The following is a 576,716-nucleotide window of genomic DNA, read 5'->3' as shown; positions in this document are numbered from 1 at the left end:
TTTTCAGTAAAAACACTGGGAAACAGGCAGTGTCTCATTTGTTTACCGACCTCATGCACTAACAGATGGTACTTTGTAAAAATGACGATGAGAGATACAAAAATATACAATGTTTTTTATGTCAGGTTTTATTTATGTAAAACCTGCTTTTCACACCCTGATATTCTCTAGTTTTTACTTTCAAATGATTCAAGCCTAGAAAACTTCTCTCACAATGTTGCTTTACAGTCTAATTCCTAATAAAGTTTTATTTTAAAAAGGACTTCAGAGCAGTGAACACAAAATATATCATAAATAAAGATAATTAATAGCGGAAGTGCCTTAAATCTACATTTATTTTGAATCAGGTCTTTTGTATATGTTTTTTTTTTTGTTTTTAATACAATATTTTTGACTGCTGCACACTCACTTTGATGCTATTACCTCACCGAATTGCTAATCCATGATTATATGAGCTATGAGCAGCGGGTGCCTTGCTAAAGTGAAAGCGTCAACAGTGAGTCAAAACAAAACTTAAGCTGGAATTCAAATCTTATGGGAAATCTCATTCATAAGAAATGAATGCATTTCAATATAAGTGCCACAGTGGACCATGGGGGACTTAATAAAACTGTCTTTCTACCTTTACTGGGATATTTGTAAAGATGTGATGGTAAGTCTTAATCCTAATAATGGGCAGAAAGGTTGTAGTAAAGTATTGTAAAATTACAGTATATTAAATGACCTCACTTACATTTTTCACTGTATTCCAGACAGACCTTTAATTTTACTGTAAGTTCCCATAAAAAGAATTACAGTTAATTAGCGAACCCTTCTAAGGACTTTGTTGGATTAAGTGAACTCAAAGGTAAATACGGCAAACTTGCTGTTGTTTTACAGTATTTTACTGATGTTCTTGTTCTGTAACTGAGCATTACTTTTTAAAAAACACAGCACATTAAAGGGAGCCTGTATTTTAATGTTGCTGTTTTTCTTTTTTTACTGAAAAATACTTGTATTGTGATACTTATTGTAATGGTACTGTATTCTTTATGTACTATCTGATATTACTTTACAATATAAAATGTTTTGAATAATGATTCTCCAAGATTTTTGTGAAAAGAGCTTCTTTGATGGTCAGAAAGCTTTAAAAAAAACTTCTTTTGCACTTTTTTTCAGAGATACAAACACTTTTATTACAACATGCAGTTGCTCTGTGTCAGAATAACCTGAGGCTACAGCTGGTTGCAGTACATCTGAACAAGAGAGAGCTTTACAAAGGTTATTTTTTTACATGTAGAAGACATTCTTTATATATTTATTTTTTCAAGTCTTTTCACTGGTTTGCACAGTAAAGGTTTGTTCTTAAATAAAAACACACCATTATTATTGACGGTATGCTGGTCTGTTTCCTTATGTTTTTTACATTTCAGTCCATCACACAGACAGAGTAGAACATCAGCACAAGATATAAATGAGTAATTTAAATGTACGTGTGAGGCTGTGTGTGTATTTTTATACTTTTATCATTTTTCACAGCTTTGCAGTGATTGTGTATTATGCTCTGAAATATCAGAGCTGCTCCTTTTTTTCACTCTGTGGTTTTTACCTTCACGTTTCGGTGTCTCTACAGCTATCCTGCAGCTTCATCCTCTGAACACCAGCTAAAAACATCCATGTGATTCGCAGACCCGGCGAGCTTCATTTTGGTGGACGCACACCAGCAAGATCTGCGCTCTGTTATCGATTCCCACAGTCCTGTCGAAAGACACGGGTGATGATGAAAGATTTTAAAGCTTCGGGGCATAATTAGAGACATATTTCTATGCAGAGACACAAAATGTTTGACTGATCTTGTTTATTTACCTGAGCGCTTGTGTTTGAAACCGCTTCCTCCGAGGTCAGCGATCATTTATTCAGCATGACTCATTTGCCAAAAGCACAAATTCCTTGAAAGTATGAACTCCTCTTAAAACCAACGTTACTGCTCTCACACTTGCACCCCCACAATGCTGCTTGCCCACACACACACATGCACACACACGCACACATGCAAGCATGCTTGCACGTGCGCACTCGCTGCACATGCACGCTCGCACACCTACAAAAACACGCACTTGCAGACTGTGTGTGGAAGCAAATGTTGTTCATGCATGTCTAGTAGAGTTGAGCTATGCGGAGAGGATCTTTGATCTCAGCCAGGCAGCCTACCAACTTCTCCGCTATTTGCATTTAGTCTCCTGGGTCTGTTGCCTTCTTGGCCCCTCACCAGCTTCAGATGCAGGTTGCAGAGGTAGCCAGAGGGAGATTCCCACACATTCCTGCCTGCAAAAGCTTGTGCTTAAGGGTTGTGTGATTTTGTGCATGCACCAGTGTGTGTTGTTCTACAACAACACACACTGTATGTGTGTGTGAGGAAACAGAAAGAATGAAGAAAGAGGCCAAGCAAAGAGTACCTGGGCCAACGCCACATCAAAGTACAGCAGCCTGACAGAGTGAACAAGTAAGTGATGGACAGATCGAGAGCAAGAAACGCAGGGAGGGAAAACAAGCTTTGAACAGAGGAGTAGACAGACTGGGACACAAATAGAGTAAGGGAAGAGGGAAAAAGAGACCTCTCCAGGAGGTCACTGAGTTTCTGGATCTCCACTCCTTTTGTCCCACACCACATTCCATAGCAAGAATCTGACCAGTGAGCCAGGGAGCTTAAAAAAAATGAAAAGAAATATAGAGGACTGAAAAATCTGTCAGCCCACCTCAGACTGGTATACAAACATGTGCTGAGGAGTTATCCTGCAGCACAATATCTGGTTTTAGCCATCCCCCAAAGGCCAAAAGCATTATTCAATATTTATTTGACTTGCTTCAGTGGTATTCAGATTTTGAATCTCATAAATTATTTGCGATCTCCTAGTGCCTTAAAAAAATTCATTTTCACCTGACGTTCACTGTTCACTACTAGTAGCAAAATAATTTACAGACTTTGCAGCTGTTGTATATCTATTTTTCCCCCCTCAGGTGGGGGTGAAGCTTTGGTGACTGCAGTTACAAACGAGCTCTTAGCTGTACGGAAACTCTAATAAACTTTAATCATCGATGAGCTTAATTTATATAATTGTGTTTAATGCTCTCAAATTGGCGTAATTATTAAAAATACTGTAGGCACTTTAATGCACATCCAACACCAATATTTGAAACCAAAATCATATTAAGTGCTATCATTAGGACTCACAACACAATCATGGAAAACCCTCCAGAGACTGCTGGCAACTACATTATCAACGCCACTTTGGTGCCGAGTAGAATAGCTCAGCAGCTATTGGATGGATTGTCGTGCCATTTTGTGTAGACGTGAGGACTGGTGCCAAATCGAGGTTAACAGTTTCTCTTCTCCGATCAATTATCTCAGCATTAGAATTCTCTACACAGAATGAGTTACTAAAAAAATCATTTTTCCTGCTAGGACAGGTCAAAATGTCTGCTAGGGTTCAAGGTCCGGTAGAGGGCGCTATGATGCTCCATGCTAACCAAGCTAGCTGGTAACTTAGGATGTCACCAGAATCAGTACTTCAGGTAACTTTCAAAATTAAAATTGTGAAAATAACAACAAAATACATGTTACCATTTTTTTAGACAGATAAAATTGCTGTTATGAAGTTAGTATGTCCCATAGGTGAATATGCACGCAATAGCTATATGCATATAAAATATAAATGCATATGCTGTCGTAATGTAAATACTTTATGTAGCATTAGTATTCTCTTTGTAAACATCGAAAAAAAATATGAAAACATCCTGCTACCCCCATTTAAAACCAGGAGTTTTAAGCCCTGAGCCAAGCTAATAATCACCATAAAAACATTTGGTGAATAATTAGGATTTTAAAAAATAAAAACGGGCAGGAGAAAATTGCAAAATTACAAGAATGTGTACAAAGTTATTTTTAACATTAAAGGAACTACTCATCCCAGAAATCATTGCAAATCCAAGATTCCACAGCAAACGAGCTCCAGTCTTCTGAAATGTAACCATTTTCATTACTGAATAATAATATTTTGGGGTTGTATGTGGTAAAGTTATATAGATACAGTACAGGGCTTCATTCCTGAGTACAATCACTGCTCTCGTGGTTTCTGAAGTTTGTTTTAATGTTTATTTTGGTTCCTTTTTCACTGATTTTCAGTTTAATCCTTGTACCTGACCATTTTCAGAGGAATGCTTTTTTTGTTAATCCACTTTACACTGACCCATGAATCATTTGAACATAAAAAAAAATGTCTACCTTAGCAAATAATCCATTTTAAATTGTATCTTTAGATACTTTTTTTTTTACTAGCAACCTGTCACGAAAAACCTCATTTGTTTCCATTTCTTTAGCGTTCTTTATCAATTCTTTATGAATCCAAAGATAACACAGTTTGACAGACATAAAATTGTATTTTTGCACCAACAACATGATTCCCAAAGAGTTATCGCCTGACAACTTGATGCATATCAGCATGGTGAGCAGTGTGCCCTTGGACAAGTGGAGGACAAAGGTAGAAGTGTCTGGGCTAAAAACTATCCATAACAGATGAACAGTGTCTGAAATTCATTTTGTTAATAAATAGGAAGAAATCAAACACATCTTTAAAAACTGATGAAATTATGAACATATAGAAGTATCATCAGATTTTGATCCACCATGCAACACCATCTGATAAGTGTCTAATAGGCAAGAGCTTCACTTTTTTAGCATGACAGTGATCTCAAAGACACTGCCAGTCCAGTAAAAGCATACTTGGATAGAAAAACACAAAGGAACACTATCAGTCATGGATCAGCCTCCCCAGGAGGCTTATCCCAAGATGGCGATTTTTAAGGCTTTAGATCCAGAGATGGGCAGTGCTGTAATCTGATTACTTTTATCAAGTAATGAGTAAAGTAAGGAATTACTATTGCAAAAACAGTAATTACATTACTGTTACTTTCCCGTAAGCAAGGTGCGTTACTGCGTTACTAAACCGTGATTTTGTTTGTGAGATTGTCTCATGACAATGACGCACGAGCGTGCGACATCCGTGGTAACAGACATGTGCAGATCAACAATGGATAATATGGAGTGCCAACCCGTTCTCACTCCCAAATCGTAACATTTTACGCTAGGTGACAAATCGTCAACATATTACGTTTTCGGGCACCCAAGGCGTTCCTACGTCACGACATCGGAAAACTGCGGACACATGAGAACCGTTTGGACTCAATCTACACATCTTCGCTTTTTCCCTTAAAATCGCTTTAGAAAACACTATTTCACCTCATTAAAGTGCTGGTTAAGGTTAGGAATAAGGTTATGGTTAGGTTTAGCCATAAGGTTAGGTTTAGGCTTAGGTATACGGTTATGGTTAGGTTTAGGCATAAGGTTATGGTTAGGTTTAGGGATAAGGTTAGGTTTAGGCGTAGGGATACGGTTATGGTTAAGGTTAGGAATAAGGTTATGGTTAGGCATAAGGTTATGGTTAAGGTTAGGCATAAGGTTATGGTTAGGCTTAGTGATAAGGTTAAGTTTAGGGCTGCAGTACAGGGCTGGAAACCGCCGCGTACCATAACAACGTGGAAGGTCACCTTTCGCGTTCCTCAGGAACGCCGCAGGACGTGACAAAACGTCGGGATGTTACGCCTCGGGAGTGAGAACGGGCTCGGAGTGCAATAGAGAGTACGACCATGCAGCTTTGAGTCCGTAAAAAGTGACAAAAACATTAGCGTCTGCTGTACACTCTGCGTGGGAAGAAAACTTCTTTCTACAGTGAGAAATTAAACTTCAAATCTGAGCAAGCACCCAGCACGCTGCCACGGGAATGTGACATTCACAGAGAAACCCCCAGATCCCCCCACCTACATGACCGCTGTGGCATGGGGCAAACCTCCACCGGCCCCACTCCTGCTAAACAGGTGAAAATAGACTTAAGAGCAACAGGACTTAGTGCTGCTGAATCTATAATTTTATTTAATTATTGCTGTGTTTTACTTGCATCTATTTGAAAGAGTGAGTGTAAACATGAAAAATTATTTTATTTTATATGCTGGAATATGCAGAAAATAGGTTTAAATGTTAAATAAATTTCTACAAGTCAAAGACTGTTGCATACAATTTAATTGTTGCTTGATGCAATGTGCATGAATTTAAAAGATTAAAACTAATAAAACAATTTTTAAACAGAGACGTTTTCATTTGATTCAATTTTATATGATGGATAATGCAGAAAAAATAGAATTGGGCTGAAAGGTCTGCTGCTTTAATATGTATTCAGGTTGTGCATCAGGTTTTTAAAAAGTAACTAAGTAATAAAGTAACTAATGACTTTTGAAAATAAGTAATCAGTAAAGTAACAGGATTACTTTCTTGGAGAAGTAATCAGTAATTAGTAACTAATTACTATTTTCAAGTAACTTGACCAACACTGTTCAGATCCATACTCCAAAATCAAAGGGTAATGTCACGGTGGATACCTCCATCTTTTATATACAGTCTGTTGTTTACTAACCACATGTTAGCATGGTAACCTGCTAAAGACAGTATGATGGGAAACAAATATGTTATTATAAAGTGGGGAATGGGGGAATATTTCTCTGTTCTATTAAAACTAGGCAGATGACACGATTGGGTTTTCACGCAAAATCTGTCCTGCTGCAGCTTCAAAATTAATGCACTTGAAACAATCAGCATCCTGAGGTTATGTTTCTGGAAGACAAATTTGCTAATTCTCACAAAACTCAAAGTCCAACCTGAAACAAGGTGTACAGTTTGGGGAAGAATCCAAAATGAGTAAGTATGCAAAGTAAATCTGATTTGTTGTTCGGTGAAGTGGCCCTTTAAGCTGGTATTTTCAGCTATGCAAATCTGCCTAAACACAGGAATTCTAGAAATTACCTATTGCGCACTGATTTCAACACTCTTAATGCATTTCCCTGCGCACCAAAGTCAGGGAGTTCGCTCTTGTTCCCATCGGTAATTTGAAATGTAATTACCCATCATTTCAGAGTGTGTCAGGAGCCTGACACCTACATCTCCCTCTCTGCCTCTCTGTCTTTCTTTCATGTCTCTCTCTTTCTCCCTCTCTTCCTGGCTGTTTTTGTATGCTTGTGGAGGATTGTATATTTTCCACCCCCGCACATTTTTGAGCACTACCCCTACCATTACCTATGTAAATGACTCGGGCTCAGACAGGCAGTTTACAGAACCACCTCTCCTACACTATGACTAAATGAGTGCTTTTACATGCACACCAGATCATATCCTCACTGAGGTTGTGATCAGGAAAATCTGTTTAGGATCTGCAAATGTCCATGTAACTGTGATGTGTGACATTTTTGCATGGCTCAGATTGATACAACATTAATATGCTCGCCTTGGTCATGTATGCTTTGTCACTGTTCACAAATCAGTTGTTAACATTTTCCTTTGAAACATATAGCTATTTGAATAAGTTACACCTAACCTAATGACATAACAATGATGTCATCTGGATATTTTAGCTTATCGGAGCTTGGGCTTAAGAGGAAAAAAACTGCTGCTATGTTGCATCATGAGAACTTCTGTGTGTTTTGTCATTTTCTGGGTTCCCTTTATGTCCTGATTTGTACCACTAACCCAAATTGTGCACAAATGCTGCTACTTCCTCTTCTTACCTTGCACAATAAAAGTCCTACACATATATCAACCCAATCCCAAAAAAGTTTAGATGTAAAAAAAAAAAAAACCAGAATGCAATGATTTGCAAATCTCTTAAGCCCAGATTTTATTCACAACAGAGCATAGAAAACAAATCAAATGCAGTTATTAGCTCATTTTAAATTTGATGGCAGCAGCACATCTGAAAAAAGTTGGAACAAGGGCAACCAAAGGCTGAAAAAGTAAAGGGTACTACAAAAAAACAGCTGGAGGAGCATTTTGTAGCTAATTGGGTTAACTGGTAACAAGTCACTAAGGTGACTGGGCATTTAAAAAAAAAAAAAAGACTATCTAATCATCTACAGAACAGTGTGTGGTCAAATGATTTCAGAAGTCTGGAGAAATTTCTGTGCGCAAGGAACAAAAAACACACATGATTCTGCCATGAAAATCACTGCATAGGCTCACTGTCTGTGACCACAGCTCACTGTGCTATCCGCAAATGCAGCTTAAAGCTCCATGAACATGTAGTCTGAAACTACATTTGCAAACTGTGTCATTGAATTATGCAAATGCAGTATGAATTAACGTATATCATGATCAACTTTACTATGAAATACTTTCCATATTTTCTTTTCCAATTGAAGTGGAGTACAACATTCTGAAGTGTTGTAAATGTCATTCTGAAAGAAAAACAAGAGCTTTGCACTAAGGTACACACTTCATTAGGTATATCTTGTTGGCACTGGGTTGGCCCCCCTTTGCCCTCAAACTTGCCATAATTCTTCATGGCATAGATCCAACTAGGTACTAAAAACATTTTGCAGATATTTTGGTCCATGTCTACATGACAGCTGTTGTCTCAGATTGGTCGGCTGTACATCTATGTCTTTCACCCCATATCCCAAAGGCGCTCTGCTAAATTGACATCTGGTGACCGTGGAGGCCTTTTGAGTACAGGGAACTCACTGTCATGTCTACGAAACCAATTGCAAATGATCTGAGCTGAACCATTATACCACCACTACCAACAGCCTGATCCACCAATACTTGGATGAATTGATTCATGGTTTGTTTACATCAAACACTGAACCTACCATCCAAATGTCACAGCAGAAATCAAGGCTTATCAGATGAGGCAATGTTTGTTCAGCCTTCTGTTTACTGGAGTGAATTGCGGCATCAGTTTCCTGTTCTTAGCTAACAGGAGTAGCGCATGCTATGCTAATCTGCTTCAAGGTTTTGATGTATTGTAAATTCATTCATGTTGCGTCCATCCTCTGGAAACCCTAGACATGGCTGTGCGGGGAAAAGCCCAGCAGACCAGTTTCTGAAATACTCAGATCAGCCCATCTGGCACCAACAACCAACTTCAAAGTCACTTAAATCACCTTTCCTTTCCTTTCCTTTCCTTTCCAATGGTCAAGTTGAACTTCAGTAGTGATGCTTTGACTTGCTGCCATGTGATTGGCTCATTAGATATTTGCATTAATGAAGAGTTAAGCTAACAAACTGGCCAGTTAGAGTTTATGTATTCATTTAAACAACGACTATAAAAAACTGAATTGTTTGTTGGGGTACGCCAGCAGGGACGCTTAGAAGACGACAGTCAACAGCTCGACGAACATTTTTTGTTTTCGATTTGAATCTTGCTCTGTTGAGTAATCAGCCAAAGTAATGAAACCAATCACTGTGAAGGCTGGGCTTGACCACGGTGCTGGGGTTGCCAGGGTAACATTTTTCTTTTTAATATTTATTTTTCAAGCATTTTTCTTTTTAAAAAAGAGCAGTAGTGAAACATCACCGTGACAGGAAGTGCATGTATGTTCACATAAATGTGGTATCAGGGCTGTGACAGGACCAAAGCTCGGATATCTCAGCTTCTTCTGCTTCAAATTCAGCCATTATGTTTTCAAACTGTCTCATCCGTCACCTAATTTAATGGAATGTCAGGACTAAATGGCTGGAGTAGCGCTTTAAACTCTGGGCTTCAAGTTGTGATAAATTTGAGGGCTTGGGTTCATCCTTTCTTTTTTTGGAAAATAAATGCAGGTGTAATGATGTTTCTCAACCCACGCTGTCCCATGCCGGTAAATGGGACACTACTGTGTAGCTGGCTTTCTATTGTCATATCACAGTTTCCTGCACACATAGCGGGAGGAGAAAGTTGGTTACAATACAAGAATAGCGAGATGATAAAAGAGCACACCAGCCTGCCTCTCACTTTGAGGAAAATCACAATGTTTCACCTCTAAGTTTTTCAGAGTAAATACTGGCAATGCTGAAATTTTGGCGTTGGAGGAGATAAGTGGTCATTATAAGTGACATATAGCCTGACTTACCCTTCTTTAAATGTACTGCCCAGCAAATCCTCCCTTCTGAAGCTATCCTTTAACTTTTTCAATGCAAAAACTGAGTTCCATAACTGGCTCTGCTAGTGGACTAATGAAACAGGTCCTGGGTCTAGCCCTGTGGGTGGGTCAGGGCAGCGCTCAGGCTAATATTATTACAAGTGTCCGCACTTTTAAAAAAACACCAGGCATTATAATTGGGCACCTAACAGCACCTGGACCTCTCTGAGAGCCTGAGTGTGATTCTAATCAGCACATTCACTCATATTTGGCCAAGCGTATTATTATATGAAGCCTGTTGGGAGCTTCCCTTTAAGCTGGATATTGTGATTTTCACTGCCATGGCGTGTGATGAATTGGACAAACTATCCTAGTACTATTATCACAGAAATACATCAGAGTAACACCTGGTAGCGCAGCATCATGGAAGCCGCAGTAGTCTGCTTTTTGTTTTGTTTTTTGTCTTTTTTATCCACGATCTCCAGGAGATTAAAATTGTTTTCAGCTTGTAAAATCATCCACGCATCGATAACTACCTGCAGAATATCTGCTTTTCAAAATGTTCTCGCTTTTTATTCGCACAAACGGCGATTAAATGCGCGCTGGCAGGCAAGTCCACCTGCTACCTTTGTCTTTGCCGCAGTCGAAAGATTTCTATTAGGATGGCAGGACAGATTTACTCTATAATTAAACAAAACTGACATCAGTGTCGTCTCCGTTGCGGAAACTAATCAACTGTTTTGATAAATTAAAATTAGATTAGATGGAGTGAGAAAGAAAACCTTCACCACCTGCCAAAGATTTCAGTTTGGAAAGCTTGTGTTCATACACAGAAATCATGGCTGCAGCTGTCCTGGTCGTCTCATATTAAACTCTAATAAATTCTACCAAAATCCCAAAAAGAGAGACTAATCTCATCACACGCTCATATATTCATATGATTTTAGCTTTTGTTTTTAGCTTTCTACAGGTCTAGAAAGTTACAAATCCTTCAGTTTTGTATTATAAGTTTCACTACGGGGTCTTGGCGACACCAATTTATTCGGCCGTGCCAACAAACATGCTAACGTTTCGGCCAATAAAGCATGAAACTAAATGAGCGGTCATATCCGTCCTATGCTGCAGCTAGTAAGATGATTGGTTTAAAAGAAACACATGTTAATCCTCTTCCTCATCTTAAAACATAGTAGTGCATTTACAGCTAAGGGTGCAAGTTTTATCATATACATTCTGTATTTTTATATGTATTAAATAAGTTTGGTTTGCTGCGGTGGTTAGCACTGTTGCCTCACAGCAAGAAGGTCCTGACAGAGCTGACGTAGTCTTAGGCTTGAGTGCTTGCTCCACCCTCTCTGCCATCACTGTCCTCCACCAGGCGATCTTAGGCTTTGCCTTCTTTCACTTTCTATCTCAAGGCAACCTTAAGTAAAAGATCCTTAAACCCTTAAAATGTGTATTTCAGGTGACGAGTTCTAACCAGTCACACAGACTGGTTGGAAACCACCAGTTGCTAGGTAAAACTGTGTACTCTCAGACTGGTTGGCATCTGGTTGCTGGAGTTTTGCTGGCTATCACAAAGAAGGTGCTGCACCAAAAACCTTGCAATTGCTTTGGTTGCTAGCAAACTGCCATGGTCTCCCGTAGTTTGCACGTAAGATTTCCTTAAATTCAATTAAACTGAATCACACATAATTATCATTAATCCCAAATCATTAAACACCATGTCAGTCAAAGAGAGGATTGCATTTTTTCATACATCATTTGCCTCGCTCCATCACTCCATCATAGGATCAAATGTGATCCTATGCTTTAGTTTGTCCACAAGTCACTACTGCAGCTTCATCCAAGCTCCTAAATAAACTCCAGTATATTGAGAACGGTACAGTACGCCTGCTCACCAGTTCCTGATCACATCACCCCTGCCCTCTGGTATTACTGTCTTCCTGCCCCGCAGTGGATCGATTTCAAAGTCCTTCTCTTTACTCACAATCCCCCCCACCCACTTACCCACCTCAACAAACTGTTCCATCACCACACTCCTTCCTGTCAACACCACGCAGGACCCGAACCGATCTCCACAGCTCTGCCCCCTCCCTCAGGAAATCCCTCCCAAAACACAGCCTGAGTTGATTTGTCCACAGCTCATCTTCGTCATTTTTGTGACGATTATTTATTAATGAAATGCCTCTGATAAGCCAGCAAACAAACAAAAAGATCTCTGTGGATGTTGTTTCCAGGGGTAAATCTGGTAGGTCAGTCACTGCCTTTAAAAAGACTTCCCTGATTAAAAAGTGAAAAATTAAAAGTATTCCTTTCAGGCTAGAGACCTGAAAGACTACCATTAAAAAAAGAAGACTTGAATTCAACCCGATGTCATCCAATCAGTTTTCTGTTAAATAATAAGACAGTAGGGCAAAAAACCTGAAAGTTTATTGTCATATTTTGGCTTATTTTCCTACCAAACATGCCTTTTTTTGAGGTGATGCTCCAGGCTTCATCCACCTTTCTTAGTATGATAACAGTATGGCCTTCAGCCTCTTTTTGGAGGCCATTTTTGCACTGGCAAATGTACACGTGACTGTAATTACACCAAAAGGGCTCTGAATTTAAGTTCCATGCTAATTTTTACCTCCATCTTTCCCGCTAAGCACTCATTATCATTGCAATTTTGAATAGTACCTGTCACCTGTCAGTCAGCATTCCTTGCTCGTTCAGCCACGATGTAATCATTGCTCATTACAGAGCTCTGATATTTGCAGCTGCCGTTGCAGGAAACATCAAAAATGTGATAGAAAGCAAATATTTCTTTTATCATTTTTAAAGCTCTGAACAGCTGTTTCTCCGAGCTTGGTCACAGTGTAGCAGTCTGGGGCCTCTGACCGGCCATTGCTCTGCTGTTATTAGATTTAACCCCCTCGTGAGGCCGCCACTGGATCACTTGCATTTATTCTCATCCGATGGCTTCTCCGCCTCATACGGCAGTCAGCGCAGGATGAATTTAGATCACTATTTATAACCCTGTTGCAGTGCAGGTTGCTCAGATTCTCTTAATATCAAAAATGGCTTGAGCCGCCTTCCTTTCCCCCCTAAATCAGACATTTGTGCTTTTTTTTTTTTTATTTCTAGAAACTCTTCGAACTTGGGAACATTTCGATTTTTTTTCTCTGCTCATCTTTTGGTTAAATTTTCAAGCCCCCTCCTCAAAAAAATGAGCAAATGAGGGTATTTCTGTTGTGTTTAGTTACGCTGAGAACATCCTAACAAGATTAGCCGCTCACCAGAATTGCCCAGATGGCCTGCAGGTACCTTTTGAACCGAAAATCCACCTGGTTTCTGGAAGCGATGGATGTATCTGCACCCATTAAAGGCTGCTCTGTGGGAATCGAGATGAGTCACAGGTGTTCGGAGCTCTTTGCTGAGGATACCTTGCTGCCCTTCTTAAGACATACACACTCCCCCACCGCCACCACCAAAAATCTACTTCAGGTGACACTAAAATGTAAGCTTTTAATGGTCCTGCTGTGTGTAGGAGTGCACACGCACATGCACGCAATTGATGCGTAGGGGTGTGGAGTGGTCAACTGATGAGGCAGTGTGGAGGCTGAGAGCTCTGGAGAGTGGTGTGTGGGTTGGAAGCCTCCTCTCCTTACAGCGAAACGCACACACAAACACACACACACACACGCATGCACGCACAAAGCTGGGGGAGGTGGAGGCAGCAGAGCTTGCTTCGCTGGCTGTCCATTGATCAGTGAAGAGGTTGGTAGACTTAAAAGATCCGTGTAGAGACTGGTGGAGAGCAGAGAGAGAGAGGGAAGGCTGCAGCGAGCAGAGACAGAGAGAAACAGCCAAGGAGAGCTGCACAGGGGGAACACCTCGAGAGCGAGAGAGAGATAGATAGGAAGGAGAAGAAGAAAGTGAGTGAAGAGGTAGAGATGAGGAGGAGAAGAAGACTAACAGAGGCAGATGACTGCGTCTGAGCGAAGGGGAGGGGTAGTGGTGGGGTTGCCCCGGGCTTTAACAGTCTGGATGGAGCTCATAGGTAAGCGCTTGATGTTTCTGTGTTCCTCAGTGTGATGTACGTGCGCATACAGCCTGGGTGCCCATTTGTATGCCTGTGTGTGTCTCGTGCTGCCCGTGCTTCGGTGTGGAGTCGCTGCTGCAGAGAGAGTGAGAGTGTGTGTGTGAGATGAGAGATGCCAGCCGTTTGGCTTCACAGTGCAGCAGCAGCAGCAGGAGTACAAATCTTCCAGGCTTCCTTCCTCTGCAGATGACACCATTCACTCTTGTTAGCGCTTCAATTAAAAACAGCAGCGTGCCACTGGACTGGCATCACTGCTGCAGGATTCATTTAGGCTGAGTGCAGGGTGGGAACATCACCAACAGGCTTGGTAAAGATGAGTTCTGCTGGGGGGAGGGGGGGTTAATGAAATGATATACTGCTGCATACAATAGGAAAGACTGAAAATGCATGCACTGGTTACTTAAATGCCCATGTGGCACATTATCCATGAAGCAAAAGGGATGAGCCACGAGTCCTGTAGCAACTCAGTCCCGAGACATGTCACCCATGTGCGTCTACAAGGGATCCTCTTTTTTTCCCCCATAAGAAGGGTGAGTGATCTAGCAATGCCTGCAGTCTTGTAAAATGAGAGATTAAGCAGTGAATCATCAGGTGACAGAACACCGTTCACACCTGCATCTACGATTCTGAGATTGGTTTTGGGGGGGGGGGGTGTTAATCCAAAATGTTCAATAGAAAAACGGACTAAAAAACAGGATGTCAGTGAATATGTATTTCTGAAGCGCTAGGTCTGCTTCTTGACCGCTGATTGGCTGAACTATTGTTAAATGACCAATAATTGAAATTGAAATAATTAATTAAATAAAATAATAGAACCACGCACCAGAGATCTGCACTCATGAAGGCTTCAAATTAGTTTATTTTACAACTTGTGCGAGGTAAATGCACAATTTTTTCCCTAAAGACTCTGCTTTGGAGTTCTTGGTGGTCACATGCTTTCCAACACCCCCCCCCCTTCCTCTGAAATTCAGAAATTCTCATAAGAAGTCCTGGCTTGGTTTAAATAACAGCCTGGTGGATGTAGAGACCAACCTTTAAGGCAAGGACACTGATTTAAGGCAACTCTTTAATCCACAGCCACTTGTGGCTTGTTGCGCTCTTACATATGTATATATATAGATAGATAGATAGATATAGATATAGATATAGATATATTCTTCTTCTACATCGGACCCCAACAACCCCCAAACCCAGACTTCCCCGGACCCCAGTTAGTGCACCACCAAGGCAGCAGCTGAAGACCCCCCCCCCCCCCCCCAGCACCACCACTACCCCTCCTCCTCTTTTATGATATGGGAAGCAGCACGCGTTGACGTGTCGCGCTGCGCTTCCGACCGCTAGTATCGGCATGCGTCTTGTGCACACACGCACAGTGTTCTCATGGGGACATGCGGCCAGCAGAGCCAGCCACGGTAAGTGGAGCCACTTTTCATAACGACGCTTTCTATCTCGGGGGAAGGCACAACAACTTTCACCGGCCGTTAGTGTTGCTGCTGCTGCCTCAGCCCGTGCTGGAGAAAAGCAACTTTAATGGACTTTCTTTCACTCTCTCTCTCTCGTTCGTCGGCACCATTCCGCCGTTCACAGCTTTATCCATGCAGATTGCGCAACGCGGAGTGTGATCGGACGGGAAACCGTGAAAACAATACCGTGCTCTTGTTGTTGTTATTGTTATTAATGTTATTTATTGTTATTATTTAACACCAGTTTCCTCAAGTGAACGCTCACGCTGGCCAAAGCCCACCTCATCACCTCGGCTGTGCTCTGCTTTTGGCCATGCGGGGCTTCTCCATGGAGCACATTTCAGTCTCACCACTTGGTTAACAAAAAAAAAACAAAAAAAAAACGGGGCATTTTTACGCACTTTTTTTAAAAACCCAAAGACATATCTTAAGTGCTGCTCAACATTCAAGTTGTGTTTTTCTTTTTGTCAACTTGAATGTTTAGTTACTTTGAGTGCCAAGTGTGGTACTCGGTCCTGTGAGTGTGTGTGTGTTTGGGGGGGGGGGGGGGGGCAATGCGCAAAGTGTGTGGTCTCCAAGCTCTCCACCCACGCAGAGACGGACGGTTCGTGCGCGGGCGCACACGCCTGCACATGCACACACACACAGACTACAAGTTGTGTCTGTGTAGGTCGGGCATGGATGTCTCTGAGTCTCAGGAATGCGCCCGGCGTTTTCTCTCTATTTTTCACATTAAGAGCAGTTTGGGAACCGCTCTCAAAGCCGCTCTCAGAACCGATGCCACCGCCGTCAAAACTCTGACACCAAGGGATGCAAATCCGGTTGCGAGTTTCAGAATAAGAGCCTCACAAACTCGCAATATTTACCCAGAATATCATCACATTTTTTTCCTTTCCCATATTGGCTGTCAGTACATTATATATACCGTATTTATACTTATAAATAATATTATATATAGTTAATTCTATATGTTTGCTTTGAAATTACTTTACAGCTTAATTAATAAATAAAATAATTCAGCCATTCTACTATCAATTAATCAAGTCGCCTATTGAGTTAATATGAATAATGACATGTTTGGACTGCAGTTATTTTTGGTATTACTAAATATATATCATATTATTCATTTCCTATTACTAAGTATGCTCGTCTCTATATTTAGTTTATTTCAAACCACAAAAAATGCAAGAAAACAAAAAAGAAAGAAAAAACTCTTAAACACATAAAGTTTCCGGTTTGTTCCGGGTGAAATTCATCATGCTTTACACTAAAGAGGGAAGGGAGGGGGGTAGCCCCTGCCTGGAGAGGAGAGAGGGGGAAATTCTTGTGTTTTTGGTATGCGATTACCCAGCGGAGAACCCATGACTGAAAGGGAGGAGGAGGAGGAGGACCGGGGTTGAATTTAGGATACATTCCTTGCCTTCCTTTTTACGGTAACCACATTATTGCTGCTGCTGACATTCTGCCTCCTCACATGACACCCCTAAGCTCCCAGCTGATGCGTTACAACTGGACAAAGCGAGTCAGATGACCTCAGCACGTATGAGTGCAGGAGAACTACAAATGTCGATAATAATAATAATAATAATAATCACGATAATAATAATAATAATAATAATAATAATAATAATAATAATAATAATAATAATAAAAAGTTCGCAGTGATTCCACAAAAAAAGACAAAAAAATGGCCAAAATTCCAATCTGTGTCCCTCTAAACACTTTAGACCTGCTTACCTGAACATGCAACGTGTGATGTTAATGAGTTTACCTCAGATGTTTAGCTGAGTCAAATCATTTAGAGAACGTGTAAAAATGACTCCTTTGGAGATTTTTAATAAGACAAAACCTGATTTTATTTGTAGAATTGCATTGAGAACTTGTTAACGTTAAGGTAAACTCTGTTTATTTGATAAATGTCTGATATATTTAAAATTATGGGGAATTCCTGGCTTAAAATGACCACTTAGAGAAATCGTATTCAGTTCTTGCTAGCTGTAACAAGCCACATTTAAGGTTTTCCTCTTAAAGGATACATTGGTGATACAGTCTAGCTTTTCTGGATATGAAAGCCTGTCACAAAGACACAAGGTAACAATTCATAAAACAGCCCATGACTTAGGGTGTAATTCACCTGTAATTAAATGGAATTTCAGTGTATTTTGTTTGAAATTACAATGTAATTTACTTATTTAAAATACTTAGAGTTAGTAGGGTAACAAATCAGGTTTTTACAGGAAACAAGTAATTATACTTTAAGTCATTTTAAGTAATGCGTAATTTCCTCATAATTTAGCAGAAAAACAAACAACATCTCAAGCATGCTGTACTGTCTGAGGCGACGGCCGTATTATGAAGTGTCATAACCTTGACCAACTTCTGGGTATTTTACAGAAAATTAGGTAAGTAATGTACAGCGTGAGTGAAATAAAAAGGCCGACTGAATAATAGAAAATCATTCATGCACATCAATGTAATGATTATTAAATAACGAAGAAAAAGAAAGATGGGCATGGTCAAGTCACCCTACCATACAGCCCATGCCCCAAAGAGTACAGCACATTTACAATGTAAAATGAGGGAAAATACTTTTTTGTTTTCCGCTAAATTACCAGAAAATTACGTACGAATTCAAATTACTTACACACTACTTACTTTGTTTCTTGTAAAACCTTTGCTTGTTAACACCTTATTCTATTGGACCTACCTTTAAGAATTTTTAGGTAAATGTAATTACATTGTAATTTCAAATAAAACACCTTGAAATTGCATTTAGTTGCAGGGCAGGACATGAGCAGGGTTACATCACAAGCTTTTTGCCTGCTTCATGGATCGTAGCGGGTCATGACGTAGGCAAAAAGCATGTGATGTAACTGTTTTCCAGCAGCTACACTTGTGCTGCAGTACTTGGGAAGTTTAAAGACCTTTTGCTCCTTAAAAATAAAATAAAAAAATTTAAAAAAAAAATCCATAACCATCCTCCAATCTGACCCCTCCCCTTTCTGATAATTCGAACACAGTCCCTTAAAAAAGCGCCCTGGTTCATTATTTCAATCAATTTTCCTTTTACCGTTAACGTCTGCCTACGAACCCACAGGTGGTCTCGCACACACACACAGACTCTCTCCGAGGCCGGCTCAAACGTCAGAATTTTAGAAATACAGCGACATTACATCTGACATATTAAATGGAGCTTGCCAAATTTGCATAAAACCAGCAGAGCTCTGGCTGGCTGTTCTTCAGCGTCTCTGTAGAAGCCATAATCGCCCACTCGCTAACGACAATTACTATAATGGACTGATTGTTGGATTATACCACCAAAGTGGTTTTAGCACACATCTGCATAATTGTTCTTAGCATATACGCGCTCGTGGGCTCCTGGCTGCCATTAGCTGCTGCAGAGAGGAGGGTGATTGAGGAGTTGTTGAAGAACGGCAGTAAATTGTGTACCAACTGTGTGGGTGTTTTTCCAACCTGGATGAGAAACGCACTTTTAAAGCATCGTCTAGTTAAAGATCGGATTTAGATTAGAGCTGTTGCTGGCTGGTAGAGCTGCTCTGCATGGGGGGCAATCCTGTTGCAACCCCGAGGGGTCAACTCACAGTCCTTGAGCAAGGCACTAAACCTAGAAAACGCAGGCCACTGAGTGAAAATGCATGAATCAGAGGGACATTTGGGATAAACAGCAGCGTCCTGAGTCAACTTTATAAATAAAAGTTCAGTAATGAAGGTTATGCAAGGAAACGTGTCATGTGGTATGAGTGATGTGAGGAAGCCCAGGGCCAATCGGCCGCTCCTGGATTATCAGTGGGGTCGCTCCAAGACTTTCCCACACTTCAAATCCATCATTTCTGACTCTTGATTTAAAAGCGACTGTTAATATTAAACATACGTTCAAAATTCGATGCAAAAGAATGGCTTTCTACATCAAAACGTCCTGCCGTTTCAGTGACGTCGACGTTAAATATCAGACATTACTCATGCTTTGAAAAGTCAACGCACCCAGCCCAAGGAGTGCGCTGACTTTGGTGGCTCAGCCTTTGATATCCAGCGCTGGGAAACAAAGTCGCGCTCCCTCTTTGTCAGAAATCACATTAGTGAGACTGAACGTCACGTGATCAACAGATGGACAGACACATCCGTAGATGGGGGACAGTAAGCAGCATGAGCCAGATCAACAGCTGAACCCAGCTTTCCACTCGCAGTCTCTGTATAAACATGCAGCGAGGCTTCAGGAAAGGAAGGGAGGAGGGGGTGTGGGGGGTGCTGGATAGAGCAGCAGTGAGAAAATCTGCCCAGATCTTTCCTCCAAAAAAGTCAACTGATGATTTCTTAATCAAATTGAGCAGTGAAAGGTTCCCCCCCCCCCTTCCGGCCTGCGAGGACACCTGAAACCTGCAGCGCGGAGGCCGCTTCATGTCCTCCTCATCCTCCTCTCATTCCCCATCTCTTGAAAACAGGCCAACATCCCACACAGACAAAATCATGCTCCCTCTTCCTCTCCGCTTTTCTCTGAACAGCACTCTGTGCTAATTACTCTCCGTTTCCATGGCAATGGGTAGCACCTCGATTTTTTTCCTGGTATTTTTTGTTATCTTGGATAGCCCATCACAAACATGCCTCGCATCTCTTCATTTGATGGAGGCCACGGTTTACGTTTCATCTCGGTGGCTTCAAACATAAAGCTTTTATGTGTTTTTTTCATGCTTGCGTTTTATAACAGTATCAGTCTGTCGTCACTGACATGCACTGATTTTACATTTGATCAAGTAGATATAAGAGTTAAGAGTAATCATGTACATGGCTGCTATTTATCTGCAGGCAGTTTGATAGTGCTTGAATAGTGCTAAAGGGACATTTCACCACAAAATGAGTTTATCCATATAGAAAGCGCTGATGTAAGATGCCTTATGAATGTGGGGTACTTTCAGCTGCTCCCTTTCACAGCAGATGGATCTGCGTGTTTGGCTTGGCACAGATTTTTGTTTTGTTTTGTTTTACACAGGATACACTTACTGACACAACCCTCCCGTTTAGCTGGGCTCGGGATCAGTTGAATAAGGGGACACTAACTATCTCCTCCCAGTCTCAAACCAGGGATCCTAACAGGAAAGAAACATGAATGGCGTCCCCCACTTCCCTTCTCAGCTGAGCTGCAATGTCAGCTAGCTGCTACTTTTGGTTGGTGGATGAAACTGCTCACACCAAGCTAAATTTGTTTGAATCACTACGTCCTTATTTCTGGAAATACACACCGGATTACTTACAGTGCTTTGAGTGCCATTTGGCGTGATGTTCACCCCCAAAAAGATCCCTTTAAACAGGACCTGCAAACCTGCTACTTCCAAGTGGCAACTCACTATGGTAACCCAATATTCCTGCAAATATTTGGGGGTTTTTTTGTGTGCAAACAGATTCATGGGCAGTCGTGAAACTCTGAGGTCTATACAGATTTTTGCAGTTCTTGTGGGTTCTTGCAGTTCACTTCATTTCAGTTTTTTTTTATATAACCACAAATCACAACACCAGTCGCCTCAAGTCGCTTATATTGCAGGGACCCTACAATAAAACAGAGTAAACCCCAATAATCAAACAACTCCCTTAGAGTTGGCGACAGAGGGAAGGAAAAACTCCCTTTTAACAGGAAGAAACCTCCGGCAGACAGGACACAAATCAAAGAGATTAATCTTCATAATGTTTAGCGAGGAAATCTCAGTGTTTTGATCTTAAAAAAACAAATATCAAAATCAACAGTTTCCAGTCAGTATTACCAACTGATTAGCCTAAAACATGAGGTGCTCTTAATTGAATGGGAATGTTTCATCTGGCTCCCTCACCCCTCACAGCTATGAGCCTTGGATGTCACACATTAAGCTGCGCGCAAAGTGAGTCACTTTGACACAGTCACACTTTTCTATATATACATGTGCAGCTCTCGGGAGGGGGGTGAGAGGATGGTTACTATGAAACAAGTCAGAAAAACAGCAGTAGTGGTAATTACAGGAGGAGCAAGGAGAAGAAGCAAAGTGAAAAAAAAAAGCTTTTGAGTAAAATATGAGGCATGGAGGGGGATTGAGAGAGTGAGAACCTGAGAAAACAAGGGGGGGGGGGGGGGGGGGGGGGTATCACGGTCTGAGAGGCCCACCATTCATTACTTATTAAACAGAAAGGAATGTGATGCTTTTGTGTCAAGGCTGCAGTCGGCCATTTTTTCATTTAAAGGGCTGAATTTGACACAGAGCTGCACAAATTTCAAATCTACTCGCCGCTTGCACTGTTTCCAGATCGAGCTCGCATTTACTAAACCTGCTTTGTTGTTTTTCTGTAATCTGCATTTAAGTAACGTCATGCTCTCACATCAAAAACGTGGTTGCACTCCATGACGCTAAAGTTAAAAAAAAAAAAAAAAAAAAAATGGGCTTGCTTCTCCTCCTTCGCACATGCCTTCATACCACATTGTCTTCAATGACCCTGGGTTTTATGAATGGGCAGCAGGAAGCTCCGCCATTGGCTGACAACGACAGCCAATCAGAAAGGATAATTTTGCAACAGAAGTGGGAGTGGATGAATGGACAAGTCACACATTTTTAGAGGTCAGGGCCCTGTTTGTGTGTGTGTGTGCGTGTGTGTGTGTGTGTGTGTGTGTGTCACACACTGACCTACTTGGTTTATTGCTGGCATCTATACATAGCTGTGGGAAACACAGGCAGACAATCGGCCTGTTTAAAATTAGCAGTCAGGGCCACCTGTCTGTTTCTCACTAAAGCGGAAATGCCAGAGAGGGCAGAGAGGAAGGTAAAACAGGGTGGGAGTGGGAAGGGGTATGGACGGAGGGGATATCGATCACTCCGCTAATTTAAATCTCTCTCGCTTTCTTTATCCCCTGCTGTGACACAGGGAGACATTGTTAGGTAGGCAGGATTTGAGGACCATTAGCAGGGGGCGGGTTGAGGGGGTTGGTTGGTGGTCCAGGCTATGTGGAATTCCTGTAGGGTAGTGTATATATAGGGAAATGAGAGCGAATAGTTACAGTTTAGTGTACTTAACAATACCGTATGTTAAGGAAAAGTGTGTGTGTGGGGGGGGGGGGGTTGGCAGAAGGATGAATGGAGGCGAAGTAGAGTAAAAAAGAAAAACCCTCAGCCCCCCACACCCTTTCCTCCCCCTACACTTTTTAATTTTAACCTTGTAGCACAAAACTGACATTTCCTCCCTCGGTCGTGTCAAACAGCCAACAGGAAGTCTCCGTCTTCTTAACTGACATTACAGCTGGCATCTTGTTTCCTAGAATCACGATTTTCAGCCCACACTTGGTTTTGTTCCTGTGCGCCTCCGCCAGAATAATAGAGTTTGTGGGTGTCGAATGAAAATGTTTCAGAGAGGCACACTGTACTACACTGTCCAAAATACATACAGCACGTATAAGCACCACTTTTTGCCTGCTGCTGCTTCAAATGTTTGCCGTTGTTTGAGTATGAAACAAACAACAGTATAAAACTGTCCTCTTGCCACGGTTGCCGTTCTCACCCAGACATCTTTTTTATTTCCAGGGCTCCTGTCAGACTGTCAAACAGAAGAGTCGACTCTCCGGAGAAAAGGAGGCGCGAAGTCTTCCAGTGTCCATCTGTGGCAGTCAAGATGGACGCCGACAACCAGCCTGAGCGGGCTCAGTCGGCCATCTTGTTTTCAGCGTGGGTGCAGAGGGACTGTGTGCTGCTTAAAAAGCAAAAAAAAGAGCGAGACAAAGAAGGAACTTTAACTCTTTTCCCACATGTACCTGAACCATTGTTCTTTCAGTCTGTGTGTCCCTTTCAGACACAGCAACCCCTGTAGCCAAATGCTAACATACGTTCAATATTTAAAATACAGACGTATCTGCTGTGATGTCATTCACTGGTTTGTGAAACCCCTTTTCAAAGGTTCAACTTTAGCTTCAAGGCTGTCACCATTTCATTTTTGTGTACCTAGCAGTAATGAAAATAAAATAAGAAGATGGAGTGCTAAGTTAGCAAAATATATCTATAAAACTGCTAATCAGTACTAAGTAACAGACTAATAAAGAGCTAGAATTTCACCCACCAACACTAGAGCCAGCTTCGTGGATGGTCTGTTAGCAGAATTTAACAATATATGAAAAAGCATCAACGGCCCAAACAGGTTAAGAGGCCCAGTTTTGATGCAGATTAACTAAAGTGAAGCCTAGCATAGAACTAGCAGCTACAGCTACATGTAGCTATTAATTTCTGCTCTACAGCTGGATATTTTAAAATGGAAGTCAACAGGAACTGACCACAGACAGTCTAAATATAAAGAGCTTCTGAATCGGAAGAATTAAGGCAATGTGGAAGTGCCTAAACCAGTGTCATATCTGAAATCCACAAGATGGCGATAGCTGTAGCTACAAAAAGACTTCCAGTCTTATAGAAACTATCGGAAAAGGTTTTTCTGATGTGACCTCTAAACATTTTCATGCTTAGATTGTATTTTGCATTTCAGAATTGAGTTTTATTCAGGCTGTGCTCATTTGCTAAGAGATTGAGATTTGTTAGCCAATAAGCAAGCAGTTTCACAGCGAGTCTCATCCCCTTTCGCCACAAGACGGAGATGGTAAAAATACTCATCTTGAGGCTTCAACACGGGACCTTAGAAACCAGTACCTGGCATTACAGTAGCTACATCCATCTTTTATACTATCGATCACCGGCTTCCACCTGTCAGTCAAAAATTAGCAAAAGCGTCCAAAAGTCTTTTTGTCCCAAGGTATAAACATGTTAATTTCTTCTGTACAGTTGGGCATTGTAAAATAGAAGTCAATAGGTATTGACTTCCTTTAGTAGATTTCAACATGAAGGACGTTATACAGATGTCAATAATTTACCATGTAAAGTAGAACTTGCTAAATAGGAAATGCTGCTGCTTGATGAAATGTCAAATCTATAGGATTCATCCTAAAGGGAACTATGAATTTTGTGCTAGACAGTTTGCACGTTTGACAGTCAATACTCACTTTAAAATATAGTGAATCAGGCCCCGGTCACTCAGGTCTAGAGACCAGTCAGTGACCATCTGTCAACCTACAGTTGCAAAGCAAAAAATAGTATATCCAGACTGATTGCTTGAACCTTACAGCAGTCACTGGGAAATTGATTGCTAAAGTCCCCAGTAACGCAGGCCTACAGACCAACGGTCACTAGAAAACAATGTGTATTCCCCAGCTGTTTGGCAAAAGCTTGTGACTGCTCTGGCCCCTAGCACATTACGGCAGTCATAGTTTGAATGAAAGTGAAGGACTTACAAACACTGACCAGCTGCTCTCCAACCTGTAGCAGAAGTGTGGAAAAAAGTGCAACAAAATCCTTAAATGAAGACAGTCTGCCTTCAAAGTAAAAGTTGGCAGACCTGCATTTTCAGTTTGCATCTCGCTTTTTTGAGTTTTCCTACAGCTCAGGCTAATAGTTAGCCGGTATGTGCAGACAAAAGTGGAAAAACTCCAGGTGACCGTGGCTATCACTGGGAGGTTTTTGGTGCAGCACCTTCTTTGCAACCAATATTGCCCAGCAATAGCCAGCAACCTCCAGGAACCACTGCCAATCAGCCAGGGAATACACATTTTTCCATCGTCACTGGTGGTTATATAACATCCAATATGATCAAGTAATTAAGAAAAAAGAAAAGATTAGACAATGAAACAAGTCTGTACAGGAGAAAAGAGACTAACTGGTCTGGGACGTTTTCAGTGATTTACCCACAGTGGCTCGGTCAAATTAAAACACATCAGAAGACACGAACACCAAAAACGACTTTCTCGCTGTTGCAGGGAGTGTACAAAGGGTTGTTGCACTACCAAAGGATCTTATGTGGGAAAACAGACTCCTGCAAACAACCTTTTTGCACGTTGTCGACAGAGGAAATTGGCAGGGTGAAGGTGCAAGCGGGAAAAGGGTGTCTGCCTGTTGCAGCATTGTTAGTGACTCTGCTTCTATGAAAAATGAGCGTGTTCAAGTGTATTACCTCTAATTTTCAAGGACTTTGTGTTGGAGCACTATGTTAAAAAAAGAAAAAGTGTTTTCTCTTGTTTTGTTTTTTTTAATTTATTGGCGTGTGACTATGTCATTACAAACTGTATCCTGTCACCTGCATTACATCCGCAGCAGTCTGAAGCAGCTTGAAGTCGTTTCCCCTCCTCATCATTTCCTATCTCGGCTGAACAGTGGCTCCAGTTTTGGCTCCAGACGGAGCTGCAGAGCCACAGGGCACCCAGCGGTTGCTCAGTAGTCAGTGTAGATCCTGTGGGGCTGGCAGCAGCTACATCTGGCTACTGGGTCTCTGCTGACAGCCGCCTTATTCTGAATACAATCTTTGATTAGGTGATTTTTAATATATTTTGCTCTTCTTTTTTTTTTTTTTTCCACTGACATTTGAAATTCCTTATCAGCAGGATTAGTGTATTATTTCCTGTTTAGTTTTCTGTGTAGCTTACACCCTTTTCCTGTGATCTCCTCTACTACGCACCTTTTAAATTTCTAAGAAGTGTCTCGAATAACCACCCACTGGGTGGAAAAAAGCCTCAGGCAGAGTTGATCAGAGGCCATGCAGGGACTGTGGAGTTTGTTTCTCGAATAAAAATAAGAAATTCTGAGAACCTGGGTAAGTTCTGAACCTGGCATACAGTGTAGGAATCTGTGTGTGTCAGTCTACAGCTACATTGTCTGCTGGGTTTCAGGCCTCCACCCAACAGCTGCATTGTTTCATGTATTTTTACTCCTACTGAATGTATACGAATGTGCTTTGTATGTTCCAGGAAGCCAAAAAAAACCAACAAAACAACAACAACAAAAAAAAAAAAACCAAGAAAACTGCAGATAATTTGTCAACTTTGTGTTTATTGACTCATCATAAAACATTCTTCAAACAATAAAACAATTTTAAATGTCCGTTTCTGTACAACGCTTGCTAAGCAATTTATTTATATATATATATATTTATATTTATATATATATAAAATGTAAAAGGAGTCGTGTTAAAATGACAAAACTCCTTCAAATTTAATGGCAGGTACTCTGGAAAAAATAACAGCATTCCATCAACAAATATTTTCAAGCAATAAATATGTATTTATAAATAGTGTAAATTTACATCAAGATTAGAAACAAAACAAAAAAAACAAACAAAACAAAATCACAAATTAAACTTAATTCCATAAGTCTATGTGCAACCCATTTTCTTTGTGACTTGGCTAGTAAGTTTTTTTCCCTATTTTTTCTTTTTTTTCCTTTTTTTTTGTTTTTTTTTAAACCTAAGAAACAAAAACATCAAAGCTTTGAAAAGAACGAGACAAAGATAAAATACATAAAAGCTGTGAACAAAAAAAAAAAAAAAAAAAAAAAAAAAAAAAGGGGGGGGGGGGGAAGAGAGGGGGAGAACCTAAATTCACCTAAATTCTTCACATTACAAATTTTTTTTAATTTTATTTTATTTTTTTGGTGGGTGGGGGTCGGGTAGGGAGGATTCTGCTCTTCCAAACTCTTAAAATTACTATCTACCATAGAAAAAGACCAGTTAGGCTAGTGCTCCTTAAAGGGGGAGAAGAAGGAGGAGGAGGAGGAGGGTGGACTAAAGAAATTTTTTTTTTGGAGGGGGAAATTCTACCCCCCTCCACCAAAAAAAAAAAAAAAAAAAAAAAAAAATCACCCAGTCATCGGAATAGAAAACAAGGAGAAAGAAACAGAAAGAGAGAGAGAGAGAGAAAGACGGGTTGTCAAGTCAGTAGTCTTTTACGGGTGGTGTTGCCAGTTGGGAGAGTTAACAAGTATCTACAAAACACCCCTGCCCCGTGTCCCCGCCCCCCACCCCACCTTCCCCTCCCTGTTCCCGATCATCTGATTAAGTCCTCAATTAAAACAGGGCTGAGCCATTGTCTCTAGAGGAGGAGTGGGGAGGGAGAAGAGGTGGGTGGGTGGCCTGGCAAGGGGGAGAACAGGAGGAGGAGGGAAAGAGAGAAAACAAGAGTCCTGTTATGGAGCTCGGTGTGACGCCCTCTTGTGGAAGGCCCTCCGCCGGGCTCTTTGTACAGGGGTTGCATAGACAGACACGCTCCGCCGCCTCAGCCTCCAGCCGTCGCTATGGAGACCAGCCATACAGAAGGGGCTGCAGAGAGGGTGGGTGGTGGTGGTGGTGATGAGGGGGTCGGGTAGAGTCGGCCTTGGCTTTCCTGAATATCAGAAATGGTCCGTGTATGTTTGTTCTTTCAGTTTTTTAGATCTCAGTACAAGTTCCTGTAAATGGGCTTCATGGCTCCACAGCAGAAGAAGAGTCGCCTAATGTCAAGACGAAGATGAATGAAGAGGAGGGGCCTGCGCAGACAGAGAAGAAGAGATGGTACAGAGCGATTATTCCTCAAGTTCAAGTCCTCTGCAGTGAGCTCCCGCCACTGCTGATGGCGGCCAGCTATCGGCAAATAAGATAGCACTTATCGGTTGTGTGTAAATAGTACTGATATGAGCTTTGGGGCACTGACAAATCTAACGACTTACTAATGTGAACTGGTCGTAGACCTGCATCAGGTCCTCCATCCTGTACTGCTCCAGCACCACGAAGTCGTCCAGTGCGGCGCTGCCTTTTCGGGCACAATCCTGGCAGTGGACCACGCACTGCTTCTTGGACAGGAGCTCCCGGCGCACAAACAGCAGGTTGAACACTTCCACCTGTGGATCACACACACAAAAACACGCGTTATAAAACTACATCCACAGGCTGAGTTTCTCTTGCAACTGTCTGCGATTATCACAGCAGTTGACAGAAGACGCTTAATGGAATGCTTTTCTAAAAAAGCAGCTGAAAGCCCCCCCCCCGCACGCTTAAATATGAGCCATTAACGAAGCTGTTAATTAACGCAAACAAAAACCGAGCCGGGCTTTAATTCAGCTGATCGCAATAAGTGCTCATGCTGTCCAAAAACAAACAAAAAAAAGGAAACAGGAGGGGAAACGAGCAGGATTTAGCCTATGCTTGCTTTCCTTCACACATGTTAGATTAAAGGTCATACACGTCCACAGTGGTGGGAAATTAATAAATAAATAAAATAAATTAGCTGCTCATTTCTACTATTGACATTTACTTTACATTATGTGGTAAATGGACTGGCTCTTATACAGTGCTTTTGATCCTCTTCTATCGTCCTTTTGATTAGCAGACGACCTGCTCTACCTACCTGAGCCACATGCTTGTAATTCACACGTAAAACACACAGTTAAGGGACTAAACTTCTCTAATCTAACAATCCAGGGTGCAGAGTAATATTCAGGATGTGAGTGGGAACGATTGCGCCGAAGACTATTATCTTTCACTTGAAAAAGCTGCAAAGCCAGAAAAATGTGACATGCTGTTAAAATTCACACCCTTGGTGCTGCAATGTTCCCGGTGTTGCTCACTGACCTCACAGATGGTGCAGTAGTGGGCCGGCTCGTCCCTGGTCCTCGGCCTCAGCACTGTTTCCTTGCCGGCTGCCGCCAAGGCTTCCTTCACCCACTGGCACTGCTTCAACGTCCGCAGCAAGCAGTACCTGTGACGGGAACAGAGGCGTCAGCGACGGGTGGAAAAGAAAGAAAAAAAGAAGCCGCAGAAGTCCCCGCGACTTACTTGATCATCTCGAACAGCTTGTGGTCGGACACTTTAATGTTGCGCGCCATGTTCCAGGAGAGGTGCACCATGGGAACCATGGACTTGACGCTCTGGAGCTTATTCCACTCGTATCGCTCCACAGCCAGCTTGTACTGGTGAGCTGAAAGAGCAGTTTAAAGATTTAGGAGAACATTCTGGACTTTATTGGACATAGACATGCACGGGATGCCGACAGCCAGGAGCCCTTCATCAGTCAGCGTAAGCATAAACGGTCACACAGACTACGTGGATTTAAAACTGCGCTGCAGTCAGCTCGTTAATCAGCTGAAAAGGGCAAAAATCAGCAGGGAAACATTACGGAGAAAGGTCAGAGCATCACAAATGTATTCATATTCTGAATGCTTCTCAACTTTGGCTCCCAGCTGATGAGCAAATACAGACTTTTCCAGTAACAGATGTTTAAAATCACTGTTTTCTTGCTTTAACAAGCAGAGAGATGGCCCGAAATACGAGGCCTGCCTCAGTCAAGGGTAACGACGGGTTTAAAAGTGGTTAAAAGCTGTTTTCAAAGCCGCCAGCCTCTATATTTTTAATCTCACAGGAGAAACACGAGTACACAAACTCCAGCTTTGGGAGGTAAAATTGCTCGTTTTCTGTCAGCGGACTCTGGCGGAGTGTAATGGCTGTTTTACATTTTCCTTCTGGCGGCGAAAATAGAATCAACCCGACTGTGGATCAGAACCCTTCAATCACACCTCAGTGCTTCTGAGCTATAACTGTGGGTGAAAATGGTTTATTACTACTACTATTATTATTAAGAGAAAATATGCTTTCTATGACTTCATACCGGTAAGAGGTCCCACGTTCCAGGCGATGTTATTGCACCAGCCAATAGCCTGCACCCAGTGCACTGTGCCAGTGTTAAGCCACACCAAGTCGCCCGGGCGCTGAATGAAGCGGTAGACGGGCACGTCGGCCTCGTACAGGTCCTCCAGGTTAGGCCACCATGAGCCCATCAGGAAGTTGATGTTGTTCCTGGAGGAAGGAGGAGTTTGAGAAGAGAGGTTGGGAGGCGCGTGCGTATAAGCTGAGAGAACGAGAGGAGAAAGATAAAGAGCTCCTTACTTTTCACAGAAGTTGCTCATCACTCCCCAGTAGGGCTCCGGTACTGCAAACCATTCACAGTCTCCTGGTCCAATGTTGATGTTGACGGCACAGAAGTTATTGTGTTCCTGATGACCTGGGGGGGAAAAACAAATGTTCTTTGACCACTTCAAAAAAAATAAATAAATGAATAAATAAATACTGTAGACATAATTTCTTGTTAGTGTGCTGACCTGGTATCCGGCTCCCAGGCACCTTCATGTAGAGCTGGACTGTGTTCATACCCATGATGGTGTGACCCACGTGACTGAGCAGGTTGCCGGCGGAAACCACTCGAGCGAATGCTGGGAGTTTGCTGAGCTCCTGGAGCTGCTGTTTCCACCTGGCAGGTGAGACGAGAGCGGTGCTTTTAACTCAAACAGTTTAAAGTATCATATTAATAACAACAACAATAATAATAATAATAATAATAATAATAATAATAATAATAATAAGGCAGATGTACTGCTGCGTATGTGTCCACAGTGCCAAGTTTAACATCGTTCAGATGAGCAGTTCTCTTATTTTTGGTTGAAATTTGCTCAAATAGTTCAGACTTTAACTCAGGGACAGCAAAGAAATCAAACAGATTCTCACACAGGCAGCTCTGTTTTTTCTGGGTTACACTCTCGAGAGACAAGCTATGAAAGGCAGATGAGACTTTGAGATGAGACTCACTTCCGTTCGTCCGACACGTCGATGTTGGTTCCAAACTTGATGTATTTCAAAGGTCCCCTTCTTTTGCGGGCAGCACTTAAGACACACAGAGAATTCCCAATAAGCCACACACAGAGTACGACCATAATCACTCGCAGAAAATATGTTCAGTATGTTCTGCATTATGTTTCTGCGGAAAACCAGAGAAAAGCTGAACAAAAATCAGAGCCTGGAGATTTTGTAACAGGCCAAAATAATTAAACCTGGGTCTTTATTAAAGAACGCTGTTAGGTACCTCTCTGCTGACGCTGGCTCTGTGTCTGAGGGCTCCTTTAGTGCCTTCTTTTCATTCTCTTCCTGCAAATAAACCAAAAAAGTGTGAGTTCAGGATTATAGTGGAGCTGAATCTTTCTCTACAGTCTCTGAAGTGACAGGCAAAGTGGAACTGACCCGCAGGGACTCTTGGAAGGAGGCGGCCTGATACTGGGCGTATTTGGCGATGGTGGTTTGGGAGCGGGCGCTCTCACAGCGCCACATTTTCTTCGTGCCGGTCGGATCCCAGTTCTCATCGGCGGGCTGGGAGAGCTGAGTCCAGACCTCCACCAGGTGCTCTGGATTGGCCTCGACCAACGTCTTTGTGGAAAACAGACCCAAGTCTGCGTGAAGAAACACACCCGCACACAGTTGAAGCTCCGATCATCTCTGTGACGGCAAACAAACATACACACACACACACACACACACACACACACACACACACACACACACACACACGTTTGTAATGGAGCCATTTACCCAGTTTGAGAGCTCCGGCCAGTCCTCGAATGACAGTGACGGGGTTGGAGGGGTTTGTGCAGAACTGGTGCAGCGGGGGGAAGAAAGCATCTCTCTTGTTCTCCAGCTGGTCCAGCCACAGGAAACAGAAAGTAATTATTTTTTAATTCGGGCCCTAAAAACTGAAGAAATTTAAAATGTACTTATTTTGCTGATGGCTAATACTCACGTAGATGCTAGGTGTGGGAGGGTTGAGCTTGTCTTTGGGCAGGGCTGGTGAGGGTGGAGGTGGCAGGCGTGGCGGGGGGCACTTATCGAGGAGGATGCTGCTGTTGGACAGACCGTTCTTCCCCAGGTTTCTGCACATGCATAGCACACAAAACCTCCTCAGCCACAGCAGTGATGCAAACACTTCTCTCAAATTCCTTCTCAGCAATATCAGTGGTATCATTAGAACCTTGCAAGGTGTGATGGCACATTTTAATACATAAAATGTAAACTAAAAAAAACAAAAAACAAAACCTCAAACCACTTATTTCCATTTGATGGAAGGTCTGTAATCACATGGAGGGCTCCGTTTAACTGAATAATATCTGCATGGCAACAAGACTGCCCAGTAGCCTTCGGTGTTGTTGACAGTTACATAATAATTTGCTGTTAGTACTGCAGTTACACTGCAATTCCACAGGGAGGAGACATGCTCAAAACAACCCACACAGCCCGGCCATCCTGCTCTCATTCTGCACAGGCAGCAAATAAAAAAATGGTCTTAAACTTTGCTACGATTTTGGAGAACATTCCAGACATGTTCCAAACATTAGGTTACATAATGGAAAACCCTTAAACGCTACATTTCAGCACTAAATTAGCTGAGTGAGGCACACACATTTTCTCTCATTCACACGGGAGCAGCTGCACATTTCCATTAGTACCTCAAACACACTTAACTCAGTGCTGTTCTTGCCAGAACATACTCAGCTCTAAGTCACTCTCAGTTTGTAAGATGCCAGAAAACTGGTGTTTTGCTAATGCACTTAAAGCCCCTGTCTCAGCCTGACTTCGTGTTCTTTGTGCATGCACCAAAAAACAACAACAACAACAACGACGCCAAAGCGATCGTTCCTGACGAGAGGAAAGAAGCGTGCTGTCCGAGTGCATCCGCAAGACTCCATAATGTGAAAGAAAAACAATGAGGCTTCTCACCTGCAGGCCTTCAGCACGTCTGTGGAGCTGGGGTAGATGGATATTGAAGATGACGACGACGACGACGACGAGCTGTGTCCGTGCGGAGGCGTAGCTTTGAGACTGGTGACGGCAGGCGGCTCAGCCTTCAGCGGGCTCTGGGAGTCCTCGGAAATTCCTCCTTTGCTGTTGCCGTTGACGGCGGGTGCAGTGGCTGCGGTGGCAGCAGGACTGTGGCCACCTGCCTGGGTGTGCTCTGAGGATTTGGGCGAAGGTGTGGCGGTGGATATGGCAGAGATGGGCGAGGAGGCAGCTGAGCTGCCCTGTGCATGGGGGGTGGAGGGCAGGACGGCCGGGTGGATGTTGTTGATTTTCTTGTGGGAATCCGAGGTGGTGGATGCTGCGGGCGCAGTCCCTTCTGACGGCCCCTCGCTCTCCTCTGGACCCTTCCCCCCTGCCAGCAGGGCAGATAGCCTAGGATTGTCTGCGCTAAGGCTCGGCTTGTCGCCGCCTTCTACCACTTTGCCGCCATCCGAGTGGATGTGATTGGCTAGGCCGTCCCCCTGCGCTGCTTTGCCATCAGCTGATGGCAGCGGCGACGGTGTCTTGACCTCAGAGTTCCCGTTGCCGAGGGACGCGGCTGTGGCGTTGCCATCTTTGGTAGCGGACACACTGGGTCCTGCTCCACCTGAGGTAGAGGAGTGGGGGAGGGAGGGCGGGGACGGGAGGTGGTTATGAGGCCGCGGCGACGGGGCATTAGTGGAATGTCCAACCTGATTGTTGGGGTGCGCGAGGGTGGTGGAGTTGGGGGTCTCGGGGTGAGAGAGGGTCCCCTCACTGCTGGAGCCATGTGGAACAGACCCCTTCTGAAGCCCCTGAAGGAAAAAGAGCACAGCTGTTAGGAAGTGCACTCGTAGGCAGTAACCATGGACACGTGTGGCTGTAATTATGATGTGTAAGCTGGGCTTTTATACAGGCTCTGTGTCAGAGCCAGAAACGTGCCCATGTGGATGCACACTCACATGTGTACAAAATAATAATAAAGAAAATAAAAATAGAAAACAGAAGTAGAAAAAATGAATTCAATAAAAATACAAATTAAAATGAATAAAAATGTAAGTAAAATATGGGCTGATTACTTTTGTCAATGGTTTCTGACAGCTTTTATGAACGTAGCTCTGTGGATTAAATCACGCTTTTATCTATTACTTAACACAGCAGCTGAGAGCAGAGCAGGCACCGTCACCAGCGCTGGAATAAAAAACAAAAGAGAACAAAGCCCATCAGTGAGGCGTCTCACCTGAGAGGAGTTTAGGTGCAGGGCCTGGCGCGGCATGGCGTCCTGTGTTTGCGTGTTTGTGCAGGTGTGAGGTAGCAGTGCTGCACCGCCGCTGCCGGCAGGTTGCAGGTAAGGCACGTCTCCGTTGGGTCCTGTGGGCGCGGGCCCTGGCTGATTATTATTACTACTACTACTATTACTACTACTGTTACTACTGTCACCCGCGGGGAGCAGGTCCGAGTGTCCGTGCGGCGCGGAGCCCACGGGCCCGTTGGCCAGTGGCTGAGGCGGACACGGTGGCCGGTGGGGTCCCAGGTGGGGCCGCATGGGGTGCAGGCTGGGGTTGGGGGAGGGGAGGGAGTTGGTAGTGGGGCCGTTGGGGAGAGATGGACGCACCTGACCTCCTGAGGCGCTCTGTCTCATCTGTGAAAGAAAAATAAAACAATACTTTGAAACTGTCAATCATAATCGCCGGCGAGTGATTTATCACATCTGAAAAACCAGACGGGTGAGCTGAGACAAACATGGAAGCAGCCAGGAGAAAACAAAAACAAACAAAAACATTCACCTCTTCACCTCTGAGTGTTGAAACCTTCCACCACTGATGCGTGGTTTGGCACAAGATGCGACGGGTTAATGCCTCAACATGCCACAGCTCGCCGTTAGAGTGATTTAAGAATAACGCTGTGGGACTGGAGATCAGGCAGTGTTTACCCACTCTGGATTAGTGAGTTTATTTACTCTGCCATCACAGTTTAAAGCCTTTAACTACCGTGTTTATAGAAGCACCAGAGTCAGTGCTGATCTAAACCCAAAACATTCACCCGACCCTCGCTGTGAATTTCTCACGTTTATTGTGCAGCGTTCTTGTAAACTAATTGGATAAATTCAAGATGCTGACAAAAAAAGAAAAGCGATGCTGTTCATCACTTTGAATATGCTAGAAGTTGTTCAATACCTGGTGCTGGTGCTGCTGCATTATGGCGAGCTGAGCCTCCAGCTGCTCCAACATCTGGAGCTGCGGCGGCTTCAAGTTGGCCCGATTACTCCGTAACTGTTCCAACATCTGAAGACAGACAGAAAGAGTGAGAACCATGTGACACCTAAAAATAATGATGACCTTTTTTTAAGATAAATAGATGAAAATGTTGCTAACCTGTAATTTCTGTGGTGAGAGGTACCAGTTGGGGACTTGCTGTGCTGGATTACTGGCCCATGAATCACCCTGAGGTGAAAAAACAAAAAGAAGCTGTATTAAGGTGAATGAAACTGGAATTACCGCCTCTGCCACCCAGTTCAGTTCTGAGTAAACTCTGCTTACTACGAGGGAAACAACTGCCATATTTACCTTGGCAGGACCGGAGGCTTTCCTCCTCTTGGCTGGGCAGGACTGATCGTCCGCTTGGCCAAGCGAGCCCACGTGAGGAGGCAGAGACTGACCCGAGCCCCCGCCCTCTGCACTGTGATTGGGCTTACAAGCCTGTAGAAGGGGGGGGGGGGATAATGGAGGGAGAGGCGCAGGCAAAAGGGAAACAAATCAAAGGAGAAGAAAAAAAAGATATATAAATGGATGGGTAAAACAAAGAGGATTGGAGCGGAGCCAGACGAAAAGAAAGTCATGAAAGAAGATGGTGGTAAAAGAAAAAAAAGTTAAGGGTACGGGAGGAACAGGAAGAACAGGAGGAGGGAGAGAGGGGGTTATGGAGACATGGAGATGGGGATTGTGGAAAGAGAGAAACAAGGGAGAGCAATAATGTGATTCTGCGTTAAAGCTTCAATGACAGATAAAGCAAAAAAAACAAAAAAAAAAAACCCCCAAAAAAACCCAACCCATTCCTGTGTGTCTAAAGGCGTTGCGTCAAATCACAGCAACACCCTCCAGGTTATCTTTCCTGTTTAAAGGAAAGCTGGGAAAACACGTACAGAGGCTACAACCAAACAGCATCTACAGCGCTCCAACTGTCCTCATGGGAAAGACTTAGTATGTTCCCAAGTTTGGCGAGACATTGCAAGGCAGTAGCAGCTGTTTAGGGACACAGTGGCATAACTCGACCTTGGAAGCCAAAGGTTACAAAGCATTCACACACTGACAGCCTTTAATATTAGTTTGGAGAAAGCTCATGAGCCAGATGTGACTGTACGGCCAGCGGAACAAGCCATCGTTTTAGCATGCTGCGTTAAAAACAAAGCCAGATGACAAAAACGCAGCTTCGGTTTATTATTAATATCATTATCATCACTATTACTGAGCGTCAGGCTATAAAGTCACACCTGACCCAATGAAATCGGCTCATCCGAAGAATTTTGAACAAATTCATTCGCGCTCGAGTCGAGTGTCGCCACGTCGGCTGCTAAAAGATCAACACATTCCGACAACGACGACCACACGCAAACACGGACACAGCAGAGCTACGGCTATCTACTGCATGACGGACGTGTTTAAATGAAGTGGAGGTGAAACACTGCAAGGTGCCTAAGGTCAGCTAATGAAGAGGGAAGGGGAGGAAAGGGAGGCGGGTGGGGAGGAGGAAGACGAACAGAGCCAATAGGAAGCCTGGGGACAGTCTACGGCAGCACGACCTCACCGATCACACCGAGGCAGGGTGAAGAAAAGCCCCCACCAGGGGAAAAAAAAACAACAACAAAAAAACCCACAAAACAAAAAAGAGAACATAAAAAAAGAAAGAGGCAAAGTGTGTGTGAGAAGTAGAAACACAGCCACTTTACTTTTAATTAGAGCCCTTTAATCTGATCATGATGAGGGAGGGGGGTTGGAGGAGACTAGGGGTGGGGTGTAATCCCGAATACCATGTTAGATTTAAGAAAAAAAGGATTAAAAGAAGAAATCGAAGAGGAAAAATAATGAGAAAACAATCATTTATCGGATTTTTTCGGTTTTTGAATCAAACTGAGCGTGATGGGTGAAGCCATGTGACTGCTGGAGGCCAAAAAAAACAAAGAAAAGAAAAAAGAAAAAAAGGAGAAGGGAGTGCAGCGGATGGATAGCACTTGGCTCGGTTTTGCTGTGAAGCGGCCGTGACCCCGTGAGCTTCTAGCAGTAGCCAATTGCAATAAGCTGCGACAAAAGAAGACACGGAATGCAGTCGAGGTCTCCAACCGTGAGGGCAGCAGAGAAATAAAGGCGTTTTTATTTTGAGGGGTCGCCTCGTTATTGAGCTCAAGCGTTACCCATCGTTATGTACAACAGTGCATGCGTGTGTGCTGCCCTGCAGGTGTGTGCGTGTGTGTTTCGAGAGCCTAAGTGTCTGAGTTTGGACTCAGAGGAAGGGAGGGGAGGTAGGAGGCGGGGGGAGGCAAGAAGAGGGGAGGAAGGAGGAGTGGGTGGGGTAAGTTGCTCTATCTGGTCTCTCACCTGCTGTGGTGCACTGCTCAGGCCTCCCTGCCTGGAGGTTAGCTCAGCTGGGATTGGCAGACTCCATGCCTCCTCAATAAGAGGGAGCATTTTACTTTTACTCTGTAGGCTACTGAGCTGGGGGTTACTCAACTGAGCCTAGGGGAATGGAGAACGACGTGAAAAAAATAAAAATAAAAAAATAATAAAACACAAGCCTTTTTCTTTTTTACTTTTTTTTTTTTGAAAACGATGACCTCAAAACAAAGAAATGATTAGCAATGGTAAGTTGGCAGAGGTTAAAAATAAATAAATAAATAAAACAACAAGTGAAGCCAAGTTGAGAATCTGACAGTGATTATGCCAACTTGCACTGGTCTGGCTAACTCAACCCTACAGTCATGTCATTAACAACATGAGGAGGTACATTCAGCAACAGTGATCCCAAACACAGTCACAGTGTCCATTAAAACAAGCCAGTGGAGCTTGTCTTAATGCCATGAAATTATGCTATAGTAAACTGGGTGGTAATGTAACATTCCTTCATGCATATGTAAAGGAAAAAAAATGACAGCATAGATGAATAAATTAACGCATGAGATGCGGGGTCGCCCAGGTTTAAATCTGCGGGAGGGCTGAGGGCCACTTCGCTCAGCTAACGTCAGCTGTCGTTAGCGCCAATCGATCTCGAAATCCGTAAAAAGGAGACCTAATTATTTCTCAAAGGGTGTAGCAGGTTTATTCTTTGACCTCCGAAGTCTCTGTTGTGCTTGTCTAATCGCATCCCTTAGGAATGATTTCATTTAAACCTCAAAGGGATGGTAAAGAACAGCAAAAGGCAGAGAAGAAGATGAAGGTACTGGAGAAGAGCCCTTTAGAAACCACATGCGTTGCTATCCAAGTGCAAGGGAGTTTTAGGATTAGGAAGGTTCAGAAAAAGGGAGAGGCTACTAATGCTAAAGGGAGCCTACTACGAAGCCTGCACTGGTATCATTTTGTGTTTGTGGCGTTCACTGCACTGTTTTCTGCCCGTTATCTGCATGAGCCACGCCAAACAACTCCGGTGAACCCCAGAGCAGCTCCAACAAATTAAAGCAAACTTTAATCAGGGATAAAGTAGGTTACACGTCTTTTGATTGGTTGAAAAAAAATAAAGCCCAATGATGCTTATTCGCAGAGCACTTACAATTACAGGAAAAAGATTCTCCTCATTTCCACATAAATACCTTAAAAGTGAAAACATTAAACTTGGACATCCATTCATTTCTCGATACAGATGATCCAGTATTGCATATCTGTGAGGAGGGAAACTCTGAGCCATAGCTCTTAACAGCCTGTGAGCCACTTTTACAGCAATAACTGCAGCTAAAGGTTTCGCCTTTTGATCAGTCTGGCTTAGCTTGGAGGAAATTTAAACTATTTCATTAAAAAGAATGCAATCAATCTCAAGATGCTGGTGAGCTTCCTCAGGCCCTTCCACAGCATTTCTATTTGACTTTGCATAAGACAGGAAGACAAACCCAGCCTCAGGAGGTCACAAGCCGGCCCCACGCTTGGATAAATGGGATGGTTGTGTCAGGAAGAACAAGCCATCTTGGCCGATATACATCACAACAGAACCAAACCATGATACTACCACCACCGTGCTTCACACTTTCTTATGCACCGTTTCCCTTTCTTTGACCAAAACAATTTATTTTAGTCTCCTATGACCACAAAACATTGTTCCAGCAGCTATCTGGCTCACCCAGGTGATCATCAGTAAACTGCATATGGGTAGCAGTATGCTTTATGGAGAGCGGTGGCTTTCTACTTGTAGGCCAGCCATTAATATTACTGTTAATCAGCGCTCTGCTGTTGGTGGACTCAGGAACATGAGCCAATATGGGAGGCTCAACCTATTTAGAAGTTAGTCTGGGAACATAATTCAGGTTGCACAGGAACCACACTATGAAGAAGCACAGAGGATAACTCTTCTTTACTGGCAACAGCAGTCTGACTGCAGATCAGTCGAATCCAAACTCTTCTCAGATGGTTATGTAATCTCCTCTGACCTGCTGAGCATCCACAGCTCTTTTTGCAAGGTTCTCAGAAAACTTGGTTCTTCGTGCAACAATTCTCTTCCTCAAAGACGTGTTGTGAAGATCAGATTCCTGTTTTGAAAATAAAAACAGGCCACCCCATCTCACCTGACTGCCACCTCACTTGACACCCTCCCCTCACAGATATGCAAACTGGGATGTGCTTATCTGCTTTAAAGGCATTGTGTGAAAATCAAATCATATTTATGTCACAATGCAGAAACACAGATTTGACCCTAAAATGTAAAAACGCTAACTTTATCCTGCAATTGTAAGAAGGAAATCGCAACCAGCAGTTTCAGTAAGCGTTCTCATCTCAACATGCTACAATTAAAGCTACTCGACTGCCTCACCTGGGGAAAACCGTTTATGAAAACCTCACTGTTGCTGTTAGACAAATATCTTTGCACTTCTGTTAAATTTTCTTCAAACAAAATAATCCAGCTAACGCTATATACCCATCCAAACAGCCGTGCATGGTTGCTTCTTCTATGAAATCCTTCTCACCACCCACCTGCAGGCATTTGATGCGGTGGGTTAGCGCAGCGGTGTTGGTGCAGCCCTTGCTGCGAGTGGCATTGATGTAGCACTTGATGGCGTCGTGCGGCTGGTTGCAGGACTCGTACAGCGTGCCCAGGTCCATCCAGGCAGCGGCGTGGCTGTGGTCCAGCTGCACGGCGCAGATGTACGCCTGCAGAGCGTCCATGGGCTGGTTCTGCTGCTGGTACAACACCCTGAGGACAGGGGCAGAGGGGGGAAGAGGGAGGGGAGGATGACGATAGAAGGGGGAAGAAAAATTATAATGATGATGCAGAAATAATGGTTTTAAATATTTTTCTTTGTGAAAACAAGTAATAGATTACTTTTAAATACAAAAGTTACCCTATTGAGCACCAGGTGTCTGCATTGGCCTCTGATTTGTCTATGGATTGCCGATAAGACATGAAGGCATCCTGGACTTTCCCAATACTTGAGTAGCACCTGTGGAAAGGCAAAGGCTGTCACAATGTGGAAATAATATTCCAAAAATACATTCCTCTTTAAATTCCATCCTTTAACATGCTTTCACCAGCTGACACCTGGTGTTACCAGATCCATAACAGAACAAATACTTTCAATCACCTAGACAATTCTAGGTGACAACTCAATAAATCATAATAAATTGGCATAATTCGATGCCAATTTTGTGTGCAATAGAGAAGGCTCACCCACAGAGTCATTAAGGAAATTAAAACATAAGGAGGATCGGAAAATGAAGCCCTCTGTGTAAAATGGTGGTGGCAATTTCTGATTCTCCTCACCTCCATTACTAATCTGCTGTCGGCCAAAAAGTGACGACCAATACACAAAATGACGCGCCTAAAGAATCTGCCTCCCCTGATCAACCACCAAAGAGAACACAGTGCTGATATTGCCAAGCTATGGATTTAAATTTCACCTTCAATAAACCTTTTACAACAGAGCCCAACCTCCCATGCTTTTTCTTAAGCCTTGATTTTATTCCACTGAGGACACGGACAGCTGAAAACCCAATTCTTAAGTAGCTACTCCTGTTCTAGTCCTGACGTTCGCTTTAAGTCTGCTGCCCGGGGTGCATGCATAGATGCTGAACTGGAATGTAAATTCTCAGTGGAGTAGTGTGTGGTCACAAACAAACAAACAAAACAAAAAACAAAACAAAACAAAAAGAAAAAGAGAAAAATAAAAAAAGTGGAAAGAAGGAAGCTCTTCAGTCTGCGAGGGGGGAGCCAATCAGATTAAAAGTAGCTTAAAAGGAGAGCAAAGTGAGCTAGAACTGCTTGTTTAATGGGGGTTATTTTTAACTGCTAATCATGCAAAGCCACTCTAATGAAGTTGAAAAATAAAAATATGGAGCTGGAAATACATGCCTAGGAGCAGCTAGCCAGCAGCATTAGCCACTAATGCATAGACTTCTGAGCTAATCAGAAAGGAATTGGGACTTGTCCAGCTCAGCTGTCCAGGACTCACAAACAGCCCACACACTGTTTTTAGAGCCTCACAATCCATTATTTTATTGCTTTATTTCAGGAAAGCAGAGGTAAGGAGCACACTAGTATCAAACACCATAATCCTCTGTAGGCTGTTTTTCCGGTGTGCAGCATACCTGCCAAGGAAGTACCAGGACTGTCCAGAGTTAGGGTCGGCCTCCAGAGACTTCTGCAGACACTGGATGGCATAGCTGTCCCTGCTTGCTCTGTCCCCAAGCTGCTCCACCGTGTGATGCATCCAGCCTGGGAATATATCCAATTACCCAACTGTGTGTTTGTTTTTAAGAAATATCAAAACTATGATATATCCTTAGAAAACCTTACCTAACTGCTGCAGGGTAGTGGCCTTCACCTGCGCAGGAAGATCCTCTGTCTGTAGAAGGCTCTCATAAGCCTCCTTGGAAGCCCGGTATTTCTTCTGGATATGGGAAAAGGATAAGAGGAAGTGTAACAAGGAGTAAAAAAGTAAAAAAAACAAAACAAAAACCAACACAGTTTAGACCTATAGCTTTTAGTTTATAGTTATAGTTTTTTATAGTTGCTATTTTGGCCGTCTTTCCATCTCTGTTAACCTGCAGCAGGAGACAGGAATGTAGTAATCATGCTGACTGCACTTCCCACCCTTCTTAATTTAGCCGGGAGTCTTTCACTGCAGCGGCGTAAAAAAAATAATAAAATAAAATAAATAATAATTTAAAAAAAATAAAAAATAAACGCATCCCTGAGCTGGCGAGAGCTACTGTACCTCGCCAATGAAACCCACATAAAGAGAGAGAGAGAGGGAGACCACCAGCATACAAAAGAGGGGGAGACAGACTTTCTTGTTTCCGTGGCAACCCTGTCGATCGGCCGAGAGTAATCTCCTATCCCCTCCCGCGCGCCACCCACTCGAGCACCCTGCTCCCTCCTCAATTTGTCAGCACGTAGTTCAAATTTTTTAAAAAAAGGGAAAAAAAAGAAGAGAAAATAGGAAACAGGGCAATCCCCGGCATTCAGACGCCCTGCTATTTTTTACACCGCTAAGTCAAAGCTATTCGCCTCGCTGTTCCACATTCAATCGACATGCAGCACTTACACCCCCCCCTCCTTCTCAATTACTCAGGATAGATGGAGGGGGGGTGGGGGCAAATCTAGTCTTGTACCCTTGAGAGCAAGCAGAGCTCAAGTGCAGGTCGAATCAAGCATCAAACACTTACCTGAATCTCATACAGATGAGCAATGTGGAACTGAACTACAAAAAAAGAGAGAGAGAGACAAGAACACAAGCGTGTTAGAGGTTACTCAACATTTCAAGAAAAACTGAGTCCCTCCTCAGTGTGTTTCCAAAAGTCTTTGGAAAGTAGTGCTGAGCTGTCAATAATAAAGAGGTGTCAGAAACCCGAGGCTGGCCCAGTCTACATGAACAGAGCAGGTAGGTAAGCTGTGCTCCTGGCAGCACCTTCCTTTGTCTGGAGCGCTGCAGTGTCTGATCTAAGCTGCCTGAGTGACTCTCAGCAGATGGAGAGGGAGAGAGAGGGAGAGAGAGAGTGGAGAGGAGGGAGAGAGAGAGAGCGAACAAGCGAGAGAAAGAGAGAGGGTGGGGGGAAAGTAAGATGGGGGCTGCCCTTGCTACGTATGTGAGCGAGTTAGAAAAGCAGTGAGGGGGGACACAAAGAAGCAAAGGCAAACAGCGGGAGCCTGGGCAAAAATGGATATTGCTATCACCAAGGTAACAGGTAGCACGGAGGGCGAGATGAGATGGGAGCAGCATATCAAATAATTCCAGTGCTCTAAGTAGACTGAAGCGAAAGCAGCAGACCACCGGTCTAACGCTGCGTACAGAAGGATGGTGAAAGGAGAAAAGATGCAGGGGAGAGCTGAAAGAATAAAAAGTAATGATGCATATTCACAAAAGCGGTTAGATACAATTAATAACATAACACTCAAATAAATAGAAAAGGTGCTTACTTTCAGCTTTGGACAAAGTGCAGGGGTTGGAGTCAATCAAAGCCAGCTGAAAATGCTGTGAGAGAGAAATGAGTACACAGAATCAATCACTTATTCACTGTTATATTTGTCACTAGCTGCCAGCTTATTCCTGCACTGAATGGGAGCTCCCATCCTTTTTGTGTCGTGCTCGCTCGCTCGTTTTACGCTTCAAGGTCAGCTTGAAGTTTGAAACCGCTGCTGTTGAGAAAATCCACATTTCCTTTTGTTCGCTTCATCGCCGGTTCTCGGGATTCATTCAAGAGTGATGCGCGACTCTTTAAGCTGCACGTACCTTTAGGCTTGACTCGTAGTCTGTGTTGACCTTGAACATGAGACCTAGGCGCAGGTGGATCTCCTTAGCCCGGGAGAACCCCGGGTCAATGTACAGCACCTCCTGGAATGCTTTGATCGCCCTGTGGGAGAATTAAAAGGAAGCGGTGGCGGGCGGGGGGAGAAAAAAAAGAAGGGTGATTAATAAAAACATTTAGGTTGAGAGAAAAACTTGAGGTATGAGCAAAAGCTGAGCTCCGACAGCAGCTGCTTATTCCAGTCCCGCTGCAAGCGTGCCATCTTCTACTGAACACTAAAGATGCTTCTTCCCTGGAAACTGAGAGCGCACCCTGTTTGTTATCTACGCTTGTGTCAAAATTAAAACTGACACAATAAAAAGTTTAAGCAATCTAAGCTTTTATTTAACGCTTTTTGAGGGTTTCTATCCAGCTCCACATTGACCGGAAATGTGTTAAATGACATTTCATGATCAACAAATTCATTAGTCATTTCTATGCGAATAGTATGTCAGCTTGCGACCTAAATGACGCCCTTTAAGCCGTCACTATACCCGCCACATTGGTCGTTTCATGCGCCGCAGGTTACATCATCACACATTCACCACTTCCACAGTGCGTCTTTGTCTCATCTTCTGGTTCTGTCAGAGGTTTCTTCCTGTTTAAAGGGAGTTTTTCCTTCCCACTGTCACCAAGTGCTTGCTCATGGGGGTCGTCTGAGTGTTCAGATTTTCTCTCTATTATTGTAGGCTCTCTACCTTACAATATAAAGCACCCTGAGTCCTCTTCAATAAGCAGTAAAGACCGTTTCATATAGAAAACCGACCAAAGACTGAAGATTTCTTACAACAGAGCATACTACTCCCTTCACAGAACCGCCCAAAGTGGCTGTAAACATAACAGATGCAGATCTGTGCAAGAAGACAATTATCTCTGAGTTAGCGCTCCAGCTCTCAACTGGCCACTTCATTCAATGGCACCAGTGAGTCAGATAATGATGATTTGTGATGGTAAATAAATTCAAATAGTAGATAAACGTGCATTAGGCGACAGTATGTACCACTGGAAACAACAAAAGAAGCAAGTGGTAAAAATGTCCTGACATCTGAAAAATGTCTCTGAAAACAAAACGTGTTGACAACAATGCCTCAGTGGAATTTGCCTGCAGCTGCTAACAGCTGGATTTGCTGATGTCTGCATCTCGAAGAATCTGATTCTTATTGGCAACTCAGCCAGAACAGAGTCTCTCTTGCTGGCCGTGGCGTTGCTATGGAAACAAGATAGGACAGCTCACGATCAAAGGCAGATTTTCAGCTGGTAAACATATACAGACTACAACTGAGCTGTGTAATCACAGAGGCACGCTTCTTTGGATAGCTCCCTTGAATCGTTGCGCTCACTGTTGGTGCTGTTTGAAAGTGCCATCTTCTGACGCATGCAAGTTCTGTCTTGCATCAGTAGAGCACACCAATATTTTTAATTTTAATATTTGAAATTGCTCAAATACTTTACACTGATCATAGGTGTGCTGCTGCCAAAGACTTCATGGATTTGGTGTGGGTTTAATAAATGAGCAGTCGGTGGATTGGATCACTTTTGAGCAGTATTTGTAGCCTGCTTGTAGACAGAGTATTACTAAGTGACCAATCACATATGGGCATTCTTCGGCTGCATGCAGGTCAACAGTCCATGTGGAGAACAAAGGAGGGATTTATTTCCTGAGATACATCTTAAAAGCAGTGGCTGCTGTCTGGTGATGTTGTTTTATGATGTCGTTATCATGAGGTGGTTATCGGCTTCCTCTGTTAAGTGAGGCTGTCTGCTATAGGCTCTGTGTGTGCTCATGTAAAAAGGCGCGTTCCACGCATCACATGACTATTCACTCTAGTGACGCAGAAAACTCAGACTTTAAGCTCAACCCAGCTTGCCAACCCGTTAATCTAGCTTCGTGGTACACCCCTCAAATGTCCTAAAACATACTTACAACTTGTCCACAGAGGCTGAGTTAGCAGAGTAGCTGATGGATTCACAAATTGGTGCAAACCATTCTTTATCTAAATCCAGCTAACAGGCATATCCATAATCTAGGCATGTGAATGGTATTGACTGTTTCATCTAACGGGTCCCTGACGGCCCACATGCGGTCAATGTGAAATTAGGATTCAAATGTAAATAAGTTTACATCAGGCACCAAACGTACTTTGATAAACTCCCCAACAGAGAACGGATTACTGGTTTTTGCGATTTATCCTCAAAATCACAAAAACTTTGTTGCTTTTATTTTGATGGTGACTATTTTGGTTTGGAAGTTTACATACGTACTTATATGTGCAAATGAACGCAGCTTGACCGATATTTATGAGTTTATGAGACTGCCACGATAATACACTCAGTGAAAAACAAAAGAATATCATCATTTAAAAAACATCCTAGGAACACTATGTCGGCTGATTTTGTGCTTGCATTTAACTTATGCCATGTCACAACTATTGCACTCTGAAACTGCTGCCTGAATCTAGTGTTAACAAGTTCAGCTCACTATAAAACAAGGATGGAAAACACCCCTCTTTTTTATTTGCACTAATAAAAACTGCTGCCTGCAAGCTACAATCACCCGTGAAACCTCGTTTAGTTCTTTGTTTTCTTTTTGTTTTTTTTATAAATATGAGTATTGCAAATTGCCTTGAAATATTTTGACATAATTTTGAGGTTATATCACCCACAATAGCAAACAACAAAACCTACCTACCATCAAGGTAACTACTGTATCTTATCAGCCTACTAGTCCAAAAAGCCACATGAAATCTGTTTTTAAAAAGTGTAATTTTTTTTTTAAAGGCAAACATTAAGAAACAACAGTATTTTTTCTTGTTTAGCTGATATCCATCCACTTATGCTCAGCATAATGCAGTGTGAGATTGTAACATTTTCCCATCTACCACCATTCTGCCACAGCCCCGATGTGATTTTCACTTTAATCCAGAACAGCCCCAGAAGAGATTCACAGTGCATTTATTACATAAATAATAATGATCTCAGCAGACTCACCCTGTGTCTATCCAAATGAAGAAATAATATTAATAATAATGAAAAAAAGAAGTTGCCACTCACCACTGAAAGGCATTATAGTGGAAGTAGACCATTCCGAGGCCATACAGAAAGGCGGCATTCTGGGAGTAAAGACAGAAAGGTGAGCAATTATTTACAGGCTACCAAACAATGCAGTGTTTTGGGTTTTTTTTAACTATAGCAAATCAACCTACCAAATTACAGCAACCCAAAAGGTACTAAATTTATGTGAAGATTTGCTAATGTGCTACTAAAATGGACAGAATAAATCAGACGTCAGTGGGGTGAAAAAAGAAACTGGTGGCTAACTGATTATATAACACTGCAGCACCTGATAAAATTTGATTAAAAAGAACAAAAACAAAAAACAAAACTAGAATTTAGGTTCACCGCCAAGTGTCAACTTTGCAGGAAACACAGTGAAAATGACTGACATGAAACCTGAAACCGCATCTTACGCCAACATCTAACCCAGCTGAGACCAAACGTGCTTCCGGTGTATGTGTGGGAAATCGTGAGAGTGTATGAGTGTGTGTGTGTGTGTGTGTGTGTGTGTGTGTGTTAGTTAGAGTGAGAGTGAAAGAAGGTGAGAATATCACAAACAATAAGAGAAAGTGAACGTGTAGGCATGCGTGTCTTACCTTCCAGTAGTCTGACTGTAAACTGTAGTACCTCTGGTATGCTGATAATGCTGTAAGGAGATGCAAACAGAGATTTACGAGAGGAAATGACCAAGCAGCAAGCTGGAGAGGTTTGTTCTTAGAGGAACAATAACTACTGTGCTTAAAAATGTGAAACATACTCAAACGGCATGACAGCTGAAATAGAAATCATTTATTTGACCAAAACAGTGGCAGGAAAAAACACACAAAGAGCGTATAACCCACTTGAGTGCAGGTGAAGGGAAGAGATGACTCACCTTTCGGATAATCCTCCAAGAGGAGGTTGAAGTGGCCCAGCTGGCAGAATAACTCAGGGTCCACTTTGCCCTCGGCCTTAAGGATGAGTGAATCGTAGCACCGAACAGCCTGGAGGGAACACAAAAATAACACCGGCTCAATTCTGTGTGTCGCATGCAAACATCCACGTCTGCAAAGAAAAGAAGCGTGGTGTAAGAACAAAGTCACAGCGTGGCTGACGTCAGCTTCCAAAATCTCTTCTGCAGATAAATATCAGGTTAGGATTTCAGCTTGCTGCAGAAGAATGCTTTTGCAGTATATCTCGTAGAGATCTCTCCGGCCTGTGGGAGTACAGAGGCCGCTGACTCTGAGCTCCGCATCTGCCGGAGGTTGGCACAGACAAGAAACAGCGTTGCGATCACTGCTGATTCAGATCAACACAAGTTATACTGACTTCATTAGTCCTGAGGAGAAATTTGCAGCTTGCTGTCACCAAGTCCTACCACTTTTTAAAAACGTTTAAAAATGGAACAGCTCATCAGGAATGTCAGTCCTACGCACAAAAGTGAAGGTAAATAACATAGCAGCTACCCTCAGTGAGCATTAGCTCTTACATTTACTGCATATGTACATTAGGGCTGGAAACCAGATAAAATGATAACAATCAGGCATGGTCAATATAAAGTCAATAGAACTAAGTCCATCCTTGTTTTGGCAGACATCTGGAAAGGCCAATGGCAATAAGAACAGCGCTGCACCGAGCTGAGCCAATCATGTTTTTGGAATAGAATAAAGCCACGTCAGGATAGGCTGGCAGCTAATGTTTGGGCTGCTGTTGCCGTACACACCAGAATGTTAGGAGTGTGAGTGAGAAAAAGACCACATAACAACGGACAATGCTAATGACAACCCGAGCAACAGTATTACTGTACACAATAAACAAGACTTTGCAGTCCTGGACACCAAATACTGATATTTTATTAAAGAAATGAAAACACTTTGGGAATGCTATGAACAAGAGAGCTAATCTCATGCACCTAAGTCAGCTGACCAAACTTGCATTATAAATCAGTTCAACCCAAAAAACAAACAAATCATCCAACACTGGACACACTTAGCTTGTCAACTGTACCTCGTAATTCAGAGCAAGCTAACGGCTCAATCACACGAGTAAAAACAGAAGGCTCCTTACGTCTACATAAAAAACACAACTGCCTGGTGACTGTTTTGAATTTTTTCATGTTCCGTGACAGATCACAGCTTATGGTCGTGTTGATCTGAAGGTGATCGCACACGTTGCCTTATATGAGGCAACCTTCCTGCAAACAGTTGCAGTCTGATTTGGACTGACTGCAATCGCTCTCAGAGAGATTGTTGGAAGGTTTACAAAGAATTGCTGTCTAATTTATAAATGCAGACCAATTTGCATGGTGCCATCCGTTTGAATGAGTCCTTAAAATGAGCACAACTTGAGGGGACTCGACTCAGCTGGCTGGATTCTGGTTATATTCCTATAGATTTCTGTCTATGTGAAGAGCAACAGATGATGATTTTTGATCATTTATTACAGTTAATTGCTGTATTATCAGAACCAGAATGCATATAGCTGGCAACTTTAACCCTGTGTTATGGCATCATTTATGGCCAATTTAGTGACAGTGTTTGGTGTGCTTCTTTTTTCAGGGGGAAAAAAACTGAAGTTAGATAACTTTATCTAACTGGATATTGACAAAGTTTAACTTTAAGGGCATATTTTTCTGTTGAAAAAAATGTAATGGACTGCACTGCAATACTCATCATATCTATCCATCCATCTTCTTCCGCTTATCTGGGACCGGGTCGCGGGGGGAGCAGCCTAAGCCCAGACCTCCCTCTCCCCAGCCACCTCCTCCAGCTTATCTGGGGGAACACCAAGGCCTTCACAGGCCAGCTGAGAAATATAATATATCCAGCGTGTCCTGGGTCTGCCCCAGGGCCTCCTCCCGGTGGGACATGCCCAGAACACCTCACTCAGTAGGCATCCTTATCAGAACCACCTCAACTGGCTCCTTTCGATGTGGAGGAGCAGCGGCTCTACTCTGAGCCGCTCTCGGATGGCTGAACTCCTCACCCCATCTCTGAGGCTCAGGTTCAGACCCCTATGAGTGAAAGATCCAGGGAACGGTTCACCCTGCCCGGGACAGGGTTACCAGGGCCCTGCCCTGGAGCCAGGCCTGGGGAGGGTGCGCGAGGGCGGCCTGGCACAGCCCGAAAAAGGGACATGGGCACATCCTCCTGCAGTCCCACTACCCACAGGAGGCGCCGTAGGGGGTCAGGTGCAATGTGTTCCGGGCAGCGACCAGGAAGAGAAGGCCCTGGCAGACTGATCCCCAGCAACCAAGACTACTCATCATATCGCAAAATGTAAAAATGACAACAGCATCATATCGCAGGGTGTCTAGTAATTCTAATTTCTAGTTTTATCTACATTATTTATTTGGAACTGACCAAAGAATTCAGTTTTTCATTTAGTTTGTGTTCTTCTATAACACCTGAAGCTTCTGACTGGTCAGAATTAAAAATTAAATCAAATATTTTAACCAAAAATTAAATTACAACTTTGCATCTCAGGAGAAAACAGGGACCTTAAAAACTGGCATAAATAATGACTCGATTTATATCATCATAGACATCAACTGACATGAAAAGAATTATCATGATAAGATTAGAAAGACAAGATGATAACAAACATTCATATGTTATCATCTCATATTACTTCTTGTTGTGATGGCATTATTAATACACTACTGGAAAACTGAAGGCAAATTAGTAAAGCAGCTCCAGCAGCAAATGATTCAACACTGTGTTTGGAGTTGACTAACCGCAAAAGTTTCACAAAATAAAAGATTTATCAGCCACATCTGTGAAATTAAATAAATAAATTTTAAAAATTCTCCACCTATCTGCCCTCGCTGTACCCATGGCAGTAATTATAACAATTTATGCACTGATACTGTGTCAGAAACAGGCTATTCGCTGTTATTGCTCTCCAGTTATCCATCCGTTTAACTGTGACCATGAAGGAAGTCCGAGCCATAAAAAGAAATCAAGCACATGTTGTCCATTTCCCCTGCTGCACCAGGGCAAACAAACACAACCCGTGACCTCGCCTTGCACATCGTTTCTTTGGTGCCACACTGAGATCGCATCAAAGATGGCCCAGCTGGTGCTCGACGCCGAGCGTGGCAGCCGTTCTGCCACTCCGAGCTGAGGAGAGCCAGCTGCTCAAGTAAGAGAAACTAAGAATGCACTTCCAAGCATATGCAGAAGGAGGGAATGTTTTATCTCTTGTCTTTGTGGACAGGCAAGTTCAACCACAGCTTTTAAATGGAGAAATAACTACCAAACACACTGAAAAAGGACCTCTGTTTGCCTTTGTTGGGTAGCGCTGCCATTTCCAAGAAGCAGTTATGTAATCAAAAGCTTTTATTTTACACGGTTATCATTGTGACGGAAAGACTGAAGGAGAAAATGCAGCAGCAAACACCATTAGGGAAAGAAAAACAGAGCAAAATGTGAAGAGCGACAACAGCCGAGGACAGATTTACAGCAATAATACTTGAGCACCTTTGGCTACGTCTCAAGACTTTTCAGAGAAATTTTGAGCATAATATCTTCTTATTTTTGTAGTTTAAATGTAAGCATGAGGTTTTCTAAATCTCAGCCTTGCAGATAAATTACTTGCTGTCTTTTCTTCAAAATGAGGAGACGTCATCAGAACTCATATTAGCAATCCCTTTGAAAACCAAAATTCTGAAAATGCATCAGGACTTGTTCTTGTCAGTACTGTAAGCAGTCCAGGGAGTGCATATACTGAAGCTACAAGTCTTCCAGAAGCATACACTGACAAGTGCAAGTCTACCCTTATATACTGAAGAAAGATGCCCACAAGCACAGGAAAAACTAAAAGTGGAAGACGGACACTAGTGCAGCTGTTCCAATTGCATCGCCACAACTTATTGACAAGAAAAACATTAAGAGTCTGGTGGTAAATGAGTCGCAAAAGGCATTATGCAAACAACGCTATCGTGCTTTCCAGACCAGGGAGGAAAAACTTCCAATTAACTAGAAGCACCTATGGGAGAATGATGAGCCGGTCATCAGTCAGGGCCAAGAATGCTGGAAATCTGCCGATTGCAGTCCCTGGCTGGTCAGTTGGCTTGATCTTGCTCAAGAACAAGACCAACTAAGTCTTGGGTTTGAGTAATAATTCTCCAGGCTTTCTGAAGCTCTATCAAAATTTTTCATTGAGTTTTTCATTCATTTTTCAGATGCCTAACTCAAGAGATTAGCCAGTGTTTTGTCTACACGTAACTTTGTAAAGAACACACAATATTATTACCGTATTGTGTGTGTATAACCTCTTTTTAAGTTTTGTGGATATTATACAGTGGAACCCCGACTTACGAATACCCCATTTAACGAAAAATTCAAGTTACGAAGGCACTTAATGGCAATATTTCTGCCCGTGGTACGGCAAAATGCCCGTGTAACAAAATCCGCTGGCTCTGATTGGCTGAGCCCACAATGCCCACAATGCCTTCCGAATCATGTGACAACCCCTTGGCTTTCGTACTTGCGCTTCGCTGTTCCACTTGAACGACGTATTGTTGTTGCAGTTAGCAATTAGCCTATAGCCTATAGTTCACTCAAAAGGCGCGATGGGTGCTTCGACTTACGAAAGTTTTCGACTTACGAAAGACCCTCGGGAATTAATTAATTTCGTAAGTCGGGGTTCCACTGTACATGGTTATGCTGAGGATATGTCTTTAGGCACTTTGTTTCTAGCAAATTGTTCCAAAAACATATCACTTGTTCATCTTCCTTTGAATCTAAGAAAAATGCCAAAGATAACAGTTTGACAAACATAAAGCTGGGTTTTTTTTGTTTGTTTTGAGCTATAAGACAAATACTTCACATATCTTATCATGATCTTCAGTGTGTCCTTAAAAACGTTGAGAAAACCAGACAAGTGACAGCCAAAAGAAGAAGTGACAGGCCTAAAAATCTATTTACAGCAGATTAACTGTATCTGAAAGTCATGTCCTTAAGAAACAGGAAAAACATCCAGCAAAGACCTGACACAAGACCTGAGAGATGCATCTAGCCCTTTAATAGATCATCTATTGTTCACTGAATCCTAATCACAAGTGGTCTCAGTGGAAGGAAGGGAAACAGGGAGAAAAAGAAAGTACGCCAAATTACATAACAACTGGACTGAATATCAGTGGCAACGGGTCTTATGGAGTGATGAACCCAAATTTGACATTTTTCAGCATGACTTGATCCGAAACACACTGCCAATGCATTAAAAGCATACCAGGACAGAAAAGCACACAGTGAACACTATCAGTCATGGACTGGCCTCCCCAGAGTCTGAACCGCAACATCCAAAGACGACCTTTGAATGTCCTTCAAGGAGCTTGGAGAACTGTTCCTAAAGACTGCTTAAAGAACTACAAGAAAAATTGCCTAAGAGAGCTCAGACTGTGTTGAAGAATAAAAGTGGTCACACCAAATATTGACTTTCAAGTTTGTTAGAATTGTACAAACTTATTTACTGTATTTCTATGCATGTTTGATTAAAGAGGAGTGGCAGAAGTCTCACGGTGTGGTGGTTAGCACTGTTACCTTCCAGCAACCTCAAATCCAACCTGGGGTGTTTTTGTAGAGTCTAAGTGTTCTGTCCAGCTACTCTGGCTCACTCCTACAGTCTTAACAACATGCATGGAGCTAGACAAATTAGTCATTCTAAAATTGCCTGTAGATGCCAATGGTTACCATCTCTATGTGTTGGCCTTGCAACAGATTAGCAATCTTGTCTAGGATGTTTTCTGCCTTTTGCCCTATAACAGCCTCCCCACAACCCTCAATTGGATAAGATGAAGATAATGGATGGAAATACTGAATATCAAATATTTGTACAATAGATTGAAACGTGGATATTCATTTTCTTCTATTTTAAAATTGATACCAAACTGCTAAAAAAAACAACAACAACAAAAAAAAAAAAAAAACCCCGATACAAGCAAAAACATTGCTCATCTCAATTGGACTTCTGTACCAGAAATGTACGATCAACATTTATGTTGTTGCTGTGGGACAAAATTTAAATGTATAAACGTGTGGGTGAAAAAGTAGAGGAAAATCTCAAGTGAGTAAGTTGAGAAACAGCAAAATGCAAGTGCTGCGACGCACGTTTATTGCAGGCCAAAGTTAAGGAAGTAAAACCTAATCATACTTTGTAGCATGATCATCTGATTTGGGATCACTGAAGGCAAGACTTTCAAAAAAGGCTGACAGTTGGAGCATGAATGGCAGGAGGGTTCAGCTGCAGTCATACTCAACAGGATCGTTTTTCTACACAGCAGCTAGAGTCATCTGCATTTTGATCATAAATAAGTGAGTAAACATGGTTTAAAATTGTTTTTAACAGTGGACACCTGATGAACTTGATCCTTGAGCTCTAGGGTGATATGTGAGGAAAAACAAACAACAGAAAAACACGTCAATCTAGGAGAATCTCTGACGACATTTATAACCACTCATCACAAAGATCAATGCACATTTCAGAGTTCAGTTCTTCAGAAATGACTGGCCACGGTTATTTTAACAGAGATGGAGAAAAAAAGTGATATGGTCCTGTGAGCTATGAAGGTAATAAGAATATTATGCTGAATTATGGTGGTTTTGAATGTCCTAGATTTTTTTTTTCTTTCATTCATTTATTTTGAATGAATATTCAGGGTCTACCCTAGGTTTCTGTAGGGCTAAGGCGCTGCAAGGAGGGAATGCATTAGCATCTTCAGACTTTTTGAAGTTATCATCTGTGACAGCCGATTTTCTGCTTTTCATCATGAATTTATCCCCGCCATGGCAGCGGAACATGTTGCAGGAGCCATTGCAGTCTTCTCCAGGTTAAACTGGGCTATTTGAGCACTTTTGAAAACAGTCTGACAACACTTGCTAACTGTACAACATTAACGCTACAAAACAAAAAACAAAAAAAAAACCTCTACTTAAAAGCATTACCTGATCAATGGATAGTCTAGTCCCTTCATATTCCACAACCTTACCCTTTTATGGTTACAGTGGTCCCTCGCTATAACATGGTTCACCTTTCGCAGCCTCGCTGTTTTTGCAGATTTTTTTTGTGCAATTTTGCATGCTGTTTGTTTGTTTTTAACAGTGCATTGTGTTCTGCGTCCTGATTGGCTTTAGAGCATTGTCAATCAATCTCCTCCGTGCCGTGTCTCCTGTACAGTACAGAATGGTTTCAGCTAGGGCTGGGCCATATCATACCGTTCACGGTGATACCGGTATAATGTTGGGCAACGATAAGAAAATGAAATATCGCGATAGAATATGGGTAAAACGCGCATGCGCAGTGCCTTTGTTTTCATACGCACATGGCGGAAAAAGCATGGCGGTGACGGAGAATGAGAAGGGCGAAAGCAGATCGTTGAATGAAACAGATGAACCAGAATTGGTTTGTAAAAATGCTGCAACTTCAGTGGTGTGGAACTGGTTTAGCTTTCGTCCGTCAGATACACAACAAAGCACTATTTTTGGTAGCATGCTAGCGGGCCGTCGTTAATACCGTGTTTTTTGGAAAATACGGCACACTTAAAATCAATCCTTTGATTTTTCTGAAAATCGACAGTGCCCCTTATAATCCCGTGTGCCTTATGTATGAATTCTGGTTGTGTTTACTGACCTCTAAATGATTTTATGTGGTACACGGCGCTCGAAAATCTGTCAAATGTTTTAGTGCAACTTTGCTAAGCCACGAACCCACACCGCTTGATGGATTGTCGGAGCATTACGGCTATCGTAGGCAGGAGCCTCGCGGAGTGATACGTACTGTGCTTCAACATAATATTACCGTATTGTGTGTGTATAACCGCTTTTTAGGTTTTGTGGATATTATACATGGTTATGCTGAGGATATGTCGGCCAATTTCCACTGGAAATGCCTTTTGGTTAAACTGTCAGCAAGGAGTTTGCAATTTCACTGTTAAATTTTTATATAACTTTAATGCACATAAAAAACAGCTGCTTGTTTAAGTGAAAATACATTATTAGTGCAAAAAACAAAACAAAGTTGTGGAGTTGTATTTTGTCTAATGTCAATTATATCGTCAGTTATATCGTTATCGCAAATTTTCAAATGTATATCGTGATAAATATTTTTGGTCATATCGCCCTGCTCTAGTTTCAGCTTGTCAAATTTACATAAATCTTCGATCGCTAGCATTGTGACTGAAGTGCTGTAGTGTATATTTGTAAGTTTTCTCCCCAACAAACACGACAATGTCGACGAAACTTTTTGCACTGTCAAAGGCACCTGTGGATGCCTTTGGTTTCATTCTATAATACTGGACTGATTTTTCTACCAAGGTTTGAACTTTGAGAGTGTTTAAACAAGAGAGAAAAGTGTAAAAATGTTTGTGCCTGTCTGAGAAAACTGTGTAGTGAGGGGTTTTACAGCCTTAAAACATCTATAATAGTTGTAAATGATAAAGTTGTATACTTCGCGGATTTCACCTATCGTGGGTTATTTTTAGAATGTAACTCCCGCGATAAATGAGGGAACACTGTACTGCTACAATAATAGTAACAGTAAGAATAATATTTGGTGTAATTATTCAATCTACAGAGATTCAAGACTACACTGCAGACAAATTTAAAAAATTCAGTAGTCGGCACCAGTACCTGTACTATTGTCTGATCATCCCATGTAAATAAACTTCTCTATTAAAAAAGTGGTTATAAGTCACAGACATGGTGGTAGCCGTTTATTTCTAATGTTAACATTATATTTTGTTGACAGGACACAGACTGAAATGTTGGAATGGCTGTGGAGCAGCCTGACCATGAGGAATAATGTTAGGTACAATGTGTTAGCTTTACAGCTAATATAGCGTTTATATAACATTAACCACTGCAAACATTTTAGCCTGGCTCAATCAAAGCTAAATAAAAAGAAATGAGGGGTGGCTCAAAAGTTTAGTACAGTGTATCTATAAGAGCTAGGCAGTTAATTAAAAATGAACAAAAATCACAGTCAGAATCTGACATAATTTTGCACTTGCATTTATTTATTTTTTTAAACTTCTGTTAATACTTCCCCCACATTGTATTCACATACTGTCCTCTTAAAAAACATACCATCACCTGTGATTTCACATGACTCCGTGTGAACGCATTTTGGATTTAGGAAAGCAGACATCAGACATAGTATGGTGGTTTACACATTTGCCCAACAACCAAAAAGATCCTCTGTTCAATCCCAGGAGGAGACACAAATCCTTAAGGATTGTGTCAAAAACAGCATCTGGTGTTTAAAAAAATTTATTTTATTATTATTATTATATTTAATAATACAAATAAACAGATCTGCTAAATCAAACATGTGTAGCAACTTGCTGTTTGAACATTTGACCACAATCATCCCCCCCTCAAAAAAAAAAAAATCGTCTCTAATAATGCTGCATATTTACAGTACAGTGCAATAGTAAGTTAAACTAAAGACGCAGCCAAATGATTTAATGGCAAACAAATGATCGATGACTTGAGTTCAACATTATTCCACAGTCAATCAGTCTCAAAATTCCACCAGAAGACTTTTTAACCTGCTTACAGGTCAAAGTCTTTTTTTAAAAAACTATACTGTTTGGGCTTATAGACTTTCTTTAACAGGATAGTAGGCAAGACGCACAGTAAACGGCCTGAGGGTGGATTTGAACTTGGGCCTTACAGCACATGGGTCACCTGCAAAACTCAGCAAGCTAAACCAGCAGCCCAACAAAAAGAACAAAAGCAGCATGCACATAAATAAAAACATTTTCCGATTTATTTACGTTTTAATTTATTATTGGTTTTATATGAGTGGTACAAACATTTGTGCTAGAGCAGCCAGGTTAAAACCACCCATATCTGGAACTTGACAGGTATGATTGCATGGTCAAAAACAGCAGCACTGTTGCAAAATGAACAACTTTTCATTCCCCCTTTAGCGCCTAAAAAGAAGTAGCGCATACTCAACTGTCTGCAGCAGTACTCGTGAATGAGCCCTGTGCACATGCATAGTGTTACCCATATAGAAGCTGTGTACTACCCGATGGTTAAAAAAAGAAATACATTGATTATTTAACCTACATATGTAGTTGAACTCACAGCACAGACATGGTCTTTAACTGAACACCTCCGTCAGCTCAGACTAATGAAGCTTGATTCCATAAAACATGTGCACAGATATTTGTATTTTAATCTGCACTAAATGTGCCATCAGCTTGAAATAAGCGCCAAGCCATCATTGTGTCACATACAAAAGTATCCAAAACAAACTTCTATTTTCAGCTAGTGCACCACTTAATATAATGTGAGAACTTGGTCAAATACCCAGATAACCTACCAAAGCAGTACTATGAAAGAACCTGAACGTGTTCAGGACTATGGAGTGTGGCTCCGCCGTGCACAGATAGCCACAAGTTGGCCACTTCTCTATTATCAGATATTGGCATACTGTTAATACCATGGTATTTAGAGTACCTCATTCATGCAGGGGCGTATGACATCATTGCACACAACCTTGCCAACAACTGAACTGACCTGCAGTTGCTCAAAACAGTATTATTATGTTAATATTATTAACATTTTTATAGCATTCGGACATTCTTGAGAAGTACCTGTACTTGCAGTACATTTAATTTACTGGAGGGAGGGCGGGAAGAAAAATTCTTGAATGGTTTTTACAATACAGCAGGAAGATTTATTTCTGTCATTTATATTCTGTTTCAAATAATATAACCAGCCTTTATGAAAGTGATCCTAGAGCTCAGGCTTCGGACTGCTCTATATGCTCAATTTTAAACATTTGTGTCACAGTCTTGCTGCTGCCGATGTGTCAGAACGGGGGATATTCCTTAATATAAAAAGCTCTAATACAAATAATCACTCATTACATGGCTGTGAAAGATGGGGCTGGAATTACTGACTGATAACGCATGGTCTTTTTAGTAGCTGTGGGTACTGAGTGATTTGACGCTAGAGCAACCTTAATGCGAGGCAACAATGAGCTTCCATGGCCAATATCTCAGTTCAGGTCTACAGTTATCTAAACAAATGTCCTACAAAGACTTAGTGGCAGAAGTGTGGGATTCAGCTTCCAAGTGTAGCATGAATGGTGGCTGCTTTCTATCCTGCGTCCATGCTAATGAGTCAAACAGTATGTAACAGTCAAACAGCATGTTAAATGTCTGCAACTAGCATTATTTAAGTTAATCCCTGTGGGAAAGACCTGTCCTCTGTAAATGACCTTAACCATTTCAGAGCCGCAGCACAGCCAGCGCCTCAGACGCAACAGAAGAAGAGTCCAAATATCTAGCTTTCACGTGAGTGTGTGTGGACTGAGGAGAGCACATGAACTCCACCCAAAAAGCCATCAGCCACCCCACTCGAAGACCCTCCTTGCTGTAAGCATCTTGCCAACCGTCGCACTTAAGACACAGAAAAAAAGCACACACCAAAGCTGAAAGTTTCTCTTCCACCTAGTTAGTCTAAATTTACGTCATTGCTGTCCGATAACGGGTTGTGATACAATGACCTAGTTCTGTCAAGCAACGTTAAACCCACTCCCATCCACAAGTAGACCTAGCAACAGCGCGAGCGACACGACCAGTACAAAGTGCCAGACAGGGGCTACTGTTCTGAACTAATAAGCTGCAAGTGGGAATGGAGATGTGAAACCCACCAAATCATTCGCATGTATTCAACGCAGAAAGCAACAAAATGAGTGAACATTGCTAAAGTGAGCGGCTCGTGAGCCCACCACATAGGTGTTTGTTTGATGATTATTTTTGGGGGGAGTTGAGAGAACTATAAGGTAGCCCCAAAACTTGTACTTATTTTCTGCATGGACAACAACGGTATCCCACATGCAACTCTCAATCTGGTAAAAATTTGCTCCAATGAACCATCTGTGCATTACAGCTATAAACCGACTTAAATCAACTGCAGTGCTGTCAAACCTTACATCCACATGGGAAAAGTTAACAGATGCACAAGTACTGGAAACTAACAGTATGCTAGAAAGGACCCTGCATTAAGGGTCCCTTTTAGCTTATATAGAATGTTTCTGAATCATGTCTGTTGGTTGTAGACAGCAACAAAGACATAGCTAACACTTTAAGTTAGCTGGACTGGGAAGCTGTCTATGGATACAGGGCAGTCTGTCAGCACTATAAAGAAAGACTGTGTTTATAATGCTGTCTCCCAATAATAAAAGGCACAATATCACCTGTTTAGCCCCTGAAACCAAAGCTATTTCCACAGGACATATGACCAAACAAGACTCAAAGCATAGATATGTACCACACTTAAAAGCAAATGCACTTTGATTCAAGCACTGTGCATTAATTGCCTTCAGCTTGGAAGCAGGGCACACTCCTCTTGCGTTCTGCTGCTAACGCGAAAGGAACACTTCCCAGGCATCCCACACCACCTAGTGAACAAGATTCACGCCCCCCCCCCCGAAAAAAAACAAACAAAAAATATATCACGAGCTGTCAAGCAGCACTGTCTTTCTCCCCATCTTCCACAGTTCTGCGATGCATTCAGAAGAGAGTGGGCTTTGCTCTTTGTTAGCCAAGCGACATGTTAGGCACACAGGTAGACTGTGCCTGTTCAACACGCAGCTTCGAGAGCACATGCAGAGTCCAAGGCAGGGCCAATGGAAACTGTAAACAAAGGACCGTGACACCACCTAGGTCAGCGAAAGGGACACGTTTTTACGGAGGGCCGAGACCCGTGAGAAAACCCGAGCCACGCTTTAGCGAGCACACGAACGGGTCCGAAAAATATTCACGGCAAATAGGTTATATAGCTACCAGTGTCACTCCGCCATGTCCCGCCATCTTGGACAGGCAAGCCAGCCATTAACGTTACTTGTAACGTTTGTCAACTCGTTCACGCGGACACCAAACACACACGCACATACAAATGAGCACAGTGTTTTAAATGGGCCAACGTAATGCCATAAAACACCCCAGACTGTGCCAAAGACGAGACGAAATGCAATTGCTACGGGCACCAGCTAACCTTACCAAATAACGTCAGTGGTGCACCCCGAAGAAAGCTACAGCCTTTCCGTTACTCCCACCGATGTTTTAGCGAGTACCAATGTGTTTGAGGTTGGGTGGGAGGGATATCTTAGCAGCTACAATTACACAATTTCAATGTGACATAAAACTTTACTCATTATAGTGCAGCACCGTTTCCAGTATGTGTTACACAAATCCGTGACGACGTTGTCTTGGTAGTGGTACAAGTACACGGGGCTGTATGGGATAGCTATCCAGCTAAAGGGGAAGGGCGGTTTCCGAAAAAAAAGAAAGAGGAAAACATTAACATATGCTAACTTTACAGGCAAATGAAGGGAGCAGTAGCTAGCCGGATACACGGGCGGGCCAGCGAGACGGCGTTAGCCGCAGGTGCAGGGTCGCTGTTCATCGGAAGAGGGTAGCTAACTAGCGAGCTAGCTGCCTGGCTAAGAGGGGCTGCCGCTAGCTGGCCTTGGTCTCCGTAGCGAGAGGGCCACTCAGACTGGCTTGCCACTTGAAAGCAAATTCACCGCCATGCACGACTAATGACAGATTCAAGAGAGTCCCGTAAACCCGGGTGCTGCTCGGTTGCAAAATACATCCAGTTAAATTCACTACCTTCATCAACAGGGCCTTCGTTCTGGCGCCATCTTCATGAAGCTTCTGAAATCCAAACAGTGAGCTGCAAGCAGAAGACAACACAGGCAGCTCAGTATCACTTGCAGAGCGGCTCGAGGACAATATCGACATGCAAGGCAAAATAAAACAATCAATTTTCAAAGTGTGCGTTCGTGTGAGTGCATGGGTTTACTGTTCCGACCTGTCGATCCCAGCCAAGCTATCCCTCTCCTCGGCTGTCAGTGTCGGAAAGTCCTCCTCTGTTTCACTCGCTTTTCCCGCCGCCATTTTCTTTCCCTCATCACCACTAGAAGAAGCCGAGCCGAGACTCCGAGCAGCAGCGCAGGCAGCAGCGGCGAGAGACACACCGCACGATTGCATGGAAAATCGCGACGCGGGGACGAACGGATCGCTCCGCCAAATCAAAGAAGGAAAACTGAAGGGAGCGAAACGATCAAAAACTTTTCTCCGGGATGAAAAGATGCGATTCGATGTAGTAAATCCTTTCGGGGGGGACAGAAGCGCTCTCCGGGTAGCTCCTCAAACGTCACATTTTTCATCACAAAGTGGTATCGTGCAGCTATTTGAATGCAAATAACTGAGTACAATATCCAAGATGTGAGTATTTGACAAATAAAACGCGTTTCGGCCGCGAAGATAAAGTTGTTATAATTGTGTCACCCAAGCGAACCCACGCGCCGCTGTGGCCACGCCCTCTCCCCCCGTCTCCAGCCAATGGGAGCGCGTGTATACCACCATATGACTTCCCTGCTATACTATTCTTTTATCTTAAATATTCGTGTTTTCTCTGCAAAACCACTAATTAAAAAAAAATCCACCCTGATAAAATATTTAAAAAATAAATACAGATTTTTTTTACGTGGCTCTCTTGTGCATGAACCAAAGCACTGTTTTCCCGACAAATGCTCTAATTTTCACACGCTAAGACATCATCTCATATTCAGTAATACATATTGACACATGGGTGTCAGTTTTCGCTCATAGATTATTTAAAAAGTGACTGCGAAGCATAACTCTTTCCAATCCTGTCAAACCACGCGACTCTTTATGCACCCAACCCTTATTTTTATGACGTCTTCACAGTCAGACTTGCAGAGTTGCTGCATTTTATCAAATAAAGTTGTTAAACTGCTTGAAGCCCAATCAAGCAAAATGAAAGCATTTCAACTGACGTGGCAGCGGCATCATAATGTGGGCGTGGTTTATCTTTGTCAACATCCTGATGACATAACTAGTTTCTCCAAAATGGCGACGGCGGATGAGAGAGAAGGTTAGTGTTTTGTTTGTTAGAAATGACCGTTGTGCGATCACAATTCGCATTTAAATTCGTTTATTTTTTTTCCATGAGCAATAGTCGAAAAGGCAGAAGGGCTTTATCGTGGCTCATACGTGCCTTTTGGTCTCCGGTAGCAGAACCTTCGCGTCCAGGCTGGAAGCCATTTGACGCTAGCCAGCTAATGTTAGCTTCCAAACTCATTTACATAGAATAAGCACCCTCGGAGCCTGTGGAGGCTGAAGTGCTTTTGCAGTTAGGAGGACTTGAAGATTAAGCTTTCTGTTAATAGGACCACACAGGGTGCAAACAGTTCCTGAGCTATTAGAAAATACACCCCGAATGTAAGCGAGGAGGTGTAGCATATGCACATTGTAGCCCTTTAACTTTGTATTTCACTCCAATTTCATAGCGGGCCAGGACGACCCAGAGAGCGAAGATGAGGTTTATGAGGTTGTGGACCTGACTGAGTACGCCCGGAGGCACCAGTGGTGGAGTAGAGTGTTTGGGAACAATTCCGGCCCTATTGCTGAGAAGTACTCCGTGGCCACTCAGCTCATGATGGGAGGAGTGACTGGATGGTAAGGACTCGGGGTCTGTGTTCTCACTGGGGCATATGTAGATCCAATGGGTGTTTAACACAGTAGCAAATGTTGGGCTATTTTGAACTTGGGACATTAACATGCAGAGAAATAATTAATGTGAGAACACACCGCTTACTTGTAGAGCTGCCATTGCTAAACCAATAAAATGATTGAGTCTATACATTAAAGGAGAGTCTGTATGCCTTTACTTCCAAACAATATGTACGTATGCTGTTAGAGTGGCAGGTACTGTCTGTGTAGGTTCTTAATCGTCTTTGCCATAGTTTTCTACAGAGCTTGGAAAAAAGAAGGCAAATGGTGGAAAGAGCTGGGTATTTGACCCCACATGAGGTCTCATAGTGGTTTCACCCTTCATTGTACTGACCGTGTCTTTTTTTACACTTTGGCTGGAGTTGGATGTCGTTGATCCACAATTGATGACTCGTGTGATCGATAGTGGGGCAACGACCTTCAGGTCCACCTCCAAAGGGGACAAACCCCCACTGGGGGTTAATGGAGCGTTCCATATTAAGCCGGAAGTTGGGATTTCCAAGTTCCCAGTTGGCATTTTCACCTGGAACGCCCCCTGAACTCAGAGCAGCCGCACTAATCCCGAGTTAACAATCCAAGATGGCAGCACCAAACTGAAGAGTAATAAAACTTTTAATTTGTGCTGCCCCTGTTGTGTAATCGTGTATCTGTTCTGTTTTGTGTTTTTTTTGTTTTTTTTTTGTGTGTGTTTTTTTTTTCCACGCTTTTCTGACTTTACTACTGGGATGCACTATCTTAAATTCAGGTTCCTGGAACGCACCATAAACACCCGGGACTCTCCACAGTTTGTTTTTAGAACTTGATGAGTGGTGAAACGTCATAACAAGCCTTAAGAAGTCCAGTATCCCTTTTTTTTCACACTCTCAAGAGTGGTGGGAGCCACAAGCCAATGTGCTCCCTAGTGCTGGCCCCAGTCTGAAATAAATGGCGAGGGTTGCATCAGGAAGAGTATCTGACATAAAATCTTTGTCAAGTTAGATCATGCGGAACATGAATAATGAGATTCATGGATGTAGTGAAGGAGGACATGCAGAAGGTTAGTGTGACATACAAGGATGCTTGGGATAGGGTGAGATGGAGAGAGGTGATCCGCTGTGGCAGAAGAAGAATTGCGGTTGAAGATTCATAATGAGGTCGTTGTATAAGCAGTGCCCGTGAGCCAAAAGTTCCAGCCTCCAACTACTAGTTTAAGCCCACTGGTGAGAGCAGACATCCCGAATAATAATAACAATAATAATAATAATGGTCATCTGTGAGCACAGGAGCCCCGCCCACCTTTCTGTTTACATGGGGTAGCCAGTCAAAAGTACTTTGATTTAAAGGAGGGTAAAAAGCTTAAATAGCTTTTTTTCCAGGCAATAGATGAACTGCAAAGCCTTAGTAAAGATTCAGTAAAAGGACTAGATGTTACAGTCCCTGATAATGCATTCCTCCAAATGGAGAAAGTCTTGAGGGATGGCTACTGTGAGGAAAAGACACATAATGACTGTTTTCAAGTATGAATCAGGCCCAGGGAAAACTGACATAATAGATTCCCCTTTAAATATTTTAAAGGAAGTAACCCACCCTTTCTCTTAACACTTACAGGTGTGCAGGTTATGTCTTCCAGAGAGTTGGGAAGATAGCAGCTACTGCTATTGGTGGCGGGTTCCTTCTTTTACAGGTAAGAGCACCGTAATGCTGTGATTGTTTAGGCTTAGTCGTTAAATATTTAGCAATTCTCCATCAAGAGTCATAGAGAAGTACGTGCTTTGTAAGATTAACATAACTCCATTGACAAGTGAAGACGCCAGCTGTACGACATGACACTCAGCTGGTCCCCCCTCTCCACCACAGAAAGGCGAGCATTGTGTGTCAGCTGGCACTAAATGGACACAGGCCATCTGGACACTTACAGGGTGCTTCAGCTCCGTCAGTAGCATTACTTTGTCGCTTAAAAGCATTCTTCATTTTGCAAGTAGATTAAAAGCCCGGACACCCAGATGACTTGATTGTCAGGCTGAACACACAGAATAAATTTTTAAGATCATGTCAGAGGCCTACTGTGGACACATGCTTCCAGAAAGGGATTCTGTCCTTCAGAGTGCAGAGCTGAGGCAAATATGAAGAAGGACAAAGTAACGCTCATCAGTTTTGTTTTGTTGTCTGTGTCTGCAGATTGCCAATCACAGTGGCTACGTGCAGGTGGACTGGAAGAAGGTGGAGAAGGATGTGAACAAAGCAAAGAAGCACCTGAAGAAGAAGGCAAACAAAGCAGCCCCAGAAATCAACACATTCATTGAGGAGGTAAAGGTACCTGGAACAAAGCTTGCTCTTTCTTTATTTCTTGCTTGGTTTTTTGCTTAAGCTAAATGCAATCTTCCTTTAATTTGTATTATTTCAATATGGGGGGGGGGGGCATGTATTGGGGTCCATTCCCAAGCCAGCAGTGCCCTCTAGTGTACTTGTCGAGCTACTACACCTAGTAGCTGTGACACTGCAGGCTCAAGGCAAACCAAATCAGATGTTTCGAGGTGCTGGGGTCTGTTTTGTTTGTTAGTTCTGATTTGACTTTTCCCTCGTCTCTCCTCTGCAGGCCACAGATTTCATAAAGAGGAACATCGTCCTGTCCAGCGGGTTCGTCGGCGGCTTCTTTTTGGGATTGGCCTCCTAAAGGCCGCCGCACACACTACAATCTCCATTTACTGTGAATCATCACTTTCCATTGCTTACCTCTCTGCCCCATGTGTGTTTTGATCAAAAGTGATCATGGGGAATTATGTTGAACACTAAACCACCTGTTCTGAATCAATCCTAGCTTGCTATTATCATTCGAGTGCTCATTTCAGAGGATGTGTGTGAGGTGGTGGGTTGGTAAGAGGATCGGGGGCCGTCAGATTGTACTGTGAACGATGCTTCCGAACGCATCAAGCTGCTACAAACAAAACTTGGAGTTTCTTTTGTGTTTGCTCGTGCAAATGAGACTGTCCCAAGTGTTTGCCAGGTGGATTCTGTGGCATGTGTGGGCGCCATTGTAAATATATAGCCAAGCCCCTTTTTCAGAGCTGTAAACAGACACGCACACAAGCACATACACACAAGTAAATATTATATAAACAGCATGGAAGGTGGCAGAGTGGGAAGGTAACACCAGCCCCCAGTCTGGTGCCTAGTTTTTTAAAAATTATTATTAGTATAGCTGTACAGTTTGTCGTGGTCACATGCCTTTCAAAGCATACTGGCAAACCCAGTTATGTTGGTCACACTGACTGGGGGGGGTAAAGTAAAAAGGTAATTTTCCACTCTGAACTGGAGTCCATGCTGATAAAGAACACATCATTAGTAAGTTTAATTTGTGAAGTATTAACCCCCCAACCCCACAATTTGTTACCTAATTCCCAGCTCCACAATGCCCTTAAATGAAGGTTCAAGCATCTGCTGTGCCCTAATTACCACCATCACAAGCCATATGCCCAAAGAGACACTGGTCCAGTCGTTACAGAGCATAATGGAGCTGCAATTTTGACTCCTACACCCTCGCTATTGTCGTCGTGCATTTGATGGTGTGTGTGTAGCATTAACAAACAGCGATGCTGCCGTGTCGTACTTCATCATGTTAATCAGCTATAGAGGAGTCCAGTTATCACACGTTGCTTATTGTCTTTTGGGTTTTTTGCCTTTTCTACTGGTGCAATATACTGTAATGTTTTAGCTGTTTTTTTGTTTTTGCATCCAGCTGGTATTTTGTATGCTTATGTTTGTATTTAATATGATTTTGATAACTCTTATTTCCTGGTTTTATGTCTCCTTTGAAGTAAAGTTGCCCTATGCTGTTTTAAATGATAGTAACATTAAAAAAAGGATGCTTTTCATTTAGCCTTTGTTGTTTTTAAGCAATCTCAACAGTCTGGCTTTATGTCTTTGCAGTAGCTGGATTGATAAAATCTTAAACCTCAGTCAGATTTGACTGCATTTATCAGTTGGTGGTTTTTACTGTCACCCGGGCTCTCTGCAGTAGCCTTGCATCAAATTGTTATCTTCCTACTTCAGTAAGAGAGATGATCAGAACTGGTAATGAATGCTGCAAAAATCTTATGAATTTATCATTAATATATTTATTTTAGCACTTTGTACTCTCAGTGGTTCTGTGAATGAAGGAGGCATATCAAAGCGAAATATATTTATAGATTGAATATTCTTGGTGATTAACAGCCAACATATAGATAAATCTTTATTATTTTATAAAGCAACATTAGCAGAGTAAATCAGACATGGTAGCTAGTTCAGACCAAGCATGCAGACTGTAGCGTTATTCAGTGGTGTTATTAAGGTCCTGCTCACCATGTGCCACTTGTATTTGTTCAAACATGAGAACTTATATGAAATCCTACTTCGCAATACCCCTCCACCCCACTGTATTGTTAAACCGGCCAAGCTTGATGGTGTTAAACTAAATAAATAAGATAATTGATAAGAAATTAATTAACCTTCTAAAGGAGCCAGATTCTGCCTTATCTAATTTACATGCATGTGTAATATGTGCACTGCAGAGATGGATAATAATGATGTCCTTAGATAAAATATGGTCATTTTAAAATAATGAGGTCTCTGTTTGCTCCTACATTTAGTTTCATACATTTGTTTCACTATAAACTCCTAAAATGATCACAGGTGAGCACTGAAGCCCCACCCTCCTGGTGTTTAAACTTTAAGTTATAAAGAGCAGCCAAGCAGATTTAAGTTGGATTAAAGGGCAGGACAATGGCATTGACTCCTTTAGGTCAGGGGCTACACCAAAGCCCCTGACCTAAAGTTACTTTACTAACAATAAAAACCAAAGATATCAGTCACACAGAAATCTAACATCTGCTCAGTTGCACCTCTTGTTGTGACAATTTGCATTTTTTTTTAAATACCACTTGGTTGAAGCTTGTTTGGTTTTTATTTATAACTATAAATGACAAAAATATACAAAGAGGTGGACATGAATAAACATACAACGTATTTACAAGAAGAGCTGAGTGAGCAGACAAGAAACATTCAGATTTTATCCTCAATTCTTCATAATTACAGGCACAATCCTCCCTATTGATTAGTCAATCAATACATGAGCTCCTGTAACGTCCCAGATCTGTAGTATGAAAAGGGGAAAAAATAAATACATTTAAAAAAGCCAGAAGCCACTAGCCTGTGGTGAATTCGTGTAAAGAGGCTACACTGTTTGTTTTTGCTCACAAAAAAAACAAAAACAAAAAAAAAAAAAACACGAATAAAAGCCATATTTGTTATTCCATAACAGGTTTTGCAAACTGACATTGCAGAATTTGCATTTCCTCTTGCTGCAAAGTCATTCTTTTGTGCTCAGATGGGCATTTTGAGAAGGGCACACTCTGTCAGCAGTGATAGGGTTGTGAGTACATATCTGCTGTTGGACATCTGAAACAAAAGTAAACCAATATTATTAGCAGGTTCTTCTTTCATTAAAAAAATAAAATAAATAAAGCTCTGAGGGCAGTACCTTGATCCTGCCACTGAACTTGGCTGATCCCAGTGCAGATGAGACCTGACTCAGGCGTCCTGCTGACAGGTCCAGTCTGAAGTGCCTGTAGAAATGGCTCATTAGGCTCTGCGTGAACCTTGTAACCTCCTCGATGTCAATGCTTCTCGCTGCCTCCTCCTCCTCCCTGCTCTCCAGTGAAGGGGTCCTCACACTGTTCCACAGCTCCCACGCATCTTGAGGGTTAACTGTGTAGGTGATCTGCAACGGTGGCTCAACCGGAAGAGTCCAAATCATTTTGAGATGCTGGATGCTGGACTCTATGTGGCAGTTAGTCCATAATGCCGCTAGCCACTGCAGGCAGGTCTGGTTGATTTCCAGAGGGCCAAAGCAGCAGTCAAAGGTCTGCTGAAACCAGGATTTGACCAACGAGGTGAGATTCTCAGCCCCACGGCTGCCAAAGAGCGGCAGACAGGTGAAGTCCTTCGGAAGCGAGTGAAGATATTCAGGATTGCCATTGATGCAGGTCAGCCAGCCGCTCCACACCAACTTCTGCACCTCATCCTTCCCTGCAAACACCGGCTTTGAATGGATCTGTGACGGGAAAGAAGACAGAGTAAAGCCGGCTCATACTGTGCCTGAAAACCTTCTCCCTGCCTCTACAAACTCCTGTGCTTACCTGTACAAGGACCGTCTTAGCATCATCGTCCGTCTCTCCCAGCCCCTGCACCACAGAGAAGGAAACTCTGAAGCTGGTCTGTGCTCCCTCAACCTCCACTGCCAAACCCTGCTGCTTCTCTGCAGTAATAAACGCCGAAAGCTGCCTCGAGTAGCTCCTGAGCTGGGTGTGTCTGAACTGGTAGAGCGGTGTAACATACGATAGCTGCCACTCTGTCTTCACCAGTAAGGCCAGATCCTCTGGATTCACCTTCTCCTTTACCAGGGAAAGAGCAGAATGCAAAGGATGGCGATTCCATGTTCTGTTCTCCAGATAATTAATATATTTAGAAGAGAAACTTGCATTGACTCACGGTGATATTGTGTGACTTTGTTCTTCTGCTGGTGTTGAGCCTCCGCGCTGTCCATCCTGGGGTGTGGCCGAGCCTTGAAGCAGCGCCTAAGCAGCTGCGGTATGACTGTCTGTAGCTTTTATTTTTGCTCCTCCTCTGAGCCACAATGCTGTCGGTGGGAGTCCTCACCACACTGAAAAGAAAAATTAGTCAATCAATACATGAATTTTAAAAAATAAATCAAACATAAAGCAACAATCTCCTGTTAAACTTGTGCTTTGAACTAGGAACACAAGTAAGGCTTTTGCAAAACCTGCACTTCTCATGTGCTTAAATACCCAATTTATTAGACTCATTATAAAACAAATTGCCATTCATTTCATACACAAACACCATTTCTAAACATACTATAGACGCATTATAGCCACTGTGTCAACACAACGTATTTATACTCAACAGACTGTGAATGGATGTGGTCTTATTTTAAAGGTCAGATGCTCCCCTGTTTTAAAACAGCAGCAACATGTCAAAAAAGACCGAGGCAGAGCCAGCGGGCTAATGCTAGCATTAAAAAAAGGCAAACTATCGTCCCGATCCTGTTTGGGCAATCCATTCATGTTTTTAGAAACCATGGAGTGACATTTAAAGTTAAACATTACACAGACTGCGCTTAACTAAACACACAAAAGCTTCAGTGACCACTCCCTGCCACTTGTTTCATTTTGAAGGGTGAAAAAAGGAGCTACGACTGCAAAACGTAAAGCCGAACTGAAAAGTAGAGGTGAAAAAATCCTAAAATGACAAGTTTAACGTTGTATCAAGCCCGTGCATTTCATTAAATGCAAAACAACATTAAACCACCTAATTGCTGAATGTTGAATGGTGTTGGGGTCTCGTTGTACGGACAACGACGGAAAATGCCGGGATTAAATAAACCAAAATGCGTCGTTGGACAAATTGTTGCCATTTTCCTTGCCGCAAAAGCAAATACTTTGTAGAAAATAGCATTTGTATATTGTAATAACGACAAAGGTAAAATTTCTACCTGTTTTGAGGTCGCTCCATGTCTCTGGCGTAGCGACAAAGGCTAAAAGAAAAACCGGAAACAAATTTGAACATCGCGCTTTCCCAGGAGCCTGCGCGGTCAGACTCAGCCAATCACATCTACCCAAACAAGAAGTGGGATTTGTAGTTTTTTTCCCCCTTTCATAATTTATCAAATCTAAAACGTTTTAAAAAAAATGTAACTTTATTTAATTTATACACACAATTTTTATATATATATTTTTTTAATTGTATATATTATTTTTTTTATTTTTACATTTAGCCTTTGATGGCTTATTACCGAAATACTTGCTGTGACTGATATTCTGAGAAAAAAAAAGAAGCAATTTTTACAGTCTTTGGGGAAAAAGTCAATTTTTTTTTTTATTTGAACATTGATGAGAAAAATATTAGAGATGACATATTTTAAATTCATATACTACATACATATATACATACATAAAACAGGAAAAAATATATTCTTTGAGATTAAGAAATTTGCTGCGGTGGAAAAACTACATTTATATATATATTTTTTTTCATTTTGTTTTGTATTGTTTTCACGAAGCAGCCATATTGATTCAGTGAATTTGCAGTTGATGGCCTAATCTAATTATTTATTAGATAACAATCTGGAAATACATTGAAATTTAGCTCAGAATCACAATATGATCAAATAAAACCAGGAGGTGAAAAGACAGAAGAAATATTGTGACTTTATAATTTCAATTTCTGCCAAACTGGTAATTTTGTAACATTGAAAAATATTCTGTTATTAATATTTTTAAATATATCAGCTTACTTAGTTGAAAAACCTGAATTCTTATACTTTTCCCATTCCATAGAATGGAAGTTTTACTGTAACTGTAATATCAATCTGTGTAAATAAAATGAAACCAAGTTGGGAAAAAAGAACGTGGCTGGCATTTCTGTTCAAACACCAAATAAATTAAGACTGCATGGCCTGAATGTAAGAATTGAGTTTCTGTTATAGGAGGAAACACTTCCAAGGCACTTTGTGTTGAAGTGACTCCTCTCCTTTTGCGGGTTATTGCTCCCTAGGGAAGAATATGGAGCTGGAAGCATGTAGCAGTCTAAGCAGTCCAAACCTTGTTTTCCCTATTTCCCCTTGCACTAATTCAGCTGACTGATGTCCCACTTTTTCTGCGCTGAAGCATCCTCCTTCATATCTTTTTTGGCATGTTATTCTCTAGATTACACCTCGATGCCAAGAGGACCGAGCAGGATTGTAATACAATGTTATACAGCTGATTTGGTCTAAATTATTGATGATAAAACTATGTCAGCCTGGAGAGAAACAAAAGGTTCTCTGAAAAGCACAGCTAGTCAAAACGGTTTAACCAGTAGGACTGAAAATAACGTGTGCCAGGTACACATGAAATTTAAAGGTGAAGGTTATTTTTCTGTCAAAGCTATTAAGTGCAGGGCTGTCTGTGTGTGTGTGTGTTCCTGTCTAGCTATCTTTGTGAGGACCGAAATCTGCATCCTACTATACTTGTGAGAACCAACAGTCACTTGTGAGGACACAATCACCGGTCCTCACAAGTTTGAAGGCCTTTTTGAGGCTCAAAATGTGGTTTTAGTGTCAGGGTTACAATTAGGTTGTGGTTAGGTTTAGGGTAAGGGTTAGGCATTCGTTTTTAATGGTTAGGGTTAGGGTAAGGGGCTAGGGAAACCATTATGTCAATGAAGGTCCTCACTAAGATAGCTGAACAGGCTTGTGTGTGTGTGTGTGTGTGTGTGTGTGTGTGTGTGTGTGTGTGTGTGTGTGTAGTGATGGTTTCAGGGAATTCATGCATGTCAGTGCAACCAGATGTATAGGAGTGTATAAGCATATGTGCATTTTTCATGAACTGCCAGTTTCACATGCAACCACCATAAAAAAATATCCCCTTCCTTGTTACCATGGAAACAGAGCTCTTGTCTTTTTGTCATGTGTGCCGTTTTCCCTTTCCTTTATCATTTTCCTATTCATCTCTCTCCTTGTATTGCATACTTTCCTTCCAGTCTCACTTTTTTCCCCGAGCTGTGTGTGTGTGCATCAAATGGAGGGTTGTTCAGAAGCAGACAGTATGATGACCACATCAGCAGCCAATCGGATTATCAGTAGCTGCTGGTGGGCTTAAGCCAATGGGGGAAGCTGGCAGGTGATGCTCGAGGAGAAAGGATGCAGCGGCATGGAAACCGCAGAGAGTGCCCTGTGAGAACAGCGCCCTCTAGAGGGGGGCTGGCCGTCTGAGTTCATTATTTTGCTTTAGTGAAGTACCTCACCCAAACGCTTTTATTTTTTTCTTTTCAACCCTCAGTTGTAACCACTTTCATGCAAAGGTAATTTGTAATTGGAAAACATAGCTCTGTAATATATAAAACAAAACGTGTCTTTGAAAAAAACAAAAACAAAAAAGACAAAATAAAACGGGAGAATAAATAAGAGAAAATTCGCTTTATAACTGTGATTCCACAGAAGGAAACACCCCGCCCCCCAAAAAGAGGATATATATCTCAATTATATGTTTTAAAAATAAAGTTAAATATAAAATTTCTTTATATTTCCAAGGAGCCAGACTTTAAAAGTGGTCTTAAATAATAGTTCTCCAGGCTTTTGCACTCATTTTCAGTCTAGTCCTTACCGGACCATTTTCACAGGACTATCTTTTGTTTGTTTGGTTTGATAAGCCTTTTGTTCCAATTTCTTCAGTTGAATGTATGAGAAATATCACATGCCTCTTAATAATAGTATTTTTGCAATCTGGAGGTTCCCAAAAAGCTCTTAGCTGAAAACTTGGCACATCTCAGCTGTGTCCCTGTTTTTTTTGTTTGTTTTTTTGGAAACTGGACTAGTGGAGAACAAAAGAAATGGCAAAAAAGGCGTCATAGACAAGCTCGTTACTATTGTACTAACTTTGCCTCATATACTTACATATGCAGTAAATGACTGCATACATTTTCCAAATGATTCAAGATTTTTGCAGTTCTCTACGTCATATAAAAACCAGTGCAAATAGTGTGAATTAAGACGGACGTCTTTAATAAACGGGATTTGATGCCTTTTTTGCATCTTTGATTTGTTTTACAATAAAAGTGAAAATGGATTTTGTCATTTATTTATTAATTTATTCCACTTTCCCCCTCATTTTCTCCTTGGAACGATATCTCCTTAGGGTATTCAAAATGGAGCAGTGGGAGACATAGGCCTTTTACCATCACCTCTAGGGGGCTTCTCCGCCCGTCTATCCACACCTGAGGAGACCCTACCTGCGTGTCTGCACCGGGGGAACCCGCACCTGCAAAAAGCTTACGCGAAAGTAGATAATTAATCGTTAATACTTGAACGACAGTGCTGAGGATGCCCATTTGAACTGAAAAAAGCCTTTATTTTCGCTAGTCATCTAAATTCCACAGAGGAGAATTAGAGTACACATCAGTGGCACAATCTAGCGGTCACTGTCAGATTAATGAGATAATGCAAACGCTATGCTGTCCATCAGTTTTGCTGAGAAACCTCCCGAAAGACCCATGGGAATTTGGGAAATACTGAGGACAGCAGTCACCCACGCTTAGACAGCGATTGTGAAGTATACGGTTTTAATCCCGTCGCTGGCAGCCAGGGTGTGGGGCGTGAGTCCTTAGTGGCAGATGAGATTTATGGAGAAATAAACTGTTAGAAATGATGGAGAGAAGAAGGGAAAAAAGAGGGGGGGGGAGGGCTGACGTAAGGTGATGAGGTTTGGACGGTCGACGCCTGCGCGGGATACACTGAATGCAACGGTTGGAGAAGAGATTAAGGAAACTGCGCCTAAATCGGACCCCACAAAACGCCATCTTGGCTCGAGCGACGCAAGGAAAAAGACGGGAATCCGGGGCCCGCTTTCCCTGGCCATTTCGGCTCCGGTCGGAACAGTTTCCCGGGCGATAGACAGGGAGGGAGGAGCCGGGCATTTCTGGAAGTCGGAGAAACAACCAGTCAAAGCCAGCCAGCCTGCATCTGATCCAGCGAAAGAACTGGAGCAGCGGCGGACGTCGGCTCGGCTGTGCTGGAAGACGACATTAATTGAACACCCTCGAGCACAGACGGCGCGTGTAGCAGCAGGAGCAGTCGTGGACATGAATGTGAAGGTCTTCCATTTGGGCTCGGGAAGCTGAAGCGTATTGTATCCCGCTCACGTTACGGTTTTTTCCCCCCTTCCTCGCTGGGATAAGCTGTCTGTGATACACTGGGCGTGCACAGCGCAATAACGGAGGGAGCCAACCTGTGATTTCAGCGACGGCTAAGCTCACATTTAAACCCAGCTAGCAAACCGTTCTTCTTTTTTTCCGAGTGTCTCGTTAGCTTGCGGCGAAGGGGAGCATCTTGGTGGGTAAGGGGAAGGCATCCGTTGGATGCTGCTGAGGGGGGACTCCTGTGCCCCGGCGACAAGCACCAGTAAAGATACAAACCCGAGGCATGCAAAGAGGGATGTTTTTCTGCACACGAGCGAGGAAATCTCCACGCCCCAGGGTCTGCTCTGTGGCTACTGTTTAGCTAGCTCGCTGGCTAGCCCTTCTACCAGGAGAGTAGCTCAGGAGAAGGTGGGGCCGCGGAGTGACAGCCTTGGACGCCAGCTAATGTGGCTAGCCGGCTAAGTTGGGCACACGTTCGTTTTTCCCCGTTTACCACATTGTGCCCGTGTGTGCGTGTTTGTGGGGTTTAAAAAATACAAAGTGTGTGTGTGGACTGGCACAGCTGTAAGCCCATTCAGCAAGAAATTACGTTGTCATTGATCCCTTCGGAGCCCGTGTTGTGGGTGGGATATCTTGAGGAGAGCATCCTCGTTTACCTGAATGACCATGGCGGACGACGACGTGCTGTTCGAGGATGTGTACGAGTTGTGCGAGGTGATTGGCAAGTAAGTACCTCGCGCACTGGCCTCTCATTTACCCACACAGGTACAACACAGCTGCAGTAATTTGGCTGGGGTCTGTTTTTATATGCTGACCCGCACATTTTTAAGGTGGTATTCCACTGAGAGAAGGGGGGGGTGGGAGAGTTAGTCTTCAATGTGTAGAGCCATACAAGCTTGACATACAGTTTTGTTAAAGTCCTAATAGAAGTGAATAAACTAAAGTGATACTGGTCGCAGTTGTTAACAGTATGGCTGGGAATGTGTTCGGTGTTTTTGCTCTTTGCGTGCACTAATGCATTTATTCCAGCTGGCTGGGGATTGGGAATTCCTAATTGGATGATCGCCACACCTGGAATGTGAGCTCATAGACTGACTGGCCGGACACTTTAAGAATTTGTCATGTTGAGTTTTCAGTGGAATGGGGCACATTAAAAAAACAACGAGGTGCAAAGGTTGGAGATGCATTTTCCACAGTGTGGTGAAAAGTTTGGGGGGTGGGGACGGGATTGACAGCCCTGCCTACCGGTCAGTCCCCTCCCCCCTGCAGGCCTCCACTCTGTGGAGATCTGAGGGTCCATTACGGCTGTTGAGGGGAGGGGAGGCACAGACCCTCAGGCCTTTGGTTTTTAATCCTGAAAGTTCTTGTTGCCTTGGTCACTAATTGGTGGTTGCTCCAGGACTACTGCCTTTTAAGGCTCAATAATGGACAATGTGGCGAACAGTGCATTTGATGTACTTGAATGGACGAGGGAAATAAATATGGGAAATTGAGAAAACTTGACTTGATCAGACCTAGATCACTCATTTTGTGTCTTCTATAGACTGTTACTGACTTGCCTCACACTACAGTTGTCAACCTACCTGTCACAGTTACAGCACAGCCTGCACAGAGTGTCTCATTTTCAGAGGTAAATGTATATGTGCACGTTATCTTCATAACTGGGGTGTGACTCCCTGCAGCCAAAAGCAAACACTGAGGGAGTGCGCCGAGCTGTTGTACAGGTATGGTCACACAGTGCAGAAAGCTTATACAAAGAGCAGCAATAGTCAGGGTATATTTTAAGCTTTAGGAGGAAAAAGTGTATTGGCACCAAGAAGACCATGAAATCCCACTTATCCAGCGAGCTCTTTTGTGAAACTGCGGTTGATAGATCAAGTGTGTTGAGTCCTGGCATCTTGGGATGTGTTGCAGGGGGGATCATTTTTCCTCAGCTTAGAGCAAGGGGGAGCGGGGGGTGCTGAAGCTGATCAATGGAGACAAGTGGAGCTGGGAATGTGATGGCCCTGAGGCTAAGGATATAAATAATGCCAGCAGACATTGCAGCTCGCTGCCTTCTTCCACTCTGTTTTTTAACCTTATGTTTTATTGCCCACATTGCGATCGGTAGCCGAGCACGTGGCAAACGGCCAAGACCCGAGGATGCTAATTACAATTTCAGTTTTGGAAAAAGACAGCTGTCATAACAAAACGAGGTGACCTCATAACCAGTGCCCTGTGCAGCAAGTCCCGGGTTTGATTCCCAATGCATGTCACTTGCCTTTTCCACACTTTCTTTTTTTTTCTTTTTGTTGGCATTTCATTGGGTTCAATAGAATGACAGCACCCTGTCAGTGAAGGACTCCTCCAGCCTCTCACTATGTTTTTTTCCCCTGTTTTTTCACCTCAGATTAAAATTCCAGGAAGTCTATTTTTGCTTTGAGTGGATGTCCGACTTATCTGTTCATCAGTGAGACAATCGTAGGCGAAGTTCTTTGGAATAACACATCAGGTCTCACGAGTGGAAAGTACTGTGATGGAATGATGGAGTAATGGGATATTTTCCAGTGAATTATCAGTAATTAGTTTGTCTTTTGCTTCCTGCCATGTAACAGAAGAGCTGGGATGGTGATTTGTCTCATTTAGTGATATTTGCTGTGCTGTATAGACACATGTCTTTCCAAGATGCGTAGATAAACCCTTAGATCTGGCCTGACACCTTTCAAACTAATATCGTTGTTGTTGAAATCTTAAAGAATTTGAATGGGTAGCATTTGGAGCACTGAGATAGCTTACCCGTTCTATAATAATCTCCTCTAAATTCAGATTGTAAGGTCTTGTTACAGGTTAGTTCTGCTGAAAGGTGGTTGGTTAGTTCCTGGAGAGGAAGGTTTTGTGTAAAGCTGTTGATAAAAATTCTGGACTGTTAATCAGATCTTAATTTAATTTCAAATTTTTGGCTTTTAGCAACAAAAAAGATGAGAGAATCTGGAGAAAGCAGTCAGTCTTTTGTTTTTATTTTTTTAGTCTGCTCTCATTTAGCGTTGTTATAAAGAAAGTGGTGTTTTCACCCCTCCCTACAAACCACAGTTTAGTTCTGCTCTAGGCAAGATGGTGGAGAGCAAGAGAGAGCCTTTGGCCAGCACAGTCTATCCAAAAGAAGTAGAAGTCGTAAAATGTTTATGTATTCAAACCCATGGAAGGTTAACTATAAGTTGACTGCAGCTTGATTTGTGTTATAATCTCCCCTTTGTGCTCAGTGCCATCGTTCTCTTTGCAGGCCCACTGAAGTGCGCTAGTCTGATGCCACCTTGGCCTCTCGTTGCCCCTGTCTGCAACCACAGACATCCCACTGTGGAAGCTGCAGGGACCAGTGTTTGCCCTTGGGAAATAAAGGCCATAGCAGGGGTGGACAAAAAAACCCCTCTTGTTCCTAGGCTAGTTCTGGCCTTCATACTGTATTTTGTCCATGGGCTATACATTCAAAATCACTGGCCAATCTGGGCCTAATTCCTGACCTAACACTGTGTCCCCCACCACACCAATTACTTCAGAAAAAAATTATAATTTTTAACCTAACAATAAATAATAATTTTAAATACAGTTGATGAAAAAGGATTGCGATCGTGATGTTTTCCATAATCGAGCAGCTGACCTTGTATCATAATATTCCTGATGGTAGTCTAGCTGGGCTCAGTTGTAACCTGGACTTTTGTGTGTTGTTGCCGTGTGTGATTGCACTCAAAACTACCAAAATAAACTCCTTTTCCACTGGGATCCTCTCCCTTCCTCCTGCTTCTCATTATTTTGGATGGAATGATGTGCTTTTTCTTTTCTACAACACTGAGAGCTTCACAAGGGTTTAAAACTGCGAACCAAAGCACATGAACTTAAAATATTTGAACAAACCAGAGTCCTGATTTATTGGATTTGTAGATGCATGGAAACAAAAAAGAGATGGTTATGCTGGTGTAGCATTGCTATAAAGAGAAGCTATGATTGATTTTTACAATTCATGCATGTGTGTTCATTCACCTCCCCGGTGGTTGTTCTAGCCTTATTTCAGTAGAGCGAGGCCAGACAGGTCAGGTGTCAGCTGCACTTCAGATTACATTAAGTGAAAGATGACACAGCGTGTTGACCCGGCGCAGGCAGTTCCACCCTGCTTTTTATGTGCTCTTTATTTGTAATTTACATAGTAAACATGCTATGAGCATATTGCAGTAACGGCAGGCCTGCTTTTCACATAGCTGAAGCATCAGCAATGAACTGAGGCAATTTAATCCCTTTCTGTCTGTAATGATTCTGTTTGAATAGGACTGAAGTTGTTGAAGCACTATTGGAGTCACAGTGCTCTTTATTTCAGCCCTGGGGTGCTCATTAGGGCCAAGGATATTGGGATGTGCGACTCACTCTGAACCAATGAAGTGATCAGTCCTCTGGCTTATTCTGAGTGAGATAATTAAATTGCTTGGGCGACATTTAGATCTTCCATTTTCATTGATTGTTTTATCATTTTTTTTGTGGTGTAATGTTGCTTTCTCCCCAGATAGAACGTTTGGCATACAAATGTTAGACAAGATACTTTGCTGCTGGAATGCCAAATTGTTTGGTTATTAGGATTTGCTTTAGTTTGAAGTACGTAAAATGAGCTGTCACTTTGAGTGTTTAATAGCTTCAGTCAGGTTTAAATAACAAAACTGATCAGGCACAGGTAACATTAATCCACTTTCAATCAGAAATCACTGTAACTCATTTGTGTCAAATGTGTGTGTTTTAACCAGTCCATCCCTCAAGAAGACGTATCAGAAAATAATTTAAAACATTTGGTACTGTACATTAGGTGTGTCATGATAACGACAATATTTAAAGGTGAAATATTGGTATTATGTCATAATGTGCGTGTGATTGTTCTTTTTTGATTGCCTTTGTACACTTGTGTTGTGTAAATAATATGCTGTAATATATACATTGCTTGTACATGTTTTTCTGAATGGTATTTGTCCATAAAAACAAGCAGACTACTTTAAGAAAAGTCTAAAATTTGTCTGCAGTCAAGTAATCGTGTAGGAAAACATGCACAAAATGTAAGGCAGACATGGATACAACAACTGACTACTAAATCATAAGAAAGCCATATAAATGATAAAGTAGCCACCACCAGTGCTGCTACTTGTGCAGCAACAACATTTATATTTACGAGCAAAGCTGACAGTGATGTGATAATAAAGGTGCACTTTGAGTTGCACAAAAAAAGAGTAAAGCAACTGAATTAATTTTGTGCTCTAATAAAAAGTGTATTAGTTTCAATCAGTCTTTGTCAAAATGTTAAAATTTGTAAATTACAGCCTTTATGATGAGGTTTTGGTGGAGATTTATTGAGAATTGGGACGTGTACATGACTACTTAACATGAAAGTTGTTTTTGCAGTTAATTTCTAATGCTCTAGCACAGAGTGGGTGATAATCCGGTCTTTAAGTCTGACGTCATTAGCTGCGTCCGGGCCCAAACTCCGCTGCAGGTCCCTAAGTCAAACGATCACTAAAGCATTACTGAGAGTTGAAGGAATTTAGACAGTTTTTCATCTTTAATGAAAAAGAGCAGTGTTGCTTTACCAGGTGTAACGATTAAGTTTAACTTTCAGGCATCCATGAAAACAGAATTTATTAAATTTAATGGAGTTAGAAGTTAGCAGGGTGTTAGCTCGCTAGCTTCCATCTAAATATAATATACCATGTTCTGACTGAGAGATTTCTAAAAAAAAAAATTAAACGTACAGCTCTGCTATCACTTCCAACATAAATTAAGATAGGAAAGTAAACAGCAGCGACGTTTGTAGGGTTACTGAAGTTGGACTAGCTGGTATATAATGATGTGCTACATGATCGCTAACGACACAGCTATGTTAGCATAACATTAGCACAGTGAAGCTGGAGGACGAACAAACTTTTTTTCCACTCGATAAAAGCCGACGTGAGGGTTCCCGATGGTTAGGAACAAATGTAATCACATGGCAGGATGCGGACCAAACTTCAGTCAGGAGAACAAGTGAGATAATCCATCCACAATACGAGGTTGGTCATTAATGTACTGCTGCATGGGCTGGGCTGTAGTTGCATCCTAAGGTTTTAAAAACCAAGCTTTAAAATTATTAGCGGTAATAAAACCGAGAGAGGCCGACAGTGATCACTGACTGTTTTTAGGGGCTTGTTGAGAGAAAATAGAACAAGTTACAAAGCATTAAAACATGTTTAAAGCACAATAGCCCTATTAAACGCAGGGTAGTTTGGACCCGGAAGCAGGATTCAGCATGTCATCACTTAAAGACCGGATAGCCTCAAAGTTATATCACGACAGTTCAAGGAAATTTGTGAAAATGACACTTGTGATCATATAGAGTTAAAATAGAAAAATTGCAATCACTAGTGTTTTATTTGTGATTGCATCTTGCAAGTTGCATTGTTTATTAAAACAAACAAAATGAAGGGAATTTTCCGAAGTTGTTGCCAATCGAGCTGCCGTTCACCGATGACAGACTACTACTGATTTGAAATGTGACTTTATTGCCACAAGATAGCAGCAGTAGCATTATGATGCAAAAGTAATGACTCATCTATATATGCAGTGACGCAGCACAAGCCAAATGTATGTATATTAAGTATAATGCAGTATAAGGAACTTAATCTTAAAGTGAACATGAAACACTACACATATAAAGGCTAATTTACACCATTGAGCCCTGCTCTCTAAAACTGACATAGATTTAACACCGTCTGTGTAGCAGAATTTAAGAAATAAGTGCTTACATTTTTTTAAAAAACATCTTCTGTCAGTAGGGAACGTTACGCCACCGGGTTGGTTGGTTGGTTGCTGTCAATTGACTTACATTCGTTTAGTTTAACTAACTAGTAACAGAACCAATAACTCAGAGTTAATTATATGTCAGTTGGTGTAAATTAGTCATTATATATTTAGTGTTTCATTTCCACTTTAACTAACTCTTCAGGAACTGCAGAGTATTGTCTAACATTAAAATTGAAACTCAAAAATATGTTCTACCAGCAATTTTGTACCTCGGTTCAGGTTTTCTAAACAGCTACTTAAAGCCCTTCTTTACCACAGTGTAACTGCATCAGCAATTTCCATCCACCATTTGCTCTTCCTGTTATATGGAGTGTAACTACCGATAGCTCCAGCGATACTCGGCTGAGTCATTCGATAACTTTTGGTTCACTGTGTTAACTCCTCCTGGTTATACTTCAGTCTGTTTCTTTGTGGTGAAACAAGTTTGTTGTTTCCACCGTTTGCAATATGCAAGAAAACTGTTCCTGCTAAGCATTGTGCTTAGTTGTTGAAGTAGATCCCTTTTTAGGTACTAAATCGTCATTGGAGGCTGACATGCAGCTGTCATTCTAAAACATGCTATTGCCCTACTGTTTGATGCCTGTGCCCTGATTTTGTTCAGGGACATGACTGAATCTAAGAAGTGTGAGATCTCCTGTGAAACACATACTGAAATCAAGACCTCAAATAACACACAAAGAAGTGGGAAACTGGGAAAATTGAATTAAAGTTAGCTTTTAAGTTTAAAGACATGCAGGTGATCAACCAAAGAATCCCTACTTTTAATGATTTCATTTTTTTCATTGTGGAATAATTGAATACCATACACCTTTAATGATCTTCTCTGATCCACACAGTCACAAATATACATGTAGGCTCAAATGTATATACACACTTCTTTAAGTCTTTTAATAAATGGTGCTGAAGGTTGTACAAGATCTTAAATTGATAAGGCCAAGGCCTGTTAACTTCTTGTTGGTGATCATGATCATGACAGCTAGTAGTTTCTCTTTGCCAGCATCTGTTTGACAGCACTGGATTGATTGAGAGAAAGACCAAGAAACTCAGTAAAGATGTCTGGAACATCTCCTCCTCCTTACATTTGTTGATTGCTACCTGGTCCATGCATGTCTTCAGACTTTCTGTTGCACTGGCAGAACGTAGATTGTGTCTTTGTTGTGCATTACGTGTTGTCTTTTTTCTTTTCTTTTTTTCTTTTTTCTTTTATTTCATAGATACAGTGAGAGAGAGGGGAAGACATGATCAAAGGGCCACGAGTCAGACACGAACCCGGGCCGTCCGCTCTCAGCTATATGGCATGTGGTTGCCTGCTTAACACACTGAGCTAAACCGACGCCCTACGTTTTGTCTTTTTGACACTCATATTAAGCCCCTTTTCCATTACTACCTGCTCAGATCGACTCGCCATGGTTCACCATGGTTTTAAAGGTTTTCCATTAGGTCATGGTACCTGGTACCAGGTACTATTTTAGTACCTGTTGGCCGGAGTTCCAGACTGCAGCTAACCAATTATATGGTCAGTGGCATCACTGAATGAGTCATGAGAGTATCTCGTTCACGAAAATCAAAACCGTCATTTTTGACACCCGGGCAATGAGGGAAATGTCTACAAAAACACCGTGGTCGCAGAGTCTGACGAAAAGCCACAGACAGAGCAGCAGGTATATCATCGCCTCGACGTCCACCATTATTGTCGTGTCGCATACTTATTATGCCATGGGACACTCTGCTGCGTTGCTATGATGACGGAGTGTCCCACCAACTGTAGGTGGTACATGATTTTAATGGAAAACTGCTTGATCCGAGTCGAGCCTTGGTGAGATGATCTGAGTAGGTAGTAATGGAAATGAGGCTTTAGAGAGGTGTTACGTAGAGCTGCTTGATTTAGGTAAACACCAAAGGGTTACTTTGCTCATTAACTGTAATCTTCATTGTTTAACACAATTATTCAAATTATTGTTAAGAAATACATCATGCATTTGCCAGATTTATTGGTATGCCGGTCTTAATTTCATGCATAATATCAGTTTTATTTCAGCTACCATTACACTGATGATAGATTGGCTGTAAAGGAAAAGGTGTGTGCTCTATTTATAACACACAAAATCTTCCAAAGAAAAATGACTGCAAACAAAAACTAATAATTTTGACCACACTATCTGAATTATGAGGCATGGAAAAGCCAGACTTATAATTAATATCTGTTTAATCACCTAGGCCTCTAGTGATTTTTGGAAACTGGTTAGCATTGTCTGCACAATTAGGTTGTATTTAAGATGCTATTCTTGATATTATCTTTCCTTCTGTTTGTAAATGGGATTGTGGAGGCTGCCTGTTCACATGGAAAACTCAGGGTTCAAGTGCCAACACTGGCAACCATGCACTGCAGCATCCTATGCAAGACTTTGCTGCAGTTCCTGCTGGGATCAATAAGGCATCACATTACAGCGTCATCTTGCTTTTGTGGAGGAAACATTTCTAGAGAGAGGGTTTTTTTGTGTGTTTGTTTTTGTTTGCAGAAAAGATTTTGTAATGACAATCTGCATAATGGGATATTTTTGCTAGATTGTAGCACGGCACATAAACTTTACCACACTATACACAGTATGTTGTTTTCATTCACTAGGGCACTTGTGGTCTCAACTTTCCTTTCCATGTGTAGTATATGCCCACACACAGATCAATAGTTGTGAATGGATGGTGCGAAGTTGAAGCTTTCTTTCAGACTACAAGACCAGACTCTACAGGGAGGTTTAAACAATCTTGGATCCTCTTCTGGCTTATGTAAAAGAGAGGATTTTCTGCCAAAGCTTTCAAGCCTCCTGAGGGTATGTGCGCTCTGAATTTCAGTTTGCAACCGGGTTGCTAATTTCCCTGCACATATTCAAAGGGTTGTTTTCCTGATTTGCATAAGGAAGCAGCTCCGGATTACTGCTCCTCAGACGTACACAGACTATCCTTGACAGAGCTCTGAACTTTGTTGAACTTGTTAAATTAAAAGCTTTGGACTTAAGCTCAGTTTGGGCAGTAGGGCAAATAGTTGTTGAAGAATTAGTTTTGTGGAATCACTATAATGAACTTGCGTTTTCTCACTTTAAAGTGCACATCTGTTTAGAAATTATGAATAGAGTTCTGTGCATGCGTAGGAGTCACCGCAGAGAATCACAATATATTTTGTATTTGATTCCACGTTTTTGAGCTTCCAATTATGTTTCTGCTATTGCTGTTGAGCTAACCGTTGTGAATCATTAATGAAGGTTATGGGGTGATGGTGAGATTTCATGCATGCAGTGGATGTCTAGAAAATGGCTAAGCTGTGTGTCTCTAATAATGTTTACTAGGACGAGAGCAGATGATGGTAAGCTTAAGTGTCTATTATGTTAAAAGTCAACACTGTCCAGCACCAGTTAGCACCCATCTGATAAACTCTGAGACTGAGACTTATGCTAGCTTCTTACCACAGGTAAAAAGGCAAAATGCTGTTTTAAGCAGTAGTGGTCATGTGGTGTCTGCAGCTTACAGATGTGTCCTACCTCTGTTTTAGAGAGAGGAAAGAGAATCATCTGAGAAGATATTTAACTCATGGCCAGTATGAATGTTAAAAATGCTCCTAACATCGTTTCTTGGATTTACACAAAGCAGAGAGTTGAAATGAGCCAAAGAGCAGTCTGTAAAGACTGCCACTTCGAGCTAATGTTTGATGACTGCTGCTGTCGGATGTGAGCCATGTGTGGGAGTTTTGTATGAGCCCACTTAGCACAGCTGCGGTGATGTCAGTATGGCATGCGGCCTCACCGCTTCCCAGCATACACACGTCTGTGTTTCTGTCTTTGTGAGGACACAGAGTAAACCCACAGTAACACTGAGCGCCACCAAATTCTATCCTTGAATCTAATCCTGATCTTAAATGTTAGGTCAAATCTGAGCCTCTGAGTAGCTTTTTTGGTGTGTTGGAAAGCAGGTAACAGCCATAATGTCCTCACAGAGGAGATCTAAAACTCAAAATGGTCCTCACAAAGGTGAATTTATAAGTACATATGCAATTTATGTCTTTTATAGTTACTTGGGCTCTTATAATGCCTCTGTAATAGCTCATGAACATGGTTGAATGGTCATTTAATTTTTTCTTCATGCCAAATGAGATGAATTACATTCTAATTTATCAAATTAATTGGCAGTCCCAGCCCCCTCTTTCACACAACATGTAAAAAATGGCCTAATTCAGTGGCTAATTCTCCATGCAGATTCTTGCATTTAAAGCCAAGATTACAAATGAGGTTGATGCATAAAATGGGGCCGATTCACCCTATCCAACATCATTGCTTAATGGTGGTAATGACTGTTATTGAAATACACTAGACCAGTGCCAAAATAGCCTTACCCTCACTGAATCATTTGTGCCCCCGTGGTTATAGTCTCTCACTGAAGTTGCCTAAACCTTCACCAGTCAGATGCAGATCTGGAACCAGAGACCACCTGATTAGGTTACAACCATTGTGGAGAAAAATTTGGATTTTTCTTTTCCACCATAGTAGCTAAATTCAAGGGTGCTACGCATGGGCATGTATGTCATGGTAATTTTGGGCTTTTGGGCATGGTTGCCAGTGTTGGAACTTGAACCCTGAGTTTTCCTAGTGAACAGCTGTCTCCACAATCCCATTTACAAACAGAAGGAAACTTAATACTAAGAATGGCATCTTAAATGCAACCAGTTTCCGAAATCACTAAAGAGGCCTAGATGATTAAACAGATTTTAATTACAATTTTGACTTTTCCACGCTAGTGTGGTAAAAATTAATAGTTTGTTTGCAGTCATTTCTCTTAGGAAGATTTGGTGTGTTATAAATAGAGCACACGCCTTTTTCTTTACAGCAGTGCTTTTTTCACATTGGCCAATCTATCATCAGTGTAATGGTAGTTGAAAAACTGATATCATGCATGAAATTAAGACCGGCATACCAATAAATCTGGCAAATGCATGATGTATTTGTTAACAATAATTTGAATAATTGCATTAAACAATGAAGATTACAGTTAATGAGCAAAATAACCCTTTGGTGTTTACCTAAATCAAGCAGCTCTAGGTAACACCTCTCTAACACAGTGTCAAAGAGACAACACGTAAACCACAACAAAGGCAGAATCTACGGCCTGCTGTTTCTACAGAAAGTCTTAAACCATGAAGAGTTGTGCCTGATAAAGTAGTGACTCAATACAAAATTACCCTGTGGGTTCAAGCTACAGCGGTGGTCAGAAGTTTAAAAACACATGTCATGTGCATGAATGTCGTGGTAATTTGGGGCTTATAGTCATTTCTTTGAACTGTTCCTTTTCTAGTCTTGATTGATTGTTCAGCATACATCTTTAATGACTTCAAAAACACAAGAGTTGGATGCACAAGTTAGAATTTACTTTGGATTTTCTCTAATCCACACACAGTGTCAAAAGTATAAATACAGGATACAGACACCCCCACTAGTATTTGCTTAAATGCCTCTTAACAAGTTACACATCGAACAGATGCTTTCGATGACAATCAACAAACTTCTAGCATAATTCTGCCTGGATATTTGACCACTCTTCTTGACAGAGTTAGTAGAGTTCATTTAAATTGGTTGAATTCCTGGCTTATAAGCATAGATAAATTACATACATACATTTCAATGGGGTGGAGATTGGGGCTTTGGGAAGGCCATTGTCCCTTAGCAAATGACAATGAGTTTAGTGCCAAGCTTTTTACTAAAATACCAAGCATCAACCTATGCATTTGAAAAATTAAGGCTACATGGGGGATACAGGAAGTGCAGGGAGTTTTTCTTTCCCACTGTTGCCAATTGCCTACTCATAATGAGTCATCTGATTGTTGTTTTCTCTGTGTTACTGCAGGTCTTTAAAGCACCTTGAGACAACGGAAGTTTTTATTTGACGCTATATAAATAAAAATGAACTGCATTTTTTGCTGGTGCAAACAGCAAGCGTTTGAATGGATTGAGAAATGGCTATTGTAGTATGTTAATTAGCCATGTGCTTGTATGGTTTGCTTGTTTATCCTCATTAGTCACGTGGGGCTATTGTCTGACATTAATTTCAGGTGAAAGCTTGCTTTAAAGACTAAACTGGATATGAATAATGAGCCAATCATGTGATCATTCATGGAGAATAATCACAGAGAGAATTGCTGCAGCAGACAGACAGACAGACAGACACTCAAAGTGAAAACGATATCCATCTCGCTTTCGCAGCTGGTTAAGATTGCAGGGTTGGAACAGGGGTGTCATAAGTCCCATCAAGCACTCAAGCAGCAACCCACACCTCCCACTTCCTAATGGGTAAACACAGCTGTTTCAGCACATCAACCCAAGGGCAAAGGTCGCTGAGACTGTCAGATCATCAACTGGATTCCTGCGCACCCTGATGAGAAGAGTGTTTTAAGAGTTCTCTTGGCTCACAGTGTGCACATGCTGCCTGCATTTGTACGGGTTAGTCTTTACAAACTAACGTGAGAGCAAATACAGGTGCAGCTGCCATGCTCGGCACAGGAAGGGCATCGTCAGGCAACTTCATTCACTGATTCAGCTAAAGCAGTACCTGGTAACAGCTACCAATCAGGGCTTCATCAGATAGGTGTTGCTGTGGATGTGTGTGTAAGAGTGTGTGAGTGAGCAGAACTGTTTCCACCACTGAGGATTGCAGACCCGGGAGATGTAGAGACAGCTGTACCACAGCAGGGGTATGTGTGCGTCTGTAACTCTCAGTGGGCCCAGAGACAGAAAATATGCATGTCTTTACTTTCAGTGTCTGTTTTTACACAAAATGTTCCAGTTCCTACACGAACGTGACCTGCTGCTCGTATAATCTCATCAGGAAAGCCGACAGGTGTCTAGGGTTACACCAATGTGTACACACTATAAAAGCAGTGTGTGTTGTGATGGTGGAAGCAAAATGACAGAAATGATGTAATTGTTCAAATACTTAAGGTTTTAATTTTTAATTATTTTTTTAAAACCTATTATTATAATGATCTGTTCCCCAACTTCTCCTACATGTGTTGATCAATGTGGATGAAATTGCTTTATAAGCTGCCTAGGGTACCAGGATTATCAGCATATGTATAGCTTTGGGAATCATTTTTATAATGTTCAAATCCTTACAATTTCTATAAATGTGAAGTAGCTTATCTCGAAATGAACTGCAACATCTCGAGTACATTCCTACAGCAAAGATTTTTTTTTCTTTTTTCTTTTCCTTAAGACGGGTTGTAATCTGGATTGCAAAAGTAATAGATTATCTATGTTTTGTTGTTTACATAGCATCTTATTAAAAAAACAAAAAACAAAAACTTGGCCAGCCAAATACATAGAGCAGTTTGTTTGTTCCGTCCAGCAATGCTGTGATTCATTTCACAACTGGTAAATTAACGTGCTTTTACTTTGAAAGTTCCTGTCTCATGTCTCCCTTTAGTCAGGGTGGTCTGCTGTTGGGATAGTTTTGGATATCATTTAGTGATCCTTCTCTTCTTCCACTCTCAATTAAACATCAAATAAACTTCACAGCATGACAGGAGCTAGCAGTGCTGTTTCTTTGAGATCCGCTGCTTGCTGAAGAGGCCACTTTGAGCAGAACTTGCAGCATTTGGAGAGCTGCTTGTGTTATGCTTACTTATTAGAGGCAGCTGTATGTGGCATGCATGTATTTTCAAATTCTTTCAAACTGTTGGTTCATTATAATCTTATATTTATTTTTATATTGTGATTAAACCATGAGAAAGAAGAGTAGGCTCTTTATAGAGGTTCCTCTTAATAAGCTATTTAAACCCCTTGAAAAAGTGTTTTTTGTTTCTTCTTCTCGTTCTTGTCCTCGCTATATCAGTACTTGATTAATTTGAACACTCTTGACTGAGAAGTTATCAGGTGTACACTTTAACTTGTGTGCTACCAGGCATACCAGTAGAAAGGTCATACAAGATATGAATTTCTCAGCGTTAGTTTGCTGATAATTCTGTAGAGGCTTAACGCGTATGTAGGCAGATTGTTGAGTGAACAAATTTGTCATTTGAAATCTAAATTTTGCCCCGCATATTTTATTTTTTTGACTGCTTTTTTCATATTAAATTGAAAATCTCAAGAAATACTGCTCAAATTAGGAAATCTTGCCTTACTGCACATGTCAAACTCCAAAGCAGCTATAAGAGGAAACACAAATTTGCAATATCTGCCACCTCCTTTCCCCCAAAATAAACTGTGTAGGGTAGGTCTCCCTAGCACAGGTCTCTATAATAAAGCTTTTATTTTAGCTTTTACAGCTGCGCTGCACCACACCGCTCTGTAATTCCCACTGGCACGAGCATGGAGACTACGAAGCGTAGCTAACCACCCACTGTAAATCCAGAATATTCCCAGAAACAACACTATGTCTGCCCACTGCCCAAGACTAGTGTGTGCCCATCATTATGTGTACATAGGTTTATGGCAGGCGCTCACTGAACTCAGGAGTCATGAAGTGAATGAAAGAAATGCATGCAGAGGCTTGTGTTTGTGTCTGTAGGTATCTGTGACTAACTCTAAACCTTTTTGTATTGCAGGGGTCCCTTCAGCGTGGTGAGGCGCTGCATCAACAGGGACACCGGCCAGCAGTTTGCTGTAAAGATTGTTGATGTGGCCAGCTTTACCTCCAGCCCTGGCCTCAGCACAGAAGGTGAGAAGCACAGCAGACCTGGATTGATCTGTGGCTGGCAGGTCACGTGTGCTGGTTTTTCACTTAAAGCACCAGATGGAAGGGGTTAACATAACCAGGGCAAGAGAGCGTCGCTATAGAGATTATTCAAGGAACTGCACTCTTTAACAGACCTAGAAGAGCTGTGTTCTGTGTAATGGGACCCCCCATGTTCTTGTGGGTTAAAACAAATATTGGGATTAAACTGCAAATGCAGGTTGGCTCAGACATCAAACACTGTGGCACTCACAGAGTGCATAATGGCCTCTCACACATAAATAAACAGGCCATAATGTTGCATACACTGCACCCAGATGAGTAATATCTTGGAACTGCATGTGTCGTGTGTTGGTTTAGGGTGTGATAGGCTCACATTTTGTGAGATGCTCCATGCATGCCTTGCCTCACCATGTGGGTTTGGGTTTTGTCATGCTGTGTGTGTGTGTGTGTGTGTGTGTGTGTGTGTGTGTGTGTGTGTGTGTGTGTGTGTCAGGGTGGGGAGTGAGGGATTGAGACAAAAGTCACAGGTGTGTGTGTGTTGGTGGTAGTATTGGCATTCACTATGGGCCATCTGTGATGCCCCAGCCAGAGATTATTCTGGCAGCCAATAACAGCAGGAAAAGGAAATGACCCGAGGGAGGAGAAAGAGGAAAAATCGGAGTGTTACACCAAGGTTTCCCAAACCAGAACGTAGCACAAAAATAACCTGGGTGTAATTGTATTCATCTGAAAATATAAACCACCCACATTTAAGAGTTTCTCTTACCTCAGAAATATTTCAAAGCATTTTTTTATTTTTATTTTTTAAATCTCTTGAGTCACTTCACACATGCTTCACCATGTGGTCACTTTCACCAGGAATGGCACAAAAATGACCAGACTTCCAAATGTGATGATAAAGATGTCGAATTCTTCCAATACGTTGAAGGTTGGGGCTTTGGTGTATGACTTGTTACAGAGGCTCTCGTGTCACGTGATGCATTTCTAGGAATGCCAACAATATTACATTGTATGCTTTTTCATATTGCGATAAACAGAGAGCAGCTCATTTCACAAATGTGGGGATTTGCTGTGCTAGGCAGCAAGAGATCGAATCCGTAGCAGATATTGAGGGGAGGGTTTTAAGGGCTGTGGGTGGTTAATACTGGTAGATAGACGTCGGTATCAATAACAATTTAAAAAAGCTTCAGAGTATAAAATCATTTAAAGCACATTCAGAAAAGGCTGCGTGATAAACGTCCTTTTTTTATTCTGTTAAAAAGTGCCGTACCATTGGAAAGCCTGTTTGTTTGGCCTTAAATGATGCTACATTTGTAAGAAAAACGCATTTGTGGGTTGAGCAGCAGAGTTGAGTTTGTGGGTTGCGCCCATGAAAAAACAAATCTGGTCTTTCCTCTAAGATGACAACGCTCACCCTCACAGAGCGGGGTTCATCACAGATTGCTTCCAGGATTGGGGATTTGGGAGTGGAGAGGATGGAAAGGCCTGTCTGCAGTCCTGATGACACTGTTGGAGAATGGGATGCGTCCCACAGCAGTGTGTGAGCGGAGGACCAGCATAAAAATAATATTGTTAAATAAAGAAATTGTTAAAATGCCAACATGCCTTGTTTGCAATAAATGGCAGCAAACAACACAGTAGCAGAATCAGGTATTAAGCACTGATAGAAAAGATTTGATGTTTTTCATGGGCGCACCTCACATACTAACCTTTTTTTTTTTTTTTCTTTTTTTTTTGTTAAATCATGCGGTCTGTCAAATGTTATACAATTCCAGAGTTTTCTGGTGTTTTTGCTTGATTAGACTTGAACTGTTAATTCATTATTCAAGCTTTGCAGAGTAATTTTGTCACTCAGTTAATTAGTTAATTGATCATTGCGTTGCTATAAATGTTCAGGCTTTTACAGACCTGGTGATTATCAGTTGTTATCAGTGTGAGGATGAGGGTTATACATTTGCCTCAGTTTGTCTATGTGGGTTACAAATTACATAAACATTTGTTTGGATCATGGGACCAAGCGCCCTACAAGAAAACCAGTCAGGCTAAGGTGAAACCCCAAAGAGTCGATCACAGTAAAAGTTTCACCTTAAATTTGGTAAACCTAAGCATTTTTTTTTTTTTTTAAACTTATGACTGAAAATCTGCAAGTCGGCCACTCGGAGTGGCAATGTGAAAAACTGGAGTGCAGCCAGAGTGATTTCATGAGACCACATACCTTAGCTTATTAAGAAAGACTCCGTGTCAGCATAAATCCGAGTGAAAAGGAGACAGAGCTGCAGGCTGGGCTGAGCTTCGAGCTAACGGAACAAATATTTGGATTTCTATACAAATGTATTTCTGTGCGAAACATGTGAGAGAGGTGGGATGAATAAAAGATGAATACGATAATTAAGAGTCTGGAGTATTGAGTAAAAGACGGGTGTAGATGGCTCGCAATGACCATAAAAACTTACAGGTATTGAATAGCTGTGGGGAAAATACAGTAGTTCAATTTGCAGTATTATTTGTTAGACATGTTAAATATTGAAAAAGTCATTTATCAGAAGTGAAGACAAAGTAACACTGGCGAATGGGCAAGCCTAAATGACTTCTTAGTGTGATTTCTGTACATTAGTTTTATATGATAGTTAGAATATCAGGAGATGGTGTGGCAACATGGTCCTGCAGTCTTCAAAGTGAAATTTATTAGCATGACATGACAAAGGCTAACCGAGGCCTGCTTTGGAAAAGGCCCAGTGGACGGCATCAGCTTCATTCAGAGCGTTCCAGGCCTCTCTGGCTCCATCAGCCGTTTCCTCGTTGGACAGTGGGCAGCATTGTTAAGTTCAAGAATGGCTACTCGATGAGACGGGCGAGGGACCGGTGTGAAAAGGGAGAGAAGGAGGAAATGATGGAAGCAAAGGGAGAGCAGAATAGGGGGCTCTGTAGTGGGGACTCTGTCGGTTCTCTGTATTGCATAATGATAGCGGTCACGACACAAAGAGAGCACACACTCACACACACAAAGATCAGTAGAGTTACAGATGGGGAGCGGAGTGTGTAAATGAGCTTTTTATGGACTGAGAAGCCCAACAGCAGCACATTATGTCTGTCAGCTCGCCTCAGCAGTCTGCATCTCTGTCGTTACCTCATGTCCTGCCAGTTGTCTGTCAGTCTATTAGACAACGTGTCTTTGCTCTTCTCACAAGAGAGAAGTCTGTCCTCTAATCGTAGGCGTGTTTTCCATCCAGGCAGTCAAAACATGAGAAATCCCCACAGTCATGTTGCAATTGTTTCTGCAGATCTGGATTAGTCATGATGTTGATGACAGTGATCCAGATGTGCATTCTTTCTGGTAGAGACCAGCTTGTTGATCAGTTAGTCTGTAGTTTATATATCAAGAAGAGGATACCTGGCAAATTAAATGCTCTGCAGCTCCCCCTAGTGTTGAGTTAGTCATGTGGCAGGCAGTCTGCTGAGGTATGAAAAGAACGGTCAGGTATTTCTATGTTTCTTTGTCGTTTACTGCATTTAAACATAAAGGATCTAAATGTTTTATAGGGTGAGTATAGTATAGAGGGAGATGTGTTTCACAATGCAAACCTTTAGGTTGAAGGAAAATTGATCCTGTAGTACTGAGTGCATAAAGTCCATCAATAGGTGGAAAGGTAGTCGGGATACTCCCCTTATCTTCCCTTCAGATATCACTGATAAAGCAGGACCTGAACATTACTAGGACCACACATGCTTTATAATGCCCTCATGAAAAAGGTTCAGGATACCAAACTGTAAATGAAATAGGTATAATTTCTTTAGTGCCATAATTGGTAAAATTGTAAACTAATGTTTGCATCTGTCTGTTATTTTACATGATGTGTTTCCCTCGCTTGTCCAAGGTAAATTTCTCCCAGGACACAATAAAAGCTAATCTGATATTGAAAGTTTGCAATACCTGAATGAAAAGCTTCAGTTTTTGTATAAGCAAACTTTTTATGCTCATTTCCAACTCTGTGTTTAAATTGTTGGACTCTTAACAGGGCAGCTTTGCCTGATTCAGTTGAAAATAAACTTTTTTCCTTTTTATCCTGCAGCTCCTCAGTCAACCTCTGTTTTAGCTCTTTTAGCTTTCCTCTCCTCTCTTTAATTGGATGCGTCTCACAAACAGAAGGTCTGTGGGCGGGCTGCCGTGCTCACAAGCTGAACCTTGTGCATGAGATGATGATATTGGGGATCCAATCCACTCCCACTGTCATCACCTAGAGCTAAGAGCCGGGGGGAAAAAAGACCTTTTAGAGCAGTCTGAAGACTCACTTGCATATATGCTGTCAGCTTCATTTGAAACTTTTTCCATTTTAAGTATAGCCATCTAGCACTGGAGCTGTAAATAGATGTCAGAAAATAAGGAAAAGCATTTTAGGTGTACTTTAAAGTCTACGAAGCAGTAACACGACTCTTGGCATACATTTAAATATTAGCACTTTACCTCACAACCTGGAAGTATAAATAGACTGGATGAAATCCGAAGTGTTCGATGTGTCTCACCATAGCCCATGTTGAATTTCTTCCTCACAGATCTGAAGCGAGAGGCGAGCATCTGCCACATGCTGAAACACCCCCACATCGTGGAGCTGCTGGAGACTTACAGCTCCGATGGCATGCTCTACATGGTCTTTGAATTGTAAGTGTGTCGTGCACACTGTTCACATTCCCATCCAATTTTAGGTTTGGATTTTGTATGTTTTATGCATGGCAGCTTTTCTCTTATAAACTACCGTCACCACCGCACTAGCAAAACAGCTACCAACTAATTTTATCAGCACTAGGCAGATGGCTGTTACTGGTAATTTCACACCCCCTTGTTTTTGTGGTTTCAGACTTCTTGGTCTCTTTGACAAGAAAAAGGGAAAAAAAGTGTGATATTTGAAGATATTGCTAGGCCAGCGCAATATGTAATCATAAGTATAATAGTGTACAGTGCTGTGAAAAACAAGTTTGCGCCTTTCCTGATTTCTTAAATCTTTGCATCTTTTAACACTTGCATGTTTCAAACAAATAATTTAATTTAAAGGGGGGAAAAGAAAAGCTATGTAAACCTACTTGGGCCTCTGTGGAAAAGTAATTTCCTTCCTTGTTAAATCATGAATTAACTGTGATTAACTATGTTTTTGTAATTCAGTTTCAGTACTCACACCAAGACCTGATTACTGGCAGAAATCGCTTAAATAGAACTTGTCTGACAAAATGAAGTAGGGTTTAAAAAAATCTCTCAAAAAGCATCATTCAACGATCTAAAGACACAGCTGAGACACAAAGTCACTGACATTTATCAATCTGGAAAGGGTTACAAAGCCATTTCTTAGGCTTTGGGCCTCCAGCGAACCACAATGAGAGCCATTATCCATAAATGGATAACTCCAAGAATGACTCCAAGAGTGCACCACTTATCAAGGAGGTCACTAAAGACCCCAGAATAACATCTAAAGAACACAAGGTTCGAGTCCTGTTACATCTGATGTACAACTAACAACATTTTATAAAAGGATCATCATAGCAACAGGCAAACATGGTGGTGGTAGTGTGATAATATTAAAATTTGTTTGATGAGCTGAAACATTCAGGTGTGACAAATATGCAAAAAAGAAATCAGGGAGGAGGCAAATACTTTTTACAGCACTATACATGAGAACTGTTTGAAGAAAAATTTATTGTATCGGCTGTTATTTTTTTGTCTTTCATCTGATTATTGAAATGATTCAAATGTAACCAAATCTAAATCTATACTAATAAAGAGTTCTCAGCTTACTCATTACTAAACAGATCATTTCATACCCACCCTAAACCCTTCTTCCTTTTTTCTAGTATGGATGGTGCAGACCTGTGTTTTGAAATCGTGAAGCGAGCTGATGCTGGGTTTGTGTACAGCGAAGCAGTGGCCAGGTAAGGGACACAGTCTGTGAAGTGTGGGCTTCACATTTTCAAATATTATTAAAGCCTGAAATACACAACATCTCTGTGCAGGCTCTAAATGATGCCCCCCTTTCTGCTTTCTGTCCCTCCAGCCACTACATGAGGCAGATTCTGGAGGCACTTCGATACTGCCATGACAACAATGTGATTCACCGTGATGTAAAGGTGAGCTCTCACACAGTCAAGCTAGTGAAACCACAGAACATGTTCCGTGACTCGCAAAGGACAACCTATTAAATATATTTATCACACCAGAAGCGTATACTGCACAGTGTTACTGCCTTCCTGTGAAGATGCTGTCTTCACTGCTTGTGGGAAGGCAAATGCTAAAAGCGACCCACGCTTTACCCGAAAATTTCCCTCGATATCCGCTTTTAATATTAAGTTTAGTTACTCTGTGGTTTTTAGAATAAACCACCATGAGGTCTTTTTTTTTCCTTTTGGCAAACCAACACCTCAGCAAGAGTCAGTGTTAGCTGTAGCATACAGCGGTAAAATAAATATTGAACACCAATTTTAGTAAAGTTGTAAGTAAATACATTTCTAAATGTGCTATTAATATGAAGTTTTGACCAGATGTCACCTTTAGAAATATATTTACTTAAATACTTGGGGATCTACAACTGTAAATAAATCAACTGTGTGGATTTATTAGGCATTCCTAGAGCAAAATCAGAATCCCCCAGTATTTCCAACAGGATTAACCCTCAAACACAGGTGTCCGACACTACTAGACCATATGGAGCAGTGCTGAACCAGGCCCTTGATCCCATCTGAGCCATTTGACCACACAGGGCTCAAAGCTGTCAGCAGCAGAACCAGTGCAAGCGCTGATCATCATGGTGGGTCAAAGCTGGCTTCTTTTTTTTTTTGGGGGGGGGGGGTTAGGAGAAATAACAAACCAAAAAAACAACCTTTGGGCCACCTTTCTTCTGATTGGCTGCCATTCACAAGCAGAAGATCTCCCATTACCATATCAATTTTCTTACTTTATCTTTCTTTGTTTTGTTTGCTTCTTGTAAGAGCAGACTATTGAGCTCCAGAGCTCAAGCAAAGCAAAAGGCTTAAAGGAGGAAATAGGTTATTGTCCATTCCATTTATTTTTTTCTCCATAAAACATTTTTTTAATACTGAAAATTCTTGACATTCACTCACACACACGCACACACATTTCATATAATCATTAGTCTTTAAAGAAATGTACATTTTTAAAGACACGGCTGATGCTGTAGTATGTCTTCAGACATAAATCTGTCTTTAACCAATAATGGAAAATGTTCAAAATCCATCTCTGACAGTGGTTCATGTACGGGGAAATAATTTGTTAGAACCGAAGCTGTCAATAGAAATGCTTTACTCCGATTTTTTTTTTTTTCCTCCTGTGATCACTGTTGGCCAGTAGGTGGAAGTGTAGTCACTCTTGTGCAGCGGAGGTTAGAGTTGATGACACACATACTGGTTCTGGGGGTGAGCGACTGAGTGTTTACACCGAGGTTGGGTACAACCACAGGGACAGACGGCCGTCTGAAATCCATGGTGGAGCTGTTGGATGTGACGTCATTCAGGAAGAGAAGCCGGTGGCCGAGTCTGCGTCCGAGTGCTTGGAGGGCAGCTTTGCGCACCGAGCCCGATAACAGAAAGTACATGACAGGATCCAAGCAACTGTTAAAGGCTGAGAATAACAACATCACCTCATTGGTCCAGTCCATGATTTGCATGTAATTACAGGGTAGGCTTGAGCTCAATTGGGAGGAGATGTAGAAAGGGCGAAAGGCGTGGTAGGGCCCGAAGCAGATGGTGAAGAGAAAGAGGACAAAGAAGGACTTCTTTGCGGTTCTCCTGTATCTCTGTGCGTTAGGTAGGTCCGGCTTGTCCCGTGACACCTGCTGCAGCCGTGAGGCAATCTTGGCATAGGAAACCACGAGGATGATGAAGATGAACCAGAACATCACCACCAGCCCTGCGTTGATGTAGGCTTTCCAGTAGGCTTTTTGTCGCGTTTTGTACTGGAAGCACTTATCGCTGTGTTCCTTATCCTCTGCTCCGGCAATCATGGGAATCACACCCACCAGGAACGCAATCCACAGAACTCCACATGCCACCCAGCTCCATGGCTTGCTTCGCCCCCACAGCCTCAGCCTTAGGCCTCTCCGTGCTCTGCCCTTCCCCTTCAGCCTCAAGTACCTGTCCAGGCTGATGAATCCGAGTAGAAATATGCTCATGTACATGTTCATGTAAAATAAGTTTCCCACCATCTTGCAGGCCACAGGTCCCAGTACCCATTTGTTTCCATTAATATGGAAGAAGACCCTGAAGGGCAGGCATGCCAGGAAGACCAGATCAGCCACTGCACAGTTGATGAGGAACACCCGCACTGAGTTTCGGCCCGAATGCAGGAACAGGAAGACCCACAAAGCAAAGAGGTTACCCACAAGTCCAAAGATGAAGAAAAGAGAGTAGACCACCGCCTGCAGAACACGGAGGCTTTCATTATTAAATGAGCAAGGCATCGGGGTTGAAGTGACCGCTGTGTAGTTTGAGGTGGAGAAAGGAGAAAGAGAAGCCGATGACATGGCGCCTGGGAGGGATGACGTGGATATAGGGAGAGAGGTGTCGAACACTGCAGAGGTTGGGAGTACCGGCCTGAAAGTCGTATTCATTGTGGCTCAGAAGTTTTAAACATCAGGACCTAAGGGAAAAAAGGGGGGGAAAATCAGCTTATTTTCACTGAATAGACATACAAAGAAGCTCTTGCAGTCAAAAGTGCAGCAAAACAAGGTGCACGGACTGAAACTGCGATTGTGTGTTTTATGAGTAATACACAGTGAGGTGAGTAATACGTAGGTTGTAGATTAAGGTCACACACAAGTAATGATCTGTGAGTTTTCCACCATCAAGTGGAAATTATAGTAATTTGTGTTGAAAAAAGGTGCGGCACCTTACAAAATTAAAGCTCCGTACACTGTGCAGCTTTTTCAAAGTTCCACCGTGATTTAGCTTTCACGGGTGGGAGCAGGAGTCATGACTAATCAGAAGTTTTATGCCTGTTTAACGCATAAATTCCAGTCCCACGGTGTTAGAGCGGAGCCAAGGGGTGCATGCTGCAGATGCAAAAGCGCTCACAGTCACTCTGACTCGTACACACAGATGTTTGGATTAAGGTACAACACTCACCATCAATAATCCTTCCATTGGAGATCCAGCACAGCTGTGAATGTGTAGGAGTGTGAGCTCACAGTAGTCCTGCGTGTATTTTCCTCCATCCAACTTCTAATGCTGCTCCATTATCAGTCTATTAAAGCTTTTGTTAAATGAATAAAGGTGAGTTTAATTGTTTTATGTTAAAAGAAACTAGTCCTGGCCTAGGAGCGCCTTTTTGCCGTTTTCACCTCTGAAGTCATTTATCCTGCAGGCTTGTCTGTGTCACCGCTTCTGCTCTGCTCAGCTTGTCTTCAGTCTTTACTGGAAAGCTCTTTCATAGCCTCTCCTCTCTCATAGATGTGAGACGGCCCTCTCTCTCGCTCTCTCTCTCTCTCTCTCTCTCTCTCTCGCTCTCTCTCTCTCTCTCTCTCTCTCTCTCTCTCTCTCTCTCTCTCCACCCCCCCTACAAGATTTGCAAAGAATAAGAAGACAGGAAGTGAGCCCACCACTTTTCACACTCACTAGTTGTGCACGTCTTCTTACTGACACAAAAAGTGTGACAGTAAGATGAATGTACCTGAGAAGAATACTGCATTTAACAAACATTTGATAACATTTTAAACAAATTTTATTTCCAATTTGCAACTGCATCTGTGAAACCCATCATTTCATTCGTTGTCTTTTAAAAAAATTAGGTGTGCAACTTGGATTTACTATTATAAAAGAACAAATATGTGAAAATGTGACGGAAAGCAGTTTTATTACCACTGACACAGAACCCGTGATGGAAAACATGCCACACAACACCGTCCTCGCTGCTCATCAGCCGCTGACGTCAGCTAATTAGTTTTCCTTGCAGAAAGCTTTGGGTCGTGGCGAGTCGCCGCACTATTTGTCCAGTGAATTAGATATTAAGTAAAATGTCACAACAATTTTGATTAAGCAGTTTTTACAAGCCTGCCGGTGAACGCGGTTAGCTTAATGTCCTTCTCCTTAATAAACTAGCCGTTGTAATTTAGCAGCAGCTATCACGGCACTCGGCAAATATTTTCTTACCCGCCTCTGACCTGCAGTACTAGTCCTGTGTGACTACATGGTGAAGCTTCGGTGTCACCTTTTTCACACTAGTCTAAATACATACTGTCTTTTTCTTTGTGCTACTTCCAGGCACTTTGCAACTTGTTCTCTAATGTGTGCGTTTCTGTTGTTTTTGGTATATATATTAATGTTTGCTATCGATTCCTGCTGTCTATTATTTATATTATATTATATATATGTATGTATGTATGTGTATGTATATTATTTCCGACACAGTTGGTGTGGAGCACCCACAATTTGGTTGTACATGTACAATGACAATAAAGGGCTATTTTATTCTATAACAGGGAAGTTTAGACGGGGACATGCCTTAGCTTTACACTTCAGGACTTTTAATGGCTTGTAGCCTGTATGCCTGCTGTAAGTCATTCCTTAGCACATGCTTAGAGCTGTACGTGTCTGTCTGTATCCTGCCAAGTTTCTAAAATAAACGAATTAACCAGAATCTAAAAAGCATACTGGAGGGTTAAAAAAGGTGTCTTCAGTTTTGTGAATTAGCTCCAGAGTTTTCTCGGATTCAACACCGAGCTCTGTAGCATACAAAGTGTGAGACAAAAATGCGGATCTCCTTTTGAACGCACTGTCAGATTTGTGCAAGCTCAAGTGAAACCAGGGTACACTAACCACCATTTGAACATAATGGAATCTTGCACTCTTGCACAGAGAGCAAAGCAATGCTCTGCAGTGTCTGTGCTTGTGCCTCTTTTTATTTTAAAAAAAAGTCAGTGTGATTTTTAAAGTCTGCTGGGACTGTCCCGCATCAGTCGGGCCCTAATTGTACCAAGTATTAGCTTGTCTTCATTTGCACTGTGCTGACGCGTGTCTTTCATTCCTCTGCAGCCTCACTGCGTGCTCCTGGCCTCAAAGGAGAACTCTGCTCCAGTGAAACTCGGAGGCTTCGGAGTGGCGATCCAGCTGGGAGAGTCTGGTTTAGTAGCCGGAGGTATAGTGAAACACTTTTCAAGGGTTTTCTTGCATTCTGTGATTACAGGTGGCCCACAAAACAAGTGTAGGTCTTCCCCCACACCTGTGGTTACCAATTATGCAGAAATGACAGCAAAGTGCACTGACTTGTTAATGAGGTAAAAGACTTCAGGCAGACTAATGCTTACGTATGCAGTCACCTCCATAGTCTCTTTTAAAGGTTGGGTTTTTCCCCCCTTACTGTACGTCTCACACATGCTTACATCCTGTCCACAACCTTAATAATAATGAAATGTAATAGATTTGTTTGTTTCTTTGTAATGTTTCAATAAAAATATCCTACTTAATAAAAACTGCCACGTTATTAGAAACAGGTTTTCACTGGTTGTGGTTTAGGCTGGATTGAGCGAAATGACCGGGCAGTATTTTGGATATGAGTAAGCAGGTCTGTGTGGGTCTCCTCGAGCAGCCCTAGTTTTTTCCCACAGTCCAAAGACATGCTCATTAGATGAATCACAACATGTAACTGTCTGAGCTATCCACTCTGACTCTCTCGTATTGGATTGTGAGATAGGCTCCAAGCAGCAGCGCCCTAAAAAAGAGCACGCGACGGGCTTGTTTAAATGTGTTTCTAATAATAATAATAATAATGATAATAATAATAATAATATTATTATTATTAATAATAATAATAATAATAATAATAATAATAATAATAATAATAATAATAATAATAATTAATTAATTAAAAAAAAGTTCATCATGAAACTGCATCAGTGTAGTGTATGAAATTTATCTCTTTCCTCAGGTCGAGTGGGCACGCCCCACTTCATGGCCCCAGAGGTGGTGAAAAGGGAGCCTTATGGCAAACCGGTAGATGTGTGGGGATGTGGAGTGATCCTCTTCATTCTGCTGTCCGGCTGCCTGCCTTTCTACGGCACCAAGGAGCGCTTGTTTGAGGCTATCATCAAAGGGAAATACAAGGTAGGAGCTAAATGCCAAAACGGCCTGTTGGTGAACAGAGAAGCACCAGAGCTTTGGCCCTGAGGCTCAGACTGAACTGTGCTGTTGTGCATGTTAGATATAAGGTTGAGGTCTTGGATTACAGGAACTGAATGCAGTGCTTTTACCACATCACTTCAGAACTTCAAATTGTGGCCTGCCTTTCCTCTTCAGCTTTTCCTCTCACACAACAAGAATGTGAGAGGTGATGAATAAAGTGACTCTATCAGCAGAAAAAACTAAGATAAAGGTCTGATGAATTATCTGCTTTCAGCAGAGTATGAGTTTCCTGTTTGGTGCACTAATCCGTAGCAGATGCAGTCGCAGTGTGCAGAGTGATGGACAACACCATTGCTATCTTCCATCAAGCTGCTGCCAAAAAAACCAAACTGTAAAACAATGAAACAAACCACCGAAACATTTTGCACAACAGGGGGGAGAAAAATGATGTGGGTTTATTTATGAAGCATTAAATGGTGTGTAATTTGTCCTTGCATCTTTAATTACTGCCAGATTCAGCTGCGATCCTGGCTACTTCACGCGTTTCTGAATATTTCTCTGGGTTTCAGATGAACCCGCGCCAGTGGGCTCACATCTCTGAGAGCGCCAAGGACCTGGTGAGGCGCATGCTGATGCTTGACCCTGCTGAGAGAATCACTGTCTATGAGGCTCTCAACCACCCCTGGCTGAAGGCAAGATCACAAGACACACACACACACACACACACACACACACACACACACACACACTGCTAACATTCAAATTTACTGAATGCAAGTAAAAATACTTTCACTTCACATCTCGGCAGCTGTAGGAGGTTATTGTCGTTTGATTTCCTCTTTTTTTTTCTTTTCTTTTTCATAATCGTGTTTACTATTTTAAAAACCCAGAAACAGGCGTGAATATTTGCTGCCTGCTGTAAATGTTTTCTCAAGCTCAAATTCACCTTTAAACCACTGGCCTGACTGATGTTAACTCAAGCACACTTCCTTTTGCTCAGAACCACAGCTCTGCTTTCACATCCGTTCACTGTCTCTGTGTGCGAGCGCTAATGTCCTTCATCTTTATGTCTGTGATTCCCAACAAATGCAGGAGAGGGACAGGTATGCCTACAAGATCCACCTGCCCGAAACAGTTGAGCAGCTGAGAAAGTTCAACGCCAGGAGGAAGCTGAAGGTTAGCGCAGTGTTATTAGACTCCAAGAGGAAAGGTTTCGGTATGAGAGGAAGTCTCTCCACATCCCCTCTGTGCAGATGTTTCTAATGACCCAGATTAAGCTGCTGGCAGAATTTTTACTCTCATCTCAACATTTTAAACACTATAAACTCTTATATATAACATCTATTTATATACGTATATTTCACTTAATATCCATGTTACCCCCTACTCTCTGTCCCAGGGTGCAGTGCTGGCTGCTGTTTCCAGCCACAAGTTTAATTCCTACTATGGTGACCCCCCTGAGGAGCTCCATGATTTCTCAGATGATCCCACCTCCTCAGGTAACTGTCAGGCAGACTTTTTCCTCTAAATGTGTTTGCAACAGGGAGACACAGGTATTAGATTGTTTGTGTGTATGACAAAGAGCCTAAAAGAAGTGAAAAGCATGCCGCATTAATTCAAATAAGTAAGTTTACTAACAGTAAGGTTATTTTAATGGATGGATTAAATTATTGAAACCCTCTTTAAAAGTGTTCAGTGTGTGCATGTTGCGCAACAGAACATGATCACAATTGCTTTCTAGCTCTGTTTGTGCTCACGTGGTTTCTATTCTGGTGTCTTTGTGAAAAGCAGCTGTCGGTGCAGAACTTCCCTGTTTAATGAACACATTTCCCAACAGCAGCCTCACTTCCCTGTCTCAGCGTTCCACTTTCACTTCTGCTGTTGAGAAGACTGCAGGCCGTGCCGGCCAGAGCTGAGCAGCACAAAGAAACCCGGCCCAGTTATAAACGATAGAAACCGAGTGCGTTTCAGTGTCAGCTAATCAGCGGGATCAGTCTAATGAGCCAGTTTTGTTTCATTATTTATTTTTTTGTTTTTTCCGAGTTTGTGCTGTAAAAGCAGCTGCTGCAGCCGCGTGGACTCGTGTGTCCGTTGTGCTGAGGCTGGCAGTCTGCTGCAGTCATGCTTCCTGGTGACTGTTTTATTTTTGCAGCTGTGTTGCTTCAGACATGTTGCTCGACTAGACGTGTTGTGTTGTAGATCCCCGCAGCAGCTCGGCAGACTTTGTCCAAATTTAGCTGCTTTTGCTGATTCTCTCTGTCTGCCGTAGCTGCGTTTTGTTTTTTGTTCATCTCTGCAGCCGTAGTTGCTTTTAAACCTCCTCTAATCTCAGCTTCTCTTTCTTTGGTGTTGTTTTCTCCTTCTGCTGTGCTCTCTGTAGGACTGCTAGCTGCTGAAAGTACGTATACCCCCTCCTCTTACCCCCCCCCTCATAGATTGTGGATGTGTGATATCACCGTGACATCACTTGATCTGTAGTTGCATTTCTCCCATGTGTTGAATGATGTGGGTATTAATCCTCCATGCCTCTGTGCCCCCTCTGTCTCCTCTGCTGTCTCCTCTTTAAAGAACTTATTTTGCTCTGGTGTGTGTTTATTCTGACTGCTTCCTTTTGACTTGTGAAGATGAAACACATGCATTTCCATTATTGTGGCAACGTGAAGCTTTGAAAACCAGATTAAGACGTGCTGATGAGTAGTTTGTACAGTGAGCAAAAACAAAAGTAAAGATGATAAGATGCTTGCATCCTCAGTGTCCTGACTAACAATAAGATCTTTTATCTCCACTTTTCAGAGCGAGCTGCTTTTTACTGGTGCACACAGCTTTCTGTAAACCAATTTATCTCCCAAATTTATGCTGGCAACTAAAGGGCACTTATTGTGCTCTAGATAGACAGAGTTATTTATATTTTTATCATTTCACCAAGGTCCGGCTAACATACACAAAGGTCATTCTTGAACTTAGATGCTGCTCTGATAGAGGTCAAGAATAAAAATATGAAATGAATTAAATAGTTCCCATTTAAATGATTACTCATTACACTATCATAGCATGTTTGACTACTTCTAGCTGCATTTGTAAACTAAACATCATTGTCTTCATGCACTAATAAATCAGCCTTTAATTGCTGTGTACAGGCCTTTACACACCAAGCGTGTTTCGATAGAAACAACATGAAATTCAGAATTCTTTTGCATGTGTGAGCTTGTGAAAAAAAAAAAAAAAAATGAAATCCACATCAAGCAGTGATGAGCTGGTCCGGATGCTTCTAAACAAGGAAAGGAAGTAGTGGTGTGCGATACTGAATATTTTGCTATCGATCCGACACCAAGTAAATACGGGCCAGTATCGCCTATAGCGATACTTTTCGATAAATAAGGTGGATGCGTCATTGAACCGCTAAATTTCAGTTAATTTTCATGACCTTAAGTGTTTTTGTGATGTTTCCTTTTTTATTATTAAATAGTTTGGTTTGTTGAGCATAATTGTGCGATTAGTGTGAACAGCTGCATTGAGAACATACGAGTCCAAAAAAAATCTTTTTAACACATGTGACATTCACACCAGTCCTCCACGTCCGGTGTGTAAAGGCCTCAAGTTTTGAAGTGTTGTATTCTCTTCTTTAAATCTTTAGCCTTTGCGTTTTGTAACATTATGACTCACCGGCTATTTTTATATAATAGACTGATGGTCAAGTTGAAGAAAGAGCTCTCACTATATTTGTATGATGCACGTGCAAAGATGTGCTAAAAAAAAGAGGAAGCTTTTAACAGCTTAAACTCTCCTCTGCTGCATCTTTCATACATCACAGAAGTCCCGATTATCCCACTGTTCATCAGTAATTGCACATATTTAGAACAAAGTCTTTTTGTGTATTTTCTTCAGCTCATTTTTTTGGGCTTAGTTTTGTAGGCTTCCTTCATAACTGAGCAAAACTGGCTCAATCTCCTCTAAAGCAAAGCTTCACCTATAGTAAACTGCCTCAAGTCTGCAAGTCTGAATAATTAACGGTTTATTAAATTAAGATGTAATCTTTATCTTTATAAAGGACAGAAGTCGTGTCTTAGCCTCGCAGGCTTTCTCAAACTGTCAGCTGAAGTGTTACTGAGTTAAATTGGTGACACTTTTGTGGTTTCACTTAAGGTGTGATCTTTCTGAGCCTTTTTAAACTTTGTGTGTGTGTGAGAGAGAAAAACAAAGTTCATGTTTACACGGCCTGAGAAGAATTTTAATAACGTTGTGTGTCAGATTGTAATTCCCTCCGTGTTGCGTTTTTGTTTTTTTGTTTTCCTTGGGAGTGCTGCTCCTAACCATCATCCACACTGTGACTTTTTGAACTGACTTTCTTCTGATGTATTGATGCCATGTACCGCTGTTTCTCTGGTTTTGCTGCATGTGTGGGCGATGCAGCAGGTACTTGGGGTTCAATAGTTCTGAGTGTTTGTGTGTGTGTGTGTGTGTATTCCAGTGTTTTCACTTGTACTGTTTGTGATTTTTTTTTTTTTTTTTTTTTTTTTTTTTTTTGGTGGAATTTGTTGTTTTTGTTTTGTTTGTGTTTTTGCCTGTTTCTGGTAGTGTGTCATGTTCAGTGTTTGCATTTTGTGTAGTGTTGAAGAGACTGCTTTGTGTACTTGTGAATGTTTGTGTAATTGTGAGTCAGTGTATATTTGGAGTGTGTAACCTGTGTGTGTGTGTGTGTGTGTGTGTGTGTGTGTGTGTGTGTGTGTGTGTGTGTGTGTGTGTACAGGGGCAGTATCACAGGTTTTGGACAGTCTAGAGGAGATCCATGCATTGACAGACTGCAGTGAGAAAGATATGGACTTCCTGCACAGCGTCTTCCAGGACCAGCACCTCCACACTCTGTTAGATGTGAGTAAACGCTTCCTCTGCAGTATCTAAAGTATCCAGTAGGTGCCATGACAAATCAACAATACAGTGGTCCCTCGTTTATCGCGGGAGTTGCGTTCTTAAAAATAACCCGCGATAGGTGAAATCCGCGAAGTAGCCAGCTTTATTTTTTACAACTATTATAGATGTTTTAAGGCTGTAAAACCCCTTACTACACACTTTATATACTTTTCTCAGACAGGCATGAACATTTTGACACTTTTCTCTCTTGTTTAAACACTCTCAAAGTTCAAACCTTTGTAGAAAAATAAGTCCAGCGATTGTCTTTGACGGTGCAAAACGTTTCACTGACATTGTTGTGTTTGTTGGGGGGAAAACTTACAAACATACACTACAGCACTTCAGAGTCACACTGCTAGCGATCAAAGATTTATGTAAATTTGACAAGCTGAACGCATTCTGTACTGTACAGGAAGAGGGATGGGTACCGGGCACCGGTTCTGACATAAACGGTAGTAACCAGACTGAAAAGCAGCGCACATTTCGGTGCTTTATTTCGGTGCTTTTTTTCCCCCCTGAGATGTGATACACTTTGGATTCTAGCCAATCATTTTACCTTTGCAAGCGTAGTAGGCGGGCCCAGGTACGTACGCTCTTTTAGAGCAGAGCTACAGATTAAAAATGCTCAAGGCGAAGCGGTCAAAAGTCTGGCTGTACTTCACACCAAAATATGCAAACTCAGCAGCCTGCAACAAGTGCTTCAAGCTGATACTGTGATACTGTGCAAAGGAGGTAACTCCTCGAATCTGATGAAACACCTGGCGACGTATAGCATTTTGTTAAAAGCCGAGAAATGCACCGTATTTGATAGCTTGCTGCGAGACCTCACACCGAGCACATCTACTGCGGTGCCTGTTCTCGAACCCGGAGTTAGCAACATCCCCCAAGACCCCGAAGAGTAGAGTCCTGGCCCCTAGCCCTGCCAGTGTAGCAGAAATGATGACGGATGATGATGACAGCAGCAGCCGTTCTTCTCTACGTGAGTAGCTTAATGTTGTTCGTGTGTAATTTATGTTGAGTAGGCTAACCACGTTATTACATTAATGCATGTAAGGTGAACTAGCAAACACCGTCGTAGTTACATGCGGCTGTCTTCTTGTTTGATGGCAGATACTCCTTTCACCCTGGCCAAAAAGGCTAAAATGACCAAAGAAAAAGTGGAAAACAGCTAAACATGAGAGGTTTTTGGACAAAGTTTGTGGTTTTTTCCATTGTTTAAGCACTGCTTCCAGCCAAGAGTGATACCATATATGCACTATAGCTGCAGAAAAGGCTAAGATTGTTATCTTTTTACAAAAAAAACAGCTAAACATGAGAGGTTTTTGGACAAAGTGTGTGTTCTCCATTCTTTAAGCACCGGTTCGAGCACCGTTTCAAAAGTACCGGTTTGGTACTGGTATCGGCTAAAACCTAAACGATACCCATCCCTATACAGGAGACACAGCACGGAGGAGATTGATTGACAATGGTCTACAGTCAATCGGGATGCTGAACACAATGCGCTGTAAAAAAAAAAAAAAAAAATGCATGCAAAATTGCACAAAAAAAATCCATGAAACAGCGAGGCCGCGAAAGGTGAACCGCGTTATAGCGAGGGACCACTGTAAACCACATTCATGCTCCACACAATTCCTTGGGCTTTCCATCTTTGCTTGCATTATCGTCTTCTGAATGTCATTAGCTGTTTGTTGTTGCTGTTATTTCAGCTTTATGACAAAATCAACACCAGATCGTCCCCTCAGATCAGAAATCCTCCAAGTGACGGAGTGCAGAGAGCCAAAGAGGTGAGGAAATCTAAAAATCAAAATGTCTTCTAAATTCTCTGAAGTGTAGCTTATAGATCTTCATGAGCTTGCCTCTAAAAGTTTATTTTCCTCTGCAGGTACTGGAAACCATCTCCTGTTACCCAGAGAATATGGAGGCCAAGGAGCTCAGGAGGATCCTCACACAGCCACACTTCATGGTGGGATATACAGCAGCACACACATTCTTAATCTAGGAATTGGGATTACAGCCTTCTGTGTCAGAAGTTGGGTCCTTTTGTCAGCCCACATAACTCCCTGGGCTACAAATCTGCTTAGCACCTGAGCTTTTGGTGAGCGCTCGCACAGGAAAGGCACAGACAGCAGAGCTGAAGAGAGCATGTACTAAAGGGCTTCCACCTGCAAGCAGTGCCGATACTTTGGCTTTGCATCAGCTAGACTATCGTCAGATGATTCTAGCGGCCAGTACAAACCAGAGACGAAGGGATGCCGAGGATACCGATGAAAGACCTGGAAGATAGAAACTGAGCTAGAAGAAGTTAGTGGTGGCTTTCATGTAAAGGTACTGAGGTTCTAGTCGAGAGTAGCTTTGTATTAAACAAAGTATTTAAGTCAGAATAGGGTTGTTTTTACTCTGTGCGTGTGTGTGTGTGTATCGCTATCCACAGCAGCTAGCTGTAGGATGGTACTGCTGTTCTGTATCTGGGTTAGAAACATAAGAAGCCGAGCTGTTTGTGTGTCTCTCTGCTGAATCGGTATGTGACACTTAACTGGAGCTGTCATGCTTTAAGTTTGGTTCAATCCAATTAGCCTGTCCTGCACCCTGACCTGACTGCCTGGTTAATCCTGCCACAGACATTTAACTGTGCTGCTAGCAGAACTGGTGTGAAGGGGCTTAGTGTGGCAGCACATGGGGCAGAAAACGCCTTTGAGTTTTTTCCTCTGAGCTGTATGATTTTAGTAATCACTTCAGTTATGAAGTAGTGATGCAAGGACGTGTTTTGTTCCCTTTAATTATGGACTTAAGCGGTGAGGATTCAGGGGGATTCGGCATCAAACATTTAGTCCATTGTTGACGTGTCCTGTAAATGCGCACTAACGTCTTTGTTATTAGTTGTTCTTTTCAGCTGCTCTCTTTGCTGCAAGTCAAAAGCCTTTAGTGCCAGCTGTTCCAAAGCTCCCTGACTGTCATGCATCATCAGTGTACATGCTGTCGCTCTGATGAGCAGCTGTGATCATTTGGCAAGCTGGGCTGGTGGATGTTTAAAAAAACAAAAAAAACCCCTGTGTGTCAGTGACATGATTAGTGCCCAAAGAGGATTAGTGTAAGCCACACTCTCTTCACACTCGTACAAAAACACTGTGCGTGCTCACACGTACCTTCTCTTGACAGGGATTTTGCAGCATGTTTTCTTGGCCAGCTTGAACCAATATTTTCTGCCTCAGCACTGACACAAAAACTGCACCCAGAAAGAATAACCCTAAAACAGCATGGCATTAATACCCACGTATCTATAGGGCCCACACACACTGGGGTCCTTTAAAGAAAAAGGAGAATTGCTGCCTTGTTGTTGTGCTTCTGCACATCAGTCTCAGTTTGTCTGTCTAGATCAGGGACGTCAAACTCATTTTATATCGTGGGCCAGATGCCTAAGTGGGCAGACCAGTGAAACTCCTGTCAGTGTAAGGAACTTTAATTACACATTTAATCCCAGAGATGTCTTAATATGAGAAAAAGAAGTGCGATTTTATCTCAGTTTTTCAACATGGTAAAGAAATGCTGTAGTTAATGGAAGAAATCTGTCAGCATGAACCTTAAATGGAAACAAACGTGTTTAAAAACAGGAACTTTTACATCATTTCATTTGAATTTTCTTTGCCCATTTACTCTGGTGTAGCATTAATGGCTTTATCTTTATGAGTGAAGGTAAAGCTGTTAAACTCATGAAAATACAGTTAAAAGTCCAAAATGTACGCCTTCCTTCACTTTTTCCATTGCTGTCCAGCAGGGCCGAATTAGAGTCTCTGCTGGGCCAATTCTGGCTACTGGGCCTCATGTTTGACACCTGTGGTCTGGATGAATCTAATATATGAAAGATTTGTGAAGTAATTTAATAGGTGGGGACCAGAGAGTCAGCTTCTCCACCTCTTAGTTAAGGTGATGTTTTTAAAGGGCACGCTGATGCAGTGAAGTTAATCTTTGACCTATGAGACAGATTTGTAAAATGTCATGATTTGCAAATGTTATATTTTTAGGTTAGCTTTTTGTTGAGGTCACAATGACCTTTTTTTTTTTTAAACCACCTAACTGTAATTAGTTCATCCTTGAGTTCAGTATTTGTCACATGTAGAAATTCCCTTAAAGGTTTTGATGTCATAAAGAACACAAATGAGCAACATGTATTTATAAAGTGCTCGTCACAGACAGGAGTACCAAAGTGTTTCACAGAAAATACCTGAAAATGAAACTTTCAAAGAGCAAGGCGAGCAGACAGCTCAAAAACATGCTGCTGAAAATAAAGCTTCTCTTTATTTTCATTCTCGGTTAACCCCCTTGCAGGATGAAAGAGGAAATATACAAGCAAACAAGGCAGATCAATACACACCACCATCCAAAACAGGAAAGAGCTGTCATTGTCTGCAAGTCTTAACACTGAGTGTTTGTGTCCAGGCTCTGCTGCAGACCCACGATGTGGTGGCACACGAGGTGTACAGCGACGAGGCGTTGAGGGTGACTCCCCCGCCTACTTCACCGTACCTGAACGGAGACTCCCCAGACAGCACCAACGGAGACATGGACTTGGAAAATGTCACCAGGGTTCGGCTGGTTCAGTTTCAGAAGAACACAGATGAGCCCATGGTGTGTGCAGGAAGCTCACATTTCAGAAACCTAGAGTTAAAACCTTTTCTATGTCAACAACAGTGGGAACTAAATTAGCTACAGCTACTGCGATTATTTGTGGTTCAGCATTATTTCTAATAGAAGAGAATAATGATGGGTGTGGCACAGAGGCTAATGAAAACGCTGTCATCTGGTCATTAGCAGCGTCTTTGTCCTGTCTTCTTCCCCTCACCCCCAACTGGCCGCGGCAGATAGCCGCCCTGGAGGTTTCTTGCTGTTAAAAGGGAGTTTTTCCTTTCCACTGTCGCCAAAGCACTTCCTCATATGATTGTTGGTTTTCTTTGTAGTATCATAAGGTCTTTACCTTACAATATAAAGTGCTTTGAGTCAGCTGTTCTTATGATTTGGTGCTATGTAAATAAACTTGAATTGAAAAAACTGAATAGCTATGCGCTGACCCTGTGTCTGTTCCAGGGCATTACTCTGAAAATGAACGACCTCAACCACTGCATTGTGGCCCGCATCATGCATGGTGGGATGATCCATCGACAAGGTAAATCATGTCATATGTGATGAGATTGCCATTTAAAATGTCCTCGTTCATCTAGTAAGTGTTGTGAGTAACAAAGTGTGATAGTTCTTATGTTGTCCTCTCACATTGGAGTGACTTCTGGTAATGTGACACAACACAACGCGACTCTACATTGGCTGGGCTCTTGGGGTGTTCCTAGTCTCTGCTTTGTGAAATACTGATGTCTCAACACCCACGAGCCTCGTTTGTAACCTTTATTAATTCCATTCTTTCTGCACTTCAGGGACTCTGCATGTAGGAGATGAGATCCGGGAGATTAATGGCATCAGCGTTGCTAATCAGACGGTAGAACAGCTCCAGAAGATGCTGGTAGGTCACACCAGCTCTGAGCAGGCCGTTTTTCAGCTGATATCACTGCATTTCTTTGAATTTATTCAGTATGTTAAAGATGTAATGTTAGTGATGTATTGTACCAAAAGATGGCATCAAGTAGCATCATTATTAGTACCTGTACCTGAATATTAATAACATTTAAAACTGTTTGTTTACTTCTAATGTCCAAAAAACTACTAGGGGACACTAGAAATAGGGAGTGAATAAAAGCAACAGTGGTCCCTCTGTGATTGAACTATTGTAATTGTTAAAGATTTTAAAAAATGCTCTTCGTCTCCACAGAGAGAGATGAGGGGAAGCATCACCTTCAAGATTGTGCCCAGTTACCGATCCCAGTCAATGTCTTGTGAGGTACAAAACTATCAGTGCACACATTTTGTTTCACATGCATTGTGGGGAATTAAATCCTTAGGTTTCTATTTCCCGTTGCAGAAAGAGTCTCCGGATTTATCTCGACAGTCACCTGCAAATGGTCATGCTAGTGTGACCAGCTCCATCCTGGTACGTTCAGCGTAACGGTGACCAAAAGTGAAAGCTCATAGCAACAAATCATCTTGATAATGGATCTGGATTAAGATCATTCTCTTAAAATACTAAAAGTCTCTTTGTATGTTGCCAAATAGGACCTGCCATCGACTATTCAGCCTAAAGGCCGTCAGGTAAGATTTCCTAATTGTTTACACCACACGTGCACTCCCCCGATGCAACAGTGTGCTTACACAGCATGTATGTACCTACATCACTCGTGTTTCCCGCCTTTGCATTCCACCTGTTCTGATTACACCAAGTCTTGGTCTTCACTGTAGGGCCTCCATCAGAGAGAGAGAGAGCAAGAGAGAGCACATACTATAGAACAAAAGTTGTCATTTATATCCTCTGCATGATAAAGTCCATCATCACACACACACACATGTATATAAAATGCAGCACAAACTTTGTATTTTTGTATGGGTTCCTCATAACCTTTTTCTTGACTCCCCCCGACATTTTCTACTGCATGATATACTGTATGTGTGTGTGTGATGCTCTCAACCCCATAGATCTGCAGACCTGCTATCAAGGACAAATTGTCCATCAAGGTAAGATGGAGCTTGGTGGACCCTCCGTAGAAGTAGATCCCGACTCCTCTCAGCCCTCCCCTCCCTGCCCCGCAAAGTTTGGTTCCTCATCGTAATGGTGCTTAGATCCCATGTTTGCTGTCAAAGCTTAGGTTTCATAATAGTTCATCAGTAGAGAGAATATGGATGTATGTGCACAAGCCAACGAATCCACCCGCAGGCAGAGACGCAGCAAAGCTCTTTGTTTGATCACGTTAGTCCCGCTGTTCATCAGTCTGAGTGTCTGTGCTTTTTCCTGCTCTGGCTTTTGTACTGCTGTCTTATTTCTGACTACTTACCAGTGTAGCAGCCAGTCTCTTCATAAGGGCAGCTTGCCTTGTCATCCTCTCCTCACCTAATGTAGGCTTTTCTCACTGTTCTGCACCTACAGATTTATGTACGCGCTCAGTTTGAGTACGACCCGGCAAAAGACGACCTCATCCCATGCAAGGAGGCCGGCATCCGCTTCCGGGTAGGTGACATCATTCAGATCATCTCCAAGGATGACCACAACTGGTGGCAAGGAAAGCTGGAGAACACCAAGAATGGCACAGCAGGACTCATCCCCTCACCTGAACTGCAGGAATGGTGAGTACAGCAAACATTCAACGCCAGTTTGAAGCTAAAACTGTAGCAAGTCTTAGTTGTTATGGAGTTTTCTGATGAAGTTAATGGAGGGCCGCTAAATAGTAAAAATATCCAGACTATCCTGAGTGATTACAGATGCAGCTCTAATAACATGACAGCTGGTGATTGTGTACAAGAAACATGGTTCTGAAGGATGACCTCACAGATGCCCTTACAGTACAAATGTACTTAGACTACTGTTCTTGCTGTACTCATGCTGTGTAGTACAACTATTAAAACTAGGCACTCTGTCTTTGTAATGTTATTGTTATTTAAAGACAAACTGAGGAACAGAAATCCTGTTATCTGGGGACAGAGAGCTTAAATAGTTTACTACTCCCCTGCAGCAGCACATGCGCCAGTTCTGCACCTGCTGCAGGATGGATTCAGCCTGGCCTCTGCGCTCCTGTGTAGATGCAGAATGCCACAGTGAGCTGGCCATACAGAAGGAAAACAGGCAGGAAGAGACGGGCTGGCCGGTTAGCAGCGATTAGCCTTTGAAAATAAGGAGTGTTTGTGTGTGAATCCCAGACTGCATTGACGAGAACAATAAAATGTAACCTGTAATTGTGTAGTGTTGTCAAATGTCCAGTGTCTTAAAATCTGACAGCCTTTATTTGTTAAATGTGAGTTGTATTAACATTGTACTAACAATAAGCATGATTGGTCCTCCTTCCACTGACCTACATTTTACAATCTGGGCCTGAGTAAATTTCAGTGTCTTGCTTCCTGTTGTGTTTGCTGTGGTTAGTGATGGCATTACATGCCCGAGTTCATCTGAACCACACTGGTCAAGTAGCCAGGGTACGATAGGCAGTCACCACACAAGTTCACAAATATGCACTGTGTTGATCACAAAGATCAAAATACAAGTTTGTAGTTTAAAATATAAATGCATATCAGTGACTGAAGCTTTTTATTTTAAAACACACCTTATTATGTTGGCCATGAAGTCTTTGTGAAGCCAGGCACCCCTGCCAGGATTCAAGCCTGGAACTAACCAGTATCCTAGAGGGGGATGGAGGTAGTTTCACAACATTAGTCCCTCCATAATACTGGTGCTTGTGTCAGTGTGCATAAATAAATGTAAAGCAGGATAAAAGCTCTTTTAAATGATTCCCCTCTGCATTATTGTAAAAAGCTAAATTCCTTCTACACTCACATGCTGACATTTACCTTCGGTCACATGTGGCCATTCAACAGTGCATGTGTTGCTTTCAGGCGTGTGGCATGTATAGCAATGGAGAAGACCAAACAGGAACAGCAGGCCAGTTGTACCTGGTTTGGCAAGAAGAAGAAACAGTACAAAGACAAATACCTGGCCAAGCACAACGCAGGTAAGCCAACAAGTCACACTAACACTCACTCACTGTAAGCATTTAACTTGACAGCTCACTAATGCAAAACTGTAATATGAGGTGGTTGGACATTTGACCCTAATTAGGGGTTGCAGTGGTGATGGTGACAGGCACTAGTCCCTGATATTGTCAAGTCCTGTCAGGCAGCCTGGCGGTGAAGCTTTTTCACTAAAACAAGAATATTTTCTGAGATCTTTGATTCATAAGCAAAGGTTTAATAGCTATCAAGTATTGCTGTACTCAAGAACACCCCTGCCCAGGTACTTATTCATTCATTTATATAACTAAGCTACATTGAATAGTCTCAACTGTTTTCCTATAACTCCTTGATAATGTGCAGTAGATGAATAAATGTGCAGTCACAATCTTAATATCTTGTTTGGGTAATAAAAAGGAAGTACTGTGACGCATGTCATTTCAACTGAAGTGATGAAGAGTGATTATTGCTAACCTTGTAACGGCACTGTTGCCCCTGCTGTAGTGACTGTAGATGATCCTGTATGTGTAACTGTTGCATGTCTGTTGCCTTTTCCCTCTGACAGACCTCTTCTGCTGCCGTCTCAATTTGACCTCATTTTCAGTGACTAACAGCTCTGTTAACAAGTTTTGTTATGGTGGTTTTTGTTTGATTTGTCTTCTTTTATGGTGTCTTTTTATTAACCCTTCCGCTCCCACCCTTTGTCCATATTTCATGCTGTCTCTTACCCAATGACATGGCTGCATGTAAGTAACTCCAGAGAGCTGGCATCCAGCTTCTACGTATTTCTTCCTTCTCTCTGCTTTCATGCCTCGTCCTCTTCCTGATGTCTCCTTGACTTTTGAATGACAGCGGCTTTGTCAGACTTGTTATGAGCTGCTCTAGTTTGTAATTCAGATTAAAGAGATGTTAGTCAGCTTGATTCGGTTTCTCTGTTTTAACAAGGTTAGTGCAAATAAGTAGGCTTTAATGCTTTCTCGAGGCATTCGACCTTCATCGGGTGTGCCTGTTTGAATGAGCAGTTGGTGTACATTATGGCGGCATTTGAATAATTCAAGCCCGCCTGACTGAGAATCCCAGGTTTGATTTATGCCACAGGGACAAAACATTGGAATGAATGTTAATCTCATTAGCATCAGCATTGCATGTGTTCCCTTAGACACCTTATTAGGTACACCCATCTGACACCACAGTGATCTGAAAAGAGCCCTGTGATACATTCTGCTTCATGAAGGCTGGAGTTTTACAAAAGGTGTTGCTTCATATAAAGTTAGGAGCAACAACATACCCAGTGGCAACATGAGGTTTGATGAAGCAGGATTTATTGGAGGGCTGCTGTGTTTTGCAGCGGTCTAAGTCATGCCTACCAGAGAGAACAAGGCATTCATTTGTTAAGCACACGCTTCAAAATTCATCTATGGAGTTAATTTTATACGCTAAAACATGTTTAAGTAGTTCATACTGTCCATTATAATTAGCATTTCCATGTAACGCATGCCCTCTTCATACTTATAGCTAATCCTGTTTATTCTCTGATGCAGTGTTTGATCAACTAGATCTGGTAACATACGAGGAGGTGGTTAAACTGCCGTCATTTAAGAGAAAAACGCTGGTTTTACTTGGTAAGTAAACACAGAAAAGCAAATGACTACAACTACAAACCATGCAGCCTGCACGACTGGCCCGTTCAGTACCTCTTCTGCTTTTCCAGATACTTTTGTAGTTGCACATCAGGTTGTGCCGTAAGGCTTTCCGAGGGGTTTGTGGTTACAGCGTGCCTATGGTGTAGATTTAACAGAGTATAAATCCACTGTAAGTTGGTGTCCCAGGTGGAGGAGTTTAAGTATAGCTAACTTGTTCACAAGTGAGGCAAGAAAGGGGCTAGAGGCTGACGGTGGGATTAGTGCAGTGTCTGCAGTTATGCAGATGCTGCACTGGTCTGTTGCGGTGAAGAGAGCTCAGATGGACAGCAAAGCTGTCAAATTACAGCTACATCTCCATCCTAACCTTTGACCAAAGGCTGCAGGTTAGGTCATTTTGGAGGAACTAAGAGTAGAACTACTGCTGCTGCCTGAGAGGAGCCAGTTAGGTGTTTGGGTTTCTGATTGGGAGTAGACTGGGGCAAGAGGCGCTGCCTCAAAACCAGATAAATGGCAGAAGATAGTGTTTTTGGGCACTGAAGCACATCCATCTTTCACTTGGGGACTGAACATCAAACCATCTAATGATTAGAAAACCTGCAGTGTTTAGTAAAGTGCCTTCCTTACACTTTCCTGAAGTCTGCACGTGTACTTAAATATCATTCAGGTGTGACAAAAAATGTACTTTTGTTGCTCTGATTTATGTTTTCAGCTTGTGTGTGCTTAGTTAACCATCATAGTTAAAAAGGTAAAGCTAATGCTTGAATATCAAAAAGGATAATCTAAGTAACATCTCCAGTGCATTTAAAACAGGAAACAAATACACATCACAGCATTTGAATACACCTTTATATCCTTTAAATGTTAACTAGAGACAAACTCTGAGCAGAGACGTCATTTATCAGTAAGTGTTATATTTGTGGGCAGGTGAGATGCTGCCACCTTAGTGTAATAACTCTACACTGCAAAGTAAACCTGTCGGTCTGGCTTGTTTATTTCTATTCCAAACAACCAAATTAGCCTTTCTTGTTTTGTACTTAAGATGTACCAACAACTATTCAGAAAAAAGCCCAATGATTCAGACAGCCTGTGAAGTGCACATACAGAAAGTATTATTCTGAATCAGCCATTACCAGCTGCAATTACAGGAACTTGTAATTATTAGAAAACTCTCATAATTACAAGAGAGTAATGGAGTGGGGATTGGAACACTGATGATGCTCATTGATCACATTAAACCAGGTGCTACTGTGCTGGGCTGCATGATTAATAATCAGTTTTACCTTTTCTAAAATTACAAGGGAGTGCAAATGAAAGCATCAGCTATAAAGATCAATTCGGAAAACATATCCATTAGGTTTTTTCTGCAAATACTGGACACCAGACAACAGCTGTGGAGGACATGAGAATAAATGCTTCATCATAGAAAGAATGAGCGTAGATTTGCAAGGACTCCTGTCAGCACGCTGCAACTTACTAAACTTAGACTTAAAGCTAACTGATTGATCTGTGTGGAGTTACTGCACTAATGCATTTAATGTCTTCTTTCTACTTTGATTCAGGTGCACACGGAGTTGGTCGGAGGCACATCAAGAACACGCTGATCACCAAACATCCCGACCGCTTTGCCTACCCTATTCCTCGTAAGAGCAAGATCTAAATACTTCCACAACAAGCTCTTGTTACGATTGGACAGCAAACTAATGACTCAAACATTTAAATTTCAAAGTGGATTCTCCTGTTTGACCCGTTACAACACAACAATGTCATCATCGGGAGTGTAACTTCTATATTCATCTCTTCTGTCTCAGACACAACTCGGCCTCCCAAGAAAGACGAGGAGAACGGAAAGAACTACTACTTTGTTTCTCACGAGCAGATGATGCAGGACATCAGCAACAACGACTACCTGGAGTATGGCAGCCATGAGGATGCCATGTATGGAACCAGGCTGGAGACTATCAGGCAGATCCATGCACAGGGCATGATCTCCATCCTAGACGTCGAGCCACAGGCAAGTCATCTCGGCCCGGACATTTTCTTGCTACAACCAGAAGTCCCCCAAAACTAGCCATCTCCTCTAGAAGCCAAGTATAAGTTCAAGTGAAAGTACCCTTATGTTGGAACTTGCAGTAATTTACTTATTCGCATATTAGGTCTGGGCAGTATAAAAAAACTCCACTGATAGAACAGTCTCATGTGCCACTTTGTAAATTACACAGTTTAAGATTTTCTTTCCTCATCAGGCGCTAAAGATCCTCAGGACAGCTGAGTTTGCTCCATACGTCGTCTTCATCGCGGCTCCCACCATCACCCCCGGCATGACTGAGGTATGGTCTTCTCTGTTATACTTGCGCTTCCCATCTTGGGCAGTTATGTTTCGCTGCACATACTAACCAAGTTCATACTTATGGCACAGTTACACTGGCTTTCTAGTCTGAATTATGATGGTGTGTTGTTGAAAGAAAACTGATGAGAGCATCATTACATATCTAAATCAAGAGGGTGCTGCTTTAGCGTAATTGCTGTTAGGGGTCAAAGGACCACACACTGAATTCAAACTGGACAGCCCAACGTAAAACAGCGTCTTAATTTCCATTTCTGTCGTCCTGTGCGTTCCTCTCACTGCACGTGCTCAGTTTGCTTTAAGCATGTTTGTGTTTCCTTTGGCATGCCTATTTTCATGTGCACTCAAGATCCCAAAGTGGTGCAGGAAACTGCCTGTAAGTACAAATTAAATGGTGCGAGTTCACTTGTTGTTTGGAGACTGTAGAAAAGCATCTGTGCCCCTCTGTGTTTGTTTAAATAGCAGCAGTCTAGCTTCGTTCACTCCTCTACCTTTTGATTTCTTCTAATTCCTCTAATCCCTCCAATAATGCCCTTGTTTGGGTGCCTTTTCATTTGTGATGCAACTTCACGCCTTGTTGTTTCATCAGGCTTCCACCTCCCTCTTCCATTTTCCCTTCCTCGTATTCAGAACTGTTACTGGGGTAAATATCTGGTTGGAGTATTTCTGAGAAACACACTTTAAATTTAAGGTTTTTTCAATTAAATATAGTGAACAGGGCAAGGGCCTGAGCCCTAACACTGAGCTGAACTCCATTTCAAATGAGGTTACATCTTTATTCTTATAGACTTCTCTCATAGATATTAACTCCATCATTTCCTAGTATATAAGACTTATTTAAAAGACAACTGCTTAGTTCAATTTAACCCCTAGAAATACTGCAGTTATTTAAGAGCCATCTATTAATTAGATGATTGGGTTATATATTCACTCAGTTCTTCCTTTTTCCAGTTCAAACTATTACAAAAGCCACATCCTGGGACTTATCTTACCTGCTTTATGTAATATTAACACATCATTAAATAATTGAAGCAGAAAATGTGGGTGCAACATTATCTAAAATCTTGACGGTCAGTTTAAGAACAGCGTTTTTTCCACCACTCCAAAGGTGAACTGGAGCCTCGAAGCACATCACACAGTTGTACTTCAGCCAAAGCCAGGCACTGATGTCACTCTCTCTCCCCCCTCACTCCACCAGGACGAATCTCTTCAGCGGCTACAGAAGGAGTCGGAGATGCTGCAGCAAACCTACGCTCACTACTTTGACCAGACCATCATCAACAACGAGATCGACGACACCATCCGCCTGCTGGAGGAGGCCGTGGACCTGGTGTCCACCACTCCTCAGTGGGTTCCCGTCTCCTGGGTCTACTGACATACACTCAACGGCAACTCGCTCATCGCCCTCGACGATCCATCTCCGATTCAACGTGGAATCTAAACTCTGAATCACATCTCTCATCAGAATCGCATTTCTGTAGATAAACTGTTATTGAAGAAGAGAGAAACAAAGAAACTAATGACTGATGTCTCATTACCGAGACTTCTTCATCCTCCTCCTCGCCCCTTTTCTCAACAGCCTGAAAGGCATAGTGTAAATATATACATATATATATATAAATGACTAAAAAACTAAGTGAATATGGTTCTGTCCTAATATAGTTGAATGGTGGGGAGTGGTGGGGCAGTGTAGTAGATATTTTGTACTTTTTCTTTTGTAATTGATGATGGATGGTAATATTGGAAAGACAATAGCAAGCATGACCATAAAGCAGTCTTATGGGGTTGCCTGTGTGCGTGTTGACCTTTTAAAGCACTCCTTGTGGTACTCTGTTCTCCCCTCTAATCTCCTCGGCTCCTGTGACAAGCAGGCCGAACTCTGAAGCACATTAGAAGCTGCTATAGTGGCGACAACCGATTCCCTCAGCTCCACGTCCAAGTTAGAGTGACACGAAAAGCACAGGAAACTTGGCATTTTCTTTCTCCCTCAGCTCTTATTTATTTTACCGGCCCTCTGTGCCTTTCAGTTTGTTGAATGAGCACACTTGCACCCCTCTGTCGTCTCTCCTCGTGTTGCTGTAGCCTGACGTCCTATGCTTCCTTCCCCAGCCTTTGATGGTCTTTGTTTACATCTCAGTTTGCACAAAATGGACAATGAAGAAAACGCGTGCTGCATTCTGTCATCTCGGTTTTCACGACGTCTCGCCTGCTCTTCTCTGGCTGTCTTTACTCTGCTCCCTTGTACACAAAATGCGAATCGGTGGACCTAGAAGTTCGTTTTTGAGACGTTACCAGCTATGAAAAAAATAAAGAAATAAAAGCACTGACATTCACCACTAAACACGACTCCTGAAGTGGAAGCAAAAACAACAACGGTAAAAAAAAATAAAAGAAAAACTGCCTTATCAGAGCCTTGGGGAAGAAGTGGCTAACACCTATGCACACCCCTGTTTTCTGCAAGGCAGACCGGCGCCACGACAACCATTTTCTTCTCTCCTAACACTCAGTGAGCCATGCTTGTTGAAATGTTTGTGTGGAAGGACAGGGCTTCGCGTAGGTGAGATCGGTCCAATCGTAGAGCCACCATTTTTGGAACTGTTAACTGTTGTCTTCAAAAATATTTAAAAAAATAAATAAAGGAGAATTCTTGTTTTTCTGGGGGGAGAGAAAATTAAAATTTTGTGTGTAAATGTTTCAATGGTGCGTACGTCATGAGTGAATTACCAAGAGCCAGTGTATATTAACCCTTAAAAGAAGCTCAGTATGTGACATAACCTCCTCATGCTTTACCACAAGTGGCACAACACACTCCTACATGTATGGCACATCAGTTGAAGGCTCGAGGAGTGGAAAACAATAATGATAGTAATAATAAAAAAAGTCAATATTCCAAGCTGTGGTTTGGCTGCCGTTGTGCCACTTTGAGTAAAGTGTCTTCATTTCAAGTCCTGTGTAAATTACCTCTGCAAATGAGAAAAGCAGCTCTTCTGTATGAAATGTTGTTCTTTTTTGTTATTTCATTTTTAAAAAAAAATATATTTCCTTTTACGTGTTTAAAGTAAACCGCAGCGTCTGGCGTCTTATTTCAGATGTGAAAGTGAGCGCGGGTGGAGGTTGCTGTGTGGGTGTACTTACAGAGTTTTTTTTTTTTAATCAAAAATTTTAACTTGAAACTCTATTTTTTAAAGGAGAGCAAAACAAATAATTAGAGGATAAATATATAATAGACCAAAGCACTTTTAAAAAATTACTCATTAATATCCAATTAAAAATATTCAAAATAAAATGTAGGCTCAAATTTGCTTTTGTCTGTATTTACATTTGTTGTACAATATAAATAACTATTAATATGCTTTCTTGTTACATTTTACATTTTAATTTACATTTTTTTTTATTATTTTCAAGTCATATTTTATGTTTATCTCATCAATTTTTTTTAACATTTATTCACTACTTCTTTATGCAAATGACTGGGTTTGCATTTGAAGTGCCATAAAATAAAGTTTGTTAATAAGCTTTCAGATTGGAAGTGTTAGACTGAAATTCATGAGCAACAAAATTCAACAATTCCGAGCTGCAAACTTGAAATCATCGTGCCTCAAATATATGAAAATCCTAAAGAAATAAAATCTAACTTACACTAATCCTCCTTGCACATATGAAATAGTAAATCATTAAATAGTATAATTTACAGCTCGACTGTCCAACAGTGCATTTCCTGAAGGCTGAGATGAGCCGACGCTCTGTTACATTTCTTCGGTTGGGTGATATTCAAGGTACAAAAATAAATACGGTGAAGGGGAAATAAAAAAAAAAAAGGACAATTTTACAACTTAAAAATAATAAATCAACATGACATAACTTACAGAATCGTCAGTGTACATTCATGTGAGATATTCACATGTTGACACTCAGGGTGTAATTACTGTTACAGCAGCAGCATAAAGAATCAAAGTGAAAATAGTATCATTACACTTAAAAGAACCACACTCCCATACTGAAGGCTGTAAAACAAAATAGTGCAAAATTTTTAATTAAATAAAAAATTAAGTTAATAAAAAAATAAAACTAAGAATTCTAGTGAACTGTCGTGAAAATGGGATCAATAAATAACATGCACACTATAAATTAAGAAACTGCAGCAAGTTACATTATAATTTTTTATGCATTCAGTGACATATTAATATATTCAGGCTTTAAAAGACTAAAATCTACACTTTATAATACTTTCCTTGTGGGCATGACATTGATCAAAGATCTATTAAAAATGAATCGTTCCACGTCTGTATTGATTAACAGCTCAGTTTTCAAGGGGAGAAAAACGCCTGGTCAATAAAAGTAGACCGCACGGCCTCAGAGGTGACAGGTGTAACAGATAGTTGAACACGCGAGGTCATTAAAACCTCATTTCATCCGATTCAGCTGCTTCAACAGATCAGATAAAATATCCTCTGCTCTAGTTTCAAATCATGTCTGCTCTAGAAATGTCATGTTGTGGTTAGCTTAAGCATATTGTGGCTTACAGTGTTACCATTGTGTTTGTTATATGAACAAACACTAACCATCATTAATCTATCAGTGCTACTGAGAAACAACCTCTCAAAGTACTGTGTGCTCAACTCAGCTGCTCCATCAGATAAAAAAAAATTCCTGAGTTCACATCGAGTTCAGGATAATGAATATCAAAGCAGCGACGGAGCTTTGGTCATGAAGGACATGCTGAGTGTCTACCTGCAGGCTACAGCCTCAATCCACCGCGAGATGGAAGATTGTGCATAAATATGAACTGTGCAGCAAGGGAGGCTTCAACAGTGTGGTTAAAACAGGACAGGAAGCAAAAGCTCATGTCAAAGCACTGCAACGCCACAAGCTGCAGAAAAATAAACCAATCAAAAGCTCAGTTCCCCCCAAAATTGCAAGTAAGCATTAAAGAAATTGCAGCTCCATCTCCTCGAAGTCCAACTTTGAACCACAGAAATAGTCTTTCTCTAAGCCTTAGGTTCATACAGCCAGTTTAAAAAGAAGTTAAAATACTGACCATTTCTTTGCAGATTTCTGAAAAGCCCAAAGTTACAAGTCAAAGAGCGACAAGAGTGACACTGTGCTTGTCTGTCTGCCTTCAGTCTAAGGCTGACCTTTATCAGTACTGTGAGACACTGAGCTGATGATGAATTTCTCCCCCCCCTAAGTCACAGACACACAGATGGAAGAACTTGTGCTAAATGGACTGGGGGAATTTGCCTCCTCTGCTCTTTCTCCTCCACAGAGAACGTTTACTGCAATGACATTTTTTGCGTGCTCCCGCTCTGAAGCATAGAATCGTCATTGTTTGCTTACAAAATAGCAGATTTGAGCCGACAACGCAGGAAATCCTGTGCTATGATGAGGTTAGCAGCCGCCACCTGGCACTAGTTTAGATTTAAGATATTTTCAGGCACCTTTACAAAGCAGAAGCAGGTATCACAGGCTTTAATCACACCTCCATTTCTCGGCATGACATAGATGAGCGGCAGATAAAACCCATCAAATCATTTTCATTTTGCTCAAAAACATGTTTTTTTGTTTTTTGTTGTTGTTGCCATTATTATTACTACAGTTACTTACATTATTATGAATATCAGGGTGCTTCAACTGCTCTAATAAATAAAGTATTTCAAATTCTTATAATTAGAGGATATCAAAAGACTTTTCAAAATGTCTAATTTTTTAAATCACCTTGTATGGTTTCTCGGCTGATAGCATCAGAGCAACACAATGCAATGATTTGCTTCTGAATAAAATAACTTCCACAGCGTCTGTTTACAGCACCTCAAATTCTGGCTAGTAACACAATAATTGAACAGACCGACCAGTTCTGGTGTTTCACAAAGAGGCGCAGCATTAATGCTGCAGAGGGTCTTCTCACACGAAGACAAAAGTGAAACAAAGGGAGAACTGCGTGCTCTCTGACTCAAGGCTTGTCGACATTGGAACTTATTAAAGTGCGATGCTGAAAAGTTGTGAAAGGCCCTGATGATGAATGAAATTCTTCACAAACAACCCTGAGAAACAGAAAAAGGATCATTAGAAACAAGTTTGATGAAAGGCGTCGGCGACCTTCAGAATTCTGCATAATATTCATCCCACTTAACATCCCTCAATGACCTTTGTATAATCAACACTGTGTTCTTGGTTTGAATTCAGACGTATGTTTGCTGCTACACTTTGTTACTATAGAAACAGATTCTCGCACAAGGAGAAATGTCTGGCCTTGTCAGGTAATTACACACTGAGGGCAGCTTTCCTTTTATGCCTCCATCAGCCTGCTGCTTCAAACCCTCACAGCTGAGGAAATGGAATCAAACTCTAATGGCTGCACGCCTCCGCCCAAAAACACCTGATCAGATTAGACTCAGCTTCGGAAAACGGCAGCGTCCTTCGCGCAGTGATGGATGGAGAATTTAGCCGCACGACTTCCATAAAAAACAAACAAACAAACAAACAAACTCCAAAAACCTCACAACAAAATCACATTTCTTCTGTTTTGGCTTAAGTTGAGTTCAGAATTTCTTTTATTACCTGCAGGGCTGCAGACTGTCAGACTCAAGGAACGAGCTGTTTGGCTTTATGCGTTTCGGTCTCGCTATGAATAAAACTTCAAGCGTCCTTCAAGAAGCAAACCAGGCAACCTGACAGCTACTGTGAGAGGCCTCAGGACACTTACTCTGAAGCCTTTTCTGCATTAATTTTCTAATAATATAAAAACTGCATGTACAGAATCGCCGGCTCATCTCATAAAAACTGCTTGGAAGGTTTGCCGATTTTGCTTCAAAGTAAAAGCAAAAAACAAAACAACTTTTTTAAAAAAAAAGTTTAAGTAAACTTCTACCACGGCCTTCACTTATGCCGTGTCCGTCACTTCTGTCTGCTCTGCTCCGTAGATTGTAAACAAGCTGAATTAAGCCGGCCAGCACTCTGTCACCTTCTGCGATGAAAACTTTCCCGAACATTCCACCACAAAGTCCTAAATGTCAGGACCTTTCAAATGAGAGATCATCACTGATTTTAGAGGTCAAGTCAAACTGAAAGTCAAAGACAAAGAGCGTGACGCAAATTCTGACTCATTTCAGTCAGTCACTTGCTCAGATGTGCCAAATTCCCTGTCTTTATCAGAAGTGTGTAGTATTTCTGAATTTGTAGCAAGATCTTACAGCTAACCACAAAGCAGACCCGGCGCAGACATCGAGTACACCCTGTGGTACGAGGTGGTTATTTCCATGTTTTGGTTTTACTGTATTCTGTCCTCTAAGGCCATCTGCAGGTCTTTGCATAGACAAATAGAGTTTAATATGCAGCATGGTACACTCATTCAAAAACAAATTAAGCCTCAGAGAGTGAGCAGGATACGTTAGCCATAAAACACTGAATGCACAATAAACTGCGTCGTGTTTGGACCGTTACAAATAAGCACATGTGAGCTTCAAATCAATTGCTGCCAGAGGCCCCTGCTTAGTGTTTTATGTGAACCCATTTCACTCCTACAAATGGGCTTCAACTCAGTCTTCCATCAAGCCAGCTACATGCAGCCACAGTGAGGCTGAAACTTGGACCATTTTGCTTTCAAAATAAAAACTTCCTTTTTATGCTTGCCTAACACTAAAGTTATAAAAATGGCACGTGAGTGTCCAAGTTTACCAAGTTGCTTTTTTATATTTGTTGAACATTTTAAAAGTTGCATGCATCTTCTACACACAGCAAAAAGGAAAACTGCAGTTAGTTTTAACTCATGTTTCCAAAGTCCGTTCTCGTGTCAGTGACAGTAAAAGTTTAGAAGTGATGTTGTCTTTCGTGTTTTCACTGACAGACGATGCTTATTGTACCTGAGCCTTTTTTTCTGGGGATGCCTGCTGTTTGTCAAAGAAATGTTTTTCTTCAGTCTGATTTCATGAGAAAAGAAATCAGATTTACACATATTTATCCTGCAGTGACCACACAACAGTACACAACAATGCACAGTACATGACAGAACAAACCATCCATACCATAAAACAGTCACTGTGTAACAGATTACCACAGTAACAATGTAATGCTGGGAATTTCTTAACTTCCTGCCTGTGGAAGATACCGCTCATCTCCTTTCTAATTTTCCTCCTCCAAGGGCAGACTGTCACCTTCACACCATGTTTATCTGTACATACTCTTTTCCCCAGGGTCCAGGATTTAACCTAAACCCTAAACCTAAGATAAATAGACTCTGCTTGTATTAAATAAACTCCACTGCATATCAGTGCCATTTATGACATGTGGAAATGACACATCTTCACAGTTAGACTAAACTGAATGTGGTGATTTACACAAAACTATTCTAGCCCGTGTTACAGCGTAAAACTATTGAACTGAGTCTATTTTGATTAACACTAATAGAAAATTATGCTCAATCATGATCTTATCATTGTTCATACGTGTGAATCATTTCACATTATTATGAAAACCTCAGCTGTCACTTGGAAACTCAACTAAAGCATCCAAGAAAATGCTGCAAAGTAGAACTTAATGTATTTTATCCCTGATTTCTTTATGAATAAACCATCTTTCTACATCGTGTCTTTATTCCCTCCAAGATCTGAGAACATTTTTGAATTGGTTAGAGCCCAAACAATATTAGCCATTTGCTGATATACTTGTTGATATGCTGATAAATGAAAATTTCAGCAGAGCAGTGACTGGAGAAACACTCTTCAACCATGTCATGAGTGTTGATTTTACATCGTTTTCCCACCAGAGGGCACTGTGCAACATCACTGTAGGCAACAGGTCTTTGCTCCAATCAGCTGGCTGTTGTTTCCAGCATCAGGAAGATTATAAACTAGTTAGCCTGACAATAGAACATCATCATTTTTAAACTGCACTCATTATTTTAGCAATGACTCATAAATCATGCCTGAAAAACCCCATCATTCTGTCCAATTTATTAGCAGATTATAATGTGCAGATTATTACAGATGCACTCGGGACTGAAGCCTATAAAAACATAAAGCATAAGGAGAAACCATTTTCCCCATTCCAATGTTTCTTTTCTTTCTTTAAAGTAAGCGTTACTGTTGATGTAGCTATTCATTTGTCTGCTATCATTTTGTCGTCCTTTAATTTGAAAACTGCTAACCGGAAGTATGTTTTTGGTATACTTTTTTGGGAGGAAGGGGGGGGGGGGGGGGGTGTTGTGCTCCAAGTCCGGTCTATAAAAAAGATGATACTCGCCATGAAGAGCTCATAATCAGCGTGGCCGCTGTCAGGGGTGACTCGCCATGTCGTGTTGTGAGTGTAAAGTCACGCAGGACACGGGGCAGGGCAGCATCCTCTACAGCATCCTCAACAGAGACGCTCTGTGCCCGCAGGCGCGCGCGGACACGACCGCTGCGCACCGGTGTTGCTCCTGCGCGTCCATGAGGAAGCTGGTGGCCATTCGGGCTCCACAGTCCGTGATCAGAGCAGCCTGCGAGGTGCTGCTCAAAACTTTCAGGTTCGTGAAAAACGTGCCGTGTTTTCGGGGTTTGCCAGCCGATGACCAGCTCCGACTCGTGCGCAACAGCTGGGCGCCCCTGCTGCTCTTGGGCTTGGTGCAGGACTCCGTGGACTTCGACACCGTGGAGACACAGAAGCCCAGTCTGTTACACGAGATTCTGACGCACGACGCAGACCGACGGGAGCGCACTACCGGCGCCGCTCAACACCCTGGGGTGCCTCTCTGTGATGTGCAGAGTATCCAGATGTTTCTGGTGAAGTGCAGAGGACTCACTATCACCGTCAAAGAACACGCGTTTCTGAAAGGAGCGATACTGTTCACCCCGGGTAAGATTACACCCGCACTCAGGCACGAGTGACCCACACGGCTTTGTGTCATAACCCTGCTGTGATAAATATACAGGGTTGAACTAGACCTAAATCTTCCTCTTACTACAAGATAGACACACACACACACACACACACACACCCCTCTAACAGCATTACACACCAACGCATTTGGTGTGGATTCAGGGTGGGTGAACACTGATTATTTAAACAGCCCAACATGTCTCCCTGTCTGTGTCCGCCTTGTTAAAGTGCCTGAGCTGGAGTGTCAGGAGTACATCCACGCGCTTCAGAGGGAGGCTGAGCGCGCGCTTTATGAGCACGTGGGGAACCGGTGGAACGCGAGCCGGTCCGGCAAGCTTCGCGTGGTCCTAAGCACCCTGCGCGCCGTGGACCCGGACGCGGTGGCGGGACTGTTCCTGAGACCGGTGACTGGGACTAGCAGCATCGACGAACACGTGCTTGCTATGTTTTGTGAGAGGTAAACAGTGGGACTGAATAACAGACTCATTTCATGCAACCATGTTTTAGACTGCTACACTTTCACCGTCAGAACGTCTAATGAACTGCTCTGCTGCACATCATGATTTTTATGTTTGTGTGTGGACACTGAGGACAGCAGCACATACAGTGACCTTAATAAATGACAGTGATTACCTTCTAGGATCTCCCCGTTGTTTTTGCTTGCTACATTAGGAGGCAGTATTATTCAGACAGGAGCAAACGAATCCCCTAATGGTTCTAAAGAGACTCCACAATGAGACAGCAGACACCCTCAGTAAGAACATACTGCAGTCACGCTTTTCCCTCCACCTTCAGCTTGACATACACATCAAAAACATCCAGGTCAGACCCTAAAAATCATCCGCGGCTTGAAATCAGTGATATTAAAGCATTCATGAAAATCAGATCCAACGAGAGAGAGAAACAACTAATGACAGCAGACAAACACTGCAAACCTCTGCCACAGCTGACAGTTCACTCCACCTCAAGGTGGTTTTCTGAATTTCTTCCTGTTCCTTGAGAACACCAACATGATGGCTCCCAAATGTTCCTATTCTAATTTCACTTCGGCAAAATCTTCATGCAGATCTGTCAGTATCTTTTTAGAGTAACTGAAAGAGGCAGCTTAATCACATAACTGTTTTTAGAACATATAGCTGGATAGGACCGATGTTTCTATCCTCCAAGTCTGGCATGTAGCCCACTGAATTGTGTTAATTTATTTTCTTGGAATGAAAAAATATACTGAATATGCTACTATACTAAAAAAAAAAAAATCATTTCTAAAAAATACACGACCATCACGCCATTTTTTTAATACCCTGTAGCACATTTAAACAACAGAAGTAACCCAAAGTGCTTTTATATTCCAGGTCTCCTCCACATCCAGTTTCAAACACATCCAGTTTCAAAATAAAAGCTGAAATGTGCATTTTATTGTGGAAAGTAAAAATGACAGTGATTTAGTAGTTATTAAAATGTGTTTGGAGTTTGCAATTGATGACGATTCATGTCGTAAATTGTGATCGGCCCTACAAGCTGCATTCATAGTATTCGTATCGGCATCAGTAATAACTGGCCCTATATTTACTTGGTATCAGATCTATAGCATAATTTACAGTATTGAACAGCACTAATAATCACCCATAACTTTCTGACATAAATATTTCAGTATTTAAAGATTGTCTACGTAAACTAAAGTGTATCTATGATTAGAATTACAGAGTAGCTTGATGCAATGTTTTTCCCAAACTCATGAACTCCTATTATCATATCCGAATTCGCACATACGCAGTCCACCATCAACAAAAGGTACGGGTGTCAATTAAAACAGCTGTCAGCTTAGAAAGTAACACACCGGTGGTTTGGGCTCCATCTCTCTCCTCCGACAGCTTTGGTAAACACGTCTCCGCTCAGCGAGAAGCCGCTTGATGCCTCGTTTTTATTAATAGGAACCGGCGCCGAGCGGCTTCTCGCCTCCCTCCTGCTCCCAGGTGTCACGGGATGCTGCTACCTGAGAAAAAAACCAGCTGGAATTAAAGCGCACATAATGATGCTGCAGATTCTCCCTCCTGAGGCACTGCACACTCTGTGTTCATAATGTGAATTAACATTTCCTGTTGAATCATCTCCCCCGGTGTGCACTTAATTCCCATTTTTGCCTCAGCTGGAAGATGAGTTCTGTGTTATTTCAAATCCCAGGACTGGGTGTGATTATGACATGATGGCCTGTATTGAACCAGCCGGCTACCATGTCACATTGTAAAACTGGAGGGGAGGAAGGTTATCGATCCAACTTGATGTGATAGCTTAAGCTGGCTATGATGCATAGAAGTTTCCTAATGGGCTATTTTTGGGGCTGTAGCTAGCAGTTATTTTCATTGTGGATTTATCTCACAGTCAGAGCCACTCGTCACCGTATCCAGGGATCAAAGAAAAAAAAAACGTAGATGTTTAGGACGATAACTTGACTGATAGCTGATGCCGATACTTGCACATTTTTCTACAGCTTATTTTTGTTGGCATTTATTCCTATTTTTGTGGCCTATAAACCAAAGCTCTTCATCACAACACTGTCAAATCTCAAAGGGCAGATAAATATTGGCCACGGTATTGGTAATCTGCTGATCAGTAAGCCTGATATTGGCTGATAGTGATATATCATTCAACCCCTAGCTGAAAATTCTGTTTTGAGATAAACTTCAAAAAGGGGCTTTTAAAAACTTTTTCTTTTTTTTGGTTAGAGAGCAAGATGTCAAAATATTGGCCTGACCTTGTTCAGGTATTGGCAACTCCAAAAAAAGTAAGAGCCAGGCTCTTGCGGTTAAATGAATACAGTTTGAGTTACACAAGATGCAGACAGTCCTTAGAAAAACAGATCTGTATATCTGCACTTTATGAAACTAAAGAGCCTCTTGAACTACTCCCCCTTATTTTGACCACAGTGATCGTTCGACATTTCAGGGAGTTCATGACTAGAAGCTTTTCAGTCTTCAAGGCTGCCGGCTCTGCATTATTAAGAGCCAGGTATCAAAGTCTACAAGCTACCAACTTCACATTTCAGCAACCCACGACAATGAGCGTATGCTGAGCACGCGCTTCTGAGCGTGTTCTCCCGGGTCTTTTCTTTCTTTCAGATACATCCTTTCAAGGCAGCAATAGACATTTTAAGCCTGGCCCTGAGTATTAGCACCACAATGTTCCAAGCATTTGCATCAACAGCCTTTTCTCCTCTCAGCTACCGAGTCTAACACCGGCTAAGCTCGCCTGAGATCACTGCGCTCTCCTTTCGATGCACGATCTCACACCAGAAACAACACAGCCTGTGGGCGTCAGCGTTAAGCCTCACAAAAACAAACCACTGTCACAGATATTAAGCCGATGCATGTGGACTCCACACAGATTAAACTTTCATGGCACACGTAACTTCCAAATCAATGATCTGATCGAGGGAAACTCATTAGAAATTAGTGTGATATTAATCAAATCTATAAATCCATCTCGTGCAACTTATTAAATACAGATGCTACGCTTTAGGAGCTTGCTGAACATCTTTTGTTTTTGGAAGAAAAGACAGGTTTATGTAAATAGTTTGCTGTAGAAGTCCTAGTGGTTCTGATAATATAGCATCACATTTTTTAAAGTCCTAAGAAGACAATATAAAGAATACATCTTGCCAGGGAGTACCACGCCTCTCATCCTACAGTACGACAGCCGGGGCAAGGAATAAAATACATGGATGGACACTGAATGTGTCCAAGCTGCTGATCTAGAGGTCCTTCTTGTTATGCACACCAACTTTTTCGGTGGTGAACTACAGTGCTCCCTCAAAATGAGTACATCAGAGGCACAGCTAAGGTTGAGCAAGCACGTTAGAGAGGGGAGGCTGTGATGTGTAGCAGAGGGACAAAAGGATGCTGAATGTAGTGAAGGAGGACATGCAGAGGGTTGCAGATGATTCACTGTGGTGACAGCTGAAAGTAGTAGTCCTTTAGCAGATCCTTAGAGTTTAGCATATTTCAGCACAATGTGCATCATGTTTCTATTCAGTTTGTCAAATATGTAACCTTCTGCATTTTTAAGCTTTTTTCCAAAATTATTATGCTGTCACAGTTTGTTTTCACTGGTTTCCTGTAGAGAACTTTGGCCCTGGGGGTGGGGGGGGATACATTTCAGTGCTTTCCGTAATTTAAATGTCAGAGTGAAAAAACTAAAAAAAAACTGCTGTTTTTGTTTTGTTTAATATGTGTAAGTTAAACTGGCAAAATGGCAACCTGCTGGTAATAATATACATAACTAAGCTGTGTTAATTCAGTTTATTTGTTTGCCAAAATATGGTTTTGAGTCTTCTGAATAACAGTGCTACATAAATGCAGAGCACCCTCTCTGCTCTGTTTCCAAACTTCGACTAACTTCAAATAAAAACAAAATGAGATATTTAGAAGCTCACCTGCTGCTATCCGCCATTTGTCAGCAGGAGTGTCAGCTCATAGAAGACAGCAACACACCTGACGCTCTTCTCCTGATTACGTAAGTTCGTCTTTAACACGCTTAACGGAGCTTAATGCGCATAATTAGCATAATGGTTGTTAGCTTCTTTCTACCGTGATTTAAATTAAAAATAATAATAAAAAAGTTATACGTTGTTTCTTGTAGTTTTATTTATTTTATATTTATTTATTTTTAGTTTGATTTTTTTTTTCTAAAATATTTGGTTCATTTTCAGGTGCTTCCCTGTTTAGATTACATTTTCTTAAATCCAATGCCCCCCCCCCCCCAAAAAAAACCCACTCTCAAAACTTAATATTTTAAAATTTATTTAAATATATGTATGGTCTACTTCCAACATAATACATTTAAGTTTTAAAAGTAACAAACCAACCTTTTCCCCCTCAAATGTTAGGTTCACTTAACTTCTTTAGATATCCCAAATAAATAAATAAATAAATAAATATAAAACAATAAAGTGAGTCTACAGCTGCCCTCATTACCAGCACTACAAGCTGAATTCCCACTTCTAAACTTCTAAAACGTGCTGTCACATTATCTGATTTTAGCTTTGCTCACAAAGTATCATCTGTCTTAATTCATGCTTTAATTCAGGTAATTCGATGCAGCACAAATAAAGCTGACGTAGCCCATCCTTCGTGATGAATTGACCTGGTGCCGGGTCTGTTATGCGGATCATCCCCATAATAAAAATCATTTCTCGTTTGGGACAAATTAAAAGGGCGTTTTTTTCCCCTCGCGTGTAACCGCAGTAGTTTATCTAACAGCAGCGCGCTGCCTCACAGGGAAATGTGCAGCCCTCCATTCATCACAATTATAGCTTTCAAACGGCGAAAAGATTTCAGCTGGAGCAATTTACTGAAGATGTGTGCGATTTTTATCATGACTCAATGATCTAACCCATCACTCCACTTTTCCCTCATAATGGCTCAAATTGGTTCCTTTGCTCCCGGCATGCCTTGCGAGGATGGGTCTCCGCTAAGGGTGCAGGGCGACAAACGACCAGCAGATGGCAGCGTTTCACTTTGAATGTCCTAAGGTGGCCACTTTGCTGCCTGCAGCTGCTAATTGTGGAACAGATGGATAGAAATTGGCTCAAAATCAGTGTTGCAACATTTGTATTTATATATATGTATATATATTTATGATTCTTATAAGTGGGCATGGTTTCACATACTATTTCTGCTGCCTTCCTTTAAGACATGAAAACAACAGCTTCCTTTGATAAGCCAGCCACATCCAGAGCTGATCGATACCCAGCACTCACCTCGCAGCGCAGACATTCACACTGCTGCAAAAGTAATAAATAATTAAAGAAAGAGCCACTGTTGCAGGAAGCAGCAGTGAGCTGAAGCCATCGGTGATCCATGACTGGCATCCTACACACACGCACACACACACAGTCACTCACATGTGCCATCCTGAACCATGGTGAGTTCAGTATGACTCCAAAACTGGGTTAACAGCTGCCTGTATGTACTCTCCCAATGCTTTTAGCTCCGTCTCTCTCTCGCTCTCTCTCAAACAGACACACACACAAACACAAACACACACACACACACACCGCCTCCACCACCACCTTTCCGCACAGACAATTGGCCCGGTTCTTCGAGTGGAAGGTATGTCACACAGGGCACAGAGCACGGAGCTCGGAGTAACAAGGCCCTGTGGGACACGAGGGGGGGGTTGGTATACCTGCCAGAGTGAGTAATACTCTTCACCAGAGTGTGTGTGTGTGGAGAGGAGGAAACAAAACATCTGTGCATGAACAGTATGTACATGATCTGCTCTCTATCCCGACCATGTTTTGTTCAGGGATCCTGTTATTGCTGTGACACTGTAATGAAGTGAAAATGATTTCATTTGTGCTTGTGTTTGGGGGGGTGAGGCCCCTCCCACCCCCCCTTTTTTTTCCACAGACACACACCATATGGCAACATGTCAGCTCGGATGAAAACATCTGGCGCCTTTCGGTGTTCACATATGCACAGATGATTAGAGTGCGGTTCAATGCTATAGACGTGAAGGCCACGGGGAACGTATTATTTCTCTAGTTTGGCACCAGCCCCGTGTGCGTGTGTCTGTGTGAGTGTGTGTCTGTGTGAGTGCATGACGCAGGATGCAGCTGGCTCCACACGGGGGAAAAAAAGGCACTGACTCATCCAGTCCAGCTACTCTCACCTTCTTCTTCTCCATCTTCTCCAGCTTTTCTTTTCCATTCTGGGAAAAAAAGAAGTTCACACAGCCGGTCTGTCAGAGAAAAAGATTAGATTCAACCATCAATCCTGAAAGTGGTTGTGTTTAAGGCTGGAGATTGATGTGTTTTGATGATTTAGGCGCACACTGATGTCATTTCAGTTTTTTAAAATGTTAAGTGATGTTGTGCTTTAGGTTAAAGTCAGACAAAGGTTTCCGCCTCCACACAGAACTGTGGTGGGATTCACGATTGGCACATGCAGCAGAGCTAAGACGCCTGCGTTTTAGAGACATGGGAGACGGTGAGTGGTGTCAGGAAACAGCACAAGGTGCAGCAGCACCATCTGAAAACATCTGTGGTTCAATTTCGGGCATCTGCTTTAATCACTGAAGTCGATTGGACGAGACATAACCCAACCCTCTAGGTCCCCAGTGTCTGTCATTCTCTCTCTCGCATGTTGAACATAACAGCAGACAGTCTGGTTCCAGTCCTGTGCAAAAGATTTGAACAACCACTTATTTCTTTATATTTTGCTTCCAAGGAGCCAGGCTTTCTTTGTACATTGGCTGCTTTTTCACTTGTTTCACTGTATCATTTTGGAGGGATTTTTTTTTAAAGTTTTGGTTCTTTGTTAAGTCACTCAACACTGACCGATCAATCATTCAAACACAACAACAACAACACCTAAGTCGAGGGATGAACCAGTGTTGTCTATACATAACAGATAATTTAGCAAAGAACACCTTGCTTCTAGCAGCTTGTCAAAAACACATTATTTGTTCTAATTTCTTTAGCTGAATTTATGAAAAATATCAAGGATAAAACAGTCTGACAAATATAAAATGGTATTTTTGCACTATTAAGATGAATCCCAAAGAGCTATTAACTGAAAGCCTTTCACATCTCAGCAGGGTGTGCAGCGTGTCCTTAAAAAATATGAGGGAGCTTGACAAAAAAAGAAGTGGCAGATGGACAGTATCTGAAAGTCAAGTCCTTAAGAAATAAAGCACCGGACCTGAGAGATTAATTCTGATTCATCTGCTGTTCATTGAAGTCTCATCAAAAATATTCTCAGTGCGAGGGTGTCAAAAATCCATTCTTAATGAAGGCAAACAGGGAGAAAAGGCTGAGGTATCCCAGATTATTCCAGAAATTGAGTGAATTTATTAGGTCTGGTGGAGTGATGAACCCTAATGTGGTTCAGGTCAGGATAGAGTGAGTGTCTGCAGCCCTCTGTAACACACGATGGAGGCTGTGTCATGGTTTGTGGCTGCATTTCAGCCAGTGGTGTTGGAGATCCACAATGCAATTCCATCTGGACAGCACCTCAGCAGCTTCATTTTTCAGCATGATTGCAAACGGTACCTGAGTAATAAAGCATCTAGTGTTACATTATCAGTCATGGATTGGCCTCTGCAGAGCTCAGACCTCAACATTACTGAAGCAGTGTGGGATCATGTTGACAGAGAACAGAAGAAAAGGCAGAAACATCCAAAGAAGAGCTTTGAATGTCCTTCAGGAAGTCTGGAGAACTATTCCCGAAGACTACTTAAAGACATGGCAAGTGTGACTGTGCTGGAGAATAAATGTAATCACACCAAATACTGACTTTCAGGCTCATTAAATCTGTACAGTTATTGTTATACACTGTATTTCCATATACATTTTCAGATATTTCAATAAATCACTGTTTTCCAAGATATCAAGAAATGTAAATTGCATCAAAGAGCTGGTTGGTTAAATATCCTGTCTGAATGAGCCTGACATTTGCGCCTCCTTCACATAATGCTCTGAGAAGTAAATGCTCCACTTGTGCTATAACAGCTTTAGAGTGCTCCAGAGGTGCTAGCTTCCTACTCCGACAGAAGCTGGAGATATTCCTAATAAATAACAGCTCAACTTCACTATAACATAAGTCTTTCTATTTCATTTGGCTTACAATTGCTCAACCCGAACCAGCTTCTTTTCATTCAAGACGAGTACGCCGGGGCTGAGTAACGCTGTCTGGCAGAATCTTCGTGATTCTCCCCCCGCCCCATGTGCTTTTGGGTTTTTCTCCTTCTCTCCTCCGCTGTTGCTTTGATCACAGCAAACAAGTAAATGGCTACACTACGGGCACAACGCTCTGAGGCAGAGGAGAGTGGGAGAAGAAGAAAAAAATAGTGTCTGCCTGCCTCAAAGCATGCCGAAAGACAAAGCATCCGATTTTCTTAGAGACATTAAATGTGACAGTTTTACTGAGCAAACTTGCTTGTAGTTTCCAGTGGACTAATTCCCACTGAAAAAAAAGATCCACTTACATAAATGAAGCTGCACCTTTGAATCTTTCCAACAAACATCCTGACACAGTGACATATATTATTCTCGCTGCAAAAATCGCAGTTTGAATCGAAACAAAAATCCTGAGACGTGTTCAAAAGGTGCTTGATAAATGTGTCTTGTACGTGAGCAACAAATCCATTTCCTGCTCTGCGTGTCTGCTGCCAAAAGTGCATTAAGGTCAAACAACAATCAGGCCATGGAGGGGGGGTTAAAGTGTTCCTCAGTGCATTGACTTGATTTAGTCTTATTCTAAAATGAGGCCGGTTCTGATTCAGTCTCTGAGTGGAATAAGGAGACTTATTGATTGTTGTTTCAAGGTTTTACGGCAGACGCGAGAGTTATGGCGGTCGGGGCCGTTATCGGCTCTCTGCCAAGAAAAGGGATCCGGGCGCCGTCAGCAATCTATGCCGGCGCTCCATAAACAAAGTGAGCTGGGTGGCATTTTTCTCTTTCTTTCTTCTTTTAGCAAACAAAACCCACTCTGCACACACAGCATACACAACAACTGAGAAGTAACATTACCATAAATGTGGTTTTATTAATAATAACAGTATCTCTTTTAATGAACATTGCAGATACATAATAGAAAATAAATCAGAAAACAGGAAAGACGTCGTCTCACGAGTCGTGAAAGTGCCTGGAATAATTCTGTGCTATATATTGTCGTTGTTATTCATCACCGTTTGTCACCGTGTCACTCGTCAAAACCACGCCAGCCACCAGAAAAGCTCCCAATTCGTCGTTGTGAAACAATAGTGCGTACCATCCCCCCGCTAAGAAAAAGTTTGCATTCCCACGGCTTCCCAAAAGCTGGAGTGCCGAGCACCGGACTCCAGTCGAAATCTCTCTTGGATTGGACGCGTAGCATTTCTACTTTGAGAGGCGTTGTGAATAATGACCACCAGTTTTCATGAATATGGCTAGATTGTCTTCATCTTAATCGTGTTATTGTCTTGATTATATTTACACAATGCCACATCAAAGAGCACAATACACTCTAATCCATGTTACTTTTGGCAGGAGGGACGGGTGAAGTGGATAAAAGCAGGCCTGACTCTCAATGATTTGTAGGGTGACTGAAAAAAAAAGACTCAAAATGCAGAATTCTCAGCTTACAGAAAAAATCCAGGTATCATCTGAAATATAGTTTTTTTAAAACAGATTGGGGGGGCAGAACACAAATCTCATTTATAGTTTAAAAAATCATAACATTGCATATTTTATGGCACTAAGTTAAACATCTATGAGATGCTGCAGGTATTTTAGTATGAGGTTAGTTTGTGTGTTTTTTTTTTAAAGAGATCAAATATTATGGCACAGCTGCAGGAGGAGTAAGTACACAGGCTGCCTTCATGGGTCTGAGTCATAGGCTGCATATAGAAGATGGACGTAGCCTTTGCGTCTCAAACGTAAGTGCCAGTGCAGAAAAGCATTCCTGCTAATGGCCAGGTGGAGACGACTCCTCTGGCTGTGAAAAGAACTCAGACAAAAATGACCGTACCTGTCGCATGAGCTGCACTCTCAGGAAACCTTTTCCTGATGATTTTATGGTCTCGATCGCTGGTTTCAAGATGATTAAATGGAATGTGGATGAAAAAGCATGGTATGCTGTAGTGTTTAATTCAAGTTTAATTCAAGTTTATTTATAGAGTGCCAAATTACAACAACAGCCACCTCAAGGTGCTTTTTACTGCGAGGTGCAGACCCAAATTTGGGAGAAACCCCCCAGAAAATAGAAAGCTTCCTGTCGCCTCTTGTGAGCAAGCACTAGGCGACGGTGGGAAGGAAAAACTCCCTTTTAACAGGAAGAAACCTCTGGCAGTGTGAGCATTCACTTTCCTCGGTTTCAGATCCATCGCTGGCTTGACTTGCAAAGGTTCGTAACGTCAAAATACCGACATTTAAAATCTTATGATGACACCGTGCAATGTTACACCGACTACGTGCATCTTTATGATCTGAGTGGATATGCGAGAACAGATCTGGACTGGATGACACTGTACCAGTTTTGTGACTGAGAATGGTAGGTTTTAGCTTGCTTTGGTCTAAAGTAGCATCTCTACTGTAGTTATATATAAACTGGGACTGAATTAGCATTTTTTAAAATAAATTCTTGTCACTGTTAAGCATTAATTACATCGTATTTGGAAGGGATTGATTCTAAAAGGCTATTGGTTTTCAGGTGGTTATTGGTCATTAGCTCAAAAAATATAATCCTCTAAATGTTACTTTCATACTAAGAACTACACATCTCATAACTTTACCAAGTTAGCACGTTTCTGCACGGTATCTTCCGACTTATTTTGAAATGAAAGGCTTACCGCCGCTGCCCTTTGAGTGAGATGTGCAAGGCCTGTTTTTATTTATCAGAGAGCGCGCCTCAACAGGTAACTCACTTCCACTGACATGGTGGACGGCAAACGAATAACAGAGCTGTCATCTGAGAGCAAATGAATAACTGAGATTAGCCCTGGACAGCCTTGTTTGGTCCTACAGAGGAAAGCAGGTGGACTTGATGCTTCAGGTGACCGTGGATGTCATGGCTTGCCTCCTCCGTCCGCGCTGACATCATCGATAGCTACTTCCACTGTGAAGCGCTGAGATGACGGTGAGATCGACAGATGTAACGTAACAAGTCTGACGAGCTGCTGTGAGCGGTGCGTTTGAAATGCCGAAACTCCCCTCTCCCCCCTTTGTAACGACGAAAACACAAACGTCTTCTTTTTTTTAATATAAGGGTAAGACATTTAGTGAACGACCTATTGATTTTCGTGAGCTATGCAGTTCCACGTAAACGTTTTTCTTATTGTTTTTCTTTTACTAGATATTTCCCCAATTCCTTCTATCAGAAACGTCATAACTTCTCTAAGCAAATATCCTTCAGTTACAAAAATAGACTTTTCTTTTTTCATAAAATAATACACATAATTACTTCTCAGTGATATAATCTTTTTGTTAAGGTAAATAGCAAGGCTGTTTTAAAAGTAAATATTGTGAGAGAAACAGAGATGTGAAGCCTAGCACCATATTCCTCAACCCCCCCCTCCCCACAACCACCCCCCCACCCACCTGCACAAGTATGACTCCTCCGAAAGCATTCGATGAATTAGGGGAAACCCACTATCCCCCCCCCCCTCCCCATGTGTTTTCTGGACTCCAAGTTTTGCATATTCTGGTTGAGGCCAGATTCTCAACCCTGAAACTCAAATCCAAATCTTACTCGTCTCCCGAAGGCTGTGTATTCCCAATCCCATTAAAAATAAAAAGAATTAACCGCCCCCCAAAAACTTTAGAAACTACACCAGCAAAACAAATGAAAAAAATAAAGGTAACAACGGTTTAACCGACACGTCTCACAGGCCTTCACTGGTTCACTTTTTGTACAAACTGAAAGAAAAGAAAAAAATAAAAATAAAATGAGTCCCAAAGAAAGAAGAAACAAGTCCCAAAACACTGTTGCTACAAAGAATTAGAAAAACGTATGTACAGGACCCTGTATTCCTCGACTCTCGGGGTAAATTATCATAGGTGTTGGCTTGTGTTACGTGAGTGTTTATACAGGCATACAAAAAAAGTTCTCCTTGCTTCTTCTTCTTCTTTTTTTGTTGATGTTCAGTTTCAATAAAAGCTCGTATTGGACAAAAAACAAACAAACAAACAAAAAAGAAAACATTGCCACCACCTTCTCCAGCAGTTTGAAGCCCCTCCCCTCCTTCTGTTGTTTCCTGGTGCAAAATTCAACAGCAGCAAGTAGCTTAGTGCCATTTAGGTTCACCTGGCTCCTTTCAGGGTCTGAGTGCCAGTGGTTAGTCCTCCCTGTGACAGACATCATAAAGATCCACAGTCTACCCCGCCCGGCTCTGTCACCATATAACGCTAGATATACTGGTCTCTCTGGGAAGCAGCGGCAGCATGGCGTTGTTGCCGTGGGCCTCCTCCAGGCTCTGCTGCCGGGGTGACTTGGACTGCGGCCGCTGTCCGTTGATGAGCGTCATGGGGATGTTGCAGTAGGTGTGCTGGTTGCCTAGCGAGGACAGCGGCGGGAGCGTGCCGCCTTGTGGCAGGTCGTAGTCGTAGCTACGGTAATAGTGTTTCTGCCTCATCTGGGTGTGGCAAGAGTTGTGAAAGGTCGAGCGCAAGTCCGGGTGCGCCGTCGCCATGGCGGTGGAGGTGGCCGCCGCCATGGAGATGGCCGAGACGGTCTGGAGCTCCCCGAAGGGGCCCTGCTCGCTGACGTCCAGCACCTGCTCGTGGGAGATGCTCAGGGGCTCCATGCGCTTGAAGGGCATTTCATATAGCAGCTGCTTCCAGAACTTGGAGTTGAGCTTGTTGCTGGACGGTCCGCGCCACTTGATGACCGTGAGCATCTTGATGGTGTGTTTGAGGGCCTCCACTTCCTGGTAGTTCATGATGCCGCGCAGCTCGGCACACTCAATCAGGATTACTTTGATCTCGCCGGTCACCAGCATGTTGCGCAGCCGCGTCTCCAGCTCAAAGATGCTCCACCCCCTCCGCACCACATAGCTGGGTGTCATGACGATGATGAGCCGCTTGCTCTGGTCCACGCAGCGCGCTACGTCCTCGATGTAGGCTGGATTCACAGACAGAGAGACAGAAAAGTATATGTTTTGATGAATCAGTACGATCATATATAGATATTTTTTGTTTCTATATGAGTTAGCCAGAGACTGTATATAAAAGATGAATGTAACCTCCTGGTCTAAAAACTGAAGCCTGTGCACAAGTCATCTGCAAACTCATCAGCTAGTCTAGAGCTTTTGGTTTTTGGTGCTTACAGTGTAGCAGATAATGGCTCATTCTTCTACTTTATCCAACAGGCATAATTTATAAATGCAAGTAAATATAAATGAATTAAAGACCTGAGTTATTTTCAAATTCTAGCCTTTATTTCTAGATTCCATCTCAACAAAAGTGTTATCTCTTCTATTTTCCACACAGACCTCAAATCTTTGCTAAAACATGGTTGGTCAATAGAACGTGGCCTGCATGTGGACTACAACTGGAAATGAGAATACTTCTGACATTAAAAATCTCATTCCTTACCTACAGATTACATATATTCATACACTGTTCAGTTTAAGGAACATTTTGAAATCTAATTAGATCTCAGTCAACCTACAGAGGGCAGAATTCAAAGACAGCTTGAAAATGAAAGGGAAAAAATGATCCCAAAGTCTAGTACATTTTGTTGAAATTTCATTGCAGCAACACAAAATTGTACTCAGTAGTTTGTATGACCCCCATGTGTTTGAATGCATGGCTGACAACATTGGGGCATGGACCCTAATGAGACCAAACATAGTGTCCTGGGGATCTCCTCTCAGATCTGGACCAGGGCATCACTGAACTCCTGGACAGTCTGAGGTACAAACTAGTAGCGTGGGATGGACAAAAACATAATGTCCCAGAGGTTTCAGCTATTGGATGTGAGCATGGAGACCAGTCAATGGAATCAATTCCTTCATACTCCAGGAATTGCCTTATTACTCTTGCCACATGTGTCCGGGCATTGTCATGCACTGGGAGGAACCCAGGGCCCACTGTAAACAGTAAATGAACTGGTTCTTATTTAGCGCTTTTCTACTCTGAGTACTCAAACCTGTTCTACCACCTAAGCAACAGCCACTGTACCAGCGTAGGGTCTGACAATGGGTCCAAAGATTTCATCCCATTGACTAATGGCAATCAGAGTGCCGTTACCTCACCTGTAGAGGTCAGTACATGACGCAGTACTGACCCACTACCAAAACAGTCTATCTGGATGATGTTACAGGCAGCATAACATTCTCAAAGGCTTCTGTAGACCCTTTCACGTCTCTCACATCTTCTCAGGGTGAACCTGCTGACATCCGTAAAAAGCAGAAATTGCCAATGATGGACCTGCCAATTCTGGTATTCTATGGCAAATACCAGTCAGGTATGATGGTGGGCAGTGAGCACAAGGCCCACTAGAAGATGTCAGGCTCTCAGACTGCCCTCATGAAGTCTGTTTCTGATTGTTTGGTCAGACACATTCACACCAGTGGCTCTGGCAGTGCTCATCCTGTTCTCCCTTGCACAAAGGAGACAATACCAATCCTGTTGATGGGTTAATGGCCTTCTATGGTCCTGTTCAGCTCTCCTAGAGCAACTTTCCATCTCCTGGAATTTCTTCCAGGAGAAACTGTGTTGGGAGACAAAGCAAACTCTCTGGAAGTGACACGTATTCATGCCCCATCCTGGAGGAGTTGGACTACCTGTGTAACCTCTGTGGGGTCCAGGTATTGCCTCATACTACCACCAGTGACACTGACCCTAGCCAAATGCAAAGCTAGTGAAAAAAAACAGTCAGAGAAAGTTAGGAGAGCAAAAAATGGGGGTTGTCTCATTGCTGCTCCTCTAGCGCACTTGTTAATTTCATTAACACCAAAGCAAAGAAACAACCAGGAACAACTATGTTTAACTGACTTGACGCTATACTTTGATTAAAAAGTGTTCCTTTAATTTTTTTGAACAGTGTATTTATGTAGATCTTTGTTTAACGAGATCAATGCAAAAATGTATTAAACTTGCATCAATTCAAACAGCCTGCAGGGGTCAGAAGCCTGATTGTTACGAAGTCGACAAAATATAATAATAAAATAAACATATTTTTATGGTCTCGGGCACTGCTCTTATTTAATTGATTTGATTTGATTGAAATAACAACACAGCGACACCCAAAACGGTAAACTGCAGCTTTTAAAGCAAGGCTTTGCTATCCAGCAGTGGCTACATCCATCTTTTACACACAGTCCAAATATTAAATCCATTTCTATTTTTAATTGTGCTCATTTATTTAATCGAAACAAACTGTAATTGTACATGAAACTACAGAGAGCTAATATGTGATGAAAATATGCTGAAACACATTACACAGGCTATTTGAAGAACTCTCTTGGCCTCATAGCGGCTTCTTACCCAACAGCTTCCTTTTTATCAAAATTTCAAACAAACAAGTCCAATTACCAGACGAAAATGTGTGACGTTTGGGGGGGGGGGAACCAAAAAGATCGAAAGCTGAGGACGTGAAACAAACATTACACATCTGACAGATTCTAAAATGTATCGCCGCTAAATTATTCCACCATCTGGCGTCAGGATACTGAGGCATAAAATGAAGATAAAATAGATTTGTGATTATAGATCCTCACTTAAATAAACAGCTATAGTCTATGCCGCATTTAATAAGAAGATGTACTTGTAGTAACAAGAGGCTTTAGATTTAGAGCTAAGCGAGACACTGCTGTCAGCTTCAACTCATATCTATCATATACAGTAAATACAGTATTGTGTTTAATCAGCTGTTTGTGTTGTGATGAATGGGAAGAAGTGTTTCCACAGACCTGTCCTGTGTGTGTGTGTGCAGCTAATACTTCCTTTTAGCCTTTCTTGGCCGAGACAAAGACAGAGTGTCTCCTCACTGGAAGGTAGATGGGATTAACTGGGCTTTACCTCCCAATCAAAGCCCATGACCCTCGTGTGTGTGTGTGTGTGTGTGTGTGTGTGTGTGGGAGAAGAGAAATTGTGAGAGTATCTCGGCATGTCTGCTGGTCTTTAAGCAAACAAATGCCGCATTTCCCCTCTCTCCATATCCGTGAGAATGAGCTGCTTCTTTCAAGTCGCTCTGCCCGAGGCTTCGTGATGAGAGCGATCTGATTAGAGTAAACTTAGATTTGAAGTCGCTCTTTTCATCGACACGACAAGTTGGTCTCTTTACTGTTTGGTAATTGGTCCTCATGGGCTAATTTGCCACAATGTGTCCCTGAAGCTTAAAGTCCTCACTTTGGGTTTGTTCAGTTTAGGTTAAACTAAGTTTTCCCTCTTATCTTATCATGACTAAAACAAACAAGAAGGGATAAATAAATGGACACAGTATCATTAGCTAATGAGTAGAAGATTCATTTTAATGTTTTGAATTGATTAAAGTGAAAGTAAATCTGCCCTCTCGAGGGTTGCGGCGTGGTAAAACTTTATAGCTTTATAGATTAAATCCCCCTTTTCAGAGATTTTACAAGCTTTACAATCAAACTGTTGCATGAGCAATAATTGATTCACATCTGCATAAAACCTAAATTACACGGGGCAGGAAATCACAGTGGCTCTGCTCTCGATTGTTTGTCTCTGAAAGAAAACAATAATAATGTTAAAAAAAGTCTAAAGTGCAAATAGCCCAGATCAATAAGATTAGCTATGTGGGAAATAAATGTCTTCCTACTTTGAGTGTTTTGCTGCAGACCTCCCTCCCACTGCCCCCAAACCAAAACACACAATTTCTGTAGAAAATTACACCTCAATTTCACTTCTTTTTACTGCAGTCGGATATTTTGAGCTTGAATACAATTTTTGAAAACATTTTGTGACTGACAACCTCAGTCCTGCCCATCTAATTTAAAAAAAGAACACAATAAAGAAACATGCACAGGAAATGAGCTATGTTTATTCTTATGCCTTGGTAACGCTTTATACTAATGGACACAGTTACTTACACTTAGGACGAGTCTGGTAGCTAATACGTTTATCAGCTGTTCCAGAATAAGTACTGATCCAGAACTTAATAATGAAACAATAAGTAAGTGGGAATAATAAGGATAAAAACGGTACCGTTACCGATATTTGATGACTTAAAAATTTGAAATGCTGCTATTGGAAAATTTTTTCTCTCTCTGAGACACATATAACATAAACAGATTATTTATTTTCTCATTCATACCCAACTTGGCTGTGATTAGTTGGTTGCTGTGTTTGTGGTGTTACAAACTCACATTAGTTACAGGAAATTTACAGACCGGTGGACAAACTATGCAATGTCAGCACTCCTGAGGAGGATGAATGGTGTTTCTAACATGTCAAAGGAGTTTGCAAAGAAAAGTGTCTGGACTTCTTTAAGTTGCTTGAAGACGTTTCACCTCTCATCCGAGAAGCTTCTTCAGTTCTAAGGTCAAATGGCCGAGAGTCCCAGATTTAAACCCAGTGGGAGTATCCCCCCAAAGAGGGACAAAGGACCCCCTAATGCCGAAACCCTGGCTGATTAGGTCCCACACCCGCTTTCACACCTTGGCTCATGTGATTAGAGGATCATCAGGGGGTCCTTTGTCCCTCTTTGGGGGGACACTCCCACTGGGTTTAAATCTGGGACTCTCGGCCATTTGACCTTAGAACTGAAGAAGCTTCTCGGATGAGAGGTGAAACGTCTTCAAGCAACTTAAAGAAGTCCAGACGCTTTTCTTTGCAACTCCTTTGACTACGATGACCTGGATGACTGAGAACCTTCACAGACACGGTGTTTCTAACATCTTCTTTCCTTTTATAATTTTTGCCAGTCCCTATAAATACAGATACTGATAGACTGAAAGATAGCCAATATCAACCAATAATATCGGCCTGTTAATAAATTGGTCAGCTCAACTGATGACGCACTAACATGTAGTATTTCTCAGCTCAATACTTATTATCTATAGTGAAATTCTGGATCATAGTGATTATAAAAACTTCGAAAAATACTAATTAATGATTGACAAGATGTCAGGCTTCTGATTCCTCATGTTTATGTCCTTTATTGTAAAGTGTTACCAAAGACTGTATAAGCTGCACTCAGTGGCTACTACATAACTTTTAAATGCTCTCAAAGATCAAATATTTATCTAAAAACAAAATAAAGCAAGTTTAAAAAAAAGATTTTTTTCAGTCAGAACAATCATGTCAAAACCTTTTAATACAAAGTGCAGCTACAATCACTTTCTACATTACTGATCTGATCAGAAAGTCTTTGTCGGAGTGTGTCGGCACGAGCGTTAAAGATCTGGGGAAGAAGTACCTCTAAGTAGTCTTGTGTCATCCTGGAAATGATCATTGGTGAAACCTAAACATAGATATTTACATTCAAAGGTCGATTAAAAGATTCGCAGAACATTTGTTTGCATTAAAAACAATTGTGTGAATGCGGGGACATGGCTCTGGCATAAACTGTGTTTCTCCACTGATGCGCTGGTAGCGATTGTGAAACGATAAGCGCGCTGATCAGTTTATTCCAGTTTAATATGGGACATGTAGCATAAAAAAGCAAAGGACTTGGACATAGTTCAGCCAAGACTTGTTACTTCTGGTATATGTTAAAAAAATACTCAGTGTGCACTAGATGAGTATGTCAGAAACGTATAACAGTGGTATAATATGTTCACCCAGCATACTGTGGCATTACATGTTACAATCAGCAGCTCAGGAGAAAGATTGTTGACACATGCTGATGTCCCAAATCGCCAAACTGTGTTTATCTATAGCTGTGGATTAGACTTTATTATATCAGCTGTTGAGATGCTAATACATTCCCAATGGGAGCTAAATGTTTATACATAGACATAATAAACCAGCAAGCTGTGCCACCGAGCTGCAACTGTGGCAGATGTACTTCAGATTTCTCTCCATCCTTGCATTTTTATGCCATTTTTCCCATATTACAACAGTCCCCCTGTATGGAGCATGTAATCACAGCAAGGGATTTGGTTTACAACCTTTGCACAATTCCACTGAAGAGGAGCATAATTAGTAATGGTGCTATGTGCAGGAAAGACAGGCAGTTGCAAGTATTCAAACGGATGCTAATAACATCATGATACCGAGCTCATCTTTGCGACGAGTTAATCAAAGATAAGCACAGGGCACGGTGAGAGGCTCCATTAGAAATATACTGTGGTAAAACATGCATTAATATCCATGCATAAAGAGATTTTTGATTGTACGACTGACATCGTTACATAGCAGCATGCAGAGGCACACTTTATATTGAGCTGGATTAGAAACATGGACTGTAATAACAGGGTTGGCTCCTCCTGATAATTATGTTGCATATGTGATATAGGTTATTATGCCTCCCACAGGCTTAAAAATGGTGCAGATCATGCCCTTTAAATACTAAAGCAGATAAATAATTAACCAGTATGTACAGCCCTTGTCTAGCATTTTAACGTTTTATGTAGCCTATTTGAAGTTATAATTTATATACTGTACCTTAATCTACTTATTAAATCAAGAATATACATAAAGTAGAAATATGACGTGGAATAAAATTGAAGTAAAGTACATGTACTTTCATATATCCTGTTGACAACTGGTTGGATACTCACATTAAAAGTGGCTAAAGTTTCAAATAATTATGCCAAAGTGTCTAAAAACGATTTATGTCAGCCAAAAACTCGGGCTTCAGACAACGTTAAACACGTGATTTCAAAGGTTTGGTCCTGCTTTGTTCCGTCGTAACAGACAGGTCTGTATAACGAGGCGGGGCTTACAAGCACTGACTGCGGAAGCCAGTCGAGGGGCAGCCTATCAGAAGAGACAGCTTGTTTTGGATTGAAATGTGGAATAAAGGTTAAGTTTACGATAAATAAATAACAGTTGAGATCAATAAGAATTTATTTTTCTGTTTAAATAATCAACAACTGTACAACCAGTTTATCACTGATCAGTTTTTGTATTGGATTCATTAAAATGTTATGAAAATGTTTAACAGAGGTGGACTCCTGTTAGCCAAGCTAAACTGCAGTCGTTGTTTCAGAGGCACTTCTAACATTGCTGGCAAACTTTAAAAGGTTTTGTGCTTAAAAATCCTTGTAAGTCGTTCTAAGGTGCCTTTCCAAGATCACCCCCCAAATAATTATATCGCATCGTATCAAATATTACACATCATTTCATATTGTATCATATATCCAACCCAAAAATACTGCACACAGGATTAATGGATACAATTAAATGCCTTTTTTTTATTTTTTATGAATAGTGCAAATGCTCCCTGCCTGTAGATACAGCTTTTAACACTGGAACACAATTTTCTGACTATGAGCGAAATATTTTGAAAATAACTTAATTCATGGTCCCCTTATAAATAATAAAAAAATAGTATTATTTCAGTATTTTTGTAATAAAATTTTGATTCAGCTGGTTTTTAAAGTGGGTTTGGTTGAGTTTCCCTTTGTAGGATATCCCTTTGGAGTCGAAGCAGTTAAATAGTCAACCATTTATCCCTTATTTTTCATATGTCACACTCTTGATTCACTATTTTATCCATCTATTCCATTAGGAATCCATTTCATATTCCCATTTTTGGTGCCCTTTTATTGACTACATGTAGTGCTTAGACATTACACGAGGAAGTGGTTGCTTTAAGGAGTATAATACTTAAAATGAGGTTGTTCAGAGCTGAATTGGTACTAGCATAATTAGTTTCTTGCTTATGTGAGGTTGGGCTAGCTATGTCCCATGATTTAATACTTAGCCATATATTCTCTCTTATAAATGTTGCCTTTAAGGGAAACTAAAGACTAAAACTGAAATTAAATGAATAAATAACACTAAACAAACTCTAAGCTATAAGACTTTTAGCATACTCATCAACTTTTGCTCAGCCTTTGGTTATAAAAGCTAACTTTATAACGATCATATGAAGCAATGACGGCCTCGCTAGTCTTTGTTATGCCACAACACAAACGCATAACAGAAAATAACAACAAACAAGGCATCACCACTGCAGTGACAACAGCAACACGAGCAACACCAAGCGACAAAAAAACATTCGACACAACGTGACATCGCCGTGAGAGAGAGAGCTTACTTCCTGTGGGGATCAAGTCCCTGTCTGGAATGAAGAGTTTATACCCATAATGCTTCTCCAGCACGTCGGGGAGGATCTCCAGGGCAAAGCGCTCCTCCTCTCTGGTCTCCTGGCTCCATTGGTCCGGGTCCACTTTGGTGTAGGACAAGTAGGCGTCGTAGTCCTTGTTATCTGCAGGTAGAGCAGGGGGTTTGGGGGGCAGACACTGACATGGGTGAAACGTGCCGGCTCGTGTTATACCTGGCTAATCAGTGATGCATTCGTTGCCTTCGTATCCTTTAAACCAGAACCTTTCATTTAGTTTAATAAAACCTGCAATCAAGCAGAAGCAGAGACAGAAAAATGAAGCCTCGGTCTCAGCACAATGAATACTTGCAATAAAAAGCTCCCAAAACCACTTTGCTTCAATTAAATGTGTATACATTTTATGATTTCAACATAATGTTTCCTACTGTGGTCAGCAAAATTATGCGCTGTTATACCCCCAGATGCTCAAAATCTATTTTCACACTGGTATGCAGGGGAGCTATTCATTCACTGAGAGACTTCACTGAGACAGGACGCCTCCATTACACTGACCTCTGGGCACCTCTGCCCATCTGAGTGCTTTTCATTACAGCTCCGTCCCCACTGACGAATAATGTTGCCTTGATAGCTACTTTGCCCACTGCAGGCAAAACAAATTAGACTCCAGCCTGAGCTAAATGCCCGACGCGGCCTGCTAGGCCGGCACATGGCACGGATCCATCACCTACATGAAAGCTCTGATTGATGACGGATTTGAAAGGACTGAGAAGAGGAAAGACTTAACGTTTAATCTTCTTAAACAGGAGCAGTACTGTACGGTGAGTCAGGAGAATGAAGGACATGTCAGCCACTTGTTTACTCTGAACCTGATCAGTCATTTTAAAAGAGGTCAACAGGTTTTTAACCATTATGAAAACATAATAGCTTTTTATGTACTTCGCAGATGGCAAAAACACATGAGCCGGTTTGAGCTGGTGAACTTAACCCCAGCTGAGATACACTGATATTTGCAACTTTGTGGCAATGGTTGGACAATAATCTTTTTTGCTTCCACTCCCACTGTGCTACACGTGGAAATGAAAACTTGTTTGGTACGGAAGAACTTCAGTGACCCGAGTTTTGTGCAAGACAAACCACGCTCTGTCTCCTTCCCAACATTTTATAATAGATTTATATCTATAATAGTAGACATTTTCACAGTTCAAATGTAGAAATTAAATGTTTTTGTGCAGGTCGGAGTAAAGTCCTTCTCATTTTATCCATCTCGAGGAAGCGACAACCTTTAGGGATGAAAACGTAAGAGAAAACATCAGAGACTGCAGTTCCTCTAATGGCCACTTGAGGGTGGTTCCAAAAATGCACCACTCCTCATAGACTCGCGTATTAAAATGACCAACTTTAGAGCAGAAATAAATGGTGCCAAATGACTGTTTGACACAGAGTAAAACTTTAAAGTTGGGTTTTGGGATATTTGGTTTGTTTAAAAGGAACCCCGGCTATTAAGATATGTTTGCGCTAAAATATGTACTGTGCTTTCAATAATATATGTGTGGTATTAAAATACGCCAAATGTTTTCCTCTTAAGCACATTTTATATAAAACCGATTTACCAGTAGGTCGCCATTGTTATTTTCTTCTCAATGCACTCTGGGTAGTGACGTCATACGGCTGCACCGCATCGAGTTCACAGTTAGCAACGCACTGGAAATGGCTTCTGTTCAACCTTTCCAGTTTGAACCAGAGCAAACCGAGAGAGAGGATGAAAACAGTCAACCAGTACTTAGTTTACATGAAGGTGAAAACAATCCGTCACACGAGGACGCGAGAGTGGAGGAAAACTACTGGTGTCTATGCAGCAACTGAGAGCATTTGTTGTAAAGAGCTCAATTTTATGGCAGCAGCTATCCATGGTATTGCATAACCGCATGATAAAAACATTAATAGAATTCTAATTTTTATTATACAGTGAAATTACAATATCATTATTTTTACAGATTCTCCATGCACCACAGTGCACCAAAACTTTTAAGCCATATGTCTTAATCCAGATGTTCTTTGGGCAGCTCTTGTTAGCCTCCATGACCGGTATAGTGCTGGTCTACCAAGTCATAACCAGGTCACTAATAGGCAAGTTAATTAATACCGTTTCTACACTATAAAGAACAAAACGGGTTAGCTGAACGAAAGCGCCTATACTGCCGACAACCAATACACGTCATCATCCCACAATGCATTGTGTGCACAAAAACACATTGCCACTCCCACAGCTCCAAAATAGTTTTAAACAACAAAGATTTAATGAATGACAGAAAATTTTTTAGTTATTCTCAAGTATGTTTTTATGTAGTGGAGATAATTTGTAACATATTTAGAGTAACTTGTCATAATAGTCGGGGTTCTTTTTAACTATTCACAAGGTACCGGTGTCTGAGCACCTATGTGCGCTTCATATTATCCCAACTCCACCTCTCTTAAATCCTCTGGGTATAAAATAGAAACCATCTGTCCTGACCCCCAACAAGTTTTGACTGGTGAACTTTTGCGACCTTTGGTGTTTACTCTGATAAAGATCAGCTCCAGTGCACGCCATATTTTTGGGCTTATGAAAATAAAATAAAAACATTAGATTCTATATGCTTTTTTTATTCACTAAAAAGCATCACATCTGCGCCACAATAGGAGGAAAGCAGCGTAACTGGGACACTCTGCTCGCGTCTCTAATGAGTTTACCTCAAAGGCTGCGTTCACGCTGCGGCTCAGAGTTTTTGGAACTGCGAGTTCCTGTCTTAATTATGACTCGGCTCCCTCTGCTTTATTGTGGCCACCTGCAGCGTAGCAGCCATGTGGCGATGATGTTTAGTGTGTTGGAGAAGACAGGAGCAGAGAACGAGAGGGCTCAAGAGGAGGGAGTTTGGGATCAATTCTCAGCAGAGCATCACATTTTTTTTATCCTTTAATATCCTCTCCATCTCACACTCCTGCTTCTCTCTGGACTGAGAGACTGTCAACAAGATTCACTTGCATCCCAGCGGGTAATCTCGATATTTGGGCTGGCGTGCGCAACTCTTAGGTGACGCCTCATAATTAATCCAACTTGTTTTTTTTATAACACGCAATTCATTTTACAGCGTCAGGGACATGTAAAAATAATTGAAATGTAACCTCATAATCACTCAGTATAACTAAGTCTGAGGTTTATGTTCTGCTTCACAGAGACATAAATCTGCTTGTTTTTCTCTAGTAGCTTTTAAATGAAAGCTGTGTAGGCAGATCAAGGGCTATTTTAGTGGAGATGATTCATGCATCTGTTGTGAGAAAGAGAAAGCAGGGGAAGGACGAAAGCACGGGGTGAATCTAGGAGGTGCACTGATCCCCTGTTCGCTTGCGTTTCGATAGCTCGCTTATAGGAGGCTAGTGCTGCTCATCTGAGGTGTGCAACATATTGTAAAAAATATATCATCAAACAAACAAACAAAAAACGCATCCAAGTCTTTGCTTCCTCGTCCCACATGCTGACTAACTTCGGCACGTGTGCTCTCTGTGTGCGTGGAGTCAGGGGGGTGCGTACGGGCACGGGGGCTCACAGTGAACTCTTGAACTCGCCATGGAGAGTGCCAGGAGAGTTGGAGGCGTAATCTCTGGGATATCTTTTGGCTCCATTACATTTAATGGAGAGTAGATTGGAACGTAACACACACACTTAACTCTGTGCTTGAGGAGACACATGGCCTGGACTGCTAATGAGAAGATGACTCTTTGTTTTTAAGTAATGCTTTGTTTTTCATAATTCAGTATTCACTGAAATACTGCAATTCAATTTTTCTCAAAACTATGCCTTTGCCCTTGGTGTTTGTCTTGCATGCATTGCCATATTCTGGGTCTTGATCACACCCACAGATTTTATCATGTAGTAACATGAAAAATAGAGTTTCAATAGACTCTATGGAGTCCTGCTAATCAAATGCAGTTGATGAATAGAAGCGTCAACACTTGTGAGCGCCTCTATAAAAGCAGAAGTTTTGGTAGTTTGCTGGTTTGGAGCATTCGGGTGTGTGTTAACACAATGTCACAATCTTCCCAGGAGTGGACGTTCCACAGTGACGAGACCATGTAACCCCAACTCACTGCAAAAAACCCCCAAGAGCTACATCTCAGACTCTGACAGTCTTGGTTAGCATTTTGTATGTTAAAGTTCACAACAGCATCTGAACAATCTGATCTCCTTTGGACTTAAGAGACCAAAGTGGAGATGTTTGGCCATGATGCACAGCACAATGTTTGATAAAAACCAAATGCAGCACAAACACCTCATACTAGCTGTGAAGCACGGTGGTGGTGGTGGGGTGATGATTTGGGCTTGTTTTACAGTCACAGGACCTGGGCACCTTGCAGTCATTGAGTCGACCCTGAACTCTGAATACCAAAGTATTCTAGAGTCAAATGTGTGGACATCTATCTGACAGCTAAAGTTTGTTCTTTTTGCATCACTAAGTTTTGGCCAATGAGCAAATGTACAACAGAACGGCTGGAAATAGAATAAAAGAAAAAAATCAAGGCATTGCAATGGGCCAGCTGAAGTCCAGACCTCAACTTAATTAAAATGCTGTGGGGAGACCTTAAGAGAGCTGTGCATAAGAGACTGATAAAGTCATTCAGAAAATGATTACCTCAAGTAATTGATGATGAAACCTCTTCTACAAGGTACTGAATAATAGGTCCTATGAAATCTTCCCTTTTCTTAAGAGTGTACAGAGTCTGCTCTCCTTCAGATAATAAGGTGAGTCAGTACAATATATGTATGTATGTACAACGGTGGACACAAAAAAACAGCCTCTAATCAGAATCAGAGAAACCCTTACATTTGATAATTAACTGTTGGCCATCTGCTGGCATGAACTCTCTATCTCTGTCAGATGTTTTTTTTTCTGTTTATTGAATAAAGAAAAATCTGTTTTTAAGTCAAATCAACAAATTACAACCAACAGCTGTACGTAACTTTACTGCCACTATGGGAACTATGGGTCATTTGAAAATCACAGGAAATTTTTCTATTTGAAAAGAAAAACATAACGAAAAAAGTCTCATAGTTGGAGATCTAACATTTCAATAATAAATGAATCCATCCATTCTTCCACTTCAGCTCACAGGAGCTACAGTCTTAGCAGAAGCTGGTCAGAGCTCCTCCTCCCCCACCAGTGCCTCCACCTCTAACCCAGCCAGCTGAACCATACCCCATTTTATGGGTTTGTTCATCCTTAAATCCTCATTTCACCCCCTTTCCTCATATTTAGTGCCTTCCGTCAGAGTGGAGAAGGGGAGAGGGGTGCAGCCAGCTCACCTTCTGACCCACAAAGCATCCTAAACAGATGCCCGAACATCCTAACGGGCTCCTTTTGAATCAGAGGATCAGTATTGACATCTTGGAGGCCAAAGGGGAAATCCTCTTACCGACTGTTCTGTTTGTTCTTAGTTTCTCGCAATTTCCCTCTTTGAGAAGCAGGAAACAATTTCAATAGTAACTGTTTAAGCATTACAAACTGCCATTTCTTAACACAAACTCCTCATACAAAGAGTATTTATTACAAAGCTCTCTCATATCTACTTGACTTTTTCATCACAGATGAGCTACTTAATGCTGACCTCTGCATGTTAGACACACTACTTCAAACAGGATGCATTACAGCCCCCTGTGGAAAAACCCCTGATATTCAGTATCGCCAAACCGCGCCGAACGCAGACGGAGACTCATAATTCCGCAGCACGCTGACAACGCTGACATTGGTATTTATGGCAGAGTGTTGATGAGCTCCCACCTCTTTGTCAAGCCCGCTCGGCTTTTGTCATCATGAAGCCTATTATTGATTCCACTGACACCCACACAATGTGACAAGCGAGTGGTCTTTAACTAAATTGCGCCGCTGACAAATAGCCGACGGTCCGTCCTATTGTTGCGTAAAGCTTACACTTTTGCATCTAGCAGAAGAGGGAGGCAGGCGTTCAATTAGTATTTCGAGTGGCCGCCGAGAAACACATACAAGTTCTTGGCAACGCGTGCGGCTACGCTGGGGGAAACATAAAATAGATATATAAACATTTATCTGTGCATTGGAGACACCGGCTTAAGCGCTTTATTGATGAAAAGTGCAGCTATATCGCCCTGTCAGTGCAGCAGTTACCATAGTGATGAGATCTCGGTTAACCACCTTCTGACTGTTTTTTCTTCATTTCCAGCCCGTTTAATGCCTTACCCCCTATTTTACGTACGTGCCTTGTTAGATGCAGATGCGATTGAATGCCAAGAGGTGGCGGTGAAGAGATCTAATAGACCACGGCGTGCTGGGAAGTATCGGGGGTGGGGTGAGGGGGGTCTCCTGAGAGCTCCAGAGGCAGCGTGCTGTGTCTTATTGAACCTGATCCCCTTCTACTGGAGAGCAAATTGAAAATCTGTTTCTCTCTCCCAGCATTCACTCAGGTGGCGCAATTAAATGAGACAATTGCTGTTTGGCATTAAGTTCAAGGCGCGCCTTTTTTTCCCCTCCCACCACCCTTTCTTTTTTGTTTTTTGCTTTTTTCTCCCCCCAACACAAACGCCTCTGGGCCATCCATTACGGCAAAGATCCAGGGCCGGAAGCCTGACATAGCCAGAGGTAATGGCTTTCATTGAAACGTCTGATGTAGCAACCATCACAGTTAAGCAGAGCCGGGAGGGTACGAGGAGAGGAGCGGGCTACAGAATCCCTCCTTTTTTTTTCTTTTCTTTTTACCTTTACCGCACATAACTCTGTCTCTTGCTGACTCTGTTTCCACCGCATGCAGTCCCTCAGCCTCTCTCAACTAATCTCATTCTCCCTGAATTCATTGCAGGGCTGGTACTTCAGAGACTCATTACAGGGGAATCAAATTAAAACTTGCTCCTTGTCTCAGTTTGATGCATTCTCAAGCCAAGACTCATCTACCAGGCCCGATTTTTTCCTGTTTTTTTCCCTGTGTACTATTGGTAATGGCTCCTCAGAGTTTATGTTTTTGTCTGGCACGCGGGCGATGTGTTTTGATTCGCTTTATGGTGAATGTGCGGCTGAATATATTACCCTTTAGCTCACACGCTTTCTCACATGTGGTTTGCATTCATGATGAATAGAAATCACAAGACTCTATTGCCTTAGAAATAAAAAAAAATGCATGTTGTGCTAATATCATCAAACTGCGGCAACAATTTGCACTTGGGCTGAAAGGCTAACTGACTAAAATGCATTGCATTAAAAAATTAACGTGGCCCAAGTTTATTTTTCCCACTCGGTCATCTACTGAAAGAACAAATTGCTGCTGTTGTGAGAATCAGGCTGTAAAATCCTGTTGCGTTTAAGCTGCTGTGTGTCTGATAAACGTTTAGACGGTTAAATAAGACTGTTGTCACCAGGAAATCAAAAGGTATGTCTGCCTTTTCTGTAGTGGACTTCTCTATTGTGACTGACGCTACTGCGGCTGCAGTTAGAGAGGCTGTTGTGATCTTTGTAGTTTCCCTGGGTTTCTATTGTACTCTAACCTTCTGCCTGTGGCTTCCGTGTCATCCCTTTGTGAATGTCAGGAAAACAAAACCTAGCTTTTAAATAGATACAGCCACCATGACTTTCTCCACTGGTTTTCAAATTTGGATTTTAGCATTTTGTTCACCCCCATGTTGGGTCTTTACCTTACAATATAAAGCACCTTGAGATAACTGTTGTTATGATTTGACAGTTCAATATTAATAAAGCTGAATTGAATTGGATTTCTGGAGCTAGACGGGATGTCATTGGCTAATGCTAATGCTAGGTTAGTAAGCTACTGTTTGGCATTTAAATGAGTTTAAAATGCTCCAAAAGGGAGAAAGGTCATAAAGATGTACGAGAGGTTTAATTCATTGACTTAAATTAGGTGTGACCACCCTCCTAGTAAAGCTCAACTTTGAGGCTTCACATAGTTCACAAAGGTTGGTTCAGTGAACATTTAGCCTGTTTATAGCTAGCTTATAGTTAGCTGTTAATAAATGTATTAACTTGCTATAAGCGTGTAGGTTCTCAGTCATCAGGGTCATGGTATTCTAAGGAGCTTGGAAAGAAAAGCTACTTAACTTCTTAATTGCTATAGAACCAAAACAGTTTCTTTGTTGAGCATTTTAACATGGGCGTCTGTGAGGACTGACTAATTTTAGAGGCGGCCTCAAGTGGCCGCATAAGGAATTGCACTTTTCATTGACTTCATTTTCTGATCTAGAACTGGCCTCTTGCTGCTTTATTTTGACATGTATTTATTTTCTTTATTTGGCTTGCTGTGGTGTTTACTTTCTGACTTTGTTCTTTCTTCAGCTTCATTATTGTATGATTGTGACATCTCTGTATATATTTATCTGTGTGCTTTCCTTAGACGTTGTCAGTTTGTCAGGTTCCTTACTCCATTGCCTTTTCTGACATTTACAAAACCCAATGCAAAGACTTTGAATATCTCATCATCTACAGATCATAATGTAATTAAATAATTCAGAGAATCTGGACAAATCTCTGTGTGTAAGAGACAAGGCTAAAAATCTGTTTTGGATGCCAGTGATCTTCGGGCCCTCGGTCTGCACTACATTAAAAGTGCATCGTTCTGTCGTGGAAATCACTGCATGGACTCAGGAACACTTGCAGAAATCCCATATGAGCATAATCCAGAAATAACAGCATCTTCTCGTAGCTGAAGCTTGTTCAAAATGGAATGAGGCAAAGTGGAAAACTGTTCTTTGATCAGACGATTCATAATTTGAAGGTCTTTGTGATAAACATGGACACCACATCTTTCAGACTAAAGAGGAGAGGAAGCATCAATGCTCAGTTTGAAAGCCTGCGTCAGTGATGGCATAAGAGTAGACTCCAACAATTTAAATGGGCTGTCTGCAGTCCAGACTTTTCACCAACTGAAAACATCTGGAGTGTCATGAAATGAAAAGTTCAACCTGTGCTAATATGCTTTATGAAACACAAAAATGTCTACATTTAATGTTTAAATGTTGAAAGTGGGCGCCCAGAGGTTGAGCAGCAACTACTTGTGATTGGTGAAAAAATTCAGTGCAATCAACTGCTGTTTATTCCTCGTGACAAAGTGGTTATTGTCCTATATTTTACTCTAGTGAGCCGTTGAGAACTGTGAATAGATCGATGCCGTATAATCCCACAAAACAGCAGCTGCTTCAGTATAACCAAAAAAAAAGTTTACAAGATAAGCAGCTCTGAATAAAGTGACAGTGACACGTTGGGTAACATGGTGAAAGCAGCATATGTGAACTACAAGCGTTCGCATTACTGGGTGAGTGGGTGTTAGTTACCCCATCTGCAACAGAATAATAATGGGAAAAAAAAATACACACAGTGACTAAATGTCCCCTAAAATAGAAAGCACATCAGCAGCAGCTGCTGCTGCCGCGTTCACAGCGCTTAAGTGATCAAGGCCGCACTGTCCCCTTAAAGCTAAACTGCAGCTTTGCCTGTTGGAGGCTCTGAAACGCAACCAGTGAAAACTGTTTGAACAATCCAGTCTCCGTTACCCAGAGGTTGTGCTTTGTTATATAAGGAAACAGCACTCTCAGCGTGAACCTTTTTTTTTTGTTAACAAAGACGACAAGAAAAGGAGCCACATCAAGGACGGTGATGCTGTTTCAGGGACAGTCTACTGCATATGGATTGAAAAGATTTGTGAATGAGAAACTATCGTTTGCTCCTCTCTGTGTTATTTACACTTAGAAAAGATGCATACATTTACATAAAACCATCCCACGTGCAGCTTTAAGATATGAAAAATGGCTCCGGTGTTTTCTTAGGTGATATCGGTTCAGGTTTGGAGATTTGATTCACACTGAGGGAAAGGACTCGTCACCAAATATTATTAAAATGAATAACAACATCTTACCTCCATCTATATCCTCACTGCCGAAGTGGTTCCTGTAGAAGAGCATGAGCTCGATCCGGTAGCACTTGTAGAGCGTCACGAGGCAGATGAGCAGCATCAGGATGGCTCCCAGACCTCCGGCAAGCTCCACAGTGTACATCAGCTCCGCTAGTAAGCCAAAACATAGGGTGGAGTGGGGATGGGGGGTAAAAAACAGAGAGGAGTGAGGGGAAAAAACAAGCAGGATATCCAGTCTTCCAAAAAGTGCCAAAAATCAAACCCTGCAAGCTGAAAAATTTCTCTGATTTCCAGTAAATGTGGATAACACGGGTGCTTCTCATTAGCATTTTTCATGCCTTCCCTCCTTTGCAAATTGATCAGCGGTGCAATCAATTTCCCTTATTTCTCCAGAAAGCGACTGCTTGGACCGACTTGTTTCCAACCATCAATTAACCATCCTCCTTCTTTTATAATCCGTGGCTAATTTCAAGCTTTTTGAAATTTTCAGAAAAAAGTTAAACAGGTTTTTAAGATTTGAGGATTTTGTAATCACAATAGTCATTACGAGGTTTTGTTTCCCTTAAAAAAACAAAAAAATCATTTTACTGCAGACATTTGACTCTGCAAGACTACCTTTATTTTATCACAAATTCTTAGTCCTTTGCTTTTCTAATTCCCTTGTATTTCTTTTCTTTTACACTGTGGTGCACTGGAGCAGGTTTGTATCCAGTAACGGAACAGCAGTAAATAATCAATCAAGAAGTAATGCGTGACGCAGTCACAATGGTTAAAAAAAAGCTATTTATTATTAAAGACTGTGTGTTGTGAAATGGCTTTGTTGCACCTCCACATTTGTTTGGAAAAAAAGGCTTTTATGAGTCTCCCGTGGCTGCATTCATTCAGCATGTGTTTGTGTCACTTTTTCTCGCTTTTCCTCTCCATCTTTTGCGCGTTGCTTATTGTGGCTGGACCGGCTCCAGATGACACATAACTCAAAGCAGAATGAAAGTACAGCCAGTTCTATACCTGTCATTAAACGCCTCCTGGCTTGACTGGATAATAATAATAAAAAAAAGAAAACTCACACTGAGGCAACTAGTGCGACAATAGCATGTGACAGATCTGAGCACCGCGCTTATGAAGATCAGTTACATGAGAGCGGCTGCTGAGAGGTGAAGCTCCTGGCTGTTAGCTGAACTGCCCGGTACACAAACAGATCGAAGCAGCCTGCGCTTCCTGCCATCTGTCATCACTGCAGCCCGCCATTATCTCATGAAAACATGAAGGATCAGCGGACGCTAAATTCTAGGAACTTCACTGGTGATAATTCAGTTTTACGGTGATGTGCAAAAGTCTTGAGTCACCCCTCATTTCTTCATATTTTGCCAAGAAAATGAGAAATATGTGCAGTGATTTATTGTAATGTGAACGACCATGCATGGAAACGGAGGCAAAAACACTTTTTATGCAATTCTAACAAGCTTGAAAGTGAATATTTGGTATGACCCCATTTATTCTTGATCACAGCCTGAACATTCATAGGCAGCTTTCTCGCCATTTCTTTAGTTAATCTTCAGGAATAGTTCTCCAGGCTTGTTAAAGGACATTCAGGGCTCTTCTTTGGATGTTGGCTGCCTTTTCTTCTGTTCTCTGTCAAGATGATCCCACACTGCTTCAGTAATGTTGAGGTTCGAGCTCCGGGGAGGCCAATCCACGATTGGTATTATGGTCATGCTGAAAAATGAAGGTGTTACCAATCAGATGGTTTCCAGATGGTATTTCATGGTGAACCAAAATCAGACGGTGCTTTTCTGAGTTCAGAATTCCATCAGTTTTTATAGAATCTCCAACACCACTGTCTAAAGTGCTCCTCAAACCATGACATAGCCTCCACTGTGTTTCACAGATGACTATGGACACTCGCTGTTGTACCTCCTCATAGACTTTTCATTTCATCACTTCATCAGACTTGTTTCCACTGATTTTCAGTTATGTTCTTGTGCAATATGGCATACCTCAGTCTTTTTTCACTGTTTCCATTCCATAAAATGCCTTCTTCACAGCCACACTTCCATTTTTGAGGCTTCAGGAAACCTGGCTCAACTAAAGGGTCAGATGCATCTCTCATGTCCTGTGTCAGGTCTTTACTGGATTTTTTGTCCTGTTTCTTAAGAACATGACTTGACTCAGACATTGTGTATTTGCTGTAGGCAGTTTTTTAGGCCTGCCACTTTTATCCTCTACTTGTCGAATTTCCTCAAACTTTTTAAGGACACACTGCACACCGTGTTGAGATATGGCACGTTTTCTACAAATAACTCTTTCGGGATCACTCTGTTGGTGAAAAAATGCAATTTTATGCCAGTACAAATCAAAAACACTATTTAAAATTGGTTCTTTGCAAATTGTCTGTCATGTGTAGACAACACCGGCTCATCCCTTGAGTTGCGCTTGAATGATTTATATGTCAGTGCTAAGTGGCTCAACTAACTAAAAATGGTCAGGTACAAGGACTGCACTACAAAGAAAAAAGCAGCTAATGTTCAAAGAAAAACAATGAAAGAGCTTCTGAAAGCCTGGAGAACTATTGCTGAAGACCACTTTAAAAAATACAAGAAAGTCTGGCTCCTTGGGGGTAAAATAAATGAGCCTTAAAACTATTGCACAGAGTGTTTATCTACTCATGGTATCTTAAAAAAGGTCCATACAATGACATTATTCAGTCAGAGTTTGCCTCGGGCGAATCGAAGGTGATATGTCACACTACTGGACAATGGACTCAACCATTAGGCTGCACGGTCTAGTAAGTTGCCTTGAAATTCAGGTCGTTTGCTTTGTCTTTTCATGCTCTTGTCTCATTTTCAAGGCTTTTTCTTTGTTACAGTGTTTTCTGTCCATCTTTTGCAGTTTTCTTTTTGGCTACGCCTCACAAAATCTGGGTGGTCAGCCTTCATTGGCTGACTAATGGACAACAGTAAAAAACCTGGACTGACTGCAAAGCTGCGCATACACATAAACACGGACAGAGAGGCCTCGTGTGCATCACCATCCATCACGGACGCACGTTTAACCTCGCTGGACTGCGCGATGCCCGTCCCACTGCAGCGGCCATCAGGCTGACAGCTCGCGTGATGAAGGATGATGTTCTGGAGAGCTAACGAGCACGGCACGTGCCGCTTCATCACGCCTGTCCCGCAACGACCTTCAGCCAAACTCACAGACGAACATATGCGCGAGCGCAAAAAAATACTCAAAACAAACGCAGGGAAGCATAAACACAGCTTTACCCCACTAAGCCTCAGACTTTCTCCCTTTGCCTTAGTTTCTGTCACTTTGGCCACCAAGTATCATCCCGACTTAGTTTTCTCTGAGAGAGGTGCCGCAGCTAACAAGCACCACGAGAACCCGGAGCCCTCGCTTCTTCTTTACCGTCCTTTCCCCCGCCACCCTCTCACTCTGCCCTCCTGCCATAGCGCCCACCGCTTCTCCGCTCAGATATCTGGACAGTATAACGAGCCAGCTGCTTCTCAAGCAGCAGAGATTACAGCAGAGGAGGCCAATTCTTCTCTGCCTGGCATCCATATTGTAGCAGCGCTGCAGAGGGACAGATTAAGACAAATTAGCTCCTGACGACTAGAAGGCTGGATTTGATGGAGCCACATGGCATCGGGCAATTCATCATCTCGTTCTCTTGCCCCCATTTCTGCATCTCTCATCGTCTAGGGATGTGGATGAAAAGAGGGATGATGAAAAGGCGAAGCACTCATTCACTAGTAAAATAAAATTTGGAAACCTGAACCTGCTGCTCTTCGCTTTCACAAATGGAGAATCTACGCTGAACTTCCAGTGCTGGGAGCAATTTACTGTCAGTGCTGCCGGTGTTGTTAATGCTTGGAGAATTCCAACTTCTCGACAGCAAGAAGAATAAGAAGTTGAAATAAGGATGCTAAGACTTCATGCTATGCATATTCTGACTGATGCGCCATGATTATCTGCAACGAGGGGAAGGAGTAAAGTCATTCCGAGTGCTGTTTTCAGCTCCACGACACAAGTGAGGAGACGCATTTTAGAAAAGCAGTGTTAACACTAACTAGTCCTGCATGGAACCTGCGCTCTACAGACACAGCACAAAACCCCAAACAACACTGAATTGAGTCAATTTCATGTGGTCTCGCTATCCTGCGAGAGGACAGGGCTAATCTTCCCCTGTTTATTCTGAGATTCGACTTTGCAGCATAAGCCCCTTTAATATAGCAAATGGAGGGGAACTGGGCTGGCATCAAAGCTGGATCCAAAGCAGTAGGCTTAAAAGAGAAGAGAAATATCTTACTATGTTAATGTATTCAATGCTGACAACTTTAAGGATGCAAAGACACCTCCCCCCCTCGCTTCCTCTGGCCTTGCCTAATAAAAAAATATGAAAAAAAAAGACTTACATAACCACACTGAAGATGTGCATCTCTCTAAAAAAGTCATCATGGAATCAACTTTCAAACAGTCGATCCTCAGTGAGGCGAAATCATAGGGAAATTTTAAAAAAAGTTTGCTTGGATAAAAACCCTGGAAGCCGGGGAGGGGCGGAGGAGACAGTCGCCAGTGATGAAAGATGAGAAAATGAGTGAGAGTTCAGCGATCAAAGGAGGATTTGTGTGTTGGGAGAGGTCACTGCCAGACACTCAAACAGCTTGTCTAGCATCACAACACCGAAGGCTGCCTCTCTCAGTAAGTAATTTCTCTTTCTCTCTCTCCTCCACGCAAACTAATGCTTCCTCAGGCTGAGGTGGATGAATAGGCTTTATGCACTATCTACCAAACTGTCCTATTTTCTTTCCCTCCCCGAGGCAGGAAACAACTGGTCAACTCCCAGGATCCCGCCAGTAGTTCTTCTTTTTACTCGGTGAACTGCTGCAGGAGATTCTCTCCACTGTCAGAGTGGAGGCCTGTGGTATTAAATGGTGCTCTTCTCCTGGAAAGCTGTAACATCCCATTATTAAATATAAAGGCTACTCTATTCATCTGCTAGATTTATGTTGAAATGCACTTCCTGTTTAAATACCGATTTTTCTTTTTCCAGCTTGCATGTGAATCTGTGAGCTTGGCTCACCTTTCTTGATGAGTTGGACGTTGGCCTGTCGCCGCCCGTTGCCATTCTCCACGTAGCAGGAGTAGTTGCCCAGGTCGGCCTCCTCCAGAGACTCGATGGTCAGAGAGATCGAAACCTCCTGCTCTCCCAGGTGCTCCCGGATTGTCCTACAGGGGGGAGCAGAGAGCAAATGAACAATAAGCGTGTGCAAGTTGGTGAAAATGAATCTCCTTAGGCTGGTAGCGTGCTTCGCAGTGAGTAACGAAGCAGGGCGGGGGCCGGGTAAACAAATGTTAATATAGTCATTAGTTTAATGACCCAAAAAGCTAGCTAATGGGGACTTCTGCTTAAGACCAGACACTTTATTACCTGAGCAGGACGCTATTTATTTAATGTTCTTGAATTATTCCCACAAAAAACATCTAAAAGCAGCGTTTGATTATAAAGCAGTCAAAGTAATTGGTTAGTTTATTTAGGTGCTTTATTGAGTAAATGTAGATAACTCCCTGTTTTGGCTTTTATTGGCCATATCTTTAATATTTCGGTTTACTCTCAACACTCTTATCAACTCCACTTTAGTCATTACTTCTGTTCACATTAAAAAAAAGCAATAATAAAACCCGCTATGCTCTTTCTGGCCTGCAATAAAATGGCATAAAATAGTGTGTTATTGGAGTATTTTGCTGCAGGATGTGGTACAGACCAAAACAGAAGCAATGCGGTGTCCTAGAACCCAACTAGCAGCATTGCTTTGTGCCTGCTAGATGCATAAACTGGTATTGCAACAGGGTTATAAGACGTTGCGCTGACCCAAGCTGATCAAAAACATCAGTTATTGAAGCTTTAAATGTGGACTGTTTAATTATTTGGTCTCTTGGAGACAATATAAGAAGTTAAAAATTGTCTGGGAAAATGTTGGCGAAGAGACGTGCAGATGAAGTATGGCTTCGAGGTTTGTTTTCATCAATTTTATTAATTTGTTGCTGTAACCTCAGCTGTGTAGTTGGCTGGTTAATGGTGGTTCTTTATAAAAGGAGTTAGATTAGCTGTTAAGAGACCTTACCTTGATTTTATCTGTTCAGAGCGTGCTTCATCCAGCAGACAAAGAACAGCAGAACAGCAGACAGCAAAACCCCCGTGCACATGCACAACTTCATTAAAAAATTAAAATTGAAATATTCATTCAAATTAAAATAATTCATGATTTTATTAAATATAATTTAATTTTGAATGCAACAGCAGCACGTTGAAAAAAAAAGCTGGAGAGGGTCATGTGTTGCATCACTAGTAAAATGTTTCTCCATTGTTGTCTGGTAAAGGATTTCAGAGTCGTAGTTCAATAATGATTAAGTCCTGTCTTTATTGTTTGTTTGACTCCTACATATTAGCAGGAAAACACTTGACTGCGTAGCTGCCTAATGTTCAAGTATCCTTAAAAGTCAGCTTCTAACTTGTGTAATTACTGTTTTGATAACTTTGTCTGTCTAAGGCTAAAAAGAATTAAAAACTTCAAGGCTTACTAACAACTTTTTTACTAGACCAGTGATAAAGCCACTTTGTTATGTACAAAAACTGCACGTTCATGCAAATATCTAACCAACCAACCAATCACAGGGCAGCAACTCAGTGCATTCAACCGAGTAGGTACGGTGAAGACGGCCTGTTGAAGTTCAACAAGACCAGATTGCTTCAAGATGATGGGAAGGCTCAAGATGATGGGAAGGCTGTTGAAGTTCAACAAGACCAGATTGCTTCAAGATGATGGGAAGGCTCAATAACTCAAATAGCAACTCATTATTATATGCAGAAGAGCATCTCTGCGCTTTCATGTAGATGGGCTACAGCAGCAGAAGACCACATCTCATTCCCAGTCAACTAAGAACAGGAAACTGAGCCTAAAATTTGGAATAACTTAGCCGGGTCTGATGACGCTTGAATTCTAATGCAGCAGATGGTACAGTCAGACTCCAGCTTTGGCCAAGTGGCAGTGTCATAAATAATTGCCTGCTTCCTTCATTTTTCTTACATTTTAAGAAATCGCTACAGAAAGTGTTTGCCTGGTGCGGCAAGGCAGATATTGTAGACTTTTGGAACTAACTCACTCCAAAGTCTCTCCTCTCTGCTTTGGACCCAAACACATAAGACAGCGTTGGACTTTTGAGGTGCCATCGTGATGATGAAAGGCTGATTTGCTGTTTGAGCCAAAGGCAAGTGTTGAACATGAAATGTCTGATGGTGGACAGATTCTATCAATTAATCAGGAGAGATCGGCTAATGCTTTGCTGTCAAAAGTTTTTGGACTTTTGGTTGGTAAAACGAAACTAAGATACAGATTGTTTGGTAAAATTTCAGCATCATCATAACTTCAAACACGCTTTCGAGCAGGGATTCTAGCTGCCTCATTACTGACTGTGAGGTGTACATCAAAGTAGCGTCTGAAAGCTTTTAACAAGTTTGATTGAGACAAAGAAACAAAAGGAACAGAAAGAATTCTGACTCAGAACGTGCAGGGCTGAAAGGGTACACATTTTCTTATTCCAGTGTTTGCAGCTCTGAAAACACAGACTCCAAATACAAACGCTAGATCAGAAAAAAACAAAAACAAAACTAAAGTCAAAAAGTCATAAGAGAGAATATTGACTCTTTAATAAAATATCTTCTTACCAAAAGGTTCACCCCAAGTAAATCTGAATTCTGTCTACAGCGTGCATCTTAAAATCCATAAATCATGACCTTGGAATTACTTCTGTCTGGGTAGAGTGCAATTGTGAGACACTGTCTGAGATAAACTATGCACTTTATACCTATACAGTGTATATCTGCAACTATTTTTCCCGAGTTCTAAAGACCAGGCATCTACAATAGACACAAGCTCAGCTCAGTTCCAAGCTCTACTTTTTCCTGACATAAAGTATGTGCTAGCAACTTTTTTAGATGGTAGCATTTTAGCGCATCAGTGGAACAAAACTACATGAAGGTAGGAGCTGCCTGTCCGTGACTGCCGATAAGCAAACACCATATGAGTCATGACACATTTCCCCCATGAAAATTACTGCTCTGTTGACTCGCTGAGGCTCTTGACGTTGATTGCTTGTGACACATTGGTATGGGGATAATAGTGTGACTGTCACGATGCACTACAGCACCGACCTATCACACAACATTTTGCCAGAAGGTTTAGCGAGATGATGTTTCTGTTACAAAGTACTCCCTTTTCTAGAAATCTATATACTCTCCCACATTACAAACAGCGTGTGCAAAGAGTAGAATCCATTGCTTCGACTATTTGATCACAGTTGGTGTGCTGGAGAAACACTCTGATACTTGAAAGCTTATTTTCTTTTTCTCTTGGCAGGATATTGTGTTCATTAGCATAAAATGGATTTTCACAGCCTTCTCTTCATTATCATTGTCTTCCTTGTTTAAGAGAGGAGAAAGAATGGTGTCATACTGTAGCTAAGTGGCTTCAATGAGAGGCACTGACAGGAAGAGTTGACACCAAAACCCTCAAAGTGTCGAGGTATATTCTCATGAATTTGAACAAAGTAAGCACTTTTTCCAACTAAGCTGTTCTGTACAAGAGCCTGGCTCCTATTTAATAATCTCCGGTAAGAGGTAAATCCCTTTTCAGCTTAGAAATCAGACCATGTGGCTTTTCTCAGAAAAATTCAAAGCTTCAGAAAGTGAGAGAAAATAACACTATTAATGCGTGGGTCTATATTTAAGGGTGAAAAATAAAAATAACCTAAAGTTTAACATCAGCCACCAAGAGAAACAGTCTCACATGACGGCCTCATAGGAAACTTCCACGGATCACTAGAGTCATTTTGTAACATCTCACTATTGCACTATGTCAGTGGAAAAATTCCACCTCCACCATGGACATGGTGCCAGTGTTGGTGAAGAGCGTTTGAGCTTTTTGAGGACCAACTCATATTTCAAAAAGTTTGTACGAGCACAGTATGAGATAATAATACCATCAGATAATCATGGTGGACAAAGGCTAGGCTGCCTCTCCCAGGCACTGGTAAATTCCTTCCTCTCCAATTCCACTAAAGTCAGGTTCCCACTTTGAGCACCAGCACTTTAATAGTAAACCAGTGCTAAACAGTTTATGCATTTATTGGTATATTTCTTTGGTGTTAATGCATCAAAATGGTTATAAATGAGGCACTTTGTTGGTGGAGAAGAAATAAAACGAAAGTGAAATGGTAGAAGAAATATCAAAATATCAAGTTTAATTGATTCTAAAGTTTAAGAACTGTTGAATTAAAAAAAATTCTACAGCTCATCAGTCATCAAGCATATTTTCAATGTGATAGAGATAAAAAAGCAACTGAAAAGCAGTGCGTGTATGTCTGTTCCCTAAGTTTATCAATGTGAGTGAACATTTACAAGTTGGATATATCGGGCATAGTAATTTATGGCGACATTACACCTATGTTACATGTACTGGTATGCTGTTAACATGTTACATGTACGCTGCCAGTAAAACAGAAGAAGAAGAAGAAACTAGAAAGCGAAAATTTCAGAAGAAATTTTAAGTGTGCCTATGCCGCTGGTAAACAGTGTAGTTTGCCATTCATACAGCTACAGAGAGCAAAACTCAGCAGAGCAGCCATTCTCCACCATGAACTATGGTAAAAACAAACACCGCTCGCGCCTCACAGATGACAGCTTACAATTTTGGGTAAAGATGAAGTGACTTTGTACAGCCCCGATTTGCAGACGCTGTGCACATAGTTTCATGAGCAGAAGTCCCATTGTACCACGGCAGACCCGACAATGTTTGCATGAACACGCTTTGAAGCATTACGTTATGGACCACTTTTCACACATAGTTGGTGTACCCACACAGCCGGCTGTAGCTTTTCAACTCACAGCCTGACACACACCCAAAAAACAGCCGAGAGAGCACAGACTACGCCAGAGAGGCGTGATTGCAGATGCCGCTCAGGTGGGTCCACCTCCCCTGCAGCGGCACTGCAGACCACGCCCCGCCACACACATCAATCACGTAAAATAAATATTTATGCACTTTTGCATTCACTTTTTGTTTTTTGTTATTTTTACACAGTGTTCTGAATGATTAACAATGGTCTACAGACAATCTTGTGTATTATTATACAAACTTTGGTTGTAAGATGCCCTACCTGGCCCCCTGGCAAAAGCTTTGCTAGATCCGCCCCTGCACAGTTACCAGCTGTCAGCTAAATAAAAAAGGAGCTTGGTGTTTATTTCTCTCAGAAACAGTTCATAACTTCCCTTCAACTCATTCATGTCACCTAAAAAAAAGGTAAACCTGTTTCTCCATCACCAGTTCAGCTCTGATGATTCGGTAAGGTCATCTCCTGGTTTCCACCAGCCGCTTCTACAGCTGTGGCTCCAGCAAACATCAGCTGATACTAGAAATTAAAATCAAATGAATTCTAACAACAGCTGATCAAGCTTAAACGTGCTGCTGTTGTTTAGCGCGATAAACAAACAAGAGAGAAAAGCCGATCATTGATCAGTTTCATGACTGAAGTTTGAACAGGCGAGAGAATGACAGGGGAGGCTGTCATAAAGTTCAACATCAGTAACTTAGCGCGCACACAGCTGTATAGAAACTCCGTCGTGCTAGCTAGCACGCAGTACGAGTTATTATAACTGATTGTAAAAAGTCAGCACAACGAAAATAAACTACACCTAAACTCGGTTTATATCTGACCCAAATAGAGTGCAGTTCATAACTTCTTACCTGAAATTCAGTTCACCTCACGCTCTGACCGGCAGCCGCCTGCTTCTCCTGCCTTCGGTTTCCCTGATCCACGATCTACCACCGGTTGATCGGCGGTCGCCTCGCCGCCTCGTTCCCTGCATGCTCTGTCTGACACACACCGGTGGATAGCTGCCCTCGGTTGTAGCTCCGCGTCAGCGACCACCAAACAACTCAGTTATTTTTTCCACATCGACCAGCATCTGGACAATCCACCGCCTTTCACTGTTTGTACCGTTACTAAAAAAAACCCCTCATCGGCTCATAAAAACGAAAAATAAGTCCAGCTATGACCCTGAGTCAAAAAGACAGCCAGTTAGCTAGCTAGCTGTCTAGCTCTTTGCAGGCACCGAAACCATCAGAGCTACTATGGGATGTCTTGGTAACACGAGCACATATTTGAAGTTTACATCTGGCCAATCCACCACCTTTCACTGTTTATACCGTTACTAAAATGAATAAATAAATAAATCATTTATTTATTTAAAATAAGTCCAGCTGTGACCACGAGACTTTACGAAGGACCGGGTGTGAAACCAGAGTAAGCCGCTCTCACTGTCATCCAGGCCGGCTGTAGCTTGTTAGCAAAGCCGCGCTAGCCACACTAGCCAGCTAGCCTCAAGCAGAAACGACATCGTCAGAACATTGTCGCTAATATGGGATGTTTTGACAAAATGAGCAGATATTTGAAGTTTACACACCTATATTCTCGCCTGAAAATATCTTAAAAGTTTATTTTGTGACCTAGAAACAGTATTAAGAGGAAAATAAAAACTAAGTGATGGCCGCCATTGTTTGACTCGGCAGAGGCGTGCTATGAATTGTGGGATATTGAGTTTTCCACCAAGCATTACCGTAACTTTTGAATGATTTGCACAACCTTAAAAATTCCAATGGCTCCTGAAAGCAGCGACGCTGTGCGCACCGTTGATATTGTCATCATTACGGTAATCCAAATAAGGGTAGACAGGCCGTACTACTCCCGGCATACCACTAGAGAGAGCCAACACACCACAAATGAAGTTTGAAATTTGTATCAGTGGGACCAAAAGATGGAGCCAACACACCACAAATGAAGTCTGTTTCTATGGCGCCAAAAGAAGAATCTTTCTAAATTTGCACTAAAATATTAATATTTAAAAAACTATAAAAGTCATAAACACCAAAAGTGTATACCATACTAGTCCAGCTCCAGCCGCACAAAATGATCTAACATATGTAACCCTATTGTCAAAACTGTTTGGCAGAGAAGCGCGGGAAAATTTTCACTAAAATATTAATATTTAAAAAACTATAATAGTCATAAACACCAAAAGTCATAGCACACCATTCCTGATCCAGCCGCACAAAATGAGGTAACATATATGAAGCTTGTCTCAAAACTGCGAGGCGAGATTCGCTGCAAAATTTCAGGCGGAAACTGAAGAATAATAATAATAACTAGAAAGCGAAAATTTCAGAAGAAATTTTAAGTGTGCCTATGCCGCTGGTAAACAGTGTAGTTTGCCATTCATACAGCTACAGAGAGCAAAACTCAGCAGAGCAGCCATTCTCCACCATGAACTATGGTAAAAACAAACACCGCTCGCACCTCACAGATGACAGCTTACAATTTTGGGTAAAGATGAAGTGACTTTGTACAGCCCCGATTTGCAGACGCTGTGCACATAGTTTCATGAGCAGAAGTCCCATTGTACCACGGCAGACCCGACAATGTTTGCATGAACACGCTTTGAAGCATTACGTTATGGACCACTTTTCACACATGGTTGGTGTACCCACACAGCCGGCTGTAGCTTTTCAACTCACAGCCTGACACACACCCAAAAAACAGCCGAGAGAGCACAGACTACGCCAGAGAGGCGTGATTGCAGATGCCGCTCAGGTGGGTCCACCTCCCCTGCAGCGGCACTGCAGACCACGCCCCGCCACACACATCAATCACGTAAAATAAATATTTATGCACTTTTGCATTCACTTTTTGTTTTTTGTTATTTTTACACAGTGTTCTGAATGATTAACAATGGTCTACAGCCAATCTTGTGTATTATTATACAAACTTTGGTTGTAAGATGCCCTACCTGGCCCCCTGGCAAAAGCTTTGCTAGATCCGCCCCTGCACAGTTACCAGCTGTCAGCTAAATAAAAAAGGAGCTTGGTGTTTATTTCTCTCAGAAATAGTTCATAACTTCCCTTCAACTCATTCATGTCACCTAAAAAAAAGGTAAACCTGTTTCTCCATCACCAGTTCAGCTCTAATGATTCGGTAAGGTCATCTCCTGGTTTCCACCAGCCGCTTCTACAGCTGTGGCTCCAGCAAACATCAGCTGATACTAGAAATTAAAATCAAATGAATTCTAACAACAGCTGATCAAGCTTAAACGTGCTGCTGTTGTTTAGCGCAATAAACAAACAAGAGAGAAAAGCCGATCATTGATCAGTTTCATGACTGAAGTTTGAACAGGCGAGAGAATGACAGGGGAGGCTGTCATAAAGTTCAACATCAGTAACTTAGCGCGCACACAGCTGTATAGAAACTCCGTCGTGCTAGCTAGCACGCAGTACGAGTTATTATAACTGATTGTAAAAAGTCAGCACAACGAAAATAAACTACACCTAAACTCGGTTTATATCTGACCCAAATAGAGTGCAGTTCATAACTTCTTACCTGAAATTCAGTTCACCTCACGCTCTGACCGGCAGCCGCCTGCTTCTCCTGCCTTCGGTTTCCCTGATCCACGATCTACCACCGGTTGATCGGCGGTCGCCTCGCCGCCTCGTTCCCTGCATGCTCTGTCTGACACACTGTTGCGGGTTCCATTCTCTAGGGCAGGAAATACCGTGGTATCCCGTACTTCTCATGGAGGAATAAACCACATACACGTTGTTCGACTTTTACATCCGAGGCACACGCCTTCCTTTGCGCCATCTTTTATTGACCACACACTTCCGTATTTATACCTTTCAGTTTAAGAGCACATACATATTTGATAGGGCAACACCCCCACTTGCTCTTAACACTGTACATTACACATTTACATGATATACATACTTCCATAACATTCACAGATTAACATTTATGTTCCAAACAAAACATGCGTAAACTTATCCATTTTCACTTTACTTACAGACTTAGTCATGATGTCTGCTACCATGTCTTCTGTTGCACAATATTCAACTTGTACTTCCTTCTCAGTTATAGCAGACCTAATAAAATGATACTTGACATCAATATGTTTACATCTTTGACGGTTTATAGGATTCTTGGACAATGCAATTGCACCTTGATTATCTGCAAAAACAGTAACTAGTGAATAGTGCCTTTTCATGTCCATGCCATTAAGTAGCTGTGAGAGGTATAAGCTTTCTTGTACTGTGGCGGCCATCGCCATGTACTCTGCCTCGCACGTTGACAAAGCTACTGTAGCTTGCTTCCTGGTTTTCCAGCAAATGACTGGCCCATTTTTGGATAGTACAAAACAATAACCCGTTGTACTTCTCCTGTCACTCAAATCTGTGGCCCAATCTGCATCGCTGTATGCTATAAGATTTAAGTTTCCTTCTGTTCTTTTATAGCACAGCTCTTTGTTTAGTGTCCCCTTAAGGTAACGTAACACATGTTTTGCTGCTGTCCAATGATGCTCTTTTGGCTCAGACAGAGATTGTGACAGTTTACTCACTATCCAACTCAAATCTGGTCTTGTACATGTCATTAAGTAAATCAAACTGCCCACTAATTCTCTATATTTTCCTGAATCAACTGATTCACCATGTGCATCAAAGTCATTTTTGAGTTCACAAGGAGTACAACGTGGCTTACAGTCAGACATTTTAAACTTTTCAAGGACTTTTGTGATGTACCGTGTCTGGTTTAGTCTTATCTCATGGTTCTCTTGTATACAGTCAATACCCAAGAAATGTTTGAGCTCACCAAGATCCTTCATCTTAAATTTCTCATTCAACATTTGTTTCACGTTTCCAATAGCATCTTCACTGTTGGCAGCTATGATTACATCATCAACCCAAATGATAAGAATCACTGTCTCACTCGCTGTCTGTCTGGAATATACACAATGGTCTACAGGATTTTGTTTGTAACCTTTTTCACATAAATGGTCATGTAACATCTTATTCCAGTTCCTGCCAGATTGTTTCAAACCATATAGTGATTTGTTTAGTTTGCAGACCAGTTTTTCACCTGTGTCTGATTTTACTTCAAAACCTTCTGGTTGCTGCATATACACCTCACAATCGATTGGGGCGTGCAAATAAGCAGTCTTCACATCCATTTGATGGAGTGTAAAGTTGTACTGTACTGCTAATTGCATCAGAATACGCACCGATGTCATATCTGCAGTCGGCGAAAAGGTTTCTTTGTAATCAATGCCTTGAACTTGGCTATAGCCTTTAGCAACATATCTTGCTTTAAATGTTTTAGTCCGATTCGGGTTCTCTTTTATCACATACACCCATCTCCCTCCCACTGCTTTTTTACCTTCTGGCAACGTGGTCAGAGTGAATGTATTATTGTCTTTCAAAGATCTCATTTCATCTTCCATAGCGTCTGACCAACACTTAGAGTTCGATGACTGCATAGCTTCTTCAAATGTCTTTGGTATGTTATACATCACCCTGTAACAATAATCTACAGTCAGCGATGTTTGGTCATCTTCTGCAGTTTGGACATAGTCTTTCAGGTAATCTGGCCTTCTCCTGTTTCGTTTAGGATATCGTTCAGACTCTGTTCTGTCTGAGTTTTGTGTATCATTTATACCATTGTCCTGAATGTCACTTTCAGGTTCAAGGATCACACTTTCATTTGATCTCTGGTCATTCCCTGTTTTGTCCATTCTAGCGGGGTACTGCAAAATGTCCCCTGGAGTCAGGTCATTATCTTCATCGTCATCATCCTGAATAGTCTGGGTTTGGTGCTCAACTACACTTTTAGTGAGGAACTTGACCAACCTATGTTTAAGAACCCGTCCTGTTTTAGGGTAGTAGATTAGATACGACGGACTGTTTTTATCATAACCCACAAAAACCCCTTCGTCACATCTCGCATCTAACTTCTTTTTTTTGTGCCCGTAACCGTAGCAAACTGATCCAAAAATCCCCATCCTCGACATGTCTGGCTTCTTTCCTGTCAGCATGTAATAAGGGGTTTGCTTTGTGCGTCTGACGTAACACCTATTACGAATTACTGCGGCAGCCATAACAGCATAAGTCCATAGTCTCTTTGGCAGGTTACTTTCAATCAACATACACCGTGCCATCTCAAAAAGTGTTCGCCATTGTCTCTCGGCAGTCCCATTCTGATGAGGTGAATACGGCGCTGATGTCTCATGCTTTATCATGTTTTTGTTTAACAATGTCTGAAACTCTTTAGATGTAAATTCAGTTCCATTGTCTGATCTAATTCTCTTTACCTGCCCATAGGGGGCGACGTCTGCCAAAAATCTTTCAGTTGCTTTTACAGTGTCACTTTTAGCCTTTAAAAAGTACACAAACATTGTGCCTGAGTAATCATCAGTAAATGCTAACGTGTACCTGAACCCGTCTTTAGCTTCTGGTTCTATTGGTCCGGCCAAGTCAGTGTGCACTAGCTCTAATGCTTCTTCTGCTCTTTCATCAGGCTCTCTATTCCTGGTTTGGGTAAATTTCCCTTTTATACACACTTCACAGTCTTGATAATGTTTAGTTTTACCTTTTATTTTCATACCCTCGGTAATGTTCTCTAGTTTAACCAAGTCTTCATAGTTACAGTGGCCGAGGATTTTGTGCCAAGTCTCTACATCATGACAGCCATTGCATTCGTCGTTGTCAACATGATGATCAGATGTAACACTGTTCAAATAGTATAAGCGTTCATATTCACTTATCTGAAACCTTGTCCCGTTCTTATGGATAAGCTGGTTGCAGCCCTTCTTGAAGGTTACTGAGGCTCCTTTGGCCGTCGCCGCCTGGACCGAGAAGATATCTTGCGGGTAAGAGGGAATGTAAAGTGCCCCCTCCAGTGTCGCCTTCACCTTTCGTCCCTCGCTGTCTTGTAGATAGACCTCCACATCTCCCCTCTTCAGTGCGACCCCACTCGTCCTTGTCCCATCAGCTAACTCCATGAAGTGTCTTCCAGGTGTGAACGTCTCATCAAACTTTTTGAATCTCTGAATGTCCGTAATAATGTGAGAAGTAGCCCCTGTGTCAACCATTAGGCCTCTCTGTTTCAGCCCTTGATTTACACAGTCTTTAGCTTTGAACACGAAACTATGATCTTCTGCATCAGTTACGTGTTTAGCAGTAGTCTTCTTTCGTCGGCGACAGTCACTGTCCTTATGCGTTGAGCTTTTGCAGTAACCGCACCACTGCTTCTCTTTTTGTTCTTTCCTTTCGGCCTTTGTGTAACACTCATGTGCTATATGACCCTTTTTCTCACAGTTGTAACATATGATTTCTGCATTGTCTCTCTCTTTCTTCCAGTTATTTGCCTTCATCACATTATCTTCAGAACATGTGGCCTTTTCGGTGCTCTCATAGCTTCTTAATTTAGCTTTAAATTCACTAAATGTCATTGCTTTGTCACTGTGGGTTACGTGTATGGAGAATGGCTTGAAAGATTCAGGCAACCCTTTTAACACCATTGCAATAAGCAGTCCATCACTTAATGTCTCTTCTGCATTCCTCAGAGCTGTAATGGCAGTCTCAGCCCTTATCATATAGTCTGTGACGCTCTCACTGGGCATTTTCTGTAGCGACGTTAGCTCTGTGTACAGGCTAATCACACGTGGTGGCCCCTTACCAGCGTAGTGCTCTCTCAGAATCTTCAACGCTTTCCGTCCGTCATCCTTGGCATCTCTCATCACAAGTGAAAGACTTCTGTCATCCAATACCTGGATTAGCTCTGCATAAGCTACTTCATTTTTGTCATCCAAGTCCTTGTCGTCTTCATCCGACTCGCCGGGCTCGTCCAAAATGGCGGCCCTTAGCCCAAGTAGCCGCAGGTATCCCAGGAACTTTGTTTCCCACAATTCGTAGTGTCTCTCGTCCCCGTCGAAGCACAGACGGTTCCACCGGCTTCCCACATCCCTCCTGGGCCCATAACCTGTTGCGGGTTCCATTCTCTAGGGCAGGAAATACCGTGGTATCCCGTACTTCTCATGGAGGAATAAACCACATACACGTTGTTCGACTTTTACATCCGAGGCACACGCCTTCCTTTGCGCCATCTTTTATTGACCACACACTTCCGTATTTATACCTTTCAGTTTAAGAGCACATACATATTTGATAGGGCAACACACACACCGGTGGATAGCTGCCCTCGGTTGTAGCTCCGCGTCAGCGACCACCAAACAACTCAGTTATTTTTTCCACATCGACCAGCATCTGGACAATCCACCGCCTTTCACTGTTTGTACCGTTACTAAAAAAAACCCCTCATCGGCTCATAAAAACGAAAAATAAGTCCAGCTATGACCCTGAGTCAAAAAGACAGCCAGTTAGCTAGCTAGCTGTCTAGCTCTTTGCAGGCACCGAAACCATCAGAGCTAATATGGGATGTCTTGGTAACACGAGCACATATTTGAAGTTTACATCTGGCCAATCCACCACCGTTCACTGTTTATACCGTTACTAAAATGAATAAATAAATAAATCATTTATTTATTTAAAATAAGTCCAGCTGTGACCACGAGACTTTACGAAGGACCGGGTGTGAAACCAGAGTAAGCCGCTCTCACTGTCATCCAGGCCGGCTGTAGCTTGTTAGCAAAGCCGCGCTAGCCACACTAGCCAGCTAGCCTCAAGCAGAAACGACATCGTCAGAACATTGTCGCTAATATGGGATGTTTTGACAAAATGAGCAGATATTTGAAGTTTACACACCTATATTCTCGCCTGAAAATATCTTAAAAGTTTATTTTGTGACCTAGAAACAGTATTAAGAGGAAAATAAAAACTAAGTGATGGCCGCCATTGTTTGACTCGGCAGAGGCGTGCTATGAATTGTGGGATATTGAGTTTTCCACCAAGCATTACCGTAACTTTTGAATGATTTGCGCAACCTTAAAAATTCCAATGGCTCCTGAAAGCAGCGACGCTGTGCGCACCGTTGATATTGTCATCATTACGGTAATCCAAATAAGGGTAGACAGGCCGTACTACTCCCGGCATACCACTAGAGAGAGCCAACACACCACAAATGAAGTTTGAAATTTGTATCAGTGGGACCAAAAGATGGAGCCAACACACCACAAATGAAGTCTGTTTCTATGGCGCCAAAAGAAGAATCTTTCTAAATTTGCACTAAAATATTAATATTTAAAAAACTATAAAAGTCATAAACACCAAAAGTGTATACCATACTAGTCCAGCTCCAGCCGCACAAAATGATCTAACATATGTAACCCTATTGTCAAAACTGTTTGGCAGAGAAGCGCGGGAAAATTTTCACTAAAATATTAATATTTAAAAAACTATAATAGTCATAAACACCAAAAGTAATAATAATAATAATAATAATAATAATAATAATAATAATAATAAATCCGACGAATAGTAATATGTGTGCCTCTTGGCATAGGCACACATAATAAATCCGACGAATAGTAATATGTGTGCCTCTTGGCATAGGCACACATAATAATAATAAATCCGACGAATAGTAATATGTGTGCCTCTTGGCATAGGCACACATAATTACATAGTCATGCTACGAGTGAGACAACGCAGCGCGCAATAGTAATAGGTGAATATTTAAAAAGTAAAAGTATTCAGTCTGATCTTGATCCTAGAATTCCGAGCCAGATGAAAGCCCTAGCATAAGTAGTGGTCAGAGGAAAGAAAAAAAAGGTATACTTGGGACAAATCGAGCAAATTCCGCTATGTCTGGTATGCAGGGCTTTTTCTAATGTGAAAAATGTGCCGTGGCTCCAAAAGGATGGGAAACACTGTGCTATGTGTACGTTATTGTTTGCAAATACATTTTGCCAAAAACAATTTTTACTGCAATGACACTTTAGGGTGACTAGAATGTGACACTAATTGTGCCCTTAACTAATTACTTTGTCTTACACAATGAATATAAATATAAAGAAAATCAATGTTTTTATTGTCATTTTTTTGGTGTTCAGCTATTTCTTACATCTCATCTAACCTTTATCACATCTCACTATATACAGAAGATAAAAAGCAAAACATACACGTCTGTGTATCGATATGTCAGCGAAGCAAACAAGTGGCGCAGTCCTGGTAAATAATTTCCATAGTTGTCATTATGCCACTGAGATGCCCCTGTGAGTTCTAAATAACACCCCAGATATTGTCACTAGGTGCCTACATTTTCTTATGTAGTCAAGGCCGTGCATCAACATCCATATTAACAGAATTACGTGTTTAGGAGACCTCAGATTATGTAGCAGCCATGTGAACAGGTGCATCTACAACCAAGCCTAGCTGTAAACAGACAGAGCAGAGACACTGGACCCATTATTTCTGTTCTCCAAGAAGGCACAACCTCAGCTACATGAGGTATGATATGATGATGTGAGATGGCAGGGGCTAGTAGGTAAAAAGAATGCCTGCTGGTAATATCTATGGAAGTGATTGCAGATGATAAAAACCATTCAAATGGATTGAGAACATAAAAAATGAGTGTTTCCCATAACAGGATACCTGACCTCCAGTCAGTCCATTTCACAGTTAACCAGAATTAGCATAAAACAGGTACTAAACAAAACTTTGGAAAATAAAGATCAATGTCTACTTATAAAGCCTGTTTCGGAACAACTGTTATAAACGAAAAAACAACAAGAAAACAATGCTCGTTAAAAGAGCAAAATCTGTCCTGCTGTGCTGTTGTGAAAAAACAGGCATGATATACGAGCAGATAATCTTTTTAAGGTTACCAAAATTACAGCTATTTCTAGCCTCTGTTTAATGACGCATGGGGCTAATAGCACAAAAAGGTGTGAGTGCCACTTGGGCATTTGTCTGCTGCCTGCTGCAGGGTATTTGAATATGAAAACTCATCTAATTCTTGTTGATCAATGAACAAGCCAAACAAAGCAGACTGGGAAGTGCTGGGAGGATAAAGAATAACTATAATACACCCACTGCTGCCATGGCAATATCTTACATTAGCTTTACAAAGTGCTGCTAATAATTGGTGTCCCACATAGAAATGATCACTCTGCAGTGAAACTTCTTTTATTGACCATGCACAGAGAAGAACTATTAGAGGTAATCATTTTGTAGCTACGTGGACTTATAGCAGCTTCATAAAACCTAATAATGAAGTTTTACTTTTTAAGCTGGTCTCCAGCAAATATAGCAGAAAGGTTAGCTCCTGGGGTAAAGGTTATGTGAGTATATAAGGTAATTCTTTTAGGGTTTTCTCACAGTGCCTGTGAGCTCATCGTTCTCCATTGAGAGGCCAGTCGGGCAGATATGACAGGGGATCACAAGGCTGAGACATAGATCCATGCTGATGGTTTTTTAAAGAGGCGGCACCCATGTGTAACTCAACACAGATTGAAACACTTAAGGTGTTGGCAAAGGAAAAAAATTAATCTTTGTTTACAAAAAACACTCATACCCATCATACTTGTTACTGAAAGTCTTAAGTGGAGGACTAAGTGAGTTCCTGGAAAACAGGAACCGTGAAGTGTGAACACACCCACACATACATCTGCCAGGTCCCTGGCACATATCTCGGGGTCAAAAAAACATCTTGGTGTTTTGTGACTTAATGTTTCAAGGGGTAAATCTACCAAAGACCTGACATCAGTTTCAATGTAAACAGTTTGGAGTAAAAATAACCCCCCCCCCCCACAAAAACCACAAACTGTTTTCTAACTCAGGTACACTTCGGTAAATCAGGTTTACCTGAAAACAAGGGCAAGGGTCTGTGGCCTATGTGATGGAAAACTACAGCAGAAGTGAAAGCACACGCCACGGTGGCTGGGAGGCAAAATATTGCATCATTATTCATCTCAAATATGAGTAAACATCACATATTAGCCTGAAACACTATATCTGAAAGGTTGATTTGAATTACTGTAGATCAGAGCTGATCTGAAATATAATATTTTATACAATGACAGATCATCCAATGTGCATACGATTTGTGCTGGCATGCATGTGCAGCGCTGTTGCATCAGTAAGCGGTAGGAGTGCTCCACTTTTCAAACTGTCAGATAATGTTGGCAAAGGACTGTTATTTCTACTCTGCACAGCTGTGAGACTGGATATTCTTATGTGCAGAGCAACATTTGGGAATATATACATTGATGTGCATACTTGAAAATGTACATATGGATGTTTGAAAATTCATTTAACCAAAATCTGAGAACCTTGATACAAATTAGGTTACTTTTTAAGAATATACCCGAAATTGATGGGAAAGGTCTCCCCCAAGAAGAAGCTACCACGAGTTCAGGAATGGCTCAAGGACTCCAAAAGATCTCCAAAGTCCCCAGAAGCTGGAAGAAACCTGATCCACCATCACGCAACCTACAGAACACCAAGGATCCCCTACCAATGTACTGGTTCAAGGGCACCCTGGTAGCTCAGCTGGTAGATTGTGCGAGTTTGAGTCCACCCTTGTGTATTTGTTGCATTTCATCCCTTCTCTGTCAATGTAGCTTTCCCCATCCACATACAATGTGCATAACACTAAAGGACACGCCCACACAAGACCAGATGGTTCAGTTTTAAAGTTGTAACTAAGATTTCTGACGTCTGCATATCTAGTAGAGTTGAAACAACCCAAGCCATGTACCCTAACTGGTATCTGAAAAGACTGGAGAGAATATGTCTGCCTGTTTTCTCTTTGAACGCGTGAACATTTCCCAGAGAGGCTGGAGAAGTAATTTCGGATGGAAATCTGGGCTGCTGTACCAATACTGTTGCTTAGTGACAAGCATGGTGAGAATTACTTGTGTTTGTCAAGGTAAAGGTCAACTGTTAGGTGGTAGAAGTGCACAGGTGTTGAAACAGATTTTACAGTAAATCAAGAGACATGTTTAATTCCACGCTTCCTCTCTACATCTGGCTAGGGAACCAAGCATATAATAACTATAATAACTATGATTTTGTTTTTGCCGTACTGTTTTATGGGGTATTTTTGGAAGGAATAATTTTATATTGTGCTTAGATGAGAATAATTAATTCTGCACTTGGCTAGCTTAGCTCAGGAGAAGTAAACTACCATATACAGTCAGGTCCATAAATATTGGGACATCGACACAATTCTAACATTTTTGGCTCTATACACCACCACAATGGATTCCAAATGAAACGAACAAGACATGCTTTAACTGCAGAGTGTCAGCTTTTATTTGAGGGTATTTACATCCAAATCAGGTGAACGGTGTAGGAATTACAACAGTTTGCAAATGTGCCTCCCACTTCTTGAGGGACCAAAAGCAATGGGACAGAATAAGAACCATAAATCAAACATTCATTTTTTAATACTTGGTTGCAAATCCTTTACAGTCAATCACAGCCTGAAGTCTGGAACACATAGACATCACCAGACGCCGGGTTTCATCCCTGGTGATGCTCTGCCAGGCCTCTACTGCAACAGTCTTCAGTTCCTGCTTGTTCTTGGGGCATTTTCCCTTCAGTTTTGTCTTCAGCAAGTGAAATACATGCTCAATCGGATTCAGGTCAGGTGACTGACTTGGCCATTGCAAAACAGTCCACTTCTTTCCCTTCAAAAACTCTTTGGTTGCTTTTGCAGTATGCTTTGGGTCGTTGTCCACCTGCACTGTGAAGCGCCGTCCAATGAGTTTTGAAGCATTTGTCTGAATATGAGCAGATAATATTGCACGAAACACTTCAGAATTCATTGTGCTGCTTTTGTCAGCAGTCACATCATCAATAAATACAAGAGAACAAGTTCCACTGGCAGCCATACATGCCCACGCCATGACACTTCCACCCCAATGCTTCACTGATGAGGTGGTATGCTTAGGATCATGAGCAGTTCCTTTCCTTCTCCATACTCTTCTCTTCCCATCACTCTGGTACAAGTTGATGTTGGTCTCATCTGTCCATAGGATGTTGTTCCAGAACTGCGACGGCTTTTTCAGATGTCGTTTGGCAAACTCTAATCTGGCCTGCCTGTTTTTGGGGCTCACCAAAGGTTTACATCTTGTGGTGAACCCTCTGTATTCACACTGGTGGAGTCTTCTCTTGATTGTTGACTCTGACGCACATACACCTGCCTCCTAGAGAGTGTTCTTGATCTGGCCAACTGTTGTGAAGGGTGTTTTCTTCACCAGGGAAAGGATTCTTTGGTCATCCACCACAGTTGTGTCCCGTGGTCTTCCTAGTTTTTTGGTGTTGCTGAGCTCACCAGTGCGTTCCTTCTTTTTGGGAATGTTCTAAACAGTTGTTTTGGCCACGCCTGATGTTTTTGCAATCTCTCTGATGGGTTTGTTTTGTTTTTTCAGCCTAATGATGGCTTGCTTCACTGGTAGTGACAGCTCTTTGGATCTCATCCTGGCAGTTGACAGCAACAGGTTCAAAAAGCAAACAGCACACTTGAAATGAACTCTGGACCTTTTATTTGTTCATTGTAATTGGGGTAATGAGGGAATAACACACACCTGGCCATGGAACAGCTGAGAAGACAATTGTCCCATTACTTTTGGTCCCTTAAGAAGTGGGAGGCACATATACAAACTGTCATAATTCCTATACTGTTCACCTGATTTGGATGTAAATACCCTCAAATAAAAGCTGACAGTCTGCAGTTAAAGCATGTCTTGTTCGTTTCATTTGGAATCCATTGTGGTTGTGTATAGAGCCAAAAATGTTAGAATTGTGTCGATGTCCCAATATTTATGGACCTGACTGTATGTAATTCTTGTCTGTTAAGCTAAGCTGGTGGTTCCAACCCTAAATTCCCCATTAAACAAGTCAATTAACTACTTGTTAATGCAAATATATCAAATCAGGCATGTGGACATTGTCATAATGACCTACTGAAGTTTAAAAGAAGTATCAGAATGGAGGAGAAAGGTGATTTAGGGGACTTTTAACCTGGCATGGTGGTTGGTGTCAGAGGTTGTTTTACTGGGATTTTCCCACACAAGACAACAATCTCTAAGGTTACAGAGAATGGGCTGGAAAACAGAAAATATCCAGTGAGCAGCAGTTCTCTGGGTGATATTGCTGTGTTGATGCCAGAGGTCAAAGGAGAATGACCAGCCTGCTTTGAGCTGATAGGTGATACTGATACACTGATAGGTACTGAAAGTACCTCAAAAAACCACTCTTTAAAACCAGGGTATGAAGAGGAGCATCTCTGAATGCACAACATGCTGAACCTTGTAGCAGAGGGGCTACAGCAGCAGAAGACCACAACAAGTGCCACTCTACATTGTAAATACCCTGACTATACTCACTGGTTAACTTAGCAAAGCTAAGACATCTGTTTAGCTTTGCTAAGCTAACACATCTATACTTTGGGTCTTTCTAAGCAATTAGTTCCACCTTCATATGGAGAATTTAATAATTCTACATATATTAAAGTACTAAATCACATATGCACTGTATACACTTCAACAAAGGTTTGTATTATTAGGCTTTTATTTTCAGACGGTACTGAGCAGTGCTGAGTTTGCAGCACTAATAAGCAGAGACCCTGGACGGTGTAAGTACCCTGATTTCCCATGATATATCCAAGAACGTTAATTATAGTTAGAAAATGAAATGAAATTTTACACTTGAACTGCTACTCAAATGGGTGCTCTATGCCCTTACACCGGGGGACTGAAACTTCTTCTGGTTTCAAACTTCGGCAGCACGGTCTTTAAGTCTGCATTCTGTGCTGTGTCTTCTCACAGATCCATGAAGTCATGTTCTGCAGCCACAATTTTTTTTTTATCAACCCTGAATCTCAGTGGTGAAACATTGTGCCAAAAGCTCCATTTCATGTATTACAGGCGGCCCTTAAGGGAATACTCCTGTGTGATTAATTTCCATTTCAAAGCTAAAAGCTCATGGAATGATGTCAGCGAGTGGGTTTGAAGTGGTGCACACTCAAATGGGAACAAAAAAAAATGAAATAAATAATAACGCTCAGAGGGAGACAGCATCTCACAGTGGCACACAACAAAAATATGTGTTTTTAAAAACTTGAATGTGTGTATACTCCTCACGTCTGAGCCTGCACACACACACACACACACCTTCCGGTCACGGTTTTGATTTCTTGCCTTGTTACCTCATTTGACTATCGTATGAAAGCAGGTTTCTAACTGCATGCGGTGAGCCGCTCACTATTCCATCTTCTCATCTTTATTATACCACCTACGCAGTGTCGCCACCTGCCAACCCCCTCCCCCTCCACCTCCACAGTCCCCTTAAATCCTGTAGGCTCTAATTGGCCCGGTGTCCTTCACGACAGAGAGTGGTGCTGAGAGCTGGACGGAGCATGCTAGCAGGCTAATAGAGACATCTCGAAATGCCAGGTCACTGACTGGGCCGCTAACTCTCCTCCCAGCCTTGTCACGCTGCTTATGGTTAACCTTTTCTTTACATGGCATTTGTCGACAACAAGAATTTTTCTAGTCATACGTGTGGTCCGTGAAAGGGGTACATCGGGGCAGGATACGAAACACACATGCTATGTGGTTTTTGCAATACAGACACGAGCAAAAACGACAAATATAAGTTTGACAAATAAAAAGAGTGAACTATCTCTTCGCTTTTATTGATTCAAAACCATTAATTTAATTAAATCAATCTATGTTTTTGACACTAGTTTTCAATCTGTAATTGAATTACAGCTAAAGGAATTCAGTGTATTTATACTGTGTCTTCTTGTTACCCTTATCTGAATTCCCCTGTGATGACAGCAGAGCAAAGAAACCCATTCTTAAGGATTAAGAATTTCCTCTTCACTGCTACAATTACTTCTTGCCTGCAATTTTTTCAACCACACTCGACTGTGACCACAGTCACTGCACAAATACATTATACTCAGCGTGCATTAACTTAGAAGAGCTGTCTTTCAACATATTTACTATGTATATTTGATTTTTTTTTTAAGGTTTTATAATCCTCTTCACAAAATCGGTGTAGTACTGTCTTGAGCAATCCCTCATTTCTTGCTGCAATCACTACTTATTACAATTGTACAAGCTTGAAAGTCAATATTTGGTATGGCCGCCTTTATTCTTCATCACAGTCTAAACTCTCTTTCTTTAAGCAGTCTTCAGGAATAGTTCTCCAGGCTTCTTGAAGGACATTCAAAGCGTTGGCTGCCTTTTGCTATGTTCTCTGTTAAGATGATCCAACACTCCTTTAATAATGTTTAGGTCTGCGCTCTAAGGAGGCCAATACATGACTGATAATGTTCCATTGTTTGTTTTAATGTCAATCAGTTGACACTGACTTTCAGTGAATTTCTAGTTTAATGTCCCAGTTTCCCTTCTTAAGAGAAGGGAGAACTTCTTGACAGAAACCTTTCCATTCATACAGTTTCTGATAAGGTTTCAGTGAGCAGTGGATGGATCATCTGAAGTATCAAATGCATCTTTCAGATTGTGTGTCAGGTTTCGCTGGATTTTGTTTTTCCCCATTTCTGCAGTTTCCTCATTTTTTTTTAAGGACACACTGCACACCATACTGAGATATGTCAGGTTTTTAGGTAATAGCTCTTTGGGAATCATCTTGCTGGTGAAAAAATGCAGTTTTATGGCTGTCAAACTGTTTTATCTTTGGTACTTTTCATGGGTTCAACTAAAGAAATGGATTGTTTTTAATGTGTTTTTGTGACAGGCTGTTTAGCAAGTACCTAAAGATACAATTGGTTCTGAAGTTGTCAGTTATGTGTAGACAAACCACTGGTTTAGCTCCTGAGTTAGCTGCCTTTGCTAAGCTTGAATGACTCCTAGGTCAAGTTGCAACAAAGAAACAACACAAACATTCCTCTGAAAATGGTCAGGTATAAGGACTGGACTGTGAGTGGAAAAGCAGCCAGTTTCCAAAGAAAAGACCTTCAGAGAGCCTGGAGAACTATTGCACAAGACCATTTTTTTGTTAAATTACAAGAAAGTTTGGCTCCTTGAAAGCATAATATAAAGAAATAAAGGTTGGCTCATGACTTTTGCACAGCAATGTATATCCCGTGCTCTATCTTTATAGTGATCTGAGATGTTTAATTAAACTGTTGCTATGTTCTACTAACTTGATGGTTTCCACTGTTTCACACGTTATCTTTTAATAGTCTCGGCGGTCGTGTATTGATGATGAGGATTGATTATTCATTTAAGAAGGGTGAGCACTTTGCTCTGGATTTCGATTGACCTTCACCGCTTGAAGATCAGTGCATAATCTTGAACAAAAGTACAGCATTGGTGTAATGGTCTGCCCTTGTTAGTCCATCAAACAAGGAAACTGTGACCTTTTCTCAGGCCTGTGATTAAGCAAAGATCAACCATGCTGCAATTTTGGCAACATCACAGACAATATGAGCCATCTGAGGCTGTAATCCACCCAGCTGACAGTATTCTACGTGCCAATTATAAACTGATTTAACTGCACAACATCAACCCACTGGTTAACTGGCCACTTCATTATGTACACTCGTTCAACTGCTCATTAAAGCAAATATCTAATTAGCCAAACATGAGCCACAAACTAAAAATATTTAGGCATGTAGACATGGTCACGAGGGTGTGCTGACTGGTGACTTTGAATGTGACATGTGTTAATGGCAGACAGGCTGCTTGAGTAGAAACTGCTCATCTGCTAAGACTTTCAAAACCATGTCTAGGTTTTAAAGGGAGAGTGCCAAAAAAGAAAACACCCACTGAGTGAAAATTTAGGAGCAAAATAAATTGCAGATGGGAGAGAGCAGAGAAGCGTGGTCAGACTTGTTTTGAGGTAATACATCAGTAAAAAAGTCAACTCTTTACCAGCAAGGTATGACAAAAGAGCATCTTAGTATATCAAACCTAGAAGCAGGATGGATCCATCCTGTCCTGTAGCAATTTAGGCTGCTGGCACATTAAGCAGTATTTTCCAGGCACCCTGTGGGCACCCTTGTACCAGCCGTGAGGCATTAATATGCCAAAGCTTCCTGTGTATCAGTGTTGACCATATCTATCCCCTTTTCAGAAGGATACCATCTCACAAAGCTCATATCGTACACCGATCAGCCATAACATTATGATCACTGGCAATAACACTGATTATCTCTTCATCATGGCACCTGTTAGTGGGTGGAATAAATCAGGGAGCAAATGAACATTCTGTCCTCAAAGTTGATGTGATGAAGAAATGGGCAAGCGTATCTAAATACGGTTATTTCTAGCTCCAAAAACCCAATACGGTGGTGGCCAAATAGCTTTGAGTTTAAGGGGTTTCCTTAACCTATATGTGATGGTATATTACCTAAATCTATCTTTTATATACAGTCTATAAGTAGAATAGCGGATTTGCATGATGGCAGTGCTGCCCATAAATCTACAGCATTAGGACAGTTATTAAGCTAGAAAAGGGGTTTCTATTCAACAAAAGCAAGGTGTATGTGTATGTGTAGGTATATGTATATGTAATAAAGTGACCCTGCAGCTAAAGTAAACAGATCCCATCTTACTGCTGTAATGTTGTAAATGTAGCAGCAAATCTATCAAATTTCCAATCACAGGTGAAAAATAGGCCTAAAGCAGAAGCGATACCATCAGCTACACTTTAGCAATGGCACGAAATGTCTGCTTTGTTTTTTATGGCTGATCCAAAGTGAATCAATAAAAATGATTCTGGACGAGTTCCATATGTCAGTGCCGTCAAGCTAAAACAACACTTTTCACCATGGGTCCAGTTCATCGTTTAAACATGCTGGAAATCCAGCTTCCCCCAGTGAACCTTTCTTTCTCTCCCTGTATAACTGCATTGCTGTCAATCATGGCTGAACATTTATGATTGACAGTATTAGACGCCTACTTATTATAGGCATATAATAAAAAGAAAATCTCATTTTCTGCAAGGTGAAACTTTAAAAGTGTGACAGTTCCTAAAGCTCCATTGTTTACCTCACACGACTTGTCAGAACTAAAGGAAGAAGAGTCGCGTCTAGGCTTCATTTTTGGATGGTCAACCAGCCTCGGTTGATGCTGATATCAGAGTAAACAGACTTCTGTTTTCATTAATGAGCCAAAAACATGGTGGTCACTCGAATGGAAAAGGAGGCTATTCAGTTGGAGTTTCCATCTGTCGTGCTGCTGCTGCACTTTTGTTTAACTGATGGAGCAGTTCCTGAACTGTGCATATACAGTACATGTTGATAAAGAATGCATAGCTACCTGCATTATTAAACAGCCACATAAGGCATTCATGAATATCAAATGCTCAATATGAATATTTAGATGGTAGCTTGGTAGTGAACGGTTCCCTTCATTGTTTGGTGTGTTGATGGGTGGTCACAGAGTTGTGGCAAATTGAGTTTAAATAGGTGTTTACCAGTTCAGCCGAGGGGTCCTGTGCTGCTTTTGAAGAGATCAGAAGTGACTCATGAATATATTAGTCACTTCTGACTAAGTGATAGCGGCAGATTATTTCTGCCGCTATGATCGGTTTAATAATGGTCATATGTGCATATTTTTCTTAGATTTGTATCTTTTTTTGCCCAATCTGGACACAATTTTTATTATATGCTATTTGGATTGGAAAGCTCAAATTTCATGAGATCTCACTGTTTTGGGGACGCCTCCGGCTCATGCTTGGTGGTGTGCAATAACCTAACTGTCTTCTGTTTTCCATTTTGCCTTTGCAGAGGTCTCAATATGGCCTGACTGAAAGTAGGCAATGTGAGATTACTAATTGGTTTCTGGACTCTGCATTTTTATACCTTAACATTTTTGTTTTGGCTGCTGTACCACAGGGTAGAGTGGCTGCTTATCAACTAATGCTAGCAGGCTTGGTTAGCAAGCTGCATCCATAAATTGCACTGGTGCCAAGTGCAAACATTGAAACCTGCTATTTAGTGCCAACTACCAAACTAAAACAAAAAACAAAAACTGGAGAATAGAATATTCTGGAGAATAGAATATTCTTTTGTTAAAAAGAATATTTTAACAAAAGCTGTTTGAAAAAAAGAATATTTCAAACAGCTGGCAGCACATCTGATGGCTAGAATTGTTGCCTCACAGTAAGAAGGTCCTGGTTTGAATCCACCTCTGTGTAGAGTTTGCATGTTCTGCCTTCATGGGTTGTCCCTGGATACTCCCACAGTCCAAAAACATGCACGGAGTTAGGTTAGCTGGTGATTCTAAAGTGACCATAGATGTACATGTGAGTGTGAATTATAGTCTCTCTGTGTTAGCCATGTGGCAGACTGGTGAACCCTGCCTCTTGACCTAGCTGGGATAGGCTCCAACCTATGGTGAATTGGATAAGCAGATGAAAATGAATGGATGTTCCAAAAGGCACAAACACAGTTGAGAGGTCGAGTTCTATGATGGGAATTAACAGAACGGAGGCTGGAGATAGCAAGCAGAGTCTATTAAAGCAGCCACAGCCTTAAATATAAGCTTTAACAGTGTCCAGCGTGGTGAATTATGAAAAACAACCACCCCCATACAACCAGCAAATTAGCTATAGAAACCAAAACTGTTATTCATACAAGACTGTACGCATGCTAATCTAAAGGCTATAGTTGGGTATTTTGACGTGAGAGTCTCTAGGAACTGACTCGCTTTTGAAACCAGCCTCGAGTGGCCACAGATGAACTGTCATTTTGGCCACTCTGGCTTCATTTAGCTGCCCTGGAAGTTGTTGCCTGGTCTAGTATGTGAGAGAGTGCAAAACCTCATGGTGTTCACCTGTCGAGAGGGGAGAGAAAAGGTAGGAGGGAGTGTTAAGAAAAATCCCTTACAATAAACTTGTCTCTGGAAATGGCTGCCCCTCCCTGTTCTGGTAGGTTCCTCCTGTTAAAGGAAGTCTTTCCTCCCTACTGTTGCCAAGGTGTCGTCTGATTGTTGCTGTCTTTTTCTCTATTATTATTGTAGGGTCTTTACCTTACAATATAAAACCCCTTGAGGCGACTGTTGTTATTTGACAATATATACAAATAAAATGGAAGTGGATATACAGATAATAAGATAACAAATATCTGTATTTTACAGTTTACACCTTCATTTCCCAAAATATTCCCCATTCATAAAATTGAAGCTCTGAAGTTCTTACTTGACTTCGCTCTCCTGAATCCTCTCCTCATCCAGGTCCTCGATAAACTTCTCCCCCTTCATCCAGTAGATGAGTGGACTGACGTCTCCGCTGTATCCAAAGAACGCTCTGCACGTCAAGTTAACTGGACTTCCTGTGGGAGACAAGAGAAGGAGTCACCTGATAAAAATGTTACAAATGTTAGCCCTGAGATACTGATGACTGTTGAAGGGTCTGCCATAGACAGTGTCCTCTAAATAAGTAAATAAGTACATAAATAAATAAAAATAAGAGATCAGAGTGTTCTTTTCCAAATATGGTGGATAGAAATACCCACAAGATATGATATCTGATGCCTGACTTACAGAACCTATTCTCTCCCTCTCCTTTTCACCCTCCGAAACACTCCACGACAGCCTTGCTATCCCATCAGTTCCTAAACTGTTCCTCACTCTCCTGAGGTGCCATCTTAAACCACACTCAACCGTTTTTAAATTCCCCAACACCCTCTTAAACTTATAAACGCGCTCTTGAACCCTCTTTCATGCCAACTTTGTAACACCACTGTACCTTCACAAAAGCTCTTTACCCTCCTCCAAAGCTCCCTTCTCTGTCAGATCCCACTTTTACATTTACATCGCTGTATTTTGCAGGAAGTACTTTGGAAATTTTTAAACACCACAGTGCGGTACGGCTTTTAAGGAGGAGGAGGAGGTGGCTTGTGCTGGTAATGAATGCAAAACTCACAATTCAAACCGCACAGCCTAAGCAGGAGTTCAAATTGCACATTATCGACTCAATTATACTTGTATTGCTGCGATAAGAGGATATGCCCTTATGGGTCTGTGGAAGTAGACTGTGCCTAAGTCAGCCTTCATTCATATTTCATACAACTAACATGCAGCTTTCAGTGTGAATCAGAAAATAAAAGGTGTTTATTCTCTCTGGCAAAAATCCGTGCTACAGCGCAGTGGCTTGATTGCACCCAAATTCCTTTTTAAGTGCTCAGCAGTGCATGGTCATGGTGGTTGTTTCATAACCATTATCACCATTTGGGTGCAAGCAACTTCCAAGAAGTGAAAACCTGTGAATTACTGCCAGACAACCTAACCTATCAAGACTGGAAGAGGTTGGCCCTGTTAGATACCACAGTCAAAAAAGAAAAAACAAACTTGTGCTTTAAAAGACGCCAAAAATCAACTTTGAAAGAGCAAAAGCACCGACTGACAGAGCGAATGTTTGAAGGGGCCTGCACATAAGTTTAGAGATAAAGCTTTACATGCATGAAGTGGAAGTGGCCTTACTTTTATCACCTAGGAACAATAATCTCATTATGAGGGCTGTCAGTGAGCCCGCTGTCATTCCAAGGGCATCAGATGCTTAGTCAAAGCTGCTGGCATCTCAAAGAAACACAGAAGGTGTCCTGTGGTGATGACACTGAAACCTGCCTCACTTCCAGCTCCATATGAATGCTTGGATGAGACACCTTGTCATTACACTGAAACACATTGGGTACTAGAGCTTAAGGAGTTAAATATCTTAAAATGCTGACCAACTGGGAAATGAAATAAATCCATATCCATAAGAACCAAAGCTGTAGAAAGCACAAAATCTGAAGCACATGTAAAAGTTTAACAAGGCTGAAAACAGGAAGAGAAAAAGCTTCCAACACCTCAGGTAATTTTTCTGTACAAACAGGCAGCGTGATATACAGATCGACTTCCTGGGATGATCAGGGTCACGCACAGAAGACCCATATCAAGCCTCGTCTTTCACATCAGCAGGAGTTCCTCTCTCTGCATCGCTTCATTTTCAACATCCTCTGTGACTGGAAGCAGATAAACCACTTTAAAACCCGTTTTCTCTTCTCTGCTCGGGATTAGAGACCTCTCACTTTTCTTTCATGCTAATCATATGTATGCCGCAACCGACGGCATATCCGTGAATCAGTGGCCTGTGCTGCGACGGGGGGGGGGGGGGACCACCTCATCAAAGTGGGAGAATGACTCTAATGCATAAAAAAGTGGCAGATGATCAAGGAGGCTCCACCAGTTGTGTGTCCAGGAAGGCAAAAAGGTGATTCAGCATCTCTTCATTAGCTCTCCGTGCTCATTGGCCTGTGGCGAGGACTCAGAAGTCTGTGAGATGGGAGATAACTGTGGCGTATAATTGGGTACTTGCTAGTTCAAAGATAAAGGGATTTTATTTTACCAAGGCCTGCTCTAATTTGGCCCTCTAGTGCAGTCTAGTGCACTCAGATGATAGCTAAAGCGTTAACAGGGAAAATCTGGCTTGGAGATGCAGAAAAGGCCCTGAATTTGAGGTGTGTGTGTGTGTGTGTGTCTGTGTGTGCGTGTGTGTGGAGGCTGGGAGGAGGCAGTTTTGCATTTTGTCTCACGGCTCAAAAAAAAAGAAAAAAAGAAAAGTTGTCCACAGCTGAAAGATAAGGCTTGTGTGTGTGTGTGCGTGTGTGTGTGTGAGAGTGCGAAAATGAAAGAGACAGAGAAAATGAGTTTTGGGGATGGTGGGATCTGTCCTGGACCACACAGACACACACACGCACACACTTTCAGACACATTGCAACGCCTCTCAATTCCACTAGGGGTCTCTGTGGTGTTACAAAGGAGGCGGGCTGGTGTGTGCAGTAGCAGCAAATAAAACAACAACAAAAACAAGAAAAAAAAGACCCTAAACACACCATTTTGACAGGTGCAGAGAACAGTAAAAGGAAACACGGTTCCTCTCTTTCTTTCTTTTTTTGCCACCTTTGATGTCAAGAGGCTTCACCCATAGATTCGAACAGCATATTGTGTTGTAGCATCGACAGCTAGACTGCTGTGCAGACACCAGTCACAGTGTCATTCTCTAAGACTCACTCCAAGGGAGCTCCTCGTGCATATGGCTGCGTGTTATTCCCTTAACGATGCCGTGCTAATTTGTGCCGGTGTAGTTGCGAGCAGCTAAAGGCTGCAGAGGCAGAAGTAATGTGCTCAGTCTGGGAAATGCACAAACGACCATGCAGGGATTTAAGCTTACTGATTTTAACATTCAAATCCCAACCTCTGGTCTTGGTCAGGGGGGTAAAGTGAGTCTTAATGCGATTGTCTCTCCTCTCTTATCTCTCTGAGCCTCCAGAGCATCTCTCTCAGTCGCTGTGGCTGCAGGACGGAGACGTCAGCAAAGATTCCCGTGGCAAAGGAGACAGACTTGAAGCTATGGAAGCGTGAGAAGAACGGAAATATAGGGAAAAGGAGCGGGGATGTATGCATTTCTACATCTCTGACATTAAAGAAAGTGGAAATATGAGGAAAAAAGACAGCTAGAAAAAGTTTGAAAGAGGAATCCCACACATGGGAGAACTGAAAGACTTCCTACACTGAGTGAATAGAGCATTGTACTGCCCTTGTGTGCTGACGATTACACATCACTACATCTGCATGCAGTGCGTGCACCATCCATGTCGACTTAATCTACCAGCGTTTCCCATTCAGATCCTAACAATCAAGCTCTTGAGTAGGGAAGCCTTTGTTTTCTTTATTCCTTCGCTTTTAACAGCCTTGAATAAATTGCAGCTAGCGGTAAAATACTTCAGAGAGGGAAGAGGCTAAGCTTTTCAGTACTCGTGATCTGAACAGCACTGAAGACGCGTACGGCATACAGAAGGTTTAATGTTTGTGGCGAGATGAAAAGCCATTTGGAAGCTTGCAATTTAAGACAACGTTATACATAAACAGCAAATTTTCAAATTACTGCTAATACACGCAAGTTTCAGATCTTGGCAAAATTGCTTTAATGCAATATTTATGTTAACAGAAATCAGCTGCAGTAGGAAAGACTGCTTCAAGATTTGAAGCTAATTCATGAATTCTGATAAAGTGGCAACAATAACAACAACTTCTTGCAAAGTGTGCTCAGCAGGTTGATGGTCATAAAGTGGGGCCTTCCTGTGCAGAGTTTACATGTGCCCTCTGTGCCTGAGTGGGCACTCCCACAGTCCAAAGACATGCATGTTAGGCAAACTGCTGACTCTAAACTGGCCATGGATGTGAGTTAGAAAAACGTGCTTAAGGTGAAAACACAAAAGTGCTGCTCGAATGTAAAATATGACTCAGAAGTTAAGTCTAAGACAGACTAGAAAAGCACTAAATGACTGGAAGCACATAACATCACCATTAACATCTTTGCAAAATGTCAGGATGTTATTTTGACTTTAGTGGAAATTTCTTTTCTCCCCGGTTTCTCTGGTTGCTGACTTGTTCTCTCTACCCTGATGAATTCACCTTCAATGCAACTCAACATAAAATAACTTGAAGATTGCCCCGCGGAGGAGAAGGATAGAAGGACAGTTATCTTGACTGAGAAAAAGGCCAGAAATTGAATAAGCTGATAATTGATGGTTTAACGGGGTTTTCCCAGATTCAGCAGGCCGTCTGGGCCCTGGTTCTTGAAAATATGTTCATGAGAATGATCTGTCACCGAACTTGTCACATTCTAGCATTCCTGGCATCATTTTTTTAAACACACTGGGTACCCGTTATGGTCCAGGCTAGTCTGACTTCAATAGAAGCACTGTACCTTGTTGTCTGAGACACCATGACACTGGGTAGGACTTGAGTATGTGGCTACCGAAAAAATGGAGAAGTTTGTTGTGGAGGGGAAACCATGAAAGGGACATAGTGTGTTAAAATTAGGATGCCAAGTGGTCCTGGTCAAACATCCATTTGTGGCCAGTCGGGAGTAGATGCTCTGAAAACTTTATGCATTGCCTTCATCATCTGCTCGAGTGCTGTGTTCAGGCAGTAAAGGGTTACAGTAGTGACAGAGGCCTGTAATTGCGGCGGCTGGGTACCCACTCACATCAGCGTTGCCAGATGTGGCGGTTTAATTGTCTCTCTGTTCAGCATTCACTTTGCTTTGCTTATTACAGCCTAAGCCTCTCCAATCATGCATTTTAAGGCAGCCATTGACTGTGCTTTATTCAGTAGTCATTTAGTTATGTTCCCCCTCGCGTATGGTCAATCTCTTGTTATTCATACTTAGCACTGCACCTCATTATCACTAAGCAGGCAAACTGCCGCTGCCGTTTCCCCTAATTAATGCAGGTAAAGCAGATATCAAGAGACATAATACAATGTTTGCGCTGTTTTCCTGAACTTTATAAGCATGTTAACATGTGGCAATCGTAATAGGAAATGCTCGGCGATGTGTTGTGAAATTACAATTTTCTCGGCTCGGTGTTACTTTTGGCGGGGACGAGCTGTGTCTGGAAATTAAATAAGGTAATATTGTTGAATATTACCGGGGAGTGGGAAACAAACAGGCTGGGGGTTGGGTTAATAACAAGTCCAATTCAAGCCTTGTGGAACACAGCATGACATTTGCAAAGTTCAACACCCACTCTCTGCATTGATGTTCTCATAATACAACGTACTTTAGCACAAAAGCAGCACCTATTATTGCCGCCCAGTCCAGCAGAATCATTACCAACGTTAAACCCTGCGTTGCTTATAATCTTGTGGAGAAGTCACAGTTGAATTCTCTTAATGAAAAGCTCATTAGACATTAATGAAACACTTAAAGGGTACTTCACAAAACATTAGAGAAATGCCATATTGAATGGAGGAAGTGAGGTTTTACAACAGTTAGAAAAGCATCAGATGTTGACGGCAGTTGCCATGTCAACTATGAAGCAGATGCTATTTTTGCTAATGGTTATGTGAGGCATTGTGAAGTGTTTTCTTTGAGGCGTAATGGTTTTTCTTTGCTTTGCATCAGTTAGTGCTGTTGTTTCTTTCCTAAACGCCACTTAGGTTTCTGAGTTGGGATGTACCCGCTTTGCTGCTGACTCAAATACATCTCTTTAATCCAAAAGAAAAAAACCAAAACAAAGCACAGAAACATTAGTTAAAACCCACGTCTTCTTGCCCATCATGATTTTTGGTTGTCAAAATAGATTTTCAAACTCAATACCAACATTTGGGTAAATGCTCAATGTACAATATCACTTTCACAGGAAGAGATTTCTCAAAATTAACATGACAAAATTACTGGTTGGTGCAAATGTAATCAGCTATACGTTTTGTTTATTTCCTTTGTTTCTGGTGACTTGGCACCATATTTTCTCGGTGGTCAAAAAGACTTTTTGTGGACTTTTTTTCAGCTTCATTTTGGGATTTTAAGAGAAAAATAACACTTTTTAAAAACAAATACTTTTGTTTTCCTCCAGCATTACATTTATCATTTTGTAATTTGCCATAGCCAGTAGCCGCTACCTTGAAGACCAGATTACACTTGGACACAACATGAGACCCGAGCTGAGCAGTCATTTCTTATATGTTTCTTTGTTTGCCTTAAGTCCTTGGTAATTAATAGTTATATTAATAGTAATTGCTTCACAATAAAGTAAATTATTCACCAATGACTCTTCGCAGTTAGAAACTTAAGCCACCTGTGCCTGAGTGGACCCCAGCGGACTTGCAGACATGAAAAATATAATCCAGGCTTAGTAATAACTCAACAGACGCTAATGTTAACCTGTGTGCTAGCTATGTTAACATTTGTAACTGTTTGATAATACTTCAATAATGTCTGAACGGGAGCTTTCCTAACCCCATACAATAAATACGAGTGTGTTGGCAACAGGGTTGTCCAAGTTTCTTTTAAGGCAGTTGTGGTATTGTTTTGGTGTTCAGCTGGTAGTGAGAGGAGGGGCTGTGCCAGCTGGAGGAGGGGGAAACAGCACCGTTGTATGAGTGCTGTTGCAAATGAGTAATAGAAATTTTTTGTGTCACTTTGTATCTGAGGATCATTTTTTACCGACAGCCCTACTCAGTGCATTTGTATGATAGCTATCTACTGAAATATCATAGCACTTTAGAATTGATGTTATTATGAGCCTTGATCTCCTCCATACCTGCTTCATGCCCAGGAGGACGGGGCAGTGGCCCCCCACACCCTCTAGCAGATCATTACATGAAGGAACCTTTTAAATACAAGCGCGCTCATGCTCACAGGTGTACACACGGGTGCTCACACAAACAAACTACACCCTTTTTGGCTGCTACCTCAAAGCACACTGTGCGCTGTCGATCTTACATGCTGCACAATAATATTTAGTATTTACTGTTATATTCACATAGATCATCGCGATGATGTTGTTTATTATATTGCTCTTTTTCTTTGCTTGTTTTCTCTTTTTTCTTTCTCAACAGGTGATCCAGGTGATTGATATATGTATTTTTTGTCTGTTTGTTTTGTTGGTTTTTAGTTTTTGCCCTTTATCACTGTCCCTCTTCCCTGCTCTTTTTCTTTCCCTCTTTCTTTCTCCCTTTTCTTTTCCCCAGTCAAGTCTGTCCCGTGTTCAGCAAATGAAAATAAAATAAACAATAAAAGCAAAGGTGAATCAAATAGACCAATACGGCAAGGCTGGGATGGTCCATTTGGTAAAGTAAATCCTGGGCATCTTTCTTTGCCTTTAGACAACAATTCTGATGGCAAAAGAACCAAACGGGACAGGCAAAAAAAAAAGAAAAAAAAGAATTGATGTTATTGAAACGTAACATAATTGGTTCTGGTGATAATTTTAAGTACTGAGAATTAAAAACAAAAAACAAAAACGCTTATCTCATGGTGACACAGCAGAGACTGGATAACAACAGGACCTGGATGGTCACTGGGGTTTAGTACAGGGCTACGCAGACCAAAGAGGGACTCCTTAAGCCGTCTAGAGCAATCCTCAGTGGCTTCATGTATTTATGGCTAAAGAGAGGAATAAAAAAAAAAGTAGAAAGTATGGTTGGGATGGAAGTGAAAGACACAGATACACAATGGAACATAGACTGATAGCACTGAACTGAATGTTCCTCAAGACCTTGCTGGGTCACCTTTCAAGCATGCCCATACCCCAAGTATTCCCATTTCATCAGTGGAGCTCCCCGTGGTTCGATGCTCAGGCTGAATCCACTTTTACCAAAAGCAGTGCTTTCAATGATTTTCTTTTCTTTCCTTAACTATTGTCCCCGGCACCCAGTATGTTCTCTGCCTCCAGTCGGCATGGAGCCTTTCCTGACTGCAAACCAAATCTACTCCTGCTGAAGAGAGGCTCTCTGCTGAAAAAGTCTCAGCCAGCCTCCATCCAGCCTTGCTTATGTACACTTGAATTTGCTTGTTAATAAATGTTATGACTCATGGCAGTTGCATGGCTGACTTTCAGGAGCTGCTGAATCTATCAAATACTATTTCTAGCCCCGGTCTGGCTCATTCCTGACAAATTACAGTGTAGCATGGTGTTACTCACACATACACACTCTTAAACAAGCCAGTGACACTCCCAGTGAAAGGAGTCTCTCTATGTAAATAAACCTCCAAACTTCAGCTTGCATTGCTGCTCCTGGGGTGCAATCGGAATAAACAATATCATTCTAGAAATGTCCAGATGATATGAAAATGAGTAGCAGGCATGACAATGTGAAGGATGATTGTTACACTGCTAGAAAGGTTCAACTTGAATCTTAAGCAACACAGTGTAAGGATAACATTCACAACTATAATGCAGTTTGAAACTTATTTAGGTTGCCTGTTTTCTTAGTTTTCATGGGCTGTTATTTTATTTTTTACATTTGCAGTGAGTTAACATTAGAGTTACAACATGTTTAGTCCATCCATCCTCATCTGACATTTATAATCTTGGAAATAAAGTTTAAGATCATATTTACAATTCTGGCTCTTCATGCCACCACAACAGACATGAAGTGAAACAGAATCAATACGCAACTGAAACACAGAATCTGAGCTTTAATTCAGTGACTGTAATAAAGATAATTTTGCATTAACTACTTATGAATTACAACCATTTTTTTCTAACATGATTTTCAAGATACTATGTCAATAATCTCTAAGGTTGACGTTCAGCAGACAGATCAACAAACTGACTCCAGCAGTAGATACACCAGCCACAATTTTTCTTTGACCATAAAGGATGGGTATTAATCTGCTGCAGTAACAGTGTCCATCTCCTGTGGGGAAGGTTTCAACAAGATTTTGGAACAAGGCTTCAGGGATTTGTTCCCATCCAACCACAAGAGCATTAGTGAGGGAAGGAACTGGTGTTGGAAGATAAGACCTGGCTGGCAGTTGGATTTCTAGTTCATTTAACAGATTTTGGATGAGCTTGTGTAATTCAAAGAATGGTATGTAACTGTGTGCTGGATGAAGATTTTCCTAAATCAAAACCAGGGAAAATTTGCCCTTTTTATTGCATGTTGGCATACTGAGAGGTTCACCAAAGCATTTATTGGTTAGACCTTACTGCAGCATAGTCCTTGTCTCCTAAACCATCAGTAAAAAAAAAAAGAATCTAGTCCCTAAATGGTCCAGTGGAGCAAACTCACCAGCAAGATCAAGACAGCTTACTGTGCTCAGTGAGCAGGAGAGAGACTGAGACAGAGAGAGAGAAAGAGTAGTGAGTGGAGAGCAAGGGAGCATAGCTATATCCATACCCTCTCCTGGGTGTCCATGTAATGAGAACAGGACACAGCAGAGTGGTTGGGACTGCAGGTGATTTTCCTAGTGTTACAGGATGAACTGCATTGGATATCTGCAGCACACGTGCGCTGAATGAGCAAGGAAGTCCATGCAGCAACTTAACTAAGGGCCAACGTGAAGCGAAAGAGTGGAACATTTTAAAAAAAGAAAAAGAAAAAATCATCAGACGGGGAAGCAGCTGTTAACTTATCGTCCTAAATCGAGCTGCAAAGGGAAGGGGGGGGGGGGGGGGGGGGGTTGGAGACAGTGTTGGTGGGTTTGGAAATCATTGCATCACATTTCTCAGGGGAGAGGTGGGAAAAGTAGAGAAGCGGGTTTACACGGTGGGAGTGTTGCGTTAAAGTGGTAGGAATGCATGTATTGAGATGTTCCAGCAAATATACATGTGGAACTGAGATGTCGGTACTGCAGTGCACTTTTCTTCAGTTTTATCACCTATTCTTAGACAAAAGGAGAACATTTTGTTTTCTTTCACGTCAGAAGCCTTTTAAAATTAATTTCAAAGGAATATTTTTATAGTTCATTAAAGTGGCTCAAATCATTACTAACAATAATATTTATCAGAAATTAATTTACTTGTATGTTTAGAAGTTTTAAAAGCCATTGTTAATAAATTGGAAATGCATTGCTAATTAAACTTCAGCTACCAGCTATTTCATTGTTAACAATGAAATCGTTATGTCGGCTAATTGTTAGTAATGTTAAAATTTGCAATAATGAAAATAATAGAGTCAGCTCGTTAAGTAATTTGATATTGCCCTGTATTTTTACTTAGTAATCTTGCTGAAATCAAAAAATATGTCATTAAAGCGTGGACTTTCAGCTTTAATTTAAGGGATCTGAAGAGCTGGATTGGACGACTGACTAAAATAGTCTCACGCCTACGTGACGCCTGTTACCCTGTTAGCCCATAAAGTGGAGCAGATAAAAGATTTGAGGTTTTTAATTTTATTTTTTTCCTAACCATTTAGTCACCTTTGTCTACCATCTGACCTTTATTCTTTTTCTTGCATCTTGTGGTATGTCTTAGAAATAAGCACATTTCGCTTATGAGTGAAGAATAGGAGAACAATATGACTGACTGAGGGAGCAGGAAGAACAATCTAATAACCTATGACACAGTTTATAACTCAAAGGTGGCCTTTAATATACTGGCCTGTTATTAAATGCATAAAACAAAATACACAGCAAATAAGCACTAGAAAATGTATTTTCCTAACACACTCTGCAGGAAGAATGTTGAAGGAAAGGTTAAAGCTCTGCTGAGAGCGGGCATCATCTACACAGCATCCTGCTGTTTTCTCCCCGTCCATCATGTTCACAAAAAAAGCACTTTGAGAGAACTCTGTGCACAGCCAGGATAACTGGAGTTATTTGTATGTTGCCATGTTGCTATCCTCCCTATTTGCATGAACATATGGAAGGAAACGAATTCATGTTCACCTTGTTCAAAAAGGGCATGTTGGGATTCTGGGCCGCACAGCCACAACTGTCATGCTTGAAACAATGTAAAGCTGATAATGTGTATTAAAAAGCCTCTACGGATCCATCTGTGTGCATTTCCAAAAGATTGGTGCGAGCATCTGGGGACGACAAAATGTCAGTACGATGGTACAAATGTGCCATGAAAAAAGGCGACAGAAGTTCTCCCTGGGGGCGCTGGTGCGTCTGGTTGAGTGATGCATTTGCAAAATCAAGGATTCTAATGTTTTAAGGTCATGTAGGTCATCTAGCCGTGATTGCTGAATGTCAGATCACCACTGGAATAAAATCAGTCTTGTGAATCGCTCGAACAAATAACCTTTGAGGAGCACTCTCCAATGACCTGGTCTACATGGAAAATAACTTTTAATGCTATTCATACAGAATAGCCTCATACAGTCCATAGTGCTGGTGATTCAGACACACATCTTAGCTCCCACGGCGAATAGTCAAATTGACTTGCTTGTTGTCACCCAGGACTCTTGCTGCTGAATATTTTCTTTATAAAGACATGACCATGCTTTAGCTAGTATTATACTGTAAGGCAGTGGGGCTCAAACATTACCTGTCAGAGTGAGAAACTCTCTGTGTCTGTCTGTACTCAATTCAAACTGGATTTTTTTGTTGGTTTTCAGTTTTACTTGTATAAATGCCCACCACCAATAACCATCATTTATTTATACAGTGTACCACATTTGAACACTTTAACACTTACATTTAGTTAAGAATCTTAACTAGCTATTATGAAAGCTTGTTATCACCACTCATCGCTGAAAATTTTTATTATTATTATTTATTTATTCTTTTTTACATTCCTGAATCAACATTTTAAGCTAGTATCTAGAAATTTGACTTACTGAGAAGCTAACATTAGCTAACATTAGCAATACGTGCAGTGCAGTATTTAAACCATTTTTCAGTATTTTTATACTTTAGATGTTACTTTAAGTTAGCGTTGTCTGTCCAAACCTTTTCAGCTTCTCATGAATATTAAAAGAAACTATAATTTTTAGTTGATGTACTTTAGCTAACCTGGCCATGCTAACCATGGCTACTGCGGAGTTCAAGTTTTGCAACACGGACCCTCCGTTTGCAGACCCCCCCATTCATCTCACCTGAGACGCCTATGTTCTGGGCCCGTGGAGGGCCCGTGGAGGCCGCAAACGCCGACGCAGAGGGAGAAGATCTGGCGTTCTGGTTCGACTGAGACGGCGCACTAACAGACCACCGTTACCCAGTTTATTACTGGCTAATGTGCAGTCTCTGGAGAACAAGCTGTGCGAGCTTCGGGCACGGATCTCATTCCAGCGAGAGACGCGGGACTGCTGCGTGATCTGCCTCACAGAAACCTGGCTATCGGACTCCGCAATACAACTACCGGGGTTCTCTGTGCACCGCGCGGACAGGTCACAGGAGCTTACTGGGAAAAGCAGAGGCAGTGGTGTATGTTTCATGATCAACAACAGCTGGTGTGATTATGCGAACGTGCACCCGGTCAAATCTTTCTGCTCACCGGACCTGGAGTACCTGATGATTAAGTGCCGGCCATTCTGGCTACCGAGGGAATTCACAGCAGTGATTATTACGGCGGTTTACATTCCCCCACAAGCCGACACTGACCGAGCACTCAGGGAACTGTACAGTGCGATCAGCAGTGAGGAAACCGCACACCCAGAGGCGGCGTTTATCACGACCGGGGACTTTAATAAGGGTAACCTGAAGAAAGTCTCACAAAAACTACACCAACACATCCATTTCAGCACTCGTGGAGACCGGCTTCTTGACCACTGCTACACCTCTTTCCGGGATGCATACAAAGCCCTCCCCCGCGCCCCATTCGGCCAATCAGATCACCGCTCCATCCTGCTCCTGCCCGCCTACAGGCAGAAGCTGAAACAGGAAGCTCCAACCCTGAGGGCGGTGCACCGTTGGTCGGACCAATCGGAGTCTACGCTGCGGGACTGTTTTGATCACGCGGACTGGGAAATGTTTCACGTGGCTGCTAAAGACATTGATGAGTACACAGACTCAGTCTGCGGATTCATCAGAAAATGCGTGGAAGATGTCGTCCCATCCAGAACAGTTAAATCCTTCCCAAATCAAAAACCCTGGATTAACGGAGATGTTCGCACAGCACTGGCGGCACGGAGCACCGCTTTTGCCTCCGCGAACACATCGGACTACAAACACGCACATTACCAACTCCGGAAGACGATCAAAGCAGCCAAACGTGAGTACAGGGACAAGGTGGAGCAACAGTTTGACAACCCTCGGAATATGTGGCAGGGACTAAACACGATCACAGACTTTAGAGGGAAAACCAGCACACCGCAGACCACGGCCTCTCTGTGTGAGGATCTAAACGTATTCTACGCTAGATTCGACACAGCGAACACCACGAGACCGGACAGTGTGCGCACCGCGGATGACGTCAGTGCGCACACTGTGTCTGAGGAGGATGTGCGGAAGTGCTTCAGGAGGGTGAACGCACGCAAAGCTACTGGTCCGGACGGGATTCCCGGCCGCGTCCTCAAGTCATGCGCGGCTCAGCTGGCTGGAGTGTTTACACACATCTTCAACCTTTCCCTCTCTCTGTCTGTAGTCCCAGCCTGCTTCAAAATGGCCACCATCGTCCCTGTACCCAAATCCTCCACCATCTCCTCATTGAACGACTGGCGACCCGTAGCCCTGACCCCCATCGTGAGCAAATGCTTCGAGAAGCTGGTCAGGGACTTCATCTGCTCTGCACTACCCGACTCACTGGACCCTCTACAGTTCGCATACCGCCACAACAGGTCCACTGATGATGCCATAGCCCTGACACTCCATGCTGCCCTGTCACACCTGGAGAAGAGAGACACGTATGTGAGAATGCTGTTTGTAGATTACAGCTCAGCATTCAACACCATCGTTCCCTCGAAGCTGGACAGGAAACTGCAGGATCTAGGACTGAGCAGCTCCCTCGGCAGCTGGATCCTTAACTTCCTGTCTGACAGACGCCAAGTGGTCAGACTGGGCAGCACCACCTCATCCCCCATCACACTGAACACTGGTGCTCCACAGGGGTGTGTACTGAGCCCTCTCCTGTACTCACTCTACACCTACGACTGCACGGCCACTAGAAACTCCAACATCATCGTGAAGTTTGCGGACGACACTACAGTGGTGGGTCTTATTACCAACGGTGATGAGACGGCCTACAGGGAGGAGGTCAGCGCCCTGACCCACTGGTGTCAAGACAACCATCTCACCCTCAACGTCGCAAAGACAAAGGAGTTGATAGTGGACTTCTGGAGGTGCAGAGGAGTACACACCCCCATCACCATCAACGGCGCCGCTGTGGAGAGAGTGAGCACCTTCCGCTTCCTTGGTGTACATCTGGCTGAGGATCTTACGTGGTCAGTACACATAAACAAAACAGTGAAGAAGGCGCAGCAGCGCCTCTTCTTTCTCAGGAGACTGAAAAGATTCGGCATGAGCCCCCGCATCCTCAGGACCTTCTATCGCTGTGCCATTGAGAGCATCCTCACTGGATGCATCACCACCTGGTACGGCAACAGCACCGCTTACAACCGCAAAGCTCTCCAGAGAGTAGTGCGGTGCTCTGAACGGATAATTGGAGGTGAGCTTCCCTCCCTCCAAGACATCTACAGGAAGCGGTGCCTGAGGAAAGCGGGGAGGATCATCAAGGACTCCAGTCACCCCAGCCATAAACTGTTCAGACTACTACCATCAGGAAGGAGGTTCTGCAGCATCCGGTCCCGTACCAGCAGACTGAGAGACAGCTTTTTCCATCAGGCCATCAGACTGCTGAACACGTCATAGACACCTCACCCTCACTACTGGAACTTCAACATTATGCACTCCATACTGTATATAAATACCACTGTTTTGCACATACCAACCTCTGTATATTTTATATATCTTATTTTATTGTTTACTTTATTTCATTTGTAAAACATGTATATACATACTATATACACACTCAAACACACACACGTAGAAAAACATATTTAGTATACACATTCAGTAATGTATATACCTTTACATATTGTACATATATTTATTACTTTTTAGATTAGCCATTTTTATATTTTGCTTGTTTTACATTATTGTATTTTGCACAACTCTGTTGCTTGTGAAGCTCGCACACAAGAATTTCACTCACATGTACTGTACCAGTGTACCTGCACATGTGATGTGACAATAAAAGTGATTTGATTTGATTTGCAGAGGAAGTCTAGAATACTTGTAGCACTCATTCAGAGTCACTGCTTTGAGAAGTGCACATACGGGTCAGCGCTATGATGTGGACTACAAAAAACCCAACAAAAAACAGCTAAATGAACTAATTAAAAAAATGTAATCGATTATTTAAAAACAAATTTACTCAACAAAATGACCCTAAATTCCTTCTCATTTTACTGCAATGTTGCTTCATAGGACACAGCAGAACATGCGGACAAGTGCTATTTTCTTTGCTGAGAGAAGCAGTGTCGGACGGAGTTTGCTGTGACTCCATTTAATTTAAGTTTCTTCTTTATCAAGGCAAGCATCTCTGTAATCCAAAGCTGTTTCCTCTCTGATCCTCTGTGCCAGACTGGTTCCCGGCTGACTGCTGAAACCATGAATCTGTGGTGTCCCGATGTCTGTGAAGTTTGTATTCACCACTACCCAGGCGTCGCTTTATTATCCTCGCTCTTCCCTTCTAAAGGTGACATTTGTCTAACTGTTCAATCCCTCTAAGACGCAGTTTGGGACCTATTCAGCTTTATAGTCGCGCTTTACAGTAGGTGTGCCCAGAATTTAGAATTCAGATAAGAAATGGCACATCTTGGAACTGCTGGGCACTTAAAGCTTCTTGCCATCCATTTAATTAAAAACAATACAATAAATTACAAGCAACCCTATCAAGATGTGGGAGAGAGAGAAGAGGAAGTAGCTGGAAGCAAGGTAAATTATGACGTTAAGTCGGAAAACATTTTAAAGAGGGATATCATAATGTGTGCATAAATTTAAGGGTGCGAGTGCTGATCTGCCAGTCATCTGCTCTCTGACCCTCAGAATAAATGCATATTTCATGCTGTAAATACCACAGAAATGCAAATATCTGCATGTATGATGGATGAGAAAATCATCTCAACACGTGTGGTCTGGAATAGTGGCATATTTCACAGTCATAGCATCTGCTGACCCTTTACTTGATGCAGTGACGGTACAGAATAATGACAAAGATGCAGATGTGACAGGAATATTACCCCTGCAGTGCAAAAGATGGCAAAAGCATTTCTGTTTGGCAGTCTTATCCAACACCTCAGTTTTGTGATCCACACTTGTCACCAAAAACGCCTTTATCGACGTTTGCAGCCACCAAGTTTCACAAAAAAAAAAAAAATACTGACAAACATCTGCTATAATCTGTAAACCAGCAGGCGCATTTGGGCTTATTCGCCTCATCCACTATCAGACTAGTAGCTTCTCTACTGTAAAGATCTAAGCAGTGCTTGTATAATCCACCGTGTCATCACTGATAATCCACAAAATATCTCAAATACTGTATCAGCAGGATTTCCAATAAAATTAGAAGCAATACAGCACATGACAAGCTCTGCTCAATCCCAAATAATCAGTTTAGATGAGGCATAGAGAGCAAAATAGAAAGAATGTCAGATATTTGTGTTTGAGGAGTGAGTGGTTTTGCTAGTGGGACTGAAGGTAACTATTTTATATGTCAAGGTAAATTTAGAAATCATATACATAGATATTACTAACTTCCAGAGTCACTTTTCTGCTGCGGTTATATATAAATATTAAAGACATGAGAATTGGTTTTTGCAGCATTAATCCACAGACGTTGATAAAAACCCAGGATGGGGCTGCACGATTCTGGTAAAGACACAATTATTTGTCAGATTATACGTTAATTTTGAAATTATTGTTTTTACTGCACTGTCGCGTAAACAGAATCCTGCTTTCACATTTTTGTTAGGTTCTTTGTTAAACCTGTTTTTCACTAGCAAAAGTTAATATTGCTTTTAGAATTGGAAAGATTGTGCTAACCAATCTAGCTATCCAACACGTTCTCACTCCCAAAGCGTAACATTTTACGCTAGATGACAAATCGTCGGTATATTATGCTTCCGGGCACCCAACACATCCCTATATTACGAGATCGGAAAAATGAGGAGACATGAGAACCGTTTGGAATGAATCTATACATGTACGTTTATTTGACTTAAATCGCTTTGGAAAACACTAACGTCATTAAAGTGTGGTTAAGGTTAGGGATAAGGTTATGGTTAGGGCTGGAATATATGACTGGAACGTCTATTACCACGGGACAGTCGTTCTACTGGATTTCATCCACAACCCGGCGCGTAGCATAGGAATGCGGAAGGTCACCTTTCACGTTCCCGTGGAACGCCTCGGGACGTGACAAATCGTCAGTATATTACGCCTCGAGAGTGAGAACGGTCTGAGCTATCGCTAAACTAGCATCAGCTGACGGCTCCCCTGGTCTGCCTTCTAATCCAATTATTTTCATGTCTTCAACAGTGTTGGGCAAGTTACTTTGAAAAAGTAATTAATTATAGTTACTAGTTACTTCTTCAAAAAAGTAACTGAGTTAGTAACTGAGTTACAATATACTAAAAGTAATTAATTCTTGAAAAGTAACTATTGCGTTACTTTAAAAAAAACGTTTAACCCTCTGGGGTCCAGGGTATAATTGGCCATTTTTAACTACTTTTGATTTTCCCTCCACATTTTACCTTTAAAAACTATTTACATTGCCTTGTTTGGTATCATTCTTTTCAGCACAACCTCACATGTCTGAATTTACAGTTATGTTTTCATTTTGGCATACTGTATTAACACAACTGATCTAAAATCAGACAAAAACATAAAATCAGAGTAGAAAAAGTTATATTTTTTACTGTAACAACCACAAACATGTTTAATGAATCATATTTCATAACTTTAAATGCAAATATAAATTGTCAATTTTAAAATCATATGCACAAGTTTTGCAAACAACAAAGTTATTTGCATCCATTTACCTTCTACCTTGATTTTTTAAATAACCATTTCAAACTATTTACAGAACAGTCAGCTGTTCTGCATTCAATAAGATGCCGCACAAATTATTTGTGCCACTCCAAAAAAAAAATTTCTGTCCACTATAAAGGAGAACATCACAGCCTGATACCTGCAGGTCTGACAGCAGGTGTATCACTCCTGTTTCTACCTGGAGACAGCAGTCGCCTCATTGTTCTAACACACAACACAAAACTATCCACAACACTACACACTAACTACACAAGACAACACATTAACTACACACTCCAAACACGCTGAACGTCACAAATCTCTCACATCTCAAAACTCGCTCTCTCTCTTTTTCTGCTCTCTCTCTCTCTCTCTCGCCGTCACTCCTAAAACTTCCCGTTTTTTTTTTTTGGTCATAAGCAGAACTAGCGCTGTCTTTAGACAGTAAACGTGACGAAACTATTGAGGAAAAAAACGCCGCGTATATATTGTTTATCATGACTCTGGTTTTACGTGGCCTATCAACACAATTTATAAACTGGTATATATCACCTTGTTGCTTTGTCTTGAAGTGGTCATGTGATTGACTTACCACGACTACTTTATTCTTCCTCAGTCAAACAGCAGCACTCATGCGATTGTTTTGCCCCCTTAGCTCCAGGTGTTGTGCTAGACAGTGATCGTGAGGGATAAGTGATCATCAAAGCGACTCTGTCTGTATATTTTCATACAGTTCATTTGTAATGAGATCTGGATTTTTCCGTTTTTGATGTAATAGGTATAGTTTAATTGAGCTTAGGCCTCAGTCACAGAGGCCTAGCCCTTAGCCCTCATGTGGTGCATTTCACTTTGAAATACCTGAATAATGTGCTCAATACACAACTCTTTGAACACACAATGTTTAAATGTTAAATAGGGTTTTACATTTAGACCTAAAACTGGTTAACCGACAAATAAGTAAAGCTATTGTTCTAGAAAAAAGTGAACAGCAACCACTCAGCCTTAAATATGAGTAAAAAGCAAGGGGACACGAGCAAAACTGAGGTTAGTGCACATGCGTGTTTTTGTATGGACTGGAAATGATGAATCTGCGGCACAGTAAGTGTGATGCAGTGTTTACATGGCTGCATTAGTCTTATCATTGTCTATCCTGACTGCCATACTTGCGTGCTTATATTCATCTGTGTGCACGTAGCACGGGTGGGGGTGTATATGAGCAGCATACTGATGAGTTCCCAGCATGGGCAGATCAAATTACACAACCTACTCTCTTTCTTTCTCTTCACTTTCAGTCAATCTTGGCTGCTGCCCCGCCTTTACTCTCTCTGCAGGTAAACAACCAGTTATTCCACAGAGGGATGCGTAGAATTTCTGATGGCCTGAGCGCCGTGCTTTGATGAGAGGATACCTATCAGATGCCCCTGCATATTCCCCTGGCAGACCTTCATTTGCCTAAATACACACTGTAAGTTTTCACCAGGGACTTGAGTTAATCTGACTTTATGAGTCTGGAAACATCAACACAAGTGTAATATTAAATAAAAATGTTACTTATTAAAAATTATAGCGTGTTCAGTTGATAGAGATTTTATGGGAATATTAATTTGAACTAGATGAAACACTGAAGTTAATTTAGGAAACATGGCAGCACATGTTGTTGTTATTAGTTTATTATACCATCTATGAGCACAGAAATACTAGGACTAGCAGGGAAGAAGAACTCCCTTTTAACAGGAAGAAACCTCAGGGAGTGTGTGGCTCAGGGAGAGGCAGCCATCTGCTATCTGGTGATGAATATCAAATAATTAAGGCATGATTAAATAATGAATTTATTTGAATAAATCAAAGAAAATGTTTTAAATCTTTTTTAAGTGAAAATGTCCTTTTGGTAAAGTTAACAGATGCAGTATATGTTTATGTTGTTGAAAGCGACCCTTCTGTCTCACTGAGTCTGCAAGAGAATATGCTTTATAGCCCTGCTGTTAGTGCCACTGGCACAGCTCACTTATATCACTTAGACAAATTGACTCAGAGATAATATATATCAAAACTTTAAGCGAGAGTAGGATAGAGGAAGAAGAAGCAAGAGAGGAAGCGAAAAAGAAAGACTAAGGTTCTCTCAGCCACAAATGAATATTGGAGCCAATCCATCTTGTAAATGATGAAATATTTCTCTGGCTAGATAAAAACTTTGACCTGCTGGTGGCAGGAGATGAAAAGTTAGGTGATTGTGGAATTCCATCAAGTAATTTTGGGGATATTTTTTGTTTGAATCAAAGAGACTGAGGGACTGACTTATTGACTGACCAACCTGCAATTCCATCGCTGGGACCAGTGTTGCTAAAATATAGCCTCTGCTCTTTGCTGTAATGTTATTCCAAAATAGAGGTGAAGCACAGAGGGATGGTGCAGGCGAGAGTGAGGTAAAGAAACCGATCGATAGAGACAGAAGGTGAGAGAAGAAAGAGAATCCATAAAACACAGATTAGGCTTCCTTAACCAGTCTAATACAGAAATCCCACAGAGTCTCTTCCTGCACTGTGACCTGGGATACCAGGAGATTGTTTGGTATGGACGCTGGGTACTGACGGGACAAAATGTTGCCCTGAATGCTGATCGACTTGGTGTGGGGCTGGACACCAGGTCTAGGTCAAATACTTAAAGAGGTGAGGCGCAGCAGGTTTGACTGACCTGCAGTCTGGGGGAAGTGGAGACACAGGTGAGGTGGAGTCAGAGGAGAAAAGTGTGTAGAGCTTTTTTTAAGAGGCGTACTGCAGAACTTAGAAACGGAGTAGCATCCAGAGAGATTATGAGTCATGTAGTCTTCAGAGGTTGATAACACTGTGAGCCACAACCATTTTTTTTAATCAATAATAAATGTGGGGATAGATTTTTTGGATGAATTACTTTGTCTATAAAGCAGCACAAATGTGTTAAAAAGTCCTCAAATTTTAATTATTTGCCCAATGCTAATCATGATAACAAAGAAAAGCCAACACCCATCATGTTACTATACCAGCCCTGTATAGTGGCCTTGCAATACCTCTAGCTAATAAATCACATATGGAAGCACGTTTCCAGAGATCAAAAGGACGATGTATACATATAAGAAATGAAATGAAAGGGCATGAAAGTAGCATAGTGAAGCCATGAGCTGCATTGTTATGAAGGCCGGGGATGGGGAGCGGTTGGCTTGGGGTTAATCTGAGCCTGGGTAGTGAGGCAGTAATGCCAAGGCTCATGGGGAATTACTGAGGAGATTTGGAGGAAATCTGCTGGCAGCAATTTCCCTGTCGCTTTTATTAGCCTAGATGTGCAATTTGCCGCTGGCTGTTTTAATATGACAGGCTACGTCTTGCTTGTGTTTTTACCCCCCTCTCTTTATCTCAGCGCTCAGCAGAGTGAGAAAAGAATTTAAGTCACTATGCGTTTGTTAGATAATACAATACGATACTGTACTTGCCCTCATAGAGCAGTTACTCATTTCCTTAGCCTCCTCAAAAAGGGGTCAAGGGTTATGAACAAAGGTTATTGGGGTTAACCGTCTTTCTTAAGAGCACATTACCAGAGTGAATTCTTTAACTTGTTTTGTGTGGTCAAAAGAAAGTCTCCCTTCTTTGTTTCTAGGCTGCCCTGCTGCTGTGTATGTGTGTGTAGTTTCAACTCATATCTGTACCGACAACACCCACATTCTCCCTCATGCTACAGCCACACTAGGGAAAACTGTGGTTAGAGGCCATAACACAAGCAAAATTATTGCAACTGTGTGCAATTAACTTGTGGTGTCCTTTTATATGGCTGCATTAAAGGTGAGTACAAGGTCTGTGACCACTCTCCGTCAACTGCTGCCCTAAAAGCAAGGTGATATCAGTCTGCAATCAGTTTGCTATCAATTTGCAATTGAAGGGGTTCAAGTTAGTAGTGACATGTAATCTGTGTTAATATGGCGATTAACTTTGATAACTCAGATCTGTTACCATTTAATAGAAATTCATATAAACAGAAACTCAAAATAACTATACCTGCATTCAGAGTCCAGATAGAACTTTACAGATTTGAAACAAAAACTCAGAAACAGAAAATGCCATAGTTGCTTGAGGACGGTGATTTAACTGCAACCTTGCTTTTATACATGCATATAAGCAGAATACAGCCAGGGTTGAGTCTACTGTCCACTGTCGCAAAGAGATGAGTGACAGATAAGTCGTCCACATTGGTGCAGATTGATTGATTGGAATGTTTTGGCAATCTGTAATATTTGCAAATGGTTTCCAACTGGTCTGAGAGCAATTGCAGACAGTCTGAATTGGACCACAATTGCTTGGAGGCAGATTGGCTCCCACCAGGCGACCTGGAAAATCACCTTGATTAAGAGTGGTTGCCCAGAGATTGAGGATGTTGCACACTCAAACTCTAGGTAACCAATCACTGGGCAACCACTGTTTTAACCTAGTTGCAAGGATCACCCCATAGCAACAGGCTGCACATATACCTAAGCACATATTGCGTATCTTGTTCTCACACTATGACTGTGTGAGACTCTGCGACAGATAAAAAGATGACAAACTGAATATGGCCGATGGAGAAGTGGTCCAGCTAATTGCAAAGGACTGTGGTCAAAATGCAGGTAAAGAAAAAAGCATGGAAGACTGGAATCTAGGTATACCGGTATGAATGTTTCAGAAATTACATTTAGGACCTGCTGATATGTTAAAACAGTACTTGGTAGGAAAGTCAATAATTTCAGATAGAGAACCACGCTGGATCTTAATTACTTACTATTGTGTCTTGCTGAGCACTTGGATTCAAGTTTGTTTCATTCAAAGCAAATTAGACACCGAGTGCAGTGAATTATTAGTTACGTGCAAAGATTCAAATGCAGGGAGCGCATGTGAGGAGTCTTTGTTCTGACTGCCATCACTGAAGAAAAGGAGCTTTCTCATACATCCTTGAGTCTCATTAGACCAGCAGATAAACAACAACAACGTTTCATTTTCTACAAAAAAACGACACCCCTCGCATTATTACAAAGGGAAACTACACTGTGAGAAGCACTGCAGGGAAACCGAAGGCTCAGCCAGAACTTGAAGGATAATGTGCAGGAGCTGTGCCAAGACAAGTGGGAGTGAAGGTGGGAGGAAGAGGAGCTTATAGCATTGCGGCATTTCAATCAAGAGCAGCTTTGGGTTCTGATCCTCAGCTGGTCTGTGTAAGTAAGTTAAGGGAGAAAAACGATGAGCAATAAGGATGACATTTTTAGGTGAATCGTGTATTTGTATTCTCTCTTCGTGGACGTTCAAGAAGCTACAAATTTATAACATGCACAACTCTTAAGATATGAGGCTGTTTTTGGATAATTTGGTCAAATATGAGGTGTGATCAAAAAGTTTAGAGAGCTCAGCAAATGAGGTGATTCTACAAATTTGCTGAACAGTTAAACATATAGCAGATTTAAAAACTTACAACAACCACTGAAAGACTGGATTTTAACTCGGCTTTCAAAACTGTCAACAAAAACATTTTGCTGAACTACAGATGGATTCGAGGTTTCTCAACAGTCAAAGACAATAAATAGCCAATCATTGTTCTAAACACAGGGGTCCCACAGGGCTGTGTTATATCTCCCATTTTATCTTCTATTTACAGAAATAATATAACCTGTAATATGGACATTATGACACTTCTCAAATATGCAGACTACGTGGTCTTGGTGAGTTTCGGACGAACTCTAACAGCCTGGCATCATATTGTCAGGAAGTAAATTTACTCATCACTCTCATTGGTCAGACCTCCTTAGAGCAGAATGTTTCAAAAACCAAGGACCTGTGCTGCTATCAGAGAGTATAACCTGATGATGCGACTCACATGCTGTTTCAACCACTGGAGATCAAAGGGCAGGTGGATGAGCAGGTAGATGCCTTTAGGTACCTGGGCCTTGAGACAGACAGAACACTATCCTTTTCCTTGCATTGTGACTATGTTACCAAAAAGGCAGCTTCTCTTTCTACTGAGAAAACTTGGACGTTTTAATGTAAGCAAAAAGTCTCATTGAATTGGTTCTTACTTAAACAGTCACATCCCGGTACGCCTTTCTTCCTGTCAAAAACAAATCCAAACTGTCACGGGTCATTACACAGGCAAACAAAATAACCAGCGCCACACAGTCGTCACTATCAGGTCTTTATATTCAGCCAGTTGGATGTAAAGCTAGCACTATCACTCGTGACTCCTCAGACCCCTTAAACAACTCATTCGAACTCCTCCCATCAGGCAGGCACTATAGAGTCCCTGCAGTCAGAAATAATATTGTCAAGAAATCACTCATCTCAACTGATGTTAACATGAATTTTCTGTTTCTGAAATCATTAAAAAAAACATGATTTAAATTTGGTAGCTATTTTTTATCTCTAAGTCCTCTAAGTGTAAGTCCTGTTGTGTTTCCTTGTACTCTGTGTCTGTACGATGTGTGCCGGATTGCCTTTATGTTGTCAAAAGGGAAGTCCTTTTTTAAGTTCAAGTTTCCGACTGATACCAAAATTTGCATGGTGTAAGGAATTTCAGGAATTTCAGAGAGCAATCTACAAACAGCAGCTGCAGTGGAAGCTGTCGGGCCATGTCTGAGAAGATGACCTGAATGTGAGATCGTCCAAAGTTAAAATCAGGTAAGGTTGTTGATTTTTAGACAACTTTTTGATCATACGTTGTCTAAAAATGCCCAACAGGCCGGCTACTTCTACTTCTTTACAGCTACACAATAAGACATCTTCAGGAGTTGTTTGTTCAGTTTTTCTTTAAAAAATATTTCTTTGTTGTCAAACTGTTTTCCACCAAATTAGCATTTCAATTCTGTGTTTCACTCATTTATGCTTTTTTTTATTACGTTTAAATGAGCTCTGACTATCATAGCAGTGGATGTGGAACCACAAAACTACCGCTTTTGGAGGAGGCAACATAACAATGCAACAAGCCCAATGTGTGAGTTGGTGATAGAGTCAACTTGAAGTGCCAAAATCATAACTGGCACCCAACATTGGGCCTACAGCTACGGCATTCAGGCCTTAGCGCAGCAGCTCTGGGCTGAGTTCATGCGGACCCTTCCAGCGCCTCGTGATGTGTGTCTGTGGAGCTGCATTCGCATGCATCTCGCCCAAGTCTGGGTTTTTATGAGTCTCTGCTTCTCCCTAGGGTGCCAGATATGTGCAAACCTCACATATTTGGCACTCTGAACAAAACATTCAACAAGCGAGTTGTCTAAATTAGAGGGAACCAATTAAGGGAGCAATGGGGGGTAAACACAATCAAAGGCAAGATGTCAGCTATCTAAAACCATCTTCAAAGCGTCACTGGAAACAATTATTGAATAGCTAGAATATGATTTTCTGTGATCATTTTACTGTGAGAGGAAAGAAAATGGTGACTGCATGAAAAGAAGTAAACAACTGAATGTGAACAGGCTGCAGTTGCTGAGATAATGTTTCCCACTGTGATGCTATTTTTTTGTGTGTTTCACAAACATTTGTTTCTGCACACTGTGAATTATAAGAGAAAGCAAACAGGAATCTAGCAGACTGAAATATGCACGACTGTGTGAGTGAATCCTACTTTTTCCTTTCTCCTTTGCAGACAAGGAAAAATTTTGTTTTAATGAGCAACGCTTACAATTATCATTGTTTTGTTAGAATAAAATACATTTTGCTGTTATTTCTGACTCAAGCTATAGATGCAGGGGATAAAATTGCGAGAAAAAAAACAGGAAAGAAAAAAAAAGTCTGTAGTTATATAAAGGAAACATATTTGACTCTCAGTCAAGCGGATCCAGTAGTTCACTCCTCCTAATGGATAGCATTTCTTATTCAGGGCTAAAGTCCCTGAGAGCCATTACACAGAAAACCGTCTGTCTGGCTTTCCATGGTCAAAGTAATGCCACGGAAAATGTAGCGTTAGAGGAAAGATAGAAAATCGCACAAAGGTGGTATACCTTTAGGTACAGAACTAATGAAGCGGGTAATGAATGAAGCTGCTTCCTAAAACATCAGCTAGCACAGCTGGAGCATAATGGACTGCAACAACAAATGAGTCACTTATCAGCTAAGCCGCGTCTAACCCACCAGTGTTGTTGGCGTAAAATACCAGAAACTATTAATGTCCAACTCATTATCAAAGAAGACCAAAGTAACTCTTTGATTAATAGAGGCCTACAGGTTTACAGAGCTTTTCAGGATGCTGATGGAAAAAAAAAAGAGTCTTTTCTGCAGTGATGTTCAATGAAAGAGTTGTGCCTCCTTACACTTCATTAAGATCTTATTACCCGCTTGGGTTAATATGTGTTCGCTGACGGTTGACTTCCTCCTCAGCAAGATTTAAGCAGATTTAATTCTTGAGATTTGATGACAATAATGACTGAATACTAATGACTGAATATTTATTTTACATTTTATTTACATTTGGAAGGGCGTGTAAGTGGCAGATTTACAGATGAACCAGAAGAAGCAGAAGCGGAGTTCTAGACTTATCCTAGGATGGTTGATCCTACACTTTTCATAATTCAACTTAACAGCGACTTTTATTAAATCTTCATTCCGTATTTTTTAGACTGATTCCGATATTTGGTAAAAATACAAATACGATATATAGGCCGATATGTTTTTTCTTTCAGATTCATGAAACAAACACATCTACAATATTTATAATGTGTACTTTTTATGTGTTCTCTCACTGCCCAATCGGTTGTGATACATGGCGTCCCTCTCCTTCCTGAGCCTGGTCATGCTGGAGGTTTCTTCCTGTTAAAAGGGAGTTTTTCCTTCCCACTGTTGCCAAGTGCTTGCTCATAGGAGTCTGTCTGAATGTTGGGGTTTTCTCTGTATAATTGTAATGTCTTTACCTTATAATACAAAGCCACTGGAGGCAACCATTAGTGTGATTTGGCACGATATAAAGAACATTTTATTATTTATAATTTAGTACCAATGTAGTTTAAAAAATAATGTTTTAATGTCATGTGTATTGCTTGTTTTCGCTTTGCCCATCTCTCTTCCAATCAGCTAGTTGCTGTGTTTGTGTCGACAAGTAAGCTGTAGAGTGCCCTCTGGTGGACAGACTCTGCAACACCAACATTTATAGCATGGTTGAAGGGTATTTCTAAGGTCTTTGCTTTTTGGCTGCTATACATGTCATTATCGATATATCAGCAAATAGCTAATAGCAAATAATAAATCGGCCTCCACAACTCTAGATTAATTAAGATAATAGTTGGATGCATTCACAGATAGTGAGTACTGTGTTCTTCCTACTTTTTTCTACACACTTCATTCAAGCAGCACTACTGGCCAAACCAAAGGGAGCACTTCCAGTTATAAGAACAGATTATGTGAATGAACAACTGCTTCTGACATGGTGAAAACGTCCTCTAGATTATCGCCAGTGTTGTTTTGTGAGCCCCTGAAGTGCCACAGAAGACATCATATTATTCATTCTTATGTGCTGGAAAAAAAAATCACCAGAAAGATGACCACTTTTTAGACTGCAATACAAATACACACACACACACACACACACACACACACACACACACACACACACACACACACACACACGTGTCTGGTTTGCTATCCTCGTGGGGACATCCCATTGACATAATGCTTTCCCTAGCCCCTTACCCTAACCCTAACCATTAAAAATGAATGCCTAACCCTAACCCTTACCTTAAACCTAACCATAACCTAATTGTAACCCTGACAGTAAAACCGCATTTTGAGTGTGAAAATTGCTTTCAACCCCGAGGGGACCTGGATTTTGGTCCCCACGGTGCAGAAAGTCCCCACCAGGATAGTAAAAGTCAGATTTTGGTCCCCACCAGGATAGTACGAACCCGTACACACACACACACACACACACACACACACACACACACACACACACACACACACACACACACACACACACACATTGTTTCTGTGTGTTCAGTGGACACTTTACTTTCCTAAGTAAAGCTTCTGCTTCCTAACAGCTGTCAACAACTGTCAAATTCGAGCTTGGAGTTCCCAACAGAAAGCATAGAAAGTGGAAAAAAACCCCACAAAAATTCATCACGAGTGAAATGGAGTGGCAGGTGGCCCTCCCTACTGGCCCAGTCCCACTGTCCTCTGGTGTCCCGCTGCCCTCCTCCCACCCCGATGTGGCTCACCAGTCTGTTCCCTTCCTAGCCCTTGTTACGCCCCATCAAGCCAGGGAGCCGCAGCCACGGGGCTAGGCCTCGAACACCCCTGCCTGAAGGATATGTGTGTGTGTGTATAGCTTTGGACCTTGAGGGCGTTTCTACCTCGATCAACACAAGCCCTGCTGAGGGTGACACCTGCAAATAACAGTTTAATAGCTGAGTAATGTCTCTGGCCTCCTCCCCAGCTGTGCCAGGGCAGCCTGGTGGGCCATGAGGCAATTGAAAAGCCTTTGCTCTCTTTAGTGTATACATGCAGACACACATGCGCACATAAACTGAATATATTTCTTGGGCCCGCACACACCTACAGCGAAGTGAGCTGATAAAACAGTCAAAAGGCTGTAAAACTGGGGCAGAAGTGCCAGCAGCCGGCCAGCGAACGGACCGATACCTCATATATCTTCATACTCCACCTGCTCCTCATGCTAATGTTTTCCTTCTATTACAAGTATATATATCTGTTGGGGGAATAGTGCTGCACAGGACAGTGCATTCTCAGACTGTGCAGCTTTATTGTGGCAGCAAACATTCATGTTTGTTTTTTTACCCCCCCCCCAAATTTAATCCATACATTTTGCAGAATAGGAATATTATAGAAAAATGCTTCTGCTTGCAGCGAGTATTGATTCTGCAATCTCATGAAATATTCCCATTCATAGAGCCTATCAGTGAGAGGATCGAACAGCCTAACTTGACTGTACACAGATTCAAGAGATGCTGAAGAGGATAAATATTTAAAAGTGTAAAATAAAAGGTTTCAATTGGCAACAGTTCTGTTAGGTTTCTTCTTTGCGGGTACGTTGGCCGCGTCTCCGTCTCTAACCATCCCAATGAAACTAAATTCACAACCCCCCCCCCCCAAAAAAAAAAAAAACTTTATATCTCATCTCTGTGCACACAGAGTTTAAATTTCCCTTTGTGTCAGCAAGTGTGATTCTGCCGGAGAATTTTCCACTGTGTCCTGACAGACAGAGCAAAACTAAAAAGATATCTGGAACAGCAAACACTCTTTGTAAAAATGGGGCAGAAGTGAAGACGTTGCAGAGAACTTGCCAGGAGGCTGATTGCAAGTAATGAAAAACTAAACTGCAAGTCATGAGATATATAAAACACGCTTAATAACTGTAACACGAAGATGCAATTTTCATTTCTGCAGTGATAAATGATGTTAAAAAACAATACCCAGGTTTTCCTCCGCCACGTTTCCCTTTTGGGCTTCTGCCTTTAAATAGATATAATGCATTTGCCACCTCCTTACCAGTCAATCTCTTATGTAATATATATTTTATTTGATGGATTCAGTCTCTCTTCTCACATAAATAGATAATATGTGATTTCCCTTCCTTTTCCATTAACTCCAGTGATCCTAAGGTGAAAATTTCCACTTATTTTTAGACTCTGTTCTCATGAACTACGTAGAACTTTCAGCAGAAACCAAATCAAATAAAACTGCAGTGAAGGTGCGCCACTAACAGAAAGCTACCATCCCAAGCACATCATCAAAACATCTGCTTCCATCCACTGGAGATGAAAATGAAGACAAATAAAGGAGAGACAGAGTCTTTATTTATAATTTGCGCATTAGTCTTTTTCTTTGTGAGGTCCTCGTGGCACAAGTGAAGATAAATGAAGCAATAAGATGCCGTTAAGTGCTGCACAATTTGCTATTGGTCACTGGATTTCACTTCATTTTCCCCAGTCAGGATAGCCTTATTATGAAGTACATGAAGCACAAATATGTCCACTGAATGGGTTACCAATGATGATCCATAAGAGTTTCCAAATGCCTGATTCTTTTGGGAGTCGGAGTGAAGACATTCCTTTATCTATTTTTTGAGTTCATATGAAGTTAATGTCTAGAAGCAACCCAAACACAAGTCCCAACCCTGAGCCAATCAATGACTTTAGGGTAAGGACACCTGGGTGTACTGCAAAGTAAAATTATAGGGTTAGAAAGCCATGTTCATCACTTCTAACTTCACTAAAACCTACAACTTGATCCAGAGCAGGTTATACTCATTGGTTCAGTTTATGTGCTATGACCAGGGGACAAGTTGCTGCCCCAAGTCAAGGAGTAAATATCTCAGGATCTTGTCTATAAAGCTGTGCGATTTTTTCAGTCGCGTTATTCAGCTTCTGCTCAAACTGTAAGATTGAATCGCAGAGGTTAGAAGTTTGTAAGTCACAATGAATGTTCTCACACGGCCCGATGCCCTGATGCAACCTGAGTGCTCACACTGTGCGTCCATAACATGAAGCTTATAACACAAAATCTGTCTCTCGCTCTCCCTCTCTGTCACACACACACACACACACACACACACACACACACACACACACACACACACACACACACACACACACACACACCACTACCATCAACTTTGCTAAATTGCTAAATAAAAACATTGACCAGGCATGTCCATCCAACTCTTTCCACGGTTTTTGTGGTCGTGATAATTTTGTGAGGCCACATCGAAAAGGATGATCTTGCCAAAGTTCTACAAGTTGGGCCTCCGTCGCTTGTGTCCAGATCACACGCTGCACTGCCAGGTTACTCCGTCTTTTTCACGTCCATTTCTGTGTTTGTACGTGTGCAGTGTGAGAGGCTGTGTTGATACCCTCACGAGGGCCGACAGGATTTCAAACAGGTTTGATTTTCTTGCGGCCATACGATTGATGATCGGGAGCCGGTCGTGAGGTGTTAATCACTTCTTGTTGCCCCATGTATACTACACAATGCACGACACACGATTAAGGCGAAACTCACGCCGATCCCCAAAACGGTCGCACGACTGAAAAGCTGTCTCAAAATGGGCCAAAAATCGCACAGTGTATGCCCAGCTTAAGAGAGGGGAGATCAACAGATGTATTGGGGCTGAGGCTGCAATGATGAATTATGACGGTGCACCAGTTGTCACAATCCTGGGTCTTATGACCCAGTGTTTTGAGTTTTAGTTCTTTTGATGTTTATTGTGTATGTTTAAGCTTATTAGGTTTCCTATGTTCATTTGCTTATTAGTTCCCCCTTGTGTTTTCAACCCCTGTGAAGTCTCCCTTGCCCTTCGTGTGTTTCATGTCTGTGTGTCTTATGTTGTCATGTCTGCGTCTCATCATATTTCCTGTTTTATTTTGAAGGGGTCCTGCGTTCCTATGTTCAATGTTTTTAGTTTTACTCTCTCCTTGTGACGTCGTTATGTTCATGTGTGTCAGCTGTTTCTCCATGTGTTCCCACTTCCCTCATTATCCTCCTGTGTGTATTTACTCCGTGTGCTTTCAGTCATTCCTTGTCAGGTCGTCTGCTCATCCATGTCACAACTTCAGGTATCCATGTCAGTTCACCATGTTTAAGGTTTTTTCATGTTTAGTTTTAGTTCACCCAGTTTAGGTTATTGTTTAGTTTCACCTATGCCCTTTGTTTGTACCTTTTTTGCTAGCCTCAATAAACGGCTTGTTTTTTGTTAATCCACGTCACGTTCTGTTTTTGGTCTGCGTTTGAGTCCTCTTTTGCAAACACATACAGTCTGCCCCAGCCAGACTGTGACACCAGTCCATCATGGTGAAGAGAGAACTGGACAATCTACATTCCCATCGTCCCCCTTTGTTCACAAGCTTTGGTTAGTGACTGAAAAACATACAAACATGGCGGAAAAAAGCAGCAGAAATTAGCCTTCTCTGAAGGGCGGCTGGCCTCTTGCTGTGACAGGAATCTGACTAAGATGCCCCTGGGTTAGGTGTCCTGTGCATATCCTACCAGAAGGAGGCATTGGGGGTATAACCAGGATACGATGGGGACATATATATACTACACTATAAGGAAGCTGCTGGGGAGAGGGAGGTCTGAGTTTCTTTGCTTAGGTTGCTGCCCCCCATGACCTGGCTCCAGATAAATGGAAGAAAATGGATGGATAGATGGATGATCAGTTTAAAATCAGCCGTAACCACACTGACACTAATTCCCCGACAACACTCCTTGACGATGCTAACTCTGAGCTGCAGGAGCTGATAAATTCAGACCTGTTGAGCCACACATTAGTAAAGCCATCAAGCGAATCTGTGCAGAAAATCTGCTGCTGATTTGCTGAAGTCTGTGTTATTCTGCTGGCATTGAAGCTAAAAGAAGATATTAGAACATCACAGAGAATATTTTATCATGAAAACTATTTTCTCTTTGATTTGGCCAAAAACTAAAGCGCTTTCCACTCCTCTGTCATCATATCACAGTGTCAAAGCTGAATGCACTTCTCGAGTATTAAGTGGATCAAGTTTAAAGTTTAAGAACTCTTTTATGGAGCTGTCACTTATAAATATAAATGGCACCACTGAGAGTGCACTAACCATATTCCCTCACTGGGTTCGGAGCAATCTTAACAGCACCGTCGCTGTTGCTATTTGCTGTTACATAAATATTTCTCATAATCTCCACGTGACCTGCTCCTCCTGATGGAAGGCGGCAGCGCTTGATTGGTTCATTTTATGTGGAAGGAGGGTGTGACAGTGCAAGTGAATAGTTTCTGACCACGGTTTTATTTTTTGTTAGTTTTTGCCACCTAACTCAAAGACAGGCTGGGTTTTTCAAACTTTGCTTTGGTTAACAGCCTCCAAAGAGCAAGTTTTTGCCAAAATTCAATCTTGGAACCATCAGTTATTGCCTGACAGTGAGAAGACTTCTCAGATTTGTTCTACACTCGTAAACAGTGACACATGGAACAGGAAATGGATATCAGCTGGCTGTATCAGAAGCCTGAAAATATTGTCCAGCATCACAGAAGGCCAACTCATCAGACTAAAGCTGATGGGTTCCCAGTCTGAGATTGGCTTAATTGAATTGTTTGTGAGGAAATAGCCAATAAAATAATTGATGTTGTAATTATATAAATGGATTCAACTTCACAGAATGCAATCCATTCATTGATCCATCTACCCATTTTCTATAGTTTATCTTGAGCCAGGTGAAGGGGGCAGCAACTTAAGTATAGACTTCCAAGGGAACACAGAGATATAATCTTTCCAGCATGTCCTGAGTTTGCTCCAAGGCATCCTTCTGGTAAGACAGAAGGACACATCATCCGGGATCCATCCTAGTACCTGAACCACTTCAACTGGCTCCTTTCAACGTTAAGGAGCAGCACCTCTACTCTGATCCCCTCTCGAATTACTGAATTCTCTACCTCACCTCTAAGGAGAGGCCAGCCACCCTTCAGTGAAAGCTCATTTCCACTGTTTGCATCTGCAATCTCGCTCTTTCGGTCACTACCCCAGAACTCGTGACCGTAGGCGAGGGTGGGGACGTAAATCAACCGGTAAATCGACAGCTTCGCATTTAGTCTCAGCTCTCGCCACCACGACGTACCGGTGCAGTGTCCGCATCACTGCAGCCGCCGCCCCAATCCATCTGTCATTCTCCCTCTCTGTTCTCTCCCCTTGTAATGCCTACTTTCATATTACACTGAGTGTCTATCATTAGAGTGTGAGGAATGACCCTTGAACTCTCCTGTGTCCTGCCCGTCCCTGCCGCACATATCGATCTATCAGAACTGATCCTGACTTGTGTTATCGTATGCGGGATAATGGGCTCTATGGCATTTGCCTGAGTAATCTGTGCCTTTCCAAACAGCCGAACAAACTTCCACGTATGTGAAAGAATGCTGGGTTCACCCATCGTTTGCTTAGCACACAAAGGAAAATCTGTCTACCAGCCTAATTATTACTGACAGATGGATGGCAGGGTCACAGCAGATGCACCCACTTAGTACTAAAAACACCGCTGCACCACTTGATCTTGATGTTCTTGTAATGCTAAATCCCTTAGAGAGATGAAATGAGACTGACAGCACTGAATAATATGGCTGAGGGGAGAGGGGAGCAGATAACATTCTGACCGTGCAGACTAATTAGTGAGGAGAGAATGAGTAAACCGTAAACTGAAGACGAGGAACGAAATAGATTTGATAGCTAATCACAAAATTGTGTGATTCCCACCAAGCGATAATTACCCTCCGCAATTCTGCCAATCCACATGCTCCTTCTGAAGATCACGGTGAAAGAAAAGATGAAGCAGAAGCAGTCAGAGCTCTCCTTTTACATCTCTGACTGTCAGTGAAAGTCGAGTGGCATTCATCCTCCCCTCTACTTTCACCGGCCTGGTCAGTAAATCACCGTGTCTTTCTTTTTTTTTTTTTTGCCTTTCCTGTCTTCTGCTGAGGTCAGCTACAGGCGGGTTCAGACATAAGAAGGAGGCATCCATCACTTTTTTTATACGTCCAAAGCTTCTGCCGCTTAATGTAGCCTGAGAAGGAGCAAAAGACAATGCAATCAGCCAGCACAGATTCAATCCTGCCACATTCCCGTGATTCGGCTATTTTGGGACTGAAAAGCGCAGAGAGTTGTAAGGTTGTTTTTGTTTTTTTCGAGGGTGGGTGTGGGGATTGATGCAAAGAGGATTGACATTAGGTGCACGCTGCATGAGTTAATACATTTGGGGTAGATGCAGGTTAAGTTGAACACATTTGTTGAGATAGACATGATTTCCCGGGAGGCAGCTCTATAAAGGAGAGTGTGATTGGACAACATACGAAGCTGATGTGAGCTCTCATCACGTCAGGTTAAAGAATTCCCCTCGCATCAATCCAGAAGTGAACTAAGATGAATTTGGAAGCTTTTTTCTGCCTCTTGAGATAAATAAGACATTAACAGAGAATTAATGTCCACCTCGCTATCCATTTCTTCTTCCTTCATTGTCAAACCAATGACGTCAGTGTAAACTGATTATGCCTACTGGAGACAGTAGTGGATAGCCGTCACATGCCCGAGCTGGAAAGAGGCTATTAAACCTCAGTTTGGCTACCAGAAAAACGAGAGATAATCTACTGTTTCACCCTTTTAAAGCCCCTTAAATCCTCAACTGGTTGTTTGCTACCTGACCTCCATTTGGTTGTCCAACACCAGGTTGTGGGGAGCAGTTTCAGGCTGATCCCTCAGATAAGGACAAGATTTGAGAGGATAAACTGGTCCAGGATCTGCTGAAACAAGGCACGCGAGCCAACCCCTCCTCCAAACACTTCCTACAATACCTGGCTATAAAGTTGTTGCCAAGGTATTACCCGGGCTATAAAAGGTTGTTGCCAAGGCAACCTTGCACAGTTTGACTGATGCTTTCCATAAGCCTTGCCATCATCGCCAACGTGAACTACTCCTCAGCTTTAGAGAAAAATGTCCATCAGGTTTTTTCTTTTAGAATTTAAATATATGTAAGTATAATGTGAATTTGAAATTAATAACTGTACAGCTGCCTTAATTTAAAAGCAAATAAGTTACTATAAACACGACTGTCATATCACTGAAATTTAAAAAAAAAAAATGTCAAAGATGGAGACTGTACGAAAATGAGACATGCAATGCTTATAATGATGTAGTTCCATCTTTACTTTGGATACTTGATTTAGCAGAATTTCAGAAGATTGTTAACATGTTTATTGTAAATAATAATATAGAATTACAAACTAATCTTTCACCCAAAAAGCTAAAACTGCCTTTAGCAGCTTATGAGGCAAAACCCAGGATGAAACACACACTAGTCTGCACTAACATTCTACTTTTTAACCTCAAGAACTTCCACAAAATATTTTTTAATGTGTTTACATTCATTTACTCATTCAGACACACACCAGTGGTGTCAGAGCTGCCTGCCTCCCATCCAGAGGCAACTTAGGGTTCAAGTGTCTTGTCCAAAAACCACTCGGGCATTCCAAACAACTCAAAAGCTTGACCGAACAAGACACAGGCACTCCCCAGGTCAGTCACCCACATGAGTGACAAGTGGTGATAAGGGGCAGGACCGTGTTAGAATGTTGGAAATTTCTACTTCATTTATCAGTAAATAAATGTGCCAGATCAATGCTTTGCAATTATAATAGATGGACTTAACTACCGTGATGTCACCCAGTGGTCTCATTTTGAAGCCTCAAGATGAGCACCTTGGTTGCAACAAGATGTGATGTGATAAGGAGGGGCTGGTCAGTACAGAGCTCTTTGGCTAATGACTTGTGATTGATAGTCACTAGCCAAATGTGTGTCTGGTTTGATAACACAGTATCATAGCCTTTAAACTCAGCAGAAAAGTGTTTACAGAGGTCAAGACTGAAAGCAGTTTTCCTACAGAGTTCAATAGTTGCTGGAAGTCTCCATGGGGCATCAGCAAACCACTTTGCAACCCACCTAAACCCCACCACATCTTTCAATGATGTACCTCATTCAGTCACTTAAGCCTTTTCACTTCTTGTGGCATTCTTGGTGCTTGCTAAAGACCCATCCTGCCAAATATAATGAGTGCAGACAGAAATAAGAATCATCTTTCGATTATAGTTGCCTTACTGATATGATAACCACACTTTTTACAAATTTCAACTGCAGTAATTTTTAGGAAAATCTAACAAAACCCCCCACCAAAAAACAAAAACCATGCTGCAGTTCTTCCCAGTTATTGTAGACACCTGTTGGTTTGTAGTGGTGGTTGAGGTGTGGTGTGATCTGACACAGTGTCATGGCTGCATGAATCATTTTTTGTTAGTCAGCAATGGTTAGTAAGCAGCATTTTATAAAGTGTTATCCAAGAATAACCTTTCCCGCTGCTCCTCTCGCTGAATCACCATAAATTTACCAACCCTGGCTTGTGCAGAGTAGGAGTCAAGGAGCATTCGGGGGCTGATTTTACATCTATAGCACAAGGATCCAAGCGCATGCATTGAACATCTTATAAGGAAAACTTCATGCTCTCGCTCTCATCTTATAGACCAAACAAAGTTAGGCTCCTTGCAGTTGTTTGTACCAAGCTGCAACGACATATTAAGATTCAAATCATGTCTGCCTCCCATCTTGATAAATGGAAAGAGTCTGCAAAAACTTCCCTAAATGGCCCTCTGGCATGGCTGGGGAATAAATTGAGCTAATCAAGGGTGGCCTCACAATCACTGCATCCACGAAGTAATCAAAGAGTTGAAAAGGAAACACACTGTGCATGTAGATGCAGCAGTGTGTGCGGATGTGTGTCAGCGGCAGTTTCAAGATAACTCCTCTAAAAGCCACTTCGGGGCATTGCGTCCATAATTGGTGCTTTTCCTCCATTCATTGTACGTGTGCGTTGTCACGGCGCACGTAAAAGCCTTTCTGTCACAGCCACATGGAAGCAGTAAGCACACCGCCAAGTGTCTACATTAATAACCACCTCATTCAGTTGACAGGCCGCTCAGGGCGACCCCGGAGAAATGTAGATGTATGCACCCTCGGAGAAGACGCATGGTAAACTAAATGTTGACACTCAATAAAAATGAGCTCCTCCACTCAAATGGCTTCTTTATGTCAGGATTCAAACCTCAGTGGATACAAACAAATGACTGAGAGGGGATGACTTTGCAAAGTCATAGTTAGCTTAACCCTCCTCCTCGATCCCCATATGATTTATTCTGTTCAAAATAAAACAAGGCCAAATAACAGTCTATTCCTCTGGGCCTGATGACCGCGGAATAAATCCTGGGATTTGGGAAAAACAGCGCACCTGGTTTCCTTGCTAATGGGCACCCTCGCACTGCCTCCAAAACGTGTTTCCTGCGGCCAATTTAGTCACTGGCAAGGATATTCTCAGAGGTGGTAATCGTAGCAAACAAACAGTGAGAGTGTGTGTGTGTTTCTCTGACCGTTTCCCCCTGTGGAGATGAAGCTGAAGCATGATGGATAACCACTCTGCCAAGCCGCTGTTCTTTTCTGCAAGCCTGGGTCTGGTCCCTGGGGTTTGGCTACATAAAACTAGGTTGGGAAGGCAAATTCTACACAAATTCAACTTGCTCATTTCATACATTTTCTCACAGGTATGAATGGCGCTTTAGTTCTGAAGACAGATGTTCTGCCTGCCTACAGTTGGCTTTATCTGCAGGGGCAGGCTTACTTTTAACAAGGCTTGTGATAGTGTTTAAATGCCATTTTTACCACAGTATCTAATGAAAACATACATTTAGACAATAAAACGCACTAGGAGCAATGGTGCTGATTATGGATGCAAAACAAAGATTTTGCTCTGTTAACGTTCTTGACTGTGTAGAATATTTTTAAGCCTCTATTTTTTATATATATAAACCACAACCATTATTTTTTGGTAATTATACTCCAGACTGATGTTGCTTAAAACATTTAACTGAGCAAAAGTGGAAAATAATATAGTTAAAATATTTCTTTTCAAAATGTAACATGAGATCACCTTATGGCTCAGTCACACTGAGTCACATTCAGTGCTTTTTTTTTTTTCTTCCTGCGGCAGCAAGTACTTGCAACCACATGTTGAGTGTGAACCATCGACCTCTTAATGACCACTTTGATGGCAAGGCCATTGCACAGGTTGCAAGGTGGGAGGCAACCAGACTCGGAGTGACTGCAATCACTCTCAGACAGATTAGCAAAGGTTCACAAATAATTTCTGTCTAATTTCATAAACCTAGAAAGACTATTGCAAAAACATGTTGCAAATCATCAGAGTCAGTCCTCACCAATATGGGCATCTGCAACACATCTCTGTGCAACAGGGGAATCAACTCACCTGGTTGCATTCTGGTTATATTCCAGAGTGTCCATGTCAGTTTGCAGTTAAATTGCTCTCCTGCAGCAACTATATCACTGTTTTGGGAGAAAGTGCCTACTTTTGCTTTCAAATCTATGAAATTTTTGGCTGGACTCTAAATGCAAGTAATTAACGTGAATTTCTGTGCATCTGGACTGCAGCAGATTTGCAATATTCACTGATTCACAGAGTTTACAGTTAACTGTTTTATTATCACAGACAAATGCAAACCTGACCCCATTCAGGTAGACAGATAACAGACTGACTCATTACTGTTTTATGACCATCCTGATGCACCGAAGTCCCTTGGAAGACAGCAACTGCAAGTGTTTGCAGACCAGAACCAAAACAACAATTTCAAAGGCAACAAGATCAAAACTTCATTCCACACGGTCGCAGTAATTTTGGCCCTGTTGCAGTTTCCAAAAATTTTTTCCCCTGGTGACTATGGCATTACACAATAAAATGATGCTGTATGTTCTGGGCGAACCTGAGCTTCTGGAGAAAAGTTTTATGGTTAGACGAGACAAAGATTGAGGACATAATGACAGTGTACCAGCTGTCAAGTATGGTGGTGGAAGCATCATATACTGTGGCTGTTGTGTGGCCTGTGGTACTGATACACTGCACACATTGGATGGAATAGTAAAGGAGGACTACTTTCAGATTCCTCAACTTGATTTGAAATCACCAGCCAACTGAAACTTGGACACAATTGGATCACTGTCCAGTAGGACAAGGATCACAAGCATACATCAAAACTGGCTTTAGAATGGATAAAGCAGCCTAACATTAAGCTTCTGGAATAGCCTACTGAAAGCCAAGACCTCAAAACGTACTGAAATTTGTGGACTACACTTAAAAACTTGATTTGTGTCAGAAAACCAACCAATTTGAAGGAAATCCAATTCTGCAAGAAAAGTGATCAAACCAACAGACGTTTGCTGTTGGTTACCAAAAGTGTCTGATTGAGGTGCAATTGAGGTGCAACCTGCTAAGGGGCACTTACCCAAATATTACTGGGGGGTATATGTATAAATGTTCGAGCCTGTAGGTATACTTTGACTCTTTGCACATCGTCATTTTTAAAGATATATTAAACATTCAAAGATATTTCTAAAGATGTATACTGTACATCCTCCACTCTGGAAAAAGGACAGTTCAAAGAAATCATCAAAGCAACTAAACAGTGAATAAAATTATTTGCCCTTGGTGTTACAGAAAGTGATGTTATCAATATAAATGTTTTTGCAGTAAAAATGCAAAGAGAGGTAGCTTATACTTAAATCACAGATAGTTACTATCGGAGGGAACAGGAAAGAACTTTTAATCCAAGCCGTCTCTTCATAAGCATTCAGCGCTTATGGTGCTTTCAGGGGCCAGCTTGGGTCCAGCATTTTAATTTTGTGCACACGCTCCAAAACATTCCAGTGCCCTTTACTTTACACCAATGTTAAGCATCAACTAAATATGTAAGTCACCTTCTCAACTGTCATCAAAAAACAATCAGTTCCACTAAACCAACAGGCAGTGCTCAGCTGCTGCATAATGAAAATGTGACTTTGAAGTCCGATACAGGAAAAGTCACAGAAATCTGGACCAAATCATATCGTCTAAAAAGAAAGGACAAATGCAAATCGCAAATTTGAAATGGAAAGTATGTTTCACCTACAACCCTCCGCTGACTCAGAGTTTCAATCCCTGAACAAAAGCAAATGTTTAACAGCTTTCTCCTAACCGTTCTTCATCAAATACTTTCAATGTCTCGGCAGGGGACCTTGAGCCTTGTGATTCTGTGCCACCGAAGGGCCCAGATGGATCAAGCTGACATCCTGTGAAACACAAGGACACAAGTCTCTGCAGGTAGCACAAACTCCCCCGTCTTTCTTCTCTCTCATGCTACCCACAGTGGTCTAAGTGCTCTGTCAGTCTGTTGAAAGTGCATGCTGGTGTAATAGCTTGATGATGGGAACATTACTAAGGGGGCAGCGAGAGGCTTTTTCAAAAGGCAATGGGCCATAATCCCTCTGTTTGTAACAACAAGAGGGTATATCAAGACTATGTTGGACCTTAAACAACTCTCACGTCCCCTCCCTCTCTCAGTGAAGTGCTCTTGTAAGAGGCTTGCCGAATGGAGGGAAGTGAACCGAGAGGAATAGACTTGCATTTGGAAAGGAATTACACAGATATCCTTTCGGATATCCACTGTTCAGAGGGCAACCAAATCTATGTCGGGATTAAACGCGATGTACCTTTGCAAATCTCTTTGATTGTGCAAGTCCTCCAGATACACTTTTTTAAGATAGTGCAGCTGATTAATTTGGAAGGTGTTCACTCTGGATATAACACTATTATGTTTTCAAACTGAAGAGCAATCATCTATGGAACAAAGATTCTTTTTTTTTTTTTTTGCTTAGGCCTGAAAAACGGATGTAGTCTTTGATTTACAATGAACAAACAAGACACCGATCAGCACTGCGCGCACAGAGAAGCTGCACACACCTACAACCCACAGACCGCATTCGATTGTTCGCGTACCCCGCCTCTCCTCCCCTCTTTTGCTTCATCCTTCCTTCACTGACACTCGGTGCATCTTATCTGTGTCGACCCATGCCTCCCTCGCTCACACACCGCTGCCTCTCCTGTTAAGAGGCGGGACTGCTGCGAGTGAGCAGGCCCTTCCTCTGCGCGGCGCTGATAGAGCCTTAATCTGAAGACTGATGCTCAGGAAGAGGCTGATTAAAGGGGAACGATGAGAAAGAGGCAGGGGCTTATCACGCCGAGTGAAAGCATCTCAACTCTCCGGGCTAATTGGCCGGGGAGCGAGTGGCCAGCTGCTGGGCAGAGATTGGGTCACCTGATGGCTTTTCTTTCACACTGTCACCGGGTGTACTTTTACGCACCCTCTCCCACGAGTTTGCTCTCATTTAATGAACTCGACCTTGTGATCCGCCGAGTTCTCTTAAAGCCATCCCACTCAGACCCACGTGAATAGCCCCAGAAGCTTTATGTAATTTTTTTCTTTTTCTAAACCCGCCTCGGAAGGTGGGGTAGCAGTCTCAGAGCTACAACGTTAGGTGAAAGGATTAATCAAGCTTAACAATAGGGGCTGATGAATCACTCACGGGATCTTTGATACAAATGCCTTGTTTACACAGGAACACTTCCTCGTGACACCCCCTTGATACTTGTGCAAAACTGCTGAGATAATTTCCCTGTAAAACGTGTCCAAACCTTCAGGCCTCATGACGATGCGGGGTTTGGACCAGAACTCGGGCAAGAAATTAATTACTTTTTCTTTTGGTTTCCTCCAAGCTGAGCTATGCGTCCCGCATTCTAGAAGCAAGAAGGCTACGGAGGAGAAAAAACACATAATCAACTCGGCAGAGAAATAATGATTCATCTTCACATAAATACAACATTAAACAGACAAGGATGTCAGAATGCTTCTTTTCCGGTATGCCTGTCATGTAGGCCTCAGAGGAGATGCTGCTTTTGTTCAAAAATCCAGTTTAAATAACATACCTGCCTTGACTAATTTGTTATATTAATTGGTACTTATGGTAATGGGACCCTCCTTTGTACTTAATCTATGTAAATTTCACCAAGATACCAGAGAGAACATTTCTTACAATTTCTTCAACCGCTTGTATGTTACACAGTTAGTCTCTGACAGCTCGTGCATAATTAGGCCTTAAGAGAAGTGCATTGGACATAAAAGGAAATAGCTTAAAGCTCAAATGACGTGAGGAGCTCTGTTCTACATGCTACCAGTACAAGATGTCTGTTGGACGAACTGCAGTCCCTTGTCACTGCCTTACCCCATCCCCTCCATCCCTACCCTTCCAAACTGCTTGCATTAGCATAAAACTCTTGTCAGAAAGCGTGGGGGACTCAGCAGAAGTAAGACTAGAGAAAGAGATGGCGAAACACCCCCGCCCCTCCCAAAAGGAAAAAAAAAAAAAGTGAAAAGGAAAGAATGCTAGACTAGCATCAGGTCTAGGGAGGAAAAACTCATTTCCACAACCCAGATCTGCACCACAAGCAGAACGGATTCGGAGCCCCTTAAAAGTGCCAAGTTCAAGCCCATTTCAATATTCGCTCTTCAGCAAATCTAATACCTGTGACATTAAAATAAAGCTGCTTTCGCTGGATTTGCGCTCTAGCTTCCCAGATAAGATCAACAGGGCAAGGCAACACTTGAATACTGACAAAGAAAAATTGCCTGTGAGTGCACTTCAAATCCACATGAAAGTGAGACTAGACACCCGGTCCCCTCGAATACACAATTTTGGGCATAAAATCCATGTAAACGTCTTGAATACAGGGACTGATTACTAGGATTTTGTGCTATGAGAGGTAAAATAAAACACTCGCTAGCTTTCCCACAAAGCAATGAGGCACAGGAGTATGAGCACAAATGCACAAGTTGACTAACACAAGAATCATGACTCATCACACAACCGATCCTCCGGGGTACAAAGCCTCACATATTGCATCCAGTAACGGTTAGATCACTCTGTGTCATGCTCAGTGAGAGACTTTTTAATAATCCGCAAGTTTTTGGTGTGTGAATGTTTTACATGATAGCTGCTGAGTTTGAGTATTTTCCTAGTTATTCTGATGATATATTTTAAAGCGAAGCCCAACAATTCCCTGGTCGCAGTTGAAAAGTGCAAATCAGCAGGAAATCAGGAAGAAGATATCAAAGATGTAACTGTCAGAATTCTCCGATTTAACAAGCACGCTGTGGCATGTGTCTTCTCGCTAAACCCGAGTGATAGCTGGTGAATAAAAATAATGAAAGACACAGGGAAGCCCATGGAGGTTTATGTGTCCGTTTTGTATGCACCGAAACACTCGGTGCTCACGTGGAGCCGCATCCTACTGCTTCCACACCACACGGAGAACAGTTTATTTTTACTCACTGTGGCTGCCTGCAAAGCTTCTTTTATGGTGTAGGTAATTAAGTTCATAAAGAGAAATGCATCTGAAAAATAGAACAACATTTCAGTTGATTACCTGCCATGTATTATCCACAAATTCACACACAAGCATCTGTGTTATTTATAACACAGAAGTGTCCTGGTGCAGTTGAACTTCCATCCATGCCTCCATTGCAGCTGTCAAAGGGTCAAGAGTCAGGGTACACTATGGATGGGTTTCCTGGTTGATGGGTTCAAACATTCATAAATTCATAAACCTGGGTTAATTGGAGAAGAGAACTACCTTATTCAGAGTACCTTATTCATTTAAAGCCCTGAGGCTCTAGCTGAAGTGGTGAGAGACACTGGTTAAATAATTCTTTAAACTTAGGATTTCCTGAGGAATACTTAAGCACTATATCAGGAGGGTCATGATGTCTGCCAACACATGTAAAAGATTTCTGTTGGATACAACCTTCATATTTTTAAAATGTCACCTTTATCAAGCTTTCAGTAACCCCGCCCCCCCCCCAAACTGATACCAAAGTAGATATGAAATGACTTTGTTTGTTAGATTTAGCTACAATGGAGCAGATAATGCTATAGGGTATGTATGCATTCTCTACCCTTATATTAAATGAATAATAGAGAGCAGAGCGACAACTGATTCAATCATAAACCCTCTAATAACAACTGTTTTGTGGACTACTATTTTCATGTCTTGAATTCTGCATTTTGGCCATTATCGTCTTAGTTTTTCAGCTAACACTCACACTGGCTAGTTAGCCTGGCTAGCATCTATGATTCATTGCGATATTAAGGAAAATGCTTCTTTTGTCTTGCAAAAATGGGAATTAAAACAAAAATTTTCAACAAAAATTAGAACAGCCAAGATCTTACAGTGTCTTTTAGTGCAAATGAACAACAGACTATATAAAAAGATGGACATAGCCACTGTGACACCACCAACTTGTTTTGCCCCACTTCTGTAGTGTTTTGTGCCAATGCTAGCAAACCAGATTAGCAAGACAAGCTCATTTGCTCACATATGCTAATTTGTGCCATATGAAATGCAAGAATTTCACTCACCAAAACAAAAGCCTTTAACCTAAAAGCAATCTTTGTTGTGTTCCAGACAATTGCCTTATAATGCCATAGCATAATATAGTATTTACACTACACGACAAATAAAAAGCTCTGGTTGGATCAGGTCAAGGCTCAGCCCACCTAGTCCAGTCCCCAAGTAGTTGCCATAAACTTAGAAGAGACATGCGAGTCCATGGTTTTTTCATCTACTGAATGCAGAAATGATGGAGCTCTTTTTAATCGACTGAACAGCGGCACCTGCAGCTATAAGCCTGTAACTGTTTATACCTAATTTAATTATAATATAACTAACTATAAGCTCTTATGCCTGTTTTTGAAAAATGATATTTTTATTTCTTGTTTAAAGCATTTAAAAATAATTAAAACCACTTTTTTTTTAAAGTAGTCCATTGTATATGCGTGCTTTCATGGGTGTCGACATGCGTAGGTTTCTCAAATCCAGCAAATTTCCGTTTGTCCTAAAAGATGATAACTTTCTTGTTTAGACAAGCCTTTGACATCCTGCAGGTTACCACAGACTCAAACTATTCCCCTTTATTCCAGTGAAAAAAAACTGTACAAAGCAAAGTACAATGGCATACCAGAGCCTGACACCATAACCAATCACACCGACTGACTGTTAACAAATGACTGAATGACAAGTTGCTGCTTTACCAGGACATTAAATGATGGTTTACACAGCGGAGAGTGAACCGGGCTCGCTCAAATAAAGCCTTTTTGTGTTTCACAAAAGCAAAGCAAAAACAGTGGCAGAGACTAAAAGGGGCAGACGTTAAGAATTAGATGTACACAGAAGCTGAACAAGACAGAAACAGAGAGAAGGGGGGGGGGAAGACGCTTTGCATGGTGCAAATCACGGTGCATGAAGTATGGTGTCAGGCTTGCCAAACAGCTGTTTGGTATGCAGCGTGGAAAGCCTGTTCTCTATCTGCGCTGACATCCTGGGCAGAGGAATTATGATGAGAGATGATTGTATCATGACTGTAATTGTAAATGTAAATCCTGCTGCGTGGCCACCCTCTTTTTGTGCATAAAGATGAGTTGCCCAAACAAAATTTACTATCCACTTCATATCGTGGGGCGACTGCATTACTTTGACAAACAATAACCACTGACAAATGAATAACATAAAAGGAGATGATTAACTCCAGAAAAGCAATCTGGGCAGATAATTTACACTGTGCTCATGTGCTGAAGCTTCCCAGGGTGGCAATTGTTTTTTTTGTTTTTTTTTTCTGTATATGTATGTTTATGGCTATGCCAGGGAGAGCAGGGATTATTTATATTCTGTATAATTAGTGTGCATGGATGCCAACACTGTCACACTTGTTAGAGCACTTCCAGTCTCAAATTAAACAAAACTTTCATCTGCATTATATTGTACGTAGCTGAAAAACTTCTAATGTCTAAGTTCCAGTCTATAGATAAATTGAAATGGCCACATGTGCAATGAAAGTGCTATTAATTCCTGTTATTATACTTATTATTGAAACAACAAATATGTGCCACAGTAATTAGTGCAGTGTAATCATTGCGCTACGGTGATTAGATACCCAGACAGAGTAGAAGGTATGGCTGATCCCCTCCTGCACAGGACTCCAGAGGCATCCGCCTCGTGCAGGCAGACAAGGAGACTCAACGTTGCATTGATACAACAACCACAATTAGCATACACAAACAGCTGCGTGCTGCTGCTCATTTTTCATTAGCTGCAGAGGTAAAAGAGTTTGCTCAGATTAGCCTAATTAAATTGATCCTCGTTTTTTTGTCTGTGGAGCACCGTATCAAGTTAAGGGTCACGTCACTGAAACGTGAGATTTGAAACTGTCAAAATCAAGGATTTGTCCTTTTTGGTAGTAAGATTGTCTTTACACAGCCCTTAATGTCAATGAAATAGTGAAGTGTGAATTTTTGATATTTGGAATTCGAGTCAAGTTATTCTTGATTAATTGAGTGGAAAAAGCGAGAAAAACATATTCTGGGGTATTTTAATAATTTAATTAAATTTAAACATTAAACAAATGCACCCAAAGTCTCTATGCTATATATTCCATAACAGCTATCAGAAAATTTGCAAATCTAAATACAGCTTCAGGCATAACCCATCTGTTTTTGGCTTGATCTACATGGTTACTAGGGTAATCTTTTAATGCTACAACCAAAAGTGATAAAAAAAGGAACTATTCGCATCTCCAGACTGGCAGTATCACAGTCAAAGCAAAAAGAGACCCCCATCCATTTCCCCACTTTTTTTCTGTCCACATCCTGTCCTAGTGCAGTGATTGGCAGCTCTTTTTAACTCTCTGACCCAGAGTCCAATTACACGAAAAAGGGTGTGAAGTGTACGAGTCCGATTACGGGCCCATCTTCCCAGAAATAAGGACTCTGTCAGCGGGGAGGCACGGGCCTCACAGATCCAGCCAAGCATAGCCACAAGCGAGAGCAGTATTCTCTCCTCTGTCGCTTTTCATTGCCGTGAAGTGGCCGCTCCTCGTGTGAGCAAAGCAACCTGCAAAACAGGCAACCTAGCAGAAAATACAAAGACATACCCCACCATTTACATTCATCAAAACACACAAACACGCACACAGACGAACACGCACCAACAAATACACAAACACGGGCACCCCTTTTTATTTTTTAAAACCTTTCTTTCTCAAGTGACATACATGATTGCACATGCGTGCATATTTGAAGCGGCCTATTTTTAAACGTTAATAAACTGAATTCCACAGGAGCACAGGCTCACACCCCCGAACACAACATCAAGTGAGCACTAACATTAATAATGCAGATCCCATCACAGTGGTTAGTCTTATCTACTTATAGAAAATGAAGCCCATAGCATACTGCACCAAGAATACTAAAAAGCAATTATTGCTCTCAGCTGTGGTGAGTCCCAAATTAATGAGGGAGAGTTAGACAGTGGAAGTTTGGTTAAGAAAAAAAAATCTGAAGGATAATTTGTTTAGCTTGTTGGGGAAAAACTGTTGTGTGAAAAATATACTTAATAGTATTCCCCTGGTGAAGTTGTTAAGTGCAAAGGTAAGAGTGCTCCCGATAGAAAAGCAGCAAAGGAAATACAGTATATACAGCTCTTTTTAAGGCACAGAAAACATTTGTTCTCCTATAATTTGCATGCTAATGATACTGTTCTAGCAATTTATGCAAAATGTGCCTTGATTTGAGTGATTGCAAAGAGAAAAAAATAACTAGAAGTTTTACTGGAAGCCTAACAACAAGAGCAAGTTTGCATGTAACGCAGCGGTTTTTGAAAAAACGAAAACAAAACTTCTCTGAATGACATGATAACGATTGCTCGTCCCTTCTTCTTGCTGACACAAGAGTCTGCCTCTCGACAGCGAGAGTATCCCTCACACTGGTACCGCTGGGGCCAGAGCAGGTTGACTTTCAAGTAGGGGGCATCGAGTCAGGGCTAAAGCCTGCTCCGAGTCCCCTGGCTCCAAAGCTTAGGGCTGCGCATGCATATCGGTGCGTGAGTGAATGTTTATGTGGGAGGGGTGTGCACCGAAAGGTCAAGATTCAGCCCACATCCTCCCTCAAAAGGAGGAGAGGAGAACAGAGAGCTGGGTGCTGTTTGTGGGTGTGAAACGGTATAAATACAGCAAACAGCATGACAGTATGCCTGCCCTGTTCTCACACTTTAGTTGCAAAGAGCACGTATATGATGTCTTTATTAGCTGTCATAGATTGATGAGTATAAACTGAAACTCCTCGTCCTCCCACTTTCCAAAGACGTTGTATTTTAACGAGTGTCACAAGGTGTCAATAACAGCACATGGAAGTCAATACTTACCTTTTATTTCTGATGCAAAATAGACAACAATCATACATATATGATCTCAAGAGCAATGTAGTAGCTCTGTCTAGTGTCTCCGCTTGCACAGCTTTGTGCTGCAGATGCAGCTGGAAAATTTCCATTACAAGTGAGTCCCAACGTGTAAACGAAACTCTTTTTAAAACCTGACTAAAAGGGTCGACAGATAAGTCTTGTGGGGATTCAGTCTTTTCCTTGTCGCGCTCTCACATTCAAAGACCGAAATGAAAAATGCTGAATGTCTTTGTGCCATAAACAAATCAGCAAGTCGCTCTTTTGTGCACTCGGTAGCATAACCCATCATTACAGTGAAAATGTCAAACACGCTGTCCTGCTGTTCACAAAAGTCTTAGCTCTAAACAGCTCTGAACATATGTACTCTCCACTTCTGTTTAAGTAAAATTTGCTAGACGCTTCACTGGCAAGCAGAAAATATACCCGTGTGACCTTTTTTAAAAAAATGTATGACAAGCAAGAAAACAGTAAGAAAAAAAAAGTGTTGGACTTAGTTTTTGAGTCACAATTCTTTAAAAGTTACCAGGATACAGACCACATCTCATAAGCTGTAATGGAAATATTTCCAAAAACTAAGAAGAAAGACTTCTACAAATAGCTTGAGGTAACAAACTAACTTGAATTCCTGTTGCCAAGTTTTCAAAAAATTTGATTTTTATGGTGTGTCTTGGTAACCTAACCTGTCACTGACTGCCTTGGTTCTTGGTTACAGTTAAGACTTTACTGGTAGTATTTTTTATTATTTTTTTTTTTTTTTACAATATTTCACTCTGTAATAACTATGAAGCTGTCATTCAGAGAACAACCAAACTAACCACCAAACTAAATTTAGCATACGTTCACCAGTCAACTGGTTGTTAGAATACATTTCTAATCAATTAATTACATGGCAGGAACGCTAAGGATTCGGGCATGCAGACATGGCCAAGATGACCTGCTGAAGTTCAAACTGAGCATCAGAACGGGGAAGAAAGTGACTCTGAATGTGGCATGGTTGTTGGTTTCAGACGTTCTGGTCTAGTTCAGGAGCTACTGGGATTTTCCAATAATCTCTAGAGTTAACAGAGAATGGACCAAAATAGTGTTGACTAGGAGTTCTTTAGGTGAAAATGCCTTCCTGATAGGAAAGTAATAGTAACTCAAATAATCATTTATTCTAACTAAGGTATGCAGAAGAGCGTCCCTGAATGCACAGTGTGTTGAAACCTTAAAGCAGATGTGCTACAGCAGCAGAAGAGCTATTTTCTTGGCACACTTTGGGTCCCTTAGTACCAATTGAGTTTTATGTTTAAACACCACTTTTACCATGTTAAAGTATATTTACATGTAAAGAGATGTTACATAGTACAACTGCTTTCTCATCTTTCACGGAAAGTGGCCTGAGTGTCATTCAACTATAAAGCCAAAACCCTTGATGCTGTCAGATTAATGGAAAAGGGTAAATATCAAAGAAGGGGTTGATGACAAGCACAGACTACTGCGAGCCTCACCTTTTTCACAAGTCATAATACACAGATAGCACAATCCCAATCCTAAATTTTTGTGCCTGTGACTGTCATAAGCTGTCGCTGTAAATTATCTGATGCCACCCAGGTTTTGTTTCCAGAGAGATCTACTCAAGTTTAGTGTTCATTAACTATTGTATCGGGGTGATGATAAGGTTCTTAAGAACCTGAACAGTGAGAGTGCAAATAGTAAAATAGTTTTATATTTGTCTGAGTTAAAGATGCCATATTTGCCCTTTTATTTAAGTAGGGTCACTCACATCAGTACTTCCACCTTATAGTAACTGCTGACCTGCTGCTGTGCCTTGCCTCACATCTCCCAGCAAACATTGCCATTACAATGATCAGCTTTCTGATGTGCAACTTTGGTTTACAGAGATTAAAACGCAGCCAAAGAAAACAGACTCCTATATCAATGCCACCCTGCATTACCCCTAACACTCAACGGTGCTCTGGTAAAACATGAAATATAGACTCATAAAGGTCTTATCAGCCAGACAAGTGGACCTAAGAGTTCCAGACGAGTGCGCTTAAAGGCTCACGGTGAGTTTAAAGGATTTAATGATGTCTGGCTTTAGAACAATTTTAGCTGGATGCATAATGCACGACTCTTTGGTAAACAGTTAAACACTTGTCTCGCAGCCCACTTGCCAAGTAACATTTGCTGAGTAGTGCGACATGAACATTTGATCATGTTTCAAATGAAGCAACGAGCAGCTGTTAAAATCTCTAGAGTAGGCTTGGACGAACAAAATGAAAAATTCTAAAAATAAAAAATCATATTTCCCATTTGCCATAACGCGTCCATTCAAATCCAAGCAGTTCTGACCAAAAGCCTAAGCTGCCATCTCACTTAGCACACGAGACAGCTTTCAGTGGCGTTCACACTGATTAAACAGTGGATGCAGGCCTGCATCCTGCTGTGCAACGGTTTGCTATTTACCTGTCCTCTCAATTCATGTGGATTTTTCCAATAATCACTAATGTTTGTTTATCCTTTGCCTCACCACCTGCCTCTCCACTCATCAGGCACTATTCATTCAATTCGCCATGGGGCAAATAAAAAAAGAAACACACAATTAGTACTCAACGGGGTGAATTTTTGTTTTGCTGATGGTTACCTTTAATTGTGTATCCGCTCATGGTACTTACAGCAAAAAAAAAAAAGTCATGGGTATAGAGATTTTCATTTTTCAAATGAAACATAGCTAAAGCATTGGCAATGACATTGAAGTCGCAGGCTGGTATTAAATTGTGAAGAAAATAACAAAAATGCTCTATCATACAGGCTGACAAGATTATTCGGATTCTCTTCTCTAAAGAGAAAACAAGTCCTGTTATAGCTGTGGCCTAAGCAGCCAATAAACATTCGACTGAAGAACTTGAGGTTGGTATTCAAGACAAAACATCCCTAAATGAGAACTTGATCAGTTTTTAATGCTGCTGAAATACAGTCAGGCTGAATATATTCTCATAAAAAACTGATGGACCATGAGTTTGCGGCAATAAATCCAATATTTTCCTACTCAACACACCTCAGTCCTCGCCCCTTAGCAAAGTTAGAAAGATTACCTACTTTATCAAAAACCTAAAATACTCATTTCCAGTCTACTAGAGCAGCTTTGCTTGATTCAACTTTCATTTCCACTGCTGAAATAAGCTGTTTTAACCAAGTTCTCCCTTCCTTTAAGCCAACCTTCATTTGACTTGCTGTACCTTGCAATTAGATGGTTTGAACAGCAGGTGGGTGGAGTGCTCACAAACTGAACTATGTGCCTGAGATGACCATGCTACAGATCTGTGGAGTACAGAGAGAATAAGCTCACTGTACTCAGACAGCCTCCGCTGTGATCATAAATGGATGGACAATTATGAGCAGTAACAATTTTCAAGTAGGCTGTGGCATTTATAAGATGCTCATTTCCATGTGTGAGGTGCCAGAGTATGAGAGCTACTCTACCATGGCTCAGATTGGTGTGGTGGGTGGGCAGTGGTGGTGGGATAGTGTTTGTTAACAGTTCGAATGGTCCAGCTCTTTGTAAGTCTGGAGGTGAGGGACCTGACTGACTTGAGGTGCTGACCAGAGGGAAGCGGGTCAGCGGGGTGAGCGGGGTGCAAGAAGATGATTGCACTGGTTTTCCTGAGACAGGAGGAGCTGCCAATGGCCTGCATGGGTGACAGAGAGCAGCCAATGATTTTTTTGGGGTGGTGTTAAGGCAGCTTCTTATCCAGGTTATTCTTCCTCGGGACACAGAGGAAGTGCAGCCAGGGCTGGGTCTACTTTACCAGGGGGGTTGTGTTGTGGGTCCAGGTGAGATCAGCGGAGATGTGGGTGCCCAGAAACAGATTCCACCTGTTCTCCATTTATAATGAGAGGGAGTGGGCCTGCCAGTACTTATTGAAGACTAGGGATGGGTATCGAACCCGGTTCTTGTTGAGAACCGGTTCCCACTGTTTCCTTGGAATTGTTTGCCATTTTTGCAAACGATTCCCTTATCGATTCCAGTCGCCCCGAATGACGTCAATATGGCGCCTAAGCGGCTCAAACGCTCAAAAGTTTGGTTATACTTTACGAGAATGGATGACAACAGGGCAACTTGCAATACTTGCAAAGTACATATTTCATTTAAGGGAGGAAACACTATGAATATGCAAAAGCATTTGCTCACAAAACACGCGATAACCTTAAATGAATGTCGTGTTTTTAATTCCGCTCCGGACTCGTGAATCTCAACCCAGCAGCAGTGGTAATGTTTGCACGTCCTCTCCCGTTAATGCAGCAGGTAAATAATCAACTAACAGTGCATATTATGTTAGCGCGATCTGCCTTATTACAAAACCTGCCATTACTGTGCGCTGCATTTAGGTGACCATGATGAGAGAGACAGACAGAGTCTGGCTGGCGCTCGCTGGCAGTTCTCGCTGCAGTCTACCGGTAGCGTCTCCTTTCAGGCCAGGATAGACGAATGTCACCGAGCAGTGACTAAGTTTGTGGTAAAAGGCTTGCACCCATTTGCCACAGCAGATGCCCCCGATTTTCGGTAAGTGAATGTGTTTAATTGTAGGAAGGGAGATTACTGGATATTCTTGTGTAATTGCTACAGAATAATTTATGTTATACTTTGTTATTGCTACAGAAGAATATTTATTTTATTATTTTACATTTACAATTTTTTCCCCGGGGACCCTGTGAAACCCCATTGAAGAGCCATAGGCTGTGGATCTCTTAAGATCTCACTGTTGGGTTTGTAAGGCCATGTTACTCCTAAATTTCTATCTTGTTCAAAGAGAAGATATAAAACAAAGTTCTAAGCTAATCGACCTTAGTGTTCTCCTTTTTTTAAAAAGAATCGATAAGAGAATCGATAAAGAATCGAATCGTTAAACAGAATCGAAAATGGAATCGGAATCGTGAAAATCTTATCAATACCCATCCCTATTGAAGACCATTATGAGTTTTTTTGTTTTAAAGATGTTCAGCTTTAGGTTATTTTCTGAGCACCAGTGGGACAAGTTCTCTACCTCCACCCTGTACACTGGTGTCATAGGCATACACTGGGTGAGCAGTCACAGGTGTACAGGGCGTTCAGTAGGGGGCTGAGTATGCAGCCCTCTGGGGATCCGGTGCTGAGTGACAGTGGGGGAGGAGGTGGAAGCTGAGTTGGACTGATTGATGCCGGTTGGTGACGGAGTCTTTGATCCAGGAGCAGGTGGCAGGGGAGATCTGAAGGTGGTGAGTATGTCCAAGGTTATGGTGTTGAAAGCTGAGCGGTAGTCCACATAGCGCATCCCCACTGTATTTTACATAGGTCCTCCTGTTCTCCAGATGGCAGAGTCCTCTATATTATAACGATTGAGTCATACTGAACTGTAGATGGGGCTCAGAATGTACCAAGAAACTATCCTCTACACCGTTACACGACCAGCAGAAGCCCAAACCATTGACATAAGGCAGGACGAATCCATGCTTTCATGGTGTTTAATCTGAATTCCTTCCCTTTGCAGCCTCAATTTCCTGTTCTTAGCTGACAGGAGTTGCACCCGGTGTGGTCTTCTGCTGCTGTAGCTTATCTACTTGAACATTTGATGTGTTCATTCAAAGATGCTCTTCCTTGGTATTAAACAGGTTGAGTTTTCCAGCCTTCACGGCTCCAACAACCATTTTCACTTTCCTTCCCATTCTGATGCTCAGTTTGGCCATGCAGACATGGTCTTGACCAGTCCACATGCCTAAATGCACTCAATTGCTGCCATGTGATTGTCTGATTAAATATTTGCGTTAACAAGCATTTGAACAGGTGTAGCTAACATCTCGCCGGTGGTATTTAGCAGTACATTGGAAATGTAATTTGAATGTAGTCACTTAGACTAAGGCTATATGAAACTCTTATTTCTTTAACAACATATACATAAGTTTCAGCCACACAATGTTCTAGTTACTGTAACTTAAGCTAACATGAGCTATCAGACCGAGTAAGGCTGTAGTGACCAAACCGCTAAATGCATTCATCTAACTTTGGCTTTATTGTACCAATTATGTATTTAAGCCTAAATTTCTTCAAAGCATATTGTCATTAATGATTAATTATTGAAAGATAGAGTGTGTAAAATTTTCACCCCAGTAAAATGCAGAGTGCAACTGAGTTCCTACTTAAAATGCGATTAGTCGGAAGGGAGACGTCCTTCCCAGCCGATATAGTCAAATATGGTGGGGGAACAAAACTGCAAACCTGCTCCTATATACTTAGAACTGATTTATTAGAAGTTTATGAAAATGCATGAATTTGTTGGAAGACATAATTACACACTAATCTAGGTATATTTATGAGTACAATATTCTTTTTTCTAGTAAATAAAAATGACTGAGTGCAGCTTTAAATAAACCTATGATTTTACATATTTCTGTTGCACTTTGCTCTAAAGTATTGCTTCATGTTTATGAGGGTGAAGAATCTTTTATTGTGTATATGTAAAACTGAAAGAGACCCGTACTTGCACAGAATTCTTCCTCGTAAGCAATAAATATCTTTGGATATTTGTTCTCCCGATTCTACTACAGTCTCCCAATTTGGCCATATTTGCTGATAGTTTACAGTAGTCTGTCATTATGTGTTTACAGCTGAAGTAATGCAGCGTGTCCTCATATGAGGTTTTCAAACAAACTCCTATCCTCACAAGTGCCTTCTCAAGACTATAGCAACACCTATTTTCTGTTAATTGGAAAAAGCTTTTGTTTGCTCACCATCTCCAAAGAGAGTTATTACAACAAGTGCAGGCTAAATTATTGGACTGGTGGAACTCAGCGAACCCTTTGCACGGCTTTTTTGTTTGAGAAAGCACTCTGTAATCAGCTGCTGTGCAGATACATTCATTTTCTTTTTATCTGCGCCACATAATAAGGACTTTGGTCCAATTCCACTATGCTGCTGCAGCGTTTATGAAGAAGTCAAAAAATGGGGGTATCTGAATAACTAGGTCACTTTGATGTTTCACATTTCTAAAGCACTAACAATCTACTTAGACCATAACTTCACAACATTTCCCCCCAACTACAGTGGTGGATATTAAAGTTTCTCTTTTGCCAGTGCCCGACAGTGAACAGCGTTGGTCAAATGTGCTCGCATCAATATGGATTTTCTTCAAACACTTCATATCTTAAAGTGAGAGAGGAAATCAAAAATGTACAGAGGAGGACCTTCAACCAGCAGACAAAAGTAAAAAAAATTCAGGAGCCAAAAGATTCAGTGTGATATTCTATACAATATTTAACAAAGGAACTTGTGGAAACACTGGGCCTTTCATAGTATAGATTTCAGAAATAATAATGGCCCGAAACATCTACTGTATTCACTTAGGACCACACTGCTGCCAAGTCCCAAAATATTGCACAGGGTCTTTTAACCGCCTGCCGTGTCCCTCAGCTGCTACATTGGAGCTGTTTTCAGTGGCAAACAATGTAGAAGTCTTGTAAAAGTCAGCTCTGAGGTGTGAAACTGTATCACAATGAATGCGAATCGAGAAGTTGCTAAAGAAAGGACAGGCTCAATGGTCAGGTACAAGCTGGCCTCAAGAATCAATGACACACGTTTGGCCTTGCTATTCAAAGGGATATAAGAAATAATAAGAGTACAGAGGAAAAGCTTTCAAAAAGAAACAGTCCCGTCCTTTCTGCTGGTGGTACAAGGGACCAGAAAGAACCAGAGTCTTGCCATAGATTTGCCAAATCTGAACAAACACTGGTGAATGAGAAGTTATCAGGTGGAACTGGATAGTTTTTTTTTTGGGGGGGGGGGGGTTACAGCTTATTACACTTGTGATGTGATAAGTGTCAAAATGTGACTTTATTTGAGGGAATCTTTACTTTCACTTCACAAGTAGAGCCCAGAGTGTAAGATCAAATTACACACTATCCAACCTCAGGCATGGCTGCCCCCTTATCACGATGAATTACTGTGTTGTTATACTGTAATGCTGCTCTAAAGTGTAGACAGCATTAGAATGGGAAGCCATGGAGGAAGCATAGCCCCCTGGGCTATAAGATTATAACCCTGCTGCTAAACCCAGGGATAATAGGAGTTTTCTGTCCTTGGGTGTACTACGCCAGATAGAAAAGTCCTTCAAATTCTCTCAGTCTTTACCTGTGGCTACGGATAAGTCAACAGAGTTATCACAGCCCACCATAACTGCTGCCTCTGAACCACACAGAGGCAGCAGTGTTTCTCATGTTGAGGTTTGATGGAAAGAAAGTTCCACTTTCAATGTCCAATTCAAATACAAGGAACAAGGGGGAAATGATTTAAGAGGCTGTTGTTTTTTTTTTGCCACATTCTATAACTGTTGTTAGAACAAAAGGGTATTTAGCGTGCTGAACACTGTCACATTTCATTCCTGAGTTGTTGAACAATCAATATTTGACTTTTGTTTGCTAGTTTGACAGTAGTAACAACCTTAGAAATTGTAATCTTCTCATTTTTTGCCTTCCAGCAGCAAAAAATATTGAAGGAAACAAGTATTTCGTCTTGCTAACATATGCATTTTGATGTATGCAGGATTTATAGCAATGAAAATTGATTTGCCTGGAAAATATTAATAATGTATTTTGAGCACTATAGATATACAGACATTAGAAGATAATTATTCGAAACTGACCACTGCACTTAACAATGACTGAAAATGATCGCCTAATTGTATCAAATTCAAACAAAACTTTCACAGCCATAAAGAATATTCAACAATTCCAATCTTTCTAAGTTACAGGATCTTCTCTCACTGAAATAACTCTCACTGCTCATACTGAGGCTATTGCTTTGAGCTCTGGCTAGCTTTAGCTTTTGCCATATTGATAAATGGCCCTTTAAGTGTATTTGCTTCAACATTACTTGCCATCTGTGTACAGGACTTACTGTATGAGTTAACTGACACTTTTCTCCAACTCTTCAAGGTTTTTGTTGAATGTACCCCTTGTAGTTTAAAATCACTGTTCACCGCTAAGCAAACTCCTCAACATATATAACCCCAAAAGAGCACTGAGATCGTCTAGCCAGATGCTCTTAGTACAGCCAAGGTCTCAACTAAAGCACAGAGGGGATCGGGCCTTCCCAGTTATTCCAGAGCCCTTAGACTCTGGAATAACTTGCCACTTGATATTTGTACTTCAGAGTCTATACAGTCTTTTTAATCTCATCTAAAAACTCACTTCTTTACGTTGGCTTTTAATTTGAGCTCAGTTTGAGTACCATCAGGTTTTTTGTTTTGTGCTTGTCAAGCACTTTGGACAACTTTGTTGCTTTTAAACGTGCTACAGAAATAAAATTGACATTGACACTGACTGACCATCTTCTGCCTTCAGAACTGCATTAGTTTGTTTGTGACAGACATTACACAATGGTGTGAAAAAGATATTTCAGGTTGTGTTGATATGCTAATATCTCGTGGTTGCCCCAGATTCATGATGTCAGTCTCCCATCCAACCACATGCCAAAGGTGCTGGAACTAAGGATCATCTGAGTAAAGCGAGCTTTATGCCACAGTAGGCTATTCGACTGAAAGCATCCATTAAAACGTAGGTTCACAGTGACCACAGCAGACGTAGTTACCAACAATACTCAGGTATTATGTTCAGTTGATGCAAAAAGAGCTCAGAGTGTGCTCTTTTTGCATCAACTCTCTTAAATAGTTTACTGCAAAGTAAACTGGTGGTCACTATTTATGTTTCACAGCAAGATCATCGCGCTGATCTTTCACTGCCATCAGTTTTGGAGATCTCGGTGTATCTTAATGAAACAGCCACTGAGTGTTTGTTCTGTACATTATAGCAAGTGAGCCATGACCTGTGGCGATGTATAGAGAGGATGAAGTCTGTGCATCAGATGCATCTATGAAAAAAAAAAACCCCAAAACACACAAAACAAAGAAAGCAAAGAGGACAAAATGGCCTTTGTGTGATGGCATGGAAACATGAGAAAGTTTCTTTCTCCTTTATATAGGAATAGCTAGAGCTATTCATCCCAAGTGGCTGGTTGATTTTCCATTCATACCAGGAACTGACAGCGGAAATCTTGACCTTGCAACGTGAAATAGATCCTGCATATGTACCAAGAGGTCCTGGTAAGTTTCATAACAACGCTGATGACCAAATCGATCTGAATCAATACACATAATTAGCCTCCTTAAAGTCCTCTCATTTATTCACCGCCTTCATTCAACTTCAAAGGAAAACTTTAATCTGGAATTTCCTGTGTTGCCTCTCGATTAATGTGTTACCTCCTCCCCCCCCCAATCACTGTCTATATCAGTTGCCATTGTGTCCTGTGACGCACGCACCCGCCTGAAACACCTTGAATCGATAACCTTGGCTGTGTTTAAGCTAAAGTCATGGAGGCTGTAATGATGCTTAACAGCCCATTAAGGTGATGGAGACCTCGGGTACGGTGCGGGTGACATGTCAGGGTCAAGCAGGCTCCAAACACCTGAGGGAGGCCATGTTCACACATATAAGGCACATCTTTTGCAGCCTGTTATGTAAGTGGGAACACTGCATCTTTGAATAATACCAGAGCGTTAATTAGCTTTAGCCTATTTGTTAAGCAGAACAGAGGATCCTTTTAGTGCACACACACACACACACACACCCTGGTTAAAATGTACATTTAACTATTCATGAAAGCTCCGTGTGTTTCCCTCGCTGCAGTGCCAAACTACTCCTGGCTAAGTTTCTTTTATCTCCAACTCTATTGTTTGGTGACCTCGGTTGTATAAGAGGCTTGTTCTCCATTGTTTGCTTCTGCGGTGAAATTGATTAACATTGGGCTATAATTGCGGCAAAGAGTTGAGGACAAACACCGGGCCCCATTATCTTTCACACTGTGTGACAAAATGGAGCTGTAATTACTAGCAACCGTTTTCAGAAGACAACACGTCTAAATGCAGCAAAAAAAAAAAAAAAAAGAGAAGACGTGTGGTCCATTAAGTTGTATGCACATGTGCATTTGCACTTAATTGATGATTACCCCTTGCTGATCAAAAGAGGCTTAATGTTGCTGCAGATGGCAACAACAAAGGAGGAGGAAGAAAAAGAAGAAGGAGTGTAAGAGTGTGCAAGGCCGGATAAAGAGCCAGGGAAAGGGAGCAAATGGAAGGTTAAGTGCAAGCAAGGTCCAAGCTAGAATTCAAGTAAAATGATTGAAGTTTTGTTCTCCGTGAATGAGTGAATTTTATTATTTAAAGGATACAGCTCTCTCGGCTGCTGAAGGATTCTCCTCCTTCACTCGCTGACACTTTCTGAGGAGTACTGCAGCGACGATCCGTAAGTCAATCATCCCAATTTAGGTTGCACAAGTGCACGCATGAGCACATGCGCATATAGGCACACGCCTACACGTGCATCAACATACACAACGCACAGAGATTACAGAACATGACGCTCAACTGATCCCACATGACTCAAACACATCTGGCAGACAGGCAAATTTCACAGCCTTCAGAATCTTTGGGGTTAAAACTGTGTGGCACAAACCAGAAATTAGACAACTGGGTTCCTGAATTTTCAGCTAATGAAAAAAAAAAAAGGGTTGAATGCACGATTACAGCTAAAGTGCACACGCACGCGTAGTACACTATACGAAGCCAAAGATGCTCGAGCTGCGTACTGTGCTGCTCTTTCCCTTTATGCAGGTTGACACACTCGTTTTGTTGCTTCAGGCGTTGACCGCGTTTCACTACTGGAAAAAAAAAGAAAGAATGAAAGAAAGAAAAGGATCTCCATGGCAACAGCTTTTGCAGTTTGTAGGTTCTAATATGTGTGATGACATCATCCAGCACCACTGATCAGAGGTACCCGCTGATGCATATCCCCTTTACCTGTCAGTCAAAATTTCCAGCTTTGAGAAAAAAGAAAAAACAAGTCCAGCGGAAAATGAGACATCAGCCCTGTGTAGTTGTACTCGGCACATTCAGAAATTAATATGCCGATAAGGCATTTGATCAAATACATGTAAAAATTCTTTCTTATTAATGTAAGAAAAAAATCTCAGAAATCCATGTTTTAGTCCGAATAATACAGAGAAACATATCAGACACTTAAACTGATACATTTTACTGCTACATTTAACTCATTTTGAATTTGATGAAATCCTACGTCGCCTTGTTCTCATGTTCTCGCATTCACGAGATTTTCAGAAAACTCGACCTCTGACCTTGAGGTCAAGGTCACTGAGATTCAAACTTGTCTGGATTTTTAGTAGGTACACCTATGGTATCAATGTGAATATCCTACACCGCTTTGTTCTCGAGTTATCGCATTCACAAACTTGGGTGTCCATGTTGCCTGTCTGCCCGCCTGGTGGGTTGATGACAAAAAGTTGTAAAAAGTTGGGGGCAGCAAAAGTGTAGAAAAGTAAACGGTACTAAAGGAACAGCTGAAGGAAAACGTTTGCAAGTAATTTAATTAATTCAAATTAAGGTAATTGGCAACAGGTCAGTAACATGACTGCCTCTGTAAGATGTTTTTTTTATTATACCCAGAGTTTCTCAGAAGAAAGCTGGGCAGACGTTCTCCAATCTACCAAAAACAAAGTCCAAAGTTTTTGAATAATGTTCCTCAATGTAAAATTGCAACTATTGCAATGACTCTCATCATCTACAGAACCTAACTAAAGAAAATCAAAAGATTCTGAGAATCTGGAGAAATCTCTGTGTGCTGGGAAAATGATTGAAAATGAATACTATATGTCATGTATGCCTGTGACATTTAGGCTTTAGCCTGCCCCAAACTTGTGTGCAAGCTGCTATGTAACCCACCTCCCCCTACAACTCCTTCTTTCATGCTTTACCTGACTTAGTGTCAGATCTGCTTTACTGATGCACCCTCTGCCCTATGCTGGGGGTCTGTATTACTACTCTCTCATCCTTAGGGTTTCCATATACGCACACAGGGCCTTGTCACCAAATATAAATGAATACAGATGGAAATGTCATTTTTCTTCTGACTAACTATAGAGATCCCGAGTGAAACTAATTTTAGTCTTCAATTTCACAATGAACAACAATTTACATTTAAGTATTCCACACAAAGCCGACATATTATTCATCTCAAATATTTAACTAAGTATCAAAAACTTGTGATTTGTTGAAACTATCACATAATATATGAAATCCAGACTTGAAGTCACACATATTGTTCACTGTTCAAGCTCCGTGCTTTAGCGCACTCAACCATAACCTCTTAAAAACACATACTGACTTGAAACTGGGGCAATCAATGGCTACCCGAAGTGTTCAATTCATAGAAAGCAGTGAAAGCATATTTTACTCCTTGTGGAGTCTCTCTGCTTTCAGCCTGGTCATGCTCAGTCAGGTGAATTCACGCCTCCATCCGCAAAAAGGTTTTTGTTTCTGGCACGTGTACATGTTTGCCCCGTAAACTGATCAAATTCTGAGCACACACATGTTCCGGCACAGCCCTGCGTTCATCCTGCTGCTTCAGTCAGCCATGAAATCATTAAAAGGTGCCACTGTGCTGGTTCCACTTGCGGGCATACATGCTCAAGCAAGAAGTGCTATGCTTTGGGTTCAGAAGCTGTTGTTCATCTCTTCACTTTAGTTGCTCTATAATTTCGGTCGATTTTTGCTTAATATGTCAATAGAACATGTTGTTCTTTAACAGCTTCCTCAGGATGTTTGCACAGACTGGTAATTGGCCTTGTTATCATTGACGATTTCCCGTCTACTAATCAGAGGGTCGTAGTTCAATACTGCAGCATCTCCAGTCCACTTCTAGCGTGATGATGGTGAAGTTGCTGCGTGGGTATTCTAGAAAACACTCTGTGGATGTATGGGTGAAAATAATGACTTGTAGTGTAAAGTGCTCCGAGGGGTCAATAAGGCTCAAGAATGGTCAATATCATTGCAAGCCATTTTCTGGGTGTTTGCATGTTGGAGTAAATTGTACTAGGAGGTCTTATATTTGCGTTTCTTGTAAAATACACATGAAGCTGGTTCAAGTAATTTATAGTGCTGTCAAGACGTTAACTACACATAGAAATCCTTTTAACTTGGCAAAAATGACTTACGAGTGCGACAGTGACACCGAAGGGAACTACAGGTCCTTTTGGTGTCAATGAAATGATGGTGAAATGTGACCAAGGGGTAAAATATAAACTATGAATTCCTGTGAGAAAGGAGCCACAAAGCCCTTCAATGCTGTGATACAAACACGGGCACGGCAGCAAAAGGAAAGCTACACAATAGAGGGAGAATGGATAAAATGTTGGGAGAGCCGAGATGAGAGGGAGTGAAATATGGCAAGTGAGGGAAGACAGATAGAGAGATGCCACAAGCATGAACAGATGGCTGCGAAGAGACTGGAAAAGAGTGAGATAGTGAGTGAGGCAGTGAGTGAGGCAGATAGAGAGAGAGAGAGGGAGAAGGGGAGGGAAAATCTGGATCAGGCTGAAAAAGGCCTCGAGTTCACTTTGGGGAATGCAGTAAGTAGGACAGGCAAAACTTACATTCCAAAATATGGGACCCAAAAATAGCCCAAAGGAGAATAAACCACTCAGGCCTGGGAGCTATGCTAGATGGTCAGTCGAAACAGCACCATCCACTCTTTAGGAGTCATAATCTACCTGAGGATGGACACAAAGGGGAGCTGAAATCTTAATGGTAATCTATGCAAATTCAGTCATGGAGGGCTGGAAATGAAAAACAGGGACTTTCCTGATGCAAATCAAGTCTACTAAAGGAGGCACTTTCATTAATATGTATGTAAAAAGTGGAGCTATATCACACACTGTATATAGTGAAAGATTGGAGAAAAGCAGAAATGCCACAAAGTTGCCGTTGTGAGAAACCTTTTTGCCTTCGGAGCTGTGCTCTAACCTCGCCTAACCTACACCTTTATTCATTTAGCCGGTAAAGACAGAGTTCTTTTCTCTGATGCTGGGGGCAACAGCAATATACAGTAAGAGCTGGTCATTAATTCAACAGTTCCCTCATATGTGAGAAGTGCACTTAAAAGTAGGAAATGATGTGTCTCGTTAACGGGGTTGAACCAATACTATTACATTATACTACGAGACCAACCCCCATGGCTGATATACAATAAATGGAGACCCCGTGCCTCTTCTTGTGGCCTATGTGCGTGTTCTGATTCAATCTCTAACCCAGATTTCTCATGCGCGCACACACGTGCACACACACAAATACAAAGCGCCCCAAGAGGATAACATTCACTGGTACTCTCCACCAGACGTGGGATGAGAGCAGACCAGCTGGCAGATTGACAGCTGTTTGATGATTGTAGATGCACTGCATTATGCTCCCCGGCGAAAAACGACATGGAGCTATGAAGACGCAATCACACCGTGTTCGAATGCAGCCGCCTCAATTACAGAGGGGGGGAACCCCTCAGAACCCTCCGATCCAATCCGATGCAGTGTTTACACTACGTGCCTTTGGGCTCGTATAGCCTCGTATCTCGAGCATGTGCGGGAGTGTTGCCATTGATCTACATTCTCTCCTCGGTTGGTGCTAAAAAACTTCACCCCCCAACCATTGCATGTTAATATTAAGGTAACCTTGATTGTGATGCAACCTGCCTTGAGCTGTGCCCAAAGTCCAGCTTAAAACTGAATCGGCTCAGTCAGTATTAATGAATGGAACTAGCTGTTACCCAAGGCCAAACATTGAAGATCCTGTGCCTGTGTCAAATTTGCATGAGGCTGATGATTCACAGCTACTGAACTGCTGCAGAGATAACTTTTTTTCATGCGGTTTTATAGCATTCGCGGATAGGTCTGGCGTTTTAATTTCAAGGATGTGTGTGCAGCGAGCTATTGAGAGTCATCCCTTCACTGCAGCAAAACTTTCCTCCTTTAATGCCAGCCATTTTATTCAGCATGACTGACGTTTAGCTGACATTATTACCCACCTTTGGAAAATGAGCACTAACACACGCTGGTAAAGGCCAAGTCCAGATGGCAACAATCATGACAGGCCGTCAGAATGTGTCTTGTGGACATCCTGTCTGACAAGAAATAGTCAATACAATATAAGCCATAACCAACTGTCAGGTTCTGTAGAAAGTAGGCTTTTACATATTAGACAGGGTTGCTGCACATTTTTAAAGCAAACTAACACCTTTTTTTTTTCTCATTTAATACCAAATGTAGCAATGTCTAAATGCTGTTTTGTTTCTCTCACAGGTCTTCTGACCTTGAGGACTGCATGGATGTTGCTGTTGTATCCTCTTGCACAAGAGATGAGTTGTTTTGTGCCCAATCCAACAAAACCCTCACTGCTGTTATTGTCATGTCCACATTATTAGCAGGTGGCCCAACAGGAGCTGTTGATGTAGCAGCAGCAGACACGCAGGGCTCCATTAGCATTGTTTTTCTGATCTCACATGATTCCTGTTCACAGGTTTGAATAGTTAAATGGTTTCTTGTGGTGGCAAGCTTGTTTTTAAACTTCCCAGTCCCCATCTTGGTAGCTATGTCTTTTTGCTATTGTTCATTTGCACTTTGTAACACTGCATATAACCCTAAAGTTAATATAAAAAGCAAAAACTGAATAAGTAAGACCACGTTGATCTTGAGGATAAGGGCTAGGCATCCACGTGGGGTTGGAATCAAGTCACTGCCTCCAAGTGGAAGATTCAGGAATCTTGGATTCTCTGAGGACAGATTGACAGATGCTGTACAGGCCTTACATGATGAAGAGAGAGCATGACATGAAAGCGAAGCTGCTGATTTTCAAGTTGATCTACAATCTGACACTTATATATGGCAATGGGCTGTGGGTAGCAACCGAGAGAATGAGATACAAGCCGAGGAAATGAGCTTCTCCACAGGGTGTCTGGGCTCTCAGACTCTCGTGCCACTGCTCCTGCACATTGGCCATTTGATAAAGATGCCTCCTGTTTTTGCATCCATGGTGTGGGGGTTCAGGCATGTCATACTAGGGGGAGGTCCTGCAGAGACCTGGGAGAAACCCTGGAGAGATTGGATATCTTGGCTGGTTTGGGAAAGTCTCAGTGTCGGAAGTGGCAGCCAAGGTGTCTCTGCTTATACTGATATCCGTCTTCTACTGGGTATCCAGGTTCGGGTCTGAGCAAAGAAACCCACACTTCCCTCACCCCCGCCACCTCTTCCAGCTCATCTGTGGGGACACTGAATTGCTCCCAAGCCACCCAAGTGATATAATCTCCTCAGCCGGTCCTGGGTCCGAGCAAGAGCCTCCTCCCAGTAAGACATGGCTGGAATACCTCACTCAGAAGGCATCTAGGAGGCACCCTAGTCAGATGCCCCGAAATCCGGACCAGGATAAGTGTCAGAAAATGAATCAATTTTAGAGCTCTGAAGTAAAAGCACGACTTTTCTATCCGGTAACTTCAAGTAGCTTGAAAATGTATCAGTTGAGAAAATCTCAAAAACAGTACAATGTAACAGCGACATTAACCGTCACTGCCACGAGTGATGCATTACTCCCCTGTTCAGGTTCCCTGCCAGTGTATGACACATGCACTCAATTTACAGCTGTGACAGAGGAAATCATGAGTGGCTGAATTAAAAAGGAAGCTTAAGAAGAAGTGTAGGTTTCTGCAAGCGCATCAGATACAGTAGTGAAAGCATTAACACAAACCCCCCATGGTTCACAACCGCTCATTCTTCTTTAAATACACACCACACACACACACACGCTTACAGAAAGCACAGACACACACAGAGTCGAGCAGACATGGTTCTTTCCCTCTGACTCTTTCTCCCTGTTATTAGTTGATGAGTCATAGCGTGGCTCTTCTAAAATGGGACAATCCCCACTCTCAACACACACACAGTCACACACACCTTATACAACAGAGCACCTGAGACACACCTACGCAAACTCATAGAATACTCTCCCAAGTACACACACAGACACACGCACACAGTTGCAATTTGGCAGCACCCCACTCCACAGCCTGGGGACTCTGGAGCTGCCTGGTGTTGATAGGTTAGTGCTGTTTTTCTTTCACACATCCAAAAACATAGTTTGCTGAATATCAGTGCCACCTGCTTCTACCATGAAATGGGCTAATTAAGTTTATCCTGGGAAAACCTCACTTATCTACCCTGCCTACGAGTGACTGCAGTCAAATTATCAATTGGGCAAATAGACTTGGTGTTAGAAGTGGTCCTTTCCATTTAGGTATAAATGTCATGCAAAAAAATAAATTTCCCCAGCGGCATCAATACAATCCCAATTTTGCCTCAGCCAGTGATGCTTCTCCTGGAGAATTGATTTATTTATGATAATTTGATGCCACTTTGAAATTATAATATGTTTGTCTGTACAAAAGCGAGACCACAAGAAGACAGCCCGGCCAAGCTGTGTCTCTGCTTGCCAAATAAACTAACTCAAGATGTTTGTTGGGGAGTTTAAGCGCCAGCTTTCATGCGTTTTTGGTAAAACTGCACTGAACACTTTTGCACTTTGACAGCCCCACACAGCAAACATCGCAATCTTTTTTGGATGGACGAAAAAAAAAAAAAAAACCCACACACAAAATGTCAGGAAGACACAGACTCCTGAAACCTATATGTGCTTTTTGTGTTTGGCAGCACAGTGAGCCATGGTTTTGACTGAGTTTGATTCCTTTCTGACTGACAGTGGGGTGGAGTTTGTGTCTTGCTTCAAAGTTTTAATCTGTCAAATTGTGGGTGCACAGGGATCGTACTCCACAGCTGAACACGGAGCCAAATACACAGTTAAAGCAAATATACTTAATCTCTGCTTATGCTGATAAAGACCGGCATATTTTTTACCTGAGCCAAGAAAAACAAATGTTTCAAGTCAAGAAAAAAACAACAAGCCCCCCAAAAAACCGCACACAGCCACTCAGATAATCAGAGCACCTTGACTTGAAAAACAGACTGGATCTCACTGATAATTTCTGAAAAATTGAAGTGTTCTCCTGGTCTTTTATTTGTCTGATTATTGAAAATGAAACAAAAACCAGTAACAGTGAAGAGAGAGGTATCAGTGAGACAGAACGTCTTCCAGTTGTATCTGTTTGGATGCCTATCTGTGGTTATCTCGTGTATCGTGTTATTGCTATTTTGTTTGCCTGTGTGCAAGGAAGTGAACCTTCCATAAAAAAGCACAGATCTGATCAGCAAAGTGTGCCAAACAGGGTGCAAGGAATGTAAATGAATCCTTTACGGCGCAATGTTTAAAGCAGTCAATCATGACGGAGCATTGGCAGCTTTCTCCATGAGGGGGAACAAATACTCAAGCAAATCAAATGGAGCCATTACCATGGAACCGTTGCCACGACAACGACCTTTTTGCCTAACCTTATGCGAGTAGTTTTATTTGCCTAATCTTACCCATACCGCCTTAAGGGGAGCTTAGAAGGCCACATTACTCTCATTGGTTAGTCTTTGTCTTCCTTCTGTACAATTCATGACTTTACAGTAGCTATTAAAAAAAAAGAAGAAGAAAAACTCCAGATGAGTCCAGTTAGGGACAATTAAGCTCAAAATAAATAAATTAAAAAGAAGATCCTAGAGAATCTTTTGCTGATGCCTTTTCAACTCATTAAACCAGCATCTGGCAACTAATGGACCACGGACCCGATGGAGCACAAGTCTTCTAAAAAACACTTTGTCTAATGACGTTGCTGTCATAATTGAAATCAATATCAATACCATGTCACTGCATGGAAGGATGCTCAATATCTTCTATCTGCCTTGCGGTTGCCAGGGAGAGTGAATAGTCTGGTGTGTGTATGCCTGCTGAAGAACAGAGACAGGCCCGTGTGCTATGGTTAGCCTGAGTCTCAGAGATTATACCTGAGTGCTGCCAAGGCAGCTGGCACAGCGGCTGTGGTTTCTCTCACTAGCATCCAAGAAAAGAAATGGAATCTTTTGACAATAAAACATTTTCTGGGCACTTTGGTTTTATTGTTGTGAACATTTTGGTACATTCCAAAAGCAAGACGTTGAACAGCGAAGTAACGATTCTGGATTTTTACACTGGCAGAAGCAGCTCGTGGCTCTCACCCACAGTACTAGGGAAAGTAACTGCCCACTCATAAAGCTATGTCCCAAATGTACACTACTGTATGGACTGATCTGGTGAGATTGTGTATTCACAGAGGGGAAAAAAAATAACATCAATTGTTGCCAGCTAGGAGATGCCAAAAATGTAAGTGACTTGTAATTTCCAAATTTCTACTGGAAAAATAAAATAATTGCAGTGTTGAACTAAATGGAATATATTTCCTCTGCCTACATGTACTTTTACTTCAAATAAATTTTATATCAGCCGGCCAAAACACAGATTAGTTTATGCAATGGGGAGGTGTCTGTCACTCATTGTTCCACCGGATCCTCCGCTATTAACAAGGATTGCTGCTACTCCTACAGTTTGAGTCAGAAACTATAATTTTCTAATGGTTCTGCACTTAAAGTCAAGATCAAGGCCATATTTCCATTTTCATAAGAATATCTGCTTCTCCTGTTCTACTGGTCAGATCAGACTCCTTCCGGTTTATTGGCAGGCCGATTTAACTAAAAAAACTAAAGAAAAGACAGGAGAAACACCTTTTAGCCATGCTGCAAGTGTTGATGTCAGTATGTCCACCAGAGGGCAGTCTGCAACTCCCATGTTGGCAACGCATGCTTGTAGTAACAAACTGATCCAAGAAGAGCTTAAGCAACTAAATAAATAACTACATGTAACAAATGTTAAGCAAATCTGTTCATGTTTTCTGTGCTTAAAAGCCAAAAAATATCAGTCGATATATTGGAATATTGGATTAAAAATCACCAAATATTGGTGTCCGTGTTAATCGGTTGCCCAGATTTTGTGACTTCAAACGCTCAAACTAAACTTTCTTTTCTGTATATCATGAATTACGTAATAAAAACCCTGACATATCAGAAACTGACATATCAACATAACTGAAATATCGACTGAAATATCAACATAAACAGTGTCTTATTTTTTTGAAGTTTTGTCGTTTTTTTTAATGTTACGGTTCTTTTCAAATTCAGCATTAACTATCTAAAGTTGTACTAATAATATACTAAATAGGTAACTAACCATGTAACCAGGTTGGTCACTTACATTAGGGCAATTTTATAGTTATTACAGTTACAGTATTAGATGTACTTATAAGTCAAGCAATGTGTACCGCAGACCAACTGGTCTGAAACAAGACATAATATCAATCAAAAATCAAAATATCAAAACTGACCAGTGCATAACACAACAAAATCCAACAAGATTTTACTGGTTGTTGCTTGATTTAAAACGATCTTTCCCCCAAAGATCCTTTTTTTTTTTAATTGAATGACAATCAGAGTGGGACTGCAAGGGCAGATGTTTTAAAGGGTAACATCACAGCTGTTTTAACATTTCAACTCAATTTGGGGAAATGCCAACTTTAAACCTTCCAGCTCTGATAATGGATGACAACAATAGCAGGCCCGCCACATTTTGCAAATAAAAACAAGTATGTAATTACTCTGTTTCTAAAATTGCTACAAATTAGAATTTTATAGCAAAACACAGCATAACTCATTAGCTAAAGCATCTCTCCCTGTCAGAAAAACCAATAAAAGGCCGTTTTTTTCTAATTGCCGTGTATCTATCCTTTATACACTGTTACCAGCTCACTGCTATGACTCATCATAGAGAATAATCTAGTGGAGGATGGGAGGAAAAAAAAAGGAAACCACATTAATTTCTACTGAAAAGCTTTAACTAACATTCTAATAAGATGAGAAAATGTATATTGATATAGAAAACAAATGTGGTTAAAAGGTGATAAGGACAGGGTTAAATATAGGAAAAGCAACACATTCCCCACGCTTTTTAAAGGAGAAACACAATACTTGCTAATAAAACAAAGTACCCAAGAAATGTTGTTATGCTCCATATTGGGAAGCTTTAGACATGCTGTGGTAAGAGGACAGTAACTCTCTGTTGTGTAAATTTCTGTTCTATTTTATTCTATTCTATTCTGGTCTGCGCAGAGGTCAGGGGCTATCTGAGCATGTCATAATCCCTCCTACAGCTGAAGAAAAAATATTGTTTCTTTACCCAAGGTACAGAAGCAAGGTGTTGCCTGACTCATCGCAGTTATGAGACAAATATCCACAACATTTCATCTGACACATTCTTATTCCCCCGGAGCAGGGCCGCCCACGGACCAAACAGAGGACCACACTTGTAGATGTAATAGAGAAACACAAAGCAGGCGAATACTGTATGAGAAGGACAAATCTGGCCATATCAGATTGCTTAGCACATGCAAATCCCCGGAGGTGACGGCGTGAGACCTTTCCGTGCGTGAGCGTGAATGTGTGCATCATTAGCTCTGAAGAATATTGTGCTTCACCTGCATGTGCGCACGTGCTTCAGAGCAGTTTTGCCATGACATCATATATTGCGCTCGCCAAAGTTTGCTGCCATTACCATCCTGGCCCTGTAGCTCTCTGGCTGGTCACCAGAGGACGCTCTCTCTTTTTCTATCTGTCTCTCACACACACACACGCACACAATCAGAAGTTGGCCCGAAAGGCCAATGTGAGACCAAAGAGAGTGCAGCGAGAGCATCGCCCAACCAAGGTCACGCTCCGGGCAGAGAGGAGACGCTGTCATCTCTGTCCAACCTGGACACGCAGCCACATAAATGCAGCCAGAAGGAAACCAATACGGCCACCTGTTTGGCAGGAAATACAGCAAGGGCAATTAGTTCAACCAGGCAACACACACAAATGCACTACCGAGGCAATGATGATGAGGGAAGAGTTTGCATGGATAGCATTTTGGCTTTGGTTTTCTTTGCTGACAAGGAGGGGGGGGAAAGAGATCAACAAAAACTGTGGATGAAGTAAAATATTACAGAAAAAATGGCTTCGAACAACCTAAGAAATTTAATGGAAAACGCTTTTCTTCAAGTCACCAAAGAAAATTAATGTCTCCTCCTACTGCTAGCAATTGAAGTCCTTGAATAGCAGAGTACAAGAGAGCAAAGTGAGCTGCCGCGCCGAGGTTAAACTGAGGGCTAATCTAATGGCTGTTAAAAGAAAAAAAAATTGCTGCGCTTAACTGCAACACTAAAAGGTGTGTTTAAATATAAGAAGGGCACCGAGTTGCTGAGCGAGTCTTGCCGCTCGCTGCTGTCGGTAATCCATATGCTGGTGCTTGAATGGGGCTGACTATTGAAGCTAGTGATACATGATAGTACTGGAAGGAGAATGAAGAAGGCAGCAGCAAGGAGGAGGAAGAGGAGGAGGAGAAGCTTTTGAAAATTAAATTCTAGCTTGGATATGAAGAACACAGCTGTTGATGGAACAACAGCTGGGCGGTAACTGTACCGACTGCACTTTGTCAGTCCACACTCTGTGGAACTGGAAACATGAGTCAGAGAAAGACTAACTAAAACCTAAATCCAGGGATAACCCCAAAACAAGATATATGGTATATCCTGCCAGAATAGCAAGACCACAGCTGTTACATGATACTGATAGTTTAATCCAATGACCGCAGTGCTACCTTGCCTATAAACCTGCTGACTAAGTATTTTACCTTCTAAGTTCTTTGTGCAGCTTTTTGCCAAGAAGTGTTCAAAGGATCTTGATCGATGCTACTTCATGAAACAACAACACAAATACAGTTTAAAAACCCCCTGAACATTTTATCCATGGTTTGAGGTTATAAATCATGGTATTCCTGTAGAAATCATCCTATCTACTCAAAGAAATTGGATGAAGACAATAGAAATTATCAATACTTTTATTCACCAATGTGATTAATGTCACTGTGAATGTGCCCAGGATCTATGATGAGATCAAAGGGAAACCACTTGAACTGAAAAATCAAGTGCCAAAAACTGCAGTTCTTCACCGAATTGTCAATTGCTTTGTGTCCGCCAGTTAGAAGACCACATATAATTTTGATGTACGAAAAGGAGGCTTAATTTTTTTTCATTTTATCTAATGTGATCCAAAATTAATGACTGAGCCCATAAACTCAGCGTGAAAGTGTTTACAGAGGTCCCATAGCGGGGAAGTCTTTCTGCAACCACAACTATCACCATCTGCTAGCCTTCAGGTAGAATGTAGCTTAAGGTCAGGTCCACACTAGCTTCATTTTTCCAGCCTGGATCCTACGTCCATGTTTATTCAGTCTGTGGTCCCAACACAGGCAGCTGAAGGTGGTCAGCATTTGCCAGGGCTCACCTCCAATACTTTGAGTTAATAAACTGAATCGCTTCACATTATCTGACACCGGTGCTTTTTGCCCATACCCTTTCATCTTCTCATCAGTGCTAGGTTTGAAAAAAGCCTATATGATGGCAGCCAAAATGCTCTTACTCACACTTCAGGATAGCAGAAACCAATGGCAGAAGTCAGTGTCTACATCCCTCTTAGGTCTATGGGTGAAATCTCAATTTGTCCTAAGGAGCCACGAGTATCAAATCCTACGTATGTTTTGGGAGTGTTGCACATATACTAAATATCAGCACTGACCAGGCATCTCTTATGACGACAGTAGACTCAAACATAGCAGCAAGTTGCTAGCTAAACTTAACTTCTCTGGCACACAACTGTCCATGGTTTAAGAAATTACCTCCTTCAGGACCTGTACTATCTTCTTCCACCATCAGCTTTATGATGACATAATCATTAATGAGATGATATATATAACTAATCATTTCATGCCACTTCTGGCTTGACACCGCATGCACAGATGTACCATTTGCCATCACACTGTTACCTACCAATGAATGACGATGGTATGGTATGGTAGTAGTTGCTTAGGCAACAGGCTGATATTACAGTGACACTAAGGAAAACAGTACTTGGTGACCACATCACGACCAAAATTATTGCAACTGCGTGCAATCTGGTTGTTTCTAAAATGACTCTACTCTTTGAAGTGCGAGTGGTTGTAGACCTGTTCTGCACCTCATTTTAGAGTCAGGCTACTATCAGTTTGGAGTTAAGTAGGGTCAATTATACGCAATCTGTTTGTGATAATATGACAATTAACTGTGCTAAATCAGTGAAAAGGCAAATCTGTTGCCGTCTGTTGCAAATCTCTTGCCAACTACACAAACTATTTATATTCAGAGTCTAGCCAGAACTTCATAGATTTGAAAAAGAAATTCCTCCACAACAAAAGTAATGCTGCAGGATGGCAATTTAACTGCAAAATGACATTGGCGCAAAACAACCTTTCTGATAGCTGGTTGACGAATGGTTGTAGGCTATGCTGGTTATATTCCTAAGTCCCCTACTGCAAAGAAACACAAAACAGATCTCAGACTGCAAAGTGTTGGCAATCTGTCTGCATTTATTTAATTAGATAGCAATTATTTGAAGACCTTTATCAACCTGCCTGAGTGCAGTCAATCCAAGTCAAGTTGTGACAGTCTGGAGACAGTGGTCGCCGCAACTCCTTGCATCTGTCACCTAAACTGAAAAAAATTCAGTATAATCACAGAGCAACCACCAATTTTTCCGGGTAGCATGGATGTTTCTAACTTAAAGACACTTTGTACCAACCTGTTGAGAAAAAAAGACCTATTTTTTCATGTATTCAAAGAGTATAATTACGAATGCAATCCTTACTATATAGTAAAGAAAGCAATAAAAAAAAACCTTTTGGCAGTAGAAATAGAAAATCAGTTAGGATTTGCAGAACCACCAAAACAGCAGCCCAGTTCTGCTCCACCAAATCTTTTCCCAATTCATCTCATCTCGTTCCAGAGCAGCATCTAGAATCACACATGCTGCAACAGCAAAGGAAATCTCACTATTTATATTCAATGACTTGTTTCCTCTGATTACAAGTCAGGACACTCTGCATTTGAAGTCTGTTGATCGATATTACACAGCACTTAAACGTCCCCCCGTGGGTGAAAAATCTTTTCATTTTTAATCAATTTCACATACGTGTGTCGTCATCTACATTTGCTACCTTCATCCATCAGAAGAAAGTCATTAAAACTGCATTTACTGCAGCAACGGTGGCATAAATAAACAAATCAACTGTCAGATTAGTTATAAGTTCAAACAGGACCACATTCTAGTATTCATCAAGACTTTTTTTTCTTACCTGCTTTACTTTACATTGTGTTTTAAAATGTGCTTGAAATGAGAGACCCAGTGATTGTCCCATTGGGTCAGTGCCTCTTATCTGCTGACATAATCAAGCCTGACAAAGGTAGAGGTTTTCTGACCTTCGTGAGTACCTACATGCAGGTGCAATGCAAGAACACTTAAGCCATTAAGCATAAAAATAGAAAACATCATCAAACCAGACTGTCTATAAAATAGATGCCAAAGCTCAATTTATGATTAATAGGTCTACCCAGAGATGGAAAGTATTGCTGGCACAGGCAAGAGGCAGTATATCCTAATACTCAAGTGCTCTGGCCAGTTCGTGATGCTATTTTCTGCTAAGGGGGACAAACGCCTTCAGCCATTTTTCCTGTTTGCTGAGGCAGATATGAGGTTGTGGGTTGGAGGAGAAGCAGAGCAGCACATGGTCACTGTGGTAAAATAGCTCGTCATCTAAGGTCAAGCCATGACCTGAAACATGGCCGGTATCAGTGCTGCACTCACTGCTGCTCCGCTGAATCTGTTGACGAAAATTAGCCATCTTTGGTCGATAGAGCCTATCGTCTCGTGACTGTCCCTGTCATTACTGTACTTATGTAAAACACTAATGGGAGCATCCCACCGCCAAGTATCCCTACCAATCACCACCAGCAACCCCCACCCCTTTCTAATATGACAGTAAAGATTTATACCTCCACACTGCAGGGCATATTAACCATTTGGGACAGTGTGCCGTTTTGTAACCACTTTCATCTGTAATAACCCAAGGTAAGACACCATCATATTTCATCCCCTCTGTGAATCTTAAATGAACCTGCTCACTTTTTCCCCCCTTCCTCTGATGCTTTGCCCAAACTCCCCCTACCTTCATTTCTCTCTCATTCTCTATCCTCCTCTCTCCCTTTATCTTTATCTCACTCTGTCTTCCTCTCCTCCGGGGCCCTCGACTCATCTGGAGACTTGCCAGGAATGCAGATAGGATCACTCACAGATGTACAATAACTTGAGGGGAATAAATATGCCCTAATTGAGAGAAATGATGTAATATTGATCCCAGGGCCTCTGAACCTTTGGCATCGACGGAGCGTTCTGCCGAGCCCGTGACATTTAGAGGGATGGCTGCTGTGTACGTGAGTGTGAATGTATGTGATATTGGGAATAGGTGTTGCAAAGCCAGAGAGACTATTTTTTTTCTTTGTGAAACTAAAAATGTGTCTTGTGATGTGTTGAGAACTTCCTGCCTCAAATGATAACCCTAGTGTAAGGTAGAAGTGCAAGGATGATGTTTTCCCACCTGAGAATGTACTGAACACAACACTGAGCTGCCCCACCGTATAAAATAATGCTTTTTTTTAAATTCACTCTTAATTCGACCATAATTCACCAAATGAACATCATGCTATGATAAATAAAACTTAGAACTAGTGCTTGGAACCATAATCTTGAAGGGAAAATGTTTGCTGAGATGATAGATTAATTGAGAAGGACTAACAGAATTCATGTGTTAGTTTTTGTATGTATTTGGCTAAGCAGAGTGAACGATTTTGGATATCCACTCTAAGCTTATGTGCTTCTCTGCAGTCCTCTAAGAAACCAATGACCCAACTGTGTTTTACATGCTGTGACCAGTATCGAACATGGACTACTACGGACTCTTCTGACACCGTCCATTGGTTTCTCAAGTCTCTTTTTGAGACCGTCCCCATCTTGGTTAAAACAAACATGGATGAGACCAGCAAGGGTGGGTCTGGATGTGAAACATCACAGTCATTGCTAAAGGACTTGTGATTAGTAAGTCGTTAGCCAATGAGCGTACCAGGGATAGTCCTCATTTTTGAAGCATTATATGACCAAGATTCATAAAACAGACCCAAGATGTGTAAGTGAGACCATAAGCCTGCCAGGAAAGTTTTTACAAAGGTCAAGAAAGAAACCCGTTTCCTGGCCTTCAGATAGATTGCTGGTTTAAGGCTGATTCACATAATTGTGACACTGACCCCTGTAGGCTCTATGTAGGTCCAACAGACACCCATGCCCTTTCCTTTAGGCCATCTTGCCTTTTGATTTTTTAGAGCATGATAACTTGAATGTCTCCTGGTTGTCATCTTCTGTTCAGCCTTTGGGGAGACCTCAAGCAGAGTCTAGCTACATGTCGTCTGGTTCGGAAGGAATTCTTGCTCATATAAACAAAACTCTTTGTGGACGGATTAAATTCAGAACAGGAATGGTTGTACCTTCTGTAACAGGCTCTTAGCACTTTCTTTTTGATATCAGATTTTGGAATAACACATGCATCTTTATTGGAGGCTTCACATTCCTAAAAGATTAATTTTGCATTCAGAGAACCTGGTCTTAAAAAAAAAGTCAATTTCACAGCATAATTTATAGCTTTCAAATTGGGGTGAAAAAACCTTCAAGTGATCATTATATCTACCTGACCCTTCAGCATTCACACCCATTCTCCAGGACCTTTGGTATTTACCTTTAAAATGATCTACTACACATGTCTCTCTATCTGTTGCATGGTTTACCTTCATCCCACTGTGGACTACCAGTAGAAAACCCAAGACATCAATACTAATCATTAAATATTGAAAATGGTACCACAGCACACCATTAGGATTTCAAATCCATACAACTAAAGGAAGAAACCTGTTTTAGAATAATGGGATGAGGACTCATGATCATAGACTGATGGTCGAGCAACGACTTTAGATTTCAAAAGCATCTGCTGTAGCTCCGACTTTCAACCGCATTCTGTCAGTGTGGTGAAAGTTGACATTTTGTGTGCTGCTAGGTGCAGTTAATCATTTCTTCCTAATGATGCTTTGTTTTGACAGAGGATGCAACAACCCACAAATTCATTATATCTCTCAGTTTAGATTTTAGATTTAATGTAAGGGTAAGTCAGCTTAGAGGAAATGGGAGTCTCACAGCAACCTGACCTGCACAGGAATAACAGCACCAACCTCGTCATTACCAAATGATTGCAAATTCTAATTTGATGTGGCTACTGACTTAAAAGTTAATTCAGGAAAATAATGGTTTTGTTCTGACTGAGGTACCCTCTGTTTATGTCAGTGGACTATGTAACTCCATCCTGTGAGTGACTGAGGACCAATTTCCAGTTGAAGTTGTTATTATGTACGCACCAACGAATAGATTAGAAAGTTCAGCCTCTGAGAGCAGTGCAGACCCGCATATTGCAATAGAGACTAAAACAAATGGATTTTCACAATCAGTCTTTCTGAGATGATGTGATAAGGTTTTAACTTTTGCAGTGCACACATTAGTGGTTAGAAATCTATTACTCAAAAAAATGAAAGGAACACTTTTCAATCAGAATATAGCGTCAAGTCAGTTAAACTGCTGGGAAATTGATCTGGTCAGTTAAGTAGCAGATTGATCAGTTCCATTTGCTTTGGTGTTAATGAAATTAACAACAGGTGGACCCCCCAAAACAGGAATGGTTTTACATTTTTTTTTACATTTGTTCTCTCATCATCTTTTCTGACTGTTTTGCATTTAGCTATGGTCAGTGTCACTACTGGTAGTGAGGTGATACCTGGACCCTACAGAGGTTGCACAGGTAGTCCTCCAGGATGGCACATAAATATTGTGGAGACCTCAAGTATAGCCTAGCTACATATCTTCAGGTTTCTATTAAATTGTTTGCTCATATAAACAAAACTCTTTGTAGAACGATAAAATTCAGAACATGGATGGTTGTACTTGCTGTAACAGGTGATTATCGCTTTCTTTTTGATATCAGATTTCTGAATAACGCATGCATCTTCCAACGTCCTCTGGTGGGCTCTGTGCTCATTGCGCAGCACCATGGAGCCTGACTGGCATTTGTCATAGGATACCAGAAACTGCAGGTCCACCACTGGCACCCTCTGCTTTTCACAAAATGGGAGCAGGTTTTCCCTGAACACATGTGACAGATGAGAAAGGGTCTGGAGAAGCTGTGGAGAACGTTATTCTGCCCGTATCCCTGGAGGCACAGATCTCTAGAGGCTAGCCAACGGGACCTGGATTGCCATTAGTTAGTTAGTTGCCTTAGATCCATTGCCAGACCCTACACTGGTGCAGTGGGCCCCTCCTGGTGCTTGATAATGCCCATTTAGTATGCAGGAAGTTCCTTTAGGATGAAGGAATTGATACCATTGACTGGCCCCACACTGGCCTGACATATATCCAACAGAACACCTCTGGCACATTATGTTTTTGGCCCATCCAAGCCAGTTTGCACCTCTGACTGTCTAGGAGCCCAGTGATGCCCTGGTCTAGATCTGGGAGGAGATCCCCCAGGACACCATCCATAGTCTCATAAGGAGCATGCCCTTATGTCAGGCATGCACACAAGAACATGGGGGCCATAGATGTACCATTTTGAGTTGCTGCAATAAAAGTTTGGCAGAAGAAACTAGCCTGCTGCATCATTTTTTGTCTGTGATTTTCAGGGTGTCTGAATTCAGGCCTCTGTAGGTTGATAATTTTCATTTCCGTTGACTGATGTCTGTAGCAGTATAGATTTCCAGGACTATTTTTTTTCCAGTTGTATATATATTACATCAGAAAAATGCTGGTCAGTACAAACAGGACAAAAAAATACTATAGCATGGGCATGTACCAGCAATAAAAACTTGCAATAGGCTACCACTCATCAGCTATATTTATTCTACATCTATAAACACAAAGTGGAATGATGCTACATGACTTGGACAAGATAAGCACACATGAAGGTTTAATTATACTGGAACCTACGCCTGGCATCGGTACTTCAATTCAATGCTGTGATGTTGGATAAATTGTTTGGTTGCTCATTGTGGGTGTTTTGTGCAGACTAGTCAAGTTCTTCCACAGCAAAGTGAGAAAACATTTCTTTGTAGACCTGGCTTTGTGTACTGTTAATTGGAAGTAAAAGTGTGTTCAGACAGAATGGGAAGCAAATGCTAGATGTGGCATGATGGCTTGTAAGGTCAGTGGAAAAAAACACAAGTGGGCGTGAAAAGATGCAAATTGCTCCTGTTTTGCAAAATGTTAGTTTGAGCAAATGCACATGAATGGTGCCAAACCAAACAATGAAAACAGTCCAAGACTAAAGCCACTCAATAGTTGCATGGGTGGGCGTATACCTTCCTTTGGCCACAATTTAGTGCAATCAGAGAGTGTAAAAAGATCTCCTGTACACAGAGAGAAAGCCATTCAAAATGTTGCAGACATTCCAACTGGTTTCTGGAACATCCTAAATGGAGTACAGGGATCTACTTTTACCAGGGTGTATTCTTGACCTTTGACCCTTTCCTGCGTTCACAATTTGTTGTTGCACTACCCCACATTGTTAACTGAAAACCACAAATTCACTTCCATCCGCCCGGGGACTACCAGAATACACTTTGGGAAACAAAGAAAATCCAAAACAAAGGAGTTTGGGAGGAAAAAGCGAACACACCAAAATAATCAATTTAATCACTGAAACAGAAAACAACTAAGGAGATTTGCAGAATATTAGAGACTGATGATGCAGAACAGCTTCTTAAAGTGAAACACTTGTTTTTAACCTTGAAAGAGTGAATTTAGGTAGAATTTGAACAGGAGGCTCAGTAAAAAAGAAAATGAAAAAGTTTGTTTTTTTTCTCTGCTGCAATTTCAGAAAACTCGCTGCGGAGTCGTAATGTCAAGCGTCAGGGGATGAAGTGTGATATCCCGAGGATTGAGGCGAAGGGATTGAAGTTTCAACAGCCAATCAAGATCACAGGGGATCTTTCTGGGTTTTCCCTGAATGAACATCACAGGCGGCGTGTCACAGTGGTCGTAAATTCAATCTAAGCTGAAGTAAAATGTCAGGATAGGTAGGCCGGGAGTGACATGTTAGCTCTGCATAGAAAATAAGATTATAACAAATCAAATCTGGAAGAAGCAGCAGCAAAATAAATGCCCAAAAAAGCTGGTTGGTTAGGGTTCAATCCATGGTTGAGTCTGATTTACGAACATAGATGAAAAACTGTTTCTTCTGCACAAATTTAGTAAGATTACCAAAAACATATTCATGCATAAAGGAAATGAACCTCCCCCAACCCTAAATTGTCAAACTGTTTACAAAGCGTACAGATTAGCAGTACACTAGAAACAGACTTGTCCTGCAGTAAGTCTGCTTAGCTGTACTCCAGTCGATTATGTGCACAAGACAGAGTGAAAGCAGTGTGCAGTGACATGTCAGACTGAATTACAGAGGCAAACTGTATCTGATCTGTCCCACAGAGAAAGCAGCGGAGAGACATGCCCACTGAGGGCCTGCATGAGAAGAGCATTTACACAACATGTTTTAATCAAGCATTTTAAATTTAATCAGTTATAACTGAGGAAGCACATCCATTAGGAGACAGAGAAGTGGACGGAAAGTGCACGCTGATTAATTGGGCCCCCCACTCCACAGATCCCTCTGTTCTCTCCGTTCTTCCCTCGAGTTCCACAGCGAGCGCTTGAAAAGTGTCTCTCCGCATTTGCCTTTTCACACTCTCGTCGCTCTCCCCATCTCACCTGCCTAATTAACTGTCAGCTGAAGCCATTTGTTCTTCTATATTTTATGGAAGAAAGAATAAAAATAAATAAATAAAATTCCACCCGAGCTGCCATAAACCCTGAAAGGATATGCTGGGTTTGACTGGGCTCTCTGTGGATGATAAGAGCGCACTAGGCCAACACTGAGAAGAAGTGATAGGAGCTTGTACTGGCAGAGAATCAAATAGGTGTTCATATATTATGTACACAGTGCTGCTGACTCTGTGTAGAATATCAAAGGGTGCAGAGGTGGGTGAGGAGCATTAAAAAACCCCTACAGAATTCTGGCTAATCCTTAACCAGTTAAAAACAAAATACGAATTTAAAGGGGATCTTTCATGCTGTTACAGTGGCAGGATTCTCATATGAAACATGGAAAGATTCAAATCATGAAGTCAGAGTATGAATGAGTAATATACATGATCCAAAAGCTCAAATTTCATACTGTTTATTCCACTCTTGGCTCTGTATCACATCACTGAGAACATACATCCCTAATATGGCCATCATAGACACAGAACGGAAGCCACACCCACAAACCATCTTTTATGAGGGGCAGCCAATCAGAAGAGAGTTAGCTTAAAGGGATTGTTCATGGAGCTTAAAGATGAATTGCTGTACAGATAATAAAAAAGAGATAATTGTGAATTGTGAATAATGCAATGCTACTTTATTACAGGCATGTGCTCAAAAATGTGCATAATAGGTGCCCTTTAAATGCAGCCTGATACAATTAGCTGTGAAAATGAAGGGCTCAAAATATTCTTTTGATGAAAAATACAGTAAAAGTACAGTTTAGTAAAAACATATCTTTTCTACCTTTATTGCCTGTTCTCAAAGCTATCAGGTAATGGATTTTGAAAACCATCATTATCCACTATGAAAACTTAATCAGATGAAGAAAACCAGGGAGGCTTTTATCCATCATCAATTTAAGGCTACAATGACTTGCACCTATTTTCCCATTGCCACCTTTTACCTCTGCGAGACCGTTTTGTTCATCGCCCATGACAAATTTACTTCAAAGGAAGCCTCCATCGTGACCCATTTTCTCTTCCACCAACAGCCGAGCTTTTGCCCAATAAGGCACAAAGTGGGAATTTTCCCATGAGCCCCCGTGCATCCAAAGCTGGTAAGGCGAACGAAAGGTACCGAGACGGCCACATGAGGCGGAACTGGAGGCAATCACTTGGAGTGCTGCTAACATAATACACTGAAGATGATGCGAAGAGAGATTATGTACTGACTCATTAAAGATGAACAAACACAAGCTGCATCAGTGCTGCACAAAATAACCAAGATAGATGTGATGAGTGTGAATACAATGAAAAGGCATAGGATTGGAGGAGAAAGAAACACAGCGGACACGGCTTTCATACCAAGTGAATCACTTTCTTTTTCATACACAGATGTGATAAATGACTCATCCTTTTCTATCTTCTATCCTTCCTGATAAAAACTCAAGGTCCATTCACAAAAGGGCAAGGAAAGTAAAGAGACCTAATTGAAATATTGCATATTGAACAGTGCTTGGTAGGGACCTCACCAGAACTGATATTTCCAGTAACTTTCTATACCACAATTCTGAAAACAAGAGGGCACTTTTCCGATACCATGGGTAATATAGGAGGCAATTATACAAAGTGGGATTTTTACTAAGATAATAATAATTGGTACTAAAAATTAGATATTCATTTGCAAAGCTGTTTATACCAACAATGACATCTTTCCCTCCTCCTCCTGCAGACACAACTTCACACAGCAGCTACAGACAGACAGGCCACAGTCCCTCTTATCCCTAGCCCCTCCCACCACTAGCAGCTGAACTCTTGAACAGCAGCAGAACAAACGTGCTAAAGCAACTTAAAGACCGACACCCCTGTCTTTGTGAGAAATTTCTAGGGGCCTGTAAATCTCCTGTTTCAGCAATGACGAAACTGTTATCATTAATATTGACCAAGCTGGTGTTAACATTACCATTTAACTATTAGCTCTCTGGCAAGTCATGATCAGGATAGGGGCTAGCAACTATGGCTAGTGTTAACATTATTGTTGGAGCTAGGCAGTCCTGCCCATCTGAAATGATAACGGACAGCGTTAATTTAACAGGCAGAAATGTGTTATGGTCTGTAAGAGCAACTAGACAAAAACAGTGGCGGTCATTAACAACAAACTTAACAACTATTTTATCAGCTATGATCATACTGCCAACTCACCAGGAGCACAGGAAATAATCAAGCCTGCAGGTGAATACACTTGCACCAACGAGTGCTGTTCTAATCTTTATGTATTTATTTTTAATAAAATAAAATGAAATTCTAGCACCATAACAACCCTGCTGCTTGGTTTCCTAAAGTTAAACTTGTGCGACACGAAAACAAAAGGGAAACTTATGATACAGGATTTGAAATCAATATAGTTCAATACCTAAAAAATGGCAACGCTGTTCACGCTATTTAAAGGTGTTGTAGAAATGTGTTGTGACAGATAAAATAAATACAATGCCACTCAGTTTCAATGTTATGGAGTCCCGACAAAAATCTCAGACAAAGCCACAGAAAGGTGATTAAAACCTTAATGTAGAACATGAAAAAAGCTAATTATAGTTAACATTAATTGCCAGATAGATACTGAAGAAAAAAGAACAGAGCAAAAGCAAAGTGGCAATACGTAGAAGTAACTCCTCAATAAAAAATATTGTATCCAAGAGAAACAATGTGGTGTATACTCATAGAGGAAGAGCAGAATATCCCCAGCAACAGCAAGGCAACATTTACTAAGTATTACACGATTACACTGCAAATTAAGAAACTACCATTGGGGTTGTTACCTAATAACATCTGACTCTAAAACTTTCATCCTACATGGACAAAATATGCACATCACTCCAAAAAACCAAAGCTAAAGTAAAGTAGAGCAGGACCTACTTTGAAGCGCCAACTGGCTAATCTAGAAATCTGAAGCAATACCATTGTGTAGTGCAAGCTAGCGCGACACTGTATCCTCATAAAACAAGCGATCACTGTAGGGAATGAAACGAGATTTCTTACCTATTGCCATTTCTATGATGCTCATTTGGCTCTCTGAAGGGAAAAGGATTTTTGGCGGCTTGTCTGTCAGGGGAGCTGTGAAAAGACAAACAGAAAGAAAGAGAGAGCGCATTAAATTCCACATCTTTTCTCCTCGGTGGACTGTGGGAGTATGATTTATTCATTAAAGACCACAATAAAAGCGTCCTTTAAATGGGAGCAAGCACATGGAAATATATATATTTAAATAGTGGACAGAAGAAGAAGGAGAAGACAGGATGAATTACCCAGACTTAGAATTACCCAGTCAAAGCTTTAAATATCAGTGTACATGCTTTCAAAGCAGAAGCTACTTCAGTACTAATGCCACTCATTCTTTGAGTAAGTCACGATACGGTGCCAACACGGAATACATTACAAACTGTTTTGTATATACAGGGGCTGTGCAGCTACTCAACCATTTCCAAAAACACAGTGTAATGTCAGGTAAAAAAAAATAATAAAAACATTTGCAGCTGCAGTGGGCACGGGAAGGTCGAGAGCTGCAGGAAGAGAGGCTGTCCTTTCAGCTGTGTACAGCTCATAATGACTGCAACACGGGAGTTTCACAAATGCTTACAGTACAACAACAGCGGTAATATTAAAATTAACCTAAGAAAAACAAAACCGCCCGAGACCAGCAATGAGATATAAATGATCAATATGTCAGCCACGAGCACGTTGCTGATTTAAAAGCCTATCACATTTGACACGAGTACAGCCTTCGGTCCCAACTCCCTTCAAAATGCACCAACTCCAATTAGACAGCTGCTGAGTAACAAAAGACGTGCACTTAGAGGCTCCTCATTATAATGATTCCCTAATTGGTTCTAGTCTTCAAAGTGGCATCGGAGAGGTTTTCTATCTTTGCACGCTTGGAAATACTCGGAGGGTTGAGGCTTTTTTTTCTTTTTCCTTACAAATGAGTTGCGGTTTGACTGCAGCAGCGATCGTTGAGGTGAACCTGGGAAAAATGAGCCTGGGTTTAGAGAGTCGACCGACAAGATGGAGGCGAGTTTTTTGGAAATTTAAACTGAGCTGAAATCCCACGTAATATAATTCAGCACAACGCGAGATGGTATCATAAAATATGTTATCCCAACAACCGATCCATCGTGGGCACTCAGATCTTCATTTGGCCTCCGTGTAGAGCAGCAAATAGCAGCTGGGAGCTTTATGATGCAACTCAAAACCCTTTGAAAAGGATTTCTCACTGATGCTGCAGGCAAGATTCTGTCTTGACGAGGCCAGTAAAACACATTATAAAAAATTATACTATTTTGGTCGAAGTATTTGGCTCGTTTTTCAAGAAAAGGATAGTTTTACATCACCCGTTTTAGCAGGTGATGTAACTGGTACTTATATCACTTGGTACATGGAAGTTTCTTATTACTATCAATAGCTTCGTAACAAATAGTGCTTACACTTTATTTTAAGGAGCTTGTGGTCAACAGTTGTTGCTAATTAGCATCCACAGTGGTAGCGCACAATAAGTACTTATTTATGATTTCTGCCTTATTCTGTTATTAAGTAACAGATTTTAATTTTATTAAGGCTTAAAGTTAGGTAAAGATTGACCCTGACACAGGGGCTGTAGCTGGCAGCTGTCTGCTGCCCGTCACTACCCGTGTTTTTCTGTGTAATCTGACAAATAACATGAATTTTATGTGAACAAACTGACCCTTGAATAAGTCTGCGCTCTGGTTTTGGTGAGTGAGGTTTAACTACTTAATTTCTGTTACTTTGGACTAATTAACAGGTCTGTGCTACGCAGCCTTACTGTATATGCTAACACTGATGCTTCAAAAACTGGTGAGGTGACATTGGTAGCTGCCAGTACTGTATTCTTAAAAAATGACCCAATTAAGAGTTATTTGAATACTCTCAAAACTTGTATTTTTGCGTATTTTATTAGAGAAATGGTATTCATGTGGTACTACAATGATATAAAGCCCAAAGGATATTAGGATTTAGCTGATGTACAACACCTTTCTTATTATCTATCAAATGTCATGATTTTGACATTTTCTATAACACTCACATCTACTTTCTCCATTTGTTTGTTTTCCCTCTAATTTACTACATGTGTTCAGTTAATGACTATTACTATTACCAGATCTAGGTACCCTTGCCCCTGGTTCTTAGAGTATGCTTGGGGAGTGTGATTGTGTGTACAGCGTCTCTTTATGTCTGTCTCCACGTTGGTTGAGTGTGGAGTAATTGCCTATGAGAGCATGAGGGTGGGAATGGATGTTTGTATTTGAGTGTGCCTGTATGTCTGTGTCTATATGTCAGGTTGGGTATCAGACGCCACCTCTCTGGGGACATCTCAGGTCCTCCAAGGTTTGGAGGCCTATCTCCCCCCACCACTTCCCCTGCCGGTGGCAGACGCCCTCAGACATCGATGCGTTGGTGGTTCTTTGTGTCCGGGGGTGGGCGTCCGGGTACACACCGGCTCACTCCTTGGTGGCTGCTTATCGGGGCCTGGAACCTGGGGCTCGCTCGGGCCACTTCGGGGGTGGGGTGCCCTCGGCCTCTCGGCCTGGGGCTCGGTCACTCAGGCACAGCTGGCTGCCGGCGGAGCTCACGGGCACGTCACTGCAACCCCCCCTGGCTTCTGCTCCGCGGCTGCTGAGTGATCCCTCATCTGGGACTCTCCTCAGCTCTTTCTGGGATAGTGGCGCGGCTGCCCCTCTGTTGGTCTTCCTTGGTCTCTTGTGTTCTGGGAGCCTCTGGATGTCTGGAGTTTTGATCTCCTCCATACCTGCTTCATGCCCTGGAGGATGGGACTGTGGCCCCCCACACCCTCTAGCAGATCATTACATTAAGGAACCTTTTAAATACAAGCGCGCTCATGCTCACAGGTGTACACACAGGTGATCACACACACAAACTACACCCTTTTTGGCTCCTACCTCAAAGCACACTGTGCGCTGTCGATCTTACGTGCTGCACAATAATGTTTAATATTAAGTATTTAGTGTTATATTCCCATATATCATTGTGATGTTGTTTATTCTATTACTCTCGTTTTCTTCTGCTTGTTTTCTTTTTTCTTTCTCAACAGGTGATCCAGGTGATCGATATATGTATTTTTTGTCTGCTTATTTTGTTGGTTTTTGTTTTTTGCCCTTTATCCCCGTCCCTCTTCTCCGCTGTTTTTTTTTTTTCCCCCTCTTTCTTTCTCCCTTTTCTTTTCCCCTGTCCCGTATCTAGCAAGTAAAAATAAAAAAAATAAAATAAAATAAACAATAAAAGGTAAATCAAATGGACCATTACGGCAAGGCTGGGATGGTCCATTTGGTAAAGTAAATCCGTTGGGCATCTTTCTTCGCCTTTAGACAATAATTCTGATGGCAAAAGAACCAAACGGGACAGGTTTAAAAAAAACAAAACAAAACTATTACCAGTTCATCTATAATCTCTTAATGTTAACCTTTACAGCAATCTCTTGTGGTCCTAGTGATTCTTTTCTCTTCCTAGTTTCCATTTTTTTCCCCCATTTTTTCTTCATGAAAGACACTGTCAGTTTTATTTCCTACCACATGCTAACCTAGTTTGGCTAGCTTCTGTCTGCATGACCAAAGTCTGGATTTAAAGTTTTAGATTTTGGATTAGTCACTGTGTCCAGCACCTGCACAAACTATTACATCAATAAAAAGGAATTAGGAAGTCATTGACCCCAAACTCTACGTGGCTGTGTATTGTAGTAGCTTGGTCATGCAGAATAGAATAAGTGGCTTATAATGACCAAAAAACAGATAATGTTCTGTGATGATTCATGCTATTAAGCCATTATTTCTAATAGTGAACATGTGCACATTAATCTAAAATGTCAGCAGACAATATGCAGATTTACAGTTGCAGTGAAAGTTACAAAGGTCGCTCAAATAATTACAAAATGTTGCCTCCTGTTCTGCCACATCTATGGATTTGTTTGTTTAGGCCTTACTAACACAGGCCCAGAGACCAGTAAGTGAGCTGCTGGTATCCCGCAGCCGTTACGGAAAAATATGTATTCCTTGACCAGTTGATAAGTGGTTGCTGGAGGTTGCAGACAGTGGCTGGATGAAAAATATTATGAGATACTGCAAAAATATCTTATTGCTTTGGTCACTAGTAGATTGCCGCTGTCGCCACAGTATGTATGGAAGACTCCAACTTGTCTGCAAACACTGGCCAATTAGTTAGCAAGTGGAAACAGAGACAATTTGCCTTCAAAGCAAAAGTTGCCCTTTTCAGGGTAGGACAACTTTTATTGTTGAAGGAAACATTCTCTAGTGTTTGCCGATCTTTTTTAAATTTCACTACCGCTCAGGTGTCAGAGGCAAGTGTTTACACAAGTCTCCCATGCAAACTATTAATCATTGTAGCAATCTCCTCATGACCTAAGTAATCATAACACGGTTTGTGATGCAGCACCATCTTTCACATCGATTTCACGTAACCAATACCAGCAAGCTCCAGTAACCACTTGCCAAAAGGTTGGCAATAAACATTTTCCCCTAGTGACCAGATACTGCAAGTGGGTCACTAACTGATCCTCTAAGGCTGTAGTGACTGACGCCTCACAGAGTTTATCGGGTTAAGTTGGGTTGGTTATAAAATGTCTCCTGTGCTGAAGCCTCATAACTTGTTGCCCTATTCATCCATCCCTGCCTCCTCCCTAAGAGGTTTTTCAGCTCTAGAAAATAAATACACTACTTAGAAAAGCATTTACAAGGATAGTAGATGTTCTTGCCCAGTAAAGTGTGCACTTTCAACGAAAAAGCAAAAATGACTTGATTGACTCATTTTATTTTTTATATAGTTGATTTAATCTGAAGAGGGTGGCTGGACTCTCGGGAGAAAAACATTTTGAAAGCATCATTTTAGAAGAAAAAAAAAAAGGAATAAGAGTTCCAATGCCACAACAACTGACCGACAAAACCATACTGTGGCCTTAAAAAAAAAAAAAGCTCATGCAATGAGTAGCAATATGAAAGCAGGAAAATGCCTCGGAGCTCATTAATTACTGTAAAAGGACCGCAGCAAATTATGCCTGTGCCAGGCATATTTCAATGCTGTATATATATATAAAAAAAATCTCATTACCTTAATTACCTTTTTCTTGATGAAATATGCTTAGATTATTTTGTTTCATTATGACATGAAAAGAGAAGTGAGTTTTTTCCACTCTGATGGTTTGTCTTCTGTAAGACGATGCTGATTCTGAAGAGAGGAGATGGTGCATAGGAATGTATTTATAGAAACATGAAAAGAGAACTGAGCCGAGGATACAAACATCAAACATGGAGCCACAGCTCACTGCATATGCTGTTACTGTAAGGTGCATTTGTTGTGTAACTTCAGTTGTACACTGTAGTTTGTATATTAAAACCAAAACAATACTTTGTTATAATTACTCAAATCTATAAGATCCAATCTAACCCAAAGACCTGTTCTGTTGCACTGCTGCATGAGCAATTTTGTGTCAAATTAATATTGCAAGCACTTCTTCTTTTCAGCTGCTGGAAATTTCATTGGCCGAGCTTTGCATTATGGAGAAGCAATCCTCGCTACTGCCTCCAGTAACACCTGGAGGTAGGAAACCATGATAGCTACTGAAGTTACACAATCGATTGCCAGGATGTGAAAATTGAAAATGTAGCACAGGGTTGGAAGAATCTGAAAGCTTTAAGAGTCCTGCTGGCACCAGCACCAGGAATACCAAAAATGTTTGCCCCGTGGCATTCATACAGCTGTACACAGCAAAAAAAAAAAAAAAAAAAAAAGGTAGGTATGTACAAAGCGAGAATTAATTTCTAATCATTATTTTAAAGCCAAGAAAACGTGCTCTCTACAGCCAATTAGCTTCTGAATATGTTTGTTCAAATATTCTCAAGGTCTACATACTTCTGGAAATATCTGCGTATGTACTGACTTGGGGTTTTCTAACTAGGGACCAAGCTCAAAACTTGATTTTATTTGAAAGATCATATCAGGCATCGAATATTACTGTACAGTATTGTGCAAAAGTCTTGGCCACCACTCTTTTCTTTACATTTGGTTTCCAAGGAATTCAGATGGTCTCGAGGAAACTTTCTCCTGACTTTTTTTGGACACTGGCTTTTCTTCCTTGTACCTGACCATTTTCAGAGGAATATTGTTGTTTTTTGTTTGGTTTCAAAGTCACTTAACACTGAATCATTCATGAATACAAACAGCATGTGTCGACAGATACAACCGTTGCAAAAACACTTAGCTTTTTCCATTTCTTTATCTGAATCTATGAAAAATGCAAAAGATAACACATTTTGACAGCATGCAGTATATCCTTAATAAAAAACCCAAAAGGTTAGAGGCCTATAAAATTATCTACAAGAGATGAACAGTGTCTGAAAGTAACATCCTTCAGAAATAAGATCCAGCAAAGACCTGACACAGGACCTGAGAGATACACCTTCATTTGATCATCCACTGTTCACTGAAGCCTCATCGGAAATGGTTTCAGTGGAAGGGTGGCTGTCAAGAAGCCATTTTTAAGGAAGGGAAACGGGGAGAAAAGACTGAGGTATGCCAGATTACAGACTTATTAACACTTTAATTTTGTATGTAATTTTACCATTTCACTACTTTTTAGCCGAGGAAGTTTCCTTTGACCTTTGCAGCTTTGGAACTTCATGATTACTGGGCAAACAGGATTAGTCCACTCAGTCTCAGTTAAAGGGGCATGACACGTTTTTCACTCACTCAACCTGCAATTAAGTGGTTTGACTTTTTTTCTTTTTTTTAAATGCAGAAAAGTCATGCTTAAATTCAAATGTGAAGGCTAGTTTTGATTTGCTGTTTGCACTGAACGAGTTCAAGGTGAAATCCCAAACCTGGAAGGCAATCAAAGTGCCGATGTATTTTTTAACAAGCTCAGAGAACACGGGGTTGATTCTTGGCAAAAGCGGAACCATTTCGAAGCTAAAGTTAACAAAGTAGGAGAAGGCTGTTTAACTGTAGTAGAAATACTGCCCTTCACTGAAATCAAGGGCACGCTGCTACTGATATGCTGTTCGTCAGTGGGATCCCAACATGCTGGAAGGCATGCAAACGCGCGCATTCACACACAGACACACAAAGTTGAGATGCATTAGTGAAGCTGGCTGGTCTTCAAATACAAAACCGTAATTCTGTGGTGGGTTATTATGAGTGGGAGTGGGCAGGCTTTTCACCGGGGGGCTAGAAACACATCCAGGCTGACCTGTTTCCCTGCACACAAACACAGATATATTATAAGCACATTACACACAGTCGCACACAGCCATCCGTGCACACATCGACACTAAAAAGCTTGATGCTGGCATTAGCTGAGGAGAAAATGGGTAACCCTTCCTTTTACAGTCCCCTAAATACAAAGACTTATCATGTTCATATAAAGTAAATTATAGTGTTTTGTGGGGTAGAAAAAGCAGTACAGAAAAACTACACCTGAACTACCCTTTATGGAAGAACATAGCCACAGACTGCACACAAATCAGTAATTTATTGGAGCATATTATCCAAATGTCTCACATTACAGTACTATGCAAGTCTTAAGCCAAAGACCCAGACTTCTAATTTTAAAAGTGGTCTTGAGCAACAGTTCTCCAGGCATTATGAAGGTCCAGAGAACCAGAGAAATGGTTTTTGTTTGTTTGTTTGTTAGTTAAACAACTGCACACTGACTTATGGGTTATTTACGCATAAAAAAGAAACCTAACTTAAGGAATGAACAACCATCTACACATAACACATCATTTGTTCTTGTTTCTTTAGATGAATCTATGAAAAAAGCCAAAAATAACACAGTTTGACAGACTTAAAATAATATTTTCACATCAACAACTGGATTCCCAAAGAGCTATTACTTGAAAACATGTCTGCATGGCACACAGTGTCCTTGTATAATTAGAGGAAACTGGACAAATGGAGGACAAAAGATGAAATGACAGGACTAAAAATCTCTCTCTGAAGTAAAAAAATAAAATAAAAATCTAACAAAGAACTGACACGGACCTGAGAGATTTATCTGACCCTTCAGTTGATCCATCTACTGTTTACCAAAGTCTAATTAGAAACAGTCTGATTAGAAGCAAGGACATCAGGCATGCCAAATTACACAAGCACTGGACTTACAATCAGCAGCAACAGGTCTCATGAAGTGATTAATCCAAATTTGAAATGTTTGGTTAAAATCATGATCAATATGTATGAAGGAGGTCAGGTCATGTCTACAGCCATCTGTAAAACACGATGAAGCCTGTTATGACTCTGGGCTCCATTTCAGCCAGTGGCTTTGGAGATCCTGTCAAAATTGATTTAATAATAAACCCAACAGGTACCAACAGATTGTTATCCACCATGCAAAGTGTATCTTATAGGCAAAAACTTTTTCAGCATGACAGTGTAGTAAAAACATATGAAAAACACACAGTGAACACTGTCAGTCATGGATCGGCCTCCCCAGAGCTCAGACCTCAACATTATTGAAGCAGTGTGGGATCATCTTGACGGAGAACAAAAGAAAAAGGAGTCGAATATCTAAAGAAGATCTTTGAATGTCCTTCAAGAAGCCTGGAGAACTATTCCTGAAGACTACTTAAAGACATGACAAGAAAACTTGCCAAAGAGAGTTTAGACTGTGTTGAAGAATAAAGGTGGTCATATCAAATATAGACTTTCAAGCTCCTTAGAATTGCTTCAATAAATCTCTGCGCTTATTACTCATTTACCTAGCAAAATAGAAACAATCAGTAGATTCATAAAATAGACCTTAAAGAGGTGATTTTTAAACAAATATGTTTGTTTGGCTCCTCAAGAGTTGTGGAACAAGCCAAATGTCATCAACCTTGGTTAACTACAGTTGCGCTTGATGGATAACAGAACCATCCAGAATTCTTTTTAAAGAACTGGTTGCCTATTTTCCTAGAAAGTACCCAGTAGTATTCTATGTACTTACCTACATATTACTTGCTTATTACCACCGGTAATTACCTAATATACTACAAATTATCATGTATTTATAGGGTATGTTAGGGTTACCAAAAAGAAAAAAAATATGCCTCAGAGGCCTTGTGATCTGCTCTCGCTGTGATCACATGATGATGGATGGAGGGATGAAGTAATGAAACAAAAAAAAAGACCTCGTTCTCTCCCATTAACTCCAGCATCACCTTTTCTCCCTCCACCCGTCCATGCGTCGCTCGCTATATGTCTTTGTAGCTCTGTCTGTCTGTTGTAGTCACTCTCAGTGATGAGAGAGGGGGAAGATGAAATAGTGGGAGAGGAGGAGGGAGGAGGGGAGAGGGTTGTGGTCCTCTGTTCACACCTCATTAAAGACCACTTCAGCAGACATAGATTAAGAGGAGAAGCGTGTATGTGTGTGCATCTGTGTGTATGTGTGTTTGTTTGTAAGCTTGAGATCGTTAAAGAAAAGATGCAGCGCGAGTTCCACATGAGAAAATAAATGAAAAAGCAACTTGAGAGGAAAACCTTGTTAGTCACACATGTAGAAAAGAAGAAGAAAAAAAGCTTCCCTATCTTGGAGTCTTTATATATTGTAAACTCGAAGCCTCTCATGTTTCCTCTCAGGTTTCTTCAGATCAGTAATACAACTAGACTGATGCAAAGATGGCACATGGAGGCATTTTTAATGTCAATAACAATCAGTGACTTCAAAAGACAGTAGGGTAAGGAAATGCTAATGTATTTATGCATTAAAATATTTTAATTATTGTGAATTATGCTGAGTTTTAATAGTTATTATTACCTGCACACATTTTTGGTAATGATAGGAGTTGCTGGACAGTTTTTTTTTAACCCGCCACTTGACAAGCTGCCAACACTATGATGCTACCATGATAAGAGGAAAAGCAGCTGTGTAAATGCTAAATTGGCCATTTGACTACTAAATCAAATTGAAGGACTTTTTATAACTTAATAGATTAATGACATTAAATTATTTAATTACTGCCAAATCGTCGCTATATTAAAAGATGACAGCAGCAGGCCGAGCGTCAAAGTATGTCCTTTTTGGTAAACAGAATCTGACATTTCGAAATCAATGTGTGAACCAGCTCAGCTGACACTGATACATTAGCAGATATGTCATTAAAGTGCAGACTGATGGAATTTAAAGTGTTGGATAGGTTGGCAAGAACGTCTTCAAACTGGACTGAAGCCGAAGGGAACTCTGCAGCACTGGGAAGGAGAATAAATTTGTCAGCAGTTGTCAGCGGCTGTTAAAGCTTTGAAAAGGTAACTGACTACCTCAGGGCAGATGGCATGTATGGCGCGAGATCCTAGAGAACCATGAGAGAGAACTCTCCCTAAGTCACTTTGTCAAAAATTGTTTATGCTAGTAAATAATATCAAACATGAAAACAGTATTTGCTTGTAAACTGCTGGACTTAAACAGTACTTATTGCACATTGGCCACCTTGCTAGGTAGAACTGCTCAAAGCAAATATCTAATCAGCCAATCACATGGCAGCAACTCAACGCACTTAGAGATGTAGACTTGGTCACAACAAACTGTAGAAGTTGAGGTGATTGCACAATAATATTGAATGTTAAAGCAGGTGGGCTACAGCAGCAGAAGGCCACATCAGGTGCCAATCAATTTTATTTATACAGTACCAAATCACAAAAACAGTTACCTCAAGGCGCTTTATATTGTAAGGTAGACCCTAGAATAATACATATGGAGAAAAACCCAAAAATCTTATGACCTCCTATGAGCAAGCCCTTTGGCGACAGTGGAAAGGAAAAACTCCCTTTTAACAGGAAGAAACCTCCGGCAGAACCGGGCTCAGGGAGGGGCGGGGCCATCTGCCCCAACCAATTGGGGTGAGAGAAGGAAGACAGGATAAAAGACATGCTGTGAAAGAGAGTCAGAGATTAACAGAAAATGAAAGCTATAATTCACATGGGCTCACCAAAGTTAGACAATAGAACATTAACTGGTCTGAGGAGTTGATTTCTGTTGCGGTGTTAGGAGGGTAGGGTCAGAATTGAGTATAAACAACAAATAAAAACTGTTCCAGTTACTGCTGGTGGTGTAATGGTGTGGAGCATATTTCCTTGGCACACTTTGAACTCCTTGACACCAAATGAGTATCATTTAAATCCCACAGACTACATAAGTATTGTTGCTGACCATGTCTGTCCCTTTATGACCACCTTCTGATGGCTGCTTCCAGCAAGACAACACACCATGTCACGAAGCTCCAATATTTAACTGGTTTCTTAAGCATAACCAAAACCAACCCAGTACTAACAAGGTGAATCTAATAAAGTGTCCAGCGTGTGGTAATTTCATTGGCTGTCACCAAGTACTTGGTAGGTTTTATTGTGTAGTTTTCATTTTCATGGATGAATAAACAGGTTAATAGATGAGAAAAGGCTACTGTAAATTCTTATTGTGAGCTCAACTGAAGGAAAGGTGTTTCCATCACCACACAAAAGAACTGCTACAATTTTCCTTCATCACAGAGATTTCACGAAAAGCGCTGACGGTACAAAATGTGACTCGTCAGATATAGTGTACGGGGCTCAGCGGGAGTGAAGACGGTGCCGTTGCCTGTGATGTTGTTGTGTGGGAGTCAGATTATATAGTTCAGGCAAAATGATTTTTTATTTTAACGGGAGGTCTTAGCAGCTGTTGCCCTGAAACATCTGGCTCAGGGCTGAGGGTTAAATAGAGCAGAGTCAGGATGGATGCACTTACTGACGATTATGTTTAACCGCAACAAGAGGAAAACAAGGAACTTTGAATAATATATTAGAACAATTGATCTTCACAGCCACAATTTGCAACTTTATGAAAAATAAGTGGCTTTTTTTTTATAGAATTACAAAACTGTGAATTGAGACTTTCTAACAAAAGCTATCTGCTTCTGTCTTCAATCAAAAACTGTAGTTTCAATGATGGAGCAGGAACCTTTAGATAGACCTGTGCAGCGTGTACCCCATCTCTCAGCCAATAGCAGCTAGGACACACTGCACGCTTATCCAGTTTATCTTATAATGGCCTGAAGTGGATAAGCAGTAACTGGATGAATTTGTAGGTTTAAAATCGTTTTATTTTGTTTACGACGGGCTATTTGGGAGATTGATGAGCAAAAGTGGACAATTTCTGAACTACAATACAATGAACTTTATCGCAATCAGCTTTACAAAAAGTGACAAGGACTGACAAGTTGAATGCACTGTACAAATTGATCTGGACTGCAAAATTAGAAATGACAAAAAGTATTGCAGGGAGTGGATATATTAGTAAAGACATCTTTGAATAACAGGAGTTGGTAGAATTTAAGGAATCAGTTTTCTACCGAGACCATGATGATGCCAAATTCTACCTCTGTTTTGCGGCTCTCTACAGTAATCAATTAAATGACCAGTGTAGTTGTGGGATCGCTACTAATTGGAAAGTAGGTGGCTTGATCCCCAGCTCGCCTAATTCGCAGATCAAAATGTCCTTGACCAAGACACCGTGAGTTGCCCCAATGCATCCATCAAGATATGGATACCAGCAAATTAGTTATAAGGAACAGACTATTACTCGCCAAGACTGGTTCTTGAATGGGCTTTTAGTATAATTAATGGCATGCTATGCATCAGATAATTGTACAAAGACCACAACCATGACATGGAGGTCCAGTTTGACAAATTAAATTAGCTTTGACTTAGGGTTAGCCTAACCTCTACTGGCCAGGGTCTAGTCTAACTCTAACCCCAAAGCTTAGCAGATAATGACAATCTAAAGCTGTCTGTATAGTTAGTAATGCCCCTTGTAATACAATGGCTAAGCCTCAATAAAAATAGCTAACAGTATCTGTGAGTACCTGAACCGAGGTAGCCATTGAGTTGTTGTTAACTGCACCCTTCTGCAAATCTGTTTATTTGTGCTATGTATTTGGGAGTTTTAACATAGAAGCCTCTCAGTAATACTGCACTACTAACATGTGCCTGTAAACAAGGCAGGATGCAGCCATGGTTTTGTTGCTACTCTGTCCAATTACACATACACCTCAGCACCGTGTTTTCTACTCCTCACCTATCAAATTGTGGTGATGGTGTTCTCACTGTGGCTTCAAATTACCGTTCTTAGCTGACAGGTGTTCCTGTTCTTATCGGCCGATCGATGTTCTTCAGCACATTACTCTCTCGCTGTGCTTTCATGTTTTCACGTCCGGGCTTTCGCCTCTGACTTTGTTCATGAATATCACATAGCAAAGTCCTATACGTTTTATTGATGGAAAGCATCACACAGGCAGTCGTGCAACCGCAGCTTCCGCCGTCAACAAATCACATCGCGCAGATCAGATGGTGACTCGCTCATTCTTAATATGCAGTTTGAAAAGTAGCTGAACCTCGGCGTTCTTTGTCGAGTTGCAGCCACTTGTTATGATGGATATTTTTGAGGTGCAGAAGATAAATCTCCTATCTGAAAGAAGATGCTGCTTGTTAAAAATAAGCTAGATGCTCCGGGAGAGTCCCCGAGCTGAAATGGTGATCTCTGAAAGCAGTGAAAAATAAAATAAACCATTGGAGAGAGAGGGGAGAAAAAAGAGCTCTAAAGAAAATGACACTGCCATACTCTCCAAGGGTACTTGTTGAAAAAATACCAATATAGCAACCCTGCAGGAACAGAATATAATAAGGGTATATTTCCTTATTGAAAAAGGTGTTGTTTTAGAAGATCCATCAAAACAATTGAATATGAGAGGGCTCACAGGATGGGACAATACATTCAGGGGAAATCACATAAATCACATAACTGCAGGCATTGGGAATAGCTGGAGTGAATTCACTCTCCGGTGAACACCCTGAAAAAGAAGGACACTCCACATAATTACTCACAATGGCCATATATGTTACACACTGAGAGCTTTGCAATAATGAAACCTCTGCTTGAATCTGATGTGGGCTGATGGTAAACATCTGCAATGCCGAAGATGAGAAACTGTGCGCACACAGACCACGTGTGACTGATCACATGCGAACTAAAAAACAGATTTGACTGTTAATTAGCAAGGCCTGTACTCATCGCTCACCTGTTTCCTCAGCAGGGGCCACCAGCTTCAGATATGTGTTATTCATTTGATGATAAGGATAAGAGTGGGAGGTGGGAGAGGAAGGAAGACAGGAGGAGGTGATGCTGCAGGCCGCCTGGCCCAAAATATCCCAGAGGGGAGGAGTTGAGGGTGAGTCAGAAAGGAAGGAGAAGTGGTAGTGGGAAAGCAAGAGTTGGAAGAAAGCTAGAAAAATCCGAACTAAGCATGCAAAGACGCCTTGCTGCTTCGCCAACGGCGAGGCGTGCGTTTGTGTGCAGGGAGCACTTCGGGTCACCACTTGCGAGTGAAGATGCTTAGCGATGGAGGCTGATGGAGGAAGGCAGGTGGGGTTAACATTTGAACCTGCGTCTAGCTTGCTGACAGCTTCGTAGCTGATCAACCCGCTTACCCTAAATCTCAAAATGTCTTAGTAGGGTGAGTAGAGATGACAGTTAATTAGTTACAGTCAGTTTGATGCAGTTGGCTTCATTCTGCAATATCAAATCCAAACTCTGACAAATATTTGGAGACATTTTATGTTTGCAGTGAAAAGTTGCACAAAACACTGATTATTCTTTATTAAAAACCAAACTGAAACAGGGAAGCGCTGTTCATGAAGCTAGCAGGGCATAAAATAAGATAAATGTGAGGAATCTACAAGGTTTCATGCTTTTAAAATGATTTCCTGAAAATAATTCTACAGCATTGGATCAGACAATCTGACGTTCTGTAATAAGACTATAAAGCTATTCAACTGGCAATTCAGAAAGAGCCTCTTCCAATGACTGTTCATTGTGATTTGTCAAGCCAAGCAAGGTAAAAATATTATACAGTATGTCTGGAGCTGTTATGACACACATACAATACTGTGCGAAAGTCTTGAGCCACCTCTTGTTTCTTTACATTCTGTTCAAAAAATTAGAAATACAGAGTTTGTATAATTCTGATGACCTGGAAAGTCAATATATGAACACCTTTATTCTTCAACACAGACTGAACTCTCTTAGCTTTCTTGTCATGTCTTTATGCTGTCTTCAGGAATAGTTCTCCAGGCTTCTTGAAGGACATTCTAAGCTCTTCTTTGGATGTTGTTGCCTTTTGTTCTGTTCTCAGATCAAGATGATCCCACACTGCTTCAATAATGTTGAGGTCCAGTCACCGAGGAGGCCAATCCATGACTATGTTTTTACTGCAGTGGCGGTGTGTTTGGTATCATTGCCGTGCTGAAAAATGAAGCTGCTGCCAATCAGATACCTTCCAGATGATACTGCATGTTGGATCAAAATCTAATATTACTTTCTTGCCTTTTTTTCAATCAATCAATTCATGTGTTTTACAGATGGCTGTAGTAACTCACTGTTGTACCTCTTTCTGACCTCTTCTGCATATACTGAAGAGCCAAAACTTTTAAATTTGGATTTGTTACTCCATCACACCTGTTGCCACTGATTTTCAGTGAAGTTCTTGTGTAATTTTTCATACCTCAGCCTTTTCTCCCCGTTTCCCTTCAAGAATGGCTTCTTGACAGCCACCCTTCCACTGAGACCATTTTTGATGAGGCTTCAGTGAACAGTGGATGATCAACTGAACCTCTCAGGTCCTGTGTCAGGTCTTTGCTTGACTTTGTTCGTTTTAAGGACCTGACTTCTCTTTCAGGCCTTGAGCCACACCGCATTTATATTTTGCTTCCAATACTTTGTTATCATTTTGCCACTTGCCAAAAGAAAATGAAATGATCAGGTACAAAAGCTTGACTGAAAATGAGTGGAAAAGCAGCCAAATGAAAAGTTCAGAAATGCAGTTCAGACAGTTCAGAAAAGTTCTGAATGTAAAACATTCAGAAAGTCTAAAGAACTATTAAAAAATGCTAACAAAGTCTGGCTTCTTGGAACCAAAATACATATAAATAAGGTGAGGCTCAAGAGTTTTCCACAACACTATACATAGTCAGTCTAAGGGTTATATATAACACACAAACAAGATTTTGCAAAGTTTTTGTATTTATAATAGATTTTTGTGCTTAAAATACCTGAAAATGGTAATTGGTTAGTGACTGAAAAGTAATTACATAGAGCTATTAATTATACACTAGCAAAATATATTGCTTAATTAATTATCAGTGTGGAGAAAAAAACCCCAAACCTATAGTCAAGTGCTGGTGGCTATACTTGCCAGCATTAAACTACTTTTTTTTACATCACCATACTGCTGTGCAGTATAAGAATACCAGGTTTAAATATAATACTGCCAGCTGTTTAGCTGCCATAATCCTCTTACTTAGTGTTCCCACTGTAATCTCCATGAACAGGTTACAACTAACATATACATACATGAATTCACCCGTGCAACCTGAAACGTCTTTCGTGAATCACACAAAGTCTAGCTTTGTCACTGCATGGTTATGGGAATGCTGCTGTAGAGCTAAATTCAATTCAGCTCAATTTCATTTTATTTATACAGCACCAAATCACAACAACAGTTGCCTTAAGGTGCTTTATGTTGTAAGGTAGACCTGACAATAATACATCGAGAAAACCCCCCCCAACAATCAAATGACGCCCTATGAGCAAGCACTTGGCGACAGTGGGAAGGAAAACCTCCCTTTTAACAGGAAACAAGTTTTTTTCTGGTTCGACTGGATTAGAGAAATCTCAGGTCCACTAAAATAATTGAAATAACCATCAAACATCTTCTATAATGATGATTTTAACTTCACCTTTTACATTTCCATTAGTATCAGCACTATGATATTACACTTCTATCTTAAAGATCTTAGTCTTTTCATTTGTGTAAAATATTTTACCCAATAATTGTTTCTAAGTATTATTAAAAACTGTTGTGTTGTTGTCTCTGCTACGCCTGCTGTCCCCACAATCAGGACCCAAATAACCCAAATAAGAGGTTACTTGTGCGTTTGCATGTGGTGCACATGGCTTTGAATTGTTGCATGGCAACAGATGCTCACGGTTACTCCAAACATGCCTATGTGTCATACCTGAGAGTCACCGGTTGGGGGTGGTGGGGGGATTGGGAGATAAGAAGCGGATTCGGGTCATTTCAGGGGTCGTCGATCGCATACAATTACACCGCACCTGGCTGAGTGATGGGCTGTACACCGTCAGACGTAAATTGTGAGAACATGTGACTTTTGACTGAGGCGTAAATGCCACCTGGCCTTCGCGGTTGATGACAAGGCTGCAGGTGTGATGTTGAACTTTACACGCAGGTTATCAAACATTCCAGATGATTAATGTCTTTTAGATGAAATCCAACATTTCCGCATGGCATACATCACATTTGGCCGATAAAGGGGCCAAGTTGCACACGCGTGACACACTGAGAAAAATCCATTTTCACTTTGAAGTGACAAAGAAATAAAATGTGATTATCAGAATAGTGACACACTGTCCCTAAATCGAAACTTCTCTTTTTGCCATCTCAGCCTTTCAAAGACCCCTAAAGCTCATATTTAGAGCATTTCTGGTGTGAAACAACGGACTCAAGAGTTAGTCAGCCGACACTCAGGAGCTTAAACTGCGTTAAAGTGCTGGATTCTGCTCTTACATTGCCTCCTGAACGCATTAACCTTTTTTTCCTCCCTGCAGGTGAATTGCATTTCTACAAAGTGAAAAAACAAGAAAGAAATACACAGAGAAAGGCAGTGGCTGACGTACAGTAAAGTCAGCATGACACTTGAAAAGACAAATTTAGGCAAGGCAAAGAAAGAAATAATGGAGTTAAACAACAGGCGGAACGCAGATCTCAGAATGGGTTTAAGAGCCTAATACAGATGACGGCAATTTCCACGAGGCATATTTGAGGAAAAATGTACTATTGATTCATACACTTTCTACTATATACTGCATTCTCAGCAAGCATTGCTCGCTGTTTGTCTTTGCTTTAAATCTAACTACTTGACAGGCAATACCTATGTACTTGCCTGTAATTAAAAAGTGAATTAATCTTGAGCACTGCCTGTCATAAATTCCCCCATTATTTCCCCCAGTCTGCTTTCTGGTTCCCCTCAATAAATATATTCAGAGCGATCAATAAGGGTATTACTATGTATATATCGCAGTGGGAATCAGCTTGGCAGGTTGCCTTTGGCTGTGCTACACTTCTCGCTTTTTTGGCCCATGTTTATCCTCCAAAGCGTCCATCTCCAGTTCTATAGGAGGGCTCGGCTGCTGTTTAGGGGACAGTGGGAGTAACGTGTGTGGGCGAGTGTTTGAGCAAAGGGCTGCGTAGCTGGGATTTTATTTAAAAAATACTGGAGGAAAAACTTGAAGGGAACAAAAGGGCAAAAAATTGACTTCTAGCATCTGCCTGGGCAGGAACACACCAGAGAGAGAAGGGGAAAAGAGAAGAAGCACCGCTAATGTGACAAGTTCTGCTAACTTGAACATTTGAAATAAAGTGAAAGAAACTTGCAATTAGGCAGATGTGTAAACCAGGGCTGTGTGCTGTAATTAATCATGATTGTGTTAATTACACTTTGTTTTTTCCCCATAATGACGACTAAAAAGAGACAAACAGCAGAGGAAAATATCGAAGATGAAGGATCTTATGCCAAATGACACTCTGCAGCCTTGCAGTAGCTATATTGAGATTTCATTGCTGTGGATATTAAAAATGCCAATTCTCTCCCCGCGGCAAATAAGTTCTCTCTCGTTCCAGCTATCCTCGCGTAGTGAATTATTTCTCGGCGCCGTCTGTAAAAATGTGTCTTTTAAGTCCATTATTTCCCTATTTTCCATAAGCAAAGCCATGTCTGATACAATCTTTTAATTAAGATTTTACAAGTTGCTTCCTGCAGCTCAAAAAAACTGTTTTTTTCTTTCTTTTTTTTTTTTTTGTGCTACAGCGCAGTTCCCAAGGACAAATTATAACATCTTTGTTTAGCTTAGCAGATCACTCATCTCGCAGATCTCATCTGCAGGAAGGGCTAAATTTTATTTGTTTAGTGCTGCAGGAAGTTCACATTACACTGACGATAAATTGAGGCGGCCTCAGAAACTGGAACGTTGCTCCAGTGACGTTTTTACCGGTTTAATCGCACATCTTTGATTAGAGACTCAAGCTTGATTTTCAAATCAACCCAGTATGTCGATACAGATTTGAAACATAATGAACTGTATTCCAAATATCTAAACGCATTACTAATCAACAACTTTCAACTCAAATTTTGCGTTCATTCGCAGCTCAATCAAAGTGATGAGGAGTAATGATAGTTTGATTGTGCTCTTGGAAAAAAAAAATCACAACAGAGTAATTAGAAGTCACACAAGTTAGAGTCTTAGTTGGCAGCTCGTGTTCTTCTGGGATGCAATTTTTAAAATATTTTGTTCATTACTGTAATAAGAAACTGGGATAATTGGGATTATCTTCCCCAGGAAAACGAGTGTCCAACCCTGGTGACCCCAAACTAGATTAGTCCACTGGTGTGTTATTATTAATCAGAAACCAGTAGACCAGTGAGGGAGGAGGGGGCTTTAAATTGGTCGCAATTTTCAGCAAAACCAATTATTTCCATTACATTTACCAAGAAATGAAAAAAGGAAGCTATAATACAGTGCAAAAGTCTTTAGCCAGTCCTTTTTAGGGAGCCAAACATTCTTGTGATTGTTTTTGTTTGTAAAGACACTGACTTAAGAATTATCCAGGACTAAAAATCCCATTTGTGCAACGGCCCAGTATTGTGTCTACACATAACAGAGAACTTAGCAAAGAACCCCTTTTAGCCACTTTGTTACAAGTAGCCTGGTGGAGAAACACATATCCCTATTTCTTTAGTTAAATCGACAAAAATACCAATCAAGGCACAGCTGGACAGGATTAAAACTGTATTTTTGCACAAACAAAGTGATTCCCAAAGAGATATGTGCTGTGTGTCCTTAAAAATAAACTGAAGAAACTACACAAGTGGAGGACAAAGTAGTAGCAAGCCTAAAAATGTATCTACAGCAGACGAATACTATCTGAAAATCGAGTGAAATAGGAAAGTTTCTTAGCAAAGCTCTGCCACAGGACTGTAGATGCATCTGATCCATCACATGATCAGTCTGCTGTTCACTGAAGCCTTGTCGTGGTCTCAGTGGAAGCCAGAACTGCAGTGAAAATCAGTAGCAACAGGGCTAATGGAGTGACGAATCCAAATTTGACATTTTTGATTCAAATTGTCAATAACATGCACAAGAGGTTCAGGAGAGAGGTGCAACAGTGAGCGTCTGCATTTTAGCCAGTGGCGTTCATCTTGTCAAAATGGATGGAATTGAATGAATGCAGGGAGATCCCTGAAATGCCATCTGGAAAGCTTCTGATTGACAATGATCCCAAAGACACTGCCGATGCAACATACAATCAATATTTTTTTTACCTTGCCTCGACGACAACCTTTTGAATAGTTTTATAGTCTTGTTAAAGAAGGTTAGATTGTATGATTGAGACAGTATTGTATCTAAAAAAAAAAAGAAAAAAAAGTTATAGCACAGTTTAGACTTTGACTGCAGCAAACTATCCACCCCTTGTGTGTCGGTGATCACTGCATAAAATCCATACTGTGCTTCGGGGCATGCTTAACTGTGATGGCAACAGTTTCAGGATGCACATAAATGTTATTGCTCTAATAGTTTGAACAGAGATCTGTAGCAATCTCTGTTTCTCTACAGCCCAGTCTAAGCAAATACCACCAAACTGGACTTGTACAAACATGTTTTTCTCCCAGTGTTCCAGTCAAACAAAATGGGTTGATCAAATATTGGCATTTGACTTTAACCACTGTGAGGTCTGAAATGATTTCAGCCGATGTTTGCGGCACTATATTCGGCACGCAAACATCCTTTGGAATGTACATTGATGAATAATGCATGGGGAACGTGCTATATTCAAAGCTGCCTTCAGCGTACCTTTGGAGAAAGAAGTAATTAAACCAGTAGGCTTATGCACATAAACAAGGATATGAGTGTCTTTAATGTGTTTGATGGGTGCGAAGAGAAATTCTTGGCCAGACAAGCAGTGAAGAAACTTATATTCCAGAGGTGGCATCTACAATGCAATCAGAGCCTCTGCGACTGCACTAACAGATAAAATAAAAGCTCTGTTTTTCAGGCCTGCGTGAGAAGCAAACTGAACCAAAGCTGCTGCACCTTAATCTTCATTGTCAAACAATATGACAAGTAAAAGCGATTGATTCATTTTGAAGTATGCAGTGATATTTATACAGATAGTGTCTTACAGTCTCTACTACTACTACTGCTGCTTCTCTAGTTCAGCCCTTCCTTTATGACAAACCCGCACATCTGACCTTCAAGGAGCCCTCTGGCTCAAGACCAACACATGAATCGGGCTGTCACTGACATTTTCTTGCACCATCATGGCAAGTTGGAAATGACACTGTGGCCCATCAGCCACACGGTTATGACAGACGTGCTATAAAGAAGAGGCCTCCCACTTAAAGAACATTTTCTGTAACACCAAAGATGGAGATCCTCCGCAACTGAAGCTGTATCTGCTCATAATCATAGTAAAGGTATAGTGTATACCTTTCAACGGCCTTTTACGCTGTAAACCACAGTTCCTCACTTTCATACATCACTATGGTTTAAGCACTTTATCTCTCATGCACACACTCCAATGGATGCATCAGGGCCAATTTGCCACTGAGTATCTTGTCGAAGGACACTTAAACATGTGGACTGGAGGGGGCGGGGATTAAACCACTGACTTCCGATTATCAACAACCCAGCTATCTGAGACATGGCGCTTAAAGGAAGCAGGCATGTGATGAAAAATTGTTCCGTAGAACCTGCAGGGAGACAGGCTTCTTAAAACGACCATGTTTAAGCTTTAATAGAAACAGCAGGTTTGGCTAATTCATATAGGTATGTTCCCCATCTTGTCAGTTCACAGTTACCAAGTTACCACAGTTACCAAGATGGCTGCCATGCAGGGTTTACCTAAAGGAACTTCAGTATGATCAAGAACATCACAAAGTTAGGCTATGACCATGTATAACTAGTACCACCTACTCAGATAGTCCTCTTGTTTTAGGTAAGAAAAGATTAGTTGTAGATTCATGTTAAATGAACAGTGATACCACTCTGTTCATAGATTTCAAAATCCCTCGTTGCCTTGTTCTCGAGTTATCGCATATTTTGATTCTTACAAATCTTGACCTCTGACCTTGACCTTGAGGTTGAGGTCGATGAGAGTCAAACTCACCCAAGATACTTTAGTAGATTCACCTGTGGTATGAATTTCAAAGTTATCCGAAGAAGCGACAGAAGAAACACCCTTCAGCAATGTTATGAGTGTTGATGTTGCATAGTTGGCCCACCAGAGGGCACTCTGGAACTTCCCCGTTGGCAACACGCACATTTGGAATGCAACAGTTGCAAAAACCAGCTGGAGTCGGGAAGGGCTTAAATGAGTAAATGTCTACACATAGCAAATGTTAGGGAAATCTGTTTATGCTTTGTATGTCTGAAAGAAAGAAAAACATGCTTTATTACTGCAGATTGTAGCCTTTAATACTATCTGCATGTGCTGATACATTCTGGTCTGCTAAGAATAAACCGCAGTATCTCTGGCTTTTCTACCACGATGTGACTGCTGAGCATCAAAGCAAAATGCAAGTCTAGAAAGAAGCATTTGCTCTTTGATTCAAACTGACACCACACCTGACATTTAAATATGATACTTTAGATCATCAGAGGGAGAAAAAAATATATTAGGCTGTCTTGCTGCAATGCTTTTAAAGACCTGGATATGACATTACATCATAACATTTCCAAACAAAACTTGATCCTGTCAGAATGTAAGCAACTGTGGACATCCATTATAGTGCTCTTTATTGTATTGTTTATCCGCTCAGTGTGCACTCTGGGCTTTCTTAGCTATGGATGACGGTTAACATTTAACCAAAACATGCATACCTACCAAACACCTCCCTTCCCATCTCCACCCCAACGGTTAAACCCTTGCCACAAGCTGCTAAGTGCTCCCTTTGTGTGAATCAGTAACCTCCCATGCTCCTAACACACAGCCTCAACCCCTTCAAAGCACACAGACTTTTATTTCCTCCCCCTTTTAATGAAAACAAAAAAGTTGGCACGGATGCTTCTCAAGCTATTATTTGTCTTGGTCAACCACTCAATCCATTCGCCAACCAAAGAGAGTGCCCAAACCAGCCGGCCTTCTATCAAATACTGTGCCTATTTGACTTTAACTCAGTTCCAGCCTCCTCCTCCTTAGCTTCTTGCCAGTGGCCTGTTTAATTCGTGCTTGGTGCCATTGCCGCACAGTGGTCCCCTATTGCCGAGCTACGAATCCTTCCTCCCAGCTCCACCGCGATCCCCCCACACACACATATCCCTTCTTCACACACCTCCCCCTCTTCCTTCCTCTCAACCCCTTTGCCAGTGGCCCTGCAAATCTCCGGAGGCAGGCATTGCCAAACGTTCCAGCTGTTTAAACAGGTCAGCGGTCGGTGCCGGGAGCCAGCAGGGGTAGATTTGCCATTGTGGTGCCCTACATCACTGGCTTGTGCTAACCCCCTCTGAATCCGTTGTCTCCAAGGGAGCCACCGGGGCCAAACTGTACTGGCCCCCGAGCTCAGAGATCCAAGATTACATGCTCTTTTTTCCCCCGTTTCCGTATTGTGGTATTGTTAGGATTTAAAAAAGTTCAAAGATGTGTCACATCAGGATGGAAATGTTACATTTAAACCAGGCTGATTTTCCCATATACTACAATGGTGTAGATGAAAGCCGTGAACCACTATTGATTTCACCTCTTTGTTCCACAGCAGTAATTTAGCGGAGGTGTGCTGTACATACATGAAGGACAGAGTGACAGAAATTTATGCGAGACTGAGACATGGATTCTGCAAAGAGTGCTACTCACTGAAAGTGAGCAATTTCTTTTTTATTTCTGTTTTTGTTTGGAAGGCCACATTATTAATCTTTCGAGACGTGTCAGAACAATACGGGTTAGGAGTAGGAGTGACACGTTTCTGCACCTTGTAATTATCTGACTTTCAGTTCCATTTACTTCAGGAGTATAAAAGAAATCTCTCTACAATTTGACAAAAACTTTTTTCTTTTGATTTGTGATAAAAAACAAAAACAAATTAAAACTAATTTGATACCCCCATCGAGGTTCTAGACTTAACCCTGTCAGTTTCACCTCATAAATGTGAAAGTAAAGGTCATATATGTTTGGACTGAAGAATTATAGTATTCTTCTATCCATTGTCTTCTGCTTATCCTTATCAGGGTTCAAGAGGGGTTGGAACCTATCCCAGCTACCATAGGGCGAAGGTCAGGGACAGGTCAACAGTATGACGCAGGGCTAACTCAGAGAGATAGATGACCATTTGCACTCATATTAGTTACCAATTTAAAATCATAAATTAACCTAACCTCACTAATTGCATGTCTTTGGACTGTGGGAGGAAGCATAGAAAAGCTTTTTGCCTGCAGTTCTTGTGCCTCTGCAAGCTACTCTGCAAGCCACTTACCCTCTAGCTCCTCCTTTTAATGCTGCGTCTGTCTTGATCATTGCCAGGTTCTCTCTAATGGTTCTCTCTGATGCCTTGGCTGTTCTCGCTCGGGTGTTGTTGCTGGTCTCCCCATGTGACATGTACTTGGAAGGGCAGGGGGATGTCCCGGAGCCTGACTGAAGTGTTTTTAAGATCAGTCCACTGACACGTGCATATATTTCCTCATATTAGAGTAACAGTTACTCATTGTGACATCGATGGCCACTGCATTTGACCTTTTTGACCCATTTGTCAAAACAAGCCATCACACTTAGGCAGATTTGTGGAAACAAATTAAATAAGGCTGCATGATGGTTAAAATACAAATAAAGAATTGCATGTTTGTGGCATATAACAGCAGAATATTGTGCAGACAGAGAGAATTCTATTTCTTCACTTCCCTACCCAATGGATAGCCTCTGAGGGGATTCATGAGAGGAGTGTATGTAGGGAGTTATGAAACAACTTCTTCAGGCCAATTAGTACAGAATAATTCTTATTCATTATGAGGACAAAAGGAAAATCTGTGTTTTGCTCGTAATAACATCACAATAATGGGAGCCTTTCTTGTTATTTTGACACATTTTTCTGATTAGAAGAAGAAGAAATGGAAATCTTTTCTATGCAAGTTTTTTTTTGTCATGTTAAATACCTCAAGAGAATTTCTCACATTCCTTTTGTATTATTTTTACTGCCTCTTTGTTTTTGTTTTTTTAATATGCAGTTGTGTTGAATTAATGTAGCTGTTTACATTTTCTCATTAACAAGAGCTCGTCTGTTGTTATGAAATCTTGGCGCTTGCTGTGTGTTGATAATAACGATAATATAAGTAATCAAATTCATAAGCTACATCAAGAAAGAGTCACAGAAATGTATAATGTATGTTAGCAGGAGAAATCCGTCAGCGGTTGTTGCAGTTTTAGATTTTTTGTGAAGAATGGATGATTCAAGCATCAAAAAGACACAAAACTCAATGGATGAATCACTCGTGTGTCTACACACAGAACAGACAACGCAGCAAAGAACTAGTAGCCTGCTGCTAAAACATATAATTTGTTCACATTTCTTTCGTGGAATCCATGAAAAAACCCAAACATAACAGAGTTTGACAGGCATAAAATAGTATTTTTGCACCAAGATGGTGATTCCCAAAGATGTAAAATTGGACATCTTTTCACTTTTTTAAAGTGCATCTTTAAAAAAGTGGCAGTTGATGAACAGTATTTTAAAGTCATAGCCTAAAAAAATGGGAAAAGATACCAGACACAGAACCTAGGGAAAACAACTGGCCCTTTAGCCGATCCACTGAAGTCTCATCAAAAAATGGTCTCAGTTGCAGAGTGGCTTTGAAGACGCCATTCTTAAGGGGGGGAAACAGGGAGAAAAGGGTGAGGTATGCCAAATTACATAAAAGCAGGTCTGAAAATCAGAGTCATACGGAGAGATGAAACCTAATTAGAAACTTTTGGGCCGAGAATGATAGTGAAAGAAGGGTTGAAAAACAGGGTAGAGGTTGTGTTATGTTTTGCAGATACATTTCAGCCAGTAGTGTTGGAGCTCTCGTCAAAATTGATGGATTTCGAAAGCAGAAAAGTGTAATCAGATTTTTATCCACTATGCAAAACCATCTGAAAAGCTCCTGATTCAGCATGACAGTGATCCCAAACACACTGGCAATACAACACACATAAAAACACGATCATTCATGGATTAGCCTCACCAGAGTCCGGACCTCAACATTCTTGAAGCAGTGCGCGATCATCCTGACAGAGAACAGAACAAAAGGCAGAAACATCCAAAGAAGAGCTTTGAATGTCCTTCAAGAAGCCTGGAGAACTATTCCTGAAGACTACTTAAAGACAAGACAAGAAAGAGAGAACAGGTACGGTACTTCCATGTAGGTTTGCAGATATTTCAATAAATCATTGCCCCCGTTTCCCATTTTCCTAGTATACATTTAAAGAAATGAAGGGTGTTTTAAGACTTAGAGCTTTTAAAAAAAAGGTTGTTTTTTTTAACTACTTTTGGGTTGTGGAACAAGTTAAAGGCTATAAAAGCAAAACAAGCAGCTAAAAGACGCCAAGAAATGTTTAGAGACCAGGAATTCCAGCACCTTCTTGCCAGACTTGTCACTGGGATGGATGGGTGCCATATCAAAGGCCCTCAGTAGATCCACTATTGATACAAAAACTATGGACTGGGACACCTTTAACCATGCAAATGACTGTTTTTCAAAGAAACCCCAACAACAAAAGAAACAAACTTTCTTCCTTTTTTGTTGTGCTCTTGTTGACATGATGTTTGCTTGATATAAGGCAGGAATAAAAAGCTGTCAGTTGCCATCATGTCCACTGTGGGTCACTGTAATTGTGCAAAATGGTGGCGCTCCACTCAATGACACTACGAATACACAAACACAAGAAGGCAGACAAATCAAAGCTCTTTCTAAATGCTGCAGAGGAGGGCTCTTAGCAGTGATCACAGGTCTGTCACTGTATGTATGCTAAGAGATAGTTCATTGAAATTACAATCTAATTTAGACATGGTCCGGGTCTGTCACACAGAGAGCTGAGATGTATTAAATCTAGCTCTATAAGTCCACAACTTCATGTGAGCTGAATACGAATTAAGCCTATTTGAAGTATATGAGTGACTCCTAGTTGAATATATGGGGGAGGTTTCTTGCCACCTCTCTCACACGCACTCCTCCTCTCTCATGCTCTCTTTCATATCTCTGCATGTGGCGAACACATTTCGCCCACATACGCAGCTGACCAGCCACCTCTACCCCCCACCCGCCCAGTCGTGGACCTAAGCAGCTCACCCACAGAAATTCCACATCAAAGTTAATTTCCGGACTTGTTCAGATGATCAAGCAGTATGCGAGCGAGGTCTTGGCTCTGCTGACCCGTGTGATGAGGCTTACTGCTGTGCACTGTGGACAGTAACACCGGCACAGGCAATCAGCACGGTGGGGCGTGTGTGCGCGCGTGTGTGCATATGTATATCGTGTTTGCTGCTTGCTCTCAAAATCCAACTTGACACCTTCATCCCCGTTAACCGCGACAGCCCCGCTCCTTCGGGCCAAAGCGCCAAAGATCGTTTTGCAACACCGTAATCAATACTTCGGCCAAAGACTCCGTCCAACCCACACATGTGGTAATGATCACTCGCGGTGGGCGGCGACGGCAGGCTTGGCCCCGGCGCTGGATTTTAATTGGCTGCTCTAGCCGTCAAGGAGTGCGGGGACCTTTTGATTCGGCCAGACTGTCACGCAGCGAGCCTTAATTGGCCTGTGGACAAAACATGAGGAAAACACATTACTTGAAGTGCTCATGCATGAGCCATCATAATTTATTACAGAGACATTGCAATCTGAAATGCCATTAAACTCAAAATGCCATTAAACTTTAAAATAAATTAGAAACTGATTGTGTTACGAGGCTCTTAAGCGCTCATTTCTGAGGCCTGCGTGTCTTTTGCTTCTAGTATAAAAGACTTTGCTTACTATGAAAGGCGTGCAGGGGGGAGGAAGAAAAATAGCGGGATGGCGGCAGAAGTCTGCACAAGTTTGCCCATAGCGAGGAATGGCCGAGTCTCCTCTAATAACACAAACGCACATGTCAGCAAGTCGCACACAACCTCCGCCAAGAGTTACCTGAATGCAACTCGCTGACAGGAAATGACCTCACTGAAGAAGTGCCAGCAGGCTGGAGAGTTAGTCTTTATTATTTCTATTTTACTTCAAGTCTAGATGGGGGGGAAGGAAACAAAAAAGTGGAAGCACAAAAGAAAAAAAAAGAAAATATGGAAAAGTTCTTCCTGTCACAGCTCTCATACTGCAGCCATTACCTGTGTGAGGCCAATAAACTACAGATTTCATCTTGGCTGAAAATTTCCTTCCTCTCTGCGTGACAGGTTACTACTGGGATAAATGGCTTGTGTGTGCTATATACTGTTCTGCCTTCGAACTGACACCTGAATGTACAGCAGGTGTCACAAATCAAACCTTTAATTAGATCTTATATGTTAGAGGTGGTTAACCTAGAGCCGTCACCCACCCGCTTACCCGTGATTTTCTTCTCAATCTCTCACGAAATAAACCCGGGGTCTCGCTGTCTGTCTTTCTCGAGAACTATTGTGCAGTCTCATAAATAAATAAAATGACTTGCAATGCTGCAAATATGCCCCGAGTCACTGTCACCCCCCACCCCAACCCAACCACACTCAGCCCTCCCCCTCCTTTTAAACTTCAACATAAGCCTGCTTTAGTGCCATTAAAATAACTTGTCATGACAGTGTAGCCTGGGAGCAGTGCAATCAATTTCCATTACATCAAGGCCCAACTGGGCATCGCCACTGAACTAAGCGCTGGTAAGCAATCTCCCTGACTGAGGGTGGTTTGTGCAGCAGTGTCGGCATGTGTGTGCAAGTGCAGCATTAAGAGCGTGTCTCGCTGCGTGAAAGAGCGAGGATGGGGCGGTAGCAACATGAGAGTATTTAGTTGACTCCACCGACTCATTTTCTTTGCAGGAGTTCCTTCTCTCACCGGCAGAGGGACCAGGAGGGGGGAGAAAATAAAAATATAAAAATAAAAATCAGTATTCACAGAAACTGTTACATCTTCTAAAAATATTTAGGTCATGTTCCAAGTAAGTAACAAGCCTAATCTTCCATCATAACATCATGTGAAATTATCAGCAGCTGAACAATCGGGTCTCATCTCAGCGTGGTGAGAGTCTCCCTGAGGTGATTTAGAATGCACCTTTTGTAAAAGACCAATCTGCAACTAATTAACATCGGAGTAATTTATGCCCCAAAATTGATTTTTTGTTCAGTATAAATTATGCAAGAGTGCCATCCGCTGTCCCTTTCCACCTTCTTATCTCTCTGGTTGGAGTCGGTGGATTGACACGTTGCTGAAGTGTCCTTGATGGGTCGTTTCTACAGACTGTCAGTGATGGCGGAGGCAGCAAAAGAGGGAGAGAAGATCTTCGAGAGTTATGTACTCGCGACCTTCAGCGCAGGGCCCGTAAATCTAAAGTCACTCAAAATCAACCCAACACCAGCGCTCATAAAACCCGAGACTTCCACACGAGTTTCACCAGTTAAGCGAGGCGGATGCGTCTAAAGGTTCTCGAGGAAGGAACTTTTGGTTCCCTGCATCTCCCGCTCTGATCTCTTGCTCCATGCCACTGCGGTGCCGAATCACATTAACACTCGTTTAGCGCTGATTTTCACATCTCAAAAGCTGAAGCACTAAGTGAGCGCTAATTAGCTGAGTGAAGGCATTAATTATGTAACACATCATCTTAATTAGCAATCCCAGATGTATGGTGTGTCAGAGGAGCATTTGTAAGCACAGTTAGCTAATTGATAGATATTGACAAGATGTATGACAGAAGATCGCTGAAAAAGGTGAGGGTCGATTTGGAGGGGATCCTAAATCAACGGGTACATTTACTGCACACCCTCATGTGTCATTTGTTTAAATATTTGCATAGAAATGTTTATTTGTGACGCAAAGATGGATTGAAATGAATACATAGGTGTAGTGGAGAGCAGGTTGGAGCAGCTGGATAATATTTATTATTTTAAACTTACTTGTTCAGTCAAGGTTCATGTAAAGCATCATCATACCTGTCAAAAGATGAAGAATATGTCAAATCGCTTCCCACCGTTAGTAATTAGGGGCTATAAGCTCTTGATCCCCCTTTTATGCAGGGGGATTATTGTTCTGTCTTCCTTCTTAAAAAGAACCCAATCAGTGTGCTGCAATAGCAGCACAGGCACAGATCACCTGACCTTTTATGCATTCTTTCACCATCTGTTCAAATCGGCATCGCATCTGTTGCTCGGGTTCACCTGCTCCGCTTGGGCCTCGTCTCTCGGGCAACAAACTTTCGGCAAACATTCGCTCAAATCAGCTCTGGGTTCAGATTTCAATATAGAGGCTGATTTAATCACACATTAACAAAGAGCAGCACGAGCGAGCCAAGAACACAAACAATAATTTCTGAACAAGTGCACCTGCCATTTAAATTGCTATTTAGGCTGCCCAGCAGCACCAAGTGAAGAAGAGTTGGAGGAGAGTGGAATATAAATAGCCAAGACTGCTCAGCCAGTCAGATGACTGTCTTACTCCCTTTTAAAATCTGCGCTAACTGTTTACGATGGGGGAAAACTGAACAGCTAACTATGTGCTAAAGTAACAAAGGCAGCAGCAGATGAAAATGTCTTCATAAATGGATGTAACATCAAAGGTGCCCCAGTGGTTTTGCTGACATTTATAAACCAGAAGATGCTACGTCATCTCAGAATCCAACATAGTGCTAATTCATGTCTGCCAATGGCTAAAGTGGTACTCATGGTACCACATTTGTCTTTGTTTGCCTACACAGAGTGAAGGATTTTGGCTTGTGTGCAAACCCAGGTATGGTGCTACGCATAGGTAGAACGGTGGTGTTGACCACAGAGGAAGAAACAGTGGAAGATGACATTTCACCAGCCTCCACTGTAAAATAGTTCTTTGTACTGCTGTGATTTCTGTCTTCTCCTTGCCAGGAGCTAAGCTAGCGAGACAACAACAAAACAAACACAAAGAATAGCTAAAGCCTGACTGGATTATCGGGGAGGAAGATATTATCAGTCAATATCTGCTGATCCACAAGTATAAGCATTTATAATACTTTATAATGCTTATACTGCTATGTAATTTATGAAAAAAACAACAGAAATATTTTATTTCAAAAAACGTCACCAAACATCAGTATTGGTCCTACTGTATATCGTTCAGGTTTGCAACTTTATGTTGTAGAGAATCACAAACTAGCCAACACACTCAATCCCTAATGCTTGCTCACTTGCAATCTCATGCAGTACATTGCAGTCGATTGTGTGTCTGAAAATGTCAGATTTTTAAATCACCAAATATCTGCATTGGTATCCTTTTTAAAAATCCTACATCAGTTGGGCTCCAAGAATAGCCCAACTGGATAGTTGTTCTGCATGCCATTAAAGCAGCCCCACGGTGACAGCATACAGCTATAACATGAGGAAGTCAGCAGAGCTCTGTGTAAGCTCTGCCTAGAAACAATGCCGGTCCCTGAAGCCGTTACCTTTCTATGCCTTCAATCACATTCACAGGGTATATAGTTTGAGCTGCTTCTGCATCTGCAAGCAACTCTGCAACCCATTTCCACTGAGGCAACTGTTTTTCATGGTTTGTCTGGCTTCCTGAACGCGAGTTGTCAGTGATGCCTGCTCTGTTTTATATGAGGGGTTCTTGCTACTGTTATCCCTGCCTTAAGCTTTCTACGCATGCAGCTAGAACTGCACAAGATCCCAGCACAGAGATTGAAAGAAATGACTTCTTTTCCTGACAACTGATACCTGTGTGTATGGCTAACAAGGTTTATTCAACATAATGGCAACACTTGATTAATCTTAAGAAATGATTTCACGACCTATAACAACAGTGGAAAGAAACGACACTCTCAGATCAAATCTGTTTTTGTCAACAATCCAAAACTCCTTTCTATGAATATACTGCATTTAGCCATGCGTGGTAGTACTATGCGCTGTACGTCACCAAGATATTTAGAAGAAAAATGTATTAAAAACTTCAGTCCACCCTCGGTAACCCTGTGTCTATTGATAAAATGCCAAGAGAGATAGTCTTTTGTTTGCTTAAAACAGAGCTTATGCCCAGAAAGTGCCACCTCAACAAACAAGGGGACACTGATCAAAGTCATCTCACCTTGTGGAAAGCTTGCCAAGTCAAACTAATTCCTGGAGCTCTCCCTCGCCAGTTTGTTCACGGGGCTCAGATCTGCCAGGACGAGCCAAAAACCACAGGCTTCCAGAAAACACGTTGCCAATTACCTGTCAGTGTTTCATAGAATCAAACAATGCAAACAGCAGATCACCTAAGGATATACAGGAATACAAATGCAGCAAGACAGATTTCCCCAAGCTCTGTATCTATGAATGTTTTATCTCTGGGATCCAAAGGATAAAACCACTTTTGCCTGCAAATCCTAAAAGCGACAGGCAGCTACACACTTGCAGTATTTCAGTTAAATTAAAGCCTGTACTCATATACAGTAACCAAGTAACCACTCCACTCTGAGAATGGTCATGAAGCATGCTCTGCACATGCTCCACGCTCTGATATTTTCTCTCCTGTTTCGCCCACATCCTCCCTTGCTGTAAGCTCTGCAATCACATCTCCTCTGTGCTTGCTCCTTTGGTGGCACCAGCAGGTGGAAACCCACCGGGATGCTGAGTGCGCACTACAGTATACGCACACACGCGCGCGCACACACACACACACACACACACTGCTGGATTGATCAGAACGCAGGGGTGAGTTGACTTGCTGGGTTGAGTACTGATGGCAGGGGAACGCATAACAAACTGCCTGCCAAACCACAGGGGGATGGGGCATTGCTCAAAACAAGGGAGCCACGGCAAACAGCTGGGCACAGTGGAGAGTCACAGCACAGAGTGGGGGAGGTGTTGCATGTTGTAAATGTACAGAATAGAGCATGAGCACAAAAGGAATAGTTTCCTCTTTAAAGGGACGGTTCATTTCCAAACCAAATACATGTTCTTCCCATGGCCTGTAGTGCTATGTATCCATCTATGCTGCTTTGATGTTGATTATCCATTTAGTTTTTCTTGTCACTAGTATGTGACAAAACATTTATGGCTAAAATCTGAGCATTTTTACATCCTTTTGTACCAACACAGGCTGGAATTCATCTAGATGGCAATTCATTACAATCCTTTTTGAACATCCATCCGTTTTCTTCCACTTATCAAATACAGGGTCACGGTAAGGCCAGAGCCCATCTCAGCTGTCATAAGGCGAGAGGCGGCACAGGGCCCAGAAAAAGAGACACCTACGGAAAACTTCAAATCATGAATAATGTATGCTTGGCAGAAGGACTCAAACCCAGGAACTGTGAGACGCCCGTCCTAACCACTGCACCACTGTGTTGCCTATGAATAAAATGGCAAAATCATTCATTTACAGATTCTTCTCAACAATAAAGGCCAAATTCAATGTACTACAGAGAAATATCTTCTCTGGAAATGGGTTGTTCAATATCTGACATTGAACAATACTAAAGTTCTTTAATAACTTGTAATAAAAAATATAAATAAAAAAGGGGAATTTGCCAGGATTGGTTTTTACCCCATGTGCTCCCCTATTTAGATATTCTGCAATGTAAGCTAAGCCCCATGGTGCATAGTGCAAGCTAACCCATGTGCATGGTGATATAGTGAGTGGAACAGTGACAAAAAGAAAAGCATTAACATCGAGGTCTGCAAAATTCCATGCAGTCACCAGGCAACCATTGTGGCATTCAGTGCAACTGCATGAAGTGACTACACGGTCACGTGGTGAGTGGCAACCTGCCTCCAAACAATTGCAGTCTGACTCAAGCTGACTGCAAATAATTTCTGTGAAATGCATAAACGTAGACTTCCAACAAATCTGTTTGCGTTGGTCCGTAATCAATCCGAGTCCATCTGCACTGATGAGCGCAACTCAACTCCGACACGTCAGCTGGTTGCCAAGTGGTCGCACAGGATAGTTGAAAAACAGTATATCAAATCAAATCAAATCAAATCAAATCACTTTTATTGTCACATCACATGTGCAGGTACACTGGTACAGTACATGTGAGTGAAATTCTTGTGTGCGAGCTTCACAAGCAACAGAGTTGTGCAAAATACAATAATGTAAAACAAGCAAAATATAAAAATGGCTAATCTAAAAAGTAATAAATATATGTACAATATGTAAAGGTATATACATTACTGAATGATGTATATCTGACTCCAGGATGAACTGCCCCTTTAAAAATCAACTTCCTTTAATAGGAATATGACTCAGTGGGGCTACAAGCATTGTACTGATTAGCAATGAAACAAAGTCAGTTAATCAATCTGGCAATTACCAGAAGAATAAAAGACAACCATTATCATAACTGCTACATCATAAGTCATTTGTCAAGCCAAAGATACTAAATGATGACGCTCTCACTCAAGCCTCTCAAATGATGTTTTACTATAGTGGGCCTGCAAGCTCCCTCAGAGAGGACAAAAGCAAACTGAGAAAACAAGCGCAGGAGATGCAACAAAACACCTTTGATTACGGATACGTTACACTCTATAATATTGCATTATATTATATTTTTGACTGCACCTGCTGTTGCTAATTAATCTCAACCTTACTCTGCCTTTACCTGCTGCCAATACTGCTGGTTAGACAAAACGAAATAAATCACCTTGTTTAGTAACAATCGCAAAAAAGAAAGATATATAGGCCAGTCCATAATAAAATAATCAGTCGCTAAGTATGTTGTTATTATGTGATAATGTTGTAAAAATGATGTTGCATGTGAATTGAGCAAAAAGGCAAAAGTTAATGAACCGCCATGGGAAAGGCAACATTTCACTGATCGCCCTCAAAGCAATTTTGTTAAAGATTTCTCCAGCTGACATGCCTTCTGCAAATTAGAGCTGCACGAGAAAGAAAGCAGAGGAAGACGAAGGGAAAAAAAAGTATCTCATCAACCTAAATCACAAATAAGGAGCGCAACAGCGAAGATAGCTCACTCTGTGTCACAAATGAGACCCAATTATGTCATGAGCCCAAATTAAATTTTGACATGTGGTATGGTCAGCGGAGGGGCACAGCCAGTAATGAATTGAAGCCGAGCAAAATCTAAAACTTCCTTGTTAATAGTGATGAAGAGGAGTGAGCGTGGAAACAATTTGTTCCTAACCTCCAGCCTTTCCAGTCATTAAGGAATTAAAATGTTGATCGCGAGACTTGGAGGTAATGAATCTGAACATTTTCAAAGGAAACATTTGGTGCCATTTAGGCTCAGTGATGAGCGAAATTTGCCCACAGCGTGTCTCGCCAAGGCTTTCGCCATCTCTTACACTGCTTGCTCCAAATGTTCTTACAAGGTAAAAGTCCTTTTTTATTTATATACCTGAATTCTATGTGTGAGAGGAGGTCAAAATCCAGAGATAGAGACTTTAATGGAAGACTTTAATCCACTATTTAGTCCATAAAACATCACATTTAATGGTTAAAACTGATGATATTTCCATGTTCAAGTTTTAGATTTTGCTCCAAAGCTGCACTGATGTAACTCAGGATTTTGTTTACTGTAGAACCATAAGATAGACCTCGGGTGGCAAAATGTCACATAGATTTCTGAATGGGGTTATCGTTACCTGTGTCCTTTTGCAACCTGATGCTCAATTTGGTGCCGCAGTTGACTGCACAATTTAGTGGGTGTCAGTTGAAGAAGAAGATAAAGAAAAAACAAAAAAAACAAAAAACAAAAAACCCCCAGACTTTTCCATTACAGGCAGTAAAGAAAAGCCTCTGGTTCTGCCTTTCGCCTCTGATTGATATTTCGGGCTTGACCGGGGGTATGAGATTATGGCAGCAGTGGGACGTGACAAATAGTGGGACAATAGCTGGGGCAGAAAATGAAGGTGATAAAAAAATATATATATATGGTACTGTAAATCATATAATGCTAAACCAATAATAACACAAAAAAGCCTGCCATCTCAGATTTGGTGCTCTGTTCAGAGTTATCCTGCTGTTTGGATACGTGTTTGCGGAGCCTTCTCAGAAATACAAGCATACTGAAGTTTTTTCGTAACGTCATAAATGTGCACGTGACACTCCCCCCCATTCAGATTCTCTGGAGATCCCCTTTTAGTAATTGGGTTGGGAAAATAACCAGTGGGGCCCATGAAAAAAAGATTTCAATTGATAAAAATGACATCCATCATGTTTTAAGAGCTCTTCTCTCCACCTGAAGTGCGTTTCATAACTGCATATGGCTCCCTTCCTGCTCCCAGAGAATCTGCCTAGAGACAACATTAACCACCTATCCCAACATTTTCCCATTTTCCATCTAGGTCACCCATGTGTCCCTGTATTAATAATTATTTAAATATATGGAACCTTAATGAAACAAGCAAGAATCTTTGTGATTTAATAAACAACCCTTTAACGTCATCTTACAGCCCTGTTTTCTGCCTTCTTTTACCCAGACCTGAAAAAATATGTTTCAAATCAAAATATAGCTTTTCTGTCTTGCTAATTACTGTTCTGTATCATTTGAGACTGTGTCTTTATTACTTTAGAGTTATAAAACTCATTTGTAATGTCTGCATTTCACTAACAATGAACAAAACAAGCCAAAGATGACCTCATTTTACTGCTGTGCTTACAGGGCGCTTACAGCTGGGTGACCTGCTGTCAGCTAGCAGTATGGCCAGTAAGAATGAAAGGGTTATTTTTGTGAAAATTACTGAGAACAGTTTCACCGCCCACCCTTAATTGGGTCTGCTCGTTCCATACATTTGAAATATTATTAGCCCTTTAAAATGGCTGTAATCGGTCCCATACTGTTATTTCTCCCATACAGTCATTGGACACTTTATTAGCTACATTGCGATCGTTATCATGCCAGAAGCAGCCATAAGAACACGGTACATTGTCGTTGTAAAGAGATGGACATGGCCATCGACAATACTGGGGTAAGCTGTGACATTTAAACAAAGCTCGGTTGGTACTAAGAGGCCCAGAGTGTGCCAAGAAAATATCCCTGACTCTATTTCACCAACACCAGCAGCAGCCTGAGCTATTATTACAAGGCAGGATGAATCCATGCTTTTGTGCTGTTTACACCAAATTCTGACCTTACTGTACCTTCTGAATGGCACAGCAGAAATTGAGACTCATCAGTCAGGCAACATTTCTTCTAATCGCCTATTGTCTAATTCTGGTGGAACTCATAGCCTCAGTTTCCTGTTTCTGGCTGACAGTAGTGCCACCTGTTGTGGTCTTCTGCTGCTCGTCCACCTCAAGGTTTCATGTGTTGCGTGTTCAGAGGTGCTTTTCTGCATATCTCGGTTGCAACAAGTGGTTATTTGAATTATGGTTGCCTTCCTATCAGCTCAAAGCAATCTGGCCATTGTCATTGTGACTTCTGGCGTCACTGAGAGAACTCACTGGATATTTTCTCTTTTTCAGACCGTTCTCTGTAAACCCTAGAGATCGCTGTTTCTGAAATAACTAACACCAACAACCACACCATCATCTTGATCATGTCTACTTGTTACCGTAATTGATTGTCATTCAGGCCACCTGAATGGAAGTAATAAGCAGTGTGCTGTGTACATGTTATATTAGAAACAGATCCCATGGTTGGAGTCAGATGGAGCCATTACTTTGTTTACCTTCACTTAAGGTTAAGCATCAAAGACACTCGGTTTGGTTTAGGAAAAAAAGTCATGGTTAGGATTTCAAAATGCATCCTTTTACCTTGTAAAGAATATGTTATAGCTAGATTAACATATTTACCACAAAGATGCTAAATACACGTCTTCGCACAACCAATAGAAGTTTCCAGATAAATAAAATCAATTTATCACTGATTCCCAAAAATAATGAAAGGCTACTGAACCACCTAGAAGGTGGAGGAAAGGGATAATTGGCAATGTGAATGACTAACAAAAACTAATAATGGTCATTCAAGGGGCAGGTAACATCCAGATTGTTCACCCATTCACCACGCTATATTAACTTTGCACCGAAGCACCCAAGGAAAAGCCAGAAGTTAGGAAAAGGATACATTTTTAGCCCATTTCCACAGCAACCAGATGTTTGAGTGACAATCTTAATTAATCCGCCGCATCCCTACTGTGAAGTGATGTGTGCCGAGAACAGCACACATAAGGACTTGTGCCACTGCTTCAGAGCGGCGTTAGGGTGTGAAGATCATATTTTCTTGCCAAGGACATGACATAAAAAAGGTCAAAAACCTATAATGAACTAAGTCCTGAGATTCACCATCTGTTTCTATTATCACTATTTTTTTAAACAGGTCTAAAAACTTAAATTTGACTATGCAAGCACAAAAAAACATGACACACTTTAATTTTGTAACTTAGCATAATGGTGCGTTACAATAAATAACTCACTCTTTAGGCTTCAAAGAGTGTTAACGCACCATCGACCACAGCGGGAGACAATGAATTCATTTCACAGAAGACTCACAAAACAGGGACAAGCTTCATTTTTATTCATAAGTACGTTCTTTAATAAAATGACAAAATATCAAAAGGTAATGACATAAGAAAGATACAACAATTAATAAACCTCATCAAGCACCTGCTGATTACATGGTGTATCCAATTCACTAGAACAAAAGGATTACTTTCTAAATCCACTCAGCTCTGTCTTTTCTTCACTGGCACTTTGACTAAATTAATTATCTTCCATCAATTAAAGGACATATTATATTTCAGCCTTCTTCATATGTTAATGAGTCAACTAAGGGATGGGAGAGATTTGGGTAATAGCCATCAAATGGCACGGGTAGGACAAATGCTCTACTTGGTAGAACAGAAAAGAGGTAGGCGTGTCATACTGGGCTGAGGAGGTAAATAGTTTGAGTGGTTAGAGGCCGTGTTAACATTTTACTGTCCACAAAATTAGTTTAGACTGTAAATGACTGAATGCTGAGTGGATATATGAAGTTACTGCTGCTGCTGTTCTTGTGCCACAAGCTATTTATGTTCCTTTCACCGCCACCACCAAAACAAATGCCACATTTAGTTTTACTCAGCAAAACTAAAGTCATCTGGCTCCTCCTGAAGAACAATAGACTGGACCGAAGTATTAGAAAGTCAATATGTTTCAGCTGTAGCATTCATCATGGTGACAGAATTGCATATATTATAGGTAATGACATCCAAGATGTGCCGGGCAGGGATGCCCGTCACCCCCAAGAAAAAAAAAAAGATTTCCCTAAAGCCTCAGATGTTTCAGCTGAATGTTATAGTTGTGTTACTCTGTGACTCTTTTGCTATATTGTCACTATGGTATTTCATCAGTTTGTTTTATTTAGCTTACCAGAATTCGATTCAACTCTATTTGTTTTATATAGCACCAAATCACAACAACAGTTACCTCAAGGTGCTTTATATTTTAAGCTAAAGACCCTACAGTAATACAGAGACAACTAATCTAAGAGTCCCTTACCTATAGGTGGTTTGTGGAAGCTGCCATTATGACCTGTAACTTTGAGAGTGGCAGCCTCTAGAGTTAAGTGCCTAAACAGCAGTACCTTTTTGGGCAGGCAGGTTGATGTAAAAGGAAGGGGTTGAGTTAGATGACCTTTTACCGTTTGTCTGAGGTCTAATGCTAATCATACAGACAGCTGGAGATGTTGTGGTGTAGTTGGTGTATTGCAGTGTGGGTTCTTTGCAGACCGGGGTGCACAAAAACCAGGCAGGCATGCATCTGTCTGCTTGGACTCTCACTCTCACTGTCTAATTGATCACAGAGTGGAATGTAGTGGGCTCGTGGACATGGAAAGTATAATCAAGCCATAATGCATCGCAGATGTAACCTTAACTTAAATGCTATATTTAGGATAAAGGGAAATAAACTTTATTATTATAGACTGATTATTTTTCTGTGCTCAGTGACTGCAAACAAAGGGGAAAAACAATTTAATAAAAACAAAAATTACATTTTCACTGCCTGGAATAACAGTTAGGATTGGGGTTGGTGCCATCGCCGAAGATGACTTAGACCTCAGAGGGTTAAAAGAATACAGCCAAACTGCATTTACGGCTGGCTGAGATCTTATCACAGTCCTGCTGTGCCTTTGAATGCATGCAGCTCTGGAATTGTTGGGCAATTTATCTTGTCCAGATAAGATAAACATTATACAGATAAGATATACACTTGTAGAGAGCATGTTGCTACCGTAAAGTCAATGTTTCACATATGCCCAAGAAAACGACAATAGAACTCTAATCATCTGCTGCAATATGTCTTTATGATTTCTGAAAATAAATGTTAAACATGAGGAACTTTAGTAATTCTAAAGTATCTCAGGGTGAAAGCAATAAACAGTCATGATCTCCACCTGAAATTCATGTTCTACAGTTATACTGCGCTTGTGTTAGACCTCATAGTCTACATTTGCAGAAAACAGCCCCCAGCTTATAAATGCATCACAGAGAACACACAGGGAAAGGTTCCCATCACTCAAGAGCAGTGGTCTGGCCCAGGAAACAAAATAATGCCCCTCCCTCCTCCCATTTCTAGCCAGTCATGTTGCTATGCAATAATATTCAATAGTAAGCAAGGCCCTGAAATAGCGCGACACTACCCAGCAAGAAAGCATTGTTCACTCAAGAGAAATTGGTTTTGAAAGTGCCAGACTGAAAGACTGTTAAAGAAATGTTGCATCAAAAATTGCTTTAAGCCACAAAGCTACCATAGTGTCAGATCTGTCAATTCAAAATGTTCAGACTTGAAAGACATGTAAAATATGGGGTGAAAGGGATGAGTCGGTGTAAGGAAGAAGGCAGGAACACTTAATGTTGAGAAATATTTTCATGATTGTTTTCAACCTCTCAGGCATTTTGGTTATTTACGGGCGCCGCACACAACCAAATACACTTCATCGCAATGCGGTGCAAAAAGAAGAAGAAGAAAAGCGGGTTAACAGCATCAGTCCCAGCTCATTAGCCACACTGACAGTCTATTTTACACACCAAAGTTGCTGCTCTCCTGTATCTCTGTTTCATCACCGTTTCTTTATTCTGTGCTGTTTAATCTAAGACATCAAACAGTGCACCTTACAAAGAAGTCATAAAACCACAAATTTCATTTAAAAATGAATGTCGCTTCCAATCACCCGGTGAGGGAGCTCATTATGATTTTAGCTGTGCTCATTATAATCAAATGGAGTCTGACCTTTTGTCCCACTGCACTGCTTTGAGAGCGGCTGTAGGCTGTTGATAAAGAGGGGAGTGACAAGGGTTTTAATAGTGAATTGTAATTTTCTGTCCAAGGTTGAAGATAATATTATATGAAGGTTCATGTATACTTATTCCAGATTAGAAACGAAAGTATTCAGATGTAAAGTTCAGGTCTGGACAACTATCTAGAGTCCTTGAATCCCTTTTGCAAAACAGGAACGCAATTAACAGTAAAGACTTGCCATTATCCGATGTTGTTTACCATCTTATACGAAAGTTCCCAGAATTACTCAAGAGCTGCACTTTAGAGGAGCTATATTTGGTCAAGTAGATGTTGCCAACAATGACGACACCCAACACAGCACTAACCCATATTTTACTGCGTCATCTGTATTGATTACCAAAAAGATATCCAGGCTCTCATTAGTATTTTGGGAGACGACGCCATTTAGAGTGAGTTAGATTGAATGATTGGAAATAAAAGGTCCCGCTAGATTTCTCATGCTTGACAGAAATTGGGGACAAAACGTACTCATGTTGGTTGAACAGCCAGGGAGTCCAGGAGGATATGTGCAAGAAAACACTAAAATTCTACAAATACAGAATTGCAAAGCACACAGCAGCAACAACAGCGTGATTCTGGACCCCCAACTGACTTTATAAAAAAAACAAGTCAAGCAGCTATGGCAGGAGAAAGAGTCCTTCGTACATTGTAGTGTTACTTGATTTCCTAACCAAACATCACATTAAAAAAAACAGCTATTCCCACTGCTCCCTCTCTGGCGTGTATCCACGATGCTGCAGTTCTGGAAACATGAGGAGGAACCCAACGCATATAAATGTTTCACATTTTTCTCAAGCCTTCAGGTTATGTACACAACTCCACGCAAACTCCCAACAAAAACAGTAACTCTGAAAGTGACTCAATGATCCAAAAGTCCATGGTTACTTGGTGATTTTTCCAACTTCCTGTGTTGTGATAATTTGACAGCCATGTGGCAAAATGGAAGGACATAGTGATGATTGTAAATAAGCTCCTTGCTTAGCCAAATTCACCACAAATCTTGGCACGTCAGCCAAGATTTGTGGTGAAATAGTATGTTTATCAAGAAATATCTTATATTTTCTGTATCTAACTAAACATTAAGCCTATACTCATCCTAGTTAGATGAAAGGCGCCATGATACAACAGTCATATTGCGAAAAAATTCTGTTGCTTTTAAAGGTGCTACAGAAATACATTTTTAATTGAATTGAAAATGGTGTTTGGAGACCAACGCGCAACCACAATTACTTTGATTGTGACCAATGGACTTGGTTTCTTCAAAGACGGCGACCAAGTCTGCAACCACTCGCAGTCAAGTCTGCTATCAGTTTGCAACTGCATCAGGTAAAATTAGTAAACATCAGAATGAAATAGACACTCATCAAAGTTGCTTTTATAAAAAAACAGATCCAGAATACAAACAGCTGGCAGCCAGATAAGCTGAGTCTCATCTAGTTGTGTTCATTAACAAAGACTCATTCAGACTGATGGCAGCATGTTGGTAATTTATCTGGATTTATAAATGAGACAGCAATTATTTGCAAAACTTCAACAATCTGTCTGAGTCAATGCAGTTGGAGTCAAACTGCAATAGTCTGTAGACAAGTCGCATTCCACCGGGCAATCTATGCTTTACGATCGAAAGGTGAACGTTTAATACTCTCAACTTCTGGGCGACAATTTGGTCATGGCAACTGGTTGTAATTGATGACTGAAACTGAAAAAATTCAATGCAATCACCAGGCAACCACTCATTCTTGGTTAGCGGTTGCCTGGTGGAGGTGGTCATCCTGTTTTTAATCTAGTGCCACATGGTTAAAAAATGATGTATGAACTGAATTGTAGCCCAAAAATCAAGGCACAGTTAGTTACAAACTCTTATGTCTTAATTTGGAAGAACAGTTTGTTTGCGATGCTGTTTTGTTACTTGTAGAATTTCATCCTTTATTTTTCCCATTGGCCTTTTAGATAGAAATATAATGTGGATAAATGGCTGACAATTTCCTAAACAATTGAACTCTAGAATGCTTGTTAACATGATTAATTGAGAAAATTAGACAAACTTGGGTGCTTTGCCCAAACAAACAAACCAAAAAAAACAATTTAATATGAAGCCAGTGGATGCTTATTTTTAAGCGTTCTTTAGGAATTTTGCAAAGCTTATTTACTGTGATTCCACCAGAATATGAAAGCTTGTGCAATTGCTGATCTAAACACCAAGCGCAGGAGCTCTTTCCAAGAACAAAACCCTTTTCCTTAGGACACGATGTGTTTCATGTGTGCAGAAGCACAGACAGCAGACAGAACCAGGAGACACATCAAAACTACAGGCTAGTTAGCATGATCGGTATAGCCACCATGGCAGCGCTGCACAAAAGAAAACCGCTCCGTGCAAAAACTCCAAACTTCTTCAATCAAAACTGGAAAATATATAAATAAATCCAAAACTCTGAGGAAAGCAATTCTGTCTAAAAGGAAAGCAACTGAGCCAAAAGCAGAGTGAACACTGGCGTTGCTTTCCAAAAGATAAAAAGAACTCCAAGTTTCGAGAAATAACAATAGGAACTTGTATTACACTTTTTTGCCTCGAGGCACACAATTGCATCTTAAAACTTACAGCAAAGGTCAGAATGGGTAAAAATTGTTCAGTTTACATCCTAACAGCTCCAGCCAGAGACCTACTGCTGCTGTGGAATTAGACAAAAGTCATTCTAATCACTTCAACAAAAAGGAGACGCATATTGATCTATTAATTTTTCCAGACCATTTAAGGGCTCTCGCACCCTGGGTGAGAGAACCAAAAGAAAAGCAAAAAAAAAAAAAAAAGTATCCACACCTCTAGCAGACTGCTTGAAGGGTGTATTTCTTTTGAAAAAGTCATAAATGCCTCCTTTACTGCCACGGCCCAATCATCAATCATCTTTTGCTACCTGTTTTGAAATGCTGAATGTCTCTACAGTAGATAGAGAGATTAAGACTGTTGGGATGACATTTTGAGGCTGGTGAGAAAATGATGTATGACTTTGCTCGGCCTTCGCTGGAGTCTCTCAAAAAAAAGAAAAGAAAAGGCACTACAATGTGCAATCCAGTAGCAGTTAAAAGCCATCGCTCCGTCTGACCGTCACACAACAATGGAGGTGATGATGACGACGGCTGTGCTGAAACCTAACAGTTTCTCCGCCTGTCCCAAACCTCTTCCCTCTGCTCTTCCTCTTTTTCTTTTTTTTCCTGTTTTTTTTTTTTTCCCAGCCGTGCGTCATCTGGCATTTGTTTGTATCCTTGCAGACATGAGCTAGCACAGGAAAGGTGCGCCGAGCCAAATGAGTCACAGAGAGGAGAAGCTGTGGTCGTATGAAGGCAGTCAAAAGAACACGAGCTCCACTTTTACATTAGCATTTTCCACTGGTTCAGATCAGCCATGCCGGACCGTTTTATATCCAGCAAGCAACCTTATTTCCCTGAAGATTGATCATGTTTAAAGCTTGGTAGTGAGGAAACTTTAGTAGGAGTTCTAGCATAAGATTCAAATAAATAAAGCAGGCAACAATAAAAAAATTATGACTCTGTTTATTGATCACACACTTTACTCAGGAAAACTCTGTAGCCTGATTCCCTTCTCATACTATATGCCTTTCAAAAAAAAAAAAAGGAAAAAAAAGAGAGAGAGAGATAATTATTAAATTAAAATTGTGGGATAGTGCATGGCTTGTCAACCTTGGCTGTGACACTGACAAGAAATCTGTCACCTGCTTTAGGTTCAGACTTAAATATTTCAGCAGCCTTAAGAAAAAAAAGTGCTGAAGTGGCTCTGGGTGAATTCCACTGCTAAGCAATTAAAGCAGCCTGGAAGTCACAGCAATGCTATTGACTGCGACACTTTGGCAAAAGGTGCAGTGATCAGCTTTAAAAAGCTTAATTTTGTTTTTTTTTAAGCGACCCGAAGCAACTGTGGAAAATAATCACCAGACAGTACGCTCAGAAGCATTAGCAACAAAAAAGATGTTCTGTGGAAGTACATTTGTTTAGAAATTCATTGAATGACAATGGATTTTCCATTGATCTTTCTGCGTGCGGTTCGTGGCACTTATTTTTGCTGGAGTTTCTACTTCAGTGAAAATCGTCACAAAAGCAGCAGGAGGGAGAAAAATGAGGAAAGGCAGGATACTTCCTTACCTGTGACTGATAGCTCAGTAGTCCTTCGCACCACAAAGTTCCCAAACGGCACTTCACACGTGTAATTCCCAATGTCATCTTCCCGTACTTCCTTGATGGAGAGAATGTCCTTCTTCCTTTCAATGGTTTGTCTCCACTGCTTTGGCTTGCACTCCTGTTTTTGTTTTTTCAAAGACAAACCAAGAGCATGGAGATACAACTTGTAAATGTAAAGCATGAACACTGGTTTCTTTAAAGTAAGAGGGTGGGGCTACAACAGTTTTCACATTTCCAGTATCGACTGGTATGATGACAAACTTGCATTCAAATGTTATATAATCTGTACCCTGGACATCATGAACCGAACCAATGAAAGACCCCAGTCAGTGTTAAGAACTTTAACTACACATTTAATCCTTCAGATATTTAATATAAGAAAAAGAAGTGCAAAAATAAGTTTTTTGACACGATAAAGAAATGCTGCTGTAGTAACTGAAAGACATCTGTCAACACGACTTTTGTCCTTTCAAATCCAAACAAATCCTGAAAACACAGTTAGAAACCAATCGCATATAAGAAATGAATGTGCAAAATGACATATTTGCAAAGTTCTGGTATATCACTGTGCAGACTGTAATTATATTGACAGAATGTCTTATTTTACTTTTTATTCATTATTTTTTTGTTTATTGTGAACTCATTGTGAAAAAACCCATACAATTCTATACTAGATAGTAAAAAAACAGGAACTTTCTGTTATTTAATTATTTATTTTGCTGTAGTATAAATGTGGGGAAGTCTTTATTGGGAGGACAAGCAGCAAAACTTATGAAAATACAGTTAAAATTCTAAATTTATGCCCATACATTTGTGCTGAGCTGATTTTCTCATTTCTATTGCTCCAAACAACTGAGAACATATAAACTTCAAACTAAAATGATTTAGTAACTTTTTCTGCATCCTTAGCTAATTATTAATTATTTTTATTGAAAGTACTGTGCAAAAGTCTTGAGCCTCCCCTCATTTCCTTGTATTTCGTTTATATTTCAGAGTCAGACTTTCTTCAGTGATTGCTGTCTAGGCTTTCTAAACGTCTTTGGCTGTTTATCTCTCATTTTCAGGTCAGTGTTTGTACCTGACTATTTTCAGAAGAATGTCTTTTTCATCTGTTTGTTAAGCCACTTAACATTGACCTATGAATAAACTAAACATAAAGAGGCACCTAATGCAAATTATGAACCAGTGTTGTTCTATATATAACAGCAAAGAACCATTTTTTTAATTGTTTGGGCACTTTTTCACCTTTTTCATAGATTCAACTAAAGAAATTGAACAAGTTATATATTTTTTGCTGCAGGCTGCTACTAACAAAGATAAAATAGTTTGACAGGCTAAATAGTATTTTGCACCAACAATGTAAGTTCCAAAGAGCTATTAGCTGAAAACAGTGTGTCCTTAATAAATTTAAAGAATTTAGACAAGTAGAGGACAAAAGATGACATATCAGGCCTAAAAATCTATTTGCAGCAGATGAACAGTATCTGAAAGTCATGTCCTTAAGAAAGAAGAAAAAAATCCAGCAAAAACCTGACACAGGATCTAAGAGATGAATCTGATACTTCAGATAATCCATCTATTGGTCATTGAAGCCTCATCAGAAATGGCCTGAGTGGAAGGGTGGTTGTGAAGAAGTCATTCTTAAGGAAAGGTTAAGGCTGAGGTTTGCCAAATTACACAACAACTGGAGTAAAAATCAGAGGCAAAAGGACCTGCAGATTGAAGGATCCAAATTTGAAAATTTTTGAGTTAAATGATCCCAAATGTGCACATGTGTGGACATAAACAGACAGATACAATAGTGAGTGTTTACAGCCAAGTGGAGGCTCTGTCATAGTTTGGGGCTGCATCTTGTCAAAACTAATGGAATTATAAGTGGAGAAAAGCGCCATCAGATTTTGATCCACCATGCAATACATCTGGAAAACGCCTAATTGCCAATGGCTTTATTATTCAGCATAGCAATGATCCCAAAGAAACTGTCAATGCATAAAAACCAGATGGAAAAAACACACAGTGGAACACTATCAGTCATGGATCGGCCTCCCCAGACCCGTACCTCAACATTATTGAATCTGTGTGGGATCATGTTGACAGAGAACAGCATAAAAGGGAAGCTCTGTTTGACTTATTTACTGGATTCCCGTGTATGTTTTCAGCTTTTATATTTCTCATTTTCTTAGCAAAATGAAAAGGAAGTATCAAGATTTTTGCACAGTACTATATATTGCTTGGATTTATTGATCTCCTTTGTCTACTAGATTTGTGGTGTTAAATTAAATACTTGAGATCACAGTTTTATGACCAAATGCTCTCAGTGCTTTTTCTGTATTAATTGTTATATCTGAATTTACCATACTTTCACATCGATGCCTGTCAGATTCAGTCTCAGCTTCAAAGTATAACAGATTTTAAAAACAAAACAACTAAATCTGTAGAGAACCTCTATAACTAAACACCGTATCATAAAATACTCCAGCAGCTTTATAGCAGAGAGACCTCATATCATATCACACAGCACACAAACTTTGTTTGATGCCAGATTTCAGACATTAGTTTAGTGAGCTCCCGTTGTCCCGACACAAATACTCTTTTAAACTGTGATGTATGAGACTGGGTGCCTGCGCATTTATCATTCTGAGGCAGGACTGCAGCACCAAATTAAGCTGCACCACCTATTTGTAAAATCATTACTGGGTTTATCTGTAAGTTCCCTCCTAAACTCTTAGTGATTTTAGGATTTACTTCATTGGGTTGCATCATCAGTATTTGCTCGGTTGCTTGGTAACATCTCTGGAGCCAATCAGAGGCAATCAGTGTGAACAGGAAATTATTTCAGCATCAGAAGCTGTAAGAGCCCAAAATAACACACTGAGGCCAAATTATATATTCAATTTATCTGTCAATTGGAAAAAATAAGCACCAATTTAATAATATATATTAATACACATATTAAAAAAAAAGATTTTTTATGTGAGAGTATATTCAGTCAGAGTGAATAAGAAACATTACATTATATTGGCCTAATGGTCTGCAGTTTCAGGCCTTTCATTGTAAATTCGTCTTAAATTAGAAAACTATTATTAACTTAATGGGTTCATTAAAGGGGGCTAATTCTGTTCATTTTCATCTACATATTTTTATCTTGGACTTTACTAGAGTAGCTTTGCATGATTCCAAGTTCAAAATAATTCCTATTTGTTATACACTGTAACAGTCTCTAAAATAAGCTTCTTTTTTTTTTTAGCTTCATTTCTTCTTTTATAAGTCAGTTTTCCACTGATTTGCTGCCCCTCGAAATCAGACAATTTGAACAGATGGTGGGTCACACCCAACCACCTCTATCCAGCGTATGAAGGTTCAGTCACACAAGGCTAGAGGCTGGCTGACAAAACCTCCTTGCAGTTGCTTTGATTACTAGCAGACTGTCACAGTCGCCTGTAGTTTGCATGGAAAACTTGTCTGAAAACCATTTACTAACTAACCATGAAACAGTAGTTGAACTTCTAAAAGTGAGATGCAAATTAGAAACAGAGACCAAATTTCCCACGTGTGGGACTAATAAAGGTTATCTTATCTTATCTCATCTTATCTTAAATGTGCTGATTTATATGATAAGAAATAATTTGTACAGTGAAGGTAAACAGTCTACATTTCCGGTTAGCATCATGCTCTTCAGAGTTTGCTAGTTGGCAAGTGTTTGCAGCCAAGTTATTATATTATTGTTATAGTTTCTACAGAAACTATAACAATCTGTTAGCAACCAAAGTAACCACAAGGTTTCCTGGGCAATATGCACTTTTCCGTAGTTACCGGTGGTTACCAGTGGGTCCAGTACAGTCTGTAGGCCTGTGTGTCAGAGAAACCAAGCATTTTATAATATATATTTTGCACAAGACATTTTCATTAAGGTTAATTAAGGTGACTCTGCTACGCAATGTTGGTTCTGGAGTTGAGTTTTAAGCTCTTTTCTCTATACTTTGACCTGCCTCAGTCTTGTGGCGTTTCTTGACTCCTTTGCTCAATTATGGACATCACTGTTGGCACTACTGTGTCATAACATGAGGCTAGGAATCCTTTTTCACTACACAAGCTTTAAGGAAACCTCCGTTCTCATAGTGACACATGTCAAGAGTTCTAAACATAAGCAAAAAGTGAGAATGACAACATCAGCACGGATAACAAATTTGTACAGAATGTGATAAATGTGAAAATCATTCTTGGTACTGGTTGTTTCCTTTCACATCAAAATCTGGCTCTGTGTGCCCATGTCAAACAAGCAGCAGGGAGCAGATTCCAACAGAGAATGACAGACCTGGCTACTCTATAACTGCACTGACAAAATACTGTGTATCGTAGGATTGGTTTCTAACTGTGTTTTCAGTATTTGTTTGGATTTGAAAGGACATTTTTCCTATGTGCACATGTGTTAAAAATGGAGTTCAGCTTGTAATGAAGAGACTAGCTTTTAGTTTCAGTCACTGATAAATTTACCTGATCAATTAAAATCTGTGAATAGCTGGTAAACACTACACTGGAGCCAGGTACACACAGAAAACAACCTAAAGTACAACATGAGTCTTATTTTCTATCTCCACAGCCCATGTAGCCACGTAGGTGGCGATCATGAAGTAAGCATGGACTTTTAGAAACAGCCTTTCAAATTTTGGGCCACCTGAGGCAAAAGAAACTAGGGCACTGTGGGAAGCGTCTTGCAGGATTGAATCAGCCCACCAACAAAGTGAGAGCCAATAACTGGAGGGTGTGGATCCCACTGGCATTATCTGCTATTTTAATTTGATTCCGCGGGAAATGGAAGTGGCCACCTAATCAAGCACACTTTCACATTTGATAAATTGGCCCCCGAGCTGCGCCTACGAGCTCTGGCAAAGAGGCCTGTTGGACACAGAAGGCCTGCCAGGTCGGTTCCACTGTGGGCCTCCCAACTCTCCACACAGCAAGCAATATTTTTCTCTTTTTGTTTGACCGCTTGAAAATTTGGTATTTAAAGCTAAGTTTAACCTAAACACGACCCTAACCCTTTGTTGATAGAGTGATTGCTGATGAAAAACTCGAACCATACCTTGTACCACACGATCTCAGGCTCCATTCCTTGCTGTACATAATCCTCAATGCCTGGGCAGATGATGTCTTTGCTTTTGCTCAGCTCCGCCTTCTCAAAGAACCTCATTTTGGAGTTGTAGCAGAGGTCTGTGTCATTCTCCGCCACCGTGAGGGACATGGACACCTTCATGCAATACGTGGAGTTCCTGCAAAAGATAAAACGTTAACAAATCGGTCAGTGTAACAAATGGACCCGCGTCACTTTTTGAGCTCTTGCCAGCTGCCGAGCCGAGAAGCTGTCAGCAGTCCATCTCTGAGCCGTTCAATCAAAAACTCTGCGAGGCTAATTCCTGGGATTGAATGTGAATCATTAAACGCAGCAGAAGGAGATACAGAGAAACCTTGATTTCTTTTAAAGGAAAACCTGCCTTTAATGCTGAATAACTACTGATTCCAACAATGAACAGCAGTGATGCATAATCAGCTTATCTGTGCATATGAATATATATATTTGTATATATACAGTACATGTGTCCTAATGAAAAACCAATGGGTGTTAATGAAGAGCTAGAGCGCTTACAGTCAACAGCACTCGAAGACTGCCTTTTGTTTTCATGCGTTTCGCAGATACAGTGCGAGCTAGCAGAAAATGACTTGCTACAACTGATGTACTGTAAGTGCTCAGGTCATACACATAAAGAAGAGAATTTATAACGCGAGGGAGAGACGGCGTAAAATGCAAGATTACTTGTGATGTTTGGAGACTCCATGCTCGCCTGGCCTCGCAGATACGGCCGAGTATTTATCCACGCTGGAATAAACATTTCATTTTACTGCTCGGCACTGCGGCGCGCACCTTCAGTGATTTGTGTCTCTAAATGTGAGTCGAGCGCTCGTATGCAGGCACGCACTGCATATGCAGAAGCTCGAGGTATCCTGGATGAGATCTAGGCCTGCCTGAGTGGGTGCCGCTTCACGCACAGCCCCGTGAGAAGAAGCGATCCAGCTGCTAAGCACAAGCAGCGATCCTCTTTGTGTCATTAATGTGACAGCGATTTTGAGATCGGATCTGCTGCTCGAGTAATTCTTAACCCAACTTGGGGAATCGATGAAGCCATTGATTCGCTGGGAAAGTTGTGCTATTTAAAGGAGGGGGGGAACAGAAGCAAAGGTCCTTGATGATCAATTTATTCAATAGGGGCACCTTTTCTTTGCCCAAACCGCCTAATAAGACTGTCACAATTGACAAGTACTCTTCAGCCCTACTGCAGCAAATCCCCCTCCTGGTTAAAAGACCAACAAATTGGCAGTGTTTAGGAAAATCTCACAGCTAATTTTCCAACTAAAGCTGGTTACACAAATTGAGCTGAACCAACAAACAATTACAAACATGTTAAATCCTTACATAATTGTGAGGCATTAGCTGCCTCGTGGATTAGCGCGAAAACACACTGGTCTTCACCACAGTGTCTGCAAACAATCCCCCCCCCCCCCCCCCCCCCCTCCCACCACCACCACCCCCCTACACTCGAACTGGACGCGCTCCTCTTACTGTAAAGTGTGCCATTTTTCCTGAAGCCCGGATGCAAATGTGACATGATGTGGAGATTATCCCAGACAACTTCTACCAGATGGACACCTGTGCAAATGAGATCCCACGGGTGCGCTCTCTTCCCTGTTAAATATTCTGGGCAGCGCTGATAAACTCGCAGGCTGGTAGCGAGAGAGAGGGAGAGACAGAGAGCGAGAGAGAACTGTGTCATCTGCTCTGCATGAGTGATCGATGGTGCGGGCCAACACTCTGTCCTACGATGTCTTTCCAGCATTTCACATCCATCACTGACGCCTTTTGAGCCTGGAGAAGCTGGACGATCTCTTGACTATCCACTCAGCATGTGTGCAGTCATATTCAAGAAGCCCGCTCAAAGAATAGAGCAGGGAAAATTATCCTCCCACACCACACTGGAGGACTCGACTGCACGCCATGCAATGTAAACTCCTTGTGGATACAGTGATAACAAGCTAGGTGATACCATGGCATTAATGGGTGCGAGTGCCTGTCAAACGTGTCAGACTGAAGAGGATATGCAATGTCGTGGCAATGATAGATAGCATCCTGCATACATCAACCTGGAGAAGAGTAAGGCTGACAGCTATGGTATACAGCTGGAGGGCAGGCAGAGGACTTGAGATGCAATATGCAGCAAATTCAGTGAAATTATGTGCAATGGTCAGTTCAGAGTTAAGCAGCCTGGAGAAAAGATTATGGCCGTCATACTGGCAAATACTCAGGGGATATGGTAGTGGCTGAAATAAGGGGATAATTAAAAGCTGACTATATATAAACTTTGATACATATATTTTTAATTTATTTTATTGACTGAGAAAAACCCACCTGAAGATTAAACCACACTGAACCTGCCCCCTTTTTTTTGCTCAGCAACTCTTCCATCTGATATTAAATAATAGGGCTCGGAATTGATTTGAAAATTCTCCGGAGAATCCGGGGCACCTGTGGGGAAATTAATGAACTAACTTAATGAATCTCTTAATTAAAATAACTCCTCTCCAATATAAATCGCATGATGAAATAATTGACGATTTATTACAGCTGACTTTCGAGTAACAATAAGGTTGTTGGGGAATCGTCTGGTGTAAAGCAGAGACCGCGAGGCAAAAAAAGAAAAAAAGTCCAAAGGTTGATTAAAGGTTACCTTGAGACAATATCATTACTGGCAGTGAAATGAACCCACCGCAGGTATTAACCCTAAGAGATTTAATGCAGGCAGCTGATATGCTGTACAGTAACATTAGGGTCTTACCTTAGGCTGCTATTAGCATTTAAATGGAGATGTCTGAGGTTTACCTTGGTACAGATGTTTTACGTAACAATTTATGCTGCAATAAAATAACACGCTGCGCAAAAATAGTGGGGTTTCTTTTCATATTTTTGCCTCTTAACAACTCTGTGAAACTACTTACAGTCATTTTAAAATGCAATAGCTTGCAAACTGCTGAAAAAAATGAATCTAACAGCAACAACCTATTTAGAAAAATTGTCATTGGAATTTTTCCAACTAGCTCATTAGCATCCAAAGGAAAATTAAATCCAACATCCAGGGTGATGGATGCGCGTCCTTCATCGATGCAGTTTGTATTTCTTTCTGTTTTCTTTTCTTTCTTTTTTTAAAAAATAGTTTTAAAAGGAATTCTTACAGCAACCAGGACAGAGTTTGTCTGCGTGCATTGTACAGAGGGATTGTTACTACAACCGAGTAAATTCTAATAAAAGTAATTTATTAGAATTTACTTGGGTCCTGATAAATGAGTCCTGATAAATTGATAAAAAAAACCCTAAACAGGAGTCTGAATTGGAAAAAGGATGATCAAATCAACACAAAACCATCCTTTTAAAGAGTCCTAATGAGATTGGAGGTTGCGATCTTTCATACAGATGAAAACAGCCTTGAATAGTTTAGCTCCTGTGTGAAAATTAAGCATGAGCAGTCTGAGCAAAAACCAAAACACTGAAGGTCATTTTTGACACGTCTTTTTAGGACCCCATTGTCATATACCAGATTCAGGAACAAGCCTGGCTACATGCTTTGCTTGCCACTTGAAGCTTAAAGTTATGAGAAATCTAGGGTCCATGCTTTTTTTTTTTTTAACTTTTTTTTTTTTGTTATTGGTGAGAGAGGCAAGAAGGCTACGAAGCTAAGGTCTCAGTCACACAGTCATAGACCTTGTTGGCAACTCTGGCTAACTGGGAAAAATGAGAATTGCAACATAGTTTGCAGGTTGTAACTAGATAAAATTGGTCCCAAAAAGGGTCCCGTATCAAAAACCTTCTTATGTTTCTGTTGGTTGCTAGCAGCCAACCAAACACCATGTAGAAGTGCAACTTGACAAAGTGCAGAACAAACTGCTTTGAAATCAGACATTCTCAGTTTGTTTTCAAAGGTTGTGCTTTACTGCTGCAACCGGCCGGCACCTAACAAAAGGTTCAACTTTTACTTTAAAGCCAAGTGGTTTCTTTTACCAGTTTGCACTGCACTTCATTGTTCCACTACCACTTGCAGGTGTCTTTCATGCAAACTACCGCCAACCATGGCAATCTGCTAGCAACCATAGCAATTGCAAGGAGAATGTTGTGACAGCGCTACAAACCTCTTTGCAACCTATGTTACCCAATTGTAGCAACCTCTTGTAACCACTTGCCAACTGGACAAGAAATACACACTATTCCCTTGCAACCAGTGGTTACTAGTAGTCAAAAGAGTCAAAATGTCACGGTTTTGTGGTTGTGGATTAATTTATATTCCTTAATTATTGTTATTCATGGTTTTGATTCTCATTATTATGTTTATGTTATATTCTTATGTTATACTATTTGTTCTTAGGCTTTAGGTTCCCCTTTCCTTGCCTTCCCCGTGTTCCACGTTTCTCATCTTGTCTCCTTGTTCCCACTGTCTCCCCAGTCAGTCGTGTTTCTGTCTCTGTGTCAAATCTCCTTCCCATTATAAAGGAAACCAGTTCTTTCTTTCCAGTGGCCAACAGGGGTAACTCCTGTGGTTGTAAAAAAGAAGTGGGAAATAAGTCTCTAGAAAAAAAAAAAATCCCTAGGCTCCACTGACCCATGTCCCCAGTCAAACTTTTCTGATGAGTTAATGGGCTCATTTGCTAATTTCACATCTTATTTAATGAAGCATGATGTCACGTTTGCAAGCCAAGAGAGACATTTTAGATACAAATAGGGTAAAGCAGTGTGGCTACTTTATAACTCAGTGTGTCAGGAACATTTGATTTTTAAAAAGCTAAGATGGTGACAGGTTTATGATTGGTGGCTCATGTTTGGTCACCATAGAGGAGAATCCCGGCTGTGGTTGCATAGGTAACCATCTAATGCAGCGGTCCCCAACCTTTTTTGCGCCACGGACCGGTTTATGCCCGACAATATTTTCACGGACTGGTCTTTAAGGTGTCGCGGATGAATACAACAAAATAAAACTAGTACCGGTACCGAAAAAAAGAAGATTTATTCATAACACACGTGAAAAGACCCAGGAAAACCGAGTTAACGATAAAAACGATAACAAAATAACGCTGAAAACCGATAAAAACCCTGAAAACCATACATTTCACACCTGAGCCTTAACTCTCGCGGCCCGGTACCAAACGACTCACGGACCGGTACCGGTCCGAGGCCCGGGGGTTGGGGACCGCTGATCTAATGCATTTACTATGCTTTAATGTAATCAGGTAATAGTGCTCTTTGCCTGAAAGTTATGATACTTTCCCATTCTGTATCCCTAACCATTATTCACCTATCATTGCTATGAGTCACTGAATTTCAGAGACAACCCACAGTCTCACCATAATGTTTAACCTCTCGCCATTAAACATTACAAATTCAACCTCTTTTCAGAGAGCGTCTTCTCTCTCTGAACAGTCTATATGCTTATAAGCAGTTATAACAGAGGCGAGGAAGACTATAAGTGACATAGGTAGCAATGGCTTTACAAAAAAGGCCGATAAACATCAAATAGCGTTTCAGAGCAACGGGTACAAAACTGTGAACAGTAAAGGTCAGAAGGTGAACTTGCTACCAAGCAGCACTCAGATGTTGGTATTGTAAATCTGGATATAGGTGTAAACTGTAGCAGGGACACAAAAGTTTCCATGACACACTGTCATCTGTGTCAGCCCCCAGGTGTATTGCACTACCTACCCTGTCCACACCAAGCCAAGATTAACCCAGGCAAAGATGGAGTCGGCCCAGTTACTCTAAATCAGGTTTTTATGGTCTCTGTATTATTTATGGGCAGAGCGAAGGTCACAGTGAGCGGTGGGAAGACTGGGGCTCCTACCTGTAGCATCTGCTCATAACTCACCTGTCAAATCCAGCACCAAGCCTAGGATGATTAAGCACCGCGGCTACCCAAATCTGACTGTGGGCCAACTTGCTCCTACTTAGCCCCTGTCTAAGAGTGTGGCACTTGTCTGCCATACTGGAACAACAGACTCCTTCCTCAATAACAACTATCCACCTTTTCTCTCTCTCTCTCTCTCTTCCTCTTTCTCTCCTTCCTCTCTGCTTGTGGTTTGTCTCTGTCTCTGCATCCACCCGCCCAGCCGCCCTTTACTCGCCTGTCTTGTAGTACACAATTTCTCAGAGTGGAATGCACACCTCTGCGGATAATTTAGTTTAGCCACGCTGTGAAAAACACACGCCTGCATCCCTCTACACATTTGCATCCACACACACACACACACACACACACACACACACACACACACACACACACACACACACACACACACACACACACACACACACACACACACACACACACACACACAAGCATGCACATCCAAAAACACAAAAAAGATGGAGCAGCAGTATCTCTGCACTGTGCAATACGCAGTGCTTACAAGACTAACTACAAGGGACCCCACTGAAGTTCAACACAGCTTTAGTCACATTATGTGGCTCATTATGCAGTAGAAATGTGATACCTTATTTTTAATGCCTTTTTTCTTTTTATCTTTAGCAGTAAAGCTGTACTAACATGGCTACAGAAAATACATTAAATAATGTAGTGTAGATTTATTGAATAAAAATGGTCCACTAATAAGTAAAGTTTCACGTGAATGTTTTCAGGCAACCTTCTTGGGACTAAGTGATTATTTTGAATTTTAAATTATATTGTTATGTTATATAATTTTGATTATACTGAATTTTGGAAACTGATTGCAAGTAGATTTGCAACGTCCACTGAGTTACGTCAGTTGTATTACCGTATTATCACAAATAGATTGCGTGTAATTGTCAACTCTAATCCATTCAATCGCAAACTAATTGTGGACTGAAAGCAGACCAAGTCCCACATGATAGACAACACCTGGTTCCTGCCTTCAAGCTGCCACTTCAACTGCAACAAGATTGCAAGTTGATTGCACAAAGTCACTCTAATTTTGGTCGTGCTGTTGTCTCCCTAGTGTGGGTTTTTTTCCTTGCATTTTATGTATTCAATTAAAAATGTAATGGAGCAAAGAGTGTTGTTTACAGTGGAAAAATCCTGACCATTGGAGGGACTTTTTAAATTTATTTTTATTTATTTATTTACAAATATTTTGTGATATATTGTAGTTTAATTTTTCATCGTATGGTGACGCTCTTGGTATTGTGCCCTGTAAATCCACAAAATTTAGAAATTAAAAACAAACAAAAAGAAAAACGCAAGTCAACTTTTGCTTGAGTTTGTTCAAGTTAATGAAGTGTAAAGTATATATTCAGAATTTAAATATTTTCATAACATGGTATGTGTACTGACTCACTGTGGTTAAATAAAAAAAGCTTTGCTTTCTGAATATCTTTTTGAAAAATCAGTTAATTACACAAAAGCCATGCAGCACTGCAATTCGATTACTTTAGACAAATGTAGCTATACCTTCTGAAACATCGCTATTGCTGATAGCTAAATTGGAAAATGACTCATTATTATTGTTTTGCTTTCATTGAGAGTAATGTTCACTCAAATAAAAAATAAAAAAATCACTAAACACACTAAACAGAGAATCACTCTTCAGAAATGAATAATATTTTTGCTAATGTTTATAACTGTTACCAGTTCAAGTTATCTAAAAATAAAATAATACTTTAATTAACTCAAAAAAGAAGAAAATGTCAGAGGAACTGAAGATATTTAAGCAAGAAGAATTAATCTATTCAATTTCATTGTGTATTTGAGCTTCTAGTGTTGGCAATAGATCCTGATAATTTTGGGGAACTGGTTGCTGATTCCTTCCCCTACTTCATGCTCCATCCAATATAACTCATTCTCTAAATATGATAAAAAATTTACATGCAAAAACAATCACCTTACCCCAGATACCAACATTCACCAAAGACCTTATTTCTCAACAAGTCAGAGAATTCCTGCAAGCCTTTCCTTAAGTAAGCGTGTCTTAAACTGACAATAGCACTTCTTGTGTGCAAACGCATTACTCAGTCATTTTCTAGTCGATGCCTTTAGGGAGCTCATTTTCTATTCCACAGCACCCTCAACTCATCTTTATGCTAGCAACCTGATTTCATAACAAGCATAAACAATTTGTCTCCGTTGTATTCTTCTTCTAAATCCGTCATGACCTTATTCATTGGTCCCCAGACCCTCTGGGTGTAATGTATGAGCAGCTATACTGCTATGCATATCAAATACAAACTAACCATCACATACCAGCAATGCTGTTGCCAGAATGGCCTGTTTTACTGAGGGCATGGGTTGTATTGGTGAGAAAATGCAAATTAGTGTTTCCAGGGAGAGGTGTGTAGTGTGTAGCTGCTGAATGTCATTACGGTTTTGAACAAACTAAGCAGTTTTGTTTGGGAGGTGTAAGCCAGAAATGTTTTCTGCAACTTGCAACAAAGGAAGGCACACGGTGAGACAGCTTTCCAGATGCAACTGGACCTGGAATTTTTTCTGTGCAGTAAAACGGACGACTAAGTAATTACTCATTACCTTAAGCTGGTAATTACAGTGCTTTACTAATTGTGCAACAGCAGAAGTAATCGACTACATTACGACTTACTTTTCATATGCACATTCCCGTCATATAGTATTGTTTGTTCTTTTTATGCTGTTTGCAAATTAATATATATATTAAAACAGAGGGGAGGGTAGATGTTTAAATGCAAAAAATTGGGCCATTTTAGGTTAGTGAAGGCGTCATGATATATATATACGACATATATTTGTGGATCTAAATGAGACGTTATTGTGAAATTAAAATCCCAGAATGCTTGTATCAAGTGTTCTAGGTGCATAAACTCTTAGAATGGGTCATATTGGCCCATTGTAACACCCTCAGCCTTTGGGTGACTTGTTGATTGTTGACACTATCACTTGCAATTGCAATAGTTGGTTACCAGGCAACTATTTTTCATAGTTGCAGGAGGTTAGTGTGTTATTTGTAATCTAGTGTAAAACTTTGCACACAGGTACACTTTAGACCCCCAAAGTTTGGTTATTCTAGAAAATGTTCACGGACAAAGAAACAAACACACAGATTCCATGTATTGTAGTCAGATCGATTCAATCCTTCAACAAATTTGAAGTTCTTCTACAAATACCACTTTTTGTACAAAAAGCACTTTGTGGTTCAACATCCTACATCAATAAATTCGATTTAAAAATGGATTACACATGGCTAGTTAGTCAGCCTGTTAGCTGGTAAATTTAGAAATAATCAAAAGAATATTCAGCAGGAAAGACAAACCAGAAATGTTGGTGTAAAGTTCTTTTACTAGGATTAATGTAGTTTGTGGCTAATGTCAATGCAGAGTTCATATTCCCTTTGGTGCTATACATGACCTACCAAATTAATACATTTGCTTTTGAAAAATAAATGAATCTTCGACAAAAGCCAGTTCAACTGTGATACTATCTTGTCAAATGTCTCACAATATGTGGCATAAGTAAAATTCAAATTAGCTCTTTCGATTTTATGAAATTTTAATGAAGTTTCTGTCCCAGGTCCCAGCCACTTTCCTATTATTCCCTCGCCCTTAGGATTCAGCTGAGCTGTGCGAGTTCTCTTCTATATCACGGTTTGACTGACAGCTGTGGTATTGCAGATGTCTCGCTTGGAGCTCTGCTGTTCACAGTCCGTTGGGGAGGGAGCGAAGGCAGGGAGTGGGGAAGAAAAGTTGGCGGTGGTGCCAAAGCGACTGTGCTTGGGGAATGGTATTTCTGACATTTGTCTGGCAGATAAAAACCACCATCAGATATGAGGAAGAGAAGGTCAGTGTCCCTGCTATCAGATGGCGATGGTTTGGCATGTTGTTTGATGACTTCCTCCTCTCAGTGTGGTCCAGAACAGCCAAGAGGCTGGGCACACGGGGAGACATGCAGACTGGGAGGATGCAACTACATAAAATCCCCCAAAATGTGATGCTTGGGTGCAATTCTGATGTGGAATAAAACTCAACTGCAGTTGAATGAATAAAACATCTAACAGTATGTTGAACACGTTTTGCAGTTCACTATATACATCCTCCTAGATTGCCCTGAACAGTCCTGCGAAGTGTAACAACTCTTGTACAACAAATTTACCACAGTGCTGGATTAATCCAGCTGCACTGAACATGCAAAACAACAACCAAAAGGGAGACAGCCAGCTCCAGAATGCCCTTTGATTACCAGACTTTCACACAAGGCTTAACACTTCAGACCTCCATTAACCTCGGAATCAGAAAATAACACCAGATGTGACCCTGGCCTTCTTTCTGAATGTAAAACACAGGCTAGCTGTCAGAACAGTGAGGTCTGTACCTGCTGGAGGGCGTCTCAGGGAACCCGTACCTTCCAATAGTAACAAAGATTTAAAGCAACATAAAAATATCACCACCTATGTAACTGTAAGACATTCCCATTTTATTTATAAGTTTATGCAACTCCTAAATAATTTATATTTATGGGTTATGTCAGGTGCTTCACATGATTTTGACTCCATGTTTGTATTTGAGGCAATAACGTGGCATCCTGGAGGAGAATACCCACCTATCACACTGCTTCTTCTCGACATCTTTAAAAGTCTGTCACGTAAAGCACCATTTGGAATTCCTTTGTAGCTGGAAGGAAAAAAAGGTCTCCTCTGCCCTCCTACTTTGGAACCTCCTCCAACAGAACTCCTTGACCTTCACTGAACCCATTTACCACCAGACCCAACACTGCAATCACTGCCACTGCTGCATCACCATTACAGTACCACACAAACTTCAACTCTCTCTTAAAAAAATAGACACCCACCAAAGGTGATGTATGCATATTTGAAGCTTGACTGTTTTGCTCATATCTCTATAAATTGTAGCACTTTCTCACGGTGGAATTTTCTCCTAAACTTAGCTCTGGAACTCTCTTTGAGAGTGTATCAATAAGAGATTCACACGCAGGGCGGTAAAGACAATTTTCTCTCACTATATTGCCAGACAAATGGTAGTAGGTTAGATTATGTAATAATTCTGCATAATAATTTCTGAAGCTATTTCAGCACAATTTCCATATAACAGTCAACCTCTCATTTTGCTCTCTGTAGCCAGGAGCCATTTGAGCTCAGCTTAATCAAATGCAATCGAGTGTGGGACAGATGTCCAATCAGAAGCCGTGTGAAGGGCAGGCAATGAAATTGACTTGAACTGAAATGTTTGCACATGGTGAATTAAACTGATATTCCAATTTTTACAAAAAAACTCAACATACCCAATAAAAATATGTAGAGCCAGTTTGAATTTAGATATGCTGACTACTATTGCTAAGCGAAATAAAGAAAAAAACACTCATCAAGAAAAAAAATGCGTTATTTCAAATCTCCATTTACCAGCCACTCCATCAGGTATTAATATTCAACTGTTAATGCATCTGATAACCCCAAAATTTGGTGAGCCAATCACATGGCAGCAAATCAACTTGGACATGAAGACATGGTCAAGACAACCTGCTGAAGTTCAAACTGAGCATCAGAATGGAGAAGAAAGGTGATTTTAGTGACTTGGCATGGTTGTTGGTGCCAGATGGCCTGGTCTGACTATTTCAGAAACTGTTTATCTACTGGGATTTTCCCACACAAATCTAGAGTTTACAGAGAATGGTCTGAAAAAAAAGAAAACACCCACTGAGCGGCAGTGCTCTGGGTAAAGATGCCTTGTTGATGTGAGAGGAGAATGACGAGACTACTTCCAGCTGATAGGAAGACAACAGTAACCTGCTACGAGCAAGGTATGGAGAAGAGCATCTCTGAACACACAACACATCAAACCTTGAAGCAGATGGGCCTCACCAGCAGATGACCACACCAGGTGCCACTGCTGTCAGTCAAGAACAGGAAACAAAGACTACAGTTCACACAGGCTAACCAAAATTGGACAAAAGAAGACTTCAGTCAGTTTCTGCTGCTACATTCATAAGGTAGGGTCAGAATTTGGCATAAACTACATGAAAGCATGAATCCATCCTGACTTGTATCAATTGTTCAGGCTGTTGGCAGTGATGTAATGCTGTGGGAGATGTTTTCTTGGCAGATTTTTTGAGTATTGTTGCTGACTATGTCCTGTTGGACCACATGACACTGAGTTCACTGTAACAATCACTAGACATCAATCCAGAGAGAAACTTAGGGATAATGGAACAAATCTGCAGCAGGTGTGTAAATTATGGACCAATTGTCAATTGAATTCAATCCAATTTTATTTATACAGATTAAAATTACAACAACAGTCACCTCAAGGTGCTTTATATTGTAAGTTAGACCCTACAATAATATATACAGAGAAAAACCCAACAATCATATGACCACCTATGAGCAAGCACTTTGGCGACAGTGGGAAAGAAAAACTCCCTTTTAACAGGAAGAAACCTCCAGCAGAACCAAGCTCAGGGAGGGGCGGGCATCTGCAATTTGTTGGGCTGAGAGAAGGAAAACAGGATAAAAGACATGCTGTGGAAGAGAGCATGTCCAGTCCATGCACATTACAATTTACAGACCAGTGAATCTACAAAGATACAAACCCTATGCAGGTACACTATATTGAAAACATAAACAGCAGTTCTGGTTAAAAATTAGAAATATTAATGAATGGTCTACATTGAATTGTTTTCTAGGCCAGTTCTTTTGTTAGTCTTGTGTTTGTTGCCCCGATTTAAATACAACCATGCAGTTGCTTTGCTCCAATGGTGGTAAAAGAAAGTGTTAATGGAACTGCTTCACTTTTCTACAGCATGAAACAAACACAAGCATAACCCCAACAAATTACCAAAAACAAGTAATAGTAATAGTAGTAGTAGTAGTAATGAACATGTTTCTCAGCATTCTCTCGAACAAATACATTTGCCAAATAACGATAAGTGGAGGCATTTTGAGGGGAGTATCTGTGTCAGAGTGTAAAATGATTGAGGTGGAATTTTAAGTTACTAACATTTAAATACATGCAGCAGCAAATAGCCTGATATCTTGAAAAAGTCTAGTCTTACAGAAAGATCTCGAGCCATTGGAGCCATTGGAGCCATTGGAATCACTGGAGTCGATAATGTATACATATGAATCAGATTCCTTTTTTTATAGTCTTCCTATGGGCTGATGAAACCATTCGCTGAAAAATTACTAACAAACAATCTCTAAAGCAAGAATCTGAATAGGGATCATTGCAATGAAAAATTATACACCAAAAACTTTTAAACAGTTTTGGTATTTTGAATGCATTTTCTCCATACATGAAAGTCTATTACTAACCAGGCCCTGGCCCCAAAATGGTTTCAAGTACACACTCCTCTTTGACACTGCCATTGTATCACCAGACATCCTCAGTGAATACCTGGCAAAGTTCACACAGCCACATCACAAGGCTGAATAAAGCACAGTGTGAAAGGTGGCCTGAGCCCAAACAGCAGCCCATACATCATCAGACAATGGCTGTTGGAAAATATCCTCAACTAAACCACATAGAGCCAACTAAAAGGCTGTCCAAGCACTGTCGACAGAGTGGACTCTCTCTCTCTATACAGGTGTACAAAATAGTGAATATAGGGGAGCATCATCAATAACCCCTGGCTGGTGGATGAAGCAGCTTGGCCAATCCATATCACACAATTAACTAAAACTCCACCTGGGTGCTGAGAATAACTGCTGCCAGAGTTTTGGCGCCAACTCTCTTATAACCTCTCAAAGTTGTAGTTTGGAAGATGCTTTTTTTTGTTTGTTTCCATCAGTCACCGCTGTGGTGTGACTGTGCATTTCTTGGATAATTTGCTGATAAAGTTTATCGTAGCTCTTGTCCTCATATATTTTCTATTGCGCAAGCAGCTGAAACTGTCTGATGGTTTGCCAAATAGCTCAACTAAAGGTGGGATTTTTATAAAATTCAGTCTTAGAGAAGGAATATGACTTTGGCAATCTTTCATATAACACCATCTACAGTTTAAATAAACCTGCAAACCACATTACTTTTCCATAGAGCATTTTGTGTTTTGTGCTATGTTAGCTGTTAGCATTGTAATATTCGCCATCTTCCATTCAAAATACAGATGACAGTGGCAGTCTGTTAACAACCAAAACAATCGCCAACCAGTCTGGGAAGACAACATTTTTTTTTTCTAACAAGATACAATTACCAGGGAAGGTCAATTACCTGTTTCTAGGCCTGTGTGACGAGGGTTTTAGCAACTGATTTTAGAGGAACAGCCAGCAACCATTTGCAACCAGTTAGGGAATAAAATTTTTTTCCTAGCAACAGGTGATCACCGGGTAGTTCAGTTTTCATGAATGGACAATGTGTGCTAATTCTACTTTTCTACTTTAGATGGCTACCAAGAGCAGCAAAACCATGATCAGCTATTAAAAATCAGCTTTATCATAAAAATAACAGCTTTTTCACTACTATTTTTGACCTACAAATAGCTCTCACTTAATAAAAGAAACCAATGAAGTAAAACCTGTTGTGAAATGAAATCTAGAGCCGTTACACATCTTTTGAAAACTGAATCTAACAACCAGTGGGTGAAGCAGGTATTAATTATCATTAATTATTGTATTTTTTCAGTGTTTGACAACAATTTTAGCAAGATTTAATTGGAACATATATTCATTCAACAGTACGCCATCTCAAATTGAGTTCCAAGAATAACGCTTCATCGGGACATCAGTGTTCACGGCTCAGCAAAGATATTCTACAGAGCCAAAGCTAACAGATCGACTCCTGCCAGGTAGGTTATAACACAAACACCATCCTTATATTATACATCACCCATAACCCCTGGCAGTACAAACCGTCCCTGCTGCTTCTTAGTCTAGCGTCTCTCATTGGCTTTGACAGCTGGGCTGGATCAATTGGACAGGTCCTGACTGGGGCTGAATGACAGAGTGTTCCAGACGGCCCATTCTGACTGTCACTTCCCTGAGAGATCACCAGCCACTCCTGCCCACGAATACTAATACAGCCAACATGGCTGCAGCCTGGGACAGTTGGGAAGAGATTTTGAATGTGCACAGTGTTGGTAGGTACACAGTTGCTAGGTGTGTGTCTCTCACACGTGCAATTTAGGTTTAAACAGGCACATGGAATTATCTTCCCCTCCATTTGCCCTTAGCTGGATACATCCCAAGATCTGCAGGACATGCAGGAAACCCATTAATAAACCAGACACAGTGGCAGCGTGCCAGAACTGGAGGATAGGGTGAAAGGTGAAACACTGGCCACCTTCTAAAACTGAGCTGAGGCTTTGATGCAGGATAGACTTTATCTCTAAATAAACATAAGTTTAAGTCAGATTGGCTTCACTTTGGACACCTTTAAGCCAAGTCCAATTTTAATATAAACTCTGTGACTGAAATGCGCTTTTACCCCCTATAACTATTGCACGTGTCCATTTTGACACGTGCAATTCATAATTTTGGATCTTCAAGTCTAATGTGTTGATTTAAAACCAATAAACCTTCTTAATCCTATTTCTTTGACATTGAGGCTACACCCACACAACCATTTTCAACAGACCGCCTTCTTTTAAGTATCTGCTGTACCTTAATGTATTTGCTGGCTTATAAACTTGGTAACAAGAAAATAGTAAATGATACCTGACCCATATCAGTCGTGATCATGAAGAATGTATGTGTGTAAATAATGTCTCTAATTATAACTAATTAAATTAATATAATTTTAATTTCTATAATTTAGAATTCATATAATTTACTCACTCTCCATTTTTCATGACTCACTGAGAAAGATTTCCAGTAAACTGATTTGAATAATAAAACATTTAGACTGAGATGTAGGGTTTTACATACTGTGCCTCACTATATGCCTCGGTGAAGAAAAACAAACAGAAACAAAACTGCAACTGAATAACTCTACATTGATAAAAAGTATAAAACTTTATATGTGAACAACCACTACCACACATCATTTAAGAAGTTACTTCCTTCTTTGATGTCATGACAAAGATATGATACCTGAAAGTGAATGAGATAGCATCTTGGGTTATATCCAGTGGTTAAAGTAGGAACAATCTGGAATTACATGTCAGGACCTTTTCTAGATGAGTAATTAAATCTGATAGGCAGGTAAATACATAAAAGAGTTCATTTTTGTTGGTGTGTGCCTAATCCTGGTGTTCCTTCCAGTCAATGCTGGTGATGCTTGCTCAGTCATAAGAAAATGACATCGAATATTTCCGCTTACACCCTTAAAGCGATCCATTTTTCATGTCGTCTCTGTGATGTATTCACGGTGCAAGTGTCAATATTGCATTTACGGTACTTCAGCGGTAAAGTTTTTCAAGTGACGAGGTAATTTCAAATGCTTCTTTTCAAAAAGCCTCTTTTCAACACAAGCCTTTATTCTGTCAGGTTTGTTGCACACTGTGTCATGGTACCTAATGCAAAGTTACTGCACTTTCCAGGCAGAAAAATAAATATGTTAATGTGGGTGTAATGACACTCAGAGATGGAGAAAGAAGTAAGAAAGGGAGGACCGGAGATATTCAAAGGCAAGGACTGCCCACCAAGTGAAATTCGACAAACTGGGAATTTACAGCTTACTTTCAATCTCCCAATTAATTTGAGAGTTTTTAAAACAGATATTGGCTATATAGCAATGATGAATTTTTTTTGTGAATTAGCTTGCAAAACAACTTGAAGTAAACACACGTTTTCTGTTATTAATGGGTTTCCTGAAAAAACTGATGCACTGCAGGGTAAGTGGGTTAGTTTGGAGTACTGTGGTGAAGTTCACAGTGCATCACTGAGTTGGACTGTTGCAGAGCAGAGGGTCGTCTTCATGGTCAGTGTGAGGTCAATTTAAATTTCAGGGGATTATGCTGACTAGATTCACTCTACCTTTTATACCAACTTTGTCTAGGGTTTGGAAATTAGCCATATGACATAACAGCTCTAACATCTGCTTATATCATGTCAAACTCAGTTAGCTAAATTCAAAAAGGCCCAAATCCACCAAATGCCAAATCCTACTTTAACCACTGATCATACTGGAGAGTGACCTATGTATAACTAGAAGAAAAAGAAGAAGAATTTGGAAACTGCAAACATCTCTATTGGACTTTCTTGGCCATTTTCAAGTTGCTTTACTGTTCTTGTTCCTTCTGTTTACACCCTCTTGTATAGCATAAAAAAATACTGTTTCATAACAGGCCAATCCAATACAGTTCAATTCTATTTATATAGTGCCAAATCACAACAGTCACCTCAAGATGCTTTATATTGGGAGGTACCCAGCAGGTAGAGAGAAAAACCCCAACATCTAGACGGCCCCTTATGAGAAAGCACTTGGCGACAGTGAGAAGGAAAAACTCCCTTTTAACAGGAAGAAACATCCAGCAGAACTAGACTGAGGGAAAAGCAGCCATCTGCCACAGCTGTTTGGGGTCACCAGCCTGCTCTTCTGATGTGTGTCTGAGTGAACAAAAGGCGTTCTTTGGCACTTCTATCTTGGTGCGCTATCAGTGGAAAACATATCTATCCAGTGCTGAAATCTAGGTCATAAATGTGATGATCTCACTCGATGCTAAAACACAGAGTAGAAATTGGTTCACTAATGATCTCAATCTATGCTTTTCTATCTTCCCGCCATGCTAGCCACAACAGCTTTTACTTGACTTTCTCAGCTGTCAGAGCAGCACAAAACAGAAGGAATTAGCAAACTTTGAAATGCTAATAGGCTTAAAGAGACTTGCAGCACTTGCTGGGGAGTCTGTGTCCTTCAAGTTCCCGGACGGCTCATGTGCATGAATTTGTGTGTGCGTGAGTTTGTGTTTTGTGTCATGGTACAGTAAGTAGCACGCCCTGCCGCTGCAGATGTTTTTGCTCCGCACACGACGGAGTTCCTCGGGGTGTTACGTCTGAAACAGCTGAGTGCTGACCTCGGTTTCACACACGGCTCCACTCGTCTGCTCCCCTCCACTCCTGCACTGTATGCGTTGTGAGCATGCCTCATTATATTTCCTGTAATGCGTGTAGATATTTGTATGTCCACGCACATAAGTATGAATCCAAGAGAGTGAAAGAGACAGGCGTACATGCTTCGAATATATGAGCGAGCACATCTGTTGATGTTGGCCTGCTTTCACATACGCATCAGAGGCATTTTAAGTTCCTGTCAGTGGCAGCTTGTCTCAGGGGAGTGAAGGAGTGACATGTTGTTTTTGTGCGCGTGTGTGTGTGTGTGCGCTGGTGTATGATGATGCCCTCTGACACCCTTAAGTGCAGCTGAGCAAATACACAGAAATGTGACGAGCGCAGGCCCACCGCTAGGAATGAGAAGTCACAGGGTATAATGTAGCATATGAAATGAGGGTGAAAAGAGCATATTTGTAAGAGCGTGTTTGTGCGCCAGCGCACCATAGAGAACGAAAGAAATAAATGATGAATAACTCCAAAATGCCACGAGAACATCCTTACTACAGGCAATTTTATGTCACATTTAGTCCAATTTTTCAAACAAATGGCAAGTTGTTGTGCTGTGACACTTTGCGGAATTCACACAAGTCTTGAAAGCATGACCAAACAGGAAGATGAAAAACTTCCCAAAACTAGCGAGCAACCTGCCTTTGATTCAAAACGCGGTCAAAACTTGACGATTTGGACTGGAAGTAATTGTGTTTATCTACACCCTGTTAGCACATTTTCTCCAGCTGCTTTTCAGACTCAAAACTTCACAAACTGACAAACTTATAAAGATGTTCATGGTTGTTTTTGGGTTTTTTTACCCAGTACAGATGTGTCTCTGTCAACGTGTCTATTATGCCACATGGTATCCAAGCTGCTCGGAAAGCATATTCCTGCAAGACTTCCCTGGGATTTCTTTCACAGGGGCAATACACTGAGGAGCATCCTTCCTAATATCCTCTGCTCTTAACAGCTGTATTAGCCTTTCACACTCATCTTAGTAGACCTGAGCAACATGAAAATTATATCAGTACAACATGTTTTGAACACAGCTGCATTTTATTTTTTCTCAAAAATTACCAAAGGCACTAAGACATCACTCAATGATTGACTGCCATTTTCACGGTATAGGTTTGTCGCCTTTTAACCAATGCTTTTAGGAGCCAGAAGTAACCTTATTAGAATAAGAGCTAATGCCTCAAAACTTGGCAAGGAAGCTACACTCTTAAACTGTATGAAAATAGAGAAATACCTGCTAATTAGTACCATGTATGAATAAAATATTAGAATTCCCCTTACCACAACTGAGTCATGTATAGAAATGCTTGGACAGTCTTTTTAGTACAATTAACAACACACTAAGTCATAATATTTGGCAAATAATCACATTAAAAATGTTCATAAAAAGGTTCTAGCACCACAAACACAACCAAAAGATCCCAGTTTAGTAACTCCAGCTAGCTAACACTACAATCCCACTGGGGATAACAGTGGCTGGAGACAGAAGAACATTTGGTTCTTGGGTTGTGTTGCCTTTGAACTGGCTACTTCAAAAACGAGGACCAGTTCATAAACTTTGGTGTGTGGAGACAGCGATTTAACAGCAGTAAGATGGATTCAGTCTAGTGACTGAGGCATAAGTTGAAGTAAGAGTTTTGTAAATGGAGTGGTTCCTATGTAGCGCTTTTCTACTCTGAGCACTCAAAGCGCTTAACACAACTTGCACATTCACTCTAGCACTTTTTTCTAAGCTGTTTCTACGTTCTTCCTACTCCGATGGATGCATTGGAGGGCAACATGGGGTTAGTATCTTGCCCAAGAATACTTGGCATCAATACTTGGATCAAACCACCAACCTTCCGATTAGTAGGTGACCTGCTCTACCACCTGAGCTACAGTCACCCCCATGGTAGGCGTTGACCTGTAAAAGAAGCCACACAACTAATAATGCAACTTCAAGTCTACATGCAATTTAAACAGGTGAGAAATGGAAAAAAATCAGCCTCTGTTCAACAATAAAGGCCAAACCTTCGCATTGTAGGAGCCTATAAAAATGCTAACTTCAATTTAAAGCATTTTAATATAAAACTCAAAAACTTGCTCTCTTAGCTAGCCTCAAGTGGGCGTTTAGGCAACTGCACTTTTATCGTTAAATGTTTCTGTTTGCGTTTCTTGTTAACTTTCCAATACATTGAAAAAAATGTAAACACAAATGTAGCCCATTTTATTGCCATTCTTTTTTACTAAACTATATGCCATTTCAATTATAGATACTCGTAACCAGTCAAACTTTTCATTCATTTTCATGTCAATTAAAAATTTAAACATCTAAAAAAAATCAAAATAAATTAGCAATTTTTAATTTGAAGTAGACTTGACCTCATTAAATCACATTTATTCTCATATAAGAAAGAAATAAAATGCAAACATAAGCCCATAAAAAGATTATTTCTGATTCCGTCTACGTGAGATCATCTACAACAATAATGCACATCATTCGTGGACACACTTGTCTCTATCAATACTTGTTCTGAGACAATAACATAGTGAGAGCCCATAGCAGCGGGGATTCAATTGTTGCAATGTGCTCGAGTATGAATTGTATCCAGTGAGAGATGATTTATTGTTATGCTGCGATCCATTCGTTCTACCAGAGTGCTCTAATTCCTTAGGACCCCTCATGCTTCAAACGGTGAGGAACGTCACCTAAAAACACTGCCAAGTGTCTAAACCAAATGTGATATGTTAAACATATGCAAGCGCCGATCATCTATAGGACCCACGCTCCTGACACAAAGCAGAAGCAGATCCCCTGGCTTGGCTGCGGTGATTGGGAATTGAAATTAGTCACACTGACAGAACAGCTCAACAGGCTGTGACGTGGTTCATAAATCTATATCTTTACAACAACAGGAAAAACATGTTTCAGGTATACTTTAAGGATTCATATATTATAGCTCAGAAACAGAACATTTTGACTTTATGGAAGAGCTGGGAACAACCTCGCTGGTAGCAGGTCTATGACTCCAGCTATATATTTACAAAGGCCAATCACATGACATAACTCTCAAACATGCTTTCAGCATGTCACAATATTAAAATAAAATTATAAAATACATGAACCCTGAAAACACACTATATACATACAATCTCCTAGGCTAATAACAGGAGATGCTCATCTTGACAGCTCCAGAATCAGCTCCAACAAATAATTCCCCCACCTTGTAATTCCCTATAGACATTTCAGGCTCCAGTGATACGAGACATAATATGGCTACGGCTGTTTTTCCCTAATAATTTTGGAGAAATAAGCACAATCTGCATCGAAGCAGCAACATTTACTCTTGAATAATGTATCTCCACTTTAAAGTGTCTCTCCTGGCTTCGGGAATGTGATGCGGTAACGAGGACGTGTTTTTTGGCTATACTGTGGCATCACAGTGTGAACAGCAAGCATCCAACTTTCACTCGATCTGAGGAAAGAAGGGCTGTAATGAAAACATCTGCATCGACTATGCAGCTTTATTTTGCATGATGTTTTTCTACTTACCCTTTAAAAAAATACACTTTTCCCTCCCAGGACAAAACTATCCACAAATACATAACAATAGACTTAAAGAAGACACTAGATACTTGGTTGAGTTAGTTGTATTATTTCCTACTGCAAGTGCTGTAACTATTTCCTTTTGCCTCGCACATCCATGCACTTTGCAAAATGCTGCATTTCCACTTGCATTTCCAACTGTTGTTGACATCAACTGTATGTCTGCAAATTTTAACATTTCAAACTCTGAGTGGAAAATGATGCGAATGTGACAAAACCAAGTATGGCTAAAACCTCAGGCTGTTGAGCTCTATGAGTAAACAGCTTAGTCTTTAACAGTACCTGCTCATGTGTTGTCCCTGTAGAAGCACTTTGAGGTTTCTTTCTTTAATCTCTGACACTAAACGACATGAAGGCAGCACACCGTGTTATATATGTGCGCTGATGAATCACAGTGTTATAACAACTCCTGTGAGCCCTTAGCATGATGCCCCCCCGCCCCGAAGAAATTGACCTGCTGAGACCTGGACTTTAGAAGACCTCTGAAGTTGCCCTGTGGTAACTGGCAGCAAGGAATTAGCAACACAGTCCACAAGTTTCAAGGCCATAGCAATATGGTTGTTGTCAAACTCACTCACATCTGTACAGTTTCCCATTGCTGTTGCATCTAACACAGTAACTATGAGATCCAGCTGATACATGTGCCAGACTTTTATGTGATAATCAACATTATCAGCTTCATCTTTGAGTTGTTATATTAGCTATATTTTCTACCATGTACTGCACAGACTCTGTTTAAATCTAGTATGAGGAAGCAATGTAAAGCCTCTTCCACAGAATCCACTGCTCCACTATCAGTCCTCTGGGCTTATTATTGCGACTCCAATCACCAGAATTCACAGCATATGCTAACACCACACTATAAATCTTCTTAATTTGATGGTCCCATGTGGTCGATTTTGATGTATTGCTATGTGCCTCAGAACACTGCATGAACCCCAACATGCAAAATACACACACACACACACACACACACACACACACACACACACACACACACACACACACACACACACACACACACACACACACACACACACAGTATCCAATAACATAATCCTCCCAAGCCTTTTTAAAGCAGGCCCTTCCCCCAGTTAAAAGCCACCGTATGTCACTGTATAGAGCTGACTAATGAGCCAGTCAAGAGAAAACGCCCTTTACCTACAAGGTTAATAAGTTATTATTACATAATCAAGCATGTGCAACTCTGCACAGTATTCAGTCTATTCCCTCAATCTGACTGTTTTAAAACTGACAGTAAACACCTTGTGACAAATTACAAGTTGCTCTGTGTATTATATGTTTGGGGAGTTGAATGAAAAGTTATTGATTCATTTCACAAAAGGGAAGCTAACACACCACCATTGATACTGTGACCTCAGAAGAGAGTTCCTAACCTTCTAAGGGAAAGATATTAAGATCATCTCGCCTACAGGGTCAAATAACAGTGAGTTTGTTATGGAAATTATCACCTGGCAAAAAGTCTAATCTCATGTCAAGTTCATGTCATATACGTCATCAGTGGCAGTGAGAAGTCTCCAACTTCACTGGACCACAGCAGAATAATTTGGTAAGCATAGTAAACCAGCCATAACCAACTGCATAAACTTAACTGAACTATATTTAAATGTTGATTATATTCTTTGTTGTGAAGCTCTTTGCAGAGGCGTCAGAAAACAAATGCCACATAAAAACGTGAATTATGATTAGTTATCAAACAGACTAATAATTCATCCTAATCTTTATCTGATGTGGTGATTTGCTACATCATTGTAAAGTAAACTTCAGTATTTCCTTATTGCAGTTCAGGTCATTACAGTCAAAAGCAGATGTCTCTGACATCTGTAGTAGTTTAGATTTGAGGCCGACTTATAGAGGATTTTTAAGAGTAATACCGATATGTGTTGAGTCAAATATCTGATATAGTAATATGTGGCAATATTTTCTGTTTCTTTCAGACACATGAATCAGATTTCCATAACATTAGTTGTCTGTAGTTTATATACTCGCCTACGTTCTGCCTGAATGCTCGGATCAGGCTGGTTGTTGCATTTGTGGCATTTCAAACACAAGTGTTGGCAACAGGGAAGTTGCAGAGTGCCCTCTGGTGGACAAACTATCAAATATCAACCTTCACAACATAGTTGAAGGGTGTTTCTCCCTGTAACGTTAATCTATCAATAAATCAAACTTTCAGATTTGCCTTCCAACATTTTCATAGTCATACACTGAATGCCAGAGTCAAGGAGAGCAGCAGCAAGACCTAAGCACAGAAATGACAGGTGGAACTGGGTTGCAAAGTGGCTTGGCAATTATGAGGATGTACTTTAAGCATGAATATCACACTTCATATGAGATTTAATAATTTGATGTATATAAGGGCATCAGCTGAGCTATCTGCTGATGTGGACTGTCATTAAGATCAGCTGATCTGCCGGGATTTCAGCTGACCTCGACAGCCTGCCTGAACTAACGCTGTTCGATTGAAACATAGCTTGTGATGGCAAAAAGCGGTTTAAAAAAATTATTTAATCATGTCTGTACATACAACTAAATCTTATGGGATAGTTGTATTAAGAAACAGTTGTAGTGGGCCAGAGCTAATCAATATAATTTTGAATTCCCCCAACTGGACCTGATGTCAGAGCTGCTTGTAGCACCAAAGCTGGCCTATAAAGATTCCATTTCTGTGGCCAAACTTAAAGCTGAAAGTATTACATATTAAAGTGAACTGTTTCCCAACTCTACAACAAAACAGTAATAATCCGCAGAAAGCAAATATGGCCAACAAAAGTCCAAAGAAATGCCCGCCGAGAGAAATCCTCTGTGATGGAAAAGTGCTCGCTATTCAGAACTATTGTTAGTTCTCTCCATGATGGGCAAATAAGTGTTGCCCCTTAATTTGGTTCTGAATGGTGCAGACTGGCGACAAAGCAACAGTACTCGTCCAAATCAAATCTCATGGCTCTACTTTCTGCGTGATTACACAATAACTCAGAGCTGACTGATTGTCTACCTCCTGAAAATGCTGCCAACGTCACTGAATAGAGAATGGCTGGATTGGTGCTGCCCGTTTCTATTCACGGCGGCTGCCACAGCAAAGGGGAGAGTGCTAATGGTGCTGAATAGTAATGGCTAGATACTTTTAGAATTGAGAAACACAAGGAAACCTGTGCTGAATGCAACTGCTCAAGAGCGCATTATCTGTCATTCATAAAATATGAATGTTTCTGTGGATTCTACTAACTTCTTAAAGATTACCCTCCTATCTTTGATATGTTTCAAAGTTTCCCTTGTTCTGTAGGGAAAAAAAAGGAAAGAAATGGTTACGGGTGTCTTTCTGACTGACCACCAACAACCTTCATGTTAATGAAAACGTCTAGGAAGCCAGAAATTTTTACCACTTTATGGAACCCATAAATCAAACAGCTGTCTGCCTCCACCATCAGGCATGTGTAAAACGAAGATAGCAAGGGTCCCTTATGTTTCTTTTCTTTTATCTTCACTGCTTTTTCCCCTCGCACTGAATTTCTGTTCGTTCTCCTCGCTCAAAGAAAGACTAGTGAGGGTCGAAGAGTTATGCATTCAACAATTGCCCCTAATAGCTTAAAGTCCCCAAGAGGAGAATAAAGAAATAATTTAACATATAAAGTGAAGCAAAGGGACTTCGTACTGTGAGATGACACTCCGAGGACCAAGGACTAGTGCTCCTTTGGCCAAAGATGATAGACTCCATTAGAAATCAACAGGGGAGGACTTTCACACAGCTTTACTTGTGCCCACAGGGTTCCAGAAAATGTTATTTACCCCATTATTTATTGACACACTGCTGGAAAAATAATCCTGAAATGGAGGGAGGGTTTTCTTTGAATGCCATATTTTGAAGGTAAAAAAAAAAAAAATCCCCAATTTGGTTAAAAAAACTTACCTTAAGACACAGGAATAGTATCCTACATCGTCCAACTCTGCTGGTCGGAACCATATAGCGTCCTCTTCTTTGCTCATCCTTGTGCCATCGAAACTAATGGGTTCCTCAAAGTCCCCGTGTCCTGCGCTTTTGTACCACATAAGGCTAAGTCCTGTGCTCTGAGCATGGGTGTAGTTGGCCCGAATATATCCATAGAATAAAGCGCATTTAATCCTTACAGGTTCCCCCAGAAGCACTTTGTATTTCAGGTAGTCCACCGACCAGTCTGTGCAGCCTTCCACTGTAAAAGAAGCACAGGAAAAAAAAGGGAAATTGAAACATGGATATTTTATGTACCAATTTGCATTATCACCAAGCACAGAAGTGGGGATTTGTTCTCGTGGACCATGTGCCAGCAGTCCTCGTATTACAATCAATCATGATGCTTGTTTCCTCCAGGCGGCACAAAATCTTAGCCCCTTTTTTGCCTTTCAAGTACACAGTAATATGAACACAAGTGGATATATATGCATGCCTTTGACACAAGGTGTCCTATATCCTGAAAAAAATGCATTCATATGCTATTAAAGTGTTTTATTTCCACTGTGCCCCTTCGAAGGTTAAAAATAACCCTCAACACAAGTTGTCGGCTCCAATCAGCGGTTCCTGCCTTCACCTACGGATATTTCCATATTTATATATTTAACTTGTGTGTCACTAGTGCACATATTGAATTGATTCTACCAGCAATAAACTCTGCATAAACCACCATCAATATATGTTTAAATGGCAGTGATGGCACTAAACTACATTTGACCTGAGAAAATTAGAAGCGGCTGTATGTCTGCATTCATTTCCGAAAGCTATCAGACTTTCCTCTTAATGGAAAAAAGTAACTTGTCTCATATTGTGCCGGATCGCATGCCAGTGCTGAGCAATAGGAGTCTTCCTGTTAAGACATCTAATAAAGCCCACCAACTGTCAGTCAAAAAAAAGTTATGAAGATTAAATAGGAAAAGCATTATTCATGCAGAGCGAGCATTGAGGTGCTTTGGATTCCCAGACTTATTTTCCTTCTTAAGGTGTATATGAGATTCATGAGAAAGTCCAAATATCAAATTGATACTTAATCCTTGCCAAGCTCTTGCATACCAGTGAAAACTATCTCTATCTCTCACACACACACAAACACACACACACACACACACACACACACACACACACACATATACAAAAACAGCAGCAGAGTTGCTATTTGAGATTTTAATATGCAGGGAGTTATGTAAAAAGACAGAAGTACAGTAAGTACTCATCAGTGTGACAAGCAAGGATTTGGCGAGAAAAATCTCAACACCGATGCTGATGACTTCTCAAAGCCACACCAGTCTTCGAGCTGGGGCTTCATTTTGACACGTGTACTGAATTTCTCATACTTGTTCTGCTACCATGTTGACAACACCGGGTATTTCTATTTGCCTGTTCACAGACCTGCCAAAGTACTCCCCCAAAAACTTTGTGGTACTTTGTGCTACAGCTGACATTTAGCATATACAGACTATTAGGTATCTAGTTCATACATTTGCTCAGAGTTTTCCTGCAAACAAAAAAACATGTGTATAGTATTTTTTAAAACTTTTTTTAAAAACTGGACTTTAATTTACTTTAGCTGTTTTTGAAAACAGCCAAAAATAGCAATTAAACGACAAAGACTTCAAGCATGCTAACTACATGCTGACCAATCACGATTACATGCGTGATCACCCCCAAAGGCCTGTTTTAAGCCAGGAAAGTCCAAAGACATTTTTTATGTATGTACTTATATATAGAATCACAAATCCATTGCAAATTGAAGAGAACACTGGACAGTTAGCATTGTCGAACTGACAAAAATCAACAGCTATCCAGGTACTCACACAAATACAGACAGACAGGTTTCTCTCTCTGAAAAATAAAAAAAAGTACCAATCATGCTTTGCAGCTGCATTTTCTGGAGATATGCTCTGTATCACAATGCAAAATTAGGGCAAGGATTGCTAACAAACAGACTTAAAGGCACACTGTGTAAAATCTAACCACTAGATGTCAGTAGATTGTAGATTTCAGCCAACTAAGGCTACGTTCACACTGCAGGTGAAAGCGCATCAAATCCGATTTTTTTGACCCTATGCGACCCATATCCGATCATGGTATGACAGTGTGAACGGCACAAATCCGATATTTTCAAATCCGATCTGGGTCACTTTCGTATGTGGTACTGAATCCGATACATATCCGATGTTTTAGAAAGCGACTGCTGTTTGAACGGTCATGTCGCATTAAATCCGTCTTTTACGTCACTGACACAAGACAGACACCAATTATCAGCGCCGGAGAAGACATCGCGAACGCTTCCTGGCCATCCAGTGTAGATGTCAGTGAAACTGTTGGGAAGACAACGTTAGAGAAACATGAACATTTTATTTGTACTGTATAATCTGCAGATTCTGACAGAAATCTGCAACTATCCTTTGAAGCACCATTCCTCTCTAAAACAGCAATAAGGATCATTATTAGGTTATCTACATTATTATGTAAATAACAAAATAACTTAAAGCAAATATTGGGAAACGTAAAGTCCGAAGTCTTTATATTAAGGGCCATCAGTCAAACAATATTGTTTGCTCTGGGTCTAAACAGAGCGCGTTGTGTGTGACATCTTCTTTTGCGCATGCGGGCCGCTTTGAGCGTTCACACTGGAGAGCGTTTGCTGTCGCATTTTATTTGTAGTGTGAACAAGCAGAGAAAAAAATCGGATTTGATCAAAAAAATCGGAATTGAGCATTTAGACCTGCAGTGTGAACGTAGCCTAAGTTCTCGATTCAAGTGCATAATCCTAGCTACAGTGGCCATAGTAGGACAAACAACTCTGGCCACTGTTTATCTGTAGTGAGTTTAGGCCGTCAGTCTGCTATTTACCTCTGCTGGTGCCCATGTGTATTGGACACCAGCTGAAGAGGCTGTAAAACTTTGTGAAAGAAATCTGATACAACTTGATGAGTCACTGAAGTGGCTGTCTGCCCAGTGACAACGATACTAAGGCGACTTGTTGAGGATATGCTAAACCTTTCTCTTGCTAACTGCTTCTGTTTTTGCTGCGTTTAGCTGTTGTTAGCTTCTCTTAGCTGTTGAAAGAAAGATTCACTAATATTGGCTATCATTGTTGGACTCTGACACTTATACGATATGAGGATGTGAGCAAACTGCTTATCAGAGAGAAAGTGTGATTTTTAGAACACCTGAGCCTAACGTTAGCTGCCATAACAGCTTATAACCAGCTGTTTTTGTTGTAGCCGGTTTGTTGTCAGCTGTCCAAAGACGGGTGGGTCACATGTCACATGTCTAATCTACTGACAATATGTAATCGTGACAATATCAGGAATAAACAATAATGTTTATATAGTTCCAGTTATATCTGACACAACAGCTACTCATTATTTTGTCGGTGCACCGACAAAACGTGCATGTTCATACCAAGACTGCCAATTCTGCTGCAATCTGCTACAACAAAATGATCAATTTTCAGCTTTCTAAATAAAGCTAAAGCTTTATGAAGACCTATGCTTGTGAGATACGAACAAACAGTTTTAAATGTTTGAAACAAAAAGAGGCCACTCTGATGAAAAACAAGCTTTCACACTACTTCACCTTACCTTCACTATTTTCCCTTCCTGTTCCCAACATTCTCTTTTCTCCTCACTTCACCTTGGAGCAAAGCTCTTTTTTAAAAAAGCAGCTGGCGAGCACAGCTGTCTCATACTCAACAGGCCTCGCTAATTGAGCTTCTACAAATGTTTTATTTACCAAATAAGCAACTCAACCGCCAATCAGCGAGGTGTGCTGCGTGCTGCAGTTATTGGGGGTAAATGTGGGAGGGGTGTTAACAGGGAATTCATTAACCATGCTGATTTGTGTTATTGTACTGTACTGTATGGGGCTGGAAGGGTCCTGCTGAGCGTGGAGGAAACAGTGCTTGTGGGTGCTTAATGTGTTGGAGAAAACAAGAAAAAAGGGAAAGAAATTCAAGAGAACAGTGCACAAAAAAGATGTCAAGATCATGGCACACGGAGATGTTCCCAGGATATCAGCAGTGGAACAGCTGAACCTGGCATCCATGTACACCAGGCAGTCACAGCGGTTGGCTGGCAGAATTTTTTAATTTTTCTCTACGACTCACACCCGTTGCAGAGTGAGTTTCAGAGTTTTTTCCTTCTAGACGAAGGTTTCTGGACCCATTACTCAAAAGAACAAATTATTATAGAAGGTTTTTTTGTACTATGTGCAAATCCTATGTCAGTAATTGTCTTTTATAGTCATATTGAGAGTTTGCATGTGACGATGGATGACTCATGACTGCAGTGGGAACAAATAGTAACCTGAATCTGAACCTGTGGAAGTCCATCACAATTACAGAGACTTTGAAGAGGAAAACTTTGCTGTCAGTCTCATGACAGTCTCATGAAATATCAACTTTTCCACCTGAAAAACCTTTAATATAAAGTATTACGCAAAAGTGTTGAGTCACTCTTCATTTCTTCATATATAAATGTACATGGAAATACAGTATATAAGGGGAAAATGGAGTTGGTACAATTCTAACAAGCCTGACAGTAAATATTTGGTATTACCACCTTTATTCTTCAGCACAGCCTGAACTCTCTTAGCTAGCTTTGTCATTACTTTAAGTAGTCTTCAGGAATAGTTCTCCAGAATTCTTGAAGGACATTCAAAACTTTCTTTGGATATTGGCTGCCTGCTACAATAACTTTGAGGTTCGGGCTCTGGGGAGGCCAATCCATGACTGACTGTGTAGCATTGTGTGCTTTTCTGTCGAGGTATACTTTTATACAGTATAGAATGGCATTACATTGCAGATCAGATTCTGCCAGTACGTTTCTGTTTTCTATCAGTTTTGATTGATAGAACACTGCTGGTTGAAGTTCAGCCCCAAACCATCACAGAGGTTCCATCACGTTTTACAGATGGTTATAGCTGCTCACTGTTGTACCTCTCTCCTCTCACCTTCTCTGCACATATTGACAGCAGAATTTTACCAAAGATTTGAAATTTGGATTGGATGGATGAATCTCTCAGGTCATGTGTCAGGTATTTGCTGGACTTCCTAAGGACATGACTTTCAGATACTGTTGTGGATAGTTTTTAATTTTTCTTTTTTAGTCTGTCATTTTTTCTTTTGTCTTCCACATGTCCAGTTTCCGCATAGCTTTTCACAGACATACAACACACCATGACAAGATATGCCAAGTTTGATGTTAATAACTCTTTAGGAATGACCTTGTAAGCGATCTTTAATTAAGGGCTGGCTAAAGACTTCTGCACAGTAATGTAGCATAAGGAACTGTGATAGAAAGACATGGATTCAAGATTCCATCCACACATGTTCAAAGAGACAAAAACATTACATATATAATTTGTGTCATACATGTTTTTCAGTTATTTTTTGTTTTAAATTACATGGTTAGATATTGTTCTGTATGTTATGACAACGTAACTGACAATTTCAGATCAGTCAATTTGCATCTTCACAATTTTATTTTCCTACTTTTTTCAAGGATTCAAATCTTTTTCCTTTAATTTGTCTCCTATTTGCACTTATTTTAGCACATCCAATCTATGTCCCTAGGAATGAGGGGGTGAGGCAGGCCCAAATGGTCATTTCTTCCCTGAGCACTTTAGGAATTTAATTTGTCCGTGCTTAATTTGCTTGCATGATAGGTGATTCTTTTCTGTTCGTCACTTAATTGGTATTCAGTTCAGCAATAGTTCACTTCATCTATGTCATACTGAAGTTGTTAAAATAAGACAGGAAACAGGAAATCAGTTAAGCAGATGCGACAGGCTAAAAAAAAAAGTATAGACAAGAGAAAGAAAGAAAGAAAGAAAGAAAGAAAGAAAGAAAGAAAGAAAGCACTTTGTCATAAAACTAACTCTGGAATTCACCTAATCAAAAATGCTCAATTACAACACGCAGCGTTATAGAACTTGGGGCTGAACAATGCCTTTAAATTTCTGTTATTAGTCTTTTATTTTTCACAGTTAGGCAGCTCTGACAGTTCATTTCACCTACAGGCAGCAGCCGTGCCAAATCTGCCTCATCTGACTTGATCATAAATCAGCAACAATAAGTTGCTGCTTTCATTAAACGAGTCTGAGAAGCCCGCATTCAGATGCAACACTCTGACGCGACCCCCTAAACCTTTCTCTGATTTCCTCAAATAAATGTGTCTCTCTGGTAGCAAGACAATGAAAAATACAACCTAAAATTGTACAAAGAGCATATAACTAGAAACAGAATTAAGCAAATTCAAATGATGGAGAGGGCGGGGTGCGCTCCGTGAGCTGCCCAACAGCACAATCCTTTTCACTGTTATTAAGTCTAACAGTTTCTATGGCAACAACGGGTCTAGCCTCGCTTATCGAGAACTTGCTAATTAGTTTGTGGACGATAATAACTTGAAGGCTTAAGGTAAGACAACCACAGCCAAGATGGTTTCGCTTCTAATCATGTGTCCTAATTGAGACTCTGAAGTGTTTTAATCTCACAACTAATAAAAACATCAGGAGAGTGTAAAAGGTTAGACAAGCAGGCAGCAGCTCCAACAAAGATGAAATACTTTAGCAAAAGCATGCACAAAGTAACAGATTATGTTTCTGATACGTCTCTTAGGTTTTTACTTACATCCACAGATGGTACAGAGATACTGTGAGGCTTCTTGTACTGTTCTTTTCAGGTGTTAGGACCAAAACACAGATATGGATAAACTCACATTCTTACCCAATGAGTCAATGGAAAGTCATTGCAACTCATTGCTCTGGAGACTCTGAACGTCTCCGGCAGGAGTCACTCCTACTCATGCAAGACCCGTTCTAACAGTTTAACGACAAATATATGCTCGTCTCCCTTCAAGGATATCAACTTGTGAAGTGCTACCAGTGTTCCAGTACTCCTGCTAAATTTGGATCAGTCCCTTGAGGTCATGATCTGTCTAAGGTGCATAACATTTGTATTAAACTGAGCCAACTTTTATATGGAGGGTGATCATTGCAGATGAGAACTGCATCAAAACACCACCTAGAGCAGGGGTGGGGGAACTCTAGGCCTCAAGGGCCGGTGTCCTGCAAGTCTTAGATGTGTCCTTGATACAACACAGCTGATTAAAATGGCTAAAATACCTCCTCGACATGTCTTGAAGTCCTCCAGATGCCAGCTAAAGAACTAATCATTTGACTGAGGTATGTTGACCCAGGGTGATATCTAAAACCTGCAGGACACCAGCCCTTGAGGCCTGAAGTTCCCCACCCCTAGAGACTACACAGCGGTCATCAGTAGAGGAGTTCGTAATGTCTAAATGTAACAGTGGGCTCTGCACAACACAGAACCCTTACATTAACCCTAACAATGCAAGTGGGTCAGAGCAATCTAAAACTAGGCTTTTCAGGAAACCAGGTGATCTCTTGAAGACCACCTAGGAGGGGGGATTTTAAAACAGGGATTTTTTTGATTTCTTTGGGATGATTCTCAGAAATTTGTCCGGGAAACCCAGTATATACCCAAGGCAAATTCTTACTATAATGAAATCCTCATGTGGCTTAGTTGCAATTGTTTTGTATACCACGTAAATCAATGCTATTTTTAAATGAAATGGGGAAACTGTATTTTATAGGGTCTTTAAGTGAGGGATCTGAACTACTTAGAAATATGAAGGGGACTCTACTACTCTTCTAAGCTCTGCTAACTGACCAATAAACTTGTCTTTCCACCCTCTAACATTTTCTGGCAGCCCAGACAGAAGAGAAAGAGATAGATTTACTCAGAAGTACTTTTTGGCTGAGCAGACTGGATTTGGTACCAAAAAAAAAAGAAAAGAAAAAAGGCCACAGTAAATGCTTTGCTGTTAAACATCCGCCAGCCTGGCTCTGTCACTGCCTTTCCCATCAGGACTGCAAACAAACATTCAGTCCACTCATTTCTTTAAAGCTGCATATTTTCCATTTTATTGAAGAAAAATAATTTCTCTGAGAATGAGAGAGAGACAGTAGACTAAACTTCTTTAGTTACATAGAAAGAAAAGGTATTTGTAATCAAAGTGACAATCGTCAGACTGAAAAATAATTTTGTACAAATTCGTGGGTGTCTGATAAAAAGGTCGAGTAGCTGAAAGACAGCACTAAAGATGTAACACGAGGTCATTTCAACCGTGAAATTACTGTGAGATCAAAGATGTTCTGACCAACCTGGATGGCTTTGAAAATATCTCTAGAAAGAAGAAGTAAAGAGAAAAACATTAATTTCTCTGTAAAGTTGAACTACAGCCCGGCTGTTTAAAGGTCTTGTTGTATTTATCTTCCACCTATCCTCAAATTGCCCGTTTCAGAGTTTTGACAGAGAGTTATCATTCATTTCGGCAAGCCAGGGTAGGGATTCTGCACGATCTGTTGGCAGGAAGCAAACATGGTACAAAGCCTAATTGAACTCGATTAACATTTCCCTGCTCACCAGATTTCCATTCTGCTGGATCACAATTGGTGTGGGAATTGGCCAATCTGCTGAGTGATAATAACTCCGGCAACACTTCAGCGTCTGGAACACTCGTAACCAATGTCTGCGCCTGCGTCTCATCCTTAAACTCCCATGACGCATACGTTTAAGAAAAGGGGTGGGGGGAGTGTTTAGTCTGTCCAAGCTTGCAACGGTCCTGCTTGTCAGCTGGACAAATGGTCACCGCTAAGTGTCAGCTGCCACGTTTTGCCAAATGATCACAGAACAAGTGTTTGAACCTCACTCTGCATCAAAATCAGGATTTTATAGAGCTGCATTCAATGACACATCGAAATAGGGTCTTCCATTCCTGACTTAACCACACCATTAAGCAAAGACAGGGCCATTTGTCAAGCACACCTTGTTTTTATGTTAGCCATGTTTGTCTCATTTGTCCAACTGTGCAAAAATACACAGGCCTCATTTATAAAAAAGGTACCCTTCATGTTTTATTCTTGTGACAAAACCCAAACCAGGAGGGTGATACAGACCCTCACTGACTACTTTGTTAGGTACATGTGGATGCAAATATCTAATCAGCCAATTATAGGTCAGCAATTCAATGCATTTAGACATGTGGGTTGAGATGACATGTTAAAGAGCAAACCGAGCATCAGGATCAGGAAGAAAGGTGATTTAAGGGATTTTGAACATAGCATGGCATGATTCACCGGGATTTTCCCACATCACCATCTTTGAGGTTTGCATGGAATAGTCTGGGGAAATGAGAAAATATCCAGTGAGTTGTCTGGGTAAAAATACCTTTTAGTGGTCAAAGGTCATAGGAGAATGTCCAGATTGCTTTGAACTGCTCTGAAGTGCGCAGAAGAGCATCTCTGAATGCACAACACCTCAAATTTTCAAGCAAATGGGTGACAGTGGCAGAAGACCACACTGACTGCTGCTCCTGTCAGGTAAGAACAGGAAAGTCTGTCTACAGGTCACACAGGCTCACCAAACCAATAGAAGATTGAAAAAATTGAAAAAACTCCACAAAAGGTCTTATGAGTGTCAAATTTCATAGTTCAATAGTTTAACTGTTCAACTCAACAGCCTACCTGAGCATTATTGTTCACCATGTTCCTCCTCACAAAGCACAAATCTTGTCAAACTGGTTTCTTAGCCATGAAAGTGACTTCACTGTACTCAAACGACCTCTACAGTCACCAGATCTCCATCCAATAGCATTCCATTGGGATGTGGTGGAACACGAGATTTGTTTCATGGTTGTATAGCCAAAAAACTTGCTATCATGTTTGATGCTATCATATTAATATAGACCAAAATCTCTGAGGAATGTTTCCAGCACCTTTATGAATCTATGCCATGAAGAACTAAGGTGGATTTTCAGGTGCTCGCTTGAAAGCAATTTGATGCTGAAGGTAATCGCTTCTACTTGGGTATATCATCTGCAAAGTTTTCAAGGCAAAACAAGAGCATAGTAAAGTTTGAAAGCAAGTTCAAGTCAAAGAAAGACTTCTTTAAAAACTAAAATAAATACACTAAATCGGTGCATGCCACAATTTAAGGTATTTCCTTGTACTGAAACACAAATTCTTCTTTTAATTTTACCCACATCTTCAAAAGAATCGGGCTGCAAATCAAGCTACAGCTATTTTTCACTAAACTGCTTTTTCTGAATTAGCATGCACTTTTGTGGGAATAGTTTTATAGAAACCAGAAAATGTATTCTAAATGAATCCTCTAAATATTTATGGAAGATCTTGTCCGTAATTGTGTGTTGTAAAGATCTAGCACAGATGTGAAGATGAAACAAGCATTAAAGAACTATGAGCTTGCGTAAAGGGCAACACAATAAAGCTAAACAAATGTCACATGTTCCTTCCACAGTTTTCTGTCACGGGAGAGTGAGAGTGTGCTCCTTCTGGAGACGAGGTGATCGGCTCATAAAGCGGGTTACAGGTCTGCTGAGGGTTAATCGTATGCAGATTGAGTCAGGTCACCACAGAGACTCCTGCAAAGTGTCTGTTCTCTCATAAGCTCTCAAGGAGATGGTTCGGGACTATGTTCCTCCATAAAAGTCCTGGCGTAATTCAATCAGAAAAGTGCGCATATATTAGGCCTGGGCTGATTGAATAAACACACAAGGATCGGCAGTCAAATCTACACGCGCATACAATCTATGAGGTGATGCGACATCAACCTTTACTTGCCCTCGAGAAGTCTAGTATCTTAGCTGTACTGGCTCCAGGATCCCTGAAGGAACTTATCAACTTCACAGCCACTTTTGCCAAGAGAGGAAGGCGTGGAGGAGAAAGATGTCTTGAAATCTTGACCTGCCATTTTCCACCTTGTGAAAACGCTGTCGCAGCAGAGTGGGTCTCAATTAAGAGGAAAATAGCTCTGATGTGTGGGAAAGGTAACCTCTCGGCTGCCAGTGTGCAGGGGGAGATTACCTGCATGATTGAAGTACCTCCAGCACGTTGAAAAAAAGAGAATGAGTCATCAGCCAATAAAGCAATCAGCTCTGCTCCTCTGCATGCAAGAGACCTTTCAGACGTAACATATATGCATGGACACACCGTAGGATGTCTAGAACAACGAGCAGGGCTCAGAAATAGTGTATGAAAAGAAGAGAATTCAACAATGCAGAAGGGAAATAAAAGGGTGTCTACTGCAGGTAATGGCACAGCTTCAATGAGGGCCTGCAAATGCTACAATGACTACAGTTATGGGCCATATGGCAACAATAAGGAGAATCTACAACCACCTGGGTGTGAAGAGGGGTCTATAAATACACAGAGAGACAGCGCAGGGGAGCAAGACAGTTCAAGGAATTGTCTAACATTTTGTCACACAGGAAAACTCAACTTATTCCCAAGAAAAGATTGGTTTTATACATTAACTGAAGCCATAGTTTCTATAGTAATCACACTTTTATGGACCTTGTTACTGTATTTTTATTTTTCCTTTTTTTCTCATATGAGTCGTTTGGCTCGTCTTTATGCGTTTATTCTGTCCTGTTACTTCCTGTTTTATTTTGAAGGTTATTCCCGCAAAATAACGCAAAATAAAGGTTATTCCCGCATGTTTTTTTAAAATTTCCTCCCTTCCCACACTCTGCGTCTGATTGAGGTCAACTGTGCTCATTACAGCTGTCCGTAAGGCTAGAATACACTCCGTTGTGGACAGGAACACAGACGGCTAGAGACCCGATGGCAGAGTAGTCATTCCTGTTATACTTTTTTGAAGTCTGCTGCCTGGGCACATGCATAGTTGACAATTGTAACGTGTAATGTATAATGCTCAAGTAGCGGTCAAAAAAATACAGGCAGGCACACGGATGTGGTCACTTCTGTCAGAAAACTAAACAAATAACACAGCAGTGGCCAAAACATTAATGCTGATGGCTTCAAAATGGGGAGTTTAAAACCAATGAACCTCCATCTTTTATAGAGTATATGTTCTTACCTTGGTTGTTACCAGATATTCGTATTATTGACATTTTATTCCTGATAGCATGTTTCTTCTTCACATCATTAAAATACTTTAATTTTACTATTTTACTACCTAATACCTGCTAATTTTGTCAGTTTCACATTGTGTCCTGTATTTGGGCCCAAAAAACAGAAGATAAACATATGGAGACAGAATTAGGGTGTGATTAGCCTACAGCATAAAGCTGGGTGGTGTTTTTCCAGGAACTTTACCTCAAACGCTGAGCTTAAAATAATTAAGAATCATCTTCGGCAAACAACATGTGGTTTGGCCTCGCAGAGCCCCGACCTTAACACCTCTGAGTCAGTCGGGATTACACGGGGAGACAGAAGCAACTGAGGCAGCCTAAATCCCACATCTCTGGTAAGCTTGTCTTACACTGAGGTAACATCAAACCTCCACGACAGTCCAGTGGATTCAAAAGAAAAACCACACTTCTCTTTTATAAACAGGACCTGAAGATTCCCGTGGCACCCACGGAAAGTTAAACAGTTCGTCTGCCTTCAGAATTCAACATAATGTCATTTTGACTTTTTCTAGTAAAATACAAGAAAAATAAGATTTAATCAAGATGAAAAGATTGATATTTTTGCATGGTGACTCCAGCTGGCCAGCTTATTAAATGATTACTGTGACATTTACCTCCCATCCTCCTCCCCCCGTTACTCCCAAGCAGATAAAACCGTTCTCTCTCCCTCCATCTTGCCTGCACTTTACTCTCCTGACACTTCATCTTCATTTGTCTCTCTCTTCTCAAACCCCTCTCTTCCCTGACAGCCAGCAGGCTGTTATTTATATGCAAATACTCATATGTGATTTAAAAAAAAAAAGAAGCTTTTCTTCCTATCACAAAATAAACATTGCCTACGATCTTGCCTGGCTTTCTCCCTTCTGTATCAGATTCAGTTGTACTGATTGGACATGGCCTCCAGAGAGAGCAGTGCCTGCTGTCTCCAATCACGGGTTAAACGCTGATGGGGACAGGAAGCACACGGGGGTAGCTGATGGGAAACGGGACAATGCAGACTTTGCCAGGGCGGACCCTTGCAGTGAAGAGAATAAGGAAAGAGTGCAGGGGAAAATAAACACACACACACTTATATGTAGGTGAGAAGAGTCTGTTGTTATGGTTTATGCAGCCAGCGTGGCAGGTACAAATCATTCAGGTTCTCATATCTGAAATAAATATGACCTCACCTGTACCATATATAGCTTTGGATCTTATCTTCCAGCATGTCACACTCATGCAACACAACAGAATGTGGGTCCATTCCCAGGTAACAGAAGGACTATGACATCGTGGCTGAGCTTCATTGGGTTGTGAGCAAGGTAAATAAATAATAGTTTCAGTTTCAAATGGAGATAATGGATACTAAACTCCGAAAAGTTCTGCATATGGGTTGAAGCAGTTATGGGTGATTTCAATTCAATTCAGTTTAATATCACAAAAGCACTTGGCAACACTGGGAACGAAAAACTCCTTTTTAACAGGAAGATCTTGGGGTGAGGGGTGGGTGGGTTTGGGGGGAGGGGGGGGTGCTCTTTCTGCAAAACAATTTATGCAATTTCATTTATCATAGCTGAAGAAGTTAGCACTCCTGAAGGAGCAGTGACCATTACTGTTTAAGCTAACCGTCCAAGTAGAAATGTAAACCATATCAAAATTGGAATTTCTTAAAGCAGCCTGCTATCAGTCTGAGATTGAATGGGGTCGAGATGTCAATTACAGACAAACTGTTTGTTATAATACACCAATTAACTGTGATACACTGGCAAAAATTGCTGTTGCTGTCTACATATATAGAAATTCACATCAACTACTTGCATTTAGAGTTTTAACCAGAACCTCATAAATGTGAAGCAGAAATTCAAAAATAATGCAAACAGTGACATAGTTGCTGCAGGACAGTGATTATCTAAAAAATGACATAAGCATCCTAGCTTGTATATAGGAGTATAACCGGAATACGAGTTTCCTGTTCCACAGAGATGCTCTTACTGACGAGTTGTGCTTACTGCCAACAAACTGCAATAAATCTGAGACAATCTGTGTTTATAAACAACATGTGTTTATATACAACAATTATTTGCAAACCTTCGCCAACCTATCTGAGAGTGATTGCAGTCTGTTTGAGTCAGGCTGCGACTGTTTGGAGACAGGTTGCCTCCCACATGGTAAATGGCCTGCATTTGTATAGCGCTTTACTTAGTCCCTATGGACCCCAAAGCGCTTTACACTACATTCAGTCATCCACCCATTCACACACACATTCACACACTGGTGATGGCAAGATTGCAGCCACAGCTGCCCTGGGGTGCACTGACAGAGGCGAGGCTGCCGGACACTGGCGCCACCGGGCCCTCTGACCACCACCAGTAGGCAACGGGTGAAGTGTCTTGCCCAAGGACACAATGAACCGGCAACGGGCTCGAACCGGCAACCTTCCAATTACAAGACGAACTCCCAACTCTTGAGCCAACAACTCTTGAGCCATGGTGACTTTGGATTGAAAGTGGTCGCCCAGAGATTGCAGTTGTTCCGCACTCAACCTCTGGAAAGCTAGTTGGTCGTAACTACTTGCAAACAGTTGCTGAAGGCAAAAAAATTCAGTACAATCTGTGGACAACCACCGATTTTTCCCTGTCGCAAGGAGATTTTTTACTCTACTGTGACTGAACCACTTTAGATCACATTACCACGACTCCAGCTGTCAGGGAAAGAGAAATTAGCAATACAAATCAAAAGCGATTTTCTGTACTAGGCTAAAAACTTGTCAATTTCTGCTTTAAATTGGCCAATTTTAGCACGGGAGTCTATTTGGCTTCACTTTCCAGCCCAAGAGGTTGCTGCTAGTTGAATCCCTTAACAGAGTAGCAAATATCCTCTAAATGTGAAATGACAAAAAAATTGCTTATAAATATTGCACTACTTTTCTTTCATTAAATGCACTTGGAGGATACAGTACACTAACTCCTTAAGAAGTAGAACTGCACTCAGCTGCATAGAAACCGGCACATTACTCTTCAAAGCAGTATGTAAATCAGCCCGTTTCACTCATATATAGGTGATTATGCCTGTTTTGCCTTTCATGCTCAATAGTACACACATCTATTTATGAGCGAGAGAGAGAGAAAGAGAAACAAAACATCACTGTCCAAAGCTCATCTAGATCTAAATGTGTCCTATCATCCCATCAGATCATCTCAGCACGAGAATCGGGGGTTGACTTTGTCTCTCACAGGGGTGATTATGTCTCCCGTACAGCATTTTGATTCTCTTGGGCGATCGAACTGTGAAAATTGACTTGTATCCATATGTTTACTCCCGGTTTGCGCCTATTTCAGGGGAACATTTGACAAGGAGCAGATGTAAAAGTGATCCTGTAATGGCTGGGGTGTCTCCTCCGGAGAGAGCACTATATAATCAGAAAATCATCCTTCTGCTCCCCATGGCGTCAGTAATCCTCTCATCTAACAAAACAGCCTTGGGAGGTGTTGAGACAACACAATATAAACAATACTGACTCCTGAAAAAAAAAAAAAATCCTAGTGCTGCATTGCAGACATGACTGCGCACATAGGACAAGAGTGTGGATAAGACTTTTTTTTCCCTAAACATTCTCACCCACCCACACAGGTACAAAATACACAGAGTGAACACACACACACACAAATACACAAAGAACGGGCCACACAATCCACACTGCCTCCGCCAGGCAGCCCTGTCAGGCTGTTATTCTATGCTGTATCATGGCAGTGTGGGTGCGCTAAGCCGGTGACTCAGACCCTCGCTGGTCCACTACAGACACCGACACACCATTTGGGCGTTGTGCTCCGGTGCCCCCGCGAAATGAGCGTTGGTGAAAATAGAGCGTGCCCAGATGGATAGAGAGCCTTGTCACATCAGCCTCTTGCGCCAGCCGTCTGTGAAATGATAAGATGGCAAGAATATGTAACAAAAGCAAGCGAGCGGGTACCGTCCTGATGGGCGATGGTGTCAGCTCTCATATGTCAACTCTGACCTTATTTTTTTCTTTTGGTCCGTCGTTTTTTTCCCCACACTGTTAACTACCAGAGCATTATCACTTTCTCTCTTTTTTTTATGCCTTTTGTACTTGCTCTCTCCTCGCTGTTTTACTCTTCCTCTATCTCTGAGCTATTCAATTCTTCAACACAAGAGTGGGAGGGTGAGGGGAGGGTTGTGCTGGCAGTTCAAAGAGAAGGGAAGAAAATTATGATTGAGAGATGATTCAAGCTCCAGGACAGTAAGGTTCCCAAAAGCCACACCAGTAAGGGCATCTGTGCTGCAAATCACTCGGGGCAATCGCCAATAATTCAGCAGCAGAGGACAGTGACTCGATTTCTTGATAGATGTGACTTCAAGGTCGAGTGTATGCCCCCCAAAAAAGAAAATTGGGAATATTGAGAGGAATTCAGAGGTTAGTACCAAATGAACCATTTGTGCCAGGTGTGCACAACCTGCACATTTTCTAGGCACACAAATATGATAGCACACTTACATTCAGCAAAGAACACACAGACACACACACACAGGCACAGGCAGACGGGGATCCAGGGGAACCTAGTGGCCTGGAACAAGAGTAGAGCCAGAGCTTCCCATTAGAGGACATTACTGTCAAATACTGAAACGAAAACTACCTGCTGTACACTGATTACCAACCTACCTCCCGCTACAATTCAATTACAAACTGGATAATATGATGCACTGCAATCATTCGCCTTGACAGCATTCAGCCGGTGACATAGGGATGTGATGACAGCTGTGGAGATGTTTCCTAAAAATGCAGATGCCTTTCTTTTTCTTTTTTTTCTTTCACATTTCTGTGCTTGATGTGGTATTTTTGGCTCTGTTTAACTGGCACATCCACTGTTTTCATTGGACTTTTGTGGGGAAGGACAGCACAATCTCACAGCCCAAGGGGGTGAGTAAATTTATATCATTAGCAGAGCCGGCATTAAAATGCATCGTTTTTCTCGCTTTTCTTGACATTAAAAGCTGGAATGGGATCAGGTTTTGGCATTACATGGTACAGTCACTAATAGTTTTACAACCTTTGGACTTTAAAACTCAACTTTTCTGTCCTGTGTTTTATAATTTCAGAGTTATTCAAATTACTGAGACACAGTTTTCCAAAAAAATCAAAAGTGCTAAGGTAACTTTGATGAGTACTTTACTTGAATCCAAGCACGGTTCCCTGCTGATGCTGAATAGTGTAAAAGCATTCTTCAGGCATTTTACTGTGAATTACATTTTTCCTATAAAAGACCAAAAATGACAACATTTTTTTTAAAAAATATGCAAATGAACTACTCATGTAAAGAAAAAAACTGTGGGAAAACAAACAAAAAAATTGAAAAAAATGAATTTTTCATTTTATTTATTACTAGAAATAATCATTTGACCCCTTGGCATTTAAAAAAAATCATTCAAGTCTGTTAAAATAAAACTCCCAAATGTCTTGATGCATGCGCAATCATCCAGGTAAGTTGATTCTGTTCATCTGGAAGTAGCGTTTTGTGGGAGAAACATTTCGTCACTCATCCAAGTGACTTCTTCAGTCTCAGCTGACTGTAGGTTTCCCCAATCTTATAAACAGTACATTTGCACAATGACTGAAACTGAAATTATGCAAATTCTCATGACCATTGACCAACAACTGTATAATTAAGATTAAGGAACTGACCAGAATGTCAGGAAAGAGAGGAACATTGTCTCTCCCACTTACACAAAGGCTAAGACTGAGCTACAATTGACAAAGGTGACTAATGAATCTGTAATAACGGAGAATGAAAAAAAACTAATGGACAGAAAATGCTGGCCATCAGCAGATACTACCACACTGTGTCCATTTCCCATTTTCTCTCTGGCTTGAACATGACTAACAGTCTCAAACAAGCCTTTTTAAATCAATTTTACCTCTGGGAGGAGATTCTCCTGACATTACAACTCCAATTATAGCGAAGACTGTGGAAGAGAGCAGGTCTGCAAATCACACATTAACTTATTCATACTGTAAATCTTCAAAGGCAAGTGAGTCATTTATTGCACCACTCAAGCTGCAAGCCTTCAGATATTGAATTATTAAAAAGCTGGTTTAGGTGTAAGATGCTCCAAAAAATGTCTCCGAAACATTTGACCATCCCAAAGTCCGGCAGCTTTAGTGTCCCCCCCCCCCCCCCCCCAAGATAAATAAATACAGAATAATGCAAATTCTACACAAATCGTTTTGAAACGCTGTGAACGGGAAGGAATACTTGTATTTGGGTCACAAATACTTTCAACTGTGAAAGTAATTAAATAAGAGATGAACATAAACCCAATCTGGTCATTTTGAGCTACTTTCTTTTTTAGTTATATAACCATGCAGGCGTACTTTAAGCCACATACAGATGCACACAAATGGAGCTATACACTCTACTCATTACACACAAGAAACAAGGCTCTCAGCACACAAACTGAAAGTCCCTTATCCCTCAGCTAACCCACTGATAAAAAGCGGTTCATTATCCTGATTCAAAATAAGCCATCCTGTTTTTCCAATTAGAAGCTGAGTATAGGATTTCCATTACCGCGTGCTACATCTCCCCCCCCCCCCTCTCTCCAAATGTACCCACGGTTCAGGCAGAGATGGCGGGGAGGGCCACGAAATTGTCTGTGCCGAGCTGCATAACAGTTTAAAAAATGTATGCGTGCACAGTGTCAGCAAATTAGAACCTTAATGCAAATTGAATTTACAATCAATCCACCTGGAGCTGCCACAGAAAGACAGGGAAAAAAGAAAAAAGAAGAAGCAGCACAGGCGGGAAAAACGCCAAGAAAATGAAAATGGAGATCCTGGCACTATGAGGCCACATTTGCATACACATAATTAATTAAACCGGGCTTCACTGCTATAGATGGATGACCATTTGAGGGGAAAAGAGGGAAGCTACTGAAAGCAGAGAAGCTGAAGGAAGGTTAAAGGACAGATTATTCTTATTTAAGGGAAGACAAGAGCTGACTTAATGTACTTTTTATAGATACATGCCATATTATGTGGATTTCATGTTAAAAGAAAACGAAAAAAACACCCCAATAAATTAAAGGGATGATTGCCAATTAGCACCACCAACTCAATTAGTATTACAGTGGCAAAGTAAAACTCAAAAGTAATATGCATCACCCCCGCAGGAAACGAGTAGGGCTTGTTAGTGAGACGCGGCCTAGCTAACAACGGGTAATCCACTATAAACAAATTACCTGCAGAGGTGGTTGAGTCGACTAAATTAATGCAATTGTTCCTGGGCTGTTCAGACTGGCTCTCTCATTTTATAAGTGCTCCCACTGTAGCTGCTCAACATGGGCACGCTGAGAAGTGAGGCCACTGAAGGTGTCACCGGCTTCCAAAAGAAATAAAATAGGACTATTATTCATACTTCCTTCCAAATGCTGCATACCTTTTTACAGCGTTGTGGATAGGGATTTGTAGTTGGCTCTAGGACTCATCCTAGCATGCTACAATACATGTAAAATTCATTATTGCATTTTGCTTTGCAAGCAAATATCATGACACGCAACGCAATCTCACCTCAACCTATCATATGCTGATGCTTAGTCAGGACCCCGTCTCGTCATATTTTAATGTACTGAACACTGTTTTCCAGGATAGTGGAAAACAGTTTTGCCAGATGAGTAATTTAAAATCCTCTTCACATGTTCAGTTCAATTCAGTTTTATTTATATCGTGCCAAATCACAGCAACAGTCGCCTCGAGGAGCTTTATATTGCAAACTAAAGACCTTACAATAATACAGCGAAAACCCAGACAATCAGACAACCCGGTCTGAGCAAACACTTGGTGACAGTGGGAAGAAAAAACTCCCTTTTAAGGAAGAAAGATCCATCAGGTTCAAGGCTCAGGGAGTGGCAGCCATCTGCTCTGACCTGTTGGTGGTGAGGGGAGGGAGACTGGACAAAAGAAACGCTGTGGAGGAGAGCCAGAGATTAAATGCGAAAACAAGGTGAATGACGAATAAATGCTTAGTGCATCACGGGGAAGCCCTCAGCAGTCTAGACCTACTGCAACATATCTAAAGGATGATTCAGGGTCATCTGATCCACAGAAGAGGGCCTGAAAGCTGAAGGCTCTGCCTCCCATTCAATTTTGAATATCCTAGAAACTATAAGTAAGAAAGCAGTATAGGTCACTCAACACAATTTGGATTAGACTTCCTATGTATCTGCCATTTTGATAGACAGAATTGCAATACATTGTCACTTTAGTAATACATCAACCCTAACTGGGTATCCAGTTCACTAAGAGGAGGATTGGAACCTATCCTAGCTATCACGTGGGGAAAGAGCAAGATGAAGAAAACATGCAAACACCACGAAAAGGGGTTGTAGTCGGCCGGTACATTTAAACCAGGAATGCTCTCGCTATCAACTGCCCGACTGTGCCACCCAAAATAATTCCTACCATTTTAAATGTGACATTTAATATCATTTTATTAAAAAAACAACAAAAAAACAACAACCTTTACATTAACAACTGTTACACAAACGCAGCATGTATTTATGGCATGACTGTAGACACCTACTGTGATTCATTTCTCATGCCAAATCTAATGCATTTCAACGCAAGGGAGTAATATAGTGTAGATCCCTGTTGTGCCTGTACATGGTGTCCTTTGGCATGGGTGATTCAAAAGTTGCAGTGCTATCTGGCATCGTGAATCAGTCCCATTTTAGAGTTCTATAAAGGCCCGATAGGACTGTTGGAGGGCTGGTGGTGGCAGAAGTTGCAGGTTTGTCAGCCAAGAGTCAATGGTTTGCATCCCTTTTGGAAGGGAGATTTTTACAGTTTCTTTCTGAGATTTCTGGGTTTTATTACCCTGGAGCATGTCTCCAAGGGCAGTATAAAATTTCTTCCAAAACCTTCTGACAGTGAAAGTTCCCAATCCTGCAAGTGCTTACTTTACCTAGAACAAGTCCTTCAGCATGTACTCATTCTGTACTGAAAACAACTGTACCCCCCTGTGACCATCTAGACAATGATGGATGATTCTAAAATGTATAGTGTTTAATGTTATGTTAAATAAAACGGACCATCAGTGCTGAAAGCACTGTTCTTGAAGGTGTTGCATGTGAATTATTTAATATTACGGTAGATCGCCACTGGTGTTCTACTCTGTCAAAATGATCGACAGCCTTCAGATCATTTACAAAAAAGAAAAAAAGTCAACATGGACGGCAGGACGCAAGGTTTCCCAGCATATCAGTGCCCAAAGCATCACTCTGCTGGTTGCCTTCTGCAATGTAAGCAATAATTTGAACCATGCAGGAGAACCTTCACTCCCCACATACATCAGTGAACCTTGGCAGCCCATGACCCTGTCGCTGGTTCACCACTGTTCCTTCCTTGGATCACTTTTGAAAGATACTAACCACGGTAGACCGAGATGATGGAGATTTTGTACTCACTCATGTGTGTAGTGTACTTCGCTGTAGTCTGCTGAGGGAGCAGCATTGGAGCTGGTTCCACCAACAGGCTGTTGGTTAAGTAAGTTACCCAGTAAGTTCAAATATGATGTCAGTGGACAGCTGATATTAATGGGATGAGAGCACGGAATCAATATGAAACAGATACTGCTATTATGATTAAAAATAGCTTTCTTAAAAATAATTTAAATCACATTTTTTTTGACCATTGACCACCACCCTTTATCACAAAGCTTTTGTAATGATTCACGTTTTGGTGTTTAATCACATCTTCCATATGATATACATATATGATTATTCTTTAAAAGACTTTGATGAGTTCTTATTTCAGTTCATGTTTTACAAAACTGCACAATGACATTAAATGTTGAAATGACTATTTGCCACACAGCTGTTTATCTAAAAAAAAAAAAAAAAAAAAAAAAGGTTACCTTCACTCTGCGGGGAGTTTTTCATTCACTTTGAAAAAGGTTACATTTCAAGTCTTCAGGTATTTTTTTTTCAGACAATCTTTTTTCTTTCCTTTCTTCTTTTTGAAGAAATTTCCCACATATTTGAAACGCTAAAAACGACCAATGATGACAAGGCTGTTTGGCACTGAAAACCATATACTAAAAGGCTCTGTCGACATCCGACCATCTGACCTCGCTAAACAAAGCAGCATGGCTATCTACAAAAGGAACGTGGGAGTGAAAGAAAAAAAAAGACACATGTCATCTGCGCCTATTAAAGAAAAATTCTAAACTGCTGCACAGACCTGCCCAGAGCTCTCCCTCCTTTTACCCCCTGCCCCCTCCAGGCTACTTCAGCAGATACCGGCGGAAAGGTCCAGAAGGTCAGAGCGAAACAACTCCAGCTACAGTGCGTCCTGTGAGGCAGCAGGACTGGATGAAAAGCAGTGGCTCTGATATTGATCAGATCCTAAGACTGGTGCCCTGGAATATCAATCAAACCAAACCAGCTCTGCTGCTCAGCCATCAACAGTATAGCATGCCTGCACGAGCTGCAAATGCACATTTCTTTATTTTTTTGGATTACAGCTGGAAACATCAAGAGTCTCTTTTTTTTCTTATTTGAATCAGCTTCTGTCTCATTTATCCTCCCTTGGCTTTCTCATGAAAAGGTAATCAAAGAAGATCAAGGAGGCGGTGCCCTTGGTTGGACTAAAGAGAAAAAAACCACAATAGAAACTTTGGGTTGTAAAACAGCTATGAAAAAAACAACCAAAAAACCCTTCTAATTCATCCTGAGATGATTAGGTCGTTGTAAAGAAAATGAATTGGATTTTCTTGAACGCTAAAACGGTCTAATGTAATGAAAAGAGACAGCTATTGTTTGGTTTTGACGACAAAGTTAGACAAAGAAACCAATCACCTCATAAGCTGCGCTGTGGCTGAGCGTCTGGATAGGGCCTCCATGCCTTAAATACGCCTCGACAAATAAAGCAACCGAGAGAACGATTCTCAGGAACTCTGGGACCTTTAAGGGATAAAAACCTAATCAGGTTTTATGCATGGGCCTGAACTTTAAGTTTACCTCACGTGTCAGTCGCACCCTCATTGTTCCTTCCTCCCGTCAGTTCTGCCCGCCCGGTCTGAGTTTTAAGTCGGTGCAAATGATACGCGGTAGACAAGTTGTCATTTCCCCTTTTTTCGTTCTGCAGAGAAAATTACAATGTGAAATGCACCACTGGTATTTTAATAGGTACTGACTTCTTCTTCCCTCCACTGTGCCAGACACTTTCAAACCTGCTGTCATACCTGTCTGAAAGTCACCCTTTTCCCGCTGCATAATGCAGAACTGAGCAAAAAAAGAACCCCCCCCCCAAACTGTATTTCAACCTAACCATTCCCAGCCTCTGCCTTGCCTGTCCTTGATCAAGATACATAGCTGATGCTCGGTAGTCAACCCCGACCTCTGACCTCTCTAAAAGGAAGGAAGCAAATCAAGAACTTCATTGCCGTGATATATGGAACGGCGATCCATGTCGTGTAAGAGGAAAGCAAATATCAGAGTTTTGCTATTTATCAAAAAAAAGACCTGCCATTTCTGTCATTCCCCCTCCTCCTCTTCTCCCTCTCTCTCCGTCTCGGGCCGTCTTCCTCAGGCTGCGCATTATCTAATAAAGCAGAAATGCCATAAAAATAACCTTAAAAACCCTTCAGCCTGCCAAATTCTGACACAGGCCCCAATTGAGATGCCATCATAAATTCTGAAGTCTGTGATTCCTTTATAGACAGTATGGGAAGAGGTGAGCTAAATGGATGAGAGGGAGACGGTTGCCAGTAATGTATTAAGGAGGGGAAAGAGAGGTAGAGATGACGGGTGGAGCATGTGTGTGTGTGTGTGAGAGAGACACAGATGAGTACAAAGGCTCAAAGACAGCCCATCTCCTAAACTACGTGCATATTAATGCAGCACTGCGGAAATCCAGCCAGGCAGCAGCCAAGGTCACCAGAGATTACTAGAACCATGACTAAACAGGATGGCCAACGATTACTGAGGGCATCCTCCTCTCATCTTCCATCAGCCTAACCGTAGCGTACGATCAGCTACATTCACCCTCACGCTCACCCATGCAACCGTCGGCCTCAATCCGACTGGTGATCGCTAACGAAACAACAAGTTGCCTCTTTCTCTGGGAGAGTGAGAGGGCGGGCTGAATGTATCAATTCTGAACAGCGTGCACAAAACACTCGGGGTTGCGATGATGTAACAAGACAGAGTTTCTTGCCTTTCTCTCTCTTTTCTTGCTCTTCCCAGCAGAGTGGGTGGGGATGACAGAAAGGGAGAAGGGGATTAAAGACACCGCCCCCCACCAAATCACCTTCATTAAACAAGCTGTGTCATTAATGGACTATTTTAGGCCAATACATTACATTAGCATTTGTCGTGCTCTCTCATCAGAGCTAGCAGGTTAGATTGAAGCACATACGGTGTGTGTCGTAAAGCATCCTGGGGACAAACTGCTGGCGACGGGAAGAGACTTTGGGAAAACACAGTTACAGATGTACTTGGAAGCACCTTGCTCACCAAGCTGATCTACTCACACCCAGATGCAGTGATTGGAGTGCTGCTATAAAAAAAGCTGCAGCTACACAATGACTCTGACACACACACACACACCGGCAGAGTTCCTTTAGACATCCCCGGCACACGACTCCCTTTCGATTAACAACCAAAGTTTCCTGCTGAGTCTGAATATACGGCTCCTCGCTGAGAAACTACTACACAATCGATGCCACACTTTGATGATCTCCTAATGAAGGCAGTAAACATGCAGATTAGAGACTGTCAGTAGGCTTTTTTAAATGCCTTTCCTCCTCCCACTTTATCTACCATCCACTATTTAAGGAACCACCAGGAATAATAGATCCCCAGATAAATGGCACCATTTATCAAAGAAGCCAAAGTGAATTTTTGGCTTATTTATCGTGTTAATATCATGCAAGAAATGACAAAAAACCCAACAAAAAACCCATGGCAAACTAGTTACACAGTATCAATATATACCTGTATGCTGGCTCAGGAGAACTTTTCCTTTCCTACACAGGGATCCTGCAACAATATTTCAATCAAATGACCATCTGAGAGGATCCATTAATGATATTGCTGTGTGACCAGTACCCAAGAGTAGCCTGGAGTTTGACATTGTACTCACACTAGACACAGTTGGTTTGTCTTCACTCTTCAAGTCTTCACTCAAGTCTTTTTGCAGAGGCCATAGTCAGTCAGGAACCACTGCAGAACCCTGCTGGGTTGCAGGTAGGGATCACAGTACAATGCCTACTTCCGCCCAATTCCACCTTTTCAAACAGGGAAGCACATTGTGAACAAAGTGGAATTTTGGTGTCAAATGCACTCAGGCATGGTACTGATAGCCTGGTGTGAGTATGCCCTAAGTGTTGCTTTTGTGTTTGCTTTCACTTTCACTTTACTTTTGCTTTTTACTCACCTGGTTAGGCTGAGGCGCCAGCATTTCTTGGTTAGGTTTAAGAAAAGATCCTGATTCAGGTTAAAATATGAAACATATCTCATTTTTACCATAGTGCCAATTTTCCTGAATTGCTCATTTCCAGAGTGTCAGGCAGTGATGTTTGCCTCAAAGCTGCTCTCACAGATATGCACAGGGAGTTCTTGCCATCACACTAAAATTATGGCAGTACTGACATCATGGCTTTAGTGACAACATCAGAGTAAATATTTTTTAGAGCTCGATCAAATTATCGGTCGCCATCAGTGATTGCTCCATCTGTAGGTATCATAAGAAACACCTTTCAACTGTGTTATGAGTATTGACGTTGCACATTTTGTCCACAAGTGGTCACTCTAATATTTCCTTGTTGGCAAGGCACATGTTTTGGCAAGTATACTACATTGCAATAACCCAAGTTGCCATGACCCTCCTGTGCTTGTAGAAATGTAACTAAACATCAGTCAATTCAACAACCACTGTTATTGGCCTGTTTAGTTGACTTCTTCTGTGCATTTCCGGTTATTATTTTTCCATAGGTTTAAACAAAAATGTATCAGTGAGAGATTACCTTCTTAATATAACAAATAATAATCATAGCACTACAATGTCAGCTTCACAAATATCAGCCAATTCCTGGAGAGAGATTGCTGAAAGTATCGGGCTTGACATGTGGGAATGTACAATGAAAACTTGCGTACATTACATTGTAGGCTTAAAAAAGATCGGCTGCAGAAGTCTAAATCAGGCCTTAGGCCTGTGACAGACAGGTTAGGTCTAGAGAGTACAACCCCAATCTTGGATAGGCTCCAAACTGATGGATGGATGGATTTATCCAGAGTCTGATTGTTTCAAGACCTTGTGATTGGGATGAAGAATAGTGACTTTTTGCCAAAACACCATGCAAAGTTGTTGATTTCACTGCTCAGTTGTGTTTATTACAGGTGTTGAGAGCATAACTGGATTATATAGATGAAGAAAGACCATGACCTAATGATCCTTTCCATTTCTTTAAAAAAAATAAATACATAAATAAAGCTCCCAACAATCGATTACCTGCTCAAGTTTGGTTCTATATTTTGGAGCAGTGAACATGTTACAGCAGGGGGTAAAGGTTCATTTATTGGCTGAAAGGAAAGGTCTCAGTGACAAGAGAGGTATTTAATCAGCAGTTGTCAAAATTTAAGCCCAGGTGCCTGTGTCGGGTTGACCTTTTTGAGGCTACTACCAGGCTGCAGGGATCCATTTGTTACCTCTGTGCACAGCAGTAGGTGCTTAAATAGAAACCACTGCTATACAACATTACTATCGTACTGCCTACACCTCCCATGGTCAAGATACACGTTTTCAGACCAAACTGCCGGCTTCTGTTGGGGGAGATTTCTAGTGAAACAGATGATAATTTTATTGAATTTAAATTTAGCACCATACCTTTTTCCCCAAATAAGTTTCCCACAAGGGGATGATAACTGTAATGAGGTCCTGCAGTACATTTCAATTTAATTTCTTATCCTATGAACCTTGTAAACAGCTTCTCAGATCAACACATTGACAAGTCGAGTCGGCGGTAATGACTTTTCTTTTTTTTATTGGAATTAATCTGTCTCGCAGAATGTTGGAGGAGATAATTAACTGGTTCTTTCATCTTCATTTTAACTGGCATGTTCATTAACGGATTTGCCGTATCCAGTACGAAAAGACACCTAATGTTTCTGTTAATGAAAATAAACAAATAAATTAGTTGGACCAGAGGCAATCGAGCCGAGGCAGGGCTTTGGCAGGGTTATGGGTTTTCAAGGCACACGGAGGCAGATTCATTAGCTGGAATACGACAATCACGTAAGGATCATGAAGGGAACACGGCCGTAACGACCATGATAATGCCAGCTGATCCATAATTCAAAGCTATCACCGAGGTATCAAACCTTATTTTGCTTATTTCCTGCAATTATAGTGACGAATTTATGCTTTTCAAATTTCACTATAATAGGATGGATGGATGGTTTTAGGAAAAAGGAAACTGCTTTTGTGCATTAAATATTCCTCAGAGAAGATTTGCAATAGCAGAAGCAAACCTTAAAAAAGGGCAAACTGCTCTGTGTCACACCTCCTCAGATGACTTATCTACCTTTGGTTCTTGCCCAATACTCAATATTGGTTAATGGGGCCCAGCTGTCAGAGACGCTTAATCTTTCTGTCATGAAAGCGGATGTATTCTAAGAAGAGAGAGCATATTTCCCACATCTATCCTCAGAGAAGATTCAATATCTCACTTCAGACAGCGATAATGGTATCTGAAATATCACATTAAAACAATATGGAGACTTGCATAGCAGGGCAGAGAAGCTTGAAGACTGGCAAAAATAGAACACAGCCTGGAAATCTTAAGAAGTGGTATTTTTGTACACATTTATTTTATACTCACACATTTAAATGTGACAGGATGCTTTTCACTACAATTTACAGCAAACAGGGTTGCAGAGCCTCTGCTCAAATCAAGACTGTGCTTGTGGTTTTTAAAGCCTTTGGCTTTTATTAAATTTGTCGCACATTTTTATACTTACTTTTTTTGTTTCCTGTTATGCTGTTAACCCAAAGGGTTTTTTCATAAATGCAATTGTATTTAATTTATTTGTTATCGTCACTTGCCTTTATTCCATTTTGATCCAACAAAATCCAAAACATGGTAACCACAACAAATAAAAAAATATAATAAAAGAAAAATGTTTTTTTTTTTAAATACAAAAATACGATGAGAAATTGAACAAGAGGCAGGAAACTCTGATTTTCCATAGTTACCATGTGTCTATTATTATTTTTAAAAAATAATGTTTTGTGGTTCCCATCTTTCCCATTTTGTTCATTTCCTTTGGGAGAACATATGCAATATTGTCACTCTCTATACCTGTACGCTGTATAAATTTTTTTGCATACTGGTGATGTTAACACATTTGCTTCCATTGGAACATTTTTTACATCAGGTATTTCCAGTGCTTTGCTTTGGACATACAGACATATGAAGGATGGGTGTAACATGGAGAAAACAACCTCTAATCAACCTGATGAAACCTTATAAAAAGAGTCCAAAGAGCTCGTACAAACAAAAGTGGAATGAAGAAGGAAGAAACAGGTGGGACAACAAATGGAGTGAAGACAGAAGGGCCCATTATGTTCGCCACTTTGGTTGTGTCACGAGTCGCCATTTAAACTAACGCTGCAGGCATGCCAGATTTGCTGTTGCATTCTCCAGAAAAAAATCCCCAAAAACTCAGAACAAGCGCTGGTATAAAAAGTCAAAAGAAGATGCAATGCAATATCAGTGAGCTTTCACATCTTTTGAAGATGTTGCACAAACTCCTTCTGTGCAATTTGGAAGTCTTTGAGTTCCTTTACTGCTGCATCATTCAGAAATGGTGTTAAAAACTGACACAAGTCACCTTTGCATCTCTTTGCTACTGCGACAGTAGCAGGTATAATGGGACTATGGGGGTCAGACAAGACTATACACAAAGGAATTTTGGTGGAAGTAATGAATGCAGGTAAAACAAACAGGGCAACGAAAGACTGCTAATTAGTGTATTACGTACCAGACTAATAAAACACTAGAATTTTCCTCAACAAAACTGAAGCACAGACTTTTTGGATGTTTGGTACCACACATCAAACCATTATACGAGTCACATTATCCTATTAAAAATGCTGCAAAAGCAGCCGACAGCACAAAATCAGTGTGTAAGTCTGGTTCAGTGACTCTGATTAGCGCATACGTGACTCATCAGACAACAATCTCTGCCTTGTCAATCAAAGTGGCCACACCCCTAACTCACCTTTACAATCCAATGCGACAGGAAAGGATATTATCGAAACAGCAACAACAAGCGACTTAACATATTTGTTGCACTATTTAACAGCAATAGCAACTGTTTGCTGTCATGACGCTGTTGTATATTTAATCACTGTTGGACAACAACAGAACTCTGTGGCACAGAGGAATAAGCAGGATACGCAGTAAACGGCAGCAGCGAGGGATTTGAGAATATACAGTAGCACAAAATCCGTCGCCTGGAAACTTCTCTACAGCAGATCTTAAACCTAAACGCTCTAAAGTCAAAGTCTCATACGCCAACTATTCTCAATGCATCATGCGTCACACTCTGTTCTTGCTGTGCGTACAATCAGAGTTACATTAAACGCTGTATTTGCATATTACCTTGTTCAACCTGTGAAAGATCTTAAACAAGAAAGAAAGGGGGAGAAAAAAGTTTGTGTACTGCTTGGTAGGTTTCTATGTCACAGTTTTAGCTTTTCATACAAAGGCATGCTGGGATACTGGCTTATCGCCTCCCGTCTCATCCCCTCTCCTCCTCTTCCTCTTTCACTCCCTTCCCCTTCAATCCCTCTCCGCTTTTGACTCCCCGTGCGTCCCTCCCTCCTCTCCTCGCTATAGCGGCACACGGTATTTGCATATCAGTCGCCGAGGAGCTGTTTCTCTGGTGGCAGTGGTTGTCGCCCTAGAGTATTCTTGTCTGGCATCACAACACAACTCCGAGATCAGAGAGCCCGAGCACTGTGCCTCTTAATGGGAAGATCTCCCCCCACAGGCTCCTCTACCCCATGCATTCTCCCCTGCTTTCATTTAATCCTCTCCCCTCGCCTGCTCCTCTTATTTTTCCCCTCCGACATGCTTTTCCCTTTTCCTTCCGCTCTCTCCTTCTGCAATCCTCCCTGTCTTTTCTTATCCTTCGCTTCTCTAGTGCTCTCCATCTCTCTGAATACTCTCTTAACTTTTATCCCCCCTCCACCCCATTTCTCTCTCTCTCTCTCTCTCTTTTTTTGCTCTCTCCCTCTCGTGTGCTTGTTTTGAACACACCAGAACCAGGACATGGGTCTCTTGGGGTGCAGGGGGCTTCTTATATAACATAATAAAAAATTCACACTTTGCATGTTCTTATTATGGAGAGAAGAAGAAGAGGGGGATGGGGGCTAGAACCTCAAATTAAAAATAGCTAAAGACTGTGGCGAAAGAGGGGATGGGGGTGGGTTGAGGGGGCAAATACAACTACATGTGCCACGAGCGCACAACAAGCTTGGCGCCTCGCACTCGCCTCTGAAATGTAGTACAGGCGAGACAAAGTGCTGCACAATTCCTTTTCATATCCACCACTACATCTACATAATGTGTACTGCGTTGCGCGGCGCAAACTCATTTCTTCCTGATATTACTTCTCAAATGGAAGTTTCCTCATGAAAAAACAATGCAATTACCATTAAATTGATGCCTGTCATGCCGTGCCCCCATTTCCACATTATCCGTCATCAAAGGAGAGGGGAGGTGGGGTGGATATTGTGGAACTAGGAAAGGATTCGGCTGCCTAATGGTGCACCGCTTACAATATTCCCCCTCGTTCGACGGATATGAAAGCCGTCCCGAGCAAATATCATAACAAAGTTGGGCTTCTTATTCATGGGGGCTCTCTTTCCTTTTTATTTTCCTTCTTCTTTTTTGTTTGAGTTGAGTTGAATTGAAATTGCACCATGATGGACTCATTGGTCATTTTCAGTTTTTTTTTTCTGCTGGCGTGTAATGTAGCTGATTTAAAAGCCATAAAAGCCTGTTTACCACTGCTATTCGCAGATCATCTGCAAAGCATGAATTATTAATCCACCAGAGTGTCTCTTTCTCGTTTCGCCCTCTTCCTTTCTAGCTGTAAAAAAAACAAACAAAAAATAAACCACAACCCATAATGCCGTGCGAATGCATTAGTCATTACTCAACTATATGCTAGGCAATGCAGGGCTGCGAGGTAGAGACGCGCACCGGGATTAGCTGTTGCAAAGATGGTTGGGTCCTAATGAACGCGTGCGAGGTCAAGTCACATAAGATGGAAAGAAGAAAAACAGACAACCAATTTTTGCTTATTTTTCCTCCCCTTCTTTGTCCCCATCAAGGCATCAGCGTTTCAATTCAAGCTCAACAAAACGCACCCAAAAACAACATCCTCCACCTCCTCTCAGTATTTGTCTGTCCGTGGTTCCTCTTTTCCTGTCTCTTGGGTAGAGTTAAGGCTTGCTGTTGCTTCAAATGTGGCCCGCCATGATTGTTCGTCAGCAACGGAGCCCCTGTGTCTGCAGTGTTAATGAGGAATTATCAGAAATTAATTAAGATTAAAAAAGGTCCCGAGGTGAAGGACTTGCTTATTGCAGTGTGTATGTAAATCTGCTGTAATCCGCTAGCACGAGCACCAGCCAAAAACTGCAGAAACAGTGGAAAAAACAAAAAACACTACAGGACTACTCAGACTATCGTCGTCACGAAGGACCGATACTGTGACGTGTGCAGCGAGAGGCAGGTGTAGACTGATGTGATGAGCCTCCTCCTCCTTCCTCTTCTGCTGCTGAACAGGTGAGGAAAACAGTGGCGGCGGCGGATTACACGGTGTCATGCAGGCCCACAAATCCCGCATTAGTGATCCATCCTGTGCCGTGCACTGATTTGTTGACTAATGGAAAAATGCCAATGACACATTTTCCAGTTGCCTTCCTGCCTGTGTCGCTTCCTGCTTCTGCTGCTACTCATTTCAACACGCCAAAAAAAACAACAACACACAAAACAAAAAAAAAGGTCACAGCTTAACAGCCAGACTGACGATGTCCTCGTGCAGTGCTTTTTAACTACACAAACACACGCTGGGCTTCATGTCAGGGGAAGGGTTTCCTTCCAAGGTGGCTTCATCATTACTTAAAGGTGAACAAAGCCCTCTGCGTCGCCCCGACGGGCCAACAGCTCAAGGTTAATCAGTGCACGAGGAAAGAAAAAGTGGCCTTCCCCCTGTAATGAGGGCTGCTCTTGTTTCTTTCCCAAATGGTGGCACATTATGTGGTAGACACCAGTGGGGAAATATGACAGTTTACATCAAACATCTCTGTCTCACCCATCATGCATCGCTGGTGTACAGGCCAAGTCCCGTTGAGATCTGGATGCCCGACATGGAGTCGACAGCAGCTCGCGCTCCAATCGCACAACAGAGTCATCCCTCACAGATGCAGGAACACACTGACGCAGCAGTATTCGCCGTAATAAATCGGAAACGAAAGCATGAACCGCTGGCTGGCCAGCCTCTAAAAAGTTTAGCATCAAAGTCATCTGCTTCTGCTTTTGTCCTCCTTCTCTTTTGGGAGGAAGATGTCTCAGTTAAGCTAGCAACAAGCTACAGTGCAGGAGGAGATCTGAGGGAAGGGAGCATTGCCTAAAAATCTTGTCTTGTCATAAACAGTTCAGATTAAATGTAGCACACCTTTCTTGGATTAAATATGAACATGTGGCCATCAAGTGAAGTGAAGATAATGTAGAAAGTTTGAAAAACAAGACATTAATCCAGCTGTAGTTCCTGCAGTGGCCACTTGAGGCTGGCTACAATGGTGAGCCATAGTTTTGGACTCTCATGTTAAATGCCTATCATAATGTAACAGCATTAAAAACTAAGTCTGGAACAAAAAAGGTGTGCAACAACTGTATGATGGGCACTTCCACGAATTCAAGCCACTCAAGTGGAAACGTTTATTAGTCTGTTGCTTAGCAACAATTTGTACCTCCAATGGTGTAGTGCAGGCATTCCCAAAGTCATGAATGCTGGGGCCCGCTTAAAAACCAGAAAATCCCATAGAGCCCAGCCAATCTTAAATCTTCACTCTAATCAAAATACAGTGTGATGCATATCCTTTTCATATAAATAAATACATTTATTTGGATATGTAACCATACATACTTGTGAGCAATATCAAACTGAATTTCTGTTATTACTGTGGTCCATCTGCAGTACCTTGGTGGCTCACCAGGGGAAGTCACTAGGGTAGTAGTTATGACATTCATCTAGCAACCAAAGGGCTTCTGCTTGGTTTTGTGGTTCGATTCTGGAAAGGTATTCTGTGTAAAACAAACTGAGGTGGCGAGGGACCTTCCACAGGGAAACTTCTTACTTTGCATCTTAGCGAGTCTGTGTGTTGATCCTGTGCAGTTCTGAATGCAGTTTGCTAATCAAATGTGCAAGCATTAGCTGATAACCTAGCACACTACACTGCAGTCCAAATATCATCTCTTCTGACTCCAAAATACATTTTGGCAATGACCAAATTGATGAAGTTTACAAATATAAAAATCCAAAAAATAGTGGGTGACACCATAGAGCCCACATTCATCCTTTATGTACAGTCTGTGTTGAATGTAAATAGACTTAAGAGTGTTTTCAGCTGACTAATATCAGTAGTATTATGCTGTGTGTAGTACAAATACTAAATTATCCCACAGTCCATGTGGTTCAGATTTTTTTCACTTCAACATATTTGACCTTCTTGGAGCTCGTTTTAGACTAGATGTCCTGCATGACTTTGTAATGATATCAAAATTTAACAAATAGGAGATTGTGCAACTTCACTGCACTGCAACTCGCGACAAACAACTTGTGAAAATTTTCCACATACTAACCCGCTACTCTGACGCCCCAACGCCAATAAAGCTCGCATTATGAAGGGGATGCATTCTCTAAGTGGGGAATACCAGAGCGAGGCGTGTTAAGCCTGTTTCTAAAATGGCTGAAAGGATTTTTTTTTCGCTCCTCTTCCCCTCAGTACTGTTTTAGGAAGCAATCAAGTGTTTGGAAATTTGCATTTCTTTGCAGGAGAGACTCATTAATTTGGAATTATTGTGAAAACTGTGCCATTTGTTCCACTCTTGTGACTTTTAATGCACCAGAGAGGCAGGGTTGTCACACAGGGGGATGATAATCAGAAAGCATACTGTAATTCTCTGGTTTGGCCCACAGATTCAACTTACTGCACTCTAACAGATGTAGACATACAATATGCATGAATGCATATCAGGACTAACACTGCTCACTGACGCATTTAAATCATCAATTGTCCGTTTATTCTTTATACCAATAATTTCCCTGCTTTTTTAGCTCCTGCTCTGGCACTTTTTCTAAAGATATATTATGAATTTATTGTAGGAATTAATATTGTAACAGACAAAAAAGGGATGATAACAGGGAAGATTTTTTAAATGACCTACAGCCATGAGCTTTGGATGGTGACCAAAACAATTAGTATGCAAATAAAAGCCAATTGGCACCTCTGCTGCTGAAAGAGCTTAAATGCCAAAAAAATACAAAAATAAAATACAATTCCTCCTGTGGCCACTTGAGGTTGGTTTCAAGTGATTGAAATTATTTAAAACTAGGCACTGAAATAATTTAGCCTTTATAGCTAATTTGACCCCTTTATAACAACTGTATCCGTTTGGATTTTGTTAAGAAATAAATCTGATTGACAGTCATCCCAAAACTGCCAATGACTGTGAATCCTGCTAAATAAGCTCTCTACAGCCTTAGCTCATAACTTCTGCTGTACCCTCTCGTCCCAATATTTCTGACACCCAGAAAAAAAATATGGTGTCCGCCAAAATGCTAACATCAAGGCTTTAAATGGGTAACAAGATTGTGGCTCTGTCCATCTTTTATAGACTGTCTATGATACAAGCAGCCAAAATCACCCTTAGAGCTCGGACATCTGGAGCCCGTCCCGGTTGCTATGCTGTGGAGGTTTTTCAGTCCAACTGGTGGGAGACCTCAAGGGGATTTTTTTTAACACTCTTAAATTGAAGTTAATTCAAATAAACAGCAATCCCTTCTTTTTTTGAAATTGGACTAGCATACCACCAGTACTGTGGTCAAGTGTAATGAAACAGGGAGTTTAAAACATGTGATAGTTTAATAACATTCATATTTGCATAATTAGTCAAGTAATTTCATCATTTTCATCATTACTCAAACTACAAATAAATTAGGTTCAAACAAGGAAGGGGTTTTATTTTCTTTCTAAACCTACCATTACCACAATTGCCTACTCTATTTAATCCCTTTTTTCATCTTGCCTGCTGTGAAAGTGTGCCCAGGCAATCCGTTTGTCAGCCATCAGCTGCCTGACATTTGTATATAAAACATTTGTAATATAAAAGAGCGATTTTGCTTACAATAGCAACTTAACTATCTCCTCTGAAAAAACCTTTGTTAGCGTTTGACATTAACATCATTACTTTACTCACTTAGATCAGTTAAACTGACTACATTAGCTTATGGCCAAGTTGATATCTGTTTTGGACCGCTAATTATCACATCTCATATATTCTCATATGAGATGTGCTATTTAAGCTGTTTCAGCCTACATAAGACGTGCAAACCTCTCGTCTCTGGACAGCTTAAAAGACAACAAAATCTGATTATAACTGATATTATGAACAGCTAATGTTAAGCTCGAGTATCCTAAAAGTCACACTTTCTCTTTCAAGAACAGTTTCAAGTGTCAGAGTTCAACAAGGCTACAACAGCTAACAACAACAGCTAACAACAGTTAACAGAGGCTAACAGCAGCTAACAGAGGCTAACAGCAGTGTTTACCAAGAGAAAAGTTCAGGATATCCTCAACAACTCATCTTAGTATCGCTGTCATCAAACAGAACTGAGCTTCACAAACTCATCGACTTATATTGAACTCCTTTCACGAAGTTTAACAGCCTCCCCCTCGCTGTGCGAGAATTGCACGTATAAGGCACCCACCACACTGTGCAGTCATACCATCAAAATTACATTACAGTAGTTGGGATTAAAATCCTATTTTGACTAAGCGGTCCTGACAGAACTACCAAATCAAACTAGTTTTCACAATAATGCATACAACAAAGCACAACACACTAATTTTCGCATTCTACACAATGTAGTCATTGAGTTGTGTGGCAGTGACATATTTGTATATTGTATCGTCCCTGTCCTCAAATGTTTATTTACAGCTTCTTCTGTTAGCTCCGTGGCTGTCTTGACATAATCGTCCCAAGAATATGCATCGCTTCCTTTGCATGTGACACAAATATATTGACAAGAACACCACCTTTTGTTACAATCAAACGAAATTACTGAAAGTGACCAGGTTAGTAACTGAAACTTAACATTGCGATTCTTACCTTGCAACTTCAGTGCACAAAGACAGGTCCAGTCTCAACAGAGACTTGCCGTAGGTTTCCTTTTTTGCACATTCAGGTTTTGAAAAGTACAGAAAAACAAAGTAGGATATTTCGCCTCATTTTCATTGTTTCATTACGAATTCAATCTGGAACAGATAACCAAAATAATGGCAGCACTGTCCTAACACTTTATTTTTCCTGTGGATAGTGTCTCATAATATGAGCACAAAACCAGAAGAACTTTAGCCAAAAAGCAAAAACAATGTACTGTGTGCACTGCATAGTCCAAAACTGCAGAGCTTTTAATTTGAGCCAACAGAAACCATTTAATCTTAGGTGTCATCAAAGCAAGGCAAGGAAGCGTAGAGGCCACACAGCATCTGTATCAAACCAATTTACACACAATCCTACCTGAGCTGAAAATAGCCCAGTGAAGCACATTTTGCTGCTTAACTACACAAAATAGAATATTCAACATATCAGGTTTTGATACAGGTGGCAAGTTATCAAATTACCTTGGCAGCCTCACTGTATTTTAAGTCGCTTAATATTATACAGAAAGGCAAATTGAATAATGTGTCCATTTATATTTTGCTCAAGGGAAGCAAAAGCAATTTATCCACACTGCATAAAAGCAACTCTCTTTGAATACAGTGGATGTTGATGCATTGGGCCTTTTTCTGAAAGCTGTACAACCATCCCAGCCTTCTCCACTACAATAGATGGATATTCTAGGTTAGACGTCCAGCCCCTGGTGCTTGAACACAATGAAGCCATTTCCCTTCAGATATAGCTGGTAGTCACTGAACTACCTTTATTTTGAAACAGATAGCACTCTTTGACACAGTGACTGGAATAAAATGGCCAAAAGCGAGGCTGAAAGCCAGCACAGAGACGTAAATAAGGCAATGAAGTCAGTCACGAGTCCACGAGCATTCAGTTCTTAAATCTCTGTCTGGTTTTCTCATTCAGTACATTTAGTATTTCAGCACTTATTTTGGCCCTGATCCATAATTTAACCAAGAGCTGATGCAGAGCACTACTTACTTGGTATAAACTTGCGTTATTGGTACACAGCACAGGAGGATGGGTTTTTCTCCCCCCTTATTTTTGAAAATGCTGAATAAAGTTCTGCTTGGTCATTAAAATTCTGTTTTGTGGAATAAACAAAACAACTTAGGTCCTTAAACAACCTGCCAGCCATTGCTAGTTGAGAGCTGCTACTAGAGTAAAAAAAAACAGAGCGACAGTGACAGTAAGGAACTGTATATATTCATCACTGTCAAATATATATATGAAACCCCACCAAAGAAATAAAGGGACACATTTAAATGGTAAACAAACGTTTGCACCATCTCGAGATAAAACTGCTGATTCAATATGGCCCTCCTGAATTGTTTTCTGCTAACTCTGCAGGTGTGTGAAAGAGTCAGGTTTTTTGGGGTTTTTTGCCGGGCCATTTAAATGAATCAGTGTCATGCATGGCCGGCGCCATCAAGACTCGATGAATACTTCTGCACATGAAAAGCGAAGGTGGGGAAGAGGTGGCGGTGAATCCATTAGCCTCGCTATGTCTCACTGACTCCATTGTTTTACTCGGTTTCCCGGCAGCAGAGGATTCACCTCTGCGATGCCGCTGCGCGGAGGAGAGAGGCAGGCGATGAAAAGAGTGAGCCCGGACCACACACAGATTTGAATGCGAGAGCAGTCAACAAAGAAAGGAAATGAGTGCTTGTTGTGGTTGTGTGGGCGAGCGGGTTGAGAGGGTCTGGGGGTGGTATGTACTGTAAATTGTAATTCACTATGAAGGACTGAGGTCACTGTGATCCAAGAGTGTGCACAAGACACACTAAAAACAATTTTGCTTTGGGATAACAGCAGCCTGGGTGCCTATCAAAACACAGACGTCCTAACATCCTAGCCCTATGAGGACTCCGTAATCATTACTTACAATATTGTTCTATACCACGAGTTATTACATAGATCACACCCTTCCCCAACCCTGCCATAATCCTCTGATTTCATGCATAATCTATTGAAGTTTCATGACAGTAGTTTCATGGTTTGATATTTTATTGGACAAAAATTTGTCTCATGACAGGCAGATTACTAATACCACCTTATTTGCCAGTGACTGCGAGTCATTAGTACATTTTCTTTTGTGGATGTAAGAATAATTTTGAGCCTCATCCTTCAATACAGCTTAAACAAAAAGTATCTAACACAATGGCAACACACAGTCACTTGGAACATCATTCATATTGGATGAATTTGCAGTGGATAATTAAGTGCCAATACCTGACACACTGTGTACTCAGTATAAAACCTAGTGTGAAAGAAGAAAGTCAGGGTGATTAATGGGTATGTCGGTCATTTAATTTAAATAAGGGTAAGCAAAGCTTATGTCCTGTCAAAATAGATCATAGAGCAATAGCTGAAGGATGTCATCATTGCCCTTTTTTCTTGGCTTGTTAACTAAAACCTTCCAAGCAGAGCAAGAGCTCATTACATTTTTGGTGTGGATTCATCTGTTCTTCGAGTGCTCTAGTTTTTAACCTGACCAGAAGCAACTTCTGTCACACGCTCTGATCGTTCTGCAAACCGATGGCATTGTCACCAGAGCAAACATGGCAGCGCCAACCTTCATGTAATTTCAAAAAATTGGTGGTCACTCTGTAACTGCATCGAATCTGGTGGGAAGCAACCTGTTTCCAAACGATCGTTGTCCAACTTGGACTGACTGTAGTCACTCTGAAACACATTGGGAAAAGTTACTTGTCTAAATAATAAAGGCAGACTTCCAACTTTGCTGATGAGTGCAACGCGTCTGCAATGCGTCTGCAACGCGTCTGCAATGCGGCTCTTCACAACTTCACCCAACTGGTTACATTCTGGTTATAATACTGTATGAAAGCAGAGTTGCTGAGCAAGCACCTATGTCAAGTTGAAGTTAAATCTCCATCCAGCAACAAGTAGAGGAATTTGAATTTTTTTTTGTGAAATCACAGAGGTTCTGCCTGGACTCTGAATATAAGTAGGTAATGTGAATTTCTCTGTTTAATACACAGCAACAGCTTTGCAAGACACAATAACAAATGTTCAGTTTTCTATGATGTAATACAATTAATTACTGTATAGGGCAGCACTGTGGCACGGTGGTTAGCACTGTTGCCTCACAGCAAAAAGGTCATGAGTACAATTCCACCATCAGGCCAGGGTCTTTCTGTGTGGAGTTTGCATGTTCTCCCCGTGTTTGCGTGGGTTCTCCCCCGGTACTCTGTCTTCCTCCCACTGTCCAAAGACATGCAGTTTGTGGGGATAGGTTAATTGAAAAATCTAAATTGCCCATAGGTGTGAATGCGGGAGTGAATGTGAGTGCGAATGGATGGATGGATAATTACTGTATAATCAGAAACTGATTGCATGTAATTGCCAACTTGACCCCATTCAATCGCAGACTGATTTTGTCTCATTGTTCTTTTACTGCTATTTTGATCGGCTGGAGCCGATCAAAACACTCCCTGATAACGACTATGTTGAGACTGTTCCTTCCCATTCCATGCAAGGCCACCTGGGTTGGCTGGTAGACTGTTTACTTAGCCTGGCAGGGCGAAGGACACTGTCTCCGCTGAACTATGGACACGCACACACATACACTTACACTGATAAGCACACACTCATCCCCCTCCCTTTCCAAACGCCTTCGACGCTTGTTTCCTGTGGGGGAACACGGCGGGTCCACGTGCCGCGCTGGAAAGATAGCGCTGTGCGAGGCGGCTGCTGGGTTCGCTTCAGATTACTCCTCACCCAACACCCAACCCTGTGGCTTGTTATGTCTTCACAATGTTGTGCTGTGGACATTTATGTGCTTTTTTGTGCAGAGGAGTTTTTTTGTTTCCTGTTCTCGTGCTGTCCTACCATGGAAGCACAGCATGAGAAGGGGTCTCTTTTTTTCCTCTTGTACTTTCCCATTGTAATGTACATTTCAATGTTTTTTTCTCCAACGCTACCAATCTCCGACTTGTATCCCCACGTAATGTCTGTGTTGTGTATGTAAGGTCGGGGGGGGGGTCCCATTTCACTGCAGGGCAACCTGCATGTGACGAATAAAGCTTTGATTGATTGATTGATTGATTGATTGATTGATTGATTGATTGACGCACCAAAGTCGCTTTGAAGGTTGCATCTGGCTGTGAGGGGTTGCAAACCCAGTCCAACCACATAAGATCATTTTGGCTGTGCCACCTTCTCCAACCACTTGCCTGTCTTTTCAGTGTTTGAAATGAACAATCAACTTCATTTTCAAGAGGAAAAGCAAATTGATTACAGTGGTAGAATAAAAACACCAGAACAAATTGTGGCTTTTAAAACAGATTTAGAAAATTATGACTGGCAAAAAGTTTATGTGGAAGACACTAATGATGCATATAATGCATTTTTGGATATATTTTTGTCAATCTATGACAGCCATTGTCCAATTAAAAAGTTTTCTGAAAATTATAAAAAGAAAAAAACATGGTTTACACAAGGTCTGGAAAGAGCCTGTAAAAGGAAAAATAGGTTATACAGGATTTTTTTGACACATAGAACAAAGGAAAATGAAGACAAATATAAGAAATATCGAAATAGATTAACATCTATTATGCGATATGAAAAGAAAAGATATTATGAACAGCTGCTTCAAAAACATAAAAATAATATTAAGGCTACCTGGAGTGTATTAAATAGGATAATAAAAAATCAACATAATATATGTTCTCCAACATGTATTGTAAAAAGAGATAATGTAGTGATTGAGAATATTGAGAGCATAGTTAATGAATTTAATGATTATTTTGTTAATGTAGGTCCCAACTTGGCAAAAGAGATTTCTGTGCCAGGAGGAAATGATGAAGTAGATTCTACTTCTTGTAAATGTAGCTCAATGTTTCTTGGTGGAGTCTGTGAGAGTGACATTGTAGAAGTGGCGAGTAAATTCAAGAGTAAAAAATCCATGGATTGTGACGACCTTGACATGTCGCTAATTAAAGAAGTTCTTCATAGTGTCCTTCAACCGTTAACATATATTTGTAACAAATCATTTCAAACTGGAATTTTTCCAGATAAAATGAAAATTGCCAAAGTGATCCCACTATATAAAACTGGTGATAAACAGATTGTGTCAAACTATAGACCAGTATCTTTACTGCTTCAGTTTTCAAAGATTCTTGAAAAACTATTTGCAAACAAACTAGATTATTTTATTGATAAATATGATTTATTGAATGATCATCAGTATGGCTTCAGAAGAAATCGCTCAACATCTCTAGCTGTGATGGAATTTATTGAAAATATTGCAACGACTGTGGATGAAAAACAGTTTGGAATAGGTGTGTTCATTGATTTACGTAAAGCCTTTGATATGATTGATCATTCTTTACTTTTACAGAAGTGTGAAAGGTATGGTTTAAGAGGTGTTGTACAATTTTGGTTAAATAGTTACTTGAATAATAGGTTCCAATATGTGAGTATTAATAACATGAAATCTAAACTTAGAAAAGTAACTTGTGGAGTTCCGCAAGGATCCGTTTTGGGACCTAAGTTATTTTTACTTTATATAAATGATATTTGTACAGCCAGTGATACTTTAAAATATGTGATGTTTGCTGATGATACAAACTTATTTTGCTCTGGAAAGGACATAAAGAAATTACTGAAAACAGTGGAAACAGAACTCATGAAGTTAAATAGATGGTTTGTATTTAATAAACTATCATTGAATGAAAGTAAAACAAAATTTATGCTATTTGGAGGTAGTAAAAGTAATATTAAAGTAAAATTGAATTTAAATAATGTTGAAATTGAAAGAGTATATGAGACAAATTTTTTGGGGTAATTATTGATGATAAACTTTGTTGGAAGTCCCACATGGATAATTTCCGTTTCACATGTTCTAAGTCTATTTCTATTCTTTATAAAACAAGAGATTTTTTGAATAAGAACTGCCTTTATTGTATACTTCCCTTTGTTTGCCTTATATGACCTATTGTGCAGAAATTTGGGGGAACACATACAAAACATATTTGGATTCAATATTTAAATTGCAAAAAAGAGCTATTAGAATAATAAATAAAGTTGGATATAGGGAGTCCACCAACCAGTTTTTTGTAGGATCATCTATGTTAAAATTCATGGACATTATATATTCTAAAACTTTAGAAATGATATATCGAGTGATGAAAAAGAATGTTCCAATTTGTATTTTAAGTATGTTTCAACTAAGAGATGGAAAATATGATTTGAGGGGGTCTTATAAGTTTGAAATACCTAAAGTGAGAACCAATGTTAAGTATAGATGTGTGTCAGTTTTGGGAGTGAAATTATAGAATGGACTTAATGATGAACTGAAGATGTGTTTTTCTTTGACATTTTTCAGGAAGATTTTAAAAATTTGTATTATAGAAGGTTATAGAAATTTGGTTTGATAAAAAATTTTTTTTGTGTTGATTTAATTTACTGATTTATCATTTATTTCTTTCAAACTGTTATGTAACATATTTATCAATGTTATTTATTTTCTTGGTTAAGGATTTGATTATTTTTTGGGGGGTAAGGGATACGATAATTATAAGCCACAAGGCTTCAGCCTATTCCTTTTTCAGTTACTGTTTGAGTACTTTTATGTAAAATTATAATCTGTTGTTATTGTTGACTGAAATAAAATTTCAATTCAATTAAAAAAAAAATTCTTAGTGCTACTGTAGGATAATGTGATATTGTAATATGTATTAAAGAAAGAAAGTGAACATCAAATAATCAGAAAATAGAACCCTGGAACTTCCTGACGCTCATATCGCCAGCGTTTAATTTAAATGGAAACCTGTGAAGGTGTTGAAAGCTCAGTTGTTGTGCTCAACAACTGATCTAAAAGTAGACTGTTTGCAAATCTTTACAGCAGAGGGAGGTAAAAAACAAACCAATTAAAACATAGCAGTATTCCAACTCTACTGAGGTACAGTTCAGGTACAGCTGAGGCTCCACTACATGCTTTAAGTAGACTTACCTTAGGCATATGTTGGATGTAAAGTGTAGCTCCTTTCTATTCCCCAATTTTTCATGGCTTAGTCATGATATCTGATTGACATGCAACCTCCTGAAGACTTCCTGCTCTGTTAACCCAATACTGTTTATGAATGCATATGAATTTACAAAAACCAATAAAAGGTGAAAATGTCATAACACAACAGTTAAAGGTTACAAAATTGCCTTTGGTTGACGTGACTATTTTTCTGGAAAGCCTGGTCAAATGTGATTGCTTGGTTGAGCTGAGACTACAAACACAAATCAGAAAGCTTGTGGTGCTGAAAACCAGAAGCTTGCCTACAGATTCTGCATATTAATATGCAAATTTCTGCTTATAGGGATTAAGCTATTATTAAATGCAAAACACAATTAAGCAATCACGCTGGGTATAATCAGATACTCACTACTGAGGGACTTGCACTGGGATTTTATTATTCCTGGTTTAAACTGATTTATTTTTGTTCATAGCTGAACATATGCGTCAAACTTTTTTTTTCCTGTTTCTAATGCAATGACAGTGCCCACTCACAGGTGTGAAAAGGCCTCCAATCCACCACAGCCACTGTGGCTCTCAGGGAATGTGTTTCTTAACGCTTTCCACACATTTATATCTTACCCTCCATTGGTGATTGCGGTCATTAAGAGCAAATTGCTAAGAAAACTCCAGATTGTGGCACTGGGGAATCTTTGTTCTAGCACCAGCTGAGCTGAGCTTTAAGGGATGCTCTTGACATTTCTGTTCAGCTGAAGCGCTGATTGCAAATAATGGCGTTGGAGCCACACGCAGTTGAGAGATGGACAAAGTTAATGATAGCAGTGTGGGACAGAGTATGTTAGAGACACGTTCAGGACTTCAAAATGTCAGGGTTATCAGGGAACAAAGAGGGTGGTTGATAAATATCTGATAAAAATTCAAAAGAGATGATGAGAAATATTTAAATGAACAGACTTGAACAAAAAAAGGAAACTTGTAATGATTAATTTGATTATGAAGACTGTGAAAGACAGGGAGACAAAAGCCATTCGACATTAAAGACTAAATTAATTTAGTTTCTCACGAGCTGCGCAAGGAGCGACGGTGGCGTGTAGCTCTGGATTTGAGCGATGTTCTTCCGCAGCCATCTGCAGTGGACAGGTGTAACAAAATGAAGGCCTGATGGGAATGAACAGGCGAGGAGTAGAACTTGCAGAGTGCGGGAAAGGTCAGGTAGAGTGATAAACTCTTTAGGTCAGATCTCATCAAACCGAGCACTGATCACTCTCCTGTATGGATCTGTCGAAACAAACCTGTATCTTTGCTTAGTACACCTGTTTGTCTACACAACGTTGCTAAAATCTATAAAAACTAGGGAGGTAGCTTTCCAAAGTAATAAGCTGTTCTATAATGTGTGCACACAAACACACACCCATGTGTGCCGGCCATTGTCCAATCTCAAATGAGGCCTGCGATCTGACACACTAGGTTTTACTGCTAAAGACTACAGCTACAGGATGGGTGTCGCGCTCCTAAATGAGTCCAAGTGTCCAAATGGGAAAACTGTGGTTCCTAAATGAGGCATTACTAAAAGAATTTGGATTCCTCCCACTGCACACAGAGAGGCTAGAAAATAATATTTTATTTAGAGTTTAATTGCGGCTTCTGGCCCTGAGTGCCCCATCAGACAAACCATAATGGAATCTAATATGATCGAAATGGTAACTGTCTTCACTCTGCTTCTCTGCGTGATCCTCGAGCATATGGCACTACACGCATTTGTCCTTTTCTCTTACAGAAAAAAAACAACTTACACACGTGACACTGAGTGCTGTGCTAACAAGACAGATATATTAAGTCTACCCGATTATCACAGACTGGGAAAAGAAGCAAAGATTAAAATACCAGTTTTATGCAGTGCAGCTCTAAAGGCTCAAAGAGCCAAAACAAGAACACGATGTCAGTGAAAGTGGAAAAGTATTCACAGGAATGCAAATTAAAGGGGTAAATGAACATGAAACAGTTTATATTGGTATAGGCCAAGGCTGCTGAGCTTACTCCTGTACAGTTTTAGACCATATTTTCTGTATTTGAGGAAAAAACAAAGGTATTAAGTTGTATCTTATAAATAGTCCAACATGCTGTAACTGGTTGGGGTTACTTTCAAAAAGTGACAGAGAGACAAATTAAATCCATCCATCCATTCTCTTCCACTTATCCAATTCAGGTTTGTTATATTATTACTGTTGCTGTGAACGGTCTAGTGGTTAAACATATGCTTGGTAAGTAAAATGCTGCTGGTTTGCTTCCAGCTGGAAAAACAAATCTGCGTTGGGGTTGTGTCAGGAAGGGCATCTGGTGTGCAAAACCTCTACCAAATAAAACTTGAGGTGCTACTGTTGTAACCCCTCGTGGGAGGTAAAAGTAGCATATTGCCACTGTTTTAAAATACACCAGATTGTTCAATGCCGTCCTTTTTGCTTAATGCTCCAAAGTTTGTGGCAGGAATTAGTTCAGCTAAAACTCCTGAAAAATTAGCCTTTAGTATGTTAGCAATCGCTATGTTTCTTGTTTGTTTGTTTTTTAGGTTTGCCTGCTAACGCTAGCTAGATAAACTGTACAGGTGCAACTCCCAAACACACATATCAGTGGGATGGCCTAATAAAACTAGAATTTCATTCTTTTGCTTCACTTTTGGTGAGTGAAATTCTAGTATTTTGTTAATCTCTGTTTGCCTGCAAACTGCTAGTGAACCATCAAGAGTTGAGGAACCAAAACTGGCAAACAAGCACATCTTGGTACTTAAAGTTCTTATCTACATCAGATGTTATAATGTTATCATGTTGCCTAGCAAACACCTACGAATGGGCTGAAATAATTTATTTGTAGTGTTTACAGGTGTCTAAAACACCTCAAAAAGGCATCAAACATATTTCAAACAATAATATTTCATTTATATTCACAAAATGTAATTATACAAAATATATGCTGACATCATCAGGTTGCCTACCAATCCCCTAACAATGGCCTAAATTCACACAACAAATAATACTGAGGCATGGGAAGTAAATTTTAATGATTGTGGCTAATTAGTTGTTCACACTACAAATAAAATGTGACAGCTAACACGCTCTAGTGTGAACAGTTCACGGCCCTCAAAGTGGCCCGCATGCGCAAAAGAAGACGTCACACACAACGCGCTCTGTTTACGGAAGTAAAAATGGCGGCTACAGAGCCAGTAGGTGTTGTTGCAGCAGTCTATCAATTTCTCCCCATATGCTAATCAAGTCCAAAACCTCAGTTTCTGTCCATTGACTCGCTCCGTCTCCAGTTTCCGCCGCCATGCTTTCTTGTTTGTCTTCTCCGGCGCTGAAAATTGGCGTCTGTCTTGTGTCAGTGACGTAAAAGACAGATTTAATGCGACATGACCATTCAAAGAGCGGTCGCTTTCTAAACATCAGATATGTATCGGATTCAGTACCACATACGAAAGTGACCCAGGTCGGATTTGAAAATATCGGACTTGTGCTGTTCAAACTGTCATACCATGATCGGATATGGGTCGCATAGGGTCAAAGAAGTTGGATTTGATGCGCTTTCGCCTGCAGTGTGAACGTAGCCTTGCAGATGTAAGAAGGGTATGCAGTTAAATAAGAGTGCCCTTTAAACATACTGCTGTATTTTTAACAGATTTAAAAAGATTGTATGTGGTGAAATGAAAATGAATTTTAAATTGATATGGGGGAAAAAAACATGCTCTTACAATTTCATTTAATTTCCAAACTGCAGTAAGGTACCATTTGACCATTTGTACTCACATTTGTGTCCCCTGATAATTGGTACAACTGACTGCTTGTAAGAACCATGAGCCTCCGGTGAAGTCTATGCTGCAAATAAATGGCCAAAATTGCTCCGGCACCAGGAAAAACAGGAAAAACCATGTGACTTCTCTGCTCATTATAGCATGTCTCACTGTAAAGCCTCAAGTTTCACCCACAGCCAGGATTTATCATGGAGGCTGGTGTCCGTTTGCTTCACTTCCAGCTGCAGCTGTGATGAATTCCTCACAAGAGTAGCCTTTGACTTCAACCCTTAGTGCAAAAGGAGTTCAGATAAAAAGGATAAAATGGAAAGCACACCCAGCAACGCGGAGGCCCGGCCGGGATCTCAACAAAAGGATAGCGAACTCATCAAAAGGTCAACACTACAAAAGTAACATAAAAAGAGTGTTGTTTTGACATCACTCTTTTTAAAGTCAGTCTCATCCATTTTATTCATAAAGGAGAAGATAACAATACGAGGAGACAAGACCGCCCGAGAAGTGATTGTCAGGAGGAGGGAGGCATGCGGCAAATGATATGACACACTTCCAAAGGCATGCTGGCGGAGACAACAAATCCACCCACATCTTTATCTGTGATCAAAGGAAAGATTTATGATTCTCTGCATTTGTAGTCAACTCTCCTTCCCCCTATCTCCCAGACTTCTCACACATTATCTCTCTGAGTTAGGGCTATCAGAATGAATTTGCCAGCCGACATTTTTGACCCTCCACCAACGCATCGTTGAAATTTCCCCAGAGTGACACTTTCATCAGGCCACTTACTGTCTTGACCTTCTGCAACTTGTGCCCTTACTGTGGTATAAACACAGTTTTCGCCTAAGAGTCTCGAGGCTTTCTGTCTCACCGGCTTCTTTGGACTGACAGGTTGCAAGTTGGATGGATGGAAGTAGTGTCTGAGACACTGATGGTTGTACTAGATGGGGAAAACTAGATGGTATATTGAGCTAGATGACTTTGTTAATAGGTCCAAGTTGTCTGACCATAGTGATGGATGTGATGGATGAGAGTCTGTGATTGAGCAATTATCAGAAACCCTAAACAGTGTCTAGAAAACACTAATATAAATGTCATATTTTATGAGTCAGTCCCTTAAAGAATACAATGACTAATCTTAAACCCTGTGTCAGGGATGCAATGTGATAATTCAAGCCAAAGGATAGCTTTCGCAAACTTTTTTATTTGGCCATCAGAGGACTTAAAAAAGATGCATCAGGAAAAAAAAGGATATGTGAGCTAAATATTTGCCACATGAATCATCAACTGAGTTATTTCATGAACTCGAAAACAAACTATAAAAAACAATGAGCCTTTATGAAAACCCAGCAAGGGTGATTCATTTCATAGTCTCCATATTCTCTCCTTTAACTTCTATTTCTTCCCCGTGCCATCTGCCCCAAAAGACATTCGATTCTCAGATTCGTACATCATGAAATCTGGACAAACAGTCTCTCCATTAAGACCTACTGAGAACTACTGAGCAGTCCGCAACCTTCTTCATTACCACTATGAGCTTCAGGATGTTAGATTTAACAGATTTAACATCTTTCATAAGTGGCTCTACAGAGGGTTAGGTACATGCTATGTGCTACATGATAGTACATGCGCCTGTATTCAATTGAATTGAATTGAATTTTATTTATATAGCGCCAAATCACAACAACAGTCGCTTTATACTGTAAGATAAAGACTCTACAATGATACAAAGAAAACAGAGAAAACCCCCCAAAATCATATGACACCCTATGAGTAGGCGCTTTGGTGACAGTGGAAAGGAAAAACTCCCTTTTAACAGGAAGTTTTACTTCCAGACAAAATTAAGGTTAAAAAAGTAAGACTTATACAGTACTAGCAATAAAAGAAGAACTTCAGATTTAGATATTAAAAATAGAAATAACACTGATAACACTTAATTAATAGTAAATGATAAGTAAAGAGGAAGTATTTAGGTATTTTACTCCTGCTAACTGAATAATCAGCTAACATGGATGAAGTTGTGTGGACTATTTGCCTATGTATAGTATGGCTAAAGGGAGCAACACAATGACCCTAGCTGTGTGCACTAATCTAAAAGTCAGAAAACGTTAAGTGTGTGGATAATACAAGCAATGCTAGCACCAGCAGTCTTGTTTTCCTTTAGGTTAGCATCCCAATGCTTGTGCAGTAAGTGTTTTACACTGCTTTGGCTGAATGATTATTTGTCTGTTTATTCTTACACAGTCTATACAACCATTTATTTTCTACATCAAAATACAGCCAAACCGCACTGATTACATGAGATGTCATCTGTCCCACTTTCCACCCTGCTTGTTTACTGCATCCATTATGGCCATTAACACAGGTGGAGTGGGGCTGCCAAGGCTGGTAGTGACCGGTGGCTACGTAATCTAACAGTGAACCAATATCATGCAGCAGTGATATTAATGACAAACTAGTATTTCTCTCGAGCAAAACACGAATAGCTGTATTAAATGGTTTAGTTGACTACTCCCTTAGCTCCATGGGTTCTCGCACAAGCACCTCAGCTTTTATTTATTTATTTTAGTTTTTGGAATCCTCATGCTTGGTATTAAAGCATGAAAATACAGATATGGCCCAGCCAATAATCAATATTTCAGGATCCATGCACCAGTATTTTTTGTGGGCAATAATCAAAAATATCTAGAACTATATCTTTATTTTCCATCTGCAGTTGTCTTGATAACTGTTAAATGCCCTCTGTCGAAATCTCTCCTCTCTCAGAAATTATGTTCACACAAAGATTACAAGGATGAGAGTTAAAAACATACATTCATAAGCAGCTCTTTGTCATCATCGCAGTTCTTTAAGCCCATTTCAGCAGATCCTCTCACCAAAAAATAGACCATATTGTCATTGTTGTCTGAGAGCTGCCCCTTTCATTCATGGAAAGAATAGCTTACCAGCAAGAAATGCATTAGCACAGCTAACTACTCAGACGGAAGAAAATTAGAGTGACAGTGCACTATCATTATGTAAAGTTTATTTGGGCGGGCAGGTTGACTCACAACACACTTTCATCCACAGTGACAGCCTGGCAGAGTTTCTGCAGAGAGAGGAAGAAGCAAGGCAACATCTCGGGATGCACCAATTGTGAAATTCTGGGCTGCTGCCGATACTTTTTTGTTGTTTTGTTTTATTTTTCAAGGTATTTATTCAGCCTGGAGGTATTTATATAATTTTTCCTCACATGAATATACTTTTGCAACTTGAGCCACAACCTTCCTACACAGCCACTTGTGTTAATCATAGGGATGCACCCACATATTGGCTGAATATCCGTATGGGCAGATATTTCCCTGTTGCCTCAAGTCATCAGATAAGATGGGAGATATTTATATGTTGTGTGATATTAATTTAGTGCAGGCTAAAAACAGGAAGTCTTTAAAAGACTTCACCTACTCCGCATAAAATTCCTTTTATTCTTACAATACTGTCTAAAAACCTTATGCCACACCTCACGTTTTGCTAGGAAAATGAAAAATAGGTGCATCGATTTACTGAAACACGTAAACATAATAGGAAATACAATAAGGTAACTATAGCACATATTTTGTATTTGAACACCTTTATTCTTTCACACAGTCTGAACACAGATTTCTTGTCATTTCTTTAAGTAGTCTTCAGGAATAGTTCTCCAGTCTTCTTGAAGGACATTCAAAGTTCTTCTTTGGATGTTGGCTGCCTTTTGTTCTTTTCTGTGTCTCGATGATCCCACATTGCTTCAATAATGTTGAGGTTCAGGCTCTGGGGAGGCCAATCCATGACTGTCTGTGTTTGCTGTGTGTTTTTCTATTCAGGTATGCTTTTACGGAATTGGTAGTGTGTTTGGGATCATTGCAATGTTGAAAAGGGAAGCTGCTGCCAATCAGATGGTACTGCATGGTGGATGCCAATCTGAAAGTACTCTCTCTAATTCATAATTCCATTCATTTTGAAAAGATTTCCAAAGCAACTGGCTAAAATGTACCCCCAAATCATGACAAAGCCTTCACCGCGTTATACAGGAGGCTGTACACACTCACTGTAGTACCTCTTTTTTGATCTCTGTTCAAACTGATGATGATTTGAACCAAAAATTTGAAATTTGGGTTCTTTACTAAATAAGACCAGTTGTCACTGATTTCCAGTTCAGTTCTTGTCTAATCTGGCACACCTCAGCCCTTGCTAACTGTTTTTTGCCATAAACAATGTCTTCTTGACAGCCAGTCTTCCACTGAGTCCATTACTGATGAGGCTTCAGTGAACAGATGGATCCATTGAAGGACCAGATGCATCTCTCAGGGCCTGTGTCAGGTCTTTGCTGTATGTTTTCCTATTTTATAAAGACATGACTTTCAGCTACTGATCATCTGCTGTAAATTTCTTTTAGCCTCGATACTTCTTTTATCCTCCACTGTCCAGTTTCCTCAATTTATTTATGGAAACACTGCATAGCATGCCAAGCTGTGTCAAATAGTTGGCTAATAGCTCTTTGGGAATCACCTCTTTGGTGCCAAATATTATTTTCTGCCTGTTACACTGTGTTATCTTTTGAATTTTTCATAGATTTAACTACAGAAATGGGAACAAAGATGTTTCTTTGTGACATGCTGCTAGTAAGTGGCTAAAGAAAAAGTTGGTTCTTTGCTAAGCTATCTGTTATGAGTAGACACAAGACCGGTTTATCCCTTACGTTATGTGCCTTTTTTGTGCTTGAATGATTCATAGGTCAGTGTTAATTACCGTAACAAACAAAAAACATTCCTCAGAAAATGGTCAGGTACAAGAACCGGACTGAAAATCACTGGAAAAAGCAGTCAATGTCCAAAGAAACACATTGAAATACCTTCAGAAAGCCTGGAAACTATTGCTCAAGAGCACTAAAAAATTTTCCACAGTACAGTATTTGCCTGGAATGAGTTAAAACAACAAAATAAAATTGAGGGAAAATAATGGCATCAGGTAAAGGCCAAACTTATTTTAAACACGGGCATCAACCCAGAATTTCATAGTAGGTATATCCAAGATAACTGCCTTGCTCAAGAGCAGTTAGGATGTATAATTGAACTAAGAAGTAAACATGCTCTATGAGTTGCTTTCAGGTCTCATGTGCAGAATGTCCCTCCCGCTTTGGGGATTTAAAAACTCTTTTAACCACATATAGCCTTCCTTTTCCATTAGCTATCACTGCCCTAAAACTTCATATTGGTTTTCTAGCAGACTGAAACCAATCTGCAAAGCAGGAAGTCTTCCCCAAAGCCAGCACCAAACTATCTCTGTCTCACAAACAGCTCAACAACCCTTTATTTGTGCTTCCATTCCTATACTGCTGTTGCAATAGCGTGTCCTTGCAAGAGAGGAATACACAATGTATATACACAAGGCAAATATGATAATAATACCCTGCTGCAGACATGACTATATATCTAATCATGGAAATGTAAAAAGTCCATTCAGTTTTGTTAAAAATAACAACTAAGAGTAAAAAGGTTCTTAGAACTGCAAGATGGCATCAGCCGTCGAATAAAACTGGCCTTTTTACTCTCTGTTTAGTTTTTCTTTTTGCCCACACTGTAGCTTTTACCTCTGGGTTAAAAACCATTTAAGACATCCAAGACAGGTTAAACCTGATTCGAACCTGAGCGGCTTTGTTCAAGAGGAACGCTGGCCTCAATTTTTACAGGGTTATTGTCTGAAAATCGAGTAAACCCAGGGTTAATTGTTACCAATGTGAACCAAGGGTTAGGGCTCAAAATGACAACTGAATCACATCTGCATTATTCAGTCAAACCTGCTAAATTAATTTCCTCATTTTGCTTGCTTTTTTTGTTGCACAAACCATCACAAAGGCCTTGTAGTGAAAGCTTGCCTCCTGTCCTTCAGTTAAGCCATGGTTAATTTGAGTAATTCAGTTTACTTGTTGTCCATTTCCCTCTAAAGAATTAAGAGATGGAGTCTGCTTTCCATTTCCATTACAATTCAGCACAGCCATGACATATACCTTAATAAATCAGCAAGTAATTTGGATGCACTTTGTGTTTAGACAATGCTGAAAAGGAAAAATAAAAAGGCTAAAAGAAAGGGAGACCAATATAGATGTATGATGCATATGTCAGCAGCTTAGAGACATGTCTCGTATCAAATAACAAAAAACAGAATTTAGGATAACAAGCATGAACGCGACGGAGCCAGATAAGAAACTGTCAAAAACTCGAGAACACAAGATGGTGCTATAAAGAACAATCAAATCAAAAAGTGAACAATAACCCCCACCCCTAAAAAACCCAAAATTAAATAAATAAATAAAATAAGTCTGAAGATGGAAGCGGGAAGGACGTTTTTGTGTATATGTGTTTGCAAGATGCTGAGTTAGCTGGATGTGCTGGCTGCGTCGACAAAATGATTCCCCAGCTGAGCTATGCTGCACAAATCTCTTGTAGAGAAAGAAGAGTGAGTTACTTTAAATCAGCACTGCAGATTGTCAGCACGCCTGGCGCTCAAAGGATGAACGTGTGAATAGAGAGAAACTAAACTTTTTTGACAGATTGGAGTTGAAATTATTTAAGCATTTCTCAGAGGTAGAGTTGGTGGATCAACTGATCCGGCCTGCTTTAATTAAAAGCTTGCTGAGGCACAGAAGCAAACTTTAGACAGGTGTTTTGACAATTAATGTTGTAGGTTTCTGTGGCGGGTTTAAAGTCTTTGTTGCAGTATTGCAAACAAAAAAGGTGATGTTGCCATTTCTACCCAAAATGCTCATCTGGTGAGAAAAGAAGCAGCAAATTAGTTGAGATTTACCACTAAAAACAAAAGTTACTCAGGCGATACAATAAAGGAAAGAGAGGTTACTAACAGACAACATATTTCCGCTTCCCATGCCTTTATTGTGATTTAATGTGACAACCTTGCACAGCTGACTTCCTGTGACATCTTCATGTAGCATATTTATGAAACTGCAACTCGAGACACACACACACGAGCTGAAGTATGGAAATGTACATCATCAGGCTTAGCATTAGTTCAGTCAGGCTAGCTCAGCCACAATCAGCTCATCTCAGTCCATATAGCAGCTGATGGTTCAACTGATTCCGGTTATCCGATTCAGCCTGGGCAGGTTGTCGATCTAATACACAGAGACAGACAAGCATTCACATGTTTACATCCACACCTACAGCCAACTGAGAATCACCAGTTAACCTATCTCTGCACATTTACACCATTTAATGTTTACTGTGGCCCTACAGTGTAGTTGTTAGCACGTTAGCAAGGGCAAACATAAATTTGTGGGACTGTTACATCAGGAAGGTGTAAAAAAAAGAATCTGCCATCTTAAACAGGTGTATCCATCTGCTCTACTGACCCCTTGTGAATAAGTGAGCAGTTAAAAGAACCTTTTGTTTACCCTGTCCAGAGCATCACTGCAAGCCGCTTTGCAACCCTCCTACTCCTCCTACTCCTGGTGTTTCTTAATTATTTAGTCCCAGAATGCCTGCTCTGTTATATAGGGCTGTCCTTCAAACAGCAATAGGATTACTTGATATTTTTTGGGTGTGTGTAAATGTTGCATGCACAACAAAAACGCCTAAAGGTATGGATTACAACATCAGAGATTTCATTAGAGGCTGCAGATATGCTTGACCAGAGTACAAATAAAGTCAGTCAGCTTAAAAACAGACCTTTGCATACCGCATTAGCCTGTCATAGCTGCGTTGACTGGCTTGTAAAAACACCTTAAGTAAGTAAATATAAAGTATTACACTATTCCCAAAAGAAAACAGCAGCAAACACAAACACGTCAATAGCTTTCACTCTGGAATTGCCAAATAAATGTTGAGCCTGTGAGAGCAGCTGGAGTCTGGGGTTACACGTATGTTTTTGTGACAAATTTCAGTTTCTCCTGATATTAATCCAACTTACAACCTTCTTTTTGGGAATTGGAGGTTAAAGAAATATGTGTGTGTACAAGGTGTGTGAGAAAAAGGTTAGCCTGACTAAGAGAAGTGGGTTAGCTGTGGTTTAAAGACAGTGTGGTTGTGTAAAGTGGCCTATAGAGACTTAAGTGCAGACGCGTAGTGCGAGCATATCAGGCCTAGACGGGTAAGTGAGACTGTCAGCGGCGTGACTGCGCATGTTCTGTCTGTGCGCATGGATGCATCAGTGTTATTCTGAATGCGTTAAGCGTGTGACTGTCACAGCAAAGTGAATGTGTGACTGTCATTTGGACAGCTGAGACCTGCCGCGTCCTGATGTTTGCACAGCCGCCCACTCCAATATGTCTGCAGAGCCATGAGAAAGCTCAAAGCAAAGAGAAAAATATTCAAGCAAAATGTTTTCCACAGGCAATGATCCCTGTCTGTTTGATAGCTCAAAAGCTTAGAGAGACACACACTTATAAATAACTACAAATATGTGCTTTTAGAAGGACATGTAGATGTACAAACAGATATATCTATTGGCACACGAGTACCAAGCACCAACACAAATTGGCACACAAGTACAGATAGATATACGCACTCAAAAAACAGCAATTGAAAACAAGAGAGCCTTACCTCACCTATCTATGATTTTGAATCAATTGTGGCCAGTTTTGGAGAGGTTATACTTTTCCTCCATGATGCTCCAAGCAAAACAAGCCTGTGTTTTCTCTACTCTGGTCTTATCTGACATCTATACACTTTATTATCTGACACCTGCAGCTGTACGCTGCTGTTAAGAAAGTGAGATGTTCAAGAAAATGAACATTTCGGACTTAAGGCCATTTTGGAAGCAATCACAGCAAGGATAAATGAGCCACTGACCCCTTTGGCTTAATCCAAAGAGGTTAATGCTTTAAAGATGGAAGACTTCCAAGCAATAAAACTGGAGAATATTCGGTTGAAGTTTCACTTAACATTTAAATCCACAACCCTTAACACCTGAACACTCTTACTGAAATTTAAATACAACTGCTGCCATAATCATGTGAAAACTTTCAATTAAAAAGAGCTTTTAATGGCTCCTATAGCACGAAACGTGCATTTACACATAATATTATATGCAGTATAACATTGTACATAATATAATGTGTGAATGTTATATGACATTTACCTTTCAGACTTGGGGAAAAAACGTTACCTTCATCAGTCAGCCTCGTGTTGGGACAATGAACAGCTATCTCAGTCAGGTCAAGTTGCCAATAAGAACTGTGTAGAAAGCTGTCATATCTAAAAACATCCACTATGGCCAACTTTCTTTTTTTAAAAATTTGTGTTGAAAAACATGATTAACCCCTCCAACTATTCCCAGGGGCGCCAAGAACACCATACTACTGTCACCATGCCATTTGCTACCAGTTGGTTTTACCGACACATAACAAAACTCAAATTGTTCCTTTTTTCATAATGGAGTTCAAGAGACATGGGCATTAAGGGGCTTGATAATTATATATTCGACCAGTTCTAAATGGAGTTGATTTAATTTAAATAAACTTCAGGGTCATCTCCTTGGACAGCAAATGTAAATGTATTTTTCCTTCACGCTCCTCCACACCCAGAGCACTTGTTCTGGAGCAGTTGGCATGTGCAGTGGATCACCTCCATTGCATTTAGACAATGACCCTTCAGGAAGAGTCAGGAAGAGGACTGTCAGGAACCAGGCAGTATGTGTGAGTAGTACATTTTGGATTCCAATTAAACAAAATTGACAAAATTTAACCACAAAACCCAAAATAGCATAAAGGAATTGAGAAAAGTAGCTACTAAACTGGACACAAGTCAAAATGAGGCAAACTAACCAAACAGATAAGGCCATATAAAGATAGCCCATCCTACGAGACACATAAAAGGGGGACACACTAACACAAATACTAACAATAAATAATGTAATACAGCAAGTCACCAACTAAGTTTTACAAACCAAAATGAAATGATCACTCCATGTATGATCATATTTCAAAAAAGCTAAATTATGTAAATTTCCCTATTCTATGTCTCCTACCATTGGATTCTTCCATTTCCTGTTTGTTTTGTACAATAAGACCTCTCACCCTGCTCCCACTTCTTCACACAAAATGTAAGTATTAGTACCAAATAAAAGAGACATTAGAAAACAATGATCCAGCATAGAGGTGGTGTTTGAAAGTAAAGCGTGAATTAGATTTATGCGGGAAATCTACATCCTAACTTACGACATAACCGGAAACCCCTCTTAACCCTACACCACAAGCTTCCACAGCATTCAAGTTGTTGCAGGCTGTGTCAACCTGACGAGTGAGGTATTCAACATTATGCACTCCATACTGTACATTAATGCCACTGTTTTGCACATACCAACCTCTGTATATTTTATATATCTTATTTTATTGTTTACTTTATTTCATTTGTAAAACATGTATATACATACTATATACACACTCAAACACACACACGTAGAAAAACATATTTAGTATACACATTCAGTAATGTATATACCTTTACATATTGTACATATATTTATTACTTTTTAGATTAGCCATTTTTATATTTTGCTTGTTTTACATTATTGTATTTTGCACAACTCTGTTGCTTGTGAAGCTCGCACACAAGAATTTCACTCACATGTACTGTACCAGTGTACCTGCACATGTGATGTGACAATAAAAGTGATTTGATTTGATTTGATATGCAGGGGCGGATCTAGAGAAATTTTCTTCGGGTGGCATAGAAATCAGATGGGGTGGCAAAAATCAACATTATGCAATATTTTAAATTTTAGAATTTATATTCAGTGTTAATTGTGGCTAGGCTCAAAGTGTTAATGCTAGGTTATTTTAATAAATACTGTCATATGCAAAACTAGGGTGGCCCTAGGGGTGGCAAGAGATTATTCTAGGCTGGCATATGCCACCACTGTAGATCCGCCCCTGGGTATATGTTAGGTTGCATGGAAGATTAAGGCGTAATATTGAAAGGGGTTTCTAGCCACGTCATAAGCTGCGAGTTAGTTTTAAGTGGGATTCATGCTTAAGCGGGAAAATCTATGTGCAAAGTTAGAAATATCAGCACTGAAGGCTGGATGACTGGTTGCGTGGCAATGTCCTTGTGATAACGAGCAAATCAGAGGTGAGTGGGATAAGTGGTAGGGAAAGGCGTGGTCGTCAATGCAAATTTCAAGTCTGTTTGAAAGATAAGTTGGTGTTTGACCACTGCAATTGCAAACGGTCAGATCGGATATTCCAACAAGTGGATGTTGGCCCAGGATTTCCTTGACTTTTCGTAAGTATGTTCGCCAGAACTGTGATTAAAAATGAACTCTTAACCTGTTACCATTCACCATATAACTACTACCCTTGGGATAGGGTTACATTAGGATGCATTTAAATAACATTTTTGCCTATTATATTACAAATGGAAAAGCTCACGACAAAAATGCAAGGTCGAGATGGATGTATGAGACTTCATTTTAAAAATTTACTGCTTTTATAATTGCTTGTTTAGCATGTGTTTAGATCACAAATTAGTTGGTGACCTGGTGGATCTTAACAAGGTTACATAAAAACGTCGATGTTGTGTTTCAGAAGCAATTATATATTTCAGATTCAAAGAACTAAACAAACCAACACTGATGTGGTGGTCATCTCGTGCAGATAAAAAGAATAAAAAGAGGTTCAAAACAAAACAAAGCAAAAAAAAAAAACAGTTGTTGTCAGCCTGCAAGTCGACAACCCTACTTAATTTTCTGACATATCGAGAGCACATTCACAGTGAGTTTAAGCCTCCATCCACAGTGGGCCTTGGAAGCCCACTCAAGAAACATTTCCATTACTGGAGAGACCAGCGGGGCACACTTGAGGGGAATCGCTGAAGCAGGAATGAATATTGAATCAAAAGAGGTCTGCACAGTGCAGCAATGCCAAACATACAGTAGAGCTCTGCAGGATGTACAACAGGCAGCAAGCACATGACCGCAGTGGTCTCTAATGTTTAAGCTGTAGGAACACGGGAGAGATGAGGGACACAGTCAGACGGAAAAGCACGAGCGAGAGTAAGAACGGGGTCACTGACAAGTCCAGATGGCGCAAGCTGGACAAGAAGCATATGTGTGGAACCCAAAAGATATACAGGACAGAGCAGAAACCGGGGAGGCAAAGGATGATGCCTGGCTGCGATTGGTTTAGAAATGAACAAACGTGTGCCCTGTCCTTGGGATCTGTGTGGCTCTGGTGACAGGAGCATCCATGCCAGCAGCAACAGATGAGGGAGCAGGGGGTGCTAGAGTTGTCAGGCACCCCGACACCCACACATACAGCTCTTTGTGTGTTTGGGAAAGGCCTATTTGTTGTTCCAACAAGCGGTTTTAAATTTTACAAACTATACACAGAAAGCACTATATTAGAGCTCTGAAAAGGGTTTCTTTTTTAAAGCAAAGCTTTTTCCTTTCAATCTAGTGTTTATTTTACTGGCAGATGTCAAGGAGATATTGCCCTCTTTGTCTCCAGATTCACTGGCATTTCTTTATGGGAAAAATGTCAAATATTATCTTTCACCGTGAGGGGATTATTTGAGTTGTGCGTGCAATGAGTCACATCCATGCACAGTGTTATGCTTACATAATTTAGAGTATTCAAATATTCGGTTTATTGACTTGCCCCGCATTTACAACGATCCTTACAAGGTTATATCCATATTCTGAAAGACCCAAATATGATGAGCTGTGCTATGCTGATTTTAGCAAAAATGTTGAGGCATGTCATCACATTTTCTACTGATCCTGCAGCTGAAGCATATCTGGTTTTTTTTTCTGCATTTCAAAAAAAATTTTTTTGTCTATCTTTAGCACACAGTTGACACGGTGAGATATCAGTTATGTAACACATTCTACGATTGGCTCAGAACTTACGTTTTCCAACTTCACCTGCATCTACCGCTAACTTTCCCTTATGATGACGCTGGCCTACACCTAGAGATTTGGTTTTAATCTCTGGTGTTCGGCTGTGGGTTATACTTAAAGCGTGGGTGGACAAAGCAGCAGCAGTAGAAAAAAGTGGAGGAGGTTTTTTTTTTTTTTTATCTGCAGAAGAAGAGGTTAGAGCCAGCTATGCTGTATTCTCTGCTTTCTGAGACGGCTGTCGGTAAAGAAATTGGTATCTTTGCCACTGAATGATGGCTGACTGTTGGTGCAAAATGTTGAGAAGAAAGAAGCGTCTGCACTTCAATTCGACGCTGGAAGCTTTAGTGCCGCTTCTATTGTAGCTGTGGTAGAAACGTCTGGATATAATATTGGGTTTTATGTTTGGGAACTTATACACCTGAAGAAATATACACAAACGCAAAAAAATACAAAATAAATGGAAACAGAACGAATGAACTGTGCATCACTAACAGCTACTTGGTTACAGTAGAGGTATTTGGCTCTCTTCTTCACTGAATTAAATCCCTTTCATCAAAACTTTGAAGAACTTACAGTAGCTCCTCAAATTTCATGCAATCAATCCAGCCACCACGTCTTCTTACAATTCATTATTCTACAACTTATGGCCAAAAACCCCCACAAAGCAATATTATTAATCTTGAGGAGGAGGGTAATTTATTTTCTCTGGCATGTAAAGATAATTAAACATGGGGGTGGACAGGATTTTGAACGCGCTCACTTGTTGGTTGCTTCACGTCTTGGCATCTTTCCCAAAACTTTAAGTCAACAAACATGTGCTCAACCAATAAACCACCTTCTGCTTATGTGGGAAGACCTAATTAGCATTTTTGCAGTGTCACGGCTAAAATGCTTTTAAATGAGCACAGCGTGTATAGTTGTGTGTATTTTAGAAGCATGTGCCTTACATACGAATTGTCTCCTGTTTTGGTCTACAGTTTATTGAGTTTCCCTATGAATCTGTCTGTCCGTGCTAACCTTTCCTTTAATTCCACTTTAGCTGATTCAATTACCTTTAAATTTTCTTTGAAGTTGTTAAAATACCCTTTTACAGAAAACCCCCCCCAAGAAAAATCGAACCTGTTCCTTCAACAATCCAAACTGGCCACACAGACTGAAAAAGAGGGTGCTCTCAAAAAGTTTGCCATAACGGGATCAATGTGACTTAGGTCAACTAGTTGAGCGCCAGAGTGCCCTGACAAATAGCTGCATAACTGGAGAATTTTAAACATTAGACAAGCTGGTACATTTTCTCCCTGTGAGGCGTGAAAAATGAAATGGTACCTACTGTAGTAATAAGTAGCAATAAACAGTAGGGTATAACTGGACTGAGGGAAACTCTTCTTTGATGGTAAGTTGATATTTTGCATTTTTATTTGCCAGAAATGAGTCAGATATCAGTTAATTTTTTCCTATTTGTGCACATTAGACGGGACCTATTATGCTAATTTCCAACACCATGTTTTGAAACCAGCACGCTGTAGTTACAGTAGTTACAGTAACTGTCCATTATTCACACTTCACTACCACTGGGTAGTGATAGATCTGATCTGCTGACTGGTCAATATCAACCCTGTTGACTGATCTATTGGTAAATAAGATGACATTTACAGGTGTCGGTCAGTAATATTTATCTGCTGTTTCAAATAAATATCAGCTGGTTAAATTAGCAATTTTTTGCTGGTAAAATTTTCAAAGCTAACCTTGAGAAGAGCTAAAAACTTAATTTAATTAACTATCTAATTTTATTATGAAGAAAAAAATTTTTCTCAGGTACTAAACGGGAACCACCAACAAACCCATGGGCCATATTCTTGCTTTAAGCATCAGTACTGGCCTAGAATTTCTAAATCAGCCGATGTCTTTGCAGCGCTTTGCAGTTCACTTAAATAATAGCGTCAGCTATCATCAGCTAGCTGATGATGTATTCTATTAACGATGGCAAGACTGTGGATGACCTTTGCTGACGAATGTAAAATAATGGTCTTATTCTGCATTAATATGCAATCATAGTAAAGAAAAGAATAGAAAGTATATTGTCTTTAACTTCTGAGCTACATAATGAAAATCACTGGGTCTATAGCAGGTATCACAACAAGAGAATAGGTAGCAGCCAGGTGCTGCTAATCAAACGCATCTTAATCCAAGCAGGATATGATAGTCGCATATCTTTGTTTTCACATTATTAACTCCAGTTTCTGGTCCCTTAATGCCCAATTTTATACATTTCAGTTTAATACTGCTCAGCTATAACCTAGATTGACACAAGTTACTATTTGCTTATTACTTGGATATTACTTTGGTAATAACTAAGCTGCTATTTAAAGTGCAACCTCTACAGTAGGAAATATTATGTGGAAAACATTTAAGGATTGGACAACCAAGCAAGTTCACCCCAAGGTCACATTGCACAATGCTCAAAGAAGCAGAAACCCCCCAAGAGCTACATGTCAGACTCTACAGGCCTCAGTTAGCGTGTTAATTGTTAAAGTTAATGTCAGTACAATTTTAAAAAAAAACAATACTGGCGGCCACCATTGCTACCCCTCAGTCTCCTAGTGGATGCAGATATATTACAATACAATACAATTTTATTTATATAGCACATTTAAAAACCCGAAGGCACACCAAAGTGCTTCACAGTAACATGGAGAGTCAACATAAGTCAATAACAGGGTACAAATCGGGCACCAGCACAGACAGGATAGAGGCACTAACAGACCAGGAGAGTTAGATAAATACAAAATCTGCTGAGAAGACAAAAACAGCAGTAAAATTAATAAAAAATAATAAATTTAATAAAATCTAATAAAAGTTTAAAAGTTTAAAAGATTTAAAAGGGTATTAACTGGTTAGGAAAGCCAAGTCAAATAGATATGCTTTTAATCTTGATTTAAAGGATTGGATAGAGTCCAAGGCTCGAATAGAAGCAGGGAGGCTATTCCAAAGGTTAGGTGCAGCTGAAGCAAAGGCACGATCGCCTCTGGTCTTCAGTCTAAACTTAGGTTGTGCCAGGAGTAATTGAACTGATGATCTTAATGCACGACAAGGAGTGTACAAATTGAGGAGGTCAGTGAGGTAGCTGGGTGGAATGTTATTCAGGATTTTAAAAGTGAGTAGCAAGATTTTAAACTCAATGCGATATTTGATTGGTAACCAGTGTAGATCAACAACAGCCGGAGTAATAGGGTCAAATTTTCTCGTTCCAGTAAGAAGGCGAGCCGCAGCATTCTGAACGAGTTGCAGCCTTCGAAGAGAGAAGGCTTGGAGACCACAGTAGAGAGAATTACAATAATCTAATCTGGAGGTCACAAAGGCGTGGATGAGTTTTTACAGGTCCCTGTGTGGTATATAATGCTTAGCTTTAGAAATCTGGTGCAGTTGAAAAGAAACAGATTTAACTACAGATGATACTTGCTTATCGAGCGTAAAGGAGCTATCCAAATAGACACCCAGGTTATGCATAGAATCAGAGAGAGAGTTAGCTAGGGGCCCCAGCAAGGCAACAAGCTGGTCTCGAGGGATATGGCTGTCGAACACCATAACTTCTGTTTTTTTCTCATTTAAAACGAGAGAATTTTCTGACAGCCAATCTTTAACCTCTCTCAGGCAATCGTACAGGGAGTTCAGTGATGCTGACAAATCATCAGTCAGTTGACAATAGATTTGAATGTCATCAGCGTAAAAGTGATGAGAAATATTGTATTTTTAAAATATGGAGCCCAAGGGTAGCATATACAAAGAGAATAAAGGGCCCAATACAGACCCCTGGGGCACACCACAGCAGAGAGGGGCAACAGAGGAAGAGTATCCTCCCATCACAACAGAGAAGGATCTATCAGTGAGGTAAGAATTAAACCAGTTAAGGGCAGAACCGTTGATGCCTACAACATGCTCTAGCCTCCTCAAGAGTATATTATGATCAACCATGTCAAAGGCTGAAGACAGATCCAATAAAACTAAAACGGCAGGGCGACCAGAGTCAGCAAATACAAGAAGATCATTATAGACTCTTAGCAGGGCTGTTTCAGTGCTATGGTGTGGCTTAAAGCCAGACTGGTATTTGTCAGCGATATTATTTGCAACTAAGTAAGCTTGTATTTGGAGAAAGACGGCTTTCTCTAAAATTTTTGATAAAAACGGAAGCTTCGAGATTGGCCTATAATTGGCAGGGTCTTTCTGATCGAAATTACTTTTTTTAAGAACGGGGTGCACTACCGCATGTTTAAAGGCAGTCGGGACACAGCCCGCTAACAATGATAAATTCATTAAGAATAAGATGCAAGGCCCAATTTCCTCAAAACCTTCCTTGATAATTCGGGATGGAAGGATATCATGCACTGAATTTGAGTTTCTCAGTTGTTCAATTATTCCCTTAAGAGTGGGGAGTGATAACAGCTCAAAGTGAGAAAAGGTGGACATGCATCCTAAAACCGGAACAGGATTCAGCACAAGAGAGTGAGAGTGTGAAGCCTTCAGTAATAAAACTTTTCCACTAAAATGATTAAGAAATTGCTGAGAGCCTGAGAGGCCGAGCTCGAAGAGTCCGGGCAGGGATTTATCACTGAATTAAAAATTTTGAATAACATTTGGGGGTTGTGGCTATTAGTCTCAATAATGTCTGATAGGAAAGCTGCTTTAGCTGCCTTTACGGAGTTCTGGTAGAGAAAGCGGCTCCTACAAAGAATGTCATAGGATATCTGAAGCCTGTCTTTTTTCCACCTCCTTTCAGATTGACGGCAGACACGACGTAAGGCTCGTATAGTGTCATTTAGCCATGGTTGATGAGAAGTTCTGGGACATTTCATCTTTATAGGGGCCACAGTGTCTAAGATGGAACAACAGGTGGATAGCATAGCGTTGGCAAAATCATCAACCAATGGAGGTGTGTAACAGTTTGTATCAGTGAAATCTGGATCAAAAAAGGCAAAGTTTAGAAAGGCCGTAATGAAGTTAGCCACAGTCTCAGAATTAATGATACGTACAGGGCGATGACAGCCTTTAGAATTTAAATCAATTGCACATAGCTCAACATCAAACATGACCAAAAAATGGTCAGAAATACCAGCATTATCAATGTCCATAGTACAAATATCCAACGCATATGAGAGGACCAAATCCAAAGTATGACCTTTAAGATGAGTTGGTTCCCTGACCCACTGTGTAAGGTTAAAAGAGTCAATTAGGGCAAGAAAATCCTTGGCTAGGGGGTCATCAGCACAACAAATATGTATGTTAAAATCTCCAGTGATAAGAGCTTGGTCATAACTTAATAAAAATGAACCTAAAAAGTCAGCAAATTCGCAAATAAAAGACCTATTATATTTAGGTGGTCGATAAATCACAGCACATAGAATCGTTGGGGGTCCGGCAAGCTCCAATAGTTGAGCCTCAAAACTAGAATAGGTAGGAGAGGGTAGTTGCCGAACTTTAAGTTTGTTTTTAAAAACAGAGGCCACGCCTCCACCTCTTCCCGAGGGCCTCGGTGAACTGAAGAATACACAGATATATTGTAGGTAGCATACCACACATACATCTGTGGTAATCTGAAAATCCTTCCTTCTTGAGTTATCACATTCACAATATTTTAAGAAAACTTGATCTCTGACCTTGAAGTTGAGATCACTGAGATTAGAATTTGTCCGAGATTTTCTCAGCACCTGTGGTATCAGTTTGAAAGTCTTACACTAAGGACCAAATATTTTTTTATGACATTTGGGTGTGGGTGTGCCTTCTTTTACCACTGACAAAACAAATGTTCTTTATACAAAGTTTAACCTAAAAAGAAAAAGAATCCCTGGATTTTTTTTTTTACTACAAGTTACAATGCTTCATGCATCCTTGCTTTGATTTTAGCCTGAGAAATAAGATTCCCATGAGAAAACATGGGCTAATTTTTTTCTCAATATAGACAGTGAGTGGGCAAGTAAACACAGCACAGCACAGTTCAATATGATCTGATTATAGTGTCTGCTGAGAAAACACCGCCAACATATCCTTCACAACAGCTTTAAGGTTTCCATTGTGCCTTTGTTTTTCCATACTGCGGTATCACAGGGTTCCTATCACCGTCAGTGGACATGCTGGCAGAATGTCGGGCGCACTGTGGTCTGCCTGGGGGGACAGTGACTTCCCCACAGCCGTTCCCTGTCACAGTACCCCATAATTGGCCCCCTGCTTCTCACTAGAGAGTGCGCTCGTGTGTGTGTGTGTGTCAGTGCGTGAACGTGTGGGCGCCTGCACACTTGCCTGTCAAACTATCGGATGACGCACAGATCCATGGGTACCGAGGAGCCCTGAACTGCTATGAAGACATTCTGTCAGCTTAGAGATGCTGGGAACTGCTGAGATAGTTCAATCTGCAAGCTTTTTCACAAGGTTAAAGTTGGGGATTTTCGGGAAGGCTGCGCCATATCTGATCGCAGTGCAGAAATAATAGATGTATGCTGTGAAAATGCACTGCAGGGAGTGAGATTTGGCCACAATGGTAGAAATGTGATACAGAAGAACAATTCCTTGTTATCAGTTAGGGACGTGGGCTGTAATGCTGAATGAAGCAGTTCACACCAAAGTCGTGACTTTAATTTGCGGCAGGTTTTAGAGCGGAATATCGCGGGGATATGAACAGAGAGAGATTTGCTTCCATGTAAACAGGGTTGTATGAGAGCTTGTACCAAACACAGGAGATAAGAAACGGCAGCGAGCGAAAGTCAGGCTGGATTCGAGAATGTGTTTTCTGGGCACAAAATACAAACAGCCCATTAAGCTCCAACCAAGGAAAACACTCTGGCACATTAAGTCTCCAAAGAGGCTGAGAAAGTCTGCAATAAATCCACAGAACGACGCAAGTACACAACACTAACCAAGCTACACTCGGACAACGGGGGTGGAATCAGAGGGCACCTCACCATATGATGTTTATGGCTACAAGTTGCCCAAATTATCTTTGGCATTAGCATACAGTTGATTCTGCACTTTTTTTCCCATGTTTCTTTTAGCCTTTCCGGCTGGAAAGAAAAACAAAAAACAAAAAAACATTGGACACTGTAAACAGATAATGACAGATGTAGACTAATTTTAAAGGATTACAAGTTTATTTTTACAAGAATCATTCCAAAGAATGAAACACTGTACGAGAAGCTATCATCAGAGCTAGTTTGCTAGTTCACCAGAATTACCCAACACCAAAGCCAACTGCTAGCCTCAAAATGAAAAATGCTGGGATATAACCAGTGAAAATAGGAACAGTGCAAAAAAAAAAAGGACAAATAAAAAGTAAAAAGTAGGTCGATTAAAATGTAATCATAGAAAAACAAAATTTTTTAAAAGGGTACTGTGAGAGAGCCTCTAAATGGGATATATTAATAATGCCCTATGATAAAAATAAAAAAAGGATACCTTTACAAAATAAACCGCATTAAAATATGAGTACATATTTGCAGACCTTCATCACTACAGCCACACGGAGCCTAAAACAACAGTAAATCTCTTCTCAGTTGACAAGCCTTTTGTTGCCTGTGTAAACTACTGATTATCATATATGAATACATAACTGCTGTCGTTAGTGGAGCCTTCCAAGTATTAATCATAGAAAAGCACAAAACCAACACAACCGCAACCACATAGTATGTAATACGTGGCACTATTATGCTGCAAAAATTACATAAACAGCAACTCTTATAGAAGAAAGTGCAGAAAAACGGGATAGGGAATGCTGTTTTTGAACTTCTCTGGACAGTGAAGTAACACAATTTGTTGTTCTCATCTCATTTAATATCATTTGTTAGTTATTAAGTCAATCAAATATTTATTTCCCCCTTAGTCTCAAAGAGTACACCTCTCATAAGTCATAGGTCAAATAAATCCTAAGTAAAGCTACCATTAACTGTGCCGGGAGCCTTCTAGTCCAGTATGCGTACACAAGATTTATAATTTTTGACTAATACTCCATTAGGCAACATCAGCAAAGCTACTGGCTGACCGGCGAACCTATTACCATAGATACATTCAGGCTTCAGTGGCTACAGTTAATTAATGACTATGCACGTGTGTGTGCAGGTTGAATAGGGAGTTTTTGCCAATTTTGTCAGTGCCTATCTACACAGGTCAACACTGCCTGTGTAGATAGGCACCTATGGCTTGATTTAAAGAATTCTTTAAATCAAGCCATAGTTTATATTCATGATCAACATTAGCATCAGCTAAAAGTGTGTATCTTTTTTGTTTTAATTTCATGATTGTACGGGAGATTTTATCGTAGTATGGCAGGTACCTGCATTTCACTTTAGAGGCAGTCCTCCCTTTACTCGTGCTGGTAAACCAAGGTGGATTCCAGGGGCTCTTAACAGAACTGAGTCATCATTAACTGCACCATGAAACCTTAAAGGCCTGTAAGTCCAGTCAAGTTTATTTATATAGCACATTTAAGCACAACAGAAGCTGACTAAAGTAGCAGCACCACAAGCATTAAAAAAGAAACAGGAAAACAACATTACAAAACAGTGAGAGAATATAATTAAATATATTAATATATAATACCCCATAATTTAAATAAAAATGTAAATTACTGCAATCGTCATGACAGCAAGCAACCCAATCCAGTGTACAAAGAATTGCTTGGAGTGCTTATTCAAAAAAAGCTATTTATACCCAAGAGGCAGCATATATAGTGAAAATAGAAAGGAGCCCTAAACTAGACCCCTGTGGTACCTCGCAGATCAAAGTGGCCTCTTGAGAAAATATCCACCAATACCTGAACCAAGTTCATGCAGGGCCATGATTACCAATGTACTACTGAAGCCCTGTTAAATCTCTATCTGAGCTTGAGCTGGCTTTGAATGAGCAACTGACTTGCTAGCTAGCTGAAATTTTAGACAAATAAACTACAAATAATACAAACTTAATTTGGTTTTTTTAGAGCTTACAGATACAAATGTGACTGTCAATTTGAGTTTCCTTCAAGCAGTTAAACTTAGCCTTGTGGAGGTAAACACAGGTGACATGAGAGCTCTCGATTAACACTCCTCGTTTATTACTCATCACCACACAACTGAATACTTTTCCCTCCAAAACACAGCAATAACACTTCCTGAGACCTGGGTGTGAGTGGAGCCTTCCAGTGGTCCACCACAGCTTGCTAATTAACTTGCTAGCTAACTTGCTACATAAAAACATTTTAGAAAAACATTCTGTCCTTCGCCTACTATAATTTAATTCAATTAATGAAAAGTCATGCCTTTGCAGCAGCTATTATACATACTAAAATGCTAACCTATTAAATATACAACCTATACTATGACTGATAGTAACTTTTAACTTTTTACAGTGGCGCTAATTTTTTTTAAGTATAACATGACACTTTTGATAAAAAGGATCATCAAAATAAATGGTATAAAGGTTTCTACTTAAACATTTTTTCCCTTTCACCACGTGTCTATCCGCACTTGTCAGTCTAATGTGTTTGCCTTCTCCTCTTCCTGCTCCTCTGAGGTCAAACATTGGAGGTGCTGTTCCTGTTGACAAGTGAGCCCCAGGGGAGTCTGTGGTAGTGAGGGGGGGGACGACTCTTGTTGGAGACACCTGTGATGTGTCCATCCTCTGGAGAGGCGAGACTGACAGTGAGAAGACCTATAAGCGAAGGTGCTGTCAGATTATGCACTTGCCCTGAGGAAGAGGGCTCTAAAAAGAGCTTGGCTGTATGTATTCTGTGATAGCTGCTCAGTAAAAAAAGAGATCTCATAGGTCATATGGAACATTGGTTACCTTCCTAACATATAAAAAGGGAATGCTTTGAGGTAAAAATGATATTTGCTTTGAAAAAGGACACTTTTGATTCCAGCAATGAATACACAAAGTTAAACCTCACCCATTTATATCAAAAGCATGCTAACGTTTCAGTCTAGTGGCCTTCATTTGAGCTTCACTGGAATAAACTGAAGGAGCTGGGATCAGCCAACCTTTCTTCTTTTACATTTATGATGTGGCACCATTAACTAATACAGCGGAAAAGCGCTTTCTTTAAAGATCTAATTAGAAAGCCTTTAGGTAGTAAAGTTCACAACAAGACTGTGCACACACACACACACACACACACACACACACACACACACACACACACACACGCACACACACAGGGGTTTAACAAGGACACATAAGGACAACAGGAAACCTGGAGAAGGTACGAGGGAGAGAAAGGTAGAAGCAGGTTAAAACAGAGTGAGTCATCACAACACTAAAATTTTACAATACCTCAATCTGTACTGGTAAGTGCACCAAGCAATAATTTTAACGGGACTGTCAGCATGGTGGCATCAGTTTAGTGAGGTCGATACAAAATTTAATTAAGAAGTGTGTCACAGTTAGGAAGAGCAAGGCTCCGTTTAGTGTCAAAGGGCTGCAAAATGTGAACTGTAATCTGTTTTGATAGACGCGATTCACATTATGATAATGCTCAGAGACAGGCAGCGACAACACAACAGGGGCACAGGATTGTTTTTCTCAGTTAAAGGTGTTAGCAGGAATGATAGCTTTTAGTTACTGAACATGACTCTACATACTGTAAAGCATATAATAAAGTACTAGCTTAAAAAAAAGGGTAAAGAATTTGCAGTTATATAAACCTCAGCAACACCATGACCTGGGGCGTACAGTAGCTGCGCTTGCTTTAGTGATTCATTTGAAAATTTGCAGCATGAACACAAACAGCCATTAAACAATCGCTTTTGTGAACCAACAAACTGTAGCACTTTGATGCAGAAATAATTAATGCAAACGATATTCAGAACTACTAATTCCAAGACAAATTATCAATAATTCACTGATCACTTATTCCCATTCCTGAGCTTCAAAGTTTTTGGATCCTGCTGCTGACCTTATTTGGATGCCTGGCAGAGTGGGGGGGCGGGGGATTTCTAAAGGGATGAAAGTTTTATTGATGTGTTTTTATGTTTTATCAGCAGCAGCCATAGCCATTGCCTGCTGGTACTAGCCAGTGGGTGGCTCCTTAGGGTTCACAGGCTAATCTCGCTTATCCGAAAGTGCCACTGCAGCGCCAAACCTGTCGCCGAGAACTCCTGCACCACTCCAATCACGCAGTATGGAGACACGGCGTTCGGTGAAAGCAAACCACACCTGATTACTTTTATGATTAAACCTGAAACTCTTCTTGCGAGAGCAAATTAGAAAGCTTTCTAATTAGCTAATGCGAGCTCGGAGAAATGATTCACGTTTTTGTTGAATGCGCCGTCAATCATTGGCGATAGCGTTAGGAGGGCGCGGAAGGAGACAGACGGAAATGTACGAGACGCGAGGGGGGGGGGGGGGGGGGGAGTCGTCGGCCAGAGGGGACAGGAGCAACTTGGGAACAGACGGAGCAGTGTATAAAAATAAGATGAGAAACGACAAAGAGTGGTAGGCAGAGATGTGAGAAAGAGAGGCGCTCTGTGAGGCCAAACGGAGAGTGGAAGCGATGGGATGAGTGAAAGGGGGGGGAAGAAAAAGAAAAACGGGGGACGGGGACAGAGAACACACAGCAGAGATTACAGATTTGCACGCCACCCTTCTTTTCAGCTGACACAGGAGAAAAAGCTACACTGTAGACTCACATAACGAGACCACTGGACCATCATTAAAATCCAGGGCCAGCAAGACAAACCAAGCCTCCACCTGACTGTTGGCTGCTGTTGCACCCCAGAGAAAAGCGCCTTGTTGAACCTGCTCCTCTTCTGTCAGCACTTTCATAAATAATTCACCGAGCACTCTAGGGCAAGAGAGCCACAGAGTGTACAGTTATTCTCCTCCGTCTTTCTCTGCATTATTTTATTGCCCCGCTATTTGCATCGCAGAAACGAGATGCGCTCGTTTGCATAAGAGGGCACCTCGGGGTGCCGGTCAACAGAGGCGCCCATTACGTGGGGGAATTTAAACAGTGCCCTGTTTTTAGGGTGGGGGGGTGGACACATTTTGAGTTGTGTGCTGCAGGAAGTTGATGACAGCTTATTTTCACGGGTATTTACTGCAGTAATGCAAATGCAGAGCTTCTAAAATTCCCTGAATATTTTTAAGAGAGGAAAAAAAATGAATAACGGAGCAGAAAGGAGAACATAGGCACCAGAGCAATGGAGCAAATGGTTGAATACATTCCCATTATTCATTTAGAGGAGGCAAAGTTACCGCAACTTCCACTTTTTGTCTTTTTTAAAAATAAGTGTATCATTATACAGTCACTACTATCAGGTGATCACATTTAAGCAAGGTAAAGTAGCCCTGAGGCGCAAAACACAGCAACACAGCAACACAAAAACACTATCACTTATGGAAATGTGAAGTTAACATCTTCAAGAACACGGCTGTGCCAACCCTGCATGGTATAATTTGTTGCGTTCTTAGAAGCTGTTAGGATTTGCACCTTAAAACCACGGTCAAGAAACCGGTATCAGTGATTTTTCCCCCTTTTTTCCCCATCAAAGTTTAGCAATAAGTCGTTTTTAAAAAGCACGTATTCTCTGGCTCCCCTTTCAGCTGGTTTAGTCAGAGCCGTCACTGATCATTTGCCACATCAGGCTTTAGCTGTCAGTGGCATCCTGGCAATCTACCCTGGAGTCTGACTGTTTACAAAGGTGAGAATTACACCATTTAGCTTAACTGTGATCACTGATTAAAAATAGAACAAAGGGAAAGGTACGCTAGCTTGTGTTAAATGAACCTGCTTGACTCATTGACTCCAGCCAAGGTTTACACGAGATAAAAGGAGAATATGGAATTCAGTGGGATTTGGCTGTAGAGAATAGGAATAAAAAGGAATAAAATCAGTGGGAGCTCTCTTAAGTGTAATGTACTAAGAGGGCTTAAAAACTTTCACTCAGACAATTGACACTACAGAATTACACAATCATTTAAAATCTTCATTTGACTTCACACAGGATGGCGGTGCAGTAGTTACCACTGCTGCCTAATTGGCTCACTGCTGTGAGAGGACTGTTGTCTGTTTCACTCTGTTGTGGCTAAATCACACTAGAGTGAAAACAGAATGGTAGCATATTTGTGATGAGGAAAGATTGGTGGTTGCCCATTAATTCCTCTAAAATTGTTCATATATGGCAACTGATTGCAAGTAGTTGCGGTGACCAAATGGTCATCCAGAAGTTAAGTGTGCAACAGCGTCAGTCACGTCAACCACTTTCCACTGCACGGGTCTGTAGGAGGCAAACAATCGCAGACTGACTGCAGACAGATTGGTAACATGTTACGATCAATTGGAGTCTATCTGTGAAAGAGCACTTGTGTGCAACATGTCTGTTTATGACAGGATATTTGACTCAACTAGATGCAAACTGGTTATATTCTAGATATATTTCTATATAAAGGCAATGTTGCCAAGTACCTATGTTTGCAGTTAAATTGCCATCCTACAGTTCAATGTACACGATCACAATAAGTGCTGTTATGGTCTCCAACTACTATTTGCCCTAGTGTGACTACACCGTACCATTAGTCCTTGTCCAGTTCAGACCGTCCCTCCCATCTAATGTCAGCTGCCAGAGGCTGATAACCAGTTAAGAAAAGAGATGGATGGATTATTAATTGGAAATTAAAAGGAAATCAATCTCACCTGCCGTCACACACACTTCTATATGTCCAACTCGCAAATCTCATTTATTGCATGCTATTTAAGCTGTCTACTTTTGCTGCACAACTACAAGCTGCTTTGCAACCCTCCTGCTCCGCAGCTCCTCCTTTCAGTCTGTGTCTGACATAATCAGTTTCATATGCGTTATCATTAATGTCTCCTCTGGTCGATGTAGGGTCTTGTTGCTGCTCTCCATTGCTTCAACTTTTGATGGATGCATACATAAGAGAGGCGAAAGGTCTCGGAGCAAATGGTGCTGAATATAAATTCCTGCAAATGGAAATGACAATTTTCTTTTGACTATAGGGGTCCTAGTTGCCTTGCATTTTTTTAGTCTGTGGTAGACTGCCAGACCCACTTCCACTTCCCACGTTTGTGCTCTAATTTTAAAAATTGAACCAGGTACTCATTTGGGAGAAGGTGGTGTTAGAAAAAAATAATCACCAACAGTAGGTCTGGAACACCCATGAGTGTTACCATTACCCATCTCCTCGCAGACTGCACAGAGGTCCCTGCTCACTGCCTTATCTACATAATCAGCCCTTAACACTGGCATCAGACACTTGCTAAAGTGACACTGAGGCAGTTTCGACAACCTTCCTGCTTTCAGTTACACAGAGCCCTTGTTAAATGAAAAGAACTTGGTATTAACAACGCTAATGATACATTTTTATCCGTTCTAGAACTCGTGACATTTTAAAAAGCTGATTAAAATTATAGGTCACTATGATCAATTTACAGAGTAAACAGTCTTACAGTGTATTTATTTTCAGTGCATCCAACAAACAGGGAAGATTAGGCCCATTATACACTCATTTTTGTGCCATGACAAGACAACAACAAAGTCATCATGATGCGTTTTGTAATTTATTGTCTTGCAACTTGTGATGCATCAGTCTAGACACGCAGAGGTGGAAAGCATGACTGAAAACTCCATAAAGGAAAACCCACCTAATTCTGAGGGAATTTTAGTTTTTTTATTTCACTGAAAGTTAAAGAATACTTTTTTTTTTTTAACCACCTCCGTCTTGCATGCATTGTTTTGCAACCCCTCTCTGTTTTGAAGCCAGTTGGAAGGTCCGCCATACCGCTGCTGTTTAAATGCCAAAAAGATTAAACGGCGTTTCTATACTGGACTGATGGGAACAGCAACCAGCGATTGTTTGCATCTGAATGAATCTTGAATGAGGCTTGTCTTTTACAGCCAACAGTGGCTATTGTAAGTAACTGCACACAAATATAGTCATTCATGGACCAGTCCAGATGGCTTTTGGGGACAGCACTAAGCATAGAACAGAAAACAAAACTGGAAATACATTCACAAAATTAATAAACATTTTTAGATTTCTGAGGATTTTTTTGTGGGTGTTAAAAGAACCCAGTAAATATAACTTGAACATTTCTTAGTACTTAATTTTTCTGTTACAGATGGTTCATATCCGTTTGCCTTGATATCCACAGACCATGAAGGCAACAGTTCCAATATCTTCAGTCACCAGACATACAGTTCCTCCTGATTTGTCATACAATGCTAACTAGGATCATTGAATTAGTGAAAAGAAAGCCTTGAGGTAATTGAAAGACGTACACTTAATAAATATACATTATGTGTACATTTTCACTGTACAGTAAAAACTGATTTCATGAGAGAAAAAAAACAGCATGCATAATTAATCAAGACTGAGGTTTGCCAAGCAACACAGCACACAACACACTCTTTCACTTTATATAGCACTCTAACATCACTAATTCCTGCTGAGCCTGATGCCCGTGTTATTGTCACATTACAAATATGAAACATTCATGGATGTGTTAAGAGTAAAAACAGGGAATTTTCTCGCCAGGCATCGGCATCTGCTGTGTTATCCATCGCCACAGGTCTGGTTGTGTTTACCTGAATGCTTGTACCGCAAAAGGAAAAAAAACAAACAACACCAAAATACTACACCAATCGTCCATTTAATATGTTTGCAACCATTTAACCGGCACATTTTAGACTTTAGAAAGTACACATCAGGTTTATTTTTATTGCTGCTTCATTGGAACTGGGTCATACGGATGAGAAAGTTACGGAACCGCCCTTCCGCACTGTCCTTTTCCCAGCCAGAATGTACCCATCCCCCCTACCTCCGACCTTCCCACCCCAGTCTCTGCACATATCCCTCAATCTCTCCTCCTTGCTGACCCACTACCATCCCTCGTTTTCCTTATCTTCTCCTTCTCCATCACTTGTCCTCCATTTGTATTCTGCAGGGTTGGGGAAGATATCACAGGGAAACTTAGTAAGTTATACCTTAAATGTCACTTTGGTGTAGCGAGTTGGAGCCATAGACGATGATGATGTCACAGGTTTGAATGAATTAAAGAAAAACCACTTGCTGCAAAGTTGTCACAAAGTAATCAAACGTATTTCTTCAATCTATAGAGGCTGACTGCCTTATGAAACAAACCTCAAGTGGCCATTGTAGGAACTGCAGGTTCACTTCTATGTTAACTTCATTTTTCGAACTTGCTGAAAAGTTGACTGCAACTAAGAGGCCTTGCTCAAAATATGAAAAAACATCCCCAGACCTGATGTTCATTTTCTGTACCGTAGGTCTAAGGAAGCATTACACATCACAAGTTTATGTGTGTGTGCTAAAACTAAAGCAAGAACTCGTCTAAGTGTCCTCGGACTCATCATTCAAATAATTTAGCTGTACAAACGTGTTAAATGACTTTCTGTGTCGACTAATATCTAGAATAATGGAAGGTCCATTAAGAACAGTGCACAGATTTGACTAATTTAATCACAGTACACGATGAAATGAGAAACCATTTAAGACAGTGGAGGAGGAAATTACAGGCATTTACATCTATCCCAGCTGGAGAATCAAATTTACCCAATCTTTTGCTACTTTTTCAGTTTATTTAAAAAAAGAAACAAAAATCCCTTGGTGTAATCAAAAACTAATCACTCTTACTTGTGAGAAAGTTTGTTTGTTCTCTAATCACTATGAGTAAGGCGAGCTCTGATCTCTAAGCTCTGAAATTTACATATTCTGCCTCTTTTTGATAATCATTTATCAAACTGATGAATGGCTGTCATGCGACTTATACAGACGCTTCGCAAATGCCTGCTTCTTTACAGCAGCGGCTGCTCAATGAGAAGAAGGGAGTAAAAGCAGGCCATATTGGTGACTGAAAGGTAATTAGTATCTTGGTGTTCTGTGTATTACAAGTACAAAATATGCTTCAGCTGCTAATGATGAGCCGCTGAGTAAAGAAGACACAGTTCCTCTGCTGAGCTGTTAATAAGCAGGAACAAAGACAAGAATTAAACCAAAAAGTAAAAAATTAGGAATCTGCCACCGGTGCCTCTTGCCAGCGTGGCCACCCCGGAGAGCAATTCAGGAACTTAATACTAACAAGGTCAACAGGCAGATACACAGCACCGCTTCCCCTCCCAGGTTTTATTACAGTAATGCATTTAGACAACTAGCCTCGTTTCTCCAATATGAGCTCATATATCCGCGTACTCGAAGCCCCGGGGAGCAGTTGCAGTTTACCATGCAGTGTTTAATTCCTTCAAAGAACCACACATTGTCTTCTTGCATCAGCATCCCATTTTTCCATACTAGTACACAAGTTTTCTGTGTGCAAAAAGAACCATGCTGTGTGTTATTAGGTCAGAGGTACTTCTGTAAAACCCAGCCAAAACAGCAACCGGGATTTGGTCGAATTTCACGGTAGACCAGAGGTGACTGACAACTTGCGAGATCCATCCCTGGTGCATCTTAATGGAGACTTGCAATGTGGCAAAGAAATGAATTAGGTCTCATAGGGATGGTGTTTTTTGGTGGGGTTTTTTTTTTTTTTTGCGAATTGCTTTGAACTATTCTTAAAAGAAAATCCCTCAAGTCATGCTGTGAATATTTGCAGTGGCATCAATGGTTTTACTCAAGTGCTGGGTAAGAATGTTTTCATATGCCTATTTTGATGTGCTTCTTGACTTTGGAAAGAAATGCCCCAGAAATTAGAAAGAAATTTGCAATTAGTATTACTACTTTTTTTGAGTGTGTGTGCTTTGCCTTAAAAAGAGCAATCAACAAATGGCCAACTTTTGATCAACTGAGTCATCTTGCACTTGAGGTTGTAGATGCAATAAAGACTGATATTTAAAGAGTGATATTTCATGATTATTCTACTAATTCCATTACATTTTAGCACAGTCTCCTCTTGCTTGAAGGTTCAGAGTGAGTGCCTCCTGGTTAGCTGGGGTCTTTCTATGTTCTCCCTGTTCCTGCACGCATTTCATCCGGTACTCAAAGACAAGCTTTCTCGTTTAGATGGTGACTCTGATGTTAGCGTGTGTTTGTCTCTCTACATTACCTCTGTGATGGACTAGACATCTGTCCAGACTGCAGCCCTATGCTAGATGAAAGAATGGATAGATGTGGTGTCAAGAACTGTCAGATTCAGGCGTATTTTGTTTGTCAAATATCACCATAAGAGGACATGGGAGACAATGCGGTTGGCATGTCAGGGGTGCAAAATGACATCCCAACTGCAAAAAAATCCACTGTAATACCAGGCAGGGGGCCTTAGAAACAACTAGTGTGTTGTCGATTTGCTATTTTATTAGCCTGAATCTCGGTAGACCTTTTTAGCAATACCCAGATCATGTAAAAGCACTTGAATTCGCATTTTACTCTGGCAGCTTTTCAAAAATTTACCTGAAAAAATCCAATACTGAATGTAAACATTTTGACAGGACCACTAGTCAGCATGTCTCTTTTGCGATAGAACCTTTTCAGATGTCATTATAGATAAGCCCTCCAGTTCACCCGTTGCCACTGCTCTTAAAACAAGCACTATTATTCCATTAGTTCAGTAGGTAAAGAACAAAAACAACAACTACTTCAGGGCAGCTTCAAACTTAAGACTATTTCTTGACAACTGGACTGTTTTTGCCCAAGGGGTGGAAAATCCTTCAGGCGAATCCCTGATCCTCCTTATCTCTTCTCTTAGCCTCTCCAACCAGGTCTTATCTCCTCCTGGACAGTAATTAACAGGAATTACACAGAGCCCCTATCTGCTGAGCCCACGTCGTTATACCACAAGAGTCCTTTCCCCATTTAGGGCCTGTCTGCTGGGAGATTACCACAGGAGAAGAGCTCCTCGATCAGGATGTGCCACACAACTCTTGTGCTTTTATGCCACAGTCGGCCACAGCTTTGCTAACTTGTGCAGATAAACAACAAGGTTGGGTGGTGGGATGAATTCCAATGCCTTGCACTTTGTATAGAAGGACAAATAAAACAGTTAGTTAACATTTTTGTTTGTCAAAAATTAAAATAAAAAATATCTAATGGAATGTATATCAAATATAATTGATGTGACCATTCAATATTCAACACTGCAGAAATACTCTTTCAGGATCCAGATATAAACTATAAAGCAGCGGTCCCCAACCCCCGGGCCTCGGACCGGTACCGGTCCGTGAGTCGTTTGGTACCGGGCCGCGAGAGTTGAGGCTCGGGTGTGAAATGTATGGTTTTCAGGGTTTTTATCGGTTTTCAGCGTTATTTTGTTATCGTTTTTATCGTTAACTCGGTTTTTCTGGGTCTTTTCACGTGTGTTATGAATAAATCTTCTTTTTTTTGGTACCGGTACTAGTTTTATTTTGTTGTATTTATCCGCGACACCTTAAAGGCCGGTCCGTGAAAATATTGTCGGGCATAAACCGGTCCGTGGCGCAAAAAAGGTTGGGGACCGCTGCTATAAAGTACAGGCACATTCACCTAACATGCAAAAGAGCCCTGGTTTGAGACCAGGAGGTGACTTGCAACCGCAAGAGTGTCCAGCATAAAAATATGCAGATCCATCCGCTGTGGAAGATGCTTTTACTTTGGAAACCCCTGATACAAAGGAGAAGGGCATACAAGCTACAGTGGTTGTGGTCATACACCTCTGAAGTTTATAATTCTGACGACAAGAGAACACACTGAGCTTCTGCACTATCAATAATAAGCCAAGCTGTCCTTGAGGCCGTTTGCTGAGAAAAAACAGACAGCACCAAACAGAAGAAGGCCAGGGCATTGTGTTCCTGAAAAGGCTGCACTGTGTCTAACCCTTTCAGGCTGCCCTAAAACAGCGAGACCTGCACATCGCTTCTATTTTAAATGTTAATGCATTAATGGCAGCGTTAGCAAATGCCTTTAGGTAAATAGCAGGCTTTTGAACTGTATAATTTTAATCACTTAAAACCAATTTCTGCACTGTACTTTACAATTATAATAGAAAAAAAACAGGCAGAAAAACAAAACTCCAGATGGAAAGACGGACAACTGTCCACGACATGTCTCTTCCGCTCCCTTTCTTCTCTCTCCTCCTCTCTCCCTCTGAGCTCTGCACACTCTAAATGTTTAACAGGATCCTTGAGAAAAGCCTCTCCACTTCTGTTTCCGTGGCAACTGGCATGCATTGGAATTGATGACATCTCCTGATCGCCCACTTACATTGCACTAAAAATGCTCTCGCTAGTGAACTTCGCCTGTGCCGCTTCCCTTGCAGAAAGATGACGCGACTTTTCCCACAGTGGAGCAGACATGCTACACACGTGTTTTCTGTCGAAAGCTGAGGACATTACCAGCGACCAGGTCTTTGAATACTGTGTAAAGGGAAAGGAGGGAAATGAAATCGGGCTTGTGTTCATCACAACTAGTTCCCCTCACTGAGCCTGTTTCAGCTGAGGGTCCCCTCCTGGTAAAGGGGATTCTTTCTCCCTATCTCCAAGTGTTTGCTCACAGGAGATTGTTGAATGAAAGGGGTCTTTAGCTTACAATATAAAAAATGAAAAAAACTGAATTAAACTGACCAAAGGTCTCGGTAATTCATGGTCTGCTGATTTGCCTGGGGTGTGATTTGTATACCTCTCTTATCTATATGATTTAATGCACCACCATTCTTTTAGTTCTGCCTTTAGGCTACAAACCTGCTTTAAAGAGAGAGAGTGAAGCGCTGCCTTATTCAGGCTATCTAGTAAAACGTTTTTGTCTAACAGTGTCCCCACACCTCACACTTTCATTCTCCCCCCCTCCCCCCGTAATTAACATAGACGGCCAGCCAGACAGCTCCGGAGGCCAGAACCCATCGCAAGACCACTCGCTGTCACCTTGTTACCACTGTAATAGGTTCAGACGAGGTCCTCCCCTCCCCTGACACGGGAGAGAGGGGAAATGAATTCATGAAGCCCGGCCTCGTGTGCTTTCCACTTTGCTCCTTCCTCCCTTTTGCCCTTCCTCCTTTTCCTCCACCTATGAGGCCTCATTTGAACTGTCGGCACCGCACGACTGAGAGGACCTATTCAGCGTGATCCGCCGCACGCACCGGCAACCTGATGCGCAATTCATTCAGCTTCATTAAAAGCGCACGCGCGCGGTCTGACAGAAAATTAGCAAACACATTCCTAGAGTGTCCATTAAAGTCTATTCATTAACTTGGAGCCGCATTTCATCCGCTGTTGGTTTTTTTGTAAGTGTTTACAGCTCAACAATAAAAATGCAAACACTCAAAAAGCGTTCGGGGGGAGTCAACAGCATTGCATTGTCTGTGGTGGCTTGTTTAAACATTTGCTCAAGAGCTAGCACCTTTAACAGCCAAAAGGACTGCGGAGGCACGCCGCTCTGTCAGAGATGTCATGCGTGTGAGCAAGAGGCATGGCACTGCGCTGTCAACCCAATTAGGCTACTCAGGCACACACTGACTCCATTCTGCAGGGCCTGAAGGAGGTCAAGGAACATATAAATCACACACCCTGGTAACGCTTGGATTCATTGATAGAAATAAAGTCAAGAATACCCTTTATGCTACAGTCATTGTGCATAGATGTGCACCCAGAATCTTTTGCTTTTAAGTTCACACAAGAAAAAAACAACACAAAAAGTCCCGAAAGCCACTCAAGGTCATCACTGGAGCATTTAATTTAATTTAAATTAGCTTTAAAACCTCCGAACAGTCCTCGAGTAGCACAAACAAGTCCAGCAAGTGTTTTGGCTGCTTCATCATTTTGATTATACATTCAGCACACTAATTTGTTTGTTTAATCCAATTATTTGGCAACTCTCTATTCTGTAGATTTCTCTATTTTCTTTATCCAACAGTCAATAATCCTTAACCCCCCTCTGAGCCAGTCAAAAACTCTGTGAGTGCCCACTGGGTTGTCAGCCCGGAGCAAATGCACTCTGATCAATTGTACACGGCCAGCACGGACGTTTGATTGGATAATCTGCACCTCACTGTCTCAGTGTGTGTGTGTGTGTGTGTGTGTGTGTGTGTGTGTGTGTGCGCGCGCACAGAGTCGATATGCCAAACAACAGCGGCCTATGCATCTTGGATGCTGATTTAATAAGTGTGGTGAGCTGTCGATCTAAATTAAATATACTCTGCTTCAGAGTAGACAAACAGTTGATTTTATTTTAGAATAGGCTCTGTGTATGTTAGCATGTAGTGTGCAAAAATCTAGAGGCAAAACTAATTTCCTTGTATTTCTCTAGAAAAATGGAAAACAGGTGCAGCAGTTTATTAAAGCATTGACACTAAGGCAAAAACAGATCTAATGAGCTTGAAAAGTGAATATTTGGTATGACCAATTTTAGTCTCCAACACAGCCTGAACACTCTTGGGTTACCTCCTGGTAATTTCTTTAAGCAGTCTTCAGGAATAGGTGAAGGTGTCAAGAATGGGATTTTAAGAAAGAGGCATATCCTGTGTCAGGTCTCTGAAAGATTGTTTCCCGTTTCTTAAGGACATGACTTTCTGATGCTGTTCATAAGCTGCAGATAGTTTAGACATGCCACTGCCAGGTTCCTCAGTTTTTTTAAGGACACACTGCACACCATCCTGAGAAATCCCAAGTTTCCAGCTAATCTCTCTTTGGGAATCACCTTGTTGTTACAAACATACCATTGTGCTTGTGTAAATGTGTTATCATTGGCATTTTTCATAGATTTGGCTAAAATTTGGAAACGAATTATACATTTTTTTCACAGTCCGCTAATAACAAGGTGCCTTTAAAAATGGCTCTTTGTCTGTTATGTATAAACACAACACTGGGTCATCCCTTCAGTTAGATGCTGTTTTAATACTTGAATGATTCATAGGTCAATGTTAAATAGGTCTGTCTTTTTTTTTACATTTTAGAGAGTGAAGAAGCAGCCAAAGTCTGGATCCTTGGAAGCAAAATATTTTAAAAAAATGAGTGGTGATTCATGGGTTTACAGCGTTTAGGGTCACTTAGCTACAGTAAGAGAGGCTGAGAATCAGCTATTTGTACTTGTTTTCAGTGGATCCATCATTATTAAGCCCACAGTGCGATTTTAAAGGGTTAAATGTTCTGATGCCTATGCAACTGCAAGGGTAGCCCATACGCAAAAATTAGGTCATTTAAATCACTCAATTATAGATGTTGACATTGCACGCGCATTGTATAGCTCTAATGCCGGGATCACAATTCCATGATATGAAATGTTTCCTAATCCTTCCTCCTCCCCTCTGCAGTGGAGATCAAAAGAAATGCTAGAATTGCTTCCCATGGCACATTTGAAATGCTTTTCTGACAGTGTAATACCAAAGTCATTTACCCGGCTGCATTCGGCTTTCGCTATGAATTGCAGACATGTCGGGTTTTTTCTTATTTTGTTTGATGTGCCCGAGCCATGCTGAGAGTCGTCATTTAAATTATACCATGTGGCTGAAATGAAACACTGACACATGCCTTTGACTTAAATTAGTATTCCTGAGTCATGTTATTGAAGCCTGGAATTTTGCCCCGCACGTAGCAGCTTTATGCTATCCATAACTGTGCTCCTTCACTGTCACAGCAAAGCTCTCTGAATGCTGTTTCCTGGTGGAATGGTTCAGTCTGATCTTGACAAGAGGGAAAAAAAAAACCTAGGAAAAAAAAGGTGGTTAGCATCACCCCCTGGTAGAAATAACTCCTATGCCAAACAGTTTCCTTTCAAAGCTAATCTTTTATTTGCATATTAAAGGCAATGAAAGACGCATGCAGAAACATAATCCTTAGCTGTCCTTGTGTTTTTTCAAGACCAGGCACTCTGTGCACAAAAAAAAACCCAAACAAAAAAAAGCGACAGAGAGCCTCAGAGAGCGATGCAAACAGCTAAAAAAGGGGCTCTTTTCATGCCTATATCACATGCTTTTAAAACCGCTGAGGGTGGCATCCACATTAAACATTATAATCAGACCATATTTGAATTTCAATGTGGCGCAAGTGAAAGGTGTTTGAATTGGGTTGGGATACTTTTATTTTGAAGTGCAGAGCATCGGGGCTGCAACTGGGACAGATGACTTGTCAAAAATCGCAAAAATCCCAGCTGTTTTTTTGTTTTATTTACGTTTTCATTACACGACAGGTTGGGAGCAAATTTGACGCTTGAGTGGTTGCCTAAAAATGACCAACGCCGTCCCTTTAAGTGAATTGTTTTTGCAGGTGTGGAGAAAACGGAACGATCTTGCAAATAAAAAAAATTAATACATTTTTAAAAAGAGGGGGTGTTAATCATCCAGCAAGCTATTTCATCCATTCCCCTTTCCTCATCTGTTTTGCTGATGGGAAACAACAGCGTCTCTGGTACTTATGTGAACGAACCCCCTCCCCCCAAAAAACCCCTCTTTTGTCTAACATCAGCTAGCAGCCTTCACAGTTAAGCTATGGGCCTCATTACACACGCTCAGAGGGTAACACTTCAAGAATCAAACTTAATTGGCTTCCTCAACATTGTGTTTTTCTACAGCAATTTATTTTAAGTGTTTTTGATGTCAAATGATATACAGGGGGAAACTTGCATCTGAGGCTGAATGAAGCGGGAACTGTTTTATTACCCTGCGGCAAGATCACATGCACGAAACAGGCAGAGAGCTGAGGAGAATCTCTTTTTAATCTTGTTGTCGGAGAGCGAGACCGAGTGCGAGGATTTGCTGAGCAACACTCGGGACTGTGAGGTCACGGCGTGCCGTGTTGCTTGGCTACTGCCAGGATGGAGATGCAACGCCCACTAACATCTGTAGTAATTCTCGGTTAGCAGACGACGCTAATAGAGATCTTTGGATACTGCCGGCTGTGTGCTGTGACAATAAAGGCTAAATCTTTGGCACAGCAACTGTTTCCAACCAGAAGTCTCGTATTGTTTTTGGCTTAAGAGGCTCCCTCGGCGCGTCTTTCGTCTCTTTGACTTTTCAGTTCAGGGATTAGGAGCAAATTGTGTGCATTCCCACAACTGAAATTTCCCATGTTCCCTTTTTATTTGCGTTTCACACATTAATGGAGTCTAATCGTTTCGGGAGGCCGCTGGGGCTGTAAAAGCATTTCATGGTTTTCTGATCCACAGCTGAGATCTTCTCACATTTACAGAGCTACCCCTTTCTGTCACATAAAAGGATTTAAACGAAAAACACTTCTTGTAAATTATAGACGATGACGCCGGCCGCCACCTTTCCGATGCAGCACCTCTGCACGCATGTTTGTTTCATGAGCACATGGGGGAGGCTGTGCGGCGCCCCCGCTTTGCTGCGATTGGCTGACAAGAGAGTGGAGAGGCTTATCCCTGAGAGAAGCCTTGGAAATGACAGTGGAACTTAATTAATATGTAGAATTTATTGATCACTGCACTACGGGGAAATCATCTTCTACCATTTTTCGGGGCCCCGGAGGATCATAAATAAAAAGCTTTTAATATTTCGAGCATGTGCCACGTCAAACGTGAGCAATAAGCACGACAGGAAAATCTGCGACTGAACTCCTATGTAAATCATGCCAAATGAAATTACAAGGCATGTTTACGGGCAAGAGTTGAGCTCAATTTTTTTTAACGGAGTGGATTTTTTTGAAAGCAAATTTGGTACATCTTAATTCGAGTAGCGTAAACAATAGGTATGGGATTAAATGACATCTTTTCCTATGGGCGGAATACCAGGTAATTCCCTGCTAATTAGAATAAAAATGCTATGCAGTAGGAAATGAATAGGACCTGCTTGTATCTTCAGAGTAAAGAACAGTAGTGAGAAAAGCAGCCAAGGCCTGGAGAATAGAGTCAGCCTGGTTTGTTTCCAAAACTCCTGCAGTGCGTCAGTCTCCTGCAACCAACAAAGGCATGCTCCTCGGCGAGTGAGCTTACATCCTTTCTCCTTTCTATATAAAGGGGGGAAACTGAAAGCCCCAAACTTGGCAGGACTCCCTTGAGACCTGTAAGGATTCACTGTGCCTCTGCTTGTTGCAGAAATGGGTTGATTGTGCTTTGACCAATCCTAGTTTGACTAAAAAAAGACTGCAGGAAAAAAAAGAGAGAAAGTGTACAAAGAGAACAAGAGAGTAGTGTTTTTGTTCTTAGCTGTCACAGCTAAGGGTAGACTGAGCGGGGACTGAACGCAGTGAGAGAGGATGTGTTGAAACTTTGCGATAAAGAAACATTGAAAAAGGGCCACACGCTGAGTGCCTGGCTGACGCGAGGGAGCTTGACAGCCTCATCAAATGCAACGTTGTTGGGAGACTTCCTGCATTCACAAAACATCACCTCTCGAGCGACCGCGGCCTCATTGTGCAGGCGAGGGCTAATTAAAAATCGCAATTCATGCAGTTTCTTCCACAATGGAGAGACACTGAAGGCAGGAAAAGGCCACAAACTTCCCATCGTGTGACATTATCCTCCGTCTGAATTTTTTAAGGATAGTCCTAACAAGGAAATAATTGGTTTACAAGGTCAAAGGGGAACAGAAAATCAGTCACGCCCTCGTACAGAGACAGGCAGTCTTTCTGCTTATCCCAGGTTTTTACTCAAAAATTAAGCTAAAGTTAGAAACGGTACTTCGGCTTCCTTCCAAAGTCCAAAGACATGCAGTTAGTGGGGTAAGGTTAACTAGTGATTCTAAATCGTCCATAGGTGTGAATGTGAATGCGAGTGACTCTCTGTCTCTGTTTTATCCCAGCGGTCAATGGATGGATAGATGTTAACAATGTATAGAAACTGTTTGAATATATCATTATTTAAAATATGGTCTTCAAAATATATTGCCCACAGGGAAGCTGCAAAAGCCCTCTGGTGGACAAACATAGTTGAAGGGTGTTTCTCACATTTTTTTCTTTATCCTTCATTCAAATTTTTATTAACTGTCCATAATAAATGCTGATACCAATAGATTGGCAAATTGCTTATGATCAGCTAAACCTATTGGCTTGCTATTAAACTGCCTGGCTGTATTAAGCCTTAAGTATTGATATTTAAATTTTTTTAATTGAGAAAAGTCAACACCCAGTACAGCTGTCACAATATGGGAATCTCTTCTAGAGATCAGAAGAGTTTTCGTAAGTAAGGAATTTTTAAGATAAACTTGCACTGTATTAGCTCAAATTCTTTTAGCCTCAGAGATTGACCCGTGGTCTTGATATGCTATCTAAGTAATGCAAGTTATCCTCACAAGGAAAATAGAGCCAGCACACTTAATTGCATAATAAAGGCATGAGCACTTCCAAGAGTAATTCCATTTACTGATTGTGGAAACAAATACCTATTACTCTGCTGAACAGTGGTCTATAATCCAACGTCTCAGTGAGTGTATGGGAAAGCTTTAGTCCCCCACACCATAAATCTTTCACTTGATTTACTTGTCTTTCATCCCATTTCTTTAACAAAACCAAGTATTTCCCGAGAATGCCAACACAAAGATACTGCAAAAAGTAATGCATTCTATACATATAAAGGAAGAATATTAAGCATATGATATCTGTAGGTGTATGTGGTTTCTTCTGTAATAAAACATCAAATCAATGTTCAAATCTCTACGACAACTGTACAAAATGTTAAAACAGCAGGTAAAGTTTGATGCTGGAAAATGAAAAGAGACAGTGTTGCCATGCAAATCAGTGAACTCCCCTCAGAAGTCTGACTTAAGCGAGTTGCATCAGCCCAAAACAAATTTAGCGCCACAATCAATAGATGCACTCCAAGTGTCGCAACACTGAATTAAAGACGGTGGAAGGAAAAAGCACTGAGTGCCTTGAAGATTGCGAGGGTTGCGACAAGTGGATGCCAAAGTACTAGTTTGTCAGATTTGCCTAAAAATCTGACAAACCCATTCGATTTTTTTTTTACCAGGGGGGTGGTCCCACTCTCACTTCTGAAACCAATACAGCAGACGTGTAATTTAAAGGTGAAGCACAGAATTTTGTCCCTGGTAGGAGGCACTGCTTTCCAATTAGACCTTCAAAAAGAAATCAGAGATGCTGCTGCTGCAGTAAGACAATCTTGCATGAGTAAAACAGGTCAGCCTTTCGTACTTGGGCTGAACCAGTTAACAAACTATAATGATGATTGCAGGATTACACACCAGAGTATTGGTTTAATTGTAATGTGACTCCCCGGTGATGCAGTCTGGCAAGATAGTCGCCAATCAAATGCAGCAACAGTCATTACTTTGTAGAGGTTGGCGAGACGTGGCAGAAGGCAGCTTTGCAAAATAATGGCACGGTGGTTGAAGTGAAAGCAGCACAGCTGATATGAAGGAGAGAAACTAAAGAACTGCTTTTAATTGTGACCACCTATAAGCACAAACATGAAAAAAAAAGAAAATGAAATTCTGTTAAGATTACCGGATAGAGAGACAGAAAAGGACTGACGCCAAGTGAGGGGGAGTACCTACATGGATTAATCATGCAGAGCAGCCCCAGGTTAAACGTGTGATATTTTTGGGCACCGTCCCATCGCCGCCTTCGGGGTATTTGCATAAGAGACTACAGCTTCATTTCCCCCCGTGGCACAGCTTTGTGTGAGCCAAGCAGTCAAGGGGAATTAATATAATTTCCAGGACCATTGCTGTTCATGTCCAAATTGCCTTAACCTGATTACAAACTATATTTTATTTACTTTTTATTTTCACTGTTTTCTTTTTCTTCTTTGGGGAGTTTTATTTCTCTAAAGTCTTCTCTCCTAAACCAGGAAGCCAGATTTTCTTACATTAAGTAGTGGCCAGCCTTCTCCATGTTTAAATCCTCTTTTGGACTAAAGCTCATTATCATCCACACATATAATCTCTCAAATTGGTACCAAACGCCCCAGCTGTTAAAGTGGGCTGCATAATTTGCTAAGGGAGCCTGAAATGAATGTATTATCTTTCAGAGAGAAATATTAAAATGAAGATAATGCATTATATTGTATTTAATGTCAAATGCCTGCAGACAGTTGAGGTTCCAAGTCAGTGAACAGAGACAGGAAAGTACAACACAAAGGTGGGAAGAAAAATGAAAGCATTAAACACGGAAATTGTATATTTGAAAATTTTAATCCCTCACTTTTAACCTCACCATTTCATTTGCTCATTTGAGGATTTCCAAACCAATCATTTAGACAACTTTCTGATTGCATGTACCTAATTTACTTCATGACTCACAGGTTCGGATTTTGTTAAGACTTAAGAGTTATGAGTGGAGTTATGATTGACAGGTGTGCAGACACGCACAGTTGTTGCCTTACCTTCCCTAATAATTGAACAATGAACTGGACTTCCCAACTTTATCAGTTTTTTATTTTAATGGAAATATCTATTATGGTTTTCTCTGAGGTAAATCCCACTCAGAGATGGCAATGCTCCAGTTTTAGTAAATTTCTTTCTTTTAATTGCTTCTTTCTTTTGCTCCCTTACTGTTAGCTATACTAGTGTGAAATGTGTGGCCCAGATGGAGTCCCAGGGCAACCCACTGTGGGTCCCAGTACCAGAGTGAAATATAGGTCACATTAGGGTGGGTGGGTCCCCAGTAGGGCATACCGTGAGGCGTGCTGCGGGCCCACAGGGTGCCCATATTTCAAACCAGTACCAGGGCCGCTTGGGTCTGCACAGTGTGGCCGCACATGGTCACAAAGGGTATGCTGGGATATGGATGCAGTTTGCTAACCAAGGGTGTTAGCCATAGGTAGCAAATCACATCTCACCCAAATATGGTTACTTTTGATCTAAAACCCTGTATGGCAGCAGCTAGCAGACCAAGTTTGAGACTTAAAATCCCCCCCAAAAAACACAACCCCAAAACAAAGCCAGTTGGTGAGGACATAGTTTCAAATACCCATCATTTATTCACAGTCTATAACTTAGACACTTTTTGCAGTATTATAAAGTTTTTTTTTACATAGGAACTATCTGAACTCTAGCAAACTATATCTGCCAACCAAGGAGCTTGCTATCATTACAGCTCAGCAGAGCGGGAGACTATTTGTCTTTACATCCAGTCACATTGCCATGAGCATGAGACTGAGCAGGGGTAGATATGTGATTCTATCTGTACAGATGGCAGGTTTGTTTGGCAGGAAGAAAATAGCGACGACATGAACCTGCTCAGGATGCAGTTTGCTGATTTATTTATGTACCTATTTATTTTGGAGTGACTGGGTTCTAGTTTATGGAAAGAGACACTGATGCTAACTTTTTCAAATGTATTTTCTTAGTGCTGCACAAGGTGAGTGACATTTACTTCCATTACATTCTGAAGAGAGGCTGACATGTCTACAATCCCAAACTGGGCAACTCACAGCAAAGGAAACTAGATGGATAAAAAAAAAGTGCCACAGTTTAGAGGAAAAGTGTGAATTTTATCTGCTTGACTGACAGGTGTCTCACTGTATTAGCTCCACCTACACTTCCGCCCCATTTCAAAGCTGGCTTTCGGTAAACCCGAATCCAATCACACCAGAGGCTTCATCAAATAAATCTGATACATCTTTGATCCACACACATCAGCTTTAAGTAATTCAACCTACAGCCACACATCATCACCAAGCTACAGCAGGCTACACCCTTCTCTGGCTTTTTTCCCCCCTGCTGTGATGTTTTAACAGGTCAGAATACAGGCCACGGACACACTATTCCTCCTATAAATCAGCTGACTGATTCTCATCCATCTCACAGGGAAGGCTGTGGCATATGTTTCCAAAGCAAAAACCCCAAAAAACTGGAACATATCCATAGTAACCCCAGCTGTCAAGAGGCCTATATCTGTCACACTTGTTGAGTAGCTTCGGTCTCTAGGCAGCGGGGGAGGGAAAACAACTCCATGTGGCAAACCAGTTTATTTCTAATAGCATGTGTGCGATCAATCTCCTCGTTATGAACGGGCGCTGCAGTGGAGGGAGTCATTCAGCATTTGTGACAGGTGTGCAGTATTGACCGAAGGGAAGATGAACGGCATGCGCGCGTGCAACTCTGTACGTGCGCCTACGGCAGAGAGACAAAGAGGCTGACAGCCTGAATTCTGACTTCCAGTTTTCAATCTTGGCTAAAACTTCCTTTCATGAAGCTGGTCGTATTGCTTTCCCGCCAATTATCACAGTGGGCACAGACGGCAAAGGTCACTTCACCCGTGCCCCTCAAAACTCTTGCTGGCACCTTCTTTCCATATTTAACATCCCGCAGTATGAATTACAAAGTCGAGGCGCCCGCCATGATTGAATTTGCACTGTGCGCCAACATCCCCTGTTAGGAATCACTGTCTTGTCCAATTAAGAGAGGCCTTGTTATTGGCCAAATTGTGAGTAGCCCCATTAATGTAGGGTGGGGGAGTCTATCCTTTAACTGACATATTAATGTTGACGTCCTCTCAGAGTTGCATGGCGCGTGGCGTGAAGACTGTAAATTTAATTGACTGTCAGGGTGTCCTTGATTCTTCCTGCTCCAAGCGTGGAACCAAAAAGCGAGCAAAGTGAGAGAAAAATGCGTGCTGTGGACTTATATTTATCTGCCGCCATAAACAGCAAGGGGAGAGACAGATGATGAGTGGCCGCCACCTAATGGGAACCAAGGCCTTGTTGAGGTGCTGAGTTTTATTTACAGATACTCTTCAGACTGACACACTGGACTCGACTATCCTTAATAATAATAAAAAAAATATAAAGCAGAAGTGGAGGAGCGTGTCAGTATTCAATTTCCAAATGCAAACGCATGTCGGAGGCCGTCTTTTTACATATGCACGACGCATTACATGATGCATTCGCAGTGAGCCAAGCGTTATGGGTAATATATTACTGGAATTACTGGGAGGCGGTGGAAAGGTAAGCATCATTCGTCAGGGGACTCATCAATGTCTGGCAAAAAAATGGGGACTAATGACTGTGCAGCAGGGGGAAGGAGAGAGGCTAACTTTATCTCAATCAATGTCAACAAATATCATGGTGACTGTGCAGCTGTCACCAGCGTCCACTGGGGGGGGACTAACAGTTTTTGTCAAGGTGGCGACGTCTGTAAACTAGAATGTGAAACAGAAATATTTCCAGCACTGCAACAAGTAAACTTTAATAGATGACACCACCAATCAGCAGCGAGAAAAACAGGTTGAAAAATGATAGTGACAGTGTTAATCTCCTGCCTCATAAGATATAAATCACAAACAATAAAAAGTCTGACAGTCTGTTTTTAAAATGCTTCCCAACAGGTTGTGCATCAATAGCGCACTTGAGCTTTATTCCCCATCAAGACGGTGTATGAAAGACAAAAAACTGAGGTAAATATAAAGGTCTTTTAAAACGGCATTTTTTTCCTTTATTTGTTTTGTAATGGCAAGATGTGTGTGACTCCTCTGGTGGTAAAGGGTAATCTGACTATATAGAAGTCTATGAAAAAATACCCCTGCATCTCACTTGATTTATGACTTAAGCATTTCCCTAATGATGTTATGGTCTGCCTTGCTAGTTTTAAGTCTTCGTTCATACAGCATGATGTCCATTTTGTAAATTATGGTCCCAGTTAGAATAAAATAGATGACAAAGCAGGAGATCTACCTGGTTACCTAGCTACCTGTATGAAAGTCTTCAGCCATACTTTATTTCTCTATTTTCTGCTAGGAAAAACACGTACAAACATAAATGGAAATACCGTATAAAGCAAAAACAGAGTTTGTACACTTCTAAAGAGGTTTAAAGTCAATATTTGGTATGATCGCCTCTATTCTTCATCACAGCCTGAACTCTGTTAGGCAGCTTTCTTGTCATGTCTTTAAGTAGTCTTCAGGAATAGTTCTCGAGGCTTCTTGAAAGACATTCAAAGCTCTTCTTTGAATGTTTCTGCCTTTTGTTCTGTTCTCTGTCAAGATGATCTCACACTGCTTCAATAATGTTGACGTCTGTGCTCTGGGGAGGACAATCCATGAACATTTGTTGGGTGTTTTTCTACCTACACATTGGCAATGTCAATGACAATGATACTAAAACATGTTAGTGTTAGTATCATTGTCATGATGAAAAATGAAGCTGTTGCCAATTAGATTCTTTCCAGAAGGTACTGCATGGCAGATCCAAATCTAACCATACTTTCCTGCATCAATAATTTTAACAATTTTAACAAGATCTCCAATGACACTAACTGAAATACAGCCCCAAACCATGACCAAGCCTACACGCTATTTTATAGATGGTAGATACTCACTGTTGACCTCTCTGGACCTCCTCTGTAATGATGAATATTTGAACCAAAAATTTCAAATTTGGATTCATCACTCTCTAAAACCCGTTACCACATTTTCCAGTCCAGTTCTTGTGTAATTTGGCATACCTCAGCCTTTTCTCCAAGTTTTCCTTCTTTAAGAAAGGCTTCTTGACAGCCACCCTTCAGAGATCATTTCTGATGAGGCTTCAGTAAAAAGTAAAGCATCTCTCAGGTTCTCTGTCAAGTATTCACTGGATTTTTTCCTATTTCTTTAGGACATGATTTTCATCTGATGTTGATGTTGTTTTTAGGCCTGACACTTTCTCTTTCGCCTTCTCCTTTTCCAGTTTTAGTGATTTAAACAACCAAACAAGAAAAACATTCTTCTTAAAATGATGAGATACATGGACTGGACTGAAAAGGAGTGGAAAAGCTGACAATTTCCATAGAAAAACTCTGAAAGACGTTCAAAAGGATTGGAAGGACTATTGCTCTAGACCACTTTTAATAATTACATGACAGTCTGGCTCCGTAGAAGTAAATTCAGTTAAATGAGGGGTCACTCACGACTGCAGGATTTGGGCTATTGTTAATTGAAGTCACTAAATATCACTTGCTGAGGTCTTTGATTACCACAGCATCGCAAATTGTCCCTGTTTTGATGCTTTGGTTGCATTAAAAGCTACTTTAATGGGTTAACTGTTCATTTTTTCCAGTGATGATTTTGTTAAGCCATTTTTTTTTTATTAGCCAAAACTAGAACCTCAGTTGGTAACAAATCAGTAGTTAACAGTGTGTTGGTTAAGCCTGTCTTTTCCCTTCAAAAATAAAAGACAGCTCATGCAAGACTGTATATGTTGGCCTGATTGCAGGTCCAGTTCACAAAGCAGGCAGTGTTTTATTTGCAGACATGTTAAACAGCTGAGATGCATTGCAGTAAATATCTCAAACAGATACACAAGCAAATAGTGCAACAGAAAGATAAAAGGACCTAGCAAAAGCCAGAGTGTAACACAGTAGTGGTGTTGCCAGTGAAATATTTTAGAAATCTCTTACTGTATTTAGGATGCATTCAACTTGTTTAGCTCCATTTGCAGTGCCCAGGTGCATGCTCTTTTATTCTGCTCTGCATTCAGGACCTCTGAAGCTCCTTCTCACTCTGATTGTAATCCATGTTCAGAGGTGAGAAAAAGAATAAATGCATAGTTATTACTTCAGAGAGGCTAAAGAGAGACCTTATGTGATCTCTCAAGTTTCTATTTCATATCAAATCAAAAACGGCTGTGCGCTGCATCGAAAGAGGACTCTTCTCCATTCAGCTCACTGACGAGTAACAAAACCTGCACTTTCAGGGATTCATCACACAGCTCTGCTGAGCAGCTATTGTATAGTACAGCAAAAGTGGCCGACAAGGGAGCTGATTGTGCATTTAAAACAATAACAGCAACACAACCCATTATTAGAAGGCACTTTTTTTAATGACCAAGCACAGATCAGAAACTTTGATTACACAAATTGTCCAAAAATGACTTTCCAACTCATATTTTTGCTGTCTGTGCCAAATATTTACCAAAAGGCCTCCTAAATCATTTGTTTCTGCATTTTTTCTCCTTTAAATGTCAGCAATTGCTCTCAGAGCTAGAGTAATAAATGAAGACTTCTGGGTATAGTTCATTATTTAATGAGAAATGAATGAAAAATTCTCAAATAAGTGATTTTCACCTGTTAGTGCCAGTGTCCGAACACACAATAAGCCTCCAAGAAACAACCGTACAAGATGTTTCAAGTTAAAGAAACCTGACTCCAAAAAATACCTTCAATGTTTACACCATGGATTGAACATCATCTACTGAAAATACCGAACAGTGGAAGTGCATCCAGGAGTTGGGAGGGTTGGGGGTTTACTCCAACATCTATCTTGATATGCTGTATTAAGCAAAAATACACATAATTATTCTGTTCGCCCAACCATTCAAGCCATATCAGCATTCTAACAAAGAGGAACCACAGCAGAGGACAAACGCATACATTGTGCTACCTATGCATGCTGAGGATTAGTATGGCAGATATGCGGTGCATGTTTTTGCACCGTTCCACTCCGAGTACAAATGCAGACAAAGCATTACTCAGAGATGAGTGTTTGGAATTTAATAATGTACAGATGATAGCAGTGCACGTGTGCAGCGCTCTGCAGGTTTTGTGTGATTGTGTGACCCGGCAAAACAGAAGGCAAGTGCAACATCACGGAGTCTTCGTGCCTAAGGAAGTCAGTCAAGTTGTTGAATTTCACTTAATGGCTGATACAGTTTTCACAGTATACAGTAAAGCCCCATGCATTTGTCTTACTAGAGATTCAAACGTTTGACTTATTGATTTTTTTTTCTTTTTCCTTTAACTGTTCTGGTTTACACTAAATTGACGTATTTCCACATTTGAGCCAAAGCGTTTGGCAAGTAAAAGCTTTGCAGCTGTAAAAGCCAACCAAAACTTGAATTGTTTGCAGGATTTTGACAGTATATAACACGTCCTCCACACGCCAGGATTTCTATCAAAGAAAAGCCATGCTGTGATTCAAGTTTTGGCTCTTGAATGAGAACATAAACCCAGATGCTTTATGCATTTTGCAATAAACATGCAACATAAAAAAGCAAACAAAAAAAACTGAAAAAACAAACCCTCCACTAGATTTGTCTGAAACAAAAGAAACACTGATTTGAAAAAAACAAAAACAAAACACCTGCATCACTGGGATACTCACCTGCCCACTCCCGCTGCTTCTTTCTGTTCCATAAAAATGAAAGCAATGCAATTTCAAACTGGCTTTCATTGCCCAGAATCCCATTTTTACAATGGAGCTTTAACTTGCAACCAGTGTGGCTTCTAATAAAGCTGTGCAATCTAAAAGAAAAGGAACAAAAGCCAGAGGTCTGGCTCGAACGGGGTGTTCATTTATCAGTGGACACGTTTCAAATCCTTGCCCCAGGCAACGGCTCGTGAAGCATCCGAAGAGAATGCCCGTGGGGACTTCTGCTGGAAAAGCAGAAAGCCCTTTGATGAACCTTGGGCCATCCCCGCACCTGCGTCCAATATGCATTGGTAAAAAGATACTAGATGCAAGCAGCTGTTGCAAAAAAAAGAAAAGACTGGCAGAATACTGCCTTATATATGCCAGTGTTGATATTTCTAGCTTGCATCTACATTTTTAATTACTCTTGAGACATGAGACATGTAAACATCTGATTTTCTACAAAGGCCACAACTCCATGATTAGTCCATCAGGAAAAAATACTCATCGATCATTGTTTCACTCACTATTAAACTGGCTTATTTGAGGTGTGAGAATGCTAATATGTGGGACTTTCAGGCATGTACTTCTTTTCATTAATATTATTAATAGAAAATTTTTCCTGTCCCTGTCTTCCTGGTGTGTATATAGCCCACATTGTTTCCCTTAGTTTTTTTTTTTGGTTTATTTGCTTTGTTCATGTTATTTTCCAAACTGCCATCAAACATGCTGGCAGTCATTTAGCCAACATAAAAACTTTGTAACCAGTATGCCACCTGATGCATGATGCATCTCTTGATTTTGTCACCATCCTGGGTTTGTCTGGAATGTTAACTGTCATCCCTTTAACAGGCTCAATGCAGCAATAGTGCATTCCCCATGCCTAGAAAAAGAAAGAACCAAGAAGATTGGGTGTCTTCCTCTCACCAGCACATATTATTGAACTAAGCAGTGTTCATTGCATTGACTAGCTGTGCAAAGGAAGTACACACTGAAAGCAAACTGAAGCCTGCAGTGTTAAAAAGGGGATTTGATGTAAAGATTTCCCTCTGTTTTGTTTTTAAAATCTTTAAAAACAAAACAGAGGGATCATAAAGACAGCTTTGAGCAAAAGAAGATTAAAGGTTATTTAGTATTTAGAGAAAAAAGGAGACCCCTTGGCTCCACTACTTCTGGCTTTTCCTGACTATATAACTCATGGATTGCACCACACTCATCTTTGAAGTTCACCTTTATTGAACCCAATACACATGTGTGACTGAATAATTGCACTGGCTGAATCTGTCTACAAAGTACAGATATATAAACACCCCCTACATCTCAAAACCAGCCTAGGTGGTATTTCCTGTTACAATGTGTGCTTCCAGAGGCACACTGTGCCATGCTGACAGTAGGGCTGTGCCGTATTACATCAGCCACAATATTATCCTAATAATACTGGTATAAATTTTTATGTGATATAAGAATGTTGTTGTTGTAACATTGCTACAGTGCATTTACATTCTCTATTGCACACAACAACGAGACAAGCCCAAGCATGTCTGAGAGCAAGAGCCATGCGTTAGCCTCCAATGATGATTTACTACCTATAAAAGGAGCTACCTCAACAATCTCCAACAAAGCTGTTCCCACCAAAGGTGAAAACAACAAACTTGTTTCGCCATTTGAGGAAAAACATACACAGAGTACAACCAGGCTACGAGGGCATAGACAGTAAGTAGCTGGTCATTTGAGACACAAATGCAAAACTAGCACTGGCTAGTTGGGCTCCATATGACAGGAAGAGCAAATGGTGGATAGAAATTACTGATGTGGTTGCAGCAGGTAAAAGCAGGGCTTTAAGCAACCCAAGTTACAACATCCCAGGTAGAAAACTTTTTTCAGTTTTATTATGTGAAAATACTCCTTAAGAGTTGAAAGGTTATGTTACTTCAATGATTCTTAAACAAAATTAAGTAGTTATGTTACACTTTTACTACCTAGGCTACTTTTGTGCCTACATTTGGTTTATGCTGGATACAATCCTGTGTCACTACTATTGCAGTGTAATGCAACTGCTGTCTGCACCTTGTTTCAGTAGATTCCAATTAGGTAGTCTTAGATCAGTGACAGTCACTCATCGGAAAAGAGGGATGGAAAATGCCCCTCATTTATTTACTTATAAATGCTGCTGTTTGCAACCTGCAAGGATCGATAAAACGTTCAGTATTTTTTTTCCTGTAATGACTTCTTGAAATACCATGATATATTTTTGAAGCTATATTGCTCACTTCTAACTGAGATGTCCAAACACACACAGCTAGCCATACCACATGTTTGCAGCTGGTAACAGAGTATGATGACTACTCTCCAAATGCCATAGTATGAGACCATGTGATTTCCCTCTATTACAGCAAACACTGAGCCTTGATGAAGTTTTGGTAGGTTCAAGGAAATATCTGCCAATTAATGTGGTTGTTGTAGGTACTGCTGGATATGGAGTAATGTTAAAACTATTTACATTTGCAGCATTGTGCAAAAGTCTTGAGCCAGTATCATTTCTTTATATTTTACTAGCAAAACGTGAATTAGGTATAGTGACTTTTTGAAACGTGCAAGCATAAATGGAAATACAACACATAAGACAAAACCAGAGTTTGGAGAATTCCAACGAGCAATCCAAATTCAAATCATAGTTGATATTTGGTATGACCGCTTTTATTCTTCAGCACAACTCTCATAGGAAGCTTTCCAGTCTTTTCTTAAAGCAGTCTTCTTAAAGCAGTTCTCCAGGCTTCTTGAAGGACATTTAAAACTCTTTAGATTTCAGCTGCCTTTTGCTCTGTTTTCTGATGTTCAAGATGATCTCACACTACTGTTGAGGTCCAGGCTCTGCAGAGGCCAATCCACCCACAACACCACTGGCTTTCTGAAGACCCAAACCATGCCAGTGCCTCCACCGTGTTTTCCAGATGGCTGTCTCTCTTTCCTGACCTCCTCTGTACACATTGAAATTTCTGGTTTAAACCGTTGTCAAATTTGGATTTCATGAGATCTGTTGACTCTGATTTTCAGTCCAGTTCTTGTGTAATTTGCCATAAATCAGCCTTTTCTCCCAGTTTCCCTTCCTCAAGAATGGCTTCTTGACAGCCACCCTTCCACTGAGACCATTTCTGATGAGACTTTTGCAAAAGTACAGGACCTCTCCGGCCCTATACCAGGCTTTGCTGAATAAAAAGACTATTTTATGTCTGCCATACTGTCACTGCATCTTTGGCATTTTGCAGAGATTCAGGTAAAGAAACTGGGAAACATTATATGTTTTGTGACAGGCAGATAGTGACAAAGTGCCCAACACTGCAATTTATGTGTAGATATAGTGCTGTATTCCTGTGAAAATGGTCAGGACTAAACTGACAATTAGTGTAAAAGCAGCCAACATCCAAAGAACAACTTTGAAAGGCCTTCAGAAAGCTCAAACTATTGTTCAAGGCCACTTTTTCAAAATTACGAGCCTGGGTCCTTGGAAGCAAAATATAAAGAAGCGTGAGGTGGCTCACGACTTTTGCACAATACTCCGTACAGAGATGAGACTTACCTGAGCCTCTCTTCGACACAACTTTCAGGCAGTGGACCACAACAGCATGAAGCAGGATCAGAAGAGGGATGGGAGCTTTCATTTTTTTTTATCAGTCCTACAAAGAAAGAAAAGCATGTGTTATAACTACATACTGAGGCAAGCTGTGAACGTGCTGAAACCATCCAAGAAAAATAAAAGACAATGATTTTGGCAGGAGATGTTTCCTTAGAAAAAAAAAAAAGAGGTCCTGAGCCAATAATTAGAGAGTTTCTATCAGCCTTAAGGTCAGTTGGAGAAAAATCAGGCTATGTGCAAATTTTGTTTATCTGCTTCTGCTTTATTTATATTAGCGCCTCTTCAGGGACTTATTGTATAATCAGGGCAATGCCGTTAATGAAATGTCAAGACGCATCTCTATCAAGCCGAACCAGGCTTTTCTGCTTTGTCAACTACCTTCAACACTCATCCCCCTTTACTTGCAACCAAAATAACACAATCAGGTGCCTGCTCAGATCTGGGTATCTCTCTGTGAGCACAAATGTTCGGAAACGCTCTGTGAGAAGTGGATAACAGTGAATCTGGCTTAATATATTGAAAACTCCTTAAATTGTAGCTTGTAGTGACACTAATTGCGGTGATAATGGGGATAAGATGGCATTTCAATCGATGCCAGTCAAACGCAGTAGGTTTAAAGCTATTACACTCCAATTACGAATTCCTGCCTGAATCCATGTGTGTGCTAGAATGATGAACTTAAAACACACAATTAACTGTCATTGTGATGTATGTATTATGGGATATTTTAATGTAATATGCAAGACAGGTCTGTTTCCTAATAAAGAAAAGAAATGTATCTTTGCATTAAAGACAACGACTGCCCCTAACCATCTCAAAATCGACACTGCGCTTACTTGGGTCCCCTGCAATACACAGGAGTATGTTGAAAATGATGGATTGACGAACACACAGGGATTCTTTGATTTATTAGTGAGATGATAAAGTACACCTTCAAGCCAATTTAATCTAAGATAAAACAGATGGGCCCAAAGTTCACTGCAGTTAATAGTGTTTATTCAGACTTTGCCAGCAGCTACAAACATTCCTCAGCAATACACTTGGTTCTGAAATTCCTCCATAGGCTACAAGGGTCCTTCAAATGGCATTTCAGTCAGGACAAAGATGCTTCACATTGAAGCCTGAAAAGCTGTATCAGAAAGCCTTTTTGGAGAAACTCTGAACAGTCACAATAACCCTTGAGAAATTCGGAGGCATGTGAAACTGGGCAGCAGCCAAATATGGCGACATTGCTGCATTCCCTCTTGTCAAAGGCTTATTGTCATCGGCTCTTGCTTTCTGCAACCAATGCCACCTCAGAAAAGCTACACGTCACTACAGAAAAATCTTATCTTTTTAATTAGTTTTCCATGGTGGGTGCAAGTCTGCAACATTAGCACAAAACCTGTGGCCCCTTTCTTTGGTTTGAACACAGAGGAAGTGACTGAATCACCAGTTCTGCTCTGTGTCCCTGCAGCTACCAGTGATATCCAAGACTGTAAAAAATCAAAGAGAACACCACTGAAAAGGTTAAGAAAGTGCACTCGTGATGCGCTGTAATTAATTTTGTTGGTACTGACTATACTGATGAGGAAAATACAGTAATGCTCTTATTCTCTTGGGGTGTAAATATAGCTTAGCCAAGATAGGAACAAATGATGGGTTTAAATATACAGAAGAATCAGGTAGTGGGAGGAAATTGGCTCCATAATTCAGGTTTCACAAAGCTATTGTTGAAGATACTGGTCTATTTTTTCATAGGAACTTGAGAAATATATGATCCAAGTGTACAGACATGCAACAGTATGGTATCGTGGTATGATATTACAAAAATGGATAAAAGCGACGAGACATATTAGGATATGCAATGCCAGCTTTATCCTCCAAAAATAAATAAATAAATTTAGCACTGCATTCAGTGTTTTATCATTAAAATATATTTAAAAACTAGTTTATTTTTTAGGGTGTGATGTGGACTATATAGAGCAAAGTTAGGTTGGATTATTGACATTTGAGCCTTTATTGATGGTGAACTTCAAGGGGTGTTGAAAAGTCTTACAGTCTGAGAGAAGAAGCTGCCCCGCCGTCAGCAGACTCTTGTATCTCCTGCCAGAAGAGCAGCAGGGTAAACAGACTCAGTCTGGACCAAATTATGTCCTTAGCAGTTCTGTGGGCTCTGTGCATGCAGTGAGTCTTCCCAGTGCTGAACATAGATGCAACACCAGTGTTTTGTAAGGAATCCTCCATACAGTGCTGATAAAACTTTGCTTATGTTGTTCCAAATCAAAATTTTTGAATTGTGAAAAAACCTTGTGCACACTGTACTAACAGTTTGGACCATACATTTTAGGACAATGGCAGATCCTTTGTAATTTTCCCTTTGTATACTACCACAGTGAATTTTAAGTCAGAAAATCAAGATGTGATTAAAGCACAGACTTTCAGCTCTGTTTCCAGGGGTTTAATTTAGACATTACATCCATTTTTATACACAGTGTGTCCAGTTACTGATTAGCCCCTGAAAATAGGAAGACTAACATAAATTTAAATATAGGAATATAAGGTACTTTTCTTAAACCCTCTGGAATCAGTGACTCCTTGAACTCTAGAAGCCATGGAGTAACTACTGTGTTTCCTCCCTTGAGATGCTCTGTGGGGCCTTTAATGCAGCCACCGTAAGTTGGTACACGTTTGTGATCCCATCAATCTTCGGTGTGGTTGTCCTGAATTCAACTGCAGAAGGCAGCCCTTAGTTGAGCTCGTAAAAAAATGTTTGCGGAGTAAGTGGTTGCTATTTTGTGCCAACATGAAAAACAGAATTCCGTTCACTTCGAGCATAATTGAGCATCAGGTGAAACCATTTTGAGTTTTTTGTGAACAATTGTGAAACGTCATGCAAAAAGCACAAAATATATTCATTCGGCGTACAAGCTGATGCATTCATCTCGCAGCCAGGTCTTCTTGTGTTTGCAATCCATCATTTCTCACTGAGGTTGGTGTTTGAAGCTTTTTTTATGGCTGCAGTCGACTTTGAACAGCTTGCTTTTTTTGTTTAACAAGATATCTCTCTAACCCTAAATATCCTATCATCTTCCTCCTCCCAGTATGATCGGTTAATTATAACAACACTCTGTGGTTACTCCTTTTTTATCGGTCTGTCCAATAGAAAGCATAGATTTGCCACAGTTCAAGCAGTCCATAGTTTCAAAATTGATTGCACTGATGACTCGAGTATTGAGTAGACTGGCATGAAAGCCAATGAAAGTGATCTGATTGCTGGTGGCAGACAGGGCTTGTAGCCAGCAGGAATGTTTGACTGCACTCATACCCGACAAGTCCAAGAAAAAATATAATTAAGTTAGACTTGTGTTGTCTAACTTTCATGTTCTGGGTCTGATGTTGCTGGAGTATGTTTAAGAAGATGGCCACCTACTCAAGGGCTTATTGAGGTCAAACACCCAAGTTGTTATCAGTAATCATGAAACGCGTGTCAATGTATTATTGTCGCTATCGTCTTACTTCTTGGCACATGGTTATTAGCTATTGAGAAGGGAAAGATTCAGTGCAGCTGTCGAACTGTCAGAGATATGATCAGGAACACAATAGAGTGGAAATAAGCAAGAAGAGATATCCCCCATCAAGAAATGAATGGATACTAGATGTCCAAGAAAAATGTGAAATTGTTTTTTGGGGTTTTTTTTTTTTTGTTTTTTTTTTAAATCCTCCCTCAAAAATCCCCCTGTGAAAGCTTGTCCTGTCAAACATTTCACAGTGTATCATTCTTTAAAGAGAAGCTCATCCAAAAGGTGCTGTCACCTGCCTCTCATTCCTTGATTGTTTTTTTCCTCATGCCTACACTTTCGTCTTTACCCTGACAGTGCTTCCTTCTCAGTGGATTCATCCAAAATTCAATTATTTTTGAGGAGAGTTCAGGAAGAGAGATGGGGAACTCTCTCAACACTCTCGGGGTTCAGAGTTAGCCCCAAGGAATGCATTTCAGAGTCACGCACAAACAGTTTCGCAGATCTATGACCGAGACTTTAACGCTTTAGTACAGCTCGCCAGATGGACTTTGAGATGATGATTTATACGGATCTCTAACTTTATATCTCTCTTGCTCTGTCAGACACTTTTGGGAGTTCACATTGAGGGTCCCCTTTCCTTCTTCCTCAGCCATATCTGATGTTTCTTGATGACGTTCGTTTCTCTGTTACCCGGGAAACCAATGGGAACTAACAGGAAGAAGGAATTACGGACAAATTCGGATGACATAAATTCTTGTCCCGGTTATTAGGTAAAGATTTCAGATCTGTGGGCTGGAGCTTTGATTGAACTGAAGTGTAAAACTTGGACTTTTTGTCTGTATTTGTTCATCCATTGCTGAGCGTTGTTATTCTGGATTCAAACCTTGGCTCAGTCCGACTGCCATGTGTGTCAAAATTATACAATCATTACTCTTTTTCACAGGAATGCTGACTGGCAATTTTAAAGTGAAAGTCTGTCTGGTAGTTTATGTAAAACTGCCAAAGTGAAAGTCATAAAATGTGGTGCAGATTTAGACCACAGGCAAAGACGTACTTCATTATAACTTGGTGTGCATTCTTCCTTTTAAAATGACAAAATCTGTAAACTGGTCAAAGGATTTTAAGCATGGAGTTGCCAGGCAGGAGGAAAAGGGGAATACCTCTAGAGATAGGGTGAGATGGAGGCAGATGATCCGCTTTGGTGACCTCTACAGGGAGAAGTCGAAAGAAGCAGAAAATAAGGCACTGGTCTTGGCAGAGGATGTGCTCTCCGAGTCTCCTTGTAGTTCTCAAAGAATTTTACAAATAATACAGTCATTTAAAGGTCAAAAAAATGCATGATATAATTTTAACTTTGTTCTTACCAAGGTCACTACGGGTGATTTGATTCACATAATGCCAAAAAAAAAAAAGAAAAAAAAAAAAAAAGAAAAAAAAATTCCCAAACATAACATGTGCTTACTCATTATGGACATACAGCCTCACTGCCTCTAGCCGTTACCTCTCTGTCCCCTTCCTCATACCTCCACTCGATAAATTGATATCTACTCTGCTTGGTGAGTTATTAACATTTCTATTTGTGAAAAACACTTTTCAGGCCCTTACACCCTTGGCTGACGCACACACACCCACAATCTCCCACCCACAGTCTGTGCTCTCTTCACTGAATTTTTCCATTTTAGATTATCTAATAACCTTGCAAGCCTCCATGTTCCTGATATGTACTCAGGAAGTGAAAGAGAAAGAAGCGGTTGTTTTTCAAATTAACATGTTTAATACCATAAACGTCATTGTTTGGTGCAGGAACCAGATGAAAAATGGCTTTTAATGATCAAGAGCACACATGTGAATAAATAACAAGCAGCAAAAAGTGGTTGAGTAGCAAAAATGTATGCAACGGTTTTCATTAGCTGCCATTTGTGGTAAGAATGAAGCAGTTTTAAAGCTGCATATTTGAATGGATGCTAAGTGACACATTGAGGCTACTGGCTATGTGCTTTGGGAAATGGGAATTTCTTATTAGTTAACCATCTAGCTACAATATGATGCCAAAACTCATTTTATTTTCATGAGGGTGCCATGCTGCGAGAATTTTGAAAATGCTGAGGTCATTGAGTTAGACAAAACCACAGCAACCTATTTAAAGAGCTTGGCACATACCCAGTCCCCAAGAGATTTTGGACAAGTCTGTCACATATTCATTCATTTCACCTCTCTGCACGATTCATTGAAGTATTAATACGTTTTATGCAAATGTTTAACTCGCTACAGGATTGTTCACATGTTGTTTCAACACCCCTTTGACAATTTTAGGAACATCATTTTGCTTAAAATTATATCAAAATGACTCCAAAAAACGTGAGAACTACTGTCTGCATGTTAAAGTAGAAAACGACAGACTATATTTCCAGAAATATTACTGAAGATGGGAATAATTTGCTTTTATGATTCCTGGAACACATTGTAGTTATCACTTTTTCAACCTCATGATTTTGCCACAGAGCAATAAGCATTTAATAAGTATTGCATTCCCTGACCAACTGGTGATTGGTCAGAAAATACACAAAATCTTCATTGTGATTGCTTTGATTGCTAGCAAATTGCAGTGGTCATCCATAGTTTACACTGACTTGTCAGCAAACAATCACTATTTAATCATTGAGCTGTAGGGAAACCTGCAAAAATGCAACGCAAACAGCAAAATGTTCACCTTCAAATTAAAGGTTTTGCCTTACAGCTTCAAATATCAAGAGGTGCAACTATTATTTTGAAGGCAAATACTATAGTCCATATTTACAGTTTGCATTGTACTTTTAACAGTCTCATTGCTTGTTGCAATCAATTTTGCGCTTTCAATCTCCAGCAACCCCTTGTCAATTTCTTACATATCACATATTTGTTCCTAGCCACTGGTGGTTGCCAAGAGGTTCACTGATCAGATTACAGGCCTGCATGAGTAGGGTCCTAGCATAGACAGTATATGTAGCTTCCAGGTCAGAAAAGTGAAAGTTCAAGTGCCTTAAAACTGCATTCCAACTAAAGGGTATAAGATGGGAATAGCTGTGGTTGCAAAATGGGTCAAATATGACTGATGCACTATACAGTTTTTGGTCTTAGGAGTTTTTAGTGAACCATCAGGTAGAAAAACACTTGCAAGGGAATCTATGGACACACACAAAAATACACACACAGGCACACATACAAACTGTCTTTGCAGTCATGTCCAAGTCTTAGTCCCAGTCCCTGAGCTGACTGCCAACTAGATTCTTTATCCCGCCTGGCTGTCAGGAAAATAACTATGACATTAAATGAATGAAACTCTCTTCGGATATTCCAGGGCAAGGCTAAAGCGAGATCCTTCGGGAGCTACCGAGAAGAAGACGTGAAAGCAGAGGAGAGGTTGAGGGTTCTTGGAAGGCGACCATGAGAGGCGTCATGAGATGGTGCCAAGCAGTACACAGAGACGTTAATGGCAGGTAACACTGGCTTTATATTTAGAATATCCCTAGTTTATGAAAGTAATTAACATCAGTCTAACTGAGTTATCTCAATAACTCTCTATACAACATCTCACCACTAAATTTTACAGTGTTAATAGACGTTGATTTATCAAAACAGAGACACCTGTCCAGACTGTCAAAGAGTTGTTTGTTGCTGCTTTTCAAGCTGTCTAAAAGTTTTAAATGAACTTATGAATTTATAACAAAATATTACAGTGATGATTCACAGACTGGTAAATTAATACTGATGATGCTTCTCTTTTGCTACATTGCAGATCATTAAGCACTCTTTGAAACAACGCTACCACCCTCAAAGCAGACTTTTCTTGTAAACGTGTTGTAGGGACTCCCAGATGTTACCGCGGTACATTGCTTAAGGTAAAGTGCCCCCTTTATACTATTAGAACAATTGCCAGTTAGCATCTGGCTCATTCTTTATTCTTAATGAGCATCCCCCCAGGAAGAGAAGGATGCGGCGACAGACCATGGAATGGCAATTAAATCAAGTCACTTGTAACGACAACTGGCAACATGAAGTGGGCTGCTCCTAAGTTCACCCAACTCTGAGGTGAGTGACTATAAGTGGGAAGGATACCGCTGATTGATATAGAACAGTGTATGTGAGAGGGTTATTTAAACTAGAACTTGGAATGCCACGCGTTACCAACTAGAATTGTCAAACTTATCCTCTGATATTAATCAAAACCAAATGTTACAGCTGGACCAGTATCAGCACAAACAGTGTCATCTTCACCTCCTCCAACTTACACATAACTTCATACAGTACTGCTACAGAGAGGCAGGGTCACAGCCAATTCAATTCAATTTTATTTATATAGAGCCAAATCACAGTAATAGTCACCTCAAGGCACTTTATATTGCAAGAAAAAGTCTCTATAACAATACAAAGAAAACCCCAACAATCAGACAACCCTCCTATGAGCAAGCACTTGGTGACAGTGGGAAGAAAAAAACTCCTTTTTACCTCCAGCAGAACCAGGCTGAGAGGGTATCCGGTGTAAAGTCTGCGTCAAACCAAACATGTGACGACCCCTTGGGAAATAAGGGAGCAACTGAAACTACTTTCCAAAAGTCGCTTTAGCCATTTGTTATCGTTAACTTAGACCCTAGCGGCTAAGGCTAAAAATTAAACTGTAATATGAATGTGAGAGCTAGGCAGCAAGACAATTAGTCCTGCCCATCTGTGATGTTAATAGACAGTGTTAATTTAACAGGATAGCACAATAGTTTTTGTCTAGAATTGGTTATGCTTATTTTAAAGTCTGAAAAAATCAACTAGCAACTAGAGAGAAACAGTGGCAGTCTATTTTACTGAGGATTTTCACTGATAGAGATATCAAGTTCAAAATTCAAGTATTTTGACAGCCCTACAAACAATTACCAACTACAAAGTAATGAGCAACAACCAAATAACTCGTACTCATCACTTGATAAGGCTTCACAACCGAGCCACCACAGAAGCTGAAGGACTATGGGCTCAAATTGTGGTCATAAATATTTTGTACTTGTAAATCAGGATTTGTATGTGTAAAAAGAATTTGTTCGTGTGTGCAAAAAAGATTTGTATGTGTAAAAAGAATTTGTTCGTGTGTGCAAAAAAGATTTGTATGTGTAAAAATAATTTGTGCGTGTGTAAACTGCAGGTCCTTGAAGGGTAATACAGTCAGTGTTGCCAACTTAGCAACTTTGTCGCTATATTTAGCGAGTTTTCAGAGCCCCTTAGCGACTTTTTTTTCTAAAAAGCGACTAGCGATAAATCTGGCGACTTTTTCTGGTGTTATTGGAGACTTATTTATGACAACTTTTTCACGTGAAAATGCGTATTGCTCTTACTCTCAACAAGCAGCGGTGCTGCCGTGGGCACCTCACCCGTGCCAAAGCGCTCACGGGCGGAGGATAGTCCTCCCCCAGCTGCTATCAGGGCAGGAGATGTTCACACCTATGCGTCCAAACTGCAAATGAATCGCGCATGAGCGAAGCCGCTGCTCCCGCACTGACTGTAACGCAGTCAGTTCTTCTTTTACTCTTATGCTGTTTTGTGGATCACAAGGTTTAAAACTACTTATAAACACACACACACAAAGTAACTCCACCAGAGTGCCTATTTCGGGTCACTTTTGCCAGTCCAAGCCCGGATAAAGGAGCAGGGTTGGAATTAACAATAATTGCTAAAAGAAATTTAATTTGTAGTTCTAAATAAATTCTAAATGCATTTAGGACGTTTTATACTCACATTATGTCTCTTCCACAATGTTATTTCTCTCTCCAACAAGGTAGGTTACAATTACATTAGCGAAAAATCGCTAGAAGTCGCTAAATGACGTCATCGCCTAATTTGCATAATTGGTCATGCTAATGAGTATAAAACGTCCTAAATGCATTTAGAATTTATTTAGAACTACAAATTAAATTTCTTTTAGTAATTATTGTTTTTTAATGTCACAATTCCAACCCTGCTCCTTTATCCGGGCTTGGACTGGCAAAAGTGACCCGAAATAGGCACTCTGGTGGAGTTACTTTGTGTGTGTGTGTGTGTGTGTTTATAAGTAGTTTTAAACCTTATGATCCACAAAACAGCATAAGAGTAAAAGAAGAACTGACTGCGTTACAGTCAGTGCGGGAGCAGCGGCTTCGCTCATGCGCGATTCATTTGCAGTTTGGACGCATAGGTGTGAACATCTCCTGCCCTGATAGCAGCTGGGGGAGGACTATCCTCCGCCCGTGAGCGCTTTGGCACGGGTGAGGTGCCCACGGCAGCACCGCTGCTTGTTGAGAGTAAGAGCAATACGCGTTTTCACGTGAAAAAGTTCTCATAAATAAGTCTCCAATAACACCAGAAAAAGTCGCCAGATTTATCGCTTGTCGCTTTTTAGAAAAAAAAGTCGCTAAGGGGCTCTGAAAACTCGCTAAATATAGCGACAAAGTCGCTAAGTTGGCAACACTGACTGTATTACCCTTCAAGGACCTGCAGTTCAAAAAAGCCCCCCTCCGACAGCCAAACCCATCTGTTCTCTGATTGGATAGTTAAATTTGTGATTGACATGACATTGGCCAATCAGATGAAAGGAAGAAAAATAGGGTCAAAATTCGTACTTGTTACTTGAAAGTTGAGTGCAGAGTTTCACACGTATTTTTTGGCTAAGTCCACACACAAATCTTTTTTACACACACACACAAATTCTTTTTACACATACAAATCTTTTTTGCACACACACAAATTCTTTTTACACATACAAATCCTGATTTACAAGTACAAAATATTTATGACCACAATTTGAGCCCATAAAGGATCTTCAGTTAAAATATAAAACTATCCATGCTAGCTTCAATAGTTTTATATATGCAGCTACTCAAGCTAGCATGAGTTTGGGTAGGTTCATATAAAACAAGGTAATTATTCACTTCTCAGCTTCTCCATTTTGATGTCATGATAAGGAACATTAGCCACCTCATCACAAAGAGTGTACAGCAAAGCAACGGATCCGCAATTCAGTCTGGCAATGCTTGACAAACTGCCTTTCAAACTGAATGAGAAACGAGAGCAGCGAAGCCTAGAACATACACGTGAGTCCAGCCTTAGAGCAGATATGTGAGATTCTCTCTTTCAACTGACTTGGATTAGCTTGTTGCCAGAATTACGTGTAATAAAATCCAGTTATAAATTTGAGATTCGCCTCAAAGGGCAGCTTGCGACAGTCGCTTCTTCCGAACGACCCACGAAAACCTTACGCTGCGGGGTTATCTGAAGTTTAACTTTAGCCATGTCTAACTATAGAAACACGTGTACTTCAGAGAAATGCTAAATAACATGAAAATTCCTCAAGCTTAGGTGGAAACTTCCAATAGCAGCGATTAGATATTCACAGGCTGAAACGCTTCCTTCTTTATCTCCCTCACACACAACCTTGAACACACATTTTTACTCAGCACCTAAATTTAAATCTGTGACACTGAGACTGATCTGCTGCTGAACCGATGAGTCTCTAGCTAACTCTACAGTATGTTAATGCTATTCATTGGAGAGCATCAAAGTCTAAGTTCTTCAAGCTGCCCTGACTTTAAGCTAAAAGGAAAAAAAGAAACATACTGCACATTTTACATCATGAAAAAGATGCCACTAGATAGTTCTACTACAGCACATCTTTGGAGCAGAGTTTTACAGATTAAAGAGAAATATTAATAGCAATCAATGAGATGCCTAACCTAAGTGTTCTTAACCAATACATATGTAAAAAAGAAGAACTAAAATGGCAACTAATGTCTCGGCAGATTCTGTAGTTTGCCAAATCACTTCAGTGGAATTGTCTCATCTAAGCAGCAGAACCATAGGCTTATTTAAAGGGGAATGAAAGAGGATTGTCAGATTATTAACACAAGTTAATAAATGCCTACCCTAAAGCAACTATAATCATTAAGGCTGCTAAACATTTATCTTTCTGCTTTTTTAAATCAAATCAGTCAGTCGGAAGAATCAACTTGAGCCAAAAGCAGAGCACAATCCAGCCAACAGCAAGAAAACAAAACAAAGCCTTTGAACAAATAATCAAAGTCTTTCTTCTAGCAAAGAATGTGTTTCAAATTGTACAGCCAATTGATCTGACTGTGTATAGAGGCTGTGTACTGCTTGAAAGTACTTTGACTTTCATCGCTGATGGATGCACCGTGCAAAGGATAATAATTGATGTGAAGATACACCGCACGTGGCTTTGAAATTATTTGATTAGAATAGTCAGTATACAGTATAGCAATGCAGACACCTTAGGGGACTGGTGCTCAGCAAATGTTTATTTTCATATATGTTCGTATCATATATAACCACAGGTAGTCACACACACAAACCCAAACGTGAAAGCAATTTGTCTTGAGTGCACCTTTCTCTAAAAATGTCCCTTTCCCATCTGAAACAAACAGCCCCGAGAGCAAAAATAAACTTAAGAGCTAAGGCGAGCAGACATGCTGTAGCTACCACTGAGAGCTGAGCGGCACAATGCAAATAAGCTTTCACACCATAACAGACGACCCGCATCTCCATGCTAGGCAGCCGAGATTCAATATCGGAGGACAAGGAGTGCTGCGTCCCCAGGCCCTTCTTGCAAAGTGGCCCATAAATCAAGAACCCTGTTGAGAGCTGGTCTCTATGGGTCTTGTCCAGGATTCGGGAAAAAGAGCACAGCTCTGGCTGGGGAAAAAGGCACTCCAGTAATCCACCCCCCCAAACAGCTTTAATGCAACAGATGCCTTTGCAGCACAAAATTATGACTATCATTAGCCAAACTGGGGACCAGATTATTACTGCAATTGTTTTGTTCAGATATATAGATGATGCTGCCCAGCCATGGATACAACTGGATTGGGTTTAACTGTAAATACCAATTAATGATTGTTTTTAAATTTCAGACCTCACATAATACAGTAGTACATGCAAGAACACTGAGAAAATCATAAGAGGTAACTTGAAAATTAGCTTAGTATACCTTCCTTGCACCAACTATTATTTAAGCCTTGCTGACATCAACATTTAGAGGAGAAAGTGCTGAGCTGTGCAACATTGCAGCTTCGCTTGGCTCATCTTTTGCCAGAAAGTACTACATGTATTGGAGGTATGTTATTGTGTCATGAAAATGTGTAATATTTGCATAGCAATCAAACTGAGGATAGTACGATTGCTATTTCATGCAAAGTGGTCAATACTCATACATATTTTATTAATGTCACAAAATGCTGAGAAACATTTTAAAAACAGACATCTTAACATAGAGCATAATCCCAAATCAGTTTTTATTTGTTGCCCTGTGACAGACTGGCGACCTGTCCGGTCCAGGGTGTACCCTGCCTCTCACTCCAAGACAGCTGGGATAGGCTCCAGCGTCCCCCGACCCTGAAAAAGGATAATCGGAAGCGAATAGATGGATGGATCAAACTTGTTGTTCTTGTCCATTAATTTTGTAGCACCAATAGTGAAGGGCATTTGGCAGAACTTTCAAATATTATGCATGCTGTGTGATTTGGTTTAATCACAGTTCTATAACTTTTGTTCAATTAAAAAAGTGAAAAAAACAAACAAAAAAACAACATTTCAACTGACTTAATTAGCACTTTAACTTTCATTAAGTGCTACATATTGCGTGCAATAAAAAGATTTTAATTCTAAGGAGATAAGGTCATTACCTTAAATTAAGGTAATCAGAATTCTGCCAGTTTTATACAATCAGATTCATAAGTTTTTGGACAATGATGGGTTTTTTTTTTTCCTTTTTAATGTTACCTCTAGGGTCCGTCACAGTGAATTTTAAAATCATGCATTCAATATGCAATTTCAGTAAAGACTTCAAACTTTCATTCAAGAGGTTTAACAAAACTATAGCATTAACTAGGAATTGGCACCATTTCTATACACAGTCCACTGTTTTGAGAAGCTCAAAATTAACTGAACAATTGACTGACGAGTTTCATCTCCCGGTGAGGCCTGGATGTGGAGTTCGTTTCAAGTGTTGAATTTTTAGATGTTCCCTTGAGCAATCAGTATGAGGTAAAAAGTGATGCAACCATCTGTTGCATTCATAGAAATAAGGCAGGACCAAAAGACCTGAAAGACCATGGAAGATTGCAGAATTCTTTCACTGGTTAAGAAAAAAAAAACCTCAAAACATCCAACCAAAACCAAGAAGCACAATATTTTAAAAATACAATAAGTCTCACTGCATATAATAACTCATGTGGAGGTATTCTGAGATTGGCCATCAAACTTCATATGGCTTTGAATAGTTTGTTGTAGGAAAACAAAAGAAACTGTCACTACTATGATTGGTGACACTCTAAGGTTACACTGTGGACACAACAGGAACAAAATTCTCTGGACAGCTCTGAAACTCCCTTTTCACAGATGTATGTGACACATTTTGTCAGTATTTACATATGAATGTGCGATATGGGAGGTTACTATAACCTTATCATTTAATAGTGGTCAGTGGATAAGTTCATCCTTGGATTCATGGGGACATTCATGCCAAATGTTAAGAAATTCCCCCAAAGTATTCATGAGAATGGAAACTGAGAACCTGAACACATAACACTATGGAGGCCAAAAAATAGAAGTGGTATCCATAGAAGCTACAATAGAGTTGAATAACTCTTTCATTTGTTACAAAGCACTTTATACTGTAAGGCATGTGATAAGCCTTCAGCCTCAAATAATACTAAACCTGGATTTCATGGATTGAGTTTCATCTTCTTACCTGTATGTGTACCACACACACACACACACACACACACACACACACACACACACACGCTGCAGTTTTTGACTCAACATTAACTCTGGCTGTGTGTGAAATTACCCTTTCAGCAGGGGTTACATTGGGATTTGTGAGAAAGGGGAACCCTAGTCTAGTGGGCTTGATGCTCAAGGACCCACTGCACACAGTGAAAGTGGGGGCTAATTCTTTAAAAGAAAGTAGGTCCACTTAAAATTACACACATTGTGTTCTGTGGATGTGCATTGTCCAGAATAACAAAGACGCGGTTTCAGGCACACAGTCTCTAAACACCAATTTACAAGTTACAAAGAAACAAATTCCACGGTGTTAAAATCTCAGTCAGACGTGCCAAATTATCAGATGATAATATATTTTACTTAAGTGTAAGTGTATTCTTAATTAATTTTAAGGAAAAAGGCTAACCTACATAAACCAATCATTTCTACTAATTTATATTTCGTGATTTGCTTTTTTTGTCGTATTTTTTAATTAACATCTACATACAATTGATGGTTTGGGAAGCACTGATAATCCTGTCATACATAAGTAGAAGAAAATGAATCTTTGCACTGACCCAACAAAGAATCGGTGCAGCAAATTATGGGTTCAGTGTAATTAATTGTGTTTTCATTATTAGACAGATTTTCTGTAGCTTTATTTTTTTATTCACTTCAGTGATTAGATGAGTTCTGTGCTCGCAGTAATGAAAGTACTGCAAATATTGCATTTAAGCAGCATAACAGAAAAACTCCCTGTAATAACCCACTTAATATACCAGAAAAAAAGGAAGGAGAAAAAAAAAACCCAAAAAAACCCCCAGCCCTGCTGGTGCAGGATTCATCGTCAGCATGACTGCTTTGTTCCCAGTGTTTTCACTGAAAACATGAATTTCTAACAGCTCAGTTGTTTGCTGTGTAGAACATCATTGAGACAGATAAAATTCTGTAAGATCTCAACACAAAGTCCGATGATTTAAATAATCAATCTGAAGTACAGTAACGTACGAGAGTCTTGAGTCATCCCTGATTTCTTTATATTTTGCTTCCAAGAAGCCAAACTGTCTTGTCTTTTTTGGTGGCCTTAAAAATGGTTTTCCAGGCTTTCTGAAGGTCTTTCAAAGTTTTTCTTTGGCCATTAGCTGCTTTTCTACTCACTTTCAGCTCAGTCTTTGTGCCTGATCATTTTCAGAGGAATGTTTGTTGTTTGTTAAGCCACTTAACCTAGATCTATGACTCATTCAAGCATAAAACAGACACTTAACTCAATGAATCATTGATATGTCTACACATGACAGACAACTTAGCACAGAATTAAATTTAAATATCATCTTTATGCACTTTGTTATTAGTTGCCTGTTGCAAAAACACGTCTTATGTTCCCATTTACTTTAGTTGAATCTATGAACGATGCAAAAGACGATAACACGGATTGACAGCGTCAGGACAAAAATCCAGCAAAGACCTGAGACAGGACCAAGGACATGCATCTAGCCCTTCACTTCATCCATTTACTGCTCACAGTACATGGGTCCTTATCAAAAATCAAAAGCATTTCTGAAACATGGGAAACGGGACAGGTTGAGGTATTGCAAATTACACAAGAACTGGACTGAAACCCAAAAACTATTCCTGAAGACTACTTAAAGAAATGACAAGAAAGCTTCTTTCAGTTCAACCTGTGTTAAGGAATAAAGGTGGTCATACCAAATATTGACTTTCAAGCTCATAATTACAAAAACTGCATTTTTGCCTTAACACAGTAACACTGATTCCTATTTTCCTAGCAAAATACAAAGAAATGAAGACTTTTGCACAGCACTAGATTGATAATCACACACATCTGAGTAACTAGAGGTGTTTAAAAAAAGAAATCCCCCCCCAAAATCGGGTGACATTCTGTATTTGTTTGTTGCGGTACGAGTGGCTTTGCAATGGTAAAATAATGAAGGAAACAGAGCTGATCTCTGGCATGTCAGGAACTCAGCTCCAGTGGGTTTGACCCAGTTTAACCCCATCCTTTAATTACTCTTATATAACAAACACTCAGTGGTTTAATTAATAGTATGAATGCCATGTTGTGAGCTCAGCGGCAGGTGTAATATCACATCATGATGTTTAATGTAACAACATTGTAGTGCTGGAATTTTACACTTAAAAATGAATAACCTCAACACCAAGCTAAAACACCCGAATTGATCCGAAGAAAGTTCACCGCGCACGTGTTGCCCTCAGCTTGAGATATCGGTTTAAAATTAGATGTAAATACAATGTTGCCCCGGGTCTCATGTGAAGTGGCTAATGAAGAACTGCTAATGAAGCGCTCCTTGATTTCACTCACTGTTAATCCCTTGACGTAGCTGTTCTATTTAAGCTCCCGCCTGGCTCAGAGGGGAGAATTTGGCGCAAACACTCTCAGCGTTCCTACCGAGGGGTACCCATGTGTGCATTCATACGGAGTATGCAAATAGGCCACGGCTCCCACTCGAGTAGCTGCTGTATATTATAGCATGAGTATTTTCTTTCGAAAGCCGTTGCTGAGACCGTCCTAAATTGGTTTGTAAAAATGCTCTGAATATCTCGACACCAGCCACTTAGAGTGCAGGTCAAAATGTGAATACAGATTGCTAGTTGTGATAGTGTTTTGATAACATTAAAGAGCCATTTCTCTTCTGGTATGCATTTATCCTGCAAAATAATGCAGCCTGGCTTCCTTTTTTTCCTCCTCCCAACTGGCATCCTGTATGACTTTTTTGTTTTTATCGCCACACCAATGTATGGAGTGTCACAACAAAGCCTTCATGAATGAGTAAGCACAGATCCTATGAAGAGATGAAGGGAAATGGGAGGAAAAATTGCTCATTTTGCTTCCCTTGGCATGCAATTTCCATCCTCTATCCACATCTCTCTAAAAGCTATCTAAAACACATCAACTTCATCTTTCTAGGCTGGATGGGTCTCAGAGGATCACCTCCAGACATGGCACGATGACAGTGGGACTGAAAAGAAAGGATGAAAATAATAATTCTGTCCTCTTGCTTATAGCAATAGGCTTCTCATTCTAGTGCTGATTAAAAAGTGGGGGGAAAAAACATTCATTTTCGACGTCAGTTGCCTCTAGCAAAGAAAAATACCGTATATTGAGGTAACTGATCACGCCTCGGATGGCCGTTTCATCAGAGAAAGTGCAACACGACTATTTCGCTGCCTCCTTTCCATTTTACCCATGTAACAATTGACCAGCACAACATTTTAGCTCGGGGGCATGCTACACTGTGGCTGACCCCAAGTTCTTTTATTTTCTGCTGTAACAAATGGGGAAATAAACACTTTCAGAATTCATTTGATTCGGGTCAACTTTATTCTTTGATTCCGCCCCCACCACCATTAATAGAAGCACACAAATGCAGGACAGCTTCATGTGTATGTGTGTGGGGTTTTTTTTTTAAGAGCAATGCAAAGAGACAGCTAGAGATGATGCCATTACCATCCTTTTATTGAGGCATTTTTCTGTTCGAAATGCAGAAAGTAAATAAAGCTAGCATGGCAGAGGCAGACACTCAGCTCAATTCACATCCACACATGAAGGCATTCAGATAAAGGTCTAAAAAAGAAAAAAATGGGTGGCCATGAAAATGATTTGCAAGCAAGTCCATTGTTTATGACACCTCTCTGCTGAGTAACAGCAGGAAAGGGCGCGCCCAGGGCTCAACTGCCATGAAGTGAATGCGGGACCCAATTCTGAAGACCATTTATTTTTCCATACAGCCTGGTCTGCCATCCTCATGCGACTGTGGACTCAAAGGGTGATTTTCTTTGCATGAAAACTATTTGGAGACAAAAACGAGAGCACTGCACGCTACTTCTGTCAAACTCTTTGATCTGGCCTCGCGTAACCTACATGATGACGGTTACTCAACCGTATAAAATGATGCCAACCATGGACTGCTGTGCTCCAGAACAGATGTAGCAGAACTGCGATCCACCAGCCAGGTGATGACAAATATTATGTCGTAGGACAGTGGTTTTTTTTTTTTTAATTACAGTAAGTAGTAATCAGTTACTCTGTAAAATTTCACAAATCAAAAGATTTGGATTTGCAAATTTCAAGTATAACACCAAGAAGTTCTGCTCACTGATTTTCCAGCATCAACTATTATGATCCAAACCAAGGGCATCAAACTACATCACTACATAACCTGGAACCCATCAAAACTCCCTTTCTTGAAAAAAAAATTATCAGATTTAAGAGGAGACCTGTTATCCTCATTTCCAGCTCATTATTTGTCATTCTTGGGTTGCACTCAAGCAGGTCTGCATGAATAATATTTAAAATTATTAGATCTTTCTCTAATACTGGGCCTTGATGCCGCCCCTCAGTTCTAACTGTCTATAGCAGGCCTTTTTAGCTCCCACTCCTCACCACTTATAGGGACCATTTTAATGGTGGTTGCACAGCCATGCCGCCATTTATACTGGCGCTGAGCGGGTGCTCACTGCAGCATTCTGCCAAATGATAGGTGTCAGTCACCGTTTAGACAAAACCGCCGCGTCGGTACAAGAGTAGGAGACATCAAAACTGGAAGAAAAGAAACTGAAGAGGTTTTTTTGTTGTGGAAGTTTTCGCCAGAAAGTCTCATTTTGAGTTGAATTTAAGTTTCTGCGCTGATACATCATTGCAGTGGCGGTAAAAACTGACACAACTATACACGTGATGTTACAAAGGTTGAATCTACGTAAGAGCAGCTAAAACGACATCTTAGCTCGACTTCACCATCGGATGTAACACCACTTTCGGTGCGCACTGCCATCCACCAGGGCAAAAACGGTCCCTAGGGTTTAAACAGCCCAAATTGTGCTCCTGAGATTAGTATATTAGGTAGATGCACTCTCTCTGACATCATACAGAGCCAAGAGTATTAAAAACTGTCTTAAAATGAGCATTTAGAGCAGTCTTAAATCTGATCCTCTGGCTGAGATTACAGAAGGTAAGGAAACAGATAATATGCCCCTTTAATGAACTTTCCATTTACAAAAATAGTAAAACATGTTAAAAAAAAAGTTTTTTTCACAACCAGTCACTCTGCTGTTATTCTAAGAACAGCAGCGTTTCTCTGCTCCACCATATTACTTGTTTATGGTATAGCAAACAGGTAAAGTCTCTGTAAATTAACAGGCTGGACAACCACTCCAAAGAAGGATTCAACCTTAACTACTTGCTATACAACGTTAGAGTGTCCAAAAATGATGTCCTCCAACTCTGCAGTTTTCCCATGTGGCAAAGTCATTCAGTAGACCCCTGGTCTAAACAGTATGGCAAAATATCTTACAGCTGATAAGCATGCATCCCCTGCAGAGGTCAGAACTCTCTGAACACTTGCATACAGAACTAGACCAACTCATCTTCTTCTCCGGGGTCATCTCTCCTTCATTGGGTCAACAAGCCCACCCACAAGTAGAACCGAGCAATGAACAAATCTTAAGGCTTCCAGTGACTGTATTTATCAAGCACAGACACAGTCAAAATCACAACTATTTGGGGTATAAAAGGTCTAAAAAGGCAATATAAGGTCAATGGGAGTTCTGATGATGCTGCAGTCCATCTCCAAGCTGCTATGACATTCGCACCGCAAACCTTCATCGCTGAGAACCAGTGACTGTCACTGCATGCTCTAATTATATCTCTGTTAAACGAATATACTAATTAACTAACATATTAATCAAGCCATTGTGCATGAAACCAATATATTTGGCCTCGATACTGCAATAAAATTACAGATACTAACTCTCTTGGCTGATTTCTTTCTAAGCACATTAGTTGAATTAATCTGCAAAAAGCTCCATGGTTTCAGAAAAAATTTCCAAACAAGGAAATCAAGTATCTCCAAATAATTTCCATTATGGAAAGAGGAGACATTATATAGAGTTATTATATTATATAGAGATACTTTAAGGCCTTTACATGTAAAGTAGATACGACCAGTTTTTACTGTCCCTCAGGTTCACAAACCAAATTAGCCACATCTAACTGCTTCAAAGGCAGATTTTCTCTTGTAGTCATGTAGTCATGATTCTTCTTGAAATGGGCGAAGCACCATGCCCAGACACTCTGTTATCTACCTGATCTACCATACTTGTCAATTCATGACGTGACGGCGGCAACAAAAATAAATAGCTCTGAATCAGATCGATGCCCAATGATTGCGACGGAAAATGGAACAAGGCACGGGGAAAGAGGAATCTCATCTCGAGGGGAATTGGATTTTGAGAAAGATTTAACCGAGGGCTCGTCTGTTATGCATGTAGCCCACATCTTCTTGGATTCCACAGCAGCTAATAACTTTAGCAGGAATGGAAGGTTGTTCGAGCTCCAGCTGTGATATTTGAACGTATGCACGCGGTCGCACGCGGGCATAAATACGCAAGCTGGATCGCCTCTCAGTATTTCCATTTCCCCTCGAGTCCTATTAATGTCATTTAGCAGCCATGATTGAGGTGGCCCGCTCTCAGCTTCCACACCAGCATTCCTGCTCACAAATCCTCATCAATTGCTCCAATCAGTCTTACCACAGAGCCAATACTCTACAGTGAGACAACTCTTATTTCCCACCGCATTAATGAACTCTTTCATTTGAAAGCCTTTGACTGTCTGCCTCTTGATTGCAAAGCCAAGGCCAATAGGCCTCGGTGACAGCTCCTTGAAAATTAAAAGTATCAATCAAGACGGGAAGGGGAGGGGGGAAAAAAGTTGTAATGGTTTCAGATTCTTCTGTCGAGCAGAGAGAGAAGGGGAAGCTAAATGGGATCAGGTGGCATTTCAAAATGCGTGTTGGGGCTCGTTTTACCTCGTTTTATTGCTAGATGGGTGGTACTTGCAGGATAAGGGTTAAAAATGTTAGCTAAGATAATTAAACATGTTAAAGGTTCATTTTTATGAATCAGTGGGATGTAAATACAATTATTTGTACTGAAAAACCCATGTTCGCTGTTGTCTGTGCACCTTGAATCGGTTGACCTGGTAATTCAGCTAACAGCCCTGATGAAGGATTCCAAGTAATGAAAACAACATCTTCAATCACTTCATTACCATATCCTTTAAAGCTACACTTGATTCATCAGAAGAGGAGTTCAGTGCTGCTGGGTAAACTTGACCAGCATTTAAAAAAAAAAAAAAAAAAAGGAGAAAAAAGTGCTAACGCTGGATGACATAATCTCTGTCTAAATCAATTTCGGTGTGAAAGCACTTGACTCAGCTCAATATGTAGCTGCAGGGCTTCTGTTAAGTGGCTGCTGCCACTTACCTATTAATTCATGTGCTACTGGTTGCGCTCGTGGTCAAGATTAACCCCATATGTCGGGATTTAAAAATAATAATATTAAAATAATACCACAAGGCAAAGGAAGACATGAGCCGGAGCGTTTAGGAGAAATTGAAGGGGAAAGATTATGAACAAATCATGATGCAAGGAGGTTTTGGATCAAGCAATGTTACTGTTAACAGAATTAGAACATGCCTGTGCAAGACTGAGGAGCTGTCTGGAAGTAAGGATTACACTGCCTGTGGGCTATGGCGTGCTATGGTTTTGCAAAAAAAAAAGAAAAAAAAAAAGAGCATGGCTGCAGCAGTTGTTACTTGATGAAAAAAAAAAAGGTGACATACAGCTTGTAAGGCTACAGAGCCTTCTGTCACTCATCTGTAGGGAGTGATGAGGGAGTATGGATTTTATGCATTTCTTTTTTTAAGCCAGCATCTGTTCTAACTTTTACATCAGTATCACTTTCCTGATTCTCAAATATGTTCAGTGGATAAAAGCCAAACCACCACGACCAGCACCCACTCTGGTCAGAGCCAGACTGGAGCTTCAGACATTCATCTGGACAACCATAAACCATCATCCATCCACCCAGAGGAGGGAAGCAGGCAAAAGGAGGAGAAGCACAGAGAAAGCTGACTTGCCAAGCAACCACTCAGCAGAAATAATGTGAAATATAACTACGGCTGGGTTCTTCTCCCATCCCTCCTCTCTCTGGCACACGTTATTTCCCCCTCCACCAACACACGATCGTGCTCTCTTACTTTCACAGGCGCACGTACACAAAACATGCACGCATGCTGACGCACCGGAGAGATGTGCAAATGCGCACACAGTGTTACACAATTAACGTCGAGAAGGAGGAGGGGGAAAGAGAGAGAAGAAGAATGCGTAAAAAGAACAGTTGGTGTGCGCTGACGGACTAATCCGCTCGGATAGTTACGTTTTGAATGAAGGATACAGAAGAAGACTTTCAGCGGTCCACTTCTACTGCCGTACTGCAGCCGTGAACAGCTCCACACAACAGAGGAGGCTCTAAAGATAAAAAAATAAAAAAAAGGAGCCTCTGGGATTTACGCGTAACAGCGGGACAAATGCGTTCTATCCAAAAATGCGCATTTAAGCGCTGCGTGTTGGGATTCCGTTTATTAAAGGTGGTGGATAGGCAGGAGGATCGTGTGCGCGCACAGAACATGAAAATGTCAGTGACAAAAACGAATCGTGGGTTTAAACAGATCCACGGGGGGCAGCACGGTCCAACTTTGGCCAAAGAAACAATTGCATTTAACTTACCAACAAGCAGTTTCCAAATGATGGCGTACACTTTGTGGTTAGTTCTAATAGCCCCACACCATCACGGTGTATCCGAATCTGCTCCGGTCAACAGAGTAAAGCAGAAAGGGTTTAAAAAATAGAATACAATAAGGAATTCCAGCAGAGAGATAGTCCACTTCTCCAAAAAGAAAAAAAAGAAAAACGCAGTGTCTGTCCCCAAATTACATATTGCCAGTCCTCGCTGGCGCAAATTGGAGCGCAAAAATAAAACCAAAAAAAGAAAAGAAAAGAAAAAACAAAACACCTGCAGCCGGTCACTTTCAAACAGCAGGAAAGAAGAAAATCATGACACTGATTGGAGGAATGTTCGACGGAAATCAATCAAGGGCAAGATCGGGAGAGGCAATTAGTCTGGTTATCCTGTTAAATCAGCTGCACGGCGGCTCACGGCCACGGAAGCCCGGCAGGTGAGCTTTCAGCTTTAAGCACGACTGCGCGAGAGCGAATTTCCAAAGTGATGTGCAGAAAAAAAGGCACACCAGAAGCCTCCTCTCTCTCTCTCTCTCTCTCTCTCTCTCTCTCTCAGTGCCGCTGTACCGACACCAGATGCGTCAAGTGAGGATAATTGAACCCAAGCAGCACAGGACACGACGAGATTTCCCTTCAACATAAAAGTCGAGCGCGCACTGGCGGTTAAAAAAAAAAGAAGGGCTGGCTGAATGACCCACGTGGGTCTAAGTAAGAATTGTGGGGTGTAGCTAAAAGCTCCATACACTGTGTCACAGTGTATTTCCATTAATAAGAAGCAGCACCAGATCCAGTGGAACTGCACCCTCTGCCCATTTCTTCCCCTCTTTCCTCTTTATTGTGATCGAGAGCAAGTTCGACACTCTTTCCCTTTCCCCAGAGTTGCTTTTATTTTGAAGAACAACTCTTATTTTCTCTTATTTTGTCTGCCTTGACATTTGCTTTCTCTCAGACCTGCGGTCCTCTGGAGTCCTCATCCTCCACATGGCGCACTGGCAGAAGCTCACTAGAAAACGCACGGGAGGATAATCATCCTCATTATGCGCCTGCTTCGACAAATAAACACAAATGTGGAGAGAGCACTTTTTTCGCCGGCTTATGCTGTGAGTAGAGTGCGCAGGCAGATGGGTAATGCAGTGAAGCTCAAGTTTGAGGATAGACGCACTGCCGCCCAATGGAAATAACAGAAAAGCTCTGAAATGCACTATAAAAATGCTGTCTTTAGCAAGTCACTGAAGGGCAAATGTGTAATATTAGTGTCTAATATTGGTCGTTGGTAGCTGATTAAATGACCAACATGACATGGGGAAAATCAGTGAATATTATTTCCACATGAATATTTAAGAAAAAATGCAAAAAAAAAAAGAATATTAGCACAGCTCATTTCTCTGCAACCTAAAATGAGAGTATATTTCCTGTGAATTTAGAGAAAGCATTTTCTTGAACATGTCAGAAAATCAGAGCCTGTCATGAGGAAATGATTTCAAACTTTGAAAAGTAGATTTTGACTTTACAGTTTTTGCAAAAGGATGAAGTCCTCTGCTTCTTTTTTCCTTTTTAGGGAATTTATATCCACGACTGTAAGACTGGTAATGCAGAATAATTTAAAACTGCTAAAGACAGAAATCTTTGCCGAAATCTTGGTTAATTATGCAGAGTAGCTACACATGACCTAACACAAACCATATCTTTATTTCCAGCAGAAGGTGCTATACATGCTGTGCCTATTACCACCAAGCCAGTTATTTTTTCCTTGTCTGCTTCTGGTAGACTTCTGTAGGCAATCATGTTTCCAGTTTTCATTACACTGACTATTAAAAACACACTCTTAAATACAACAAAATATATAAAGAGGGGTCTCAGTTTTTATCACAATGTGATATATCTACATCTGACATCAGTATTCATTCCACTGTATCAATATTTATCACCATCTTTCTGCTGCTCAATATTAACAGTAAACTGAGATGAATGTGACAAGTCTGCTGAAAAGCCTGAAAGGATTTCCATCTGTGCAGCTCAGGTATTACTGGTATTTATGAATAACCAAGGATTCACTCCAATCCAAATGGGTAACAGACAAAACCCTGAATCACTAAAGATGATGAATAGACAGTAGAGCTACCCCGCCATCCTTCCAGAACTGCAAGGGTGGGATTCAGATTAAGGACTTGTAGGTAAGCAGGCCTCCCTGTCGGCCAGGCAGTCAGAAAAAAAAGGGACTCGTTTGATTTCCCCCTCACTGGGCTACCCCTGTCAAGACTTTGGCCTCTGGCACTGCACTTCTGTGAGGCGAATTTCGATGAGGGGAGGGCTTTGAGGAGGAGAAAAACCACCCTTCTCGGACTGAAAGTGTGCACTTGTGAGCTTTCTTTGTCATATCCAGATCCTGATGTGAATAGAGGCTCCTTAATGAGCGAAGAAGTGGACAAACACTGCATTGATTCACCCCCCTTCTATTCGAGGTTTGCGTCCGCAAATGCCCTCAACTCAACCGGTTAGTGTGCAACTTTGAGGACTTAGTGTCTAGAGAGGGTTGATTGTTTGCTGCCAATATGAGGATCTGGGTGAGAGCCTGGAATATCAGTGGACTGGTGATACAATAATTTCGCAGATAAACCAAAGACTCAATGGACATATTTTTCATCTCTCTTATGAGTCGTAATGTAGACTCGTTAAACTTCTCCTTACTACGTTTGGGATGTTCAGTTTTGCTCATCTACAGGTTAAATAGCTTTAAGGATAATGATCAAATCCCAGTTCACAAACTCAAAAACTTCACAGAGCACAAAGCAGAGCTGGTTTCCAAGTCTCTCAAAATACAGTTCCTCTTGATAGCGTCGGTATGAAGCTTTACACTGCTCCAATTAAAAATGACACATCTACTGATGGAAATACTTGTCACGTGTTTGTATTAAATAATAAGCTACATGAAAATACAACTCTGTTTATAAAACTTTTATTTCAAAAACATGGAATCATAAACCACTGCGAAACTTTGAGAGACTTGTTTAAACTCAAAATCTGAAGGTTTATTTGTGCATTTTTGAACAAAATTCTTCATTAAAAAAAAATCTCAGACTAGTGAATCCTTTCAAAGAAGTAAAGTATTTCCAGTAAATAAAAAGCAGTAAAATCTCAATCAAATCTTGAAGCGGAATACTGTAAAAGGAGTATGTTCAGTTTCTTCTTATAGAATCACATGTACAATCTTTGATGTCACTGGCTTTAAAGGAATTGGTCCAAAAATGAGAAAATATCCAGTGGGGTCAAACTGCTCGGAGCTGATAGGAGTGCAACAGTAACTTAAATAGCCACTCATTACAAACAAGGTTTGCAGAAGAGCATCTCTGAGTGTATAACTGTCTCCTGTATTCCTGGTGTCTTGTCTCTAGTGAAGGTTTGGTTTTCCCGTTCTCCTCACTTAGTGTTGTGTGCTTGGTTCTGAGCCTGTCATGTTTCCACGTCTCGCGTCAAGTCTGCTTATGTCTCATGCTTCCTGTTTTATTTTGATACTCCTTATCCTACGTCAAGGCATCTAATTTTGCTTCCTCCTGTCTCTTTATGTCTGTTTAGTCCCAGCTGTGTTTCCACCTGTTCGCCATCCTCTCGTTATACTGCCCGTGTATTTTAGTCCTCAGTCTTCCATGCTAGTTGTCATGTCGTACCTCCTTTAGTGCTGTGTGTTTCCTCCGTGTTCCTAGTTTCCATAGCTCCTAGTTTATAGTTTCCTTAGACCTTAGTTTGCTAGCTTCTAGTTATTATGCTTTGTTTCTTGTTTCCTGTATTCGAGTTTTTCACAGCACAAGCTGCCTCCTTTAGTTCATCCCTCTGTGTCCTGAGAGTCCTGCATTTGGGTCCAATCTCCTGCCTGCCACACAGCAAACATGCCAATAACATATTGAACCTTGAAGCAGATGGGCTTCAGCAGCAGAAAACCACACCGGCCACAGCTAAGAACAGGAAACTAAGGTTACCATTCACAGAGGCAACTAGAAGATTCAACAAACATTGTCTCGTCTGACAAATCTTGACCATATCATTGAGACTGGTCATGTTAGCATTTACCAGATCTCAGTCCAGTAGCATACATTTGGGATGTGGTGGAATGTGCGGGATTATGGCCATACCACCCTAAGAATCTCTAATCTTGTCTGATCTAGAAAGCCAAGTAGAGTTGGGCTGTGTTAATACTTAGCTGGGAGACTAATTGGGAATACCAGGTGCTGTACTTGGGTGCCTATGGCTCTATACAGCCAGTTGTCTATCAATCAGAAGGTTGGGGATCGATTCCTAGCTCCTCCAGTCCACGTGCTGAAGTGTCCTTGAGCAAGATACTGAACCCTGGTGCCCTTGATGTATCTAGTGGTGTGTGTGTGATAGATTAAGTGAATAAGACTTGTATTCACCCAATCTGGAGCAACTGTGTGATTCTATCATATCAGTATAGGCTAAAATATCTGAAAAACTTTTTCAGCACCTTACTGAATCTATGCTATGCTAGAATTACAGCAGCTCTTATGGGTTTCTGAAGGGGTCCAACCTGTGCATGTATTAATTGCTTGTGATGATTGCCTTCCATTGTTCATAAGAGCAGTGATTTCTGTAGTTCCTATTCCCAGGTAAGAGTTGTTGGAAATTCTGGACGATCTCCCTTTGTGCAGACCCCCCGTTGACACAGTCTAAAGCACCGATTACCCATGTAGGATCAATCAGTAGTCAGATAGACATCTGAAGTCCCTAAACAACTGAAAGAGTTGCCATGAGACTGTAACCAAACATTCTCTGCTGCTATCACTTCAGTAACAACTGAAATGTAGAAGTATGGAAGCTTGTTTCCGGCACTGAAAGAAAATACCATCCATAACTCAAAATTTCAAGTTAGCTCTACCATCCAGGAAGCTCTGCGAAAGACGTGCTTTCCTTGAATCATAAATTGCGTTCATGTTGAACTGTTGGACAGCTGATGCCTTCTGCTTCCAGGTAATTTCAACTGTTAACTCAAAATTTTTAGACGCCCTACACTGGCCATTAGCCACCTGCCCTTTTAGCCTTGAGATATGAATGGTAACTTTTTTTTCAGTGCTGGAAACAAGCTTCCATACTATAGATAAGTCTACTGTCGATGAGAGGAAAAAGCTTTCTAAAAGAGAAAAGGGTTTATTTTAACTGAGAGCATCATCATTTCTCTCACTGTGTAGCTTGAGACTTGCTCAAACTCCAGCTAAAAGCTCATCGAAAAACAAAAGTAAAATGATGGTCTATAAATATTGTTTCTCTGCACAATCTCATGTCTTCTGGGAAGGTGATTCTTGGAAGAGGATTTACGGGAGATGATTCTGAGAAGATGCTATCCTGGAATTCTACCTGGCATATCAGAAAAATGACAACGTGTACCCAGTGCATTAACAGTCGAAGCGATGAAAAGTGGTCCCAAGTGAGTACTGAGTGTTGGAAATTTCTATAAAACTCAAAATTACTCGGATGCGTTTGATTACAGTCATAAGAAAATAAGGTGAAAACTGTTTAAAAAAAATGAAGGAATCATTCCCCCTTCCACTCATTACAAGTATTAAATAGTGAATTTCTTTACTGTAAACTGAGTTGTAAATACAGATCCCAGTCAGTATTTTTCATCAGGTTTAGAGTTATATGACAAATTTTTGTTAGATGACAAACACACTGGTAGCAATGGCCCTGACCGGCATTTCCAACGTACAGGTCTGAAGAATAACGCTGGAAAAACTTCGAAGCAACACTTCTAGATGAACAATGATGACGTTCCAAACATCCTAAACTAATTTTTATTTCAAATGTAAGAAGAATATCCTTCTAAATGAGCAGAAAAAAAAGGAAGAACCTCACTGCAAGAAAATGTAAAAAAGCCCGACCATATGTCCCAGCCCTGCTTCCTCAGCTGCTGCAACCTCATTTGGACTGGGAGTGATAATCAGACATCACTTTGCGAGATGGACTGTTTTCAGAGAAGGCTACAGATTTAATTGGGGTAATGAGGTCACTGGAGGAAGCCTCGAAGCCCTTCTCCAATTACTGCCTACCAAACGGAGAGTGCTAAAAAGGACCGAGCGGAGAACATCTCAACATGACAAAGTTATTATAACCTACCACACAGATTAACAAAGCGTGACCCTTCCCATTGAGCAAATAGTGCCCGTTTTTATTTGTTCCCATGCTTGAGTAATAACACAGACCGCTCATTTCATGTGCAACTTTCACAAAGAGCAAGTTGCATTCTTCCTTTTCTCCAGTTGTAGAGTTTGCAGCAAAAAAAAGGACATAACCTCTCTCATCTCATGCAGAGATGATGCATGGGCATGTGTTTTTGGAGATGATGTCACCATGCAGCCGATGCATAATTCACCGTTCATCTCCAATTCAGTCCAGCTCCCCAGAGGAGATTTAATGGGATACGACTTGACGTTAAGTTTGAATGTGATAAACAGAATCCTCAGCGCTCCTGCTTTCAAGGGAGCAGTTACATCAATTTTCTATACCAAAATGTTTAAAGAAATTATTTTTAGGCTTTATTTTTTGGTAAAGCACAATGCACATTAATATAAGATGCTTCTTCTTTTTTCTTTTTTTCCCCCAAGGCCACCAGCCAAATATGGGTGAGTGATTCCTACAAGTCGACAGAGTTCTCGGATGTGACAGCAGCTTGGCTCCCTTGCAGTCTGTTGAACACAGATCAGCTTGAAGTATTGTTTAGGCACAAAGTGGCAAGAGTACGTCTCTTTCAGCACGCGAGGGAAAGCAACACATCGGGTGTTGCAGAGTCACAATGAACCCCCGTTGAACTAAACAAAGAGGGACCAGACAATTTGTGCACCATGCACATTGATTTCTCTGACAGTCAAATCTCCGTGTCATGTCAGCCCCAGGAGTCCATTTTTTCCAAACTGCATGGCACCGTTCGACTGTTCGGGCTTGTGTAACACTGGCTCGCTAACAGGAGTGTTGAGCCGTGTTCGCAAAACGTCTTAAAAATAGCGTTAAAAGACACATTTTTAGTGACCTATAACACAATACCACTTGGTCCTGGTTCCTGTAACGGATTTCTTTCCAGCCTTATGCGAGTAAGAAAAAAAAAAGTAACTCAATCCAGGTTCTAAAAATAAATAGTTGCATTAAGTCTGGTTTGCAGATATTTTTATCGTCCTCCTGGCCTACATCTGACAGCTCAAAATGGTAATTCTTTTCAGGGAGCCACTGTTTACTCTTGATGCATGTGTACTATAAAGCTCGTCTGAATGGCCTCGTCTCACGTGGCCGAGCAAACCGAACAAAAGCAGTGAATTGATCTGTGACAGTGAAACAATGAAGAGCAGTTTAAGGAGGAGGAACTGTTGCAGTGCAAAAAGAAATGGATGACTTGTGTAATTCTTGTCTTCGGCCATTTCTTCAAAGTTTTGTCACAGAAATGGACTGGACACTTAAAACAAATTTGCTTTACACTTAACGCTCCAAAGCTGTTACGCAAACTCCGATGCAACTTTAGTTTATAGGCGGTGGTAAACTTATAATTAGCCTCACGAATCTAATGAAACCAATTACAGAAACGAGTACAAATAAGTCTCTGGCATCGCAGATCAAACCAAAGAAAACAAACTGCACCATTGGCAGACCCCCGCTGGGCCCCCAAACACTACCCATATCCCACCCACCTCAACCCCAGTCTCTGCATGATCGCATGAAAGGTCTACAAGCAGTCGAGAGAAAGTGCTGCGCTTGGCTGGGAAATGATGAAAGAATTTTCTTTGACTGGAAGTGTTTGAAGCTCTCTACAGTTTTTTTATGCTTCCAAACGATGTGTACTAGCTTAAGAGTGAAGGAATGAGGTAAAGAGGACGAGGAGGGTGAGACAAATGCTAACCTTTAAGAAGACTACAGGGAAAAGCGGTGCCTTTGTCATCTGCATTCCTAGATGTTGTTTCACCCTTTTAACAAATAATAGTGTTTTTTCATTGGTTGATTAATTTTTATTACCTCGTGCGCATGTAAATGCTAAAATAAAATCATATTAAATGTCAGTATGTGTTGAGAAGAACAGTCATGCAGCATTACAGTATTGATGAATTACAACCTTCCAAAACAGACAGAAAGAGGCTGCATGTAAACAGAATTCATAGACGTCTTAGGGCCTCTGTGGGCCAATCATATTTTGATGATGATGCCGCTCAAGAAGAAAATTAGGCCCTGCATATGTATCCACTGGGGAAGTGGGAATGAGAAGCATGATATCTGAGGCAAGTAGTGATGTGAGCTTAACATCCTTATTCAAAGAGTTTGTGCAGCTTGACATAATGTTTAATCCTCTACAGATGTAGCCAGGAGAGAAGCTCAAATTTCTGTGCTGCGTTCTTCAAATCAAAAACAGGTTAAGTATATATACGAGACTGCACTCCATAATCAAATCCAATCCAAATTCTGCCATTTAAATATGCACAATTTTATGGTTCGTGAATAAACGCTGGTGTGAAAAATGAAATAGATGATGACTGTGTTACTGCCGTTGTGCGTAATGGCTCAGAGACCTACATCTACATGTTGTTGCTGTACACTATCAAAAATATGTAGGACAACTGGTAATGTGGCCTACTTGTTTGTGTTTGCGCTCTCGGTTATTGAAGTTTAGTCTTGAGAAGACAGGTCATAATATAAAAAGAAGTTCTCTTAGTGAATGAAAACAGCATTAAAAAGAAAAACAAACTGTCCAGTACAACCAGAGTTGCTTTTTATCCATGCTTTTTTCATCTTTGATGCCATTTTTTAATGGTTCTTCCTCTTCAGGAAACAGTCCACTGTAGTGCCTGATGGCTTTATCAGCGGGCTGACATTATTGGCCGATTCCAATTATCTGCATTCATAATAACTCATAAATACAAATTTGAAAAGCAAAGGAGAGACACGAGAAACATCTTTCGATCATGTTATGAGTGTTGATGTTGCATACTTCCTCCAACAGAGGCTAGTCTGTAACACCGTAAACACAACAACCAGCTGATCTGAGCAGGGCTCGGATTAACTGGCATAAACCAGTTAATAAATAAATACACATAACAAATGTTAGAAAAATCTGTTTGTGTTTTATGTGTCCTAAAGAAGAAAAAAAAACTGATTGGCTGATATACTGAAATATCGGATTTTTAAAATGACCAAATATTGGTATCGATATTCAGTCTTAAAAGTCCTTTGTCGGTCTGGTTCTAGTCTACTGTGCATCCATACTTTATATTCTTTATGTATTAAAATATATTATGATATTAATTATTATGCAAAAAAAATAACCCATTCATACTCCTAGCAACATAATCTGAGCAGCAACTTTTTACTGAGCAAAAGCAGTAACACTACTATCTTCTATTGTTACCAGGGCAGAGCCACAAATGGCCCCCATTCATCAATGTTGAAGAGCATTAAGGATCTTACGCTCAAAAAAATAACTCTTTGAATAAACATAAAAGAATCATGGAATGTTCAACAAAGGCTAAAGTGTGGTTAACATAAAATTTAAATGCATTTCTAACAACTTCCACTCCACCCTCTTATCTTTACCAGGGTTGCAGGGGCCTATCCCAGATGTGATGGGGTGAGAGGTGGGGTACACCCTGGACAGGTCGCCAGTTTATCGCAGAGAGACAGACAACCATTTGCACTCACAGTCACACTTATGGGTAAATTTTATGCAGATCCTACATGATTTAATTACGTTCAAATTACAAGTTTGAACCTTGTAAATGTAACAACCACCCAATTTCATTTTTTTGAGTGCACATACTCAGAATTGGAGTTACATCTAGTACATATATATATTTACGCTTATATTATAAGCTTTGTCAACAACTAAGAAAGGACTACTTGTAACTGTTCTGAAGACTACATTGCTACTTATTTGATGCAATTTATGTGTCCGTGTCTAATTTTCAGAGAAGCAAATGATAGCAGTGACAGACCAACAAAACAGACGGCCTCAGTCTGGTCACGTCTACAAACTGAGTTACGATAAGAATTCTGCTCACTTTTACTCACGTTAATTTGATTATTGACTTGTTTGTAGGTAATGATCTAATTTTGAAAGAACTCTTTGTTTCTTTTACTCTAGGAACAATACCAAGAGTATATAAATTACTCTTCAGAGATGTCTCTCTAAGCTAAAATGAAAAAGACTTATTCTTTAGTTATCCTTCCAGCCCATCAACTTTTGGTGTACAGCTTTGCATTCTGAATTGCAGCTCATCAAGCATAGTCTATCTCTGCATTAAAATTCAGGATGTGTGATATGGATGCTTGGGGAGAAAGTACAGTGCAGGTTATTATGCACTGAGCCTTGACATTATGCCACATTATTTTAATAAGAGTCACTGTGTTCATAGAAAACAAAACCAAAAAAAGCACAGAAATGTACAATTTTAAGACCGAATGGGGCTAAAAGGATTTGACAAAGGACACAGCACACGTTATTGCTTGTGTTAGATGGATCATGCTGTTCAAAGCCAGCCTATTCTGGCATCTGTGTGTTCAATGGAATGTGAATGCACCAGGTCTGATCTACTCACCATGTCCTACATGTTTCCCTGAAATCTTGTTTAGAACATAATTGAGTGAATGAATAATAAGTAATTCCCAGTGAGCTCTGTTTGGCTTTGTAGTGGTAACCAGGCGATTCAGGCCTTGCACTTTGATTTATGAATGATGCATCACGAGCACTAATCAAGATATTCAGTACCCTGAAACAAAAAGCCCCCTGCCTTCACATGGACATTTCCCTTCTCTTAATTAATGGAAATAGACCCAAGTGGTCCACACGTGCCTGATGTCAAACCTTAGATCATATTTAAAATCTGCACCTCAACATGAAACAAGGCACAAGCATTAATTGTGACAAGGAGCAAAAGAGCTGAAGTTGATGTCTTTAATCCGCTTCAAAGTAAAATTTTGGGGCACTATAGCCAGGCAACATCTCCAATAATAGCCCTACTAGAATAGAAGTGGAATCATGTGAGCATCTCGTGTAACTAATAAATGACCATTCAGCTGCTGTTTCCTATAAAACACTTCATGCCTCCCACACAGCTGGCAGGAGAGCTTGGTTTTTATCACACGACTTGCTACTGCTCAGCAGGACTCAATATGGGGGAGTTCCGTGCTCTCATCCGAAGACTGTGACGTATGAGATTATCCAATTTAAGATATTATGCGAGGCAAATATCGCCCTGCTGAGACTGTCAGAGATGAGTAAGAGCCGCTGGTTTGAGTTGGCAAAGTGGGAAGGTTGGAGCATTTACTTTGGCTACCCTTTGATGCAAAACTGTTTTGCTGTGAATATTTTCCATGATGTTAGATTCCTGTCCCATTGTTTGTTTTCAAAGACAATAATCTGCTAATACCTACACCAAAGTGCTGTTAACACGTACCAGTAATTTTAATGATGATTAAAGAGAGAGCAGCCGGCCTATAAGGATGTTGTTGAACTTTCTGGGATTGTGAGGAAAGCCCTAAAGTGAGGCACTTGTTTGGCTTTAATTATCTTTGACTTACTGTACCAACAGTCTTCTAAATGGATGTGTCACCAGTCCAACACCAGTTCAACAAAGTATGCAGTGCTTAACACATTTATTAGAAATTCATTTTTCATAAAAACAAGAAAACACCAATATTTTTAAAGAGTCAGAAATGAATCAAGGATAATATTAAACTCCTAAAACTCATTTTTCTGTTCAGGAATGTAAGTAAATAACTGTTATTTGTTGTCTTCATCAAAAAATAATGATAATGTGCTTCAGTATTGTTTTTTATTGTAAAAACAGTCAATTTGAAAATTCACAGATAACAAGAAGAATTATATTTTAGTTTCTAAACATGGATCAACCATTACAGAAAATGATTTTTGGTGGTCTAATAAATTTGTTATGCTGTATCCACGAAAAAAGGCAAAGAACAGGAGGACGTAACCTGTGGTCATAACCCAATCTGTTTTTTAAAAAAGTAAAAATTTATAAGGCTTAAAATTTAAACTCAGTTTAACACAGTTCAGTTTTATTTCTATATCACTCACCTCAAGGCACTTTATATTGTAATGTAAGATAAAGACCGCGCATTAATAAAGAAAAAGTCTTAGCTTTGGCAGAAACCTGCTATGTTATGAATACAACACAAGTGCAAAAAGTTGAGACCTTGCAGAGTAGACAAACAAATCCATGCTGAAAAAAAGCCTTTTCCAAAATGTCAAGAGTATCCATTATTTAATTTTATGCTACACATGGTTTGTTTTCCACAGAATAGCTCGTCACACTAAAGGTTTCCTTGCTGAGGAACAGGAGAAGCACAGCCTGTTCCCTGAACTTGTCAACCAGCAGCTCACTGCAGCTGCTGCCTTTACCATCACTTGCTAGAATTTCTAATACTGCTCAGCTGTTAAAAATTAAACACAATTAAATTATTATTATTTAAATTATTTAATTGTGTGGAAAACTTTTTTTGGAAGAAGTAATATATCAATCCATGTATTTTAGTCCCAAACTGTGGCAATTATCAATGTCATCTATTAAAAATCCCTATTATAATCAACACCCAACTTCCAGGAGAAATAAACACATAAAGCTGTAAGTCATCAGCATAGTTGTAAATAGAGATGACATGTATTCTTTTTATGTCACCAAAGGGGAACAATTACTGAGAAGTAAAAGGCTTTCAAATCAGTCCCTGGAAAATTACCAAAAGCTATTTTTGAATACCTGAAGAAATGAACACTTACGACCATGTTTGAAATTTTCTGGCTCAAAATATAACTTAAGTATTAGCTTACTCGATAGTAGACTATACAGCTTTCTAACATTTCCGCCCTTTTCATAAACAAAATTGTATTTTAAGCTAAGGAAAATTTAACCTCACTTTTAGAAAATTGGTTACAAAATATTTAAAACAATCATCTTTCCTTTTCTTTGGAGGAAGGATTAAATATCTTTGGGAACTTCAGACTGAATTTATTCATAATTGTTTCCTATAACAATGAAGTAAAAAGGAAACCTAATTTAACCCCACTGCTGTCACCTCACAATTAGATTTTCTCCCCTTGCACATGTAATATTAATCAGCTAAGCAAAGAGACACAATAGAATTTAAAAGTGGAGATTATATAATTCGCTGTTTGCAGCTGTTTTTCGGGCTGCAATGTAAATTTAAAAAAAAAAAAAGCATTTAAACGATCATCGGACACATTCACTCGAGTGTTTCATGTTAGCAATGTGCAAACACCATTTATTTAACACTTTGTCCTATACACAACAAGTACACTCACATCCTGCGACTTGTATTCATTAATTATAGCTTACATAATGTACCACAAGATTAAATATTATTCTAAAATTATTCTGCAAGGATGAGCAGAAAACAGTGTCTCCTCTGAACTGCGGGGCAGTTTTTGTTCTCCCTTTAGTGCAGCTCTCGGTTCATTTGGATTTTAAACTCATGCATTTCTAATGGGAGCTTTTTATGTTTCTAGCAACATCTCAGCCAAATCAGAATAGACCCACACAGGCAAAGGCTGTTGAAAAGTTATCCAAACTACTGATGTGTGGTCTGAAATCACTCATGACTCAAATTTTGTCTTTGCAGCTGTCTTTGAGGGGAAACGATACATCCTGAATGCCATTATTTGGAGTGGTTACATTTTTCTGTCTCCATTAACTGTTCATCAGCATGAATGAGTAAAATCTGTTAAAAACTAAAGTGATAAATGATCAAATGATTTTTTTCCCTCTAAACTGACAAAAAATATGTCAGAAGGTGCAATTTGAGGGAGCTGCCTCTTAAAGGAAATGGAACCCTTTCCTACGCAACACTATCATTTTAAACAGCTGCCCTTGAAATAGAAAGATCGAGTCTTGTATGGTGGAAGAAAGCTTTTTAACACAATTCCCAAGGCTATGATTAAGGATAAGACTTCCCTCAGGCAATTCCAAGTGAAGGGCAGATGAGAAATAGAAGCCTTGCATGTGGTCCAACTACAGGACAACTAATTGGTTATAAAACCCGATCCAAGAAGACTTCTCTGTGTATATGAAGCCAGATTCATATACAAACAGACCAAAAGATTGACAGATAAAGATTGCGTTTATTTTACATATTATCATGTCTTGGCAGCTCTTGGCAGAAAATGGTGATCAGTCTCTGATGGCATGTAGCACAGCTTTGGAGAGCCATCGCGCTAAAGGCCAGGTTTGTTTGAAGTTCGCTTTGCAATGCATCAGTGGCGATGACCTAGATTTCCTATCTCTCGCTCCTCTAAGAGTGCAGAGAGAGACAGGCTCATTTCAGCCCTCTCCATCTTCTAACTATGTCAGCTCGCCTGTAAACATTTGGCACAGAGTCACATCACTGCGTCTTCCCGTCTCTCTGCAGACGAATCCCCTTTCCTGGTGTCGACTCTTGACTCCCTACGTTTGTCCCCCAGGATAGAGGTGCAAGGCTAAGCAGAAGAGCGATTGCCAAGCTAAACGTGTACGGAACACAATGAAAAAATAAAAGAGATAAATGATAAAATCAGAGTTTAGATGTGTCCCTCCTAAAAGTATGCAAGTTTTCATCCTTTTTTCCTGAGAAAATGCTTTCATAGACTTGAATGTTTCACAAGATTGTGCAAAGAAAGACAAAAGGATCTGGATCAATGACTGGACTTCCATGTTTACTTCTTTTCTGCTGCACCTGCCTATTACTGGAACAACAAAGCAGTCAGTTGAAACTAACTTCAGTTCTAGTATTGTTCTCCAAATGTTAATGGTGACTTAGAGGTTGTCCATAAGTGAATGAGTGGGGAAAAATAGGCACCATACACTCTCAGAATTAGGGGTACAACAAAAGTACATTTTTGTAGGTACAATAATGACCTAAGGGTAATTACTAAACATTGTGTTAACTACATGTACATTTTCAAAAGCAAAACAGGCTCCTCAATACTAAAAAGGTACACAGTTGACCAATTTCTTTCAATGAAAAAAGGTTCTTTTAAGGTGCAATATCAGTCAGAATTTGACTGAATACAAGAAGTACTTATTTAATTTACTCTTATATTACTAGACTAGAAAAGTGCTAAGTCAGTCCATTTCCAAGTCTATCAATGAAAAAGAAGACAAACATAAAATAAATGGGTGGGCATCCGCTGAACCCAGTTTTGCTGAGGTTTCTTTTCAGAGTTTTCTAGCTTAAGCTAATTATGATAAGATTATGGAAAACATATCAACTGTTTAAAATGGCACATCTCATATTAATGAAAAATATTAACAAAGTTAGAATTTTGGTTCGCGTCTTGAAAAAGTTGCGAGGACAAATAAGCAAAAACAGTCGTGGGAACACTTTCAAACTAACATGAGGTGTGTCAACAACAATTTCAAAATAATGTTCCTCAACTTAAAATTGTAAAAACTTTGAATATCTCATCACCTACATTACATGATCTCATCAAAATATTCTGGAAATATTAATGAAATCTCTGTGTGCAAGGATCAAGGCTGAAAATTAGGGTTCAATGATCAGGTAAACACAGTTAATGTGTCATCAGCAAATAAAAGTTAAAGCTCTATCATGTAAAGAACTCCTGGGTGAACATATGACTTTTGGATCGATTTGACTCACTGCCTTCCAGGTTTTAGAGCAACATATGCACCCTTTCAGACAACACCTTTAATAGGGAATATTGTACATAACTAGACACTGCATCTGTTACAACAGCATGGCCTTGTTGGAAAAGAGTCCAAGACTTTTTACCAACTGAATGAAAAATTCTTCTGAGATATGCATTCACATTTTACAATGCATCCCAGTTTTTTTCTGTAAGGTCGATGGCATTATCTCAGCCGCAGCAGAAATGAAGAAAGATTTAACAAGTGCGCCGAGCATGATGTCATTCTGCAGACTAATTTAACATTGTAGATAAAGCACAATCTCAGGAAGGAAACCCCAAGACTTGGAGATGAAATTGCTAGTTTGAGTCACATGAGACTCCTAAACCTGCCAAAAGTTACTGAAGGATCACACTTAAGCTCTTTTTAGGAAAATCAAAAGTTGGAGATGAGATATTGTTCTTGTTTTTTGGCTACAACTGACAGTTATCATCAAATTCCCAGTTCTGACCGATAAAACAAACTTCAGGTTGAACCCCGGGTGCTTCCAGTGCTGAGTGGCACGGCCCATGTTTACTTGCCTGCATTTCTTCCTACTCTATTATCCAGCTGCTTTTTTGGGATGGATTCGACTCACTGCCTACCAACAAAAACAAAAAAAACAAAAAGTAAAAAAAACAAACAAAAAAAAAAAAACCCTGAGCAAATTACGAAAAGAAAATAACACCACTGGAAGGAAGCCTTGTGCCTCTGAGGTACCGTGTTTATTTTGATTGTATCTAAAATCAGCCACTAAAACGGGAACAAGCATTAAGCCAGCCATCTACTTGTTTCCTCGCATCCCCTCCTCCCCTCCTCTTTCCCACACGTCCACAGGGGACAGTCGTCAGTGCAGAGTACACTACACTGAAGGCACGAGAACAACATTAAAAACTGCTTCAGCTCAACAGCAGACTCAACAAGCCAGAAGGAGTGTGTGCCACGTTTTTAATTATGCATGCTGCACAGCATTACACAGCCCTGTCAGTCAGGGAAATTGCACCTTCTTCACCATTTCTCCTCAAGTCTTTTGTCGGTTTCCTAGGTGACCATGTAATGTGACATCATTAGACAAGTACAGTATGCTAGCCAAAGATGCAAGTGGCTCGGTCCTGCCTGATCCTGTCACATCAGCTGCCACTGCTGCTGCATCTCAATGGGCCCTGGCTTTTATCAGAAAACGGTTTGAACAGCTCAAAGCAAATTAACGTTTCAGGAAAAATCAACAGCACATTATAACCTCGTGTGAACGCTTACATTTTTCCTCGAGTCTTGGCTATTTAGCTCTTTCTGCTCTACATTTTAATATATGCCATGTGCAACAAAAGGAGAAAATGTAAAAGAACTCCAGAAAATGATAGAGTGCTCACCTTATTCCTCACGACAAACGAAGAGGCACTAATAAAAAAAAAAGCAAAACACTTAAGTCTGGCTCTGTCTGTGGGGAAGAGTGATTGACTTCTCTAACATCTGATTTTGTACTTTATACGCGTGCAACATGCAGTAATATAAATACTGAACTTTAAATACACTTTACTGTCAGTTTGTCATTTAAAGAAATCACTGTAGGTGTACGTCTTCACTTGCTTTCCATTTTATTGTAGGCAACCACAGAGGTTACCTACAATAAAATGGATCCTTCAAACGTCCATATGTAAATTCTCACTGGTCATAATTTTGCTTATAAAAGTTGTACCTTTAAATGAAATGAATCCTGTGGAATGTACACCATGTACAAAGCGCCCAAGACTGTGTCAGTCCATTTCCATGCTGCCAAAACAGCTCTGACATTTTGCAGCATGGAAACAGGGTTGTGTGGGTGCCTATTCCCTTGGGTTGCCAAGGGAATAGGATGTTGGCAGTCAATGCTTTGGGGTGGGGTCTCCATGGATCAGGTTTGTTCCAGCGCATCCCACGGATGCTTTGTCGCTCTGTGACCTGGTAATTTTACAGGCCAGCTTTTTGTCACATTCTTTCCTGAGCAGTTTTTGTTTGGAGGGGCACTGATGTTCTGATGAGAGTGTTGTTTCAATAGCAATGTGAAGCCGAGCGGTACTTGTCAAAGTAACATCCATGTAAATGCCAGGACCCAAAGTTTTCCCAGGTTTGTAGTGTGAAGATCAACATTTATTCATTTAATTTAGCGCTTGTTTTCGTGCCGTCATCTCAGCATAGACTCTTTAGCATAGACTTTTATAGTTTAAGCGGTACAAAAATCAGGGTATTTGTAGGAAGATTAGGTAACAGAACTGCGATAACCTGTGGATCTTGTAAATCAGCACATAGAGTACATACAGGTCAGTATTCACAGTTCACCATCAATGCTGAACCTTTTCCAGATGAATGGTTTTCTTGTTTCAGCTGTTATTAGTCATTGGAAGTTGATGATTTCTGACACATTTTAAGTATGCACTGTGTAATTATCTCGTATTTCCACTGCTGTCACAGCAATAGTTTCTCTGTCTGAACTTTCTTTTGAGCAATGTGGGCAGGAAATTCAGCTGGGGACATTAGGTTCCTCTAATTTTAATTCTCCAATTACTTGCCACAATTATGGAAACAAGAGCACTGTCAAAGGGCGAAGGGATGGACAGAGAATGAAGACGAAAAATGATAGAATTTTTTTTATATTAGTGGTGTATTTATGAGCCCTGTTTAAGTAATTAACATTTCTTTTGAATTAAGATAGACTTTTAACGTAGATACAAAAAGTTTACTTAGACGTACTTATTTGCATTTATTTATCAAGGGGGTGATGTTAATTGTTTAATTGCCAGTCCATTTGATACTAATGGGAGCGGGGGGGGGGGCTCAGACTATGAGGACGTGACAAAACGAAGTCATCACTGCTGCATTGTTGCATGTTTCCAAGTTTCCAGATATCTTGGCATTGTGATCACTGAAAACGCATTATTGTGTCGGGTAGGAAAATATAAGGGCATCTCTAATGAGATCGGCCACAACCATTATCTCTGCACGATGTAATCTGGAGCGTTTCATTAACGTCCCATCATTCAGCGTTTAGAGAATATTTCTTCTACCTCTTTGTCTTTGTCCCATTTTCTCCACTGTTTTAAGCCTCTTAAAAGTCCTAACACTTTCACACCTTAGGTGCAGTCTTAAAGGATGAGAAGCTTTCTAAACAAGTTTGTGCTTTTTCGGTATTTAGCCTGAACTCTAAATGGAAATTTTTAGAAACAGTCATAGCAGCAAGTATTTTGCCACTAGGAGCTACATGTGTAGCTTGTAAGAGTTATTAACAATACGTCCAGAGAATTTTATCCACAGTTTTCGTAATGTAACACTGGTTGTAACGTATGTCAAACTGTAAATTTAGCACAAACTGTGCTAAATTTAGTTATTACATTACAGTCATACTTGCGCTACAACCAACTGATTTCAGTTTGTACTTTATGTGGGAAGAGGAAGAGGACTGGATATATGGACTTTACTTTTATCTTTCTTACACGTAAGAACAAGAGCGTAATGGTGAAACCATTAGGCTGCTGACACAACTTTGGCTCTTTGCATTAGCATACTGTCTGTGCAGAAAGTTGCAAAGCTAGCAGAAAAATCCAGACTGATCTTAAAGCTGTGTGTATGCCAACTCCAGCCCAGCAGCCAGAGCCTGAACTTCAACAGGTAACAAAGGCAGTGATGAGCAGTCAGGCTTCCAGCATTGTAACCTTCATCTCTACCAGCTCATGTTTTGACAGTAGAATCACTGTGGCGATTGCTCTAAAGTCTCTTTGACAACGAAAAGCAAAGTTGAAAACCAGACCAATTTTGTGTTCATACATAACAATTAAAAGAAAGATTGCATGTGTGTTCGCATAAAGATAGGGTTTTTTGTTGGTCTGTGGAACTCTAGTCCAAGGTTTATGTTGTTGACTGGTAATTATGTGCCAGTGTGTTTCAGGTCGTTTTACATAAAGTCACGTGAAAGTAATTTAACATGCAGTCTGACAAGTCACTTTCTCTGGTAAGTAACATACTGTACTTACTTAGAAAAGTAAGAAGTAAGGTGTAACACATTACTAATGCTGACAGGTTTACATTTTTCACCAGTGTGGGTCCAGCCAAAGGAAATCATGTTTTTCACTGATCTGGTGTTACAAGATTAAGAGTTTGGCTAATTTTGGCTAGGTTAGCCATTTCATCAGTCGCTGTCTTCATCTCGGTGTAACGCAAAAAGTATCCTATTGAGGTGATTCTTGGCTCACTAGCTAAATCAACATTGGCTAAAAGTTAGTGTTCAGATAATAGTCCAGTTTTAGAGACCTATAATATCCAAGTTATGAGTTTGGAGAGGTTGCTGTAGCTTAAGTCACAGGTTTATCTTCTAGGAAACTGTGGTTCAAACCCCATTTGGACTTTTACTTTGTTCACTTTGTTGTTTCACCACTTGGGTTTAGAATAAGTTTGATCCCATCATAAAAAATTATCAGTTGGGAACATAAGACCATGATCAGTAGCACCCACCTAAACATTGTTGCTGATAAAGCAATGACTCAAATCGATTGTAGTCTTTGGTAGTGGTAGCCTCTCCCTGCACCACATCATGAAAACTAAAAAAGCTCAAAAAACTAATCCTCAGCTCCCAGTCACCTGAACAAGCTCAATCCATAGAGACACCCACTTACAAACCCACATAACACAAATTATCTGTTGCCAGCAAAGGTTAATTTGTTGATAAAACGTAAATATGGATTGTTGTTAGTGCTTGAATGTGCAAACAATGCAATTGTTCTGGTGTAGAAAATGTCAACATAATGGAACAAGTGCTTCCATTAAAAAGCCCACTCAGCAATGTGACCTGATTTAGAGGTCTACAACACATTCAGAAATAATCTAATCTCTGATTACAGGTTACATAAAAAGTCTATGTCACGTTCTAAAAACATGACAAAGACTCACCCTTTAATTTTTAACATGACAGCGTGATGGAATCACACCTGACAGAAGCTTCGGTCGGTATCGTCATAAAAGCCAGCACAATTCTGACCTTTCGCTTCCAAAGATGATTGTCTGGCCGAGGGACAGATGAAACACTGTGAAAGGTTTGAAGTGTTTACTGTGGTTGTATTGTGTCTGTTTGAAGAAGCAGACTTTCAGCATTTGTGGGACCAGCCTTTGATTAAAAAAAAAAAAAAATTAAAAAAGCAAATAGAAAAACAAAAGGATGAAACAGTCGATAGATGAAAATGTTTTTCTGAATCACTCATTTACATTTTAAGGGACACAAATCTGGTAAACAAACAATTTATTTACTTTATTTTACAGCAAAGTAAAACTTAGTAGATTAGTTTGTTTTGAACAAATACATCACTACATCATTCATCTCTATATGATTTCCCATTAACTACAGCAATGAGACCCTGAGCGTAAAAATTAAATGTAATGTTTTTGTGCTGAGTTTTTCTTAAATATACTTCTACTCTATTATTAAGGGAAACCACCGTTTGTTGGTCACTCTGCTGTAATTACCAACACAAAATCCTCACATTTCAAGCATCTCAGTTTTAATAGATAAAAAAAATCTAAGGGCTACCATATAGAAGATCAGGGAGGGAAATGGCACCTTTTATCTGGTCCTGATCACAACATATTTTCTGCTGAAAGATACAGCTTGCACTGCATGAATATCATCTGACTCTGGCACTGCATGCACAAACTTAGATGAAATATTTAACTGGATGTCTCTACAGAGTTTCTTACCCGACTTAACAAGCTACATCGCCACACAGAAGTCCTTTCCACTTGCACAGTTTGTACTAACCATGTCAAAAGAGGCAACACTTTGCAAAATATGCTGGCTTGCAATTATTTTTCTTTATCTTAAAAAGAAACCCCCTTTTTTCGTAAGCATTGACATTTTGACAGTTGTGGAATATTAGATACAAAGTATATCAGCAATGCAGAATATGCAGCTGGGCAGACCTTTAGGCCTCTACCCTCTTGTATTATCCATCCTTTGAAACACAACAGTACTGGTGCATCAGTGGTGAAGTCACTGCAGTGAAGAACACTTAAATTTGATTGTCTGTATAATAGTTCCTTTAATCTTCTCTGTACCAAAAAGAGAAAAAAATGCATGTTTTCATGATCTACAGTATTGTGCAAAAGTCTCAAGTCACCACTCGTTTCTTTATATTTCAATAGGAAAATGGGAAATTGTTGGTTTTGATTCATTAAAACATGCAAGCATACATGGAAACTCAATACTAGGGTTTGTACACTTCTAGCGAGCTTGAAAGTCAACGTTTGGTATGACCACCTTTATTCTTCAGCACTGTTTGAACTCTCTTAGGCAGCTTCTAGTCATTTCTTTAAGTACTAATAGTTCTCCAGGCTTCTTGAAGGACACTCAACACTCTTCTTTAGATGTTGGCTCTCTGTCAACATGATCCCACACTGCTTCAATAATGTTGAAATCTGGGCTCTTGGGAGTCCATGACTGATAATGTTCCATTGTGTGTTTTTCTATCCAGGTACGCTTTTGCTGCCTTGGCAGTGTGTTTGGGATCACTGTCATGCTGAAAAATGAAGCCGCTATTTTCCAGGTGGTATTGGATGGTGGATCAAAATCTGATGGTACATTGCGTTCACATTTCCATCAATTTTGCTCTGTTTTGTACAGACAGACAGGTAACTATGCTTTCCCAGAACAGAGCCATGCTCGTTTATCTTCTTCTTTTAGCTTCCCCCTTTAGGGGTCACCACAGTGGATCATCTACCTACATCTCACCCAATCCCTAGGATGTCCTCCTTCACTACATCCATTAAACTTCTGAGGTCTTCGCATTTCCCTCACGCCTGGCAGCTCCATCTTCATCATCTTTTGTCCAATATATTCACCATCCCTCCTCTGCCTCTGTCCAAACCATCTCACCCTTGCCTCTTTAACTTTGTCTCCAAACCACTCAACCTGAGCTGTCCCCTCTATTAATTTATAATCTTGTCCCTTCTGGTCTCTCCAAGTGAAAATTTTAGCATCATCAACACTGCCACCTCCAGCTTAGCCTCTTGTCTTTTTATTAGTGACACTGTCTCCAACTATACATCACAGCAGGTCACACTACCATCTTGTAAACCTTCCTTCTACTCTTGCTGCTATCCTTCTGTCACAATTCACCCCTGACATTCAGCTCCACCCACACCACCCTGCCTGCACTCTCTTATGCACTTTCTGTTGCTTTGGATGGTTGACCCCAGGTATTTAAACTCATCCATCTTCACCACCTCTACGTCTTGCATTTTCATTGCTACTCCTGTCAGGAAAACATCATGGTGTGAGTAACTAGTAAAACTTTCTCTGGCCTGCCTGGGTGGCACACCCTTACAAACCAAGAAAAAAACAAAGTGGTGATTGTACGTAAAAAAAAACTAAACAAAACTTCCAGTCAAAACTTTATTTTTATGGTAATCCTGACTGTCACAAGAAAAAGCTAAATTTCTGTCCATGTACACAAATAGATCACACTTTGCAAGTATTTCATGTTTTATCACACATGTAGTTTCACTAACACCTCAGTCACTTGCTAACAACCAGTTGATAGTGGAAAAAAGAGTGTTCCCCAGCTGGTTGCTGAAGGTTGCAAGCAATTGCTGTGCAATTGACTCCTAAATCCCAGGTCCCAGAGTCATTATTTCCCTGGTAACCAGCGGTTGCTGGGGAGAAATTATATTCCCCTGCTAGTTGGTGAGTGGTTGTGGTAGGTTTCTTACTGTTGCTAGGCAAAACTGGTTGCAAAGAGGTATGTGATGCTACAATGAAAACTACCTTGCATTTGCTTGGTCAATTGCAGATTGCTGTGGTTGCCTATAGTTTATATGAAAAACGTTGACTTGTCTGTAAACACTCGCCACCTACTTCCTGAACAGCAGTGAAATCTGAAAAAAAGCCACAAAAAATAGAAAACCTTTGTCCTCAAAGTAAAAATTATGCCTTTTGAAATGTGTTGGTTCGGTGGCAAGTCACAACTTTTACTTTGGAGGCAAACGTTCACTGTTTGAGTATCACTTAGTGGCTTACCAAGTAGTTGGTGAGTGGTTGCAAACAAATGGGCATCTTGCATACAAACTACAGGCAATCTACTGGTGACAAAAGGAACCACAAAGAGGTTTTTGGTGCAGCACCATCTCTGTGACTGATAACACTTGACTAATTGCCCACTGGTCAGGGAATGTAGATTTTTTTCCCTAGAGAACAGAAGTGGCCAACAGGTCAGTGACTGGCCTTTAAACCTGAGTGAGTGAAGTCCGAGTGGAAAATGTCATGAATGTCAGAAGTCTACCTAAAACTTGGAATGATGAGTCTGATGTGAACTTTGTTCCCCACTTGATTGCTTGTATATGGTTTGATTCAACCCCTACCATCACCAGCTCTCTTTCGCCCAATCGACAGGGGACAAACTGTGCATTCTGCATATAACACCCAAATCAAAGAAGCTGATCTGTATGTTCCATAAATAAACCATTTTCTTCAACCATCCTTAAAATAAAAGTGTTTCTTGTAAATGTTGCTGCCTGTCTACTGATTACCCATTCCAAACAGCTTAAAGTAATGACTAAATCGTTCTGGCCAAACTCAGAGGGGTATCCCACATTATTCAAAAACAGTTTTGTATCATATTCTTGTGTAACCGTATCCACAGAAATTATGTCTGAATAGGCACACAGCGCTGACTTTTAAAGTGACTAAACCCGTCATCTGATTTGACAAATGTGTTTAAGGCCATTGTACCTCCAGCAGCTCTTTTTAACCTTTGAGAAAAGCTTTTAGTTGGCCCTGATGCAATCCATCAAAAGTGATGTTCTATTGGTGAAACCAGACACATGTAAATGCCTTGTGCTTTTTAAAGCACAGCAGAATAATTACTTCTGCTAAAGCATTGGTTAAATAACAGACGACAATCAAAAATGCTTCAGACTGCACAAGAACAAACAAAAAACAAAATTAAATTAAAGAAAAAAAAATCACATGATCCTGTTTTTTTTTTTTGATATGTTAACATTTCAGTTACTACATGTGCATGACACACACAAACACATATATGTATATGAAGACTTTTTTTTTAAAGTGCCTCATAATAGCCTTAAATCTTTGGCACTGACTCCAATCTTTAATGTAACATGGGCAGTGCAGCACAGAAAGAGAAGTGAATAAGTCTCTTGAGTTGACAGTTCAGTAATGTGATGAGTAAAAAATAGCCTTGTAGAATTTTTTGCAAGGAGGACACTTTTAAGCTATTAATATGACTTCTAATTAGCTTTCTTTCTCAAAATAACATCTTAAATGTTATTAGGTTCAGTGAAGATTGATCAAATGCAAATTATTCCACATTCCTTGGAAGCCTTTAGAGAATCGCAGTTTTGGTACGAGGCCAAGTTCGGCCCACTGATTTTACTTTCAGCAGATTCTTGGACAGAGCTTTCTGAAGCTTTTGTTATCTTTATTGTCATTTTGCTGACACAATTCCCAACTCAGCACAGGTACACAGATATCGTCCCGGATTTGCGGATAACAAAGATTCCTTACAAAGCAATACCAGCCAGGGAGTTCACAGGGGGACGGCTCTCTAATGATTTATCATTTGAAACTTTTCTAACCTATTTCCACTTCAAAATAAACTTAATTTATCCATGTCAGGCAAGACATACAATATAGAACCATAAGTAATATTATTTTATACCGCTGTACCCACTCATTCTAAAGAAGATCAAGAATATTGCTTCTCCTTCAACATCTGTCACCTTCACCTTCTTTCTCTCTCTCTCACACACACTCGTTTTCATATCTTAGTGAGGACATCTAATTGACATAATGCTTACCCTAGCCGCTTAGCCTAAAGCTAACCATAACCTAATTGTTACCCTGACACTAAAACCACAAAAATGCCATCAAGCTCACAGGGACCGGCGTTTTGTCCCCATAAGTGACTGCTGGTCCCCACAAGTATAGTAGTATTATAATTTTTGGTCCTCACAAAGATGTCTAAACATGCACACACACACACACACACACACACACACACACACACGTGCAGAAACACATTAACCCTATATTCATATCTTTGTGGGGACATCTAATTGACATAATGCTTTCCCTAGCCCCTTACCCTAACCATAACCATCTAAAATGAAAGCCTAATCTTAACCCTTAGCCCTTAGGGTGGGGGAACTCCAGACTTCAAGGACCGGTGTCCTGCAGGTTTTAGATGTATCCTTGATTCAACACAGCTGATTCAAATGGCTAAATGACCTCCTCAACATGTTCTAACATTTTCCAGAGGCCTGGTAATGAGCTAATCATTTGATTCAGGTGTGTTGACCCAGGGTGATCTCTAAAACCTGAAGGACACCAGCCTTTGAGGCCTGGAGTTCCCCACCCCTGGCCTAAACCTAACCGTAACCTAATTGTAACCCTGACACTAAAACCACATTTTGAGTCTGAAAAATGCCTTCAAACTCGTGGGGACCAGGATTTTGTCCCCATAAGGGCTGTTGGTCCCCACAAGCACAGTAAATTAAGAGAACACTTAATCATCATCATCGGTTAAACTGTCTGTCCAGTTGAATCCATTTCACCTGCTGTGGGTAAGCAGGTGAAATCCTTCTCTTTTTTTGGGGTTGTCTTATGGCTGCCTCTCAAGGTCACCTGTTGTCACCATCATTTGCACCAAAGTGTTTAAATGCTTCAGAAGTGGATAGATTGATTTCCCTGAGGTTTAGAAGTGTATTTTTGCGATTTCAAATTCTTAATTTTCCAGAACTCCAAAAGCCTACTGACTTTCTGAACTGCTGTCTTTTGCATTCGTTGTGCGCTCATGTATCTGCAGAAAAACAATTAAATATTCATGTCAAATGCAAAGTGAAAGAAAATGTGTTTGCACTGGCATACAAGTATGTCAAACATGTCTGTAAAGGATATGATTTTAGATACTGGATGTTTTCTGGTTTTCATTTGTAGCCCGCTTTTAGTCCAAATTCTATTTGTCAAGCACATTTGAGAAGACTTTGGTTCCCTAGAGGTAAACAGTCCCTATGGGAAGCAGAAGATGGAAGTCATTTGCCAAAATGCATCCTGTACCCATCAGCTGTCAGTGATGGACAATGATTACACTTTTTATTATAATTTTTAAAATTGATCTATTGCTCACTGTTGATGACCATCTAAAGTTATCAACAGTGAGCAATAGTTTTCACTTTTGAAAGGTTTTCACTGGACTCTGCACTGCAGTCAAAATCCACACCTCAATCTGATTAAAATGCTGTGACGGGACCTTAAGAGAGCTGTGCATAATTGAATGCCTGCAAACCTTAAAAAGAGTGGGACAAATTTTCTCCCCAATGATGTGAGAGACTGATGAAGTCATACAGAAGACCTTCAGTTAATGCTACTGCAGGAGGTTCTACAAGGCACCGAATCACGAGGTGTACTTCTGTGCAGCCCTGTGAAAAACTAAGAAAACGTTTTTCTTATATACAGTGCTGTGAGAAAGTATTGGATTTCCATCTTTCATTTGCATATTTTTCACATTTATGTTTTAGATCATTTAACAAAATTTCAATATTCGATACAGATAACCTGACTAAAAACCAAAATGTTTTTTTGGTTGTTTTTTTTTTTTTTTTTAAAGATGACTTAATTTGTAAAAGGAAAAAAAAAACCTACCTAAACCTTTCTCATGGTCTCATGTGAAAAAGTAATTATAAAGCAGTTGACTGAAAAAGCAGGAAAAAATCTTTCAGTTTTGTATTTTCAGTGGATATTGACAAAAGAGATTACATCTCATTGTATGGATCATTTTCTTTATACTTATTTGCTCAGGTGCAGGAGAGTAAGCCAAAAATAATAAATTTTGAAGAGACTGAAATGAAGGAGACAGTGGCTCCAGTCTGAGTGGGATGATTTAGTGGACAGTGCCATGGTTCTTTGTGACAGACCATGTATTAGATATCAGTTGAATGTGCGATTCTACCTCCAATTAGTTTTGTCTTAGATTGAGACTGAAAGAGGTTCGTTACCAATATTATTTGAAAAATAAACATAATAGATCAACTGTTTTGGAAAGATTGGCGATTACATTTCCATTCACCTGGGATCATCAGACAAATCAGACGAAAAACCTAAACCCCTTGGTTCCTACAATTACTTGATACTATTGTGACCTTGTTCTGCTGTGTTGGGCATTTTGCTGGGGTGGCTTGGGAACACTTGTCCACCTAAAAGGAAAAAGTCACTGAAAATCAATACAATTTTGCTTTGAGTGAACACCTTAATCCTATGATGAAACATTTCAGTCCTGATGGTAGTGTCCTTCTCTATGAAACTCCCGTCCACAGGGCACGAAAGGTCATTGAAGTGCGGGGTTTCTGTAGTGTTGATTCCAAGACGGTGGCACCCTTTGAACCACAGCTGCTCTAACAGAAACAAAGACACTACTCCACCTGCAAAAATGTCAAAACTTAATGATCACTGAACTGAGCAAAGGTTTTAAATAACAACCTATGCTGTCTAATCTGATGGAAGAAAGTCAATTTATGACCCATGTTACATCGAAGCTAATTCATGGACTAGAACAAATACAGTAATTGATAACCTGGGACCACAGACAAGAAGGATTTAATCATAAATGGACTGGATACCACACATCAATGAGATGCTCATCCTGACAGAGAATGTAGGAGCACTGAATTACAAACCTACTATATTATACCTCTAAAACACAGCATACACAATGCAGGGAGAGTGACCACTTTATAAGTCCACCTTTATAATTTAAGGCCAATCCTGAGCCCATGTTAAAACCAATTTCTTTTCAAACAAAATCCAAGTACAAAGTGGTGTAAGAATATGTTTGCTCTTTGATGTTATACAACACCAGTGAAGCCAAATAATCACACCGATCCCCAGAAATGAGCTCTTGTAACAATGAGGACTGCTACCTAAAGACAGATAAAATGGATTAAATAGCAGATATCTCCGGTTATACCCATGGCTTTGTGTAGATTTACACATGATCCTTTAGACTGGTAACATCTGCACCACCTACAAGTCTTGTCTCCTTACCATATTTTTATTCATGTCCCTTCATATAAAAGATTCACAATTTTGAAATTTAGATGTAAATAATTGTTAATACAGAACTAAAATTCCAAAAGCTGATTGGAAGAAATTTCTACATTGTTGTTATTGAAGCAAACATCTGCAGTTTTTCTCAATCCTTGGTAACTCATGCATGGGTGACACTCGGCAACAGGTGGGAACACTTTGATGCTGACTTCAAAGTGTGAGGCATGAGGATTTTTTTTTACCTTGCTCGCATAGCACTTGTCATCTTTACAGACAACGTCAACACATTTAGCCATGATCAACATCTGATGTCCCCTGTGATGCAAGATGAGAGCCAACATGAAACCTGGCAGATAAAACAAGGCATGAGTGTGTGTTAGAATATTAGGGAGAATCTGCTGTGCACTTTGCAAGTTATTGCTGTAATTATTTGGAGTTTTCCCTTTTAATTTAAGGGCAGAAGCTTGACTGTAGCGATGATAAATGAAGAGAATTAAATACTAACTCTAACAAAAAATACCGTGAACCCAGACTTGTAATTTTTTTCTATGTAGATGTGTTTGTTTTAAGAAAAAAAACAAACAAACCTTTTTTTCCATGCAGTTTAATTTGACACACATATCTGGCAGGTGACACCATCTAGGTTGTTATTGGGGATATATTACTTCATGTATTTACACTGGTGCTGACAGTTTGTACACTACAAAATATCCATGTGACTCAGAGTTGTCACAATTTTGTTAAATTGTGCTAAAAAAAAGAATCTGGGTGACGGTTCTTTCTGTGGGTCTTACAAAACACACAACCAATTGGAATGCCTCAGTAAGTGACTCTGTGGCACATTTAAGTGCCTTCTGATAAATATGTGGCTGTTACGAATACGTTTTGACTAGGACAAATAAAATTCAGCTTTGACAGTTTATGCAGGGAAAAACATGCAATGAGAAATGGCATCAAAATCAGACACAAATCAATCCACAAGTACTTCCTCGGTAAGAGATTTAAGACAAAAGAAAAAACAAAGAAATTTCAACCAAGTTTCGACCTAGACCATTAAGGTTCTGGAATTTTCAAACATTAATCTGTAGCATTTCAGGCTGAAAGCACTTAGGCTACGTTCACACTGCAGGTCTTAATGCTCAATTCCGATTTTTTGATCAAATCCGATTTTTTTGTTTGCTTGTTCACACTACAAATAAAATGCGACAGCAAACGCGCTCTAGTGTGAACACTCAAAGCGTCCCGCATGTGCAAAAGAAGACGTCACACACAACGCGCTCTGTTTAGACCCAGAGCAAACAATATTGTTTGACTGATGGCCCTTAATATAACCACTTCGGACTTTACGTTTCCCAATTTTTGCTTTAAGTTATTTTGTTATTTACATAATAATGTAAATAACCTAATAATTATCCTTATTGCTGTTTTAGAGAGGAGCGGTGCTTCAAAGGATAGTTGCAGATTTCTGTCAGAATCTGCAGATTATACAGTATAAATAATATGTTCACGCTTCTCCAACGTTGTCTTCCCAACAGTTTCACTAACATCTACGCTGGATGGCCAGGAAGCGTTTGTGATGTCTTCTCGGGCGCTTCTCCGGCGCTGATAATTGGCGTCTGTCTTGTGTCAGTGACGTAAAAGACGGATTTAATGCGACATGACCGTTCAAACAGCAGTCGCTTTCTAAAACATCGGATATGTATCGGATTCAGGACCACATACGAAAGTGACCCAGATCGGATTTGAAAATATCGGATTTGTGCCGTTCACACTGTCATACCATGATCGGATATGGGTCGCATAGGGTCAAAAAAAATCGGATTTGATGCGCTTTCGCCTGCAGTGTGAACATAGCCTTAGATGTTTCTTTGAATTGGTACCAAACTATCCGTGCAAAAATTGTATTAAAGCAAAGTTTTTATAAATACAAAGTTATTATAGGCCTACAGACCAGTTAGCAACAACCCCTTGCAACAACCCGTCATCAGGGAAGAATTAGTATTCGCCAACTGGTTCTAGGTCATTGGTCTACCAGTCTAGGTCACTGGTTCTAGTCACTAGCAGATTGTCTCTAGGGGCCACCGTACAAAGCACGTACAAACTCCAAAACACATGCAAACTCCAAAACACGTACAAAACTCCAAAACACTTACAAAACTCCAAAACACAAACAAATTCCAAAGTGCGTGCAAACTCTAAAACATGTGCAAACTCCAAAACACATGCAAACTCCAAAACACAACGGAAGTGCTCCAGGACGCTAGGGGCAGTGTTGAGCTTTTGTTACCTAGTGGCTAAACAAGCCAGGAAGTACCAACGACCAGATTTGGTTTGTGGTAGTAACAGGTAAATGAACATTTTCTTTTTTTAATTATTTGAATATATGAGTGTGGTTGTTCTATCCTTGCAGGTGTTTTCCGCCGGTATCCAACTCCATGTGTTTGCAACAAACTTGCCGTTTATTTTGCAAATTGAGCTCAACACTGCCCCTAGCGTCCTGGAGCACTTCCGTTGTGTTTTGGAGCTTGTACGTGCTTTGCAGTTTGCACGTGTTTTGGAGTTTGCACGGTTTTTGGAGTTTGCACGTGCTTTGCAGTTTGTAAGTGTTTTGCAGTTTGCACGTGCTTTGGAGTTTGCACGGTTTTTGGAGTTTGCACGTGCTTTGCAGTTTGTAAGTGTTTTGGAGTTTGTACGTGTTTTGGAGTTTTTACGTGCTATGCAGTTTGTGCGTGCTTTTTGGAGTTTGTACGTGCTTTGTCTCTAGGGGCCACCGTAAGATTGTCACGATCAGCTATAATGTGCATGGAAGAATTTAACGATGTTGTCTGCAAACATTCCTTGATGCCAAAAGGTGCTGAAACTGCGGAAAGTGCAATGAAAGACAGAAACAGTTTGCCTTCAAGGTAAACGCCGCGCCTTAGCACAGCAACCAACATATTTAACCTCCTAAGACCCGAACTCTTCCATGGCATGCATTTTTAATTTCTTTTTGATATTTGGGCATATTGGGACCTGATGAATGTAAAAACAAAGAATTACAAGATTTTTTTTTTTACCTGATTTTTGTTTCTAAGAAAAATGAGAGCCACATATGAGGATATTTGTTTAAAATTTTGATAGAAGAGTAGCAGTATAATGTCCTCGTAAGTGGATATCAGGCCCTTGTAGAGCAAAATTGAGTATTTTAGTCTAAATAACCCAAAATGTGATGTCCACATATGTGGACGCCAGGTCCTAGGAGGTTAAAAGAGAACAACTATTACTTTGAAGACAAAGCCTCTATGTCATCTTCTGTTTGGACTGTTGAATGAAAGCACTATTAATGACCAATTTGAAGCATCTGGACCTAGCATGACACCAGCAGCTTTTTAACAAGAGTGCTGGCACTTCAATAGCGTATAGCATCCCTCCATAGCTGTATCAGACACTTTTACACAATGCAAACCTTCATTGCGTCTGTGGTCCAGATCCAGCACTCCTTTGCAGTAGGTCAAGTTTCTACTCAGAAGAGATTTTTGGTTTTCAAGTGGCTCTTTTGCATCCTTGGGACTATGGTGGGATTAACCAAATTCTCAAAACACATGACGCACTCAAGCTGGGGGCTGTTCCACCTGAGCCACATCTGACATTTTCCCCCATCTTCCCTTCTTCTCTTTAGGGTAGGGGATCAAGTAAAGTTTTATAGTTTGCCCTATACCAAAGAAAGTGATTAGTTTTTCCCCTTTCTTGTTGTTGATTGGGGTATCTAATGTGCCAAGCTCCTAAATCCCAACATTTTGATAGAGCAGAGGGTGTATGAAATAAAGGTGCCTTTCGAATCCTATATTTGGGTCCTACTCACACAGCCATTTACAGACAGCATGCTAAACTAGGTTTGTGCTAAGATTTGGTGTTTCAGTATACCTTAAGTGAGCTACACGCATACACAAGCTGCCATTTCTCATGCAAAATGTAAGCAAATACAAATGAAATAAGCATACCAGTAGGAAACAGCATTTAGGAGTCCTTTGAAGTTTGGAGAGTTCAATATAATACCATGAATGTGTCCAAATGCATTCCATCTGCTTATGCAATGATGTATGAGCGCGCTTAACTTCTTTATTTTATCATCACATTCATTTTTCTGACACAATTGATTGTGACAAGCTGCAAAAGAGCAATCAAGTGTGAGCGTACTGTGTATAAAATACAGCAATAGGTTTTTTTCTTTTTCTTTTTTTTCCCTCTTTTAATAGATTTTTCTCATCCGAGCAACCTCCGTGAAGGGCGGGTATTTTTTCCAATCCCTTTTTTCCTCCCTGCTATCATCCAGACAATGTCTTTGTTAGAAGTGTCCAAGGGCAAAGTGGAAATATGTGACCCTCTCTCCTCGTCTTCAATGGAGGGTTGAGCTCCGGCACTGCTGCCAGTGTCAGATGCCAACACTGATAATGCCAGGGGCGAGATGGCAACTGTCCACCCTGGAGCCTGCATTTTAAAACTGCTCCTGCCTGCAGCTTTCAGATGGGCGCTGACTGCATAGAAGAGCTGTGTCACAGTAAGCCTTTAAGTCTTCTGTTCAGTGTTATTTTGGAAAGGTTCTTAATTAATTAACACAGTTATCAAGATGGTAGAAAAATACTGGCGCAGCACTAAATATCATTCATAACTGAGTTGTATTACTGAGTGGTTCATATATGAAGCACTCAGTAAACACCCTGAACTCTCCCTGCAGCCATGTTTCATGGTGTCCTCCAATCTCAAGATTGCAGATTTCTTATCTGCAAGAAAACACCTGGAAACTGTGCTTTTGACAGACTGCATCAGTGGCATTAGGCACTACTTGAGAGTTTTGCAACTGGACTACTTTACATGTAATTTAGTGGCCAAGATAATTAGAAAAAAATACAACTGGGGAAAAAGCATTACCTTAAAATGTCCAGTGGGAAAACTGAAAGAGAACCAGACGCGGCTTCCAAACATGTAAAGCTATAATTAATATACAGGTGCTGTAACTGAAACCGTTTATCAGTATTGCCATCCAACAAGAATCATACGGCAAACAATAAAGAACTCAGTGCCTTGTTGAAGCTCAAATATTCTCTTCAAGCCATTGGTACTGACCTCAGAAATGTACAACCTGCATGTAAATAGTTTCTTCTCCCAGTCTGATGATTCGATAAAGTCAAAGTTAAACTTTTGTTTGGCAGTGTGCCATCTGTTTCTGACACAGCAGCTGAAATTAAGCTGAACTTAATAAGGCTGCCTTAAACGTTTAAAAGCTATAACAAATTTCTGTTTTGAGCAGAGAGCTACAGAGTCATCTGATACCGTTTTCATTTCAAGATTCGTCTTTCTTAAAAGGTGGCACTGGATCTTTCATAGAAATCTGATCTTTTAGTACAGTGAACTAAGGCTAGCAAGCAATGTGATCACAGGCATTTAAAAAAAAAAAGTAAAGGCTGAAAATCAATATTGCATGTTTGCGACCTTCAGACCATCACCCGACACTTAATTGAAAACAGGCATGTTTCTGTCATGGAAATCAATGCATTGTGCATGGAACACCTCCAGAAATGGAAATCACTGTCTCTGAGTTCACTGTGCATCCACAAATTCAGGGTTAAAGTTCTGGCATGCAAAGAAGAAGTCGTATTCCAGAAACACAATGCTAAACTCAGACTGCATCTATTACAACAGCATGGCTTCATAGTAGAAGAGTCTGGGTGGTGAACTGGCTCAACTTGACACCAAGCTGATGAGTGACTATCAAGTAAAGCCTAATTCACAATCATTTACCCCTGTGCTATTACCGAGAGTGCCTCTTTACAGAGTAAGGGTGGAGTGGTTTATGAGCAGTAATTCAGGAAAAACTCTATGAAATTTAAATTTGCCTTCTGTTTATGGAAATATGGTTCTGCTGGGGAGTGTCTCATAACTCTTAATCTCCAAGTATATATGTGATGTGTGTGTGTGCGTTTGTGCGGGTAGGAACAGTATCGCCTCTTTTCTGAACTCTTCAAAATGACGGCCAGCCAGAGCTGTAATCGATAATTTATCTGCCATGAGACCAGCCATGAGACCATAATCTACACCTGTATAGATTATGTGTTTGTCTGTGTGTGTTTGTTTGTATATTCATTTAATTTTGGGGAGATTAATTTGAGATTTAGATCTTGAGAGTGAGGATATTTGAAGAAATGTCTGATTCTGAATCGGTGAGGTTAGTTAGCTTCAGGTTAAGTCAATGAATGCCTTCACATAGACAGAAGCATGTAAAGCCATTTTTATTCTAATAAGAAGCAAACTAATTTAAACTAATGACTTAATTGTAGCGGGCCAACATCAGCAGCTGGTTAGTGAAGTCCCAATTTGGATGTCATTGTATTGTCTAAACTGATGCACTTATTTTTACTCTACATATGACAATAAACGTCTTCTTCTTGAACCTTCAGGTTGTAGACGGATTTAAAACCAAATGTGAAAAGTGAAGGATGAATGTCACCCAAAAACAAAGGCTACAGCATAGAGTACATAATTGTCAATCACAATGTACAAAATGACAACTGCTCCATGCTCTGTGAAATGCTTTGGTTTGTGCAGCATCTATGAATGCAGGAGATTCCCAGAATACTGAGAGGGAAGCTTCATAGGACCACAGGAAGTCTCCACCTAATGGGGAGCAAGAATTTACAAAATTAAGGCTGTGTTTTAATATATTAAGATAACAGCTAACAGCTGAGAGCACTGACTCATCAGGAAAGCAATTGAAGCTATATATCAAGTGAGATTAAAGATCATTTTCCAGACTTTTATACTGTCTGACTTTTTGCAACCAGGAGTCACCAACTGCTTATTCAGTGGAAACAATGCAGCTTCAAAGCTTTTCATCTTTGGCTTTACGTTTCAGACCCATTGGCATTTTTAATGTTTTATATACAGCATGATTTCATTACATTGTACCATTGCTTCTCTGTTTCAAGCAAACGCCCTTTTAAAAGACCCAACCCCATCTGTCTCCTATAATCAGTTAAAAAAAAACTACTCTGCAAAAGTTTAAGGCATTAAAAGTTGGGGTTTTTTTGTTGGTTTTTTCCCTTCCTTCTGGGGGAGGACTAAGTAAAACAAAGGCATTAAAAGTTAACCCTGGATGATTTCATTGATGAGATTGAAAGTCCACATTGTTTTCTAAAGGAGTGCTTTTAGTACTTACAGATGGAAAATTTATATCAAAGCATCTAAGGCCTTGGTCACACAGGCCAACAGACCTGCTGGCGGCCATCTGGCAACCAAGTGTCACAATGGAAAAATAAAAAATGCGTATTCTCTGAGAAATTTGCAATTGACTACTGGTGGTTGCTTAGAGTTGCTGAGAAATTGCTAAAGCACCATTCATGAGGTCATAAAGACCAGTTAGTGACTGTTTGACAACCACTGATCACTAGGGAAAAGTGTGCATTCTGAAACCATTTGGCAAAAGTAGCTGGTAGTCACTAAAGTAAGGTGCAGCACCAGATACCTCTTCATAGACTGTAAAGAGGTATATGGTGCTGCACTAAAATTCTCTTAGTAATTGTTTTGGTCACTAGCAGGTTGCAAAAGTTAGTGGTAGTTTGCATTGAAAAGATGCTGACTTTTCTGCAGCTTTATATTTTGAACGGTGGTCTGGTGAGGGAGGAGGGGCTAGCAGGTCTAGCGAGTGTGCAGCCTGGAAGTTAACCGAAGGCTAGTCAGGTAGGTGGAACACTAGGCCTTTATTTGGCATAACAACAAGGCCATACAAGCCAGGTCTCAACAGCTCTACACTCTCTGGTCATTCATGTCCTGGTGCCGGGTAGTTATCTGCATCAGCATGTTACAATGATAAAGTCTCCCTCAGAAGGTGATGAGAAAATACAACTCAAAGACAGCCAGCAACCTCCAGAAGCCACTCCAACAAGTCAGAGAATACATTTTTCCATAGCAACTAGAAGTTACCAGGGGGTTGCTGACCTGATAAAGTCATAGCAAAGTCGACATCTATGGATTTACAGCATAGCCTGTGAAAACACTTGTGTAGGGATTAGTGGTTCTATCCATCCAACGGATGTGCTCAATAATTTGCTCTGCCTGTAGAACAGGCAGGTGTTGCATGTCAAGGTTATACATTATCACTGTTGTTCACAATCTGATAAATAGGCTGACAGCAGAAAAACAACACCATTGAAGCAGAATTTGAATGATTTGAAGCTAAGTATTAAAATGAGGATAGAAAGGAAGCTTGTGAAGCTATAGCTTCACTGCTCCCTCAACTTATATCCAGATTCTTGACATAAGTGATGAAGGGTGTCCATATGTTCTCAAAGGTCTGCTGTTTAGCCTTTAAAATGTAGGTTATTCGGTCTAATGATAATGCTAGCAACATCTGTTTCATCCATTGATTAGCGCTGCACGATTATTGGCTTTAGTAACAATGCAGTGCATTTTTCTACAGATGCACTGCATTGTGTCCAATGTGTCCTTGATCCAACACAGCTGATTCAAATGGTTAAATTACCTCCTCAACATGTCTTAAAGTTCTCTAGTGGCCTGGTAATGAACTAGTCATTTTGACTGAGGTGTGTTGACCCAGGGTGATATCTAAAACCTACAGGACACCGGCCCTTCAGGCCTGGAGTTCCCCACCCCTGCTCCACCCTGTCAATGACAGTAAAATGGTGGACTTCAGCTACTGAAACTATGATGTACCCCAAGATATTAATGCTCAAATCTGGTGATTGGAAAAAAAAGAGAAGCTTAACAAGTTTGTTATTGCATTTAGATTGTGACGCATACTGGAGGTGTAGAATTGATTAGGATATGGTTTTTAAAAAGAGCATCAATATATTTTACAGTTCTCTAAATTTACTGCAGTGCTTGTACTTAAGTTACAATGGCTCACAAACTTTAAGGGAAAGGTAAAATTATCCATGGCCTTATTAAGAACACTAAAGTTATATATACAAATCAGCTGATTCGAAGGCACTTGGGTGTAAACCTCTCAGATTTGACTGATTTAATATGGAATAAGTCAGTCCTGTGTTTTACTACTACAGGACATATAGTTTCAAAGATAAACCCATTAAACCGGCAGAGAGAAGAACTAAGAAAAAATGCTACTGAGTTGCAATATATATATATAGTATGTATAGTGTATACTAAAAGCCAGCATTGATGAAGAATGAAGAGTAGGTGATTCTCCCAGAAGGTATGCATGCTATTTTGCAAAAAGATGTTTTGGGGGTGAAATTGAAACTGTATAAAAGCTGTTTGAGATATGAACTCCTCTACATTATGCCTGAATGTGTGCAACCTTTCAACTTTTCCATCAAAGATGCAACATCAGACTTTCCAAGTTGGACCTTTCAACAAACTACTGGTTAGTCTGTAGATAGTTTATTCATTAAAGTGCATTAAATTATCTTTTTTTATGCAGTTTTAGTTTTCTGTGTTCGAGCTGCCCAAGCATAAATTCCCATTCACACTCGGCTTTGAGTATTCACCAGGGCAGTGAAAGGTGTGACAATTTACACAGATTAGTTCCAACTACAACATATATTGTTTAATATAATTTGTCCCCCATAATTTTGTTGTCCATGTGTTTGAGTGTCTTTTGTCTATTTTCTCTTATCTCGAACTTGCAGATTTAATTACCCGCACAAGTCCATGTGGAGCGCCCAACACAGAGAGGTGGCACATTACTTGTGCTGGTAATTATTTTGTACTTCACTGAGCTTGTAGACAGCCCACTGAAAATGTAAGCAGCATCCATGATGACAAAGCATCAGCAACGGGCTGTTCTGGGCTGATTACACAGTCTTAATCTATAAAATGGAATAAGCAGAGAGGAGGAACAGTAGCAGTTTTGACTGAAAGGTCAACCCTTATTGTCTTTCAGCTCACTGTAGGTGAGCTTTAAGGAATTCCATCAATTCAAGTATTTGCATAACGAATAACTCGAGCAGTACTAATACTGTCATTTGCGTTCATGAAATGTAAACTTACAGCAGTGCATAAAGGGGTTTGTGTTTGTACTGTAATTGAAAAGAATTACCATCATTCACTCACTAAAATTGTGCGCTTTGTTATAGAGAAAAGTATTTTTTGCCATTTTCTGAGCAACTACAATCAGCAGTTTTGCAAGTCAAATAAAAGATTTGTGTCATGCCGCTAAAAATAATGAAAAAAAAGTATACAGTGCTGTGAAAAGAGTATATATATAAATATTTCTTTTATATTAGTTACTTATGTTTCAGATCAGCAAGCAAATGTTAATAAACCTGGCTTCTGCGAAAAAGCTAAATCGTGAATTAACTGTAATTAACCCCATCATTCGGAAAGCTGAGTTCCATTTCACCACCTACACCCAGGCCTGATTAATCAAGGAAACACTTAAATAGAACCAGTCTGACTGAGAAAGCTATATCATTGGTGTCTATTAGCCTGGTTACAAGGCCATTTCTAAAGCTTCGCCACAAAATGACTCCAAGCTTTCATCAACAACTAATCACAAAAGAACCTCACCTGCCTCAGTTATGGTCAGAGTTCGTGATTCAACAATAAGAAAGAGAGCAGGCAAAAATGGCATCCATGAGAGAGTTAAAGGAATAAAAATACTGCTGAAAAAAAAAAAAAAAAAAAAAAAAAAAAAAAAAAGAATACAAAGGCTTGTTTCACATTTATAAAAAAATATCTTGATGATCCCCAAGGACTTTTAGTAAAATATTCTGTGGACTAAAAAAACGTAAGGCAGATGTAAATGTCTGTTACATCTGCGGTAAACTAACACAGCATTTCCTTGAAAAAAAACAAACATCATACCAACAGTCAAACAAGGTGGAGGTAGTGTGATGTCTGGGGCTACTTTGCTGCTACAGAAGACTTGCTGTAAGTGATGGAACTGAATTCTGCTCTCTACCAGAAAATCCTCAAGCAGCCATCAGTTCATGCCCTGAACCTTTAGCACACTCAGGTTATGCGGCAGGACAAATGAACTGAAACACAGCAGGAAGTCCTTAAAAAGAATATTAATGTTCAAAACCCCTCCACTGTGGCTGAATGAAAACAATTCTGCAAAGAAGAGTGGACAAAACTTCCTCATTGTCAGTTATTATAAATGGTTGTTTGCAGTTTTTCTTGTCAAGGGTGGCACAATCAATCATTTGTTTTAGGGGGCAGTTACTTTTTCCACACAGGGGCATGTAGGTTTGTGCTTTTTTTGATTAATAAATGAAATCATTTAAAAACCTCATCTTGTACTTAGGTTAATTTTGTCTAATATTCATTTTTTTTAATGATCTGAAACATTCAAGTATGACAAAAATGAAAAAAAGAAATCAGGCATTGTATGTAAATTATTTAAATAATCTTATTTCTGTTCAAAGAAGTCAATCTACATATATAAACAACCTTGATATGAACATATTATTTAATGTATTATGTTTATATATTTATATGTAACCTTCCGGTAAACTGATGATGATATTTTCCACTTTAGTTAAATAAATATCTGTTTAAGGTGAAAGTAGAGGTCTTAAAATGTTTATATATTTATATGTAACCTTCCGGTAAACTGATGATGATATTTTCCACTTTAGTTAAATATCTGTTTAAGGTGAAAGTAGAGGTCTTAAAATGTTGGTTTCTTTGTATGTATGTTCTTTGTTTGTATGTATGTTAAGTCAACAAATGGAATAGCAAAAGCAATAAAATTAAATTACTCCATAATATTGTTACCTGCATGTCATGTGCACTTAAATATGTTCATTTTATTGGTTTGTGTAGTTGCACAATTTGGTCACCAGGGGGCAGTGCTTAAGAATTAACTGCAGTTTTCCCAAAATTTGTTTTTTATACTTCAATGTGGAACCTGATTGTCGCGAAGAGGTGATATTGTTGGCAAGAAATCTGACCTGCATGTGCAGCGCAGGGCAGCAGTTTTCTGAGTGTAGGGGGTAAGTTGTAAGGTCATCTGTGTGCTCCAGTGTCCCGGGTGAGCTGAGATATTGCTGTGGAATTCAGAGGCCACTGCCATATTGCATTTTTTTTATCTCTCTTTTATTCTTTTAATTTGCCACATTTCCTCTCATGCCGTCAAAGTTCTGTACAAGTCCATATGTTTGTTGTTGGACAAAAGTAAAGAGGAAAAAAAGACATTTTTTGTGTCTAATTTATTGGTTATTAACTACAAATGAATAACGGAGGAAGTCTATCAAATTAACACACTAGTAAAATATCCAAATGGTCATTAATGGTGTGAACGCGCACTGTGGCACTGCTTTTTTGAAAGACAGAAAAACAACAGTTTTTGTTGTGTGTGGCTGATGCTGCTCTCAGAAGTTGAGCAAGAATTCAATAGAACAATCATTCCATCTGCTGTCATAACAAATATTGAAATTTGCTAAGCTTGCTGTCCAACTTCATTGGCATACCACTTTGTAGTACCTCTGTAGCGGTGCATGAATTCTCAAGGAAGGATTGATTTAATCAAAATAACTTTCACAGCACCTTCAAGAAGCATTATGGAACTGTACAAACCTGTAACAGACTACAAAAGCGTATCTAAATGTGTGTTCAAATCACAAATCAACATTCTGTCTACACAGTAGTGGGTGTCCCTGCGAATAGGTGTCCTGCAGAGATCAAACTAAGATCTAAATACGTAATCCTGAAAGGTGGATGCTCCACACTATGTCAAATTTGCGATGTGTTTAGAGGAAAAAGGACACTACATACCAATACTAAAACTGCATGGAAGAGTAGTGGAGGAAGCACCATAGTTTGCAACTCCTATAATCATCTTTCCAACTCCCAAACCATGTAACAACTTGCCAGATAGGGATGGGTACCGGTATCATCATGGCACCGGTTCTGACATAAACGGTAGTAACCAGACCGAAAAGCAGCGTGCATTTCGGTGCTTTATTTCGGTGCTTTTTTTTCCTGAGCTGTGATGACTTTGTGATGACTTGATTCTAGCCAATCATTTTACGTTTCCGAGGATAGTAGGCGGGGCCAGGTACGTACGTTCTTTTAGAGCAGAGCTACAGATTAAAAATGCCCAAGACCAAGCGGTCAAAAGTCTGGCTGTACTTCACAGCAAAAGATGTAAACTCAGCAGCCTGCAACAAGTGCTTTAAGCTGATACTGTGATACTGTCAAAGGAGGTAACACCTCAAATCTGATGAAACACCTGGCGACGCATAGCGTTTTTTTTAAAAGCCGAGAAATGCGCCGTATTTCATTTTCATTCATGAGAACATATTTAAATGTCTTCTTCAGGTGATTAAAGTTAACTAAATCCTCTAAATGGTCTCAAAAGACTCAAACTCATATTCTGGAAAGGCATTGTGTGATTGTGCCATCCATCATCCAACTTGCTTTCTAATGTTGGGTGAGACAGTGGTGCAGTAGTTAGCATTGTTACATCACAGCAAAATGGTATCAGTTCTATTCAATGTTATTTTTATTGTGCCCAATCACAACAACAGCCACCTCAAGGTGCTGCATACTGTAAGATATACCCTACAATAATCTCTGGTTCAAAACCCTTGTGGACTAGTCCACAGTTTTGGTGCTAGAATGCTGGCAACTGCCTGGTAAGTACCGGTCGCTAGGAAAAATGAGTGTCAACTCAACTGACTGCAAGTGGTTGCTATCAGTTGCCCGAGTTACACAGGCTTAGAGTCCAGTTGGTGACCTCTTGGTAACCACTGGTTACTATGGAAAAGTGCATATTAAAGGAGGTATACAGTGCTTCACCAAAAGCCTACTTGCAATTCATTTGGTTGCCACACCTGCCTGTAGTTTCCATAGATGACGCCTACTTGTCTGCACATACTTGCCAATGTTAAACAAAAAAGTGTAACACAAATGCAAACGATGGCTGTTTACCGTCTAAGTAAAATTGTGCCTCGGTGCTGAAATTAACATACTTCAAAAGGGGCAACTTTGATAGTAACATTGTTCCCAGTTCAAGTTTCATCACTGCTCAGTGGTTAGTTGTTGAATGTTTGTCGACAAGTCAACATCTTCCATGGAAATCAGAGACAACCACTGCAGTCTGCTAGCAACCAAAGCAATCACAAGGAACCTTCTGATGCAGCACCATCTTTGGAACCAATCTCACCAATAGCCACAAGCCTCCAGCAGCCACTCATTAACTGGTTGAAGAATACATATTTTTCCCCAGTGACTGGAGGTTTCAACCCTGTTGCCAATTTATACCAAGGTCTGTGTAACTGCTGAGTTTAGTTTCTTACTTCAAGCCTGAGTTATAGCTCAATGTTTTCATTGAACATAATTTAAGTGTTTGTATTTTTAAACTCTTTTAGAGCGTTTTCAGCTGTGACTATATTTTTTGAGTATGTTTTGCAAATGCTTGGTCTCTTGTGCTCATAATCCGCATTCCTCATAATGAGATGCTTTACCTAGGAGGAGGTCTTTGAACTGGCTGGTCATGCTGAGCTAAGCGCGCCAGCCAGGTGTCACCACCTCACAGTCGCGTTCAGAGACAAGACCCCCTAACTGTCACCACCTGTTTTTATGCATTTTCTCTCAACTGCTGTTGAGGACCATAAACACTCAGCAAAATGTCGCCGAAAATTAAGAATGTTTTTTTTTCCAGGTTTGGACAAAGTAGAATGGTAATAGCTTTTCCAAACACAATGGTAAAATAAACAATACACCGTGTTCAAGGTCAGGACTAAGCTTTTTAAAGTTGCTCAGACGCCAACCTTCACCAAAACTTTATACAATTAATAATTACAAGCTGTCACCAGCTATGTTCGTGGGGTGGTGAAATTAGGTAATGAGGTATTGTCAAAAGCAAGGATGCTGGAGAAAATAATGTGCTGCTGTTGACAAATGATTATGATAATTGAATGAAACTACACCAGATTCATTTTTAAGAGAAATTTAGCACTGCTGCTGATTAAAGCTCAATGTTTAATGAGTTATTGTGCTTTTATTACAGTGAGCAAACTCAATGAAATAGCACACATTATATATATATATATATATATATATATATATATATATATATATATATATATATATATATATATATATATATATATATATATATATATATATATATATATATATATATATATATATATATATATATATATATATATATATATATTATTTTTTATCTTTTTAAGACCTACTCATTATTTCTTAAGATGTGTTACCTGCTGAATCTCTTCCTCTCTTCCCACATGAGGGCTGCTAATTTAGTCTAAAGATCTGTCTGATCACTCAGACTGTGGGTGTGCAGTAATTACAAGATGTACGCATCACAGTGGACAGGGATAATCAAGGACATGTAAATGCAGTAGAAGCACTTAGATTAGCTAAAAAGCTTTTGAACAGCAGCTGTCATTGTTCCTGCACCATACCTGGCAACCCTGAGAGTCCAGAGCTAAGAGTCAAACTAAGAAACTGTGCTTCTTGCATTCATTACTGTTGTGTTGCACCCAAGCCAAACATTCTGTATTTCATAGATAATGATCTAAGCACATGTCAGCTACAAGCTGCATTTAGTCAGAATTCAATAATCATGTCAGGATGTAAAATTAAGTCTGCAGATAACTCAAAAAATATCACAGATCTTTGTGATATTTGCACAGTCTGGATGTGATTGATCAATAGATCCAGCTTGTACTCCTCTCAGTCTATCATCTCTTCTTTTGGCTTTGTGGTTTTGGAATTATGCCTGGTGGCATTTCAGTGCCAGTGTGCAATCATCAAACTATAACCCTGACCAATGATTAACTTTCAGGCTTGTTAAATACTAGGTTTCTAATCAGTGTTACCAGCTGGTCTAAGACTAATATGCCACGTGGGAAGTGAAGATATGAATCAAGGTGAAATGGGTGAGTTAAAAGGCATGTTTTGTTTTTTTATTCAATTTGTTTAAATTCATTTAAATTTTATTTTAGCTCACCTATTTGGGCATTTTTAAGCATTAAAATAAGAGGTATAATAATAATATGGTCTGCTGTGAAATACAAGAAGTCCATGACGTTTGTGCTCTAGTTTTGCTAACTGAAATTCTAGTCATACACTACAGTCACATTAGAGATAACAGTGGCTGTTATCAAAAATTAAACATTTTTACTCATATCATCTTTGTTGCAAAATTTCACCCAACCCACTGAATTATGTCTTCATTTCGTGTCTCTCTTTTCTCTTTTTGTTAAACTTTTGTGCACAGATTGAAAGTGACTTACCTCAGAAACAGTGGCTCAGTGTAATCATAATAACGAGCCCCACTCAGTAAGAAAATTAATGACGTATATGTGAACATTAAATTTCTTCCAGTAACAACAGTAACTTCATAGACGTGAAACAGAAGTTCCTCCACAAATAGTGACATAGTTGCTGCAGGACAGCGATTTAGCTGCAAAATGACATGGGCCAGCGGTCCCCAACCTTTTTTGCGCCACAGACCGGTTTATGTCCGACAATATTTTCACGGACCGGCCTTTAAGGTGTCACAGATAAATACAGCAAAATAAAACCAGTACCAGTACCAAAAAAGAAGAAGATTTATTCATAACACATGGGAAAAGACCCAGGGAAACTGAGTTAACAATAAAAACGATTAAAAAAAAATAAATAACGATAAAAACCAATTAAAAGCCTGAAAACCATAAATTTCACGCCTCAACTCTCGTGGCCCGGTACCAAACGACGCATGGACCGGCACCAGTGCGTGGCCGGGGGTTGGGGACCACTGACATAGGCTATTGCCCTTATATAGAAAAATAACCAAAATTCAACCAGTTGAGTCAAGCCCCCTATTGCAAAGATTGCAGATGAGTTCCACTCATTGGCACAGACTGACTCAGACTGGATTTGACTGGAACGTGCTATCAATCTGTCTGCATTTCTAAATTACATGGTAGTTATTTGCAAATCTTCACTAACCTATATGAATGTGATTAATAGTGGTTGCACTGCAATTGGAGACAGGTTGCATCTTACCATGTGTGCATTTGCAAGTGGTTGCTCAGTGGTTGCTGCACTGAAACTACTTCTAATACGTTGCCGAAAGCAAAAAGATTCAATGCAGGCAAACAGCCATTTTTCCTAGTCGCAAGGAGGTTGTTGTCCTAGCTTTACTCAAGTGTTTGTTAATTAGTCTATTAATTAGTACCAAAGTAGTATCTGTTATTGTGTATTGTTTCCATACATTTATAGCTACATATGTACAGTATGTACAACAAGCTTGTGAATGATGGATTGACCTGGTGATGAATAGGTGGCGGTTCACTCTTTTGACAGAGGTAGGAGAATTATATACCTGAGGAAATAAGGCTCATGCCACCCTTTACAGCCCAGCTGATATTCTAAATCACAGAGAGAAAGGGAAAAAAATGAGTCCATTCCTCTTTGGGAGAATCATGTTTTTTCATTGATTTTGCCATCATTTCATTTCCTTTAATACGGTTAAACAAGATGTTGTACCTGAGTCCAGAATTTGATTTGGGGAATTATAATCCAGTGTGGGAATAGAACAAATTTCTCTTTAGCATGGGACTCAAAAGAGTAACATTAGCATAAACATTTTGCCTATGTAAATCTTTAAATTCGACATTATAACTCAAACGTGATTCCTTTAGCTACAGCGATTTTTTTTCCCCCCACATCTTTATGTCTCCGTCTCTTGATATTCATTTATAAACCTGGTGTAAAATTTTATTCGAGTATTAAAAGAAATCCCAGTGGGGTGTTTGAATTCAATTTGTAAAAGATGCTGAGCATGAAAAAAAAAAACTTGCTTAAGCAAGTTCTAAGAATCCCATTTATAACTTGCACAGCTCATCTATACATCTCAAATCAACTTTAATTGACAGCACCTGTCATGCAATTTCCCCTTAGGCCATATATTTTCTGTGCAAATGAGCATTAAGTCAGAAATGGCCAGAGATCAAAAGTGAAAAGAAAAGTTTTCTGTGATAAGATTGTCAAGGAGATCTTTAGTAGATGAGATTTCCTTCATGCTGAAATTCCATCCAAAGCAGTAACATTTACCACATCCTTAGCAAGGAGAAAAAATATCAAATAGATGTATAGGCTGAAATCTCCAACAAATTGCATTTTTATACCAGATTTTTTCTCTTTCTGGTGAGGTGAAAACAACTCTTTTGCCTTCATTTTAAAGAGCAGAACTAGTTACCCTCCTATGTCCCAATCCAACATTCCTGACAGGTCTGCACAGACAAGAATTTGCGACAGCTGAGTTGAGAATCCATAGTGTCCACAAGGGTTAGGGCATGGACTTTTTTTGTTTAATAAAGACACTGTCACTAAATAGAAAAACATTGAAACCTAGATTATCATGCAAAAAACATGATAATCGACCTATACGATCGTATAGGTCGATCAATGGTAAAGCAGAAGACCAAATGCTCCCGGCCCACTGTCCTCTGTGTGCAATACAGAATTCACAACCACTGAGTAAATAGAACATTAAGCCACATTAAGTTACTTCAGAGCTTTGTTTTAGGGTTAGGGCATGGACTCCTTTTGTTGCAGCTGGATAGTGTAGTGGAAAGACCACACACCCTTAGAGCTGAAGTTGCAAGTTCGATTCCCTTTCAGTATCCAGTAAGTGCTAGGCCCCTCATGCCAAAACACCAAGCCCTGGAATGGCGCGGCTACGTCCGCAGCTCGGACACGACACATTTCACTGTATGTTGTACTCTGCATGATTATGTATGTGACCAATAAAGCTTGTTTTGTCCGTTCGTTTTAGTAAATTAGCATTGTGATTAAGGAATAAATAAACCTGGACACCAGAAATCTATCAATGAATGAGCATTTTGCTATTGGTAAGTGTGTTAGCTAACCATAATATGGTGCTGTGATATTAATTTTAGCTCTGGTATCTGCCAGATATTTAGTCCAGGTGGTAGCAGTGTCTTCATACTCAGTGCTGGCTGGAAAAAAGTACAGTTAGCAAACATCTGAGTCCTCACTCTGAACCACAGGACTGTCACTCAGGGACATCAGTACATTACACTTTGACACAAGATCAGAGTCATCCTCAGTGCCTCCATGCTGGCTATGCTCCATGTTTGTATACAGACTCTCGAACTCAGTAACTCACGGCAACCTCTCTCCCCTCTCCTACCTCCATATTTGCACAAAACACTCTCTGAAACTCTTTGTGTTTTAAATGGTTATTTTAGGGCTGAAATGGTGATTTATACTGGCTTTTGCTGTGCAATACATTGTTATATGTATATAGATACTGTATATTATATTTATATTTTATCTTAAGTTCTTTATTATATTTTTTGTATTGTATTAGTCCAATTGGGGGGGTCAGTGCATCAAAATTTTGCTCTAACTTGGGTATGTTCCGTATGACAATAAAGTAGCTACTCTATTCTATTCTTCTCACTGCTGTACCTCTCTCATGACCTCCTCCATAAATATTGACAATGATCTGAGCCACAATTTTCATATTCACTCCACAAGACCTGCTGCCAGTGATTCAGTCCAGTCCTTGAATAATTTGGCATAGTTCAGCCTGTTCTCTCTTTTTCCCTACCTTCAAAATGACTTCTTGACAGCCACCCTTCCACTGAGACCATTTCTGATGAGGCTTCAGTGAACAGTAGATGGAGCAACTGAAATGTCAGATACATCTCTCAGGTCCTGGGTCAGGTCTTTGTTGGATTTTTCTAATTTCTTAAGGACATGACTTTGAGGTACCGTTAAACTGCTGTAGATGTTTTTGTTTATTTGTTTGTTTTATCCCCATATGCCACATGTTCTTTTGTCTTTCACTTTTTCAGTTTCCTCAAATTTTTTAAGGACACACTGCACATCCTGTTGAGATATGTCACGTTTTCAGCTAATAGCTCTTTGAAAATCACCTTGCTGGTGCTAAATGGTATTTCATGCCTGCCAAACTGTGTTTGGTATTTGTCATACAGGCAACTAAAGAAATGGGAACAAATGATATTTCTTTGTGACAGGATGCTAGTAAAAAGTGACTAAAGATTTAATTTCAGGTTGGTTCTTTGCTAAGTTGTCTGTTCTGTGTAAACCAGCATTGGTTCATAACCTTGAGTTTAATGCCTTTTTTTTTATCCATTAATGAGTCATAGGTTATCGTTCAGTGGCTAAACAAACAAAAAATAGTTTATCTGAAAATGAATGAAAAAGCAGCCCATGTCCAAAGAAAATCTTTAAAAAACATGAAAACTTCTGAATCTGAGTGCTAACTAACTAGACCACTGTGCCACCCCAGGGTTTTGTCACATCCGTCTCAAAATGCGATACCCCTGCATAACTAGCTGAAAATGGTGTCTTCGAGAATGGCTCATTTTAGTGCCAAAATGACTCTCCCTTCCTCTGATCTCTGGAAGATTTTCATTTAGCAGATGCACATTCCACATCCATCACGCTAGCAACACACTGGATCTTGTAGGCTGCTCTTAACTTTTGGTTTGATCTGCTCATCTGTGAGAGCTCCTGCACATCGTTTTCCTACACTTTGTCACCCATGAAAATAATTGATTCCCTGAAGACAAGAAGCCAGCACTCAGCAGCGACTGTCCACTTTAACTTTGGAGCTGAGCAGTAACTTAATCAGCTGTCCAGTGGCAGGACTGTTTTAAAATTCAACCTTTTGAATGCGAGGTGCTTGAAGCCTTAAACCTAGTTAGTCAAATGTAAGACTAATGATCATAACAGTTCAGCTGGTTGAAGCTCTGAGTCTCATGTAATGAAGAGTGGAGGAAAAAAAGTCTTTCTAGTTCTTCTACCAGTCACCTATATTCAAGTCTATCTATGTGAGTCTGAACTGCTGCAGTGCAGAGCTCACATCTCAATGTGTGTGTGTGTGTGTGTGTGTGTGTGTGTGTGTGTGTGTGTGTGTGTGTCTTTGAGTGCGCGCTATCCGTGGGCAGCTTCCTACGCCGAGAAGATATGAAATTCAGCTTTGTCAGAATTGAAAATTATAATACATTTGATATGTCTGCTTTTGCCTTTAGCACATTCTGCACAATTGATGTAAACTACTCAGAAAGGTGTGTGGGCAGCACACGTTTTACTCAACTGTTACAATAATTTGTCAAGAAAATGTTGAAATGCCATTTACATGACTCCCATGGTTTGTGCTCACCTTGATAAGGGAAGGTTATTATGCTTCAGTTGATTGTTTATAAAGCAAACCTTATTTCAGCATTTTAATTATATATAAACTATTCCTTAAATAAGCAGTAATTACAACACCTCAATGCAACACTTTAACTCACCATTTATCAGTGATTAAAAAAAAACTTTTCCAAAATGAAACACCCTCCTCTTTGGTTTTAATTTTATTGTTCAAACACTGTGCTATTTCTGTCTCCAAGCACACCTCTAACATGGCTTTCGTTTAATAACAGGGACTTCAATGAATATGAATTTTCCCTCTGCTCTAATACTTTTATTGTGACTCCAACTTGGCGACTAAAAATATTCATCTCATGATTAAAGGTAGAAAGGTGGCACTATGGCTTTCAGTGCCATTTCCGTTTTTGCTGCTCCGGCTGTGGAGGAAAATTCATTTGATTATTTACCTCTTCTACCAGGAGAAGCAGCATATTAAAACTCCTGATCCTGATCAGGCTGATGCAACAGGCAAGTGCACTCTTGAATGGATTGGCGTAGGGGAAAAAAGAGCTATGAGCCCTCATAAATAACAACTGCGGGATCTCTCGGGAAGGACAACCACGCAATAAAATGTTAGTGATAGGGGTTTGATCAAAGGTAGAGGGTGAAATGGTTTTCTGGCACAATCTTGCCATCTAAAGTGGACAGAAAATCCTGCGGGAACGGAGATTATATTTGTTTTACTGAGGCATCATAGTTTTGAAAAGACAAATATGTATACTGCTGAGCAAAAACATTATGCCCACACTGTATCTAATGCAGTGTGTCATTTTTGTGGTGTCAAAAAAAAAACAAAAAAAAACGTTTACTACCCCAGACACGGATGCTGGACAAGTGTAAAAGCTGCTCCCTGTTTTATGGTTAGTGTGCCCTAAGACCACTCTCAGTAGGTTTTCACCTATGCTGACCGTTACAGTAGTATAAAGCTTGCTGTTTTTGAAGGCTCATAGGTTTCTGCACATAACAGATATTTGCAGTTTGCCTCTGAACACCATGACAGTTAAATTTTAAATCAAATGTGATTGAAATGCAAACTGTACTTTAAGCTTTAAATTAAGCACTTTATAATTTAAAAAAGAAAAAGAAAAAAAAAGTTAAAAATGTTAGAAATATTGCATTACTTTTGAACAATTTTAGATGGTCAAAAATAAATGGACATCTTACTCCCAGATAGCTTTAGGGCACAGTGAGGCCAGATCCCTTGTTATTCTATGACAGTTTAAGAAGATAAAAAAATCTGGAGTTGCTTCCAAGTATTGAACTGGCATGTAGCACATATATTGAGAGTTTCATTGAATGAGGTCCAAAGAAATGTTTAAGTGAAGGAGGCTGTCAATAGGCTGAAAACCAAAATAAACCTACCAGAGAGGAAGGAAACACTTTACTAATTGTTTATTTGGACAACAGCCAGCTCAGCAACACCAGATGGCCTGAAAGAACAAAGGCGACATCTGAAGTGGATGATCGCAGAATTCTTTCCTTTGGTAAGACCAAATTATTATTTTTTATTTGTTTGCTGTATCATGAAGTTGAGCAGTAGTTTCTGGAACTTAACAACGTATGCTAGCAGCACCACAGAGAAAAAAACAGCAAAAACGTTTGCATTTGTAAAAGTTAAAATCTTTTTTTGTTTTGCTTTTTAAAATAAAAGTATATGTTGACAAGACAGACAAATCAAATTTAAACGTGTATATTAAACATGTTGGTTGGTTTTCCTCCAACAAATTAGTAGATTTTTTATGTTAATTAGTGCCATATTAAGGTAGCAAGAACATAATCTTTAACTTATTTAATCCATTATAAAACCAAACACTATACATCCCAGTGATTTGCTCTATGCTTGTAAGAAAAAAAAGTTCAAATGTAGGACTTGAATGTGATTCATTTACATATTTGTTATTGTTTTAATCCAGTGCTAATATTGTTCTTTCTAAAATCAAACCAAGCATTTATCTGCTCTTGGTGTCACTGGGATAACTGTACATGTATACACTTACTATCTCTGAGTGACTGGAGCATCCCAATGTAGTAAAACACCCAACAGCAGAGACTATATGCAAGGATAACAGCAAGGAAAAGACACAAAAACTATGTGGCATGCTATTAATTTTTCCTGGTTTATTAGAGATTTACATAATGAATTCACTGTGATAAGTAAATGCAAGGCAAAAGATAAAGCATAAGTAAATCAAATCTGTTTATATCTGAAAAAACAGAAATATGTTAAACACATACATAAGCATTAATACCATTAAACTGTCATAACAAAAACACACCTGGTGAGAAATGATACACAGTATTGTGTTTTAATCTGAACCCTGTTAATGTGTTCTAATTTAATAACAGACGTCTCACACACAAAAAATGGACAATAATAGTTAAAACAAGAAATGCTGAATATTTCTTGTTTTAACTATTAAGTGAGCAAACACTTTGATTTCACTGATAGTTAGCTCTGAGTCTCATTCTGTGGAAAGTGTTAATATTCAGATTACTTACTTCAGATAAAGACATATGCATACACTTCACTATAAAAACTATTGAAGATCAATGCATTTATTGGCTAATTAATGAAAACAGAGCTCTGTCTTTTTACGGTTCATATATTTCAAATTGCCTGAAATGTACTTAATGCAATCTGAAACCCCACTGAGGGCTTCTTCTAGTTAACACATCCCTTCATATTATCTAACCACGTCAAGAACACTCCAGAGGAGTTAGGCAAATCATTGTTAAAGAAAGATCATGCATGAATGTATTTACAAAGGATTTAAAGCAAGGTGCAAACCACTGGTTACACTCCAGAACAAGATGGCTTTTGCAGACTTTTCCAGAAAACATCCTAGAGAGCCTGCACAGTTCTGGAGAAACGTTCTCTGAACGGATGACACCAAGATGAAATAGTAACGGATCTGAACCATAGCACACAATCATTATTCAAACATGACAGAAGCAATGTTAGGGCATGGGCATAAATGGCTGCCGGTTAACTGGGCCACTAGGGTTTATTGATGGTGTGACTGCTGATAGAAAGAACAGGATGAATACTGAACTATGCAGGGTTATAGCCAAATGCCCCAAACATGATCAGACGAACCAACAGCCCTTCATTAGTGCAAATGCATTCAGTGCAAATGCATAATCATCCAAACCATACTGCAAAGAGCCAAGAGTTTCTCAAGGCAAAGAAGTGGCAGACTTTTCAATGGCCAAGCCAGTCAGTCATCTTTATCCAACAGAGCATGCTTTTCAGTTACTGAAGAAAAAACTGGAGACAGAGACCCACAGACCAGCAGCAACTGACGGTGGCTACAGTAACGGCCTCGCAGAACATCTCAAGGAAGGAAACATAGCAGTTGACGATTTCCTCGGGTTTTTTTCACTTCGGGTAGTCGATGACTACAAAGGATTTTCATTCAAGTATTTACTTTTTTAACCATCAGCCTGGTGGTGGACCCATTATACAAGCACTATTTCAATGACCGGAACTCAGTTACAGTTTGTGGTAGAGACAAATTTTAAATGGTTTTAAAGAGAAGAAGAGCTTTACTGGGTTAGTTGGTGTACAGTGCCACAAACCAAACACAGTAAAATCAGCTCTGCTAGATGTTACCATGTCTCCTTCACATTACCGTAACTCCTAAACCATTCTGGGCAAGAGTGAAAATTCAATTGGTTCCCAAAAGATTTCATTAAAAAAGCCAAAATTACAAAATAACTCCAGGTGGTCTGTATGATACTTGGGTGACAAAGGGTTAAAAGTAGTAAGTATATTAAAAATTATGGTAGTTTGTGCAGTTACTTTTGAGCTACTGCAATGGGGGAACTGTGTATAAAACTGGCTCTAAGGCATTTCAGTCAGTTAACACTTCATGCAATACTTTTGTGAAACCCCTTGAATTAAAAGTGAAAGTCTTGATTGTTTGGTTTAAAAGATTTTTGTGGCAAAACCACAAAAATGATGTAATCATCCAAAAAATTATCGACCCAACTGTAGTTGTTGAGGTTTGCTTTTTGACATCAGACTCACCTGTTCAGATTCTCAGAATTAGTCACTTGAACACACCAACGCAATGCCAAAAAGGCATTTTGGGGTTATTGTTATGGACTGCAGATCCTTTAAAAACATTTAAAATATATGGTTTAATAACTGATTAAAAGTTAAAGCTGATACACTTTGTTGTCTTTTAAGAGAGAAAAAAAAGCTCACTTTGAAATAATTCCAGAGCCAAGTTGCAAACAAGTCGGAGGATTGATGTTTACCGCCATGTTGCATCACCACTTTTACCAACACTGAGCATGAGGATGAGACCCGCTGCTGAAGTGTAAAAAGTTTTCTCATTTTTGTTTGGCAAGAATTTCATCTGTTTAACAGCTTTGAGCATACTTTGTCGTATTTCTTTTTAATTCACAATGTGCCAAATGTTTTTACTCTTTGGGATACTCTTCTTTATACCCAATCATGTTTCTGACTAATCTAACTAATTGTAAGCTGTTCTACCAGATGTTCCTTTGAGCACTACCCAACCTTTTAAATCTCGTGTTGCCCTTGTCCTCTCTTTCATTTCTTTTTTCTTTTTGGAAACTGTTGCATGCACAAGTTTATTTTAATACTGGGTATGGAAAATATTTCTTTTACACTTCTGCAGCACTGTTTGCCAGGCCAGTTTTTATAAAGTTCCAAAAGGTCACATTACAAGATTTCTGTATGCATTTAATATTTCCATGCACTTTGGAGCCACCAGTTTACTTTCTCTGTATGGCTTTTACTGTTGCTGGACATACTTTTTTGTACATGACGACAACAACAACAACAACAACAACAACAACAACAACAGCAGCAGATCCCTGAAGAGCTGTGTGGGTGCTTTGGCACTCCACTGAAGTGTTTTTCTTTCCAAGCTCTTGCTACACTTCTTCATTACTTTGTAAAAAATGTCCTTATCAGCATAACTATAACTGGTTTAAACATACATTTCTACTTCTTTCTATTCTTATAAACTTTTATTGTGCCACCAACCTACTTTTCACTTTAAGAAAACAATCAAATTAATATGATTTAAATCTCATACAGTGTGCATAAGTCTTGAGCCACCCCTGATTTCTTTATTTTTTGCTTTCAAGGAGCCAGACTCTTGAGCAACTGTTTTACAGACTTTCTGAAACACTTTCAAAACTTTTCTTTGGACATTGGCTGCTTTTTCACTCATTTTGAGTTCAGCGCCTTCTCCCATTTCTTTAGTTGATTCAACAATCCCAAAGATAAAATAGCATTTTTCTTAATAATACAGCAAGATTACATAACACCCAAACATACCATTTGATAAATATACTGTAATGTAACATAAATTGAAAAATATAACGCATACATTGTCATAGTGTATTGAAACTTTGCTTTGGCCATAACAAATATGGATGGAAGAGGCCAAAGTTGTTGGAAAGCGCCATGTTTGCAGAAGGGGTGTGTTGTAGATAAGCATAAGATGTTCAAATTCAAACTAGGACTGGAGTCCAATAGCACGTTTTCAAAACGAAAATCTAAAAAAGTTGTGTATCATCAGCTCTGAAGCCACTGGTGTCTTTTCTCAGATGCAGGTTTGAATTGCAGCATTCATATAAATTTTAGATAGCTCATCTAAAAGTCTGATACGCAACCATCTTTTGACAAGCGACAAACTTTTCCCGAAGCCAAAATGAGATTAAAAAAAAAAACAACACAAAACAACAACATTCACTACACATGATACAATATTAAAGCTGCATTTGACACATTTTTAGCCTAAACACTCAAGTCAGGACTGAAATTCAGCCAGACTGTTTCTGCTGTTAAAAAATTAAATGTCTGAGTTCTTTACACTTTAAATGAACTGTGAATCATTCAAAGTTACTCAAGTGGAGTCCAAGCAAAGAGGGAAAAAACAAGGTGGAAATGAGCACTATAGCTCTACTGTAAAACAGAATTTAAATTCCCCTTTACCTTTAGCCTGGAAACTTACTAATGCATACATACTGCAGTTTGTTATTAGATTCTAATATGATGTCTGCTGTCGTACAAGGCTGGACTGACAGTGATGGGAATCTGCAGTGAAGGCTCCCTGCCTTTAAAACATCCCAGCATGACTTGGACAAGACTCAGGTGTGTGCTTCACACATCACGAAGCCATCAAATGATATCATCGCGTTGTGTTGCAGTGTCGGTATGAGACTGTATTTCACAATCATTTCCCACTGCGGCCTGTCGGACCCTCCTGGCTGACTAATGCCTAGTTATGCATTTAAAAGATTACAAACAAGGGTCACAAAATGAAGCACTAAAAACTGACTGCCACACTATGAAAAAAAAAAGGATATCTGAAACTATCATGCACACTGCGAATTCCCGCACTCCGCAGGAGATAATTTTGATGCTTTTATTCTGCTCGCTTTTCTCCTCTCGACCGTTATTAATCCATTTTAGAGAGAGGACATCATGACAGATGGGATACTTCTTTTGCTCATGTCCTCCCACTCTGATTGCAGCGACCCATCCATACCGCCCAGGGGGCCATATGTGCTATACTCCTCCTTGAAGGAGTGCAGGGAAGGGGCATGGAGACGTGCCAGATCGCAGTAGCCTTGTTTCCAATGCAACACCAAATATGGACGTTGTCTGTAATGAAGTCGATTAACCTACAGTTTGGGTTTTCTGTGCGTGTGTGTCTTTTGCTTTTTTATAAAGCAGTTTTTACTTGTGCGTTAGGCAGTTCCAGATTAGATTTGTCAAAAGATAACCCAAAACTGAAGATGGCATTTTTGTAACCTATCCAGATCGCGTATCATTTTAGAGTTCTGCTTTTACTAAAGCGGAGTGTATTGACCTCGTCTGTGACAGGCACCACGGGGATGCGCTATGAAAGAAAAAAAACGTCTGTTGGCAAGAATAGAGGGCTACCCTGTCATGTCAGAAAGAGCTTTTATGGACCATTTCCAGCAACATGTGCCATTTCTATTGACCTTAGTAGTCACCCTCCCTCGTCAAAGCTACCCCGGGGTGCTGCTATCGAAGGGACAGCTGCCCCGGTTGGCTGTTATCACTAATGTACGATATCTTACTGTGAAGTGGAAATAGTGGAAGAGTTTGAGCATCAGTCCAGCAGGTCCCCACTCAGCATGCAGCCTTAGTTTCTTCGAACAAGCAAAGAGGATTCGAAGAAAGTAAGGAGGGATGTCAAGGCACTGACATTAAGTCATCCAAGTACAAACTGCACCTCTGTCCGCTTGCTTTGACAAATCGGGTTGAAATATACATCCTACTGAAATCCTGTAGTCGGTACCGAAACCAACTGTGGCCTCTTCAATCTCAACTCAGCACATGAAAGAAAGAAGTAAAAAAGATTGCTTCCAAATACTAAAACCCCCCTTCCAAAAGCAAACTTACATAAATGACCCCCAGTGGCTTTTCAGTCTCGCTTCATCAAAAACTGATGTGGACTAACCGATCCAGTCAGCTGGGTCCATTGTGTTAGATGCTGTTCCAGTTCCCTCAAATGTAGCATGCACTGCCCATGGCATTTGGAATCCATTCACCTTTCACAATAGATGAATCATACTGTAACAATATCGAAGACAATATGTGTGCCATTATTGTGGCTTGCCGTAATGATCCTGCTTTTCTTAAAAAGCGATATAAATGCAATTGCCCGATCGAATAAATTAGAAACTCGTAGAGAAACAGCGAGTGAGGAATTTGTGACTTTTCCCCCCCCCTTCTTTCCTGGACACAGAAGGTGACAGTTATGTAAATGCAGCGTCCTAATCTGTCAGTAACACTCCGGCAGGATGGATATTTTGACAGCATGACAGACTTGAGCCTTCTATTTTGGGGAGAGAGATTCAACTGTCAGAAACAGTGAACTGTCTTGCAGCTGGAGAAAGATTACATTTTAGAGCATATTTTTATTTAAGCTTGGAGAGTTTGATAGAAAAGGATTCTTATTTAGTGGTTTCAGGGTGCAAGAGGTTATTATTCTTATCATTCATTCATCTGTCGATTAATTGCTCACATTTAATCTAAACGTGAGCAAGATTTATAGGTGACATCTTAGATCTGCTTTTTCTAGTCATAAAATCTGTTGGTTTGTGGAAGAGCATTTTGGCGCCAGCTATCTTGGTTTAGTTAGGGCCCAAAAAAAATGACCATATTTGCACAAGAGGGTAGAGTGCAAAGCTATTCTCTGGGTAATTTTAACTCTAGTTAGCTTTGTTAGGACCCAGTCACATATACCTAGCAGCCAGTTGGCAACTCCTTGACAACCGCTGTTTGTAGAGAAGAAATGAGTTAGTGATTGGTTCTTGGAGTGTGCTGGCTGTCATGAGGTGAAGCTTTCACAATGAAGATGCTGCACCAAAGGTCTTCTTGCGATTCCTTTCGTCAGAGCAGATTGGCTCGGTTGCCTACAGTTTGCATGGGAGACACCAGCTTGTCTGCAAACACTTGCCAAGTATTTGACAAGTGGGAGAATGCTTTTCTTTTGCATCACACTTTTCACAGTTTCACTACCTCTTAATGAGCAGTTGGTGGACACTTGCAAAACTGCCAGTTTCTTGTAACTGCAAAGAATTGTAATAGAGTGATACACGCACCACCGGCAACTGACTTCAAAGAAGTATAACAGGAATAAGTACTCAGCTGCGTCCACAAAAGAGTGTAATTAGTAACTATAGGCGAAAATGGAAATGCTAGTGTACCAAAGTAACTGCAAGGACATCTTTGCGAGCGGTTTTATCTAGAAACTGCCAGGAGCCCCCAGCCTCCTGCTTGCAAATAGTAGAGGAGGACAAATTTTTTCCCAAGTGACCAGTGGTTGCCAGCCAGATCACTGACTGGTCTTTAGGTTTCCATGAGTAGGACTTTAGCAACCAAGTTCACAGGCAACCAGGAACTACAGGTTATTGGTAGGCTGCTGTACAATAATCACACAAGAAAGGCACCCACCCACAAATAAGGTAGAGAGATCCACTTCAGTGACTTGAATAAATAGCGTTCTCTGGGCAGCACACTGGTCCAGTGGTTAGCTTAAAACGGTCCTGGATTTGAATCCACCAACCTTTTTGTATTCTCCTCATGTCTACCTGAGTTATCAACAGGTACTCTGACTTCCTCCCACAGTCCAAAGACATATCTGTGTCAGACTTGTGATAGACAACATCCTGTCCAGTGTCTCCCGATGGAAGATAATAGAAAAACTGGGTTAATGTTTTGACTTTATCTCCTATGATCTGTGAGAAACAAGCATGAAATGGCATTGGTGCATACATATTGGTCTGACACTGGGATGTTTTTATGAGTGCAAAGTAAGTGTTTGTATTGTATGATTTGTTCTGAACATCTTAAATCTTACTCTTAAAAATATCACATATATTATTAGCTATCAAAGCAGTGAAAGTAATTAAAAGTTAGAAACTAAGCATTTTTAATCCACACAAACTAAATTAAAACAAAAATAAGCAAACCCTGTCTGGAAACTAAAACCAAACTGAGGTGAAAAGAAAAATTCGAAAAGTAAATGAAACCTGGAATAGCTCTTGTTGCTATGTGATGCAATATCACTGCACTGCAGTAATTTCAGAGCCAGCTTTATCTTTCCTTTTTTTTCTTCAAAAAGTAGAATGACGGGTAATATAAATGACCTCATTTCCAGGTGTACAACCCCCCTGCAAGTTTAACAATTAATGCAATGCTTTTGACAAACTACCCTCTCAATGAACTCCTGGCAGAGGTGGGCTAAAAGGCAAAAAAACCCCTCAAAAACCCAAATTGGCCATTCAATACATTGAGAGCACTGTCAGAAGCAACTTACAGAGCCGTAAAAAAAACCCAGTTATCACCAATAATTACTGACTTAATATCAGTATGAAAGATTTAGTCTGCTTTGTGTTTCTCATCTCCTCTATATGTTGTATACATCCATTGAACCTGGTGTTCACGTGTGCTCTCCCTGGCTAAATGCATCTGACCCAGGGATGGCCCTTATTCTCCCTAACAGATGCAGAGAGCGCAATTACTGCTCACGCAATTACTACTCCTCGCGGTGCACAGCGGGCGTGTTCAGAGCCTAACATGTCTCTCAAAAAAAGAAGGCAAAAAAAAGTGCTGCTGAAATGAAGGGATTCTCTTTGGGGCCATTTTAAGCTGTCAAAATGAAAAATAATGCCCGTGAACTTTGATCCTAGACGAGCCAGCATGGAGATTTTGGTCTATGACTGACAGGTACGTGCTTGTGGATCTAATTTAGAGTCAGTGTAAAACGTACAGTTTGTTGATGTGTTTTTATCCAAGAGCAAACACTAGATTTCTGCAGCAGTTTTTGCTTTAATAAGTATAAATTCTCTTCTCATTGAGCTTTGGAGGGTTAGGGGCTATTTTGGGCCTTTTATGGCCAGGTTCTCAGGTAGAAAATACTCTGGAGGAATGGTGGTTTTTTCCCTCATATTATTAATCAAACCAACAATGCATCCAAAGAAGCCAATGGCACAGAATGTACTTTTTTTTTTTTTTGCCCCTCAACGACACTCCGCTGACCAATTTCCCATCACTTGCTCTGACTCACCCCATTTTGAAGAAGCAGCACACTGACTTTATTACCGCGGCTCTGGCAGACAGGGACTCATAAAGCTGACGGGTGTGATAACTCGTCCCCTACCTTGTCATGGCTCGAAGAGGAGGATGGAACAAAGGTGTGATGGAGAAGGGCATGAAGCCATCATCCCGCAGCGTGCTCAATGGGTTTTTCCTGTGACACCCTGTCGCTCCAGATTTAAAGACTGAAGGGAAGGCCCAGACAGTGATGGGTGATGGAGTGCCGCAGATGCAAACAGGGCCGATGTACCTTGGTGTTTACGTCTCAGAAGAGCAGTTTGTTCTCTTGACTGAGGCACTTTTAAGGGCCTGGGGTGAGAAGGGCATTGGCGCTTTCAGACTTTCTTTAAAGCCTTTTTCCCCCCTCATTCAGAGATGGATTGTAAAGTGCAGACATTTTCAGATTTCAGGCAAAGCCTATTCATTTTTAATGTGATTAATATTAAATCATGTCCTAAAGGTCATGATTATTTAACGAGGGCACCTATCTTCACCTGCTGAGTTAGATAAACAGAATCTACCCTTCACCTCTTCTCAGGCTGGACCTCAAGTCTCCTCTCTGAGAATCTAAAACCTTAAATACCCTGTCTAAGTGATGAAAGAGCTGCCTTTGTTCTGCTAATGCAAAGCAGTATATTTGTTCATAAATTCATAAAACTGGTATACAAAAGAGTGTGGTATTTCAGACTTATGCACACTTTAAAAATGTCAGTATGTTACTAGTATTTCCTTTTAGGAAGTGTCACCTTCACTGATGGACTATGACTTTTTTTCTTTACAGTCCACAAATCCGGAAATAATGATTATGTAATGAGTGCTTTGATCTAATCAATAAGTTGCCATTACCTTCAACAATGACACACTTTCGCTCTGTTTTTTATTTCAGTGTTAGTCATACAATGTTGTCAGATTGTGGGGTTACCAGTTCAGTTGGGTAGTCTTTACCTTAAAACATTAAAACTGTTTTCAGACCGATCACACCAATGTTAAATTTTAAGGCCAGATTTACTAACAAGTTCTACCAATGCAAACTGATTTATGTCAACTAATTTCATTTTTCTCATCTCATGTTTACATGAGATAATAATGACAAATTGTGTGTAAGAGGTGACCCTGCTGCTTATTTATGGGAGTCCCTTTCCGAGATGTGCAAAGTCATTTACGAACATTTGCTAATTGGATTCATATTTAATGGCAAAAAAAAAAACCCTCTGTCTGTGTTTAAAAAAAAAAAAAAACCTTTGTAAAACTAACCCTTTGGAGTTGTTGTGCCATTTTGCCCGTTTAGCAAATCTGGCCCAGAGTAACTAAACTGCTTCTAAGAGTTCAAGAAAGCGTAGACATCAGAAAAAGTGTCGATTAGAAATGCACCGATCGCCAGAATCGGATGACTTCCAGCATCCTTGGTGACTTTGTCTTCACTCATAAGCAAAGTTACCAAGTTCACCAAAGTAAACTGCAGTGGGACCACAGCAGAAACGTTCATAACGAAAAACCTAATCTGAAAACCAAAACACCTCCACCCAGCTGAACTTTCTAAAGAAGCTAAAAAACAGAAAGCCAGAAGCCTCAATATGAGCAAAGGATCAAAGTAGGTACGAGAAACACTAGGTTAGGATGTTTTGTTATCTGGTCAATTTATGAACATACTGGAAAATTATATTAAGTACATATATATTTATATAAAGTATCTTTAAAGTATCTATAAAGTACAAACGATGATGTTAAGTAGCAAAGCACTTTTTTAAAAGTTGTTTAAGTGCGAGCCAAGTGCCAAGAAAATTGCAGTCAGTGCATCACTAGTGTTGATCGCTGCATAGAGACCAAATACTCCAACCTCCAGGGCTGAAAGCATAGCCAATGATGAAGTGCCAAAAAACCAAGTTCCTCAAACTAGAGCTGTACTCTAAAAGTGAGTCTGCATTTAGATGCTATGTTAAAATTCCCACCTTTAGAGCTGAAATAAATATGTCCGACTTGGTATCTCTCAAATAAAACAGTTTGTCTTGAAACCCAATATCCCATTTTATGATCATTTATAGGAGGTACAGTTTTACAATTGATCGCTTTAAATTGTATTAAGGCTATTGCAAAGGCTGCCTGCTAGGTTTCAACTCTGCTAAATCAAGTCACTGAGCTGGACTTGTGAAGTGTTTAATCTCTGTGCTTTCTGGAGTATTTGAATGGAATTATCTGATAAATAATACAGATTGCTGAGTGAAATTCTAGTACCGTATTTATAAGCTACTTAGCACTGATTAGCAAGTATGATTGTAAGATTCTCCCTCACAGTCTATGGCTATGTCTCGTGCACTAAGCCTCCTAGTGATGGCTCATAACTTTGCACGCCGCACTTATCCACATATGAGAACTCCTGGCTATAAAACAAACAGAACAGCAACAGTCAAACTGATAAATCAGAGTCCACAACCTATCAGGTAGACATTGCAGGGGCTTGGCCATTTGTTAAATACAGATGATTGGGCTTGTAGCCTCGGAGAGAACAGTCATTATTCAAGCAACCACAACAGGTCACTATCCTTGGAAACATAAAATTTAAGTGCAGGAGTGATCAATGACCACAATGTTGTGAATAAAACAAGAACAGCAGAGTTTACAATCCAGCAAACTTAATCTGATAAAAAATTACAGCGGATATTTGTGAACGTAGCATTTTCCTCTTGACCCTAGAAGCAGAAAGGATGCTGTCACATAAAAGTTCATCCATTCCCCCTTGGCTTTGCAGACTATAGATATCGATCCAGACGAGTAGAATATTCTACCCACATGAATATTAATAAACTTGTGTGATTTTGGTTAACGCTTTGACTTTCTGGTTACAGAATTCTGAATCGCTGCACAGTTTAAGAGGTCATCGCTGGTGGGTGGCTATCATCTCCTATTCACGGCTCTGTAAGTTTGCTCGGGGGTATTGTCGACCTCTGCGCTGACACAAACTTATTGCTGGTGTAAATCACACTCTCGCCACACACACACACACAAACACACACCACTCCTGCGCTCTCTCCATGAATATTTAAACAAGTGTACATACCACACTGCTATACATTTGTCTGCAATATCATTGCTTGCCTGCAGTTGTATCTGAATTATGCCTTTTTGTCTAAAGATGTGCAACGTTGGACAACTTTTATTTATATTTTCTCTACATTCCAGGCACATTTTTGCCGCCCGCGTACTGACAATATAGAGCATAACCAAAAGACACACCTGCATGTGCACTTAATGCCATTTTCTCCGTGAGGTTACTGGGGACACAGAAGTGACGGGGTGTATCCACACTAATGCATCTCTGCTCGCAGACAGATGACACACCTCCAGACCTATCTGTTCATTTACCTCCACAATCAAGATTCACGGCTCTATTTTCCACTGCCCTGTTTGCCAGGGGTGCTCTGTTTTCTTCAGTGTTAAATGAATTAAATGGGCGGGCTGCCAAAAGTGCTGCTCATTTCACATACCAGATATAGCAGCATGTCTGGGTCTTGAGTATGTATAGAAAGAAATTCGGAGGGCGCTTTTGCCTGCGGCGGGTTCCAGGTGATGGATTTTGGTCTCAAAGCTGCGCACTGTGACCTCTATTTTTAAAGGTCAAGCTGTGGTAATGTCATGATAATAAGAAAAATTATTAATACCAGCTTTAAGTTATAATTACCAAAAGGATTACCTTTAAATGCCAGCGCAGATTCCACACTTGAGTGCACAGAAAAAGTTGCTAAAGAATGTCACCGCGATGAGCACAGTTGCTCTCATAAATGAGCTGCACTAAGCCTCGTGTCTGAGAAACAGCGAGCGGCAGACAGCTGAGCCTCTGCTCTGCATGACTGGCTCTGTCAACGGCAGCATACGGAGACCTGGCGCAGGCCAGGTGGCTCTTACATCTGGCCCATTAGCTCTCGACCACTGCAATGACTCTCCACGCCATTGAGGGCCTGTTGAAATAATGTCATCAGGACCTGTAAGTGCTGAAGGCCGCCTTGCCCATTGCCTGCTCAGAATAGCAAGCCATAGGCACACTATGAATCTGTCCTGTCAGCTCTAAGACTGAATCCACTCGTGAGGAGAATATGGTAAAACTATTTGAGACATGCACTGCAAAACTTATCTGTTTTTTTTTTTTTACAAGTGCCTTTTAACTGTGTTACCATTTGTGCTAGAGACGGAATTCTAATGGTTTCGAGGAGAAGAGAAGGCAAGCTTTAAGGGGATATTCAATGTATCATGGTGGCACAAAGCATTCACAAGGTACTGCTGTCTGAAGACAGATAGAGGTGGGCAGATCGATCCAAATTGACAGTACTGATACCGACACTGGTGTTGTAATAGTAGCTCGATAGGATCAACATCTTAGTTATTTCTATCCTCCAAGTTCAGTACGTTGCTCCTGTTCAACATCGCCCCCCATGCTTTAACATCCACTAATGATAAAGTGTTATTGATCTATGACTCACACACTGATTATGGACTATATTCAGTATATATTATAGATTATATATAGACATTAAAATAAAAATATTCAGAACACTGAATTGTTGTTAGTAACATGAAAAAAAATATACCAGAAACATGAATGATGAAAAATGCTTTGTGTTGACTGTCAGGTTTATTTAATAACCCAAAGTGCTTTAGAGACAAACGCATTAACGCTCCAGGTCTCCCCCCCAAAAAAAGAAAGAAAGAAAATCTGTTTCAAATACTGTATTTTCTGCACTATAAGGCGCACTTAAATTCCTTTAATTTTCTCAAAAATCGACAGTGCGACTTATAATCCAGTGCGCCTTATTTATTAATTCTGGTTGTGCTTACTGACCTCCAAGCGATTTTATTTGGTACACGGCGTTCAAAAATCTGTCAAAATGTTTTAGTAAGACTTTGGTAAGCTACAAAGCCACACCGCTTGATGGATTGTCGGAGCATTACGGCTACCGTAGTCAGGAGCATCGTGGAGTAATACGTACTGTGCTTCAACATAATATTATGGGTGTGTGTATAAGGACCCCTAAAAATGGCACCTGTTAAGAGACATGCTTACAAAGCGGATTTCAAACTCAAGGCTGTCAGTAGAACATGGGAATAGAGCAGCTGCGAATTCAACATTAATGAATCAATGGTACGGAAGTGGAGGAAGCAAGAAGATGACCTGCGAAGTTATTGTGAATGAGTTGAATAAAGTTTGACTTATCTGTTTTGTTTGGCTTTATGTGCCTTATAATCCAAAAAATACGGTATATGAAAAGCTGAAACCTGCGTTTTCTCGTGTTAACTAATTATTATTGAAAGTACAAATCACAATCACGATAAAATTCAGTGATTTAGTAGTTATTAAAAGAATTTGAGAATTTGCAAACTGACGAAGATTCATCTCATAAATCTCTCCCCTATATAACCTGCCTTCATAGGTTATGAGTATCAGCATTGGTTTTCACATCGGTGATGCTGGCTATATTATATGCTTGGTATGGGATCAATGGAAATTTGCAGTATTGCACTCCACTACCGCCTAGATTTTACCATGTGAACTTCACATTGTGAAAAAGGGGTTAACATCAATGTGACTTTACACTACAGATTTACACTGATCAATGCACCATTTGTAGCTTGGTCCACAGAACGTGAAATGAATTTGATTGTTTACTTTTATTCAAACAGAAATGAGAGTTTCAGCTTCTTGTGTGAGAAGATAAGCAGTTTCTCAGAAACAGAACCAAATGTCTTTAAACTGAACCCTGATTTTCTTGGAAACGTTTTTAGCTTTACAACATATGTGAATTAATATAAATAGGTAACCTTTATTTTTTTTTCTAAATTTCAGCATTAATATAACCTACATCACATCCTTTATACACTAGCCCTAAAGCCCTACTCTTGTAATTTAAATCACTAACAACACAACTTTGAAATGCACACTGTTGGTGTCCTCTTGAGGCTGGTTTAGTTCTTTACAGATGATGTAGACTTTTACGGTGAATGTCTGTGAAGCTTATCATGCCTATGCCAGCATTCCTGCTTATATGCAGTGCCTTACAGTATGTGTTAATTACCATGTTGTCGTCTCCAGGTGCGTATGTGGTGCCAGCTTTGATAGAAACAGATAAAATGACGAGCCTTTTTTCCCCTCCTCGTTCTCATTTTATTACCACAAATCCATTCTAATAGTTTCAGCAATCTCCCTCCAGGACTATTGCTAACATCTGTGAGTCCTTAAATTGAGGCTAACGTTGTTGTTCTCTTACTGATTCATTCAAAAACTGATATGAAAAAGTAGCTGGAAATGCACAGGAGGACTTTACTCTTCTGAAGAGTAAATTATGTAATTGCATTTACACATTTACCTCTTGGGAGGTGTACATCAGGTACAAAGCATACCCATATGGAAAAGAAATACAAAAAAACTTAAAAGACTTGCATCAGATGTGGCCTACTTCATATAGTGAATCATATAAGGCTTATATGATTTACTCATGAAAGTGGCCACTTTCATATATTGTTTTAGTAAGTATACAAAACATACATTCATTTATATAATTTTTCCAGGGATCTTATATCTGTTTTCACTCTTGTATGCTTTTCATACAAGTGTCACACAAGACAGATACAAACTTTATAAGATTTATATAAATCTTTTCCATATGGGTAGGCTTTCAGGAGGATTTGCAACACACCTATAGCATAGATTTTAATCCAATGTCGCCAGGGCTTCTTTCTCACCTCTAACTCCTGGAGTCATCTTTGTTGGTTGATCAGGTAAGGTAGAGGGTAAACATACTTTCTGGATTCCTTCCATTTGTGCACAGTTTATTTGACTGTGGATTGGTGTAATCTTTAGAGATGGTTATGTAATCTTTTCCAGCTTGATGAACATCAACAACTCTTGTCTCAGGACCTCAAGTGTCCCTTTTTTCACGCACTGATTCACTTCGTCAAATGTGAAGTGAAAACAGGGGTATCACTCACCACTCATGTGCATATTTTTTCCTTATCTACACTATCCAGTGTCAGAGCAGCTTGTGGTATAGTCACGACCTTTAATCTATTAAATTGTGTTACTGATCACGAATTTCCTATTTCTTTATGTTCCCCAACACGAAAAAAAGAGATGGAGAAAAATCTAGGAAAGGACAGGAAATGAAGGAGAGATTATTAATATTGTAATACCGTGTAGTTTAGTGCTACAGTGGTTAGTCTGCAGTACTGTGATGAAGTTTACAGTGATGCACTGTGTTGGACTAGTGCAGACTGGCTGTGGTGCTCATAGTTCAATGCTAGGTTAAGTCAAGGATAGCAGACAGCTTGAATTCACCAATAACAGATATTTAGGCTGAACACATTCATTAGAATGAGAATTTAAACTAAATTTAAATTTGTATTCCCTTGTAATAACGTTATTTTATTATTACATTGTTAACATTGCATGGGGATCAGTTTCCTTTGCATAAAAATAGCAGGTAGAAATGTCTTCCAAAGAGCTACATTTTAACTTTATACTCTGAGGAGTGCCTGTACTTTTTTCACTCTTACTTGAGTAAAGAACTTGGATTAGTACTTTTACCTCTGCTGCTCTCATGCGTAGTCTACTCATTAAAAGCAAAAAAGGTTGCACTTGTAGGATGAAGAGATCGTGGAGGAGTAACTCGTCTTGACTTTCATCTCAGAGACCCACTTCGAGTCAAATGCATCGATCCTATAGCAAGTAAATACAGGACCATTACTGTCAATACCAATACGATGAGATGAATAATCGCCAATTTGCAAATTCTTTTATTCTAATGACCACTAAATCACAGATTTTTACTCAAGTGATTTATCCAAAATAATTAGTTAATACAACAAAAACACCTTTAAGTGTTTCATGTATTTTTAAACCATTCTTAGAAAAGTAGACCCTACTGCTCTTGTATGGATACCATATTATTCCCACCAACTCACCTCTTCTTCAGGTATTAAAAATGACTGGCTCAGCTTTATAAAATATAGGATTTCGTTTAAAATACACTAATTGTCACATCTTTTTAAAACTTTTGTTTGTACGTCTGACACAAGATGTTTCCTGTTTAAATGCATTCCTTGCAATGGCTAAGTGACAAATTTTTCATATTTGATGAACTGTTGTGAGACGTGGCTGACCTACACGTATACAATAATGGGTAATTTTCCTACTGGATAATTAAACATGGGTTATCCTTGTGTACTTTTTGGCAGATTTCTGTGAAAATCTGATATTTTAGGTCATATTTGTGCAGAAACATTAAAAAAAAAAAAAAAAAAAAAAAAAAAAAAAACCCAAGCTGGTCACACACCATCAAACACGCCACTGTAGTGAATGTAATATGCTAATGGTTTAATACGGCCCCTTAAATCTCTCAAATAAACCCCATAAAAACAGCACCTGTGCAGACAAAAAAAGTAAAGATTTTGAATTTCACAACTGAACTGCTGAAGCTTAGCATCGACCACTTTACCATCAATCAGCCACAGGTCTCATCTCTGGTCCTTGCATTTTCCACTTAGGTGAGTTTTTTTGGGACCTCATTCGAGATAATCTACAAACATGTGCAGATTCAGTTGTGCGAGTTGTGTGCCCCTGTCAAGTCATGGTAGTTAACACGAACAAAGCGGCCAGGTCTTTGGCCTTTGCTTCCCGGTCTCCGGTCTCCTGACTCTCAGGGACAAACTCTGCCCCCCTCCACCTTCAAAAGCTTGCCTCTTGCCCTGAGCAATGCACTAGGTGACACATTCTATCCATCAACTGCTGTGCCGCAACATACGAGGCAAAAAAGTGCAGGGATGGCAAATTTTTCATGCATATGATATTCGGGCTACAGCGCATCCGCCCACGATAACCCAGGAGAGCGAGAGAGGAGGGGGAAGAAGCTTTGAAGATGGATTACCAGATCACGTCATAAGAGAAGCTGCTACGAGCGAGCAGCAATTTCACAAGAAAGCACTCAGAGTGAGTGGAGAGTGCGGGGAGAGGAATACGGATACTCATTTGCTGTGAAGAGTTTATTTTCACGTCAACAGAAGAATACCGTGTATCAGCGCTGTCAGACACTTTAGTTCGCAGCTAACGGCGCTCTCCCTTCTCCCGAAGACTAAAAATAAAGGCTACTCCTTTAAATCTGAAGTTGTAAAGGCACTCACATATTCACAGATAAGTGGCGATAACGCAGATGAATTTTTGCTTTCCTGTATTTGGTTTTGGCAATCAGTTTTCTTGCAGCTGGGCTGCATTTGGCATGTTAAAAATCTTCACTTCAGCACTGTGTTTTATGACTGTAATTCTATTGAGCGAAAAATTAAATGCATAATTCAGGGCTGAACAGGCTGCCCAATTCATTTTACAAAAGGGGACACAAGCCAAAGGAAGAAGGGGAAAAAAGGCAATTTGTGGACTGTTTCTTAATATATCATGACTGAAACCACAGTGACGAAGACGCCAGACTTCAGATGTTGCTCAGTTTATCTCCTGCTGGCAACTAGTCTTTAAAAAGCAAATAAAATTTAAGAGGGAAAAAAATGCTTTTGTGCCCTTAAATGACAAGGCTATGCTGATGAAGTTGCTCCTAAATAAAGAGGGACCAATATAATGAATGCACAGGTCTCCATCTTGCCAAAAACTGCATTACAGCGCTCCTAATGCTTTCCCCTTGTCTGAATCCAACTATGTGCAGACGTGCTCTGAGCAAGAGCGATTTTAACTCCCATTGAGGAATTGTGGGAGGGAACTGGAGAAGGGGAGGGGAAAAAAAAAATCCAAGATACATGGCCCCATTCACAAACCATGGGCAGGGGCATTAATTATTATAAGCTCTCTGAAATGAATGACACTCCATCAAATCCAAGGTCAGCAGCGCTCACTCAGCAGTGCTTTTTTCATCGCAAGGACAGCATGTGCTAAGATGGTTGTAACACCAGTACTATTATGCAACTTCATAATTTAACTACAGCTGATGCTTCACCTTCATGTCCTTTCAAACTGCATAAATGAAACACATAAATAGGGGGATACACAAACAATTCACCATAACTGGCACTTTCTAAGAAAAAAAAAAACAAGTGGGTTAATAGTCCATGTGTCGTGGGCACAAACAAACCCGACTGTTGATGCGAGTGAAAATTACGTCACTTAAACCTTTATATTGCATAAATTAAAATTCAGTTATTCTTATCTAATACAGACACAGACGAGGTTAAAGCCAGAAAAGTGACTAAAACACATTGATTCAACATATTAACAGCCACAGGGCCTTTAGAGAGTAGGATGACCAACAACTAATGCCTGTTTTCTGGGCAGCCGAAAGTGAATTTCAGCCGTTGGGAGTTGCAAAACTAACATCCACACAAACCATATGGAAATGTGCTTTTGTTATCAATTAATGTGAATTCCATTTTTTTTAAACTGCTTTAAACAAGCCTTTTATGGCACACACACACACACACACACACACACACACACACAAAGGCACAAAAATCCACCTGACTCTCTTAAGCATAAAATATTGTTATGTTCTATTAGGAGTTGGCAGAAACCCCAGTTTTCCACTTGAGTTTTGCATTAACAGACAAGTGGATGAAGAAGAAAAAGCTGAATTCAGTTTCACAAGCTACTGGTTTGGTGGGAAACTTCGCTAAATTTGAGGAAACACTAAGATGGTCCCTCAAGAGGATACAAAAGTATTAGTTCAGGCAGGCCACAAACTCATGATCAGCCTGCACTCCCATCACATCAGCTAAACACTGCTGATATCTATGCCAGCCCAAATCAGCTGACCTTCCTACCAGTTTGTATATAGGATGCACTTTTTAAGCTGGTTTAACCTGCCTACATTTAATGATGCTTCTTAAAGCTGCTTTGCAACCCACGCCCACATGCTACTTTCACTGATCCCTGCTCTGCTCTCTATACTGGGGAAGGTTACTTACTGTAGAGTGGTCGGGTTAAAGAAAGGAAGTAATTTATAAAAGCCAAAACGACAGTTGATAGGACAGGTTATCTGCTCAATCCAGATCCCAACGGTTCTCATTTGTTTAGCTTGTATTAGAATTAAGCTAAGACCTGTAATGACCTCTTATCATGTTGTAGTGCTGAGCAAGGGCAGGATTTCTAACAAATTTAAAAGCCAGTAGAACATTTTTTGTATCAGAGGTGTTTCATTATGTTAATCAAGTCACAAGTTGTCAGGTTTTATATTGTGACCCCTCAAGAATTTCTGACCTTAAACTGTTACCTAATGCCTCCAGTTTGAAGTGCTAACACTCATTTTTAACATCAACTAACATTCTAATTTAAAGAGTCCAATGTTTAGTTGTTTTCATTTAGGATTTAGTGTAAATATACTCAAGCCACTAAAGCCAGAGATTTAACTGAGAATGTTTTAGAAATATATACAGTCATGGTAAAAAGAAAGTGCCCCCTCTTTTGATTCCAAGCTTCTTAGGACTTAATAAAAATCATTTGGTCCTTAGTAGCTCTAGAAATTGGGGAAATACAACCTCAGATGTACTATAAGAAAATAAATAATGCAGAGTGTCATTATTCAAGAAAACCTAAGCCAAAATACAGAAGCAGTGTGTTTAAGTACACACTGTCATACACATCAGCATAGTTATCAGCAATAACTTGAAATAATTGTTTTCTATATGACTTTATCAATCTGTCACTTCATTGCAGTGGAATGTTGGTCCATTCTTTGCAGATTTGTGGGTATCAGTTTATGCACATTTCAATTTGGTTGAGGTCTGGACTTTGTCTAGGCCATTACAAAACCTTGATTCTTTTCTTTTTTCAGCCATTCTGGTAAAGACTGGCTGCGGTGCTTTGGATCTTTGTCCTTTTGCGTGACCTAATTCTATCCAGGCTTTAGCTGTCAAAAACAAGGGCTCACATTTTACCCAAGCATACTTAGGTTGACTCAGTGACAGTGAGGTGGCCAGATTCTGAGGCTCCAAAACAAGAACCAAGTCGTCATCCCTACAACACAGCTCTTAACAGGTGGTATGAGGCCGTGTTTGCTTTTCACCAGCATGGTGCCGTGAATTATGGTCAAACATTTCCATTTTCATTATTGGAAGGACATTGTTCAGATCTGACTTTTCAATCTGAAGCTACACTGCCGTGTAACTTTTGGAGAGAAAGGGCTTTGTCCTGAAAGGCCACATTTAATTGTCTTTTTCTAATTGTACTGTCATGAATTTAAACATTTAACATGCTGACTAAGGCTGTAGCTCCTGGGGGGGTTATTTCACAGTTATTTCTCAGCATTGCACATCTCATCTTGGGGTGAATTTACTGGGGATGTCCACTCCCGGGAATACTGGTAACTGTCTTGAATGTTTTCCACTTCTGAATAATATTTCGGAGTTTTGGCAGTTTGGAGATTGTAAGACCTTTTCCAAACAATTTAGACTTTAGGCTCAATCACCATTTGATTTGCAGCAGATTGTTGCTACTTACCCTGTTAATTCATATGGAAACAGTAAAGATATCCTTAGTTTTCCTCACACTGATTGTTCATTTTGGCTCAGTTTTTGTTAAATAAATAATTAAACAGTGGTGATATGTCACGGTTATTGTTTATCTGAGGTTGTGTTTACGTAATTTTAAGAACCGCTAAGGACCAGAATATTTTTATTATGTACCAATACATAAAAGGGTGCACTTTTTCTTTTACCATGACTCTAAAGTATGCATTTATTCCTAACATTAGAAGTCACTTTCCTGAGAACTACTAAGCTCTTCAATATATGACCCAAGATCAGGCGGCAGACTGTCTGGGACACTGACCTCACAACTTATTTTCAAGCAGGGCTTGAGCTGTATAAAGGAAGGATCAGTTTAAATGTGTGGGCTCATTTTAAATTGGGCGATATGAGAGATTTTTATACGTATATAACCTTGTGTGGCCTTGGTGTTGCTTTCTGGCTGCCTCTGGTTCTATCGTCATTCATGCTTCTCTGTCCTTTTTCCTATTGTGTGATAACAATGTGCCTGATATTTACATTTTGCCCCGCTGATGGAGCCTGGATATAGCCCACACTTCATTGGCGCCACTTTATTAAAGTTAAACTTCAATATAGCTCTTCCTCTCTGTTTCAAACATCAGCTTTTACAATTTTTGCATTTTTTCAGGATGACATTGTATGAGCCATCTGATGCCAAAGATGAGAGTGGATGCCACAGAGCAATGACATCAGGGGAGATTTAACCTGACGAGTGGGAAGAATTGGTAGAAGAAGACAATGTATTCGAAGGCCACCTCTGCCAGAGCCCAGCGGTTTGTCATTTGAGTTAGACAACCGCTGCAAGCTCAGCAAGTCAAGTCAAACCCCGCAGCTCATTATGGCACACCAGACCACTGTAGTTTGTCCACTGACTCAGACTGCTGTAACTCATTCTTTAAAATTGGCCTATTGTTTTAAAAAGATGTCACCTGAAAATACACTTAAGCACTAAGTCAATACAGAGATCCAGAGAACTGAACATGGATCTCTGTTGGGTCCTTTGGGAGTTTGATCACTCATACCCCATCTCCCACGTTCTACATCCATTTCATTAGGTTCTCTCTATATACCCATCTGACTAATATAGCCCCATGGGAGCTTCAAGTGAGTCTGGGACTCACTGGCTGCACATCGTCCCCTCAGGTGAAATGCTGAAACAGCAGAGGTGGAGAGAGTCTTCCTTCCTTGCCTGCACCATCATCATTTCTATTTCCCGAGATGGACAAGAAAAGTATAATTAATGCTATCATTGTCTTAATGCCTTTTCTTCATATTTTCTGAACAGCTCCATTAAAAATACCACAGGATATATATTGTAGTCCATGCTTCCATTTAAAAATCTTGCCTTTTACATACCGGACTGCTTGAACAGCCAAAAATGTAACCATCTACACACACATACACATTTAATCCATATTCTGATTATTATAGCCTAACCCATTAATAGAGGTCTGCACAGGGCAGGCTGGCTTTTCTCCTCCATCAGACCAGCAACAGATGTTGGTAAAAATCTGTGTGTGCAACATGTAATGTGATGCGCAGTCCAGTGTTTGTGCACAAAAGCATCCAAATGCCATTTGTAAATGCCTCGCCGACAAACACAGCATTTAGCAGAATATTTACCAGAATTTTTCAGTGAGAAACCATTTTGTGAAATGAGTTGGAGGACAGGCTCAGCACAGTGGACTATAGATGTGAGTCTGCTGTGATGGGGAAAGCAGCTGGAGCAGGGTGTTTGGCATTTTAAACATGGCACAGGTAGGGGTCTGCAAACCGTTCTGCAGATAGACAAAAGCTTAACCTAAATTTGGAACCTCCTAAATGTATTCAATTATGAAGCAACACCATGCATGAGAATTTAAAATGCACTGCAACAGCACAGAAGTAAACATGCCAGCTGGTACTAAAAAGGTCAAGCACAATCTGTTGAGCTTATAGTATTCACAAAGTACACTTTTAACATTTATTTTAGACTTACAGTTGATGTTTGCAAGTATTTATAACAGTTAGCTTGAGAGACAAAATAAAACGTTAAAAGACTGCTTACCTGATCATTAGGTAAGCTTACAGCTGGCAACATGAGCGCGGGATCAGACAGGCAGTTGTCAGACAAACGAGAAGGCAGATGCACCATCGGAAATAAGCTGGTAAACAGCCCTTCAAGGTAAAAGAGGTGGTTCAGCTGTCTGATAAGAGTTCTGTAGAGCTCTCCATCTACTAGTGAAGCTAAAGAGCAAATGAGGAACAGCTGTGGAGGCAGGTGCCATTCATGATGTGCAAATATAAAGTCAATGAGGGCACACAGTGGACAGGTGACATAATATTTACTGAAATTAAAGATGTGGACCCCCCGATATTAATTTGTTTCACCTGTTGGAAACACTTCTCCGGACTACATCAACGTGCATTCCTCTTTGGCAAACCTGCCAGGACCGGACAACTTAAGCTCGTCACAAAATTGTCTGGAACAAGTAGTTTTCCAGCAGTCTATTAAACTGGAATATGTCAAAACCCCTGCTTGTGTGCAAGGCCTTTTCATAAATAGCTCCTGTCTTTCTCAGGGCCAAGGATTTAGTCATTATCTGAGCAATTCTTCAGCTATGGGTCATACACTCCAGCATTTAGAAGATCATCTAACACACAGTTAGAGATATTGATAGAAATAATTGTTTTATTTCTCCATCTTGTGTACACATCTTGTGTAGCACTCCCCAATTGCATCTTTCATGAAATTAATGAAATAATATACAATTATTGACATTTTATTCTCACATTCAGAGGATAATCATTTCCATCACACCACAAAGTGGTGGTTTTTTATTAAACACTGAAGTGGAGAGAAGTCTACCAACAACTAGATAGAAACAGTAACAGCGTACATTACCAACTCAATCTGATCAGTAAAGAAATTATGAAGAAGCACAAGAAGCACAGCACCACCTCAGGCAACCTAAAAACATCTGTTGTCTTTTTTATTTTTTTGCCATATCCAAGAAAATTTTAAAACATTTGTCATATAGTTGGGTTTTTTACACTACTTCTGATGTATAAAACAGTGTTGCCATTAACGTTTATGGTTGTGTATAACTAATCTGTACATAAAAAACATAACTTCTCTTTATTTTTGGTCATTTTTTTCCCTCGTGGTATCGAAAATAGTATTTAGCATGTTCCTGGTATCGTTGGATGTGCTGTTTAACAAGCAATCAGAGCACAGCAGTTTAACTCGGGATTTAATCAATTATATTTATACAGCTTGAAATTAATAACAAACACACTGAAATCTAATATTTCAGTGTGTTTGAAATTAAATTTTATTGTCTTGAGTGCTACTTATAAAAGAAGGGAGGGTGTAACTCTTAACTCTTGTAATTGAAAATTCTGAGTTCACTGGATATAAATTAAATATGATATAAGTTAGGTGACAAAGTAATGTGTTAAGTTTTTATCCTTTTTTTTTACCAGCCATAGAAAAAGTCCACAAGAAAATTGGAAATTTTTCAGTTTTACATGCTGTATTGCAACTTTTTGGAGTATTTTAACTTCCTGTGCATTAATACAACCTTTATAGCCCAAATTTTATTAATATGTATGTAATCAGGCTGATCCGATCGGATAGCATGTTCTGGGACATGTTGATTGCATGATAAGTAAGTATAACTCCTCCGATTTTCTATACAAAAAGAGTTATTGCTCTATCTTTGCTTGGTTGGAATTCTACCGCCATTTAAAAATAGATATGCAAATGGAAGTGTGGGCGCTCCCGTCGATCATAAACGGTTAATTTATTATACAATATTTTCAGTCATATGAGTGAAAAGCATTTACAACACTGGCACTGTCATTTCCATCACAGTATGTCGTTTCCTTCAAAACTGATGGAAAATGTCGTGACACATTAGCCTGCTAATGCTCCTTTTAGAGTTAGCATTAAATATATACAAAATAAACAGAACAAAATGTTTTTTACTTCTTACTTGTACATTCAAATAAAATATGAGCCCTTTAGAAATAACATCCAATAAACATATTCCTGATTTTTTTTAATGTACCTTAATTTGTTTTTATTTCAGTTACTTTAGTGGAACTAACTCTGTCCTCCAGCTATGTGTTCTAAGCTAACATTGTGTATCTATGTTAGAGATGGACACAGATACCTGTTTATATTAAGGCTAAAATGAAAATAAAATACTGTAATTTCACTTGCCAAATAAACTGGGGCAGTGACTTTGGTTCATTACTAAAATTAACTCTACAGCAAATAATGAATTTTTACTGAAAAGTAAACATAAACGTGGCCTAGCAGCCTTAGCCTCGTTCATCGGCACAGATCTATCACTTAAGGCAGCCACATCCATAATCATTTATAAAGTTAATTCTTAAATTACATAAAACTAAAACCATTGTCCACACAAATTAGCATTAGAGACTGAAATAGTTTCAGTGCCAGTCTTCAAATTACTTTATTTCAACTCTAAAGTTGTGCATTTTAACGTTGGAATCTATAGGGACTGGCTCCCTTTCACAGCCAGTTGGTTTTGCTTTTTAGCTCTTCAGCATGTACAAGCTTATAGCTGCAGTCCAAAAACTGAAAACTTACATGTAGATTATAACTATAACAAACACTTTCGCAATTAATTATGAAAAACCAACCCCCTTGTTGAGCTTTATGCAAAATTTAAAATGAGGTGCCTCATTTCATCCCAAACTAGTCTACAACTAGCCTTAATAACATTTAGAGAAGAATCCAATCTAGTCTGATTACAGTTTTTCTGAAGGCTGAAACTGGCAACAGAAAACAACAATGTACAGTTGACAACAACTATTGTGAAACAACTCTTGAATATATATAGACTATATATGTGTACATGTCTTATGTAGCACGTGTCACAGGCCTAAACATGGCAACTTAAACTACTGTGTGGAAAGTTTCATTAACATATGTATTTTACCTGCAGAAAGGTCTACCCATAGTAAATTCAGATCTTCTAAAATTTATGGTACACATAAATAAACTCTTTTGGGTTTAATAATAGTAGTAGAGTAGTCCAGCTTGTACCTTTCTCCTGTAATAACTGTAATAATAAAAACACCTGGGGGAAAAATCTTTCACTCTGAGTACTAATTTTATCAGTTTCTCTGTTTTATGCCGCAGCAAATTCCACCACATTCGACGAAGGCAGATGTCAGAGTAATCATTAAATGTGGTGTGTACTCAAAAAAACAGCCTAATTTGGAGAGGATCTGTACTGTTATGCAATTCTCAGTGATCTAGTGTCATAATCAGACACCCCAAAAAAGCAGCGTGAAGCTGGTATATCTAGCTCCCAACAGAACATATCTAATCAAGTTTGCTCTGTCTGTTTGTCTCTGCATTGTTTTGCCAAAACAATAGAGCAGCGGGGCGTCATGGTGATTAAGAAGTGGTGGATGCTGTGCTCAGGCCCTCATGTTGGCAAGCATCTGTCCCACTTTTGTGCTCGCGCGTGTGTCTGAACGACACAGCGAACACCCCCCCTCCCCAGCAAGCTCAAGGAGAGGTCTGTTGTCGTTACCACCTGGGGAGAATTTCCATCAGGGTCTCGCTAACTTTGAGGAAATGAGCTGGAATGTAGATTATGTGCAGCATTTTCTGTAAACACCATGCAGGAAAATCTCAATATATGCAGACTAGTCAGGGGGTTGTACCATATGCTAAAAATGTCACCAACAAATAAACTTTTATTGTGTGACATTTGGTGACTAATTAGCCCCAATTTTCTTTCTGCTATCATCGCGTGAAACTGCACTAGCATCGTCACGCCCAAATGATCCACCTGAGGCCGCTTGGCCTGCAAAATTAGACGCTTACTTTGAGTGATGAAATCATAAAAAGAGATGGAAAAAAATCAGGCTGATTTGACAAGCAAAAGAGTGATGGTGGCTTGTTAATTCATAATCACCCTGAATTAATGATTGAGTGAGACTGAGAGGCGCGGGGCATATGGAAAAGAGAGGGCTGCAGATGCTCCCTGGCGCCTGGGGGAGCTTCGAGGAATGGGAGCAACTCAGTGCCGTGTCACACACAAACGCGCCTGTGTGCGTGCCCATAAGCACAAACACACATGGACTAGCTCAACATGCAAACATCTCTGATATTGTTGCAGTTTTAGTCTGCATTCAGCGCACATCAGACATCATTTTTTAGAGTAAAAATCTTAGTGATTTGGATGCTGATAGCCTGAGGGAACTTGAATGATGAAAGAGAGATATTTACTCATCCCTGGACAGTAAATTGCAGAGGGAATGTTTGACACAGGGTTGCTTTCCTTTTCCGTTCATCAATTAAACTAATTAAAAGAGAAGAAAGTTCATCCTTGAATATCATTTCCACAGATTTACCTCAAGTGCCTTCTCTCCTTGAGCTCCCCAGCCGATCATCGCATATCTGTAAACTGGATCACGGCGCGGTAAACAGACGCCACGAGTATAGGCCACAATTGAAATGAAAACCGCCTCCTTCGTGAATCCCCCTCTACCCACACGCCTCGAGCGAAAAGCAGAAGGTTTCTTTTTCTTTGACCAAAAGGATTATCTGGACAAGCCACAAAGAAAATCTCGGTGGATTCATTTCTTGGTCTGAGAATATTGCACATCCTATCTTCTGACGTACAATATAGCCAAGGGATGCTGGAATAAGTGTCCAGACTGTGGCACTGTGAGCAGCATCTAACTGTCTGCTATCAATATGTACAGCTGGTGTTAAAAAAGGCAGAAGAAAACCCTTCATCCCTCGACAATAAAGCAGGGGAAAGATGCCGTGCTGGTATTTTGTAAAAATGAAAGATTGCAACCCAGAAGAAGCTGCCAGCATTTTTTAATGTTCATAAAATCAGCTATGCATAGGGATATAGGAATGACTGCTAGCTAGTTTTACTTCTTTTATTTCCAACTTGTTCTTCAGCATCAAAGAGTGGCCATATCATTAGAGTATCAGCTCATCTAAAAAAAAGAAAAGAAAGAAAAGATAAATGGGATTCATAGCTTCCCACTTGAATGGAGGAGCTTATTTTAAAAGTATATTAAAGTTACCAATACATATCTTACAGAAATGCTAGCTTAAAATCTCAATTTTACAGAGCATGTAAAGGAATAGTAGAAAGCTAATAAAGAACTGTGATGTTATTTTCAGTTGTTTTAATGCAGGTTTCATTTATTTAAGAATAACAGACATTTGTTTAAGAACTTAAAGGAAAAAAAATACATAGATTTCTGCCAAACACCTAGTTTTTGACTTTATTGTACAAGGCATGTGAAGTACATAGTCATCCCCTGAGTTTCCATACTGATCCTGGAAAATCCCTGATTTGGCACAAAAAGCCTTATTACCCATGATTCCACTGTTCTCCACTATCTCTACTCAATTCAAGGAATAAACTGGAAGCCTGGATGCCTGATTTCAGATTCTTTCCATTTGTATAAATTATCTAGTTTTAAACAGAGTTGGGTGCACAAAAGGACAAAAGCACAATGTTAGGGCACAAACTGCTTCCAAGACTGAAACTACCGCATTCAGGGGTAGGCAACTCCAGGCCTTGACTGCCAGTGTCCTGCAGGTTTTAGATGTGTCCTTGATCCAACACAGCTTATTCAAATGGATAAATTACCTCCTCAACATATTTTGAAGTTCTCCAGAGGCCTGGTAATGAACGAATCATTTGATTCAGGTGTGTTGACCCAGGATGGATGAAAACCTGCAGGATACCGGCACTAGAGGCCTGGAGTTGCACACCCCTGACTGCATTATATGGCTGAGACACTGCTTGCACTTTGCAAGCATCTGCACAGACAGCATGTTAACACAAAGCAAGCCAAGAACCCAGAATGATGATAAAGCTGAGTGTATGCTGACCCCAGTCCAGCAGCCAGAGCCTGAACTTCAACAGGTAATGAAGGCAGTGATGAGCAGTCAGGCTTACATCTGTTCATGTTTCGACAGTAGAATCACTGTGGCAATCTCTTTGAAACCTCTTTATACTGGTTTTCATCCTTGCTTTGTGTTGTCACCTTTGTGCATATATGTAAATACCAAAAGAAAAATCCTATGTATGTCCTCACTAGGATGGTGATATGTGTTGGTGTGTGGGACTGTAGCCTCAGGTTTATGTTGTTAACTTGTAATTATGTAGTAATAATTATAATAATGCGTTTCAGGTCATTTTACAAAGTAACAAGAAAGCAATGTAACGAGTCGTGTAGTAAATTATATTCGTTGGCAAGTAATTAAGTAACATACTGTATTACGTTTTAAAGACTTGAAGACTGGTGTTGAGAATGTGAAAATACACCAAAACATAGCATAACTCAAAGATATCAATAAGTTTTGTTTATTAATTATTTTTCTTATATGTGGGTCCTTGTTTGTCCCTTACATCATACACAGTCCTTTAAAGGGTTATAAACAGTCCTCTTATACAATGAATGGCTTTTTCCTCTGCTAATGAAGCAGAGGAAAAAGCCATTCAGATTTTCAAATAGATATGTTTTTGGGACATACTGTATCTGGCATGAATTCACAATATCTCCAAACTGCAAGTACAAAAAAATCAGGCATTACTATGGTAGCCCTGAGAGGTCAAATACACTGCAACTTAAGAAACACAGGCAAACAGGAAAATGCTCCAAAAGCACACAAAGCTAACCACCAGCAAAGCAAGCAAATGAAAGTTGAATGAAACACAATAAAAACAGAAACAATACCAGATAAGCTCACAAAATAACTCCTTTTCACACCTTGACTCATGTAATTAGGCAGAGGAACAATAGGGGGACCACAACCCTCTTAGGGACACTCCCAATAGGGCTTAAAAATCTGGGACTCTCCACCAATTGCTCTTAGAACTGAAGAAGCTTTTTGGATGAGAGGTGAAACATCAAAAACCTAAAGAAGTCCTGATGCTTTTCTTTCCAAGCTCCTTAGACCGCAAAATAACTCCAAACAAAACCGTAAAAATAACAAAAAAAGTGTTTTATGGAAGACAATAACGTGACAGACTAGCTAGCTGTGGAAGTAACAAACTAACAGTAAAAGGCTACTTTTAGCTTTTATAACATGAAACATGCGATTAAAACACTCGTTACCTTACATCATTTTCTCCATCATAACACAGATGGATCCTAAGCTTCTTCTGAGTGTGTCTCAGTGAAATCCTTAGCATGGTTTTGGTTTCTGTTACTTGTTTCCATACATTATCTTCTCTCCAAAAAATGTCAGTTGCATTTTGTGAAATTTTGTTTTATTTTTTCTTCTGTTGGTTTTATTTAACATCTGTTGCGTTTTCTGTGATTTTGCAGCGTTTTTCTATTTGTTGGTGTTTTCTTAAGTCACAGCTTGTTTGACCTATCAGGGCCACCATACACTAAGACAGGATAGGATAGGTCCCATAAAAATCCGACAGGAGAAACTAAAACTGAGAAAATAAAACTGGACTTATGAACAGAATGTTAACTGACAAGAAAATAAAAGACCGGACTAAAAACACACTGAAAACTAAATGCCTAACAGAAGATAGGTGGAAAAGGACAGGAAAAAGACAAAGACAGGAAGTAAAGAAACAACAAAAACAGTGCAATGAAAACAATTACCAAAATAAAACACAAAAAGCATAGCTAGATATACAGAGGGAGAAACAAACGAGAAAACACAGGAGACACGAAGGAAACAATCCTACCAAATGAAACTTTTGACAAAAGTTGCTAAATTTACAAAATTCCTGACACACTCCTTCTTTTCACCACGTTCAGAAACCCATATTCTGACTTTTTTCCACTTGTACAGGAGCAGAGAGACGGTGGAGAGTTTGTTAATTCTACATCTCTGACTCGGACTTGCTGCTGTGCAGATATTAGGATCACACTTTAAATAACTTTGACTTTTTTCTGGGCTAGGTCATGCTGATTAAAATAGGATGGCCTTCATCTTAATAGAATAAAGTCTCAGATGTTGCCTTAGACTATTAGCTACTGCCTGTGCTGCTCTAGTCTTGTAGGAAATGTCCCCCACCCTCAAACCTTTCCGTTTGATGATGACTTCTCTTACCATATTGCAATGTATATATTTGCAAAAATCTCTGCTCACCAGTGTGGACAGGACTTCTTTTTATTTTTAGCTGGTTACTTTTTTACTTTCTAGTTGCACTCTTAAGTTATAATGAATTCAGTCAGTTACAATATTCTTTTACATGGTCTTTTCTGTGATGTGAATGCAATAAAGTATAAATCACATTATGCACAGCTAAGTCTTGGTTCAGACTTCGTGTTGATTTAATATTAACAGCAATGGGAAGTCATATGTAGAGCATAAGAAACAGAAAAAAGTCTGGGCCTTTGTTATTTTGCCTCAGATGTCATAAAATAATTGTTTCAGGTTAAGGTATATTACATTTTGCACTAAAACTCCCTTTTTTAAAAAAAAATTCTATTGCTCCATTTAATATGAAGCAACCCATATAAAAGCCTGGTAAATACTGTCTAAAAAGGTCAAGAATAAAGCATAAATATTGACTTGTAATTTTAGAGTAGGTAGCAGCTCGCGCTATTTCTTTTATTATTTCTTCTTTGTTTTTGCTTTGGGGAGGCAATAACACTCCAGGTCCAATACAGTAATAATAGGTGGTTCTATAATTCATATTATATTACAAACAAACACCCACATCACTGGATAAGCACCATTTTTCATGAGCCAACTCCATCTCCAGCTTGGTCTTAGGCAGAAAAGCCACTTAACCCAAAACAGGCTGTGGGAATAACAGATAGGGCTCTGTCAATCTGGGAGGTATTTGTATTTGGATTCATTCACGGATCCCTTTGTATTACTGGAGGGATTTTATTACGTTTGCTTAAAGACCAGTTTTACTGCACTACCTATCTCTTGATACCGCAAGATGGAGTGTGGGGCACTCTGTCAGTCGAACTTGCATTAGACCAAAGTGTTTTAGAAGATTAAAAGGACGGTCAGGAGTCTTAGCAGAAGTGTCTTCAGACATCAGAAGCTTGAGATTTCCTAATGCAGCATGTACACAGACTGAGGTAAAGCTACTGGATCTTGAAAGCACAAGAGTAATTGCTATATTTACGCCAGATAATGGAAATACGTACAAATTTGTAACACTGTGTCAGAGATAGATGCAGAGAAAACCTGCCATTCCCAGCAGCAGAATTGAGATTTTTACAATAGTGGGTGGATTCTTGAGGGTTTGCCCACTCGGGCTTTGTAAAACAAATTACATGGCACTACATATAAGTGGAATGTATACTTTCTGGTGCCAGGGATGATATACACCAACTGATCTTTGGCAGGGATTTCCAAGATGACATGAGGATATATTCTGTTCTTCCACCATTATACTCAAAGTCATTTTTCAGGTTTAAATACACTTTTACAATGTTGAACACATGTCAGACCATTCAATTCTCACATATGTCTTTTGCAATGATGTTGTTCCACTACCAGTGCCCAATTCTGAAGTGCTTTCCCCTGGAGGTCTTTTGAGAACCAGCCTACATTCAGGCAAATTTGAGAACTCAAAGTTACATCCATATGTAGACAGATATAGTTATGCATATGTAGAGTTACTAGAGTTAGCAAAGGTTGGGGCCATTTGCTCTCAAAGCTGCAGCTATAAATTATCCATAACTTTTGGAAGGCAGCTCCATCCATAAACACTAACATAAGTGGTCTAATTCTTAGGATCAGTAAGTTGGTATAATTGCATATTGGAAGTCATTTTTGGCACCAGCATCATTATTTTCCTATTTTTTTATGAAAAATTAATTAAACCAGCTGTACACTGGGCACCAGCAAACATGAGGTTTCCTGTGTGCCAAGTTTTGCCAGTTCTTAAGGTAACAACGCCATTGTAAATTTCAAGATTTGAACTTATTCACACAGTTGTTAGAGGTTCAGTCATATTGATATCCGGCTGTAACAATAAAAGCTCATGAGGCTATTTTCTGGGCAATGTCTGTCTTCAGTAATATATATGTTTATCCAGTAGCAGCTGCAGCTTTACTGGCTTTTCAATGAGTCAATGACTGATTTTTTATTTATTTTATTGATTAAATATACACTTTCCAAACCGGCTCTACGACCGCAGTTGCTGTCATTGGTCTCGAGTTCTCAACAGCTGAGCGAGTGCACTGATCCCAGCTCATTATTACAGGAGTATGCTCTCCGTCCTCTGCTGAAGGGGTAAATATCAAACTGCTCGTTGGCGTTCCTTCGGAGAGGTAAACCCACAAGAGGTATGAGACCAAAGCTGCACCTCAGTGGTCATTTGGCTTGTTTTTTCACTGCCATTCCTGTTTGCTTCTGAACACAGATGGAGATTCATCTGTTGCCTGTTCCCTCTTGACTCGTTTTCCTTTTCTGTTCCCATCTTCTCCCCAGCCCCCAATCCCCCCCCCCCCCCCCCCCCCCCCTCTCTCTCAAGAGCCCGCCTGCCAGCAGAAGCCCTGTACCTCACCGTGCGCTTATCAGACAGTTTATCCTTTTCCTGTGGGCGCCGTCCTCCATCTGTGGCTGTGACAGCCAATCGCCACACCGAGGGTCCATTCCAAACCGTGATTTAGACACTCAGCCTTGCCAGCACTGCTCTATCAACCCAACCCCCCACCCCCCCACTCTCTCATGTGAATTTTTCACACGCAAGGCACTCTGTCTTTACAATCCTCCATTGCCTGACTTGCACAAAGTTTACCAAATGCGCGAAAACAGACAATTAGCAGCCCTTCCTGTGTTTCCATACCTGTACACAGATAGGTGGTTACAGCATGTACGTCTACAACATCTTTTCACAGAGAGGAAACATGGATATACCGTATTAAATTCAAAGTGGAGGAATGATAGAAAGGGCCTAATGAATAGGCCCTGTGTTTACATCCCTCCAAGCTTAGGTTCTCACTCCCTTAATAGCCTAGCAACAGTTGTACCGCTCAGCACTTGCAAACATCCTCAAGAGGTATCTTCGTTAATATTTTACTCAGTAGAGATAGTAAATAACAAGCAAGGCACTTCCAGAGAACATGAGCAAACAGGACATGTCGAGAGAGGGAGAGAGAGCGAGCGAGGAAGAGACAGAGAGAGGGAGAGAGAGGATGGCTGTCTCCAGGGTGTCAGCCACAATTGCTTTCTCATTTTTAACTTGTCAGGAAGGCTTTATCTGTTTTATCGCCAGTGGAACTCCAAATGCACCAAAAGGCTAAGGCAGCTTGACAGAGCAAATATGGCTATTACAAATTTCAATGGGACGGAGGAAGGCGGTGGGGGGTGGGGGGGGGGCCACCCCACCAAACAACAGTTCTTTCAAAGAAATACAGTAAAATTCAAAACAGACACTAAACAAAGGACAGGTTGCTGTCTGCAATGTTTCATAATGTTTCATAGTGTCTCTCAGAAAAGTGTGTAAAATAAAAAGTATCATCGAGTGTTCCCAAGATGCTACAAAGCAAATTTAAAAGTGAGAGCTCCCTGTGACGAGCAAACAGAACTATATAAATAAAGTAAAACTCGAGCCAAGGTTGAAGTGCACCACCAATCCCCACACAGCAGGTGAGTGAGAGATAAACATTTGTGCAAACTCGGCCGGGTCTAGTCAAGCGGCTGCTACTCCTGGTTCATTTGCAGTTGCCAGCGATGTGTTAAATGGCCATCTGTGACGGGGTGAGAGCCCCTGTAATGACTTCCTGTCTGGGAAGGAAGACTGGCGTGTAGGGAGGGCTGAAAAACACAGTCCGTTTGAAAACATGAAAGGTGCGGTTGGAAGTGGCAAAACAGTGAATGTTCATGCTTTTTTAGGTGGTAAAAGTCCCGTCACTGTGGCTCTTTGAAGTAAAAATGGACAGATTTGTCAGAGTGAGCTGCTGAAAGTTTAAAAAGGGGAGGATGCTGATAAAAGGAATCAGTTATTGCTGGGACAATACAGCCAAAATGTTTCACATTATACTCCTAATGGACAAACAATGTCAAAGTAATTCTGTAGCTAAAGCGCTGGCTGCTGCTAATAGAAAATATGCAAGCATAGCAATGCTGAAAACCCCCCACAATTATAGCACATTTTAATTATGATTAGTCTGTGTTTGCCAAGTACATCTTGATCAAAGTATTATACACATTTCTCATCCAAGTATATAATATTTAATAAAAATTGTACACCGCCTACAATTAAATGAGAGTGCCAACGCTCACGTTGAAGCTATATAGAGAATTTATTTTCCAGATTTCTTCATTTTTTGTATATTTGTCACACCTAAATGCTTCTGATCACCAACCAAACTTTAACATTACACAAAGACAACCCATAAGAATACAAAATGCAGTTTTCAAATGATGTTTTCATTTATTAAGGGGCAAAAACACCATGGAAACCTACTTGGCCCTTTATCAAAAATGTGCTTAATCACAGTTAATTCATGATTTAACAAGGGGGGCAGTTGCTTTTTCACAAAGTGCAGTAAGATTAAAAAAAAAAAAAATCTCAAAAAGCATCACGCAATGATCTAAAGAAAGTCACTGACATTTATCAGTCTGGAAAGACTCACAAAGCCATTTTTAAGAATTTAAGACTCCAGTGAACCACAGTGAGAGCACTCTAGGAGAACACAAAGGCTCGTCTCACTTGGGTAAAAAACATCTTGATGATCCCCAAGACGTTTGGGAATATATGCTGTGGAATGACGAGACAAAAGTTGAACTTTTTGGAAGGTTTGAGTCTTGTTGCATCTGACATAAAACTAACAAAATTTTATAAAAAGATCATCATAGCAACAGGCAAACATGGTGGTGGTAGTGTGATGCTCTCGGGCTGTTTTGTTGCTGTGATTGATGGAACCATGAATTCTGCTCTCTACTGCAAAATCCTGAAGGAGAATGTACGACCATCAGTTCATGTCGTGAAGCTCAAGAGCACATTTAATTATGATGAAACAGATCCAAAACACAGCTGCAAGTCCACCTCTGATTAGCTTATTAGAAAAAAACCAAAGGTTTTGGAGTGGCCTAGGCAAAGTCCAGACTTTGGCATGACCTTAAACAGCCTGTTCATGCTTGAAACCCCTCCAGTGTGGCTGAATTAAAACGCCTCTATAAAGAAGAGTGGGCCAGAATTCCTCCACAGTCATGTGAAAGACTGAATGAAAGTTATTAAAAAATGCTTGATTCCATTTCTTTTTACTTTTTCCAAATATGACCAGGAAGGTTTGTATAAACACAAAAGTGCATTTTATATTTACTCAGGTTATCTTTGACTAAAAATAAAATTTCTTTGATGATTTAAAACATGTAAGTGTGACAAGTATCCAAATATAACAAAAAATCAGGAAAGGAACTTTCCTGAACACATTTTCATGAAACTGTATATGATAATACAGCTAACAAAACTAGCAACAAACAAAGATATAACAGCTCTCCAGGATATAACCCTGTCCCTCATCCCTTTTTATTGTTTACTGATTTCATTTGTTCATTTTTGGCCTTTTTTCTTTATATATCTATGAAAAATTTCCAGTTGATTACTAACATAAAAGCTATTTTTGTATAATGATATGAGGTAGGATTTTAAAGAAGGATACCAGGATAGCACATATATCCAAGTGACGTTGGGTAAACGAGTAAATAAATAAATACCTACAGATTAATCTTTGTTCATAATTTTTCCTGATATAATAAAGTGATCAATATGATGCATTCATATATAACCACTCTGCTAGCACCCAAATGAAAATATTTAATTAGTCCATTTTAAGCTTAATGCCCTCAGTGAGCAACTGACATGCAATTGCATTCACACACATGAGACCGCACAACTGTCATGAACAAACACAGCAGATGCTCAGCTGTATTGCTGTTTGTATGTCCATCCAATCCAACCTTTGAAATGCGGAAGGTCTCCCCTTGGAGGGCATTTGCGGCTGCATAATTGCCCGTAATCATCTTTTCACCCAGCTTGCTGTGTAATTTTATAGCTTGACAGCTCTCTACTTTTGTGTTCCACTTTCAGCACCATCAACACTTCTGTGTTCAGGTTCTGTGGCAGTAATTTAGCTTTCACTCCAGATCTTTCACGCCTATCAGCATGACTCATGATCTAAATTTAAATAGTATCGTCGCTACGACTGAGAAAAGACGGACAGCAGATGTAAACTCCATCTCCGATTGTGCTCTTTATTTACAAATCGGTTCAGCCGTCTTCAGCCTTTGTGCCGCTGATGTACAGTAGCTCTAGGCTACCAGTGCACAATTTGCTTAGATATGTTGAACGAACTCTAATAGGAGCAGATAAATGTAAACACTGATTGTTTTTATGCCTGAAAATTAAATTACCGCTGCCAGTTTTCCACACAACAACATGAAATTGTCAAAATAAGGTAAATGCACTCGCAATATGCATCTGGCAGTGCAGCTGAGGGAGTGGGAGGAATCTTCTGCTCGCCTGACACTGCCTGCGTGGAGCTTATTCCCTTGGAAAGAGGCAAAGTGAGGACAGGCGATGGCCGCAAGCGCTTTCCACTCAGCCATGAAAACAGCATCGCCGTCCCCGCTGCTTGGCTGTCCCGTAGTCTGCCACCAATTCAGACTGAGCTAATGACACATGACCCCAGGATGGGGCCCCCCGGGGTTGGTCAGCAGCTCGTCTCTGTCATTTTAAGACCCCACCACCCACCATTATACTTTCCATCGCAGTTGCCTCTCCCTCACTCTGTCACACACACAGCATTACCTTGGTGAACCCAGGTGCTCACCTGTCTAGCTGCTGCTATTAGAGCACTGCTCTGGATAACGTGTTGTCAGAGTTTTTATGATTTTTGATGGGTTTTCCAATTTCGCTCTTCAATCATACAGTTTCTCTGAAAAGTAGGCGGAGTTCAAACTTTTCTTATTTATCGCACACAAAAAAATTTGATTTCACTTCATTTGAAAGGGCAATTAGGCGGTAACCGCTGCAGCTGAATTTTAACAACCTCCGTGTTATGCGTGTTCAAAATGGGGACCCAGATGCAGGACACAAAGCAGGAGTCGGGTTCAGCTTTAATATAACGCTGATTAAAATTTGAAACACAAGGCGAGTTTAGGAATGAGGAATACGAGGAGAACGGGTGAGTAAACCGACAGACTAGAAATACACAAGCAACAGAGCTGAAATCAATGAGACTGGGTCCTCTAATCCCAAACAGTGGAAACATATAGTCTGCATATAAGGCATAGCATACATTTATGCTCATTTTTCACTTTTATTTTCAAAATAACCATCTTGTTATATTTAATGTGATTTAAAACTAATGGCTGAGACCATCACCAACAAAGGTCATAAGTGACAAGCACTTCAACACAACACAACAAACTGGCTTCACTATTCAGACCCGGAGGCTATCCATCCATCTTTTACATGCAATCAACAGACAAAGATAAGGAAAAACAAAGTGAAACAGGAAATTATTATTAGGGAGACAAACATGGAAAGTCAGGAGCCACAGAGGAAAGGTAAGGCTGAATAGTTTTCAGCCAATAAATGGAAAAAAAAAAACAAACCCACAAAATAAAGACAAACCCAATGGGAGATGCTAAACCTGGATTCATGTAATTTAATAACGGAAGCTCTGATTCATTCCAAACCAGGTGAGACAGAGGACAGTGGACTCCTCTACATGTCTGAAAAAACAGAACGTCACTATCTTAATGTATTGAGGAAATACAGCTCTACAAAGACAGATGTACAATTACCTAACATTTCAAATACTATGAGAATAAGTTATGAATTGATTCATATACTTTTGACAGTTTTTGCTGAGATTTTCCCAGAAGCACCAACCTAGATTTGCTGGAAAGGTCTGACCGTGCTGAATCAAGCACCACATGATATGTGACTGTAACAGGTGTGGTCGATTTTTTACATTAAAAAGACTGAGAAAGAAGAAAGAAGTGCATGTATCCAATGAGCCATTTAATGTACCCATTTAATCATTAGTTATTATTCATCCACAGCTGTCTTCCGTAGTGTCTTTTGTCCTGTCTCCCTCCTGTTGCCCCTAATCAGTCGCAGTAGATGGCTGCCCGTCGCTGAGCTTGATTGTGGTGGAGGTTTCTTCCTGTTAAAAGGGAGTTTTTCTTTCCCACTGTTGCCATGTGCTCATAAGGGAGTGTCTGATTGTTGGGTCTTTGCCTTATAATTGAAAGTACCATGAGGTGACTGTTATTGTGATTTGGTGCTATAGAAGTAAAACTGAATTTAATTGAATTTTCCTTCGGTGCGCCAATTCTGGCCTCCAGGCCTTATGTTCGACACTTCTGATTTAAAATGTTCCAAAAGTAACAACATCAACCTAAATGCTATTATCAGGATATTTTCTATGGAAATGAAATCAGCATCATGGTGTGTTGTGTTTTGTGCTCATGTCTTACATTAATTCTTCATCTGCACACACATACAAGCTCAGTCGTTACAATTATTCAGTATTATCATTACAGCCACATCTAACGCAACTTAGGACGGCAACCCAGCCTCACATTCATTAGTCAACTATAGCTGACCACACGATCAAATGTTAGACAGACTTCGACTAGTTCAGAAAGTTCTTTGTCTTTCTGGCCTCATCTCTATCTCTGCTGTCACACCACCTTCAAATCCCAGTGTCCTGCCTTCTTCTGTTCCACTGGGATAGTTACATGTTCTCCCCCCTCTTTTGACGCCTTTTTATCTTTCAAAATTAACATATAGGCAAGAGATTTTTTAAAAAGCAAGGTGTAGCTTTTAAGGTGGAATGTCTTCTTTTGTTTTACTCAGTGCAGGAGTTGGGGTTGTTAATCAATCAATACACCTTAAAAATCATCAGCTTTGATCATTCCATTTAGTTACTATGGTGGTGAAGGAATTTAAACCACATTAAGCTTTTATTGAGTGAATATTCCATTTCTTGAGAAAAAAATGGTGGAGCATTTTTGTAGTGCGCTACAGCAACACTACACCAATGATAAGCATCACCGTCATCCTTCATTCAAAGTGAGCATTGACTCTTTAGGTCAGTATTGATAATTGTGACTGAGACATGCAGCAAAATATACTCACTCATCCAATAAATCATGGACATAAATGTTGGCAAAACAGAGGAAATGCAAGAAACTTTGTTCAATGTCTTAAACAAAGGTCAGTTAAAAAAAACCCTGACAATCCTTGGTGCAGCTGTTTTGAATGTGTCGTGGTGCATTTGCATCCTCATCTTATCATTTTAGCTTCAGGCACTAAACAAATGCTCCTCACTGACCGGCGCTGCATAAAACAGGAATAAGCTAAAACAGATTTTACAAAAATAATCACAGTTTGTGCCAAAGGAAAAGTCTGAGTGCCGCTTTAGCACTGGGACATTGGATCTTTGTAGACCTGACAGCAGGCTGTAACCAGCTTCAAAAAGAAAAGGTGAGGGAGGAAGACAAGCCGCACCAAAAGGCACGAGAAGAAGAACTGTATTGACAACCGTGCCCGACTGGCCCAGGCGAAAATACAGAGACGCCTTGTAAAAATATCAGGTTTGTAATTAATAACTTCACGCATATTTAACATCCTCTTTATTCATGAGCACCTGCTTCCTTTGACCTGGGGGCTGCGCAGAATCAACCTGCATTTTAAACATTTGCAGTCGAGAGACTAGAAGCGGGAGCCAAACATTTTAGAGATCTAAAACAGCTTGACATGATTCGTTTTGACAGTGCCATTACGTGGTCATTTATTCTCTCTGAAACACATCCTGCCAAATGATGCTCATTCTTTGTCAGTAGTCAAAGACATTTTAATATGCTTAGTGTTCGAGTCACGTAACCATCCGAGTCTTACATATAAGCCAAGTAAGCCCGAGCCCGAGCTTTACTACAAACAAGACTTTTGACCTTTGTTACATTCTTCATCCTCCTTTTTTTTGTCTGCTTCTCTCTGCTGTGCAGACTCTTTAAAAGAAGAAATGCCAGAAAAACAATGTAAAAACACAGCAGCAGATCTCTTTGTAAAGCTACACATTATTGCACATTTTTTTATTCCAAGTAGACTCATTTCTCTTGACCGTTTGGCACAAAAAAATTCTTCTCTAAAAAAATCAAATCAAATAAATACTGGGTTTACTATCTGGAAATAAAATAAATCGAATGCTTTGTACATGTAAAAAAAAAAAAGAACAAAAAATTTGACACCAAACACTTCAATAACAATAAAATCAAAATTGGCGTATTGATTAAAAAAAAGAGTGATTCAAGTGCTCCATTGTGCTTTGAAGTGCAGTTGACAGAGAGGCCGCTGATTACATTTGCATGTTAATCTCAATGTTTGGACACCAAACTGCAGTACCATTGGGAAAGATAAAAAAATGATGATATCTTTTTTTTTTAAACGTGAAGTCATGATATTGTCATTCTATGGTAATTCTGACTTGATTAAAGAGGGAGTTTCATTCATTTTAAAGAAAATGCTTGTTCACTCTCCTGTCATGAGTTAAACGAGGAGACTGATTCCACTATTATGTGTGTGTTTAGCCAGACACAAAGCTGGTTAGCTTATCTTAGCAAGGAAGTGTAAATAAAGGGGCTGTCTTGTGTAGCGACCTTAGTGCATTCAGTGTTTCCCTAGTTTATGTGAGCTTGATTAATTTAATCACAGTTTGAAAGTCATCATTTGCAGATGCTAACTGATCTGAAATGACTGCAACCTGGGGGGCAAGGAAGTCAGTCCTGGCAAGAGTATTAGAAACTCCGAAAATCGACCTCTTTGATGCCATAATACACACCGTGTTTGGAGGTCAAAAGGCACTGCCTGTCATTCCAAAAGCACCACACCAACAGTGAAGTTTGAAGGCAGGGACATCATGGTGTGGAGCTGTATTTCAGCATATGGCACTTCCTTCATATAATTAGAGCAAGGATGAATGGACAAATGTACAAAGACATTCTTGATAAAAGCTGCTTCCATCAACTAGGATGATGAAGATGAAATGAGAGTGGACGTTTCAGCGAGAAGACGATCCCGAACACAGCCAAGGAAACTCTGAACTGGCTTCAGATAAAAAATAAAGCTGATAGAAAGGCCGGGCCAATCATCTGACCCGAATCCAGCTGACGATCTACAGAAAGAACTAAAGCTCAGAGTTCATAGAAGGGACCCACGAAAGACTGTTTGTGTGGAAGAACACCTGAGCAATGCATTCAGCAGGTTTCTCCATACAGGAGGCTTCTCAAAGCTGTCATCACCAAAGGCTTTTGTACTAAATAATAAATAAATCTTAGTAAGCGTGTTCTATACTATTTCCCTTATGGACATCTATGGTTTGATTTGTTTTGCATGTGTGGATTGGATGGGCTGTTACCAACGTCGCCTTTAAAATATATATTTACTTAGAAATTTGGTGACGTGTTCAATACTTTTTTTTACCTGCTGTAACTGCACATTGCATCAACACAGCTCACACCAAGCTGACTGATTCTTCTGACTCCATGTTTCTAATTGACTGGAGGAGAATAAATTAACTCAAACAGAGAAAATCTACCAACAACTAGTGTTTTGGCAACAAAATTAATGAACAACAGAGGCACACATCGTGTGAATGCTGGCAACAGTGTCAGCCACTTGTGTGTAGGCTCTACTTAGACACATCTCATAATGATAAATTCAGCTTTATATCATAATCCAGGGCATGACGGCACACACGCTAAAGGACATCCTATATGTAAATGTGCCTTGTCAGTTGGTTTGACTATGTGGTACTCATTTATGCCCCAGGGTTGAGCATGGTGTGGGATAATGGAATCTGAAGGGGTGTTATAGTGGGAGATTGATCCGGTATGTTGTAAAGAAGTGACTCATTAAGTCTGATCTCAGCTACCCGTAAAGTTTCATGACTGTATCCTTAACCATTGCTATACTCCCAGACTGAAGTTACACCTAGTAGAAAGCTTTGCAACAGCAATGCTGTGTCTAGCATCAAAAAAGGTTGCTGCTGACAGCAATGGCAATAGGTCAACAATCAAGGATGTTGTTTTCTTCAAACAATTATTGATCATATTATTATGCTTTTTATGAAAACTGAGATAAAGTTGAGGGTAAGGTACATCAGAGATTGTCAGTTTGGAAGGATATTTTACAAACATTACGAGATGTCTAAAATTGGACAGTCGCCCAAGAGATATTCAGTGCCTAAATTTCTGATAGCTACAAACATGTGCCGAAGAACTCCACCAACAACCACCTTTCATGTAGTTCCCTCTACAGTAGGTGTGCTCACTTTTTGCTATGCTCACACATATACACGCACACACACAGCAGTGTATGAAACTGCTTAAGTCTGAAAGCAAATTCTTCACCTGTCAGACTTGATGTTTCTCTTAGAACAGAGCATGTTTTTACTATCAGGTTAGTTTTTGATGCACTTGTATGTAGTTTAATTCTAAGCTACTTACCACCAAAGCACACACACCCAAACTGACAAGGTAAGAAAATCAATACAAGCTTGATTCCAAAGGTAGCAAAACCTACTGGCAACTGTAATAAGCTCACTAATTCACATACAGAATTTCATTTGTTTATTTTGTGTATACACACAGACATCATGTACCACTGGCAGATGAAAGAAGTGGGTGATATTGGAAAATCCTACTAGTGGCTTGGCAAAGCTGGACTGAAAGCCAGAACAAAGGCCCCAAACATGGCAGCAAAGAAACAAGGTCCAAACACAAGTTCGATAGACACGGGGTCTAGATCTCAGGTGCAGGCTGTGCAAAGATCCCTCTGAGACAGTCCAGCACATAACAGCAGGGTGCAAGATGCTAGCAGGCAGGGAACGCCATAACCAAGTAGCTGGCATAGTGTACAGGAACATCTGTACCGAGTATGGCCTGGAAGTCCCAAGGTCAAAATAGGATGACACCCCCCCCCTCCCAGGATGGTTGAGAATGACCAAGCTAAGATCCTGTGGGACTTCGAGATACAGACGGACAAACTGGTGATGGCTAACCAACCAGATACATTAGGAAGAAGGAACATGAGAAGCTTTAGAGATACCAAGGGTTGAGAGAGGAGCTAGAGAAGATGTATAGGCTGGAGGCAACAGTGGTAATTAGAGTACTCAGAGTACTCAGGGCTCCTGAACTGGGCGAGTGGCTCCAGCAGATTCCAGGAACAACATCCAAGATCTCTGTCCAGAAGAGCTCAGTCCTAGGAACAGCTAAGATACTTCACAGGACCCTCCACGGGCCTCTCGTGGAGGAGCCAAGGTTAAAGACTACAGATATTTTTAATATATATCAGAACCCCATTTAGAATTATGTGTTATGCAACACAACAGTATGTCATATGAAATCAGAGTACACAGCAGGCCTTGTCTTAAAAAAGACTTAACATTGCTGGAAAAGCACAATTAGTTTGCTGGGTAACTTCAATGGAATGAAACCCTGTTGTTGTTACCTGCATGTTCTCCTGCTGTGACATGTCAAAATATTTGCTGGGAGAAAGGTTTACCAGATAATTTAGACCAAAGATGAAAAAATAAATGTTTTAGGTGTCAGGATTCAGAGTTCACACCATTTATAGAAAATGGTTTCCGTTATTTTCGTTGTACTGTGTACCTGTGAGTGCTGCAGCCTCAGCGCTTTAAACCTTATCAGACAGAAATGATTAGACTCAAATCCAAATCAACACTCAGCAAGAATTTCATTATAATTCCAACAATCAATAATATTCCCCTGCAAACAATAATTAGAGGCGATCTGTATTATACAATGCCAGATGACTTTTTAAATAGTTAAAGCAACAACTCACAGTTTCAAAAAAACTAAGAGAAAGAACTGACTGCTCTTGCCGGCCATGATAAAACCTTGATCTTGCATGTTTTGAGGTAGCCCATGGAAGATTCCTGGCTCTGTTTTGGATCATTATCACAATGTGATCCTTCCAGAATTTTGCTGGTATTTAATTGAATCTATCCTTCTTTCTATCATTACCACAGGCTGCAACTCAAGCCAACAGCCCGACTGACTCAACCCCATGCTTAAACCTTGGAGAGATAATCTTTTCGTGACATTCGGCACCATTTGCTTTGAAATTTTCATAGCTTGGCCTTTCCTTATAATGATTGTTAACAAGCCATAGCCCTAACAGGCTAATTAGGGTCTGAAAACTTATCTAAAAGCTCGACTCTCATAGGGTTCTCAAAATTGTACATGGTGTTCCTTCCTTTTTTTCTTTTTTACCCATTGAATTATTAACTTTTATCCCTTTCAGAGATTACTAGCAACAGGAAAAGCTAGCTCATAGCTCTGCTAGCACGAAGAGGAAAAAAAAGGCAATGTTTATTGTTTTGAAGGAGACTACACTTACACAGCATTATTAAAGTTGAATGGTGTAAGACTGTAAAGGGCATCTCTAGGACTGAGGCAGCAGGTTTTGCCCTTGCTTTTCTTATCACCGTCCTTGGTACCTGCTCAGGTCTTTGAAGCCATGTAGCTGGAATTATAATGATAAATCCAAAGTGCTCTTTCTCCCCTCCACCACTTTCTTTCAGCTCTATTTGCCCAAGCTGAAGTGACAGATGTTTGAATGCGAGTGCAGATGTCTATGAGAGGAATTTAGCTATGTTAGGACTATTGAAGTCATGTGCAAACACTCTGTCACTGTGTTCGCTCATTCTGAGCCCCTTCTGTAACTCCTTGGTACTCACGGGTGTTGGTTTTCCATCCTCACAGCTAGTTAATTACTGTTAATTACACTCACCTGGCATCCCAGGTGTAAATCAGTCCCTTATTAGATGGCTCGAGATGAATGAAAAGAAGCTCTGCAAGAAGATAAAACTCAGCAATGCAAACCTGACATTCTAGCAGCGGGAATTAGTCATTCCTTGAGTGCACAATCCATCTGTGATGTCCAGGGCATTGCAGGAGCTATTTTAGGATGAAGTGTTGTAGCTTTTTTTTCTTTTGGTACATTCAGTTTTCTTTATCCTGCGTATTTATTTTATGCTGCATTTCTATTTATGGTTTACAAATTTGCTACTTGTTTTTCTAATTCAGGCGCTACATATAACAAAAAGGTGTTAATCCTTAAGCTAATAAATGGTCCGTATTTAAAGGTCAGTTCAGGTAAATGTTGCTATCTAAAAATTTAAATAACATATGAATATCTTAGTTCCAGATTGGCTACAAGTATGTGCTAGTATAAACAACAAGCCTTCCAATTTAAATAACAAATTATGCTAGTACCTGCCATCCAGGATAACACATTTATGCCACTAGGAGACCTCGAGCCTCACAGCTTTGGTTTGAATGTGCAGGTGGAAAGAACAAAAGTAGCAGCAATACTGGAGGAACTGCCTCTTCCATCTCATAAGCAGACATACTGTTTATTATGGCTCCATTATGTTTGAGCAGGTACTGTAAGAATTTTCCCTGTTAAATTACAACATTACATCTTTTTACTGTAAAAACAGTTACAGTACTCTGTTGTACAATACTGTTAGCTGTTTGTTAGCGGTGCTACTCCTACTTTAGTGTTGCTACTGTAGCCCCCATAAACGTTTTTTTACTGTAAAATATAACTGCACATCCTAACTCCTGTTACCTGATGCCCTGTACACACATACATGGGTATTTTTGTTAGCTTAGCTTTTCTGTGTGTTTTACACTTTTAACCCACATGGAAACATTTCTGTACAGTTAGGGATAAAAGACTTTTCTTTGTCTTGACATCATTATGGATGAAGATGTTTTTTTTAAAGGAAAACTTCTTATTTAAAAGACACCCATGCATGTGTAGAAATAAATGTATACACCAATTTGTGCTTCTTTTAAGACAGATATTTCAATATTTCACTGTTTTGTTTTAGCTTTATTAGCTTTTGTAAGATGAGACACCAGAACCATGACGACTAGGTACAGATAGTGTTTCAGGGTGGATGTTTCCTTTGCTGTGGAAAACAAAACACCCTGCATTTCCAATTTGATATAAGAGAAACACTGGAAACAGTTCAATAAATTATAACATAAAAATCTTAGCTCTGTAGAGTAATGCGGCTCCTTAAGCCCGAATTCGAAGGCAATAACTGAAAATGTGAAATATTCTTTCATTCCCTCTCGGACTAACCTCGAGTGACAGAATCTATTGGGGATATAAGCGGGCACTGTTTGGGGTGTTTATAGTGTGGAGATAAAATACAGAATTTACTGCTATGCAGAGAGGCAAGCAAACAGGGAGGTCTTTCTTTGTAGCTCAAACCTCTGTGATGCTGGCACTGTAGTGAAGACAACCTCAAAAACACATCCAAGGCACAGGGGAGCTGTA

General features: G+C 40.6%; 7 protein-coding genes across 26 annotated transcripts; 3 read left to right on the top strand and 4 right to left on the bottom strand.

Annotated features, from left to right (window-relative positions):
• Positions 1–27,364: 27,364 nt before the first annotated feature.
• On the bottom strand, positions 27,365–62,226 carry LOC134620506 (histone demethylase UTY-like). 2 transcript variants are annotated; one of them, XM_063466696.1, is made up of 30 exons: positions 61,811–62,226; positions 61,609–61,672; positions 47,869–47,977; positions 47,591–47,640; positions 46,992–47,050; positions 43,886–44,006; positions 43,573–43,627; positions 42,822–42,856; positions 41,950–42,043; positions 41,742–41,868; positions 40,499–40,597; positions 40,131–40,350; positions 37,557–37,694; positions 35,532–35,663; positions 35,340–35,408; positions 35,142–35,249; positions 34,205–34,606; positions 32,926–33,779; positions 31,952–32,081; positions 31,744–31,849; positions 31,399–31,604; positions 31,244–31,305; positions 30,970–31,044; positions 30,486–30,634; positions 30,274–30,388; positions 29,996–30,183; positions 29,167–29,308; positions 28,963–29,089; positions 28,062–28,232; positions 27,365–27,881 (listed from the first exon to the last, which is right to left on the bottom strand). In XM_063466696.1, the coding sequence occupies exons 1-30, from the start codon at positions 61,987–61,989 to the stop codon at positions 27,852–27,854; spliced, it is 4,416 nt and encodes a 1,471-aa protein (XP_063322766.1). In that variant the 5' UTR covers positions 61,990–62,226; the 3' UTR covers positions 27,365–27,851. The 2 variants fall into 2 exon arrangements, with proteins under 2 accessions (XP_063322766.1, XP_063322767.1); XM_063466697.1 differs by lacking the exon at positions 37,557–37,694.
• Positions 62,227–62,752: 526 nt separating this feature from the next.
• Positions 62,753–67,392, top strand: LOC134620507 (FUN14 domain-containing protein 1). Of its 2 annotated transcripts, none has more exons than XM_063466698.1 (5): positions 62,753–62,899; positions 63,315–63,483; positions 65,125–65,200; positions 65,695–65,829; positions 66,113–67,392. In XM_063466698.1, the coding sequence occupies exons 1-5, from the start codon at positions 62,782–62,784 to the stop codon at positions 66,188–66,190; spliced, it is 576 nt and encodes a 191-aa protein (XP_063322768.1). In that variant the 5' UTR covers positions 62,753–62,781; the 3' UTR covers positions 66,191–67,392. The 2 variants fall into 2 exon arrangements, with proteins under 2 accessions (XP_063322768.1, XP_063322769.1); XM_063466699.1 differs by having other exon boundaries at positions 62,761–62,899; positions 65,695–65,823.
• Positions 67,393–68,800: 1,408 nt separating this feature from the next.
• Positions 68,801–70,442, bottom strand: cenpl (centromere protein L). Its single transcript, XM_063467577.1, has 5 exons — positions 70,432–70,442; positions 70,045–70,216; positions 69,693–69,947; positions 69,035–69,607; positions 68,801–68,952 (listed from the first exon to the last, which is right to left on the bottom strand). The coding sequence occupies exons 1-5, from the start codon at positions 70,440–70,442 to the stop codon at positions 68,878–68,880; spliced, it is 1,086 nt and encodes a 361-aa protein (XP_063323647.1). The 3' UTR covers positions 68,801–68,877.
• A 4,422-nt stretch (positions 70,443–74,864) lies between these two features.
• On the top strand, positions 74,865–123,462 carry LOC134620884 (peripheral plasma membrane protein CASK-like). 16 transcript variants are annotated; one of them, XM_063467213.1, is made up of 29 exons: positions 74,866–75,974; positions 90,674–90,786; positions 95,356–95,461; positions 96,643–96,720; positions 96,843–96,915; positions 101,830–101,932; positions 102,722–102,897; positions 103,485–103,607; positions 104,008–104,091; positions 104,315–104,414; positions 105,296–105,313; positions 107,663–107,784; positions 109,530–109,607; positions 109,706–109,786; positions 112,258–112,446; positions 112,903–112,981; positions 113,244–113,329; positions 113,636–113,704; positions 113,786–113,854; positions 113,977–114,012; positions 114,394–114,432; positions 114,842–115,038; positions 116,299–116,414; positions 117,954–118,034; positions 119,615–119,695; positions 119,864–120,066; positions 120,299–120,382; positions 120,749–120,775; positions 121,598–123,462. In XM_063467213.1, the coding sequence occupies exons 1-29, from the start codon at positions 75,910–75,912 to the stop codon at positions 121,772–121,774; spliced, it is 2,853 nt and encodes a 950-aa protein (XP_063323283.1). In that variant the 5' UTR covers positions 74,866–75,909; the 3' UTR covers positions 121,775–123,462. The 16 variants fall into 16 exon arrangements, with proteins under 16 accessions (XP_063323280.1, XP_063323281.1, XP_063323283.1 ...); XM_063467212.1 differs by having other exon boundaries at positions 107,660–107,784; XM_063467214.1 differs by having other exon boundaries at positions 74,867–75,974; positions 107,660–107,784; positions 117,969–118,034.
• On the bottom strand, positions 97,862–100,220 carry LOC134620886 (probable G-protein coupled receptor 34). The gene is made up of 2 exons (XM_063467227.1): positions 99,925–100,220; positions 97,862–99,439 (listed from the first exon to the last, which is right to left on the bottom strand). Exon 2 carries the CDS (start codon positions 99,408–99,410, stop codon positions 98,136–98,138), a length of 1,275 nt encoding a protein of 424 aa, XP_063323297.1. The 5' UTR covers positions 99,411–99,439; positions 99,925–100,220; the 3' UTR covers positions 97,862–98,135.
• Positions 123,463–129,683: 6,221 nt separating the features above from the next.
• Positions 129,684–130,872, top strand: LOC134620763 (nuclear receptor subfamily 0 group B member 1-like). The gene is made up of 2 exons (XM_063467051.1): positions 129,684–130,227; positions 130,480–130,872. Exons 1-2 carry the CDS (start codon positions 129,684–129,686, stop codon positions 130,710–130,712), a joined length of 777 nt encoding a protein of 258 aa, XP_063323121.1. The 3' UTR covers positions 130,713–130,872.
• Positions 130,873–142,400: 11,528 nt separating this feature from the next.
• Positions 142,401–477,820, bottom strand: LOC134620172 (interleukin-1 receptor accessory protein-like 1-B). Of its 3 annotated transcripts, XM_063466189.1 has the most exons (12): positions 477,300–477,820; positions 454,361–454,457; positions 354,632–354,911; positions 329,170–329,356; positions 324,051–324,204; positions 278,375–278,449; positions 193,871–194,003; positions 166,936–167,081; positions 161,853–161,999; positions 151,905–152,075; positions 149,115–149,159; positions 142,401–143,849 (listed from the first exon to the last, which is right to left on the bottom strand). In XM_063466189.1, the coding sequence occupies exons 2-12, from the start codon at positions 454,440–454,442 to the stop codon at positions 143,122–143,124; spliced, it is 2,148 nt and encodes a 715-aa protein (XP_063322259.1). In that variant the 5' UTR covers positions 454,443–454,457; positions 477,300–477,820; the 3' UTR covers positions 142,401–143,121. The 3 variants fall into 3 exon arrangements, with proteins under 3 accessions (XP_063322259.1, XP_063322260.1, XP_063322261.1); XM_063466190.1 differs by lacking the exon at positions 149,115–149,159; XM_063466191.1 differs by lacking the exons at positions 454,361–454,457; positions 477,300–477,820 and adding an exon at positions 449,055–449,119.
• Between the last annotated feature and the right edge of the window lie 98,896 nt (positions 477,821–576,716).

Source organism: Pelmatolapia mariae, linkage group LG23 (genome assembly GCF_036321145.2).
Source record: "Pelmatolapia mariae isolate MD_Pm_ZW linkage group LG23, Pm_UMD_F_2, whole genome shotgun sequence".
Classification (NCBI taxonomy): Eukaryota; Metazoa; Chordata; class Actinopteri; order Cichliformes; family Cichlidae; genus Pelmatolapia; species Pelmatolapia mariae.
The sequence above is the reverse complement of the archived record's forward strand: the minus strand, read 5'-3'. Positions and strand labels throughout refer to the sequence as shown.

What these genes read in the sequence shown, in the direction of transcription:
- LOC134620507 (XM_063466698.1), top strand. Translation starts at nt 62,782, where the DNA reads ATGAAAGCATTTCAACTGACGTGGCAGCGGCATCATAATGTGGGCGTG. An exon ending in ATGGGAGGAGTGACTGGATG is followed by an intron (nt 63,484 to 65,124) that starts GTAAGGACTCGG and finishes TAACACTTACAG; the next exon opens with GTGTGCAGGTTATGTCTTCC. An exon ending in GCGGGTTCCTTCTTTTACAG is followed by an intron (nt 65,201 to 65,694) that starts GTAAGAGCACCG and finishes CTGTGTCTGCAG; the next exon opens with ATTGCCAATCACAGTGGCTA.
- LOC134620884 (XM_063467210.1), top strand. Translation starts at nt 75,910, where the DNA reads ATGACCATGGCGGACGACGACGTGCTGTTCGAGGATGTGTACGAGTTG. An exon ending in AACAGCTCCAGAAGATGCTG is followed by an intron (nt 113,330 to 113,635) that starts GTAGGTCACACC and finishes TCGTCTCCACAG; the next exon opens with AGAGAGATGAGGGGAAGCAT. An exon ending in AGGACAAATTGTCCATCAAG is followed by an intron (nt 114,433 to 114,841) that starts GTAAGATGGAGC and finishes CTGCACCTACAG; the next exon opens with ATTTATGTACGCGCTCAGTT.
- LOC134620506 (XM_063466696.1), bottom strand. Translation starts at nt 61,989, where the DNA reads ATGCAATCGTGCGGTGTGTCTCTCGCCGCTGCTGCCTGCGCTGCTGCT. An exon ending in CGAAGGCCCTGTTGATGAAG is followed by an intron (nt 47,978 to 61,608) that starts GTAGTGAATTTA and finishes TGTTCCCTCCAG; the next exon opens with GCTGTTCGGTGCTACGATTC. An exon ending in GACACCTGGTGCTCAATAGG is followed by an intron (nt 40,351 to 40,498) that starts GTAACTTTTGTA and finishes CCCTGTCCTCAG; the next exon opens with GGTGTTGTACCAGCAGCAGA.
- LOC134620886 (XM_063467227.1), bottom strand. Translation starts at nt 99,410, where the DNA reads ATGAATACGACTTTCAGGCCGGTACTCCCAACCTCTGCAGTGTTCGAC.
- cenpl (XM_063467577.1), bottom strand. An exon ending in CTAAGACGGTCCTTGTACAG is followed by an intron (nt 69,608 to 69,692) that starts GTAAGCACAGGA and finishes TTCCCGTCACAG; the next exon opens with ATCCATTCAAAGCCGGTGTT. An exon ending in AGTTCAGTGGCAGGATCAAG is followed by an intron (nt 68,953 to 69,034) that starts GTACTGCCCTCA and finishes CTTTTGTTTCAG; the next exon opens with ATGTCCAACAGCAGATATGT.
- LOC134620763 (XM_063467051.1), top strand. Translation starts at nt 129,684, where the DNA reads ATGTCGTGTTGTGAGTGTAAAGTCACGCAGGACACGGGGCAGGGCAGC. An exon ending in AGCGATACTGTTCACCCCGG is followed by an intron (nt 130,228 to 130,479) that starts GTAAGATTACAC and finishes GCCTTGTTAAAG; the next exon opens with TGCCTGAGCTGGAGTGTCAG.
- LOC134620172 (XM_063466189.1), bottom strand. Translation starts at nt 454,442, where the DNA reads ATGAAAGCTCCCATCCCTCTTCTGATCCTGCTTCATGCTGTTGTGGTC. An exon ending in TGTGTCGAAGAGAGGCTCAG is followed by an intron (nt 354,912 to 454,360) that starts GTAAGTCTCATC and finishes CTTCTTTTACAG; the next exon opens with TGGAAGGCTGCACAGACTGG. An exon ending in CTGAGATCGTGTGGTACAAG is followed by an intron (nt 324,205 to 329,169) that starts GTATGGTTCGAG and finishes AAACAAAAACAG; the next exon opens with GAGTGCAAGCCAAAGCAGTG.